The sequence below is a fragment of the Marmota flaviventris genome, chromosome 14 (assembly GCF_047511675.1).
Source record: "Marmota flaviventris isolate mMarFla1 chromosome 14, mMarFla1.hap1, whole genome shotgun sequence".
NCBI classification, from domain to species: domain Eukaryota; kingdom Metazoa; phylum Chordata; class Mammalia; order Rodentia; family Sciuridae; genus Marmota; species Marmota flaviventris.
The window spans coordinates 94074616-94651331 of NC_092511.1; the positions used below are offsets into that span (position 1 = coordinate 94074616).

Consider the following 576716-nt stretch of genomic DNA (forward strand, 5'->3'; position numbering starts at 1 on the left):
CGATGTCCTCCTGAGCCAGTCTGGCTGTGTTTTCCTGCCCTCTCTCTATTCTTTCCACCTGGCAGAGTTGAGCTTTTTCCTTTTTCTTTTTCCTTTCCTGGTGCTTCTCCTGTCACTCAGATGGTCACCCCTAAAGGGGAGCCCAGAGCCTTCCTGAATCTCCTCCTCCATTTCCACGGCCTGTCCTGTGCCATCGTCCCTTCCTGTCCGACCATTCTGTGTCATAGAAGGTCTGGCACTGGGTGGAAGCCGCAGTTCTTTCCTTCAAGGAGTGGGGTGTTGAGAGCCACAGCGGAAGGGGCCCCAGCAAACTTCCAGCTGCCAGCTGATGATTGGCTCACAGCGGCCCCAGCAACTTCCAGCTGCCAGCTGATTGGCTCCTCTGCGGTGATGCTCATTGGGCTGTTTCCCTGCCCTTTCAGACCACGGAGCTGCTCATTGGGGGACTCTTTTGGCTCCGCCCATGTGACCCAGCCAATCGGCCTCAAGAACAGGAGGAGTGGGGGAGGTGGAGAGGCTTGTGGGAAGCGGGTGGTGGCAGTTGGGCTCTGAGGGTTTTCCTGAGGAGCTGGGTGGTGCGGTGTGTGTGGTTCTAAAAATAAAGTTGGTTTCTTTTGACAAGTGGCTCCTGAATTGTGCCCAGCCAGACTGCGGCAGTGGGGAGCAGAATTGGAAGCTAAGGAGGCAAAGACAAGATTCTCTTAGGGGAGACGGAAGTGGGAGCAATTTAATCCACCTGCTTTCTGTCAAAAGGCTAAACCCTAAATTCCGTGTTCTCAAAGTTCTCCTTGCAGGGACCCTCCTGGTATCCTGTGGGTTCCCCAATCATATTCTGTCCATCTAAGTCTCATTGCTCTTTCTTGCCTGTTCCCCGCACCCCAGGAGGGCTATCTGTCACACAGTGCCTGAGGTCCCTTGTGGGCCTGACGTTGGAAAACGAATGAATAAGGGTATAAGCAAATGTGAGATAAATTGGGGTTGCAAATCTGTGATTATTAAACTGCTTCCTAACTTACCTGGGCCCCCACTTTCAGCCCATTGAGTCTTGGATCCATGTTCACCCACGAACAAGGCATGACACATGGTAGGTAATTAGTAAATACATATTGAACGATTGGAGTGTTATTTAAGAACTCACCCTTGGACCCTGTGTAGCCTATTGCAACACATACCAATGACTGCCCAGTTTTTCCTTTGGTTGCCTCAATAGTTTGAATGTTCTTCAAAAGTTCATATGGTGGGATGTGTAACCGATGTGATTCTGTAATCTGTATACGGGGGGAAAAATGGGAGTTCATAACCCACTTGAATAAAATGTATGAAATATGACATGTCAAGAGCTATGTAATGTTTTGAACAACCAATAAAAAATATACAAAAAAAAAAAGTTCATATGGTGCATACTTAACCCCCAAATTCATATGTTAATGTTTGAAGGTAGGTTTTTGGAAGTTAATTAGAATTAGATGCGGTCATGCAGGTGGGTCCCCATGATGGCATTAGTGGTTTTATTAAAAACAGGAAGAGAGACCAGACCTAACACACTTGCCCTCACTCATCATTTGATGCCCTCTGCCATGTTATCATGCAGCATGGGGGCCCTCACCAGATGCCAATGTCATACTCTTGAACCAAGAGACAAACAAACCTCTGTTCTTCATTAATCACTCAGACTCAGGTGTTTTGTTATAGCAACAGAAAACCTTGCCACAAGCTGAACTTCTGCACAGGCATCTGTCCCAACATATAGGGGTTCTAGTCAGAATTTGAGCAGAAAACTATGCAGACAGCATCTGTATCATAAAAAGAATTTGAGAAACACAGAGGAAAGGGGTTTAAATGACAGCCCCTAAACACAAACACCTTCTCTTATTCCCATCCCTCCCCCTTCTTACTTATAATAGAAACCAGATGGCTAAACAGAGTAGCCAAGGACCCTCTCTCAGTGAATCCTGACTCTGGATGGGCAATGACATCTTAATGGATATATCAGAGGGCCTGGGGTGCCCATGGAGATGTGGATGGTCTGCTTCTGTACCCTGCTGCTCCCCTCAGGAGAGCGATCTGGGTTCTGCCTCCCACATCTGTGAACCCCCCCCCCCCTGGGAGGAGCAGGCTGAAGCAGAGTGGGCGCCATGAAGTTTTCCCAAGACCCCAGTCCTACCTTCCTTCCCCTTCACAATTGCCTTCCTAAGACAATACCTAAGACACTGAGGATACCTTAGGCATGTGTAGGCCGGCTGGCTAGTGGACTTTTTTCTCACTTTCTTACTTACTTCTTTCTTTCTTACTCATTAGAAATGAAGACTTGGGCAAATGGAAACCTACTCTCCGTCTAGCAGTTAGCTAGTTCTCCCAGGTGTTTTGTTTGTGCCCAAATCTAGGTAACTCTTTGTTGCCCACTGACTAATCATGTCCCTCCCCAAGGAAATGAGCACAGAAAAGCCCCTGTTCACAAGGGAATTTGTGCAGATCCCCAAACATTAAGTGGCATCAAGAGACTTTTATGGGTAGTGTTCTGGAATCGAATGGCAACTAAGTTTCTGTAGCTTAAAAAACTACTTGAACTGGGCCCTGTGTCTCTCACGACCACCTTTCTATTCAGCTCTCCCATTTCTGTGACTAAGATCAGCCTACCGTCCACATGTCGGTGAGCCTGAGTCCTTGGTTCTGATCAGCAAATCAGACACATTTTTCTTGGGAGGGAGCAGAGAACTGTAGCTCCCAGTTTTAGCAAGTTATTTTAAAATTTATCTCAAGTGACATGATTTCAGTATGTGGAGCACAGAAGTGTTTGAAAGACACTTTTTGAAATAATGTGAAAGCTAATTCCTCACATAGACTCAAAAGAATTCTCTTTTTTTTGAGAAAGCAATATACATTCTCATTTTGCCACTTACAGATGCAAGAGAGCAGCTTTCAGAAATCGTTGTTCCCAAGGGTGACCAAATGCCTTGCAGCAGAGGTGGTTCTCCGGTTTGGTAATAAAAAGTGATCACAGTGACCTATTCATTTACAGAAACTAGTTCAAGCCTGCGGATGCAGTCGAGAATTTTTTAGGCAGTTACCAACAGCTGCAAAAAGCCCTGGGAATCCCGAGCCAGAGTAGAATCATCGTAAAAATTGTAGCAATGGGATCTTCAAGGATTATGGAGCAGCTATGATAAAATAAGAGCCAAACTAATTTCTGTTATACAGATTGTGTCATATGGGAGACTGGCCTGCCTGGATTTAACTTCAACTCAGGAAGTCATTGTGTCTACTCTGTGCCAGGCATGTACATAGAGGAATAAATATAAAGCAACCATGACAAGTTCAATCACAAACAAACACATTTCTTTGAGAATCATGTCAAAGGAATGACTAACATTCACTCAGGGGTTGGGAACGTTCTTTGGAAGGAAACATCATCTGTCCATCATTTAGATAAAAAAGTAAGGAAAGAAGGGGGAATCCAAGATGACTCAAGGCTTTCGAGCATGGATATTGGAGCAGGTAAGGTTGGCATTAGCCAAGACATCAGGGGGAGGCTTGGAATGGAGCCGGAGGCTGAATTAGTGCCGTTGTCATTTGAGGTGTCTGCAGAATTATCAGCTGGATCTTGGTAACTATGAGTGACAACGTATTTTTTTACCTTTTCAGTTCTACTGAACTTTTGTTAAGCTACAAACACGATTTCACACTCTTTTTAAAGCCGAATTGTTAATGTTTTGTGGCCTCAGTTCCTCTCAGTTATTCTTGGCTATGAACTTGGATTTGTTGGAACCCAGAGATGTCCTCCGTCTTCTCATCCCATGCTGAGCGAACCCAGATAATTTCTGGTCACAGCTGCAGATCTGTGTTTGTAAGTGATCTCTTGGAAAATAGCCGTGAAGTTGCTGAAATTTTCCTTTTAAAGTTTTTATTTTGTTTTGTGACATAAAATACTTGAGCTTTGTTATTGAGGCTAGATCTCAATTCCTGGCATTTGCCCACTCTGTAGTATCAAAGAGCTTCATGCATTTTTAAACAAAATTAGCCTACTTTCCTCAGCATTTCTTTTTCTAGAGACTTCAACTTCTTAAAGACCAGTTATACTACCTGAGAAATCCAGAATTTTTTCTTCTAATTTTAATTTTTTCTTCTAATTCTAATTTTTTCTTCCACTACCCACTGCATCAGGTACAGATTTTTTTTCTACTTTTTAAAAAAGTATGTTCTTGGAAATTATTGAATCTTCTGTTTTGCTGGTAGAGTATTTTTTTTTTCCTTAGCATGTGATTTTTCATTGCAAAGTAATTGATTTTTCTTTATGTACCTAAATTTGTTGCTATGTAATAATTGCCCAATTTCCAAAATAAAAATAAGGATGAAACATAGGTCCCTATCTTTTAAAAAATTATTTTATAAATATATAATTATATTAGCCTGACACTAGGATCTCAATAAAAGATTAGTATACAGTACAGAACTTGCACATGGCAAAAATTCACCCAAATAATAAACAAATAAAATTATCAATCAAAGGAAAAGCAAGGGTAAATATTTGTACCATATCTAAGTGAAATGGTTAATATCCAAATTATAATCCTTACTAAGGAAGGGCTCCTAAGACTCAATAAGGAAAAACCCAAACACCCTCATAGAAAAAGAGATTTTTAAAAAACTAATCAATCAATTCACAAAAGAAAATTTAACAACCGTGAAACGTGAAAAAGATAAACATTATTAATATTCAAAGAAATAAAAACTAAAATAGAAATGAGAAAAATTCACTGATTTGATTGACAACATCTAATGTGATTTTAAAAATAAACCAAAGGCCTAGGGGTGTAGCTCAATGGTAGAGGGCTTGCCTAGCATGCATCAAAGTTCTGGGTTCATTCCCCAGTACTTCAAAAAAAAAAAGAAAACTAAATAAAAAACAAACCCAAAGCATCCCAGGATTGACTGGGATATGGATGGGGAAATGGGCAGACATTTGAACTGGTGTGGCAGGAAAAGTAGAAATAACTTTTCCATAGAGCAATTTGACAGTAGCTATTAAAATTTTAAGTATGCATGCTCTTGAATGTAATAATTACTTAACAATTACTTTTGTGAGAAAATCATTCACTTGTGTCAAGAACTTAAAGAATTTTATTCATTGCTCTATTGTTTGCAATGGAGGGAAGGAATAAGATTTCCTGTTTGTTTAATAACAAATGTATATTTGTTTAATAGCAAATGTGTATTTATTAACAATAATAAAGCTATTACTATTGAGAGGAAAAATAAAATATGTGATTGAAATTTTCTAAAAATGAATGGTAGAATTTTCCCCTTTGTATTCATAAGAAAAGCAATCATATCTCATTCATTTGGGTAATTTGGGGGAGCCTAGAGGAGACGAGCCACAGCAAGTGTTTGCTACCCAAAAGTCACTTTAAACCAGCACAAGGTTAATAGCTAAGAAAACTGTTTTGAAGTCAAGGTTCAGTTGGATCTATGGTAATAAAAATGAGGATCACTTTGTTTTCATTTTTTTAAAAATTTATTTATTTGTTCTAATCAGTTATACATGACAACAGAATGCACTTCTACTCTTAGTACACAAATGCAGCACAATTTTTCACTTCTCTGGTTGTACATGAAGTAGGGTCACACCATTTTTGCAATCATACATGTACCTAGGGTAATGATGTCTGTCTCATTCCACCATCTTTTTCCTACCCCCATGCCCCTCCCCTCCCCACCTTCCCCTTTGCCCCACCCAAAGTTCCTCCACTCATCCCATGCCCCACCCCTCCATTATGGATTAGCATACTACAGTGATGCAGCCACATCAAAGTTTATAGCAGCATAATTCACAATTGCTAAACTGTGGAACCAACTCAGATGCCCTTCAATAGATTAATGGATAAAGAAACGGTGGTATATACACATAATGGAATATTACTCAGGAATAAAAGAGAATAAATTTGTGGCATTTGCAGGTAAATGGATGGAGTTGGAGAATGTCATTCTAAGTGAAGTTAGCCAATCCCAAAAGACCAAAAGCCAGATGTTTTCTAGAGTATCATTTTCAAGAGATGCACTTTAATTGTTCTGTGAAAAGAATTCTTGTTCAAGTAAACATGTATCTGTGGAAAAATTAATATTAGTTTCTCAAATTCACTTTTATGTAGTGCAGAGTTCAGTTTGGGCCTGTGACTAAATGAATAAATGAATACTAATTTAGTATGAATTTTGAATATAGGTTGAAAGAAGCAATAAAATGGTTGCAATGTTCTTAAATGGATTTTGCAAATAATCTAATCTTGGAGCAATCCACCGAGTGAAAGTCAAAACTGCTAATTTCTCCCCTGCACACTCTATGGTACTGAGTTTCCTGACGTCTTGCATTGCCATTCGTCTCTTTTCGCTTATGTTTTGTATGTTATGCATGTTAAAAGATGATGCAAAAGTTGGAACTAAGATAAAAGGGTGACTTGCATTTCCTTTCAAAGTCCTTTTGGGACGTTATTGAACTGGCTTGCTCTGACTCTCTGGGGAATGTACTGTTGTTTTAGTTACTAATGATGATGTGTTATGGCCCAGATTCTCAATTTTAGATTTTAGTCCAGTACATTTGCAAATGATTTCTGTCTAGTAAAAAGAGGATACACCAAAGATATTACCTTTTTCTTGCCCTATTAGGACATTATTCAGTTTTGTTAATCACTTACTGTTATGGACTAAGTTATGTCCTATCCCCCAAAATTCTTATGTTAAGCTTCTAACACCCAGTTCCTCAGAACGCATTCAGAGGTAGAACCTTTATTCAGGTAATAAGTTAAAACAAAGTCATTAGAATGGCTCTAATCCAATATCATTGGTGTCCTTATACGAGGAGATTAAGACAGACACAGAGGGAGAGAGCACCATGCAGAAGCCAGGAGAGATCTCCAAGGAACCACCCTGCCAACCCCTGGATCTTGAACTTCCAGCCTCTAGAATTGCAAAATAATAAATTTCTGTTGGTTAGGTCTCCCCGTTTGTGGTGGTTTTTTTGTTTGTTTTTGTTTTTGACTCAAAAACTAAGTCATTTCAGCATGGCTTTTTTTTTTTTTTCAGTGCCAGGGATGGAACCCAGGGTCTCCACACATGCTCGGCAAAGTCTTTACCACTATGCCACACCTCTTCTTTGAAACAGTTTCAGTGTCCTGTGGAGTCTCCTAATAAGGTGTTAATCAAGTCTTTAATATGTGTATGAAAGTCATGTTTTCAGCCTTTTGAACATTATACTTTAACACACATTTTTTAAACACGATCAATTTATCTTCCTGATTTTGTCCTGTTTGACACCTATTCCGCCTGAATGCTCACTTCCAAATGTCCCATTGTTCATTCCTTTGGTATCTGGGATATTGATCAATAAGCTGGGAGTCAATATTCTCATCGATTTTTTTTTCCCTTTTGTTTGTAGCATCTCTTCGGGATTTCAGTTTTAGTGCCCCATCCTCAGTCACCTTCCAGTTCATGCAAATAATTCTCATCCTTTTTTAGTGTAATCTTAGGTCAAAGGAGCTGGGAGATTTTTTTTTCCGCCACATGTCCAAGGCCCAGGAGGCTTTTTAGAGTAAATGGGGACAGACAGGCGAAGGAAATGGAGGTGTCTCTAGCCTAAGAAAGTTTTCAGAGAGCAGTTACTCTGGTATATCACTGGAGCTGCTCAGCAGGGGAGTATGACATTGAATATTCTGTATCAGCCTCATTCAGTGACATTAGCAGACATAAGATCCAATATAACCCCTCTGCAATTCATCTGGGACCGTATCTTAATCTCACCAGTCAGAATCTGACCCTCTTCACAGCAAGGCCTCCCTACTTATATTAATATAATGCCTATTCCACATCACTGAGGTGGATTAAATTTCTCCCATCTTCCCAAGATAGAGAGCAGGCCCTATCTTCACAATAGGATGGGAGGTAGCTGTTTTATTAAGAAAAACATTAGATGATTTTAAGTCAGAAAACCATGTACTGGTTTACTCGAGGCACTGGGAGCCAATAATAGGAACTCTTAGGCCAAGGCAGAAAATGACATCAGGGTGTTTGGAATCATTAATGAACTAATAATTATTTAATTAAATAGTTGACTTAAGATTAAATCAATAATTAAGATATTAATTAATTAAATAATAATTAGTGGGTACTCATGTAAAGGCAGACTGCAGACTGGTTGGAGAAGGCGGTAGGAAAGTGGGACTCAGCTGCAAGACTAGAGCCCCCAAGTGAGTAGGCCCTGGGAACAGAAGCAGAGAAACTGCCTCCCTTATTCTCTTTAATTCCCGAGAGGAAATAAGCAATGAGTACTATAAATGCCTGTGTCTGGGAGGTGAGCTGCTGTGGAGCCTGGGTGGTGGCAGCCTGCCCAACTCATTGCTGAGCACATCACTCCAGATCCGAATAACCACCCACCCACAGCAGGCACTCACTGCCACCATCTCATCTCGTGTCACCTTCACAAATAGCCCCAAAGAGAAGCTGCTCTCATTCTGTTTACTGGTGAGGAGACAAAATTCAGTGTGAAGAATTATGTTCACAATCACTTAGTGGCCACATCTAGTGACAAATTCTGACCCCCTATTCTCATTGGTTTCTGGAGGTCATGTTCTGTTCCACCACACGGGCACCCGTAAGTCAAACGTGGGTCATCCAATGAGTACCGGATTCAGGGAGTATTTTTCTTAACTGTTTTCTTGATCTCATAAGCAACATTATAACAATAATCACAAAGCATTTTTAAAAGAGAAAAGTCATAATAAACAAAAACCTGTTCATTGAACGTGGAAGGATAACCAAGATCGTCCCTATCTCCTGACCTTACACCCTATGCCTTCTTCCTGTCTGATGGACCATGGATTTATTAATTTTTCTCACTTGCCCTACATGGATATTTCTTGCAGTTGTTTTCCTATCTGACCTTGACTGTGTCTCTAAAACCACCTTTTGCTGCACTGTACAAAACTGATTTTGACCTTACACAAATGTTCTTCTGGTATCTTCCCAGAGATTAGGAGGAATTAGTCCACTCGACAAATGTTTAGTGAGCTCATTAAAAAAAAAAAAAAATGTTGGGCACTCACAAGTCTTAGGTTCTGAGGATACAAAAATAATACAACATAGGCCTTGACCTTAATAAACCTGAGAACTGGTGAGGAAAGAGAAGCGAACAATTGCAATACAGATGACAACAACTAGGTAATTCAGACCAACCTGCCTGCTAGAGAAAACTTAAAACGATGTGTGGAAAAAATTTTTTTGAAGAAAACGTAATGTGTCAGTCAGCTTTTTGCTATGATGACAAACAAACAAACCAAAAAACCCTGAGAAAATCATCTTAAAGGAGGAAAGATTTATTTTGGCTCAGTTTCAGAGCATGGCTGGCTGGCTCTATGGCTAAGGGCCTGTAATGAAGCAGAATATCATGGTAGAGAGGGCATGGTGGAGCAGGGCCACCCACCTTGGGGTGACTGGGAAGCACAGAGAGAGAAAGAGAGACAGAGAGAGACAGAGAGGAAGGAAGGATCCAGGGACAAGTTATCATCCCAACAGCATTCCCCAAAGGACCTACTCCCTTTAGGTAGGTTCTACCTCCCACAGTTACCACCACCTCCCAATAGTCCACCAAACTAAGAATCTATCAGTGGATTAATTCACAGATGTTGTTAGAGCCCTCATGATTCAATCTCTTCCCCAAACCCCACCTCTGAACACTACTGCACTGGGGACCGAGCTGTCAACACATGAGCCTTGGGGAACATTCTAGAGCCAAACCAGATCATTCAGAACATCCAGGAATTAGTATGACAGTGAAATGTTACTAGGCCAAGATGGAGAGCAGTGAGTGTCTTAGTTAATTTTGTGATACTATAATAAATACCCAAGTTTGGCAATTTATTGGAAAACATAAAAGTATTTTCTTACAGTTATAGAGTCTGGGAAGTCTGAGATCATGGCACCAGCAGGTCTGGCTGTGTAGTGAGGGCTGCTCTCTGTATCCAAGACGTTTCAGAAATTTCAGAGTGGAGGGAGGAGTGCTCTCTCCTCATGGGGTGGAGGGCAAGAAAGGCAAATGACCCAGTGTGAAGTAAAAGCCTCTTTTATACAAGCACTAATCTTATTCACATGGGAAGAACCCCATGGACTAATCACTTCTTTAAGGCCCTACCTTGTAATACCGTCACGTTGGCAAACGTTCAAATCACAGCCATATGCCAATGTGAGTGCATTTGTTGAGGTGGGATAAATGATTCTGAGGCAGAGCTGCACTTCTGAAGGCCTCACGAAGTGGCATCCACTTGAGTACCTTGCTAAATTAACTCCCTACTTCAAGCAGAGAATATGAAGTTCTGATCCTGAGAAGTAAAAGTAAATAAAATAATAATAATAATAAAGAAGTCTGCACTACCATGGACTGCAACCAGATTTCAGATCCTTTTGGAGACTCAGAAAACCTCCATACCTGAAGACAGATTAAGATGATACTCTATTGCTGGAGCATCCAAGTACCCCACAGAAATAAATGGAAAAATCTTTCATAGGGGAAGAAAACTTTATTCTAGACTTCATATATTTCTACAAATAATTTCTCAAGGACAATGTCAAGCACATAATAAAAAATAACCAGTCATCCCTCATTTCCATTAAGATGACGCGTATACATCATTCCAGAAGATAACAGATGCCAATGAGAATGTGGAGAAATTGGAACACCTATGTACTGTTGATAGGAAAATTATACAATACAGCAACTATGGAAAACTGGTGATTCTTCAAAAAAATTAAAATAGGATCTTGGTATGTAGCTCAGTGGTAGAGCATCTACCTAGCATGCACAAAGTCCAGGGTTCCATCTGCAGCAATCAACAACAAAGCTACAATTACTATCTGATCTGCCATTCTACTTTTTGTTATATACCCCCAAATTGAAAGGAGGGTCTCAAGGAAATATGACTACACCCATGTGCATAGCAGCCTTAATCACAATAGCTAAAAACATGGAAGCAATGGTGAATGGACAAGCAAAATGTGGAGTATACTCCTAACTATATAATCAAAAGATATGAAAACATATGACCACACAAAGACTTATACATGAATGTTCATACTAGAACGATTCATAATATTCCAAAGGTATGTAATACAGCAAACAGCCCACATGTTCACCAACCAATGGATGGATTAATAAAATATGATATGTAAGAATTTGTCTTCTGAAAAATATAGAGGATCTTCTATTTCTGGTAATTGAGTGGGCTAGTTCACTCAAAATGGCTCTCTTGCTGAAGCTCAATGACAAAGAATATGTGAAATATTTTTAAAACATATCAAGTGTTTCAAAGAGCTGACAAGATAGTAAGGAACTACCAAACCAAAAAATCTAAAGGGAAGCCTAGATGGGTAAGTGGAGTTCTGCTCTTCCTGAGCCTTGAAGACATCTGTTGATCTGGCCAAAATTGAGCTTGGGTGTTCTTGGCTTCATAGACAATGGTAGGAAAATCAATATCTGGTGCATGATCAGAATGGACTTGGTCTTACGGGAGACTTTCCCTCCATAAAGATGGGATGACAAAAGGCTGTTCCTCAAGTAAAAGGAAAATGGAATCAATACCACACAGACACGGGAAATAAAAATTTCCCAACAGAATCATAACACAAGCTAGTCTTTGTGTGGATCTTCAAACCAATACCATATCTCCTGTGTGGTCCAAACCACCGCAAACCTTGAAGTTAGTTTAAAGTTCTCCCAGACTAGTAGCATCCCAAGACTCTTGAGGAAATAAGCACAAATTCTCTCCAGAAGAAGTCACCTTCATCCTAGAATAGATAAAACTCCAAAGATAATTTTTCAAGGACAGTGGTCAACACACAGCTAAAGCAAAGAAGCAGGTGAGGTAACCAGACAAATTGAACAAGAACCAGTAAAACAGTAGATTACAGAAACTGAACTGCAAGAACTTCAGATAATTAGTTAACATGGAATATAAAACAGTAATATCTGCTCTTTTAAAAAAAAAAAAAAAAAAAGAAATAAAAGCTTATAAAAAGGCATAAACTCCTGTCTCCAGGGAATAAGTAACTACAAAATATGGTACAGCTGATTTGAACTTGTATAAATGAAAAATAGAAAATCAAAATACTCAAAGAATTAAACAAGAGAAAGTACATGAAGAGCTATTTAAAAACTTATTTTTAAAAAAGATATTAAAAATCTTTTAAAAGTTTAAAAAAAATCTATTGAGTGATATTTTCAGAAGAAGACAAGAGAATGAGGTAGAAGAAACATTTGGATATAATGGCTGAGAATTTTTCACAAGTGATGAAACCTTTTGATGTACTGATTGAAGAAATCCAACCAATCTCAAACAGGATAAAGTATAAGAACTCGACACTAAAACCCCCTTAGAGTGAAGCTAGAGAACACTGCAGTCAAATAAAACTTCAAAAGGCAGGAGAAACAAAAGACATGTTACCTCTTAAAAAATATTTTTTTAGTTATCAATGAATGTTTATTTTATTTACTTGTATAAGGTGCTGAGAATCGAACCCAGTGCCTCACACATGCTTGCGCTCTACCACTGAGCCACAACCCAGCCCCCAAAGACACGTTGCCTTCAAAGACACAGTGGAATGACCTCCTGACTATCTGGCGCCAACAATGGAAGACAGAAGACAGTGGAATGACGTCTTCAACATGCTGAAGGCAGCCAGTGCCAAGCAAGAATTCTGAAACCAGAGGAAATGTCTTTCCAAAGAGTGGGCAAGGTAAAGACAAGGTTAGAAAGAAGAACTGAGTTTTCCAAAAGCATCCGCTTTGGGATGATTCTAAAGCATGATCTTTGGGTAGAAGAAGGTGCTGCCCAGATGGGAATAATGTAAGATGTGGAGGTGCAGGGAGAAGCTAAGGGAGAAATGTAAACCATGCAGGGAGAACGAGACAAAGATCACTTGTTTAAAAAAAATTACATTAACACTGGGGGTAGCTTAAAAAGATAGGGTTAAAAGAAATGACCCTTAAACAGGCATAGTGGCCCACACCTGTGATCCCAGCTACTTGGAAGCCTGAGGTAGGAGGATCCTGAGTTCCAGGCCAGCTTCTGGAATTTAGTAACACTCTGTCTCAAGAAAAATGCAAAAGGCTGGGATGGAGCTCAGTTGTAGTGTCCCTGGGTTTGGTCCTGGGTTCTAAAATGAATGAATGAATGAATGAGTGAATAATATATCTTAAAAAAAAACAAGAAAGGTGAGTAGAATTAAGTGTTTCTAACTCTCTTTGATTGTTTAGGAGTAGACTAAATGTGCTGATCAATTTAGACTTTGAGAGGTTAAAGATTTATGCTGTAACTTTTAGAAGAATCATGAAGAACATGGAAACATAGGATATTACTTCCATACTACTAGAGGGCTTTAAAAATGGAATGATAGAAATATAATCACCAAAAAAAAAAAAAAAGGCAAGAAAGGAGGGAATATATTTGTAAGCATATCATGAAACCAGAAGCGCTTAACAAATAATGAACCGAGCACCATGGACATCCTGGGATGAGTCACTGTGGAATCAAGCAGAAGCAGCACTGCTATCCCCAATGATCGGGGAGGGCACAAGAACAGGGCCTGTAGCAACGCTCAGTGAGACTCAGAGGGCTCCCAGCTTCCTCCAAAACAATGATGCTTTCACGGTGTGTTTTCAGACATGCATATCGTCCAAAGATACTGCAATTCATAGTGTGTCCATCCCGTACTCAAAACCAAGTGCATCCCCTTCCCAATGGGACCCTGACAACCCCTCCCCCTGCAAAGAGCTGTTGGGCTCACAAAGTCCCTTGATACAGGCTCTGGACCTGTATCCAGAACATTCCCCTCATTACTGGCGAAGCTGCTCTCTCCAGGAAGAAGCATGGCCTTTGTTGGATGTGAGGAACTCTCTTCCTCGTGCAAGACAAATAGTTTTTAGCAACACGAGAGCTGAGTTGGGGAGTCATTGTTTAAGCTTTCCTGTGCTGGGTTTTGTGATAAATTGAGACTTTTGTTTTGTCTTGTTTTTCTTCCTTGCAGAGGAAATCGAATGCAGCAGGCCTCTTTATGACGGGCTGAATCTGATGTGGCAGAGCCAACTAAGTCAGGAAGTTCAAGGGATGGATCCAGACAGAAGCCCCTCCCCCACCTCAGGAACTAGAAACCATTGTGCCAAGGCAAACTATTAGGCAAGACATGAGAAACATGAAACTCAAGTTTCTGGACAATATCTCTCTTTTTTTTTTTTTTTTCAGTTATTTAACAAACATTTATCGAGTATCTGACCAGTACTGTGCCAGTCAGGGTCACCCTTAAGAAACTTGCTTTAGGTAGAAAGGGCAGTCAAACACATGCACTTTTGACCCCAGCCTGCATGCTATGAGCCCCAGGTGTGGGAAGGAAAGGGCAGTGAGGAGACTTCTACTAACACAGGCTGAAGAAGAGGGAGTCTTTGAAAAGGCTTTCATGACAAAGAGATTAGGCTGGGCAGAATCTAGCCAGGAACAAATAAGAAGTCTACAGACTGTGGCAGATAGGACAGCTGTGCAAAGGCACTGGGACATGCAAATGTGCAGCTCCTCAGAAGGCTAGAGGGGAGGTCAGTGGGTGAGGCTAGAGAAGCAGTTGTTCAAATCTGGCTAATTTTATGAATATTTCAAATGACACACTCATCCTTGTGGAGAGGAAAAGAAATTCCTCAGATGTGTGGTCATGTTGCTGTTCTCATTTTTGGTCAACGGAGAGCCCGGAGTGTGATGGAAATGTGAATGATGGCGAGAATCGAGGAGGGTCACAGATTTAGTTGCATTACAAATTGCAATTATATAATCTCGAGCCAACTCCTTAAATTTTTAAGAGTTCTGTGTACCTATAAAACAATAAAAATATCCAGTGGCACACACCTGTAATCCCGGCTACTCAGGAGACTGAGGCAGGAGGATCACAATGTCTAGGCCAGCCTGGGCCACTTAGCAAGACCCTCAGCAACTGAGCAAGACCCTGTCTCAAAACAAAAATATAAAAAGGGCTGGGGATATAGCTCAGGGGTAGAGTGCCACTGGGTTCAAGCCCCACTACTCAAACAAAAAACAATAAAAATATCGACTCCATAGGTCAATGAATTTTTGCTCATTTGTCTGTTTGGTGCTGGGGAGGGAACCCAGGGCCTTACACAAGCTATGCTCTCCACCATTGAGCAGCACCCCAGCCCCCGTGCCTGATGAGTTTTGAGTAAATGTGATGTAATGGTAATAACAATGGCATTAAAGAAAACTGTGGTTAACGTTCCCATTATTATCAGTCTAATCATCCCAAGATTTATAACTTTCTACCCCCCCCCCCCAGTGATGAGAGATGGAAAGGAAAAAAGAGTAGAGAAGAGAAGGAACGAAAAGGAGAGGGAGGAGGACCCCAGAGACCCAGAGGTCCTGGGGACCAGTCACAGAGGAGACTCAGTCTGAAGGCTGAGGAGGAAGACGTGGGGGGCCTGTGGCCGGTCAGAAGAAAGGCCAAAAAGCAGAAGTGATGGGTTGTGTGGTGGGTGGATGAACAAAAGAGAGATCTGGAAACTAACATTCTGTGACTCGGCAGATTTCTTGAGCAGTTATCATCACACTCGTTGCAAAATAATGATCATAGGTTTGATTTTTTTTTTTAAATAAAACTTCCGGAGCAAGGAATCCTACATTACTAAGTGTGTTCAGGTTTCATAATGCTTTTCAATACACGGAAGCATGAGTACTGGTGCTAGCTAAGAGAAATGTATCATATCAGAAAGCTGAGTGTGTAAAACGTGGCTAAATGTGGATTTGTGACTTTATGTGTCTCACTGCCTTGGATAAAGCCAATCATCCCTGGAGAGGGAAGGCTGTGGGTCCAGCTCTTACCTGGAGTTCCAAGGGCCAGAAATGTTTCCACATTCCTGTTTCTACAGGCATAGCTGGAGATGGTGTGGGGAGATCAGCCAAGTGTCCCCGTGAGGTTGCTCTTTGCTCTCCTCCAGCTGTGTGCCAGGAGGGAGTGGAGGGGCAGGAAAGTAGAGAACAGAAAAGAGACGAAGAAGCACAAGAGGAGGGTACTGTCTTGACTGTTTCTGCTGCTGTAACAAAATGCTCATGACTAGTGATTTATAAATGGTATAAATTTATTTCTCACCATGCTGGAGACCGGGAAGTCCAAGATCAAGAGGTCATCAGGTTCGGTGTCTGGTGAGGGCTCTGGTCTCTGCTTCTGTGATGGTGCCCTGAATCTGTGTCCTCACGTGGCAGAAGGAATGGGAGCTGGCAGAGCAAAGGCCTGAGCTAGTTTCTGCCAGTTCTTTTGTAAGGCATAAGCATGCATGGGGGTCACTTAGTCACTTCCCCAAAGTCCCCACCTATAAATAGCACCTCAGTGGGGACTTCTGAGTTTCAACGTCAGTTTGGGAGAGAACACATTCAAACCAGAACGGCACTAAGTTTGCTTTCCATCAACCTCTGGAAATCCTGCTGGTTTTAGTCAGCTTTTTTCACTGCTGTGACTGAAGGACCCAACCAGAACAACGGTAAAGGAAGAAAAGTTTATTTGGGAGCTCACAGTCTCAGAGGTCCCAGTCCATAAGAGGCAGGCTACATTCCCCAGGACTCAGGCGAGGCCTGACATCATGGCGGAAGAGTGTGGCAGAGGGAAGCAGCTCCCATGATGATCAGGCAGCAGAGAGAGAGGGGCCCCACTTGCCAGATTAAAAAAATATACATATACCCAAAGCCACGCCCCCCCATGCCCTGCCTCCTCCAGCCACACCCCACCTGCCTTCAATCACCACTCAGTCCCATCAGGTGGTTAATTCACTGACTGGGTTAAGGTTCTCCTAACCCAAATATTTCTCTTCTGAACCTTCTTTTTTAAAATTTTTTTTTAGCTGTAGATGGACACAATATCTTATATTTATTTATTCTTATGTGGTGCTGAGGATTGAACCCAGTGCTTCATGCACACGTGGCTAGCACTCTACCACTGAGCTACAACCACAGCCCTGAACCTTCTTGTATTGTCTCACACATGAGCTTTTGGGGGACACCTCACATCTAAACCATAACGCCTGCTGTTTGATGTCAGTCCAAACTTCTAGGATAGCTTACAAAATCTGATTTATTCCATGATACCAAGTGTTTCCCAAACTAGGATCTAGGGAAGCTCGGTATCTTTTATAAGCGATAATCATAGTTTCATGAAAACAAATGAGATTCTGTAGACAAACTAGGAAACACTAAGTAAAATAGAGCTAAAAGGCTCGTTTGCTGCCGGAGCCTCAGATCCTTAATTCGGTTCTCTGTCTGTGAGTCATCAAGCCAGAAATACAGAACTTGAGAGTTTCTGAAAAGGAAGCATTGGGGGATGGAATAGCTTGTTGCAAATGTCCTACAGAACACAAGCCCTAGTCCTGATAAGGCCATATTGATGAAATTCTAGCAATAATTACACTGCTAATCACATGCTGTGTTTTGGTATTTTACATGTTGAAGAGGGTTTGTGGGCTGGTCGAAAGCACAGTGTGCCTGTATGTATCATTGTCATTCATATATCATCTCCTAGGAGATGATATGATGATCTCCTAGTGTCAAAAAATACATCAAAACTTCTAATCATGGACAATTCCAATACATAGATACAAAGAGCAAAGAGTAACAAACTTTCAACTTCAGGACACTTCAGCGTCTGCCCACCGGTTTCATTGACCCTCCACATCCTCTCCCCTCTCCTGCCAACTGCATTATTTTTCATTTCATCTCCAAATATTAAAGGATGCATTTCTAAAAGGTGTAAGAATTATCTTGAAAAGCACAACCATAATACTATTAGCACACTAAAAATCATGAAATAATGGAAACCAATTTAAGCATTTCTTGTTAGGAAAAACTAAACTATGCAGCAGTACAAAATTTATTGAGCACTTACTTTGCACTAGGCATTGTGCTAAAAACCTTATTGGCTTTTTTTTCTAATCCTCACAGATTACACCTGGCTGTAGGTACTTTAGTATATGTATGAGTCATTATCCCAATGTCATGGTTCAACCAGTCCTCTGAGATCATGTCTAGTCTCCTTAGGCAAAAATGAGTTATCTCCCAGTTTCACTTCCCTCCTTTACCTTTCTCCAAGATGGCCCCAGAGCACATGGGGAAGAGGTCCACTGTGTGGGAGGACCATATGGTCATCCCTTATCCCTTAGTGTCTATGGGGTACTGATTCCAGGATCTCTGCCTTATCAGTAGCCAAGGATGTTCAAATCTCTTACGTAAAACGGTGTCATATTTGCATAAAGGCTACATACATCCTCCCGTGTACTTTAAATCATCTCTAGATAACCTGTAATATCTACTAAAATCTCGGTGATACACAAATAATTATTGAACTATATTGTTATTATTTTTATTATTGTATTTTTTATTGTTTTATCTAAATATTTTCTATCTGGGATTGCTTTCGTCTGTGGCTATGGAGGGAGACTGTGTAGCTCACGGTTCAAACCAAGGTACCCTTCAGAGTTGGAGAGAGAGCTAGCAAGAGTTGGATGAAGCATCGGGCATGAACTGGCCCTGTCCCGCATGATCTCCAGGCCCATGAACTCCTCCCAGGCCCTTCTGGACTCAAAGGCCACACCCTTGGCCTCATGGGTGCTGCTTGGTCTAGAGGCAGCTGTGGTCACTGTGTGTGTCTGGATATGGCTGGACCTCATTCCTGCACCCCCCCCACCCCAATTTGTTCCCGCTTGTTCCTGTGGGCTCCGTGGGCCCTTGAGGTCCAGCTGTGTGTCCCCTGGGAATCCTGTCCAAAGGCCCATGCTGTGGTCCTCTACTCCAGGGACACTCTCATCTCTATGATCTCATGCGTTCTATTTTACAAGACCCTTTGAGGCTCGTTTTCATTCTTGTGTCTTTGTCAAAAACAGTGCCATGGATGCCACGAGGACAAGGACCACTGCAGTATATCCTTCCCGAGGTCTCTCAAGCCCAGCACACAGGTGGGGCACAGAGGGGCTTTCTAAATAAGAACTCTAGCCCCACCCTGCTTAGCCATGATGCCCTTTGAAAGCACCACCTACAGGTGAACCACCGCCTGCTGCTCCTGGCTCCTCACTGAGAGGAGAAGGGAGGGAATCAGAGATGCATACATTCACCACAAGGAAAGGAAGCCTCAAAACAGTTCAGGTGAGAAGGCAGTTGCGTGGACAACACAGAGTGATCCTACACAACACTTCAGGAGGGAAAGTTGAGCCACACAGTAGCCAGAAAGTTCTCAGGTCTCTGTCCCTCTAGCCCTCCCCACCTGTGGCTGCTCAGCTCGGTTTCTCTGGGCTCATCTGCCTGAGCATCCCTAATCTGAAAATCTGAAATTCGAATCACCCCACAACCATAAACTTTTTAAGCAGTGACCTGATGTCACAAGTGAAAAGCTCTACACCATGAAACCTTGTTTCATGCACAAAATTATTTAAAATAGTGCATAAAATTAACTGCAGGCTACGTGCATAAGTTTTATCTGGAACCTAAATGAATTTCATGTTTGGACTTGACTCCTATCCCCAAGAATTCTCATTATGTCTATGCAGGTATTCCAAAATCTGAACAAAAGATGAAATCCAAAAGGCTTCTGCCCTTGAACCTTCAGATAAAGGATATCCAACCTGAATTTGCATCTTGGACTGGCTTTGTGGGGTCTTAATATTAGCGTGTTGTGTTTTTTTTTAACCCAAATGGGTAGAACAATCTTCAGATTCTATTTGCATTTGTCTACTTTTGTTCTCCAGCAAGACTCACAGACAGATGCTCTTCATAAAGCATTTTCCAGCTTCTCTCTGCTGGGGAATTCCAATTGGTCATTAGCAGGGGAGTCACGTGACCGAATGAAAGGCAGCCTGCTGTCCTTCTGAAAGATGTGTCAAACATGTATTTTGTTTGGGGATGTTTTAGTGAAATTCATTTCATGGTGGGGATAAGTATCGGGAAATAATTCCATGCAGAATGGTGGGAGCAAGCAGCTGTTTGAATTATTTTTTTTTAATCAAAGAATATTTTAAACTGGGTGGAAAGATGAAGATTGTCTCCCTCCAAAAGCAGCTAATGCTTCATTTAAAAACTGCTTTAAAAATAATTCCTCCCTGCCTGTAAAAACCTTTAAAATAATATTTAACAAATCCAAAGCAATTGCTTTAGTGTGTCTTTTTCCATTCTTTTGGAAAATTATTTAGCAAATTAGGGTAGGATTGATGATTTTGCACATTATTGAGATTTGGAAAAGGGCCTAATGGCCTGCCTCACTTACATGACAGCCCTAATAAGAAAACTTCTTAAATTTCTACGAATCCTCTGCAGGAAAGGAAACCACTATTCATTTTTTTTTTTTTTTTTTTTTGCTTGGTTTTCTACCAGACTTCCAGAAAAAATCCCATTTTGAATGTAACAAAAGAGTTCAGATGTGTTATTCCACACATTATAATTAATAAGCATTCTGTGATGAACGAAGGCTGTTCCTTTTCATTCCACACATTCTCAGAGGTCCTCAGCAGATAATGATGTTTGTCACACCACATGGGGCCAGCTTTCCACGTGACCTGGACAGAAATGGGGAGAGGAATACTGGGTTGGAGAAAACCACCTCTACAGAAATGGGATATTTCCACAGTGCTCCAAATTATGGGTTTCAGATCCAAAACTGGCAGAAAGCTGAGCTGTCCCAGCTACCCAGGAGGCTGAGGCAGGAGGATCGCTTGAGATCAGATATTGGAGACCAGCCTGGACAACATGGAGAGACCCCTATCTCAAAACAACAAAAACCACACAAACAGGAAAAAAAAGAAAGAAAGAAAGACAAGACGTGCTTTATGTGAAGTTAGATTTTCCCATTATATACCTTCTCACAAATGCAGTGTTTCTATGCATTTCAACTGAGGCAGGACCCAGATACTCAGAAGGTCAATGCAGACCAAGGAGAATTGTAAGACAATGGGCAGCAATGTGGAATCTTTCCAGTGAGGTTTTTTTGCTCTGTGGTTGTTTTTGAAAGGCTATACAGCCTGCTGGTTTACAGCCCAAGATCGTGGACAGTTTCTTCCAGGCTAAGATGGAACACACCGTTGTCTGATCTCTGTAATGGTCTGTCGGTACGCATGCCAGCTCCTCTGTGCATTCCTGACCTGATGCATTACACACTCTCATTAGCTTCATTTAAAAATGCATCCATTGCCTGAAGACACCTGGGTACATCCACAGAAAGTGAATAATTGCAAGAATGAATAAAATCAAGCACCCTATATCATCAGGGATGGTCTTGTGAAAAGATAAGGCACAGCTGGTACCCTCTGAGAAGGTGAATTGAGACTAATTGGATAATCTAGAAACCAATTAGACTGAAGTAGGCAAAAGAAGTCACTGTGGAGCTAAAAGAGATGTATTCTCCTGGAGAGGGAGAAAAAGCTTCGGGTGTATAAAATGCAACAAAAGGAATTGAAATTCTATTTTATATATATTTAGATTTATTTTCCTTGCAATAGTTTTTGATATTAATGATACTGAGCCTGGACTTAGATGGAAACTGGGCTTTTCTGGTACAAGACAGTCATATGCATGACTCAGACTGTCTGGTTAATGAATGCTGCAAAATGAAATTTTTGTTATGTCAGTTGCAATTCAGTGAAAGTGCAAATGGATTTTATACCTAATTTTACTTAGCAGTCTATGTGGCTATATGCTTGACTCAAAGGAAAGGCAGAATCCTGCTGCTAGAAGAGTCACATGCAGAGGTAAATGTCCTTTGCACTTTTAGCCCATTAGGAAGCCATAAGTTGTGAATAAATCTTCTAAGAGTGTCATTGTATGAGCAGGTGACTGCTCAGGGTCTAAATCCTTAAGATGACGGGTCAAATTAAGGACACCAGCTGGCACCTGTAGTAGATAAAATTAACAGGCCCTCTAGGTGGGGGGGGGGTGTAAAATCAACCTCATGGCCTGGACTCATTCTTGAGTCCTCTAACCAAAGGACTCAATGGTTCTGGGCCAAGATGAGTGATATTTGCATTTCACAGTGTCTAACATTCAACACAGTCAACAGCAAGGGACCACTGGTCAGCCCGAGGGTCGAGGTGCCGCTGTTGTGTTTACACAGTCAGTTCCAGTGCCTGGAACTGTTGGGTGCTCGGTACGTGTGCAACTTTTACAGGACCAGTAGAAGTGTAAAAGGACCTGGAGCGACATGACATATGCTCTCGCCTTGGGTATTTCCAGTCTCTGGGGACATGCATGGGCATCTTGGGATGTTTCCTGGGTGGAAAGGATCTGGGAAGGAACAGCATGAGGGGTGGGGAGGAGCCATCCCCTGGGCTTCCGGGGACCACTGAGCAGGACCTGCTCACCCCACTGCAGGAGGCCCAGGATTTGAGCACTCAGGACAAAGCACATCCAAGGAAGGGATCTGTCACCTCTGCTAGAGGAAGAGGCTGACCTGGAGACAGCAGCCTTCAGAGAGTTTCCTCTGGTCATTTTTCCTTCTTCCTGTTCTTCAGTGCCGTTCAACCTGCTTCCTACCCACACAGCTGGCCTCCCATCCTCTGGGCCTCGAGGCCTCTGAGAGAGTGATACGGGGTCAACTGTCCCCTCCTGGATGGCTTTTAAAAGCAGCCAGCCCTGAATCACGAAACCCAGCTGAGAAGATGAATAAGGTGGCAGTGGCCCCAGTCACCTGCTGATTATGAGTCACCCCCCAATCCAGCCCACCCATGCCTGCCTGAAAACTCTCCAAGCTTCAGGACCAGGTCAGCCCTTGCCACAGCTCCCCAGAGAAGAATCCGATGCCATCCTGGGTCAGCTCCAGGGCCCTGGCCCAATTTCAGGACTCAAGATTTTTCCTTGACAAGTGTCGTGGGATCCCTGCCCTGGAACTGCCCTGGGAACCTTACGCCTGGAGTCAGGGTCACCACTGAAGGGAGAGTGCTGTCCCTAGAGACCTCTGGTGGACCCAGTGACTTCTAGGGCCGGCTTTGGGAGGCAGTTGGCACATTTTTTTTGTCTGTGGACTGAGTCTCTGTCCTACTTCTAGAAATGGTTCTTACATAAATGTGCTTTTGGGGTCAGACTTTTTTTAAAAAAAAGCAGTGAAATATGAGTTCATGTTATGTGCATGTGTGAATGTCACAGTGAATCTCACTATTAGGCATTATTATGTATCAATAAAAGTTTTTTGGGGCTGGGGATGTGGCTCAAGCGGTAGCACGCTCGCCTGGCATGCGTGCGGCCCGGGTTCGATCCTCAGCACCACATACAGACAAAGATGTTGTGTCCGCCAAATACTAAAAAATAAATATTAAAATTCTCTCTCTCTCTCCCTCTTTCTCACTCTCTCTCACTCTTTCTTTAAAAAAAAAAGTTTTCAAAAAATGAAAAAAAGGGTGGAATACACATGACATAAAACTCACTGTAGTCATTTCCAGCGGTACGATTCAGGGCCATTACGCCTTCACCTTACTGTGCAACTGTCCTTACTACCCATCTCTGGGACTCTTCATCATTCCACAACTGAACCTCTGCATTCACAAACACATTTCCCCATTTCCCTATCCCACTAGTCCCCAACCACCATCTATTTTCTGTCTCTATGCATTTTACTATTGTAAGTACTTTGTATAAATGGAGCCATTCTTTTGGGTCTTGCACAATATTTTCAAAATTCATCTACATTGTAGCATGTCTCAGAATTTCATTATTTTTCAAGGCTGAATACTATTCCATGGCATATGTATACCACTTTTTATTTATTCATTCATCTATTCGAAGACACTTGGTTGCTTCCTCTTGTTTGCTACTTTGATTAAGGCTGCTATGAACATTGTTGCACATATTTAGCATTCAGTCCTTGTTTTCAATTATTTTGAGTATAGGTTCAGAAGTGGAATTTGCTGGATCATTTGGTAAATCCGTACTTAATTTTTGAGGAATGGCCATACTAATTGCCATAGCAACGCACCATTATATATTCCCATGTTCAATGAACAAGCATTACAATTTCTTCACATCCTCACCAGAACTTCTTATTTTCTACTTTTCTAAACAACAACAAAAACATTCCAATAGATATGATTTTTTTAAAAGTTGTTCTTTTTAGATATACATGACAGTAGAGTGTATTTTGACATATTATACATACTTGGAGTATAACTTTCCATTCTTGTGGTGGTACATAATGTGGAGTTACTCTGGTCGTGTATACAAATACAAGGATAGGAAAGTTATGTCCCATTCGTTCTTCTGTCTTTCCTATTCCTATCCACCACCACCCCTTCTCATTCCCCTTTGTGAACTCCAATGAACTTCTTCCCTCCCCCTACCCCTTATTGTGTGTGAGCATCTGCATATCAGAGAGAAATATGGCCTTTGGACTTTTGGAATTGGTTTATTTCATTTAGTATAGTCTCTAGTTCTATCCATTTACCTGCAAATGCCATAATTTCATTCTTCTTTAATGCTGAGTAATATTCCATTGTGTATATGTACCACATTTTCTTTATCCATTCATCTGTTGAAGGGCACCTAGGTTGGTTTCATAGCTTAGCTATTGTGAATTGAGCTGCTATAAACATTGATGTGGCTGCATCACTACCGTATATTGATTTTAGGGCCTTTGGGTATATGCTGAGAAGTGGGATAACTGGGTCAAATGGTGGTTCCATTCCAAGTTTTCTGAGGAATCTCCATACTGCTTTCCATAATGGTTGCATCAATTTGTAGTCCTACCAGCAATCTATGAATATACTTTTTCCCCACATCCGCACCAACATTTATTGTTACTTATATTCTTGATAATTGCCATTCTGATTGGAGATGAACTCTCAGTGTGGCTTTAATTTGTGTTTCTCTAATTGTGAGACATGTTGACATTTTTTTATGTATTTGTTGACCATTTGTATTTCTTCTTCTGTGAAGTGTCTGTTCAGTTCCTTTGCCCATGTATTGATTGGGTCATTTGTATTTTTGGTGTTAAGTTTTTCAGGTTCTTTATATATCCTGAATATTAATGCTCTATCTGAGCTGAATGTGGCAATTATTTTCTCCTGTTCTCTGGGCTCTCTCTTCACATTCTTGTTTCCTTTTCTGCGAAGAAGATTTTTAGTTTGATACCATCCCATTTATTGATTCTTGATTTCATTTCTTGGGCTTTAGGAGTCTTACTGAGGAATCGGGTTCCTAAACTGACACGATGGAGAGTTGCTCAGCCCTTTTGTGTATTTTTTTTTTTTTATTTTGAGACAGGGCCTCAGCAAGTTGCTTAGGGCTTCGCTAAAAGCTGAGGCTGGCTTTGAACTTGTGATCCTACATCAGCCTCCCGAGATGCTGGGATTACAGGGGTGTGCCACCACAGCCGGGCAAGATATGGTTTTGATTTACACCTCCTTCATGTTTAATGATAATGAGCGTCTTGTCGTGTACTCCAGAGGCATTCGTGTATCTATGTCTATTCAAGTCCTTTGCTCGTTTTTGAATTGGGCTGTTTGTTTTTCTGTTGTTGAGTTGTCAAATGTGTTTTTCATCTAGATTGAGAAATCCTTACCGGGAGACTTTTAATCAGTCAGCAGCCACTGTAACGGCTGCATGACTGAAATCTTACTTTGCCACATGCCTTAGAAGTGAGTATCATTTGAAGGGTGGGGGGTGGGGGGGTGTTGGCGGGCTCTGCTGAAAGTCACCTCCGGAGGCTGGAGGATTGCAGGGTCCAGCTGGGGCAACTTGGCCAGCCCTGTTTCAAATTAAAACAAATAAATGAAATAAAAAGAGCTGGGGGTGTAGCTCAATGGTCGAGTGTTACCGCAGCATGCCTGAGGGAGACCCTGGGTTCCATTCCTAATACACCAAAAACTACCCCAAACAAAACCCAAACCAAACCAAACCCCAACCAAACAAAACACACTTGAATCTGAAGATCCAGCAACCACGAAAAGGAAGTGAGGCTCTGCGAGAGTAAGCAGCTCAGTGAACAAGAACTGGGCGGGCTGCAGGTGTGGGGGTCACTGGGGGCAGCAGCTCTCCTCTGGTGCTGCACACTGGACTCGCCTGGGGCTCCCCTCCTTGGGTCTGGGCTTCAGGGCCAGGGCTTCTCAGCAGTAGAATGAACAGCTGGACCCGCTGGGGGGCCTGAGCCGGTGTGCCCAGGCCTTCCTCCCTGCCATCCCCTGCCCAAGTCCCAGTACACCCACCCTCCTGGGGGAGGGGGGAGGGGGGTGCTTAGGTGACCGTATTTTTTAAAGTACTCCCGGGTGCCACCGCGGTTGAGGACCCTGGCTAACCGCACACCTCGGCCCCATGGGAAAGATCCACATCGGTTTGGGTTTGCTGCTTCCCGATCTGGTTGGCACCGAGGTGGGCAGGGCACCGGCTGTTGGCACTGTGCCTTTCAGCCCCACGATCCAGGGGGAGGCGACCCTGACCCGCGCCTGCGCGCGGGCCTGGCGGGTGGGCTCGGGGGGTCTCTGCCCCGCGCGCCCAGCTCTAAAGTAAACACCCAGGAGCGGCGGCGGCGAGACGGGTGCAGCCTCGCCCGCGACGCGCCGCACCCCGCTCCCCGCTCCCCGCTCCCGGCCCGGGCGCTGCGGCCGCACCGAGCCATGGCCGAGGGTGTGCCGCCCTCCCCCGCCGGCAGCCGGGGCCTGCACAGCGGCATCATCCAGTGGTGAGCGGCAGGAGCGACCTGGGGGCGCAGGGCGGATAGAGTGGAAGAGGGGGCGCGGGGAAGGGGGAGAAGCGCCGGCAGCGGCTGCCCTCGGACATTGGATCAAGGCCAAGTACCTGGAGGGACCATCTGCGCTCCAGACCAGGTCTAGAGGACGCCCGGACAGTCGGACACACACACACACACACACACACACACACACACACGAGGGGTTTTCCACCAGGGGTGGGTCACACTTCCCCGGGAAGCAATCGGAGACCGGCCCCCACCGGGGGGCTTGTTGGTTGGACCCAGACCTAGACATCTGAAAGCACGTGGGCGTGGGTCCCTGCAGGAAATGTGTTCTCTGCACATGGGATCCAGAATAGGATGTTTTCTAACTTAAAGCGAAGTTAAGTTTTAGCCTTAACAATGCATTCCACTTTGTTTGTGAAATTCACTTCTGGCTATTTAAATAGAGTCAGGGGGAAAAAAAAAACTGGAAAGAAAAATACCCTTAGCCCTTGGGACCGAGGAATTCATGGGCTTGCAGCTCTTCATATAAATAGGAAAATAATTGAAACCAGTCCTGGGACCTTGGTTTTATAAGGTGAACAATTATTATACATCAGTGTATATTTTTCTTTTTTGTTAAGTTTCAAAAAGAGTATTTCTCAGGGAAGTCTTTCTGAAAAAAAGTCCTGCAAGTGAAATAGAAAAATGAAGGGTGTGATTATAACCCTCAAAGACCTAAAGGGTTACCACTTTTCCAAAAGAAAAATTGTGTTGTGTCTTATCTTGTATGAGAGGGGGCAAAAAATCAAATGAAGAAACACTGAACTCACAAATTTTTCCGAGTTACATACCATCCCTGGATTGCTGTTACCGTCATAGACCTTGACCCTTTGTGCATCAGGCCTTAAAGAACTCTCAAAGAGTGCCTTGCCCAACTATTTTCAGGTCACCACTAAGAAAATTAGAAGTCTGGGGACTTTGAATTATGCTCTGGACATTGGAAAGAATGATTAGAGATTCAAAAATACTTGGACACCCTCTGTAGTTTGTGAAATGACAAGGCCGGTGTTCTAAATCTTTAGAGTAGTAACCTAAAGCCCATTAATTCAAGTTTGATGCCATTGATTCCTAACCTTACAGGCCTCTGACTCACAGGGTCATCTTCAAGATTGGAGGGAAGGGCAGTGGAAGTGAGGAGGGACTTCATTTTGCCATGGAGGTGGCTTTGGACATTTGTTCTGTGAGGTGGGATGTTTTACAGATCATGGACACTGGCACTCACAACACAGCCCTAAACTTGTAACCCAGAGCCTTGGTATCTTCAGGAGGTACCCAGAGGAACAGCAGAAGGCGAGGGCAGGCCACCCATCAGCGCACAGAAGAGTACACACGTCCCAAGTGTACTCAGGCTTCTGACTGAGAGAGCAGGTAGGGGCCTGGCTGGTGTCATCTGGAAAAAAGTGCTGCATTTTCAGCATCACTCCATTGTTTTGTTAGGACGTCACCTGTCTTAGACACATTAATATCATTGCCATTGGGTATATGATAAATTCTCCTGGGGGAGAGGTTGGGGAAGCTGGTCAGTCCCAAGGAACAGAAATAATAGAAGCCTTCTTTTTCATGAACAGGAAGGACTGCAGAAATGGGGAGAGAAGCAGTCAGACCTCTGAGGAGCACAGAGAAATAGGAAATAGTAATATAGGCACAGACCTAGTAGATCTGCCTGGGAGGGACCTGTGGTTTCCAACCTTAGATGAAACCCTAAAGATTGTCTAATTCCTGTGCATGCTGAGCCCTGGTTATTTAGCCCTAAAGACTAAGTAACATCTCCTGCTTTCCTAAATATGGCTTTTTCATATTTTTGTAGACTGTTGAAATTAACAAAATGCACATTTATTTAAAAGGCTACAGAACTGATGGTGTCTCTTGATGAGACAGAACCAAAAGGTAATTCCAAAAGGTAAGATGGCAAAACCGCGAGCCCACTAGGTGCTTGTGCTCTGAAGTCAGCCATCATTGTCTATCATTAGATATAAGAGCATCATGAATGTTCTCAAGATCTTAGCAACCCACCTTGCCTTACTCAGAGACCTGAGAAATCAGGATACTCGGCAAAGGTAGCAGTTTAGTGATCAGATCCAGTTAAAACTTGGACAGGTTTGATGATTATCACCAAAGATTTTTTGGTGGCAAGTTTAAAACCCTTAACCATTGATGCTCTGCCTGACACTCCCTGCTCAGCCTCTCCTCAGAGACACAGCAGTGGAGGTCAGACTCACCTGCAGCAGGTCTCCAAATACTGGGCCACCTCCATTGTTCTCCTTCTGGCTCCCATTCTGCATTTTGGTGGGAGACATCAAATGATATGGCGAAAGCTTCTATGTGTCAGCCAGGGTGAGACACGGCAGCTACTTGTCTTTGAATCACAAAACTAATAGGTATCACAAAGTCAGAACTTAAACTTAGGTTCTAGAGGTTTAAAGTCCTGTAATAGTCATGATTACGGTTTCTTCTAAGTGTGGAGATGACAGCTGAAGCAAACACTGTTTGGAGGGAAGTCAAAGCAGGATCCTGAGCCAGTGGTACATACTTCTGATCCCAGTGACTCAGGAGGCCAAGGCAGGAGGATGGCAAGTTCAAAGCTGGCCTGGGCAACTCAGGGGGACCCTGTCTTAAAATAGAAATAAAAAGGGGGTTGCTGGGGATGTAGTTCAGTGGTAGAGCACTTGCCTAGCTTGTACAAAAAAAAAGGCATGCTGATCAGGACAAACTTTTGAACCCTGCCTTCGTGTAGGTGATGGATGTTGAGTGCTGGCCAAGGCCAGGCTTTGATATTTGGCTGAGAACATTGGGGAAACGGCCATGGTCAGAAGTGGGATGATTCTCCGAGAGCATCCAGGATCAAAGCAGCAGCGCAGGCTGAGATCCGGAGGTGGCCCTTTCTTTGGGTACACAGACCTTTATTATTATTATTATTAACACAGGTTAAGTCTCTCATATCTGAAATCCTTGGGACCAGAAGTTTTGGATTTCTGATTTTTTTTTTTTTTTTTGTATTTTGGAATATTTGCATATACATAATGAAATATATTGGGGATAGGGCCCAAGTCTAAATACAAAATTATTTTATGTTTCATATACACCTTATACATATAACCTGAAAGTAATTTTATATTCCCTCTCTCTCTTTTATATATATATAAAAGAGAGAGAGGGAAATATATATATATATATATATATATATATATATATATATATATATATATATATAATTTTATTTATTTTATTTTTTTGTGATGCTGGGGATTAAACCCAGGGCCTTGTGCATGCTAGGCAGGCACTGTACCAACTGAGCTATATCCTCAGCCCCTATACTATATACTTTTTAAAAGAAAATGTTTATCTTTCCATTTTTATTGGTACATTATAATTGTAAATAATACATAATGGTGGGCTTTGTTGTTACATATTCATATATGCACATGCTATAACAGTATAATTTGGTCAATATCATTCCCTAACATTTCCCCTAATTTTTATTATTATTATGTGTGTGTGTGTGTGTGTATGTTGTGTATATTTTTTTTTTGTACTGGGAAGTGAATCTAGGGGTGCTTAACCACTGAGCCATATCCCCAGCCCTTTTTTGTATTTTATTTAGACACAGGGTCTCACTGAGTTACTTAGGGCCTCACTAAGTTGCTGAGGCTGGCTTTGAACTCACGATCTTCCAGCCTCAGCCTCCTGAGCTGCTGGGATTACAAACATGCTCCACCATGCCCGCCTTATACTATTTTTGATAGTTTTGTGCAGGGAACAATATTTCACAGTGTGGAATTTTCCTCTTATGGTGTCATGTCAGTGCTCAAAAAGTTTTGGGTTTGGAGAATTTGGGATTTGGGATTTTCATTTTGGGGATGCTCAGGCTGTGATATCACTTGGCCTTATTGTCCATCCAGCTAACAGACAGTCAGTCATTTTGAAATAGAAGGATGGAAGTTCATAGGGATCTCAAACAAATGAGTGTCTATGACAAGGAAGAACAATTAGCAAAAATTTAAATAGAAGTTCATTTTAAGGAGTTAGTATTTTGTACCATTCTTTTTAAGGACACTGTTCCCTGACTAAATCTGTAGTAACTATGAATAAAGAGACGTGAGTTTGAATTTGATGTATGTCATGTTTTGCTGCAGCTCCCCTAACTTAGCCAATATTTTTCTATGATTTTTCAGATGTAGGGTTTTTTATATGTCAACAAGTGATGTCTTTACAAAAGAAATACTGTTGGGCGTGGTGGCATGTACCTGTAAGCCCAGCTACTTGGGAGGCTGAAGCAGGAAGATCATTTGACTAGGAATTCAGGGCGAGCCTGAGCAACACAGTGAGAACCTGTCTCTTAAATTAAAAAAAAAAAAAAAAAAAAAAGAAAGAAAAAGAAAAAGAAAAAAGAAATATAAATGCCACCTAGAAGCATGAGTTTTTCATTCCCCCACCTTGAGCCAAATAAATGAAGCAGTAGTTGCCATAAGTAACATTGTGTATCTGAAGGGCCAGATTTCCATGCTGAAGATATGGGAGTCTTCAGAAAAGCTACCTCTTGGGGATCTGTACTGAGCTGAATAGCATCTACCTCAAAGTCATGTCTACCTGCAATCTCAAAATGTGACCTTGTTTTGAACTAGGGTCTTGACAGATGAAATTAGCTAAGCTGAGGTTGTACTGGATTAGGATGGTCCCTAAATCCAGTCCCTGGTACCCTTATAAGAAAACTACACAGAGCCCCAGGCATGCAGGGAGAAGGCCACGTGGAGATCCAGAGAGAGAGTTGGAAGGACACATCTACAAGCCAAGAACACCAAGGTTTCCAGCAGTCACCAGAGCTAGGAAGGAAGCAGGGAACAGAGTCTGCTTCCGAGCCTCTGGAAGGAACCCACCCTGTAACCCCGACATGGGGCTCCTGCTTCCAGGACTGTGGTAATTTGTTACCACAGGACACCCATACGGGGCCAGAGATTCCCCCGTCTCTTAAGTGTGGATTTTTCTTTCTTTCTTTTTTCTTTTTATTTTATTTTATTATATTTTTTTTTTTTGAGAAGCTAATGGGGTTTCAATTGTGACCGTTCTTTAGTTTCTTCAGGAAGTAAGTCTGGGCCTTCATTGCCTCATCCCAGAAAATAAGCTGTGTTTCGTCAGTGAGAAAGGGGAGAATGTGTTTGCCTATAAATTTCCAGCTTTAAAAATTCCTGTGAATTCCCTGCTCTGTGCAAAGGCATCCCTGTCTCTACAGAGGAGATTGTTACCAAAATCTGCAGATACTCAGGTTCCTTAGAAAACGCAGAGCACTTGCACTGAATCTGCACACCTCCTCCTGTGTACTTTAAACCATCTCTTGGTGACTTACAGAAGCTAAAACAACATCAACTTTATGTACATCGTGATACTGCATTTTTTTAGGGAATAGTGAAAAGAAAAAAAAAAGGTTACATATGTTCAGCACAAGATCTAATTTTCTTTTCTAAATATTTTTGACTGGAGGCTGGTGGAATCTATGGGGGCAGGAAGCCACAGATAAGGAGGCTGAGTATTTCTTTAAAGGAAGGAAGAGAAATTTGACCTTCGGTTGGCAAGCAGAACAGGGGAGGTTGTGATGTTGTGGCTGACATCACTGTGGACACTTTCTGACCCCGGTCACCTGTGCTGATTGTCCCCACACAGTCACATGCCACTGGTGGATCAGGTACCTGGTTGTTGTGGTCTGTGAACCTCAGGCAGAGTCCTTAGTGACCAGGAAATCCATGCCCAATCCAGGGCCAGAACATCTGGGCACAGGAAGGTCCTACCTAGGGCAGAGGTCATAGGTTTTACAGGTCATACCTAAATGCTGTTTTTGCTCTGCAACCAACAGGAAATTAAAAGAGCAAAAATCTACTGTCTCTCCGTTCCTGCCTTCCGGTTTTTACCTCATTACAATTCAAAGAGTCAAATACAGTGTCCTTCCCTGAGTTGCAGGGGTCAAGGACCACGTGAGCCATTGCTACAGAGGGAGAGGAGAGAAGGCAGATAACTCTGAAGTGATATGGATCTTCCTGTCCTCATGAAGGCAGACGACCTTTGTGTGCTGTGACCTCTGAGTGCTGTTACCGCTGTCTGCTGAGCCCAGTAACGTGGGCTTGCTTTTAGCATGCCAACCCACCCAAAACCAAACAAAAGCAAAAACCCAGCAACAACTAAAAGCCCGTAATTCATATTCTTAGCCCAGGCTTGCAGGCAAAAGGTAGACTGGATGTGAGCCTTTCAGGAGTTCAATAACCCACAGACTTCATTTAGCTGGATCCCACCATGTGTCTGTCTGATCATTGGCTCTATCAGAATGCCCTGTTCTAGAAAAATAGGTATTAATTTCCTCCTCTTTGTCCTGCTGTCTCCCCAGGTTGGTTGACAATTTCTGCATCTGTGAAGGGTACAGTGTGCCTTGCTGTCTCATGTATGAGATTTATGTGGAGACCTGTGGGCAAAGTTCTCAGAACCAAGTCAACCCAGCAATGTTTGGGAAGGTAAGTTATGAAAAGCTAGCAAGACTATTTTCACTGAGAACACAAGCAAGTGACAGTCCAGTGTTGTTCACCAGCCCCCCCCCCCCAAACCCCCAGTACTGAAGATTGAGCCCAGGGGATGCTCTACCAATGAGCTACATCCCCAGCCCTTTTCATTTTTATTTTTTATTTTTTTTAATATTTATTTTTTAGTTATAGAAGACACATACTTTTATTTTATTTATTCATTTTTATGTGGTGCTGAGGATCGAACCCAGGGCCTCGCACGTGTGAGGCGAGCGCTCTATCGCTGAGCCATAACCCCAGCCCCCTTCATTTTTATTTTTGAGGCAGGGTCTCACTAGAGTATCCTGGCTGGTCTTGAACTTGTGATTCGTCTGCCTCTGCCTCTGGAATTGCTGAGGTTACAGGTGTGCGCCACCATGCCAAGCTAAGGAGGAAGCTGTTGGGTGATTTCATTATAGTATGTACTTATATAAGCTAAGACAGTGGCAGTGTCACTAGGTAGTACAAACTTATGGAGCCACTGTCATAAATGCAGCCTGTCGGCATCTAAGACGCCATCATGTGGTACATGACTACGCTGGAAAAATTTCTGGAATGTATTTGGGGCTAGTGGGTATAGCTGGCTTCATTGTAGGAAGCCCTCACTGGACAGAGACATCAAACTGTGTGAGGGGACAGCACAATTCTATAAAGGGGCAAGGGTTCTTCCACTGGACAGACATGGCCCACGTCAGATTTGCAGCTTGGCAGGCAGAATACATGCTGATGAAAATCTCTGCCTCTCCTTGCCAGGTGCCTTCGTGCAGTTTACAACCTACACATCCACACCACTTTGGGTGGCCCTGTAGCTTGAGCTTAAATAATTTGAGTGAAAAGGAGCTTGCTTACTGGGTCATAGAGATGCCAACTCATTTTCCTCCTTTCCTCCCTCCCACCCTCTTCTCTTTATTTCTTCCCCTTTTTTAGTGATCTTCAAGGGGACAGAATTGAATGGTTCGTGAAATACTTTCATCCCTAATGCATGCATGGCCTGATTTGTTAAAAAGAACTTGTCTAGATAAGAAAACTAGATAAAAAGACAAAAAGAACAAGGTAAAGATTGAAAAAAAAGAACTAGACACAGATAAAAGAACTAGATAAGTTATTTTTAACAATGTGGGAAACATCTGTGAACCCACTACCCAAAATGAACAGTATCACTAGTTCCCCCCGCCCCCATCCTATCACCCTGGCTTCTCCACTGGTGGGAACCCTAACCCTAGTCATCATCATCTTGCCTTTATCAAAAAAAGTTTTAGGGAACCAAAGGTGTAGCTTAGTGGGAGAGGGTGTGCTTAGCCTGGGGTTCAATCCCCGGCACCAAAGAAGTCAAGAGTTGTAGTGCATTTATATGTATTAGTAAAAGCCTGTTTTTCATTATTGTCATTTAGCTTTGTTAAAAGGAGTATTGTCTGAAATCTTTGGAAAAAAATTTCATTTCTAAGTTTATTTGACTGTTGGGAAACATTTCACAGTTTACACATCCACTCTCCCATGGATCATGGATTTGCGTTTGGGCTTTTTCCAGATGTTGCCATTGTGAACACTCATGTATCTGTGTCCTGGTGTGCATGTGAAGATTTTTTCTTGAACATGTGTGTATAGGAGAGAACTAACAGAGTCACAGAGTGTTCAGTTGAGTGATATCAGGGCTCAAGGTGGTTGCTCCAAGTGGCTTCCCATCAGCAAAAAATCCCGTGGATTCCGGTTTTGTTTTTGAAATATTGAAATATGTAGATCCGTTCTTCCAACTCAGGTCTTCATCCCTGAAACTTCTGATCGCTGGAAGTTCTTGTGATAATCACAGGATACGTGGTGGAATCTTCTAATATGACTTCATCAAGGGCCTTGCTGAAGTATCTGAAATGACTATTCACATCTCCCTGTCTTCCCTCCCCTACTGTGAACATTCTGGGCTCCCAAACCTTCACCTCCCTGCCCACGCACTTCATCATGATTTCAACTTCTTGATGCTCCTCTTAAAAATGGCCCCAAGGGTAAGAGCAGAGCCCAGGTGTGCTTGGAAGACAGCAGCACTAACTCTTTCTTTTCTTTTGGAGCAGGGAGCTTCTCTTGGCCTTTGTCCTACCGTGTCATTTTGTGTGTTTTGCTTTAAGCTTGTGGTCAACGAAAATAACTCAAGTATTTTTTTTTTTTTTCACATGAATTGAAATGAAACTAGGCCTCCCCAAACTGCTTTGTAAACTGTGAAATACTCTACGTAAGTATAAAAGAATGTTGTTGTTGTGAGCCGATTGTTATCATGGTGCAGTTAACTATTTGGACCCAGGAGCTGCCACTTCTTGCAGTTCGCCTCTCCCCGTTTGGACCTGCAGCTCTGCTTGGCACCATCTTCTGGAATCCCAGGGAGGTTGTCCAGCCTTCTCCACCTGGTGGAATTCACGTGTTTATAAGCAGATCTGTTTGTCACTCTCAGTGAGGCTTTCCACCCAGCCCGGAATTCCTCAGCCCACGTTCTGCCGTTTCATCACTCAGAATATTAGGTGACTTCATCAAGGGCCTTGCTGAGTTTGGGGCAGCCTGGCACCACAGCCTTTTCTTATCTACCCACCTGCCAGCCTTATTAGAGGGAAGGGAAGTGGGTGACTTCAGGTGGTCATGTTTTGGCTATATATGATCCCTGCTTCCTTTTCCAAGGTTGCAAAACTTCTTTTCCCGTATCTTTTAAAGATCTGGTTACAAGGTTGTTTCACTTTTAGAGCAAAAACTCTTTTCTCCATATTTTTGTAAGATCTTGGAGCTAGGGGTGAAGCTTCAAACGGCAGAGTATTTATTATTTTGCACTTTTCATCCTAATACCTCCCTTAGAATGCATTCCCTGAAACACCAAGGTGCTAACTTTTAAGCTCTGATTAGCAATTGGCCGGGTCTAGTTGAGCCAGTTCTGGGAGAGACCCTGGGCTGCCAAGTCTGTGACTAAATGGAGAAGGGAAGGGAAGGGGAAAAGGATATGATCCCAAAGCATGTTTACAAGAGAAACAACAAAGTACCCAATTCTCACTTCCTCCCTCCTCCCCTGGGAATGGCGTTGATTCCACAGCCGGTTCCTGCACAGATGTCGGAATGCTGCAGTTTTTGGCAGCATGGGGCAAGTGATGGGTGATGCCTGTTCCCAGTGCAAGTGATGTCTTCCATGGGTTAGGGAGCTTCCGGAGGGCTGGCTTCCTCTGTTAAAATAACATTTACTGATGTTTTCTGATTAGAACAGGAATACGTCCCCTTTGCAGGAAATGGGGAAATTGAGAGTATTAAAAAGAAAATAGTAAATACTGGCTGTGACTGCACCGTCCTCCATGTGCATAGTGTGCTGGCACATGCACACGTACACACACACACACAGCAGCAGCAGGAGCAGCAGGAGCCAGGAAAATAACCACATTCATCTTCATTTCGGTTTCCCCTTGGCCCTGCTCTTGGTGGCTCTCCCCTGTCCCCAGCTGCCCTTTCCACTCATCCTTCACGGGGCAGAGGGTGGTCTTGCGCAAGAAATCCTTGACACTTTTTCCTCACTCCACCTCGTTGTGGGTGAGTAGAGTTGAAGACTTTTTCTTTCTCTCTCTCTCTCTCTCTCTCTCTCTCTCTCTCTCTCTCTCTCTCTCTCTTTTTAATTTGAGTTTTATAGCCAAATTTTAGCTAAAAGCTCAAGGAAACAGTTCCCAGAGGTGCGTCTCACTGTCTGCTGCCCTGGCATAAAGAGACAATGTGAATGGATGGACGGAGAAATCAGTGTAAGGATGGGTGGTGGGCAGATAGACAGACAGAGGATAGATAGATAGACAGACCTCTGTGAAGACATTCTCCTTCCCAGTTTGATTTTTGTCTCTTCTTGAGGCTGTGGGTCCTGCAGGGTCTCTGATTATTCCCCTACTTCCTGGCCACATTTGTCTTAAACATTTATTCAAATTTTTCTTTCTTTCTTTCTTTCTTTTTGGGGGGGTGGGTGCTGGGGACTGAACCCAGGGGTACTTAACCACTGAGCCACATCCCCAGCCCTTTTTAATATTTTATTTAGATTCAGGGTCTCCCTGAGTTGCTTAGGGCCTCACTAAGTTGCTGAGGCTGACCTTAAACTCATGATCCTCCTGCCTCAGCCTCCCAAGCTGCTGGGATTTTAGGTGTGCACCACCACACCCGGTTTCTTTTTCAATTATTTTTGTTTGAGCATGCCTTTCCAATTATTGGTAAGTTGGAGCATACCAATAACATCTATAGATAGATAGATAGCCAGCCAGCATGTAATTTTTAACAGCACCAAACCCAGAATCAAATTTCTTAGGTTATAACCCTGGGCAAGTTATTAAGCCACATTGTGCCTCAATTTCATCATTTGTAAAATGCCAACATTAATAATAGTAAGGTTAATAATAGTATCTACCTCATGAGACTTTTTAAAGGAATGAATGAGAAAACACAGTAAAGAGAGTAAAACCGTCCCGGTGTGTCTATAGGAAGCACATGAAATGTTAGCTTCCATCACTATCATGCTTGCTTTTGCTTAAAATATCACAAATGTTGTCACATTAAACTATTTTTCAGATGCATGTTATATGGAGGCACCATAATTAATTTAACCATGTCCCTTATTGGGAATATAGGTTGTTAGTAATTTTCCCCTGTTCTAAGCAACGTAAATCATGTGTTAATTTCCCTAGGATGGATTCTCAGACATGGCCTATGGATTTGTTTCCCACAGCGAACTGTAAACAATTGTAACTAATTCAAATCCCTCATAATAGTTCATAATATTCTTATCCAAATATCTATAATATTCCTAACCTTACAAACCTATTGGGTTAAGATTATATTTAGCCATTTCTAAGTAGATATTTATTGGATTATTGCAGGCATTTAGTACTTTTCTTTTCCATGTGCTCTGGTCAGGTGTATCTTGGGTGTGTATATATTCTCACCAGATCATTTTATCTTGGATACAACTTGAGTAACCCTGAGTAACCCTTATCTCAAAATATTTGGGGCCAAAAGTGTTGTGGATTTCACATACACACATACACACACACATACATACACATACACATACTGAAATACATATGTGTGTGTGTGTGAGTGTGTGTGTATGGAATGATCTGTCTTGGGGATGGGGTCCAAGTCTAAATATGAAATTTACTTAAGCTTCATATATACCTAAAGGTAATTTAAAACAATATATTGAATGATTTTGTACATGAAATAAATTTCATGGTGTGGATTTTCCCACTTTTTTTCATGGTGTGCTCAGAGTATTTTGGAGTTTGAAACATTTCAGATTTTGGAGTTTCAAATTAGGAATGTTCAACCCATAATTGTATTTTTTTTCCTATTGATTTTGTGATGTCTATATTAAGAATATAAATTTTAAACTAAATTATGTTTTTTTTAAGTACTCACTCAAGCCTTTTTTTTTCTTTTTTCCATTTTAACTATATCTGTTCATAAAAAGAAATCACAGGACATCCTGACTTTGCAAATACTCAATAATATAAAATGTGCTGATAATTATGTTGCCAGACAATCAGGCTTTTCCCTTCAAAATACCAGATTATTTCCCAGGACCTCCCCTCTGCCTGCTTTCTAACAAATGTTTATAGCTGCCCACTCTTTGCATCTTGATTTTATTTCACAATTAGACATATGGGAAGGTTTTGAGTGATCTGCACAAGTCAGAGGAGATGAAATTGTCAGAATGTCTTAAAAACAGGAGCTTCTGACTGTTGATTCTGCATTCACAGTTGACTAACTTTGGCTTTTATCTCCTGTCATTTGTTTTTCTACTGTATATTTTGGTTCTTCCCTGAAAGAGCCTTTCCATTTTCACTCCTGGCGCAGATCCTGCCTGCCTTGATCTTTCATTTCGCCTCCTCCATACCCAGGCTTGGGTTGGCTTCCTGTAGGAAGAGCCAGACATGATGATGTTTCAGTGTTTGGGTCAAATCCTGCTCTTGGGAGCCAGTAGGAAATCCAGCAGAAGGCAGGGCTGAACGGTTACGGAGGGTTGTAGAAAAAGAGCAGAGATCAATTCTAGCCAGCTCCAAACATCATGGCTTCCCTGCTCTGTAGCTTGTCATTTCACCACAACCCAGCATGCACCTGGATACCCTGAATGTCATTAACCTCTCTGACAAGGAAACTGGGGCAGACTTTTATTGATCTCCAAGTGTGATATTTGTGCCCTCTAACATGGAGCACATCAAGACAACAGGGATGAGAAGTCCAATCCGAAGTAGTTATGGTATTAAACAGTTTAATAGCATTCTCAAAAAATAAAACCAAAAACAACCTTGAGAATGAAAAAGATTGATAACTGAATAATAAAAAGTGAAAATAACTATTACATTAGAAAAAGAGGAAAACAGTATAATTACAGCATCTCACAAGACGGTCTAACTGGGATGTGTCTGTTAAATAGTCCCATTTGCAGAGAATTTTTAATGACAAGGGGAAATGATTATCATATAGAGGGAAGAAACTAGAATGAAAAGCTATAGACACGCTAATTGTAGGAAGCCCATTATTTAACACAGAGATACATAAAATACATACACATATAAAGGCTTGGGGTGGAAAAGACTGGAAGGAATGACACTGGAGTTTGTTTTCTTATTTTATTTTTGGTGCTGGGGATGGAACCAAGGACCTCATACATGCTAAACTGTGCCATATACCGAGGTACAGCCCCTCCTTGACATCAAGATTTAAATGGCAATTTTTTTTTCTGAGAAGTGTGTATACATGTGTGTGAGTGTGTGTGTGTGTGTGTGTGTGTGTGTATGTGCATATATAGTGTACATATACACATAGGGCACTCAACCACTGAGCCACATCCCCAGCCCCATTTTGTATTATATATGAGACAGGGTCTCACTGAGTTGCTTAGCATCTCATCGTTGCTGAAGCTGGCTTTGAGCTCATGGTCCTCCTGTCTCAGCCTCCCGAGCAGCTGGGATTACAGGCATGTGCCACCGTGCCTGGCTGAGAAGTATATTTTATTTTTCAAACTTGTCTGACTTTTTTCAAATTTCATTAACATTTATTTTCCTTATAGTCAGAATAGAGGAAATATAATTTAAACATCATAAGAATCACAATTGGAAGTTTGTTTCTCAGTTTTTAAACTGAATCTTTAAATCTGGCTTCTTCTTTTAGCTCGTGCGCTTGGTTTTCCCTGATCTTGGCACTCGGAGGCTGGGCACAAGAGGAAGCGCCAGGTGGGTTTGTAATCTTTGTTTGATTTTAAATGTTAAAAGCAAGAACTTGGAAAAAATCACAAAATAAGTGACAATATGTGCAACACAGAACCATCAATGCTTGCCAAATAGTGTCCATAACTCAAATTCAGTCCTAGTGTCTGAAATTATTCAGAACCAAATACTGTTCTCTATTTTCTTAGGAATTTTGTTAAAATTCAAAGGTCACTAAGTATCTATATTTGTGTTAACAGCTTTAAATGTTTAGACATGTAAATGCCTGAATTGAAATATTTAAATAATGGCACACACAGAATAGTGGAACGGTTTTAATTACTTTTTGAACTAAAATTTCTAAGTGTTTGCCCAATCAGCATATCTGAATTCTCTTTGGGAGGCTAGGGCCCAAGGTCATAGTTTTAAGAAAGGAAATTCCAGCGTTATCTGGTGCATCATTATCACAAATGTCACTCAATGATTATTGTCATTGGTTGTTTGCTTTAAATCAAGATGGAAAATCAGTGAGAAGGGTTGGAAGCCAAGTTAGGGAAGGGCCTGCCACCCAGGGAGGAATTGAAGACAGTGGAAGGGTTTGCCAAACCTAACATTGGGCAGTAATTATCTTCAAAAACATTTTGTTTTGCTCTTCTGAGTCTGGACAAGCTGCTGCTGTTTGTTGGGCTCAGCAGAGGAGGACCTGGGCTGCAGAGGGGGAGCCTGGCTTCCTCACTGGGATTCTGAAAAGGGAGGGGGCCTTAGCAAAGCTAATGGTCAGGAGGCTGGGCCCCCCAGGGCAGCAGGAGGGCATGACTCATCCCATCGCCCTAAGATTAGATTGTGCTCAGTCACGAGAAGGCGGAGTTGGGATCCACAAACCCATTTCAAGGCTGCTGTGTATGAAGTCTGTGTGCTTCTTGACTTGGCTGATGTCCCAGTAAAGCTGCTTGTCCACCTAAGTTGGTTTCTGTCCCAATAAAGCTCCTTGTCCACCTAATGGATCTTAATTAAGGCTGAAGGACCAGTTAGCTTTTCTTAATAAGTGGAGTCCATGATGAAACCCAGGAAAGAATTGCAGGTCTTTCTTTGCTATCCCGCTCTGTGTCTTCCACAAAACCTGTCAGTAGTTTGACATAATTTTAAAGACCATTTTTGCTTTTCAGGTATCATTATAATGGAATAAACATCAAGAAAACTTCTTTCTTCTATGCCCAGTATTCATACCTGCTGGGTGAGAAAAGCTATCCCAGGTCAGTGTCTACCCTTTGGGTGCTTGGGTCCTGGGTTAGAAGCCTGGTGGCTGTTAGAAGCATTCCTGTTTTCAGTTGTGTCTAACTGGCTTGAGTCCTTCTTAAGGATGGAAACACGTCAACGCTCTAGATCAACACACCTTTGTTAGACTCTAGCGACATTATTGGCCAGATAAATCCATTTCTGTGGATTTTTAAATTTTGATTCTTGTCCCATTTACCAAAGCCATGTTTCCCTGAGTGAGTCTCTACTCTTCTGAACCTTTCTGTAAAAGGTTCTGACACAATTGGCTACTTCTTTCTGGAACCTTCCTTTAGCCCAGAGGACTCTGTGTCTTCTGATATCCAGTGACTCTTGTCTCTTAACCCCTCCCCTCCCCATTGAGTGCAGATCTACTCTGATAACCACTGTCAACCTTCCTATTGTTTGGCCCTAAGATACCTCATAACTTTTTTTTTTTTTTTTTTAATCTTTGATCTATTGGTTCCCCCAGGTTCATGACTTCTAAATCCTTATCGTTGGTCCTGACCCCTTCCACTTCCTAGGATTTTATTTCTTAGCTCTCTACCGGACTTTTCCATTTAGATGACCCACTGGAGCCTTCATCTGCAAAAAACTGAATTTATAATCTCCCTCCAAATCGCCTCTGCCACGTAACTTCCTTATTTCAATGTATGATACCAAACAGAATCTGTACCAAGGGCCACCCCAAAGACACCCTTGACTCCCTTGGGTCGCAAAGTTCTGTTAATGCTTTTTTTTTTTTTTTTCCAGTTCTCCTGATTCACTCTTTTGGGTTACTGCTCTTTCCTTTAAACCCTTGTCGTCTTGCGCTGAGATTACTGTTGGCCCTACTGATTAGAGGGTTCCTCATCCACAGATTTATCCAGCTTTAGGTGGTGTGCCGTGTGGGTAGGCCTATGATGGCTGCATCCATACCAAACGCAGACAGACATTTTTCTTGTCCCTCTTCTCTAAACAATACGGTGTAACAACTATTTACATAGCACTTGTACTAGGTATTATGACTAATCTAGAGACTATTTAAGATATAGTGAGAATGTGTATAGATTATCAGCAAATGCTACGCCATTAATATAAGAAGCTTGAGCATCTGTGGATTTTGGTATCCACGGGGCCCTTGTACCTGTGGATACTGAGAGACAGCTCTATTTCTGTGAATCCCAGGTGGCCCGGGTCTCCTCATCCTACCTTCACTCTAAACACAGCCACTGACTGATCTCCCTAAAATCCCATGTGTGCTCTCTCCTTCCCACTCACAAGCACTCAGGTGTTTCACCAGGATAAAGACCAACCCCTAGGCAGATGCCAGCACTCCACTTCCTTCCTGCTCCATTTTCCAACCATGTTGCCTGTTTCTCCCTGATATATAAACCAGAATTTCAGCCATACTCACTTTTCTCTGAATATATCAAGAAAGGCTCTGCCTTTGCTCCTGTCTTCCTGTCCTTCCCTAACGTCATTCCTTCATTTCTCTGTCTGAAGCTTCCTGAATCCCATCCACTCCTTTTGACATACCTCAGGGACACGTACTCAGTGGGACCGTCTTGAACAATGCTGCCAGCCCTAGTGCAGCCTCCTGCCCCTACTTTCCCATCCTGGTCACTGTCCATCTTCCCGACCAGCATTTCTGCTAAACTGTGCATTGGGCTTCAGTTAGCATAAACAGATGCCTGGCTGTCCAAGTAGCTGAGACAATTCCAGTTTCACTTGTAGTCCAGCATAATTGTTAATCGTGCCCCTTTCACTCGGAACTTTTCAAGTGTGGACAATAAGTTATAAAAACTGGATTGCCCCCCTTTTTATGAAGCACGCTCTGTGCAAGGCACCTGCTTTGGTGGAGAGATGAGTCCTGTAAGGACCAGACAAGGTTCCTTCTCTCTGATTGCTTAATAGGGGAGCTAAGAGGAACACTTATCTGTCATACCAAGCATAACATGACACATTTCAGAAATGGACTAAAGTCCCCATGAGAGGGAGAGCACCGATTTGGGGCAGGGGATCTTGAAGGACCTGTGAGGGAGTTGGGCCTTGAGCTGAACCATGAAGGACAGATCAGAATTTTGACAGGTGGAGTGGAAGAGCGAGACAGGAGGTCAGAGGATGCGCAGACTGGGGGAGGAAGATGAGCAAAGATGAAGGGAGGTGGATAAGCACTCGGAATCTCCTGCTGTCCAGCAATGGAGTTTAGTAGAGGGTGAACCTGGAGGGCAAGTTCCTAGGGCCTAGACTGCCGGGCCAGGAGACGAGGGTTACCGTAAGTCCTCTGGAAGCATCTCTTTGAGAAACAGGTGGAGCCATTATTGAAACCTCCACAAGGGCAGGAACCATGGAGCTTTGCTTATTTCTGTCCTGCTGTGGTGTGAATCTTTGGGTCCCTTTAAAGTTCAGGTTAAACCGATCCCCAGTGCAACCAGAGTAAGAGAGTGATTAGGCTGGGAGGGCTCCACCCTCATGAATTAAGTCGATGATGTTAATCAAAGAGGTTTCCTTGAGTGCCTGGCCCTTTGATCTCCTCTGCCATGGGAGGACACAGCATTCATCCTTTTTTGCCTTTCTGCCTTCCTCCATGTGAGGATGCAGCAACAAGGAGCCCTCTTAGGAAGCAGAGAGAGAGCCTTCACTGGACAGTGAATCCGCTGGTGCCGCCATCTTGGATTGCCCAACCTCCTGAACTGGGAGAAACAAATCTCTTTTGTTTTTGAATTACCCTGTCTAAGGTGCTTTGTTGTAGCTGCAGGGATGAAAACATATCCCCAGTTAGGGTAGGCACTGAAATATCCTCAGAAAACTGGAAATTGGAGATTAAGAAGAATAGATTAAGGAGGAGAGGGTGAAGGGCCTGGAGTTGGGCCTGGGGCTCCTGCAGTCACTCAGAAGAGCACCCACAACCAAGAAGGAGGTGGGTCAAAAGGGCCTCACAGAAGCAGAGTCCTCAGGATCTGGCCGTTGGTTGAGTCAGTGTCATGGTAGGGAGCACAGATGACTCAGCCTAATGTGCCCCACAGAGGCCTCACACACAACCTCAAATACCCCAGCTCTTCCTCCTGTATCTCTTAATCATCCCTTAGTCACACACATGGAAAAGTGACATCGACAAAAATTGAGAAGTCAGGAAAGGGAGCAGTCATGATGAGAGATTTATTTCAGCTACTGTCCCTACTCCCTCAGCGCAGAGGTCTCCTCTCCTTTGCTGACAGTGCACTCCAGAGAGGCTGAGCTGAGGTCCCAACAGCTTTACACGCCAGCACACCCCGCAGTCACTTAACTACAGACAACTTGGGGAGCCCTGCACACTTCGGGAAAACCACTGACCGGGCAGTCCTTGGTGTCCAAGGACACTGCACTGGTTTCAGACGACAGAGACACCAGGTCTTTGTGGGGGAACAAAAATAGGCATCTTCATCATGAGGGGGAAGAGGGCTACCACGGGCAAAGATAAGGATAAGAGTGACATTGACTTTCCCATGAGCTAAGCCCCAGGCTATCCTGGTACTCCCTGTTAAACAAATAGTTAATAATTGATGAACTTCAGGGTCTTGGCCAATTGAGGGATTTTTTAAAAAAACGCATTAAGATTTAAGGGTAACTTTCTGACCAATGCCACCTTTCAAGAAATGCTAAATGTATATTTTAGAAGGTAGAAACATATTAAGTGGTACATTGCTAAGAATCAGTTATAAAACTGTTGCCTACTGTGTTTTTTATATGAGGACCTGTGGGAGAAAGTCTTACAAATCAGGTCTCCAAGTGAGCGAGTTCATCTCTGTGGTTTTCTTGTAACGGAAACTCTATAACTCATCCTCCATTCATTAATTTATTCATTCAGCAAATATTTGGATTGCCCCGCACGATGAGCCAGGCCTGTTGTAGCTACTTCTGGTAAAACAGTGAAACAGGTAACCAAGACCTCTCCTCTCACTGGATTGCAGTCAGGGAGAAAGAAAATGCTGACCCCAGACAAGGGAGGTTGGGAGGGGAGTAATAGAGATCCATTGGATTAGGCGAAGGGAACCAAAGGGAAGGTTGAGGGGGCAGAATAAGGGAGACAGCAGAATTAATCGGTCCTAACTTTCCTAGTGTATTGTGTTTGAATACACGACCAGGGTAACTCCACATCATGTACAACCCCGAGAGTGGGATCCTAAATGGAATCAGTCATACTCTATGTATGTATATTTTGCCAAAATACATTCTACTGTCATGTGTAACTAAAAAGAACAAATTAAAAGAAAAAAGAAACAAGCTGTGATCTGAAGACAAAAAGTTGAAGGCATGTCACTTGAAGGGCTCACTGAGATTGTGTCATTTCAGCAGAAATGTGAATAAAGGAACCAGACAATGAAGACCTGGAGAAAAACATTCTATAAAGGGAAAAGAGCAAGTGCAAAGGGCCTGAGGTAGGGATAAGTTGAAAGATGAGATAGGAAGGCTGAAGGTGGAGCTTGGTGGATGAGTAGGAGGGTGGGAGGAGAGGACCCTAGGCAAGGAGATGAGGGAGGTAATGGAGATCAGTTAGGAGACTTTTGCCGAAGGCACGAAGAGATGGCCCATTAGATTTTTATGGAAACACTTTAATTCTCCCGAAGAGGCAGCAATAGTAGACAATGCTACATTTGGATAAGAGTTGTTCATATCAGTTGACAGCCGTACTAGTAAGCTGTGTGATCTTAGGCAAGTCATTCAACCTCTCTGTCTCAGTTTCCTCATCCATTAAACAACAATAATAATAGTATTTAGTTTGTGGAGCTCTTACAAGAGTTAATATAAGAAAAAATGCACAGAACAGCCTCGGGCACATGGAGAAACATATTACTCTTGGCTTTGAAGCATTTATTGTATCATACCTGCATGATTTTCTCAGGGTACTTGTAGATAGTTTTTATTCCAGTTACTGTGTTTTTCAGTTCGATAATTTCAACTTGGTTCTTGTGTATGACTTTTTTTTTTTTTTTGGAGCTACTTTTTAATTGGTTTCAAGAAGTTCATAATTACTTGTTGGAACATCTTTATGATGCTTGACATTCCTGTCAGGTAATCCCAACATCTGATTTGCCTTGGTATTGTCATCTGTTGACAGTCCTTTGTCATTAATTGTGGGTTGCCTGGCTCTTGAGATTGTGGGCAGGTTCTGTTGTCTCCTGGGCATTGTGGCTGTGATATAGAACATTCCTGATCCTGTGAAACCCTCTCCTGTAGGTAGAAGGCAGCCTCCTTGGTTAGGTTTAGCAGGGAGCTTCCGGCCTGCTTTGTGGGCTGTGGTTCCAATGACAGTTCAGTCTTAGGAGTCCTCGCGTGCTCCTCTGCTGCTTTTTTCTTCTGGTGCTGCTAGAACTTCTGAGCCGTCCCCGTCTATGCCACCTGTAGGGGCTGAACCCACATCCATGGGTCACGGTCTGTGGGAGTGGGGAGAGCCAGAGTCAGAGGGCTCCTTGTGCCCCTTGTGGGATGGAGACACACACAGGTCCTGCTGAGCCTGCACTTCCAGTGCTCAAGTGTGTGGTGGGCGTTTGATTGGCCCAGGGCTGCACTGGGGTCCATGCAGATGGGTCAGTGCCCTGGGCATGGGTACGTGTGGAGTGGGCAGCCCACCGGGACTTTGAAGCTGCCGCTGTGGGCAGAGTGAGCCACCAGCCCATGCCCTGGTTGCAGAGGGGGGGTTGCAGCCCCCTCTAGGCCTCTGCTGGGCTCCCCTCCTCTCCCCTAGTCCTTGGAGCAGAGGGTGAAGGCTCTCCTTGGGATTTGTTTCTATGCTCGTTGGCCATGTTGGGTTGTGGATTCCTCCAGGGCCCAGCCCAGGAGCATGTGGGAGTTAGAAGGAAAACCCAGGCAACTTACCATAACTGCCACTTTCTATTCCACCTTCTTTTTTTTCCAGCTTTTGGAATTCTTTCATCATCATCTTTTGGATAATTTCCAGGTTGTTGGCTGCATTAGAGGACAGAAGCAGGAAAAAGCAAATCTATAGTATCTCGGAATCTTTGATAGAAATCTTTGATAATACCATCTTTGATAGGAACTATGTCAGATACTTCTTGAAAGCAAAATATATACACATATATTTATATTTATGTAAACAATTTGTGACTAGTGAGTGGAATGCTAGTAATTGTACGGTTGCTCCTAATAAATTAAAACATGATGAGTTAAAATTGATGGAGACTTCAGTGGTGTACAACAGTGGTGTAGGCATAGACCATTCCTCTCTTTCCCTCCGTGCTAAAAGAAACTCTAAATCCTGGAGCTAATGTAAGAGGCAGCCGAAGGGAAACCCAGACAGGTAAAGTGAGTGCCCTGGGACCCAGGACGGTGCGCTCAGCACAGTGGCAGGGCACCTTGCCCTCCTCCTATGCTCCCATACCCAGACCAGTGTCTCCCAGCCCCAGCCTAGACAGCAAAGTCAGCTCAGGTGCACTCATTCTTCCTCGAGCTCCTCTAACTATCAGGCAAAAAGTGGGGTGGAGGTAAGTTTTAATGGAGAATCCTGCAAAGATAAACTGCCAGGGGAAGGAACGCTCTCCTTCCTCCATGAGTGTGAGGCATCCTTTTCCCACCAAAAGATACTGAGGAATGTAAGCTCATCTGTCCAGAGAGACCCAGCTACACAAGCCTCTTGGTCCAGGAAGCCTCTGTCCCTCAGCTCGAGGTCCTCCTTCCCACCCAGAGGTAGCGCACCAGTAGGAAGAAGGCCTCCTCCAGGGACCGCAGAGAGGAGTCCTGTAGTCCAGCCTGGGAAGCCCTTCTGCCCCCTCAGGCAGCACCAGCAGGCACCAGATAAACTCAAGAGGCAGAAGTAACACCCCAAAGATGCTGAAAATTAAGCTATTGAAAACTAAAGACAAAAGAAACACCGAAATCCACCGGAGAGATGACACATGACCTATAACAGAGATTCTGATGATAACACGTTTCTGGTTCAAACCACCAAGGGAGCCATAAGGAAAAGGCACTGTGTTTTTCAAGAGCTGGAAGAGAATGTACTTCAACCATGAGTTCCACATCTGGATGGCAAAATTACCCTTCAGGAATGAGGGGGAGAGAAAGACATTCTCAGGTGCAGGAAAACAAATACACCTTGCCCTAGCTCACTAACCCTTAAAGGTGAGCTAAAGGAAGTCCTCTGAAAGAAATGAAATGATAACAGAAATGATAACTTGGGGCCTCGGAAAAGAAGAAACACGGAGAAGAGCAGAAGGAGCCTGGTGTGGTGGCGCACATCTGCAATCCCAGAGACTCAGGAGGCTGAGGCAGGAGGATTGCGAATTTGAGGCCAGTCTGGTCCAGCCATTTAGCAAGGCTCTGTCTTAAAAAATGAAAGAGGGCTGGGAATGTAGCTCAGTGGTAGAGTGCCTCTGGCTTCAATTTAGTACTGGGGAGGGGTGGAGGAGGGAGGGAGGGAGGGAGGAAGGAAGGAAGGAAGGAAGGAAGGAAGGAAGGAAGGAAGGAGAGAAAGAAGGAGAGAAAGGGGAAGGGAGGGGGAGAAGGAAGGAAGAATGAGGAATAGACTGTTCTTTCCTTATGAATTTTATAAATCACATTTGATGATTGAAATAAAGGTCATAAAAACATTTTATACTCAAAACAAAGATGTTTAAATCGGGGAAGGTAAGGGGAGCTAAGTGGAAAAGAGATTTCCACCTGTTGCTCAAAGCGATGAACTCCTGCTAGCAATGAACTGACAAGAAACTCACTTCAAGTTTGATGAAAGAGTCAGGTGGCAAGAGAAAGGATGAGGGGGTAGGAATGAGAGTAGAGTGAATTGGACATTGTGACCTTTGTGCATATAGGGATGACATGACCTGTGTAACTCTACGTCACGTGCAACCCGAAGAACGAGAAATAGTACTCCATTTATGTATGAGGTGTCCAAATGCATTCTGCTGTCATGTATAACTAACCAGAACACATTTTTCAATTTGTTAACAGTGAAAGGATGAGAAAATATTCAGCATGCAAACCTGAATCCCACCCCCCACCACCAAGAAAAAAAGGCAGGTGTAGCTGTCTTCACATGGAATCAAGTTGACTTCAGAGAAAAGAAAGTTCTGAGGGACATTACGTGGGATAAAAAGACCAATCCACCAGGAAGACACAGCCATCCTAAATGCATGCCCACCTAACCCATTTGGGGGTATCTCTTTCTCCCAAGTAACGAGATAGCCCTATTTCAATGAGTGGAGGCTTCCTCTAGCAAGCTCGTCAGTGCCACCACTGTGTCGTAGATCCCCAAGGTCGTAGGTCCCCAAGGCCATCTCCACCTCTGGAGATCCAGGAGGACTCACAGGACTTGGCCCACAGTTGTCCTCATGACTAAAGTCCACGACAGCGATGTAGGATACACAGGCAGAACCCAAAGGGAAAAGGAAAAGGCGTGTGGGGGAGACCCACGGGAAGGCTGACTGGGCTCCTCCTTCCCTCTCCTTCCCTCTCCTTCCCAGCAAGAACATGACAACATGCATTGATACTTCTGCCCAGGGAAGTGCAGGAGGGACTCAGCATCCTTCCAAGTTTTCATGGAGGAGCTGATGACATAAGCACCTTCTGCCTAGCACATGCCCAGATTACAGACTCCCAGAAGGAAAGCAGGTGTTCAGCACAAACCGTATTATTTAATTTCTAGGCACAGCGGACCACTCTTATCAGCTAACTGTTGACTGGGAACACGCCAAGAGCCAATTTCCCAGACGCCAGCTAACGGGCCAGACTTGCAGAGAGCCTTTCTAAGGACAGAAGTCCCAGGCCTGCCGTGTTATCTCTTTTCTGCACAATCGTATAACCCAGAAAATATACTAAGAGAACGTTGAATTGCTCTCTTTGTGTGGGTAAATTGTATGGTATATGAATTATCTCTCAATGGGGTTGTTAGAAAAAAAAATCACAGCGGGGTTTTTCCTTAGACATAGAAAAGCTTATTCTTAAGCTATATGGAAAGGCAAATAGTTCAGACAGTCTTAAAAAAATAATATAATGGGAGGAAACACGGTACCTGAGATTAAGGCCCACTGTGTAGCAGCTGTATTCAAGTCTGTGATATTGGTGTCAGCATAGATATTCAGATCAGTGGAACAGAGTAGAGAATCTGGAAATAGACCCACTCAGTTATGCTCAGCTGATTTTTGACAAAGGTACAAGAGTCATTCAGTGGAAGGAGGGTAGTTTTTCAGCAGATGGTGCTGGAGTGATTAGATACCCACAGGCGACAACACGAACCTCAACCTGTATTTCATGAGTTGTATGAAAAGCAACTCAGAATTGATCAGAATTTAAATTCAAGCGAATTTAAAATACAAGAATAAAGCCTGCACCTGTAGTCCCAGCTACTTGGGAGACTGAGGCAGGAGGATTGCTTGAGTGGGATCATCTTGGGCAATATGGTGAGACCCTATTGTAAAAAGAACAAAACAAGGGCTGGGGGTAGAGCTCAGTGCTTGCCTAGCAAGCACAAGGCCGTGTGTTTGATCCCCAGCACTGCAAAACAAAAACAAAACAAAACCAAAAAACCAAAGCAAAATAGGATGGGATCATTGGGACCTACAGTGAGGCTGAAAGTTCTTAGATTTGACGTCAAGCACCTGATCCATAGCAGAAAAACTTAAGTTGAACTTCATCAAAACCAAAACACTAGATCTGGGAAATCCCACGTGAAGAGGGTGGAAAGACAAGCTACAAGGAGACGTTTGTGAATCACATAGCTGACAAAGGACTGGTATCTATTTTTAAAATTTGTTCTTTTTAGATAGACATGACAGTAGAATGTATTTTGACATACATACAGGGAATAGAACTTATTCTAATTAGGATTGCATTCTTGTGGTTGTATGTGATGTGAACTTTCACTGTGTATTCATATATGCACATAGGAAAGTGAGGTCTGATTCATTCTACTGTCTCTCCTATTCCCATCCTCCCTCCCTTCCCTTCATTCCCCTTTGACTAGTCCAGTGAACTTTTATTCTTCCCTCCCCATTCCACTTATTGTGTGCTAGCACCCACATATCAAAAATGACTTTCAGCCTTTGGTTTTTAGGATTGGCTTATTTCACTTAGCATGATATTCTCCAGTTCCATCCATTTACCAACAATTGCCATAATTTCATTCTTCTTTATGGCTGAGTAATATTCTAATGTGTATATATACCACATTTTCTTTATCCATTCATCTGTTGAAGGGCATCTAGGTTGGTTTCATAGCTTAGCTATTATGAATTGAGCTGCTATAAACATTGATGTGGCTATGTCACTGTAGTATGCTGATTTTAAGTCTTCTAGGTATCTATCAAGGAGTGGGATAATTGTGTCACATGGTGGTTCCATTCCAAGTTTTCTGAGGAATCTCCATCCTGCTTTCCATATTTGTTGAACCAATTTGCAGTCCTACCAGCATTGTATGAGTGTACTTTTTTCCCTGCATTTTCTTTAAGAACTAGTTTCTAGAGTATAGAACAAAGGCTTAAAACTCAACAGTACAAAAACAAATGATCCAATTAGAAAATAAGCAGAAGACATAAACATGCATCTCTCACAGAAGCAGATAAACAGCAAATAAGCACAGGAAAAGACGGTCAGCATCCTTAGTCATTAAGGAAATACCAATTAAAACCATAATGAGATGTAACTACCCACTTATCAAATTGACTAAAATAAGAAACAGTGACAACACCTACCCCCTCAGCTTTTTCCAACTTTGGTGAGGATGCAGAGAAACTGGATCACCAATGAACTGCTGGTAGGAATATAAAGTGGTTCATCTGGGCAGTTTCTTATAAAACTAAACATGTTCCATTCCAACCAGCAATTTCACTTTTGAGCTTTTATCCCAGAGACATAAAAACTAATGTCCACACAAAAACCTATACATGAACGTTATAGCATATTTATATGTTTGGGCTATTACAATAGCCCCAAACTGGAATTAGCCCAGATGTCCTTCAACAGGTAATTGGTTAAACAGATATATCCGTACCATGGAAGACTATTCAGCAATGAAGATGACTTTGTATACACAGCAACTTCAGGGTCTCTCCAGGGCATTTTGCTGAAGGAAAAAACCTCCAATTTCCAGAAGTCATATCCCGTAGGATTCCACTTACACAACATTGTGTAATGATAAAGTGTTTAAAATGGCGGAACATGAGGGGTGGCCAGAAGTTAGGGACCCGGGGGAGGGTAGGAGCAAGACATGGGTGTGGTTATAAAAGGGCAAACCAAATCTGTCCTTGCAGTGATGGAACGGTTCCATATCTTATGTGAGCCCACACAGATACTCACACACAGGTGCATGTGGGCGCACGCGCGCGCGCACACACACACACACACACACACACACACGCACTGAGAAATGAGTTTAAGTAAAACTTTGGAAATTTGAGTAAGATTAGTGAATTGTATCACTGTCAATATCTGGTTGTGATACTGTAGATTTGACCTTTCATATCCATGGTGCCACATCCTCAGATTCAACCAACCATGAATAGAAAATATTTGGGAAAAATTGTATCTGTATTGAATATATACAGACTTATTTACATAGAATTTACATCGTATTAGGTATTATAAGTAATCTAGAGATGATTTTTAAATACAGAGGAGGTCATGCATAGGTGCTGTGCAAACACTACCTCATTTTTTGTAGGACCTGAGCATCCCCAGGTCTTTGTATCTGCAGGGGTTCGTGGAATCAGTCCCTGATAGAAACCCAAGCACAAGGGGAAATGAGACCCCTTGGAGATTCCTGGAAACAATTTCTCATGGCTACCAAGGAATGACTGTACTATAGTTTTTGTAAAATAATACTGTTGGGGGAAATGAGTCAGCGTAGAAGTGATCTCTCAATTATTTCTTATAACTGCATATAAATATACAGTTACCTCAATAAAAATTTCAATTAAAATTAATCAAGCATAACCCTATAATAATAATTTAAAAAAAAAAGAAGTGTCATGATGGAAGTATCCCCCACCCATTTCGGGGTGGCCCAGAGGTTTTAGTGTTTCCTCTGCTCACACCTGGTCCCTTTTCTCGGTTGAAGTTCCAGTCTTTCCATTCTCTGGAAGCACTCTCCTGGCCTCCCCATCCATGTGGACGGTGAAATGGCGGTGCAGTTGCTTTTCCTCTGGGGACGTGTGCACTGTCCATCTCTCACAGCCAGAACAGGGCTCTTCAGCACTGGGAGGCCGGTCACGGAAGGAGAAGCAGAACTCCGCACACCTGGAAGTCATCAGCCCCACGGGTGTGCAGCTGGCTCTACTCACAAATGGCTTTTAAGAGATTCTCTCTCTTTCTTGTTTAAAAGCCAAAGGGGAACCCCCCCCCAACCCCCAGCAAGGCTTCAGATGAGTATTTTCCTTGTTCTCCAAAGTTTCATGCCTCAGGGAAGCAGGTATTTTTCTGTAGTACAGCAAAGAAGACGTTCGAAAACTCTCTTCCTCTTATTTAATCTAAAATTGGAATTCAATTGGGAGAGGCGAGTTGAAAATTCCTTGGGCGAGGGGTGCAGCCCAGTGGTCGAGTGCTTGCCTCGCATGCAAAAGGGCTTGGGTTCAGTCCCCAGCAACACACACACACACACACACACACGAAAGCCCTGCCTTTCTAAAAAGAACCATCATGAAGGGGATCATACAAGCTTCACCAAAGCAACCCTCTAGGTCCCTGAGCTGTGCACAGGCTGTTCAAGGGCATCTGGTTTGACATTTTTTTCTTTTTCCTTTCTGGACCTTGTGTGAAGGAAGGAAATGGAAACCCAATGAGGGCTCTAGCAGTGGAGAGAACTGTCCAAGAACCAGGGCTGGTGGCACAGGGGTGGCTTTGGGGGGGCTTGACTTATCTCACCACCATCCAGCTTTCCAGAGAAGCCTGTAACCTAATTAAAATACACTGTCTCAAGACAAGCCCCTGTCTCCTCCCTATTGCCTCTATATTGTCCCCCTAAGAGCCATCAGTTCAGAGACCCAGATGCCCAGGTCTCTGGAACCCCCTAGGGCACCCCTTCCAGCAGCAGGACACTGAAGGTGGCTTAGCTCTTGACACCTGAAGAAGGGGCCAGCGGCAAAGGCCCCTGGTGTTCAGCGGGTCTCGTGGGATTATGGTGATTCTCCCTGAAAACTGCTGAGGCAGCATCTGTCGTGGATCCGGGAGAGACCAGTTTGATTTTTAAAACAAATGAAACTCTTGAGGGCCTTGTTGCTGTTTGAATGAAGATGACCGTAGTGTGCCGTGCACACCCTACCAACAAGGCCCCTCACGACGTCCGGAGCCCTTCCTTCCTCCGGCCTCTCAAGGGCAACACAGTTTGGCAGGGAACAGGCTTCTCAGATTCCAGCCTTGTTTAGCTGCCAACCAGACCTGGGTATAATTGCTGACCTAGAAATTCACGGAAGAATCGAGGCCGAAGTATAGTTACTGCAGTCTGGGGGGGGGGGGCCGCGGGGGGCCAGGGGCAGGCAGTGGAGTGTGTGTGTGTGTGTGTGTGTGTGTGTGTCCTAGAGAGGAGCTATGCTGAACTCACTTATATTCTTCACCTCTTGGGCAAAATCCCTGGTTAACGGTTTGATCATTTTCCAGATATGTGAACCCCCACCATCGTGTTTAATGTCAATTCTGAAATCAGGTGTGCAGGGTCTCACATTGCTCTTCAGGATATATGGAAACTAACCCTTGCCCTCACCCACCCCCCCACAATGCTCTTTTTCTCTCCCCACCCCCCACCCCCCCAGCTTTTCCAACTCTGTGCATTAAAGGCCTTTAAAAAGCATCTAACGCTTTGCCTTCAACACCCTGTGCCTTTGTTCTTCTGTTCCTTTGTTCTACAGCCAACTCATGAGCTCAGGGGGCTGCCTCGGTGGCGGCCCTGAGCCTGTGGAATGTGGGCCACGGGTCCACAGCTGGCTCCGCTGCGTGCAGACAAAGCAGAAAGGCAGAGGGCTCATCTTCCAGCCCCGCCCTGGGGAAAGCAAGTTCTGGGGGAGCCAGCCTTCAGCCTGGCAGTTGTGGGCACCCACTGTCTGACGATGCCAGCCCCCCGTGGTTCCTTCAGGGGGTCTGCCTACTGCAGCAGGACCTCTTTGCCTTCTGTTTGTGCAGCCAATGTACCAGAAGGGGCTGAGAGTGGGAGCTGGGTCTTTGTGGGGCCAGCCCCCCACCCCCACCCCCTGCTAGGCCTCCTGATGAACCCCGGGAGCCTAATTCACAGGTACTAATGAGGTGTCCAAGTTGCAACCCGCTTTTTGGCCCTGTCCACCCTATGGTTTTCAAGACTGGTTAGAACTTGTTAAGGTTAAAAAAAAATATGCCTTACCTGGTTGTTGTCTAGCAGCTTAAAACATACATGTGGGGAAGTATGCACCAGACCACACCCTTGCTTGGCAAAGGCTTTGATGCAGATACCATGCCGAAGTCCTCTGACATCGTCTGGGGGACTATATCATTTGTTCAAAGCACCCCTCGTTGTCTGTCTCCCCTGGAGAGACGCCCAGTGAATGCAACGTGTTATTTGCTGTCTGCCAGTGAAATCTTACCCCCAAGTGGCTGAGTTGGGACTCAAGAAGGCGAACGTGGTGGACTTATACTTTCAACCCCTTAGAGATGTCCCCTGGGTCATCATTTTGCAATTAAGTTGTTCATAAAAGCTAATCGGTCAGGATACAGTTAATTAGTAGGATAGCAACAGCCCCTGATGCAGGAAATGAGCAAGCCACTCTGAGAACGCACGCCAGTTTTTAAAATAATGTTGTTCTTGTTCATTTTGAGTTTCAAAAAACTTAGGTCTTTCTTTATCCTGTGTGTGTGTGTGTTGGTGGGGTGGGCAGAGAAAGAAGAGGAGAAGAGAGAGGAGAGTTTGTGGTTCTGGGGATTGAATCAGAGCCTTGTGCATGCTAGGCATGTACACTGCCACTGAGCTACATCCCTAGTCCCTGTATTATCTTTTTTAACCTGACACGTGTATCCTAAATAGTAGAAAAGGCAATACTCTACTCTGAAATCAGATCAGTGTCTCCAGCTCTGTGAATTCATATTCTCTCTCCCTCTCCCTCTCCCTCTCCCTCTCCCTCTCCCCTTATCTATAAAATGGGATAATAATTCTCATCTACCTTCCTAACAGGTTTCTGTGAGGATTAGTGTAAACCAAGTCAAGCACTTAGCCATAAGTGCTCAGTGTATTTTAGTGATTCACATTGTTAGTATAATCAAAATAACACAAGATTTTTGTAATCTCAATGACATATATCCTTATATGAATGTGTATATATATTTTACTGATTTTATTTCCTGCATAAAAATATTCATGAAGTTAAGGATATCGTCTAATCAAAATCAAAAATAATTATTTTATCTGCTTTGGGAGAGAATTGCAGATTGGCCCTTCCATGACTGGAAGATGAAGCACCTTTGCTCTGAAATCCGACCCCGAACAAGTCTGGTACATGAATTAGGTTTTATTACATTTTTATCCTCTTACCTTCGTAATTGCTTCAAGTTGTTTCCCTGCTGTTAGAGTGATTTGTGAGGGCAGATGACGATGCCAAAATGATGTAAATGAAAGTCTGGATTAGTGACAAACGATGTCAAAACCTGAGAATGTAAATGCAAATTGTTAGCGAGACCCAAGAAGCCAAAACACCCCCAAAGCCTATGAAGCTAATGTTACCCTTGAAAGACCTCGTGGGAAATGTTATTTTTAAAGTTGTGTGCTGTACAAGTGTGTCTCAGTCCTCTTTCTGCCCATCCCTCCCCCCTTTTTTTAAGCCAAATTGATCACAAAAACTAGTGAAGTTAATGGGATTCTCATGCTGGGTCTAGGCTGCACAGAGAGCAGGTTGTCAATTTGCTGATTCACACAAGAAGCAAAGCCTTCAGAATCTGACCTTGGGTGGGTGAGCTGGGAGGGACTCAAGTGTTAGTGGAGGGCTGGAAAACATCTCGGGGGTCATCAAAACCCCATTCCCTCCCTTGATGGGGTGGAAAATTGAGGTCAGAGCTCAGGAGTCTTGCTCAAGGAACTGCATCTGGTTTGCTGCAGAGCTAGAGAGGAATGCAGATTGACCACACTGGGGGATTTCCTCCATCTTCCTGGTCTTTGCTGTCTCCCCTCCAATGCCTCCATTGGTTATTCACCCTGACATCCTAGGTTGGGGTGCACCAGAGGGAGGGGACAGTCCACAAGGACCCCAAATGACCTCATGGATCCAACCTGCCTCGGGTCATTCCCGTGCCACAAGCTTGGAGACCGCTCATGCATCTCAGGCCTCGGAAAGCAGGCTTCCATCTCAGCAAGGTCGACTCTGGATTCTGTGTGTGGTTTCATTGGAGCCATAGTTTATAGTGGCTGTGCTTTTGATCACAGCCTAATAAATGACCCAAAGACCTGACTCAGAACCACACTGGGGAAACCATCCAGGGGGCAGTGAGCCCGGAGACATGGGGCCATCCTGGCTGGCACCCTGGAAGCTTCCTCTCCAGGCCGACTCTGGCCTCAGCCTCCCCATGCTGCCTCCTGGGTGGTAGACCCCAGTATGGGGAGGTGGGGCGCTGGTCTACCACAGCCTTACTTTTTAGTGCAGCCCAGCCTTGGCTGCCAGATTCAAGCACAGCCCACATCTGCAGTGTTTCATCCGCCAAATCTGCAGCTCCTCAGGGCACCACCATCCTTGACTTGGACCTCCACAAACGCCCAGGCTGCCAGCAGCGATTCTCCGCTCACCTGCCTTGTAGCCCAGCAGTATTATTACCTCCTGCTCACCCCCTAACTCATGCATGTTTGCAAGAAGCCTCTGAAACCAGGTTGATTTTTTTTTTTTTTTTTATAAAAATGCACCTGACCTCACTAATCCTACCTGATGAACCAGGTTATACATCATTCTCCTGAATCGGGACGTCAAAGAGGTGAGAAGACAGCCTCACCATTTCTTTTTTAATATTTATTTTTTTTAGTTGTAGTTGAACACAATACCTTTATTTTATTTATGTATTTTTATGTGGTGCTGAGGATCGAACCCAGGGCCTCACACGTGCTAGGCAAGCCCTCTACCGCTGAGCCACAACCCCAGCCCCTCACCACCATTTCTTTGAAGAAGCAAGTTGCTTCTGACTGGCCAAGTGGAGAAAGGCGCTTTGTTATGCCAGATCCCATCTCTCTGTGAGGTTGAAATATTTCCTCTTTCCCACTATTGTTATTCCAATGCATAAAATCCCCCAGATTATTTTAAAAAGTGACATAGCTCCCCCAAAGAGGATTCCTGCCACCCACACAGGCCCCCAAATGGCAGGCAGTTCCCTTCGTCGTCCTTTTAAGACGAGGAGGGTAATGCCACCCTCTGTTCAATTACTGTTGAATTAAATCCACATTCAGCATGGACCACATGGCAGAGACTTGGGAGTTTCATTTAAAAACTTGAAATAATTGAGAGCATTACTCAGTCAAGTGAGTATTACTCATTACTCCAAAGTATGAGAGTCAGGGGTAGGGGAGGGCGGCGAGTGGTAAGGCTGAAGGTTTCCCTCGGGGTTCCTTTTCATAGAACCAGGCCTGGACTATACACAGAGAGCCAGAGAACTCAGTTTCTATAATCACGGGATCCACAGTGCTGCTCTACTCTAGGTGGAGTGCCGGGAACTGAGGTTCTGTGGTGGGCGAACGTGTGCTGTTGTTCTGTAGCTGAAGAGGGGGGTAACTTGGCTCCATTGGTGGAATGATGTGTGGGGCTGCTTGGCTTTACGTGGAGATCCAGAGAACTGGGGATGTCTAGAGAAGGCAGAATTGCTGGATTTTAAGTAGAAACCCAGGGACATGGGGTTTAGTAATGGTAGGGTTCACGGTGCTTTTGGTCTCTACCCAGTGAGCCAGATTCCTATTTCTGAGTACCCCACGAAGATTACTGTCATCAACTGAAGAGTTTAATAAGTGCTGTGCAAGTATCTTGTACCAACTAAGTGAAGTTAACTAATCATAACGGGGGCTCTCTTGAGATGGTCAAGTTGTCATTAGACATGCACGTGGACTGTTGAGCTAACAGAAGTCCAGGATGCGACCCTGGCAAACACCCTAACAGAATACTTCAGCTGCCAGCAAACAGCCCTTACTAACATCTCTGCAATTGTTTGAGTGTGTGTGTGTGTGTTTCCTTCCTTAATAGATAAGGTAAGTCAGACATACTTTGTCTGTTTCAATCACACCTTTATCCAAGGACTAACACAATGCCTGACATACAATAAACAATAAATGTTTGATGAATGAATGAGAAGTGGATAGATGGATAATTGAATGGATGGATAGGTAGATAGGTGGATAGATGTTTGAATGGAAGGATGAGTGGATGGGTGGATGGATGAGTGAGTGGGTGGGTGGGTAGGTGGATGGATGGATGGTGGCTAAATAGATGAATGGGTGGGTGGTTGGCTGGATGGACCAGGTGGCTGTAGGGTGCTTAAGGAATGGGTAATGGATGGATGGATGGAGCTGAATTTGTTCACATTATGGTCTTGCATTCATTTTCCATAGCAAACATAAGGAGTAGCATGTTGATACAATGTGGAATTGTAGAGAAATTGCACTCGGTCCAATTTGGTTGAAGAAACCCTTACAATGATTTTAAAAACATCTCTAAAGGCTGGAAGTCATATGTTCCCGATTATGTTTCTCTTCTGTTATCCCTGTAGTCAGCAAATTTTCTTTTTTAACATTTTCTTCTGTCTTATTCCATTCTCAGCTGAATTCTACTTTAGTTATTGTTTATTGTTTGTGTTGACATAATGTTCCAGAATCTGTGATAATGGGCTGCTTATAAATTTTACCTGAGGAAACTATCATTGTCATACTTACTCAAGATATTGAGACATGATGTATTAGGTTGGGCTGTAGTAACGAGATATCATAGAATGGGGTCTTAAACAATAGGAATTGACTTTCTCACTCATCTGGAGGCTGGAAGTCCAAGATCAGGGTGTCAGCAGGTTTGGTTTTGGGTGAGGCTTTTTTGCTGGCTTATAGATGACTACCTTCTCATTGTCCCCTCATACGGTCTTTCGTGTGTGGGGAAGTGGGGAGGGGGGAGTAAGTGAAGGAGAGAGAGAGAGAGAGAGAGAGAGAGAGAGAGAGAGAGAGGAAGAGACACTACTCTTACTGGATTAGGGACATACTCTTATGACCTCATTTAATTTTACTTATCTTCTAAAAATAGTTCTCTCTCCAAACATAGTCACATTAAGGGCTAGGACTTCAATATATGAATTTGGGGGGGGTGGAGAAACACAATTCAGTTCCTAAAATGTGACAAATTCCCAACACACTGCAAATTCTTCTTTTAACTTTGCTGATTACGTGCAGGGTTAATGTATATATCCCTCCAAGTTGAATGGATTTCATGTCCCATGAGCCTCCATCCATTGGAATATTCAAAGTAAAACTCACATTTGATAACAACTCTTATGAAAAGATGAAGAGGGTGCCTTCCCAGTGGGTTTGTATCCAGGTTCTGAATCTTTTTACCTTATTTTGAAGTAGGAGCATTATGCAGAAACACTTAATCAGATGGACATCGAATATTCTGCTCAATTTTCCACAACTTGGTTTAGAGCACAGACTGACACAATGACACGAAGCTTCAGAGGAGAGCTTTAGAGAGCCGTGCGGGGACGCAGGGTCTTCCTGCATGAGATGGAAGTCATTCTGCTCCACTCCCCTCTTGCTCCTGTCCCTCCCCGCCTGGACAGTTGCTTCCAGAAGCAAAGCGATGGTCTGACACCTTCCTCCTCTCTCCTTGTGTTTAACTGGGCCATTGCCATGAGGCCTGGGGAGGTGGGTTGGGTGGGGGTGGACACAGCTGCCATGGCTTCCACAGCCCAGCCACAGCTCTGGGCTGACCGGGAAAAGTGGGAAGGAGATGCCACACTCCCTGATGCAACCGGGAGTCCCTGAGCGCCCAGATTCTCAAATGTCCATAATCACGTGAAAGGTGAACCACGCCGCATGTATAGGACTGAATCTGTTCTCCATTTTATATAAATGTCTTCACTATATTATTTGAATCCAAGAGGCCCAGTGGAATGAAATTTGCATGTCTATTATTGATTTCCAGTTTCCTTGTTGTGTGCTCTGCTGCATCCATTGGCTCCGAGGATATCACCATTTCTGGATTGATCATTTTAAAAGCATTGAAATCAGAAAATAGTATAATTTCATTTTCATGATGATTTTTCTTTTCCCACAGGAGTGCATTATACCCATGATGACATCATATCTTTGCTTCTGAAGGGAATTACCTTGAAAAATAAATATAGGGTTGTCCCAGTTACAGAAGAGGGTCTTTTTTTTTTTTTAATCTCAAGCATGCAATAATTTACCATTTTTTGCAGATAGAAACGTGGAGGAGAGTTTTTCAATAGAAGTTATAACCCCAAACAAATAACCCGGCTGCAAAGGAAATTTCATTCTGGGCTCAGAGACAGGCATCTTACTAAAATTACTTCTCTGTTATCTGTTCTTCCACAGTGAAGATGCTGTTGCCTTTGAAAAGTCTACTGACTCCAGCAGCATTATCCAACAGGAAGAAACTGTGAGTTGGCTGAAATCGATGCATCGTAATAGACTCAGAAATATTTAGTAATACTTAATCAGAGACAACTGTTTTTCTATGTGTGATGTTCTTGTGTTGGGTAAGCCTTAACCAGCCACCCATTTGTCCTTTATTGCTGAGTGTTTCCTGTGCACCAAGCACTGTGCTGGGTAAGGTATGTCCTCAAGGAGCATCCTGTTTGCACGTTTGCTGTGTCACTCTTTCTTTAGCCACAATTTAAAAGGGTGTATAGGTTCTTAACAATAAATTTGTCCATAAGGGTCTCTTTTTTATTAATAATTTTTTATTTATATATGACAGCGGAATGCAGTACAATTCTTATTCCACATATAGAGCACAATTTTTCATATCTCTGGTTGTATCCAAAGTATATTCACACCAATTCATGTCTTTATACATGTACTTTGGATAATAATGCCCATCACATTCCAATATCATTTCTAACCTCATGCCCCCTCCCTTCCCCTCCCACACCTCTGCCCTATCTAGAGTTTGTCTATTTCTCCCACTCTCCCCCTCCCTATCCCACTATGAATCAACCTCCTTATATCAAAGAAAACATTCGGCATTTGTTTTTTTTGGAATTGGCTAACTTCACTTGGCTAACTCCATCCATTTCCTGCAAATGCCATGATTTTATTCTCTTTTATTGCTGAGTAATATTCCTTTGTATATATATGCCACATTTTTTTTTTATCCATTCATCTATTGAAGGGCATCTAGGTTGTTTCCACAGTTTTAACTATTGTGAATGGTGCTGCTACATAAAGGTCTCTATATTACAGTTTTAGCTCTTGTAATTAGGATATCAAAACTATTAATAGCTAATCTATGAATTTTGTGTTGAATTTTAATTGGTTGACCAAGGCAGCATGACATTCTCTGGCACTGTCTTAGCTCAGGCTGCTATAACAAATGGCCATAAACTGGGTGGTTTAAAAACCACAGATTTATCTCTCACAGTTGTGTTGTTTGGAAGTCTGAGATCAGGGTGCCGTTGCGGTGGGTACTGATGAATGCTCTTTAATGAGTTGCAGACAGCTGACTTCCTCAGGTGTAAGAGGGAGCTGGCCTCCCCTGGCCTCTTTTAGGACGCTAACCCCATTGGGGGGGGTTCCATCCTCCTGGCACAGTCACCTCTCAAAGGCCCTATCTCCTATTACCATCACTTTGGGGTCACCATCACATATGGATGGGGGGTGCAGACATTCTGTCCATTACAGATGGTGTCTCACTGACAAGTGTCATTGAACAGATAACTTTTTTAAACTCCTGTTTTGTGACCAGCACTCTTGAGGACTGAAAAAACAGTGACAAGGAACACAGCCTCTTAGCTGGGTAGCTGTGACAGACCTCAAACAATGGGCACCATGTTGGCTGGGCAGGGAGGCCACGGGTGCATTGGGAAACCCAGGGTGGTGGTCAGGGGAGGCTGTAGTTGGCCCCACTGATGAGGGAGGACTTCCTGGAAGAGGTGGTCTGGGTTTATTTCCTACTGCTGCTGTAAGAAATCAGCATAAAATTCCATGGCCATCAACAGTACAAACTGATTGTCTTACAGTTGTGGAGGTCAGGAGTCTCACAGTGGTTCTCACCGAGCTAAGGTCAAGATGTCCACAGGGCTGTGTTCCTTCTGCAGATTCTGGGAGAGGATCCCTTCCTTGCCTTTTTCCACCTCCCAGAGGCCACCCACATTCCTTGGCTACTGACCCCTGGCTCATGACCCCTTGCTTCATCATCACCTCCAGCAAAGGCAGACTGAGTCCTTCCCTTTCTGCCATCTCTCTGTCTCTGTAGCTCGGAAAGGTCACCTGATTTTAAGGACCTTGTGATTGCATGGGGGCACCCAGAGAATGCAGAGTAATCTCCTTGTCTCGAGGTCCTCAACTTCTTCATATCTGCAAATCTCACTGTGCCTGTAACATAGTCACAAGCTCTGGAGATCATGATGTGGACTTTTATTTTTTGAAGTGGGTAGTACCGGGGATTGAACTCAGGAGCACTTGACCACTGAGCCACACCCCAGCCCTATTTTGTATTTTATTTAGAGACAGGGTCTCACTGAGTTGCTTAGTGCCTCCCTTTTTGCTGAGGCTGGCTTTGAACTCAAAATCCTCCTGTCTCAGTCTCCCAAGCCACTGGGATTATAGGCGTGTGTCACTGCACCCAGCTGATGTGAACATTTTTGAGGACCACTAGGTATTCTGTGTATCATACTGTCTTTTAAATTCATCCTGGAAGGAATCACTGAGCTTCTTTGTTATGAGGGCCCTTATCTTGGAAGTGTAGTTTGCATTTGAGCAGGGAGGTCGTAGTAGTAATGTGGAGGCAGCAAGGAGACAGGTGTTAGAATGTTGGGGAGCATGTTGATGCTAGCCTGGGAAATTTGGATTTGATCCAAGAGATTTTAGGAGACCTTCTGACATCTTCAAAAGGAGAGTGAGAGAATACATTAGCTTTGGTAGTGATAATTTCTGGGAGCAGTGTGTTTAAGGATGAAGGAAGGACAAAGGCATCCTGGAGAATTGATGGAATAATTCAGGAGAGGCAGATGGTGCCTGAAGGAGTAGGTCATAGTTGGGAGGTGTTCCCCATTGTATCCTCAAGATCTGACATCTAGTATGTTCTGTTAGTCAGCTTTCTGGGACTGTAACAAAATAACTGAGATAGTCAACTTTTAAAAAGAAAAGGCTTATTTTTGGTTCACAGTTGTGGAGGTTTCCAGTTCATGGTAATTTGGCCCTGTCTCTTTTGTGCTGATGGTCAAGCAGTACATCATGTCAGGGTATGTATGGTGGAGCAAAACTATGTAGTTCGTAGCTGAGATATAAAAAACAGGAAGAGGAAGGGACTAGTGTCCCATAATGCCTTTCAAGGTAATGCCCCCATTGACCTAAAGACCTCCCACTAGGTTCCACCTTTTAAAACTCTGTGCCCTCCCAATAGCACCACAGTCCGGGGATCAAGTCTTTAACACATGGACCTTTGGGGACATTAAATATCCAAATTATAGCATGCATGCTCACTATAGGCTGAGTAAATGATACAAATTCTAATGGCATTTCTTGGGTCTCTTGAAAATTGTAATCTCAATTTAATATACCTGGAAAATCTAAATTGAATTTCTCACTTTTTTATTTGCCATTTTGCTGAATTGTTTCTCCAGCACCCAAATCCTCCCATTTGCTACTTGCATGCCTTCTTTTACAGATATTCAAACTTTAGTAGCTCTGCATCATACAGTTACTTTGGCCTCTGATTTGTTGTAAAGAAAATATTTCAATTCATAATATCTAATATATTTTTCCCCCTAAGGCTAGAGGCATAGCTCAGTGGTAGAGTGCACACTTAGTATGTGTGCAACCCTGGGTTCAATCCCCAGCACCAAAAAATTAAAATTAAAGCAGAATGGTATTTTTTTTCCTGAAAAAAACAGTTATTTTCACGGTGTATAATGAAAGAATTATACTGTAAGTAATTTCTGCAGAGGAAGAGACCTAAGGGAACCGGCTTCAGGAACTCATGAATTTACTTTTTATGATGTTTTGAAATAATGCACTTTTACATTCTCCTTGTAATCATTTCTTGAATATCCCAATACTACATTGCCAGATGACTTCTGATTAGGTGAAACAGGGATGTGTTCATTATGTTGAAATGCAAAGATTTTTGTAGCTTTAGACAAAAAGCAGTCTGCCTAGACCTCTAGTTCTCAACTACAGCATGCTTGGTTGGAAAGATGGTTAAAGTTCTAGACTTTAGGTCTCTTCTGATTCACTTAGGGCCCAGGGATATGGTCCTCAGGTACCCTAAGGGATTCTGGTGTGGATGGCTTCAGGACCACATCTTGAGAAGCACTGGCTTTGGAAATAGCAGCAGCAGTATTCAGAGAACACTGATGTCACCAGGAAGTCCAGCCGTGATCTTGAGCCGCTGGGTACAGTTGGGTTTTGCAGTATGAGAAACTAGCCTAGAGTTGGAATTGAGAGTTCCTCAGGTCTTTTCTATTAGAGGAACTAGTGGTCTGGCTGGTGAGCTCTGTGAAATAACCCCTCCTTCTCGATGTCACCCCACCCACATAACAGAGAGGTGCCATTCACCAGACCCCTCCAAATGAAGCCAACTTTCTAGAGTATGTTGGGATGGGGCATAGACAGCATCTAAAGAGAGAATCCTTTGAGTGGTCACCCTTCTATACATCTACCTTACGTATGTATTTAGACATTGATATCCAACTCCATTCCCAAAACATTAAATGGTGGATGGAGCCTTAACCTAGCATCTCCACAATATTATGTGTTTAGTGTGGGTTTTTCCAGGGAGGTCAGTTACTTTCATCAGATTCTCAGAGGGGTTCAGGATGACAAAAGGTTGAGTACAATACCAGTTGATAACAAGGGGACATCATAGTAGGATTCCAGTTGTGCCTGTTCTCTAGCCTGGGCAGCACTGTGTATGATGGTGGCTAAGATTCAGACAAGATACAGTGGCTTTTCTCCCTAAGAGTGGGCACACGTGGTCAGAGGAGCCTACCTGTCCTCGGGTGCCTTACAGATGGAAACCCACCTTTAAGTATGAGGCGTTCCCTAAAAACTCATGTGTGAGACAATGCAAGAATTTTCAAAGCTGAAATGATTGGATGATGAAAGTTGTGATCTGATCATTGGATTAATCCACTGATGGGTTAACTGAGTGGTAACTGTAGGCAGCTTGGATGTGCCCAAAGGAAGCAGGTCACTGGAGATGTACCTTTGGGGTACATACTTTGTCCCTGGTGAGCAGAGCTGTCTGCTTTCTGATTGCCATGCCCTTCCACCTGGTATCATCCTGTATGTGTGCAACTCTGGGTTCAATCCCCAGAGCTATGGAGTTGGCCAACCACAGACTGAACCTCTGAAATTGTGAGCCTCAAATAAACTTTTCTTCCCTAAGTTGTTGTTCTCAGGTATTTTGGTCATAGCAATGAAAAAAAACTGACTGAAACACCCTCAGAAGTCATTCTACAAATGAATAACTTAGTTCAGCTGTGGGTTATGTGAAGACCAAGACCTTCCACTGTACCTTCACAGAGCAGACACAGGGTTGGGGAGACAATGAAAAGTCACCCCGTAGGCTTTGCAACTCAATGTCCAACTTGTAGGAATTATTTTAAGCTATTGTATTGTAAGGGAGTTTATTCCAAAGCCCAGGAAGATCCTGAGGAAGTTATTTCAAATAAAATTGATGTCCTTTCTTCAAATCAGGAGGGGTCATGGCTGCCCTGGCTCAGAGATGGCAGTGTGGATAACACAGAGAGGAATGGCAAATGCACCTTCTGCAATTTCACCTGTTTCCCCCCTTACCATTCTGTTAATTGTTCTTCTAAGGGGAAAACCTAATTTGCCTTATTGGCTATAGTCCTGAGATTTCTGATTAATTAACCATTTTTATGATTCAGACATGATGATCCAGACAAGATAGAGTTTTATTTCAAGGAGCCACAACTGTATGGACAAAGGTTGTAGAAACAGACTCGTGACATTAAAAGATTCATCGACAATATTTTTTACTGGACATGACTGTACTGCACTTGACCCGAACACTGCTATGTTTGGGTAGTATATTAAATCCTAACACCTCCATGGTGAGCAAAGTTCATGGAGTTATAGAAAAAAAAGGTTAGGGTCTTTGGAATGGAATCCATAGAATGTCCAGGAGTGTGGATAACAGAGCATTAACTTATAGTAGCAATGTCATTCTGACACGGATTATATGCCAGAAAATGCATTTTCATTTTAAAGAAATAATCCATTGTGTAAATTATTTCTAGTGTGAAAACCGTTCACCGATAAAGACAGAGCCCGCTGGATCTCCTTTGTCTGAATTCAGAAGATGTCCATTTTGGGAGCAAGAGCTGGCAAAGAAACACTCCTATAAAATGGTAGGTCTGTCTCGTAGGGGAGACCCGCTTTCCCTGCTGGGTGCTGCTCTAGGCGGTAAATACCTTCTTGTATTGCCCAAGGTCATGGTTATAACACATGGGGTAATATGGCCTCTTCTCAGACCTGTGAGGTGGTGGTGGGCAGGACATTCAGGTCTGCCCTTCACATTGTTGGGAAAGGCCCAGCTCTGTCATCTTCTTGAGTAAGGGCCTCCCCATGACAGAGAAGCGAACAGAGACACAGAATTTCTAGACACTGGAGCTGGGAAATAATGGGGGAGTGTCAAAAGTGGGTGGCTTTGTGGTGGTGGAAAAAACCCTTACTCATGTTGTGATACATGAGTTACAACTACCTGACCTACGGGTCCTGCATTACCCCATAAAAATAAAGAACACTGTGACCCAAGTGAAGAGCCCAGCTAAAATGGCCATGTCAGAAATGCAAGAGCTTCCGCAGGGTCTTTGAGGGTCCAGTCATTCCTGAAGTGGCCTGAAAGCTGGGGTGACCTTCCGTGTCCTTCCTAGATGGCTTGCCTTGCTGACAAATACTGCGACTATTGTCAAGACATTTTACAAAACGTGAGGAACCAACAGCTCCAGAGGGTAGGTTTCTCTCTATAATATACAAGCATTTGCGGCTGATTATTAACTGCTTTACCTGATTGGACCCCTCCAGGGAGATGGAGTGGTAATCCACTGTACTAAAGTGCTTATAATGCAGCTGTTTGACAGTGAGTTCTTTTAAGGTGGCATGGATACTCAGTTTAATCATTTGGAAATTCTCCAAGGTGCTAAATGTGGATAACTTTAGGCTTTAAGTACAAATTCAGCTTTTCTTCTTTAGAACCTAATTCCAGCAGAGTTTGAATAAATTATTGTTGGTTATGTACATCCTGGATTTTTTAATAATGCTAAAGGGTCATTTTATTAATAAATGCCAACTGAAAAAGAAGCAGGTCATCTGACATGGGTGGGGACTATAGATTTTATTCTAGAAGTGGCTGTGCAGCAATGGGTGTAGCTCAGTGGTAGAGCATATGCTTAGCATGTACAAGGCCCAGGGTTCAGTCCCCTTTTGTTAAAAGAAAAATAAAAGAAAAGTATAATTGACAGTGGAAAACATGAATAAATCTTTAACTAACCTGAATTTTATCTTCTTCAGTATCAGATGAAAATCAGGGAAACAAGTGCACATTCAAATGAACATTTTTTTCCAATGCATTAAGATTCTAAGCACTTAAACTTTATCTAATAATAGACAATCGGCATGAGCCTATAAGGTACCTATGCACTTTGAAAGCATTATAGTGAGTCTTCAAAACAGTCTGTGTTCTATTCGTGCAACATTATACCAACCATCTACCCTGAGTGTCTGACATATTCCTTCACTCACTCACTCACTCACTCATCAAATACTTACTTAAATCAAATCCTGTGACCAGCACCATTTCTGAGAGTAGGAAGATAACGCTTGGGAAACTTGCAGTCTGGTAATAAAAGGAGATATATTAACCAATAAATATGATATGACAAGTTCTAGAATAGCTGTTTATTAATCAGCTTTTCCTTACTGTGTTAGTTAGTTTCTGTTACTATAACAAAATACCTGAGATAATCAACTTAAAAAGATGAAATGTGCATTTTGGCTCATGGTTTTGGAGTTTTCAGTGGATTGGCAACTGTCCATTTTGAGTCTGTGGAGAGGCAACATATCATGGCAGGGAGCATGAGGTGAAGCAAAATTCCTCATAGCTGGGAAATTGAAAAAAAAAAAAGAACAACAACAACAAAAAAAAAAAAACAGGAAAAAGGACGAGATCAGGGTCCTGAAATCCCCTTCAAGAGCTTTACTGGAAGACCTCCCACTAGGCCTCCCTGTTACCATTTTTACCACTTTTCCCTTCTCTGATAGCACTATTGCTATCCCAGATTGACCCTCATCCCTTCTTACCTTGACTGTGACAAAACCTCCCATCTCTCCCACTTCCTAGAGGCCAAGCCTGTAACACATGGGCGTTTGGGGAACAGTACAGATCCAAACAACAATAGTTACTGTAATAAAATACTAGAGGCAGGCTACTTTATAAAGAAAGAAGATTTATTTCAGCTCATAATTCTGGAGGTGCAAAGTCTAGAGGCCTCAGAAGTGGTGAGAACCTTCTTGCTGGAGCCCAGAGCAGCACAGAGCATCACCATTGCAAGTAACAGGGTGTACATGGGTATGTTTATAGAGCCCCCAGCATTTAGTCCTGAGATCTCCACCCTGATGAGACTTGTCTAATTCTAACCACTTCCCAAAGGCTTCACCTCTAATTCCCTAGTCAGATTGTCTCCACCTTCTTCTTTTTTAAAAAAATATTTTTAGTTGTTGATGGATCTTTATTTTATTTATTGGTATGTGGTGCTGAGAATTGAACCCAGTGCCTCACGCATGCTAGGCAAGCGCTCTACCACTGAGCCACAACCCCAGCCCAAGTCTCCACCTTCTTAATATGTCACAATGGAATTTAAACTTCTGCATGAGTTCAGTGAGGGACAAACCACATTCAAACTGTAGCAAACTATGTGATTAGAATATTCTGGGTGCCCAGGAAGAGCAACAGGGAATGTTATGCTCGAATTCGGGACCCCCAAAAGACCACCAGAGACCCAAGATCGATGTAAGCAGCAAAGAGGTGTTTATTGCGAGCTAGCTCGGTCCTCCGCACACACACACAGCAACTGGTGACGCTGAGAGGCCCCGAGCCCAGGGTTTGCAGCAGTTTTATACATTCTTTGGAGAAGGCAGGGACCCCCACATACATCATAGCATCTCTTAGCAAATCATCACAGACCTCGGGAAAATCAAATAACAACTCTAAAACACACTATTAGCACATTCACTGGCGGGAACAAGTTGGGTAGGGTGATTGGTCAGTACAAAAGGGGTATTCGTTTGAACTGATGGGTTTAAGCCAAGAGGGGTGTTCGTGCTGAACTACATGGTTTCCCAACACGTTATCAACCACCATAAACTACTGGGAGGGTCATCTGGCATCCCAGGTATTTCCCTGTCTCATGCTGATTGGTGGCTGCTGGGGGGCTGCTATGGATCCCCACCTAGCCTGACTGAGTCAGGGACACCTGGCGCAGCAGATTTCTCCTGTTATTTGTAGATAAACCACTTAGCAGGGTGGGAATGTGCCTAGGAGTGCTCTGTGGGTCTTCCCAAGGATAAAGGTCATGCCCCCTTCCTTGGACAGGCTTTGCTCTGAAGTAGAGGCTGGTTTTTCAGGAAGGCTAGAGAGTGCCCCCCGAGCAGGCCATGTTGCTGCTAACTCCAGTGGGAAAACTGGAGTTTCCAGGAGAGGAAACAGGATAGGAAATGGATTCCAGGTAGAGCCCGTGAAAAGTCAGCAGGATGTTCACGGGCCTGGCACGATAAAAAGTTCACCACGGTGGGATTTATCTCTAAAGGAGGGGAGCTGGAGGGGAGAGAGGCAAGGAAGTTGGCACTGGAAAGAGAATTCCAATGCACTGAGGAGACGGTGGGGGAGCAGTGGCCCCGGTCAGCCCCATGTCAGCGGGAGGATTTGTCACAGTCAAGGTGAGCAGGGACGAGGGTCAGTCTGGGATAGCAATAGGGCCATCAGAGAAGGGGCCAGAATAGACAGGTGTCTCTGAGGGGTCTGATGACTGGACGTGGTGCTGAGGGAGTGAGCCCATGGGTCTGTGGTGGCTAACCCAGGTCCCCACCAGGCCAAGCTCCCAAGTCACCAAGGTGAGAGGGAGTCGAAGGGCCAACCCATCCAGTGCTGTGTTTTTTCTGAGTCTCTTTGGAGAAATCTTCTCTAGAATCTTCTCTAGAACACATGCCCCTGATGACAGGATTTCCCATCAGGAACATTCTAGATGGAGCTCAAGAGCTGACCCTTACCCCTTGAGAGTCCACGCGTGGGAAATGGCTCATTTTCTTGGGAGTCACTGATGGGTCCCTGCATTGCCTCAGGGTATCTGAGCCTGGGAACTCTTTATCAGCTGGGAACTCAGGTTGGCCACCTCATTCAGGAGTGGAAGGTGAAGAGTCAAGCTGGAGGAAAACAGGAAAAGGAAGAAAGCAACCATTTTGTTCCTCCACAGAGTCGCCCCCCCCCCCCCAAGTCTTTAGCAATGGCTCCTGTGTAGAATCACTGCCCGCTTTTGCCCACGCAGTCCTTGGGTGACTTCCCACTTGATGTCAAAGAGGAGACCTCTGTGATGAAACACACCTCTTTCTGAACTGAAAAATGATGGAGGAGATCAGTCAGTCCATGAACACTTACCCTTGACTGGGCCACTGTGGCCCAGTCCTCCTCCTGTCGTAATCACCCAGAGCCCCCTTGTGGTCAGAAACCGCTTTCCCTCTAGACACCACCCTCAAGGAAATAGTCCCATCCAACTGGCAGGCTCCCTCGGAGGCGTTGCTGGAAAAAAAAATATATTTGCATGGTACAGTTGGAAGAGCTGACAGGCAAAGCTTTAGAGTCATTGGAACGAGATTTATCCCATTTTCCTTTGGGGCTCATTACGTCCCTACGGGGGGATTAGCCTCCCAGGGTACGCAGTGGTTTCTGTGACACGTCTGTTACCGACGTTAGGTGGAGGACTTGCTCACATCCTTCTGGAGATCTCTGCAGCAAGACGTTGTCATGCTCATGTTATTGCCTGATGTGCACCAGCTCTTGAAGTGCTATGACGTCCAGCTCTACAAGGTAGGGCCACATTGGAGTCTCCACTTTGTACCTTTCTGGAAAGTGACAGCTCCCCACGTCCCTTGCAATGTGGCTTTGAGTCCTCTGAGGAAAGCTTTTGATCCTTGCTTAAAACTTGGCTTTTCTTTTTTAATTTCCTCACATAAAGAAAAAGCCAAAGTACATAGTGAACTCTGAATTGAGTTAATGTTCTTTCTGTGCACATTTCAACCAAGGGAGGCGTTTGAGGATATTCATAACTGCCCTGGGTTTGGCTTGGGTGGGGTTGGAGCTCCTGACTCTGGAGTGGTTATTGCATTTTTTTTTGTGGTGAAAATGGGTTCCCCTTCCACTAGTTGCAAACTTTACCTTTTATTTTGTTGCTGTTTTAAGAAACAGTCTAGGGCTCCCAAGTTCTTAAACACAAGGGAAGAGTGGAGGCAGGATTCAATGCTTATGTGTGTTGGATTTGACTCACCCAATATTGGCCAACGTGGGGCTTTTTTAAAAATTGAATCAGAGGCTCCAAGTGCAGCTTAGCGATAGTATACTTTCCTAGAATGTGAAGGCCCTGGGTTCAATCCCCAGCATCATACACAAAAACCAATCAGATACCAATATTAAAAAAAAAAATTCAAACTCTGGCTGCACCAGCCTGATGTCATGTCCTGCCCAGAAAGCAGTGGCTACCCTGCAGAGCAGGTGGGGACCCTCCCTCAGACTTGGCATGGCCTGTCCCCTCTCTGTGGCATGCATGAGCATTGGTACTTATAATATTATGAGACACAGTGACTTTATACTTGTGTTGTAGGGAATTGAGGACGTTCTCCTTCATGACTTCTTGGAAGATGTTTCTATTCAGTACCTGAAATCTGTCCGGATATTTAGTAAGAAATTTAAGCTGTGGCTTCTTAATGCTTTGGAAGGGTTTCCAACCCTCTTACAGATCTCCAAACTCAAAGGTCAGTTTTCATGGGAAAAAAAAAATCTGAAAAACATTCACACTCTTCAGCTGTGTTCTGTGGTCCCTGTGCTGTCACACACGGAACCAGGTCTGGAGGCCTGGCCTTGCTCAGGGTTTGACCTTCCCTTCATGCCGGTGAAGGGGCGCTAGGGCTGATGCGTTCACACCCTTTCCATCTGCTCTCCTGAATAACTGTGTGGGCTTTTGCTGGGTTCCTGGGGTTGGAGATGTGAGTATCATGTTGCTGGGGAGGGAGAACTGGCCGCGCTGCCCTCCTCAAGCAGATGAGCCACCTCCAGCTCCAACAGCCTTTCCGCCTCTTGCTGCTCTATGCAAAGAATGTCATTTCCTCCTTAGATATCCCTCTTATGTCCTTAATCCCTCCTATCTCTAGGGCCACCAAGGCTCTCCCATCTTAGCGGTCTCCTTGGGACTTGCATCATCTCCTTGCGACTTTCCAGAATGCCTTCCCCATCTACCTGGCTGCCAGGTTGTAGTCTGTGAATGCACACTGATCATCTCTAATCAGAATATTTGAAATCCAAAATCTGTACCTCTAAACACCAACGTGACACCACATGTGGAAAATTCCACACTTGACTACACCTGACAGGTCACAGCCAAAATGCAGGTGCATTAAAAATACTGTATAAAATTATTTTGAAGCTCTGTGTATAAGATATATATGAAAAAATAAATGAATGTCATGGTTAGACGTGGGTCTCAGTCCCCCCCAAAAAAACTCATTTTGTGCATGCAGATATTCTCAAATCCCCCCAAAATAAAATAATCAGAAACACTTCTGGTCCCAAGTATTTTGGATAAGGGAGAATCAACCCTGTACTCCTTCCACCAAGCTGCCTTTCTGCCAAACCCTGCAGGGGCTTCCTGTTGTGACCAGTCAGCTGTCCCAGTGCTCCCTAAACCTGGCCTCTTTTGTGCCCTTCAACTCCATGACCCTTTAAACCCCAGCACACACCTGCTACAGGGGCACCAGGTCTGACAGTCCCAGGAATATCCCTGCATCTTTCTGAGATGCTCAGCATTATCTATAGCTCTTTCCACGATCCTTCCATACCCAGAGCCTGTCCTTCTTGGACCAGCTCACAGTCATCCCCTCTCCAAGCTAGCAACTGCTATTCCCCCCCATTTCTGAGTCTTGCTTCTTCTTCTTTTTTCATATTTATTTTTTAGTTATAGGTGGACACAATATCTTTGTTTCATTTTTATGTGGTGCTGAGGATCGAACCCAGGGCCTCACACATGGTAGGCGAGTGCTCTACCACTGAGCCACAACCCCAGCCCGAGTCTTGCTTCTTTTGCAATTGTTTTCTGAGTGGTAACAGGTGAGCTCTTTCCTTCTCAAAATGCTTACAGAACAGGACCGGGTGTAATCGCCACCCCCCACCACCCCATCCGTGTTCAGTACTCATGCTGGAAACCTTGGTCCCCGTTTCTTCCACTTGGAAGTTGGGGACTATACAAGGTTGGGCGCGTGGGCCTGTGTGGTTGCCATCCATGCAGGCAGCAGGGAGGGCTGACACCCGGGTTCGCTCTGAGAGGCATCCATGAAGCAGGGCTTCTGCTCTAGTCTTCTCATGGCTGCTTCAGCACCTGCCCCAGTTCAAACCCTTGGTGTGTCTGTCTGTCTGTCTGTCTGTCTCTCTCTCTCTCTCTCTCTCTCTCTTCGTGCCCCCCACCAATCTCTCTCACTCTCAGCTTCAGTAGCTTCCTACTTGATCCATCCACCCCTATCCTCTCCCAACCCAGGCGCACTCCCTTGCATCGGCGGAGATCATCCCTAAACAGCAATTTGATCAATTTATGTCCTTCCGGGCCCCCAGTTGCCCAGACTGTCTCCTGTCTCTCTCACTTGCCTTGCAAATTTACTCAATTGTTTGGCCTGTGGTTCACCCCTGTCTCTACCTCCCCAGGGACCCCTTGACCCACCAGTGCTCCCCAACCACACAAGACTTTTGGTTATCCCCCGAAAGGCCCTGGTTCCTGATTTTCTCTGGGCCGCCCCCCCCCCCCATTCCCCTGGCTAACTCATACTTTACTTCAAAGCCCAGATTTAATTTCATCTTCTCAGTGAAGCCCTCCCTGATGGATATTCTCTTTCATTTTTTTTTTGGGGGGGGGTGTCAACTGGGATTGAACTCAGGAGCACTCGACCACTGAGCCACACCCCCAGCCCTATTTTGTATTTTATTTAGAGACAGGGTCTCACTGGGTTGCTTAGCACTTTGCTTTTGCTGAGGCGGGCTTTGCACTCTGGATCCCCCTGCCTCAGCCACTGGGATTACAGGCGTGTGCCATTGCGCTTGGCCTGGACACTCTCTTTCAAACGGTGCCCTCCCTTCTTAGAATCCCTCACCTTCTTCTCCTCTGACATTTGAGGGGCGCACTTAGCCTACTGTTGAGAGTTCATTTACATATCTGGGGACTCCCTCCTCCTGTGAGTGAACCCCTGGAAGGAGAGGCGGTCCTTTTTCCATCAGTTCAGGAGAATCTAGCAAATATTCATTGGGCAGTCTACAAATGTGCCCTAATAGCTGTCAAGTGAGTAAGTGAGCACATCTAAGAGGAAAGTGCCTTCTTCTTGACGTTTTCTCTTTTCATCTTTTCCTTTAGTTATTTTCTAAGAGATAAAAAAGTTGGGGGTCTCAGGGTTCTTTGGCAAAAATTCTAAACTCGCTGTCTTCATCCTCTCAGGCTGTTATAACAAAATTCCAAGCACTGGGTGGGCAGATGTGGTGTCTGGGGATGGCTACTCCCTGTGCATAGACGGCTCTTTTGCTTTGCCCTCAGGTGGGAGGAGAGGTGAGAAGTCTTTCTGGGATATCTCTCTCTCTCTCTCTCTCTCTCTCTCTCTCTCTCTCTCTTAATGTCATTGTATAATAATTATTAACATTTTATTTAAAAAGAACATGTTAGTCTTCAAATAATTTCTAAATTTGACTCTACATCATAATTAATATAGCTGCATTTCTCAAAAGGAGACTCTTTACATGAAATCTTTACATGGAGTTTTTGTATTAAGTTTTCTCCTTATGTCATTTCACACCTTCTTGTCTGTCTAGACGAGAGTTAGTAGAGGTCCTTCTGTTTGATCCCTGCATCCTGTCTAGAAAATGATGTAGACAGGGAAGTCTTTCTTAATCTTGGGCAACCACACCCATATATTCAGCTATTTTGTAGTAATCAATGGTTTCAATGATCAAGAGAACTGAACTGTGTCTATCTGTCTTCTTTCTTTCTTTTTTTTAACTTTGCATATATATATATATATTTATTTATTTCTTACATACGTGACAATAGTGGAATGCATTACATTCATAATTAGCCATTCACAGCACAATTTTTCACAACCCTGTTTATAAAGTATGTTCATGCCAAATTCTGCCATTATACATGAGCTCTCTCTCTTTTTTTTTTTTGCATTACAATTCTTTTTTTTTAATTTTATTTTTCAGTTTTCGGTGGACACAACATCTTTATTTTATTTTTATGTGGTGCTGAGGATCGAACCTAGTGCCCCGCGCATGCCATGCGAGCGTGTTACCGCTTGAGCCACATCCACAGCCCAAGAGAGAGAATTTTTTTTTTAATATTTATTTTTTAGTTATCGGCGGACACAACATCTTTTGTTTGTATGTGGTGCTGAGTGCATTACAATTCTTAATACACCTTCATACCACAATTTATCATATCTCTGATTATATATAAGGTAAATGTTGACACCAAATTCACATCTTCATCCATGTATTTTGTATTGTGATGAGGATCTCCTTCCACCATCCTTGCTCTTCCCCTTCTCCCTCCCTTTCCCTCCCACCCCTATTCCCTATCTAGAGGTAATCTTCCTCCCATGCTCTCCCTTCCTACCCTACTTTGAGTCACCCCCCTTTATATCAGAGAAGACATTCGGCATTTATTTTGGGGGGATTGGCTAACTGCACTTAGCATAATCTTCTCTAATGCCATCCATTTCTTTCTGGAGTCTCTTTTACAAAATCTTTACTCCCACCAGGAGGCCTCCACCCTCATGACTAGGCCTCACTTTCTGATTCCATCACTGTGTGGGAGGGGGTGACACAAGCATTCAGACCACAGTGGCCCCCATGTCAGATGCTGGGCTTACATGGGGATGGATGGAGATTTGAGTCTCATCACTGGGGAAAGGGCCAGGAGACAGAGGAGGGGAGGAACAGATTAGATAGCTGTGCCTCGATGCTCAACCCTGTGCACCTCCTCCTGGCTCTGGCACAGGGGAGCTGGAGGGTGCCATATTGGTAGTGACCATATGTGTTGTTCTTAACAGAAGTCACTGTGTTTGTCAAAAGACTCAGAAGAAAGACATACCTTTCCAACATGGCAAAGGTAGGTTGCAGCAAGGAAACGGGAGGAACAAAGTGGGTTCCTGAAGGGCCAAGAAAAGACTGCAAGTCTCCCCTAAGAGCAGTGGTTGCTGCCTGTTCCACCCACTTCCATCTGCCCCTGGGCAGAGCAGATGGGAGGGCCTTGCTGGCCTTGGCTGGGAAGGCCTGGGGTCCTGTCCTGCTCAGCTAGAAGTCCACCTTCTTTCCCTCCTTGGGAAGCTCCATCTACCTCAGCTCTCTCTGCACAGGAGAGAAAACAGGTCAGCATTCAAAAAGTGCAGGAGGCAGGCCATGCAGGTACTGCCCCAAGCCAGATGGTGTCAGAAGCTAAAGAGCATCGCAGCAGACCCTGGGACCTACCGACCTACAGACAGACCCCTTCACCCCTGTGCATGGCCCTGAGGACTTGGTGCATCTGGGCTGCCAGGTTCCTCAGCCTTCTCATGGGGGTGGGGGGTGACCATGTAGCTTCAGTGCTGGAGGAAGGGATGAAGAGAAGATGATATTGTCAGCATTCATGTCTGCAGGTTTCAACCCAGAATTGAAAGCATGCGAAGGCTTACCATGGTTATGTCTGTTCTTAACACAAAAAGACTTTTTTTCCTTGTCATTATTCCCTAAACGATTCAGTATAACAACTATTTATGTAGCATTTACAATGCACTAGCCATCATAAGTCATCTAGAGATGACTTAAGGCATATGGGAGAATGTACGCAGGTTATATGCAAAGAGATTTGAGTGTCCACGATTTTGGTATCCATGGGAGTCCTGGCATCCAGCCCTGTGGACACCCCGAGATGACTCCGAAATGCCACATCTGGCACATGGGCCACTTATGAATCTGTTCTGAAATCCCCTGGACAGCAGATGGGGACAGAGCGTGGGGACTGTTACTCAAGTCAGTGTCAGCTCCGAGGAGCTCAGTAGGTCTTCTGCTGAGTTGTCCCCACCCTTCCAGCTCCAAGCTCTCCCTAGACTCTGAGTTGGTGGAGGTTGTTACCCACTTAACCCCTCAGGGCGACCTGTTCTGCAGCAGTTCTATACCATGAGCTGGTCTCTCTGGCAGTGACTCAGCAGCAGGTTGAGGCTCTCCCTACCCTTCCCTCGAAGGTGTCAATCACCTGCCATTTTCCTCTTTAGAGTAGCTTGGGCTTGTTGTATGGGGAACAAAGAGTAAGAAACAGAAGAGCCGCAGTGCCCTTAGAGCCCTGGGCACACCTGCCCCATGCCTTCCAAATGCTGGTTTCCAGCAAGGCAGTTCTAGAACGTGTGAGATTTGAATATTTGAAGTGTCACTTAAGTGTTAATGGACAATACCCCAATTCACTTTTCTTTCTCCTCCTCAACAATAAAATCCTGATAATGTGGATGGTGGTGGTGGTGGGGGGACAGCGTTCATACAAAAGTAAAATGGCACAACTAAGTATTATGCTGCCCTGTTTTCCTTAGACTATGAGAATGGTATTGAAAAATAACAGGAGAGTCAGCATCTTGAAGTCAGATCTACATGCCATTGTCAATCAAGGCGCTTTGGATATTTCTAAGAAAGCCCTGGCAAGTGACCCAAGCCATGCAGAGGAGCCGGAGAGCCACACAGAAATGAAATGTAATCTCTCTCCTTGGTTTCTTTATTGGAGCTTTGGGTGTATATTCGGGGATAGCCTGACCATCACTCTGATTTTCTTAATGTAGGTAGAATGGGTCTTTACTCTTGGCTGTGCTCATTTCCTATATAAGGGGTGAGGAACACCCCAGGGATCACCCCATGGCTCTGTGCTTCCAGAACCTCCCCAAGTGTCAAATGGGGCATCAATGCTGATACGTGTTTGCTGAGTGACTAGACAAGTATTGCATATTGATATTGCCCCTTGACAATATTCCTTTCCAGACTATCCTCTTTAGGAAAAAAAAAATCTTAATTTCTGCATCTATCTTGTACCTGCATGTAGATTCAAATGTCTCTCTACCCTGCTCTGAACTGGATTGAGTCAACTGTTTCCCACCAGATTCTGCTGTCACCACTGTTGGTAGCATTAAATATTATTTTTAATGAAGTATAGTTTAGTAATGGTGCATTTTATCATATTGGACTGGTTTATAAGAGTGAGGTGAAGCATGTGGATATTCTTGCCATTTATTTTCTGACAATTATTTTTTAAGAAAAAAAAAATCTCCCTTCTATACAGAGCTCGGACTACTGGTCAATTTATCATGTTACATTTCTTGGGGACAAATGTAGTGATAGAAGGGACCCTCCAGACTCGAGGGTTCCTGGAGAAGTTTGGGGGGAGGCTGCAGTATGGTTCTGACCCCCTCTCTAGATTACGGGGTCAGGAGCCAATCTCTAGGCCTTCAGATGACAGTTGCCAGGAGGGTATATGGGTGCCAGGCTCCCCTGTTTGTGCCCTTCCAGGAGCTCCCTGCCAGGATGCCCTAGCTGCCCCTCCCTCCATGGCGTGACCCCTTCCTGCTACACTCAGCTCTAGAGAAATTTAGCGGCCTGCCTAGTCCTGTGGGCTCTTTCAGGGGACAGCTACATCTTGTTCCTCTTGGGCCAACCAGCTGGGACATAGTAGCATTTCATAACCAGTTGTTGTCTTGATCACATAAAAGTACCACCTAGAAGTTATTCCACCCTCTGTCTTTGACCTTGAAGCAGGGCTGACCTTGGTAAGGTTGTACCAGTTGTATTGAATGCCTACATGTTGTTGACAAATAGCCTCTGCCATCCTCCCACAGGATGGGTATCCTGTCCCTTGTGTGTCCCTTTCCCCTATTGTCCTAGCTGTCCCAAATCTCAGGTCCCCCTAGGGATCCCCCTTCCCTCCAGCCTGACATCAGAAAGGTTAATGCCTAACCTAGCAGGCTTCAAAGCTCTGGACAGCAGTTCTGTAAGAGCCCAAAGGGTTTCCCTCCTAAGGCACTGTCTACCCCAGAAATCCCAGGTGGTCAGCTAAACCCTGTTTCCTACCCAGGGAGCCTCAGGAGGGCATGAGGTTGCCAGGTGCCTGCCAGGCTGGCCTTCCCAGGGATCTGGTGCTCCTGTTGGCATCCTTATGTCCTTCAAAGAGCATGCAGAACTTGGCCAGAAGGCAACACACAGTCACTGGTACCTGGTAGGCACATGCTTCCAAGGTGAGAGGAATCTTAACCAAGCTGAGCCAGGGCCACAACCACCTACTGTGTTTTCTAAACTCTGCTTGATGGGCAGTGGTGCTCAGAGAGGTGGGAAGGCCAAAAGCTGTACTTCCTGCTGTCTGTGCAGGTGGAGGACTTCACACTGGCTCCTGCAGGCTCCACCTGATTGGGTGCATAACCCCAGGCCAGGTGCTGGGCTTTGATGTTCCCCATCCCCAAAATGACATTAATAAACTAGCCTCTTTGTGAAAATGTCAAGGACAGGTGAGGTCATGTCTGTATGGTGCAGTGAGCTCATCTGAAGACAGGGCGGTGTAATTACAAGGTGGAGTCATTGTTTCAAAACATTGCTTTCCATTTCAACAAGTGGCAGAATGTGGGGACTAGATGAGGTGACAAACCCAGCCTTAGAACTTGTCCTTTGTGTTCTGAATGAGTGTGAGGCCCTGGGGAAATCCCTTTGAACTGTATTGCTCCGACCCTCAGGTTACCTAGGACACCGGTGCCTACAGAGTCCTGCAGGGTTGAGAGAATCTTTATGTTTCTTTTTAGGTTTAAGCTGTTTAATTTCTTTGCTGGGAACATCAACAGATCTCAGTGTATTCCTGAATTGTCTGTCTTCCAATCTCCAAGCCTTTGTCTTCCAGGTACAAAACTGTGTGTGTGTGTTTAACAAGAACAAAGAAGGTGTGCATTGATTGTTCTGACTAAATTATAACCTCCAGTGCCCATTACCTGACCACATGACTCCCAACTGGATGACCACAGAGGGTGACAAATCCAGCCTCAGAGCTCATCCTTTGTGTTCCAAATGAGTGCAAGGCCTTTGAAGTATTGTCTATACCCAGGGGGTATGAGAAACAGGTTCTCCAGCTATCAGCCAAAATGTGTGGTGTAGCAAGGGTGTTAGTGTAGCGAAGTGGCCTTACACTGCTTTGGCAAAGCCAAGTTGGGGGTGGGAGGCACATCACATGTGTGTGTATGTCTGTGTGTATGTGAGCTTATGTTTGGGTGAGCATGCATGTGGTGGGGTACACGTGTACATAAGTGCAGCTTATAAGTGGGTGAATGTGTGTACATGTGTGTGCACATGCGTGTTTGGGAAAGTGTGTGTGTGTGTGTGTGTGTGTGTGTGTGCACATGTAGGTGAGTGGGCCAGCACATGCACCCAGGGGTACTGTGTGGAGAGTGCAATGGTACAGTGTGGGAAGAACAGGTTTGTCTGAATGTTTTGGAGACATGCCCACTAGACTGTCTAACTTGATTTCAAAAGCTCAGAGAAGGGGTGGGGGTGTAGCTCAGTGGCAGAGCACTTGCCTAACAATGAAACCCTAGGTTCAGGCTAGGGTTGTGGCTCAGCAGTAGAGCGCTCACCTAGCACATGTGAGGCGCTGGGTTCAAGCCTCAGCACCACAGAAAAATAAGTAAATAAACAAACAAAGATATTGTGTCCAACTACAACTAAAAAAAAAGAAAAAGAAAAAGAAAAAAATTTTAAAAAATAAATAAAGAATCCCTGGGTTCAATCCCCTGTACCACAAAAAAAAAAAAAAAAAAAAGCAAAAATCTCTCTAGGATGAGTTGGTTGTGGCGGTGGGTGGCTTTGGTCCTTCTGATCAGCCTGCCTCTTGGCAGTCACTTCAGTAGGGTCAGTAAGGTTTGCTTTTCGTCATCGTCGGCATGGCCAGTCAGCCTTGAAGAGCTGAGAATGTCGTGAGAGAAGCCACGGCACCTTGCTTCAGTGGCCCCCAGAAGGTAGGGGAGCCCAGGGCTATGAGCTAAAACTTAGATGCAAGCAGGGCAGCCCAAGGGACCCCAGCCTCTTGTGACACCATGCTCCCCAGAGCTCGGGTGACAGGGAAAGCCTTAAAGAGGGACCTGAATTGGGATGTGAAGGTGTTACCCTGCAGAGAGCTGAGTCTGCTAGTTGCCTGATGTCAACCAATTAGCGAAGGGGCAAGGCAGTCATAGAGAAAGAGCTTTGGTAGAAGCAGCAAGCTGATGAGAAGGTGGAGAGCCATCATCCTGAGGACCGTCGAGCTAACAACTGCAAGCAAAGAGCTACACGGGACATTGAAGGAAGTGTATTTTCAACCACAGACAGGGGTGGGGTGTACTAGGGTAATCATTCATCATGTAGTGTCCATTTCTTTGACACATTCTGATGTTATCTTGAGGCCACCAGATGTCCTGGATCCTGTAAATCTAGAGAAAGATTACTGATAGGAGGTCTTATGACCCATGTTTCTCTTTTCCTTCTTCCTGGAATAGCTGAATCTAGCAGTTAAAATCTTAGTCATTTAGGTGAGGCTTTCCTTTAGAATTTAGACTGCTGGGCAAAGAGAAAGAAAAGAAAAGAAAGTTTGCAAAGACGATGCACAGAGGACAGATTAACCCATTAGCAGCTTTAAAGGGTGCATAGGATTAAAATTAACTGAGAGGAGCCAGGCGCAGTGGCACACGCCTGTAATCCCAGAGGCGTGAGAGGCCGAGGCAGGAGGATCATGAGTTCAAAGCCGGTCTCAGCAATTTAGCAAGGCTCTTAGCAACTCAGCAAGACCCTAATAAAGTATTTTAAAAGGGCTGGGGATGTGGCTCAGGGGTTAAGCACCCTGGGTTCAATCCAGTACCAAAAAAAAAAAAAAAGTTAACTGAGAGGGAGGCAAGGCATCCTGGAGAAGGAAGCCACCAACAAAGGGGGGGCATACAGGGAAATGGAGGGCCTGTAGGGAAGAAAGAACACAGACCATAGTGGAGAGCAAGACTGGGGCCTTGGGGACCAGAACGAAGGGTTGAACATTCTTCTTTAAGTCTCTGGCTACGTTGCTGTCACTCCCTGTCCTACCCCATCTGACCTTGTGCCTGTGACTTCTCAGTCAAGAAGTTCACCAAGACCTCAGGGGACTTTGGGCTTTTCAGTCTCCTAGCAAGCTCCTCAGGACTGAGGTAGAAAGCCATTTCCTACCCTCAGCAGGTATCCATTTCCATTCTTTGCCTCTTAAAAACAATCGTTCCAGATCTTGAACGGTTTTATTCATCCTTGTTGGTCTTAGGCAAAGCTTGTGGTAACAGCAATGAGATGTCCAGAGTTGCCTTGCTACTGTGAAAGGCTTATGCCTCATCACTGTTCCTTATTTTAGGGACTGACTCAGCCTCCAACTTGAGCCAGGCTGAGCCCACTGAAATTGTGAATACCAGTGCTGCCTCGAAGCAGCCTGAAAGTCTTCTCCTACATCGTAAACTGTTTGACACTACATACGTCTCAATCCACCGTGGTGTCTGCAGCCTCCACCAATGAGGCGTGTTAGAAAAATGGTGTTCCTGTGGCAGTATGCCTTTGAAGGACTTGTTTTTATAAAATAGCTTGTCTGGTAAACGCTCACAGACGATTGTCAATAAAACACTCAGACTGTTAAAATGCAGACCCTTGGGCTTGTCAGAAATGACAAATGGTTTCAATTGTTAGCATCTGGCAGCACGCAAGCAGAGGGAAATGGCCAAGTTTTTGGTGTGTTTTCCAGTGTTCTCATCTCCTGCAGTTGGGGCCCAAGAACAGTTTCTAAAAGAAGGAGCAAGAAGTGCCACAGGGTGGTGGTGATGGGAAGAATGCTCAGTGGGGTTTATGGCTGATACCCAAACATTTGTGCAGAGAGAAGTCTAATTGCCCAGAGCTCCTTTCCTGGTTGCTTTTAGAAATGATCCTTGTGGTTTTTATAGTTTCATTGTCTCTCAAACTGCCCCTAAATTTCCACTCCCACCCCTGTGGATCACCAGTGGGAGGAGTTCCTCTTGTGCCCCATTTCAGATGGTGAGAAACACCCTACTATTGAAGGGAATTCACATCTACCCAAAGTTCAGGGCAACCCTTTGGTGTGTCAAGGGCATTGGATGGGGGCAGAAGGGAAGAAAAATAGTGATGAGACAGGGTATTTTGTCATTTCTTGCCATCTTCCCTCTCTTCTTCAAAGACTGGCTGCCAGCCAGTAGGTGGTCCACATGGACTTTGATTAAGACTTTGAAGAGGCTTTAGGGCATTCATAGAACACATGCCCAGGACTCCCGGCTGTGCAGATCACCTCAAGCATGGCCCGAGACTGCTGTCAACCTAGGCAGAGAGAATTTCTTAGTCTTTATATAGCAACATCTCATCGATACCCAGGTTAGGGCTACTCAGGCCATCAGATGACCTTGACTTTATGGAATGCAGGAGTAGGGTCTTTCCAGTCCTGAGAATGTTTACACAGTGCAGGAACCAGCTCTGTCTTCCTGAGTAAGCACCCTTATTTTTCATTATTATGTGATTCTGTGTCCCCTTTTTTCAATCAGACGTGATTTGCAAAAGGGCTTGTCAAAACAGCCACCAGTCTTCTCGGTGACGATTGTGTAGACTTTCAATACGTCTACCCCATGGTGCTTCTCTGTGGCACTTGATAAAATAAAACCTGTAGACACAATGAATTTAACAGTTTACTTGAACAAAGGAAAAGTCACGGACTGGGTAACCCTTAGAACTAGAAGAGGTTTCAGGGAGCCCTGCTCTGCAAGGAGGACAGCGTTTGCAAATGAGGAAAGAATGAAAAAAAAAGCAGAAATAAGCAATTAAAAGCAATTGATCAAAATTTCAAAGTGACTTACTTTCTTTGTCAAGGTCAAAGCAGAGGGCACTTCCTTATTGTGGTGAGGGAAAACTCTTCTGTTTTCTCTCTGCCTTTTATTCTCAGAAGATCAGATAAACAGCTTAGTTTCAGCTCGGTGACATAGAACGGTTGCCAGTGGGCTGAGGGTTCTTTTCCTCTATGCAGATAGAAATCAGGACTAGGCCAAGTGCAGCTCCCTTCGAGGATAGCAGCTTTCAGCTCTTAGCATTAGTGGCTTTCCCCACTGCTCTCCTGGCAGCCAGAGCCAGCCCTGGAGTTATCAGCTCCCGGCAGCTCTCCGTCCCTCCTGCTGTTTCCTGGCTGTTAGTCGCCTTCAGTGTTACCAGCCCCGACAGCAGTTTTACAAGCTGTTTGTGCAACTATTTCAGCCTGCTTTACTGAGAAGAAATCACAAATAGCCAAAATATAACATCAACATCCAGAGAGGTTTTATTAGGACTTATGCTGTAGCATAAAGGGAAGCCGCACACAGACTATTCCAGTAAGGGTAAGGGAAAAGGCGGGCTCACACATGCACAGTGTCCTGCCAGCAGATTTCAGACTTTCTGCTCAGTCATGGGCAGGTGAGGTCTATTAAGCAGGTTTTCACCACTGTAACCAAAAGATCTGACAAGAAAAACTTAGAGGAGGAAATGTTTATTTGGGGCACATGGTTTTAGAGACTCAGTCCATGGTTGATCAGGTCCATTGCGCTGGGCCAAACGTGGGGCAGAACATCAGGGCAGAAGGGCGTGGTGGAAGAAAGCTGCTCAACTCAAGGCCCAGAAGCAAAGAGAGAAGGAGAGGGAAGAGGGAGGGGGAGAGGTGGAGAGGGGGAGGGGGAAAGAGAGAGAGAAAGGGGGGGAGGGGACCAGGGGCAAAATATAATTCCCAAGGGCACACCCCACCCCAGAGACCTGTATCCTCCAGCCACAACCCTCCTGCCTACAGTTACTATCCCATAATCCATTTAAATTATTAGCTTTCAGCTCTCATAGTCCAATCATACTGCCTTTGAACAGTGCCTAACATGAACTTTTTGATGGGACACCTCCTATCCAAACCATAACAGGAGAGCTCCTCACACACCATATTGGGAACAGCTAAAGTGTCTGGAGCATCCAGACAGGCTATGGGATGGAGTCATCTGGGAGGGAACCCAGATGACTTGCCACAACCAAAGCAAAATATCTCCAAGTGGCCTCATCTCATGCAGCCTCAGCCAGCCATGCAGCAGATTGCGGCCCCCATAGTTTCTAAAGATGGAATAATAAAAAGTACTTCTTGTGGAGTGCTGGGCCCTTTTCTTCTATCTGAGAACTTTAGCATGCATGAGTGATTCCATTCTGTTTAGGTCTCTTGGAGCCCAGTGCAGGTGTTTAATCCATAAATTTAATCCAACATTTATCTGATCTCTATTTTAAAAAATTTTTGAAGATTGTTAAAAAAAAAATAGGCCAATTTTCCAGGTCCCTGATTCTGTCTACTTACTTCAAAGGGTTCTGTCCTGGAAACATCTCTGTGGAGACGAAGAAACACCAGAAAAAGCCCCCCCACCCCACCCTGCCCCCGTGTGCCACTGCCTCAGTTCTTATTCTTATCATTTTGTCTTCGGTTTTTGGGGTTTTTTTGGCCTTTTAAAAATGTCTGTGCATGACAGACTTGTGCATTTTAAAAAAAGGCCATTCTTCATGACTTTCTTTTTCCCTCTCACAAAAATAGTCAAGCAGAAGCAAAGAAGAGTTTATAAAACTGGCCGCCAGCTTCCAGTTACGATGGAATTTCCTTCTCACTGCTGTGAGCAAAGCCATGACCCTCTGCCACAAAGAGAGTTTTGGTAAGCGAGAGAACGCAAAAATATTTTGGGTTCTACCTTTTTAAAATGTTATTTTGGGTCTAGGAAAACAGCACAGTGTTAGGCACTGGCCTGACATATGCAAGACCCTGAGTGTGATCTCTGCCAACACACACACTCACACACATACACACACACATAATAAAAATTTTACTTAGTGTAAGTATTGTGAATGTTGCTATGTAGAATCTATTTATCTTCTTTTAACTTTTTAAAATTTAACAAGCATCACAGATAAAGAAAACCATACAAAACCACAGTCATCTTTTTATTAATGGCAAAGAGATAGTCCATCAAATGGACTAGGCTTCACTTTCTCATTCCATGATAGTTCGACCTGTAGAAGGCTACCCTGTTTTTTTTTTTTACATTATGAACTTTTTTTTAAGAAAACATGGAGACACAACAGACAAGGGGGGAAAACATGGGTTCTTTGGAGCATCCGTATTTAACTTCAGGGAATAGCAATTGGTAAAGTTGCCATTGTACACAGAATGAAGTCATTTTGCAGATTTGCTAGTTCATGATTGATCTTCCTCTATTGAAGAAAGTCATGTCTTTGACAAAGATGCTCATAAAGGGGGTGTTATAGGAAGGGAATTTTTTTTTTTTTTTGCTGCTTCCATTCAACAGATATTTTGATTTCCCTACAATGTCCCAGGTACCTTCCTGGGCACTTGAATATACAGCAGTGGAAAGACAAAGTCCCCGCCCTTGTTAAGTTTCCACAATAATCAGGGCAGGTCGTCTGTTTCCCAGAGCCAGATGCTCTCTGGGCCAGTAGGAGCAAGGAGAAGGCAAGCCCTCTCTCAGGTCAGTTTTGCAAACACCCTGATAAATCACCCTGGAGCTCTTTTGAGGGTTATTGGTGTAAGCAGCCACATAGGTGACATCCATTTATAATCAGTTCCTCCCCTCTAGTGAGGTCCACACTGACTCTGCTTTATGCTGACGCTCTTCCAGAGCAACATGAGAGAGCAGAGTTCATGTGCAGTCACAAAATGAAATCCAGCCTGTGGTTGTCTTTGCTTTTCCCAGTCTACCTTGCCTGAACCTCCATATGCATCAAAATATTTGCACCAGTAATTTTCCCTCTTCCTCTTTCACAATGTGAGAAACACGCTTACCTGCCCAAATCCAGAGAACGGATTCAGGGACATAAGGTACAGGGGAAGCCAAATTTTACTGAAGGTCTTGCAAGATCAGGTGTCTGGGTGAGCAGGCACACCCAGAGCAGTTGCAATTAGTGTTTCATCCCTTACTGAACTAGGTCCCTCCCTGGGTCCCTCATCGGTTGTGTACTATGGCACGCACAATATTCCTGAAGGCCGCCTAGGTTTTTCTATCTCCTATGGAAACCAGAGTTTTTGAGATGAGACCAGATTCCCTGCTTCTCAAATTCTCTTCTGGGTTCCTGTCTCACAAATTTGAAGAATAAAACCCACAGACAATAATGGAAGGGAAGGATAAACTCCCTCCATGTGGGAAGGGGCCTGAGAGCAGGAAAACCATTCTGGTGTGCTAGTTTAGGGGTTTATATGGTTTCGTGGTATGAGCATGGATCAAAATCTATGTTAAACAGGCATTGAATAAGTATGAAGGCCATGTGTCCTTTAGTTTCAGTTTTAATCCTTCCTTCCTGTGACTCCCACCTGGGTTCACACCCACCTTCCAGTATCCCTTCTCTTTGGGACAAGGGAGTTGGCTGGAGTGTTCCCACAGGTGGTGAGCCTCAAGGTCTTTTACATTTGATAGAGGCCTTGATGGTGCCCATTAATATTTCTAGGGGCTAGCCTCCTGGTGTAGTTTGAATAAGACCTTATTTGGGGTCCATTACCATCACCTGACCATTCATTATTTGTCCTTATTTACTATTGGGTCATTTACAAAATGTACTTTTGTGGTTTGAGGATTGCAGATTCAAAGTCAGCCTCAGCAATTTAGTGAGGCCCTAAGCAACCTAGCAAGACCCTGTCTCAAAATAAAAAAGGGCTGGGGATGTGGCTCAGCGGTTAAGTGTTGCTGGGTTTCAACCCAGTATCAAAAAGAAGAAAAGAAGTGTACCTTTAGTCGTCTCCATCTCCCTTTGTTCTCCATCTCAGAAAGAAGAAAAGAAGTGTACATTTAGTCATCTCCATCTCCCTTTGTTCAGGAAGCCTTTTTGGGGTGAGTGCATTTTGCACATAGCGGTTCTGACTTTTTCAGTTACTATTTCTTAAAAGAGAGATTTTTATCTCGGTTAGTTAGGCCGATGCCTTCCCCTACCTCCTGTTTGTATTGTATGAGTTAACTGTGGTAACCATTCTGCTTCATTTTCTCTCTGGCTGCTTTTCTTATGTCCCCAGTAAATTTACATTTAAAGCCAAATACTGTATTTTGAAAATGAACCACCAGACTTTCTATTTCTCACAACAAGGATCAATAGGCTAGGCATTGTAGGTCAGATTTATCTGATTTGCTTCTATTTGTAAATTAATGTCACCATTCTCCACTGCCTCTGTATGTTTAGTACTTTGAATTCTCCTTTGAACCAATTGCACCATCTGCCTCATTCCTTCATTTATTAGCAAGTTAAATAAAATTGTTTATGAGTCATAATTTTACCTTCATGTAAAAATTATCTTTTAACAATTGCAGTAAGTGGGATATCTCCCACTGTTTCTCAGGCAAACATTAAGGACATCTTCTTTCTCCAAGAACAAAGGGACACATTCAGCTCTGGGAACAGCATCCCGGTTCCCTGTAGGGTTCACTTTTCTCCCAGCTCCCACCAGATGTATTTTCAGTTCTCTTTGTGGCTTAGGCTGTTCTGCAAGGATTCCCTGGGCATGGATTGCTTGCTGTAAGAGTAGTGAACTCCCTCACCCCGCCATTCCCTCACCCCTCCTCCCCCTCCACTCCTGCTGAGCAATGCTGATCACGTGCACAAGAGTTAAAAGCCCCCAGAAAAGTTGTTAGTTTCACAGTGATTTATTTATGCCTCTCTGTCTGTCTGTCATCCCTCAAATGTATTCATTGCTGGTTGTTTTTAAAATGTAGGCTCCTGGCATCTGTTTCATCTGCTGCTTTTGGAATATGTGATTCACATACTTCAGTCATACATAGAAGAAGAAGAGGAAGAGGAGGACATGGGGAATCTCAAGGACATGCTGCCAGATGATCAGTCTCTCATCCAGCCAGTCGAGGCCCTTTTCCATCCTCTAGATTCTCCACCAACTCAGGAGTGTGCAGGCCCGAGTGCAGAGCCACCCTGGGTGACCCTGAAACACACAAGCCAGAGCCCCATACCGGAGGGCATGAGCAGCATAGTTCTCCGGGTCCTGGGCTTCCTGGTGGACAGTGCCACAGGCAATAAGGTAGAGACACTGAGACCCCCACCCCCACCCCAGACACCCCCCCCCCCCCCCCCCGGTTCTTTCATGGGAAAAAGAACTCTAAGGTATTTAGGAACCCCATCAAGATCACGTGGTCCAAACAAGGCTAAAGGTCTAGAATCAGCTTTGCTTGAGATCATTTTGCCCAGGATGTTGATTGCTGCTATGATTTTAGTTCCGTGATAGGTGCCTGGCATGACGTTCTAAGCACGGTATGTCATTAACATAGGTCAAACAAGTTTAGGACTTTCCATAAGGTCAGATTTATTGAATGACAACAAATTCACAGTCTACACCACTTTTATTAGTGGCAGTTACTGAATACTTGTGGGTCACCTGGTAGTCATAAGCGGGGCAGTCACAGGTTCTTTTATCCCAATCTTAATGTCTAATATCTGTAACACTCAAATCACACTCGCACTACACAAATATGTGTATAAATATATATGTCAGCAGAAAGCAGGGGGCTGAAACTCCAAAGCTCGGTGCTTGTGTCCGGATGAAAGAAAATTTAAAGTCAGACACCAAAAGCCATGCCAAAGAACTTGGTGATAAGTGGAAGTGGAATGAAGGTAAAGTGAAAGCAAAGTAGGCTGACGCAGAGAGCACCTCCCTTGGGGCGAGAGTGGGGGTCGTCTTTGATCAGGAACGACCCAGGAAACAAGCCATCTCCAAATTCATGACTGTTTGATATTTACCAGGAGAACTGGGGACCGCCTTCTGCACTGTTTGCCAATCAGATGTTCCACTCCTCCCTCTCGGCAGGCAGTGGAGTTTTTAACCTTAGTTGGTCCCCTCTGGAACTGTCATGGTGGCCATCCAATTCTTGGGGGCCTCATCTATAATTCAGTTCCATGTTAATGTGGGCACTGGGGTCAGTAACCGGTCAGAAGTTTCTTAGTGCGCCTGCGCTACTAAAGGAATCTTCTTCCCACACAAACAGAGACACCCACAACCATGATTTCCACTTCACACCAACCTCAGTGGACCCCGTCAAGGGTTAGTCCCGTTAATTCTTTTATTTTGACGTATTTTCCAATGAGCTCTTTTGCTTCTGTGTATTTTTTTTTTTTTATAAATTAACTACCACCCGTAGCTTTCTTGTCCACTTTGGAAGTAGTTTAAAGAAGACCCTAAAGTGATTTAAAGGACACTTGTGACCTTGCCATGCATTTCACTGCTCATTGCTAGCTACTACTATATATATTTTCCAGAAAAGCTAAGGAAGGATTAAGGCAGCCACAGACGTTAAGAAGGCTGAACTGAGAGCAAAGGCAGAGAGCAGATATGAATGCAAAGATTAGGATCAGTGGGAGACATTTTTCATGAAGCAGAGCTGTCAAAGCACAAAAACTTATTCTAGGTCAAGGTCCAGACAGTGTCAGCTTGGAGTAGGACCTCTGTGATCGTCACAGGCAGGAGAAACCACACTCTGCTAAAGCCTGAGGTTCATCTCAGTGGTGATTTTCCTGGGCAAGGTTCATGATGAGTGACCAGGTGAAAGGGTCGAGGTGCTGCCATGTGCAGTTTGGGGGTGCCCATCCTTTATGGGTCTCTAGTGAGTAGAGTGCCATTTGGTGGGCCGGTGGGTTCCAAAAGCCCACGCGTCTGGTTTTTCTGATATGAGCTATATACATCCATGCACTTATGTGCTTCTGATTAATTTGGTAAGTTTGTGGGTGGTCATCCTTATTAGCACAATTGATTTATTTATAAGTCTAATGCCTATGATTTTGCCAGGCAGATGGTGGTCTTTTACTTGTACAAACAAGGTATAGAGTCATTCTACTCTGTACTTGAACTCAAAATGGAGTAGCTCATGGCAAACTACTGCATTACAAAACAGAATAACAGAGATTTAGACACAGCCTGAAAACTGCAGTTCTATACATCATGGAGTAACTCGAGAGAACACACAGCCTGCTCTCCACCCATGATGAAGTGTGGACCATGTGGATGGCGAGCCTTCCATTCCTGGGCTCACTTGGCATGGCTAGACCAACTGAGCCATAGAACGCCAAAAACCACTTAACTGAATGTCATGCACTGAAAATGCCACTAACGTTCAATGAAAGGAAGGACTGGATAGAAATGATTTTGAAAAGATTGAATTGTCATACATCTTAAAAGATTTAAGAATTAATTGCTCTTTATCTAACACCCTACTCTAAACCCTTTATATTCATCATTTTGAACCTGTACAATCCTGTAGAGCATCTTTTCTTATCATTATCACATGATAGATGAGAAAATGGGCACAGAGAAGCTAAGTGATTTATGCAAAGTTACACCGCAAATAAATTAAAGAAAATGGTGGAACAGACGTTGGAGCCCCCAGTCTGCCTGATTTCAAGTCCCTCATTATTGTATACACTAGATCAGAGGAGAGGAGATCAGAAGCCCTGAGAAGAGTAGGACACAGGCCAGAGAGGTCAGAGATAAGCCCTTAAATGCAGAAGAAGGGCTACACTAATGCAGGAAGCAACTGAATCTCCTGCCTTGAGGAGGAAAGAGTGGGCTGTTTTTTTTTTTTTTAAAAAAAAGGGTGACAGCAACGATTAGTAATATTTTCTCAAATGTCTGTACACATTGGATGTTCAGCCACTGTTCATAGTCTTTGTTTTGTTTCCAATTCTCTTGAATTGATGACATGTGCTTAGAAGAACACCATTAGAATCAGGTGTATTCCCTTTGATGCAGGTTAATGGTGTTCCTGGCCACTGCGGTGAATCATGGCCTAAAACTGTTCACACCCTATAGTCCTCAAAATAATCAGAACCTTCCACGAACCTTCCCTTTCTAAACCCTCATCTGAGTTCCCCAGAATTCAGAGATCTCATACAAACTGTTCAAGAGCACTGCTCCGATGAGACAGCAGGCTAGATTGAAATGATATGGACAGGAGCCCAAGACATGCTTCCCTTGGGTTTATAAATTCTCTTCTGTCTGTACTTGGCCTTTCTTTTTTGACTTTGAGATAGTAAATGCATCTATCCATCCAGCTGTGTTCGGTGCCCTCCGTGCCATAGATTCAGACATTATTAATGGAATAAGTCTGGTGTGCTCACTGCTCGAAGGGCCGATATTCAGGGGAGGAAAGTGCATAGGGAGGAATCAGGTTTATACAAAGGCTGGCATCTTGAGAAATAGAGGAGCTATTGACCTTAAATTTCTGTCTTGGGGGACTCGGGGGTGAAAAGGGTTTTATAGGGAGGGAAAGTGGGTAGCAGGGCAGGACGCCTACATGCTGAGCAGGATCTTTGTCAGGGGCTTTGTCATCCAGGGGATGTGTCTTCTTTTTTCTTCTCTAGAACATTGCAGTGGACCTCATCCTTCTGGGAATAACGCCTGCAGTTCTTCTTAGACAGGCATTTTACTCTTCTGCAAGTTAAACCTCACATAAATTTACTTGCTTTGTGTTAGTTAATGCATAGAACTGAAGACTAAGGAGGGGGGGGATATAAAGATCACCCAGGTGCTCTGGGGTCTGCCCATTTAAAGAAAGATCGAGCAGTTAATTATCTTCACCATTTAGGTGAGGCTGCTCTTTAAAATTCAGAATGCCAGGCAAAAGGGGGGCCGTAAGAGGAAACCTCTTGCGAAGGGCAAAGGAAATAACTCTGCCAAGGGCATCTGCAGAGGAGCAGCCCAACTCCTCTGTGGGAGAGCACATGAAACAGGTCATCATCATGGTGAAACGTCAGATAACGAGAGGCTGGCTCCAGTTCTGAAACCACAGTTTGCAGATGAAACTAAATTCCCCATTTCACCAATTTCCTTCTGGGTTCTTGTCTTGCACATTTGAAGAATAAAATCCACAGACAATAATGAAAGGGAAGGGTAAACAGAATAGGATTTATTTAAGTGAGAGGAGGTAGAACTCCCGCCAGGAGGGGGCCTGATAGCAGGAAAACCCGTTTTGGTGTGCTAGTTCAGGGGTTTGTATGGTTTCGTGGTATGAGCATGGATCAAAATCTATGTTAAACAGGCATTGAATAAGTATGAAGGCTATTGGCTGTGTCCTTTCTTCTTGTGACTCCCCCCTGTGTTCACACCCACCTTCCATTATCCCTTCTCTTTGGGACCAGGGAGTTGGCTGGAGTGTTCCCACAGGTGGTGAGTCTCATGGTCTTTTACATTTGATAGAGGCCTTGATGGTGCCCATTAATATTTATTTCTAGGGGCTGGAGACCTGGTGTGGTCTCTGCCTTTGAATAAGACCTTAATTGGGGCCCATCACTTCTGATTGCCGACCGTGGACTATTCTTACTCAGTTCTTGGGGTGATGTGTGGGTGGGAGCTGGGCCTCCTCAACCCCATGGAGTGAGCTGATGTTTCAGGGCTGTTGGTGGAAAGAGGTTCCATTCTCTGACAGGCTTGCTTGGCCGTGTTGTCCTTGGGAGAATGACTGTCCTTGCTCCCTGACTTTCTGGAAAACACACCCTGGTCTGGCAGCAGAGCCCTTCAAGGCTGGCCAGCAGCCAGCTCACCCAGGGCTACTTTGGAACTTTCCTTAGAGCCCCAACAGGACCAGCATTAGTGCCAGGCCACAGCATTCGGCTCCCAGGAAGTAGTTCTCTCCACTCACTGATGGGGTGGGAGGACAGACTGTAGCATCGTCACCTGGCTTAGCTCCTAGAGAGAGGAACCTCTATCCAGGACAAGTGGGGTCCTCGGTGTATGCAATTCAGCACATGCCAAAGACACAGATCTATTGAGGAAAGCAGGTACACATTCAAGGGCAAATGTGGGGATCTTGAGAGTATGAAGCTGTTGGGGTGAGGCAAGGACTTCACGTTCAAGGGAATACTAGAGACAGGTGACAGCCCCTTGATCTGGGGTGCTAATATTTATAGAGGGATTGTATCTAGGGGCTGGACTAGAGGTGGAGCCAGGGTGGAGTTACATGTGTTTGCGCCAGTTTTTCTAGCACTTGCCAATGGTCTTTATCATGTTACGGTTTACTTGCAAGGATGTGGGCCAAGGGTATGAACTTGCTCATAGTTTCTTGTTCTGCAATTCCAATGGTGATTCATGGGCACTCCTGTTTTGAGATTCAGTATTTTTCTTTCTCTGTCTCCCCCAAATTTCTAACTCAGCTGAAGGTTTATTGAAGAAAAAAAAATTCAGTGACACTTGTTAAAGCATGGTAAAGAAGACTTTCTTCAGGGCCATCTCAATAGGTTCAGGGGCCACTGCAACAAGGTCTGGCAGTGGGGGAGAGAAATTGGTCCCCGCTTGGAATACATCATGGGCAAGTAGGAATTTTTAGCCAAGGAACAGGGTGGGAATGAGTGGATGAAAATCTACTAAGAGGTAAAGCCTCAGAGGCAAGGGGGATTCTAGCTAAACCAGCTGAAAGGGTTCTTGCTGAAGACCAGTGATTGGGTCCAGAAATCACCTGGGGGATGTGGAGGATGAGGATCCGGATCATACATCAAGGGTGGGGATTCTTACTAAGCTGACTTAGCGGACTGTTTGCTAAACCTGGACCTTACAAGGAAGTGTACAGACAGGCCTAGGAGAAGGTTCAGGGGCCTACTAAAGTTTGGCCAAGTAGAGAACCTCTGTTGATTTTACAGTCAGAAAGGTCACCAGCCACTGTTAGAAGTGGGCACAGAGCAGCCTCCTTAAATGCATCGTTTAGTCTCAGTGAGATAGGCGCCACCACCCCCATTTCACAGATGGCATAACTGAGACTCACGGAGGGGTTGAGTGATTTTTCTCAAGGTCTCTTAACTAATAATTGGGAGAGTAGGGATTCACACCATCACAAATCTCCTTCCAAGACTGTCTGACCCTCCCGGCGTCCTCTCTCCCCCCAGAGAGTATTCTACCGTATGCTGTGATTCCAAAATCAGTGATTGAAAGTAAATTAAAAATATCTTCAAGTTTGATAAGTAGATAATTCTTGTACATAAATTCCTGGCTTGAAATTCTACCTCTTCCACTGATTAGCTGAGGATCTTGGGCAATTTGCTTAATTCATGAGTATGATAACATCTAATTCCATAGAGCTGTCATGAGGTTTAAATAATTTCGCAAGTGTGAAATGCTTAGAAAATTCCTTGGAACACAGTAAATACTGAATAATCAGTAGTCATCATCATTATCTCTGCAGCAAAACCTCCCCATCTAAGCACCTTCTCTATCGCTCTGCACCCAATCCCCTAGCTCCTCTGAAGTTCATTAGGGTGAGGTCTAACCTATGTTTAATTGGTGGCAACAATAGTGAAGATATTAAATACTTAATTGAATTGCATAAAAAAGCAATACAAGCAAATGAATGACAGATAATCCAAGGTAATGTGCATTAGAGATTAATTAAACCCGCTTCTGTTCCCGTTCCTGCCTGCTGAATTAGCAATAATGACTTAAACAAGCTAACACCAAAAAGTTACGCTCATCTAATTTTCATTGTGTTCATTATTCAGCATTTGTACTCATCGTCAACAACAAAAAAAGCATACCCCCTGTGTCCCCTCTGTATTCATCTGCCATAAGTTAATGCCCCATTCGCTGCACATCTGTGACAGCCTCATTCTCTGAACAATTTAGCGCTGCCCTGCACCTACAATAACAATTGGAGTCAGCATCCTAAATTACAACATCCATCTGCCACTCTTCCACACGCTAGCAGCATCTGAAATAATGCCAAGGTGTGTTTGAGAATATGCAAAAAATCATTTTAACAATATTAAATAAGAAACATTCTTTTAAAAGTACAAACTACGTGGCTTTACTTTAGGTCACATATTCAATATCATGCTAAGTGAAATAAACCAATCCCTCCCACTCCCCCACCCCCACAAACGAAGGCCAAATGTTCTTTCTGATAGGAGGATGCTAAGGCATATTGGGGGTGGGGAAGAAGAATAGAAGTGCATTGGATTAAACAAAGGGGAATGGAGGGAAGGGATGGGAGATGGAAATAGGAAAGACAGTAGAATGAATTGGCCATAACTTTTCTATGTTCATATATGCATACACAACCAGTGAAACTCCACATCATGGATCATGTGCAACCACAAGAATGGGATCCCAATTAGAATAAGTTATACTCCATGTATGCACAATGTGTCAAAATACACTCTACTGTTGTGCATATCTAAAAAGATTAAAGCAGAGCAAAAATATTGAGAGAGAGAGAGAGAGAGTCCTGCCTAGGAAGAAAAACACCTTTTTCATTATATGGTGATGGTTATTGTTGAATTTGGAGAAAGAACAACATAGTTTCATAAATCTTGCATCTGACATTGTCTTATGCACACCTTTGTCAAAATGCATTAGCTTATAGCTTATGGGGGATTTATTGATGCAATTAGACCAAGAAAATACACTTTTGCTGGTTTTAAAGTATTCTATCCAAGGATTTGCAAGTCTTCAAAGTTCCTGTGGAGCTTAAGGGAAGGATGATGTATTATCCCCGTTTCTCTGATGGGAAGACTTGCTCAGGCAGGTGAAATGAGAGCTGGCAGGTGAGCAAAGTCAGAACCTCTAATTTGTTTGAGAGACCGACCCATGTGAGGGTCGGTTCAACCAATATCAGATGACCATTCTTCACAGGGTTCCCCCTTTCCGTCTTACAGTTGTATTTGACAGATCACGAAGGGGGGGGGGTCTTTATGGAACTTGAGTTCTTCATGTCAGCTCCAAGGACTGATGAGAAGGCAGGGATCGGTGTCCATCTGGAGGGCAGCCAGAGTGATGGGCACTTTAGCCACGTGGGACCCACGGTGCATCTCACAGGCTCCCTTCTGAGGCTCATAACTGATCCACACTCTCTCGTGTCTGGAAAACAACAGTGTTGGGTTTTGCTTTCAAAGGATCTCAAGGACATTTCTCAAAACTTGTAGCTCCCCTTCCAGTCCCTTTTCCTAAAGGGAGTCCACATGCTTCCCATGCCGCCCCCCTTGCCTCATCTCCATATTGCGAGTTTTCCTGTGAAACTGGCACTAGACCTTGAACATCCCCCTGAGAAATTAGAATCTCCCTTAGAAGGGTATATGCACAAATTTCCTGTTTAGGTGCCTGGTTAAGGACAAGAATGTGGTAGAAGAATTCAAATAGTGGCTCCTACAGCAGGAATGTTTATCTTTTCCTTTTGAACTTTCCTTCCTTACAGCTCATCCAGGTATTGTTGGAAGACAAGGCTACTGAAAGCACTATCAAACTCAGCCTTCCTGTGGGACAAGAGGCCCTCATAACCCTCAAAGACGGACAAAAATTTGTGATTCATATATCAGATGTACCCCAGAGCTCTGATAATATTTATTTCAGAGAAAGCAATGCTAATATGCAAGATGGTTTATTTGAATAGGGCATGAGGAAACAGATTTGCATTCCTACAAATGTATTCTAATGCTTTTTTTAATTGGTAAGAAAGAAAATTTTTATGTATATAATAGTTGTAGCATTTTGCGTTTATATGTATTTCAGGGAGTTGATTTTGATCAAACTATAAACTGATTTGGAGAATACTTTTTGCTTCCATTGCTTTTCTTTTGGGGTCTCTCCAAGTATTTCTATTTGGTGACTCAACAGAAGAGAAACCTGAGAAATCTTGTTGGGAGTAAGAAACAGTTAAGTCTCCAGAGAAAGATAAAAGTTTGAAGAGTACAAACTGGTACAAACAATAAAATACCAGTGGTAATATTTTTCTTCCCCTTAATACAGACCCAATTGAAACAGGTTTTGTAGAAGACCCCTCAGGCATTGAGGCACAGAATTTAATAGTCCTGTTATGCTCACTCATTAAATGCTTTTGGTTCACCATCCCAGTTCTCTTAAAATGAGACAAAATTGGGGATGCAAAAACGTCTGCAACAAATGCCAATGTCCTTCCTGCTTTGAATCACTTTTCAGTTCTCTTTTTGAAGCAAGATCCTAAAAATGCTGAAATGTAGACTCCTTTCATTATTACACCAGATCCATTTTTATGTAACTGACTATGATATTTAAAAGGAATTTAAGAATTCACACTTAACATGATTTCTGGTAAAAAAAGGAAAGCATATAGAATATTTTATTGATCTCATATTGCATATGAAAAGAACTAAATGACATTTACATTCACATATGAAACGAATTAGATTTCCTATAAAATAAATTCAACTTCCCTAAGTGCTTAGAAATTTTAAGGAAACAAAGGAACAGTATGTCCCCAGATTCACTAAGAACTATTCGTTGTTCATGGTTTAAAAAATAATGTTTTGGAGACCTTTACAATTGCATTTACTAGATTATCTCATTTCTTGAGCAATTGGGAAGGAGTCGTTCTTGGTGGAAGAATAATGTGGAAACACTGATCCTTTTCTTGCTGCTCGTAGATTTGCATGTACTTTGTTTGCTCAGGTGTAAGCAGGACAGTTGATGGTCTGAGTCATGGAATAAAAGCAACAACAGGATTTATAAGTCTGGGAACAGTTGGTTTTGTTTGCATATTTTGGGGTAAACTGATTAGCTAAGAGCTAGCTGATGTCATTCTGGACATTCTGTTCTTGAATGCCCTGATTTATCAAAGAAAGCAATCTGTAGGGTTTCAGGTTAGGATGAAAGATGAAGATTGGTAATAACAGAGAGGAGAGGGAGGCTTCTGGAACTGTTTTTTTTTTTTTTTTTTGCAGTGCTGGGGTTGAACCCAGGGCCTCATACACGCTAGGCAGGTGCTCCACCACCAAGCTCTCTCTGTAGCTTAAACAGTTGTGATTTTTTTATTGTTCTGATTTCTGACTTGATCTTGAATGGCTGTGAACCAAGACAGCCACTCTCTAGGAGATGGGGGATATAGAGGTAAGAGTTAGGTTCGGTTGTACTCAGGTGAGACACGAAGAGGGGGTAAGACCAAACTGCACGAAGCAGAAGAAATGTATTTCTCACAGTCTCCTAGAGAGGCTAGGAATGACATAGTCGGGAGGCCAGTGGAAAGTCTGGAGGTGTGCCTTTATGGAGTCCCTTAAGGTTTCCCAGAGGACCATGAATTGGCTGGTTGAAACCCTGGTGAAAAGGGGAAAGGGGATCATTTACAACTCTGATGCTGACCATTAGGATTTATTGTGGTCAGAAGATGTGGAAAGTGTTGGGTTTGGGGTCAGTGAGATGAGGAACAAGCTGTTTATATGGCAAACACCCATAGCGGGAGGGGAGTTTTAACTAAGCCAAATTTGATGGCCTGTGTCTGGGTTTCAAGCAACTTGTACTAGGCCTAAAATCAGATGCTGTTATGATTTGGGTCTGCAGGGTCCCCCTGAAAGCGCATATGTGGGGCAATGCAGCAGTTTCAGAGTTGAAAAGATTGGATCTTGAGGGCTCTGACCTCATTAGTGAATTGATCCACTTGATGAATTAATCCTTTGGATGGACTTACTGGGAGGTGGTGAAAATGATAGACTCATGGGACATGGATGGAGGAAGTAAGTCACTGGGGACAGGGCCTTGAGGAGTATATCTGTCCCTGGCTCTTTGCTGTCTCACTTGGCTTCCTAGCTGCCGTTAATTGAGCAACGTTCCTCCATCATGCCCTTCCGCCATGTTTCTGCCTTGGAGCTGATTAACCATGGAATGAATCCTCTGAAACCTTGAGATAAAATTAATCTTTTCTCCTCTAAGTTGTTCTTGTCAGGTGTTTTGGTCCCAGTGACAAAAAGCTGACTAACACGTTAGTCAGCCATGTCCTTATGTCATAAACTCTACTGAATTTATGCTCCAGCTGTTGGTCTAAGAGAATGGCCATCAATACAGTGTAGTGTGTTCATTGATTCAATTACCTTTTTTTAACATATATTATGTTTGAAAATGTGTCTTAAAAAATAAAAGGAACTGTCTATGCAATGAGAATTAGGCTGGAATTTCCTGGTGGGAGAAGGGTTAAAACGATACCCAGAAAACTTCCAAGAGAAAGTAAGCCAGGTTTGGAAAGCCACTTGGGCCTCCAAGCACTGGTATGAGGACAGAACTACACCTGTCACATAGATGTGTCTTTGTTTTTAACTCCCTTGCAGAGGCAGGAGGCCAAACAAGGAGAGAGAAAATCCAGCCACATCTGTCTCTCCCACTACTGGCCTCGAGTCTTCCAGATGTTCTCAGCCCAGCAGGAGAAGAAGCTTTTATTGTTAATCCAGTTTAGCATTTTGATTATTACCCTGGTCTGGACATTTTAATTACTGAACAGAGATGATTTCCTCTTATTTGAACACAAATATGAACAATCTTCCTATCCCATGCCTTGAAATTGAATTTTTATCCAAGAGCCAGGAAAAAAAAAAATTCACAAAGCAGGTTGTAAAACTTGTTTTCTGCATATCGTGGGTAGATTTCAAGGGTGGGTTTGCTATTGCAGCAACACAAACTAATCCTCAGTGGCCTAAACCCACCTCTATTTACTTATTATTCCTCACCAGTCCACAGTTTGCTTTGGATATTTGCTGGTCTCGTCTTGACTTAATGAATCTCAGCCGGACTTGCTCAGCCATCGAGGTCCCCAACACGTTCACTAGGAGCTGGCCAGTCCCAGATGCCTTGGCTGGGGTGACCTGGCCCACTTCCCTCCAGCAGGCAAGTCTGAGCACATCCTCACGGCAGAGCGACATTCCAAGAGAACAGAAGTGGAAAAACACAAATGCATTGTCACTCTTGTGCTTGCATCAAATGTGTCCTTGTGCCTTTGGCTCCAGTCATTGCCAAGCTGAGTCAAGGAGAGGACACCTAATGGATGGACACCGGGTGGCGTTCAACAACTGGAGCTGTTCAGCTCACGGCATGATACATCTTATCAAGTTCAGCTAAATCATTATCTGAATTGTCGTGTTTGGCAAACAGGCTCACGGAAATGACCTGCTCAAGGTCACCAGGTGGAGGCCAGACCTTGACCAACTGTATGGGTTCTACAGCCACCACCAGGGTATTCCCAGCTGTGACATTATTGCAGCACTGCACTGCATGCAACTGACCTTGACATGAAACAGACACTGGGTCCTCAGATATGCGTACCCGCAATAGTGTTTTCTGAAACAGTAGTTTGAAATAAGAATAATAAGGAGAACAGAAATTTCCCCAGGGCATATCACTGATTGTCAACATGGTACTTACAGAAAGAGGCACATCACCCTTCTCTTCAGAAAAAAAAAAATAGCTACGCCCACGTAGATCTTGGAACATAAATTTTCACTCATGATGATAAGTTGGAAGCCCACTACTGTTCTGGCAGCAGACAGATTCTCCAGAAACACATTTGGTCTAAAATTTATAGCACTGTGTTCTAAAATTAAGTATCTGTCATGTGTTTATTCTTTCACCAGGTACACTTTAAATACTACCGATCATCCGTGAATAAAACAGGCAAATCCCTGCTCATACGGAGCTTATGTTCCCAGTAGAGAAAGACAAACACTGAACTAATCAACAAATAAGAGCCAAATATCTTAGGTGTGAAAATAACACACAATGAGAGGAAAGGGTCATGAGAGTGTGGGTGTTGCTTTTTGTTTGCATGTGTAGTACTGGGGATTGTACTCAGGGCTTCACATATATCAGGCAAACACTCTACCACTGAGCTATGAGACAAAGTCTCACTACATTGTGGAGGCTAGCCTCCAAGTTGCAATCCTCCTGCCTCAGTCTCCCAAGTAGCCAGGATTACAGGTGTGCACCACACCTGGTGGATGTTGCTCTCTAAAGGACCAACCAGAACCTTTCTCACAAGGTATGATTTGAGGAAAGTAGGAGAAAGAGAATCTGTAAGACTTCTGGAAGGGCAAGAGAATCAGAGAAGTCGGTAGCCCTGACAGGCAGCTCAATGTCCCTCTGGAAATTGATGGCTATGAATTTAAAGTGATGAGGGATTCATAATCATTATTGGTTCCCAGGAAATAAATGTGTGTGTGTGTGTGTGTGTGTGTATGCCTGTGTGTGTGTTTTAAAGTGATCAAGCAACTTGGAGGACACAAAAGAGTCCAGATTATAATCTAAGAGAGAGTGGGCATAGCGGAGGCTGCTTTCTCTAATCAAAGCAAATATGAACTTCAATTTTGGTGACTTCGGGTGAAGAGGGCTCAGCCAGAGTGGGGAGTCCACAAGTAAACCCTCTCCATCCTAAATCAGAACAACCAAAAGGCAGCCCGTTCTGGGTAAGGATGAGCCAGAGGTAAACTGTTCCTCCTCCTCTGGAGAAGAAAAGGAAAGTGGCTGAGTAGATTGGAGAAGGGGAACAGCTGTCCTGAGAAATAGTGGCCAAAAGCTTGCCCCAGAGCATATTCTTTAACTTGGAATTTTCAAAAAGATATGCATTCCCTAAAATTCTCCCATTTAATATGTGCAATCACTAGTTTTTAGGATGTTTAGAGTTGTGACCTAATTTTAGAACCTTCTCATTGCCCCAGAAAGAAACCCAAATGCATTGTCAGTCAGCTCCTCTTCCCCCCTTTTCCCAGCCTCCAGGAACTGCTCCTTCTATTGGCAAACATTCCATTATAAGAATATATCACATTTTAGTTATCCATTCATCCCTTGATGGACATTTAAGTGGCTTCCACATTTGTCTATTATGAATAATGCTTCAACAAACATTTGTGTGGGATCTTTTGTGGGCACATGTTTTCATATTTCTTGGGTGTGTACACAGGGGTAAAATTTCTGGTTCATATGGTAAAATGTTGAACCCTCAGAGGAACTGCCAAACAGTTTTCTAAAGTGGCTGCACCGTTTTGTATTTGTTATGGTTTGGATATGAGATGTCCCATGATTAGATTATGAGAGCTGTAAGCCCATCCGTGGATTAATCCATTTTATGGGCTAGTGATTTGAAGGGATGACTATATTGGGTGATAACATGGGTGAAGTAGAGGATGTGTTTTGGAGGCTTATATTTTGTCCCTGTCCACCCCCACTGTCTGCTTCCTGACTGCTTTGAGCCACAGCTTTCTTTTGCCAATCTCTTCCACCATGATGTTCTGACTTACCTTAGCAGAACATCATGGTGGAATGGAGTCAGCCAACCATGAACTGAACCTCTGAAACCATGAACCACAATAAACTTTTCCTCCTCCAAGTCGTACTTGTCAGGCATCTCAGTCGTAGTGACAAAAAACTGACTATCACAATATTCCCACCACCAGAGTACTGAAGAATCATATTTTTTTCACATTTTGCCAACATTTATTACCTTTTTTATTATAGCCATCCTAATACATGTGAAGGGGTATCTCATTGTGATTTTCATTTGTATTTTTCTAATGAATATGGAAGAGCATCTTTTCCTATGCTTATTGGTCATTTGCATATCTTCTTTGGAGAAATATTTATTCATATCCTTTGCCCAATTAAAAAAAATGTGTTTTTTATTTTCTTGTTATTGAGTTGTAAATAATCTTTGTATATTCTGGATTTAAGTCCCTTATAGATACATGATTTGCAAATGTTATAATAGTGAATACTTTAATATGTCTCCGTAACAAAAGTCTTTTGTCACACATAATAAAAGAGACAATATTATCTAATATATAACCCATATCAGCAAACAGATAGAAGATACCAAAAAAAAAAAAAACCCACACAGAAATTTTGGAGCTTAAAAAAAGTAACTACATTGAAAAATTCACTACAAGAGCCAAACAGTGAACTTGATCAAGCAGAAGAAAAAATAAGTAGACTCGAAGACAGATCATTGGAAATTGTCTAATCAGAAGAGCAAAAAGAAAAATTAATGAAAAAGACTAAGGAATTTCTGAGCACCATCAAGGGTGCTAATAAATGCATGACAGAAATGCCAAAAAGAAGAGAGAGAAAGAGGGATAAAGTTTATTTGAAGAAACAGTGGCTGAAAACTGCCCAGATCTGGAGAAGGAAATGAACATCCTGATTGAGGAAGTTCCATGGACCCCAACCACAAAGAACCACATTAACACTCATGATAACTGAATCACCAAAAATCAAAGACAATTTTGAAAACAGCTAAAAATTTTTAAAAGTAAAATAAAAAGTGGCTTATATTGTGCAAGAAAGCTCTCCATAAGACTATCAGCAGATTCTCAGAAGAAATTTTACAGGCCAGAAGGGAGTAGGATGATACATTCAAAATACTGAAAGAAAAACCTACAGAAAGCCTACCATCTTTGGCAAAACTATCCTTCAAAAATGAAGGAGGGAAAAAAGACTGTCCCAGGTAAACAAGAGCTAAAGGAATTCTTCATCACTACGCCTACAGAAGATGCAAAAGGGCATCCTTTAGGTTCAAACAAGAGGACATTAGATAACAACAAGAAATCATGTGGAAGTATGAAGCTTACTTGCAAAGGTAAATATACTGATAAATACAGATTACTGCAAGGGTGTTATAGTGTGTAAATCACTTTTAATTCTGATATAGAAGTTAAAAGACAAAATCATAACAAATAACTACAAATTATATTAGTCATATACAAAATAAAAAGATGTAATTTGTGACATTAATAGCATGAAGTTGGGCTGGGAGTAGAGCTTAATAGAAGAGCACTGGCCTAGCACGCTAGAACCCCGGGTTTGATCCCCAGTGTGGCAAAACAAACCAAGCACAATACAGAACTGGGGGGAGGAAGAAAAAGAGTAGGACTTTTTTTATGTAATTGAAGCTAAGTTGTTACTAGTTTCAAACAGATTATTGTAACTATAAGATGTTTTGTGCAAGTTTCACAATATCCCTAGAGAAGGTTATCTGTAGGTTTCTGTAGATGATGCAGAAAAGAAAATGAGAAAAGAATCACAGTCTGTCACTATAAAAGTGTTAATGTAACACAAAAGCTACAAGGCAGAAAACAGGGAACAAAGTAGCAGTAGTAAGTTCTTTATTTTCATAACAATTTTAAATGTAAATGATTCAAACTCCCCAATTTAAAAAAAAAAACCACAGTAAATGGACTTAAGAAAAAAAATCCAACTATGCTGTTTATTAAAGACTAAAGTTAGACCTAAGGACATACATAGACTAGAAGTGAAAAGATAGAAAAGATCGTTCATGCAAATGGTAGCCAAAAGAGAACAAAGAAACTGTTTTTATGACACAAAATAGATTTTGGTGTCAAAACGTGTCCCAAGAGGGAGCTGGGGTGTGGCTCAGCAGTAGAGCTCTCGCCTAGCAGATGTGAGGCCCTGGGTTCAATCTTCAGCACCACATAAAAATAAATATACAAAATAAAGGTATTGTGTACAACTAAGAAATAAATATTTTTTAAAAAAAACGTGTCACAAGAAACAAAGAAGGACATTATATAATATTGAAAGAATCAACTCACCAGGAATATAGAAAAATTATAAATATATATGCACTCAACATCAGAGTACCCAAATATAAGGAGTAAGTACTAACAAAACTGAAGGAGGGGCCGAGAATGTACCTCAGTGGTGAAGTGTGTGCTTACCATTTAGGAGGCCTTGGAGTCAGTCCCAGCAATGTCAAAAACAAAACAAAACAAAAACCAAACCAGAAAAACTTGAATAGAGAAACAAATAATGACACAACAATAATAGGAGACTTCAATGCACCACTTTAAATAATAGATCATCCAGACGGATCGATAAGATAACAGAGTATTTGGACAACATTATAGACCAATCAAGCATAACAGACATATGTAGAACATTCCACCTGACAGCAGTAGAACACACCTTCTTCCCAAGCAAACCAGAATGTTCTTCAGACTAGATCACATGGTAAGTCGCATGACAAGTTTTAACAACTTAACAAAATATTGAAATTATACCACAGAGGGATGAAACTAGACATCAGTAGCAGAGACAAAAATGAAATAAAATAAAATATACTAAAATTTATGGGATGCAGCAAAAGCAGTATCAAGAGAAATTTATAGCAGCAAACATCTACATTTAGAAAGATCAAAAAACCTAACTTTACAACTCAAGGAACTAGCAAAAGATGAAAATCCAAAGTATAAAATTGGTAGAAGGAAGGATAATGAAGATTAGAAGAGAATAGACAAAGCACAAAATAGAAAAAAATAGAAGAAAATTCCATGCTACAACTCAATAACAACAACAAACCGTCATTTCAAAATGGGCAAAGAACTCAATGGGTTTTTCTCCAAAGAAGATAAACAACTGACCGACAGATGCATGAAAAGATGCTCATATCACTAATGATCAGGGAAATGCAAATCAAAATACACACACACACACACACACACACACACACATCCCAGAAAATAACAAGTGCTGGACCCTGTGTTAGTAAGCATGCAAAATGGCATGGTAGCCCTGGAAAACAATGTGGAGGTTGCTCAAAAATAGGATTGCCATAAGGTCCAACAATCCAGCTTCTGGGTATTTATTTATCCAAGAGAATTAAGAACAGGGTATTCTACCCCCCCTAATTTTTTTTTATTGGTGCATAATAATTATAGTTTCATTGTGGCGTATTTGTACATAACATCATTTGGTCAATTTAATTTCCCAGTACCTCGATTCCTACCTCTGCCCCCTCCCCTTCTCCTACTCTACTGACCTCCTTTCCATTTTCATGAGATCCTCCTCCCTTTCTCCAATTTTCTCTCTAGCTTCCACATATGAGAGAAAACATACGAACCATTTGTTGAAGAGACTGCTCTCCCCTGAGTAGAATGACTAAATCTGACTTACTTTGCTTAACATGATATTCTCCCTTTCCACTTATTTTCGAGAAAATGACATTATTTCATTCTTCTTTATGATCAAATAAAACTCCCATTTGTGTGTGGCAGTGGGGGGGGGCATTTATTTATTCATTGACAGACACCTAGGTTGGCTCCATAACTTGGCTATTGTGCCATTGTGAATTATAATATAATAAACGTGGGTATGCATGTATCACTGTAGTATGCTGATGAATGATATAGGTGGGTCATATGGTGATTCTATTCCTAATTTGCTGAGGAAATTGATTCCATAGTGGCTGTACGAATTCACATTTCCACCAAAGTGTAGGCATTCCTAGCTCTAAACTTTCCTCTTAGAACTGCTTTCAATGTATCCCACAGGTTCTCATAAGTTGTATTTTTATTCTCATTTGATTCTACGAATTTTTAAATTTCTCCTCTGATTTCTTCAAAGGTTAACTTATCATTCCAAAGTGTATTGGAGAACAGAGTCTGGAAGAGATATTCATACTCCCGGGTTCTTTCCATGGGTAAATGTTACAAAAATGCTGAATGAAATAAATCAGTCACAGAAAGACAAATACTGCATTATTACATTTATCTAAGGTATCTAAAGGAGTCAAATTCATAAAAAGAGAGAGTAGAGTATTGGCTCTCAGTAGCCATACAAAAAAGGAATGGAGAGTTACTGTTGGGTGGAAACAGTTTCAGTCCTGCAAGATGAAACAATCCTAGGATCTGCTGTATGATGATGTGCACATAGTTGAGAATTCATCTGATGTGTTTCTACCATGGTAAAAATGAATAGGCAAAAGACATTAATAGGTAATTAACAAAAGACATTAAAATGGCCAATAAATATAGAAAAGTGACCTTCTAGAGTGGTCATCAGGTAAATCATATTAAAATAAAAAGAAGACACCATTGCTTATCCACCAGATTTGGGGGGGGGACATGAATAAAAATTAAAAAAAACCTAACAATAATCTACATTGATAAAAATGAGGAAAAACAGGAACTCTCATACTTGGTAGTAGCTGTTGGTATAATCAATTTCTAAATCAGTTTGACTTCATGTAATAACATTAAACACAGTCACACCCATATCTTGACTAACATATAGGTTTAAGGAAATAGGTATCTAAATCTCTCCTAAACGATACACAATCTCTAACTTTTCAAAACTATTCAAACAAGTCTGAACTCTGTATCAGTTTAAGAAATCTCTGGAAAACTATCTCCTAAAAGTTGAGTGACCTGTTAGATATTTGGGATAAGTAGCCAAAAGACGAATAAAAATGTCTATCATGTATTGAGCATTCACTTGGTTCATGAAATATGGTGGGTTTGGAAGGTGATTATTGTTCACTCTCTTAAATCCCCTTCAAGTTTGGATCTAACTGGGAAAGTATCAGAAGGCTTAATAGAGATAAATCTAGTAAGGAAATTTTGACCAAATAAGACTCCTGCATAACTCTTAAGATTATTGCCTTAGTCACAGATAGGACATGGCAGTCACATATCTGCATTTTCTTGACAAGACAGTGAAGACAGAGGGGTCAAATGATGTACTACTATCACCCATCGAGGATGTGACAGGGTAGGATAGGTTAAGATGGTTATTGTCCTTAGAAAGAAAATGAGCTTTGGCATTAGATAGAATTGCTGTCAATCTTTCCCACTGCTTACTCGGTTTTCTTTGACTAATAAGATGGAGATAAAATTCCTACCTTGGGTTCAGTTAACAAAATACTTTCTTGAGTCAGGACCCATGCTTTTCATGACTTACTATACTGCTTCTCTCAAGACTGTGACATCACTCCGAGGCTGGGCATGGAGGATCACACCTGTAATCCCCACAGTTTGGGATGCTGAGGCAGGAGGATTACAAGTTCAGGGCAAATTAGTGAGGTGCTCAGTGGTAAAGTGCTATTGGGTTCAATCCCTGGTATAAAAAAAAATTCCACAGGTAGGACAGGGGAAGAGTGCGAGCCAGAAAGTTTGAAAGTGGGAGCCATGGGAGTAGATGGAATTACTCAGGAAGGGAATGGAGAACAGAAAGGAAAGGCTAGGTACAACAGACTAGATAAGTTAGAAAAGAGACTTATTTTAGCTGAAGGTAATGGAGGAGCATGGACCAGTAGCCACTCTGGTGATGGCCTTCTTGCTAGCAGTATTGAGGTGACCAAGAGCATTTCATGGCAAGAGAAAGGGAGTGTGTGTGTGTGTGTGTGTGTGTGTGTGTGTGTGTGTGTTCATGCGCACGCGCGTTTGTGTTCTCTCTCCCTCTTCTTATAAAACCACAAGGATTCAATCATGGACTCTACCCTGAGAACCTTTCAATTCCAATCACTTCTCAAAGGGCCCACTGCCCTAAACACAATTGGATTATGTCTCCACCCTTATCATACCTCAAAATGGGAATTGAATTTCAACACACGAAGCCTTGGGGGACAAACTCAAACCACATCCAAACTATAAGAATAATACTTTAATCCAATTATTTTCCCACTCTACCCATCACCTCTGGACAGTAGCTCCCCTTTCCTTTACTTAAATGTAAACAACTTGCTTCTGCTTTGAGATTAATTGGGGGCAATGCCCGCGAGACAGAGCAAAGTGTAAGATGGTTATTGTCCATAGAAAGAAAATGAGCTTTGGCATTAGGCAGAATTGCTGTCAATCTTTCCCACTGCTTACTCGGCTTTCTTTGTCTAATAAGACGGAGATAAAATTCCTACCTTGGGTTCAGTTAACAAAATACATAGTTGGCTCCGTGTCACACACTGTTCTAAGCCTGTTCAAAATATTAAATAATTTAACCCTCCCATCCATCATGCCTTGGAGATATTGTCTTCATTTTCTAATTAAAGAAATGGTCCACGGAGGAGTTAAGTGACTTGGCAGGGTCACACAGCTGTGGAGCAGAGGAGTGTTATCTATCCATCCTGCAGAAGACGTACCCATCCCGGGACCTGGCATGCGATAAAGGCTCTGCACACTGCAGCTGCGGCTGCCGTACACGCAGCATTTGAGTGGAATCTGGTCTTCCAGGAACCTCGGTTTCTCTAAGTGGCGTGGGGCTGTGAGGGCACCCCTGGGGCTAGCCCCGGGACCCCACCCAGGAATCCTGCGGTGGTCAGCAGGGGTTTCAGCTCCTCTTCTCCGCCTCCGGAGGGCGCTGTGGTCCTTGCCGGCCGCGAGCTCGCTGCTAGCGGTCCCCGCGGCAAGGCTCGCTGCCTGCAAGATGTCCGTGCGCCGGGGCGAGCGGTCCGCGCGGCTCGGGACCCGCCTCTCCTGGCTGCTGTGCTGCAGCGCCCTGCTGTCCCCAGCCGCCGGGTACGTGATTGTGAGCTCTGTGTCCTGGGCTGTCACCAACGAGGTGGATGAAGAGCTGGACAGCGCCTCCACCGAGGAAGCGCTGCCCGCGCTGCTGGAGGACTCTGGCAGCATCTGGCAGCAGAGCTTCCCAGCCTCGGCTCACAAGGAGGACGCGCACTTGCGGCCCCGGACAGGTGCTGCCCGCGCCAGGCCACCCCCGGCGCCCCCAGGGATGTTCTCCTACCGGCGGGAAAGCGGCCCGGCGGCCGGTGCGCCCCCTGACCCGAGACTGCGCGCTGGCACCGCCCGCTCCCTGGCCCACGCCAGCGCCTGGGGCTGTCTGGCCACCGTGTCCGCCCACGAGAAGGTAAGCCACCCCGGCTGGGCCCCCTGATGCGGTCGTACGTCTCGCGGTGGCCTGGCGAGTAGGCGGCGCGCCCAGGAGCCAGGGAGATGCCAGAGACCTCTCGCGTACTCAGATCTGGGTTTAACAGACGTGCCCAGTGGGCTGCATTGGACTGTGGACGCCTTGCAAATAACGGAACCAGACTGTGCTTGGGTGGGTTAGACTGGCAAAGTGTGGGAGCGGGTGTGGGGGAGGCACGGAAAACCAGCCTTCGTGCCAGATGGTTGGGGACTAAATCCCTGTCTAGAGGTGGTCAAAGAAAAATAAACGGGCGTCTGACTAGAGAGAGTCGGACAAAAGGAGTCAGAACCTTGGAACAGCGGAGTTGGCAGGAACAGCCCCTGCGGGCTCACGGAGCAAATCGTCTTCCCCATCATCTACTGACATGGAATCGAGTGGGGATGGGGAGAAAAACAATACCGCTGCTTTGATGGAAATTCATATTTACAAAAATGAAACTTGATAATTTTTTTCTGGAAAGAAGGCTTATGCAGATGTGTAAACGCTGGAATGAGCTGTCATAGGCTGTATTTTCTATGGTTCAGTCCAAACATGTTTGATTCACCTGTTAGATAAGATTGCCCCTGGAGTGCCATGGAATAAGAAATAAGAATGTAACTTCCATAAGTATACAGCGTCAGAAAGGCTTTCGAGCCCTTCAGGTGGATGTCACTGTTTTATTGCAGGGCAGTATTTTGAACTCTATTTACTTCATGCAAAAAATAATTAACATCTTTAGGATGCAATGGGCATCGCCTAGGAATCTTGACCCAGCTCTGGGTCTCTATGGCTTCCATCTGGCCAAGTCACTGGCTTCTCCATTTTGCTTTCCTCATCTATAAAATTAAGACGTTGACTAGGCAGTTTTGAAGGTCCTTTTTGCTTAAAAAGAAAATCTAAATGACATCGATACGACAATGATCTGAACCCCTTTTGTGTCAGATACTGAGCCAGTTGGATATGCCCAGCATACAAATGAGTTTTCATGGTTATAGCTTCACTCTTAAAACACAGCTTAAGAAAATACAAAGTTTAAATATAAAACTAATCTTTGTTTAAAACAAATCTTTTCGAATGAAAATCTAGTGCCAATGTATTAAAGATATTTTGACTTCCAACCAAATATCTATCTTAGCCTTTTCCAATATTGACATTTAACCCAAACTTAATAAATTCAGAAAACATTTGCATGCATGTAAAACATGACGCTGGACAGTTTATGACATGCTGAAGACGCCATCTGTAAATGATGTTATCATACTATTTCGGAGGGGTCCTTAACATTTTATATGTTTAAATGATTAAAATGCTTCCTTCTACAATTTTAAACCCCATTGCAACACTTCAAAGACAAAGACAGTCCTAGAATTCTGAGCCAAGGGACAAAGAGATGTACTTTAAGGAATAAAGTAAGATTGGGATGCTACACCAGTAGGGTTTGGGAAAACCTAAGACTTAAATATTTTTGTCTATGTCTGAGTCACAGAAACATGATACACTACCCTTCACCCACCCTATGATCACGAACAAAAACTGGTATATCATATTACTGTGACTTCCTTTATGCTAAAATGGTTGCAGCATTTTCCCCATAACTCGCTGAGTTATATAATGAAATGTTACTGATCACAATAAAAAGGCAATCAGTGAATGAGAAAACTGTATAGCCCCGAAAGAAACAATAATAGAATGTTCCTGGTGTTCAAACAGCAAGCAAGATATTAAAGTGAAGAATTAAATTCTATTCCCAAAGTTGCCAAAAATTGGGGGGAGGCATTGAAGGCAGTTAAGAGGAAGTTTGAGGAAAGGCTCACCACCACTCACACCCCCAGAAATTTCACTGCCCCTCCCCCAAAGAGCATTACATTCAATAAAGTGACTCTGTTTGCTATTCATAGGCAGCTTCAAGAATAATTCTTTAACTTTCAAACAGAATGTCACAGCTAAGCATCACTTACAGAGAAATCCTGAAGCCAGCACAAGGTGATGTGGATAGATTGGTACCACCTTGCCTTAATTTACTCCTTGTCAAACTCACTGTGACGTCATGGTCCCCCCTACACGCACAGTTCTTGGTGCTGTATTTCCTAGACAGGCTCACACCTCACATCAATCCACAATTCTGCCATTGAAAAAGACTCTTTTGATTTTTAAAATATTTATATTTTAGTTGTAGTTGGACACAATAACTTTATTTTATTTATTTATTTTTATGTGATGTTTGTTAGATCCCAGGACTGCCGTTTGGGAACTGCCTGCCCATCAGTGATGGTCCCTTCAACAACAGTACTGGAATTCCTTTCTTCTATATGACCGCCAAGGACCCTGTGGTGGCAGATCTGATGAAAAATCCCATGGCCTCGCTGATGCTGCCTGAATCGGAAGGAGAGTTTTGCAGGTAGACAAGGGTACAACTTCACTGGCACATCAGGGGACATTTTTGGCAGAGAGTTGGAGGGTGGTCCACACAGCTGTAATAGAACCTTGAAAAGTAGATCCATGTCTTTACCCTTGGAATCAGCTGAATTAGAAGTCCACCCTGACCAAGCAGTGTGATTTAGAGCAAGTTACTTAATATTTGTGAGCTCAGTTTCCTCATCTGTGAAACGGGAACACAGATGAACCTTGTTTTACATTGGGTCTGCATCTCAATAAATCCATCATAAGTTGAAAATATCATAAGCACTGAATACACCTCACCTACCTAACATCATAACAGCCTTGCCTGCCTTCAGCGTTCTTGGAACACTCACATTAGCCTATGGCCAGGCAAAATCATGGAATGCAAAGCTTTTTTTATAATAAAATGTTAATAGCTCATGTAATTTATTGGATACTTGTACTCAAAAGGAAAAAGTGAATGGTTATCCTTTATCAATAGCCCAGGAAAGGGCTAAAATGTAAAATTTAAAGTACAGTTTTTCCTGAATGTGTATCACTTTTAAACCATTATACAGACTTAAAACCAATAAGCTGAACCATCTAACTTGGAGATGTTTGTAATACTTTCTACTCCACAGGGTTACTGCAAGTGTTGGACACGAGTGCACAGCACCTGGTTCAATGGCAGCTGGATAAATGGCCATTCTTGGTATTAGGGAAAAGGGTGGAATGAGTTGGGAGTCAGTGAAGGAAGAGTCAGTTGTTTGTCTCCCTGGCACGGGCAGCATAAGCTTATTTATTGCTTTTGCAATTCATTTATATCCCATTACCCCTTGAGAGATGTATGCAATACAGATTCAGCAACCTCTAATCCATTTTCTCAAGAACTCTACAAAATAAAAGTCTTCTAAAGACATTTAAGCAAAAATGGGACATACATCCAGGCACCAACATCTGAACTCAAAATGCAACACTCAAAATCCTATCCTGCTGGGAAGATGTCTGCACCAAGCTCACGTGGGGACTGTATGTGAGAGATCCCTCCCTCCCACTCTAAAGATAGTTTGCACTGAGTGGGGGACACCTTTAACCTCCAGAACTTTAGTCATTTCACCTTTAAAATGTAGTGCTGATTTAGAAAATTAAGAGTCTTCATCCCACGTCTGAAATTCTATTATCCTTTAGGCACAGCATGAAAAACACACTAACCAAACAACTTATTGGTTCTTATGGAAGCTAATCAAAGCCACAACAGTATAAAGTGCAGCCTGCGTGAGACCCTGCCCTCCTAACTCCCACCCTAGTTGTTTACCCTTGGCAGTGAGAGACTCCAGTGGCAACACTTCAATTGACCCAGATCCCCTCCGGGTGATGGCAAGAAGCTAGGAAAAGAAATGTCTCCTTTTTCATGGAGTGCTCTCCCTGCTCTTGACCAGTCACACTTGCTGTGACCAGAAGTCTATTTCCAGGATTTCTTTCTAAACTTACAGGCTTTCCTAATTCAGGCGTCCCCAAAGCCGTCTTGCCAGGGCGTGTTGATCCCAGAACCCAGAGCAGGCGTGCCACGGACTATAGATCTGTGAACTTAGCTGCAGCAGTCCTCCAGCTAGGGAAAGGATTTGTCTTCTGGCAGGCCTAGGCAAACATCAGCGGGAGCTGAAATCTGGAGAAGTGACAAATTTAGCTGAGGGGGACAGGTCATAGAGTAACTTCCTGCAGCCTCCTGAAATACCGGGCATGCTTGCCTACACAGTCCAGGATCACGCATGCAGATGTCGTATGTAGAATATGCAAACCTCTGTGCAGCGCACTGGGTAAAAGATGAGGGATCTCATGACCAGACGTGACCACACCATGGCCAAGGGCACACCTGCAACTCTGGTCTAGGAGAAAAAGGATGAAGCACACCAGTGGGTAACTCTGTTTTTAGCAAAACTCTGTTTCTCAGAACTGCTAGCCCCTGGCATTTTTTAAGCTTCTGAAGTATTGAAACATGATGTAAATATTTACAACATTAGTTTTGCCTTAGTAAGCATTATACTTCAAAGCTAATGTTCTCGAGCAATCCCAGGGAAGACAGCTTCCCATGAACGGCTTAAGCACAGATGGGAGGTTCACATTCCAAGTTCAACATTGCAGTTTAGGTTTTACCTAAACCCCACAATCTTAGTAATGTTGAACCCAGGGGCGTAAGTCAGAACCAGGCTGCCGGCACTGAAAGACAGACCTAGAAGTCAGTCCCAAATAAATAAGCTAAGCACGGAGCTTCTGGGGCCACCAGAGCATAGTGTGACACCTGGCAGTAGCATCTGTAGCAAAGTGATACCCAGACAAGCTTTTAGGTAGTGTCAAAGGATGCACTAGCAGGAATCCAGCAAGCAGACCCTCCTTCCTGATCCTAAGTTAGTACCAGTAGGACCAGGTTCATGGTCAAGTACTTCACAGCATTTCCTATGTAGTGGGAGAGAATTGAGAAAACATCCATCTTATAATGATGATGTCGAGATAAGGCCACCTGATTCTTTCACCTTTGGAAGGCAGCTGATAGTCAGAAAAATGTAAATTGCCTTTGTTCCATGAAGAGGGATGCTGATGAACTGGAAACTTGGAACATCTCTTTTGTCGTCACGGTTCATGCGTTCTGTGTGCTCGTATTTCTCTGCTGGTTTGTGCACATACTGTGCTGCTCTAGATATCCCCACCCTAAGTGGAAGGCAGTGCTAGAACTAGACCTTTCAGCATGCTTCAGCCCAGGACTCCTGTGGGCCTAGAGGGCTTCGTTGGGGCTGGCTGGGGAACTCTCAGAAGTTGAACCATAAACCAAGTTCGGATAGAGAGGAAGCAGCATGGCCACTGACCCCTGAGGAAGGATAGCAGGACCTTCATAGCCATTTCTTGTGGACCTTGGGCATCTCCAGGAATGAAGTATTTTCAGCTGCAAGCCTGCCTCTCTCTTCATCAGGATTATCTCTGGTTCCTGCAGGGTCTGGTGGCCTCCAATAGGACAAAATCCAGGAGAAGGAGGCTTCCAAAAAATGGGGCTGAGCACAGTTCAGGCCTAAAGATGGGAGGGATGCAGGTTCGCAACTACTGCAAGGGAAGGCTGAACTGGCCCTCTGTACTTTCAGAACTCCATTTGGCAAATAAGACAATTATAGTTGTGATGTGTGTGTTTAATAAGCAGATGGATGGATGGATAGATAGATAGATAGATATACAGATACTTAGTTCATTTTCTGTTGCTATAACAAAACGCCTGAGGCTGGGTGCCTTATAAATAAAAAGAATTTATTTACATCACAGTTCAGAAGTTCAAGAGCGTAACACTGACATTTACTTGGCTCTCATGAGGGCCTTCTGGCTACATCAGAACATAGTGGATGATTTCATGGTGGAAGCACATGTGAGAGGGAGAGATCACATGGTGCATGGTGAGACCAAGGAAGAGGGATTCACAAGCTAGGCTTGCTCTTTTTATAACAACTCATTCCCATGAGAACTAACCCAGTCTGCAAATATGTGGTGCCTCCATGACCTAATTACCTTGCAGTAGGCCCCACCCTTTAAAGGTTCCACCATCTCAACACTGTCACACTGGAAATCAAGCATGGGAACCTTTGTGGGGGAACACACTCAAACCATATGCAAAGTGTGACAGACAGACAGATAGATCCTTTCCCATATTCAACTATTCTCTCTCCTGAGAACATGTACCACAATTTTCCCCAGTTGGTTTCCCAGTTGACAATTACCTTAAATTAATTCTCAAACCAGCAGCCAGGATAATCATTTAAAACCCAAATAAGATCCTGGCATTCCTCTGCTAAAACCCTTTAGGAGGAAAATGAACAGAATCCTCTGCACGACAGAGCCTCTGCATGACCAGGTATTTGCTGCCTCTCAGAATCTCGATCAGTGTCTGCCCTGTTGCTGATTGACTTAATATTTTATTTATAGCTAGTTTTGCAAATTGGAAGCATAACCTGGAAGCTCGTTGTGGTTAAGACTGACACATGGGCTTTGGCACAGAGCTAAGAAATGTCTTCCACTTGCTGGCCCCTGTATGCCTGTTGACACAGCATGCTGAAACTGGAGTTTGACATGAAACTCTATCTCTGTTTCAGCGGCAGCTCTGAGGGTCACAGCCACAAAGCCCAATTCCCCTCCTCTACCACTGAGTGGTGTGTTGCTGCTCTTCATGTGGCCTCTGCCCTCCAGTGCTGCAACAGACCCCAGGGGCTCACCTCCAGCTTCCTTCTGGGCCTCATGAATCCAAAGGATAAAATTCATGGGACAGCAGGAAGGCCAGAGTGAAAAGAGAAGGATTTATTCAAGTGTGAAGAATAATAGAAACAGGACTCTTGCAGGGACAAGAGGGGACTCCATTGGAGTTGCTCCCTGAATGCGCTAGTCTTGGGGTTTATATAGCACTTGGGCCAGTGCTAATCAGGGTTTGGAAAATGTACTAATACTACTGGTCGGCCCCACTACTGTTTTCTTGCTGCTCGTGGGGAAGTAGGAGGTTGAGGTTTGCAGGTTGAGGGTTCAGGGCTATAGCACTGTGTGGGGCAGGTGGCTGCACTGATTGGGCAGTGCCACCATAGGTGACATATCAGAGTTCCCTGGCTTGCCTCATCCCTACTTGCCCCACCTCAGGCCCAGGCTGGCATGGCAGGCTCTGTGCACTCCAGTCTACCTTGGCCACCGCCCTGTAGCTTTGAGACAAGGGCTTGGCTGCAATTCTACTAAAAAAAAAAAAAAAAAAAAAAAAAATTTTTTTTTTCTTTCCGGTCCAGTAACTGGCCTGCCTAGTAAAGATAAAATTATGTCCAAATTGAAATGAGTGAAGGAGACTGAGTTTGCGGCGCTCCATGAATCTCAGGAAATGTATTGAGGCAAAAAATGTACACCACATGGAATTCCCTCTACTGAAGCTAGGAGAAGTTAGCATCTTGAGAATAAGGAGAAGGACGAATGCCTCTTTTCATGTGACAGATTTATAGGGATCTGAAAGTTTTTAAATGAATCTATAAAATGCAACCTGGTACACGCCACCCCGTATAGTTAAGGATTTTTTTTTTTTTTTGCAAAACTTTTCATCACCCTGATCCAGTGGTCCCTGGACTCTCCCTAAAATGTTCCAGTAAAGTTACTAGATTCAGTTGGGTGACATTATCTTGATTCCAGGGCATAATGAATTGGGAGCTGTTACCCTACCCTCTGCAAGTGACTTTCAGTAATGGAAATGTACTAGCCTGGTGATTTCTATGAAACCAAGTAGCAAAGAAGCGTTGCTGGGGTAGAAGGAAATAGACTACCTACTCAGCACTTCAGTTGGTGTATAGGAAGCGGGGAGAGGAGGAGATCTGAAAGCCCTCTGGCTCCATGGCTGATTGGATCAAGACTGTTAATGACAGATACATGAGAATAACTATGTCGGTGACTATGCACACAGCAAACTCTATCTACCAAGTTCCTCATCTGTAGACTCAACCAGCTAGAGAACAAAAATATTCAGGGAAAACATTGTCTCCAGACTGAACACGTACCAACTTTTCTTGTTGTTATCCCCTAAACAAGATAGTACAACAATTATTTACACAGCATTTACATTGTATTTGGTATTATAAGTAATCTAAAATGAATTAAAGTATGTGGGGGTGGGCATGTAGGTTATGTGTAATTACTATACCATTTTGTAGAAGAGACTTGAGCATCCGCAGATTTGGGTATCTGAGGGGCATCTTAGAACCGCTCCCCCCCCCCCCCAATGGATACTGAGGGGCAGCTGTATGTATATTCTACATAGATTGCTTCATAGAATACTATCAAGTACAATCTCCCACAAATTGAGAATAGAAAAGTGACTTTCAGTAGCTTAGAGGGCACGAATGAGAGGGACATGTCTGTCGCCTGCAAAATCTTGTCCCTCCCCAACACAAAGACAAGACCCTCTTACAGGATGAGGGTTTGCAGCCTGAAGGAGCCGCAGGGCGATCATGACGTTGCTTGAGGATTATGAGGCCATTAAGTGGGTCTTATCTGCATTTCCTGTGTTTCCACTAAAGACCTGCTAAGAACTATAATTTAGCCCCCAGGAAGGCTCATGTTCTTTGCAAAATGAAGTCAAAATTAGAGTCTGACAGAAAGACAAGTATTGTTATGTTTCACTTATATACAGAAGCTACAGAAGCAGAACTCATTGAAGCAGAGAGTAGTACACTGGTTCCCAGGGACTGGAGGAGAGAGGACAGGACAGGGGAGACGGTGGTCAACGGGTCTAAACTTTCAGTTACAAGATGAACGAGTCTTGGGGATCTAATGTTGCAGCATGGTTCGTAATGAACATTTTCACAGTGTATGCGTGCATCAAATCAAACATGGTACACCTTGAATACATTCGCTCTTTATCTGACAATTAAACACTTTAAAATTTCCACTTGGCGGACGTCACACCCCTCCAAACCTCAACCTGCATATATGTCTTGCCTGATAATTGCTAGTTTATCCAGTCTGTTTTAATCAATTATTCTGTTTACTCCCGGGTGCTACAATTTCTTCATTTAATTAATTAGATGAATTAGGGATGGGAATCTATTTTCTAGCTTAAGACGGCAAACTAAGAATGATTTCAATTCAGAGCTGGGGGTGTGGTTCAGTGGTAAAGCATTTGCCGAGCACATCTGAGGCCCTGGGTTTGATCTCCAGCACCACAAATAAAAGAGAAAAAAAAAATTTCATCTTAAAAATTTCTAGGTCAGTTAGCAACACACATAAGCATGGCCTCTGCACTAAGTGAATTTACGCTAAGACCAGAGGCATGGTTTTATGAACATATAATAAATATTCATTGACAAAGAAAGGACCCCCCCCCCCCAAATCATTTTTCCATTGTAACATCTTTCTTTATGGAACAGGCAAATTTAAACACTGTAGGTTTTAGGTTGGCACCTAAGGGAGACAAGGAGACAAGTCCTCAGGACTCGGGAGGACACTTTTGTTGAATTATATTCTGCTTGTTGATATTGGGTCAATTTTCATTTTGAAGATCAAGGTATAAATGAAACCCAAAGAGATTGACCAGATGTGTTTCCTGAAATGAAAATATCTCAGTGGCTCTTTTGGACAAAGGCTAGGTTCCAAGGTAGACTTGATTTGGTTTTCGAGACAGGTAGGTCCAGAAGCACTTTTCCCCCTCTTCCCATGAAGGCGTTTAATGAAAAATTTCTGTGGATGCTGCCATGGCTCATCACCCCTCTTTACCCCCCAGGTTGAAGACATCTCTGCTTTAACAAGTGAGCAGCATCTTTTCTCAGAGCTCTTTAATTGACCACGCCCAAGTATGGTTTGGCTCGAGAGAAGATGATAAGTTCTGGGTCACAAAGGAATCTAGCTTCTGAGGAGGTGCCAGGCTATGAATGGATTGAAACCAAGGGCGACACAAGACATAGCCTGGACGCTGTTTAGAAATCAGATTCCTTGGAGTGACATACTGGGAGGGGTGCAGATTGCAGAGAGTCGATTCTGCACTAGAGCTATTGGGACAGTTTGCTTGCATGTAGATATAATGACTGCATTTTCTTATAAGCAGCTCCCGAATATTGGGGGCACATCTGCAGGAAGAGGACTCCTTAGTGGAACAGGATGATTAAGGGGGAGGGTGTAGGTAGAAGGGTTGGTTTGCCTTATACAAAAGAGATTCTGGAAATGACAATGACCTGTAGCCACTTCTCTCTGTCCCTCCCCTCCTTGCCTCCATCTTTTAATTTTAAATAACAAATGAATAAAATTTGGAATAAAAATGCAGTACGATAGATGGAAAGCTCAGCCCAACCTAATTCCGAAGGCAGGCTCTGGGATTTGTCCCCTAGGTGGGTGTTTGGAAGGCACTCTGCTCATTCACTCTCTGGATGTGCACCATCAAGTAATGTACAGAGCAGGCACGTATTTGCAGTAGCTTGACTGCTGATAGCCAAGATGAATCTCTGTCTGGAGTCTGGTCCACCTGAGTCGTGCTGTGAATCTCAAATCACAGTGCCTGGCCCTAATCCGAAGCTGAATCCAATTTCTCTTCACAGATTCTTGTTCATTCCCCTTGGAGGCAATAGATAAATCTTCTAAATAAATTGCCCTGTGTTCAGATTTGTCTTACCTCTTCTCCTCCTGTGTCCAGACATTCCTGTATTCCTGGAGCTAGCATCAACCTGCAAGTCGAAAGCTAGAGAAGCAGGTATACCAGTATTTTCTCTGCGCTCCTATCTCATAGCCACTTCTCTATCCCAATTTTATTGCAGTCCCATGAAGTTTTGTCCATATGGTTCCAATCTAGTTGATGAGTTTGCTATTAATTCTAATGTCTCCGTCCTGACACTGGCCTTCCCCCCATCTTCTAACCGCCTCTCCCCATCCAGTTCACAAATGATTGACTCACCTGTTAGACATGACTCCATTTTAAGCAGAAATGACATAAATACATGATGAGAATGCAACTTCCATAAATATATGCCCTCCTAAAAGCTTTTTAGTACTGTTAAGAGAGATGCACGTGCCAGACTTATACCTGTGATTACTTGGGAGGCTGAGCTAGGAGGATCACGAGTTCAAAGCCAGCCTCAGCAAAAGCAAGGCACTAAGCCACTCAGTGAGACCCTGTCTCTAAATAAAATACAAAATAGGGTTGGGGATGTGACTCAGTGGCTGAGTGCTCCTGAGTTCAATCTCTGGGATGCCTCTGCCACCAAAAAAAGATTGTTCCTGGCAATCATTAATCTACTTTCTGTCTCTATGGATTTGACTCTCCTGGATATTTCAAATAAATGGAATTATACAATATGTAGCATTTTCTGACTGCCTTGTTCATTCACATTATGTTTGCAAGTTTCACCATGTTGTAGTATTATCATTCCTTTTGATAGACAAATAATATTCCATTGTATGCATATATCTCATTTTATTTATCTATTTATATTAATATGTTGATCAGTGGATGAGCACTTGTTCCATGGTTGACTATCATGAATAGTGTTTCTATGAGTATTCGTGTACCGGCTTTTGTTCAGACCTGTTTCACTTCCCATTGGTATATCCCTAGAAATAGGGGCACTGCTGGGTCATATGGTGTTATGGTTTGGATCTTGGGATGTCCCCAGAGAGCTCATGTGTTAGGAAATGCAGCAATATTCAGAGGTGAAAAGACTGGATTATGAGAGCTGTAACGTCATCAGTGGATTAATCCATTTTCTGGATTAATAATTTGAATGGGTTACTGGGTAGTAACTGTAGGCAGGAAGGGCATGGATGGAGGAATTAGGTCCGTGGGGGCATGGCCTGGACTTCAGTGTGTTTAGAAGTCTCTATGCTGGAAGGGTCCTGACCATCCACTCCTGCCTTTCATTGTACAGAACAGGAGATTGAGGGGTTGGGAAATGCAAGACAGAAAAATGGATAGTACAGTATTGCTTCCCATAACAGCCCTGCTCTCAGCTGCAGGGTCTCTACAAACAGCTCTAACCAGCACCCAACCTTCCATTCCCTTGGGCTTCGGCTGTCCCTGTAGCTACCTCCTTTCCTTTCAAATGAATCAGATATTTGAATGGCAGGCAGTTTCTCTTTTATAGTTCATCGTTTGCTGAGCATCTCCAAACAAGATGAATAGTGTGATTTTGCGAAGGACAAGTGAAGGTGCAATGCAGGGATGATGTCATTAGATAATGCATATATAGGGACGACTCCTGGATCCATTATAATGTGAATGAGGAAATAAGTGAAGCATACCCTGATGGTTTCTTGGGTCTAAGTGAGCCCCTCTATGGGGTGGTGATGAGAAGGGTTTGCTACTGTTCGGACTCTGACAGCTGAAGCAGGGGAGCCAGGAGTGATCTGAGGAGCACAGCTAGCCAGGGCTCAGCATGTCAACTACCTGCCTAGGACAGGTGCTGGCAGTGGTGGCAGAATGCAAGTGGGAGCTAGATGCTTGCTGGGGAATGGTCTCAGGGAGGTACCCAACTGGAGGTCAGAACTGCAGTGAGACCCTCGGGCAGGCAGCAGGGGAACTGGCAGGGCATCATGGGTCAGCTGATCCTGGGAATGTGGAGCCAGCATGGCCCCTGAAGAGATGCTGAAGCCCTGTAGCTGCAACCTGATTCCTATCCCCGGGCCTGGGAACAGGATTGAGGCCAGCCTGACCCCACTAGACTTGATTCTGGAGTCATCTGTTGGACTGCAGTGTAAACTGAGCTTGGGGGCAACCCGAGACCAGAAGAGCTGTCTGATCTGCTCGTAAATGCCTGTTTCTGGGTACCAGCAGTTTCTGAAGCTAGGAGGCTTGGCATCTATGTGTTTTCGGGAATGGTCAGGAAGCCTTTGATGCACATTTAAATTTAAGAATGACTGCAGTAGATGAAAGAGCTTCTGATTTGCGTTTGATTGGAATCCTAAATTCTCCAATTAATATCTGCCTTGCTTTGAACAATTCACATAAATTGTCTGATTCTTTATTTTCTAAACCCCAAAATGGGAATAATACTACCTGTAAGTTTGCTGTGGGAATGAAATGTTTCAATGTGCCAACTTTCTAGCACAAGTTCAGTATACTGTTAAATGGTAGCTATTATCCTTAATAGCTGTTTTCTCTATGCAGAATTGGGGATGGTAGGAAAAAAAGGGGAATGAACATTGATAGTGCCCATTACTCCACGTCTTGTAAGCATAATATGAAGTATATTATGTGATATTCATTATACTTCCATGCCAAACAGTGTTCCAAGCAATAACAAATAACTCATGTGATATAAAATCTTGTGGGAGACGTTCTGTTGTTGGTCCTATTTCAACAATGAGGAAACTGAGGCAGAACAGATCTAAGGAACTTGCACAGGAACCCACAGGCCGGATTCTAATGGGGCTTGAACTCAATCCCAGAAAACGCAGCTCCTCAGCCCATCTGTTCCCCCCGGGACACCTGCCTCTCTATATAGCCACATACTGGAAGCACTTAGAATCCCCAACCACATTTCAGAAAGAACTGACTCAGAAACTGCAGAACCTACCCAAACTGAGAAGTATATTTTAAGTTGGTTTAAGTTGTTGGAATACAATTTCTATCCTATGACTCGCACTGCAATTTAAGGCAAGACACGATTTTCTTTAAATATGTGCATACAGATGCATACAGGCGGCATATTCCAATAAATTTGTCACTTCAACAGATATCCACCGAGCATCTACTGGGCTATGTACTAAGCACTGTCACAATAAAGATGAAAGCAGACAGTATTCACCTTTGGGGGAAGGGTTAAGATTAAGACACACGTGGAAATACTTGTTCAATCTGGATGTGTTCCATTCTTTATGGGACATTGATCTGGAGATGGTGGAGACAGAGAAGCTCTCATGAACCCATCTGGAGTCTTCTCACTCTCCTCTTCTCCCTGTCCTATCCTGTCCGTCCCTAAACATCACCCCTGTGTGCCAGTGACACCCAAACTTATATTCCCAGCCAAAACCTCTCATCTGAACTCCGGACACCAAGTCTGCTTCCTGGACATCTCGAGGACACCTCAAACAGCCTCCTCAAACTCAGCCTCCTCTTCATCCCCCAGAAGGCTCCTCTGTCTAGGGCTCCTCACCCATGTGGTCATTCAGAGCAGGGGCTCTTCCTCCCTCTTCCTGGCCCACAACAGCCACAAGGTCACCTGGTCTTCCGGTCTCAACTCTCCTTGACCCCTGCTTATCTCCAGCCCCTGGCTCAAGCCACCACTGTTGCTCACTGTCTTCTTTAAATCCTCCCAGATGATCTACCTGGATCTCCACTGACCCCATTACCCAACCCGTTCTTCACCCTAAACCAGAGGGATAGTTTCAGAATGCTCATCTCATTATTCTACTGTCCTGCCTAAAATTCTCCAGTGCTTTCCTATTTAGGATGCACCTGGCACATGCTAGGAAAGTGCTGTATTACTGAGCTGTAAACCCCAACCCTGCCTTTTTAAAAATTTTTAAATTTTGATACAGGGTCTTACTAAGTTGGCCAGGCTGGCCTCCAACTTTGGATTCTCCTGCCTCAGCCTCCTGAGTAGCTGGGATGGCAGGGGTGTGCCACCATGCCAGCCTGGGATGCCTTTTGGATATGACATCCTTCCCAACCAGAATCACCTGTACGTGGTCACTTCTTCCTCTTTAGGCCCACAAACGGTCTTTTCAACAGTCTGTTTCAGTGCAATTTATTTGTGAAAGCCTCTGAATTTTGCATCCCATTTAGGATGCCTTTTCTATGCCTGAAAAGTTTTCAGATCAGTGTTTTTACCCATGAATTCTTGGGATGACTCGATGTATTGTTCACCAGCCTTGGACATACGTATCTAAAGGAAGTTCTCTTACTCATCTCACTCTTGGGTCAAATCTTAAGATTCAACAGACACTGACTGGCCGGCCACACACAGTAGGACAGGATGGGGGACTGGAGTCCCTTCCTGGGCTAACTCCACTCTGAGGGGCAAGTCTTACAAGATGCTTCCATTTATAACCCCTTCCTCTTGAGTTTTCATATTTCTTTCACTTTGATATGCTTAAAATATATTAAAGTTTACCTTCATCCATTGAATAGCACATGCATTTTAGCCAGTATTTCACTTCTATATTTTGAAATATTTATATTATAAATAAGTTCAATCAGGACATACCAGAAATACCAAAGAGAGCCACGGCATACATTTAAATAAATTATCATGTTTTTAATCTCCATCTGCAAGTACATTGAAACTCTCACACCCATCTGTGGTAGGCTGATTTAATAGCTCCCCCAAAGATGTTCATGTCCTGGTCCCCAGAATGCTTGACTATGATGCTTTCTAAGGCAGGTGTGATTAGAGATTGTGAAGGGAAAGGTTATTCTGGCTAATCCAGTAGGCCAAAAATAATCAGAAGGATTCGCACAGAAAGAGAGAGAGAGAAAATTAAAGTCAGGAGTAGGATTTGGAAGGATAGAAACAAGAGGGTGGTGTGATAACAGAGAGGGGCCCTGAGCCTAGGAATGCAGCTGAAAAAGCAAGAAATGTATTTTCCTCTGGAACTTCCAGAAGGAAGCAGCCCAGGATAAAGATGAACAGACAATATCCGCCTGCGAGAGAAGGGAAAAGATTGAGACATCCATATCAATACTTTTAATCAATCTGGACGTGGGTATACTTAAAGGAACTTTAAATAGGGTGTTTCTGTTTCCTTGACTATTTATAATCCCTTTATAATATTAGTTTTGTGAGGCTCACTTTGGACTTCTGACCTCTACACCTATAAAAGAATAAATTTGTGCCGTTCTAAGCCACAATGTTTGTGGTAATTTGTTACAGCAGCAACCGAAAAATGAATGCACCAGCCCTCAAGGTCCGCTTCAAATAGTCCATCCAACAAATATGCACGCCCCACTCCATGTTCAAGGCTCTGTGTTAGCTGCTAGGGTTGTGGAGAGTCAGGAGAGTCCGGCCCCTCATAGGGCTTGAACTCTAGCAGGAGAGGCAGACCCCAGAAGGCTTACTACATAATTAAGGACTTATTCACTAGCTGCTATGACATGGATCCTGCTTGTTTTATAAGGACACCACAGTGTATTAGTATCCTTATAAAAGAAGCCAGAAAGAGACCCTTGCCTCTTCCACCATTGGAGGACACAGCCAGAAGGTGCCATCTATGAAGCAGGAGGCAGCCCCCTTGAGACTCTGCTGATGCCTTGATAGTGAACTTCCCAGCCTCCAGATCTGTGAAAAGTAGGTATCCATGGTTTATAAGCCACTCAACTTTTTTGTAGCTAAAACAAACTACTTGAGATGTTAGTTTTCTTTAGTTGTAGTTGGACACAATATTTTTATTTATTTTTATATGGTGCTGAGGAATCGAACCAGGGCCTCACACTTGCTAGTCAAGCGCTCCACCGCTGAGCCATCACCCCCAGCCCGAGATAGTTAATTTTTAAAGAGAAAAAAATTTATTTTGGCTCATAGTTTTGTAGACTCTAGTCCATGGGCCTATTACTTGGGGCCTATGGCAAGGCAGCAGGGCAGGAGTGGAAGGGGAAGGAAAACCATTCACTTCATTACCTGGAAGGGAAAGAGAGAATGAGGGAGGGGCATGGATCCCCTAATCCCTCCAAAGTCACGCCCCCATGCCCTAAGGACCTCCTACTAGGTCCACCCCTCAAAAATTTCACCACCCTCCCAAGAGTGTCACCCTAGACCAAGCCTTGAACACAAGGGCCTTTAAGGGACCTTCAAGATCAAAACCATAGCAAGGTCCCTGAGTCATTTGACAGGAACCTGCATAGTCACATTCTTACGGACAAGACGAGCTAATATGAACTGGGGGATAACATTGGGGGTAGATTTATATTTGTGTATTTCTCTTACACCTAATTTCACAAAGAATCTGAAACTGGGTGGACGAACAGTGGTTGAATGTCCAAAAGGGGTTTACTTAAAGGGTAGAGTTTATTCTGAACTTTAAATAGAGTGTTTCTGTTTCCTTGACTATTTAGAATTCCCTGAAAACTTCTAGGTACCAGGGATATGGGAGAAGAGTTTTGGGTTGAGCTGATTTGGAGTCTGATATAGTGGATTCTGTTTGGGAGAGAGAAACATTGTCAAGAGAAGCTGCCATAGCTTGAATAGGGTTTGTCCCCTCTGAAACTCATGATGAAATTTAATCCCCATTGTAAGATATTAAGAGGTGGGACCTTGAAGAGGTAGTTAGGGCACTGTCCTTGAAAATGGATTAATTCATTCATGTGATAAATGGATTAATTGATTGATGGGTTATCTCAAGAATGGGTCTGCTATAAAAACCAGGTTGACTAGGTCTCTCTTGCACTCCCTCTTATGTGGTACTCAGGGACCGCCAGCAAGCTTCTCATCATCAGATGTGGCCCTTCAACCTGGAACCATAGCCATAAGCCAAAATAACCTCTTTTCTTTATAAGTTATGCAGTCTGTGGCGTCGTGTTATTAGTTAGCAACAATCCACAGATTAAGACAAAAGCCAAAGTCATAACCAGGAAAATGGTGCCAAGAAGGGAGGACAAAATTAGGGAAAAATTAACAAGACAGGATGTGGCATTATATGGGTATGCCAAGCAATAAAATTATAATTGCATTAAAAATGAACTGAAATAGTAATGGACTTGCTCTTTAACTGCTTCCCTAGAAGGATGGAACAGAGGGTGTGGACTCGATATGCTGCCTCCACTTTGAACACGTGCTAGAGTGTTGAGGTCCATGGTTCTGGATATCACGGTTTAATAGAAATAGCTCAAACTAGCCTGGGCAAGAACAGTCTCAGGAACAGCATATACGCTTTCTGCAGATGTCTGAAAGACTAGCACAGCCGAGGGGAATAATATTTATTCTGGGGTTACCTTGGAGGACACCAGCAAAATTGGAAGCAGAAGCTACAGAGATCTCACCATTTTCTTCTCTGCTGCCACTCCGACTCAGCATTGTGTAGATGGCCCATCCTATACACCAACTTCCCCAGCCAAGCTCTCACCACCTACTCCCAGGGTGACACCCCAGATTTGCTAGCAAATGCACCAAATCCAGAATCTGCATTCTGAGAATTTTACCCTGAATCCTTCCTGTTTAACCCTTTCGCAACCTGCTAGGACCAAATGCCATTCCTTTGCATCCATCACAAGCTCACTGCCGTTAGCACCTCTTGACTCCCCTTTCCCCTTTCCCAGGTTAGATGCCACCCCCCCCATACTCCCACCCCCCCCATACTCCCTCCGCCTCTCTCACCTTTGAAGTTCCTCTCTGGCCTCATCCAACTGCATTAAATCAAGTTTCCTCACCCTCTGTTCCTGCACCCAGACAGCTCACCATTGCCAGGGCAAACCACACAGATGATACTTCCCCTTCAATTCATAAACAGAATCTTCCCATGCGTTTCCTACACTGCTAGAAAACCTCACTTCATTTCTGAATGAGGTTCCTTCCCTCCCTGTTAAATATAATAAAAAAATTTTTTCTATACTTTAAAGAATCTTAAGTCAAGTTGAGCAAATATTTTAATACCATTTTCTCAGTATGCTTATGCACATTGGTATAGCTTCCTAAATTCTCCAAGAACATTATATTCTTTCCTCTAACATTTTTATTAAAATTTTCCAACATTTCTCTAAACAAACACATAAAGATAAAACAGATCTTTAAATATACTAACCATTAACATATACAGTGCTTGGGAAGGTTGCATGTATATTTATTAGAACAATGTATCCCTTCTGAAGCTCTTACAAAATAGTAGATCATAAAAATGTATTAAAGAAATTATTATAGAAAGAGGAGGATTACTTCTCTCCAAGGAGGTTACATATTTGGAAGGCAATCTTCTCTTTTAATTGGAAACCATTTGCATACAAACTCACTGTCTCCATGTGTCTTTTTGAATTTCTCAGGTCATTGATCCCCTGTTTTGCACATAAGCAGGGCATGGCTGATCATTCTCCCTGTTTAACAGCATTCTGGAACCCCAATCTAATGAGGCTCACATCTGGGGCATGAAACCTACCTGGCACCCAGAACAGAACCTTTTACTATTTTGGTCCCCTGACTCCCCTAGACTAAATTATCACATATCGTATTACAGTCTTTTATAGGTAAAATTTAAAAGGTCAAAAGAAGTTCCTGGCTGTGTTTAAGCATGCTGCCCAGCAGAGGCGACTTGCAGAGCTCGGGGTGAGCATCAGAGCTGCTCAAAGTAGCAAACACAGGCAGGAATCACATTCCAGGACAGCTTCTGCCACTCTTGACCAGGGGTCTTTGAGCAGGTCAGACTCCCTCTGGCCTCTCTAGATGGCCACCTATGAAGGAGCAGATGGGACTTTTCCGGTCCTACACTTGAGACCTAAATGCCCTTGGGTCACAAGCTGTTCATCCAAGAAGAGCATGGGTGGGGTGACCTCAAGTTCAGGTGAAAAGAGAGACATGCCCCTGAAGAATGTCCGCTGACCTCAAGGAGAGACAGAATCCACACAGCTCAAGTTCTCAAGTTCTCCAGCCCCACAAATCACCCGTGCCAGCAACACAAACTTGAAATCACCAACTGTGGGAGGCAGGGAGCCGCCAGACATCCCCAGGATTCCCACTGGTGCCAAGGGTACAGGCAGTGATAGACCCTCCTGCTCCTTTGTCCTCCCTTTCCAGTCACCACCAGAGGTCTTATCAGTACCTCTGGAGGCTGCTGTCTCCCACCACACAGGGATATTAGATGCAGCAGCTGGCTTTTACTGGAGAATAGTGGAGAGGAGGGCACAGCTAGGGGTTGTGTGGAGAACACAAGGTGCCCATTAAATGTGTATGAGTATGTCCCATCCACTGTGTTAAAAAAAAAAAAAAAAAGTTGCTTATCTGAAATTCAGATTCAACTGTCAACTGAGTAACCTGTGTTTTTAATTTACTAAATCTGGCAACCCCAGTTTGGGGTTGCAAAGGACAGAAACCATGTCACAGGCCATCCATGCTCCACTCGCTGGCCAGACCCTTACCTCCTGCCTTCTGCCGTGTGGAGGGTCCATCCCTGCCAGACTCAGGTCTCCTCTATGGGTCTGTCTTTTCTTCTCTGAGTCTCAGGAAACTCCTTCTGTATCTCCTACCAGTTAAGAATCTGAAAATTCACTACCACTGGGGAATGTGCCTCCCATTTACAGTGTTGTACACACTCGATTCCTTTTCTCTCTCTCTCTCTCTCTCTGACTTAGTTGATTGGGGCTGCTGTAACAAATTGCCAAGCTGAAGGGCTTAAACAAGGAATATTTCCTTCTCATAGTCTTGTGGCTGCTTCTCATTGTGTCCTCGTGTGGTGGGAAGAGGCGGAGAGAGCTCTCTGAAAGCCTTATCTCTGTGACCAATCCCTATCCATTTCTTGATACCATCAGTTTGGGTGTAAAGGATTTTAACATAGGGAGTTTGGGTTGGGGAGACACAAACATTCAGTTCATAGTGGTTTCCAAACACTGGCCAGTTGTGCGCTGTGAAGAGGGTCTCACCTAGATAATCAGACTCATCCAGGTGCCTTCCTAAACAAAAAGCACTCTTTCCAGACAGTTACTACTTTCTGCTACCAACACTACCATCTCTCTCCTAAAAATATGCAGATGCACAGATGCAAAAATAAGTTATTGTTTCTTTAATAGTGATTTTTTTTTACTCTGTCAGGCACCTAGGAATGGAGTTTGAGTTGGAGGTCAGGAAATAGCAGATGGTGTATAAGACCAGGGGGCTTAAGCAGAATGCTAGACAGGGGACAAAAAAATATGGAGAGACTTGCGAGAAGTTCATGCAGACATTTTGTGCCAATGCTACTTACATCTGCTGACTGAGGATGTACTCTTAAAGGCCCTGAACTAAGCCAGCAAGGACAAGGACAGCAGTAGTTTCCAAACTTCATGCCAGCAAGGGTTCTTTCAGCACCCTACCACATAAACCCAATAATAGGAAACATCTCTGTTTAAAAACAGCATTTCTAGGGGCTGGAGTTGTGGTTCAGTGGTGGAGCATATGCTCAGCACGTGTAAGGGCCTGGGTTCATACATAACAGGAAGGGAAGAAAGGAAGAAAGGGACGAAGGAGGGAGAGGAAGAAGAGGGAGGAAAAAAGGAAGGACCGCATTGAACAGGCTAGGCACGTGTCTACCACGGAGCTACATTCCTCAGTCCTAAGTAATTGATCTTTGTTAGTCAAAGATTGACAGATTCAGTCAACTCTCCACATTCGTAGCAGTGGATTTAGCCAATGGGATGGAATATATTTGAAAAATATTGCATTTGTATTGGACATGTACAGGGTTTTTTCTTTTCCTTATTCCTCAGACAATACAGTATATAACAACTATTTACATAGCATTTACATTTTATTGGGTATTACAAATAATCTAGAGATGATTTAAGGTACGTGGAAGGATATACATTGGTTATACACAAATACTATATTTTATTTTATTTTTTTAAATTTTTTTTAAAGAGGGAGAGAGAGATAGAAATTTTTTAATATTTATTCTTTAGTTTTCAGCAGACACAACATCTTTGTTTGTATGTGGTGCTGAGAATCGAACCCAGGCGGCACGCATGCCAGGCAAGCGTGCTACCAATTGAGCCACATCCCCAGCCCAATACTATATTTTATATAAGGGACTTGGGTGTCCTTAGATTTGGTATCCAGAGAGGTTGTGGTTCATGAAACCAATTCTATGTAGATTCTGAGGGGCATCTGTATTTGCAAATCTGGGCTTCTGATAAGCTAAAAATATTAAGGATTTTATCTTATTGGTTCTAAAGTGATTCAATTCCAACCCAAACCAAAGAATGTGGTATTTTTACCTGATATCAAGAACTGTTTACCCTATTTACAAACACGCTAGCCTGCCCCAGTTTACGGATTCCAGCAGGAGACAAAAGACTTCTGGGTTGGAGACAAAGAACTTGATTACTCAAAGCAATCACAGTAGCCAGAGTATCTCTCTTTTATGGTACTGCATCTCTGAGTCCCAATTTCAACAAGGTGACATGAAAAGAGTGAGGTATATACATAAGTGTGCTTGACATAGTTCTATAATAACTTCACTGCCTTTATTAAATAAATATCATGGATCACTAGGAATACCACTCTACGTTAGGTGGACATGTCTTGATCATACCATCCATTCTAAGAACAGACACAAACATATTCCAGAAACTTGAACCTCTTCAGTTAGTGAGAAACTTTTCAGTGGAAAGAATCAGCAATAAACTCAAGTGGGCTTAAAGAATTAAGAAATGTATTAGTTCACATGACTGAAAGGTCCAGAGGGAGCCTTTTCTTAGGGACTCTTCAATTTCAACCCAAGAGATTTTTTTCCCCCTCCTCTCTCTGCCTTCTGCAGTGTCTGCTTCATCTTAAGGGTGGCCCCACTTGTTAATTCAATATGGCAGCCAGCAACTCCTAGGTACCCATGCTGCCCTGTTTATATCCAACAAAAGTGAGGAGCTCACCAGAAAGAGTCCAAAGAAGAGTAAGAGAGTTTTTATCCCAGAAGTCCTCAGTAGTAGCAGCTGAGCTTTAACTAGCAAACATGCTCTTGTGCAAATCCATGAATCCATCACTATGGCTGGGGATAACATAGTCTAGTTGACTTAGACAATTCAGGTGCTCAGGACCTGGGTATGGAATAGAATTTCCAAAGCTGTGTGAGACAGTGAAGTGGATGACTAAACAATATTTGAGATGCTTTACCAAGAGGAGGAGCTTCCCATAGTTTATGTTTATAAAAATGGCCCATAAACTGACAGCCATCCATCAGGGTCCTAGGGTACACAGTGTCCTCTTTCCTGGTTGGCCTTGCATTTGCTGGCCATTTCAGGAGCAACAGCTGTCAGTAACCTCAGGTGTGTTGAACACCTGTGCCTGAGAGCAGGTCGCCATCTAGTTTCCTTAAGATTAGTTTCCTGATGCTGCTATAACAAATTACCCCAGGTTAGTGGTTTAAAACAATATAAATGTATCACATTATAGTTGAGAAGGTTAGAAGCCAAGGACTAAATCCTACATGTGGCAATCTGTCTTCCTTTCTGAAGGCCATGAGCAGAGTCCATTCCCTTGACTTTTCCAGCTCATAGAGGCTGCCTGCGTCTCATGCTCTTGTGCCCTTCCATATTCAAAGCTAGGTGAATATGGATCCTGTTGGATCTTTCTCACATCACATCACTTCCATGTTCTTATTTACCTCTCTCTTCTACCTGGTGATTACATTGGCCCAGCCAGTTAATCTGGAAAAATCTTCCTAACGAAATCAACTGATCACCAATGTTAATTCCCTTTCATCATATAAGGTACCCTATTCACATGTTCAAGAGATAGGAATGTGGACATCTTTGAGGGGCCATTAGCTTGCTTACCACCAGTGAGAAGAAAGCGATACAAAGCTTAGCTGGGTTCCTTACTGTGTAAATGGAAAGTACTCTATTTACCTATTTTTATATATATATATATATATATATATATATATATATATATATATATATATATATTATATATATAAATTATATATATAATTCCCTTTTTATTCCATGTAACCACTGGCAGTAGAGAAGCAAAAACACTCCCTATTTAAATGTAATGTATTATTATTCCATAATGACTTACTTAAGGGTGTTAATTCCATTGCTTTCACGGCTGAGCAATTTTGTTGAAGAAATTAGCTTTAATAGTGAACAAATAAATTGGGTAAAACTGAGGACACTCTTGTCTGGACGGATTCTAATAGTTCCACTACATGTATTGTTTAGTTCCTGCTTACTATTTTTCCTTATTTTCTTCTATGCATCTCAGTTTTATTTTACAAAGCCCAATGTAGATTCTCTTTTTACAGTTATTTTTGTAATTACATTCTGTCATTCTTAACCAACAAGAAAATTCCCAACTCGGCAATTACACTTTTGCAATGTCAAAAACACGGCAGATTATGACACTTCCAAATGGAACATAGTGTTCCCGCATGAAGCAATTTACCTGAATATGTGGGCATGTCCACTATTTCCCTTTCTCCAGATGACTCAAAGGCATGTATAATAAAGGAAAAACGTCAGGCAGGCAAAGACATGTTTCCTAAGTATAAGCAAAACATATGCTTTGTTTGACAGAGGCAGCTTTCTCAAGATTTTAAGGTAATGTCCTGGATGAGAGTGAGTTTTAGTGATTCACGCCTCAGGACAGAGGCGTGAAAAGAGGAGCTGTCAGAGTCTGCTTGGTCAGGTGTGTTGGGATCCCCAACACCACCCTCAGGCTCAGGGATTTGCTAGGAAGGCTCACAAGACTCAGAAGCTCACAGTGCATAGGGAAGGGTCCCAGAAAATCCAGACATATGCCTCCAGGTGTCTCCTCCCTGTGGAACTGCGTGGGGACATACTTAATTCTCCCAGACACGATGCATGGCAATATGTGCAAAGTAGTACCAACCATGGAAGCTCACATGGGCTTACTGTTCAGAGATTTTACTGTAATTCAGTCCTGTGTACACGATAGCACCTGCATGACTGATCGCGGTACTTAGTCTTCCAACTCCCAAAGGTCAAACTGATACAGTGGAGCCCAGGACTTCAGATATATATATATATATATATATATATATATATATATATATACTCATATCAGAAAGGATATTTCAAAGGAGCAAAGGTTATTTCTCAGGAACTGGTCAAGAGCCAGTCCTCCTGAAGATGGGCCTTTCTTTGACATGTGCAGTGTTTGAACAACCCAGGCCTACTGAATTAAGTCTTTATTTCTAGTATTGATGTATTGCTACATCCATGCATACTGTATCAAAAGAAGATACAGAAGATAAGCACATGCTAAATAATTGTACTTGGCTTAAAAATGGAAAAAGCTGGCATTTGTATCATTTGATCAACCAGTGATCACATTGTGAGATGAGACAGATGAATAGTGAGTTAGTATGGAGATTGGAACTGATGGGCACATCCTACCAAGAACCTGTTATGGTCTACTTTAAAGGGGGCCTGGCCTTTACCATGATGCTGCTAGGTATCATCATATCATCAGGGTGGTAAAAATACATTTCTAGAAGCCATATAAAATCTATACTTTCAAATTTTGTAGATCAACCTCTACCCACATTATACATCATCCACAATCCCCTTCATTTAATCCTTTCTACCACCATATCAACCTACTTCTACAACACTCTTAGCAAGAGAGGCAGAGTGGGAAGCCTTTGATATTCATCATTTCAAGAGCGCCATTCAGTCCTTACAATCTTTGTATTAGTTTTCCCGGGCTGCCATAACAAAATACCACAGACTAGGTAGTTTAAAAATACAGAAATTTATTTTCTCACACTTGTAGAGGCGAGATGTCCAGGATAAGTTGCCAGCTAGCTGGCCAGAAGATGACTGTCTTCTCACCATGTCCTCCTGTGATTCTCCTCTATACCCATGTATCTTTGGTGTCTCTTCTTCTTCCTGTAAGAACGCTAGTCCTGAGGAATCATGGCCGCAGCATTGTGACTTCATTTAATCTTAATTATTTCTTTAAAGTCTTTATCTCAGGACTAGGGTTGTAGCTCTGTGGGAGAACATTTGCCCTTTGTAATTGAAACCCCGTGTTCTACTGAGTGACACGGCTTCCCTGCTGCCAAGCCAGGAAGCCACACCTGATACTCCCTGCCAGATGGCAGCATAGCAGTGGAGCAGCTGAGGGGTGGCCTGGGTGGGTGTGAGCGTGAGCAGCAAGTGTGGGCCTCCGCCACGTGGAGTCTGCAGCCAGCGTCCAGGTGAGCCAAGGTGGCTGACCTGTCATCCTTTAGCAGCCAGGCCTGGGCATGGCACAAGGCCTGCTGCAGAAGCCCACTCTAGGCAGCGCTGCAACCCCATCCAATGACCTCAACCTCCTACTTCCTGATCTGCCTTGAGAAAATGGAAGTAGAGCATACTTGAATCGAAGTTGAAACTCAAGACTTGACCAATAGTTTTAGTGTGTCTCCAAACCCCAAATGGCATAAACTTGGACCAACAGAGTTAGTACTTTTCCAAATCCTATTTAGCATAAGTTTGGAATAACAGTGAACCAAGTGCTAAATTAGCACACTCTAGGTGGGAGAAAAATCAGGTCCCCTCCTGCACTGCAAGAGTTCTTTTTTTTTTTTTTAGTTGTATATGGACACATGTCTATTTATTTTTATGTGGTGCTGAGGATGGAACCCAGTGCCTCACACATGCTAGGCAAGCGCTCTACCACTGAGCCACAACCACAACCCCAGCCCAACTGCAAGAGTTCTATTTCTAGTCTTCAATAGATCCTGCCATTACACTCACTCATCCCAATCTGTGGATTTCATTCTTCAAATTCTTCAGACAAGAACCCAGAAAGAAGAACAAACTGAAGATGAGCTGCCGGGGTCTCCGCAACACTGGAGGGCGTGGCCTGCCCTTAAGAACCCCCCAGCACCTCCCAGCTGCAGAGGTCTGCAGCTTGGGCAGACCCCACCCACCAGCAGAAGCAGTGAATCCCGTTTCATCTCAAAACTTCAGTTTCATCAGCTCCACAGAAAGAAAAAAATAAAGCAAGATCTAACTAAAGGTCCTATCTCCAAATATAGACACATGGGAAGTTAGTTCTCTAACATTAGAATTTTGAAGGAACACAAATGAGTCCTCCAGTCTTCAATATTTTCATAATTGATCATACCACAAATTTGGGCACAATCCCAGGCCCTCCAGCCACTCCCACATAAAAATTGAACAACAAAATGGTGGTAGCATCCTTTCAGGGTTATTACACAGCAGGCACTATTCTAACACTTTAGGTGAATGCATGCATTTAATCTTCATGGAGGGGCCCAAGGAATGCCCCCTCTTTCCTTACCACAACCTAAAACAGAAGTTGGCAGTGATTTTTTTTCCTGTAAGGAGCAAATAGAATTTTTATTTTAAGTGCTATAAGCCACACAGTTTCTGTCAAAACAACTCAACTCTGCTGCTGTATCATGACCATACACAATATGGAAGCAAACGTGTGTGGTTGTGATCCAATAAAACTTCATTTCAGCATACCAAAAGGTGAACTTCTTGTAACTCTCATCTGTCATAAAGTATTCTTCTTTTGATGTTTTTTCCCCAACCTTTTAAAAATGTAAAATCCATTCTTACCTCTCAATCTGAACAAAACAGGTGATAGTCCAATTTGGCCCAGAGGCTATAGTTTGCCAATTGAGAAATAAAATGAAGAGTAAGGCAGACAGAATAGCAACTTAATGCTGGTAAACCAACGTGGAAGTTGCAGCAGAACAGGTATCATGTGATGTATGTATGTTAAGGGTTAAATATGCAAAGCAACAAGATGTTGCTTGTGGTGCATCCACAGTTATAAAAGCATGCATGAGTGTAAAAAAAAAACACCAAGTTTAAGGTAATAAAGAAGGAAGAAAGAGAAGGGTATCTGGGTGAATTGTGGGGAATTTCAATTGTATATGTTGTCCTTTATTCTTTAAAGAAGGATCTGGGGCAAAAGTTACAAAATATTGAGATTTGACAAAGTTGTGTGATAGATATTGACAAAATAAGTCCAAATGGCTGCAGAAGGACCTAAAAGAAGAGAAAGCAAAGTCTTCTCCAAGTCTGAGATTCACTAACAGGAGGAAGGTTGTCATGCAGAGATCATGTCAAGAACTAAATCCACCAAAGTGAACATTTTTCTGGAATCTAACTACATCTTGCAAGGTTTTGGGAATACTGGAGTGATCAGTTTTGCTTCCTGACTTGGACACTCCAGTGGGCTTCCAAAACTTACCACTACCCTTATTTGTGTTGGTTGTCAAATTGTGGGACTTGTTAAAAACCCAAGCTCACTTTACCTCTGCAAAACACTGGTTTGGGTGCCTTTGCTCATTTTAACCTCACTCATTATTTCTTTGTTTACAGTATGTAGAGAAGGAAAAGGGTGATCCCTTTTCTATCCAGCATAAAGGGTAATTGTGCTAGATATTGTGGTGCACTCCTATAATCTTGGCTACTTGGGAGGCTAAGGCAGGAGGATCGCACGTTGGAGGCCAGCCTGGGCAATTTAGTAAAATTCTGTCTCAAAATTTAAAAATGTAAAGGGCTGGTTATATAGCTCAGTGGTGAAGAGCTCCTAGGTTCAATCCTTAGTACCACCAAATACAAAAATAATTAAGAGTTTTGGTGACACACATCCCTGTGATAACAGGTCAAAAACAGGAAAGCGTAAGTAATTTATTTAATCATAGTTTTACATGGCATGGAGACTTCAGATTGAGGTGAACTGCCCATTTTTATGCTTAGGCTGATGGACGAAGTCTGGACAGTCAGGTAGAAACTGAATAAAAAGCTAATGGCAATAGAGTGGGGAACCCAGCGAGACCTGCCTGTTCAAACTTTCCCCAACCCTCTGCAGCCTTCCTTCCTCCCAGGTAAAGGGCAGAACCCCTTCCAAACTGGAGAGTCTCATGACCTACTCTCACACAAGGTAGGTCACAGAATTGCTTTACAGGCAACTCTTGTACAGAAAGGCAGGGGAAAATTTGAGTACTCTTTTTAGGTTCCATGGTCAGCTTTGGGGAAAAGGGGTTCTGGTTTCTATGACCTGCCTTGAGGATAAGGAATTCTGGTTTCTATGGTTTGACTTGGGGGAGAAGGAGGAGAGAGAAACAGGAGGTGGTGATGTGAATCAAGGTGTCTGATTACTTTGTGGTTGTGGTGTGATTGCACTGGGATTACAAGTGTATAGGGTTAACGTTTCCCTGTGCAAAAGTACAGGGTTAACATTCCCCAGTTGCTATATGGCACACCGGCCGGCCCTTGATCTCTCCAGGCAAACGTCCAGAGACGTCCGTTTTAACCTTAAGTCGCAGACACTGTCTCCTAGGAATAAAAGATTCTGAACTTCAGAAGATAACCACACTGTGTGCTCTGAACTTCAAGTCTGCCTGCTTTCTAGAAGAATTCCTCACAAATAGCCTTTTTTTTTAATCTTATTTTTTTGGGGGGTGGGTGGGTTTTTTTTTTTGTTTGTTTGTTTGTTTGTTTTGGGTTTTTTTTTTTTTTTTTTTTGGTCTTTTTTGGAACTGGGGGTCAAACCCAGGTGCCGCAGTCTGGCTGGGCACAATCAGGAGCCACTTGTCAAAAGAAACTAACTTTATAAAAATAAAGAAAAGAACCACACACGCCAAACAAAAAGAACCACACACGCCAAACAAAACAGCCTCTCAGGAAAAACCCTCAGAGCCTCAACTGCCACCACCGGCTTTCCACAAGCCTCTCTCTCCACACAAGCTTCTCTCCACCTCCCACAATCCTCCTGCTCTTGAGGCCGATTGGCTGGGTCACGTGGGCGGAGCCAAAAAAGTCCCCCAATGAGCAGCTCCGTGGTCTGAAAGGGCAGGGAAACAGCCCAATGAGCATCACCGCAGAGGAGCCAATCAGCTAGATGTTGCTGGGGCCGCTGTGAGCCAATCATCAGCCGGCAGCTGGAAGTTTGCTGGGGCCCCTTCGGCTGTGGCTCTCAACACCCAGGGCTTTGTGAATGTAAGGCAGACGCTTTGCCACTGAGCTACATCCCAGCCCACAAATAGCCTTTTGGTGATAAAGCCTATATAATAAATGTGTAGAGCCAGCTCTGGGTCACTGTTCCTCCACCAGAGGATGGTACCACCTGATCTCACCTTTCTAAGTGTTTATGTGTTTTTCTTAATTCCCCATCACCCCTCACAGTCTTCTGAATTAACAGCCATGCAGATCACCACAGGAGGGCAGGAGAGGATCAGGGAGGAAACTGCCCTCTCACTTTCAGGTATCTTTTTCTGAGCCCCAACAGGAACATCACTTTTTATTATTTTATTCTTCATACTTTCTTATGAGCTTAAAATACTTTAAAATTTAATAGAAAAAAAATTTTAAAAATCTAAAAAAGAGGGGCTGGGGATGTGGCTCAAGCGGTAGCACACTTGCCTAGCATGCGCGGGGCGCTGGGTTCGATCCTCAACACCACATAAAAATAAAATAAAGATGTTGTGTCCACCTAAAAAAAAAAAAAAACTAAAAAAGAAAGGTATTAAATCTAGTATTTGTTTTGTGTTTAGTTAAGGCTTTTTTTCATTGAGCTTCACGAATGTCTAGAGTTTGAACCTGAGTGCTTCCCTTAGTACATTTTTCATCAATCATTGCACACACAGTTAACTTCCCAAATCATAGTCAAACCAAAAACATTTGAATAAAAAAAGTTATATTGCTGTAATGGAATTAATTGTCCCACCCCCAATTCACATGTTGAGGACCCTCTGGAACCCCAGGATGTGATTATTTGGAGACAGAATACTAAAAGGGGTAACTAAGTTAAGATGTCATCTTTAGAATGGTCCCATATGGCTGCTGTCCTTATGAGAAGAGGAAATTAGGACACAGACATGCACAGAGGGAGGATCAAGTAAAGACCCAGACAGAGATGGTCATCTGCAAGCTGAGAAGAGTTGGGCAGGACGGCAGCCTTACTGCAAAAACTGACTCCTTAGTGGGTCTTGCAGATAGTAGGCATGTTGTGTGTATTTTTAAAAAGTTTTATTGAGGTATAATTAATTTAAAGAATTGAACATACTTGTAGTGTTCAATTTGATGAATTTAGACATATGCAAATACCAGGAATAGACACATTCAACACCTCCCAAAATTTTCTTGTGTCCCTTTGTTTTGTTTCGGTTTTGTAGCACAAATACAAAAAAAAAAAAAAAAAAAAAAAGGGAAGGGGACAATATTGTATTGTTAATTCTAGGTATGATGTTGTACAGAAGATCCTAGAACTTATTCCTCTAAGGTAATTGTGTTAGTTAGCTTTCTGTTACTGCAACAAAATACCTGAGATGATCAACTTATAGAGAAGGTTTTTTTGGGGCTCACAGTTTTCAGAGGCTTGGTCCATGGTCAGTTGGCCCAATTGCTTTTGGTCCTGCAGTAGAGCAGCACGTCATGGTGGGAAGCATGTAGCATAGTAAAACTGATCACCTCTTGGCCACAAGGAAAACAGAAAAAAAAAAAAAAAAGAGGGACTAAGGCCCCACCATCCCCTTCAAGGGCATATTACTAGCACCTAGAAGACCTCTCAGTAAGCCTCAGCTCTTCCTGTTTCCATGACCTCCCACCAGTGCCAAGTTGGGGTCTAAGGCTTCATTACACGGGCCTTTAGGAGACATTCCAGATACAAATTGCAGCAGTAACTGAAATGTCATCTTTTGGTAACAAATTCCCATTTCTCCTGGCACATGCATCCTTGACTTCAGAAACTTCTAATAGCCTCTCAACTGTAAACCTCAACTTATGAAAGCACACCTATCATACTGCCCATGCTAAAGTATTTTAAGATAATTATAGTAAGTAGTAAAAGTGTGAATGAGATATTCAGAAATATGACGAGCACTTTAAATTTTTCACAAAATCCCTAGTGTTTCAGACTGATGTTTTGTCATTGTTATTTTATTTTTATTTATATGGTTTGGTAGCAGGGTTTGAACTCAGGGGCACTTGACCACTGAGCCACATCCTCACCCTATTTTATCTAGAGACAGGGTCTCACTGAGTTGCTTAGCACCTCCTTTTTGCTGAGGCTGGCTTTGAACTTATAGATTCAGACTCTCAAGCCATAGAGATTATAGGCATGTGCCACTGCGTGCGGCTCTGTCATTGTTTTAATATGTGAAAAAAACATTCTTTACCTGCAGGAAAAACATCGTGGACCCAGAAGATTCCCGATGTGTCCGATTAACGCTCACTGGCCAGATGACTTCAGTATCTCTAGAAGAAGTAGAATTTGCCAAGCAGGCCATGTTTTCAAGGTGTGTAGATGCTCTAAAATTGGTTGGCCCAGAAATATACGATAATAAAACATAGCTTTCATGGTTGTGCCATTGGATGCCTCGGATGGATACAATGACAGTGGTTGGTCTGAGTGCCTTTCAGTGGCAATGTGGCCAACTTTGTGCTGGCCACCATGATCACTAGCAGGAGCAGTAGAGGCCATGGAGGCCAGACAGGTGGCCCAAGGTGGGCTGACACTACCTTTGGAAAACACCCCACATTGAAGTGTTCCAGGCACAATTGCTACCAATTTTCATCCTTTGGTAATATCCTGCCCTACAATGAAAATAACGGAACCTGCCTAATCAAGTTAATGCAACAAACATGGTCCCATGTCCTCTCTTGGCATTTACTTGGTTACAGATGTTTTTCCCTGTTTGGACTTGGTCTTTGAATTATGTTTATAACATTTTTAGTTCTAAAGGACATTTTTATGACGTTAAAAAGATTAGTGAGCCACAACTTCTACCCTCAAGGTTATTACAATGTGTGCAGGGGTGCCCGTGGGGGGAGAAGGCAAGTCGGTCAATAACAGAAGGTGAACTGGAACGTTTCCTGTCCACTGTGATTGGTTCTCAGCCTGGATCAACAGTCCTGAGCTTGCTACAGGAACAGAAACCTTTCCATGAGCAGACGTGTTTCATGGGTTCCCTGTTTGTTAACATTTCACACAGAGAATCATGAAGCCTTTCTCGATGTTTCCTACTAACAATCACCGACATCCACTGCAGGTGTTTTATGTGTGCCTCCTTATTTGCTCCCCACATGCCTTCCTGACCCAAGCACCATCAGGCTCACCCAGATGACAGGTAAGGATACTGGGGCTTGTGAGCACTGAGGGCCCACAAGGCTTTGCAGCTCATCAGCAGTTGAACTTGGTCAAATCAAGGAGCCTGGCTCGAGATGTGAGATTTTTGCCATTCAGTGTAGGGACTGTGAGCTTCCTGCCTTCCCAAAGCTGTCCCAGGCCCTCATACCCAGCTCCTCAGCTTCTGCCTCTGGCTGAGTTGAGCAGCTCTCAGCCTAAATAAGGCTAGGAGTCTGAAGGTCCGTAACCTGGCCCAGGGTGCACCCCTTTGATAAGAACAACTTTACTGTGATCTCTCTTTGTTCCTTCAGGCACCCAGGGATGAGGAAGTGGCCCCGTCAGTATGAATGGTTCTTCATGAAGATGAGAATAGAATATATTTGGCTTCAGAAATGGTATGGAGGTGTATCTGACATTTCAAAGGAGGAATATTTCAAAGCGGTTCCTAGAAAGGCCTGATGCAATGGAAGAAAGTCCCTGCTGTTTGCATTATAGTGAAAACCTTTTACGTGATGTAACCGGACAGCTCTTGAACGCTGTCTCTTTGTTGAAGGCTTCATGGTGCCCTGTCACCTACAGCAGAACGAGAGGATGAAGAGGGAGCCTTGCGCGTGACTTGAGACTCAAGGGGTCATTTGAAGATCCTCCACTTTCACAGGTTCTTCACAGAGATCGTCTTCGTTTACATTGCGTTCAATCCAGACTCACCTCTTGGTTGTCAAAACGGCACACTGAGACCTTTACTGGTCCATTCTTTAGGAAAAAAAAATTATGCCTGTGTGTACAATATGATTGCTCTGTATTGTGAGACTGTTTTTGTTGTTTTCTGTGCCAAACACAGTGTCTTGGATCAAAACTTATTGCAACCACAAAGGGGTTGAATATGCACCACACAGCCTCAAAACTGTGTACAGGGTGAGGGTGGAGGACTATCTGTCTGTGGGTCACTCATCATGCTCCTGGATTGCAAATACATCATTGAGTCACATTGGCTAGATTGTAACCAATGTCACTTATGGTCACTTATGGACTCCTCCCCCCTCTAACGTGATCAGCAATGTAAGAACGGGCAGAGTTTGCAGCACAGGCCTATTCTGTAGAAGCAGATGTTGGTAGAACACCAAAAAGAATGGGGTAGATTTGGCCTCAAGCTTCTTAGATCCCAACTGCTCACATTTTTTTTATAGAGAATTCCCCACTCGCATGCATGAGGAGTGGCATCCAAAATAAGAAGCACCTCATGCCATGGATTGTAGAGAGGAAAAGGGAGAAGAGTGAGGCTGTGAAGCAAGCAAAGACAGAGCCTGAAAGGAGGATGTAAGAGATCACTAACTGAGGGTGCTTTCCAGAGGTCATCTCATTTAGGCCCTATAACCAATGAGGGTATGTCCTCATTGTCACTTCCAGACAAGGAAACTGAGGCTCTGCATGGCCAAGTCAATATTCAAGGTCAGACTCCTGAACTCCCTGCACAGAATGGATGAGTGCTTTTGATTTTAAGAACAGAGTTACTAAAATGCTTAGTCGCTGAAAATCCTTAAAGGGAGTATGAAAGACAGTGACTGATTTGTCTGGAGATGATTTGTCACTGCTTTCAGGATTTCAAAAAAAAGAAAAAGGGAGGGGTCTCTGAAATTTGAGTACACATCCTGCATGGACCGATGTGTACACACCTAAGATCTCTTACAATTGAAATCTATAAAGAATCTGGTACAATCCAAGTTTTCTATTTTTCTATAATAATTATGACTCTCTTCGATGGGTTTGGTATGCTCTATAACATAACAACCATCATTATGTATAGAAAATTCTTAAAGAAAATGTTATTAGTGGTTTTTGCTTTTGCTTAACAAAATAAGACATGAAGGTTTGAGTTGTCAAAAATATATTTTAAGTGCCTGTTACTAAAAACATAGTAACACGCACAGGATTCTTTTTTGTCATAAGCCAATTCTCAAAAGAGTTCCTAGCAATGGAATATAAAAATAAGATGTTTTTTTCAGGGTATTTCATATTTTCAGAGTTTAAAGTTACTGCTACCCTAATTTTAAGGAAAGATTGGGGAGAGAAACTGGAAGAACAAGCACGGGTAAAGGTTGTCAGGTATTTATCCAAATTGCACAAAACAACATCTGAACAATCAGAATAATCTTGAAAATTCACAAGTTTGAGTTGGATGGGCTCCATTCAGGGAATTATGTTTCAGAAAAATCTCAAAAAATGTATGCTGATTAAAAATTTTAAGACTATATTGGGGAGCTGAAGGTAATTCAATGAAGAGTGCTTGCCTAGTACATGTGAAGTCCTGGGTTCAATCTCCAGCACTGAAAAGGAAAAAAAGACTATACTGGAAGTTTTAGACATAGTAAGGCAAGGAAAATAAAATAAAATGAATATGGATTGGTTAAAAAAAATTAAAAGTATTCCTATTTACAGATGACATGATTGTTTACATAGAAAATTCCAAATGATCTACTTCTTAAATAATAACAATAAAAAAACCCCACCTGGGACTAGTGAGTGAAGTAAGGTCCAAGGATACAAGATCAGCACATGAACATGTGGAAATCAAAACTATAATCACAATACCACTTGCTGCCACTTCAAAGAAAATTAAATTATACTTGGTATAAACTTAACAAAACATGTACAGAATTTGAATGCTGAAAGATATCAATGACTTAAATAAATGAAGTGTCTTGGATCAAAACTTTTTGCAACCACAAAGGGGTTGAATATGCACCACACAGCCTCAAAACTGTGTACAGGGTGAGGGTGGAGGACTATCTGTCTGTGGGTCAGACATATATATAAATATATTCATGGATTTGAAGACACAAAATAGTAAAGATGCCAACTCTCCCAAACTGATCTCTTGGTTTAATGTAATTATTATCAAAACCCCAGAAAGGTTTTTGTAGACATATGCAAACTTTTTCTAAAAGTTTTCAGGCTTTGAGATAGCTGAAACAATCTTGTAAAAGAACAAAGTAGGAGAAATCACTCTATCCAATGGAAAAATTTATTACATAGCAATAGTACTTAAGATGGCGTGTGATTGGTAGAGGTTTAAACATATAGGTGAATAGAACAGAACAGTGAATCTAGAAATAGTACCACACAAATATGCTGAACTAATTTTTAATAAAGATACAGAATTAATTCAACATAAGGAGGATAATCTTTTCAGTAAATATACCGGAGCAACAGGAAATCCATGAGAAAATAAAATGAACCTTGGACTAAATTTCATACCTTCTACAAACATTAACTCAAAAGAGATCGTATCTGTAAATATAAAATGTGAAACTATAAAACTATAGAAAGAAATATAAAGTCTTTTGAATCAATGGCTAAGCAAAGGGTTTTTTGACCTGACACCAAAATCTATAAAAGGAAAATTCGATAAATTAGACCTTATCAAAATTTAAAAGATTTGTTCTGCAAAAGACCATGTTAAGAAGACGGAAGGCAGGCTATATACTGAGAGCAAATATCTGCAAACCACATATCTGACAAAAGACTAATATCTAGAATACGTAAAGAACTCTCAAAACGCAAGAGCTTTTTTAAAACTCCAATTAGAAAATGATTATGATGGACCATTTCACTGCAGAGGATCTACAAATGGCAAATAAACACATGAGATGATATTCAACATCATTAGTCATTAGGGAACAACAAACTAAAACCACAATGAGGTATCACTACGCACCTACCAAGTCTGCCAAAATAAAAGGTAATGAGAACATCAAACGTTGGCAAGCATACCTGCCAGGAAACTGGATCAGTCATCCACTGCTGCTGGGAATGGAAAATAGAATAACCACTCTGGGAAACCATGTGGCTGTTTCCTGACTAGATGTGTAATGGCCATGCCAACCAGCAATTGCACACCGAGGCATTTATGCCAGAGAAATGAATACTGATTTTCATAGAATAACTTGCACATGGATTATTCATAATATTAAAGAACTGGAAATAACCAGCTGTCATTTAATCTGGTGGCTGTTAAAACAAATTGTGATACATCCATTGCATGGAAAACTATTCAACAATAAAAAGGAGCTAATTACCAAAACAGGCAGCAACTTGGATGAATCTCCAGAGAATTATGCTGAAAGAGAAAAGCCAATCTTAACAGTTTATACACTGTGTGATTCCATTCATGGAACATTTTGAAGTGCAAAATTATAGGAATGAAGGCTAGATTAGGGGTTGCCAGGGAGGAAGGTAGAGAACAACCGAGGTGGTTGAAACTGTGCAAAGTTAACACAAAAGAACCTGTGGTGATGGAAATGCTCAGTATCTTGACCAAATCCTGGTTGTGAAATCGTACTATAGTTTAGTAAGATATTACCTTCAAGGGAAACTGGGTTAAAAGCTTCGGAGCAATTTTTGATATTATTTCTTAAAACTGCATTTAATCTCTAAATACCTACAACTATCTCAGAAACTACAATTATCTCAGAGGGAAAGGTTTAATATAAACAGGACTCAAACTTTCACTTAAACAAGGCATTGTATTCTCTCTCTTGTTGGTCCCCAACACAACAAGGAACTGAGCTAGAGCCAAAATCTAGCAGAAAGGGGACAGCATTTCTTCTGTTTAACCAGAAATATGTATACGGAAGAGATGTAAGCCATCTTTAATAGTTTTCTAAATGTATTCAATTTAATATTGAATACAATTAAAAATCCAACAGTGGCTGGGGTATAGCTCAGTGGTAGGGTGCATACATAACATTCTCCAAGCAGTGGATCAACCCCCAGCTCTGCATAAAGGGAATTGGACAAATCTGTGTGTAGATTTTAGGTGGGACACTAAGGAGGGGAAGATGTCTTCAAGTTTTTGGCACGAACACATTGAGTAAGCTATAAGTGTATTTATGTACCCACAACTGTATATAATGATTCTCCACTGATGTTTATATAAATAACTATATTTCCAGTGATCTTCCTCTACATATTCTGGGAAGGAATTCTTTTGTTTCTGTGAATAAGTGAAGTAAAGTACAGTCAGATCCCCATGTTTTTCTTTACAGCGGCTGGACAGAGTCATGATGCTGATGTATAGTGTAATTCTGCTGTTTCTTGTTTCAATATCCCTTGTCTACCCTGACTCTGTAGCAGAGTTGTTTGGGAGTTGAAATGTGTTTCTACAATTTCCCTAAAAAAACATCTGTATTTCATCTTTAATAACTGAACTGAATCAAATACTGTTTGGAAAATAAAACTGCCCTGGAATACTCTATTGATGTTTATTTGATTGCTATAGCAGCAATTATGGAAAATTTGAATTGTAATGAAGCTATGATTTGTCTGTACCATGTAATGCATGTGGACTGTAAAATGTTTCCAAAACTAGATGTGTCTGTGTCACCAAAGACTATTTCCTGATATGGTTTCTGTGCTTGATTAAATTAAATTATGATATTTATGTACAGTTATTTCATGTGATATTATAAATTAACATTTTTTTAATTTTCAAGAAAATAGATGTTACTACAATGAATCGGCTCAAAAATTTCTAATAGAAAGAAAAGAATGAGCTGGGTGACATTACATTATGACTTTGTGTTTTGAGATGGGGTCTTTCTATGTTGTCCAGTTGGCCTTGAGCCCCATGGACTCAAGAAATCCTCTGGCCTCGGCCTTCTGAGGAGCTGGGACTATAGGATTGCATCACCACACCTGTTAAGATTTATATATATATTTATATTTATTTTTATGTGGTGCTGAGGATCGAACCCAGTGCCTCACACATGCAAGGCAAGCGCTCTACCGCTGAGCCACAGCCGCAGCCCCTGTTAAGATTTTTTTTAAAGGCTCTGAGTAAAATGTACTTCATTCACAGACTTGAAAATGCTAAGGTACTCACACTTTGGTATTCCCACTTTGAAATATTTGCCATTTTCAGCACAGTTTCCCCCTAGAGTCCAGGACTAGAAAAAGTCCTGTTTTATAGATGAAAAAGCACAAGCAAGGGGTCACACACAGAGTGTGGCAAAAAAAAAAAAAATGACATATGCCCATGAGAGTGACCAATCCTGGCTGACTGCAGCATCCGAGGACCACCCATCAACCCCTTCTACTTAAGGTACCAAACCAAGCTCAAGCCCTAATGGGGCCTGGGATGCAGGACTTCCCACAGTAATGCCAGTGAAGTCCTTGCAAACCTGGATGGGTTGCTCCCAATTTCTCAACTCCACCTCAGCCCTGTGTCCTGGACCACACCTTGGGTTGCTCATCTCTAGAACTGACCATGTATCCAGACACCTCCAACCATGTATTCTGTCCATCCAGTCCTTTCTCTGCTGCTGCCCAGCCTTCATTCCCTGGCAAACCTGCTCAAGAAAGCAATCAACGAAAGGCCCTGCCCTCAGGATGCTTATGTTTTGTGAAACAAAGTAGACCTCATGAGCCTATCAACTGATTTGATGCTCCATCAGTTCAGCCAATATCTTCAATATCCACCATTGTCCATTTGACCACAGGGCACACCCTAGCCCTGGATAAATTCAGCTTCATCTCTGCAGCCAGTTTTTATTCACAAGCACGCCTCCCATCTTAAATCTGAGGTCCACATCCTTAACTGGGAGCAGTGTGACCCTAGCTTGATTCCCTGCCACTCTTTCCCATTCTCTTATGGATTCTGCCTGAGAACTTTGGAGCCTTCCTATGAGTGGCTTCCTTCCAGGTGCACAGTTCTTTCTCTGAATGTAGAATGGTTTTCTGGGTGAAGAATGCCTCTGTCCCAACGTAGACAGGGACAAGAAGAAGTATGTGCAAGGTAGAGGCAGGTGTGGTGGAAAAAGGGAAGGGGAGTTTCAGGTATTTTTTTTTTTAAAGTACCCAATGGGCCATTGTGAAAATTAATCTGGGGAAGTGTCAAAGCTAAAAAGAAAATATATCTTCAAATATAAAGAATTTATTCAGGAATGAGCAAAATATATATATAATCCAGGATGTACACTATAAAAAGCCACAGAGGGAAGGGTAAGGAAGCTTTTACAGCAAAAAAAGGGAGAATTCACATAAGCTGCTTGGATACAGAGTGCATTGGTCTCAGAGACATGCAGCAGGAGTTGGCATCAGCTCATTTGTAAGCAGCTTTCCCTATGGAAAGCATCTTGTCTGCAGTGTTGCAATCCTACAGAATGTTGAAGACAAACTTTGTTACAGAAATCCATGCTGAAGGATGAGGCCCCCCAGGGCTTTCTAGTAGGAGCTTTGCAGGAAGTCCTTGAGAGTTCTTATTTCCCACAGTCAGGGCATGGGCTCCATTCCCTCCCGGCTCCTCATTCCTTCTCAGCTCTCAATTTTATCTGAGTCTGACAAGTGTGATTGTGTCTTGGTAGGAGCAATTTTCTCAGCAGGGGAGAAGTCAGTGATGGCAGGAGGTGGCTGTGCAGTTAGAAACTGGCTGGTCAGGAGACCCAGGACACCTCAGGGCAGCTGCAGCAGGGGTGGGGTGGGGTGGGGGCATCCTGACCTGCCCTAAGGGTTAAAGAAATGACTGCCTCCAATGACTTCTCATTTTCACATTGCATAGAAGTCAATGTGCTGTTTGAGGGAGTTGACTGCACCTCCTCCTGTTGGGACTCACCTCCCTCACCTTCACGCCCCTTCACTGAAGTCTCCTATTTTTCTGACCACTTCTAGAAAAACTGATGCCCCTCTAGGCGTTTCTGACAAGTTCCCGGTTTCCAAATCTGGCGATTTTGCAGTGGGGCGGAGGCAAAGCGTCACTGCGCCACCTGCTGGCTCCGCTTGGGAACTTCACTTTCCCAGAAACGGATCAGAAGAGTAACAGCCCAAGAGACAGGCAATGAAATATCCGTAGTGGACACACACACCAAGCTCCCCACTTGGAAAATACACAAAGAAAAATATTTTCCTGCACACTACAGACAAGACAGACTCTCAAAAAGTGCTATTTTCATAGTGACATTTAAATTACAGCAGTTGCAGTAATTGGATTCCTGCTATGAGCTAAGCAATACATTATTAATTCATTTAGTTTTTGTATCTGCTCTGTGAATCTCTCACATGGGGAACCTGAGGCTCACCAGACGCACAGACTGTGTTCCTGGGGTCTCAGGGCCAGGTAGGAGGCTGAGCAGGTATGAACCCCAGACTCCAACTCCTTTCTCCTCTTTCATTGCTTTGGGGATTTAAAGAAGAACCCAGTCAGGTCTATATTTACCTCTTTGGATTTCCCTTCTCTTCCTTCTGTTCTCAGCACCTGTTCCCCAGTCCCAGCAGGAGGGTGGCTGTCCCAGGCACTGGTCTCAGACTCAGGGAGATACCATTTCCAGCAGAGTGTGGGCATTTGCTGTGTGCTGCTTTGTGAAGCCTCTATAAGCCGTACATCACCTCATTCTCACCTGTGAGGTAGGGCTTCTTATTCTTAGTGGCAGAGTGAGAAAACCTGCCTAGAATCACACAACTATAAATTGGTGGCAGCCCCACATGAGCTCAGATTTCCAAGTTCCTGCTCTGATCTACCATCCATTAGTCTTACCCAGCTTTATTGCTGTTTCTCAAAATGGATTCATGATTCAAATTTTGATTTGATTCAAACATATTTACCAGAACCATAATGCAAATGTGGATCCATGATGGGCTTCTGCAGCATAGGAAGGACTTTGGCCCTGCCCCTTGACCTCTTCCCTTCTTGTATCTTTTGCTCTTCTAGCCCTATCAGTATCTTTGTAGCTAATTCCCAGCATTAAACTCTCTTTACTTAAAATGGTGTTCCTGTTTTCCTGTTGGACACTGACATACCATCTAACATAGCAGAAATTTTCATGGCATTGATCCTTTTCATTTTAATGGTACCAGGGATTAAACCAGGGCTTTGCAGATGCTAGGCAAGCACTCCACCACTGAGCTGTGTCCTTAGGTCCACGTGAATCTCTTGGTTTCTTGTGGAGTTAAGGCATCTATCATAACCATATCCCACGTTTCCTATGTCATCATGCAATATACTCATTTCTTTATTAAATTGTTTTATTAAACAGAAGGCCATTGTTTTGGATTAAGCTTTTGTTCTGAGCCCCAGAAGATCAGAATAAAAACCAATATAAAGTCATTCATGCTAAACTTCCATGTCAACAAACCAAAACTGTTTGTAATCTGACCTTCCAAAAAAAAACTGCAAGAGAGATAACATCCAAATTTCCCAAACATGCCAGTTTCAGTTGGCATGATATTAGATTTCCTCCTGCCTTAAACCTTACATTTAAAAAGTAACCCAATATTATCCAATTAGATATTTTTCTATTGTTCTGTCTCCCTGTCCCAGCCTTACAGGAAAATAATTTTAAAGCCACCAATTCACATTTTTTTTTCCCTTGTGGTTTTGGGGATTGAACCTGGCACCTTGTGCAGGTTACACAAGTGGACAACCACTGAGCCACACTCCCAGCCCCTACCAATTCACTTTGTATTCCTTTGTTTCTGCTTTCTTTTCCGTGTATAAGATCAACCTCTGCTCAGCTCATTGGAACATTTCTATTTTATGGAATTGTGTTGCCAGCTTCTAGACTCACAAATAAGCCAATGAAGATCTTTAAATTGTTATAATTTTGTCTTTTGACAACATCTAAAACCAGTCTGCATAAATCTTTATATGAGAGCCACTCTTTTTTAGATTCTTTTGAAAGGATCATGTAATTGACCAAAAAGTGTTTGAGAACAATAAAACATTATACACATTTTGTGGGGTTTTTTTTTGGTTTGGTTTTTAACATAGCAATTATTTTTTATTATATTCATTGATAATATACTATATTCTGCAAAACACTTGGTGATATTTTTTTTAACAAAGATCCAAACAATTCTCTCTCTGGACACTTAATTAAGAAAGCAAAACATCAGCTCAGACACAATGGGGGTTGTGGTTCAGTAGTAGAGTGCGTGCCTAGTACGTGTGAGGCACTGGGTTCGATCCTCAGCACCACATTTTAAAAAAATGAAATAAAGATACTGTGGGTCCACTTACAACTAAAAATCAAATATTTTTTAAAAAGAAAGATTCTTTCTTTAAAAAAAAAAATCAGCTCAGACAGAGAAAGGAAAGATCTGCCCTACCAAGAATCAGGCTAGCTTATAGGCACAAAGCCAGCTTCAAAGTTAACTAGGAACAGTGTTTTTCCCAAGGTCCTGGTGCAGTTGTACAATGCCATAACAAACCCCTTTTTGAGTAGTTTCTGTTTCCTCCGTCAGGGAGAAACTTCATTACAAAATCTTAGGATGTCAGAAACCTGGCTTTGCAAAATCAAGTCAGTAAGAATGAAAGTCTCCCCCTTTGCCTGGAGGGTCTAAATCTTTGAACATGGAGAACCAGCTCCAGCTTCAACACAGACAGAGACCAGGCTTCAGATATAACACTGAAGAGCTACTCATCTTACTCATTTCCAGGAAACAGGGCTGTGAGTCTACTTTGCAGTCTGGTGTGTTCTTAAACACAACCTGTTGGCCTCGAGACCACCTTCATTTAAATTTTGCCTAAATGCCTCTCTTCTCCCAAATCACATCATAGCCCTATCTCTTTGGTGAAGTGCCCAGTAGTTCTACTGATATTTACTCCCCATCATTTCCAAGAGCCAACCAACCTGAGTCCTTTGGACTTCAGGCTTGTGCTGATGGCCTTTGACTGATTAGGCCAGGACAGTATCCAAAGACCCCCCAAGGGTTCCATTTCATAGTCAGGGCATTCTGCCCTCTTTCCTAGCCCCAGACAAGCTGAGTAATTTATTCAGAGTTGTTTGAGGAGAATATGAACAGATAAAAAAAAAAAAAAAAAAAAAAAAAAAAAAAGCAGAATGTACTGGAAAGGGTTATTCACCTAAAATCAGGAACTGGAAAATAAGATAATTTTTACTTCCCCAACAGAGAATGCAGCCAAGGTGCTCTCAAAACCCAGACTTGGTGGCTCTTTCCCCTGGGTAGACAATGGTAATATCCCCAATGAAGTTGTATTTTTAGGCAGTTCTATAAGCCATGAGACCTTTTGTCTCCAACAATCCATAAATATGGATTTATGAACTATTAGAACTATTCAGTAACTTTTAGGATGTCCTGCCATGGTAATATTCCCAAATAGTCTGCCTAGTTGATTTTTGACACTATCTGGTGATTTAGTTATTTATTGTTGTACAACCTCCTAAATTTAGTAGCTTAATAAAATGAATGATTTCATCTCCCACAGTTTCTGAGATCAGGAATTTGCATTATGCATATTGCTATAATTTTAGGGGATTCATATCCAGATAAAAATAAATGTGATACCATTCTTTTTTTTTTTTTTTTTTTTTTGGTATTGATAATTGAACTCAGGGGCACTCGACCACTAAGCCACATCCCAAGCCCTTTTTTTTTTTTTTTTTTAATTTTATTTAGAGATAGGGTCTCACTGAGTTGCTTAGCACCTTGCTTTTGCTGAGGCTGGCTTTGAACTCAGGATCCTCCTGCCTCAGCCTCCTGAGGTGCTGGGATTGTAGGTGTGCATCACCATGCCCACTGTCATGCCATTCTTTTTTTTTTAATATATATGTATATATTTTTAGTTGTCAATGAATTTTTTATTTTATTATTTATATGTGGTGCTGAGGATCAAACCCAGGGCCTCACACATGCCAGGCAGGCACTCTACCATTAAGCCACAACTCCAGCCCCTATTTCTATTGTTCTCTCTCCCTGTCCCAGCCTTACAAGGAAAAAAAAAAAGCCACCAATTCACTGTTCATTTTGATTGTGGCCAAAGAAAAACTAATTGTGACCAGGGCAAATTCTACATACAAGTGGTGTGAAGAAATGTGAAAGTCATCCAAATCAAAATGGAGTCACTTGAGTCAACCTTAACAAGAAAGAGCAAACAAAGGAGGAAGTTATGAAGGAAAGCATGTTGCTTAATTCTAACATCACAAAAGTGTGCCAGAAACACAAGCTAGCACAAAGGCCACCACAAAACAATACTTATCCTACAAGACATCTGCCCTACAAGCAACTGCCTGTTCAACCCCAGCCTGCCCCAACTCTTGTTAATGATCATTGTGACCAAAGATTATCGTTTCAAAACATTTGATGTAACCCTTCTCATTGTCTTTAAAAAACTTCTCCTTGCCTTGATGCCTTTGAATATGCCCATAGAGTACTATGGCATACATATTACCATTGCAATGCTCTGCTTTTCTCAAAAAAAAAAAAAAAAGTCATTATTCTTTGAAGAATCTCTTTCTCAGATTGCTTTATTTAGGTTGATAGAGGTGTAATGAATTAGGATTCTGAAATACATTTTTGCTTTATACAATAACCTCTGTTGCAATTCAGTTAACATGAATCACCCCTTTCTCATAATTTTCTTAGTTAGAAACAAAACACAGTGGGGAATCAATCCTTAGCACAAGAAGGGGAAGGAGAAGGAGGAAAAAAAGAGACAAAGAAGAAGAAATTAAAAAGGAAAATCGTTTGAAAGTTGATTCTAAAATGAATAGTACTTAAGGTATTTATTCCAACTAGTATGTTTCTATATTTCACACTAAGTTTGACCTGGGTTCTAAGTAACTTGTCAAAACACATTCTTTTTAAAAAATCTGTTTTGATATCGGGGATCAAACCCGTGGCCTCACACATGTGAGGCAAGTGCTCTCCCATTGAGCTACACCCCCGGTCCTGCCTTATCTTTTATTCAGCCCTGATGGGGTATTTAAAAAAATATTGACAGGGGTCTAGGGGGATATAGCTCAGAGTTCAGTGCTTGCTGGGCATGTGTGAGGCCCTGGGTTGAAACCCAGCACTGCAAAGAAAACCCAATAAGGCATTGTGGGGTCCTGGTTGTGTACAAGGTGGTGCACTCAGCCTTGAGTTCATGTACATTTACCAGCGTGTGACCTTGAGTAACTTAGGCTCTCCAACCCTTCATTTTCTCAATAGTAAACTGGGAATTGTGGGAGGCCGACATAGCATGTGACCAGCATTTGCCACCCCTTTTGATCAGTGTGGCACTGTCGGTCACCTGTGATCTCGTTGCTTAGGTAACCAAAGATAGTAGCCCTGATCTTTAGAGTTGAGAAAATGCAAATGTGTCTTCGTGCATGGGCGTGCCTTCCTGCATCCCCAGGGGTCAAGCTATGTTCACCTGTTCCTTTGTGATATTACCCCTTGCCCTGTTTGGGATAGAATGTTCCATGGAGATGCCCTTTGTGTGTCCCCTTCTCTTACTCTGCCCTTGGGTGTGGCCTTCCTAGATGTCAGTCAACCTGCTGACAGCAGACATCCTGAATCTAGACTCAGCCCCCTGAAACCTGACCCCTGGCCTCATTTGAATGGCTTCTCCTCAATAAAAGAGCTCTCTTCTCTTTCTTTCTGTGGACCCTTAAGGTCAGAGGAGACGTCACAGCACTCCCAAAGAAAAAGATATTTCTGTCTCTTGTGTGGTTATTTCACACAGCCCAGTTCCCCTGGAGTGATCCCTGAGTGTCTAAGTCGCTGGGAACGCGACAGGAAATAATAACACATAGCTGCCATCAATTCGTCACAAAAATTAAATGAGATTAGGTGAGACTAAATAACATCAGTTTAGCACAATGCCTGGCATATCAAAACCATTCTCCAGGTTATAGCTATAATTATTATGTCTGTTGTCACATAACAATGGCAATGTACCATGTACAAATATAGAACAACTTTATGTGTTCATTGGTCAATTTTAAAACTAAAATGTCTGTTAATAACCCCCAAGAGTAAATAAATGTAAGGAGAAAGCTATCTTGGCATTTTCTATATTTCTCTTCCATTTTTTCTCTAGTTTGATATACTTTTGTCTATCCTCTATTAATTTTCCTGAATCATTTTGTTTTAAGTATGTCTCTTGTTTGCAGCATATAGTCGAGTCTCATCTGTAGGCTAAAGTGAAAATCGTATTTTTTTTTTTAAGAAGGCGAGTTAAGATACCTCATACTTCTGTAACCAATATGTTTGGTATAATTTGAACATGATATTTCACAATGATGTGTATTTTATTTGCTGTGCCTCTTTTTCTATAAGCATAAGCATTATTTACTTATTTAATAAAAGTGTCTTGGAATTTGGGAAGTTTCCACCCCCCGCCCCAACCAGACGGTTACCTTTGGGTTTAAACTCTTTTTTTTTTCTTTAGAGACTAATCTGCTATTAATTCTATCCATTGTATTTTTTTTTAATCTCTAAATTTTTTTATTTTTGTCTTTTTAAAATGCCGTGTGTTTGTGTGTGTGGTGTTGGGGCTAGAATTTCCCAGAGGATAGGCAAGATTTGTCTTCTACCTCTTGCATTGTAACACTTTCAATTATTTCTCTTCCTTCTTGAATATATAAACTAGTTCATGTTAACTGTTCTTTTCCACTAATTCTATCATCGTATCATTTCTGGGTCTGTTTCTGTTGATTCATTTCCCCCTTCAGTATGGGTCATATTTACCTGTTCCTTTGCATGCCCAGTAATGTTTTATTAGATGATAGATATTTTAATCTTGTTGGGTATTAGATAAATATTTATATTATATTAAATAATATAAACATTATTGAGCTTTGTTCTGTAATGCACTTTAATTATATAGAAACAGTTTGATCCTTTTGAATCTTTTTAAAAAAGATTAATCAGAAGGTTCCAAACAGTCTTTAAAAATGTAAAGCTAATATTCATCTTTTGAGGCATAATAATAACCTCCTGAATGCTCTACTCAATGTGCCATGATATGAATGGTATTTGTTTTGTTTTGTTTTGTTTTTAGGTTGGTGTGTATAGGAACAATGCCTAGTCCTATGAGAGACTCAAAGATTATTCCCACTCAATCTTCCAGGTGATTCATTTCATAGACTGAAGTAATTTCCTAATATGCATGCACTGATCAATACTTAGCTGAATATCCTTTTCAGATCTTTAGAGCTGAGTATGTGTGTATCTGCATCTCCACACATTCAGACATATAGCTCTCTTCTCCCTGATAATTTCCCCTGCAAACTCTGGCCATCTTTACTCCCTGGACTCCAGTTTTTTTCTTCTCAGCTCAGGTAAATGACTTGGCTCTACCTGCTCCACCTGGGATCCCCCTCCTTGCAACACAACCTGGAAACTCTCCAGACCATCAGCTGTGCACTCACGGTTCTCACCTCATCTGTTTTCCCCCTCTCAGGGATCACTGTCCTTCATTACTTAAAGCGCAACGTCCCAAAACAATTTTTTTTTTTCACGTAGTTTACCTTTGCTTGGGTTGTTTCGAGTGAGAGAGTAAATTCAGGCTATTACTTCTTCACGCTAGAAGTAAGTGATTTTAAAATGCACTTGGCTCCCCTGTTTTTTGTTTTGTTTTGTTTTTTGACTTTTACCATCAGGTTCATTTTTAAAAATCAGTATCCTTTAAAGCTCACCTATTGTCTACAGTAACCAATGAGTTTATTCTGTTTTCCTCTTTCTTGTTTCTTTCTCCCACAATTTAGTTGCCTTGTTTTTGCTTAGTAATTCATATAAATTTGTACTTTGATCTTTCACCTTTGCCCCATTTTTGTTTAAGTGTGTGTCTTTGTGTGTATTTATTTATGTATTTACGGTACTGGGGGCTGAAGCCAGAGGTGCTCCATCAGTGAGCTGCATCCCAAGTCCTTTATTATTTTTTATTTTTAAACAGGGTCTCTCAATAAGTTGTCCAGGTGTGTCTCAACCTCCCAACTAGCTGGCACATTTATATATTTTTAAATACTCATCATCAGTGTGTTAATTAAATTTATTCCTAGTCATGAGTTGGTTAGGCAATAGTCATCCTCCAGAAGATTTCACAAGAAAGGTCAATGGGTACCTAATGGAAGAAAAAGTAGGCCCAAATCTCCATCTTGTCGGATTAGGCCCCAGCTCCCTTAATAAGACTCCTATAGTGCAAGAATTAGAACCAAGAATCAATAAATGGAATGGATTCCAACTAAAAAGCTTCTTCTAAGCAAAAGAAACAATCAGTGAGGTGAATAGAGAACCTACAGAATGGGAGCAAATCTTTACCACAAACACATCAGATAGAACACCAATCTCTAGGACATATAAAGCATTAAAAAACCTCTACACACACACACAAAAACAATCCAATTAATAAATGGGCCAAGGAACTGAACAGACACTTCGCAGAAGAGGATGTGCAGTCAATCAACAAACATATGAAGAATGTTCTACATCTCTAGCAATTAGAGAAATGCAAATCAAAACTAAGGTCTCATCTCACTCCCATCGGAATAGTAGCTATCAAGAATGCAAACAACAATAAGTGTTGGCAAGGATGTGAGGAAAAATGCACACACACACATTGCTGGCAGGACTGCAAATTGGTGCAGCCAATGTGGAAAACAGTACGGAGATTCCTTGGAAAACTTGGAATGGAATCACCATTTGACCCAGTTATCCCATTCCTTGGTCTATATACCCAAAGGACTTACAAACAGCATACTGCAGGGACACAGCCACATCAATGTTTATAGCAACACAATTCACAAGAGCTAAACTATGGAACCAACCCAGATGCCCTTCAGTAGAAGAATGGATAGGGAAAATTTGGTATATATACACAATGGAACATTACTCAGCATTAAAAGAGAATAAAATCATGGCATTTACAGGTAAATGGATGGAGTTGGAGAATATAATACTAAGTGAAGTTAGCCAATCCCCAAAAAACCAGAGGCTGAATGTTTTATCTGATATAAGGATGCTGACTCATAATGGCCATGGCATGTGGGTGGGGGGGAGCATGGGAGGAATGGAGGAATTTTAGATAGGGCAAAGGGGAAGGCGGGGGGGGGGGGGGGCAGGGGGTAGGAATGATGGTGGAATGAGTTAGACATCATTACCCTAAGTTCATGTATGAAGACACCAATGGTATGGAAATACTTTGTATACAGCCAGTGACTTGAAAAATTGTGCTCTATATGTGTAATATGAAATGAATTGCATTCTGCCATCATGAATAGCAAATTAGAATAAATAAATAATTTAATAAAAAAGAAAGGGTGCAGATTTCTGTAAATTATTATTTTTTCTTTTTTAAAAAATTTAAATTAGGTATACATGGCAGTAGAATGCATTTATGCCCTTTGATATATCATACATAGATGGGATATAATTTCTCATTTTTCTGAGTGTACATGTTGTAGAATCATATTGGTTATGTAGTCATATATACATACAGTAATAATGTCTGTTGCATTCTATTATCTTTCCTATCCCCACATTCCCTCCCCTTCCCTCCCTTCACTTACCTCTACCTAATCTAAGGGAATGCTATTCTTCTCTAGTGCCCCCCCACACTTTACTGTGAATTAGCACCTGATATCCGTCTTTGGTTTTGGGGGATTGGCTTATTTCTCTTAGCATGATATTCTCCAATTCCATCCATTTACTGGTAAATGCCAAAATTTCATTCTTCTTTAAAGCTGAGTAATATTCCATTGTATGTATGTGCCACATTTTCTGTATCCATTCATCTATTGAAGAACACCTAGGTCAGTTCCACTGTTTAACTATTGTGAATTGTGCTGCTATAAACATTGATGTGGCTGCATTACTGTAATATTCTGATTTTTAAGTCCCCTGGGTATAAACTGAGGAGTGGGACAGTTGGGTCAAATGGTGGTTCCATTCCCAGTTTTCTGAGGAATCTCCATACTGCTTTCCATAGTGGTTTCACCAGTTTGCAGTCCCACCAGCAATGTGTGAGTGTACCCTTTTCCCCACATCCTCACCAACATTTATTGCTGCCTGTGTTCTTGATGATCGCCATTCTGACAGGAGTGAGATGAAATCTTAATGTAGTTTTGATTTGCGTTTCTCTAATTGCTAGACATGTTGAACACTTTTTCATGTTTGTTGAACAATTGTATTTCTTCTTCTGTGAAGTGTCTGTTCAGTTCCTTACCCCATTCATTGATTGGGTTATTTTTTTTTTTTTCTGGTGTTAAGTTTTTTGAGTCCTTTATATATCCTGGAGATTAGTGCTGTATCTGAAGTGCACATGATAAAGATTTTCTCCCATTCTGTAGGCTCTCTGTTCACGTTATTGATTGTTTCCTTTGCTGAGAAGAAGCTTTTTGGTTTGAATCCATTCCATGTATCAATTCTTGATTTTACTTGTGCATTCGGAGACTTCAGATTTTTTAAATTTAATTTTTATTTGTTCTTTTTAATTTTACATGACAGTAGAATGCATTTTGACATATCATACATACATGGAGTCTAACTTCCCATTCTTGTGGTTGTACATGATGTGGAGTTACATTGGTTGTGTATTCATATATGAACATAGGAAAGTGATGTCCAGTTCATTCTACTGTTTTCTATTGCAGTCCCCCTCCCTTCCCTTCATTCTCCTTTGTCCAATCAGATCTTTTTTTTTTTAAAGAACTAAACTGGCATTTTTTTCTCCCCCCCCCCCTTGTTTTTCTTCCCAGTGGTCCCCACTATCCAGCAGATGGCAGGTATATACCCTGTCATATACCCTGTAGTCCCCATGATTATTTTCATACCTACACAAACTACGCATGTACCTCTGTACACAACGTAGCATTGTTTCATGTGCTTTAAAAATTAACATAATTGGAATCATGTGGTTGATATATTTTGTAAGATTATGTTTTTATTATATTTATACCCACTGATACATGAGGTAGGCAGGATAAGGATTTCCCCAAAGATGTCTACATTCTAATCCTCAGGACCTGTGAATAGGTTACTTCACATGGCAAAAGGAAACCTGCATGTGTGCTTGTGTTCAAACTCTTGAGTTGAGGAGATTATTCTGGATTATCCAGATGGGCCTAATGTAATCACAAGGATTCTTGTAAGTGAAAGAGAGAGACATCTGAGTAATGAAACGTGAGAAAGACCGAACCAGCCATGGCTGGCTTCCAAGATGGAAGAGGGATGTGAGCCAAAGGACGTGGGCAGCTTCTGAAATCTGGGAAGGCAAGGACAGGAATCTCCTCTAGAATCCCTGACACCTCAGCCCTAGCTCCTTGAACTCTGCCAGAAGTCTGTTCTCAGAACTGTAACATGATAAATTAGGGCGGTTTAAGGCACTGAGTTTGTGGTAATTTGTTACCGTAGCAATGCGAAGCTAATACAGGATACACTGATGACAAATTAGTGCACAGGAAAAATGAATAAAAGCTGAAAGTTAGGATTCAATTTTTTAAAAACCTCCTGCTATGCACAGTGATACATGCCTGTAATCCCAGAGGCTTGGAAGTCTGAGGCAGGAGCATCTCAAATTCAAAGCCAGCCTTGGCAACTTAGCAAGGTCCTAAGCATCTTAGAAAGACCCTATCTCTACATAAAAAATAAAAAGGGATGAGGATGTGGCTGAATGGCTAAGGACCTCCGGGTTCAATTCCTGGTACCAAATAAACAGCTCAGTTCACATAAATGAGCTGGACCTACTCAATTCAATTAAATGAAGTGGCTAGGGAAGATTTTAAAATAATAATGCCAAATGAATAGTGCTGTTTTAGCCCATTGTCATTATTGTGACCAAAACACCTGACAATAACAGCTTAGAGGGGGAAAAAAACTTATTTGGGGCTCATAATTTCGGAATATGAATCTATACATGGCCAACTCCATTACTCTGGGCCCAAGGTAAGGCAGCACATTGTGCCCAAAGGGTCCAGTTTAGGAAAGCTACCCATGATGATCTCAGGAAAGAGAAAGAGTGGACCACAGGAAAGAACAGCTCCATCCAAGGCACACTTCCAATGACTCACCTCCTCCCACCATGCCCCACCTGCCTCAGTTACCACCCAGTTCAGTCCATTCAGCCTCATGGATTGATTAGGTTACAGCTCTCGCAATCCAATCACTTCATCTCCAAACATTTCTCTATTAACACAGGAATGGTTGGGGGACACCTCATATCTAAACCATAACATTCCACTCCTGGCCACTCCTGGCCAAAACTTAAGCCCATCTCACAAAGCAAAATGTACTTAGTCCACCTCCAAGGATCCCACATGCAATTAGCAATTCCAGCATTTCCCAGTCCAAGTCCAATATCTCCTCTGAGACTCAAGGCAAACTCTTGGCTGTGAGCCCCTGAAAATATCAAAAGCAAGTTACATATGGGGAGAGCCCAGGAATTAAGAGATGCCAGTGTTCTAGATGCTGTATGCAGAGGCACAAGAACTGTTTTCCTGGCTGGGTTTTAGTCTTGTTTTGGTCCCACTCCTTCTTTCTATGCCTCTGCCCTCCATTTTGGAATGGGAATGTTTACTCTGTCCACTATACATTGGATCCATGTGGCCTGGTCAATCGCAGTGGTGAGCTGAGAAACAGCCCAGAGCACTGACTTTCTCCACTCAGCAGCTTTTCTCAGTGGACAATCCACCATTATTGGCATCTCTTAATTCCTGGGCTCTCCATTCCTGCTTCAGCTTCACTTTCAGCAGTTTTACAAATTTTCCTTTCAGGGGCAACCAGCAGGGATTCTGACCCTGATATACTTTGCCTGGCCTCCTAGGCCTTCCTTTGAAATCTCAATGGAAGACTCTATGACCCCTTGACTGGAACATTCTGCCATCCTGCAGAAGCAGCACAACATGCATGACACCAAGGTCCGCTGTCAGATTTCTGCATTACCTGAGATTATGGCTGGGATTATGGCTGAGTACCGGGGATTATGGCTGCAGTGGTCTCTGAGTATCTGTGTGGCTGAATATGGTAAAACAACTTCTAAAGACCTCCTGTGTTGGGGCTGGGGATGTGGCTCAAGTGGTAGCGCGCTCGCCTGGCATGCGTGCAGCCCGGGTTCGATCCTCAGCACCACGTACAAACAAAGATGTTGTGTCCGCCGAAAACTAAAAAATAAGTATTTCTCTCTCTCTCTCTTAAAAAAAAAAAAAAGACCTCCTGTGCAAGCAGAACACACCCATGGTCTTTTCTCAAAGGATTTTTCCCTTCTACAGTACACATTTGAGCCTGAAGTGGGTGTGGTTTGGAAAATTCCTGAGATGACCTCAAGGCATCTTTCCAATTGTCTTTGTGGAAAGTACTTAGCATCACCTTAGTGTTTATAATCTTTAAAAACAAGTCCAACTTCCTTGGCCCCATTCTTACATTCACATGTATGGCCAAACTGCAAGTTTTAAAAATCCTTTAGCTTTGTTTGTGGTTTTTTGTTTGTTTGTTTTGCTCCAGATTCTTATGGTAAACCAGCTAAAATCTTCCAGCAATATTCATGCCACTGACAGAAGGCTGAGCTGCCTTCAGTTTTTTTTCACTAGATTAATTAGTCCATCAGCTTTAAATTCAACATCATGCAAAGTCTCAGGACAGAAAAATGTAGACAAGTTCTTGGCCAGAATGTACCGTGAGTGTGACCTCTAGTCCAATTTCCAATAGAGTCCTTGTTCCCCTTTGAGCCCTCAAAAAACATGGTCAGCATTCTTAATGGCATTTTGGTCTACTGAGCTCCCACCAGAATCACCCATTAAGCTGTGTTTAGTACATTTAAAAGTTTGTCCAGTCTGCATCTCTAAATTTTCCCAAATTCCTCCTGCAAACCATCTCCAAAGACTTCTGAACAGCATGGTCATTTTTAGTCACAGCAACGACCCCACTTCTGGTATCAATTTCTATTTTAGACAGCTTCTTGTCACTGTGACAAAACTACTCAACAAGAACAACTAAGTTTATTTGGGGGATTATAATTTCAGAGGTCTCAGTCCATGGATGGTAGACTCCATTGCTCTAGGCTCAGGTGAGGCAGCACGTCATGGCAGAAGAGCCAATGGAGGAACGCTGCTCAGTTCATTGTGGGGTCAGGAAGCAGAGACAGAGAAGAAAGAGATGCAAGGAAGAACAACCCCTCCGAGGTACACCCCCAGTGACCCGCCTCCTCCAGCCATGCCCCACCTGCCCACATTTACCACTTAGTCCAGTTCATTTAAACTAGAACGGACTGATTAGGTTACAACTCTCACAATCCAATCACTTCATCTTCAAACATTCCTTCATTAACACAACAGCAGTTTGAAGACACCTCATATTCAAACACTCACAAATGCATATTTATTTTTTTTTAGGACAGAGAACTACATAATAAAAATGTGGAGAAATAAAATTATGATGTATCCTTTCTCACCTGCATATGATAAAAAGAGCTTTTCTTGCTATGAACTGTCATTACTACTAAGGAAATAAGATTTTTTGGTAAAACAAAATCAAAAGGACTATACATTTTGAAACTTGAAATCTACACTAAAGGTAAAATATAATAATCAAGAGATATATTTTGCTAATACACATTAATTTAAATTATTAAAATGATAGTCCTCATAAAGAGACATTAGAAAAATCTTTAACAACATATGAAGAAAACATTAGAAAATCTTTAACAACATATGAAGAAAACTAATGCCCATCCTATTAGATGCTATTTTCCTCTAAATAGCTTTATTTTGGAAAAAGAACAATCTGCTAGATATAGATACAAAAATAGTAAAAAAATATTGAGCAAATTTCAAAATATTGCATTCATGTAATATTTTATTATAACTATCTTAACAAATCTCTGCAGAATTTAATATTTTCCCCAAATCCCTTTTACTAATTTCATACAATTTTTTTAAATTGGGAGGGGCATTCATAAGAAAGTATCTTGAGACTTCTGTGCATTTTTTCACAGTTGATTGTTTTCATCCTTTTGAAGTAGTTAAGGAACTAGGGCAAGTGAGTCCTTCACATCTTTTTTCAGCTATTATGTGATTAAAAATCATGAACGTCACAGAAGATTAAAAACTGCTCAAGATCTAAGAGCTATCAAGTGGCTCTTGGCATAAAAATACACTGAAGCAGGTGGTTAAAAATCTTTTAAATATCCTTGAATGTAGGTGAAATTACAGTCAAATGAATTTTTCAATATGAATAGGGTACGTTAAAAATATGTTTTTATTAAAGTAAAACTCCTGCACAAGAGTATTTAACCATTTTAAAGTATGCAATTCAGTAGCATTTAATACTCTCACAATATTCTGCAACCAAGAAGATGATTTTTAAAGTTTTCTTTTCACAGATCTTTATGTACAGTATCTTTATGTACAGTTATTCACCAAATATTAATAATACATGAATCTACAAAGACACCAATTGTTTCAGCTAAAGGAGGCCAAATACCAAATACCCACAACTCTTTGTCTTTTCTGATGCCAACAAAGACTTCAAGTCCTTTCAGAGGAATTCAATAGAGATCAAAGTGGCTCTCAATGTTGCGTTAATAAAAAAAAATGCATGTTCTCTTTACACATTTTAATAAACCAGGAATGCTCAATGACCTACAGGGTGGATAATATTCCCAAGTCTTACTAAAAGAGAACAGTCAGAATTTCCAGGGTAAGCCTGATAACTATTAGTGATGTAAGTGATAAGGATAATATACTGGCTTGTGTTCTTAGCACTTTTTAATTTGCTTTTCTAATTCTTAATCAGTTGCAAACTCCAATTACAAGGCTCAAATATCTGAAAAAGCTGATTATGAGTTTTATTATAGTTAATTTGAATACAGGTCCCCTTGACGATGTAATTTCACCTACTAAAGAAACAGAGTTTCTCCTCTTTTCCTACCTTTGGCTCTTCTGTCAGTGCCTCCTATTGGCAGCAGTTAACAGGAAGTCGACTAGCAGGAAAATCTGGGATCCTCCGATTTGATATTCCAAGAGAATTTGCAGGCTTCCAGCTTAACATTACAGAGTCAAATAGAAAAGAGCCATATTGTAGATGTAAGAAACAATTGGTCACCAATTGACATAGTCCACACCTTTGATTATTCTACATCTGAACATACCCTTTAATACACATCTAAACATCCATCCAATGACAAACCTCATGCTTCTAATTTCAAGATGCAATTACACTTTGCACAAACAAAGACACTCTCTGTCTCTGCATAAAAGGGAAACCAAAAGTCCCATCAGCCATCGTATCCCATTTTCTGTGATACTAATTCCTGCCAGAGTACTCCAAATTGCAAAGTTTGCCACCACCCACACTTCTGTAAAACAATGAAAAAAGGAGCAGGGAGATTTTTAGTTGATGCAAATCAAGATATAAACAAGAAGAAAGGAAGAAAATATAACAGCCACTAGAGTCTTTTGCTGCGCAGGTGGCCACAGGGCCATATTGGTTGCTCATAACTCTCCTCTTCCACATTCATTCCATGAACCTTTAAATTTTAATGAGCAGTTCAAACGAGGTTCATTATCTAGAGGAGTGGCCCAAACCCTCATTCCTGAAAGGTCTTGTTCCTCTACCGTCTTACTTTTATTGGTTCCCATAGTCTTTCATTAAATTTAACTACGAGGTGTTCTGAACCCACTTTGTGTTACAGGAGTCCTTTTTGCCTTGGCAATCAAGATCAATCACCCCAGAGTTTTGGTCCAAAGGCATGAAGAGCCGTATTGGTCAAATGACAGTGTCCTGTGATAAACCTGCCCACATGGTGGATCGTTGGTCCCCCTGGGAATGGTGCCATACTGGGGACTCATCATCAACCTCTGTTCTTTGAAGATGCAATACACAGGAGTCACAGTCACAGTAGCTGGATCAGCCTTGGGAGAGGAAGTACAGGTTGTGGAGTCGGTGTGTTATCCACATCCCTCTCTTCCTGGGGCAAAGGCAGGGGCACCTGGGGAAAGAGGCTGACTGGCCCCTGCAGAATGCGGTCACTGGTTCCCTGATCATTATGGTCTATTGAAGCTGCTCTTCAGACAGCATTCACGGCACACACTCACATCTTCAAACTTTGGGGCTGTTCTAAGATGTCTACCCACACGTTCCTCCCCCAGACTCCTTGTCAATCTTTTATCTTCCAGATGCCTGCCTATCTAGCCAACCTTTGACTATTGTCCATGCATCGATGTAAACCATCTCCTGTGCCATCTCTCCACCCAGGAGGTTTGGCCCAGGATTCTCATTTCCTGCTGTCTTTTGGGCATGCTCTGCAGCTTGCTCCCTCTGAGTGGATGCCAGCATATCAGAAACAAAGTTTTCTTGGGTTTTTCCCATGGGTTTTTCACCAGTGAATTGGTCATAGAAAATTCCCCCATTGAAACGAGTAATGTGGGCTGTGACACAGCATTTAACAACCCTGAGACTCTCTCTTATCTAAACCCTAGTAAAATAAATTAACCCACTCTTTATCTAAATATTCTTAGTTATTGGTTCTACCTGAAAGAAATGAAGCAAATCCAGAAGTCATATCTTCATATCAGCCGGAAAAATGGGGACTGATTCCAAAATTTCATTAAAACACTAAGAGCCTACTCAAGAAATAATGAGAATGCACATGAGCTTCAAGAAAACTGGAAAATCATAGAATAAGATTTGGAGAAAATTGAATTCCTTTCCCCCTCCTATTCATCATTTATTGCTTTTTCTCTTTATTTAACTTGTTTGTTCATCTATTTTAACATTTACTGAGCATCTACTTCATACCCAGCACAGAGTAGACACCACAGTGAACAACAACAGACCCAAGTCCTCATGGGGGCTCAGTCACAGAGAAGAATGTGTGGCAGGTTGGCAGATCTGCCCCTCACTAGCCATGTGATCTCCATTAAATCTCTCAAATCTTTTAGAGCCTTAATTTTCTCACCTGTAAAATGGGCCAACATAGTGCCTACTTCAACAGGTTGTTATGAGAATGAAGTAAGGTGAATACATTCATCACTTAGAACAGGTTCTGGCACCCCGTTAATGCTAGCTGTCCATACGTTCTATCTTCTACCCACATTTTCTCATAAAAAAAGAAAAAAGCTTGAGCAACAATCAAGAGACAGGCTCCAACAGGTACGGAAATGGAGGCCCAGAAGAGGAGCCCTCACCTCCAGGTCCTGAAGGGTTTAAGTAGGGGATGCCAAATCATAAGCTGAGTCAAGGCGAGCCCTTTGAGGAGGGTGGTTTCAGAGATCCCAGGATGGCATTGCTGAGTCAAGTCAGGTCTCAACTATGTGTCAGCCCTTAATTATGCAGTGACGAGCATCACCCATGATTATGATGATGATGATCTTGAGAAATCCAGTTGAGACACTGAATGTGACAGTGCTGTCAAAAAGAAAGTCGCTCGCTTGTGGGGGATAAACCTCAGTGTCTACTTGCCATCCCTGTCTAGTTTTGTATTAAGGGATTCTCTGAAAAGGTGGAATACAACACAACCAGTGGAAACTGCTTCTGGTCAGCTAAAGACAGGGACATTTTAGAAGGCTTTGGGGATGGCCATAGACTTAAAAGAAAGCTGCAGCTCCTTACTTCTGGAGGACAGAAACCAAGGAGCCAGAGGAGGGTGCTGGCCAAGGGAGGGCCCCTTCAGAGTCCTGGATCCTAAAGGAATCTTCTCCAACCATCTCTGTTTTTGTGCTGCTCTATTTCAGGGAGGGAAGGAAGGTGGAGAGAAAGAGAGAGAGTGAGTCACCTTGCTTTAACTAATGAGTCACTTGTCTAACCTTTTGAGCAAAAAAAAGAAGAACCTTTTTTTTTTAGTTGTAGATGAACAAATACCTTTATTTTGTTTATTTATTTATTTTTAAATTTTTTTTTTGAGAGAGAAATTTCTAATATTTATTTATTTATTTTTTTTTTAGATTTCGGCAGACACAACATCTTTGTTTGTATGTGGTGCTGAGGATCGAACCCGGGCCGCACGCACGCCAGGCGACCGCACTACCGCTTGAGCCACATCCCCAGCCCAATGTTTATTTATTTTTATGTGGTGCTGAACCCAGTGTCTCACACATGTGAGGCAAGCACTCAACCGCTGAGCCACAACCCCAGCCCCAAAGAAGAACCTTATCAATCAGACATCCACCAACACCATATTCAGTGTTTGAAAACAAAGTGGTGGTGCTCTTGTCAGAAAAACAGAAAGTAGAGCCTGACCAGGCATACCCAGAAGACACCCACTACATTTAGCTCAGGGGCCTGGTCCTAGGAATATGCTCTTCAACCGTGTCTTAACTCAGAGAGACCACTCCTTTGTCTCTTCATCTGTTAAATAGAAAGAAGGAAACTGTCAGATCCTCTCCCCGCTGCAGAACTGTCAGGGGTTGATTGCTAAGACAGAGGGCACTTGGTCATGGTCCTGCTGGGCACTGAGGATGCGCTGAACAGTGGCTGCTCTCTAGCTCTCTCGCCCTGTCTCAGAGGGAGTTCAGGAAGCAGGCCCCCAAGGTCGGCAGAATAGCCCTTTTGTTCTCAACTTAGGTCTTCCGTTTCTGCTTCTGGCCAACTGTTCTAGGACTAACCATTTCTCAGTGAGAGGGAAGAGGAAAAAGGTTTGCAGGCATATTTGCTTGGTTGTCAATGGTGTTTTGCTGATTCCCAAACGCATCAGCCTATGTAGCCTGTCTTTGCCTCTGGGCTCTGATACAAAAGTTCTGTGCCAGTCCAGTTCCTCCAAGAAGCAGACTCCAAGATGAGATGAGTGTTGTAATCCTAATATTCCTGTGAGAGATAATGAGGAGGAAACTGGAAAAGGCTGAGAACAATGAGAGACCCCATGCAAGTCTGACCCCAAGTGAAGGAGAGAGGGAAGAGAGACTGATTAGAGGTGTCCTAGACCTGTGTATGATCTAAGAGAGATTCTACAAGGCCAAAGAGTCCTCAAACCAAAGGTGGTGGTCAGAAGAGGTCCATGTCTTCTGGAAAATTCCTTAGCATTCTTGACTAAAACTCCCAGTCAGCAGTTATGGTCAATTAAACCTCCCATAGTTTGAGATCTCTGAGAGGCAGTCCAAATGGCTATCACAAGTCCAAGGTCACCTATCCTTAAGAGTATATTCTGACCAAAACCATGAAATTCTGATAATTTATGTCTGTAGACTATAAATGTTTGTATAACATTTAAATTATTATTGGTTTTGTCTTATGTCTTCCTGGTGGGGGGGGGGTCTGTAATTTAATTTTTTTTTTTTAACCAGAAGCTCCGTTCTTTTACCAAACTATAAGATACTCCTAGTGGAAGTGCACTCCAAATTCTGTATTTCTTGACTTCAGGCTTAGCGATGTAGAAAGGTAGTTTCTGAAAGAAGGATAATTACAGTAAATTGCCTCTGATCCTGATGCTGATGCCCAGGTTTGCAGTTTCAGAGCTTGTTTTATTAACTCACCCATGAATCAGGGTTTCCCATGAATTTGTTCACAAGACTCATTTATAAGCCATCACACCAATTTATTAGTGTTAAAAGTAGATAAAAATCTTTGTAGTGAACTATGATGTGGCTTTGATATTATACTTGTTACATCTCAGAAAGCTAAACTAGGCATAAAGATTGCAAGGTAAGCATGGTGACAAAGAAGAGGAAGGTGGGAGTGTTTATGAATCTCCTTCATGGCACAGGCCAGGTATGCATGTGAGTGAGCTCTGTGGGCCAGGTGTTGGGGGACACAAGCTTCCTCCAGTGCCTCTCCCCCCCACTCCCCCCACCCCCCGCCTATTTCTCTCACCTCTTTCTTTCTCTGTCTCTCTTTTATGAGGAATCGAACTCAGGGGCACTTCACCACTGAGGACTGAGAACCTAAGTTGCTTAGGGCCTCACTAAGTTGCTTTGAACTTGCCATCCTCCTGCCTCAGCCTCCTTAGCCACTGAGATTACATGCACGTGCCACCTTGCCCACCCAGTGCCTTCTTTCTAGCATGTGGAGATAAGGCAACCATTGCCAGAGCACCAATTCAGCCTTAGTAACAAAACTGCTTCCTGTCATCGTCCTCTGCTGTAGGGTAGCCGTTAGTGAGAACTTTGACCTTGCGGCACGTTCCATTCATTTGTTCACTAAATTTTAAGAATGAGTGTGATGATTGTACTTGGTATTGGAATACAATAATGAGCAAAGTATGAGCCTACTGTAAATGTAAATATATAGAGGACTTAATGTCTTGGGGTATTCCACTATCTGCTCTCTGCTTCACAGGGTAATGGTACCAACTAGACTGACTGCACTTCTTGGCTGTAGATTCAGTTGGGCTCTTGGTGGTCTTTAGAAGTCTGTTCACCCATTTGTAGTGGCCACCCCATCTCATTCCTGGCGGGTGTTTTAACCCTTTCCCTATTCTCAGATCCCAATGTCTGCCCCATGTAGTTTCTTGGAACCTTACCTGGTATTCACAAGAGTAAATCACCTGCCAAGAAGGCCTTTAGTTTCCTGCCCCTACCCATTAAAATGTCTCAGTGCCCATACTTACCTTTTCCTCCTTTTTTTCTTGTATCAAAGAGAGAAATATACCTCCTTCTTCTAGGGTCACTTCTTCTGTCTCACCCCCACCTAAAGTAGCTTATAGTTATCGCCCTTTACAGTACAGCCAATACTGCGTCTCACAGCATATGGCATTGTTCACCATTGCCTTCTGAACCTGTCCCACTCAGGATGCCAGGAAGCTGTGTTCTTTGGAGTCTTCTTCCCTGAACATTTACCTGTGGGTTGTGTGTGTGGGGGGGGAGTATAATGATTAATTTGAACTGTCAACTAAATTGAATTAATCCATGCCAAGGATTAAGAAGGATACGAGTGTGTCCGTGAGGTTGTGTCTAGGAATGATTGGCATGTGGGATAACCAGCGAAAATGGAGACTCTCCCTAGGTGTGGACAGCACCGACCAATAGAATGATGGCTTGGATGGAATAAAAATTGGAAGAACAAAGAATCAGCGGCAGATGCAAGCTCGATTCCTCTTCAATGGATTCTTGATTGTTGCTGTGATCATCTAAGAATATCAGATTCTTGCTTCTTCACTCTTCCAAAGCAGACTCTGACAATGATTCTCCAAAAGGCTTAGGTCTCAGACTAGGGTAGCACCAGCGATCCCTCTTGTTCTGAGGCTTCAGCCTCTTGGACTGTGCTGGTACTGGTTCTTCCAGCTCTCCAGTCTGCAGATGGCCATTGTAGACTATCCGGCTTCTGGTCACGTAAGCCTTTTAATAATTATATTTCTTGTTGATTCTTTTCCTATAGAGTATACTGACTAATACAATGTGTGTGTGTGTGTGTGTGTGCATGCACCTGTGCCTGTGCAGTACTAGAGGTAGAACCCAGGGCCTCATACATACTAGGCAAGTGCTTTACCATTGAACTCCATCCCCAGCCCTCTATTTTTACTTGGAGATAGGGTTTTCCTAAGTTGCCCAGGCACCTCCAACTTTCAATTCTTCTGCCTCAGCCTCCTGAGTAGCTGGGATTGCAGGTGTGCACCATCATGCCCAACGTATCTGCCATTTTTAATGATTCTAATTCATTTTCTTATGCTTCCATCCCCCTTCCCTAACACCACCAAGGTTCACTCTTGGCTAAAAACCTCTTCTCTCTTACTTGAAGAGCGACTACTTAGTCTTTCTTGCTGAGCTTCTGAGCCCGCATGGCTCCCTAATCCTCTCTCACTGTTTCCTCTCAAGTCAGGACCCCTCTAGGGCTCAGCTGCCTCTCAGGCTGCTGACTTACATTGTCTGCGCAGATTTCTACCTGGATGGCTTGCCAAGCACCTCAAGCCTGATCCAAGCCCAAATCATGTTCCCACCAAACCAGTTCTTCCTGTCCTTCCCTACCTTGGTTTGCACCATCCTCCTTCCGGCACTCTTTCTTTCTCTTGTTGTTAATATTTGAACAGTTTTCAGGGCCTGTAAGTGTTGCCTCCATCTTATCTCCTTAAATGTCATCATGCTATTCAGAGCCTACTGCCACCATTTGGTTCAGCCCCTCACTTATCATTTAAATACCATTCCAACTAGTCCTTCACTCCTGTCTCTTCCTCTTCAGATGGCTTCTCTTCAATGGTATAAGGTTCATTCTGCAGATCACAGTTGAACCATGTCACCTGCTACTTCAAAAATGCCAATGGATGGGCTGGAGATGTGACTCAGTGGTAAAGCACTTGTCTAGGACACAGGTTTCATCCCCAGCACTGGAAAAAAAATTCCTAATGTGCACCACATGGAAGATGAACTCCATGGTATGGAATTCAAGCCCTTTCTAATATGGCCTCAAAAAAGTGCATTCAATTTAGCTTGTATATCTTATTTTCCATTCAAAATAGACTACTTATTAATCTCCAAACACAATCTTCATTTCCCTATTTTTGAACTTTTGTTTGTTTAGTATTCTAACTCAATGCCTTTCCACTTTACCCCTTAGCACTCCATCCAAATCCTAGCCACCAAAGTTTACTTGCAATTCACTGCTTGCAGGAAGAAGCACAAAATTTTTTCATTTGGATATTTGTCGCCAGCTGGCCAGGCTGGAGAGATGTGCAGGGTTCAAAGGAGCTGGCTGTATCAATAACTAAGAAAATGGTGAAGAAACCACGCAGCACAGGAACATGAGTTTCTAAGAAGGAGGGCAGTACAGCTCAGTGACCTCAAGGGTCAGCTCCATGCTGGGCAGCGCTGGAAAGAGCAAGAGAGTGAGCACACCTGAACACCCCCACCCCTATTTATTGGGGAGAGGAAATTTGATGGAATATTTCACCCAAATAAGGCAAAGGGTAGGGTTTCAAAGGGTGGAGTCTTGTTTGGTGATGTCTTGCGGTCAGCAGATTGATTGACATCTTGGCAAGTCACATCCATCTCAGGTGCTGTGAAGGATCACAGGCAGAGAGAGAGGAAAAGCACATTTGCGTCACATGGCCCAATCAGCATGCAACACCAGACCAATCCCCTCATATGCTCAAATGTGCATAGCTCACACACACAGCCCATGCATGAATGGCTCACCACAGAAACTCTCTCCTGATTGTTTGGATCATCTTAGGGAACTCACTACAATTTAGCTAGTAGAAAGTCACACAAATATGTATGCCTTATCCCTGCTACTGTCATTGGTATACACCTGTGTCAGCTTGCTTTTTGTATCTCCTCAGACAACACCTCATACAAATATGGTCCATACTGTTAAAGTACACTGTTCAATATAGCTGAATTCGTTTCCTTTTCTAGCAAGACTTTTTGGATAAAGGAAACAACAGTTTGATTTCCATTCTGGAATAACCTCCTCATCTCATGGCCAACCAGAGTTCACTGATTGGTGCCAGCCAACAGGGCAAGCTGTAAGCACTGCTACTCAGTGCACAGTACCTTCCAATAGATTATTTAAGACTGTTTTTTTTTTTAAAGCAGATTTAGGCTGGCAACAAAATTGAGCAGAAGGTACACAAAGTTCCCATACTCCCTGTACTCCTTGCACTCACACATGGGTAGCCTTCTCCATTATTACCATCCCCATCAGAGTGAAACAGTGATTAAAATCGATGAACTTACATTGACACATCCTTATTACCAAAGTTTGCAGTTTACATTAGAGTTCATTCTTTGTTTTGTACAACTAATCAGGAAAGAAGAAGAAGAAGGAGGAGGAGGAGGAGGAGGAGGAGGAGGAGGAGGAGGAGGAGGAGGAGGAGGAGAGGAGGAGGAGGAGGAAAAATTAGGGAATACCAGCTAAAGAAGTGCTTAAAGAGAAATTCATAGTTGCCTTTATTAAAAAGAAGATCTCAAATGGATAACTTAAACTTCATCTTTAAAAATGTGGAAAAGGAAAAGCAAGCAAAACCTAAAGCAAGCAGAAGGAAGGACAAATCAAAGCCTAGAGGAGAAAATAAGTGTGCATCAGAGAATAAACACTCCAGAGAAAATCTATGAAACCCCAAATTGGCTCTTTGCCAAGACTAAACCCAGTTGACAGAACTTTAGCTGAATTCTTTTTCTGTTTTTATTGGTTTATTTTTTGTGGTGCTGGGGATGGAGCCCATGGCATCACTCGTGCTGGGCAAGCACTCAGCTACACCCTCAGCCCTTTTCAATTTATTTTGAAAACTCAGATTATTAAATCAGCAATGAAAGAGGGAACATCACTACTGACCTTAGAGAAATAAGAAGGATTTTAAGGGAAAATTAGGAGTAATTACATGCCAACCAATTAGATAATTAGATGAAACAAACAAGTTCTTAGCAATGCAAATGTAACAGTTATCTGCATAAAGGAGCTGTATCTGTTTACCTGCTCATAAACACATATTTCCAAAGACTGACTGAAAATTAAGGAGATGATTGCATATTGAAAATTGGCAGATGTATTTGCTATATGCCATCTTTTATTTATTTTGTTCTCAGGTTCCCCTCTAAAGCTACAAATGATTATCTAAATAGGATTAAATGAAGTCCAGTTGAAGAAGCTTGCCTTTTCTTTTTAATGTCCTCATTACATGAGTATAAATCAACAAATGTACGACTTGTTTCCAGATGAGTAGTACAGTTCACAGACTTGAGGAAATGGAAGTTTCTCATTATGGTGGGCTAATCCAAAACACAGACTTCCATCACTGGATGACCTAATGATAGGGAGGGATGCCCTGAAGAACTTACAAATCATGACCCTTGTTTATGAGCTCTCCACAACCATCCACAAATCTTTGTATTTAGGGGGTTTGTAGGATGCCATAGCCTGTAGGATAAAAAAAAAAGTTTTATACAAGCATTCAGTTAAATATTCAATTTATTAAAATTTCCATAATTTTTCATCCTCTAGTACACATTTTTTTTTTCATATATTAGAGCTAAATTTTCAAGTGCCAGTAAAGCCAAATGGATCCACTTAGAGAATCCTATTTTGAAAGCAGGAGATACTTGGTATATGAAACTCCTGGGAACTACTAAGATCTTTGGTACTTGAGGAAGAAGCCTGAGTCGTCAGTACAGATCTTTTCCCCTTGTGTGAGGACATTAATGCACACTCAGAGTCCATTAGCAAAGCATGTGCTCTAATTAGACATAACCACAATGTTTTAGGAAATCCCCCTGTGTTTACCTGTCCTGCAACCATGAAGTAAGACACACATGAGTATCGAATACTTGAAGTGTGGCTAGTCCTAATGGAGATCTGCTGAAAGTGTAAAACACACAACTGAATCTCCAAGACTTGGTGTGAAAAAAAAAATGTAAATGATTTCAATTTTTAAAATATCGTTAACATGTTGAAGTATCTTGCAAATATTGGACTGAACAAAATGCATTATTAAAATTAATTTTTCCTTTTATAATGTGGCTATGAAAACATTTTAAATTACATGTGTGGCTCATATTCCTTTTCTTAGAAGACTATGACCTAGTCTACCATGAGCAACTTGACGCATCCAAAGGAAGGCTATTGTAATTGATATTGCAGTCATATAAGAGCCCCCAGGAATAACTGCAGACATTTTTCTCTAGAAATTCATCATGGAGAACTTCTGGAGAATAGAATCAAGGTTCTTAATCATTTCTTAATGCTGAAAGTGTTCCAAAGACTAAAGAGTACTTGGTATTGTTGTAGGGACAAACAGGGCAAGGCACCGAAAACAGCAGGAAATAGTATTATTTGGCTGCAGCCAGGCTCAGAGGGCACAGCTTTTGCTGTAATCAATCAATCCCCTGAACCCCGAGTTCAGAGAGTTTCAGGGTTTTATACCCAACATGTAAGGGGAGGGGCTCAGAAGTTCACAGTCTGCAGAAGTTCACATAAAAGCAGCTTTTTCTTTCACTGTTCTGGGCAAGTTAACCCTTCAAGGACAACACCTGAGAAGGGAAGAGCTTCTTCTCCCCTTTCTTTCCTCCCCTGCCAGCTGTTACCATGGAGCCCATTTGTAACTTATCTTAAAAATGTAGACATCTCTGTGAAGCCCAGCTCAAGGCCAGAGGCCTTGTTTGCACATTTCTTCAAAGTACTATACTGGATACGTTTGTGAAAAACTAGTAAGGGGGTGTCCAGCACCTGGAGTGCTGGTATCTTCTCGGCTAGTAGCCAAGTAAACATGAAAATAGGAAATTTATCTACATTGGACTCTTTTGTAGAGCCTCTTTTGCTGATAGTCCCAAAATCAGCCATGGTAAAGAGGGCTTTTCTGTGGAGAAAGGGGGTGCCCGCTTCAGTATGTTTTAAAAAAGAAGGGGTGGGGGGGCAGCTACTGTGAAAACAGTTGCCCAGGCTTGGACCTGATTATAGTTTGATTCAACTCCTTAAAAGGACATTTGATAATGTCTCAGTTTATGGTCTAATGACTAACATTGTCAGATTATCCCTTTGTGTCTTCCATGCCATGTGTGTGGGCCCTTTCATAAATGAGGGAGGGGCCTCTATTCAACCCTGACCCATATTACAATCTGGTCCGTTCTGGAGCCATGGTGGGACTAGATTCTAGACTGAAATGAATCTAGAGAGATTCCTTCTTCTCAGGTGCCACCCTAGATTTTCTGGCTTGACTATAACCCAGTAGAAGTTTACCCTGGGGCAGATGCTTCTCAGTGCTGTGCCAATCCATTGAGGAGATCAAGGTTCATAGTCCTTGACACACTCACAACAGCCTAGGAAAGTTGTATTCCTTGTACTTTCAGGTGTCCTTTGCCCTCTAATTCCTCCCCCAACACACACCTACATGTAGCAAACAGAACTGGGAAGGTTCTGTAGAACTATCCATTGAGATTGGTTTGTAAGATTTTATTTTTATTTTTTAGCCATTTTTAAAATTTGTTCTAATTAGTTATACATAATAGTAGAATGCATTTTGACACATCATATGTAACATTTTATTAGTAAATAAAATTATACAAATGCATTAAGGAAAATGTCTGAGATAGAAAATCAAAATTTTTTAATATTTATGAAATAAAACCCAATTCAATTTTTTTATTTGTTCAGAGTAGTACCAATGCCCCAAAACAGCCATTAATAGTTACATGATATTCATTCAAGCCCATTTTTATACATACGTTGCATGAAGGCAGACATGTTTTCTATTTTAATAAGTTTTCATTGACTCACTCACATCCATCATTCACTGCTATGCTTTTTGAGGTATAAAAATGTAAAAGTTGCAATCTCTGCTATCATGAAAGTCCCCTGCTTAGGAAAAATGGGCTTTAAGTCAACTTAGAATCTTCTTTTTTTCCAAAAAGTCTCAACAAAATTCCACTAGGTAGATCGTCTACATTTAATTCAGATCAGTCACTGTGGACCTCTGAACTGCTCTGATGCTAAGTGCCCTTAACTGTCCACAACCCACCTGACAGAAAACAAGGACTTTGGGTTACTTCCCCCAACTTTGTCCTCTTTATGCAGGAAGCAGCTTGGAGATGTTCTTGCCCACTTTTCCATAGAAATGGAATGTAGGAATTGACAGGGGGTAAATGTAATAGTGTTCCACTTTGTGCTTTGAATATAGCCTTTGCTGCTCAAAAAAAAAAAAAAAAAACCAAAAATCAGATCAGTGATGTTTCATTAGTGGAACCCAATTTCATAATTCCAAACTAATAATATTTACTTTGAAATACAAATCTGTTTGTTCTCCCTTCCATGCCCACGTCACCCCACACCCAGTTCAAACAAGCGCTGGGTTTGGTGTCTCTCGGCCTCAAAAGCTTTGCAGAGTGCACAACAGGAGCTGTTCTAGGTTCTCCCTCCCCTTTGCAGTGGACACAACCAGGGTTACAGAAAGCTGATCCTCAGGGGAGCCTGGGAACTGTTGGAAGTGAGTTAATAGGCCCCACCCCACTTCCATCTCCAGAAGCAGAATCTACGAGGGTGGGGTCCAGGAACCTCTTTCAACAAGTTCTTCTTCGGGTGGTGAATGTGCACTTTTAAATGTGAAGACCATTGGGCTAGAAGAAGGATTCCAAAGGCAGATGGCTGAGCAGCACACTTTTATGGGGAAGGAGAAAGAAAGAAAATCAGTCTGCTGGACATCATAGACTCGTAGCTGCCTCTGAGGGGTGTTGAGATCCCAAGTGAGGGGTTGCTGAGATTCCCAGCCCAGCATACCTTCTCCTGCCCCATTTCCCTGAGGGGCAGGGGAGCAATGCATGAACACTGGAGATGGCAATGTGTCTACAATGGACTGTTCATCAGAAGCCTTCCCCAGCCCCCCAACTCTGGATTCAATCCATGTTTATTAAATTAAAAAGAAACAAGCAAAACATCACTACCCAAAAGAATGAAGAATTGGAGAATTCTTGCACACCTGAGATTGTAAACTGAAATTCTTCCCCACTACATGTATTATGAAGCCAACAAATGAGACAACAAAATATTTTGATGAACACGTAATTCTTCAATTGGGTGGCTATGAATGACACTTTCTGCCTTATATCAGCCTTACTCTCTAAAATATTTCTTTTCTTCTTCCTTTTTGAGGTGATGGGGATTGAGTCCAGTGGTGCTCTACCACTGAGCTACATCTGCAGTCCTTTTAATTTTTTTTTTTTTCATTTTCAGAAAAGGTCTCACTAAATTGCCCAGGCTGGTTTCAAACCTGCAATCCTCCTGCCTCAGTCTCCTGAGTCACAGGTAGACACCTGGGATTACAGGTGTGTGCCACCATGGCTCGGTTCCAATGCAATTCTTTATTAGGGGTGTCAAACTAAAAGAACAAACGAATGGAGATGCTCCCAACTTTGAGTCTATTCAGGAGTAGCACTGCAGTGGGAATACACGTCACACAGGAAAGTATGAGGGCATTCAATGAGGTTGAGGCAAGGGGAAGTTTTTAAAGGCAAAAAGAGGAAGATTACATAAGTTGTTTCGAAACAATAATGCTTTGCTACATGAATCAATAATAAGGATAACCTCAGTCCAAGGCTAGACGGTCAGTTGCTGAGCAGATATCATCATAGTATTTTTTGTCTAAGGTTGTGGTGGCCTTTGGGCCAAGTTCCAGTTTTAGCAGAGTCTTTTGTGATAGTTCTTGTACTATACATAGGTGCAAGGGATCCCTGCCTTCATAACTCCCTGCTTTATTTATTTATATTTTTAGTAGAGTTTGGCACAAGTGACCACATTTTGATTCTGAAAAATGAAAAACAAAAAGCTAACTTGGTAACATAATTAAAGTCTCTGGTGTGGATCAAATAAAATTTGGTATAATACACATTTAAGAAAGTTTTTCTGGCTGGGGATGTAGCTCAGAGGTATAATGCTTATCCAGCATGTATGAAGCCTTCAGTTCAGATCTCCAGCATTGAAAGGAACTTTTTTTAAAAAAAGGTGTGTTTCCAATTACAACTTTGAAGGTTGGAGCCCCATTAAGAGTAATAATAAATTGTAGCTAGCACAGAGATCTTTCAAAGCAAGATGCTATGGTTTATGATTTTCTCAAACAGCGATGTCAAAACCTAGGTGCCAAGAGAAATTATTGTATGAGACCAGGTCAGTGCTTCTCAAAGGGAGGTATGCATCAGAATCACCTGAAGAGCCTATTAAAACCCAAACTACTGGGTTATTCACCTACCAGTTTCTGATTAGGTTAAGTTTGGGGTAGGACCCAAGAATTTCATTTCTGACAAATTTATAGGTAATGTCAATAATGCTGGCCCAAGGACCACCCTTTGAGAGCCACTAGTACTGACTATGTAGCTATCCTAGTTATACTGACTATGTAGCTATTCCAGTTGCTTGTCATGACCAGATGTGCTTGCAGGGAAGAAGATTTCTGTATGCCCCTTCAAAGGTGTTCTGGGTCCAGGACAGCATTGAACTGGAACAATAAGTCATTATTATCCATCAGTTTTCATTGTGCTGCAGATTGCACATTGGAATCATCAGGAGGATTGAATGTAAATCTCTGGAGCTCAAGTCCTTCCTCCAGAGAAAATTAAATAATTGTACAAATTTTCATTGATGAATATTATAAATATTATATATAAATTATAGATCAAATTTTATTATGTATTTAACTATTATCATTTATAATTAAAGCATAAATTAAAAATTCTTTTATAATAGGAAAAATTATGTCCAAGAACAGGTATTGAACTGTTGATTTCAAATGATGAAGTGCCAGGTAGCCTTATAAAATATCTTGGAGAAATGGATTCATGGTAGAGAAAAATGTTTATGAAGATTTGCTGAGTTTTTAAAAGGCAAGTGAGCAAACAATATGCATTGTACTTTGTCATTTTAAAAGGTATAATATGTGGACACAGAAAAAAGGGTAGAATGTAGTTTACTAAAATCTAACAGTATTTCTCTGGAATAACTATAGTATTCTAAACCTTCTTTCAATTGACCTATGTCTTCTGATTTTTTTTATTTATTTAAAAATATTTTTTGGTGTGTGTATTGGGAAGAGGGAGACAGAATCTCATGATGTTGCACAGATTAGCCTCAAATTCCTGGTCTCAAGCAATCCCCCTGCCTTGGCCTACTGGGTAACTGGGACTAGTGGCATGCACCACTATGCCTGGCCTGACATTTTTTTTTAATAATGAGCACATATTATTTATATAATGAATGAAAGAAAAGAAATGCAGGAGACAGATTGTGTCCTATAAGGACTCCTTAAAAAATGGCTGGGTCTCTGCTGACTTCAGAAAGCAAGGAAGATTTCCAAGGTTTTGTCCAATGGACTTAGGAGCCACCCTGGAAAGGCTCCCACTGGCCAGTAGTTATTATAATGGGAAATTTTATTATCGTTCAATAAGAACAATTATAGCAAAGTACTGAAACACATCAAGGATGCTAAATTATTATGTTGCTAGTGGTAATTTTAAAGAATTCTCTCAGAGGGGAGTTAGTTAGGGATTTATTATTCCGAAAACTGATAAATAAAAGAATCAAGCATTTATTCTGTACAAACTGTGCCTCAGTGAAACTGAGGGGTGATTTTTCTTTATACAAGTATTCCAACTAATAAACGAAGAAGGAATGATAGAATATCATTTTGCAAGCCTTTAAGGAAGTTTATTTTGCAAACCTATAATAAAATAATAGATTTAGTTAAAAACTATTAATGGCAACAAACTTTTCAAAGAAGAAAAGCACCACAATATGATATGCTTCCAGATAGAAGTACACAGCACAACCTATGAAATATATCCTTATTCCTAAATCAGATCCAGATCAAATCAGATCTCTTGATCTAACTACCAATTCACAGGAAATATGGGGAATAGAAAATACCAAATGATACCATGAGGTTTTAATCAGCTAAATACAGAATGTGGAAATTGTAGAAGACAAATCACCAAATTTCTTCCAAAGGGAATAGAAAAGGTGGCTCATGCTTGTAATCCCAGAGACTCGGAAGGATGAGGCAGGAAGACTGTGAATTTGAAACCAGCCTCAGCAACTTAGTGAGGTCCTAAGCAACTTAGTGAGAACTTATCTCAAAATCAATCAATCAATCAGTCAATCAAAGGGCTGGGGTTGTGGATTCAGTGGTTAATTACTCCTGGGTTCAATCCCTAGTACTCCAAAGATGGGGGGGGGAGGGGAGGGGGACTATGAATGAAGAATTTGAGAATCATTTCAACCAAATGTAATGTGTGAATCTTAATCCAAACAAATGTAAAATAACATTTGGGAAAAAAATCAGGGCTATTTACGCACTGACTGGATATTTAAGTATATTTAAAAACTGAGCTAATTTTTATTTATTTACTTATTTATTTTTATGTAATTTTTTTACTTTTGACAGCAGAATGCATTATAATTCTTATTACACATATAGAGCACAATTTTTCATATCTCTGGTTGTATATGTAGTATATTCACACCAACTCGTGTCTTTATACTTGTACTTTGGATAATAAAGATCATCACATTCTACCATCATTAATTACCCCATGCCCCCTTCCTTCCCCACCAACCCCTGTGCCCTATCTAGAGTTCATCTATTTCTCCAATGCTCCTGCTCCCTATCCCACTATGAATCAGCCTCCTTATATCAAAGAAACATTCAGCATTTGTTTTTTGAGGGATTGGCTAACTTCACTTAGCATTATCTTCTCTTACTCTATTCATTTACCTCCAAATGTCATGATTTTATTGTCTTTTATTACTGAGTAATATTCCATTGTGTATATATGCCACATTTTTTTATCCATTCATCTATTGAAGGGCATCCAGGTTGGTTACACAGTTTAGCTATTGTGAGTTGTGCTGCTATAAACATTGATGTGGCTGTGTCCCTGTAGTTTGCTGTTTTTAAGTCCTTTGGGTATAGACCCAGGAGAGGGACAGCTGGGTCAAATGGTGGTTCCATTCCCAATTTTCCAAGAAATCTCCATACTGCTTTACTTATTTATTTTTGAGATAGGTATCCTGTTACCCAAGCAGCCTCAAACTCCTGGGCTCAAGCAGTCCACCTGCCTCAGTCTCTCAAGTAACTAGGATTCAAGAGTGTACCACCGAGCTTGGTTCAGTTTCTGGAATTTGCTTCTAAGTAATCCAACAGGGAAGAGAGGAAGTAACTGTTGATAAATTTAAACTCAGATTAGCCATGACTTGATCATTACTGAATGAGTGCATGCAGTTTTGGGAGTCTCTCTGCTTTGGGAAATGTGTGAAATGTTTCTTAATAAAATGATTAGAGGGTAAAGACACCTCTCTCCTGTTGTGTGTGTAATCAGTGTTTGTTAAATGAGAAAAATGACTCTTTTGCACTATTCCAGGATTATGGTCTCATGACTGAGTCCCTAAAACAAAGAAATAAACAAACAAACAAACAAAAAGACTTGGGGGTAAGGCCTGTGAGCTCTTCTGGGGCACTACACAAAGGGAATTGAAGAGTCTGAGTGACACTTGGCAGCCAGTGCACAAAAAGAGGTCATGAAGGTTTGAGATAGGAGTAGCAGTTTTGGATCAGGGAAAATCAGTTGAGGCTTACAGCTGGTAATGAAAGAATAAAAACCGAGAGGCTGGGCTGGGCCCAAGGGTTCAATAGCTCCAAAGCCTGTTTCTCTTAGCCTGTTGAGTCTATAAACCTGGAATAGTACAAAAGAGTCATTTTTCTCATTTAACAAACATTGATTACACACACAACACATGCATAGTATTATAAGAAATAAAAAACCTGGCTTGGTAGTTATAATGCACCAATAAAAATACATTGACAGTACTCTGAGAAGAAAAAAAAAAAAAAAAAACAGGCCTGGGAAACAGTATTGCCAGTACAACATTTATGTATAAGCAATTATACACAAGCAATGTGGAAAACAGGAGGAACACCTAAGTTTGCCTAGAGTTAACTAATGTAGATTTTACAGAAGAAACAACTTTGGAGTTTTAAACTTGAAGACCAAGTTGGTATTTGCCAGGAAAAGGGCCAGGAGCAGATTATTTCAGGAAGAAAGAAATGAATTTGCAAGACATAACACGAAACCACAATAATGTGTTCTGGGAACTACAAGTATTTTTTGTTTTGCAGGAGCATAAAGTTGGGGGGGCAGGTTCTGAGACTTGTTCCCAGCCTGCATAGATCACCATATTTTCCCTTCTTACTCTAGATCTGGACAAAGGTAAGGCCTTAAGCCTGGGATTCTATCAATCTTCCACAATTAGTTTCCTGATCAGAGAGGTGATCCAATTTCAAGAATAACTCATGGATTGTGGGCCAGACTGCATCTCAGAGCACATGTAGAAAGACAAAGAGGAAAGACGAGGGGGTTTAACAATGTGGTGTGGGTACCAACAACCTAGTTCCTGTAATTATAGATCTTTGTACAAAGAAGGAAGATGAGTCAGTCAGAAGTTCCTACAACAGTAGTGTTTTGTATGGTGAAAATAAGGAGCTAAGCCAAGTGTGAATTCACAAATCACATGATTTATTGCCTTACAAAGAGAATTTCTTCCTTAGGTTCACAATGCTGAAAGAGAAGGAGAATAATGTGAAGAAATCTCCCAGGAAAGATATTTGATAGTGCCGGGTATATTAACCATATAGTGGGTGAGTTCCATAATTATTAGTCTAGTTGCTCAATTAGGATGAAAACAGGCCTCTGAGGAAAGTAAATCTAATTAAAGGTTGAAGTGTACCTTTATACAAGTTGTTCTCAGGAGAAACTGGTTTGACCATTACAGCACAGATCTGTGATAAGCTAGAAGCACAGATCAAGCTAGAAGGTAATGCCAGTATGGGCAGGTCTGGCTTGGGAGCTTAGTTAAAGGTCTGCATAGCCTATGATTGTGGGTCTTCAGAGAAGCAGCTAACAGTGTGAGGTGCCATGACTCTCAAAGTATCTCTGTCAAAGTTTTAGGCTTGTAGGTGTTTTGATGTCTAGTAGTTCATATATGGGGCCTGATTAGGTATGATGATACATTCTCAAGGTGAGGGGGAATTTACTCCCAAGTTCTCAAATATGGAGAGTCTTCATATTCTCCAAGAGAGGAGGAAACAGACATATACTCTTTTTTTTTTTTTTTTTGGTGATTCTGGGGATCAAACCTATGACCTCAAGTACTTTACAACTGAACTACACCCCCAGCCCCACACTACAAGTTCTTATTATACCAAAATCTGTTTTGTTCATGGGGGAAATTGTGTTTGGAATCATTCAATGCTACATAGCAAGTAGACTTTGTATCTACTGCAGTTTTATATGGACACCGAATCACCTGTATTCATTTCCAAACAAATTCTTTACCCATTTTTCTATGAATTGATTAAATATAACCTAGGTGCTCATTTAAATGGCAGTTTACACATTATACATAAAATACTGAGATAGGATAGAAGACATAATATTAGACAGAAAAAAGACATGGGATAAAATAAGAGTGGCCATATTTAAATTCCTGTTTTAAATTCCACTTGTACATAACTTTGTTCACATACAACACTATTAAGTCAATTATCAGAACTTATCCACAGGTTCCTAAGTAACCTCGCTCCTGACTTTTGCATAAACAAAAATAGACCCCAAATTCGTTGCTCAAAGAAAGATTTTTTTCTCTAATTTATATTTTTAGGATCTGATTACTCCACACATGTACCATACTCCTGATAAAATTCACAGTAACCCTCAATTATACATAAATATAGTATAGTACTGTTTAAACTTACAAAGCAAAAACCATGAAACACCACAGAGCGAAGTTGAGATTTTCTCACACTCACACACAAAGCCGAAAAACAAACAATAAAAAACCCCAAATAACCCCCCCCAACAAACCCCTAACAGGTAATGATGAACACATCAAGTGATTAACACAAAAAACAAAGAACTAAAAATACCTTCTTACATCATGCCTGTGAACTAGATTTTATTATTTATATACATATGTATAATACATACATATGTAAATTATATATTACATATATATTGTGTACACATAATGTATATATATGTTTTGCATTCCATGTTAGGGTAAAGCCAGCCTGGTCCACTTTAACCCCTGCACTCTGTTTTCTCTCAGCGTGCGTACTTCTTGCTTTCTTTTAATAAAATCATCCTGTGTTCCACACTGACGCGTCCTTAATATCCTTTTGCGTGTCAAGAATTCTCACAGCTCATGTGGCTGACCCTTCCCTCTCCTTCGGGACCTCCTGGGGACCCTCGGTCCTGGTGAGGACACCGCTATAACACAAAGGGTTGTTGGGAACAACCCTTGAGAGAAGCGTAAGGAATTAAAACTCACTACCAAATTACTACCAAGAGGGGCTCAGATAACATGTGGATAATACACGCACGACTATGGCTGCTTTTCAAAACGTATTTTTAAGTGGCTTAGACCAGGCAAGTCTTTGCCCTATGCCTTGCGCGGTCAACTCAGACATCTCAGAAATCTCAGCCGAGATTTCACACAACCGCGGTCCTTCGCCGGCCGTTCTGCACCCCGTTACTCGGACGGTTCCCAGACTCGGGGTCGCTCGGCGTACTATGGCATAAGTTCTGCTTCTGCCCCAGAGGGTCAGGCGTGGCTCAAGCAGAGGCGTGGGTGGCCACACCCTCACTAGCTTCAGCTGGCCCCCGGATGTAGCTCAGCCGCTCACCTACTCAACCCAGTCTCGGAGAGCGTCTCGCGCCTGCGCACTCCACCCGAGAGAGAAGAGGCGGGACAACGTTGCCCCGCCCCCGCGCTCCCACGCCCCTCCAGGTGCGCGTGCGCCGCGGCTCCTCCTCCTTCGCTTCACTCCCCATCGGATCGGCGGCTGGCGGCAGTTTCTCTTGGCTGCTCGGCGGCTTCGCGCGAGCCCTCACGCTCTGCGCCCGCTTGCTCCTCCGCAGCCCGGCGGTAAGGCCATGGCGTGGCAGCGGGGGGCTACGGCCGGGATCCGAGCCCGCGGCGCGCTGGCGCTGCTGGCTTTGGCCTTGTACGCGCCCGGGTCCCAGAGCCGAGCGCTCGAGTGGTACTCGGCTGTGGTGGGCATCGAGTACGTGGACCCGCAGACGAACCTGACGGTGCGGAGCCTCTCGGAGAGCGGCCGCTTCGGTGATAACTCGCCCAAGGAGGACGCGCAGGGCCTAGTGGGCGTCCCGCTCGCGCCGGGAGGAGACCCCGAGGGCTGCGCGCCAGGCACGCGCTTCTTGGTGCCCACGCCTGGCGGCCAGGGGCCGGCGCCTTGGGTCGCCCTGGTGGCGCGGGGGGGCTGCACCTTCAAGGACAAGGCGCTGGCGGCGGCGCGGAGGAACGCCTCGGCGGTGGTGGTGTACAACGAGGAGCGCTACGGGAACCTCACAGCGTCCATGTCCCACGCTGGTGAGCCATGTGGGCGTGAGAGGTGGAGGAGGTCTCTGTACGGTAGTCACGGTCGGCGGCTTTGTGGGTTCTTGCGGCGGATCCTTTCTCTCTGGCCAAGAAGTGGCCCTGGGCGCGACTCTGATAGTCTCTGGGTATTGGGAGGTATTAGGGGAGCCCTGGATTTGCCCCCTCTGGTTCTCCGGGTGCTGCTGAGAAGGAGGCAAGTCGACACATGAGATTAGATCTTTTCGTTTGGTGGTTGATGTGGAGGGAGGTGCCCTCAGAAGGGGGAGCAGTAAAGGAATGAAAATCTACTGGAGGAAGGTTGTGGTTCTACCAAGTGGGAAGTCCCATTTCCGTTCACTGTTTCCCCAAATCGGGCGGGTAAGGAGGAGTTGAAGCTCTAACCAGTGCAATCCAGGGTCGTGCTACGTCCGTTCACTCTGGTATCTTTTCATTCTGGTGTGTTCACTTTCATGAAACATGTCAGTATTCTAAACTTTGTCCGAAAATTTTGGACTCGAGTCAGAGAACCTGGGCTTTAAGTTCTGTATGTTTTCTCATTTGCTAAATATATGATTTAGCAATCATTTGTTCAGTCTTGTTTGGAAGAAATTTTAGAAGTTACTCAATTGGAGAAAAGACCTTGCTCTTTGCTAGGGTACTCGTCTTACACTTCCCCAGGGCAACAGGTTGCATCTTCAGGCAGTTACGGTAGTTTGAATCTTACTTTCCAAATACTGTCCTTGGAACTGAGTTCTTTCTGGGTAAGAGATAGCCAGGACCCAGAGAGTAAACCTATTTCTGTTGTGCTGAGATCGTATTAGCTTTAGGCATCACAAGATTAACTAATTCTGAACTCCCTTTTTTTTTTTTTTTAATGTTTCTGTGACTACCAAGTTTCAGACATTCTTTTTCCTCTACTACTGTCTTCCTCCCTCCCTCCCTTCCTCCTTTCCTTCCTTTTTGGCTTCTTGCATACAATGCAAAACTGAACCCTAAAATGAGGGCAGAAAAGTGAGTCTGGCCTATTTGGTGGAATGTTGGGAATGGTAGTTGAGAGGTGAGGAAGTGGAGACTTTCAAGAAGCTTGGCTACAGATTGGGGGGAGGCAGAGAAATTGGCAGAAACTGTAGGAGCAAGGTACAGTGGTATAGGAGATGGTAAGGGGTATTTGAAGTCGGATGGTAGTGATCCTCTAGGACCCCAGAATGGAGAAGTGACTGAAGATGTTGGGTCTGTGATAAGGCAAGAAGGCTTTGTCCTGAACACTTGTGGAAGGGTTAGCCACAGAAAGAGAGGGGAATGAGCACAGAAGTCTATGTGGTGACATGAGGTTAGGCACCACCTTTGGTGCTGTTACTCTAGTGATTACATTTCTACCTGTTTGTCCTTGTGCCCAAGCTGTGTTTCATAGACTTATGAAAGGTCCTGCCAGATTTGACATAACATTGCAGATACATACTATCCATAGTTAGTGTGCCATGATTCCCCAATGCTGGTGTACACACTTTTGTATGTAATCACATATTAATGAAGACTTATTTTAAATGGGATGCTCATCATTCTAAATCTCCTCTAATTTTTGAAGATGACATTGATATCCTTCCCAGTGAATAACACTTGTTCTAACCATGGTTCAGCACCCTATTTGTTAATATTATTAGCATATAATGTATTCAGGTCCAGAAAAATACCTCTTTATTGTTCATTTGAAGTTCTCTTTTTAGGACTTCTGTTCCTACCATCAGCCTTCATTCTACCCTAAGACAAGATACACAGAATTGTACCTTGTTTTAAGTGTGAAAACTCCCATTGTGTAGATGTGCTCAGCATTCTGTATACAGTGACACAGTCTTTCTGACTACCCTTTAAGGTAGTTTCTTAACCCTCTTGTACAGATAAGGAAACTGATACTCGGAGAATTTTAAAAACTTGGTGATCTATGGCCGGATAATTCTTGTGGTAAGTGCTGTGCTATCCTGCTTTGTAGGATGCTTGGTTGCATGACAATCACCCACCCCCGTTGGATTCCAGTAGCACTCCTATTGTTTTAATAACCAAAAATGTCTCCAGAAGCTGTCAGGTGTTCAAGGAGAGAAGGGAGTGACAAAATTATCCAACATTTTGAACCACTGACTTTAAGTGGAGATTACATTGGTAACAGTGTGATTGGTGGATTAAAGAGAGAAAAGAAGAAAAGTTTAGTCAGACTGTTGGGCTACCATGTGATCTATAAGGGCCAGTACTTCAGTGGTGATTGCAGAAATGGAAAGGACAGACCCTCACAGAACTTGACCCACTTGGGTATGTGACTTTGTGAGTGGAAAGGATCCAGTTTAATTTGAGATGACAGTAGAGCCTTGAAGGCCATTTAAACTTAGGTTTCCCATATTTAGTCATAATGTAGCTAGAGCCAAGAAAACCCACTGATTGAGCCATTCTGTGTTCAGTGTAACACTGGATTTCTATGAAATACGTAGAGGTGGGGGGCTCATAAAATTGAATACTGATAGTCTTCCCCAAGTCAGGGAAAATTTCAGTAGTTGTTCTGAAACCTATTGCTTGTCTAACTGAAATACAATAATAGATATTTTTTTAGATTTAAATCAATTTTGTGGTTTCTAAAAATCATGACTTTTAAGATAATTCTATTAGAACAACAGTAAGGACTGTTAAAAATGTCCATAGTTCATTAGCAGAATTATATTGAGCAGCCATTTTGTGTAAAGTATTGTACCTGCTCAGGCAGCAATGTGTAGGAAACATGCTTACTTGAAATATAAGCACAGGGGCTTAGGAAGCATAAAGGAAGGGCAACAGTGTTACAAAGGTATAGAAGTTAGCCTGACTGAGATAGGTAGAAACTGATAAAGGTCACACTGTTAACACAAAATCTTTTAGACAATATTAACTTTACTGTAGATATTGTGGGTTAAAAAATAGGGTGCTAGGCCGGTGCAGTGGCACATGCCTGTAATCCCAGCAGCTCAAGGAGGCTGAGGCAGGAGGATCACAAGTTCAAAACCAGCCTTAGCAACTTAGCAAGGCCCTAAGCAACTCAGTGAGACCCTGTCTCTGAATAAAATATAAAAAAGGAGTAGGGATGTGGCTTCGTAGTTAAGTGCCCTGGTTCAGTCCTCAGTACAGAGGGAGGAAGGGGGGAGGGAGGGAGGGAGGGAGAGAAGGAAAGGCAAAGAAAGAGCTGTTGTAGCTGAAATCTTGGTATGATTTTACAAAAAGGCGCTTTGATTCTTTGAACAATTATTTACTGAGTGCAAAATACTGGCAAGGATTAGAGCTATGTTTGGGGAAAGAGAGTTGGTAAGGGCAAGGAAAGTTTCAAAGACATGTAAGAAATCTCTGACTTTAGAGAGATCACGCATTAAGAGATGTGATTTTTGTATTGGCAGAGTATGGTCTTTCATGAGTGAATAATAAATTCTTAATTATAATACTACACTCACAAGTTATCTTTAAATGTAGATTTGAATTTAAAGTGTATTTTGAAGGGCAAGTTAAAGCTGATAGGGAAGGTGTGTGTAGTGTGTGGTAGGGGTAAGTGAGCTATAGGAATTGTGGGTGGCAGGAATAGCACTCTCAAAGGCTAAAGGTCTGAGGTGAAGTAATGCATTTGGGAAAGCTGCAAAAGAGTTCTCAATGACAGTAGTATGTTCAAGAAATCCAAAATATTTTTGGGAAAGCCAAATTGTCTAAAACACTTAAAATTCTAAAGCACCCAAAAATGAATTGCATGTATTTTGGAGTCCTAAGTCACCCTTTAGCCAATCATGGAAACATTTGTCCTGTGAAATGCTTTCATATTTCTAAGACGTTTATATTTTTACTTGGTGTACTATTTTCCCTGCTTTGGAGTCTATAATTCTCCTTATTAAGTTGTCACAACTGTAGTTATGGAGGATTGATTCATTTAAACCTTTCAGTGGGCTGTCTCTGCTTGAAGCAGGGGCTACAAAAACTCATAAAAAAAGAACAGGTAGTACTCATCCAGTGAGGAGAGAAACCTGTAAAGAATTATAGTAGGTGGGGCTGGGGATGTGGCTCAAGCGGTAGTGCGCACGCCTGGCATGCGTGCGGCCTGGGTTCGATCCTCAGCACCACATACAAACAAAGATGTTGTGTCTGCCGAAAACTAAAAAAATAAATATTTCTCTCTCTTAAAAAAAAAAAAAAAGAGCCTCATTCCAGATGAAGTGGCCTCATAATTTAAAAAAAAAAAAAAAAGCTTTTGCAGCGCTTGGGAGAGAACCTAGGAGCACTTTACCACTGAACTACACTGCCTATCTTTTTTATTTTTAGACATGGTCTTGCTAAGTTGTTTAGGCTGTCCTTGAACTTGAATCCTCCTGCTTCAGCCTCCTGAGTAGGTGGGATTACAGGCTTGTGCCAGCCCAGCCCTGTAATTATTCCTATACATATCTTTCTTTTACTAAATGTTTATTTTTCTCAAGGCAGGAAATGTCTACCTCCTTATTGTGTCTACCCAGTGATTATATGGTAGTTTGCAGAAGTGCTTTGGAAACCACAGTTCTTGCTGAGGGATACTTTTAGGCCCCTGGGCAGGTCACAGGATACCTTCCAGACAGGAACCTGTAAGGAGCCACTTTAGAAGGGTGCCCTTCTGGCATTTCAGTAACCAGATCCCAATGGCTGAGATCCACATTTGATGTGCCACAGATTAAATTTCCCTGTGCAGTGAAATAGCATTATAATGTGGTTTCAGTGTAATGTCAGGGAACATTATGTGCATTTTGAAGTTATTGCTTGAATAGGTAGTATGTAAACATGATACAGAATTTCTACTGTGCAAAGTAAAACTCCCACCCTGTCCAGTAGCCACCAGGTTATCTCCCCAGAGGCATTCTTGGTCCCAGTCTCTTGAATAGCCTTCTAGAAGTGGTTTATGTTGATATAAGCGTTTAACTTCTTGGGAGATTTTTAAGGGCAGCGTGCTGTTCATGTGGTTTTACTTGTTGCTTTTTTTTTCTTCTGAATACCTTGAGTATTGTTAATACTAACAGAGCTGCTGTTTTAACCTGTACATGTATTGTAATTTATAAAGCTGTTTTGTTTTTGATGGACATTTAAATTGTGATAACAAAAACTTCAGAAAAAACACTAGCAGGTAAAGGAGAGGCATAAGGGATGACCCTCTGGACAGACTCCTCCTGGACAGCTTTGCTAATTTACTGCAGTTGGACAGTATTCCTCATTAATACTCAGTATGTTGTCACATCATTTCACTGTGGTGTTGGGAAATGTGTTAGTCAGCTTTTTTTTTTTTTTTTTTTTTTTTGCTGCTTTGTCCAAAAGCCCTGACAAGAACAATTAGAGGAGGAAAAGTTTATTTGGGACTCACGGTTTCAGAGGTGTCAGTTCATAGATGGCCAACTCTTCCTCAAAGTAGAGATGAGGTAGAACATCATGGCAGAAGTGTGTGGTGGACTTCTCAGAAGAGGATATACAATTAATCAACAAATACACGAAAAAATGCTCACCATCTCTAGCAATCAGAGAAATGCAAATTAAAACAACTCTAAGATACCATCTCACTCCAGTAAGAATGGCAGCCATTATGAAGTCAAACAACAAGTGCTGGCGAGGATGCGGGGTAAAAGATACACTCATACATTGATGGTGGGACTGCAAATTGGTGCAGCCAATTTGGAAAGCAGTATGGAGATTCCTTGGAAGACTGGGAATGGAACCACCATTTGACCCAGCTATTCCTCTTCTTGGACTATACTCAAAAGACCTAAAAACAGCATACTACAGAGACACAGCCACATCAATGTTTATAGCAGCACAATTCACAGTAGCTAGACTGTGGAGCCAACCTAGATGCCCTTCAATGGATAAATGGATAAAAAAAATGTGGCATTTATACACAATGGAATATTACTCAGCACTAAAAAATTACAAGATCATGGCATTTGCAGGGAAATGTATGGCATTAGAGCAGATTATGCTGAGTGAAGCTAGCCAATCCCTAAAAAACAACTGCTGAATATCTTCTCTGATATAAGGGAGGTGACTCAAATGGGGTAAGGAGGAAGAGCATGAGAAGAAAATTACCTCTGGATAGGGAAGAGGGGTGGGAGGGAAAGGGAGGGAGAATGGGAATTGCATGGAAGAGGGAAGGTGACCCCCTACGTTATACAGAATTCAGGTATGAAGATGTGAGGGGAAAAAAAAAGAAGTGGGTCATATTAGATTGGGTAGAGAGAAGTGATGGGAGGGGAGGGGAGGAATGGAAGGACAGCAGAATAAAATAGACATTATTGCTGTGGGTATATACGTGACTGCATGACCAATGTAATTCTGCAACCTGTACACTCAAAAAATTAGAAATTATATCCCATCTGATTCAAATGTATGATGTTGAGATCATTGTAATGTCATGTGTAACTAATTAAAACAAATTAAAAAATAGTGTTTAAAAAAAAAAAAGAAGTGTGTGGTGGAGGAAGGCATTTGGGAGCATGGCATCAGGAGGTAGAGAGAGAGAGGGAGAGACGGTAGTTTTGCTCAACAAGGACAAAATATATACCCTAAAGGCAATCCTCCACCCTACCTGCCTACAGTTACCACTCAGTTAATTCCTAACCCAGACATTTCATCTCTAAACCATCTTGCATTATCTCACACATGAACTTTCTGAGGACACCTCACATTTAAACTTTAATAGGAACTCAGCTCTGCAATCTATATAGAAAAAGCACCCAAAGCCCAGTCTTCAAATGGCTTCAAGACATCCAGAAGTGCTTCTTCTTGTGTCTAGTGGGCCTGTAGGCAAGATGTGCCTGCCCATGAGGATGTACCACCAGCCACTCAGCTACAGTGATGTCATTGAGAATCCTAGGCTCAGGATTTCTGCATCTAACACATGCAGCAATTCCAGAGTGCAAGTGTGATCACCTTATCAGGGTATAAGAAGGAGAGGCCTGTGAATTGTCCCCTGCCATGACCATTGACAGTGTGGACAATGTCCAGGTAGTGAAGGCTAGAACTACCCATATCATCATGAATTCTGCAATCATGAAGCAAATCAGGAAAGCTCTCAGCATTATCAACAATAGGCATCACTGAGAGGTAGTGGCTGCACTTTCCACCAGGGCCTTATCACCCAGAAGACCAAGGGCTTTCAAATGTCAGAAGTACTCTGTAAACTGAAGTTGCAGAGCAGAGAGAGATCAAAAGAAGAGACGCAGCCTGCATCTACCCAGTTCACCATCATCAGTATTCCATTCTTTCTCTGCACAGGGGCCCAGAGGCTGATTTACTTCTGGTTCCTCTAATGCCTTACCTGGCCCATATTCTAGCATTACGGGTCCTGGAAGTGGGTTACGGACAGAAACTTGTCAGATCAGTGGAGGCACTATCCATCAGTATCCCCTCTGAAGTCTGGTTCTGGAGGTTTTGCCATGTAGGCCTACCAGGAAGCCCAGAAACCCTCCAGTGGAGCTGATCTGTCTCTGGGCCACTGAAATGACCGAAAATCCAGCAATTTTCTAGCTACCCAAGATGGACGTAACTGGTTATAGAAAGGAAGAAACAGCCGCTACAGGCCTATACTCTCAAACCCTGTTTTGAGTGTGCTTTGTAAGCTCACTTGGCATCTAGAGCTCTCTCTCAATTCCAGGGATGCTGGATGGGGATTTCTTAACCTACTCCCCTTTTCTCTTGGCTGTGATATAGGAAAGATATATTTTTAAGAACCTCTTAAACTGAGGTCCCAGCTAAAGAAATAATTTTTCATTTTTGTAAACATTAATACAAAGCTTGTCCTTGTGTAGACGAAACCATTTGTACCTCTTTAAAGTTATGCCATATAATCTTAGAAGTAATGTTTGGGGCATCTACTTAACCTATTTTTTATTTGTTTACCCTATACAAGAACTTAATATTTGTGTTGGTTGAAACCCTAGGTTTCTTGATTCTTTTACCACCATCAGTACAATGACAAATCATGGTGTAGAGGTGTCACTGACTAGGTAAGACAGCTTTGGCCTTGACCGTGCTGCATGTCCTGTGCTCCAGTCTTGTTAGTTAGGGAGACCTCAGGTCTGTTTCAGATCTGGTTATAGTTAACAGCTAACAAGTTAACTTGGCAGGGAATCTGCTTCCAAGGCTGAAACCAGAGTCTCCTTGCTTCTTGGTAGACCTGATAGATTCCTTTGTCCTATAGCTGGTTCCTCATACCTCTTTGTACCTTCTGAGCCACTGCTGTTGGAGGGATGCTTCTCTTTTGTATTTCACAGTGATTTTTGTCCCCCCCCCCCCCCCAGTGCTGGGGATTCAGGGCCTCCCACATGCTCTGTCATTGAGAGAGAGGCCCCAGCTAAAGAAATAATTTTTTTTTAATTTTTCATTTTTGGAAACATTAGTACAAAGCTTGTCCTAATTGAGCTATACCCTTGCCTCTCAGACACTAGTTTTGCCTCTTCTTTCTTGTACCTTAAAGTAAGACTAATTTAATGCCAGTTTGAAAACTCCCTAAGGGAGGAAATTGATTCTACTCATTTGAAGTAAAGAAGATGATATGTACAGTTGTAGTCTTGATTTGATATTTATGTGAAATTAGTTTCATAGTATTTTGATTTCCTTTTTCAGGTCAGAGCCTAAAACTTGTTTTTGTTTTTGCGCAGGGAGAAATGAAAACATTCACAATTTTTCATGAAAGCATTTTTCACCAAAAGGTACATGCAACACATATCTTACAAAGGAAAGGGAATCAAGAAACTGCCTTTGTATTCTCCTCATGTGTACATGAATAGTCTCTGTCTTGAACACTATCTCAGATACCTTTTGTTATTTGTTTTGGATACTATCTTATATAAGGAGCTGACCTCATTGAGAAGCCTAGAGTCTAAAATTATCAGGACAATTTATTGTCTTCTGTTATGTCTTGTTTTGACAGCAAGAATTTTTATTACTCAAAAAAAAAGAAGAAGAAAGAAAAAACATTAGCAATAAAGTATCTTTATAGATATTCCACCATATTTATGTATAAGTACACCAGTTAATTACATTCTTAGACACAGAATTGCTGGGTCAGAGAAAGGTGCGTCTAAATTTTTTGGTAACCATTCCCCCCACCCCCATACAAGAATGTTATAATTCACTCCCCCAGCATTGTACAAGAGAGTGTCTCTGACAATCTTACATATAACATCTTTTCACTTGTGCCATGAGTTTTCATGTTTAAAATTCACTTGTTGGGGATGGATACTGGATACTGATGGACACAGGGGTTTCTTTATGGGTTGATGGGAATGTTATAGAATTAAATGATGGTAATGCTTGTGCAACTAGTCAGTCTGCTTGAAACCACTGAATTGTATACATTAAAAGGATGATTTTTATGGTATGAATTATATATCAATTAAGCTGCTTTTTTTGAGAGAGAGAAATAATTTTTAAAATATTATTATTATTATTATTATTATTTTAGTTTTCAGTGGACACAACATCTTTATTTTATTTTATTTTTATGTGGTGCTGAGGATCGAACCCAGCGCCCCATGCATGCCAGAGGAGCGCACTACCGCTTGAGCCACATCCCCAGCCCTAAGCTGCTATTTTTAAAAACCATTTGTATTTTCCATCCTGAAAACTGACTTTCTTTGTTTTACAGTCATCCTTTTTCTTATAGAAAATTTGTTTGTTTTACAGTACTGGGGAAGGAACCCAGGGTCCTAAGCATGGTAGGCAAGTGCTTTGCCACTGAGCTATAGCCCTAGCCCATTTTTAACAATTTTTTTTAAAATTATGAGACAGGATCTCTCTAAATTGTGCAGGCTGGTTTTGAACTTGTGATCCTCCTGCCTCAGCCTCCTGAGTAGCTGGGATTACAGAACTGTACCACCACACTTGGCTGGGAAATTAGTTTTTTAATTCCCCTGTTTCTTCTAGGCTCGCTCGCTCGCGCGCGCTCTCTCTCTCTCTCTCTCTCTCTCACACACACACACACACACACACACACACGCGCACACACACACACGCGCGCGCACACACACACACACATACACATATAGTTTTGTATGTTTATTTCTGGTGTTTTTATTCTGTGCTGTTCTGTGAGTGTCTTCATATGCTACTCCCATTCTGTTTTAGTTAATTTAAAAAGTTTTCCTGGGGGCTGGGGTTGTGGCTCAGTGGTAGACCACTCACCTAGCTCGTGCAAAGCCCTGGGTTAGATCCTCAGCACGACATAAAAATAAATAAATAAATAAAATAAAGGTATTGTGTCCAACTATAACTAAAAATAATACATACATATATATAAAAGTTTGCCTGATCCATTCCTGATTATTTTTTCCCTAAATGACTTTAGAAGTAGAATATTAATGTTTTTCTTTAATCCTGTTTATATTTAATCATTGTTATATTCATTTATAGCTAGGTTTATGTTGATTATTTTGCCCCTTTTCTCTTTTTTTTTTTTTTTTTTATCTCATGGTTGCTTGTGCCTTCAGAGCAATGTTAAATAATAGTGATCATAGTGAAATTCTCATATTGCCTCCCTGATTTTAATTGGTATGTTTCAGGTATTATATATTATTATATGCAAGTAAAATTAGTCAGACTGGTTCTTTTGCTTTTTATTCTATGTTTGGGTTTATAATCTTAGAAATAATTTTAAAACTTCCTTTGTCCCCTTACAGTCAGCTGTGGGACAATTTAAATATCATCAGCAGTACTTAACCTTAAAGGTTTGGTGGTATAGATGTCACCCAAGAAAATGAAGGGTATCCTGGCTTTTGGGAAGGTACTTCTTGGTGATTGATTCTACTTTTCTTCATGAGATCAGTCTATTTTCTCTTTTGGAATCAATTTTGATAACTGATGTTTTCCTTGAAAATTTTTCAATTTTTTTTGAAGTTTTCAAATGTGTGTTGATGAACATAGCTCTCTTTTGTCTTACATTGATTTCTTTGATCCTTCCTACAGGAACAGGAAGTATAGTGGTCATTATGGTTAGCTATCTAAAAGGAAGAGAAATTTTAGATGTGGTACAAAAAGGAATTCCAGTAAAAGTGACCATAGGGATTGGCACCCGTCATGTGCAGGAGTTCATCAGCGGTCAGTCTGTGGTGTTTGTGGCCATTGCCTTCATCGCTATGATGATTATCTCCTTAGCCTGGCTAATATTTTACTATATACAACGTTTCCTGTATACTGGCTCGCAGTTTGGAAGTCAGGTAATTATGGATAATTTTATTTTTACTTTTGAAAAGATAGTTCATAAATATATCCCATATATATTGCTTGAAGTTATATTTGACCATATTCTTTATTTCCTTCTCACTCATATAAGTATTCATATGACTTTTTGAAACTAACCTTCTAATTAGAATGCATTAAATTTTTTATCTTGTGGAAGATTAAAAACTATTTTTTAAGTTTAGGACACTTTTTGCACATTCAGTTCCTGCACATATCATTTGTCCTTTTCCAGACAGAGAGCAATGGCAAAAAGGTACCAGATGTAGTGAACCTGCTCTCATAACCTGGGTTTCTGAGCTGGCCTAAAGGCAGGGAACGAGCATCCCTGTCTCCACTGTGGAGCAGCTGTCAAGCCATTTCCCTTCAGAGAGACCCTGTCTCAGTAACAGCAGAGATGAGGGCTGATGAAGAGCCAGAGGCTTCTAGTAGCAGGATCTGTGCCTATGCAAAGTTGGCCTTCCTGACTGTTGACATAGGAAGGGCTCTTTGTTTTTAAGTTCCTTGATGCTGGGCATGGTGGTGAATACCTGTAATCCCAACGGCTTGGGAGGCTGAGGCAGGAGGATTGCAAGTTCAAAGCCAGCTTAAGCAACTTAGCAAACCCCTGTCTCAATAAAAAATAAAAAGGGCAGAGGTTAAGCAACCCTGGGTTCAATCCCTAATACCATAAAGGGGGATGGCTGACAGAGTGATCATATGGTACCTCCATCCTCAGCCTATTTCTTTCTTGCTGATATTTAGACATAGAATTGGTTTCTGTGGCTGAGGTGTATGTAGGTCAGTGGTAGATCACATGTTTAGCATATCTGAGGCCCTGAGTTTCATCTCCACAGCACTACATACAGACTAAAAAAGTTGATTCCTTCTTCAGACGTAGAATTGAAAATAAGTTTTGTCAGTCAAATAGCTCTTAAGTTATATGACTGTTGTATATATTAAGACTTAAAATGGTGATGAAGGTATTTTTAGTTATTTTCATTGTAATATGAAATTAAAAATTGACTTTTTAATGAAATTTTTTCTATATGCTTGCATATAATTTTTTATAAAATAGTGATTTAATTTGAAAATTTCAACAATAATAATGATATTTTATTATTAATTTATTAACAACAATAATAATAATTTTCTCTCCAAGAGCCATAGAAAGGAAACTAAGAAAGTTATTGGCCAGCTTCTACTTCATACTGTAAAGCATGGAGAAAAGGTAATATTTTTATACTGTGTTGTTTTGTTTCTTGGTTTGGACCAAAGGATGTGTTTATGTCTTGAGAAATACTTCCCTTCCCGTCTTTTAATTCACAGTATCCAGTCTGTGGCACTTTGGTAAATTGAGTTAGTATTAACTTGCATGTATATATTTATTGTAAAGAGGATTAGTAGAAATTCTGAGGTTGAAGAACATTCCAGATCTGTGCTCTCCTGAGGGTTAGCCACTAGTCACATACAGCTATTTAAGTGAATTAAATTAAATTTAAAATTGTGTCCCTCAGTCACACTAGCTACATTTCAAGTGATCAGTAGCCACGTTGACAGGAGCTGCCATGTTGGATGGCACTGACATGCCCATCATCTTAGAAAGTGCTATTGGACAGATCTGGGTGACTATAAAGAAGCTGCAGAACTTAAAGTTTATACCATAGACCTGCGATTCCTTAAATTCATTTCTGTTAAATTTGAGACTACATGTCCATTCTCTCTGATTCCCCCAAGTACAGGAAAAACATACTTGATATTTGTGGAAAAGGAAAAAAAAAAAGGTATCTTTAAAACTACTTTTTTATTAAAAAAAAAAAAAAGTAAACTTTTGGGGTTGGGAGGGGCTGAGACTTTAAAGATTTAGAATCATACCAGAGACTTAAAGCATTTTGGAATAGGACAAATCCTGAATCTAGAATGATATAGATTGCCTAAAAGGAAAGCTGTTACTAATGCAGTAGTATTTATTTTTTTAATGGTCCCTCTTTGGTGCTTTGAAATGTTGCTAACTAGTGTTGACTTTAGTTGTGGGATTGGTTCAGTTGTTTTGTTGTTAAAACTTAATCTTCTCCATTCTCTAGTTTCTAGTCTACCCTCCTCCCCCACCAAAAGGAAGAGAAACTACATTTATGGTACATATTTCTTCCTCTAACCTACTTAAAGGATGATTAAAACAAAAATAACACATTAAATTACAGAGTATAAAATTTTGAAATCTGTTATTAATGGTTTATGTGATATAGTTAGTATTAAGATATTCTAAGAATTATATCGGTGGCTACCATTCTTTCCCTAATATAACTTACATCGCAGTACATTTGAATTTTAGTAGTTTGTTACAAGGTAATGATTTCTTTTTGTATAAATGTTTTGAATAGAAAAAATAAAAAAGAAATATAAGAAAAAATACTCTTTATGGCTTAAGATTAGCATCTGATTTACAAATCTCTAAGGGTTCTTTAGGAGAGACTTTCCAGTTAATGCCCTTGGTAGATTCTAAACCCATTCTGCATAACTAGTTACTCATAAGCATATGGTTCTATGTTCCTCTGGAACATGAATGCCTTCTGCTCTCGTCAGGAACCACCATTATAACATATGAGAAGATATAGATTCATATGTGTAATTAATGGAATTGAGTCTTTGAAAACATAAGTAAATTGATATTATCTTCTTCCTATACAGCACATTTAAAAGAAAAAAAAAAAAAAATATATATATATATATATATATATATATTTTTTTTTCCCCCAGGGACAGTTTTTTGAAAGTTGTCAGAGTAATAGTTAAAAAAGAAGATCCATAAGTGTTCCATGAGTTATATCGATACATGGATTTTATGACAATTTTACATTTTAAACATGTATTTTTTGTAGTCTATATCTTAACCTGGTTTTGGATACTGACATTTTTTTTTTTTTTTCCAATTTTTCTTTTGTGTAGATTTACTAATAGTAATGTGTAAACTTTAATGCCATTATTAAGGACTTCAAAAAATCATTTCAGGGCTGACGAAAGTACATATTCAAAAAATTATTAAAATCGTTTCATTATTTTTGCATGGCATATGATAAATAAATGACAATATTTACTTTTATTGCAGTGTATAATTTAAAATGTTGGTATAAACTTGATTTTAACATGGTCTTTGATAACATTATTTTCATACAAAATTCAGTTCTTAACTGCTTTCTTTTTTATAAGTGGCATATTAGCTAAATGTATTTTTAAGTAATTATAAGGATAATGTAGTCATATTTCATAAAATGAACTTTGCAGCCACATTCAGCACTGAGTTCCTGAATCCCTGTCCCAGAAGTCCGTTCTGTTTTGGGACAATGATCACTCTGGCCCTGACTGCTTGGTTGATGAGATAGAACCAGGTGGATGGATCCATGGGTACCCAGAGAACTGGAGAGGGCTGACCCATAAATTCTTAGAAGTGAAAATTTTGTCACAAGACTTTCTTCTCCAGCAATTTTTGTTTCTTTGTGTCTTTGTTAATTCATTACATGAAAAACAATGACTTATTCCTATTTGTAATTCTTTTAGTACTAGTGAGGTAGATATTTTCAGATATGTAGCCATTTTTATTTTCTCATATGCAGATTATAAATTTGTCTTTAGCAGATGTAAATTTCTTTTTAATGATTCTAGGAAATGAGTAATTTCCTGGATATTTATTCTTTTCATTAAAGTGTAAGGTTTATGTTTGAGAAATGATTTATTTCATCATAATATGGCAGGCATTTCCTAGCATATTTAAATACTATTGTGTCTGAGTAGGCAAACAGTAAAATTTTTTCATTTTCAGCCTCATTCCTTAGATAACCTGTTGATAGTGGTAAGAAGTAAATACCAAATATAATCATCTGAATTTTAGTTTCATGTTATCCCAATGTAAAATAGAATCCATCATTGTTTTAGTCAGTATATAGTGCATTTTCGAAGGATGTGCTAATGCCAAGGATAAAGTAAATTCTTTCCTTTTCTTTTTACAGGGAATTGATGTTGATGCCGAAAATTGTGCAGTGTGTATTGAAAATTTTAAAGTAAAGGACGTTATCAGAATTCTGCCATGCAAGTATGTTTTTTTTTTCTCTTTTCTTTAACCTACTGAGTCATTAATAATTGCTGGACAAGTTTCAGTATCCTGACAAAAGAGTTCCTTCCATGTGCTTTTTATGGTATAAAGATCTTGCTATCTTTGATCATCTCATCTTTTGAAAGAGAAGCTTAGGTTTTCTTACTGTCTTCAAGGCTCTTTAAAATTGCTTTTCTTAGGACTCTTCCATGACCATTAGACCCAGTGTACATCTTTGTCATAGATGAGCTTCTAGTCTCATAAGCAGGTATTCATTAGAATGCTGGGAATTTTATTATATACTTAGCAAAGTATGCTATGTCAAGAGCAAGAAAATTGAAGCAAAAAGGTGAAGGACCCCAGGGAATGGGCCTAAAACAGCCAGCAGGAAGCAGGTGTGGGGAAGGCAGTGGTTTGCTATTTGTACCCTGAGTTTGAGTTCTCTTTGTGGTTGTGAAAAATAAATATTCCTCCCTTTATTTGGGTTACAGTAACTTGGTTTTGCTCAAGTTCAGTTTTAGCAACAGGAAGTTGTGATTTCCTTTTTAGGCTACTTTAATTGATAACTTTTAGAAGAATTATTTTGTTAGCAGAATGGTTTATTTTATGTACAGAAATTATATTTTAAGTCAGATAAATTTCATTTATACTTTACACCTTTTAGAAGCACGTCATAAGTTAATATATTTGTGTTTTGCTTTGTTTGCAAAGCATGTTAGTGTATAATCTACTACTGCAGGGTAGACTAAGTTCTTGATAATTCTGTGAAGGAAATAAAGGAACGAGTATCAGAATATCAAAGTCAAAAGTTTCCTGAATGAAAGTAGGTATGGGTACCTAATGAATTGGTCTCAGTATAGGTTGATCATGTCTTCTTTAACATCATTAAAGTTACTCTAGGCTGATTTAGGACATGTTTTCCTTAAGAAATAATGCTCTCTATGCTGCACAGATGAGCCTAGGTGTCTATACTGATGGCTGAGGTGGGGTTTGTACTTGACTGTCAAATGCAGACATGTACATTTCCTGGGCTGCTCATTGAGATTTTGACTTATTTCCCAGTTTTCTCCTGTGATTTATATAACATATTCCCAATAATTTTTTTTTTTTTTTTTTTTTTTGTAAAAATTGTTTCCTTGGGTCTGTCAGTTTTTAGTTTGCAGATGGAAAATCAAAAGGCAAGGTGAATTAGACTATGATATAATTAAGAACTGTTACCTTACCTGACCTAGGGGATTTCTATTTGAAGGAAGCTCTTCAAATGATTGTACTAGACATGTGCTGTGCCCAGCACTCTTGTACACACATTGTTTGTGCCTCTCAGAGCAGCCTATGCTGTATATGCAGAGAGGGAGGGCAGGAGCCTCAGCCAGGGTCAAGGCTGTTGAGTCGCACAGCTGGCTTTTGATCCCCATCTGTTTTATTCCAAAGCCCATATTTGATGCCCTGTCTTCCTCACACATAGAAAATAGACTCATCCATCACATAAGAGGAAATAATGGCGAATCAGTAAAAGAAGAAAATATATATGCCCTTGAAAAATTCTGATAGAAAAATGTAGAATGTTTATAAAAATATTTTTTAAGCCTGCCACCCAAAGATGACTTGTTAATATTTTGATATATTTTCCATTTGAATGCTTTTATGGACCCATATAAAATACTATCAATTTAGTATTAATTTAGTAGTGTTAGCTTACTTAAGCCACATTTATTCCCAAAAGTCTTGCAGGTAATTTTTTCAAGCACATAGAAATGTACAACATAGCATGGGATGGAAATAAGCCATGCTGTTTTTGTGGAGTGAAGGGAACATTTTACTGGAAGTCCCAAATTCTGTTGTAAGTACAAAGTAGATTAGCTGATAATTTAGGAAAAATGACTACTCTAGAATGTTGATTTGACATTGGTTAACTTGTACTGAGGGGATGAGTTGATAGAATGTCTTATTTCCTTTATAAGATATATAAACATTTATTTTAAAACATTAACACATACTTAATTTTTTTAGGCATATTTTTCATAGAATATGCATTGACCCATGGCTTTTGGATCACCGAACATGTCCAATGTGTAAACTTGATGTCATCAAAGCCCTGGGATATTGGGTTTGTTACATTTTTGTTTATATTTAATCTCTGCCCCAGTTCTTCCTGAGTGATAGATTTCATTATTGACCAGAGACAAGAGGACCAGACAAGCTCCTTCTTATATCCTTGTGGCTCTTTTTAAGAAGTTTTCCTCTTTGTTAAAAACAAATTCTTAAAGTTGAAAAAATAATTAATTAATTCAATTCATGGTATAATAATAGGCCAGGATGTCCCCCAGAAAATTTCTAATTACTTAGACCAATATATCTTGGTATACTACACTGCAAAATGTTTATATGGTAGTCAGTTTCGTATAAACAAGAATCGTAAGGAACCCCACAACTTTTCTGGCTTCAGTGCACATTTTACATAAGAGGAAACTAAAGTCAACACTTCTTCATATCAGTTCTCCTTATCCCTGGATTTCAAAATTAAATAGTGCTGGAGACATCGTTCTGCATTGATTTTGGTCCATTAGTTTGTAATATGTAGATGGTCAGAAATCTTTCTCAGAAGACATGAGGGCAAAATGAAAGAGATTATAACAGCAACCAGCCATGTGCTTGCTAAAGGCCTTAAATACATGATTATATTTACTCCCACAACTGTTAGCTTCCCTGTCCTACTAGTTACAAAATTGTGCTTAGAGAAGCTGAATATCTGAAGTTGTGCAGCTAGTTCATGGGGGATTAGCTTTCAGACACAAGTTTGCTTAATTCTGAGTTCACATTCTTAATTACTATCCAACCCAAAGAGAAGGATATAGAGGAAAAAATTATTTTTCTAGATTGTCACATTTTTATTGTTTTCAGAGTCTACATAAAATATATTAATGGCTCAAAATACACTGATAATAAAATTTTTAGATAGAGATCTTTGAAAAGAATAGTTTGAACATTGATTTTATTTTTCTTGTAGCTAAACATAGTTTTAGAGGTTTTTTGGTAGGGCTTATTATAGAATAGGAACTACAAAGATATAGATTTGTTTTTTAGTGCTGGGGATTGAACCCAGGGCCTTGTGCATATCTCCTGGGCTGCAGGTCTGCCTGAAACTTCCTCTCATCTAGCTTACAGTGTCCTCCGAAGATACTGAAGAGACCTCTCCTTAATAACTGCAAAATAAGTCCCAGAATAACCTCTCTGTAGGTATCCAGGAAGAGGAAAGTCCAGTGATCAAGAACTGCTTTACTAGAACCTCATCCTTTGATGTCCTGAAAATTTGTCTTGCTTCCATGATTTCTAAAGTTAACTTATTGTGGTTTTAAAATCATTGTAGCTTTCTTCAGCATGGCATAACATGCTTCCCCAGCGGGCTTAGCTCTTGTCCTCTTTGCTCCAGAAACTAGCTTAGTGAGAAACTGAGCCTTCCTGGTTCAGCATTTTAAATGCTAGAACACAAGGAGTTTGACAGGTTATTTTCTTGGCAGTCATAGAATTGTCTTTTTAGTTAGGTATACTCTGAAGCTTTTACTAGATTATTCTCTTCATTAGTCAATAATTTTAAACTTGCTGTTCACTTCTGGACATTTGTATGAGGGAATTTCACTGACCTTACTGTAGAGACTTTGAGCCTCATGAGTTTTGATTTGGGAAGCATAACTCCATGTATATTTGTATATTAAAAGTCAAACGAGTCTTCATTTTGCATAGAGTTAACCTGCTTTCTTAGAATGTTAATTTCAGAAAGCTAGACTTTTGTCCCCAGAATGCCTAATTTAGTTTTTGAAGGGTAGAAACCTATAGTAACTTTAAGGCTGACAAAAGAATTCACTTGTCTTACTTTTTTTTTTTTTTAGTCTTTACATGGTTTGCCATTTTCTTTAACCCATCAACTCCTCTTGCCTTGGATATTTTCGATAGCCATGGCGTGCTTTCTTGTAGTGTCTAATTCTCTGTTTTTTCATGATCATGTGAAAGTCACCAGTGGCCCCTCACACAGACTTTAAGAACCGTCATTTGTTTTTTGCACTGTAATACTATTTGTCACTGTTTTCATTCATTCAGTGAGCACTGATAAAGGAATGCCATTTAGGTGTTAAATCTGAACTTGGCTCTAGTGAGGTAAAGATGGATAAGACACAGCCCCTCTGATCGAGGGCTCTTGGGAATTTGACCTTCAGGACTGGTAGGGACCAGTACACAGGTAGAACATGACAAGAGAACAGTGTTTGAGGTACTGGCTGGAGTATTAAGCAAGGAGAAGTGAGAAGATGGAGGTAGTGCATTTTATTTGGGCCACTGAGCTGGGTGTTAAAGGATTTTAGCAGCACTTCAGTGTACTACTGACTGATGGTGTGTCTCCAGGGGTGACCTATGGGATGGGAGGCCTCCAGGTAGTTAGGTTAGGCAGATTTTAAATAAGCAGCTTGTGGTGGGGTTCAGCAGGAGTTTGGCATTGTGGTAACACAACAGCAACAGGATTTGTTACTTGGTGTGTTGGGAGTCGAGGTGAGAGGGAACGTTCAATGCTGGGTGTCAAAGGTGTTTAGTTACTGGTAAGGGAGGAGGAGATTGTTCTGGACACAGCTGAAACAGGCCAGTGGTGTCCTGAGAGCCCAGAGGACAGAGGTGGAGTGCTCCGTGAGCCACACGATCAAATCAGGCTGTGGTAACCCTCGCTTAGTAAGTCACCTTCCAGCAGTGTCATCTATTCACATGCAGCTTTGACTCTAGCATTCCTCAACAATGTCTGGATATCCCCCCAAATGTCAGAGACTTAATGTAGTGATGCCATGGAGCCTCTGGCCCTCCTTTCATTATTTTATTTAAGTAGCAAATGTAAAAGAGGGGAAGCACAAAACAAACTACAGCTGAGAGTGCTGAGAGTAAGAGCCAGGACTCCAGGACTAAGTTTTTTTGTTTTATTTTGTTTTAAGAAAACCAGAATATAGTCTGAAGCATTCTGTTGTTCAGAGCCTGTTCACTTTTGCCAAGTTCAGTGTTCAAATGTCAGGGACGTGTTAACGTACTATGAGCAAGAGGACAGTTAAGTACTGATGGAGTTACTTAGAAAAGGCATTTTCTTCTGTTCGGATTTTCAAGGGAGCAGAACCTGAGGATGTTCAGGAGCTGCCCACTCCTGAGTCTACCCCTGGAAGCATTTCACCTGGGAATGTGAGTGTAGCTTCACAAGAGGAGGGCAGAAGCAGTGGCAGTGGCAGCAACCTGCCATCCTCATCCACTAATGAGTCTGGGCCACAGTGCCCTACCACTTTCAAAGAAGATGCAGGGGAAAACACAGCATTACTTGGTAAGTGGCTGGTAGATTTAACTAACTTGTTTGTTTTCCTAACATTTCTTCTTAGATTATTTAGTGAATGATAATTATTATTTTTTTCTTTCTTTTATTGTGCTGGGAATTGAACCCTGGCCCTCTCACAGGCTAGACACATGCTGTACCACCGAGCTATACCCTCCACTCCACAAAAAATATTTTCTGATATTGCAAGGCAGGGAAATTATTTCTTTATTCTTCTTTTACAAAATTTCTGAGGTATTCTGCATTCTTTAAAGATTAATTCTGAAATAATTTTGCCTAATCAAAATCTCATCTGAATTTTTATTGGAATTGAATTAACTTGCACGTTATTGTAAGTAGGAAGAGTTGATGCTTGCCAATTTGAATGTTGCATCCTGGAATAAAAATGCGTATTTTTCAAAGCAGTGAGATTCAAATTTAATTTGTTTTTTAACATGTGAGGTAAAGATAGTAGAAACACTAGAATTGAAGTTTTAAACTGGTACCAAGAAAAAAAAAAGCGCCTTTCGAAAGAAAAAGGAGAATGGATACAGAACCATAAAATTGTCAGGATTGATCTCTTCACCGTCCAGGGAAGCCTCTTAGAAATGGATCTTGTTTTTAGGCATCTCATTGCATTAAGCCAAAGTGCTACCAATATGAATTTTGCTGTTGCCTTCAGGCTTTATAAAGAAAACTGAATTTGCTTTCTCTGGCACACGGCCAGCCTTGAGAATGTGCAAATGCAGGCTCCAGTCCTTCTGAATGTCCTTCAAAAGTAGTTTCCAGTTTCCTGCCATCTGCCTTGTTGTATTGCACTTCACCATAGTCTCTCTTCAGGTGCCTACTTAGAAGATAACAAAATTCAAAATAGTGAATAGAAGTAAAGAAAATGAAAAAAGAAACTGGGTTTACAAAACAATAGGATGTTGAGTACATTCTAAAGAAGCTGGATTCCCCTTCCTGAGAACCCCAACCTCTTTTGGAGGCTCACTTTTTATTTTTTTCTCTTTGTCCTTTCTTTAATCCTAAGTATTGTTCTCTAGTAAATTAACTGGTAACTTGTATAATAATGTTCTTTCTATCCTGTAACAGTCATAGTATAAATTGAGAAATGCTAAATTTTAAAAATCAGTTATTTGAAGTGGACATTAATACTTACAGAATATAATGCAGTTTTGCTTACGGTTAGGAAAATGTTGCTGGGCTGACAGGAGCAGCTAATCAATCAGTGTGGAACTTCGAGTGGAGCACCCCCTGCAAGGGTCCCTGCTGCCTGCTCCTCCCAATGTCCGGTCTATCTACCCCTCTTTTGTAGGGAGCTCAGAGTATTTGGCTTTGAGGTGACCCTGGCCAGAGCATACAAAATTTCTGTTAAAAGGGAGGAATAAGTTCCAAGACATGTATATACAACATGGTGACTCTAGTTAACAATATATTATATATTTGAAAATTGGTGAAGATAGACTTTAAGTGTTCTTATGACAAGTATGTGAGGTAATACATATATTAATAAGCTTTATTCAACCAGTCCATTGTATACATAGTTCAGAACACCATATCATACACCATAAATATATACCGTTTATATTTTCCAATTTAAAAAGTAAATCAATTTTTTTAAGGTGGGGAAAAATGGTTAATAATAGGGACTGAGGACACTCTGGTAGAGTATATAATCTTGAATGTGTAAAACCTGGAGTTAGTCCCCAGCACCAAAAATAAAACAAATTTAATAAAGTTTTTTTTTGTATCTGTATTATTATTATTATTGTTTATTTTTATGTGTTGCTGAGGATAGAACCCAGTGCCTCAACATGTGCTAGGCAAGTGCTCTACCACTGAGCCACAACTGCAGCCCCTAATAAAGTTATTTGTTATTTTACCACTAAATTTTAAACTGGCAAAGAAAAGAACCTGAATAAGTATTTGGTTCTGCTGCTGTGTTTAGGGAAGTATCACACAGTCCTCAGAAACCTTTTGAGCTTTAGTGATTTTTGTATCCCTGTTTTTCTCACTTAAATGCCTGGATTTAAACACCAGCTCCACATCTTTATGCTGATAAAAAGAGATAATGACATACTAGTCTGTACCTCATGGGATCATATATAGTACCAATAAATGTTAGCCATGTTTTCATTGGTGGCTACATCATTCTCACAGCTGCTTGTTTGAGTCTTGAAAACATATTCCAATACCATCAACTCATACTTTGTCTTTTTTGTAGTACCATGCTGATCAAATTAATATCACTTTGCCTAATACTAGAAAACCTCTCTTAGCATATCTAAGAAACATTAGTTCTATATTTTTCTTGTTTACTGTCTCTTTGGAATAGGATATCATTTTTGCAAGTAAGTTTATTTAAATATTTCTGAAATTTGGTTTTTGAAATACCATATTCAGATGAGTAGCTGTATTTATGTAACTGAAGTTTAGAATGTGCTGACCAATTTACTGACCTGGGGTGGTTTTGATGCTTTGTTGTAGAAGCCGGCAGGAGCGACCCTCAGCGTGGAGGACCCATCTCCTAGCGCACATCCCTCACAGACACATGGCTTGAACTAAAGAGGACATTTTATTTTATTTTTTTTTTATTTTAGCACATAGTTTATATACTTGAAAATAATGTATATTTTACCTTTCAGATTCAGATTTTATATACAGAAGGCTAAGATATTTTACTCTTAAGGAGACTTTTTGATTCGTCTTCATATATTTATCTACAAGAATACAGTGTTTATGATAAATTGTTTTGGACTATCAGAGATGATGCCTAGGGAAGGCATGCTAATGTGGAAAGGGGGGGGTGTTTCTAAATACTACATTAGCTACTACAGTACTGTAAACAAAGTTAATTTTATTTCTCAAGCTTTTTAGACAAAGCACACCAATTTTAGATTAGTTGAAGTGGAATTGTGTGATTAAATTCAATAATTGATCACATGGGCTTTCTCTGAAGGAAAAACTTACTTTACACTTAAAAGATGAGAAATATCTAGCTTTCTTGCACATTTTTCATTGTACATAGAGATTTCAGAACTTGAGAAAGCGATTTCCATTGTTGTCTGGAATTATGAGAAAAGCGTTAGATGACTTTAGGAATTGCATTTTCCCCTTTAGTACGAACTACTTGTGACATCTTAATGGAGGGAAGTTTGTCCACCTTTCCTACAAATAAAAAGTTAAGACTTTATATTTCATATAAGCATTAAGTTATATACTGCTTGATTATGGAAATCAAATAGATGTACTATTATTCATTTTTATAATGATGAATATATTGTATTGGTTCTAATTGTAATTTAATCTTTACAGTTAAAAGAATGATAGATGAAGAATTTTTATATTTGTTGTTGGAATAAAATAACTAGTTTTCTTGATTAGTTTTTAAGCAAGCCCTTGATTAACCTCAACTCTCCCCCCCCCCACCCCCCTGCCACACCCACACACACAAACACAGTTTTTTTAAACTTTTATTTAATGTTCTCTTTGGTCAAATGTAAAGCTTTTGGATATTGCTGTTTATAAAGTGATCAAAAACAACTCTGTTCTTTTCTCACTTCTTGGAGGTGAAAATCAAGGACTATGTAGCAGTTATTTCTTTTAAAGTGTAGATTATATAGACCTTTGTTGCTTTTTACTTTGTTTATTGAGGAAAATATGATTTTAAAAAATAATTTATCTTATAGCTATATCTTGAATATTAGGGTTTATGAAGCTTATTTTTTCTCCAGCTATGTACTATGTATACAAACTGAGTCTAGCTACTCAGTAAAATTTTTGATGAATTGTTTTACTGAAATAAATTGTACAGCCAGATTTGATACAAGGAGTATTGAAATAGAAAATTTGTCTTGCTTTGAGTACTTGTTTTCGTAGGTAGCCTCAAAGTTAGTTTCCATAACAGCTGTTATCTTGAAATCTACCTTTTGTGTTCACTACAAATAGGAAAATACGTTCTTGATTCTGTACCAAGTAGCTGCCTTTCAAGAGACATGTAAAAAAAAGTGTTTTAGTAATTCTTTTGGTAGCTAATGAAGCTGTCTCAGAACACTGGGACAGACCAAGGTTAATTATTTTTGGTTAATTATAGAAGTGTAACTTCTTAATCAGCGGACATCAAAATAGCTTCCCTCAACTCTTAACCAGAATATTTATGGAAACTTTTAAATTTAATAAAATGCTGGGGATTTGGGGACTCTAGATGAAGATTACACTAAATGAGATTTAGTTACTTTCCTCCTAAAAATTGTCATAAAAGCCATTTGTTCACATAATGTGGAACAGTGTTTTTTTAACTTTGAAAATCATAGGAATGGTGTGAAGGAAACCAAATCCATGACACTGAAGTACATGATGGTTCCCTGCCTGCCTCGCCTCTTCACTCCCTGGGGTGTGATTGGCATTCTGACTTTCCCAGCAGAAAACCTCAAAGGGCCAGAGAGGTGTGAGGACATGGTCATTTGGCAGGTAATGGTTTCTTATATGCTGTCTTTTTTGGGATCTTGGACATAACAGCCTTTCTAGAAAGATTGCTCCCCGTGGCTACTGAGGAATGATGACAAGAAAAGGCCGAATTGCAGTGTCTCCCTCAGCAGTTTGCTCTCTGGGTGCACAATGACAAAATCTCCTGAAGCGACTCACTGGTCTGACCTCAGTAATGCAGGATGAAGCTGCATGCCTAGGGGAAGCTTTCTGAGTGGGAGGGCTAAGAAGGGCATTCCCAGAGATTGGGCAGTTTCAAAGAAAAAATAATCACTGATTCCCAGATGACACTGGGACTTGACCACCTAGTTAATACCTCTCTTTGTACCCTTGTACACATACTTAACCACATCAAAGACGACTGGAATTGTAAAAATAATAACAGAACTTCAAAAATAGGTGTGTGTCCATCTGGATGAAGTACCCAGTATAACCAAATTCCCCAATAAGATGGTTTAATTTGGCAGCAGTCGCTTTGAGCACATTAAAATTTATTTGTTCTTGAAGGATAAGATTAAATCAGCATGTATATGTTACTAATTAGAACTCGAGGTAATTATATTTCAGTCAAAAGCAGTTTCTACGGGCCCAGGATAAGCTCCACTTTGCCATTTCCTAAAGCACAGGACATTGGCTTGAAGCAAACTAGTTTTTTGGCATAACATGTTATGATTCTGTGACGAAACCACCGATGAGAAGAGCCACCTACACCTTTCCCAGCTAGTTTAGTTTTTAAAGTCTTAAAAACATTTTTTCAGCATTTCAAATGCTAGTAATTGGATTACTAGTTATAAAAGTGAAATATCTGCCATGTCATAATCGGCCACATACCCAGAGACTTGCCCTCTTACTACAGGAATATATTAAAGAAATTGTGACCTGAAAAGTATACGTGCTGCATTCATTCAAAATGTTAGAAAAAAGCTGTGTGTGATGGCACGTGCCTGTAATCCCAGTGAATGGGGGTAGTGGGGGAGCTGAGGCAGGATTACCCAGTTTAAGGCCAAGTTATTGATTCCCTGTCTCAAAGCAGAAACAGGACTGAGGATGTAGCTCAGTGGAATAATGTCACTGGGCTCAATTTCCAGTAGAGGGCCAGGGGTGGGGGGATTGAGATGTTAGGAAAAAGTCAGGCCATCTTTTTGATGAGCTGTGGGCCTATGTCATGGGCTCAAGCCTGAGATTACCAGTACCTCCTGTGGGCTCATATCAGTTACAGAATTCCAGAATTATACATGTGCCTTTTGAATGTTTCTTATGGCTTTTCTTGAATTGAACAGCAGTGATTGCATAACAAAACAGAATGGATAGAAAGGGAAATCACAGCAATGTGTCTTAGTAAAGCACAGTGTGCTAGAATTACAATAAACATGTAACAAGTTCTTAATTTTCTAGATACGTTACATTGTCTTAAAGGGACATTAATCCAGAAGTATTGCTTAAAATAGAATGAGTTATTCTTCATTCTCCATGGGAATGGGAATGTATAGAAGAGTATGCTGTTTAAAAATAGGTGTGAATGAGTATGTGCTCTGTAAGAAAATTGCATGATACCATTTCTGTGTAAAGTTGCTTAAATGAGTAATAAATACTGTTGATTTGAATTATTTGGTTATATTTTAGGATCCCAAACTCTTTCTCTTTTGGAATAACGTCTTTTTCTACTCGTTTATTGTTCTTTTTTTTTTTTTTAAACAGGTGATATGAAGATATTAAAACTAAAAAAGATCCTGAGAACCCAAGTGTTTTTTTTGTTTTGTTTTTGTCTAACGTAATTGAATTGAACTCAATTATACAAAAGTTGATTGTACCGTATTGAATCCCAGTTAAGGAAAAGGAATCTTGCTGTTGTCCATGCTGGCCTGGGCCTAAGTGATCCTCCTGCCTCAGATGCCTGAGTAGCTGGGATTTACAGGTGCACACCCCTGCCCACCTTCTTTTACTTTTAAACATGTTTAATGAAGAACCTTGTGATGGTATTTAAGCCTCAACTCTTCTTTTTTATAAGATACTTTCTAAATATAACTATTATTATCTGTGAGCTATATATTTAAAAATAAATTTGAGGTACTGGGGATGGTAGAATGATTTGTCTATATGTGAGAGTCCTTGAGGTCAGTCCTCAGCACTGTGAAAGTGAAATGAATTTGAGACTCTTTCCTTTTTCAAATAAACAGTGTATGAGATCTTGATCCTCATTTGAAAAATGCATGTTTATAAACTTGCCTACTCACTACTACTACTCACTAAAATTCATTTGTAACCCGCAAATCATCACATACCGTTTTCAGGAGTCATTTTTAGTCATGCTTGGGTTGAAATTTTGAGTTGCCTGATACACAGGTTTGAATGAGGGAACAATCTGTTTCAGCTGTCATAGTACAAGCAGGTGTTTTCCATGGTCTCTTTAGTACCAAATTTTTTTGTACTTTCGTTTCCAACTTCACTGTTTGATTGTCCCCAAGTATGATGAAGAGCAAGACTATAATATGCTTTTAGGATAAAATATGTTAGACAAACTTTATTCAGGCATGAATTACAGTGCTGTATTGTTGACTTTTCAAGTTCAGTGCTATATTTTGCTGGAATCAGAAGTTGCAAGGAATCTAAGTTGGGTTGTTTCTAACAATAGCAATCAGTCATTGAAATTGCAATTCCAAAGTGCTGTTTCAATGATGAACTGTTCTTTATCCAAGAATAGTTGGACCTAATCTGCAGAACTGTGATGCCCACTTTTAGGCCTTGAGCGAAATTGATGTTGTTTTTTAAATTATTTTACTTTTTGAGAAATTTGGCAAGCAAATTACAAAATTTATATGGAAATGCAGAGCACCTGAATAACCAATGTAAGTTAAAAGGAATAGAACTGAAGGACTCATGTTTCCTGAGTTAAAATTTTACAATAAACTGACATTAATGAAGATAATGTGATGTTGCCATAAAAATGGACTTGTAGAAAAAATGGCACAGAATACAGAATTCAAAAATTGACCTACACATACATGAGCTGAGCAAAGGTGCCAAGGTAATTCAATGGTAAGGGATAGTGTTTCCAACAAATGGTGCTGAAATAATTGGAATTCCATATTAAAAAATAACAAAACCAAATTTCTTTGGTACTTGTTGCATCAAATAGAAAAATGACTTAAAAGTGACCAAGTGATAGATAAAATACATGGATTTATGAATAGTAAAATACAGGATTCAGAATATAAAAATCTTTACAGCTCAAAGTAAGAGTGATGTTAAAATGTCCTAAAAATTCAGATATTGCATGAAGAAGTATAAAACTTGGTTCAAATGATACAAAGCTCAGTCTCTTATCATGATGAAATCAGAAATTATTAGAAAATAATTTGAAATGAATGAAAATGAAAACATAAAACAATTCAAGTTACTCAGAACATATTCTTTAACTACAGTAATTAAATTAAAAATCAACACCAGAAAGATCTGGAATACTTCCAAATATTTGGAAACTAACATACTTCTGGAGACAGTTTATTGTTGCATCTTGTTTTTTAATCCAGTTTGCCAGTCTATCTTGATTCATATGAGTTTAGGCCAAGTACATTCAGTGTTATTATTGAGAAGTGGTTTTTATTTCCTGTCATTTTATTTCTGGTTTTTAACTTGAAATAGTTTCTCCTTTGATTGGCTATTCTAGTGTTATTCCTCCCTCTGCTGGTTTTCACTTTTGTCATTTCTTCATGAAATGCCATACTGAACATGTTTGTGGTGCAGGCTCTGTAGAGTTGTGAATGTTTTTAACTTTTTTATTATTATTATTATGGAAGGTTTTTATCTCATTGTCAATTCTGAAGGTTAATTTTACTGGGTATAATATTCTTGGCTGGTATCTATTCTCTTTCAGAGCTTGGTGTGTGTGTGTGTGTGTGTGTGTTCCAAGACCACCTATCTTTGAGGGTCTGGGTTGAGAAATCAGCTGAGATTCAGATTGGTTTCTCTCTTAAGGTGACCTGTTGTTTTTCTCTGGCGGCCTTTAAAATTTTATTCTTATTCTGTATGTTAGACATTTTCATAATAATGTGCCTTAGTGTGGGTCTGTCGTAGTTTTTTATATTTGGGGTCCTTGTAAGCCTCCTGTGTTTGATTTTTCCATTTCCCAAACTATGTTTGGGAGTTTTTCTGGTATTATTTCATTGAAAAGATTGTGCTTCCTTTCATTTCCTTCATCCCAATAAATCTTAAATTTGGACTGAAGTTCAGGTTATCCCATATTTCTTGGAAGTTCTGTTTATGGTGTCTTTAACATCTTTTCTCCATGTTCTACTTTAATTTGAAGATTATCTATTTTGTCTTCATTGCCTAAAACTGTCTTCCATATGGTCTAGTTTGTTGGTGATGCTTTCCATTGAATTTTTAATTTGGTTTATTAATTCCTTCATTTCAAGGATTCTGCTTGATTTTTTTTTTCAAAATCTCTCTTTATTGAAATGATCTTTCACTTCCTGTATTTTCTCCCTGATTTCACTCCGTACTTTTTTTTTGTCCCTTTTCTCGCATATCAGTTTAACTATATTCATTCTAAACTCCTCTGACATTTCTTCCACTGTGGCGTCAATAGATTCTGTTATTGGAGTATCTTTGTTTGTTTGGGTTAATTTGTTTCCTCACTTTTTTCATGCTGTTTGTGAGTCTACCCATTTAATAGTATGGATCTGAGGCATGGACTTAGTGTGAAACTTGTACTCTTAAAAAAAATTTTAACTTTTGCCAAGTGTTGGATTAGAGGATAACTCCTATTGAACAGATTGTTTCCCTGTAAATATGCTTTAGAAGTAGTTCTGTAAAAGGAATTTGTCATGATTTCTCCAAGTAAAAATGCATCAGATGACAGTTGGTAAAAAAAGAACTTTACTGGAAGGCACTGTTGTCCAAAGTGACATGAGGGGTGACACATGCACTGCCTGCTCTGGTACATCTCACACATCTACCCTGCCACAGACAGCAGTTCCTAGGGGTGACACTCCCTCCCAAAGCCCTGTTTTTCCTTTAAAACAATACAAAACAAAACAAAAAAATGCATTTTAGGGTAATAACAGAGGACATCTCAACGAAGAAAAAAACCTAGGAAACAATATCACCTACTATAACGTTGTCCTAAGAGTTCCCGTGTTTTTAAGAGGCCCTCCAAACATTTGTTCTGCCAAAGAGATACAATCAACTGCTCTTCACTATATGACAGTATCACAATTTCTTCAAAATGTCTTTGCTCTCATTGGATACTTTTAACACTGAAACCTTAGGAAAACTGGGTTCCTGATTTATCAGAAGCCTGTAGCTTGCCTTTGAAGCAAAAACAGGCACTTTGCTCCGTAATGCTAAAATTTCTTTTAAAAAATACACACCTCATCTACTTTTTTTGCAGTAATTTGGGATAATTATTCCTCCTATGGAGTCATCAGCAAGACACTTAGAACATTTTGTGTCCAAGTTCTTACCAAAAATTCATCTATAGGAAAAAGTCATCCAGGAAAAGCAAAACTTTTGCTTTAAAGTAGATTAAGTGTTGTTTATATGTATAAGACCAAGCAATCCACTCAGTTTTAAGTTTTAAAAACTAATCAATACAGTTGAACAACAAATTGGGTAGTTCTGGTGAGGTATTATTTTGACATTTTGGTCTCTGAAGGCGTTTCTCCAGTATCCAGTGTCTTCAACAACCGGAATAAGCCTGCGGCTTCTCGTATCCTACTGAATTCAATACAGAAGGCCTGTACTTCTATAAATAAGTCCTGCACATTAATAATTTTGTTACGGATCAAGGACTGAAGAAACACACACACAAGACGCACCAAACGATTCTGGAAGAAAAAAGAAAAAGTTTTAGTTTGCTCATCCTCTCAGCACCTATTTATAGAATTTATAAAAATTCCCATTATTACTCACCTGCATATATTTATCCTTAATTTGTTCACAAGTAGAGATGCAATTTGATATATAAAGGTGAATAAACTCAGGAGGTAGATCAACAGCTGTAGTCAATCTGTTTCATATAAGAAAATATGGGTTGTTATTTTATTTGCTAACATCAAAAGATACTATAAACCAACCAGGTGTAGTGGTGAATGCTTATAACCCCAGTGGCTGGGAAGTCTGAGGCAAGAGGATTACAAGTTCAAAGCCAACCTACGCAAACTAGTGTGGCCCTAAGCAACTTAGAGCCCGTCTTAAAATAATAAAAATAAAAAGGGCTGGGGATGTAGCTCAGTGGTAAAGAATCCTTGGGTTCCCTCCCCAATACCCATTTAAAAAAAAAAACTGTTAACTATAAAGTTTCCTATGGTGGAAATTGCTGATACATAATCCAGTTTTCCAGTTGTGTTCTTCAGCAAATAAACACAAGAACCACAGCCACTTATTTGTGACACTTCTGTTTTTAAGTCTATGCTTAGCATTATGCAATGCAATTAATCATTAATGACTTATTTGAGCATTATGTTCCCAAGGGTTCCTGGCTGAATCATAAGTCATGGTCTCACCTCTTATAAGCACCAACAACCTGAGCAGTTACTGTGTTCATTTAACATTCAGGAAGCTCTATTACATATAGCTGCCCAGAGGCAGTATGTCTGAGACATGTAAATATGCATGCAAACAGTTCAACATATCACCAAATGCCAAAATGAGGGGAAGGTAAAAAGACTTGGAAAAAGCCATATAAGGGCAAATGACTTAACCCTAAGGAGAGAAACCTTCCTGAAAGGTGATTGGAACTGGCATTATTAGCAGAACATGTTAGGAAGTACTGCAGGGAAGACCTGGCTGTGATGTAACAAGAGCATGAATCTGAGTTTGTAGTCTTAAAGCCCAAGGCCAGTAATTTTAAGTACTGTGTAGAATGTTTAAAGAACAGAGAAATAAAGATGGTATGGGGGATAGGACTTCCATTTTCAGTTCTGTTCAGTCTGGGAAACCCTAGGCCACGTTAGGGTTAACTACAAATTTCTAAAATAAAATTAATAATACATTCTAAACTTATTTGACCTTGAAACTTCTTTCTTTAGGGCACCAAGGAACTAGTGTTCCAAGGAAACAGTGCCCTAGCCACTATACTCACTTGAGATTTTTATAAATAACGAGTATGTTCCATGCTCAAGGGTAATGCATTATGATAGGTGCTGGGGGAAAACAAAAACAGTAACTTGTCCTTGAAATTCCAAGACACTAGGGAGATAGAATCCTATTGATAACAAAATACAGTCATTCCTGGACTAAGCGCCAAATGTCTGGTAGAGACACTAACTGCTACGAGAATGCTATGAACACAGCTCAGTCCAAAAGACGATTCAACCACTGAATGAAGAATGAGTCTTAATAAAGAGGCTTGAACAAGAGGAGGCACCTGACTAGTTTTGGAAACTTCATTCTTCTCTTCCTCTCCTGTCCCTTAAAGGGCACTCTACATGCATACGCTCGCTCAGCTTCCACCAATTTAGTAACACATTCTTTAGTTCAAATAAGATTAAAATAATTGTCCAACTTTAAAGGACACATTCATTAGTTTCAGATTTTTAAAGTCTCCAACTTACAAAATGGTGTTCCAAGATGTGCTCTTAGTTGCCTAGCACTCAGAATGGAGTTCCGCAAGAGTAGAAGGACCATATAATTTGTCATCCAAACAAGACACCAGATGAAAGGGAGCTCAGACTATGACGCCTAAATCAGTGTCTCCAGTAGACCAGGATCTACTATTTTATTAAGTAAACAACCTAATAAAATAGTAAGATCCCAAGCTAACCCCCTCAAACCCATTTAATTCATAATATACCTAAAATATAATGGTAAAGGAAAATTAAGGTTAAACAATAACATATAGAGCACATCTAGAAGGGAATACATGTTTCCCTGATGGTCAGTGACAACAGAGTAAGGAAAAACATACAGCTGAGAGAAGAACACAAGGAATCTCCATGACAGCATGCTTAGAATTCTCAGCTCTTTTTTTTTTTTTTCCAATAAAATTCTGGTTTATTGTTGGACAACTTTGTTTCACAAATACATTAAAAAGGCCAAAAATATAAACAGCAACTTCACAGACAAAAAAAGGGGGGAAAAAAAGAAACCTTTTTATCTTTGGCCTTTTAAACCACCTCATACAAACCAATTACTTATAGTACAATTAAAGTACATGCACAAAAAAAGTTACTGGAATGCTCAGAATAAATTGTTTTTCTGTTTTTTGTTTTTTTTAAACAAGGTTGTTTTTTTCATTCTCCTTTGAGATTATAATGAACATGGTCACACCACAAGTAAAATCAGAAGTAGGGCAGAGAATGCTCCAAAGGCTGGTTTGGTCATCCAAGTTCATTAAAAATGGCTGACTCCCAACAATATGTACAAAAATATAAAATGTAAATGAAAAATACAAGTTTTTCTTTTTTTTTTTTTTTAAGAAAAAAAAGCAGGGCCTTGAAAAGTTTTGGTTCTTTTTTTCCTCCCCTGTTGCAAATTCACATTGTGGTTTTGATTAAGTGATGGAGAGCACTTGGTGGGCCTCTCTACTCAATGACAACCACCTTTAGATTCTGACAGGAAGTGGAGGGTGAATAGGTCCCGGTGGCCCTTTAACTTTTCCTTTTTTACCATCTAGTCATCTTCATCGGTCTTCTGCTTTTTGGTATCAACATAATCAATCTGGTCATTTTCAGCTGCCCATTTGCCCATAGCTGCCTCAGCCTCCTCATCTTCAACTCCATCCTGTTCCTCACCATCCTCTTCCTCTTCTTCATCTACCTCATTGGCAGCCTCCAGCTCCCCATTTTCCTCACTAGCACTCTCATTTAAGGGGCGTTTCTTTCATTTTCTGCCTCTTCCACAACTTCTTTTCCTTTAAGTCTTTGGTGGTGTTCTCGGAGCTAGTGTCCATGGCCAGTGTCTGACTGGTAGGGCACACTGGTGATCTGATGCAGTGGTTAAAAGGAAACTAGTGTTCAGGGACTCTGGCAATAAAGCTGTTGGAGTCCATACTAGTGGAGGTGGTTGAAGCGAGTGGGGAGCTGCACCCATGAACAATGCAAAGATAGTTTTTCAGGGCAGCCAATGGGGGCTCTCAGTATTAGGCCCTCTTGCCAACCTCAATTTAGTACTTTTCCATATTAACAGCTGTTAAGTTTCTAAGAAAAAAGTCCCTAATATCTATATTTATATAAGGATAACAAATACTGTATAGGGAAGTAAGTTTAAGCAATTATATTTCATTCATGGTTCTATTAACATGAAATATGTTGAAATCCAACCCTCAAATTTCTTATTAATGGATGCTAAATTCACATGCAGTAAACACTGAGGCTCAGATTATTTCTGAAGTGGGTTCTCTTAGGCAAACGATCAATATCTGGGGAAAAAACATTTTACAGCTTTTTGTAGCAGCTTCTCTTTCCTGGACATTTAATCATTTATAACCCCACATATTAGATCAAATATGAAAACTTACCGATTTACGACTTCCATTGAATGTAAAGACATGTCCATATTGACCAGGACAGAAAAATACTCAGTGATCTGGCTTGACTGCATTAATTTCAGCAACATTTCTATTGCAACTAGAGGGTTATTTTCCACTAGGTCTGGAAGTTTGGCTGGAGTGAGGCCAATATGATAAACAAGTTTGGGATCTTTTTCTAATTCACCAAGGAGCTAAGGGAAAAAAAGAGAGATTTTTAAATCAAATTGGAAATTGTTTTTCCTTCATACAAAGGTGTTTTACACAAAAAAAGTATAAAACTCATGTTCACCAATTTCATAAATTTCTACCCTCAAACTCATGGTCCTCATGTCTTAATACTGTGTAAGGATACTAAAATACAAACATTCAAGACAGCTTGTAAATTGGCTAGTGTTTCCTTCTAGACATGAAAGCAGACTCAATATTGTCTGGTTGGATAGGATCTTGTCTTATCATCCTTAAGTCCTTTGTAGTTTTTTTTTTTTTTTTTTTTCTATCATCTGTTATAAACAAAACCAATCTTTTTTTTCTTGCAGTACACAGGGGATTTAATTTAGGGACACTGTACCACTGAGCTACATCCCTAGCCCTTATTTATTTTGAGACAGAGTGTTGCTAAATTGCCCAGGTTGGCCTTAAACTTGTGATCCTCCTGCTTCAGCCTTCTGAGTAGCTGGGGTAACAGGTATGTACCCTGCTCAGAAATAATCTTAATCACCAATTTGGTCTCCAAAAAGCACAAACCACAGAGAATTAATAAACATCAGAAATAATGCCTGCCCTGCTGTACCCTACCCAGACGGAGAATGGAAATACCCAAGGAGGGGGGCAGGATGCATTGCAAGTCACACCTACATTTTGCAATTTCAAGAGGTTTCCTCAAAAACACTGTTTTCAAGCCTAGGAACACAGCTCAATGGTAAGGTGTTTGCCTAGCATGTATAAGGTCCTGGGTTCCATCTCAACAACAAAATAAAATTTGGAGGTGCCGAATAAGCACTTTTTCCTTGCAATTTTATATGCTTTTACTTGTCTACTTGAATGTTACCCAGTGAACTGTGTTTCAGAATGATCTACACAAAAGGAACTACAAACAACTCTTAAATGACATTGAAAATACTTTTGATGATGAACTGAATTGGAGATGTCAGTATCTCCCCTACTAGCTCTAACTCGGAAGTGTGCAAACTGAATAAAATTCACCAAAGAGAAACCTCCCACAATCTTGTCTTGCCCCTGGATAGCAAGCAATATTTTTAATCTCAAATCTATCACTAGTGAGCTATGTACTGGGGGCTAGTTCACCTTCTCTGGGCCATTTCTCCCTCTATAAGATGTTAATAATTTTACTTACCTCAGAGGTAAATGAAATTACTCCACTCAAAAGAGCTACTGTCCAGTTTTAATGCAAAGATGTATATAAAATGCACAGCTGGTACAGAGCAGGAGCACAGTGCCAAAAAGTGAGGCCTCTCCTACCTCACCTCTGTCAAAGACAAACTCATCATTAAGTTGAAACATTTTCAGTCACCTGACTTCTTGCCCTACCACAGCGAAATGACCAAAAGGGAAAGGGTAAAACAAAGCCTCAGAGATCCAAAAACCTTTGAGACTTGTTATTGCTAACTCATGTTGTCAATTTCGGTGTACTGCTCATTTATCACCTTATGAAAAACAAACTCATGATGGATTAAAACTAAAACATGGAATACACACATACCTGTGTTTGTTGGGGAGAAGATAAGGGGCTTTTGAAGGCTTTTGCCATAATTCGCTTGATCTCCACACCAGTGCTATTCTTTACACACATAGATTTATCCCATTGAATAGCATGGTCAGGTTCTGTAGGATTGAGCCAAGCCAGTTCATCCTCACAAATGTGGAGTGGAGGTGGCGGACGGATGAACTCTGGCCGAAAATGGCCTATAATGAGAGTAGTGATATTTGAATGCCTATCAGTGAGCTAATGTGACACACCACACATAAATTTTACTTTATGAAGTACACAAATGCCTCCTTTAAAAAGATAGCATGATAAAACTCTCACACTTCAAAATGTGAAGCAGGAATGATTCAGAAAGTCAGATTTCATCCAGAATACAAATAAGAACATGAAAAACCAATGTGGCAGCATGATGCCAGACACACCTATTACTTTTTGGAGAAGAAAGCAGGGCTATGAGCAACACTTCTAATTCACACATGACCACCATTCAAGACACAACTGTTAGAGTGGTACATTTTTCAATGGAAAGATGAAATACTATTCATCTTCGCTCATTCTTCTCTTAATTGCCACTAATAATCTGTTCATGGATCACTATGATTTGTACAAGTTTTAGCTTTACATTTAATAACTCTGAAGTGACAAATTATGTATGGTGAAATGACAGAATAGGAAAAGTATTGGTTGACATTTTGAAATGAATTGAGTCTTTCATGAATCCTCAAATTCACAAATACCATTTCCATTTCATAAAACAGGAAAATGAACTGAGTATATTTAACTATTTTATAAAACAGGTAGACCTGTAAGTTATACACTCACTAAAATAAACTCTGGCTAGATTTCTGCTGAACCTATGTCACACATCTCTTTGGTTTTCCCATAGGGCAAAGGTGGCTTATTCTCTTATGCATCCTAGTCCCTATCAAATTGGGGATTATGCTATCCAGTTTGTTGCCAAAGACTATTTTCTGGCTACAAAATTGACACACATCTCCACCATTCCATCACTTGCTGCCCAAGGACTGGTATCTGAATCCCTCTTCGGACCACTTATGAAAATAAACAGTCTAACACTTCATGAGAAGTGCTACTTATGTGAAGAAGAAATGCCTGGTGAGTGGTCGGACTCACTTATTATGAGTGATGTGCTCTTCAGATACCGTCCTGGAGGCTCATCCAATTCAAAGTTGTGCCTGAGCAAATACTACACATAAATCATTATGTGGCATGAATCTTTAGGTCCACTTGTGACTAGATAAAACTTCAAATATTAAACCCACTTATGCCAAATATATACTGTAAACCAAATGGTATGACAAGTCAGTGTAAGTTTCAAACTAATGGTGGCACTGTAATCTGGAGAATATGTTCCTATCCCGAAGCAGAAAACATGCCTTCATCACTCAAACATGGAAGCCTGTCAAACCAAAAGGTGCAGCTATATTACTTCAAATTCAGTAAGTGCTTCCTTTGAATTAAAGTAAATTAAGAGCTGTAAAATCAGTAAAACTTTAAAGTGGAGAAGGTAATGGTAATAAATAGACTGATTTCAGTAAAATCAGAGAATTTATATCTTCAAGATGTAAGATATGTAAATCAAACTGTATGTAACTTTTTTAAAGAAGAAACTAATTTCACTGAACTCTCTATAGATATTTTCCTAGAAGTTTTATATTAAACTAAAGTTAAAGTAGTAATGAAAATAACAAGATGTCTCAAAAACCTGAAAAGTTTCAGTGAATGCTGATAAAATAAAACCAAGAGTATAAAATTAATCTCTATATACCTACTTTCAATAGGTGGTTTTGGTCCACTGACTAAAGATTCTGTGATCCGGGAGGCAACTGAGCTGTCAAATCCAGAATTAGAAGAATCCGGGTCTGGATCACTGAGAATACTGGGGAAGCTGGCTTTACTTTGAGTTGGCAGTTCAGACTGGCGTTCTGAAAGAGGTTAAAATGTGAGATGTTTAAAAATTGAGGACATCACGAGGAAGAGTGAAAGGACAAGCTACTAAGGGGTAAAGCTACTTGCTTTTTACAACATAAAAAAAAAAAAAATGGCCAGATTATATGTGAGTGTGTGTATATACATACACAAAATATTTTTTTTAAATTCCCACATTTCAATTTTATCAGCTGGGCATGGTGGCGCATGCCTGTAATCCCAGCAGCTTGGGAGGCTGAAGCAGGAGGATTATGAGTTCAAAGCTCAGTGGTCCAGTGCCCCTGGATTCACTCTCCAGTACCGCCCCCCCCCCAAAAAAAAGCCTTAGACATGACCCAATTGTCTCCTTAATAAGAAAAATGCTAACAAAATTATCCTGATGCATTTTTTTTAATCCAAATTACAGAAGTACAAAAAGTTATTAGAAAACAGGCTATTGTTCAAGATGTAAGAAAAAATTTTTCAGTTGGCAAATTGTCAACTAATTGGTGGGTTTTTAATAAAATTTATTTAATGAACACTGTCATTGTTAAAGGGTAAATCTTCTCTTTGTAGTCACTAATGTTTAACTTGCCTGCTTTTTTTCCCCCCTAAATTAAGAAAGCACAAACTGCTGGGTGTGGTGGCACATGCAAGCCTGTAATCCCAGCTACTAGGGAGGCTAAGGCAGGAGGCTTGCAAGTTTGAGGTCCACCTGAGCAACTTAGTGAGACTGTCTCAAAATAAAATTTAAAAAGAATTAGTGGATATAGCTCAGAGGTAGAGGAACCCTGGGTTCAATTCCTAGTAGTAAGAAGAAAAAAATACCCTGCATCATCCACAAATAACACCTTTGCTCTATAGATCCTACTGAAAAACATCTCTACTTCAAGACTGCAGAGATGATCTGTGTAGCTAGCTCTAAAACAACAAGGTATGCTTGCTTCTTTTTACATTGCGGGAGAATGGATAGATGATCGAAGGCATATATTTAGAATCCAGTACTGAAACTACTTTAAAATGAAAGGTAACTAACCCTTTCACAATGAAGATTACAAAGACCTTTGTTTTAAGTAGAATATCTCAAAAACAGACAAAAATGCTCAAACTTCCAATTCTTCCTTACCAGCCAAGGCTAACTGAAGCCCACTAATGTCCACAGACTGGCCCATGTTTCCGACATCCATCAAAGCGATCTGGCGAGGTGTCTTTTTGAAGAGTTCCCTTGGGGGTGCCAGCATGAGCTGGGAAAGAAAAAACTTTTCTGGCGGAGTTATAGGAGGTAAAAATCCTGTAAACAAAGATGTACAATGATTTCTCTGATGGTTACTTTTAAAAAGTAACAGATCCAGTAAAATTAGTATTTGCTACTTGTCACTGCAACCTACAAATTTTTATAAACTAAATTATAACTGAATTTAGGTTAATGAAATATATACCTCTGTGAACTCTGTAATTAGTTAAGCCTCTGGAAATTCTATGATTTGTGGTACTATTATGAAAAAAATATATTTCTGTATCTATTAAGAACTTTGCTTTCTAAATCCCTCAATTCCTGCAAAGACCAAAGCTTATATATGCAAACAAAAACAAATATAAAAACTATAATGTTCTGAAGTGCTTTCTAAGACTGACTGTGCAGAAGCTAAAGAGACAGGGGAAGCAAATTCATCAGTAGCAACATACCTGCTTCAGTATACAGTGCAACTTTACCATCTCCACAAGACTGAAGGTTCTCTTTTGTCCATATTCAACTGCTCCCCAAGCCTTATCTATCAACTATTGATATCTTACAATGTCCCCAGTCTGCATTCCCTCAGCTCCAGTCCCCCCTCTCTTGCCTGAACTACAGGACAGTCTGTCTGATTTCCTTAGCTCCCAATTTTCTATAATTCTCTTCTTTATTGGCTTCAGTCAACCTTGCACCATCCCAGTTTTGACCCCTGTTAATCCACCATTCATGCCCCACCTTGCCATTTAATTCTATTTCTAGAATACAAATCTATCATAGTACTTGACCAGTTCACATACATAAAATTAACCCCAAACTTCTACATCATTATAAAACACTTCATAAACTAGTCACCACCCACCTTCCTAATCTTACCTCTTGATTACCCTCCCATTCATGTAACCTACTCCAGGTAGACAAAATTTCAGCTTCTCTGTATAGACCTAATTCTTTAACAATAACCTGGCAGGACCACATTCTTCCCTTCTACCTGCATCCCTAATTAACATACAGCAAAGATATCACACTTTTCCTCTGGGAATCTTTCCAGTTCTGAAGGTGGTTTCTTTGTGCTACTTGCATCTTTTTTTTTTTTTTTGACACCTAGTACATGCTGTTATTGACCTGTCTTTATGTTCTCCCAACCAGACTGCAAATTTGTTGATTTTGGGAAGCCATCCTTCTTACTTCCAAATACATTGTCTGTCCTACCTCAAAATCATTTGAAAAGATTTTTAACTTTTTTAAAACTATGCCCATTAGATGCTTACCCTAAATGTACAAGAGAAGCACTAAGACTGGAGCTCTGGTAATAACATTTCCTCTTCTGTGTAATTTAAGCATTATCCCTACCTATTTGAATAAAGATAACAATAGGTACGTGCTGTAATGCACACTTGTGATTCCAACTACTGAGGATGCTGAGGCAAAAAAATCCAGAGTTTCAGATCCATCTCAAAAAAATATATTAGTGACAATAACGAGTAATACTTTTCACAGGTACTTTTATTCTTCATAACTACACTACCAGTTAGGAATTATTAGAATCTGAATTTTATTGATGAGAAAACTGAGCCATGGAGATTACATCCTGGGGATTCCTTTCCTGGCAACTACCTCCCCTCCTGTTTACAATGCAGTGTAGGAACAAGGTGTAGGTTTAGACATGTATTTGAGGATGGGGTTTTACATAACACACCCTTCAGAATTCAAAGGGTTTCTGACCTAAATCCCACACTGTCCCCATTCCCCATTACAAACATTCTGATGTGGCATTCACTTTCTGGGCAGTCACAAACTTCCCCAACACAAAGGCTGCCCTTCTTAGATGAGGATAGTGCAGGAAGGCATCCAAAAATGTTTTAGATTCAGAAAGGCTGCAAGCAAGAACACCTTGTTTCCTTAGCCTGCATGAAGCCCTGGGTTTGATCCCCAGTACCGCAGAAATTTAAAAATGCAGCCTGGCACCTAACCTACGTCTCATCTAACCAATGCTGCACAAGCATACTTTCTACATAATGCAAAACCTGCGTTTTGTAACAAAGCCCGTAAACTTGAGACAACCTTCTATCCTCTACCCTCACCACATCATAGCAGTCCAAGGAAGGCAGCTGTAAGGTCCTTACATGCTGCTTAATGTGTATTTTCGTTCAACAACTTTTTCGGGTTCTTAATATTGACTTGTTTACTCCTCTGAGACTCACAAACGGGGACAGATCCATTGTGTCACTACAGGTTTAATTATACACATCTCCGGACGGCCTTTAGAAAGATGAACCTTATTTAAGGACCTGAATGACTGGATGGCCTGTACGGATGAGACAAATAATCCTCGGTGCCATGAATTCGTAATGAATTTGTAATCCGGCTACCACCTGAATTCCTACTCTAGTGGTTGGGGGTTGATCATTTCCAAAAGGGGCTTTATTTCCCTCTGGGCGGGCTCCAGAAGCGCAGACGGGAAGCTGCCCAGTCTAACTCTCCGCACCGCCCATCCGGCTCCGGGAGGTACCTGAGAGCGGCGGCCGGTCGGGCTCCTGGCCGCCGCGGGCGGGCGGCGAGGGGTTGAGGAGGTGCGCGAAGCTGGCGGCGAAGGGGTTGGCTGCGAGCGGCTCGGTGCGGTACATCTCCCAGAGCAGGTAAAGCGCGGTGAGGCGCTGCGCCGCGCTGGGCAGCAGGTCTGGCTGCTGCAGCAGCATCACCAACACCGAGCCCAGGCGGAAGTGGTCGGCCTTGCTGAAGTAGTGGTGGAAGGCGGTGGACAGGCCCTCGAAGGTGCTGCCGCCGCCCGCCTCCTCAGAGATGATGCTCAGCAGGCTCGAGAGCTCCTTCGGGGTCAGGCTCATCCTGCCCGCGGGGCCGCCGGGGCCTCCGCTGCCCGGCCCGGGGCCGCCTGCTCCGCCTCTGCCGCTGCCGCCGCCGCCACCGGAGCCCCCCGGGCCGCTCCTGAACGTCGATGCTTCCCGGGCTCCCCTTTGCTCCGCCGCGGTGAGAAGCCGGCCAGACGCCGCGCTTGCCCCGCCGCCGGGCATCAACCTCGCTCGCCTTCCCTGCTTCCCGGCCCGAGTGGCCCTGGCACCGGCTCGCTCCGTCCCCGCGACCGTAAAGCGCGCTGTTACACGACAGCGTCGCAAACAAAACACGCCAAGGAAGCTGGATGGCCGCGAGGAAGATGGCCAAGCGCCCAGCGAAAGAGAGGCTGATGGAGCCGGGCCAAGCAGCATCCGGAGACGCGGGTGGGCGGGGCGACAGGGCGGAAGTTGAGGCGGGGCCAGAGGGAGGGAGGGGCTGGCGCAGCGAGGCGGGGCTCTGCAGTTTTTTTGCGGGGTCTTTTTATTTTTTTAATTTTTAAAATTAATTCATTAATTAATTTTGATTAGGTATATATGACAGCAGAACGTATATATGACAATGAACAGCAGATTCGTTGAACATAATTTTAATACAACATTTCATTCCTCTGTTCGTACACGATGTAGCCTCGCATCGTAAGTGCAGTCCTACAGGTCCCTAGGGTAACTGTCCATCTCATTGCAACACAACTGGCAGCCTCGGTGGGTTTTGGCGCCTGACGTACTCAGTAAATTTTGGCTACATTGTTTTTTGTGAAATGCGTCTTAGGTGCTAGTTTTCTCAATTACATCCGTGGTAAAATTATTGTAAATGCAAATAACTAAAGACGCTAACACATTTGTCATAACCAGAATTAATTCCCGGTCTTACATTTCTTGTTGCAGAAAAGGAACGTTGCAAATGAGCCTTTTTACATGGTTATTTTAATAAGATTTCCCGAGAAAATCTTTTCAAGAAGTATTCGTTTACAAAATTGTTTGTTGCGCCACTTTTTACTTCGCCAGTAGGGCGCTCATTCTTGGCTTGTTTGAGCTTTAGAAACCCTCAGAGCCCCTTTAACACTAGTTCCTTGCCCCACCCCTGGGGATTATGAATCGGGTATTGAAAACCCGGAAACGGTTCCCAGGTGCAGTTTATGTGCAGTCCTGAAGACTAATAGGTTCTCTTCTTCCTTGCTGAGTTGCAGGTAGCTGAGATTGGTAGACATTTGCCTTTCACATGTAAGCTAAAATATTGCCTGATGTTTGCTTTATCCTTCTGATATGGAATAAGGACCCACTGTGTAATATGCACAGAAATCAGTACTAAGTTTTGCAAAAAGAAAATGGTTTAAATTAGACGTGGGTCAGAAAGCTATAGTCGCTGTGACAGGAGAATCATGAGTTCGATTCCAGTCTGGACAACATATAAACTCCATCTCAAAAAAGAAAAGAAAAGGTTTTATTGCACTGTCACAGACAAAGAGCTAGTAGAAGCCTAAATTTGCCTCCCCAGTCAGTTGCTAGTAGCAAATTTACAGGAGGGGAGAGGGGGGAAGTTGCTTATTGATTGAATGGCATGAAAGGGAGTTTGAGGGTTCTTTTATGCAGGCACAGGTGGTTTTCATGCCTCTTTACAGATCAAATGTTTCTAATGGGGGGGAGGTAACATGTTCTGCTCTGGGAACTTTAAGCCTGGGACATGACATTCTAAAGGTCATTGATCAGAGGATCTACTTTGCATATATCCGTTCTTGAAAAGACTGTTTCATATGATCGCTAAGTGGAGTCTGTAGGATTTTCCTGAAAGATAGCTTAAGCATTTTGCTATTTAAGGACTTTATCTCTGGGTGTGTCCAGATTCTTAAATGGATTTAATTCTGTTTTCATCTTTTTGTAGAAATTCTCATGCTTTCCTTCCACCATTTCTCTTTCCTGGATGTTAATAACAATGGATTTCCCTTCTAAGGGTAGCTTGAAGTGTAAGCAGTAATTTTGATATGAAGCAAGAAAAAAATTTTATTGTCTCTTCCTTTGGCTGCAAGTATTTCAGGAAGTTCAAAACAAAAGTAAAGAAGACAACAGAACAGACAGCTCATACCACAGTTACACATGGGGAGATGGCCACGTGGTGACAGGCCAAGATTAGAGTGGTGCTGCTATAAGCAAGGAACACCTGGGTTACAAGAAGCTGGAAGAGTCAAGGAAGGGAGATTGTTGGTAAGCTCAGTAATAGAGTGCTTGCCTAGCATTTGTGATGCCCTGCGCTCATTGCCCAGCGAGACACACACACACACACACACACACACACACACAAAGGGCCAAGGAAGGATTGCCCTCTAGATTCCTAAAGAATAACCTTGGCCCTGATACCTTGATTTCAGACTTCTAGCCTCCAGAGCTATGAAAGAACATATATAAATTTAAACCACTTAGTTTGTGGTATAATTGATACAGAAGTTCATTGTGTGAATATACAAGAATTTATTTACCCATTTTATTGTTGATGAGCATTTAGGTAGTTTCCAATTTGGGGCTCTGATGAGTGGAGGAGCTAGCTACAAGCATTCAAGGAAATCTTTTTGTAGACATAAGCATTTTTTCTTGGCCATATACCCAGGAGTAGAACTGCTAGATCATTGGATATATGCATGCATGTTCTGCTTCAGTAAGCACTGGCAAATATTTTTCCAAAGATACTGTACCGATTTATACTTCTCCCAGCAATACATGAGAATACTGATTGGTCCACATAGTCACCAATAATTAATGCTTTTCTTTGTAACCATTCTAGTTTCAGATGTATACTGGTATCACATTATGCTTTTAATTTTCCCTTCCCTCAAAGTTGACACTTATTCACATGATATTGAACATTGGGTATTTTCTTTTGCATAGTTCCCGTTACAATCTTTTGTTCATTCTTCTTTTTATCTTGTCTCTTACTGATTTGTGGGAGTATTTTTATTCTAGATATGACTCCTCTGTCAGATATAAGTATCATGATATTTTCTCCCATTCTAAGAGTGTTTTTTGTTCTATACTTCCTATAATTAGGTTCCTGATTTCATGGGACTACATTTGTTTTGCCAGCTCTTACAGGGCTTTGTGAGATGTTTGTAACATGGTATAAAACCCAGCCGCTTCAGAGGGACTGGGGCTACCTTGACTTTAAGTATGGGTCCAAGTAATGCTAAGCATGTTTGGTTGCTGATTTTTACAGTTCTATACCTTAACAGCAGGGGAAGATGAAATTGAGCTGGTCACATATGTTGATGGACTCATTTGTCCTGCTGTTTAACCTTTGCTCCCTGCAGTCTACCTACATAGCTGATCTTCAGTGAAGCATGTCATGGTGAATGCTATCCGCAGAACCATCAAGCCTAACTCCTCATTTACAACTTCCTCCTCCTAGGTCCCAGTGGATCTCCTGAGCTAACAAGGAAGATGCTCAGCTCTGTTGAAAACCATTGCCTCTTAAAGCAAAGATGGTTTCTTAGTCCATTTTCTGCTGCTATAACTGAATACAACAGACTGGGCTGGGAAGAGCATGGCACCAGCACTGCTCAGCCTATGGTAAGGGCCTCTTGCTGCATCCTAACACATCTCTTCCTCTTCCTATTAAGCTACTAATGCCCTCATGGGGCCCCATCCCCTTGATCATATCTAATTCAAATGTCCTCCCAAAGACTCCATCTCAAATTCATTAATGTATGAATTTGGGGATTAAGTTTCTAACACATGAGATATTGTAACCATAGCAGATGGTTTGGAGGCAGGTGAGGCATGGCAGTGGGGTATATGTTTTGGATCTGGAGAGTGGAGCCCCTTCTCTGCTTTCTGATCCTGATGTAAGCTGCTTCCCTTCCGCCACACTCTTCTGCCAGGATGTTTAGCCTCACCTTGAGCCCTGAGGAATGGAGTCTGCTGTCTATGGATTGAGATCTCTGAAACCATGAGCTCCCAAATAAACTTTTCCTCTTTTAAAGTTGTTCTGGTCAGGTCTTTAAGTCACAGCAGAAAAAAAGCTGATTAAACAGTGTATATTCAGTTTAACACGACCGTAGCCATCGTAAAGATCATCTCCACAGTCAAGAACCCAGGCTCTCCCAGGTTTGGCTCTGGATTTGGTTGCCTATAGTGTTGGTCATTCATCCCAGCTGGCTCCAGGTTGAATCTTATTGCACTTTCCTGAGCCAGATCTACAAATATGTCCTGTTATGAGAGTTCCTTATGACATAGGATACATGCCCATCAAACATTAGCTCTTTGGCCAGAAGTTTTCTATTGCCCATATAAGAAGGAATGTCTGTGTCAGAGATCTTTGTACTGTATGGATGAGATGCTTTTAGAATTCCGTTTTTATTCTGAATTTAGTTATTATATCACTAAAAATACAACAAGGCTTCCCAATAAGTTGGATTAATTTAAGCTGTTGGTTAATCTTGAAGATGAAGCTCACAGGGGTATTGCATTAGTGTGTTCCACATGTCAATGGCATGGACCAAACAGCCAATCTCAGTGGCATCCACCAAACATCACTTGTCTTTTCAATTCTGGACTTTCTGGATTCTCTCATTTTTGTTTCCTTTCTAGAAGTAATAAGTCTCTGTTATGATTGAATTTTGCCCCCTGCAAAGAGTTCACAAGTTAAGGTCCTAACCCTCAGCACCTCACAATGTGATTTGTATTTATAGATAGGGTCTTTATAGAGGTGATTAGGTTAAAATGAAGCCTTAGCATAAGCTTGATTCCAATCTGACTGGTGTCCTAGGAGGAGATAAGGACAAGAAGTCAGCAGAAGCACACAGGCAGAGAGAGACACCACGTGAGGACACATGGAGAAAATGGCCATCTCTAAGGCAGGAAAGAAGTCTGAGGACTCCAGCCCCACCCAGCACCTTGATCTTGGACTTCCACCTCCAGAACTGTGAGGAAATACAAGTCTACTGTTTTATATCACCCAGTTTGTGAGATGTTGTCATAGCAATGCTAGCAAATTAATACAGCCTATTGAGGTAGTCAACAAAAATCCAGAGAAGACACAAGTCAAATCTCCTGGCCACCATTGTACCATGCAAGTACCGTGTAGCGGATTGCCTCCAATCATTTGGCCACAAAGAGTGCAGCATGATACCAAATAACCTTAGGTCATACATCCCCAGGTCAAGTACATCTTAGACATGATAGTTTCTCCTATGAATATGGAGAATTGTTTTTGGTAGAATGCAAGCTATATATTTATGATGTAACTTGTAATTTGGGAATATCTCTTCATTTCCTCTGTATTGCTTTTTGTGTGTGTTATGATTTGGTTGTGATGTGAGACAATGCAAGAAGGTTTGGAGGAGAAATGATTGTTTTATAGCCTTCACCTAATCAGTGAATTAATCCTTGATGGGACTAACTGAGTAGTAGCTGGATGCTGGTGGGGTGTGGCAGTGGGGTATATATTTTGGATCTGGAGAGTGGAACCCCCTCTCTGCTTCCTGATCATGATGTGAGCTGCTTCCCCTCCGCCACACTCTTCTGCCATGATGTTTAGCCTCACCTTGAGCCCTGAGGAATGGAGTCTGATGTCTATGGATTGAGATCTCTGAAACCATGAGCTCCCAAATAAACTTTTCCTCTTTTAAAGTTGTTCTGGTCAAGTCTTTAAGTCACAGCAGCAAAACGCTGACTTAAACAGTGTATATTCAGCTTAACACGACTGTAGCCATCTTAAAGATGTAACCACCATGATTGCCCCTGAGTCAAATAAGTCAGTTTTATTCCACATGGTTTCCCAGTATACTATAAAATAGACAAAACCATTAGAGTGAGATGTGGAACTTTACAATTGGACAGTAAATGTGCCTGTTTTTTGTTTTTTTTTTTTTTTGTGTGTGTGTGTGTGTGTGTGTGTGTGTGTGTTTTGATAGAGCTCAACCAGGTACATCCCAGTTTGGATGAAGTCACTTTGACCTGATGTAGGGACAGACGAGGCAAGGCACCCAAGACAGCAGGAAACAGTTTTATTTGGCTGTAGCCAGGTTCAGAGGACACAGTTTTTGCTGTAATCAATCAATCCCCTGAACCCCAAGTTCGGGTAGTTTCAGAATTTTATACCCAGCATGTAAGGGGAGGGGCTCAGAAGTGCACAGTCTGCAGAAGTTCACATAAAAGCAACTTTTTCTTTTACTGTTTTTGGGGCAAGTTAACCCTTCAAGGACAACACCTGAGAAGGGGAGAGCTTCTTCTCCCCTCTCTTTCCTCCCCCTGCCAGCTGTGACCATGGAGCCCAAGTGGTAATTTCTCTTATCTTAGAAATGTAGACATCTCTGTGAAGCCCAGCTCAAGGCCAGAGGCCTTGTTTACACATTTCTACAAACTACTATACTGGATATGTTTGTGAAAAATGAGTAAGGGGGTGTCCAGCACCTGGAGTGCTGATTTCTTCCCGGCCAGTGGCCAAGTAAACAGGGCGACTCGAAAATAGGAAGTTTATCTACTTTGGACTCATTTGCAGAGACTCTTTTTGCTGACAGTCCCCAAAATCAGCCATGGTGAAGATTTCTGGAGAATCCAGTTAAGACTTTTCTGTGGAGGAAGGGGGTGCCTGTGGGAAGCCATTCTCGCACGTGATTGGGCACCTCCCTGATTGGGTGTGAGGCGTTCTGGCTAAACTGTGTACTAATCCCCACCCTTTCTAGGTGTGAGAGCCCATCCTGTGGGGGTGTGACTGACCCTTGACCCTGAGACCAATCACTGACCCTGACCTTGGAATGCTGTCCCCCTCGACCTTCATTGGATGGAATTTTCCCCTGAATTTCTTGTTCCCCAATAAAAGGCCACTCTCTGGAGTGCTCTCTCTCTCTCTCCTGCTAGTCTGTGTAAATCTCTCTGCCCCACTGGGTGGCTCGAGGCAGGAGCCAGAGGAGGGAGCCGTCTCAGACCTGGTCAAAGAAAAAGGTAATTTGAGTTTGTGTGTGTTTATTTTGATCTCACTAGTTAACTTCTATGCTACGAACCTCTAGTATGAAGCCAGCGTGCTGGTCGCGCGGTGGAGGTGCCACTACACTGATAACTTCATAAGCCTGTCTTCTGACACAAATCGCAGGAATACACTCATCTTGCTTCTATCCAGGACCATGCTTCTGTCCATATTTGCACTCTGTGCAATCCTAGATCTATCTGTTCCTTCAGTCTCACAGCACCTTGGGGCTGGTTCTCGTACAGTGGGGTCAGTTTGTTCCAGAACACTGGTGGAACATTTCTACAAACTTATGGAGAATTAATTTGCTAGCCTATATTGGAGTCTAAAAAATGGTAATAGACTTTGTCTGAGTTATTCCATTATTTAAAGTCTGTCTTAAAGAGTTCTGGGCATATGGCTCAGTTGGTAGAGTGCTTGTCTCACATGAACAAGGACCTGGGTTCAATCCCCAGCAACACACACACACACACACATCTGTCTTTAAAAAAAAAATACAAATCAGGAAACCCTTTGTGTACAAGATATTCAGTACATTTATTTTTAACAGTAATAACCTACAAGTTCAGCAATAAAGAAATAATTGGGAAATTCATGGCATTTTCACCCATGGGAATATTATGGAGCTGTTAAAAATGTTTTCTGAGTTGGGGTGTAGCTCAGTGGCAGAGCACTCTCCTAGCATGGACCAGACCTTGGTAGAAGCCTCAGCACTACAAAAAAATGTTATTTACTAACCATTTAAAATAAATATAAGACTGGGTACAGTGGCACATGCCTGTAATCCCTGTGGCTTAGGAGGCTGAAACAGGAGGATCATGATTGTAAAGCCAGTCTCAGCAAGTTAACATAAATATAGTGGGCTGGGAAGGTGGCTTAATGGTAAAGTACTTTCCTTACATGGATAAGGCCCTGGTTCATTCCAGCACTGCAGAAAAATAAGTAACATAGTAAGTCTTTGTCATGGAATACTACTTAGCAAAAAAAAAAAAAAAAAAAAAAGGAATAAACTATTGAATATGTAACATCTTAGATGAATTTCCAAGGAATTTTGTGTGAAAGAAGCCAATTTCATTAGATCACATATTATATGATTCCATTTAAGTAACATTTCCCCCCCCCAAGGTTCCAATTTTTACATATATTTTTTAAAGTTCTGTTCAGTTTTATTTTTTATTGGTTCTTTTGTGTTATACTTGACAGTAGAATCAATTTTGGCTTTTGGTACTCTTTTTTGCTAACATATTAATTGTACATGTTAATGGGGTTCAGTGTGATATTTCCATATATGCATAAAGTGTGCATTGATCATTCCATCTTCCCCACCCCACACCTTTCCTTTTTCCAGTTCCGAGAAATTACTATTTTTTTTTCAAGTTCACTTTTTTTGGTTGTTGTTTCCATATCTGAGAGAGAACATTCGGAGCTTGTCTGGGTCTAGCTTATTTCACTTAACATAATGTCCTCCAGTTCCATCCATTTTGCTGCAAGTGACAGGATTTCATTCTTCTTCTTTTTTTTTTTTTTTAAGAGAGAGAGAGAGAATTTTAATATTTATTTTTTAGTTATCGGCGGACACAACATCTTTGTTTGTATGTGGTGCTGAGAATCGAACCCCAGGCCACATGCATGCCAGGCAAGCGCGCTACCGCTTGAGCCACATCCCCAGCCCAGATTTCATTCTTCTTTATGGCTATATTCTATTCCTGTGTGTGTGTGTGTGTGTGTGTGTGTGTGTGTGTGTATCACATATGTTTTATTTATTCATCTGTTTCTGAGACTTGGATTGATTCCATATCTGAACTATTGTGAACAGTGCTACAATAAACATGGGAATACTGGTTTCTCTTTGTGTGCCGATTTCATTTCCTTTGGACATATATTGAGGAGTGGGATAGCTTTATCATGTAGTTCTATTTTTTTATTTTTTTCAGGAACTTCCTTACTGTTCTCCATAATGGCTATATTAATTTACACTTCTACCAACAGTATATAAGAGTTCCTTCTTTTCCACATCTCCTTCACCATGTTATTTTTTGTTATTTATTTATTTTTGTAATGAATATTCTAACTCGGGTGAGGTGGTATCTTGTAGTTTTGATTTGCATTTCCCCGATGGCTTAATGAGCATCTGTTCATATTTATTGTCCATTTGTACTTTTTAATTTAAAATTTTTAATGTATTTATTTTTTTGAGAAGTATCTACTCAGACCATTTGTCCATTTTTTAATTGAATACTTATTTTTATTGTTAAGTTTTTCTGAGTTTTTAAAAATATTCTGGATATTAACCCTTTGTCAGATGAATAGGTGGCAAACATTTTCTCCCATTTTGTAGGTTCTCTTTTCTCTGTTGATTGTTTTCTTTGCTGTGCAGAAGGTTTTTAGTTTTATGTCACCCCATTTGTCAATTTTTGCTTTGGTTTTCTGTGCTTTAGTGGTCCTAACAAAGCATCTAGTTTTGTTCTTTTTGCTCAAAATTGTTTTATCTGTTTAGGATTTTTTTGTCCTTCCAAATGAATTTTAGGATTGCTTTGTCTAGTTCTAAAATCATTGTCTGTATCAATGTCTTGAAGTCTTTCCCCTCTTTTCTTCTTGTAGTCTCAGTTTCAAGTCTTACATTTAGGTCTTTTATCCATTTTGTATTGATTTTTTTTATAGGGTAAAAGATAGGGGGCAAGTTTCCATATTCTGCATGTAGATATCTTGTTTTCTGGCACATTGGTTGAAGAGGCTACCTTTTTCTAATGTATGTTTTTGGCATCTTTGACAAGAATTGGTTGTAGATGCATGGGTTTGTTTCTGGTATCTCCACCATGAGCCAAGGGTATATATGTCTATTTTTATGGCTCTACCACGCTATTTTGTTGACAATATCTCTGTAGCAAACTAAAGTCATGTATTGTGATGCATCTAGCTTTGTTATTTTTGCTCAAGATTGTTTTATGTGTTTAGGATCTTTTGTCCTTCCAAATGAATTTTATGATTGCTTTGTCTAGTTGTAAAAAGAATGTCATTTGTATTTTTACTGCATTGGATCTGTAGACCACTTTGGATAGTATGGACATTTTAATGATATTAATTCTTCTAATCCAAGAACATGGGAGTTTTCCCATCTTTCAGTGTTTTCTTTAATTTCCTTTGTCAGTGTTTTACATTTAATTATAGAGCTTTTTTGCTCCCTTAGTTAAGTCTATCCCAGGGTTTTTTTATTTTTTATTTTTATTTTATTTATTTATTTATTTTTGTAGTTGTAGATGGACAGAATGCCTTTATTTTACTTGTTTATTTTTATGTGGTGCTGAGGATCGACTGAACCCAGTGCCTCACGCATGCTAGGCAAGCACTCTATCACTGAGCTACAGCCCCAGCCTGGGGTTTTTTATTTTTGCTTGGCTATTGTGGCTTGGATTATGTTCAGGATTTATTTCTCAGCAAATTCATTATTGGCATATAAAAAGCTACTAATTTTTGTATGTTGATTTTATATCTCACTACTATATTCAATTTATTGGTTCTTAAGCTCCTTTAGTGGAGTCTTTGGGTTTTTTCTATGTATAGAATCATCTTATCTACAAACAGGGATAATTTTACTTCCTTCTTATTGTTATGCTCTTTATTTCTCTCTCTTACCTAATTGCTCTAGCTAAAACTTCTAGCAGTATATTGAATACAAGTGATGAGAGTAGTAACTTGTCCTCTTATTTAATCTTAGAGGAAATGCTTTCACCTTTTCCCATTCAGTGTGATTTTAGTTGGGAGTTTGTCACATGTAGACAGTATTATGATGAGGAATGATCCTTTTATACCTACTTTATTCAGAAGTTTGATCATGGAGGGATGTCAAATCTTATCAAATGCTTTTTCTGCATCCAATGAGATGATCCTATAATTTTTATGTATTTCTTCATCATGTTGATTTAATGTATTATGTTTGTTATTTGCATACATCAAACAACGCTTGCATTGTTGGACTGAACCACCTTGATGGTGGTATATGGTGATTTTTTATATGCTGTTGAATTTGTTTTATTAGTATTTTTTTGTTGGGAGTTTTTGCATCAGGGATATTGGTTTTTGCCGTTGTTGTTGTGTCCTTGTTGGGTTTTGGTAAGAGGGCACTTCAGGCCTTATAGGATGATTTCTTCCCTTTCTTTTTTTTTTTCTTCCCTTTCAATTCTATGGAATAGTTTGAGAAGAACTGACATTGGTTCTTCTTCAAAATTTGGATAAAATTCATCAGTGAAGCCATTTGGTTCTGGGATTTTCTTTGTTGAGAGACTTTCTATTACTCATCACCATTATTTGTTTAACAAGCTTTTATATTCTTTATTTATGTTCTTAATCATATGTGTCCAGAAATTTGTCCATTCCTTCTAGATTTTTCAATTTGCTAGCATATGATTTTTTCAAAATAATCTTTAAGTATCATTTTTATTTTTGTAGTATTTCTTACAATGTTTCCCTTTTTGCTTCAAATTTTATTTATTTGGGTCTTCTCTCTTTTTTCCTGGCTAGTCTAGCTAAAGATTTATCAATGCTGTTTATCTTTTCAAAGAAACACCTCTTTGTTTCATTGATCTTTTAAGTCTCTATTTTATTTTTTTCTGCTCTGATCTTTGTAATTTCTTTCCTTCTATGGATTTTGGGTTTGGTTTGCTATTGCTTTTCTAAGTCCTTATTATGCATCATTAGGTTGTTTAATTGAATTCTTCCTTCCTTCCTTCCTTTCTTCCTTCCCCTCTTTCCTTCCTTCCTCCCTTCCTTCCTTCCTCCCTTCCTTCCTCCCTTCCTTCCTTCCTTCCTCCTTCCCTCCCTACCTCCCTTCCTTCCTTCTTTGTAGGTACTCATTGTTATAAATGTCCCTCTTAGTACTGCATCCCCAATCTTTGATATATAATGTTTCTATTTTTTTGTTGTTGTTGTTTCAAGGGATTTTTAAATTTCTTTTTTTTTTTTTTTTTTTTTTTAGGGCTCTGGTGGCTTCTTTACTTAGGGTCTTAAAAGGCTGAAATTAAAGTGTTGGGCAAGGCGGGCTCTTAATCTGGAGGTGCTAGGGAAAATTTTACTTTCACACTCAAATTGTCTGAACTCATTTCTTTGAGGTTATAAGACATTTCTTTTCTGGCCACTCACAAGAGGTTGCTTGGGGTCTGTCTCTGCTTTTAGGAGCTGCCTGCATATACTAAAGCCATCAATAACATGTTTAATTAATTCCCTTTTTGCTTTGAATCTCTCTGATTTCCTTTTCTGCAACCAGCCAGGATAAACTGCTTTTGAAAGGGCTCCTATAATTATATTAGATCTATCTAGATAATCTCTATTTTATAAGGCCAACTGTGCCAGATAGCATACTTATGAATATGATATCACATTCACAGATGCTAAGGATTAGGATGTGGAATCTTGGGGACCATATTTAGAATTATGCTGCTTACCATTGTTTTAGTAGTTATTAGATGGTATCTCAAAAGTTTCTCTTATTTGCATCTTTCCAATTTTCCATATGCTTGTTTTCCCTTGATATCAAGCCTTTTTGGTATTGCAAAGAACAGAGATGAGCTCAGGTTACCTTGGGTGATCAGGGTATATTTACTTATGGAAAAGAAATTGGCAGTGGCTGAATAGTAAAAATAATGCACTGCCAAGGTCCACAACTCCCTCTTCTGGTAATTTTGATATTAGTGATTGAGTTTATCTCTTCTGATTCTATTTACATATCTTCTTCCACTTGTATTAAGTTTTGACTTATTGATGGCCTCTGTCTTTTCACTTTTTTTTTTTTTTCTTTTTTCTTTTTTTTTTTTTTTATTGTTGGCTGTTCAAAACATTACATAGTTCTTGATATATCATATTTCACAATTTGATTCAAGTGGGTTATGAGCTCCCATTTTTACCCCATATACAGATTGCAGAATCACATCAGTTACACATCCATTGATTTACATATTGCCATACTAGTGTCTGTTGTATTCTGCTGTCTTTCCTATCCTCTACTATCCCCCCTCCCCTCCCCTCCCCTCCCCTCCCCTCCCCTCTTCTCTCTCTGCCCCCTTTACTGACATTCGTTTGTCCCCCTTGTATTATTTTTCCCCTTCCCCTCACTTCCTCTTGTATGTACTTTTGTATACCTCTGAGGGTCTCCTTCCATTTCCATGCATTTTCCCTTCTCTCTCCCTTTCCCTCCCACCTCTCATCCCTGTTTAATGTTAATCTTCTTCTCATGCTCTTCGACCCTACTCTGTTCTTAGCTACTCTCCTTATATCAAAGAAGACATTTGACATTTGTTTTTTAGGGATTGGCTAGCTTCACTTAGCATAATCTGCTCTAATGCCATCCATTTCCCTGTAAATTCTATGATTTTGTCATTTTTTAATGCAGAGTAATACTCCATTGTGTATAAATGCCACATTTTTTTTATCCATTCATCCATTGAAGGGCATCTAGGTTGGTTCCACAGTCTAGCTATTGTGAATTGTGCTGCTATGAACATCGATGTAGCAGTGTCCCTGTAGCATGCTCTTTTTAGGTCTTTAGGGAATAGACCGAGAAGGGGAATAGCTGGGTCAAATGGTGGCTCCATTCCCAGCTTTCCAAGAAATCTCCATACTGCTTTCCAAATTGGCTGCACCAATTTGCAGTCCCACCAGCAATGTACAAGTGTACCCTTTTCCCCACATCCTCGCCAGCACTTGTTGTTGTTTGACTTCATAATGGCTGCCAATCTAACTGGAGTGAGATGGTATCTTAGGGTGGTTTTGATTTGCATTTCTCTGACTGCTAGAGATGGTGAGCATTTTTTCATGTACTTGTTGATTGACTGTATGTCCTCCTCTGAGAAGTGTCTGTTCAGGTCCTTGGCCCATTTGTTGATTGGGTTGTTTGTTCTCTTATTGTCTAATTTTTTGAGCTCTTTGTATACTCTGGATATTAGGGCTCTATCTGAAGTGTGAGGAGTAAAGATTTGTTCCCAGGTTGTAGGCTCTCTATTTACCTCTCTTATTGTATCTTTTGCTGAGAAAAAACTTTTTAGTTTGAGTAAGTCCCATTTGTTGATTCTAGTTATTAACTTTTGTGCTATGGGTGTCCTATTGAGGAATTTGGAGCCCGACCCCACCGACTGTAGATCGTAGCCAACTTTTTCTTCTATCAGACGGCGCGTCTCTGATTTGATATCAAGCTCCTTGATCCATTTTGAATTAACTTTTGTGCATGGCGAGAGAAAGGGATTCAGTTTCATTTTGTTGCATATGGATTTCCAGTTTTCCCAGCACCATTTGTTGAAGATGCTATCCTTCCTCCATTGCATGCTTTTAGACCCTTTATCAAATATAAGATAGTTGTAGTTTTGTGGATTGGTTTCTGTGTCCTCTATTCTGTACCATTGGTCCACCCGCCTGTTTTGGTACCAGTACCATGCTGTTTTTGTTACTATTGCTCTGTAGTATAGTTTGAAGTCTGGTATCGCTATACCGCCTGATTCACACTTCCTGCTTAGCATTGTTTTTGCTATTCTGGGTCTTTTATTTTTCCATATGAATTTCATGATTGCTTTCTCTATTTCTACAAGAAATTCCGTTGGGATTTTGATTGGCATTGCATTAAACCTATAGAGAACTTTTGGTAATATCGCCATTTTGATGATGTTAGTTCTGCCTATCCATGAACAGGGTATATTTTTCCATCTTCTAAGATCTTCTTCTATTTCTCTCTTTAGGGTTCTGTAGTTTTCATTGTATAAGTCTTTCACCTCTTTTGTTAGGTTGATTCCTAAGTATTTTATTTTTTTTGAAGATATTGTGAATGGAGTGGTTGTCCTCATTTCCATTTCAGAGGATTTGTCGCTGATATACAGGAATGCCTTTGATTTATGCGTGTTGATTTTATATCCTGCCACTTTGCTGAATTCATTTATTAGCTCTAATAGTTTCTTTGTAGACCCTTTTGGGTCTGCTAGGTATAGAATCATGTCATCTGCAAATAGTGATAATTTAAGTTCTTCTTTTCCTATTTTGATGCCTTTAATTTCTTTCGTCTGTCTAATTGCTCTGGCCAGTGTTTCGAGAACTATGTTGAACAGAAGTGGTGAGAGAGGGCATCCCTGTCTTGTTCCAGATTTTAGAGGGAATGCCTTCAATTTTTCTCCATTCAGAATGATGCTAGCCTGAGGCTTAGCATAGATTGCTTTTACAATATTGAGGTATGTTCCTGTTATCCCTAGTTTTTCTAGAGTTTTGAACATAAAGGGATGCTGTACTTTGTCGAATGCTTTTTCCGCATCTATCGAGATGATCATATGGTTCTTATTTTTAAGTCTATTGATGTGGTGAATAACATTTATTGATTTCCTTATATTGAACCAGCCTTGCATCCCAGGGATGAATCCTACTTGATCATGGTGCACAATTTTTTTGATGTGCCTTTGTATCCGAGTGGCCAGAATTTTATTGAGGATTTTTGCATCTAGGTTCATTAGAGATATTGGTCTGTAGTTTTCTTTCTTTGAAGTGTCTTTGTCTGGTTTAGGTATCAGGGTGATGTTGGCCTCGTAGAATGAATTTGGAAGTTCTCCCTCTTTTTCTATTTCCCGAAGTAGCTTGAAAAGTATTGGTATTAGTTCCTCTTTAAAGGTTTTGTAAAACTCTGCTGTATACCCATCCGGTCCTGGGCTTTTCTTAGTTGGTAGTCTTTTGATGGTTTCTTCTATTTCCTCAATTGATATTGGTCTGTTTAGGTTGTCTATATCCTCCTGACTCAATCTGGGCAGATCATATGACTTAAGAAATTTATCTATGCCTTCACTATCTTCTAATTTATTGGAGTATAAGGATTCAAAATAATTTTTGATTATCTTCTGTATTTCTGAAGTGTCTGTTGTGATATTGCCTCTTTCATCCCGTATGTTAGTGATTTGAGTTCTCTCTCTTCTTCTCTTCGCTAGCATGGCTAAGGGTCTGTCGATTTTGTTTATTTTTTCAAAGAACCAACTTTTAGTTTTGTCAATTTTTTCAATTGTTTCTTTTGTTTCGATTTCATTGATTTCAGCTCTGATTTTAATTATTTCTTGCCTTCTACTTCTTTTGCTGTTGTTTTGCTCTTCTTTTTCTAGGATTTTGAGATGAAGTATGAGATCATTTATTTGTTGGTTTTTTCTTTTTTTAAGGAATGAACTCCAAGCAATGAATTTTCCTCTTAGAACTGCTTTCAATGTGTCCCATAGATTCCGATATGTTGTGTCTGTGTTTTCATTAATCTCTAAGAATTTTTTAATTTCCTCCTTGATGTCTTCTATAACCCATTGATCATTCAGTAACCTATTGTTCATTCTCCAAGTGATATATTCTTTTTCCTTCCTTCTTTTATCGTTGATTTTCAGTTCCATTCCATTATGATCAGATAGGATGCATGGTATTATCTCTACTCCTTTGTATTGTCTAAGAGTTTCCCTATGACATAATATATGATCTATTTTTGAGAAGGATCCATGTGCTGCTGAGAAAAAAGTGTAACTGTTTGATGTTGGGTGGTATATTCTATATATGTCAATTAAGTCTAGGTTATTAATTGTGTTATTGAGTTCTATAGTTTCCTTATTCAACTTTTGTTTGGAAGATCTGTCCAGTGGTGAGAGAGGTGTGTTGAAGTCTCCCATGATTATTGTATGGTGGTCTATTAGACTCTTGAACTTGAGAAGAGTTTGTTTGATGAACATAGCTGCACCATTGTTTGGGGCATATATATTTATGATTGTTATGTCTTGTTGGTGTATGGTTCCCTTGAGCAGTATGTAGTGTCCCTCTTTATCCCTTTTGATTAACTTTGGCTTAAAATCTATTTTATTTGATATGAGTATGGATACTCCTGCTTGTTTCCGAAGTCCATATGAGTGATATGATTTTTCCCAACCTTTCACCTTCAGCCTATGTATGTCTTTTCCTATCAAATGCGTCTCCTGTAGGCAGCATATTGTTGGGTCTTGTTTTGTGATCCATTCTACTAGCCTGTGTCTCTTGATTGGTGAGTTTAAGCCATTAACATTTAGGGTTATTATTGAGATATGGGTTGTTCTTCCAGCCATATTTGTTTATTTATGTTACTAAACATGGTTTGTTTTCCACTTTGATTATTTTCCCCCCTTTAGTGTCCTACCTCCCACTGTTGGTTTTCATTGTTATTTTCCATTTCCTCTTCCTGTAATGTTTTGCCAAGGATGTTTTGAAGAGATGGTTTTCTAGCTGCAAATTCTTTTAACTTTTGTTTATCGTGGAAGGTTTTAATTTCATCTTCCATCCTGAAGCTTAATTTCGCTGGAAACACAATTCTTGGTTGGAACCCATTTTCTTTCAGTGTTTGAAATATGTTATTCCAGGATCTTCTAGCTTTCAGAGTCTGTGTTGAAAGATCAGCTGTTATCCTGATTGGCTTACCCCTAAATGTGATCTGCTTCCTTTCTCTTGTAGCTTTTAAAATTCTCTCCTTGTTCTGTATGTTGGGCATCTTCATTATAATGTGTCTAGGTGTGGGTCTCTTATGATTTTGCACATTCGGCGTCCTGTAGGCTTCTAGGATTTGGGGTTCTGTCTCATTCTTCAAGTCTGGGAAGTTTTCTCGAATTATTTCATTGAATAGATTGCTCATTCCTTTGGTTTGAAACTCTGTTCCTTCCTGTATCCCAATGACTCTTAAATTTGGTCTCTTGATGTTATCCCATATTTCTTGGATGTTCTGCTCATGGTTTCTTAACAGTCTTGCTGAGCTGTCTATGTTCTTTTCAAGTTGAAATACTTTATCTTCATTGTCTGATGTTCTGTCTTCTAAGTGTTCTACTCTGCTGGTAGTATTCTCAATTGAGTTTTTAAGTTGGCTTATTGCTTCCTGCATTTCTAGGATTTCTGTTTGTTTGTTTTTTATAACCTCTATTTCCCTGTATAGTTGATCTTTTGCTTCTTGGATTTGTTTATGTAATTCATTGTTGAAGTGATATTTCATTGTCTGATTTTGCTGTCTGATGTCTTCCTTGAGACTCCAGATCATCTGAAGCATGTATATCCTGAATTCTTTATCTGACATTCCATCAGCTGCAGCTATTACCTCTTCTAAAGTTGAGTTGACCTGCAATGCTTGTGGTCCTTTCTTTCCTTGTCTCTTCATACTGTTCGCGTTCCTTTCTTCTTGGTGAAACTGTTGTGCTATTGAATTTTCCCCCTATATATTTATACTGGTCTTGTATAGTTGCAAAGTCTCCCTCGCAGGCACGGGCGGCGGCTCTGCCCCTCCGCCAATTGGGGCAATGTGCCTACCACGCCGGCAGGCCGCTGGGCCTGCTCTGCCAGTCGGTAGCAGGTCCGCCGTCCTTGCAGGCGCGGGCGGCGGCTCTGTCCCTCTGCGGGCCGCTAGGCTTGTTCTGTCGGTGGTCGCCGTTCTGCCTACTTTGCAGGCGCAGGCAGCGGCACTGCCCCTCTGCAGGCCTCTGGGGCTGTACTGCCAGTGGGTCGCAGGTCCGCCTACTTTGCAGGCGTGGGGGGGGGGCGGCTCTACCCTTCCTCAGGCCACTGGGCCTGTTCTGTCTCTCGGTTGCAGGTCTGACCTGTTCTGATGGTGGTCTCAGTTCCGATTACCTTGCAGGCGCGGGGGGGAGGGGGCGGCTCTGCCTCTCAGTAGGCCGCTGCTCCTCTTCTGCCGGTGGGTCGCAGGCCCGCCTACCTTGCAGGAGTGATTGGAAGCTCTGTCCCGCCGCGGGCCACTGGGCCTTTTCTGTCGGTGGTCACCCTTCCCCTACCTGGCAGGCGAGGGGGGTGGGGGGCGGCTCTGCCCCTCAGCAGGCCGCTGGGCCTGCTCTGTCTTTGGTCCCAGTTCCCTCTACTATGCCGGCGCAGGGGGAGGGGGCGGCTCAGCCTCTCAGCAGGCGGCTGCTCCTCTTCTGCCGGTGGGTCGCAGGCCCGCCTACCTTGCAGGAGTGATTGGAAGCTCTGTCCCGCCGCGTGCCACTGGGCCTTTTCTGTCGGTGGTCACCCTTCCCCTACCTGGCAGGCGAGGGGGGTGGGGGGCGGCTCTGCCCCTCAGCAGGCCGCTGGGCCCGCTCTGTGTTTGGTCCCAGTTCCCTCTACTATGCCGGCGCAGGGGGAGGGGGCGGCTCAGCCTCTCAGCAGGCGGCTGCTCCTCTTCTGCCAGTGGGTCGCAGGCCCGCCTACCTTGCAGGAGTGATTGGAAGCTCTGTCCCGCCGCGTGCCACTGGGCCTTTTCTGTCGGTGGTCACCCTTCCCCTACCTGGCCGGGATTTTTAAATTTCCCTCCTGACTTTCTCAAAGACCTATTATTCCGAGGTGTGTTGTTTGGTCTCCAGGTATTTGTAAAATTTCTACAGTTTCATTTTTTATTGACATCTAGTTTTATTTATTTATTTTTTATTTATTTTTTTTTTACATCTAGTTTTATTCCATTGTAATCAGAAAAGATGCAGGATATGATTTCAAATGTTTTAAGTTTTGTTAAGACTTGCTTTGAGACTTAATATATGGTCCATCCTGGAGAAAGCTCTATGTGCTGATAAAAGAGTATTTCTGCAGCTGTTGGATGTAATATTCTATAAATGTCTGTTAAGTCCATTTGATCTATAGCATAGTTTAATTCTGATGTTTCTTTGTTGATTTTTTTGGTCTGGATGAACTCTGCCCATTGATTAGAGTATTTTAATACCCCATTACTCTTATATTAGAGCCTATCTCTCCCTTTAGGTCTAATTTTTTTTTTTTATAAAATTGGTGGTGCAACATTAGTTACATATACATGTATAACTGTATGTCTTTTTCTTCTTCTTTTTTTGTGTGTGTTGTTGGTGAGCAAACCCTTGGCTTCATGCATACTAGTCAACCTCTCTACCACTAAGCCATATTCCCAGCCCCTGTTATATCTTCTTGATGAATTAAACCTTTGATGGTTGTATAGCGACCTTCTTTGTTTCTTCTTACAGCTTTTTTCTTAATGTCTATTTTTTCAGATATAAGTATAACTATTCCTGCTCCCTTTAGGTTTCCATATGCTTGCAGTCCTTTCCCTTTCAATCTATGTGTTCCTGAACTTGTGAAGTGAATTTCTTATAGATGGCATTTTTAAAAATCTACTTGTCCATTCTGAATCTTTTAATTGAAGAATTTAGTCTGTTTCAAGATTATCATTGAAAAATAAGGGCTTCCAAAAAAAAAAGATTAAAGAAAAGAAAAAGAAGGGCTTCTTATACTCATTCTGTTGATTTTCTTCTAATTGTTTTGAAAATAGGTCTTTTCTTTCTTTTTTGTTCATTTTTGTGGTTTGGTGTTTTAATGTATTGATGATGTTTGATAATTTTCTACTTCTCTTTTGTGTACTACTACCTACTACCCTTTTGATGGAATTTATACTTTCACATGCTATCTTGATGCTAGTTATCTTTCTTCCATTTCAGAGTGTAGTACTCCCTTAATTCTTCCATTTCAGAGTGTGTACTCCCTTAAGCATCTTTTGTACGGCTGGTCTGGTAGTTCTGAATTCCCTCAATATTTGCTTACCTTGGAAGATATTTCTTCTTTCTTTTTGAAGGTTAACCTTGCTGGGTATAGTAATCTTGGTTGGCAGTTATTTTCTTACAGAGCTGGAATACATCATTCCATTCCTTCCTGGTCTACAGGATTATATTGACAGTTTGACGATAATATGTCATGGTGAAAATTCTTTCTGATCATATCTTTTTGGGATTCTATAAGACATGGATGCCCATGTTTTCCCCATTGTTAGTGTTTTTTTTTTTTTCTGCTACTATTTTATTGAATAGTTTTTCTTTTTTTTGCAGGGGAGGATACTGGGGATTGAACTTAGGGGCACTCAACCACTGAACCACATCCCCAGCTCTATTTTGTATTTTATTTAGAGACAGGTTTAGCATCTCGCTTTTGCTGAGGCTGGCTTTGAACTTGTGATCCTCCTGTCTCTGCCTCACAAGCTGCTGGGATTACAGGCATGCACCACTGTGCCCAGCTTGAATAGGTTTTCTTTTTCTCTCTTTTTTTTTAGTGGGGAGCATTCCCTTTAAAATCTGGAACAAGACAAGGATGTCCTTTTTTTTTTTTAAGAGAGAGAGAGAGAATTTTTTAATATTTATTTTTTAGTTTTTGGCGGACACAACATCTTTGTTTGTATGTGGTGCTGAGGATCGAACCCGGGCCGCACGCATGCCAGGCGAGTGCGCTACCACTTGAGCCACATCCCCAGCCCCTTGAATAGGTTTTCTATGCCTGTGACCTTTACCTTTTTGCCTTTAGGTTGTCCAAAGACACATGTTTATTGGTTTAATGATGTCCAAAGATCTTAAACTAATTAATCAATTAATTAATTCTTTCTCTCAATGGGATATTTCAAGTGATCTATCTTCAAGTTCAGATATTCTTTCTTCCACTTGATCTAATTTATTGTTGAGGCTTTCAGCTGAATTTTTATGTGATTTATTGAACTGTTCATTGCCAAGATTTGTGTTTGGTTCTTTTTCAAAATCTCTATCCCAGGGTTGGGGATATAGCTCAGTTGGCAGAGCGCTTACCTCATATGCACAAGGCCCTGGGTTCAATCCTCAGCACCACAAAAACAAAACAAATAAAAACAAAAAAACTATATCCCTTTGCTGACTTTCTCATTTATATCCTGAATTATCTTCCTAATTTCATTTAACTGTTTATCTGTATTCTCTTGGATCTCACAGAGCTTTTTAAAGTTCTTTATCAGGCATTTCACCCATTTTTATTCTTTGGAATCTGTTACTAGAGAATTATGATCTTTTAGAGGTGTCATATTATCTTTTTTTATATATGTTTTTGGTGTTCCTGTATTGAGCTTTGTGTATCTGATGAATCAGGTAGCTCTGCCACTATTATGGGTTGACATTCTTAGTAAGCAACTTTTTCCTGAAGAGGTGTCTTAGGGTGTTGGTTTGTTATGCAAAACTGGCTTTATTTCTAGCTGGGAACAGTCATGTAGACCCCGTACTTTCTTTGGCTGTAAGTAATGAGTTTGGGCACAGTTTGTAGCATGTCAGAATTGGAGAGATCCACTGTCTCAGCTGGCCCTACATGAATGGGGACACTAGGGCTAGGGTTGTGGCTCAGTGGTAGAATGCTTGCTTAGCACGTGTGAGGCACTGGGTTTCAATCTTAGCACCACATAAAAAAATAAATAAAGGCATTGCATCCAACTACAACTAAAAAAAAAAAGTAAAAGTAAAGAATGGGGACACTGGAATTTCAGACAGTATGATGTAGACAGCAGTAGATAAGGGGTATAGACTGTGTAGCTACTCCTACAATGAGAGTGGTGGCCCTATTGAGTGATGGAGTTTCAGCAGGCACTGCTGATGTTGGTTCTGTTGTTAGCAAGGGACTCTGACGCTGGTGGCACTGTGGCACCACGAGGCCCGTGTCCTCTGCCAGGCCCCAGTACTTCACGGGGAAAGGCAGTGGCAAGAGCAACAGCACCCCGTCTGTAGTGCTCTCAGCAAGTCTTGACAGCAGCCATGACCAGATGTGGTGTGGGATCTACCTGTGTCCAGAACCAAGTGTGGTGGCTTCTGTGGCTGTGGGAGTGCCCTCCCAGGAGTGGTACCTAAGCCTCCCTAAGATGTGCTCTCTTGAAGACAGGATGATGGCCTGGTTCCCCAAACACACGGACACTTTCAGTTGTAGTGCTGCCCAGGAGCAAGCGTGATACAGCCAGTGTGTGCAAGAGTCCCCTCAGGGGATCCTTTGGCCACGTATACCCAGGACAGGGTGATGGATGTGACTTTTCTCTCTCTGATTCTTTCACCTGGAGTGCCCACCTGAGAGCAAGTGGAAATAGGATGCAGCCAGAGCTGAGTGCATTTTGTCTCCAGACCTCCTTTGACCCGCACCATGAGTGGGGTGACAGCAGGAGCCAGCATTGCTCAAGGTCCTCTCAGCACACCCCTGTGGGTGGCACAGCCATGGATCCCAATGTTCTTTCCCTGCTTTATCAGTAGCAGATGTCCCTGAGCTGGAGCAGGGAGGGGTGGGTGAGAACTGCATTTGCCTTTAGTCCTGCCACTGGCCACCCCTGGCCTCAGAAGTCAAGTTCCCAGATCTCCTGGGTCACAAGGCCAGTGCCCTCTGCTCCTCAGCACGTTCCAACACCTTTCTCCTGCCATGCAGGGCACCCAGCAGGTTTGAGTCAGAGTCCCTCTGCTGGGACAGGTTAGGTTTTCAAGGCAGCAACAAGCTACAACAAGCCCTGTGGGGCCCTAGAGATGGGATTATGCAGGGATCTCTGATCTTAAAGCAGTCCACATTCTGACAGTAATTCACCTCTCAAGATGCTCCTGGCTGCAGCACCCTGGGGAATAACAAGGATTCTTTTCTTTTTAAAAAAAAATTGTTCTTTTTAAATACACATGACAGTACAGTATATATTGACATCTTATCCATATGGAATTTATAAATTCCCATTCTTGTGATTGTACATGATGTGGAGTTTCACTGGTCGTGTATTCATATAAGAATATAGAAGAGTGATGTCTGATTCATTCTACTGTCTTTCCTGTTCCCATCCCCTCTACCTTCCCTTCATCCCCCTTTGTCTAATCTACTGAACTTTTATTCTTCCTTCCCCCACCCTTATTGTGTATTAGCATCCACATAGGAGAGAGAATATTAAGCCTTTGGTTTTTTGGAATTGGCTTATTTCACTCAGCATGGTAGTCTACAGATCCATCCATTTACTGGCAAATGCCAAAACTTCATTATTTTTTATGGCCAAGTAATATTCAATTGTGTATATATACAACATTTTCTTTATCCATTCATCTCTTGCAGGGCACCTAGTCTGGTTCCATAGTTTAGCTATTGTGAATTGAGCTGCTATAAACATTGATGTGGCTGAATCACTATAGTATGCTGATTTTAAGTCCTTTGGACATATATGAAGAAGTAAGATAACTGGGTCAAATGGTGGTTCCATTCCAAGTTTTCTGAGGAATCTCCATCCTGCTTTCCATATTGGTAGCACCAATTTTCAATACCACCAGCAATTTATGAGTATACCTCTTTCCCCACATCCTCACCAACATTTATTACTATTTGTATTCTTGATAATTGTCATTCTGCCTGGGGTGAGTTGAAATCTCAGTAGTTTTAATTTGCATTTCTCTAATTGCTGGAGATGTTGAACATTTTTTCATATATTTGTTGACTTGTATTTGTATTTCTAGTGTGAAATGCCTGTTGAGTTCCTTTGCCCATTTATTGATTGGGTTATTCGTTTTTTCAGTGTTCAGTTTTTTTAGTTCTTTGTATACCCTGGAGATTAATGCTCTATCTGAGGAGCACATGGCAAAGATTAAGAAAGGTCAGTTTTGAAATAAGCTCTCAGTGTTTGAGCAATAAGCATGAAGTGGACCTGTTATAACCCACAAAGTTGGTTATGCAAGCAAGTTACTAAAAGGAAGTGAAACTAGAGGGTTTGTTCAGGTTTTTCCGTGGTTTCAAGTTTTCCTGGATTACAATCCTAATTAGCCCTAAAGATATTTCTCTGTTCTTAATTAGATTGATTTTGTTCTCCATCAACAACAACAGCAACACACACACACACACACACACACATAAAGTTTTAAGTAATGATTGTCTTTAAGTGAATACTTTAGTTATTCTTTTTATGGTCCTATAATTTCCAAATACACGAGTCATATTTTTGGAGGAAAAAGACATTGAAAGAGGGAAAATATTAACTGTAAGAGTACAATCAGAATTTCTTCCCACAGATATCTGCCTATGTCTTCTTTCTGGTCCCCATTTTCAAACTGGAAGGAGTGCCAGATGTTTTTCATTCTGTGTCCTGAGACTCCCACCTGTTCCTTTCTGGGTTGTTGTTGATGGCCATTTCAATCCGCTTTCCATGTGGAACACTTTGAAACTCAGTGTGTGAGGAAGAACATCTAACCCTTTCCAAGGTGCTGTCTAACGACTCTTGTGATTGGTTTGTTTCTTATGCCACCCAAGTGGTTCTTTCAGAAAAACTAAGAGAGGCAAAAAAAAGAAAAAGTCACCTTCCCTTGAAACCTTGAATTTTGTGCCCATGAGATGAATTGTAGCCCGCTGTGATTATGCTACTACCGCCAGCTCTTTCCATTTCCCCTTTCTCCCCAAGGTGCTTCTGTATTCCACATGCGGTCATCAGTAATTTGGGATTTCTTTAATTTCCACAATCAAGGCATTCATACTATTTGACCAACCCTGTTACATAGTGGAAAGCAGGGCTGCAGGGTGCCACTCACCTGGTTGGGACCCCTGATCTGTGACTTGGGTGCTGCTCAGCAAGTGCCTGCCAAACAAGCCCTCTTGCATGCCAGGTCACGGAAGTTCTGAGGACACAAAGTGAAGGAAACATAGTCACTGCCTCTGTCAAGCCTTTAGGCTGGAATCTCAGAGTTTTGGCACCCTCATTACTTGGGGCAATTTGTTGAGCCCTCTGAGTTTCAATTTCCTTGCGGGGGGCGGGGGGGGGGAATTCCTGGGGGTAGTTAATTGATGGCACAAGGGAGTCATTCTTTGGGGCTCTCCTGCCTCTTCTTACCTACATTAAGACGAGAGTAGGGGGCATTTTTAAAAAAATCAAAGGATTCATCTTTTTTAGATTCTTAAGCATACCTACCTTTCACTGTCTTCCATAGAACTTTTAACCTTTAACGTGAACTCTGGCAACCTTTGCTAAAAGCAACAACTCTTAGGTCTACAGATATCCAGTGGGTGACTGCAAGCAGGATAAACCTTGGCAACTCGGCCTTCATTCTGACTCCTTTATTGCCTTAAGAGAGTGACCTGCCAGCTCTGCAGATAGGCATGTTAATCATTTAAGGAATGTTCTTGTGGAAACCAGTAATACAAGGTTTCTTATCCCTCAATTTACCTCCCCTATCTCATTCCCACGTAAGACTGAGGCAAGGTTTGCAGGAGCATTTACAGCATCCTGTTCTAGACCACCGAAAGGGCACCTAGAAGTCCTCAGTCATTGTTTGACACCTTCTGGGAGCAGCATGAGCCTGACAGACAGATCATCCCCAGGATAAAAATTCCTCCTAAACAGGAGCAACATCTTAAAGGAACTAAATGACCTTCTTCTAGGATTACAGGTCTGAGAAATAAATATCCCGAGCAACAAGTGGCAATTGCCCCCTCAAATGATAAGTTCTCCAGAGCCACCTTGCAGAACCAGAACTGAGAGAATGACTAACCAGACCACAGTTTGACCAAGACTACTGAAGTATGTAACCCTCCCCCACCCCATTATTCCTCGGTTTAAACCTGCATTGTTGGATAATGCCCCAAAGAGAGAGCTAACGATGTGGGTCTTCTTTTCTTCCTGCGTAGCTACACGGATTAAAAGTTCTTTTCCTGCTTTTCACCATTATCTTTTCTGTTTGGTTTTTGAGGCGAGCACTCAGACCTGGTTTGTTGAACCCCCCCCCCCCCAGAGTCAGGCCTCTGATCTAGGACTCTGGTAACATCTAGATTGCTTCAACAGAATATTTCTAACTAATGAAATTAGTTTCCAGCATTTCTAAATCCTTCCAATGAAAAAGACAAAACCTGTGAATAATGATATTGAAAAACCAGACTCTATCTCAGAGCAAAGCTGTCCAAGGAAGGGACATGGCCTTTGTCCTTGGAAAAACCCACAGAGCACTCCTAGGCACAGTCCCACCCTGCTAAGTTGTTTATCTACAGGAGAGATCTGCTGCACCAGGTGTCCCTGACTCAGTCAGGCTAGGTGGGGATCCATAGCAGCCCCCTAGCAGTCACCAATCAGCATGAGACAGGGAAATACCTGGGATGCCAGATGACCCTCCCAGTAGTTTATGGTAGTTAATAACCTGTTGGGAAACCATGTAGTTCAGCATGTACACCCCTCTTGGCTTAACCCAATCAGTTCAAATGAATACCCCTTTTGCACTGACCAATCACCCCTACCTAACTTGTTCCCGCCAGTTAATGTGCTAATCATGTTTTAGAGTTGTTGTTTGATTTTCCTGAGGTGTGTGATGATTTGCTAAGAGATGCTATGATGTAAATGAAGTGAGGTGATTTGTTATGCTGTATGTGAAGTCCCTGCCCTTTTCAAAGAATGTATATAAGCTCTGCTCAAGCTGTTCTCGGGGCTCTTTGCTCTTTACCTCTTCGAGGTAGGCTTGGAGCCCCAGCATGCTGGACCCCCAATAAACCCTTTGCTGTTGCATGAGACAGTCTCTTGGTGGTCTTTTCCTCTGACGTTCGCCTGACCTTTACAATATTTGTGAACACCCCTTCCACTTAAGCGGTGGTAAAAGATCCTACCTACTGCAGATAACTGGGAGTGATATTTAGTAAACTAAATAACAGAACTAAAAACAGCTATAGATGGTAAGTTGCAAGTTATCAACTCATAATGAAGAAATGAAGACCTTGGTGCTTATTGTTTTCATTTCTCTGTTAGAGATAATTTTGAACTCTATCTTCACCTGTGTGGGAACTCATTTAGCAAAATCACAGATAATTGAATAAGAGCTACAGTGCAAGTCCTTTGGCATTTGTAGGGTGATAAATAAGGAGAGAGGGGCTGGAGGTATAGCTCTGTAATATAGCACATGCCCGGCGTGTGAAAGGCCCTGGGTTCAATCTCCAGAATGGCAAAAAACAAAAAAATAATTAATGAGACATGATCTTCATGAGACATCTGGATGTACTGGAAAAGGACCATAGGAAAATTAACATGTGCTCTGGCAGCATGGGGTGGCAATTAAGAACTGGGATCCAAGGCTGGCTGGCTGAATCTGAGTCCCGGCTGCAATTTCTAGTTATATGAACTGAGATCTGAGTCTCAATTTCATCATTAAGTGAAGGCCTAATAAGCCAACTTCAGATGATCATTAGAAATAAGACAGTGACTAAAAGGCTTGACACAATGACTAGCACACAGAACCCTGGCCTTCATGATGTTCAAAATCATGTCCAGACTAAAGTTTGCGGTCTACCTAGTACTCCCTATACCAGTTGCCTCCTACATTTCCAAAGATTTCCAGTTCCCTAAATTAGACCAGCAGTTCTCAAGTGAATTAGTGTCAGGACAACTTCACACTCTTAAAAACATGGTTGAAGCCACTAAAGAACTTTTGTTTTATATAGGATATATCTATCGAGACTTACCATTTTAAAAACAAAACTGATAGGGGTTAGATGTGTAATCAGTAATAAACCATGTGTTTAGCATGAGAAAGACCCTGGTCTCAATCCTCAGGACCAAATAAGTGAATAGAATAAAATAAAACAACTAAACCTAATAAAATATTAAAATCTTTTATTCACTTAAAAATGATAATGGGGCCGGGCTGGGGTTGTGGCTCAGTGGTAGAGTGCTTGCCTAACACGTGTGAGGCCCTGGGTTTGACCCTCAACACCACATAAAAATAAATAAATGAAATAAAGATATTGTGTTCAACTACAACTAAAAAATAAATATTAAAAAAAAATTAGCAATGGGACCAAAGCTGTAGCTCTAGGTAGAGTGATTGCATAGCATGTGTACAGCATTAGGTTTGATCCCCAGTACCATAAATCAAATAGGCATGTAAACAAAAATAACAATGAAAATAGCTATGTTTTTGCAAACAAACATATTTTGTAAGAAGAGTAACATTGCTGTACTTTTTTGCAAATGTCTTTAATGTTTGGCAATAAAAGACAGTTGGATTCTCATATCTGCTTCTGTATTTAATCTATTGGAATATGTTAATTATTGAAATACATCTGGCTGATGTATATGTTTAAAATCCAGCCTCACTCAGATATGTAAAACTCAACAAGTGGTACATGTTAATCAGCTTTTTAATCACTGTGATCAAAATGTCTGACAAGAACAACATTGAGGAGGAAAAGTTCATATTTGGCTCACAGTTTCAGAGGTTCAGTCCATGATCAGCTAACTCCATAGCTCTGGCTGGAAAGAGGCAGAATATCATGGTAGCAGAGCATGACAGAGCAAAGAAGCTCAGAACATGGCAATCAGAAAGCAGAGGCAGAGCTCCTGTCAATAGGCACAGAATATAAATACCAAAGGCACCCCCCACAGTGACCTGCTTCCTTAGCTACACTCTACCTGCTTACCATAACTGCCCACTTAGTTAATCCATATCTGTGGATCAACCCACTGATTAGGTTACACCTCTCATAATCTAATCATTCCAATTCTGAAAATCCTTGCATTCTCTCACACATGAACTTTGGCAGGACAACTCATTTGTAAACCACAAAATGGTGGTTTCCAAAAGATATTTTATAATGTGGAATATGAATTTTCCATAGTCTGTAAACCAGAATCCAATGATCTATCTTGCCCAATGTGAAGATCTTTCATCATGTATAAACTGTGAGTAGATCTTCCAAAGTTGACACATTTCATTATGTTATTTTAAATGTGGCATTTATTAATATATTGCATATCTCTCCAGAAAAATATTTTAAATATTGTTAAGTGGTTAAGCTCACAGTACTAGATACAGGTTTTCTATATTTGTTTTTTTCTGGTGCTTGGGATCTAACCCAGGGCCTTACACCCAGCCAGGTGCTTTATCACTGAGTTATATATCCCCAACCCCCCAAATTCTGATTTTTCACATGAATGTTCAAATTCTATCATTGGGAATGAACACTACCAGTAGTTTTCCTTCATTCATTTTCAAGAAAAATGTTTGTTAAGAACCAGAAACTAAAAAGGCATATTTCCTCTGCTGATTATCTTTACAAGTAAAAATGGTGTTCCATGAAGAAAAGGGACTAATTAGGTTACCTTACAATTCAGTTTCCAAAGTGCTTTTCTTTGAGACAATCATGAATGCAGAAAGAGTGACTTATGCATATTTACCATTTAATCACAAAGAATATTAGAAGGCATGTGCTCAAGGGATGAGATTTAATAAAATTAAGTGTTATGTTCAAATTCAGGACCCCCAAAAGACCACCAGAGACCAAGATCGATGTAAACAGCAAAGAGGTGTTTATTGCAAGCTAGCTCGGTCCTCCGTGCACACACAGCAGCTGGTGACACTGAGAGGCCCCGAGCCCACGGTTTGCAGCAGTTTTATACACTCTTTGGGGAAGGCAGGGACTCCACATACATCATAGCATCTCTTAGCAAATCATCACACACCGCGGGAAAATCAAACAACTCTTAACATGGAATAGCACATTCACTGGCGGGAACAAGTTGGGTAAGGGTGATTGGTTAGTACAAGAGGGAGATTCCTTTGAACTGATTGGTTTAAGCCAAGAGGGGTGTTTGTGCTGAACTACACGGTTTCCCAACATGTTATCAACACCATAAACTACTGGGGGGTCATCTGGCATCCCAGATATTTCCCTGTCTCATGCTGATTGGTGGCTGCTAAGGGGTTGCTATGGATCCCCACCTAGCCTGACTAAGTCAGGGACACCTGGTGCAGCAGATCTCTCCTGTTATTCGTAGATAAACAACTTAGCAGGGTGGGAATGTGCCTAGGAGTGCTCTGTGGGTCTTTCCAAGGACAAGGGTCACGCCCCCTTCCTTGGACAGGCTTTGCCCTGAGGTAGAGGCTGGTTTTTCATAAGAATCTTTACTTCTTCATCAAGGACATTCTTCAGTGGAAAGTGGATTTTTTAAAAACATAAATGTGTGATAGTGAAGAGTATGATTCTGGGCTGGAGCTGTAGCTCAGTGGCAAAGCACTTACCTAGCATGTGTGAGGCACTGGGTTCAATCCTCAGCATCACATTAAAAATAACAATAAAGGCATTCTGTCCCTCTACAACTAAAAAAAAATTTAAAAAAGAGTATGATTCCTAGAATAATTTAATACTGTTACCTTGATTCATGTTAAAGTATTAGCGATTTTATTGATCATGGCTCTTGCACCACCAGTGCAATTGGCAATAGTTTTAAGAAAGAAAAAAGGGTTTCTAGTCATGGTGTTCCATGCCTGTAATCATAGGACTTGGTAGGTTGAGGCAGAAGGATTAAAAATTCAAGGCCAGCCTGGGCAACTTAGCGAGACCTTATCTCAAAATTCAAAAAAAGGACTGAGGATATAGTTGAGCAGTAAAACACCCTTGGATTCAATCCCCAGTACTGAAAAACAAAACAAAACCAAAAAAAAAAAAAAGACCCAAGGAAAATAATATATAATATATTACCTTTTTTAGTGAAAATAACTTTGACCTTCCAAACTTTCTGGAAGGGGATTGAGCAACCTTCTCCCACCAGGTTCCATGAACCACACTTTGAGAACTGCTGCCTTAGAAGGAGGTACATAGTAACTATTTTAGGGTTTGGAGGGAACAGTCTTTTGTTGTAATGCAAAAGAGTCTTAATGAATATATAATGAAGGGGTGTGATCTCAATAAAATGTTACTTACAAAAAAAGAAAGGTTTGGCCCAGGCAGTAATTCACCAACTTCTGCTTTACAGTCCAAGCCACTTGTGGACTTTGGAACTACAAGATGGCTGCATATTAACTGTCATTTCAGCCTATCAAATCAGGGCATAAAAAGTATGTCCTACCATTCCCATCTCACCCAACCACTTCCCATCACTCTCACCACAAGATATATCCTAGACAATGCTGGGCTCTATGCCTGTGCTAATGGTGCCCCTGTCACAGTTGGCTTCCTTTCCTTTCCCTTTCCTTTCCCCTTCCTTCCTTCCTTCCTTCCTTCCTTCCTTCCTTCCTTCCTTCCTTCCTTCCTTCCTTCCTCCCTCTCTCTCTCTCCTTCCTTCCTTCCTTCCTTTCTTTCTTTCTTTCCGAACAGGAAACAGATGGGGTATTCAAATGCATATCTGGTGATGTCCTTCTTGCTAGTAGTCCCAAAGTGGCACAGGCCAGAGTCAGGTAGTAGCAGAGACTTAGCGAAACTAGCTTTTATAGCAGATCCACTTTTTGTTTGGCAATGTGGGGGATCAAGGTCAGGGCCATGAGCATGCTAAGTACACACTCTACCACTGAGCTACATCCTCAGCCCAGCCCTACTTATGCAGTTAATGGGTTATCCACTCTTGAGATAACCCATTAACTGAATAAGTAGATTAGTCCATTCATAAGAGCAAAACCGTAATCACTTTTTAAAGGTCCCAGTAGGTCTTAACTCTTGACATTTCACAGTGGTGATTAAATTTCAGCATGATTTTGATGTGTACAAAAATATTTGAACCATAGCACATGAGATCAGTGGACTTCTCTTGCGCTAGGGGAATAAATACCCTACACTGTTTCTCCTGCCTACTCAGATCTCCTGCTGGTAACCCCCATTGGAAGTCAGAGGCCTAGGGAGTCTGTCAATAGGATCCATGATGATCAGCCTCCCAAGGTTGAAGGAAGGGTATAGAAATGTAAGGGTCCGGCGAACGTCGGAGGAAGAGACCACCAAGAGACCGCAGCTCATGCAACAGCAAAAGGGGTTTATTGAGGATCCAATCCAGCGCGCTGGGGCTCCGTGCTCACTCAAGAAGGGAGAGCAGCCCAGAGCCCCGAGCAGGAGTTGAGCAGCGCTTAAGTACACTTTTGGGGGAGGGCGGGGACTTTACATACATCACAGTCTCCTTTAACAAATCATCATACACCACGGGAAAATCAAACAATTCTGAGACATGATTAGTACATTCATTGGCAGGAACAGGTCGGGCGGGAGTGATAGGTCAGTTCTAAAGCGGGGTACACATTCAAACTGATTGGTTTAGGCCCTGCGATGTCTACGTGCAAGGCCGCACAGGGTCCTAGGTTATTAAACAACCAGATGGTCAGGGGGAATATTTACTGGGCAATCCCGGGAATTGTTTTAACAGCTACAGGAATTTCAGGTTTTGCGTGTAGCATAGGAACTTAACAATACCTGGTCCTTTACATTTTAACTCAGGACTTGCAGCTTAGAAACTTTACCACACCCGGTCTTTTACACTTTAACTTCAATTTCTTTTACCCTTACAGAAAGAGAGGGGCTGATGGTGAGGCAGCTGGAAGATCTGTGGCTGTAGAGTCCTATAATTTCCTGTGGACCAGACTGTGTCCTCAACTAGTCTGCTCAGCATGAAGTCAGTTGCAGGCCCATCTTTGCTGCTGGAGCTACAACTCTTACCCAGTGTATGGCGCACTGTCAGTAAAGTTTTGCTGATGAAGAATGCAGGAGAGTCCTGATGTGACCAGGAAGCTCCACAGAACCTAACCAATGAAAAATCCATATTATTATGAGTTTGATTTGAACCTGCTAATACAGGAGAACACCAGAATGAAAACTTCAAGCCCCAGACCTGTGGTTGTCCCTGCTGAGCCATGGCAGGGTGGTCCAGGTCTCTGTCCCCACCTCCAATCTCTTCACATCAAACCCTCAGTGGCTCAGGGTGTTGTAACTGGAAATACTTCTGGATTTAAGTATAGAATCTTTCCTCAACGAAAGATCACAGCAGAACTTAAGACTAATAGTGGTTTTCAGGCTTTCTTTTAGCAACAAAGGTCCCCTTTCATGAAGTATCCTAGGAAGAACACCAATATGCAAATTGGCTTGCTGGAGAACTATTCCCGTTGAAATGGCGGAACCCAGTGCCCCATTTGCTAAATCTTCCAGGTGGCCTGGAAAGGCCTCCATAACTCCATAACCCTAAAGAATACAAGTTGAAACTCACTGCCTTTTGCAAAAAGTGACTGGTGTTACAAATAAACCTAGGGAAACCCTTAATAAGTAGTGTTTCCAGGCCCATAAAAATAACTTTAAAAACTGCACTCAGAAAAAGAAATTTCATAGCATATAAATCACAAGAATGGGAAGTTATATTCCATGTATATATGATATTTCAAAATATATTCTATTGTCATGTATAACTAAAAAGAACAAATAAATAAATAAATACAAATAAATACTGCTTGTTTTCATTTATCATCTTTTATATCCTAGAACATTTTCTGGTTACCTATCTTTCATCTTCTCCAAAAATTGATTGTTATTTATACCATAATTTATAATTTTTAAAACATGAATAATTTTTATTTTTACCCCCACCCCCAGTCTTCCTTACAGTTCTGGGGACTGAACCCAGGAGATTGTGCATGCTAGGCAAGTGTTCTACCACTGAGTTACATCCTCAGTCCTTTTGAAAATTATATTTTGGGAGAGGATCTTGTCAAGTTGCCCACTCTGTCCTTGAATTCATGATTCTCCTGCCTCAGCCTCTGAGTATCCACTACACCCAGCTCATCACTCTCTTTTTAATTTATTAAGGTATTAATTTTACCAAATTAATACTTGCATGAGAGACTAAATATTTCCAACATGTTTATAGTGAAGAAACACCCATTCCACAGCCTATTCCTCCCTAGATATTGACCCTCTTCCAAAGATAACAACTCTCAACTCTTTTAGCTGTTTCTTCTAGCATTGAGTAACTTCTATATTATCTAAATAACATGATTAGGAGCTTCTGGATTATTAAGCATGTAGAAGTGCCTGGAGAGTGGCATACCTGGAGAGGGCCTGAATGCTCTGGGATCCTTCCCAAATATAACTTGATCTATTATATTTTTCATCTGGTTGTTTCATGCAAAATACTTCTAGTTGAATTCTCTTATTTGACTATCTCTTCCCAGATTTTCACCCATATGGTCTTTATTTAGATTTTCCTACTCTACTTTGTTAAACCCTCATAGATTCATCCTCCTGTCTATGCAAAGTTCAGGCCATTCTGATCTTGAGATGTTCTCCATATCCACCAGACCTTCCTACTTCTTTTTCTAACCACTCTCCCAGCATATACTATTCTACAAACCCACCATTGCTTATGAAAAAAGTAATTTATATGAAATTCCTGTAAATTAAAAGAATGCAAGGAACTTGTTCTGTTGGAATCATACCAGAAGGATGAAAATTTCTTGGACACTTATTATAATCACCTGGAATCAAAACAGATTATAGATAGGGCAAAGGGGAAGGAGGGGAAGGGAGGGAGCAAGGGGGTAGGAATGATGGTGGAATGAGTTAGACATCATTACCCTAAGTACATGTATGAAGACACGAATGGTATGAAAATACTTTGTATACAATTAGTGACTTTAAAAATTGTGCGCTATATGTGCAATATGAAATGAATTGCATTCTGCTATCATGTATAACAAATTAGAATAAATAAATAATTTAATTTAAAAAACATAAAATATCTGTTTGAAACAAAAAAACAGATTATAAGGTCGGGGTGTGGTTCAATGGCCAAATGTGTGCTCAGCATGCTTGAGGCCCTGGATTCAATCCCTAGCACCAAAGCAAAATAAAAATGTCCTATATTATTGAGCTTGATCCACCCTCCCCAGTAATGTTTATCCTACCATTCTGTAATTTGTTACTTTCAGTGTTACCTATGAACTTTGTTTTTGGAATTTTTGTAGCTGTACATGACCCCTCTCCTTAACTTTACCTTAATGAAGCTCTATCACAACTTTTAAATAAGAATCAATAATTATATAGTATTACTGTGTAAATTATTGATAACTGCCAAGTAAGAAGATATGTCATAATTATCTTTTCACCCTCAGCATCCTATATTTTTCCTAGAGTTCATAATTGTATAATTTTTAAATTTGCTGCTTACTATGTGCTTCTCACTAATATTTGTGCAAATGTCCCAGTAGATGTGTCTAATTTTTTCAAAGGCCCAGGTATGTCAAGTGACTGGCAATTGTACCATCATGGCCCTTACCCCTGCAGAGTTCCAATCTGCATTGTAGGCTCTCTAGAACCTGGTTGGTTCTCCTGGGAACTCCTTTTGCTATTTTCCTGTTCCGAATCCTCTCACTTCCTCCCTTCTCCCTTTTTCTTTTCTACCTCCCTTCCTTTTATTTTTTTTAATTTTCTTCCTTCCTTCTTTCTTTTTATTTCAATATTGAATACACTGGTAGGATACAGAGTATGCTGAGAATGGAATTCTTTTGAAGGAAAAAATAAAACTGGCAGGAATAAAATTTAAATAGGAAAATACATAATTTCTAATAATTCTGAATATAAGAAATGACAATGACAGATACCCACATGAGCATTCTGTTAAGTCCACTTAAGGAACTTCTTTACCTGATAGGTTGTAGTTTAAACTTACTTGAGTTGTTCAAAAAATACCTTATACATAAAAATAGATACAGCAAGTGAAAAGTATATCATGATTCATTAAACACATTTAATAAAAACAGTGCTTGACAACTAGAATAAGTTAAAGCTTTGTTTTCCAAGAACATTTCTAACTAGTGTTCAGATTGGAGATTAGTATTAGTTTCATTTTCTTTTTTTTAAAGAATTAATTTTTTTAGTTGTAGTTGGACATAATACCTTTATTTTATTTATTTATTTTTTATATGGTGCTGAGGATCGAACCCAGGGCCTCACACATGCTAGGCAAGCGCTCTACCACTGAGCCACAATCCCAGCCCCTTAGTTTCATTTTCTAACAAAAAATAACACGTTTAACATTCTATATTAAACTTTGCTCTCTCCTTTCCTCCCCTTCCTGTTCCTTCCTTCCCTTTTTTCTTTTTTTTAGGCAAAGTTGCCCCTGGGCCTTCACTTATCTTTGAAGTACAAAGAACATGCTCTGTCTGTTAGAATAGAATGAAATAAATTTAGATTTCAGCTCCTCTGGATGCACAGAGTAGCAATAAGACAAGTCTTAGGATGATCAGGAGGCTTAAAACTGCACCCAGCCCAGTAGGTATTATTATTATTATTATTTTTTTTTTTTTGGACTTCTTAAATCTCACCCCATTCTGGTGGCAAAGAAGAAAGCTGAAAAGAGTGAAACTTTGGTTTTGGTTCCATACCCAAAAATTGAACAGAAGGTCCAATAATCAAATATGGAACATCACCTCTCCATTTATATCCCAAATGGTGGGGAAGGGTCGGAAGGGATCCAAGCCACAGGAGGAGATGGCTTGGATCTGGAATATCCCCCAAAGGCTCAGCCATTGAAGATTTGGATTCCAATGCAGCAATGTTTAAAGATGGAGCTCTTGGGAAGTGATTGGATCATGAGGGCTCTACAACATCAATGGATTAATCCACAGATAGTTGGATGTATTTCTGGGAGGTGGTGGAAATTATAGGAAGATGGATCATGGTTGGAAGAAGTAAGTCACTGGGGACCAAGCCTTCAACACGTGAGCCTTGGGGGATATCTCCCATCCAAACTATATTGTTATCCTCCCTGATGGGCTCCTGAGCTACAATTTCCTTTTCTCTACTAAACCAGTTGTCCTCCATTGCAGTAGAGACAACAGAGATGAAGGGAGACAGATAAATTCAAGAAACAGAATATGAAATCCACAGGATATACTTGTCCAGTGGTTTCAGGGAGTGAATGAGAGGTTTCATACTCATGTGATTGTGCAGGATCATTCATTTGATCAGAAAATGCAAAGTTATTTGAATATTAAATTTTTTGTAGTAAGATATATTTACCAATAAAACTATAAAATTGCATATGTTTATGCACAATATATAAATTTGTATAAAACTGTCAATAGACAGGGGTCTGAGGAGGTCTCTCCAAGGGGAAAATGGAGCCTCAACTTAGACTAGGAAAGTTCTCGACTTATTTCTCTTAAAAGAATTCAAGGATGCTTAAAAAGTAAGGCAGAAGTAAACATTTAAGGATAACAAAGGTATACATGCCAAATGCATTTGGTACCTCTCAGAGAAGAGAAGACAAGTTATATATCCAGGATCGAGCTCTCTAATTTTCCTGGAATGTACAGGTAGTCAGGCAAGCTTCTTTATAAACCAAATCCCATGTCAGCAATTTAATATTTTAGGTTCAGAATATTTCCTTTTGTTTAAGCAATCTAGCCATAAATTATTTGTGAGTACATTGCATAACTCTTCAAATCTGATATTTAATCAGTTGTTTTTTTTCCTAATTGATATGCTGCAAGCAAACAGTGGAGGTTTTGTTCATCTAACTAAAGAGACAAGCATGACTGGCCATACTTCTGGATCACTATCTAGTAAGGGTCTTTTTCTTTTTCGGAGATCTCACCAATCTTACACAAACGTCAAAAATAAATTTCTGGAAAAATCTCAGAAATAGTATCTTATTAATTAGTATTTTCTAAGCCTTTTCTGGTCATGTATCACATCAGTAAAAATATTCTTAATATGAATATAAATGAGTATGAAAATAAATATTCATTTATATTTATATTGTTCTAGTTTAAATATATCATAAAACATATGCAAAAATGTAAGTTAAGAATGATATAAAAATAAGGAAAAGTGGTAGCATTTATACTCTGAATCTAATGGGTCATTTTTGGCCCTTCTGGGGGTGTTTGTACCTGTTTTGGAGGTCACTACTATAAATTGCAGCATTGATTCAAAATATGATATATAAAAAGGTAAATGGCTATAGCATTTCTGTGAATTGCTAAACCTCATAGTATAGTATCCCTTCCTTACCCAAGGGAGATATGTTACAAGACTCCCATGGGGATTGTACTAAACCCTACAATTTAATGCTTTTTTCCATCCCTCTGTCTGCATGTGTGTGGGGGTGCTGGGAATTGAACCCAGGGATTTGTACATAGGCAACAGCTCTACCACTGAGCTATACCCCAAGACTTCCCTGTTTTAGCCATGTTTTGCATTGCTATGACCAAAATACTGGACAAGAACAACTTAGAGGAGGAAAAGTTTATTTTGGTTCATGGTATCAGAGGTCTCAGTCCATAGAGAACAGAATCCATTGCTTGGGGCTCAAGTTGAGCAGAGCATTGTGGGCAAAGAGAATGGCAGAGGAAAGTCCTCCTCTCATGGCAGCAAGGAAACAGAGATGACAGACAGAAATCTCTGAAACTGTACACCAAAATAAATCTGTCCCTCTTTGAAGTTGATTATCTTTTTTTTTTTTACAGGTTTCATATTTTTAATCAGTTCTGTGAAGAATATCCTAAACACTACAAGAGACACAACAGAATATTTTTTCTTCCAGCATTAAAAAAAATGACATTCACAAACATTTTAAAGAGGCTTGTCTGTATAATCAGCGTGGTGATCTTGAATTTTAAGAAAAATTTACATGTTCTTGACACAGATTGTTTACAGATACATTTAGAAATTGCTTTCTAGTCATGATAAACATTGTGTACAAGTTTTTAAAATGCCCCAACTTTAGCTTTTAAAAAAAAATTAGTCTGGCTAAACTTTTCCTTTTGCCAGAAGCAATGATCCTGAGAGCCCAAACTAAAAACTTGGTAAAAAGAAAAATACCTGGGGGCCTAACAAATGTACTATAATTTGTCTTTAAATGAGAAAAAATTTTTTACATGGAGCTTTTTAAAAGGTCTTTTAACAAGCTACCTTGGGAGCTCAATTGAAAAACAGAAGTTGATGTACTAAAACAGATGTTTCAGTGCAGCTCCAAAAATCTTTATAAATACAGCGATTTGGAAGGACGATCCTGGATCAGAAGTGTTATTCCTTGTGTATCTACTTAACGTGTGCATGCCTCAACTCAGTTGTCATAATTGTCTCGATAATTTCCTCCTGAGTAGCGGTCATAGCCACCCTGGCTTCTGCCACTATAGTCTCGGGACCGTCCGTATCCATATCCATATCCTCCAGATCGACTGTCATACCGGCCACTCCCATAGCCCTGGTCCCCACCACCTCTAGAGTAGCTGCGACCACGCCCATGGGCCCCAAAGGCACCCCCTCTGGTGCCCCGGGCAGACTTGCCTGCATGGTCCACCCGGATCTGCCGACCATCCAGGGACTCTCCATTCATGGCTTTCATGGCATCTGAGGCATGTTCTGGATTGGTGAAGGTGATGAAGCCAAAACCCCGGGATCGCTGAGTCTCCCGGTCCTTGACAACAACCACCTCAGAAATAGGCCCAAAGCTGCTGAAGTGGTCTTCCAGCGCCTGCTCATCAGTATTGAAGTTGAGTCCTCCCACGAACAGCTTCCCTTCTTCAGAAGACATGGCAGTGAATTTGAGTCCTGGAAATTGAAAAGTAAAAGCGCTGGAGAGACAGGAAGCTCTGAGGAGCAGGAAGAATGAAGTTGATTATGTTAAGTATTTTGTCACAGTATAGAAAAATTGACTAATACACATTATGGGCAAGAAGCAGTGGAATGGTGTGAGATTTAATCATATTACTCAGAATGGTGAGCAACTTAAAATGTTTGAATTGCTTATTTTTGAAATTTTCCTTCCTTGGCATGTTACTCCTGATAAGTGTATTTACCTATCTTAGGCCACCCAGATAATCTATGCCAATTAATTTATGATTGAGGGGCCTTGGACCACTCAGTATCAACTTGAACTCTGGTAGGGGCTGGAGGACTAGAGACTAAGATCAGTTATGTGGACAGCCAGCCATACCTATGGTAACAGAAAAACTTCAGACAAAATAACAACAGAGTTTAATTGGTCAGGGAATGATTCTTAAATCTGGTAGCCCCAAAAGCTGTACAGGTTGGGAGAATGCCAGACTACAACATGATCAGGCAGCATTTATGGACATAAAACAAAAGAGAGGTACAGAAACAACCTAACTGGTTAAAGTAGGGTATTTGTCTTATTTGAACCTGGTATGATCAGCTGACTACCTGCTGTTGACAAAACTCAGTGGCTGTGATTGGCTGAGACACAGTTAAGTGTTGCAAAAGAATACCCACGTTTTCAGTTACTCTACATGCTAAGTTAGGTTGCCATTCATTATGTAAGGATTCAAGTACAGTCATCCTCAGGTCAAACTGAGTTTAATTTAACATATACACATGACTGACACCTAGTCAAATCCCTGTACACCAAGGCTTGGATGAGCTTCACTGGTTGGCAGTACTCCTGTATGTCATCATACATCATGCAGGGAGAAATCATTGCTTTCCACCTGGTTCCAGTGGGAGAAATAGTTGGTAACTTACACTTGCTGTGACCTGGGCACCCTGTGTTCCTCCTTCCTCTGTTTTCTTTCTTTCTTGCTTGCTTTTTGAAAGTTCAGTTAGCATTCATTTTTAGTCTGAACTGAAAGAATAGCATTCTTACTGGTGGGATTTCAGATATCAGGAAGGGGAGTGGGTAAACAGTGTTGTGGTTTCATGACCTGACCAATTGCTTTAAGGTTTGTTTGATTGCTTGCTTGCCCGCTTTTCAGTTATTTTCTCTCTAAAACGCTTTCATTAGTGCATTACAATTATACAAATAGTGGAGGTTATTTTGACATTTCCATATGCATATAACAATATGCTCCATTTTAATCTCCAGTTCCCCTCTTCCTTTCCCCCTCCCTCTCTCAAAACACTTCCTTTCTTCTAATGTTTTACACACACACACACACACACACACAACTGTGTATTATAGTTATATATAAAAGTGGAATTTATTGTGATATATTTATAACATAATTGGCCAACTTCTTCCCCATTACCTCCCCTCCTTCCTCCCGCTTGGTTCCCTGCCTACTGATCTACTTTCTAGTTTCATGAGAGCTCCATTTTCATTCCTTTTTCTAAACTTCTATATGTGAGAGAAAACATTCAACCCTTGAATTTCTGAGTCTGACTCATTTCACTTAGCACGATGTTTTCCAGTTCCATCCATTTACCAGCAAATGATATAATTTCATTCTTATTTATGACTGAGTAACATTTTATTGTGCATATATACCAAGTTTTGTTCATATGTTCATCTGTTGATGGGTATCTAGGCTAGTTCCATAACTTAGCTATTGTGAATTGTGCTGCTATAAACACGGGAAAGCATGTATCACTAAAGTATGCTGATTTTAATTCTTTTGGATAAATATAAAGGAGTGTATATCACTAGGATCATATGGTGGTTGCATTACATATCTTTTGAGGAATCTTCATACTACTTTCCAAAGTAGTTGTACTAATTTATAGTCTCACCAACACTGTACAAATATAAAGCATTTTCTCTATATTCTCACCAATAATTGTTATTGTTTATATTTTTTTCTTTTCACATTTTTATTGGTTCATTATAGTTGTACATAATGGTGGAATTTGTTGTTATGTATACATACATGCACATAACATAGCAATATAATTTGACCAATATCATTCACCAGCACTCCCCCTTCCCTCTCTCCTCACACCTCCTGGTCTCTTTTCCTCTATTGATCTCTTTTTGATCTTTATGAGATCCTACCATCCACCTTTCTTTTCCTTTTTCCTCACTAACTTCCACATATGAGAGAAAATATATGACCCTTGACCTTCTGAGTTTGGCTTGTTTCACTTAATATAATGGTCTCATTTCCATCCATTTTCCTGTAAATGATACAATTTCATTCTATATATGGCTAAATAAAATTTTATTGTGTGTGTGTGTTGAGAGCCACAGCCGGTCAGAATGATGCCTGGCATTTGCCAGAGGGAATGTTTGAAAGGGAACCATTGAGATGATGATTTGAGTTAAGCTATATATAATTGCTGTGATGCTGGATTGATTGTATTGTATATTTGACCTTTACTGTCGGGCAATGGGGCGGCTCTTGCTGCCTGGGGTGCCCGCTACTTTGGAGTTCTCACGGGGATTCCCGGAGAGTTCCCATTGGTTGGGGAAGTGCCGGAGGAGGGATTTCCGGTGTGGGGTTTTGCTGGAAGGGCCGCGTGGGTGGCGTTAGCGGAAAAGCGCGCATGGCGTGCAGTGCCGGTGAGAGTTGAAATAAAGTAGTTGCTATTTGAACCTATAAGGCTTTGTGGCGGCTCAGTTATTCGTGCCCAGCCAGACTGCGGCATGTGTGTGTGTGTGTGTGTGTGTGTGTGTGTGTGTGTGTGTGTGTATACACACACACACACACACAAATACATATATACTATATATTGTTTGGCTATTGTGAATTGTGGTTGCTATAAACATGGGTATGCATGGATCATTGTAGTAAGATGACTTTAATTCTTTAAGATAAATACCAAGAATGGTATAGCTGGGTCATATGGTGGTTCCATGACTAGTCTTTTGAGGAACTTCCATACAGATTTCCACAGTTGTTGTATAATCCCACCATAGTGTAAAAGTGCTCCTTTTTCTCCACATCCTCTCCAGCATTTGTTACTGTTTGTATTCTTGAAGACTGCCATTCTGACTGGTGTGAGATGAAATCTCAGGGTATATTGATCTTCATTTCCCTAATTGCTAATGTTGTTAATGTTAAATATTTTTTCATATATTTCATGGCCATTTATATTTCTTCTTTTGAGAGGGCCTGTTTAATTCAGTTGCCCATTATTAATTGGGTTATTTGGAGGTTTTTTTTTGTGTTACCTTTTTTGAGTTCTTTATATATTATAGATATTAATCCTTTGTCAGAAAAGTAGCTAGCAAAAATTTTCTCCCTTCCTGAAGTTTCTTTCTTCACATTCACAGTTGTTTTCTTTGCTGTGCACAGCCTTTTAATTTGATGGCATCCCCTTTATCAACTATTTATCAACTTTATCAATTATTTCCTGAGTTTTAGGAGTTCTATTGAGAAAGTTGTTGCCTGTGACTGTATGCTGGAGTGTTGACCCTATGTTATCTTTTAGGAGTTGAATAGTTTCTGATCTAATTCCTAGGTCTTTGATCCATTTTGAGTTGACTTTTGTCAACTGTAGGGTAACAGCTTTTGTCACTATAGGGTGAAAGATAAGTGTCTTGTCTCATTCTTCTACATATGGATAACCTAGGACCATTTGTTAAAGAGGCTGTATTTTCTGCACCTTTGTCAGGATCAGATGTCTAGTGTGTGGGGCTGTCTCTGTGTCTTCTATTCTGTACCATTATCTGTCTGTTATTATGACAGTATCATGCAGTTTGGGTTACTATAGCTCTATAGTATAATTTGAAGTCAGAGATTGTGATATCTCCAGTGTTGCTTTTTTGGTTTAGAATTGCTGGATTGCTTTGGCTATTCTGGTCTTTCATTCTTCCGGATGAATTTTAGCACTTTTCTTTTAGTTTTGAGACTATTGTTATTGGTATTTTGATGGGGATTGTATTGAATTTGTATATTGCTTTTGGTAATATGGCCATATTAACCATATAAATTCTGCCTATTTAAGAACATGGCAGGTCTTTCCATCTTCTGAGGTCTTTTTCAATTTCAATCTTCAGTGAGGAGCTATACAGAGAAGGCAGTCCATAGCTGTGGAGAATCCTGGCATTCCCCAGAGGAAAAGTGGTGTTGACCTGTTGTTCCTACCATGGTGGGCACATGGAAACTTCTAGCTCACTTAGTTTCCACCCAAACCTTGACACAGTTGGCTTGTCAGTGTTTAAGATGTGGGTGGAAACAAAGTGAGCCAGAAGCTTTCATGTGCTTAGCTATGTACGTGAGAAATTGTTTCTCTGGAATGGACGTCAAAAAAGTGTTAAGCCTCACTCTCCCATTCAACACAACACCTCTTAGAATAGTTGTATCTCACAGTTTACACAAACTTCAAATTTTATCCCCAATCCAATCACACCTCATTACTTTCTCTAAGGTCATCACCACACACAGAACTGTCATTGCTGATCCACTATCACACATACCAACTGTTCTTTGCTTCACTCCCCAATATCTGATCCCAAAATCTTTTTTCTCCCACAAAAAAGCCAGAGTGATCTTTATAAAACATACCTCAAATCATGTTTCTCCTGCTTAAAGCAACTCAATATCTTCCCACTTCAAAGGGAATATAATCCAAACTCCTTAGCTCAACATTCAATGCCCGAGTGGCCTGGCCCACTCTCTCCAACTGCACCTCCTATCACTGCTCCACTTGTCATTGTTCTCTATTCATCCTGGACTTCTTTCTCTTCCTCAAGCCAAGTTCACTGTCACCCATATCAGTCAGGATCCCATATGGAGAATTCAAAAATAGATACTCACATAAAGATGTGAACAGCAAAACCAATATGGATACTGGGCTCCCAGGGTTAGCAACATCTGAAAGCCCTTCTCATTCCTAGGCCTAAAACCAGTATTTTGTTTATGTACTTATATCCTATCCTGACTGGTAGCTCAATAAGTGAGAATTTTTATGTCTCAACTACAATTGCATGGCCCTCCCTCCACCCGACTGCCTAGCACCGGAGTAGACACTCTGTAATGTTGTCCACTTGGACTGAAGAAACTGATACACAATAGCTTCTCCTTTCTTTTCCTGTTCTATCTTAACTCAAAGGCTACTAGGAATCAGTTGTGTGATGTTCTACCCAGTCCCTAAATCACTGGGTAATGTGAGACTGACTGGTGTCAGCAGCTCATTATCACTCTACTACAGGTAGAGGTTGGAGATTACCTCATCTACACCTGCTCTGTATTTATATCTCAGCCCAGAAGAGGCACCCTGCCTGATGATCACTGTGTCTGAAACCTTCCTTCATTCTAGAATATCCAAACCCAGTTTCTTTGTCAGTCCTTTAGGAATAGGCAATGTGGGACCAAGTTTTATCTTATTGCACCTTATATGGACCATGTAGCTTTTCTTATTCTGTCCTTTCTTGTTTTTAGTTGATGCTTAATAAACAAATAAACACCCCACAAAAGTGACCTAACAACTTCTTTTTTCTTTAGGCATATTAAAAGCTAAATCAATCTAACCACAAAAATCATCTTAGTTTGTAACCCACCTAGATTTTTTCCTATAACTACAGATAATCTGAAATGATTAAAAGTCAACCTAGAATTGTTAAAAAATTCAATTATAGCTATGATTTCACACAAGATCTTTTAGCTTGATAAAGATCTCTATGTGGTTGTACACCATGTGAACATAAATAAGTACTCCTTCAATGCCTTGAATAAGCCTCTGACAAAGTCTAGAATTTCATGAACTCATAAATAATTATCTAAGAGATAGAATTATACCTCTCCTGGTGTTATAATTCCATAACCTAACATATCTTTCTGCATAGAAATATAAAACATAAGTCCATTAGGGATGACATTGTGTGTGGAATTCACTTTATACTTTTTTAGGCCAAATCTTAGGTATATAAAATTAGTATACTAAAATGTGAGATTAGCTGATGCTATCTCAGAAGTTTCTAGTGCCTTCTGCTGGTTACTTTTGGAGTCCTTTAAAGGTCTAGGAATACAGATACAGATTATAACTATATAATCTAACTGGCTACAATTGCCAGGTTCGCAGGGGTCCTGTTCAGTCTCTTTTACCAGATGTCAGTCGTTCAAAGGGAATTTACAGTGGCTGGGACCCAAAGCAGTCCATTTGCAAACCAATTACAAGTGTCATCCACAAACACAAGGTGGGATTTGATCAGTGGCACACCAGGTCCCCTGTCCCAAATATCTGTACATTACTTCCTCCATCACTACTTCCTTCCTGGACAATCAGAAAAGCCAGGTGGTTCTCACCAACTTCTGTCACCAATAGGATCCACTTATCTACCTCGCTGCTAGGGTTTTCTTTATTCATAGGTGATACACAGTGTGTTTTCACATGAGACTCATATTTTATTGTATTAATTCTTTCAACATATATGCATTCACACTCCCATAATGTAGCAGACACTTCCTCAGGCACAGAGAATGAGTACTAACCAAGACCAAATCCTTGCCCTTAGGAATCCTTCCTTCTAGTGAGGGCTAAAGAGAGATATTACAAAAAAATAAACCAAACAAAGAAATGTTTTAAGAAGGGGTGTCTTGGAGAAAATAAAGCAATGTACAGAATTGTAGGGATGAAGACATGTTAATGAGATCAATTTGAGGATGTATTTCCAGGGAGGTGAGAAACTTAAGTAACAGTGGAAACAATAACAAATGAGGCTGAAAGAATAGGGCAGGGCCATAGGGATTTGAACTTTCTTTTAAATGTATTGAGAAACCATCATAGGATTGGGATAGGAGAATAGCATCATCTGACTTGAGTTTTAAATACATCAGACTGACTGTAGCATAGAAGAGAAAGTGAGCTGGCACCATGCAGTTCAGGGGGCTCTCCTAACTTGGCTGGGAAAAGAATGTTCAGGGAAAGAATTAACAGTTGGATTCAGCAGCTATTTTAGGGCTAGTCTAGATATCTTAGATATGGAGCAAAGAAAAAGAAACGAATCAAGAATGACTCCTGTGGGGACAAGTGCATGTAGTACTGCATATATAGCATATGTTAAGGGTGTCTGAGTGGCAGGCCACTCCCTTCATGCTAGGTGCAAAAGCGGTAGACCGCTTACCCCATAGGCACAGCCCTGGGCATGAGGCCATGTGTTGTAGTCTCTGTGATTGCTCCACAGCCCACTCCTCAATTGGTTGCTGCAAGGACAGTTGGCAAGAAATTGCACTGGAGGCTGCCTGTAATCTGCTTAGCTACTGCCTGTGTATATATACATGGTAACTGCACAGTAAAATTAGACCTGCTTCCTGTTTGGTCTCCAGAGGTCTTGAATAGCAACTTCACAGCCACACTCTCCTCTACCCTGTTCCATGGACCTCCTCGCTGGATGAGAGAGAGCCCACACAGACTCCAAGCCTTCTGGTCTGAGAAACGTAGTGGTTGAAGTGGCCACATTCAGCAACCTCACTGAGAAGGATTTCTGCCATATCTCTTTGCCCCTGTACCTTGTACTGGCTCATTGCAGAGCACTCAGGAATGACAAGCACATTGGGCCTGACGTACCAACAAGTGTGGATGGTGGTTTTCATTACTGAGCTTTGGTCTTAAAGTGCTATTTCTTCATTCAGGGAAATTTTTTATTTGTATAACCTACTTGTTCTTCTCTCTTTACCCAACTCCTATTCACCTTTTAAGGCCTGATTCAATTTTCAACTTATACCTTCCTTATCTCCACTATCTCAAATCTAGATTAGACCCCAACCCCATACCCCACTAACTATTTGATAGGTGTAGACAGGACCACCATTTAAGAGCACAGGTTGGCAAGCATTTTATATAAACATTTTAATTTCTGTGGACTGTGGACCTTATTCAATCTGTATCACAAATCATTTTTTACAGCTCTTTATGAATCAGAAAACCATTCTTGATTCATTAATCATACAAAAACAGGCCATGATTTGACAACCTCTGGCTAAGCATATGGTCCACATAGACTGCTTATAATCTTGGCTCTGGTACTTCTTCATCCTGAGGCCTAAGACCTTCAGTTTTCTGTTGGGAGACAGTTCCTCAAGGGTCGCTCTTCTTTCTGTACCTCTTTGCTCCAGGTTATATTTTTAAGAATATTTGTATAAAATACTGCCTTGGAAGTATTTTGCTTCTGGAATGATAAGTGGCTTTGTGTACCACCCAGAGTAATAATCATAATATATTCCTCTGGGGAACAGAGCAGGTGTGTTGGAGCCAACATACAAGATTTGTTTCTCTGAATCCAGTGTTTCTTAGCTATGATACAAGACCACTGCATGTGTACCTGTTAATCTGAAGTCTATGAAGTACCTGACACCTGCTGTGCCTTGAGAAATAAAGTCCTTTGTCTCTGACACAGAAGTCTCACATCTTTTGCCAGCTTCTCTACAACTTAGTAGCTTATAAGTAAACCAAAATCCAGATCCTTCACAGTTCTTGAAATCCTTATGTAGCCATAGACAGTTCAGGTTATGGCAACCAAAATGGACATATTACTGTCTATGACTACAATGTTCACACTGACATCTCAACCCTGAAATGAGGACCTTTACCCACAGTTTGTAAGACAATGCTATTTCTAACTACAGCCTGGAGGGGCACTTTTTGGAATTAACCATTCTATCAACTGCCCTACAGAATACTCGTACCCACTGCCTTCTCTTCCCACTTCTCCTAAAAACTCTTTATCTTGAAAGGGCTTTCAAAGTCTTTTATGGGGCTTTGCAATGGATCCTTCCTCCACTCTGTTGTTTTCGAGAGTCTTTTACCAAAGATACAGTCCCACCTTTTGCATCTTCAAGAAATCAATCATTGTTTCTGGTGCCTCCAAAGAACTTACTTTTATACTAATGGGATCTTGAAAGGAGCAGAGATTAAAGTGTGTACTGATATATCAGCCACTTGAATCAGAGCTGCTATTCATCACTTAACACTCTCAAGTCTCTCTTGCTTTCATAAACACTTACTGTTCCCCTGTTAAGTGGCTGATTGTCCACTCACATTTTATCCAGTGCAGTCAGGCTTCTGTATCCAAAATTCTATCACAAGTGCTATTGCCAAGGTCACTGAGGTCCTTCTGCCACTAAATCCATGGATACTTTTAAATACATATTTTTCTTGGTTCCTCTGAATCCCCTGACAGTGTAACTTTCATTGTTTTCTGAAATGGTTCCATCTCTCAACTTCTCTGATAAGACATATCCCAGATAGTTCCTCCTACCTCTATAGTAGTCCTTTCTCATCTCCTCCCACGTGTTTTGGTATTGATGTTTGTTTTGTTATTTTGTTTTCATTCTAGTCACATATGTGAACAAATTTATACATGTTTACTATAATTTCACTGCTTATGCTCCTTGGCTCACTGTAGAGAAGGCTCACCAAATCAAAAATTTCCTCTCACCCCAGAAGCAACGAGTCAAAACAGGTAAAAGGAGAAAAGCCCAGCAATTTTGGTTTTCTCAGTTCCCTTTAGAGATGATGCTGTTCATCCTCAATTAAGAATATTTTAAGGGACTCTGGGATTAAAGGAGTTGAAAAATAATAGGATAACATGCTGAGTAAACTTAGGGCTTAGTCCAGATTCTATAAATGTGGATTAATTGCTATAGTAGAATTGTCAGGTTACAGCAAAAATGCCCCCCAAATATTCTAAGTCAATCAAGAATGATTGTTGTGTTGACACAATATAATGAAACATCTCAATTAGCAGAAGAAAGAAGTTAGTGTAAATACATAATTAGGGCCCTCAGGAAGTCTCTGAACGGTGAGAAGAAATGAGCTTCAGTGGGAAAGAAGAAAGGTTGAAGCAACAAACCTCTAAGGTTCCACCAAACTGAAGAGTTAAAGGTGTATGGAACAGGATATGGTCAGCTCCAGAACCAACTTGGAAAGGATCCCTCTCAAAGCCAAGAATAGGATAATTTGAACAGTGGGAAAGAAAAGAGCTACAATAAACTGAAACTCATTCAATCTTTTTGGACCCATGAATATTAAATGATTCTACAAAAGAAGAAGTGGTCACTTTGGGAGGATTGCTTTGAAAACTACTTAGCATAGTGGGAATCAGACATTGATCCTCAGGGAAGAAAAATGTTAATGAAGGGAAGTTTCTTCTTAGAGAAGTACCCTAGCTAATAATAAAGAATGATAGAATCAGAATATCAATACTTTATACCTCCTGATGAATAAATGAATCCAAGCAATGATCATCAATAACTGCCCAAATCATATGATGAAAGATTTTGCACAACTCCTGATAGAATTACACCACCTGTAAACTGTTCTTCATATGTGTACATGCACATACACACGTACACAAACAAAAATCAGAGACTGAGCTCTTAAATGCAACTACTGATGATAGGAAGACAGTGAGACATAGAGAATGATCGGTGAGAACATAGGGACACAATCAGCAACACCCCAGTGTAAGAAGTTCTTCAGGACAAATGACTCAGTTACTTTCACTGCAAGAAAAAAAATAAACAGAGAACTTTCAGAATAAAGAAATTTAAGAGACAGGTGAATTCAATTGCAAAGCATAGGCCTTTTCATCTTATGAATCAAATAACCAAACCCTAAAAGAGTATTTTTTTAGGAAAACTGGAGAAATATAAACACTGATTGTCTGTGTGGTAATATTAAGAATCCCCGGTTATTAGCAACTCAGAGGCTGAAGCAGGAGGATAACAAGTTTGAGGCTAATCTGGATAATTTAGTGAGACCCTGTTTCAAAACAAAAATTTAGGATTGGGCTGCAGATGTACTCAGGGTTAAAGTGCATGCCTGGCAGTACTGCAGCCTTCAGTTCTATTGCTGACACCGGAAAAATAAAAAAGAATTCAATGTTATTTGCATGATGGCCATGATGATTGTTTTGTCCTACTTTTCTATTTATGAGTGAAAAAATAAATGTATTGCACTTATTTCTAAATAATATGGAAATACAGGGCAATAACAAATATAAGTAAAAGCAAAACAAACTTGCACTCATGTTGTCAATTATTGAAATAGATGATGAATATACATGGATGTGGAGACATCTGGGACAGAGAAGAGAGATGATTGGATGTAACGACAGATACAGAGATAGGTTAATGGAAGCTATGTCATCTCCTTGGACGTGTGACCACAGTGGAACAAAGGGCCTAAACAAACAAGAACATAACTTTTGGAGTTACACTTAGAAGATATAAGTGAAATGAAAATGTCACCTAAGAGTACATAAAGCAGGAGTGGGTCACTTAGTGAGCCAAAGGGGATATGACAAAAAGAGAAGCACTTGCTAAAGTGCAGTGAACTGAGGAAAGCCTTCTCTTTACTCTCCATAGGCCAGTCCACACTAGCCAAGACACAGTGGTTATACAGGCAGTGACAGGACAGTCTCTCTCCTTCCAAAAAACAAACAAACAAACAAACAAACTCTAGATCTATTAGATCCATGGTGTGACCAGCTCTCCCCTACCGTGGGAGAGGCCTGACACTCTTCTTTTTGTTTGCCATATGCTTTCCAAACTGGAATGCAACCTCCAGGAGGGTCTGTCCTCCTGTCCATCATTGTCAGGGCTCCATTGCACCTCATACTCAGGTTTTTGCTGCCATGCTACCTCATTCTCTGTGATCTCTCTCTGTATCTTGCTCCCCACTGACACTATTCTTCTAGAGTGCCCTCTAGAAGAATAGTGTCAGTGGGGAGCAAGACACTAGCTCTCATTTCCAAAAAGTGAGGCCTTGGATGAGTGCTACTACTATCGAAATTTCTGTGGCCCTAGGGGAGAGGACAGGGGGTGGTGCATTTAGAATGGGATGGGTGTGGTGGTGCATTTAGAATGGGATGGGTTGCACATGAGCTGGCTCTGAGGCCAAAGTCTCCTTAGTTCCCCAAATGACCAAGATCCCACCTACATCTCCTACCTTCTTCTACAATTGAGGCTCCAGACCTTATACTGCAAGCAGGACTCAAAATTGTGGGAACCAGAGCTGGGGTTGTAGTTCAGAGGTAGAGCGCTCGCCTAGCATGTGTGAGGCACTGGGTTCGACCCTCAGCACCACATAAAAATGAGGGTATTGTATCCACTTACAACTAAAAAATAAAAATGTTAAAAAATTGTGAGAACCAGTATTTTCGCAGTCTTCCCAAGCCACAAAACCTTATATATCCCCATACTGGAGATGGGATCCCTCCATCTCAACCCCAAGTCAACTCCATTTTTCGTTGATCCAGTGGTCCACCATCTTTACTAGAGTAGGACAAGATGCAGCCATGTCTCCTAGAGGACAGGTTGATGTGATAATTAGAATATGTACTTATGACACCCGAGGTTTCTGTCTGATTCTGATAAAATTATATGGCAATTTTCTCTTGCTTGGCCTCCCTAAGCAAGAGAGCTGGGACAGCTTTCTGAAGAAAGATGGCACGGATTCCCCCCATTTTTCACTAAATTATGTGATGTGCTGAGAAACGTCTTCACACAATAGGTGCTTCTTATATATGCTCATCAAAGAATGAGCCCAACCAGTTGCTTGCCACATATCTCACCGGGCATGGGAGCTGCCAGCCCCCCGGCCCTTCTCTGGCTATAACTAGGATGGGAATTTCTCTCTATGGAATCTGGAACATCCTTTATGAATGCAAAATTGCTTTGCCCAAGTTAAGTGAGGCCCCTGGCAGACACCTTCTTCAATGTGACACTAGAGAAACCCACAGCCCTCACTGAGTCCACCTGGAAATGAGCTGGGAACACAATATCAAGGAGTGAGGCCCAGTGTGACTAGGCTGCTCCACATACTTCTGTGGCCCAGCTGGAGACAGGGTGGTTTAGTCTGGCTGACAAGGTGAATCCACTTTCTAATGCAAGGCTGTGGCAGACACTTCCAGGACTCATCCCATTGGTCCTGACAATACCCTATGAGGGTGGTCCTCTAAACTCCTCAGTTTTCACACAGCAAATTGGGACTTAGAAAGTTACAGGCCATTCTCAAGTTCAGCTAGGTGGTGGTATCTTTGGGTTAGAAGGTTGGGAGCTTAGCTTGGGAGCTCCGCAGGCGCAGCACCTGCTGAGTAGTGATGAACCTTGAGTAGTTGCACACAAAGGTGGTACCGAAGTCTGGGTTCCTGCATACAAGACAGGCATGAACGGCTTCACGAGCTCTTCCTCCCTATTTGACTCAATGGTCTCTACAGATACTATCCATGTTCTGAGTGGGCTGATTTTCACACTGGGGTGGGACCAAGAATGGTGGGTTTAAAGATGGAAATAGCAGCAAACAGAAAAATGACTCCTTCCCATAAAGTGAAGTAAAACCATTGCAGAACAGTTGTCCTCAGTGTACACACACACACACACACACACACAGGGTGGGGAGGAGAGAGTTGGAATTCTGGGCCATGAATGAGTGATCAGACATGAAGGCCTGCCTCAGCTAACCTTCCCTTTGCTACTCAGTGTTAGTCTTGGGCTTCTCTGGAAAAATCGCCAGAGGCTCTGGCAATAGGGCAAAGGCCCACCCAGTGTCCCTACACTTGAGCAATGGGGCACCCCCGAGATTTCCTGAGGCCTGAGCCTCAGCATGCTGTGGAACAGAACATCCCTCTTACTCCAGCCTCCCCAAGCAAGAGAGCTGGGACAGCTTTCTGAGGAAAGTGGGTACCTTTTTAATTTTTTAACCAGGGTTTCATGTTCTGTTTGAACCATCAACCAAGTGAAAGCACTTTCTGTAGTCCCTGTACCTGAGCCTTTTATTCACACAAGACCACTCCAGAGTCCCATGGACTGCTGACTGTCCCCCCCCCACCCACCCACGTCAAGTACACAACTGAACAGATTTTCACTAACAACCCCCATCATCCCTTGCCCAGCTTGGCTTTGAGGATTCAAAAACTGGATTCATAACCAGTCCCCCCTCACCAGCTTTGTGATGCTAGACCTACCTTTGTGCCTCTCATGGGTGCTCCAGTGTCCCCAGCTCTTCCCTGGGAATTAACTGTCACACCACTTCCTAGGATGTCATTGGGCATATATGCCCATGAATGCCTGTATTGTCTGTGAAACCCATAGACAGGATTCACAATTACAAGAAGGAGAGAAAGAATGAAACCTAACTCATTCAGGCCTGTGTCCCACACAGGGACCTGGGCAATGCCACTTTCCCTCTTGTTGGCAGTTCCCACTCTGATCTATAGCAAGTTTGAAGCTATTGGGATTCAGAGACTGTCACCCTCTAGCATAGAATTTCCCAAGACTTCTTGTGAGATTTCACATTGGCCCAAGTGCCTCTTCTCAGTCTAGGAGATAAGTAACCCACAGAGACCATAGCTTCCTGGTTCCCAAAGGCAGTACACCCCTCACGTGGAGGTGGATCAGACTCTTCCCTCTTGTGTCTAAGGAATAGAATTGGGCAAAAGTGATGGGATGTCACCTCCAAGATTGAGTTATGGGAAGTCTGACTTCTGTCTGGCTCCCTCTCCAGCATTTTCCCCAACTCTGTCTCCCTTTCAATCTTGATCCAAGGAATGAAATGATATGCAGTCTTTGTGTACAACTTTGTGATAAACACCAGTCCTCCCATCAGAAAAGTGTTGAGTCTCAGCCAAACTGGTTTTTTACCAGGATCACAGGCGTGAGCTCAGAGGCAGATTCTCCCAACTAAGCCTCAGTGGGGTCTGCAGTCAAAGCCTCCAGGGACATGGAGACAGAGGCATCCAGCTGAGCCACCTTGGACCCAGTTGCACATAAACTTGACCTTATAAATGCCCATGGCTTTCAGTTGTGAGTTAGGGGGTGGTGATCCACAACTCTGGACATTGAGTGCAGTCTCCAGGCTGTGTGGTGTGCCCTAACCTATCCCTATCTGCCCAGGCCCTCCAACCATATTGGTCTTTTATCCATCCTCCTCTTGTGGCCACATTGAATCAGGACTTCCAATTTCTATGTGGCCATGCCTTCCCCAACACACTGTTCCCAAAATGAGCAGGACTGGCTTCCTTTTGTCATTCTAGTTCCTGCAGCAATGCCACATCACTGAGATGGTTCTCAATCCCTACCTAGTGACTCCAGCTTTCCTTCACACTGGGCCCTATTTTGGTCTGGCTCTTGTTCTTTTCTTTCACTTGCATCTGCTTTGTGATTTTGTGCACCTCCACCTGCATATGTGCAGCTACCAGAGGGTAGGGCTCATGGTGGTGATTTTCAGAGCCTGTGAAGGCCCAACATGACCCTTAGGTAGGGTGAGTGCTGGAATACAGGGATGAGTGAAGAGATGAATTCAGAAACCCCCTGCCTCTTAGTTGCTCCTACTATGCACAGGAATGCTAATGATGGGAGGTCCCATGGCATGGGACACTTTGGACATACCATGACTATGGGCCCTCTGAGCATGGACAATACTGCAACCCCTGGTGGCCAGCATCAGCACTATGCCCCAGGGAGGAAACCCCAAATCAAAACCTTGACCTGGTGTGGGTATTCCCAAGGCAATGAGGTCTCAGGATCCCTGGCACAAAGTAGTAAATCCTCTAAATTCCAGGGAAATGAAGGGAAATCAGAGTCTCCCTTGTTTCTTTTTTCCCTCTGCAGGACCCAGAGTGTTGTCCTCATTTCAGGCAGGGCTATGACCCTGGCCCCATACCCAAATGAGGATCATTAGATTTCAAAAGGACAGTCCTTTCATTGGACCCAGTGTTATGGGCCAGGCTATATGGGCAATGACCAAACAGATCCCATTGTACCTTGAGACTCCATATCATGTAACAAATGCTTCTCCCATGGGAAAGCCCCGCCTCTGTACCTATTAATAGTTATCTAGCATAACATACTTGGCAACACAATAGCAATTCTTATACAATGTAAAATTGTTCTTTTTGGTTTCCATTTTTCTTGGGCAATGTACCTTCTCAGAGACCGATTGTCTAGACTTAGTAACTATTTTCTAACTTGTACTGAACTAGGGTCATTTTGACCCACTTCCCTTCTTCTTGCTTGCTGCTATGCCAACCTGGAAAGTCCCATGGGAAATACCAACGTAGCCATTGCATTGTCTTGCTAACTGCCTAATTCAGTTTCTGTACCTGCTTGCTTGCAGCTACATCACCCCAGATGTGGTTTTTTGCCTTTAAATATTCTAAAATGTTCAGGCTCGGGGCTGTTCCTTGCAGAGACAGTTATGGGAGTGCGGGGAGCAGTCACTGGCTGTCTGGCTAAATAAAGACTCTTCAATTCAGACAAAACTGGGACGTGGTGTGTTTTCTGAGTGACCTGCCCCATGATACCAGGAGGAGTGGTCTAGTCTAACAACCCTCTGCACAATCCAGGTCCCTATTCCCCCAAACCCCAAGCTTCTTGCTCTTGAGAAAACCCGGGAAAGGAAGATAATTTTCCAAGGATCATGATAGGCAAGTGATTCATGGATGGTGAACTGTCACCATCAGAAACTACTGCGAGCATATATGGACCTTGCATCCCTGGCTCATGCACCTGGATTTTTTTTTCCACATTGATTTTTTAAAGGAAGTGAGGCTTTCTCATGTGGCACCCCCACACTAAGGTGTCTCATACTTACTTCTTCCATGGGAACAAGTGGTGGGCAATGGACCTCATACTATGTCTTTCAAGAGCATGCTGGGGCATCCCCAGCCCATCCTGACCCTAGGGAACCTTGGGGACATCCCACAAACAGCATAGCATTTCTCCACTTCACATGCAAAGATCCCAGGTGAGAGCCCTACATTCCACTCTGGACTCTGCCCCTGTCATGTGCCTTGAACAGTCCTACCTCTTTCCTGTCACAGTTCTTGATTGTCCTTCTATGGTTAGTTCATGGAACCCAGGGGGCTTGTGGCCCACCCTACCCTGCTGGGATCAACTGTTGAGATTCTATAGAGAAAGTTGTGACACTGTGGAATATGTCTGGGAACCTTTGTATGATGGAAAGTCCTACCCTCCAGGTTTTCATCTTCAAGGTAATGTGTAGAAAGGGAGCCAGAAAGGTTCTGCCAGATAGAGACAGGTGTGAGAACTGACTGAGCCTCAAAAGGTGCCCAGATCTCTGGGTGCAGAGTTAGTTTTATGTGGAATTGCTGGGGACCCTGAAGAAAACCTATTTACCTTTATGCAAAGAGACAGTGGACTCCCTCAGTCTGGTCATGCTGTTGTGCTTCTCAGATCCCTGGGACATCCTAGGTGTGTGGAGGTGGGGAGTCCACATAACATCCCAGGCTGCACCTGGGCACCTCTATCTGGATTTGAAGCATGTGTATATGCCTCAGGGATCATCAGAACAATGTAACCCCCTCTGAAAGTGGGCTTAAAGACAATCAGGTCTGAATTAGTCCTGCCCTCTGGACTCCCTAGTCCCTGTTCTTTAGGGACTAGGGAGTCCAGTTCTTAGCCCACAGACTGGGCCCATTCAGATCCCAGGAGAATCCAGGTAGTGTTTCTACCTCTAGCCTTCATGACCCACTATTTTGGCTTGAAGGTAGGTCAAATACAAGACCAGGCAGCCCACTTAGTTAGACCTCCAGTTAGGGCAATTTATGGCAAAAGTGCATATTAGAGTGAGTTTTCACATCTTTAGCTATATATATATATATATATATATATATATATATATATATATATATATATAGAGAGAGAGAGAGAGAGAGAGAGAGAGAGAGAGAGAGAGAGAGACAGAGACAGAGAGAGAGACAGAGAGAGAGACAGAGACACAAAAAAACAGGACACAGGGTCCTACAATCCCCTCTGAGAATACACTTCCAATGACCTAAGACCTCCCTCTCACAAGGCTCAATCTCTTGAAAGTCCATAGCACCTTCCAGTAATTCTACCCTAAGTACCAATTCTTTACATATGGACCTTTTGGGGGAACACTACCCATCCTCACAGTGCTCTTCCTCCCGAACCCCACTGAAAGCAGCACAGGTTGGAACAGGAGCCAAGGTGGTTAGGGCAGGAGGGGGACAGCAAGACAGGAAGCTAAGAGTTCATTTTTTCCTTGCCAGGACATACCATTGCCTTTCCTTTAAGAATCAGCATCACAAACATCACTAAAGGAAGAGTTGGCACTGTCCTTAGAGGTCCTCAATCTTATCCATGAATAAAAACATAGAAATGATAATTTATCTATAAGCCTGGGATTCATCTTGTAGGAATGGGACAATAAGCTCATTGCTTTAGCTCCTTCCACTTTATAATTTAGATTTCTTGTTTATCAAAATCCAAGGAGAACTTTTCCTTCACATGTTATGATCCTCTCACGTTCAAATATTGAAATTCTAATCCTCAAAGTAATGGTTTTAAGAATGGGGGTGCTTTCGTAGATGATTAGGTCCTTAGGTCCTAATATTAGGACTCTTATAAAACATGGTCATCTATGAGCAAGCAAGACATGACCAGATAATCTAACCTCTAGAATTGTGAGAAATAACTTTCTAGTTTTTATATGACACCCAGTCTGTGGTATTTTGTTTGAGCACCCTGAATAGATGAACATACCTTATTCTCCAAGTTAAGTTAGGATGAGTACAGTATTTATGTGCAAACCAGGATAATTCTAGGATTTAAAAAAAGAGGTACTCAATAGTAATACAAAGACTACCAGCTACAAATCAGAACAATTTCTAGGCAGACTGGAAGAGATGATCACTTTGTAGAAAACATATGTACATTCTATTACTCCAATAGGATCATCCAAGATTCTCCAAAACAGCTTTCTAAAAACAACAACCTCAGCACTAAATGGTGATAATTTTCTATCTTGCTTACTCTCTGCCTCTCTCTCCCTTTTCTGGATGATTCCAGATTATCTATGTAGCTAGAAATGCCAAGGACTGTCTGGTGTCCTACTATCATTTCTCAAGAATGAATTCAATGGTGCCTGACCCTGGTACATGGGAGGAATACATTGAAACATTCAAAGATGGAAAAGGTAAGTGAAAGGAAACTGTGGGTTCCTATTTTCTCACTCACTTAGCTATTGACATCAAAAAAGAAGAGTTTTCACTGAATTGTATCTGTCAAAGTCCTGCAAGGAAGTAGATGTCATGAATGAGGTCTCCCAGGAGATGTCAACAAATAGACTATTTACAATGCTGTGGGTAGAGTTTTGGGAAATCAACAAGAACTAGTGAAGTATTCTTGAAGGAGCAACAGTTTCCTGGAGATAGGAGAGGTCCCCTTCACAGGAGCTGAGGCCTTTGGTGGAGGTAGCAATCAACAAAGTGAGCCAACTGGGAGGCATCAGTGAAATAAATATATTGTTCTTCCTCTCCTCCTGCTTTCAAAAGCCTTCCAACGCTCCTTGAGATAAAGTCCATCTATAATTCTGAGGGACAAGGAGCCCCTGGTGACAGATTGTGCAGGTCAACTTGCAAAGTGCTTGGCAATGTAGACAAAGATGCAAGGTAAAAGAGGGTTCACAGGGACGACAAAAGACACCCAGCAATCTTCTCTCCCTCCCATTTACCATCACTGAAAACAAAGATGCCCAGAGAGCAGGTAATTAGAGACTTTTTAAAATAAAAGTCTTTTTTTTTTCAAAATCAGCATGTTGGAAACAATATTTATTGATCTATACAACTTGTGGTGATGCAAGGAAAAGATTTTTATTCCCTGGCCATAGACAATGTTTTGTGGAAAACTAAGTTCAAGGGTGGAAATATAACCCAGGAAATTCAGAATATTTTTCACAATTTTCCAAAATACTTTCAAAGGACAAGTTTTCTGTCTTGTGCAATAAGAATCCTTCTGCTCAGTACCTTTGTATTTTGGTTGTATTTAGTAATTTTCCTCTTTTATTTGATAAGTCATGCTCATTTGATAAGTTTCATATTGACATTGATGTCCCTTCTCTCTCCTCCTCAGTGCTATGGGGCTCCTGGTATGACCATGTAAAGGGATGGTGGGATATGAAGGACCAGCATCGCATTCTCTACCTCTTCTATGAGGACATGAAAGAGGTGAAGGGCAAAACAATCCCCATCATGTCCTCCCAGTTCCTGGGATGTAGGGACACTGGAATGTGGACTTACCAACAGAAGAAGCTCTCCATGACACTCTTTCCAGCTAGGTTTTCTCCTCAGCTCTAAACACATTTTTTGTCTTCAGAATTATCTTGACTTTTGTTCACACTTTCCAGAAGATCCTTCTTCCTCTAGAAATAGCTTGTGCCTTCTAGCCAGATCACCTTGTTGAATCCTGATACATATGAGCCATGTTTCTTTACCTACAAAATTATATCATCTCTATCTCATGAGATTATTGTAAAAATTTTTTGCAATCTTAATTACCAAATGTGCATATTTCTGTTCAAGAAATCTAACTTCCTTCTCTCTCTTCTATACCCTCATCACTAATTGAGGTCTAGTCCATAGGAAATTGGCAGATTAATATCACACATTAGGACAGTGAACTGATCATTGTGGATGAGTGGATAGCAGATTCAACCCTTGTGAGTCTGGATTAATGTCCTTGAATTACAAAACTACCACCTATGACCATGCTAAGAAGTTCTCTAAAATTTAATCTAAAGCTATAACTCCTTTTTTTGCAACTTTTTTAATCAGAAAAAAGCAAGGTATAAACATGTTAATTTCTGGGTAAATTGGATATCCCTTTTACTCATCCTTTTATTAGCCTTCTATTAAACTCATAGACCATTTGCTGCCAATTCTTATAGCCCAGAGACTAGAGTTAATTATCATACTAACCAATACTATCCGTTGTTCACTATACCTTCCCTGATCTCCTCCAGAAGATGACATTTCTCCTTCTCTTGAGGTCTCCTGGTGCTCTCTCTGGGTGCAGGAAGCACATACTTTCTCCACCAGAACCTCAATTGGTCATTTTATACCCAATTTCCTTCTTGCAGGGTAATTTCTTTGATGATAGAAATAGTCCCAATCTTCTTGTTGCTGCACATCTGGGGTAGTACAGTGCCTTTCACTAGTAACACTTGAGAAACATTTGTTGAATATGTTTGAATGAATCCCTTAACACATCTCTTAAGAAATGCAGTTAATCTAAACAGAATATCATCCCTAATGGAAGACCCCAAAATATTTGTTTTGTGTAATTGTTCTACATACAGGACCCAAAGAGGGAAATTGAGAAGATACTGAAGTTCCTAGAGAAAGACATAAAAGAGGAAGTTCTGAATAAAATCATCTATCATACCTCATTTGATGTAATGAAGCAAAACCCAATGGCCAACTATACTACTCTACCTAGCAGCATCATGGACCACTCCATCTCCCCTTTTATGAGGAAAGGTAGATGAGACATATATCCTAAGATGCCAAGTGAAACCCTGTAATTCTCATGTCTACTTGGATTTTTCCATTAGTGTTTTATGCTGCATTGCTTATTCTTGCCAGCAATACCACTGTACAACTTGGGTGTACACTCAATTCTCCCTGGACTCCTGCAGCAATCACTGAGATTTTGCCTTGTTTCAGGAATGCCTGGTGACTGGAAGAACTATTTTACTGTGGCCCAAAATGAAGAATTTGACAAGGACTACCAGAAGAAGATGGCAGGGAGCACTCTGACCTTTCGCACGGAGATCTGAGACCTGCTGGTGGGGGAGGTGGGGTGCTGCCCCAGACTTTATTACTAGATTGTACCCATTTAAGCCCCATGATACTTAAAAGCATTCTTCCTCCCATCCTAAGTCATTCCACACTATCTGTAGATCCTGTACTACTATAATAATACTTCATTAAAACATAATCAAATCCTGGGTAGAAAGTTTTAAATTAAGTTACATGGTCATTGGTGTGGACTCCTGCCTCATGAAAATATACTCTGTACTAAGGCAAAATAAATACAACTTCACTCCATCACTTGTCTACAGCTATCTGGTTTCTCAAAGACAAAACTCCTGAAAAGAGATAAATAAATAAGAACAGAATTTCAGCACAAGAGAAATTCAAAAATAAAGCAAAGGGAATGAGAAGTACCAGGGAGAATGTGAAGAACTATTTTTTTTTATTCTAAACATTTGTCTTGGTCCACTTTGTGCTGCCATAACTGACATGGATGATTTATAAAGAACAGCGATTTCTTAAAATTCTGAAGCGTAGGAATTTCAAAGTTGAAAGGTTCACATCTGGCAAGGACTTTCTTGATGCATCGTTCCATGGTGGAAAGTGTGATGGCAAGAAAGGATGAGAGGTGGGGGCTTACCCTTTCATTAGGAACTCACTCCCCACCTCCAAATTCACTCCTATGGTAATGCCCTTAATGACCTAACCACCTCTTATGAGGATCTTCCTATCAACGGTGTTTCGATGGAGACTGAGTGTCTAACACAAGGTTGGGGGACATATTAAACCACAGTGATGGTCAAGAATGAGAAAAATGATGACACAACTCTGATATCAGACTATGAGATACAGAGGATAACATGAAAATGGAACCCAGTGAGCTGGGTCTGATCCAGAATGACCTGAAATGGTATAAAGATCAAAGAGGCCACTGCTGGGCATTAGAGCAAATGCTAAGAAACAGAGGACAATCAAGAACCTGAGCCAACTTCTGTGACCAAAGTAAGACTGGAAAGCAGAAAGAGATTTTATATTTCAGATGAACTTCTTAGAAAAAAAAGAACTATAAATTCACCTAGGAAAATTAAAATGAAATATCCAGTCCCTTGTACATTTTAAGAACGATTTGAATCTTACATCTATGGGGAAAATATCACTTTTCATACTTATTGAATAGACGGCTTCTAGCAAAATTGTCCTTACGGTCAAGTGAATCATAAAATCATGTTCTGTTTTCTCCTTTTCATTAAAACTTGTCTCACAAAAATGTCTGCCATCATTTGCACAAGGTATTCAAACATCTGCATTATTTTTATAGAATGTTAGCAAAATACATTTTGTGTGCGGGGTGATTTCCTATACCACTAAACAAATGATAAAGAAAATTATCTCCACCCAAGAACAAATTAAGCCCTATCTGTGTTCTTTCATCTTTCTACTTTCTAAGGGAAGCAAATCATTAACCACATGACAAACAATCCAGTACTGTGGTCGTTATGCAGTGTTGACCAGCATGAACGCCTTTAGTTCACATACCAGGAACTTCCTGAAAATTTACACAGAAAGCACATAATACTTCCCTTTCTTAATGTCATGTGGGCTGCTCATATAAGAGGTATTAAAATATAAGCAATATGTCTGGAGTTTTCAACTAGGCAAAACCTACCTTACTTTTTTGAAAATTGTAAAATTTTTTACTTTTATTTTTGTAAAAATGAATTCCACTCTCCTACTTCTCAAAAATTTCAATTAAAGTATTTCTGAACTTCTTTCTTTAAAGCTCTGTTATGCCCTTTTAATAATATTCTAGGTACTACAAAGAATAATTATCTGGCTTCCATGTTGCACTCCTGTAATCCCAGTGATTTGGGAGCCTGAGGCATGAGGATTGACAGTTCTAGGTCAGCTTCAGTATCTTAATGAGATTCTCAGCAATTTAGTAAAACCCTGTATAAAAATACAAAAAAGGGACTGGGTATGTAACTAAGTGGTCAAGTGTATCTTGGTTAATCTCTAGTACCAACAAAAAAAATAATTAATGGTTTAATTTAATTTTTAAATATTTGTGGTCCCAACCCTATAGAATAACGATGATAGAGGCAATAAACATCCACATAGCCTTCCTAATCTAACATGCTCAACGTTCATGGGTACTTTCAAAAAAAAAAAAAACAACCCTTTATTCTAATGAGACACTACACACACACACACACACACACACACACACCCCTAAATGAATCAGTCATGGAAGACCAAATTGTAAATAGTTATGGAAAATTACTTGGTAACCATTCACTTACAAGAAGTTTGATCAAAAAATTAGAAATAGAATTAGGAGAGCCAGAAATATTTCACTATTCAACAATCTCACTTTTTGGATGAGAAAACCAAGAAAAAGAGAGAGAGAGAGAGAGAGAGAGAGAGAGAGAGAGAGAGAGAGAGACTGACTATGTTGGATGCAGTGGAATAAGGACTGCCCCAGTCTCTAGCTAGTGTTCCATCCCCTCTTCACTATAAAACCATAGATTTGGGCTGGGGATGTGGCTTAAGCAGTAATGCGCTCACCTGGCATGTGCCGGGTGCTGGGTTCCATCCTCAGCACCACATAAAAATAAAATAAAGATGCTGTGTTCACTGAAAACTAAAAAATAAATATTAAAAATTTCTCTCTCTAAAAAAAACAACAACACACCATAGATTAAAAATGCCTTAAGCTTAGAAGGCTGAAGCAGAAAGATTGCAAGTTCAAAGACAGCGTCATCAACTTAGCAAGGCCCAGAACAATTTATTAAGACCCTGTCTCAAAATAAAAATAAAATAAAATAAAAATGGCTGGAGATTTTTCTCAGTGGTTAAGTACCCCCGGATTTAATCCCTAGTACCAAAAGAAAAGTACCTTCTCTTCAGACAACATTTTTTAGTTCTTTGATTCTACTTAGCACTTAGAAGAGCACTACCACAATTTAACTGCTCTTTGGATCCTTTCTTATCATGTAACAAATCCTGAAACCTAGCAAGCTGACTTTATTCCATGATTAATCCTTGAATTTCCCTGACTCCCAAACCCACCTTGGCTTCCATTTAATTAACTATAAAATCTCTTCATTAAATCATCAACCATTTCATATTTCATCTTCATCATAACTAAAGCAAAAAGAAGGGTCCTTGTTTTTTCTGAATATCTTGGTATCCCTCTTGGAAACCTCTTCTTCCTGGGAAATCTACCTGTGCACTGGGCTGCATCTGGCCTTGTACTGGCATTGCCTCATGCTAGCCAACATTCTTGTTTTTTTATTCTTTATTTAAACAGTCATTTTATAAATTAATATGTATATAATGTAATTTCGTATGTATACATTACAATGCATGTTTTTAACAGGTATATACTTTATTGTTTTTGTTGTTGTTAGATATACATGATAGTAGAGCATATTTTGACATATTATACATACATGGAGTACGACTCATTCCAACTAGGATCTCATTCTTGTGGTTGTACATAATGTGACATTACACTGGTAGTGTATTTGTTGAACTCATGGAAGTGTGTCTATACCAACCACCCACAAACCCTGAAAAGCAGAAGTCCTGGATTGCATAAATGTCCATCTGCCTTGAGTGAACATCACTGATTTGCCTTATCTGAGCCTTATATAAAGAGACAAAATGATAAAAATATATTCAGAACATGGTTCAAGTGAAGATTTTATATATATATATATATATATATATATCTCCTATATTCCTTCTCCTCTGCCCCAGAGAGGCAGTCTGGCTCAAGCTGAATTTCTGGTGCAATCTAACTGGAACTTCTCTGAGAGGGTGAACAGACATTCTCCAGATCCATATTTATGAAGATAGAAGTCCTGGTTTAGGATCACATGGAAGTCCCAAAATCTAGATGCTATAAGAACTTTCCAATCTCTTTCCCAAAGAGCACTGAGGAGACCTCCTTCAAAATAGGAGACTATCACCAGAGAGGGGATTACATCTGTGTGAGGCTTATGAGGGGGAAAACACCCAACTGTCCAGGAAAAATGAGGGTCCAGGTTACCAGATCTCTTGAGCTCCTGAGGCGGGGACTCCTCCTCAACTCACCTCCCCACTGGACAACCTGTTGGGAAATGGTATACATGCCATGAGTTCTAGGAGTAAGGAGGTGGACATAGAAGGGACCCATGGTAAATGTGGGTCATGCTGGCAAGAATTCTGTAGTAAAGACAAGGTGTTATTTTCAAGTAATTAACAGGAACATGGCCTCCATCCAGAAGAGGAAGAGAATTCAGAAGAGTTTGGAGTACTTAGCTCTCCATGCATCAGGTTATCCCCAGTGAACCACTGAATTGCTGAAATGTTGTGGGAAACAAGTTTCCAAGGAGAAGTCACTAATGGCATCCCCCCAGAGTGATCAGGCCTATATCCATAGTTTCAGAGAAAAAACTGAACCGACTAACTAGCGCTTGGCCTACCAAGGCTTAAAATTCCATAATCCATCATGTCTTTAACCAGGGGGCCACTGTCTGCCTCACTAAACTCTGAGGTGATGAAGAACATCCCCAACCACCATGTGTGAACAACAGGGAATAATGAACAGTGCAGGTGAGGGGAACAACAGGCCAATTTGCCTTCCTCCAGAGGGTCTATGAACAGTGGGCTGTAATAGCTGAATATGAGTTCCTGCGGGAAGCCACCCATGAGATGCATGAGGACCTTTATGGCATAGAAGCCAGCGAGGGGGTATCAATTGGGAACTTACAGCGGCAATCCCTGCTATCAAGATTGCCCTTTGCAAGTGAACTCCCCCTCCATTCTGCCAAAACGTCCCCAAGCATCACCAGAGATGGGCATGACCCTTTAGGAACTGAGCAACCTGCCTGCCCCCATCTTTATTCTGTTTTCGTGAAGAATTTTCTATCAAAAATCTTTGATGTTTTCTGATATAAATAAAACAAGTGTGGGCTCCCTTCTTTGTTAGAAACTGAACCCATCTGGTCAACTTGGCCCATGGCTGCCCTCACTCTGAAACTACTTTTCTGTGTCCTGTGGTTATCTCGTAGTAATACTTCTTAGCTTTGATTTCTCAGCCAGCCCAGGCTTCTGGAGGGGAACCTACTCCCTCGCCCTTGCAGGATGTGGGTGAAAAGTTCAGATGCCCTTCCCAGCAACCCACATATTTATGAGCCCAGGACTCTATCCGGGCCTCAGGGAGGAGGAAGGTGGAATTTGTTGGAACATTAGGTCCCGGCTTGCTGGTAATCCTGAAGGAAACTGCAATCGGCCACAGGCTGTTTAATGAGGCTGCCTTCTCACAGCTTCAGGAAGTCATGGAAAACTCTGTTCGGAGCTGGGCTCCCAGAAGCAGACCCTGGCAGTAAGATTTGGGTGCAAGTTCTTCCAAGAGAGAATCATCAGGGAGTAGGGAGACCATATGGAAGCCAAGCAAGGATGTGGGCTCCGTAAGTCCCTGCCTCAGCCTGATCTCCGCCTGTTCCAGGTAGCGTCCCTCCTGGAGGCAAGAACTGGGCTTCCTATTTACACATCAGTCCTTTGCCGAGGGCCGCCACAGGGAGGCTCTTGGAGTCTCACAGCACAGTGAATCAGTTCAAAGGACTGCACTCGGAAGGAAGCCAGGCCCAGGCTGCAGAGAGAAGAGCCAGACTGGGAGATGAGGCAGAGTGTTGGGGTTGGGGATTCACGTGCATCTGAAAGAGCACCAGCAGCATAATTCCATCTATAGTGAGAATTAATCCTTTTCTGCATCCCACATGAACAGTAGAGCACTATATGGGCACCATGAAGACCCCTGAACTCCACATGACCACAGAGCATCCTTGTGAAGCCAGAGTCTTGGCAGTCAAAGGAATGTAGGTTACACATGGGGCTGGGCATACTGAGGCACAGCAGAAGCAGCACACGTGAGATTGACCTGCCGGCGCAGAGTTGTGAATTCCTTTTTGTCATCCAAGCTGGGAGAACCACAGGTGATTTCCACTTGCTGTTCAGGAGAGCAATGTTTCCTTGAGTGTTCTTGTTGTTGATGTCCAATATTTTAAATACTATGATATAAAGCTTAAAATGCTTAAATACTATGGTATAAAGGCAAAATGTCTCATGTTAATAGATGGGAAGGAAGAATATGAACACAATATATAGAGAGGGGAGAATACACAAACATACACAATTACAGTCCTCAATTGTGTTAATTGATCATGTATCTCAGGGGTATTGGTTCTAGGATTCCTCCATGAATACCTAAATCCATGGATGTTCAATTCTCTTACATCAAATGCTGCAGTATTTGCCTATAAACTATATACTCCTGTGTACTTTAAGTCAACTCTAGATTATGTATAATACCTAACACTGTGACAGTGCACTGTAAATTATTGGTATACTGTTTGGTCTAAGGAATAATGACAAAAAAATAGTACATATTCAGTATAGACACAATTTTCAATCTAGGTTTGTTTAATCTGAAGATGCAAAAACTGTGGACATGCAGGGTCAACTGTATCTACTTTCACTTTGAAGATGCAAAAACTGTGGACATGCAGGGTCAACTGTATCTACTTTCACTACCCATTTCATATACTTTTTTGTCTCCAGCAAAGAACTCAGCATATCTTTACCTGGTGTGTGGAAGGGGACCTAAACATTCATCCCAAAGTGTCTAAATCTGAATTGAAGTGTTATAATTCCCATTGATGTCCACAAGTCATGATAATACTAAGAGATTTCCATTCTAATCCATATTCACAGAGTATAATAATACTAAGAGAAAATCTAGGAGATCTCCTGTATCCTAGACTTGTTCTTCCTTGCCTCCATTGTAGTCTGTGGGGCTATGGGCATTTAGGGCAATACATTAGATATGGTACTTGCACCATCAGGGCCTGCCCAATCCAATCTCATATATACCTCTTCCGTTCAATGCTGCACTGCACATGCAACCTAATAACTTGGGGGGCCAAGATTATAGCAGTTTGTGAGGGCAGCTCAGGTCACATGGTAACTTGGTGGCCCATAGTTAAATGTTCAGTCTCTATGAAAGTCCGGTAGCAGGCTAAGACCTATCTCTAAAATGGAGATAGTTCTCTGAGGGCGATTACAGTGACTTGCTCAAAAATCCTGAAGACCTGAGTGATGATTCACCTAGAGCCCTGCCTAAGGCTCTTCACAGAATCAATATTACAAGCACCATTGTATCTGGTGGATCATGTGGCAAGGCAGACTGCATATACTGTCTGGGCCTCACTCAAACACAGAAGCTTTTGTGGTCAACAATGTAGGGACTGTGCTCTGTCAAAGTTTTCCTCACTGGAAGAGCATGAGTGCTGCTCTCCATGTCGCACTCCTCTGCTCAGTGGTCTCTGTGTGGTGCTGAGTAAGGCCAGGTAGCATCTGCTCTAGAGCTGCATTGCCAAGACTATGGTTCCCGAGTAGCTGCAACAGCAGGAGGACCATGACAACCTGAGGTCTGTGTCTGTACACCTGAATGTTGATCCCTTACTTCAGATTGACATACCTGATGCACTCAGTGACAGAGATAAGGTCAAGCTGACAGTGCACACCAAGACTCCACAGCCCACATTTCAGAGCCCAGAGTTTTCTGTCACAAGGCAACATCAAAACTTTGTGTGGGTACATGATACTCTCATTGAAGCCATAGACTAGGCTTATTATTCTCCCTGCTCCTACAAAATCAGATCTCAGTTGTCCTCCAGAAAAGATGCAGAAACAAGGAGAGGGTGGAGGGGCTATGACCAAAAAAGAATTTGCAAAGATGAAGCATTAACTGGAAGCTGAGTATCTTGCTGTCTTTAAGAAGATTACATCCTCTCATGAAGTATTTCTTTAGTAGCTTTTTCTCATTCTGTTCTCAGTAAATCACAACTTTCATGTTTTCCTGGAATACGATAAGGATCTAAGTGTTAGGTGGAAAAAAAGAGATGTTTGGTGGCTTCTTTAAAAGTGTGGTGAAAAGTGCTGATGAAGTTCTTTTTCCTGCAGTTAAGGAGGTGGATGACTTCTTGGAGCAAGAGAACTTTCTTATTTACTATTCCCACAGTATCAAGGATTCCTGTACTAAAGCAGACAGAATGACCAGATCTCATACAAATGTTGCTGATGATTATATTCACACTGCAGCCAGCTTGCATAGCCTGGCTTTAGGTAAACCCACAATCATCAAAAAATACCTATTGAAGTTGCTGAACAATTTGAACACCTTAGGAAAGTAGAGGGTGGAGTCTCATCAGATGAAGATTTAAAGTTGACAGAGCTTCTCCAATATTACATGCTTATAGAGGCTGTGAAGGGTCTCTTATACAGAGGCACCAAAGGTTTCATCGACTATGAGAACTCAAACAAAGCTCTGGATAAGGCCCAGTTAAAAAGCAAAGATGTCAAGTTGAATGAGGAACACCAGCAGAATTGCTATGAGAAATTAGAACAGCTTTCTGAATCTGCAAAAGAAGAGCTTATAAATTTCAAACAGAAGATAGTGGCAGCATTTAGAAAGAACCTAATTGAGGTGTCTGAACTGAAAATAAAGCATTCTGGAAACTATGTCTTCTCTTGCAAAGCTGCACTGAGTTGTTCAAGAACAACTAATCTACCTTTTCTCTGAAAGACACAAATGTGAAAACTGCATCACTTAAATCAGTACCATAAAGTACGATTAGCTATGACTTTAAAATTATGTGAATAAATATTATGATTTCTAAAAATCTTAACACTTAACCATGTTGGTTTAAAAATATATATTTTTATTTTTTTAAATATTTATTCTTAAGTTTCAGGTGGACACATTATCTTTATTTTACATTTATGCGGTGCTGAGGATCGAACCCTGTGCCCCATTCATGCTAGGCAAGTACTCTACCACTGAACCACAACCCCAGCCCTTAATTTTTTTAATATTTATTTTTGATTTGTAGTCAGACACAATATCTTTATTTTATTTATTTATTCTTATGTGGTGCTGAGGAGAGATCCCAGGGCCTCACACATGCTGGGCAAGCACTCTACCACTGAGCCACAATCCCAGCCCCTAAAAACATTTTTTGCATGTTACTTGGACATAAGTAATCTTTTCCTTATGCATTTAATACCTCAAAATGGGAAGAATCTAAATACTGGATTCTCATGTAGTTTGTCTTCCGTCACTTAAGAAAAGGTGTAGAAGACATGTGCCTTCTGGAAATGAGTAGACACAGCACCAGGCCCATGTCTGTCTCCCTAGTTCATGTGCCCATGTCCCCACAGACTGATTAGGTCAGAGAGGTTCCAGTTCCACAAATAAGAGCAGGTACTTGTTAGAGCTGGCAGACGTTCCATTCCTTCATTAGACGTCTCTTTTTTATTTTCTCCTTGTTTTTCTCACGGTTCTTGAGTCACCTCAAGTTTTGTATAATAACAAAGGGAAGAAGTACACAATAAAATAATACAGCACACTATAAAAACATATGGACTGGCATAACTCACCAAAATAAAAAAATATGATGCCTTCAGAATCTCAAGAGCTCTACTCAGCATTTTTTCTCTATTGTTTTGGCTGTAAGGGAGCAGCAAATTACCCTTTACCTTAGAGGGGATACCTCAACAGGCCTCATATCTCCGACACTTAGCAGTGTTCTAAACTTTTTTAGCAGGAAGATCTGAATTTTCATCAGAATTATTTCCTACCTTCTCACATGGAACTATCTTAAAATGTATGAAGTAGTATCTTTTTACTAGGTCCAATCAACAGAATGGACCAGCATAACATCATATGGAAGGGAAAGGACATCAAGATTTCTGCAAACTAGTGAAAACTAAGGACTAGAGAGTTGATATACCCTTGAGGAAGGACAGAGAATGTGTATTTATGGCCTTGCTAGAAAACAGCAAACTCTTTCTGGTGGACCTAATTGACAGGAAATGGATAAAAATAAGTTTTTCAAATCAATAACTGCATACCATGTGCCAAGGATGTGTCAAGCAACGAAACCAAATCTGTTATAGTAGCTGCAATTGAAGATAATACCTAGTTAAACTTAGAATAATTCACTGTAATTTTCTAAGATCCTTCTGTTTTTTTCCAATTTATTTATTTATTTATATATGTCAGCAAAATTCATTACAATTCTTATTACACTTATAGAGCACAATTTTTCATATCTCTGGTTATATATAAAGGATCCATTTGTTTTGTGCACAGGGTAAACAGGAAATTTGAATGAGGATATGGAAATCGCCTTCCTTACATCTCTCAAGTCCTTGATGGTGGCACTACTCTCCAGTCCCTTCAGGAATGTGGTACTGTTTTTGGCTTGTGACTTTTTTCTAGAAAGGGACAGTTCTACTGTATGACACTTACTATTTTGCATCATAATAGCCCTAAATACATAGGTCAGGAAATCACTGTGGGAATCATTGCAGTTGATGATTATGACTATGCCAATTATACATGCCAGAGCCAGGGTAATAGCCACAGAATGAGTTTGTGAACATAGTGAAACCACTAGGAGAGAGAACTGAGATAAAACTCCACTGATCCCTGGACCTCCATATGCCTAACAGGTAGACCTCACTGATGCTTAGTCTCCCAGGATTGATTTTAGTTCAGAGCCCATGTGTTCAGTAGTCTCCAAAATTTCTGATTATTTCCTTTTCTCATTGCATTTAACCTGATAAAAGACCATAGGTTCCTTTGAGGAATACTGGGAGAAACACTAACAATATAAATGTTGGCAGTGTACCAGGGCCCTTTCCCTTCCATTCAAAATATTGTGAATCTGTAAACAAACTCAAGCCTAGGAATTGATTGAGGGACAACAAATTTTCAATCCTATGATTCAGGTTAGACATTTGTTCACTTGACCTAGAACTTTCCTGCTTAAACAGAACATAAATTTAGTAGTCCTATCTATTTAATTTCAGGGAACACCTTGATCAAGTAACCAACACCATAGTCCTACATGAGGCAGACCCTTCTGATTGTTGCTTTGACTCATTACCTTACAGTTAGTTTCTGTCACTTGGCTCCTGCAATCCTGGTATCCAGTTACTCTCACTGAATTCAGAATTCCCAATTCAGTGGCCAAGGTTCCTACTATACTGACTTGTGTACAGAGAAGAGCAATCACCAAGTCCTCAAGAATGCCAGGGCTCCCCTCACTTATTTGTTTCTCACAGTTGTCAGGAAAAGTATATCTCCAGATATGGGTGACAAGATCTTAAGTGACAAATCCACTCTGACATTGAAATCTTCTAAGTCTTACAATCCATATGTCTACATTAAATCAAGACTGGTCTGACACTTCTAACTCATTCACTGTGAGCCATTTTTCAAGTCATGTTTCAGCCAACCATATATACTTTGAAAGCCTTTTCTAAGTCCCCAAGCTCTAAAATTAACTGCACTTAGTAAACTCATATCAGTAAACTCAGCCAGATCCAACTGTGTGTTCCCCTCCTTGTTATCCCATCTCTAATATTTGCTTCACATGTAAACTTCAATTTTCTTGTATAAACTGGAAAACTCAAATTGTTCTTATGGAGTATGGTTCACCTCTTCATGGGTCACATGTTGCACTTAACCTTGGGGCCTTCTGGTTTCAGACTCTAATTATAGGATTAGAACCATGAGGAATGAAGGGTTAGGTCCTGAGTAGAGGATCACTCCTTTGCCATACAACTGGCTGGTGTGGGGATGAAGCTATTATTTTTCCTTAGGTAATGCAAGGTTAACTCCTCAGATGATTTTGAAGAAGTTGCTTCTACTGGCAAAGACTATCATTGGAATTTAGGGATTCATTTTCTCTAAGTTCTTCAGTCTTTACTTATCTTCCAAATGCAACTGATTTCTTCTAAATGAATGTCCTTACATTAAGAGTAGACATCCTGTGAAGATGGTAATTCAATGTGAGTTGTAATTAAATCACCTAAAGGATAAGATTCTGGGTTTGATTTTTAATGAAAATAAACTCTGCAGCTATGGGAGATAAAAATCTCTCTCAGGACAGAAAAGCTTTCAGATAGTTTTGTGTGGCCCTCAGCCCTGGGCCCAACTTTTTCTCTCCCCACTTTGTTCAGCAACATTAGAAGCAATGTTTTTATATGCATTAATTTAGAACAGAATATTTGCAAGTACCATATATGTAATCACCCAGATTCTTGCTTTTTGTGCTTGATTAGGAATTTAGAAAGGGGATTTTTTTTTTTTATACCTCTTTATTCAGATCATGTCATGGACTATCATGCTCTCTTTACTACTGAAAAGAGAATCATTAATGTTTTTAAGTCAATATATTAGAGAGTCAGTTTTCAAAAACATAGAAGCAATTCAGAAAATTCACTCAAGATTTGTTCTTCAAGAACTACTCTCTAGAGAAATAGAACTCATGGTACAAACATACATATGTGAATGTAATATATATTATAACCAAGCAATTCACACAATCATGAAAGCCGCAAGTCCAAAATATACAGAGCTAACATCTCAGTATGTCCAAAGACCACAAGACTGCCTGCAAGAGTCCCATTTCCAAGGCCATCAGGGAGTGCTGTAGTGCAGTTCAGTGGCAGAGAACTTGCTTAGCATGCACAAGATCTACTGTTGATGCCCAGCTCTGTAAAAAGAAAAAAAAAATGGTGGTGGGAAGGGAGTGAAATAGAAGAATACTCTTCTAATCAGATAAGGTTTAGCCTTTTGTTGTATTTAGGCCATTAACTAATTAGATAAGGTCCAATACAAACCATTTTACTCAGTCTAAATGTTAATCACATCCAAAAATGTCCTAATGGAAATATATAAAATAATGTTTGACCAAATATTTGGGGATCCCATGACCCAGTCAAGTTGATATAAAAAATAGACCATCATAAGGAGCCAGAATCAAAGTTGTGCATTCCTAACATCTCACTCTCTAGCAAGCCCCATGTTCATCACATCCAGTAATGGCCACCTGTCCATAATGTTTTGCCTGCTGTTTTTCTCTTTCCCATTATCATTCCTGCTTCAGTAGCATGTATCCCTCGCCTGGGCTCCTATAGCAGCCTTGTAATTTCCCTCCCATTCTCCACAATGGTTTCTCCAGCCCATTTGGTGGTCTTCCAGCATACTATCCTTTAAAGGAAGCTCCAAATATGCCATTTTGCTACACAAAACACTTTGAAAGTTACCTATTGGCTATCAGATTACTCATATGCTCCTTGAAACAGGATTAGAAAAGTTACCACAGTATTATGGACATTATATTATTTAGGAGTCCAAATAAATTTTGTTCATCAATATATTTTACTTTAGAAATTTCATGAGACCTTTTTTTTAAAAACACAGGAACACATACTACTTATTCCATCATTTCATTGATCATCAAAATAATGGCATCATCACATATAATATAGCTCTGAAGAACCCAGGGCACATTCCTGAGAGAATGAGTGTGAAAAGAAAAAATGCCAACTTATTATTATGAACATTACTTTGACCTTGTGGGACTCCTGATAGGATTTCAATTATCACCAGTATTTCAAAAGCATACTTGGGAAAGTGCTGCTCTACATTGAAATCAAACAAGAATGGTCTCCATTAACCAAATAGATCTCCACCTTCCCATCCCCTTAACTTTATTCCTTTGTCTTGATCCTTTCTGACAATCTATATGCTATCTTAGAAGATACATTCTCTGAATGAAATCATGTAAGTTGCAGATAAATGGATGAAACTTGAGATCATATATTAAGTAAATTTAGCCTAATTCAGAATGTCAAGTTTTATGTTTTCTCTTATATATGAAAGTTAGAAAAAATGCAAAAAAGGGGAAAAAGTAGTGAGGGAATTGTTAGTCAATGTTTTCTAATTGTGACCAAAATAACTGAAAAGAACAACGTAGAGGAGAGAAAGTTATTTTGGCTCAAGTTTTATAGGTTTATTCCATGTCTAAATTGCTTTGGGCCCCAAATGAGGTAGGTATCATGGAGAAAAGGTGTGGTGGAAGACCACAGCTACCTTCATTGCATTCAGAAGGCAAAGAGAGGAAAAGCTGAAAGGGTCACAGGAAAAATGAACCCTTTCAGGGCATGCCCTAGTGATCCACCAACCATGATACACCTGCCTATAGTTACCACCAAGTCAGTCCATTCAGACTAGGATGAACCAATTAGGTTACAGCTCTCATAATACAATCATTTTATCTTGAATATTCTTGCATTAGCACAGGAGCTTTTGAGGGACAACTCATGTCCAAATCATAACATTGTATCCCTGGTCCCCAAAAGCTCACATCTCTCTCAAAACACACACACAAAAATGAGTTTATTCACTCTCCAAGAGTCTCATAGTCTTAACAATTTACCATTGTTCCAAAAGTCCATGTCCAAAGTCTTCTCTGAGACTCAAGGAAAACTCTTGACTGTGAGTCATTGTAAAGATCAAAAACAAATTTATTGTTAATTCACGATAAGTGGGGACTAGATACTTTCGATTAGGCAGAGGGGAGTAAAGAGGGGTGAGGGTATGGGGGTAGGAATGTGCATATATGATTGTACAATCAGTGTGATTCTACAACATGTACCATGAGGAAGTTACACTCCATTTATATATGATGTGTCCAAAATACATTCTACTGTCATGTATAACTAATTAGAACAAATTTAAAAATCACATAACATTAAAAAGATAAATAAATAAATAGTAAAAAGGTTAAATATATCCAATGTACAGAAGCAAAGAGTAAATCTTCCATTCCAAAATGGACAAATACAGACAGAGACAAAAGTGATGGGACGACGAAAACACGACCAAAACTCAGCCAAACAAATAAGCCTTATATCTCCACCTCTGGCATCTGGGAAACTTGGTGGTAAGATGTGATTTCCAAAAGATTTGGACAGCCCTGCCTCTTTAGTCTTCCTAGTTGCAGTGCACACATGTTCTCAATAGTCTGAGTCTCTGCACAGTCAGAAGATCTTTTCAGTGGTAAGTTCATATTACAGGCATCTCTTAATTCCTGGGATCTTCATTTCAGCTTTGTTGTTATGATCACAACTTCATGCATCACCCCTTCATGGTCAACCAATAGGGATTTTGATCCTGCTACACTTTGCCTGGCCTCCCAGTCATTCCATTGAATCTTGGTGGAAGCTTCCATGGCCCTGACCTTGAGCATTCTGTATTTCAGCAGAAGAGACACCCTGTAGATGATGTTAATGTCTGCTACCAGTTGGGGAAGTACCAGGGGCCCCTGTAATCATGACAGCAGTATCTTAGGTCCTGCATGGCTGAGCAGTGTGAAACAATTTCCTAGGCCCCCTGGTGAAAGCAGGGTGCCACCAAGATCTTTTCTCAAAGGGTTTTTTTTTTCCTCCACATTATCCAGTAGGCAATGAGTGCTGTCTTGCAAATTCCTGAGATGCCCTCAGCCATCTTTCCTATTGTGTCTGTACAAAGTGCTTAACATCTCTGTAGTGATCATAATCTCCTTAAAAATCACATTTTTCTTGAGCACAGATTTATATGCACTTGTCTAGTCAAACTGAAGTTTCTAAAATTCTTCAGATATGATTTCTGGCCCCAAATTTTCACAGTAAACCTGGCTAAAAGCTGGGGACAATATCCACACCACTGATTGAATTCTTTGCTGCCTTGAAATTTCCTCAAGAAGATGTCTATTGTCTTTATATAGAGTCTCACCTGAAGTCTCAGAACATGGGCAGGATGTGACAACTTCTTTGACACAATGTAACATGAATGGACTCCAGTCAAATGTCCAAGGGAATCCTTATTTCCCTCTGAAACCTCATGAGCAGTTTTTATCTCTGCATTCAGAGCTCCCACCCGAATTTCCCAGTAAGCTCCATTTACAAAATTCTAAAACTTTTCTAGCTTGCAGCTCCAGATTTTTAAAAATTCTCCCCCAAACAAGCTCCAAAGGATTCTGGATCATATAGTCAGGTTAGCCACTGCTTCTTAGTACCAATTTTCATGTTAACAAATTTTGCATTTTTCTGTCAAAAAGACCTTAAAAGTGGGAAAGTTTACTTTTGTTCACAGTTCCATAGATTTAATCCATGTTCAGCTGAGTCCATTGCTCTGGGCCCAAAGTGAGGCAGAACATTATGGCAGGAGAATTTCATGGAGACCACTGCTACATTCATGGCAGCTAGGAATGAGAGATAGGAAAGGGGAAAAGGGTCACAGGGAAGATAAAACTATATTTCTAGGGCACATCCCTACTGACCCACCTTCTCCAGCCAGGTCCCACCTGCCTACAGTTGCCACCCTGTCCATTCAAACTTGGGTGAACTGGTCAAGTTACTACTCCTGCAATCCAATTCTTTTACTTCTGAATATTCCTGCATGAATATAGGAGCTTTGGGGGCACACCTCATATCTAACTCATAACAGGGCAAATGTCATGAAAATAGAAGGGAGACCTGTAGAGTACAGGAACGGTCCATAGGGAGTTTTGAAAGGAGTGAAAGGGGAAGTACTGAAAAATGACACTGACCAAATCAAATTGTTACATTGCATACATGTATAACCACGTCATACAAATCCCATTATTAGGTAGAATTTTAATACAGCCATAAAAATATGGAAAAAGAGAAAAATAAATTAAAAAATGAGTCCTAACCCCAAGATTATCTTAACTAATAAAATGCTGAAGTGCTTACCTACTTGAAAAAATAAATAAAATATGTCTTCTTAGAAGGAAAACAATGTCATTTCCTTTGTGCAAGTTTTCAAGATGAATCACTGTGTGTGTATGTGTGTGTGTGTGTGTGTGTGTACACACACATGTGCACATGCACGTCTTTCCTCAGAATTTTAAAAAGCTTCCTTCATAGTGCTTATATATTCCTCCTTCTGTTATCGCTCTTTATGCATTTATCTTGTTCCTTTCTGGTTCATATATATCGTGTTTACCTTTCCAAAACCAGTTCCCCTTTGGTTATCACCACCTTGATTTTGCTTTGAGGAAACACCCCTCCCTAAATGTACACAATTTCATGGTATTATCAATTTACAATCCCACCTTTCCTGGCCAAAGTGTGAACACATGACCCAAAGCAGTCCAGCCAGATTCTCTGCTCTAGAATTTCAATTATGAGCAGAGACAGAATGTGTCTGGTGCTCACTCACTTTGACAGAAGTGATTGGAAGAGAGATTGTCCCATTAGATACAGTTTCCTAAATTTCCGTAGCTGCCTCATTTTCTGTCCTGGTTCTTTTCTCCATTTTGAGAACTATACCGTATCCTTCCTATTAAGTATTTTTGTTCCTTATTTAACCATGATCATTTCCTGTTTCTTACAGTCAAGTAATTCTAATAACTATTTGCTTCAATACACATATGCAATATAAATATAAACCCACACAAATGCAAGTTCCATGACAGGAGGGCACATGTGATCTTAGCAATTTTCTAAACTTCTGCCAACACCAACCCACCACACACACACACACACACACACACACACACACACATACCACATAACCTCACAAAGAAGTCAATAATAACTTGAAAAAGTCAATTCTATGAAATATTTATTACCACAAGTTTCCTAATTTAATGACATCATCTCTTTGCTAGCGATGGCAAATGAAAATTACTTAGAACCCCAAACTCTACAAAATCTGAGGCTTTTAGACATCATGCTACCTGTGGGCAATTCCAACTCCAATTCCACCTACTTCCATCTAATTCCACCTACTACCACCTCAAGTCCCCAGTTTCCATTAATACCTCCATCACTTCCAAAATAAGTTATGCCTGCTAATAAGCCAAAATGTTATCGACCAACCCTATCTATAATCAGTGATGCCAAGAGTGCACTTCCAGAAGCAATTTAAAAAGGCATTCAGCTACAAAAATAGAAGAGCAGCATAAACAAGAAGCTCACTGATGACATTGCCCCATCCTGTCTGGTCATATTGCCGTGAACTGGAGTGATTCAGGAGGTGTTTCAGAAGCTGATGAAATATAGTAGAAATAATAAAAATCATTGATAATTATAATAAAAATGAATGCAAGTGTCTTTTGCCATATTTGTTGTTTTAAAGTGTTTGCTCATTCTAATGTTTTTCTTTATTTTTCACATGATAAATAATCCTTTATCACCTTAAATTATTATTTCTAATAAAATATATATTATTTTATTAGAAATAATAGTATATATTTATTATTATATATATTTAATAAATATATTATTTAGTATATATTTCAAAGTAAATGCTTTGTTTTGGCTTCTTTTTCCCTAAAATGGTCTAATTTAGTCAAATAAACCCATACTAAGCATGAACATCAGCTAGAGTAGCAGATGCATTTTTTGACATATTTTAATTGTGCACATGATGAATTTTAATGTAAAAAAAACACTTTGATCAAAATCTTGAGGGCAGTTATATCTTCTGAGGCTTAGTTAATTTCTTAATATTTTGAAAGAAGAAACAGTATCTGACTATATGAATCACTCAGAATTGTGTATTTAGCTTGTAGTGTTAACCTCTCAACAGAATCTTGAATTTAAAAAAAAATATTTTATTTATTTTAATATTTTAAATATTTACTTATCTTATTCAGACATGTGTCCTATATTCATATATGAATACACAACCAGTAAAATTATACATCATGTACAACCTTAAGAATGGGAAGTTATATTCAGGTTGTGTATTAAGTTATATTCCATATATGTATAATATATTAAATTACACTCTACTCTCAAGTATATCTAAAAAGAACAAATAAAAAAAAATTAAAATACTTATTTGAGTGTGTAGTATTACCCTTTTTATTTATATACTATATGGCACAGGTTTGCTTGCCTCTGAGAGAAATATATTTCCATGTAAAATAATCTGGATTATACATAGATGCAATTATATAACTGTTAAGAATAACAGTCTTTTAAAAAATGAGCAAAAGACTTGAATAGACATTTCTCCAAATTTATAAAAATGACCATCAGTATTTGAAAACAATTCTCATTGTCTTGAGTATCACATTAAAAAAAAACGTGATTCAAACTACAATAAGATATCACTTCATTGGGCTGGGGATATAGCTCAGTTAGTAGAGTGCACGCCTTGCATGTACAGGGCCCTGGGTTGGGTTCCCAGCATCACACACACAAAAAAAAGATATTACTTCATACTCACTAGTAAAAAAGAGGTAATAAAAAGTGTTAGTCAGGATGTAGTGTTAGATGATGCAGCTAAACTGGGCAAATAGCATAAAGAAACTCCTTCCAAAAGTTAAACAACAAATATTTGCTATGGTTTGTACCCAAAAGGTTCATGTACAAGAATCTTGGTTTCTAGAATTTGTTGGAACATTTAAGTGGTAAACCCTAGTGGAAACTAATTAGGTCATTGGAATAAACTAATGCTGGTCTCTCAGAATGAGTTAGCTTTCAAAAGATATATGTTATAAAGTGAGGCTACCCCACATGCTTGGCTCCTTCTGTACTCATAGAGTTCCCTTTCCATTTCTCTGCTCTGTTGTCATGCAACCAGAGGACTGATTCCATGATCTTTGGGCCCTATGGTCACAAGACAGGAACATTATTTCTTTATAAAGTATCCAGCCTTGGTATTTTGTTGTATTAATAGAAAACAGACTAATGCTCCATATGATCCAGAAATTCCACTCCTGGGTATAGAGTCAAAAAAATTTTTTTAAAGCAACCAAAAGGATATGTTCACACAAAACTTCATACACAAATATGCATATAGCAGCATTACTCACATTACCATAAAGAGGAAACAATTTCCATCAAGTGGTGAATGTGTTAACAAAATATGAAATATTTATGCAATTGATTATTATTCAGTCATAAAAAGAAATAAATTCCTGATATAGGCTGCAGTCTGGATGAATCTTGAAAAGACAGTGAAATTGAAATTCCAAAATTATTATGAAAGAATCTAGTCACAAAAGGCCACTTATTATGTGATTTTATTTATATGAAATATCCAGAATAGGTGAATCTACACAGTCATAAAATAGATTAGTTGTGGCAAGAGCTATGTGGCTGATGGAAGGGCTAGGGGAGGTATCTAATAAGCATGGGATTTCTTCTCTCAACACATTAACTGTTCATTTTAAATGGATAAATTCCATGGTATGTAAATTAAACCTAAATGAAACATTTACAAAAGAAAACAAAAAAGCAACATTAAAGCCTTAAATATGAAGGAGGGGGCAGGACAATATGAAGGAGGGGGCAGTCAGAGATGCAAGTAGAGACAGGTTTACTAAAAGTGGTTTAAAGTTCAAGAATTTACTCTTTATTCTATGTACCAGAGTGCAGCTTGCCACTTGTTTTTGTAAATAAACTTTTACTGGAGCACAGCCCACTCATCCATGTAGTATTGTCTTACAGCTGTTTTTACACTGCAATGACTGAGTTATATAGGTGCAACCTGACACCCTCTGATCAGAAAATCAAAGTATTTACTACTTGGTCACGTAAATGAATGTATTCTGATCTCTACTGTTAAGGTTTGAATTTATCCCCATTAAGTACTTGTGCTGGAAATTTAACCCCAACATTCATTTGCTAATGGATTTGGAGGTGAGGCCTTTGGGAGGTGAATGAGAATAGATAAGATTATGAAGGAGGTGCCCCCTTATGGCATTAATGGCTTTATAAAAGGGAGAGACCTGATCCTGCAGGCTTGCTGGGTCTCACCATGTGATGCCCCCTGCCATGTTACAATGCAGCAAGAAGACCCTCACCAGATGCTGGCACCTTGCTCCTGAGCTTTCCAGACTTCAGAAATGTGAGCTGAATAAAATTTTATTATTTATCCATTGCCAGTATTGGATATTTTGTTATAGAAACATAAAATGAACTAAAATCCCTTCTATGTACAGGGCAAAGACTTTGAAGATTTTTAGAAAGAAAACTATGATTTCCACTTAGAGATTGAAAAAGTAGAAAAGTAGATTTGAAAAAGTAGAAACAGAAAGCACACACTTGCCCCTGTACCTTATTCCTTCTTCTCACAGGACCCTCAGAACTCTGTCTACCTCTTTCTCTTCTACAGAGCAGTCACCTCTGCTTATACCTCCTGATTCTCTCTCTGGTCAGGACTCCACACGGCCTTTCACTTTAGAATTTCTACCTGTCCCTGAGACTGAACAGGTCACAGGCCACTTTGTGATAAGATTTTTAGAGAGCAGTAACAATTTCATAGGTTCCAAGATTCCAGAAGTCATACAAAGATCTTATAAAATTCTTATTTCTTTGTGTTTTCAGTGCCTACCATGGTCCTGATGATCAACTAATGCTGAATGAATGGACGATAGTAGTCAATATGCTGTGTTTTTTTCTCTTTTATTTTGAGAGTCTTTTGGGATCATCTTCATCTTTTTTATGGAATCCCTGGCCTTTCCTTACCTGCTTTCACTACCTTCTGGCTTCCCATAACTGAAACATGGTTCTAGGAACAAACGTCTAAACTAATAGCCATACGCAGTGGGCCCCATAAACTCTCTGGCAGGAAGTGCAGAGAGTACACTGCCCTCTCACTCTCGCCTGATTTCCATTGCCCTCATGCAATCAGTTCCTCCCACTTTGGGAAATGAATTGAGGACAGAAATCTAACCCTGACTCTGCACCTAGGTGTAGGCAAAAGTAAACTCATTAATCAGAGTCCTGATAGGGCCATACGAAACACATCAGTTCTTGAGGAAGAAAGCTATAGCAATGTACGAGCCATGCTTTGCCAAGATGCGGTCACACTCTTGGTGACTGGGAAAATGGTGATTGATTTCCCATGCTGCCAGTTAATCTTGGGTCAGGGCACTCAATTACCCTGAAGGAGGGCCCTCCTTAGGGCCCTCTCGGAAAAACCAGGGTCTGGACCCCAACTTCCTCACCTAGTGATTCACTGCTTGCTGTTAAACACCAACTGTAAGTAATCAGAGAGACAGTCAGACGAAGAATGTATTTGCAGCTTTTCTTTGAGTTAGTCCTATAGATAAAATGTATTTAAATATTGAATATAAAATATGCTATTAATTGTGAAATGTGGGTGGGTGGGATTGTGAGTCACATAAAAGATAAATCTGAATAAATTTCAGATGACCTTTTTTAACAAAAAAATTGTTTTCCTTTAAAGTGATAATGAGCTGGGATTGTAGCTCTGTGGTAGATGTAGGCTACATGCATGAGACCCTGGGTTCAAAGCTCGGAACCATAGACACACACACAAATGATACCACTCCATACCCCAAACAATTAAATTATCCTTAAAACTTAAAATATGAGACCTCAAAGATAACAGAATGATTTTCCTAGAGGAAAAGATGAATTATAAATATTTTAAGGATGTGGCCCGGAGTTCCTTCAGGCTTTTGCAGAGCTTCAAAGATATATGTGATATATGAAAGTACCAGGTGCTTTTGCCTCCAGAAATACAGACTGAAGGTCTAGCTTCAAGGTACAGGACCCAGTGTGATAGTCTTTTTTTTCCCCATTATTATAACAAAATAATTGAGATAAGTTAACTTTAAAAGAGAAAAGGCTATATTGCCTCAGTTTCAGAGCTTTCAATCCATAATCTATTGGGTTGGAGTGAGCCAATACATTTTATCAGGAGTGTATGGTGGAAGAAACTGCTCATTTCTTGATAGCCAGGGAACAGAGAAAGGGAGGGAGAGAGGGAGGGAGGGAGGGAGGGGGAGAGAGAGAGAGAGAGAGAGAGAGAGAGAGAGAGAGAGAGAGAGAGAGAGAGCCCTAAATCTAGTCCCACCTAAGTTTTAATAGCATAGCTAAGAAAACTGGGGGCATTGGGCAGTTAGTTGATTTTCTCTTTAAAATAAAAGAGGGAACTGCTATTAAAGAAAGGCAAATTACATATGCTATCTTATTCTATTTTGTTCTAGTATTACAGAATACCTGAGACTAGCAATTTGTAAAGAATAGAGATATATTTTTATGGCTCTGGAGGTATGGAAATCCAAGTTTGAGGGCTCACAACTAGAGAGGACTTTCCTGTTGTGGGATAACATGGCAGAAGGCATCACATGATGTGAGAGAGCAAGAGGGGGTGAACTTTACTTTCACAATACACAATAGTGTTGTGATAACAACTTATTGAGACTTAATCACTTCTTAAAGATCGCACCTCTCAAAACTGTTGCACTGGGGATTACATTTCAAACACATAAACTTTGGGGGACACATTCAAGTAATAGCATATGTAGGCTACATACTGTATGATTCCACTTATATTTGTATGCATAAAATATTCACAGTAAACGAGTCAATTGACATACAAAATAAATTAGTGGCTACCTAAGGTTGACGAATAGGGGCAATGAAGGGTAACCATTAAATGGTGCAGGGTTTCTGCCACCTCCTCCTGTTCCTCCTCCTCCTCCTCCCCTTTCTTATTCTCCTCCTTATCTTCCTCTTCCTCCTCCTTACTTTGTGTGTGTGTGTGTGTGTGCGCGCACACGCACATACACACACACACACACACGTGCATGTTGGTGCTTGGGATGGAACCCTGGCCTTCAAGCATGCTAGGCAAGTGCTATACCACTGAGCCACACAACCAGCACCAGAGTTTCTTTGTGGGATTACAAAAATGCTCTAAAATTGATTGTAGTGATGATTACACTAGTTTTAGTTTTACAACTAAAACTATTTTAAATGGGTGATGTGAATTAGACCTCAGTAAAACTGTGATTTCTTAAAAAAATAAGAGCTAGTTCATAGCACAGTTTACTTTCAGATAGAATCTGAGAAAGGCTTCAAGTAAAATTTGATTTTAAAGCTGATACATTTGACTCTATAAAATTTGATTAAGAATATTTTGGATAGGGAGAATAACAGGACTGAAGCAAAGAGGTAGGAAATTACAAGATGACTCCAGGGAACACTAAGTTCAGCCACGGATGGTGTCATATTAAAGAAGACCTTGAATTAAGGTGGAAGCACCAGACTTTGGGCCATACAGGATGAGAAGTAACTGCTCTGGACTGAGCTAATTTATATGATGAACACGGTAAAAATCAGAGGAAAGAGATTGGGGAAAAGGAGAGCTGATAGAAGGTTTTGCAATATCCCAGTTCACTGATATGAATGCAGAGGGAGCAACCAGAGCTGTACTTAAAACTATAAATTCTGGGATTTTAAAAACTATGGGTTTATTTTATTTTTAAATTTTGTTTTAATTAGTAATACATTACAGTAGAATGCATTTTGACACATGATACATAAATGGAGTTTTAACTTCTCATTTTCCTGGTTGCACATGATATACATTTGCACTGGTCATGTAATCATATATGCACATAGGGTAATAATGTCCAATTCATTCTACTTTCTTTTCTACACCCATACCCCCTCCCTCCTTTCATTTCTATCTGTCTAATCCAAAGTAGCTCTATTTTCCCCTAGAGCCTCCTCCCTTATTGTGAATTAACATCCACATATCAGAGAAAATATTTGGCTTTTAGTTCCTTGGGATTGGCTTATTTTGCTTAGAATAATATTCTCCAGCTCCATCCATTTATCTGCAAATGCCATAATTTTGTTGTTCTTTAAGACAGAGGAATATTCTATTCTGTATATACACCACAGTTTCTTTATTCATTCACCTGTTGAAGGCCATCTAGGTTGGTTCAATAGTTTAGCTGTTGGAAATTGAGCTGCTATAAACATGGATGTGGCTGCATCACTGTAGTACGCTGATCTTAAGTCTTTTGGGTATAAACCAAGGAGTGGGATAGCTGGGTCAAATGATGGTTCCATTCCAAGTTTTCTGAGGAATCTCCATACTGCTTTCCCAAATTACACCAATTTGCAGCCCCACCAGCAATGTATGAGTTTACCTTTTCCCCCACATCCTCATCAACTTTACTGATGCTTATATTCTTGATATTGCCATTCTCACTGGAGAGAGATGAAATCTCAATGTAGTTTTGGTTTGTATTTCAGTAATTGCTAGAGATGTTGAATATTTTTTCATATATTTGTTGATCGATTATATTTCTTCTTCTGTGTAGCGTGTGTTCAGTTCCTTAGTCTATTTAGTGATTGGGTTATTTGTGGGGTTTTATTGGTGTTAAGCATTTTGAGTTCTTTATATGGTTTATTTCTTATTTACAGTTGTCCTCAATAAACATGTGATGATAAAAGATATTGTTAGATAGGTCAAGGAATCCAAGGTAATGCTTCAGGTGTGAAAGATGGCAGCCCCAGGACCTGAAAGGAAATGGGGCAAGGGAATGAGGTAAGAGAGTGGTGGCATACATTCAAGTGGCTCTGGTATTGCAGACATCTACACAATTGGACATGAGGTATTTGAACTGCAGAGAAAGATCATGAGTTAGCCCTAAGAACTTTTGAGTCAATCAAATGAGGTTGAGTGTTGACAGCACTGGAATAAGGGAATTGGGAAGAGAGTAGAAGAAAAAATAGATTGCAATTAAACACAGAAAATCCCCTTTGGAAAAGGAGAGGAAAAGAGATGTCTGATGTCAGTACAGGGTCAAAGATGTCAAACTTTGGCAGGACAGGCAGCTAGGTGCACAGTTACATCGTAGGAGAATAGATTCTCTGGAAGAGTCCAAGGATTTCTAGAGGGGAGGGGGAACCTGACTCAGCACCAGTGGCATACATTAATGGAAAAGAATTTCAGCACATGCCAAATAAAGTTATAGACAGAGGTTTATTTAGGAAAATAGATACACATTCAAGGGAGAATGGGGGCAATCTCAAGAGAGATGTCTTTGAGGTAAAGCAAAGAATACACATCCAAGAGAGACTGCAGGCTATATCCAGAGGGAAATAAGCAATCTATTGGAGTGGGTTATTAATATTTATAGGAGGCCTCTGCTAGGGGCTGGACTAGAGGTGGAGCCAGGGAACAAGTACATAATTTTGCATAAGTTTTTCTTGTGCTTGACAATTTCCCTCATTTTACAAGGATGAGGGCCAAGGGCATGTTGTTCAAGAATTACAACTATTCCTGAGTGCACTCAGCATTTCAATGGCTCACAGATGTGAGAATCGGTGTACCTTTGAGACTTGGTGTATCTTTCTTTTAATCCTAAATCCTTCTCTCAGTTACACTTAAATTCCAGAAAGAAATCACTAGGTCAGAACAAGGTTGGGAGTTGACAGAAGAGCAGCAGTCAGTGAGTATTTAAGGCATGGCCAGTTTGATTTTCCAGGTAGCCTACGTCACCAAAAATATAATCTGTCTTCATAAATGCATGCCTTTTAAAAGATAAGGCAAGGTTAAATAAATGTATATCTAAACTCTAGACTTGTTGCTGTGTCTTTTCTGCATATAGGTGTTGATGAATACTGTTCAAGGAGAAAGAAAAGGAGAACCAACATTTGTAAGCAGTATGGGCTAGGAAAGATGTTTTCATCATTGTTTTTAAGCTTAAAGCAACAATTGGAGACAATCACCATTTCCTTCATTTTTTTAGGTGTAGATGGACACAACACAATGCCTTTATTTTTTATGTGGTGCTTAGGATCGTACCCGGGTCCCGCCCGTGCTAGGCGAGCGCTCCATTGCCGAGCCACAATCCTAGCCCCATGTCCTACATTTCATAGATTCAGAAAGTGAACCTTGGGCTAAAGAAATCACCAAAGGAGCAGGAACTTATTTGGAGCTCTTTCATTTCCCCCCATTAATGAACCCAAGTCTATTTACTCACCACTTATAAAAGGGTCAAATGAATTGAGGACCAATTGTTGGGGCAAGGAAAAAGATTTACTTGGTAAGCTAGCAAAACTGAAGATAATGGACTAGCATCCTGTAAACCTGCTCTTCACACAGGTTTTAAGCCCCCTTTATCTTTAGCTAAAGGGAAAAGAAGGGGATTCAGGTTAGGAAATGATGATAAAACCGGGTGGCTGGTAATCTGTTGATTCATGGCAGCATCAGTACTGAAGCGGGAGGAGAGAGTCAGATAAATCAACTTTGGGCTGCTGGTTTAAATGATTAACAAGGGCTGGGTGCTCAGGCACACACAGACCCTGACCAGAAAGGAGAGGACCTGGAGGCCATGTGCCTGTTTTCTCTGAAGCATAGCCTGGCTACACTCCGGGCCCTGCCCATTGTGGATTCTCTGCCTCTCTGAGAATCCTGGAGGGAGGAGCCAGAGCCACGAAGTGCTGGCATCTGCTGCAGAACTGTGGGCGCCCACAGGTGCCGTCACTGGGAGGTCATAGAAAAAAAGGAGGGGTGTGCTTGCTGCCAGACGTTCCTCCAGACAGCCTCGAGTTTTCAGCTCAAGAAAGCTGAAATTTGCAGAGTAGTCAAGGCCACAGTTAAGTGAGCACTGTACAATGAAAGGTGATTCTTTGTCAGGCAGGTGACAACAGAGTTTTTTCCCTATACAGTCAGACTCTTTCAGTAATGACTGTAATGTACCACACCAATAGGAGAGCTTCCCCAAGGGCCTCTACCTGCTGAAGGTCATTCAGCTGCAGCACAGAGGTAATTTGAGCCTCTGTGATTGCCATAGCCAGGGAACACCACCCTTTCCCTTGGAATGGAATTCCTGTGCCTACTGACCCTTGCTCAGGTCTTAAGGCTGCTGACTCTCTCCTGGAGCTTGAAGGTAAGAATATGGCTCAAAAGAAATGCTGTGCTTACCTCATTGTATCTTTTCATCTTTTGCCATGTAGGTGTCACCAAATAGGTCAACTCAAGCCAGGTCCTAAGGAAACTGAGAACAATGGCATGAAAGGTGCGTGTGACAGATACCAGTCAAACTGCTTCATCTAGAGATTCAGGTAATTACTCCCTAAACTTTCTCCCTGAAATATTCTCTCCTCTGACAGTGCTTCTGCAGCCTAGCAAGGGATCTGAGGGAAGGTGGAAAGGGCCGGAAATTCCTTCCATGGCATGGCCCTCTGCTCCCCAGCACTACTCAGCTTTCTCCACACTCCTGTTGAACCCCCTTTCCTGAGCTTCAGTCAGGTGCCACCACGCCCTGTGACTGCCTCCAACACAGTAAGGCCATGGGGATGACAGCACATTAGACAGCCCCATCTTTGACTTCCCTAGTCCTCAGCCAGCCATGTTTGTCAGCACCCTGCATATTGTGGCCTGTTGAGCTCCAGGTGCCCTTCCATACACAGATGCTGACTTATGATGGGGTTATATCTTGATAAGTCTATCATAAATTGAAAATATAATAGATTAAAATGCATTGATAAAACCTACCTCCAAACCATCCTAGCTCAGCAACACAGCGCACTGTAGAGTGTCAGCTGATTCCTCTTGTGATCATGGGGTTGGCTGGGACTTGCGGCTCTTTGCCATTGTCCGGCATCACGAGAGGATTTTGCCACATACTGTAATCCTGGGAAATGATTCACATTCAAAATTCAAAGTAATATTTCTACTGAATGCATATGGCTATTTCATCATATAAAGTCATAATTCATAAGTCTAATGCAGTTAAGAACTAAGTGCCTCTTGACTCTCACGCTCTCCTCCCACACCTCAGCCCTCAGCACCTGCCTCACTCACGATTTTCCCAGCAGGGTTAGACAATGTGTTGACTGAATGATTCTCAAATCTCCATCCCCAGGCCAGAGCTCTAGACCCACCTTCACACCTGCCTAAGGGTTCCAGATATAGAGGACCCACAGGCAGCTCAGATTCCCCCTCAAATTGAACCTAGCCATGCAAAAACTGCTCCCCTCCAATGCTCCCATTCGCAACAAATTCTCTGACTCCCCAGCTAACCCCATCAGAAATCTGTTCACAAGCTTGACTTTCCCCCCACCACCCCTTCACCTCACATTAATCATTAAGGTCTCTTAAGTCTGCTTACTTCTTCTTGTCCCCTCTGCCACAGTGCTAAGCAAAGATATGATCACCAACTCCACCTGAATTGCTGCAGAATTCTCCCACTGGGTTCCATTCCAATCCTTCCAGTACCCGACCCAGTGTGACCTTTCTAAAGTGCAACATGTCACCTTGGGCAGTCTCCAGCTTCACCCTATTTGGTGACCTCCTATTGCCCTTAGAATAAAAGCATACCCTGAAAGGCCCTTGTAACATCATCCATGCTCATTTCTATACACTCCCCACCCTAAAGCTCTAAGCTCTAGAAATTATTTAACATGAAGATACCTTGCTTCCTTGTTCCTTTGATCCTTTGATAAAGTTTGAATGTGGTGTGTCCCCTAACCCTCACCTCCACCCCCAACTCATGCAGGAGTTTGATCTCCAAACTATTATGTATAGTATTAAAAAGGTGGAAACTTTATCTTACTATAGTGTTTAGAGGCAGGGCCTTTGGGAAGTGATCAGATTAGTTTAGGGTCCTTAAGATGGAGTCCCCACAATCAAATTTCAGAGAGGTAGAGAGACCACACAGGAAATACACATATACTTCCCCTATGGTATGTTACACCTGAGTGGACCCTTGCAAGGGCCTGTCCAGTGTTGTTTGGACTTCCAGCCTCCAGAGCTGTAAGCTAAGCAAACCTCTTTATAAGTAACCTAACTTAGGTAGTTTACAATAAAAACACAAGCTGACTAATACAGCCTTCACCTGCTTCTCTGTCTGAATGTGCCAGTCCCTTCCCATGATATTATCTAGATTTCTATTCTAATACAGTAATGCACAGTTTAATACATGAATATAAAGCAAACATCCTTGTATCTGGCACCCAAGACAGTATATTATAAAAACTTGCCAGCTTAAAAAGAAGCCCTCATTTGCTCTGTCCTCTAACTTTTTAGAAGTGGCCACTGTCTTGACACTTAAGATAATCACTTCCTTTTTTAAAGTTCTTTTTTATTATTGTTTTACTCTTTTTTTTTCTTTTGTGTAGTGCTGGAGGTTAAACCTGGGGTCTCCTGCATACTAGGCAAGTGCTATACCACTGAGCTACATCCTCTGCTCCCTTCTTTAGACTTCTTCAAAGTCTAATCACCTAAGTGAACATTCCTGTGCATGTCTTTTCTTTAATATGTCCTTTTAGGTGGTTTTAAAAATATATTCACTCCTCTTTATTTTTTTTTCAAATGTCTTGTCATTTATTTGAAGTAAGTTTATTATTGTCCTGTAGACTTTCATGTAGTTTACATTTTTAATTGATTTATTTTAATTGGTGCATTATAATTATACATAAAAGTAAAATTCATTTTGATACATTCATATGTGCACATGACATAGTTGGGTTAATTTTATTCTGTTGTTACTCCCCTTTCCTAATTTCCCTTCCTCTATTCCACTGTACTCCCTTCTATTTTCATGAGATTCTCCCTTCTTTAGTTGCTTATTTCTCTCTAGATTTTGCATGTAAGAGAAAATTTTTGATCCTTGACTTTCTGAGTCTGGCTTATTTCCCTCAGCTAGAGGTTCTCCAGTTCTGTCCATTTACCAGCAAATGGTATAATTCATTTTCATTTATGGTTAAGTAAAATTCAATTGTATTTATGTATGTGTGTGTGAATAGACAGATGGATGGATGGATGGATAGATAGATAGATAGATAGATAGATAGATCACATTTTCTTTATCCATTCATCTATTGACAGGTACCTGGACTGGTTCCATAACTTGGCTTGTAAATTGTGCTGCTATAAACATTTGTGTGGATATATTTCTATAATATGCTGATCTTAATTATTTTGGATAAAAGTCAAATAGTAGAGCAGCTTGGTCATAGAGTGAGTCTGTTCCCAGCCTTTTGAGGATTCTCCATACTGATTTCCAAAGTGGATGTACTCATTCACAGTCCCGCCTACAATATATGACTATACCTTTTTCCTCACAACCTCAACAGCAGTGTATTATTATTTATATTTTTGATGATTATCATTCTAATTGGACTGTAGTTTTGATTTGCATTTCCATGAATGCTAAGGATATTGAACATTTTTTTTTCATATAGTTTTTGGCCATTTGCATTTCTTCATTTGAAAAAAATGTCTTTTAATTAATTTTTTAAATTAATTTTTAATTAATTTTTGTCTATTGATTGGGTTGTTCGATTTTGGGTTTTGGTGTTTTTTGAGTTCTATCTATATTCTGCATAATAAACTCCTATTTGAAGAATAGCTAGAAAGATTTTCTTCTCTCTTTTTGTTCTTAATTGTTTCTTTTGCTGTGCAGAAGTTTTTTTAATTTGACGCAATTCCATTTATTGATTGTTGGTCTTATATATTGATCTACATTTTCATTTCATTGTTGTGATATATTTTAACATAAATTGCCTTTAAACCAATATTTGCTTACTGATTTGGGTTCAATGTATGTGGTAGGACCACTTCATAGGTAATGTGTTTTCTACTGAGAGACATAAACTGTCCAATTGTCTTTCATTTCATGATGTAAACCATGCTATGGGGTTTGACTCTGTGAGAGGCAAAGGCAATTTGAAAGCTAGGTTTGGCCAAGCTGGGCTGCCAGTTCCCTCACCCATTCTATGGAATCACTGAACCAGCTTCTTTTATTCAATTTCCAACAATCGTTTGCTGTTACATTTTCTGTAAGGACCCTTTAATCTCTAAAGTTCTGTCACTCATATTATGCAAGAACTAAGAACTAATTTATACAGGCATTTAGCCTAACACATGACGAATTAAAGTGTTTGATAAGTGCTGGGTTTGACCATTATCATTTCACTCATAGTGGTATTAATAAATATCTTCTGAAATCCCAAGAGTAACATGGCCCACTACTTCTGTCTTCCTCCTTTTGTGCATTTAAAATCCTTGTTTTCAATACAACTTCTTTCAAAACAACCAACAACAAATGTAAAAATGTGCAAAGACTTTGAAAAGACATTTCTACAAAGAAGTGAACAGTTAGCTCATGAGAAAAAGTTCAACATCAAATCAAAACCACAATAAGATAAAACCTCATCCTCATCAGGATAGCTATTTTAAACACCCAGAAAACATCATGAGTTGGTGAGAATATAGAGAAATTGGACCCTGTGTACTGCAAGTAAGAACTTGAAATGATATAACCACTATGGAACAAGGTGCAATAGGTTTTTCCCAAAATTAAACATTATATGTTTAATTTTGGGAATTTCATTTCTATGTATTTACCCCAAAGTATGAACAGTGGGAACTCAAAGAGATATTTATATACCCAACTTCATAGCAGCATCAATCACAATAATCAAAAGGTAGAAACAATCCAAGCATCCCTGGATGAAGCAATAGATGAACAAATACAGCACATGAGCAAAGACTATCATTCAGCTTCGAAAAGGAAGAAAGTCCTGTAACATTCCACAATATGGGTTAATCATAAAGCTATTAAGCTAAGTTAAACAGACCACTCACAAAAAGGCAAATAGTGTATGATTTTAGTTAATTAACACATCTAGTGTTTGTGGAAACAGAATGTAGAATGGTGGTTTTCAGTGGCTGAAGAATGGGGAATGAGGAGTTAGTGATTAATGGGTACAGTGTTTCCATTTAAGAAAAAGAAAATGTTCTAAAGGTGGGTAGTAGTTATGGGGGCACAACAATGTGAAAGTAACTAATGCTACTGAATTATATAATTAAAAATGGCTAAAATGTTCAATTTCATGTTATGTGTATTTTAAAACCATTTTTTTTAAGAAAGCTCTTTTCTTTTCCCATAAGGACTCTCCATCACAAGATACTATGGCTCTCACCTCAGATTTGAAAAAAACAATCACAACTGAAAGAGGTGGCAGGGATCCCCCTGCAGAGTACCACTGTAGACAACTGGAGCCAGATCCAGAACTTTGAGGCCAAGCCGGACGATCTTCTCATTTGTACTTACCCTAAAGCAGGTGATTGTGGGGCAGGGAAGCAGCAGAGACCTCACCCTGCTAAGTCAGAAAGGCTATTTCCACATCAGTCTGAATTCCCCAGGATGGAAGACGTGCTCCTTGCTGTTCTAGGAGGGGGCTTAGGCTTGGATGCCTGGCATCCTTGGATTCCCGGAAGGGGCTGCAGCATAGCAGTGCTGGAGGCCCCACCTACTGTGCTCAGCCATGCCCTGCTCTTGGGTGATTGTGAGCTTTTCCTTTGCTGCTCCACTCAGAATAGAGACCCAAAGTCTGTCCCACATGGACGTCCATCTCTCATGGCAAACAGGATCCTGGACCCAGAGGAGTTTGAAGCCAATAACAATCTCCATGTCCCTTCATCCTTTCCCTCAGGAAGCTTCAAGAAGATTATCTAATAGTTTCCTGCTTCTTGTCTTTCTCTTCTGACCCTCAGGGACAACATGGATTCAGGAAATTGTGGACATGATTGAACAGGATGCAGATGTGGAGAAGTGTCAGCGAGCCATCATCCAACACCGCCACCCTTTCATTGAGTGGGCTCGGCCTCCCCAGCCCTCAGGTGAGTCCCTCTGGTGAGCTCCAGAGAGTTCACAGATACACACACACACACACACACACACACAGAGAGAGAGAGAGAGAGAGAGAGAGAGAGAGAGAGAGAGAGAGAGATGCTTCCCAAAGCTGAGCATTACAGAGATCCATGTAATAGAAACTTGGGAACACAAATAAATAGAGCCATGAGAATGAAGCAATGCAACTCTAGCATGGAAATCTGGAATTCTCAGAAAACTGTTGATGGTGGTCTAACAAACCTTTCCAAATGCTTTAAGAAATGAAGTTCCTGGTCTGATTGATATGCAGAAGAGCTTGTAACCTTGTCCAGGTGTATCTCCAAGCCAGGATACCCTTGAGGTCCTTCTGGATCTAAGTTCCTATGTAGGTGACACTGGGTTTGCAATCCAATGCCTGATGTTCTCCATCTCTTAATTATCTGTGGGGTGCTGACCCCCTATACAGGCTAACCTCTGTTTGCCTAACTGGGATTCATTCCATGTGCAATCAAGATCTTCCATTTTTCTTTGTCTCTGATTCTGACTCCACAGTAGGGTAAATCTAGACAACTAGGGTTCAAATTCTGGCTATGTCACTTATCCCATGACTTTTACCAAGTTATTTAACCTGTCTCTACAATTTACTCAGCCACAAAATAACCACAGAATTTAGCACCTACCTCAATTAGTTGTGAGGATTAACTGAGTTAATATATATAAAAAGCTTGAAACAGTGCCTGTCAGGGTGTATCATTGTAAAGTATTATTGCCAGCTACCTCTCCAGGATAAATCACTTGCCCCAGGGTGCCATCTGGTCCTTGGACCAACCAAGCCCAACTTTTGATCTTGTTTCTACATCCTGCCCCAGTCACCATTGTTTAATCTCTGACAATTGGGGAGATTAAAGAGAGAGAAAATCCTGAGCAAGATTTCAAATGAGGTTTCTTGCCAGTGGGGAGCACAATGTCCCATCACTAAGTCAGAAAAAAATAAGACAGAGCCTCCCTCAGGTCATCCCAGCAGCTGTAGAATTTTTAAGAAGCATGGTAACCAATCACCCAGTTTGGCATGTCATATGGAAGCCAAGATGGTTCTTTATGAATCAAGATGCCCTGAGTCCAAGGAGGAAAAAACAGTCTCAGGTTTTCTTTTCTTCCCAGCCACTGACAGATGAATACTCAGTGGAGACTCATCCATGCAGTGGTTTTATTTCAGGATAGACAATCTTTGCCCATAGAGGTGAGGTGTGCCCCTGAGAGGAGGAGGGTAGCTGATGACATCGACTTATACATGTGAGTCAAGGGTCAAAACCTCTGGAGTGGATGGGCACCACTGGGCAATGAACGAGCTAGTCAGTCTCCTTCCTAAGGTCCCTTCCACCCTCTGACCAAATCCCAGGTACAAAGACATTTCACACCAAAAGCACAGAGTCTAACAGGAATACATTTGGAAAGACTGAGAAAATGTTCATGCATGTGGGTGTGCGAACAACATATAGGTGAAATCTAGGAGTAACCCACTCAGTTCAACACTCACTACAGGCCCTGGACTGCTCATAAGACATCTTGCATTCACTGGCCCTCAATAAGTTATGGTTCCATGGAAGAGAAAAATGCAGACAATATGTATGTCACAATCAGTGGGTGAGTCAGAGGTTAGCATGGAGTGCTATGGGCAGAATGAGGGGAGCATGGCCAAACTGCACTCCTGGAGGGGACCAGAATGATCAGCTGTTACTTTCCTTGTTGACTATTGCCTCTCTCTTCTGCCAGACCACAAGCTCCTTGAAGGCAAGAACTATTTAACTATTAGCTATTTAACTTTGTACTCCCTGGGACTATTTCCACAATGCAGGCTGAACTATTTCTCTCATAAAGACACATGATATATGGCTCAAATCCCAGGGCTAGGACCTCAGTGCAGATGATGAAGGCCAAAAATGACTGACTCCATGTGTCCCCTGCTCCCTGCCAGTGAGATGAAAATGGGTTCCATAGCCTCAATAGAGATGAAAGCAAGAGAGAAGACACATGTCCTCTATACAGGGGGCCTGGAGCAGTGGGACCCATGTGAACAGAGGGGCAGAGTTTGAGCAGGAGACCAGAAAGGAGCTAAGGAAAGAGTTAAAAGGCAGCGCAGGTCCATCTGCCCTTGAACACTGTGCTTCCCAACCAGGGATCTGAGCAACTGCGGGATATTCCTGGGGTGGTATGAAATAACTGATTTCCTGGAGCACTAATAAGAGAAAGAGAGAGGATAAAGTGTAAATTAAGAACTGGCAGACGGATTTATGCAGAGTCCCAACCCCACAGAAGCTCTTTCTCCTATAGGCCATCTTTGGAAGAAGAGTTTATGTTGGAGTTGGGCTAAACCCACCAGGCGAGCTGGTTCAGGAGGAGGAGGGCTGCTATCTGGCTGTGGGAAGTGGTGGTAATAACTGAAGATAGGCTTCCCAATTAGAAGATGGCATTAAATTAGGTATGGAAGGAGAAAAATGACAGCCACAAATACCAGGAAAGAAATTGACCAGCCTGCAGGGCTGACTTCCTGGCAGATTTCCTGGGTCTTGCTCTCCAGGTTGGAACTGAGAGTCCAACAACCTGCAGCCTTCCTTCTGGCCTTTTTGTCTGTGCACCTAGTCAGTCATAGCCTCTTCCAAAGCCTCTCCAGACATTTCCACTTCTGGGGGTACAGTGGTTTGAACATTACAAGGACGTCCTAGGACCTCTTCTTTTAGAAGATACCTATAGATTCAAATTGAAGCACCACACATGTGGTTTCATCTATTTAATCAGGGTTACAATAAAACAGTTGATGCCCCAGGGAACAAGTGAAGAGGGAGCTACAAGAAGGTGGCGGCAAACAAAATTGAGATGATAGCTAAAAGGTAGGTGCCATATCAAGACCAATAGAAGGAAGAGTTCTCATTACAAAAATCACAAAACAAGTAAGGAAAAACAATTTCATGAGTTAGAAAAAATATATGAGGCAGAGTTAAACTGCTACAAACCTCAGTAGAGATGAAAGCAGTAGGGAAGACACATGTCCTCTATACAGGGGACCTGGAGCAGTGGGACCCATGTGAACAGAAGGGCAGAGTTTGAGCAGGAGACCAGAGAAGAGCTAAGAAAAGGCAGGGCAAGTTTGAGAATCGTTACTGAGAAGTATGAATTTAATGGCCTCTAAAAGTGGCTTTCCAACTTTCTTTTTAGTACTAGAATGCTCTCTTATTTAAAGAAAAAAATGTTGGAACCACATGATCCAGCAATGTCACTTTTAGACAGATATCCAAAAGAATTGAAAACAGGGACTCAAGCAGAGTTTATAGCAGCACTAGTCACAATAGCCAAGAGAAGCAAGCACAAAGAAAATGTAGTATATACACGCAATGGAACACAATTCTGATGTATGCTGTAACATGAAGAACACCGAAGACGTGTTAAGTGAAATAAGCCAAATGAAAAAGGACACATACTGTGATCCCACTTATATGAATACTTAAAGTAGTCAAATACAAAGAGACAGAGAGCAGAATTGTGGTTGCCAGAGACTTGGAGAAGAATTGTGGAGTTAGTGTTAAAGGGCACAGAGATTCAGTTTGGGAAAATAAAAAAGTTCAGGAAATGTATAATTATACAACAATGCAAACATACTTAAAGTCACTGAAATGTATACTTAGAAATGGTATAGATGGGGTTCGGAGTATAGCTTAGTGGTAGAACATGTGCTTAGCATGCCCGAGTCCTGGGTTCAGTCCAAGGCACACACACAAAAAGGTTAAGATGGTTGTTATGTGAAATTGTGATACCAATTTCTTAAAACATCATTGGAGATCCCCATAAATAAAATTGAGATGATCAGAATGTTAGTGTTAATGCTAATGCTAAAGTGAAAGTTTGGGGAGAAAATGCGAAGAGCTGTGGAGATGAGAGATCATGCCAAGCTTCCAAAAAGAACTGTTCCTCAATTGGAGTGGCTCAAAAGCAGCCATGATTTGAAAGCACTAGGTCTGCATGCTTCAAGTTGTCCATAACACGGATGTCAGCTCCAGACCTGGCCCCCCCTGTTGCAGGGCTCAGTTCTCATTCTCTTTCCTGGGACCTAGCAGAGAGACTCCCTCCTCCTCAGGGCCAGTAGAACAGCCATTCCCATAACACTTAAAGATTGCCCAGGAGCCTGGTTGACAGCAATGGAGGGAAGTTGGCATCCAGAACAACACTCCCAGCAACACACTTTTAGAAGGCAAAATATAGTTTACAGGTGTGCCCAGAACAAAGGACAAGAGGCACAGGGAGGCATCTTCTCCACAGTTTCCTTCCCGATGAGGCCCATCCTTGAAAAACAGGCACTGAGAGAAGAGGGCCTAGCTCCTCAGTCAGCTGAGGGCACTTTGATTACAGGCTTGGAACAGGAGACCTGATCCCCTGCCAGCCCTCACACCATGCCAGCAAAATGGGAGTTTGTGTGGAAGCCACTTCTAAGTGTAACTCCCTGCTGCACATGTAAAGTAACATGTTATTTTATGTCATTTCTTATTTCTTTATTTTAGAAATACCCTCCCTCAGCAATCAGCATTCTTGACCCTTCATGGAGAGGGATCTTCACCCATCATATACAAGAGGTCCAAATTCAACTGTGTCACCTAAGCACATCAATTCACTCCAGATCTTTGGAGCGATTTTGATTTTCAGCACTGACTCCTTTGGCTCTCCACTGGCAATTTACCCGAGCCTCTGATTGCTACACTAGAGTTGAAACTCCTTAGAGAGAAGATGTTTGCTTTACTTGTTGTCTTTTCCCCAAAACCTCAGTTCAACACAATATTGCATACAGCAAGTACCCAATAATGGTATAAATGAAAGAGTAGAAATCAAGACTTACATGCCAGGAAATATCTATGGTTTTAGAGTTGGAAAAAGTGATGGGCATAGGCCAGTCACATGGGGTTGGCTCTAGCTGGCTGGAAGGTGACAGCCCTGCTCTCTCGTCCTGATGGGCTCCATTTCAACACGATACAGTCGTCCATCTCCTTGTCTTTGAAGTAATGAAGTAGCTTAACTTGAAGCTCCCTTATAGCCATCATGTTGTCATTCTTCAGAATGAAAGTAATATCAGTAATATGACTGTGAGATCCCAAAAGAAAGCCAAGAAACAAGCAGAGAGATAAGTGCATAATGAAACATTCCGGACAGAGCCTGAGACATAAGTCCCCACACAGTGCTTACACCATACAGATGTGTCCTCTTGAATTATTTTAAAGGTGTGGAAAAAGCCAATGCGATGCCTGCTCCACGGATACTAAGGACTCACCTTCCTACTCAGTTATTGCCACCATCTTTCTGGGAAAACAACTGCAAGGTAGGATCAGTTCAGCCACCTGGTGGCAGGAGGAGAGGAAGCCCACCCAGAGTGAGGCCTCCAGACCCCGGTTCAGAACTTCCTCCTCCATATCTTTACCTCTCCTCTACTTCTGAAGGGTTGACAGCTTCTCAACAGTAAGGGAAAATGCAGTGAACAGTTTCAACAAGGATATTCCCGTGAACAGTTTTAACACGACGTGAAGGCAGAAGCTGTACTGAATTTCTAGAGAGAATAAGACATGGGGAGGCATGAGGATCCACTGCTCTGAAGAGCAAGGCTTGCTGTGAAAGGAAGAGTGAGAACAGGGGGCCACAGGCTGGGCCATTGGGAGAGGGAAAGGGGAATAAAAAAAAAAGCCTTGCAGATTTTTCAAAAGGGAAAGTTGATGAACAGATGGAGCAATGAATGCTCTTGAGTAGGCACTTGGCCAGAGCCCTGAGCTCCTTGTTTTATTCATTCTGGTACTTTATTTATCAGCTACATCAGTGCCTGTTAAATTTCTGTCACAACATAGGGCAGTAAAACGTGCCTGCTGATCTACAAAAGATGAGAACTGTGTAACCAAAGGGAGTCAAGAGCACAAATTGAATATGGGGCACTGTTTTCTCAGCAGTGGAAATAGATGGGAATGACTAAGAAGGCAATTTCAGGATGACAGGGGTGCAGGTGGGGGGACTCACATCAAATGACATGGCTTCCTTTTGGAAAATCTGGGTAAGGAGTGAGAACTTCTGTTTCCAGGATGATGTTTTGTATACAAAAACATTTGTATACAACCAATGAATGCTGCAGGACATAGCAGAATTTCCTTTTTAAGTGTACAACTGAGATGGGTTTAAAAGTAAGGAAAGTCCCTAAGTTCTAAAAATGAAGAGGGAAATAAAACTCAGAGAAGTAAATTAGGCCTGGATCTGTCTGGGGAAATTTGATGACCTGGATAACCCAACAACTTAAATTTTGATGGCTTCCAAGGCACAAGGCCAAAGCCAAGGATATAAGGAAGCAGAAGAATAAGGAGAATAACTGGGATACTGAAAGGTTGAATCCTCAATGGTGGGTGGAGAAGATGAAGGAGAACCCAGGGAGCCTATCTTGAGCCTGCTCTTAGCTCCCCTGAGAATGTGTGCCCAGTGTCCTCCTCTCTCAAAACTTTGAGATTCAAATTGGCCTTCCTTATGCTGTTTAAGAAAATACAATAAGTCAAATCAGCATATAATAACTGTCAGTGTTCACAGGAGTCCTGGCAGGCACATACATGGTCTGGAAGAATACAGTTTCTGTCCAGGCCCCACAAGATACCCACCTGAGCTCACCACCCCACATTACAAAATACAGAATTAGCCAAGATACTGAGATTGAGATAGAGATGATAGATAGATAGACAGATAACAAGCAGCAGAGTTAGACCTCGAGAACGTTACTTAACAATTTATCACCCACAGAAATAAAAGAAGAGGTCTGGGAAGTAGTAGGGTGTTTTCCTAGCATACAAAGTTCTCGTTTCATTTACAGCACTGGAAAGAAAAAGAGAGAGAGAGAGACAAAGAGAGAAAGAAGAAAAAAGGGAAGGAGGAAGGAAGGAAGAATAGGTTGTACAAAGAAATGAAAGATTGAATCAAAATTAAAATACAGGTATAAGATATAATTAGAAACAGAACTATTAAAGAAATATATGTCAGTTATTGAAATTTAAAACCCAAGAGTAGGCTAATATGCAGTATAAATACAGATGAATATCAAGTTCATGAACTTGGAGAGGGGATGAAGTCTTGTGACTGGAGGTCAGAAATATGAGAAGAGAGTCACAAGCTGGCAAGGGACAGTGAAGTGAAAGACAACTGAGGTTTAAAAGCTTAAGAATTCAGGTGCTTTTTTTAAATATTTTAAGAAACGTGTTCATTGGTGGAGAAGACGGATATAGGACTTAGACAACAGTGGCAGAGTAACCAACTTTGAAAGCAGGGCTTCTCAATCTCAGCCCTTATAATTTCGTTTTGTTTTGTTTTTGCTTAAAAGACAAATGGGATTTGTTCAAAGGGATGTGGTAAGTAATACAGACATAGAAATGACCGTCATGAAGAGTGTTTTGTGCTCACAGTTCCCTAGAAACAGAAGGTACCGCATGCCACATAGAGCCATATAGAGAAGTACCAGGTCAGTCAGGATGCAGAGAGATGAGACAAAAATATGTACAAGAGCCATTATTGTAGTTTCTGCAGGATGGGGACAGGAGACGCAAGGAGGCAGGCTTCGAGTTGGGTGGTTTGAACGATTTCAGCAGACTCTGGGGCATAGGGCTGTGTCTAATTGTCTGGTACCTGCCCTGTGTTGAGTGGGCAGGTGGATAGTGGTTCAGAGTATGAGAACTTCATAAAGGAGGAGGTGGAACAGTGAGCTCTGGATTGGTTGGCTGTATATTTACTAGACCTTGGAATGAGCCACTCCTAGAAAGGATACTCCCTCTAAAAACAGAAAGGTTCCCAAATGTCCAAGTATCAGAATAGAGAATATAAAAGATAGTTTGATATGAATAAATATAGCACTACTGATATTTTGAGCCAGATAATTCTTTCATGTGGGTGGGAGCAGAAGGACTCTCCTATGTATTTTTTTTATTAATTTTTAAAATTTATATATAAAAGCAGAATACATTACAATTCATATTACACATATAGAGCACAATTTTTCATATCTCTGGTTGTATACAAAGTATATTCAAACCAATTTGTGTCTTCATACCTGCACTTTGGATAATGATGACCATCACATTCCACCATCATTTCTAACCCTGTGCCCCCTCCCTTCCCCTCCCACCCCTCTGCCGTATCTAGAGTTCGTCTATTCCTCCTATGCTCCCCCTCCGTACCCCACTATGAGTCAGCCTCCTTATATCAGAGAAAACATTCAGCATTTGTTTTGGGGGGATTTAACATTATCTCCTCCAACTCTATCCATTTACCTGCAAATGCGATGATTTTATTCTCTTTTATTGCTGAGAAAATTCCATGGTGTCTAAGTGCCACATTTTTTTTTCATCCATTCATCTACTGAAGGACATCTAGGTTGGTTCCACAATTTAGCTATTGTGAGTTGTGCTGCTATAAATATTGATGTGGCTGTGTCCCTGTAATATGCTGTTTTTAAATCCTTTGGGTATAGACTGAGGAGAGGAATAGTTAGGTCAAATGGCGGTTCCATTCCCAATTTTCCAAGGAATCTCCATATTGCTTTCCATATTGGCTGCACCAGTTTGCAGTCCCACCAGCAGTGTATGAGTGTACCATTTTCCCCACATCCTCACCAACACTTATTGTTGTTTGTCTTCATAATAGCTGCCATTCTGATTGGCATGACATGAAATCTTAGTTTTGTCTCCTGTGTATGGTAGAGTGATGTACAGCATTCCTGACCTTTACTCACTAGAAGCCAGCATCACTGTCCCAGTGTCACAACTAAAAATGTCTCTGGTGATTGATAAATGTCTTCTGGTGGAAAATATCATCCCTGATTATGAACCACTGTTTTACAGTGAAAATCAGCACAGCACTGAAATAACTGTTCATGGGTCCTGGGTGGATAGTTGAGAGGCCACTTTGGGGCTGATACAATCAATGTGAATTTACCTACCTCTCTCATTTTATAATAATGAGACAAAAGTTGGTTAAATGAAAAGTTAGGAAGAGGAAGATTTGAATTTGAGGTCAAAGTGACACATAAAAGGATGCTTTGTAGGGGCAGAGCTGAAGTGACTAGAGATAGAAATAATAAAGTTGGAGAGGCCAGAAGGAAGATAGTAACTCTTTTCTTGTTCCACAGTCCAGACCCTAACCATGAAGCTATCCTGTTTCACTAGGAAACCAAGATGAGTTTGTCAGAAGGCTCATCCACATGCATGTGGCATTTTTTAGTCACACGACAGGTCATACTTTCTAAAGGAGGATTTAGCTCCCTGCCACCCGTGGGGATCAGGTTAGCTAATTAAAGACTTAATAGGACCAGGTTGGAAACAGAGTATAATTGGCAAAGATACAAGGAGAGTGGTGAGAGGTTACAAAGCCACACAGCCAGCTCCAAAGTGCTAAACAGGTGTGTGTAGATATCCTCAGGAAGACTCAACCCAGGTGAACTTTGTGAAAATCCATTTCTATACCATTTTTCATCCATCTGTCTCCTTACCCTAAAGTTCCTTTATGTAGCTCGAAATGCCAAAGACTGTATGGTTTCCTACTACCATTTCCAAAGGATGAATCAAGTGCTACCTGACCCTGGAACCTGGGAAGAATATTTTGAAACCTTCATTGATGGAAAAGGTAAAAGAAAATGCTTCATGTACCTGTATTCCCATTCTAGTGAGACTGATTCAAGAGAATCAGACATAACATTTGATTCTCTAGAAGTTTATGTGCCTCTTTAGGTAAGTCCTGCCATGGATGGGGACCAGGTAGAGCAGCTTGGCTGCTTTTCCACTATAGACCCACAGCCCTCAGTAAATATCTTCCACCTGATTAGAAAGTCTTTATTCTGGGTCACAGGTTCTGTTAAGGCACCCTCATTCCAAAGGGATTGCTATCTCAGTGAGGGTACGCATGTTTGTGCATCCTCAACAGGAAGACACTTTGGGTAACATGTTTGGACAAATAACCCCAAGCCCGTCCCAGTCCACATGACCATCAAAATCAAACAGATTAGGACTCTTAGGAGGTATCTGATGCAGAATTTGTCCCCTTTACACTTCAAATCAACAAAATCCTGACCCTCAGAAGGTTCTGTGCCATTTCTATGTAGACTGCTCTTTGCGTCTGTTACAGTGGGTTGGGGCTCCTGGTTTGACCATGTGAAAGGATGGTGGCAGAAGAAAGACAGATATCAGGTTCTCTTCCTCTTCTATGAGGACATAAAGAAGGTGAGTAAAGAACCACTTAGACCCAGGGCCAGAGAAACTTGAAGCTATTCAGGGCTGTACTTCTGAGAAAGAATCATGGCTTTCTGAAACTCATCCATTCCATTCCTATGTCACCCTCACACAGGACCCAAAACATGAAATTCAGAAAGTGGCACAGTTCATGGGAAAGAACTTGGATGAAACCGTGCTAGATAAAATTGTCCAAGAGACATCATTTGAGAAAATGAAGGAAAATCCCATGACAAATCGTTCTACAGTTCCCAAAACTATCCTGGACCAGTCCATTTCCCCCTTCATGAGAAAAGGTTTGTGGGGCCTTGTCACAAATGCTTAGCCTGCCTGGTAACATTGACAAGAAGATACTGGGTTTCACTAATTCCAAAGCAATGTATTGACTATTCATGATACCTGGTTCTAAAAAAGCTAGGTACTTGAACCTGTTGTAGTAGACAAAGCTCTGTGACTAGCAAAGGAAATGCAACCTTGTCAATGAATAAAGGCAGGAGCAACTATTGATCAAGAATTCACAGAGACTCCTGGACCTACCTAATGATCTGGGACCTAAGCAGCAGGAGGTCACAACTCTTTGCTCTATGAATCCACCACTTAAAAGGCTCAGCTACTGTCTACATTATGCATATCTTCGGTCATGACCCATTTCCTCTCTCTCTGCCCATTGTAACTTTAACTTACATTATAGTTTCTGCTGTCTCAATATCTGCTCAGACCTCGGTCATGACCATGTCAAACCTGCCCTACATCATGATTTTCAACTGTAACTACTGCTGAGAACTGCCTCCTCTTGGTACTTTTTGCTTCTAATTCTTAAAAGAGGGATTCTAATTGGCCCAGCATATATTTTTCAAGGGAAAAAAACTTCATCACTTTTATGTAAGAAATAATCCATTAAAATTATAGAAAGTTAAATCAATTCAATATTATCTCTTTAAAGAAAATCTCCTCCAAATGCTACCACCCCAAAGTTCTTCTGCTCTCTGTTTTATAAGCATATACTTTTATTTTTCACAACAGAGGAACTATGGTTTGCATACTATTTTGTAATGTCTTTTCTTCTTCCTTTTATTTTTTGGTAGGCAACTGAAATTATTTCATTGCCCTTTCCAATCTAAAAGAGTACTCAATGCTTCTGAAACAAATCAAATGATTCCATTTCTTTTCAAATAGCTGATGGTGATTTTGCAAACAGCCCTTCTTTAGGCCCTTACATACCTACCTTTCTATACACACTCTTCCTTTTTTCTCATACAAACACAGAGATATGTATACCATATGTAGTTATCCTATACAAATTTGCCCACCAGAATATGAAACATCTCTTCAGGGCAAGGCATATAGATCCAAGCCCCTCACTGCTTTTAGAAGTCCTCTGTTATATCAAAGTGGCATAATAAACATTCATAATTCACCCATCTGTTTTTCTAGTGATAGGGAAGTTATCATTGCCTTCAGTTTCCATCTTTATGAATAATGTCACAATGAAAATTTTTGTGCATAGTTCTTATTTCCTGATACTTTTCTGTTACATAATTTTTCAGAAGAGACATTGGTAGAACAAAGAACATTTTCTAATATAAAATTATTTTAATCACTGCTTAGTGAAAAATAGTATCTCCTTCTAACTATTTTCAAATTATTTTATGTTGATATATAATCTAAATACAAAAATGCTCAGATCTTAAGCATACAGTTTAACATACTTTGATATATATGTAGCCATACGACCAGCACCCCAATCAAGATATCATTTTCATAACTCCAAAAGGGACCCTCTCATATCCTGTTTTTATCAATATGTACCTGCAGAGACAACTGCTATTCTAATCTCTATCCTGTAGATTGATTTTACTTGTTCTTGGATGTCATACATATGGAATCACACAGTACACTTTTTTATGTCTGGGGCCTTAGGTCAACATAACACCTTGAGATTTCTTCATGTGGTGTATTTCCATAGTGCATTTGTTTCTATGTCTGTGTAGTGCCACTGTGTGACTCTACCGTGGGTGGGCTGGGTCATTCTGGGTCACCAGCTCCTGTACCAGTCATGATTAGATTCAGAAGCCCATCCCACTGCACTGAGCCTCAGAGGGCTGCTTCCCATAGCAGATGGCTGCAGATGGAATGGAGTTCATTGAGGGATAACTGGGTGAGTCAGGCTACTGACAGGCCAAGCCTAATGTGGGTGCCCCACTGATTAACTTGGGTCCACTCAGTCTGTCCATAAGAGAATGACAACTCCTATCTGGTTTCCATCTTCTAGGAACTGTGGGGGATTGGAAAAACCATTTCACCGTGGCCCAGAATGAAAAGTTTGATGAAATATATAGGGAGAAGATGAAAGGAATCACTATAAACTTCTGCATGGAACTCTGAGGAGGTAGTAAATAAAAAGTTGGAAGACAAGAACACAAACGCTGTCTTCAATCCTCAGCCACAGCCAGATGAATCTCTGAAAGCACATTGGAAATGTTTATGATTGTGGTGCAAACCATCTCTGTAATTATGAACAATATGTCACAGCTTTGCAAAAAGGATCATGCCTAATGCCTACTTTCTCCTCTATTTTTTCCAAACTAAGAATAAGACATCTTAATAAACTAGGTAAAATATAAGACTTAAATACTACAAGGATTTTTATAATCCCCATTCTTTTGGGAAGTGTATCCATTTTCTAGGGTGCAATATAACAATATCTTGAGAACAAATACACAAATATTAGATAAAATATATACTAACAACATGAAATTCTGATGTCTGATCTGACCACTGGGGAACACTGGTCTGGGCTCAATCCGGAGGTTCTTCCTGGTCACAATGGGAAGAGAAATAATGGGAAGGGATACAACCCTGGTGCAGCCAGACCTGAAAAAATATATTCTGAGCACCCTGATTGTAAGCAGAGAATGAAAGGAAAGGCCAGAGAGTGAATGTCAGAAGTCTAAAACATGATTAAGAGGGACAAGGTGCTAGGCCATATAGGAAACAGCAGGAGGGTGGTGTTCAGGAGCCCAAGTTAGATCCTGGTGAAGGCAGAAAGTAGGGGAAGTGACTGATGTCAGCAATGTCAGCCCAGGTGTGGTGCTCAACATGGAGACAACTGAGCCTCAGCTTCACTGCCATACATTCTGGGGAATACTTCCTAACCAAGTTAGGTGTCCTTTGCACTCAATTCCCATATTTTCCCCTATTGCTTATCTGTACATCCCACTACATTGTAAATCCCTTGGGGTTTGGTTCCATATCTTAGTCACCATTTTACTCCCAGTGCCTAATGCATACAGCACTTGCCAATACAAACTTGTTGCATGAGCGAATGAAAGCATAGAATACAGGAAGGAAGGCACATTTCAAATTACTAACTCCAAACTTTGACCCTTTTCTTTTAGACCCGAATCAGAGGGTGCACTAAGCCAAATAACATACTGATTTCTTTTCATCATTGCTCAAGTTTGGACCTGAACTTTCCCACAAAGTCCCATGTGTTAAAGACTTGGATTCCAGTGTGTCCCTATGGTGTGGTGATGAACCCCCAGAGGAAAAGCTTAGTGGGACTTCTCCAGGTCATTGGAAATATGCCCTCAAGGAGGATAGTGGGAACCCAGGCTCTTCTTCCTGTCTTACTTCTTAGCCATGAGATGAGCAATTTATCTCTACCATGCATTCTCGCCATGCTGCCTCCATACCAGAAGCCTAAAAGTAATATGTTTACCCAATCATGGACTAAAACTTCAAAAGTTTGAATCAAAGTAAATGATTGTATCAGGTAATTGTTTCAGTAATGGAAAGCTGACTAACACAATCACCATGCACTGCCAATTCTAAATAATATCAATGGTAAAATATCCCTCTCTGGAAAAAAAAAAAAGAATCTTCCATTGGCCCAACTTTTAAACAATTGTTTATATTGATTTCATACAGTTAAAAACACATAGCTTTAAACATATGTAAGTTTCAAATTAACATGTTTGTTACGTTAAAAAATCATCTGTATCTTCACTGGATTATATTTTTTTTGTTATTTGGTTCTATGTCTTATTCACCTCTGTATGCAAATTGATTCAGAGATTCACCTGGTAAAACCTTCCATAATAAACAGAAGCTATAAGAATTCATAACAAGAAAGAAAGCCTGCACTACAAAGCATACACAATGAAATATTTCATGAAGCAAAAATTAAAAATAAAAATAAAAACCAGCATAGAGATGCACTACACTAGAAGAAAAATCAAATGACAACCAAGTCTGAATTACACATCAGAAATAAATCAAAATGGCAGGAAATAGAAACCATCTCCCTGTAAGGATAAAAGCAAATGAAGGAAATAGAGAAGAGAGGAAGTTTAACACTGACACACATTTATTCAGTAAAAACCTGCAGATGGGGGCCCAGTGGAGACTGAGACCTATCTTCCATTTGCAGCCTGGGGTAGATATAAGGGCAGGAGGGAGTGTGGAAATGTTTGTGGTTGGGCCATTGCTAGGAGGGTTGTCAGGGTCATCACCTGTATTCTTTGAGGTGATCACTGTTTCATGTTGAACTAGGTGTTTTCAGAATTCCAATCTCAGAAATTTCCTTTTTCTGTATGATGATAAATTATTGTTTGAGATTTTTTTGTGCAATGATAGAATATTATCTGGGGTTTAATGTCAGGCTAAGTCAGAATAACAATGAGGTGACTCTTATTCTGTGATGGGGGATGTATTTCAAAATGGTGTTGCCTGTGTCAAGTTCTATCTAACATTCCTTCCTTTTTTTTAATTTTATGAAAAAGAAGTGAAGGGAGGGGTGAAGGGAGAGGGGCAGTGATGTCTCTTACAGTACTTCCTGCTGAGAGAGGGCATTAATTGAAGACTCCTGTAGGCATTGATATTGAGCAGTTCTCTTGTTACTCAGCAGAAGGATGTTCTGGATCACGTGATTAGTGGTGGCATTGATGGTTCTGTGTGACAAGGAGATGAAGAGCTGAAACAGGGAGGGCCCAATAGCAAGGTCAATCATTATACAGAGAATTGGGAAGACAAAAGGGGCTATCCAAGAGAACATAGCCAGGGGAGAAAGCCATCTCATAGTTCATGAGGAGGAGTACTGATCAACTTGGTGCCTGTTCTCTTAATTTTAATGCCGTTCCTCACCAGACTTGTTAGTGTAAAAGCAGCAGGTTTCTTGTAGGAAGAAACAGATACCTCCTTTGCCTGTGGTTAATAAATCTAGATATCCTCTGTTTTGGAGGACAGTTGGTGCCAACAAATCTCTTTGGTCCTGAAGCATAAATAGTTGGGTTGAGATTTCTCTGAGGCTAGCTGCCATTTCTTTAGATAGTACTCCAAAATTGATGGGTGGAAACTCCTACTCCTGCCACTCCTGTGCCCACGGCTGTAGTTATGCCCACGCATATCAGGAGAGGAGCAAAAGGGAGAGCTCATTTCAGTCTGGGTAGGGTGTATACTGGGATTGGGATGGGTCCCTTCTCAGTGAAATATAGGAGGACTGGTGTGAGAAAGGCTGGGGTGCGAGTTTCTGTACAGTTAGTGGGTAAACAGATGTGTTTTTTTTTTCACATAGGAAGAAGGTTCCCTGATGATAGTCAAGGCAACAGAAATGTAATAGGAGACTACTTGTTTTAGTTGGAGGCTATTGAGGTTCCATATCCACCCCTGATAAAAGGCAAAGGTGGTGGCCATGTATGCAGCCCCAAGAGGCTGGAGATCAATATTGGTGTTCAAAAGATGGGACTTTTCAATTAAAATTTAGTGTTTGGAGGTTTAAGAATACTTGTCCAGGTAGAGGAAGGAGCATTCAGTGTTCTACATTGTAGGGCTTAGGTTTTATGTTTATTAGAGGCATACTGGTTAGCGGACCTCTACCTTGGCAGAATAAGAACTGGCTTTTGGTTATAGGTAAACTCCAAAGAGCACAGGGAATGAAAGCTCTTATCAGTTTGCTTGTGGGCCCCTTTTAGGTACTGTGTTCAGCAGTGGGATTGGGGAAAGGAAAGGTATGATTACATAAAGAAAGAGAAAGGAAGGCTGCTGGGATTTCCTCTTCTGTGCATGGGACACAGAGAAGAGTCTGAGAAATAGGGGGTTAAGTAAGGGTACCCATCTGACCTGTCCTGGGGATAGTAATGTGTGAGGCAAAGTATTTGGCAGTCATATATCAAAAAGGAATGTGTCGTATGGCTGATTCTCTGAATTCTGTTCTGTCTTCTCAGTGCATGTGATCAGAGGAACTGGCTGGGCTACAGAGTTGGGGCTCATGGGGGTAAACAAATCCAGCAGGGGAAACTGGATGTGTTAGTGGAATTTACCAGAAGGTCAACAGAGGTTTTAATAAGTGCAGGCATGTAATGAGGTATTAAGGCCAGACAAAAAGGAGGCAGAAAGAGAAGAAGGAAAGCTGAGGATGTGAGAAGTCCCAATAAGCTCCTTTAAGCCATGGTTGATGCATGGATTTGAAAATTTAAGCTGGAGTATTCAGGGGCTCTGGGAATAGATACCAAGCAATGTCCCGGGTAGTAAGGATAATAAATTGGCAAAAGTTGGGTAATAAAGAGACATAAGTTTATAAGGCATAATCTCGGTCCTTTAGGTCTCCGAGTATCTGGGGGAAGTGTATAGGAGTGGGGCTTGTGAAAAAAGCAAGAGTATTTTACACAACAAGGAGGGCTGCTGGGGATGTGCGTTGTTCAGGGGGGATGAGTGAGCTGCTACCTTTTTAAGCTTGGAATTGGGTATCCAGTGTGGGAATGATTTCAGTTTGGCTGCTGCAGGTGGTCTCGGGACTACCTGATATGAACCTGCCCATTTGGGGTTAAGGGGAGTAAGAGAGTCTGTTCTCTGCATCAGGTCTCCTGGCTGTAGTTTTAATGGAGTCTCTGAATAGTCAATAGGTTCAGGAAGGAATTGTTCTGCATGCTATCTGCTTAGGTGTTGCCTCAGGTGTAAGGCTGCCCAAGTATCAGGAATAGGAGGGGCCAAAGAAAGAGGAAAACCCTGGAGCACAAAGGGACAGCCATAGAGGAGCTTGAAAGGGCTTAGATGAGGGGTTTTCAGGAAGGATTCATAAATGAAGAAGAGCCAAGGGAGAAGCTTGGTCCAGGTAAGTTCAGTTTTAAGCATTCGTTTGCTCAGGTGCAGTTTTAGGAGGGCTTTTGAGCGATCTACCTTTCCTGGGGATTGTGGGCAGTATGGGATATAGAGACAGTTATTTACAATCCAAAATGTAAGGACCCAAGGCGAATTAGGTTTCCTGAAGAAAGGCTGAGAGAAGAGGAGGGGAACTGACCCCTTCCCCCAGAATTGGTTTCTTACCATAACATTTTATAATTTCATTTTATAACTAGGTCTAGTTTTGCTGCCATAAGTAGGTTAAAGGGGGCAAATATCCTGAATGTACTTTGGAATTGAAAGCCAAAAAAATAGATTCTGTTGGAGACTGAGGGAGAACAATTTTTTTGGTGATCTATTAGAAACCAGCCATTTTTAAGGGGAGTCCCAGGTTAGAAACACTTTATATTCTGAGGCAGAATAGATAGAGTAGGGAAGAGAAAACAGGAGTATGGAGGGGTGTGATGGGGACTTCTTTAGGCTTCGTGTAAGAACAGAGGTGACCAGTGGGGGAAGGGTCTTGTCACAGCCTGCTTTGCTGCTGCATCAGCTAATGCATTGCCTTTGGCTATGGGGTTGGTTGGTGCTTGGTGTCCTTTGCAATGGATGACTGCTACAGCCATCCATTTTGCAGCCTTAAGTAGGTATGGGAGTCAAGAATGTGAAAGGTACACTTGGAGTTGGTATATATGTTTACTCGCTGTCTCTGAGCAAAACTGAGTTCATTGGTTAAAGCTATTAATTCAGCCTGTTGGCAGATAGTATGGGGAGGTAAGGCCCCTGACTGTATAATCTAATCTTTGGATATTGTGCCATATCCTGTAATAGGATGAAGATTTATGAAGGAACTTCCATCAGTAAACCATGAAGGGACATTGAGTAAAGGAATGTCTAAATTATGGGAAAAGGGAGAGAACATGGTATCTAGAAGTCAAGGCATGAGCAAGAGGGAAGGGGGTCTGAGTTATTATCTGAGAGGAGTGGTAGGAATGTGACTGGGTTATGGGTTTACAGTCTTGGAAAGATATCAGTGGATTGTCTACAAAGGAAGTTTGTACTTTTTGGAGTCTGAATTGGTGAGGGTGGGGTAGGACAGAGAGATGGCTGTTTAGTTCCTTTAGGTTGTGAGAGGAGAAGATAGTAATATGTTCATATAGAGTTAATTTGTTGTCCTCTGAGTCTAAAAGGGCTGCAGCTCCAAGCACCTTGGAAAAGGGGGCCATCCTTGAATCACTGCATCTAACTGTTTTGAGAGATAATCCACTGACTTGGGGGAATTTTCAAAGATCTGACAGGAACCCCAAGGCTACAATCTGGGCTATGGAGACACAGAGAAAAAAAAAATGGTTATTCTGAGTCTGGAAGTCCAAAGTGGGGGACTTCAAGAGGGCCTGCTTTAGCTTTTGGAAAGGAGTGTTAATGGGAAGAGAAGGGTCGAGTGGTTCAGAAAGGTCACTGCGAGAAGCAGATAGAAGGGCTTAGCAAGGAGGCCAAAGTTAGGGACCCAGATGGGGAAATAACCAGCTAGCTCTAGAAAAGAGAGAAAATCACATTTGGTAGTAGAGAACAGGAGGTCCTGAATGAGTTGTTTACAGGCAGTGGGTGCCACAGTCTGGCTGGGCACAAATAACCCGGAGGTCGAGCCACTTGTAGATTCAAGCAGGAACGAACTGATGCGAAGGCCACCCAGGCGACCCTCCAGGAACTCCGAGTGAGCTCAAGGGAACTCAACGAGAACTCCATGAGAACTCAAAAATAGCGGGCACCCAAGGCAGCAGGAACCGCCCCTTCTGGCAAAATGCCAGGCACCGTCTTGACCTGGCCATGGCTCTCAACAAGTGGGAATGGTGCAAAACTGAGGAGTGAGTCCTAAAAAGGTAACTTGGGTTTGAGTCACTGGGGCCTTGTGAGGGGAGGTGTAGTAACATAATTTATTTAGAAAATTTAAAAGAAAGGTAATGTGTTTAGCAGAAAGAACATGGAAAGGACTACAGAAAAGTAGATCATCTATATACTGCAGAAGGAGACTAGGAGAGAGTTTCAGATTAAGATTAATTAGGTCATGAGATTAGGCTTGGCTGCACAGGTGGGAACTGCCTCTAAAGCCCTGAGGAAGGTCATCCAGGTCAGCTGGGTAGAGAAGTCAGTATCAGGGTCCATCCACATAAAAGCACATAGATCCTGAGAAGAGTGATCTAATGGGAGAGTGAAACAGGCATCTTGAAGATCAAGGACTGAGAAGTGAGCTGTAGTTGAGGGAATATGAGAGAGTGGAGCACAAGGTTAGGGATTACAGGATGATTTTGGACAACTGCCTGATTAATCAGGTCCTGGACTAGTTAGAAAGTACCTTGGAATTTTAGACAGCCAGAATTGGGGTGTTATGAGTAGAGCTGGTGGGTCAAAGACCGTTAGCTTTGTGAAGGCAAGAAATGATGGGTTTAAAGCCTCAAAGTCCTTGGGGTCTGAGGTGATATGGGATTACCAAAGGGAGGAGATAGTTTCTTATAGAGAACTCTTAACAGGAGTGTGATGGGTGGCCACAGTGGGTTTGGAGGAGCATTGACGGAGATGTTAGAGAGGAAGGAAGAGCATCTGGTCAGCATCAGAGTGTAAAGGAGGCAGAGGAGTATAGGGAGTTACGGTGGTTTTTGTTGAAAATTAAAATGAATGGGAGCATTGAATTTGGTTAGGATGTCCCTACCAAAGTTAGGTGCTAAGGATTGGGGTATAATTAAGAAGAAGTGAGAGAATGAAGTGTCAAATAGGTTACAGAATAAAAGACCTGTTTGTCTAAGGGTGCTGTGTTTTCTGCCAATGCTAACAATAGAGGTGAATGAATCTTAGAAAATTAGAAAAATCTTAGAAAATTAGAAAATTCTGGTAGCGCTGAAATATTTGCCCCATGTCCAATAAAAAAGAGATGGGCTCACCAGATACTGACAGCATTACCCAGATCATGGATTGAGTGATAGTAGTTGGGTAATAAGTCCAGCGGCCATCAATCCTCTGTTGATAGGCTGTCCACTATCAGGTAAAGGATGTTTGCCAACCTGAGGTTTGTGTCTGTGGACCTGTGGGAATTGGAAGTGATCATATGAGAGAGAAGAGTCTCACTGAGTGCATTCCAATTTCCAGTGTCTCCTTTGGTGACAGAGAGGGCATGGCCCAGGCAGAGGTTTAGACTTAGGGCATGCATTTGCCCAGTGTCCCTGTTGGTCATATTTGAATCATGGCGCACAGGACCTTTGTTTATAAGGTCTGAGTGCATCTGGCAGCATTGAGTACTTAACTTGATCTTATTTGAGTTTTTGTGTTTTTAATTCCTCTTCTCTATTGTGTATACCTTAAAGTCCAGCTTTACAAGTTCACGTTGAAGGGTCTGTGGTTCAGTCTCCAGCTTGTGTAGCTTTTTTTTCTGATACCTGGAGTAGACTGGAGATGAAATTTAAATGAAGACAGAGTCTGCCATCTTCTGAGTCAGGTTCTTTCTGAATTGGGAGAGAAAGAGGGCAAGGTGTTCATCATTGCCTTGAGTTACTTCATTAATCTTTTCCTAGGTGACTGCCTTAGGACAGCCTTTCCATGCCTGCCAGGATGTAGGTAATTGGATGACCTAACTTCAAGCTTTCAGCAGAATTGATCTGATAGCTAGGGTTTGTGCTGGGAACTTATGTGGTACTAATGGGGTTATTGACAGAATTTGGGCAGTGTCGGGTGTCTGCAGGGGCCCCAGCTGCTGACAAGATGTTATCCTTATCCTCAGAGGAAAGATAGGAGGAAAGAATAACACAAATGTCATGCCATGTGACAGAGGTCATAGGACTGGGTAATGTGTAGGAATTCCTTTCAAAATATGGTGGGATCTGAAGCAAAAAAGCCTAAATTCTTCTATCTATTGTCCATCTAATAGGACATGGACACATATAATGCCTTGTACTCCTACTATCTCTTGAAGGGGAAGGACCTTGAAGGGAGTAGAAGTTTCCATTGGGATAAGCCCACGGTAGTGATTGTGTTGCAGGGAATGAAGCAGTAACGTGGGTGAGAATGGGAATAAGAGAGAGTTGATTCTGAGGCTGAGAGGGAGGCGGTTCATCTGCAGGGTCAAAATCAGTGGCTGAGGGAGAGGCAGAGGGAGCAGAGGGAGGGGATGAAGGGGAAGAAGGGGCGTTATGGATAATGGAAGGGGTGTTTTATTAAGAAGAAGAAAGTGAAAGGCAGAGTAGTTTGGGCAGAGAGCAGGTCTGGAGAAATCCCAGAAGACCTGAACATTGGGAATGTTGGACCATTTGCCATTGTGGTGAAGAAAGTTTTCAAGATTTCTTAGAATTTGGAAGCCAAAATCAAAGCCATTTTCAAGCTGGTGACTATTATTGGCCATCTTGTATTAGGGACAGGCAGAACTGCAGAAGAATATGAGTCTTTTAGGTTTCACTGTGTCTTTGAGACCTAGGGTCTGGATATGTGTGAGAAGGCACCCCAATGAATTATTTAATGGAGGTTTTGATGTGATCTGTCCCATGATGAACAAGATGGATTGAAGAGGGCCCCAAAGGACTCCAGGAGAGAGAAAAGCCAAAGCTAAGAGGTGTCCACAAAATAATTTGGTTTCTCTAAGGTTGTTCCAGGAATGACCTGTGGAACCACAGGCATTCAATGGGCATTCCCAAGGAAAGCAAGTCATTGACACCCAGTGGTGGCAGGATTTTTCTCTCACCCAGAACTGTGATTTGTCATAGAAACAGTCAGAGGAACAGTATCTTCAGAGGGGAAAACCACAGCGGGGATTCCAGGAATCTAGAGGAACGAAGGTGGAGTGGTATCACTCAACCAGTAGGCGATGATGGCTGGTGGTGGATGTGAAGTCCAGCAATGTGAGTGGTTCCTACTAGAGCCCCTGGAGGGAGAGAAGGGAGAATGAGAGGGAAAATAGAGAGACCGGGTTGAGGTAAAATGAAGCCACTTGTGGTGGGAAACTTGAACACCCGTTCCAGGTTTGGCACCAAACAGAAAGAAAGAAGTGAATGAAGAAAATAAAGAGAGAGGAGAGGTGGCTCACCAGTAACATAGGTTTATTTGGGACACACCTGTGGAGACTGAGACCCATCTTTCTTTTACAGCCTCAGTTAGATATAGGGGCATGAGGGAATGGGGGATATTTTTGGTTAGGCCATTTCAAGTGTCAGAGAAGGGTCCTTTTGTTTGCCACCTTTATTCTATGAGGTGGTAACTATTGTCACTATTTCATGTTGAACCAGGTGTTTTCAAGATTCCTGTTCCAGATAGCAATTACTCTTCTTTTTTTAAAAAAAAAAAAATTTTGTTCTCTTTAGATATACATGACAAGAGCATATATTTTTACATATTGATATAAACATGGAGTATATCTTATTCTATTTATGATACCAGACTTGTGGTTGTCATTGATGTGGACATTCATTGTGGTGTATTCATATATGTACATAACAAAGTTGTGTCAGATTCATTCCACTGTATTTCCTATTCCTATCATCCCTCCCTTCCTTTCCTTTCAACAGATGAATGGATAAAGAAAAAGTGGTGTATATGCACAATGGAATATTACACAGCCATAAAAAGAATGACTTCATGATTTCTGCTGGTTCAATGGAATGATCTGGAGACTTACACGCTAATTCAAGAAAGCCAATGTCAAAATACCAAAGTTCAAATATTCTGTTTGATATGTGGATGCTAACACACAACAAGGGAGATGGGAAAAATAGAAGTTCAGTGGATTAGACAAAGGGAATTTCCTTTCTTTGTATAATGATGAGGTATTATTTTGGGTTTCTTTGCATGATGACAGAGTATTTTCTGGGGCTTAAGGTCAGGTTAATTAAAAGTGACCATGAGGTGACTCTTATTCTAAGATGGGGAATACATTTCAAAATGGTATTGCCTCTGTCAAGTTCTACCTAACATTCCCTATAATAACATTGACTGTAAATAGTCTAAACTCTTCAATGAAAAGACATAGATTAGCAGATTGGATTTAAGAACAAGCCCCCAAAATATGTTGTTTGCAGGGGACTCACTTTCCAGGAAAAGATACCCACAGACTGAAGATAAAAGTATGGGAAAAGATATATTATGCAAACTGTACCTGCAAACAAGCAGGGGTAGCCATTCTCATATCAGACAAAGTAAATTTCAGGCCAAAATTAATCATAAGAGACAAAGAAGCCATAAAAAAGAATGAAATTGGGTTATGAACTCCCATTTTACATATTGCCATACTAGTGTCTGTTGTGTTCTGCGGCCTTTCCTATCCTCTACTATCCCCCCTCCCCTCCCCTCCCCTCCCCTCTTCTCTCTCTACCCCCTCTACTGTAATTCATTTCTCCCCCTTGTATTATTTTTCCCTTTCCCCTCACTTCCTCTTGTATGTAATTTTGTATAACCCTGAGGGTCTCCTTCCATTTCCATGCAATTTCCCTTCTCTCTCCCTTTCCCTCCCACCTCTCATCCCTGTTTAATGTTAATCTTCTCATGCTCTTCCTCCCTACTCTGTTCTTAGTTACTCTCCTTATATCAAAGAAGACATTTGGCATTTGTTTTTTAGGGATTGGCTAGCTTCACTTAGCATAATCTGCTCTAATGCCATCCATTTCCCTGCAAATTCTATGATTTTGTCATTTTTTAATGCAGAGTAATACTCCATTGTGTATAAATGCCACATTTTTTTTTTTTTATCCATTCGTCTATTGAAGGGCATCTAGGTTGGTTCCACAGTCTTGCTATTGTGAATTGTGCTGCTATGAACATCGATGTAGCAGTGTCCCTGTAGCATGCTCTTTTTAGGTCTTTAGGGAATAGACCGAGAAGGGGAATAGCTGGGTCAAATGGTGGCTCCATTCCCAGCTTTCCAAGAAATCTCCATACTGCTTTCCAAATTGGCTGCACCAATTTGCAGTCCCACCAGCAATGTACAAGTGTACCCTTTTCCCCACATCCTCGCCAGCACTTGTTGTTGTTTGACTTCATAATGGCTGCCAATCTAACTGGAGTGAGATGGTATCTTAGGGTGGTTTTGATTTGCATTTCTCTGACTGCTAGAGATGGTGAGCATTTTTTCATGTACTTGTTGATTGATTGTTCATAACCCACTTGAATCAAAGTGTGTAATATGATATATCAAGAACTATGTAATGTTTTGAACAACCAACAATAAAAATTTTTTAAAAAAGAATATAGTAAAAAGTAAAAAAAAAAAAAAAGAATGAAATTATGGCATTTTCCAGTAAATGAATGGAAATGAAGAATATCATGCTAAGTGAAATAAGCCAGTCCCAACAACCCAAAGGCTGAATGATTTCTCTGACACATGGATGCTAACCCACAACAAGGGAGGGTAGGGAGGGAAAGAACAGAAGTCCATTACATTAGACAAAGGGGGATAAAAGGAAGGGAGGGGTATGGGAATAGAAAAGACAGTAGAATGAATTGGACATATTGTTCCTTTGCTCATATATGAATACACAGCAGTGTAACTACATATTATGTACAATCACAAGAATGGGATCCTAATTGGAATGGATTTTACTCCATGTATGTATAATATGTCAAAATACACTCTACAGTCTGCATGTTTAAAAATAACAAATAAAAACATTAGCCAGGATTTTTTAAAAGACAACAAATGTCACTTTATACTGGTGAAGGGAATTATCCAACACCAGGACATGATGATTGTAAATATTTATGCCCTAAACAATGGTGCATCTGCATAGAGAAAACGCTCTCTTCTCAACATTAAAAATCAAATAAACCAAAATACAATAATACTGGGTGACTTCAACTCACCTCTCTCACCACCAGATAGATCATCCAGACATAAACTAAGATGCTTCAGATCTAAAAGTACTGTTAACCAAATGGACCAAACAGACATCTGTAGAATATTTCACCCATCAATGACTGAATTCATATTCTCTGCAGTGCATGGAACATTTTCCAAAATAGATTGTATTTCAAATCACAAAAAAAATCTTAGTAAATAGAAAAAGATAGAGAATGGAGCAAAATTAGAAATCAAAGACAAGATAAAAAACAGAAATTATTATAATGTCTGAAAATTAAATAATCTACTTGCAAATGGTGAATGGATAGCAGAAATAATCAGGGGAAAAATAGAAAAAAAATTGCAAACAAATGATAGAACATATCAAAATCTCTGTAAAAGTATAAAGATGGTTCTAAGAGAAAAATTTATAACACTAAGTTTATACATCAAGAAAGAAAAAAATATATAATACTGAATAAATAATCTAAAATTATATATCAAGGTCTTAGAGAAAGGAGAACAAATCAACAGAAAATTCAGTAGAAAACAGAAAATAATTAAAATCAGAGCCAATATCAGTAAAATAGAGAATAAAAAATACAAAGGATTAATGAAATGAAGAATTGTTTTTTTGGAAGGATAAACAAGATTGATAAACCCTGAGCCAAATTAACCAAAAGAAAGCAAACTCAAATAAACAAAATTAGAGATGAAAAAGGAAATATCATCGTAGATACCAATAAAATCCAGTGGATCATCAAACTATTTTGAAAATTTATGATTATTGGAGAAAATATTCTAGAAATTTTTGAAGATATTGACAAATTCCTAGAGATATATCAAATACAAAATTTGAACCATAAGGATAAAGAAAATCTAAACAGATCAGTAACAAGTAATGAAATTGAAGCAGGTCTCCAAAGCTTTCCAACAAATAAAGCCCAGGACTGGATGCATCCTCAACCAAGTTCTGCCAGACACATAAACAAGAATTAATACAATTCCTCCTGAAATTATTTCATGAAATTAAAAATAAGGAAACACTGCCAACATTATCCTACAAATACTGTATCATCCTGATACCAAATCCAAACAAAGACACATCAAGGAAAGAAAATTTCAAGCCAATATCCTTCATGAGCATAGATGCAAAAATGTTAGTAAAACATTAACAAACTGCATTACCCCCAAAAAAAAAATTTGTAAAAAATAGTGTACAACAATCAAGTGAGTTTTCATTCCAGGGTGGTTCAATATATGCAAGTCAACAAGTGTAATTCATCACATAATTAAAATTAAGTACAAGAATCACATGAGTATCCCAACAGATGCAGAAAAAGCATTGGACAAACACCCATTTGTGTTGAAAACACTAGAGAGACTAGGGATAGAAGAAACTTACATCATCATTGTAAAGACTATATATGACTAACCCCAGATCACCATCACATGGAGAAAAAATTGAGAGCATTTCCTCTAAAATTGGGAACAAGGCAAGGATGCCCACTTTCACCACTCCTATTCAAGTCAGTCCTTGAAACTATGCAAAGCAATCAGACAAGACAAGAAAATTAAGGCAATGCAAATAAGAAGAGTTCAAGTTATCTCTATTTGCTGATGAATGATTTGATATTTAGAAACTTCAACAGAAAACTTCTAGCTCTGATAAACAAATTTAGTAAAGTGTAGCAGGATCCAAGATCAGCATATATAAATCAATCACTTTCCTCTCCTCCAATAACAAACCTACTGAAAATATAATTAGGATAACTATTCCACTAACAATAACCTCAAATGAAATAAAATACTTTGGGATTAATCTAACAAACTATGTTAAGGACCTCTATAATGAAAGCTATAGAACACTGAAGAAATAATTGAAGAAGAGCTTAGAAGATGCAAAGACCTTCCATGTTCTTTATAGGCAGAATTAATATTATTAAAATGACATAAATCAAAAGCACTATACAGATTCAAAGAAATTCCCATCAAAATATCTAAGACATTCTTAACAGAACTAGAAAAATATTCTAAAATTTATTTAGAAAAATAAGAGACCCAGAATAGTGAAAGCAGTCCTGAACAAAAAGAGTGATGTGGGCAGCATCACAATACCAGACCTCCAAATATACTTCAGAGCTATAGTAACAAAAACAGCATGATACTGGCACCAAAACAGGCATGAAGACCTATGGAATAGAAGACACAGAGATCAACCCACATAACTACAATTATCTGATACTAAACAAATGTGCCAAAACATTTGTTGGAGAAAAGGGACTTCTAAGAAAATGGTAGGGAGAAAACTGGAACTCCATATGTAAAAAAATGAAACAATACAGGTCAAGACCTGTATTGCTTACCCTGTCTTTAAGTCAACTCCATGTGGATCAAAGATCTAGGAATTACACCAGAAACTCTGCAAGTACTAGAACAAAACATAGGCTCAACATTCCAACAGGTTGACACAGGGACCAATTTCCTTAGCAAGACTCCAAAAGCACAAGTAATAAAATAAAAAAATCAAGAAGTGGAATATCATCAAATTAAAATGCTCCTGCACAGCAAAGGAAATAAGCAATCCAGACATTTTCCCTTTCCTTTGCCTAGGATGAAAACTGCCTTCCCACATGGATCTGAGCTCTTACTTCCCATGTCCATAACTGCCAGGAGCCCACAGAGCTGTGTGAAGTACTGGGTGAGGCCAGCAGTTCCAGGGCAGGTCGGCTCCACGCTGCTGTCCTTTTTCATGGGTGGGAGAAGGGGTCATGACCAGTAGCAATTCCTCTACAACCTTTCTAGATGGATTCTTAAGAGATCCCACCACAAGGTTACTCATTCTGCTTTAATCCAACTATCTGGAAGTGGGAAGATGTTGTGTGTGTTGGATTTCTTCTCAGGTGACTGGTCAGCTGTGGGATCCACGGAATGGCTGCCATTCCAAGCCTGGCCTTCTCTCCATGGGTCTAAACAGCTCCACCACCTTTCAATGACTCCACTGCTACGGATGCATTTTAATTTGATCTACTTTCTTTCCACCTATTGTTAAGGGGTGAACATTTGTGCTTTTCCTCTCCTTCTCTGTTTTCCTCTCCCCCAATCCCCATCCTGGGCTGTATTGGGGATTAGGGAATTCCAGACTGATGGGAATTTGAGAAGAGCAGACATTGAAGTGTGTACTCCGATGTCAGCCCCTCGAATCAGAGCTGCTGTTCAGGATTTAAACACTCTCAAGTCTCTCCTGATTTAATAAATACTTACCGTTCCTCTTTTAAGTAGCTGATGACAGGTACCTTCTCTAACTCTTCATCATTCATTCACACTTTACTGGGGTCCACAGAAGCCCATTGCAAGTGTTATTTCCAAAGTCTCTGAGGTCCTTATTGCCACTAAAGCCCTGAATAGGTTTAAGTCCATATCTTTCTTGATTTGTCTGCATCCTTTGAAATGGTCTTCTCCCTCAACTTCTCTGATAATAAACATGCCAGATTGTTTCTCCTACCTCTATAGCAGTATTTTCTCATTTACTCTCATCTTCTTCTTCAGGAATTTTTAAATTCTTCTCTTTGCTTTTGTTGTTGCTGCTTCTTTGTTTTATTGTTGTTGTTCTTGTTTTTTCTGTTCACTCTTTGAGACATCCATTAAATGACTCCAACTCTTTTTATACACTTAGGTATGTATCTTCAGGCTAAATCTTATTCTTGAGCATATTAAACTACTATTTGGATTCCTGTTAGCATCTCAAATTCAACTCATCTAAAACAGAACTCATCACTTTGGACTATAAAATATATTTTGCTTGGTTTCCTATTTTATCAAATACACCATCAGTTTCCAAGGCAAAACATCTTCCTCTCTTTTCCACAGCACATCACCAACACTTTACCTCCTTAATATTTCATAAACCCTCCTGCTTCCTTCTATTCAAACTGAGTGGTGCCTAGTTATTATCATAGCCAGCATCGATTTCCTCTTCATTCTGCATAATTGAATAGAATTCTAGAGTTCACCCTTCTCCACAAACCTTTTGTACCCCAGCTCCAGGAATTAGCCTGATTGCTTCAGAATAAATTCACTCTTTTGAGCAGTGGTCAGGGTAGGAACAGGCATTGACTATCCTTTAGACAGTAAGGGCTGGGAATAGGCAAGCTGAGAATTCAGACCTGTAGGACATTTCTCACTCTTCTGGGATGACTTCAAGAAATCACCATATCACTTCCTCTGGAGGTCTAAGTTTCAAATAATTATACAACACTTAAAATATCAATACAGTTTCTGGAGTTAGGCTGGATTTTATTTCTAGCTCTTCTGTTTGCAAGCTTCATGATCTTAAGCATGTTCCGCAGTCTCTCTAAATTAAAGTTTCCCCTTTTGTAAAAGGAATATGTCAATAATATATGCTTATCCTTTTATAATAAATAAATGGAATGAAATAATAAGCATAGACTCAAATGCCTAGAAAACATCAATCAATTACTCAGAAATTTTTATCCCAGGGCACAGTGGCACAGGAGTGTAATTCCAGTGACTCAGGAGACTGAGGGTTGTAAGCTCCAGGCCAACCTGGGCAATTTAGTCAAAACAAAAAGTAAAAAGGATTGTGATATAACTTAGTGGTAGAATGCCCCTGGGTTCAATTCCCAGTACACAAAAAAGTCACTTAAAAAAGAAACATTATTTTTCCTCCCCCAAACTCTTACCAGAGTTTACTAGTATTGATTGTGTCCCTTTCCCCTTCTTTCTCTGACCTCACCTACAGCTGCTTTCTTACAAACCTGGGCTTTATCATTTGACATTCCATAGGTGCCTCAATCAACATACTGGAAACTCATTTTTAAAATCATTTTCTATGCCTGCTCTCTGACTATAAAATTGCACAGTATCCCCTCCTATCTTTGAGTTGTTAAGATTTGTTTAAAATTATGCTGTTCATTTCAGAACTGTCATCTGTCTATCCTCATTTGGACACTTGCTGACCCTGTGTAGCCCCCATTTATCAACTCTCCAAACTTCTCACAATAACTGTTTCAGGCATTTTCCATTTACTATGAGAATCAAACTTATTCTAAGGAGATGACCTTGCTCCCATTTTATTGAAACCAAAACACTACAAATACCCATCACCTATTTTAGAAGGGCTCTAGATAGCCCCTAAACTTGAGACAGGTACCCAACTGCTTTCTTGGCCTCTCCATTTGTATTGAAAGGGTACATATGGAATGTCCTATATAATTACTAATTTTCTGAATGGGTTCTGTTGCCCTTCCTGTTCCTTGGGGGAAGAGAGTAACCCGACAATTAACTATCCACAAGGCAAAGGCCTCTTCTTTTTCCTAGTCCTGCTCTTCCTCTAGCTTTTGCTGATTCTATGACATGGGCCAGTGACTGTTTCCTGAGTACTGAGTTTTCAACATGTCCCTGCTGTGCATACATGCACACTGAGCAGGTTCTTGATGCAAGGGGATTTTGGAGAAACTCCAGGACAAGAAGTAAGAAGTATGGCGACCACCTCCTGGCAACATGCTATAAAGAGAGAGCTGAAGTCTGCTTGACCCTGGGCCCTGCACTAGGGACCAAGTAAAAGTGAGGCAAAAGGGTTTTGAGTGACATGTGTCAAGAATTGAGGCTTAAGATTTTTATCCTATTTGCAATTAATCCTGCCATAGTTTAAGGGATGCTGGCAGAAGATACCAGACTCTGGGGTCAGAGACAAAGAACATTTTATACATAAGAAGAGCAGTAGTAAGTGGAAGAGCATTTTCCTAAAAGTTGATTCCCATGGAAAATGAAAAGACTAATTCTTAGCAGTGTACTGTATTGGAATAAAGGACTATGAGCTTAACATCCTCTAATTTTTAGTAATGATCAGTAAGTCTGTCTCTTCTTTCCTTAAGAAAGAGACATTGTCTTCTAAAGCCAGAACAAACGCAGACTTCTTGTAAGAGGGTAGAACCATAGAGATCCACGGAAAATTGTATCACAGCAGTGTAAAGGAAGTAACCTACAAAATTAGTAAAATTAGAGTATGTACCCTAGCTCCTATCTTTTACTCTGGGGGAAGAGATTGTGTTTCTTTATTCTCTGAATATCCTAACAATAATTAGTTAAATGTAAAACTTAATCTGTGAATTGTGACACTCTATGCACACACACACACCTCAAAACAACAACAACAAAAAAACTTAATCTCAGGCTACACAAAACACAACTGTCTGATTACCTCTGAAAAGTGAAGGATCATGACTGTTTTATATATCAGAATGTTGAACCGCATCTGGCACCTAGTAGGACCTCAAAATATATTGGCTTATCATACGCATGAGTGAGATCTAGTGTGGGAGGCCAAACTAGCATGTGACCCTGTCTGTCTCCCCTGCTGATTGATGCAGCATCATAGATCACTCTGTGATCTGGTTGCCTAGGTAACCCAGACAATAGCCCTGATCTTTAGGGTATGAGTGATTGTGTCTTCCTGCATGGGCGTGCCTTCCTACAGCCCCATGGGTCAAACTACGCTCACCTGTTCCTTTGTGATATTAACCCTTCTCCTGTTTGGGATAGAATATTCCATGGAAACATCCTTTGTGTGTCTCCTTCTCTTATTGTGCCCTTGGGTGTGGCCTTCCTAGATGTTAGTCAACCTGCTGACAGCAGACATCCTGAAGCTAGACTCAGCCCCTTGGAACCTGTCACCTTGCCTCATTTAAATATCTTCTCCTCAATAAAAGGGGTCAGCATGTGTGGGCTCTCGCTCTCTCTCTCTCTCTCTCTCTCTCTCTCTCTCCCCTTAAGGTCAGAGGAGCCATCACAGCACCCCCAAAGAAAAAGGTATTTCTGTCTCATGTGGTTATTTTTTGGGGAAGAGATTGTGTTTCTTTATTCTCTGAATATCCTAACAATAATTAGTTAAATGTAAAACTTAATCTGTGAATTGTGACACTCTGTGCACACACACACACCTCAAAACAACAACAACAAAAAACCCTGGAGTGACCCCTGAATGTTTTAGTCACAAGCAATAGGGCAGTCTAGAACAAGAGAAATTATTGTCTATCTTTCTTAGTGCTCAGATCAAATCTAGAGTACTGTGTTCAGTTGGATGCATATTCAAAGGGAGATTTGCAATCTATGAAACTATGAAAGATTATAAATGCTGAAAGCCAAGGAAACATGTAACATGAACAGAATTTAAAATACAAATAAATGTAGTATCATGTATGTTAGGCCTACAGTGAGAATCTCCAGAAATGAAAAAAAAAATTGACCAAGAGCCCCAGTCTCCTCTGTCTGAGTCCCACTTTCCCAAAAGGACCCCTCATTCTGCTTCCCACTGCCACAACCACAGTGATCCTATGAACTTGCTCCTTCCCTTCACAACACTGGCTCAGCTACCTACCAAAACTCTTCCTTTGCACCTACTGATCCCAGCTGAGACAAGCCTCAGTGTTTAAAAAGAGTACAAATGACTAAGAAAAAAATATTGTGCCAATTACCGTTTGTTTCTACACTGCTACTTAATTCTGTGGGTCCCTGGCTACACAAGGTAGCAACACTCTACTCCCAGACACATGAGTTCCCAGCTCCCTGTCTGTACTCACCAGCTGAGCAGTTCATTTCTATGAAGAGAACTTCTGATACAGTCATGGCCTCTTTTTACAGTACTAAGTACTTTTTACTAAGCTACTTAAGCCTGGTGCCTTTTCTTTCCATGATAGCCAATTATTCAATCTAGTCAACATATTTATTGAATTCTATTTCATACAAAGCACTCTCCTAGGCACTGAAGATATAACCAAAAACCAAAACTGGCAGAAATACTTTCTCTTAATGATCGGTTTTGTGTCCTGGAAAACATCAAGGAAACACAACAATGTTAAGCATTGCTTTGGATTTTTTTGTTTTTCATATTTGTAAGTATACCCGTGTGCACATGAGTAATAATGTGAAATTATATTTCTTGATAAGGACTGAGGCTTAAATTTTTGTAAAGCAGAAAGTGCAGGGAGTAAAGTAGCATTGAAATACTAAATAGAATGATCACAGAAAACCTCATGGAGAAGATGGCATTTCAGGAAAGACCATCAGGAGGTGAGGGTTGAGCCAAGTGATCACTCAAGGAAACATCATCCAGGAGAGGGAACAGTAAGTGCCAATGGACAGGAAGAGGTAAGTGTTGAGTCTGTAAAGGAGACTGGGAGGTAGACCATGTAGGACCATATAAACCACCATCAGGACTTTGTGGTTTTTTGGTGGTGGGGAGCTGCATACTGGAGATTGAACTCAGGGGCACTTGACCACTGAGCCACATCCTCAGCTCTATTTTATATTTTATTTAGAGACACGGTCTCACTGAGTTGCTTAATACCTCACTGTTGCTGAGGCTGGCTTTGAATTCATAATCCTCCTGCCTTAGTCTCCAGAGCCGCTAGAGGATTTTGATGAAGGATTTTGGTGGGAGAGTGAATAGCATTTCACTAAAGTTTGTAGATTGTATACTCACAAGGTCAATGTTGATCTCAGGCTACACAAAGGACAGCTGGCATTATGAATATATAAGTTAATGTCTTTTTTGAGGAAATATAGTGAAGTATTAGGGATAAATGAACATGTCTGTAATGTACTCTTCATACTATAGAAAAGAACATGACATAAACACCAAGAGAGGGTGATAAAGCAAATTAGTAAATTGGGCATTTGGATGAAAGGCATATAGAAATTCTTTGCTGTTTTTACAAATTTTCTTTTAAGTCTAAAGGACTTAGTAAAATGGTGGATTGTAGTATAGGAAGAAAGATCTTCCATTTGTGAGTTTCAAATCACAGCAGAGGAAAAAAGCTCACTAAAACATCAAATTACCATATGCAGTCATTAGGGTAGACCCTTATCCCATATAGAGGGAAAAAAAAGGGAGAAGTTTGGCCATAGAAATATGCCAAGGGAAAGATCACCTTTTATAGGCCAAGAACAGATCCTTCCCTCACAGCCTCTTAGACAACCCAGTCGGCAAATACTTTTGGATTTTGGGTCCCTAGAATTGCGAGACAATGCATGTCTTTGGTCTACGCCATCCATTCTGTGGTGTTTTATTACAGAAGCCCTAGAAAACTAATAAACCTATAACTTGATACAGTAAACACAGAGAACCCCATCACAACTTAAAGTAGAAAACAGAATTGACCACTATGAACACCTGAGAATCATACACATTTGTGTTCAAAATTGTTATAAAATTTTCCTCAATAAACTAAAATATAATGCTGACTGGCTACAGCATGTTCATGTTACTCTGGAGTAAAATACCAGAAAGCTATTTTTTTTGTCATGGAAATGAAAGGACTGTTTTGAGAGTCAGAAGTCCTTAGTTCTGGTACTGTCTCTGCCAGTGGCCATTTTGGACTTTAGCAAGCATCGCAAACTCTTGTTTTCAGTTTTTTATGAGGTATAAAGGTCCAGAGGTTGGAACAGATAAACCAAATTCAATGCACTTCTATTCTAAGCATTATGTTTATCAAAAACATTTAAAATATATAATGTGGTTAAACCACATCAATACATGCACACTGGGCTTTATTCATGCTTACGTTAAGAGTTGTAACTAAAGCTATACCTTTATAAAGAGCCAAGGATTCAGTTTTCTATATAAAATTTACTACCATATTCACAACAAAAAAGATCAGGCATCTTCCTGGACCCTCCCTAAGTAACAGGTGCATTCTAATAAACCTTTGTTGGAGATGATAGAATGGTGTCACCATACATACCAAGCTGATATTTGTACCTATCTAGGGCTTCATAATTTCCTCAATTTACATTTTTTATATTATATTTTGGGGGGACTGTTTGTTAACATAGAGCAGTCTCCATGTCTTAAAACAAAGTGCCCAGTACCACAGTACATATTATTGCAAATTCACTGGCCCTATGTTTTGTCTCCATAACATGTTCAAGGTGATTTTTATTATCTTTTTGAGATTTTTCCTAATAAAAATATAGATATTCTTCCATAAACCTGTGTTACTTTTATGATTGTAAGGAAGCATTAATTAAATACATCTTATATAGATGTGTTAAGCTAACATATTCTAAAACCAGGAGCTAATAGCCAGTTGACAGGATGTGAAATATAGAGAAGACAATATTTCCAAAATCAGAATAAGGTCTTTCAGGTTTGGTGGTGTACACCTATAATCCCAGTGGCTCAGGAGGCTGAGGCAGAATTGTGAAACTGGCCTCAGCAACTTAGTGAGGCCCTAAGCAAATTAGCAAGGCCCTGCATCAAAAACCAAAACCAAAAAGGGCTGGGTGGTCTTGGATGCGTAATAAAGAAATCAAGTGTCTCCCAGTCACAAAAAGGAGGAGGAGGAGGAGGAGGAGGAGGAGGAGGAGGAGGAGGAGGAAGAGAAGGAGGAGGAGGAGGAGGAGAAAGAAAAGGAGAAGGAGAAGAACAAAGAAGAAGAAGAATCCAAAATCAGAACCAAAGAGAGACAAAGAAAACTAAACAAAAGAGTCAGAGCCAACGTCCGCTTCAAACCAGCTGGCAAAAGCCACTGCGTCTGCCACCCAGAGAGGTGGGTCTTTGGCCCTTGGCGGAGGAGTTACATTGGGCATCGTCAGGGGGACAGAGGAAAAGTGACATCCTAGGAGCCACCGGGCAAGAGGAAGAAGAGACCCAGAGAGGCAAGAGAGACAGCTGCCCCGCGTGGTTTGAAGCTGGGCACCAGCAGTGGGACTGGAACCAAGTGCAGCGACCTGCCAAGGAGGAAGCAGCAGGCAGCCAGAGGGCAGCAGGTGAGAGGACAGCTCTGCTGCAGGGCTGGCCCGGTGGCCTCGTGCCCGGGGCACCAACCCTGCAGCCTTCCAGGAAGGAGGCTCCAGGCGCCCCTCTAAAGACCCCATCTTCTCTCCCCTTCTCAGCATCGCCCTGGTCCTCTGGCTTGGAGGCTCCGGTTGGATGGGGGAGCTATTCCACCAAGGCTTCTCTCCTTAGAATTTTTTTCCTTCACCCTCTACTGCACTCCTAACTTTTCTCCCAGGCTGTTTCTTGCCTCTGGAGCCAAAATTGGATTGAGAATTTGGGGTGCAGAGTAGGGAGATGCCGGCTCCACCCTGCATTCCTCTGCTTGCTCAGTGCCTGTGGCTTGTGGCCTCCAGGGACAGAATCCAGTGGGCCTTGGGACGCTGAAGTGTGAGGCATGCCCAAACCTGGGCTGCAGGCTGTCTATGGGGCAAGCCACTGGAGTTCAGCCTTGATCACCAAGGTGGGTAAAGCCTCCCAGGAAATGGATGAAGTATTGTTTCTAAAAGGATCCCCTTCTGGAAATCTAATAAACTTACTTTAATAAAAACCATAGAAATTAAAGCCTTTCAGGATTTTCTTCCCTCAGACAGAGATGCAGACTTTGTGAGTTGATTAGTGGGCGGAAACTGTTACCAGTCAGTCCTCCTTCCACCTTCGGGGGCGATGACTCTGGATTGATGGGAGAGGTCCCAGAAACCTCAGCCACTGGGAGAGGGGGACTGGCAGCTCAGGTGCAGTTGACCTTTAATTTACTGGTGGGGCAGGGTTCAAGAGAATAGGAATCCAGCAAGTATCCTGACCCTGATGCTCTCACTTTGTCTACACCTCCTTTAGAGAGACAAATTCATAGTGTGAACATTTAAATGTCTCATGCTTATCGAAACAGTATGATTTTAAGATAAATTGGGGGAAAATAAGAACACACTCACATGGACACAATAAAGCACCCGCGACACAAACTATTTTGGCTGTACTTGTTATTTAAGGGGGATACCTGGGAAAGGAAGGACAGATACCTAGAAGGCTCTTCATCATGCAGTGTTTTGGACTGAAGTCAATTGTTTAAGTGGTCCTTTGCCCCTGCCTTCCTGATTGCCTTCTCCCACCCCTCACCTCACCCTGAAGACCCAGATTGAATGGGACATCTCAAAAGCCCATCTGTTTTAGGCACTTATTGATTTCATTTTTAATCTGCCATATCAGGACTTAATACATCAGCCCTCCCAGCAGATTGCAAGTGACAGGGAGTCCTTGGGGACACTAGGTAAGGGAGGGGCTCTGGGAGACTTCTGGATAGTGCAGTCTCTGAGGCTGGAGGGTTAGATATTGGATGCTCTTTTTCAAGAGATACCTACTGTGCTTTTCCTGCCATTTCATGTTTCTATTTCCCTTATGGTCACCTCATTTCTTATTGCTGCACCTGGAGAAGCTTCACACAGAGATCTCCTCTGCATCTTCAGGAGATCTGAAGCATCTTGACCTGTGTTGCATTCTCTGCCAGAGGTCTTAGGTTCTTGTTTCATGCCTGCTGACTTCCCATTCACTCGAGGCCATCTCTCCAGCTTGCTAGTGCCTGGATTGGTTTAATTCTCCTCCCAGAGGTTTGGGAATTGTGCTCTCAAGTGAGCAGGTTTTAAAGAGAACAGGCATTACTTAAGGCCAAGGAAATGATGCACTTCTGCTCATCCCTGCACTTTAGATTAGGAAAAGCAGCCAAGAACAAAAGTGAGGCCCTGTTCCTGTTTGTGCTGGCTCTGCAATTAGCTGAACAGGTCAACGTCCAGAGTCGAGTTTCCTGTCCATCACACTGTTTGTGCTCCTTTTTCTGTAGCAAGGCTTTGGTTTGGGAAAACTCGGGCACTACTGAAAAGACAAGGCCTTCATCTACCCAGGTCCCTTTACAAAACATGGAATTCCCTAACAAATTCTAGATGAAGACGAGGCATGCACACAGTATCATTTTTGTTCGATGCCAAGTCACTTGCATATACATTAAATTAACAGAGAATCTTGCGCGGGGATTCCCTGAATCAGTGTTTTTTTCATTGCATATTTAATTACAATTAAATTGAACAACTTTCAGGAAAAAAATCACAGCAGTACTAAAAGAACCTTGGCACACAAATAATTTTATTGCATTGCAAATTGAGAACACTGTTATATTTTCACTTCTTCCAGAAAAAAAATTTATTTTCTAATGTTAGGACAAATGCAGAATGTCTTTGACTGCAGTCTGTAATCAGAGAAAGCGCAAGTTCTACCTTCATGTTTTCTGCTCAACCTAGAAGAGCATTTTATAACCACTTTTAAGTAATTTTTTTTTTAAATGTTCAAGTTTCACAAGTTCCATTGAAAGTGGGAGATTCTCGTGTTCCTTTGGGTGAGCTCTGGCAAGCAGCTCTTCAGTTCTGAAGGGGCCTCCTCATTTCATCCACGTAAGAAATCACCTCCCCAAGAGAGCTGGCTTGATTACCTGGATATTGCATAAAGAAAAACACCACATATTCACAGACTTCTATCTCATGACACTTTTTATTAGATTTTATAACTTCTTATTTTTTCCTACTCGCTTATTTTCGAACCTTTGTTTTCAGGAGAATGAATAGATATGTCATTCAAATGGCTTTTAAGGCACACCAGGTTTTTAAGAAATGGTAATAAAAATTAGAGATTTCAGAGCCCCACTGTCCTTGCTGGACTCTGTCTGCAAACTACTTGGAAGGCACATCTGCGGATCCCTGTCCCCTTTAATGACTATGTAGGGAGTGAGAGTCTGGGGCCTGTGCCTGTGTTCACTGGTTCATTTTTGTTCTAGAAATGATCTTGAGGACATCCAACTCAGGTCTGTTCTGGGAACCTTATGTATTCACACAGGCAGGCAGAAAAAAATGCAAGATGCAAGTGGGAACTGCTGATATGTTTGTTTCCAAAGCAAACTCCATGGATGAGATGATTAAATAATTTGAAGCTATTTGAAAGTCATTAAAATGGCCATCTGGAATCTCCAATTGTTGCCTCTCTCAATCTTTTGCATTATCTTTATAGAAAAAAGATGTGCCCTGGGCATCCTCAAATATTCTTAGACACCAAAGTAATGCCTAAAAATATTTGAAATTTTAGAAATTAAAATTAACAGGCACAGCTGGATAATCCTACTATAATACATCAATAATATTTTGCTATGCCTAACAACAGGAAAACATATAATGCAAAAGTTTTAGAGCTAAGGAGCTTAGAGAAATTACACAGGAAAAAAAAATACCTGGATCACTTCTAAAAGCGTTTGTCTTGAATTTTGCTCACCTAAATAAGAATACCCTTGCCATCTGTTTATTTTAAAAATAATAATAATAATTAAATGCCCTGTATCTACTCCCCCAACCTGAAATTGAATCTAATAAGCTCTTTCTGGATCCACAAAGATTATCATGTATTACCCTTTAAGTTTAGTTTTAGATAATGAAAGTGGGCATATGAACCCGAAGGAAACCACCCAGAAGCTGCAGGAGCTATTTCAGGGTCTAAGATCAAAAACTTTGTATCAGCAGGATAAGGAGAAAATAAGATTGCATTTTTTTAAAGAGAGAGAGAGAGAGAGAGAATTTTTTAATATTTATTTTTTAGTTTTCAGTGGACACAACATCTTTATTTTATTTTTATGTGGTGCCGAGGATCGAACCCAGTGCCCCGCACATGCCAGGCGAGCGCGTTACCGCTTGAACCACATCCCCAGCCCCGTGGGAAAGATTTTTAAGGAGTTTTTAGCTCTTCTGCATCTCTTTCCAATCACTATGCTAATTGAAGAGGTATATAGTGTCCATTTGTGCTAAAGGAAAGGTCTCATGTTTACGCAAAGCTACAAGACACTAAAGTGGGTTTAAAAGAGGGAGGAGAGGGACAGCATTCTGCAGCTTCTGTTACCAAAAAATTCAGATCACTGAGCTGAATTAGTTGTGCTTTCAGAACTGAATGAATTAGCTGAACTCATACCTGAACTTTCTTCTTAAAGCCACATCTAAGCCATTTCTATGGAAATAATATAGTTTAGATATTAAGGTGGGCAGAACACAGTTACTGTTTATAATGAAAATAGTTTCAAAGGGCAACATGAGATAAAACAGAGCTGGCAGCAGCCATTCTGCCTGTAATGAATTTGCAAGGAACTTTCATATTCCTTGACCGGATCATGAAAAATCCATGATATGGGACACACAAAAATGAGACAAGGGTCAAGGTTGTTTATAGGGTAGAAAACATTGTGTAAGCAAGAACAATAAATGATTCTATATAAAGTGAGCATGGGGCTTACTTTAAATCACTTCCATTTATCAGATCGTTGGAGTTTTCTGTGTATTTAGGGGGCTTTCTCTTACACCCCAGGGAGATATGAATGTAGCTGCTGGGCTACATGATGCTGTAGAGCTAAATCTGGTCCATGTGTCCACTCCCATTTGGTACAGAAGAAATGTCCAAATGAAAAGCTCGAAGTAAGCTTTATATCAGAATTGCCTTCAGGTATTTTCCTTTATAGGAAAGTTGGGTACACTGCTTTGCGTGTCTTCCTGTTTCCCCCTTGGGACTAACTTTTTGGTTGTGGTTGGAGCAGTGGAATAAGAGGAAGTGACTGAGGTTCTGGTTGCAACTTTGCACCATGCTGGAAGGTAGCCCTAAGCAAGCTCTGAAGATGAGCCTCACAGGAGGGCAATGAGGAACACAGGTCTTGGAGTCAGGCTGGTCCAAGTTCAGATCTCTAGGTTCCATCTCCTCATTGGCTGGTTCAGCTTGGTCAGCCAACTCAAATCTCTACCTCTACCTTTTAATCTATAAAATTGGGTCAGTTATAGTTCTTCTTATGTCCCAGGTTTGTTGAAAGGGTTGTATGAGACTGGGTCTGAGAAAGTACTCAGAACCTGGTAGGTCCCATGTTTTTAGGAAGTGTATATTAGGGTTTCTTCTGGCCTTTGACATCTTCACTTCCATCCTATGGCCCCAGTGATACCCGGGGCAGGATTCTGAAGCCAACAGTCTCACTGGACCAAATACCACAGCCTCCCTGGTCTTCTCCAGGTACTTAGAAGAGAATTTCCCTGTTTTTAAGGAGTTAAATATATTCTTTAATTTAGGGTTAAGATAAATTGAGCAAAGTTGATGTGTAAAGAGCTTACAGAGACCCCACTCCTGTCTGGAACTTGTTGCCCCACAGGGACCATAGTCCTTCCTTGGGTAACAGAGGGGACACTGCCATCCCTGCCCAGGAAATAGTACCAATGTGTGTCCCAGAGCTCAGATTTATGCCTCAGCCCAGCTTGCAGCCTGCCCCAAATGAAGTCTGTGGGTTCCCATGGATTCAGCAAAGAGAGGATTCCAATTAAGATCTGGTCTGAGAAGCCTGAGAGGAAGTGGCTGCTGGGATTTGCATTGGAGAAGAAACTGTCTTGGTTCTTCTCTGCCTTGCTCCTGTCCATGGAGACCTGTGACCAAGTTCTTCTTCTTCGAGAAGATTCTCCTGGCCTCAGTGCCCTGTCGACCTGCCCACCTGCCCATGCTGCTGGGCTGGCCCCGTCCAAAGGCCAAGGCTGAAGATAGTCAGGGGGACTGATGGGCTGTAGCAGTTCAAAATGTGGATGCCGATGCCTACCCAGGACTAGCTCCCCCTCTCCTTTCCAAAGCATTTCTTTTTTCTACATTTTGTTACATCACCAGATTCCCTCCAAGTTATGTGAACAGATTTAAACAGATGTCAAAGTGATATCGATTTAGTATGGATTTGTAAGAATGAACCCTTCATACTGCCCAACCTGCATCCCTAAAATATCCACCAGCCTTACAAAGAGTGGTTAGCACTTTTGAAGCTGCTCTGGAACAGAAAAGGGAAGTAGCTCTTTATTCTAATGCCCTGCATGTCACTTAGCATGAAGTGCTTTTCTGCCTCTAGTGAGAAAACCATATCATGTTCCTCCTTCACTCTATTGAGATGGAGGATCACATTGATTTTCACATATTAAATCTTTCATTCTCAGATAAATGTATGTGTGCATGTATTTTCCCCTTGATACAATTATGTATAGCATTTCTGGGACCAGTGATAAAAAACACATTTACTACACTGCACTTGATTTGCTAATGTTTAGTGAAGAATTTTGCACCCATGTTTATTAGAGTGGCCTAATGTTCATGTGAAATAAGGAATGTCCTTTTTCAGTACCCTGGAGAATTTTGTGTAAGAATGAAATTATTTGCTCCTTAGACGTTTGATAAAACTTGCTGGTGAAACCATTTGAGCCTAATGATTTCTGTGTGAAGAGATTTTTAAGTTCCCATTGGAAGTATGGTCTAGAACTGGGGACCCACATTCTGGAATCCCGTTATCACCCCACATTTCCGAAAGGAAGTGTATGCCTGGGCAGAACATGGGCTCCTTCCTACCTGGATTGACCTAGCGACTCCACTGGTGCATGTTCCTCCTGCTGATAACAAGCTGACACAGAGTCCTGGAGATGGCAGAGTTGCTCACAAACACTAGCAGAAATATGGTGGTTCACAGGAGTAAATACAAATTCCAAATGTAAATGTTCTTTCCCTATTCATAAAGCTTCTGCTACTATCACCACTCATGGATTCATAGGATGCCTTGTTTATTGCCATAAAACTTTAGCTCCAAACAAGGAACTCATCTTACTGCAATGGTACACCAAGATGCAGGTTGCTAGGGTTAACAAGGGACTCCAGGAGAGTGGGGAGTTGAAGCTCCAAACCTCAGTGTTTGTGTTCCAAAAAAAGAGAAATTACAGACTCAAAAAGCCATGCAGGAGAGCTTCATTATAAGTAAAAGTGGAGTAAGGCTCAAACAAAGAGCACTCCTGAGTGGGTCTTCTCCCAGCCGAGAACGACAAATTGAACAATGCTGTCTCCAAATGGATTGGTGTTTTAAGGGTGCCCTGAGAGCTGGGGTCCACCTTCAGCACTATTTGACAATCAGGGTTCAACTCCTTCATGTCAGGTGGTAGAGTTTTGGGCTCTAGTTGGTCCTTTCCAGAACTGTCATGGTGTCCACCTAGGGAGGGGAGTGTTATTTACGAGTCAATCCTATGTTAATGTGAGAATTGGGACACCTGTGTCCATCAATTCTAGCTTTACAATGACCTCAACTGACCCTGTCAAGAGTTAGGAATAGCCCCCATTAAACCTTTGATGTATTTCTTATTTGGCTCCTTTTGTTCTCTTTATTTGTATACTTGTTGTTTTCCTGCATTATCTGAGTACCCACTTGCCTTAAAATTAATTTAAAGTAACTTAAGGAAAACCCATGACCTTGCCCTGATATTGGCTTGCATTTCATTTCTCACAATTCACTGCTACTTAACATCTCTCACCCTTTGAAACTGGCAGGCTGCATGGCAGATGAACAGGAGTGCCCCTGCCTTCCACAGGGACCACACAGGAAAGCAGGTAGAGGGCAGTCACATAGGCAGCTTTGGCAGGGTGCGCCACTCCTCAGCTATAAACCAGCCAGACTTCATTAAACTTCATAAATTTCATCACGGATCTTCAACAGCCCCATGGCACATTGGACAAATATTCTCACAGATGAGAGATTAAAGCAGAGCACAGCAGTCAAGGTGCCCCAACATGAGAAAGTAAGGGGGCAGGAATGCAGGTCCCACCCCCCTGGGTCAGGGCTCCTATCTACTAGGTGGCAAAGAACCAGGCACACATGGGCACTTCCCTGGTCAGGCACCACGCTGTGGCTTCACCAGACTGAGGTTCTAATGGAGTTGGTGTCTGCTGCAAAGCTTTAATTCAACAAGTTAGCTTTAACAGGAAAGCAAAAATTCTAATCACCAAAATATCCCCTTTACTAACAATGTTACTGTACAAAATTCTGATTTATTTTCAGATTTAAAAAAATGTAATCACATCATTAAATATTATTACAGCATAATATTAGAAACAACCCCAAATGCAAACATGACATTCAATTTCTCACAAAACATGTTTATTCAGATGTATCATTTCTATACTTTACAGGGTATATCATAGCAATTCAATATATGTATACAAGTTTCATCATGCAACACTGAATCTCCCCCCAGGAGGTCAATATAGTGTAATCTCCCTTTAGTTTTTTGTGATTAATATCTTTGGATAGAATTCATACTGTGGCAGAGCCAGAGAGAATGTCTCTGAGTGTCCTTCAAGAATGGGGACATTCTAGCATTTCAAGCAGGTATTGATGTAGGACAGAGGAGGCTGGACACTTGAGAAATGTGCAGGAACAAGGTTTATTTAAGCTGGTGTAATCCAGAGGGGCTAATGCCAAAAAATCCCTGGACCCCAGGTATGGAAGTTCTCTGGGATTTCTACTCAGTGAATGGTTACACAACACAATGGCTAACATAATAGTTACTTTTTCTTCCATGTTCTTAGATTGGACAGAGGTTTCACAAGATTTTACTAAGAAAAGAGAAAGAGTAACTTTTGTACATCAACAAGTTTGATTGCTGACATAACTTTTTTTTAAGTTGTAGATGGGCACAATACCTTATTTTATTTTTATGTGGTGTAAGAATCAAACCCAGTGCCTCACACCTGCTAGGTAAGTGTTCTAACGCTGAGCCACAACCCCAGCCCTGCAGACCTAACTTTTACAAGAAAGAGAAACCTGACCTTTACAATAAAGAGGAGCTAAACCACAATGAGCTCTCTAGAAATCCTGTTGACTTCAAAAAAAAAAAATCTTGTTTACTAGGAGAAAGGCTTATATATTACAATTAAGGTGGGGATCTTTTGGACACTACATCATTTGGACTATTTGGAGTATTTGTGATACATCGTTACCCCCTCTATGCTCATTATTTAACCCTTTAAATCAAAAAACATCATCTTCTAGGCTTAAAATTTTATATAATGCCATAATCTTAATTTCTCCCTCCATGTTTCCCTCCTCCTGCCCCCCCCCCTCTCTAACAGCTGCTTCTATAGTTGACCCAATAGTTTCATTGTAAAGGGGAGACAAATATGAAAGCAATAAACAATAGCATAATCCATACTATGTCAATTAAACTTTTGAATCCACCAAGAATAGAAAAACCATCCTCCAAAGAGTGAGCTTGGTTCCCAAGCCTTAATGCCCTTTCAGGTTTGAACTAGTACATGTGCTAGTTGGTTTTTTTTTTTTTTTCAATTTAATTAATAAGTTTAAATTTTATATAAGAAAAGTATACATATTTATATGACCATTAAAGTGTCTAAACTTCCTTTTAAGCCTTAGACCTTTATGAATTTTTTTCAATTAGTTATATATAACAGCAGAATGCATTTTGACTATTAAACACAAATGGAGGCAACTTTTCATTTCTCTGGTTAGACACAGTGCACAGTCACCCCATTCCTGCAATCATACATGTACATAGATTAATACAATCCACCTCATTCCACCATCCTTCCCACTCCCATATCCCCTCCCCTCCCACACTCCCCTCTGCCCAATCCAAAGTCCCTCCCATCTTCCCTTGCCCCGCCCCCCATTATGGGTTAGCTATGTGTTTGGTGGTTGTCAGTCCTGTAGTAAAGACCAAGGAAAGGACTGTGTATATGACAGAAGTAAGGGGTGGCAATGCACCACAGTATGGGAGCCCTCTTACAGGATGAAACAGTCCATTTATCCTGTTGCTTAGTTTATTTTCCTCCTTGCATTGATCAGCCAGCCCTCAAGTGGCTGAAGCAGGGCTGCTGTTTCCTCAAGCTTTGGTGTGTGCAGGCTAGCCAGCTTCCAGGGTGACCAGAGCAGGGCTAGTGTCCTTCTGATCCTCAAGCTTCTCTTGTGCTTCCTTCTTCCTGATGGTCAGCTGAAGGGGAGCAAAAGAATGTATATGAGATTCTATTACAGACAGTCTAAAAACAAACCAAAAAGAACAAAATATTACATAATACATCATGTATATGTGTGTGTGTGTGTGTGTGTGTGTGTGTGTGTGTGTGTATACACACACACACATACATTTGGTGATACTGTAAAGAGGAGTAAAAAAGTTGTGGACACTGCTCCCTGTGTGTGCGGCAGAGGTGGGGGATATCCTGGAAGGTTTGAACTACATAGATTTATCTCAATGTAACTTTAAACAAATTTGAAAACAGCTTTTAATTCCATGAGCCTGACCCAACATTTCATGCTTTGGTTTATGACCTTCCATATATTATTATTTCCTCTAAAAACATGATGTAAATTTCAACTCCCTACCTCACAGGTCAGTTGTCATCCAAAGGTGCACTTCTAGGTGTGTCACCTTTAGTCTGAGAATATATTTCTGCATGGAAATATTGCTGAATGCCTACCTGGCTCCCAAGGTGAGGTAGTGCAGAACAACTTGATTTGCCCATGGCTTATTGTCGGGAGCTGCCTTGGATGCAGACGCCTTTAAGCCCTGATGCACCGGGTTCTGAACAATTACTGCATTCAGTCTGGCAGGGCAGTGCCAGGTTGCAGTAATGTGGGCGTCACCCCAGCTCAGATAACAAGGCATGGCTCCAGGTGTAGGCATCACCCACTGGGGTTGAGTTACACTCATCTGTTCCCTTGTATTCCGACCCCTTTGCCCTTTTTGGGATAAAATGTTCTATGGAAACTCCCCTTGTGTGTCTCCTATGTAACAATAAAGAATTCCAGTGGCTCTATGTCTTTCCATGGGCCTTACGTTCACAGAGCCACGCCCGGATTATTGAAAAGGTACTTCTGTGTGGTTGTGTGCCTTCTTTGTCATTTTCTTCAGTTATTGGAATAGTCAGATTTATGAACCACGCATGAGGTCTCCAGCTATGACAGATGGTGATAGCTTATCATCCTCACCATCTTTGTTTTACCAGATGCAAAACCAAGGTTGTACCTAGTTCTGGACCCTGGACAAGGTCACCCAGTTAAAAGGGACGTGAATTCAGCTCTACCAACTCTGATGCCTTTGCCTCTCCCCACACTACCCTTTGCAAGACAAAACTAGGTAACATATTTTTCCTTTCTTGATAATCTCATGAAAGAAGCCAATGTCAGACTAAGTTTGGTAGTTCTAGGAGGGTATTTTCCCAAGAGGGGGCTTTTCCCCAAGTCCAGGTGGGTGGAGTCTGTCCAGTCTGGCTCATACCACTGCCCAGAGCCCAAGAGCCCAGATGGCTTTCTCTGGAAACCAGAGTCCCCTTCAGAGAGGAGTGTGAGGGTGAGTTAGGAAGCTGCTTCCAGGCTGGGCTCCCAGAGCAGCCAGAGATCCCTCTCCAGCTTGCCCCACAGGGTCAAGGTCCAGAGGAGGCCAGTAGCTCCACCTCTGCCCCCTCACCAGCAGGCTGGACCCACCTAGCCCCGCCCACTGCCTGCTGTGAGGACTGCAACCTTTGTTTAAAGTACTCACTTGTTTTCCTTGGATGAGTTCCCTGAGTCAGCACAACTCCTGTTCAAAGGCCCAGAAGGACTGGTGGGTGGTCCTGGGGGAGGAAAGGCAGGCGGCAAGCGGTGGGCACTGATGAGGTGACTGGGATGGAGACTGCCCAACTTCCCAGCTTCTGTGGTCTTGGGCAGCACAGCAGCATCTTTGGGATGGGATCACTGAAGAGGCCTCATGGAGTGGTAGCATCTGGTGGCAGCAGCAGCAACATGTAGCTGCTTCAGGCGTAGGGCATCAGGCGAGGGAGGTCCGGAGTTGAGAGTTGGCGTGGGGGTGGCAACAGCTGAGGTGTTGGCATCCAGCTGCTGTTTGGGAGATCCCTTGCTGCATACTCACAGTGGTGGTGGCAGCAGAAGAGTCCAGAAGCTGCTGTGGTGACAACAGAGGGATGCTGCCATGATCATTTCTGTCCTGCAGTGCCACAGGAGTCTGGCTGCAGTGGGTGAAGTGGGCATCCAGTGCTGAGTATCGCTGTCATGCGTCCATGATGGAGTCTGGTGGTGGCAGCAGCAACATGCAGCTTCATCCGGGAGCCGGCATGGGGCACTGGAGTCAGGCATCATGGCGGGGGGTGAAGGGCATTGACGTTGGGCCCTTGGTGGGCAGCATCATCGTCCAGCTGGGGTTTGGGAGTTTGGTTGCTGCACGGTGGCGGCAGCACCAGTAGAGTCTGGAAACGGGGCTGAGGACACAGAGGCGTCCAGTGGTGAGCATCTTCATCCTGCTGGGGTAACAGGAATCCTGCTGCAGTGGCATCTGGCGACCGTGTGGGGAGTCCGATGGCTACAGTGAAGAGCTCCAGGCTGGCGGCGGCAGCGAGGGCGCAGGGCAGTGAGCCTCAGAGTGGAAGGGCGACGAGAGGCTGGAATGGCCTCTGCAGTGGCTGTTCCAGGCCCTGAGTCTTGGTCCTGGCTGAGCGGCCTGTTCAGGAAGCAGCACGAGGGGGGTGGCAATACCCAGGCAGCTACTGAGGACCTTAGGCTGCCCACACCTGCCTCGCCTGGCACTGGCCATGAGCCCGCCGGGTGGCTGCTCGCCCCATCCCCGATGTGGCCTCTGCAGGGGAACTGGGCCATCTGCCAGGTGGGGCAGCCTTGGGAGAGGACCCCCACCTTCCTAAGAGACATCCCACCTGGGCTGTGGGGGGAGAGAGCAGAGGAACTAGGACCTCTTCATCCTCAAAGTGCATTTCTGATGGGAAGCATTTCCTCTCAGAACTGGAACAGGACAAGGATGCCCTCTCTCACCTTCTACTCTACATAGTCCCTGATACTCTAGCCAGAGTTTAAACTATACTGCTGTTTAAACTCCACTACAGCTTAGACTACACGACAGAGCTGTAGATGAAAGAAATTAAAGGGATAGGAATAGGGGAAGAAGAACTCAAACTATCCCTATTTGCTGATGACATGATTCTACACATAGAGGATCCAAAAAAACTCCACCAGAAAACTTCTAATATTAACAAATTCAGCAATGTCACAGGATATGAAATCAATATCCATAAATCTAATGCATTTCTATCTATTAGTGATGAACCCTCTGAAAGAGAAATTAGGAAAACTATCCCATTCACAATAGCCTCAAAAATGAAATATTTGGGTATAAATTTAACAAAAGAGATGAAAGACCTATACAATGAAAACTAAAGAAAGAAATTGAAAAGACTTTCAAGATGGCGGACCAGAGGGAAGCAGCATCTGTGTTGCTCTGTGACCCAGATCTCTCCTAGTAGGAATTCTGCATCTCTTGAGAGTGTTAGAGGCCCCTGTACAGCTTCTCTCTACAGAAATGACCAGCGCTGTGACCTTGCGCAGGACTCCGGGCCTCAGTGTCCGAGCAGGACCCAAAGCCAAAGTTGCAGTTCACTTAAGACTCGGCCAGCGCCTTAGCAGAACCACCTACCAACACATCTGCAGACCGCCGAGACTCCGCTCCACTCCCACGCAGGTCACTCAGCTGCTACCTCCCCACAGCACAAGGCCATCGGTTCCCCTGACATCACCAGACACCCCGGCTCTGGAAGCACACCGACTACATCTTGGAAAGCATTCCTTGCCATTTTGAGGTGGGCGTGGCTATCGGATCCGTCCCCTTTTGAGCAGGTACCTGATTCCAATTCCTCCCTCATGGAATTAATATTGTCAAAATGGCCACACTATCAAAAACCTTATACAGATTTAATGTGATTCCAATTAAAATCCCAATAACATTCCTCATAGAAATAGAAAAAGTAATCATGAAATTCATTTGGAAAAATAGACACAGAGAAATCCTTATTGACAAAGCAATCCTTAGCAAGAAGAGTGAAGTAGGAGACATCACAATATCAAACCTTAAACTATACTACAGATCTGTAGTAACAAAAACGGCATGCTATTGGCACCAAAATACACATGTAGACCAATGGTCCAAAATAGAAGATACAGAGAAAAACCCACATAAATGTAGTTATCTCATTCTTGCCAAAGGTGCCGAAAACATACATTAGCTAAACGATAGCCTCTTCAACAATGGTGCTGGGGAAACTGTAAATCCATATGTAGCAGACTGAAATTAAACCACGATCTCTCACCTTGCACAAAACTCAAAGTAGATCAAGGACCTAGGAATTAGACCAGAGACCCTGTACTTAAGAAATAAAATCAAGAATTAATAATGGGATGGATTCAAACTTAAAAGCTTCTGCTCAGCAAAGGAAACAATAATATGAAGAGAGAGCTCACAGAGTGGGAGAACATCTTTACTACACGCACATTAGATAAAACACTAATTTCCAGGATATATAAAAAACTCAAAAACTTCAACACCCAAAGAATAAATAACCCAATCAATAAATGGGCTAAGGAAATGGACAGACACTTCACAGAAGAAGATACACAGTCGATCAACAAATATATGAAAATATGTTCAACTTCACCGGAAATTAGAGAAATGCAAATCAAAACTACTCTAAGACCATCTTACTCCAGCCAGAATGGCAGTTAACCAGAATACAAGCAACAATAAGTGTTGGTGAGGATGTGGGGGGAAGGCACACTCATACATTGCTAGTGGCATTGCAAATTGGTGCAACCACTCTGGAAAGCAGTATGGAGCTTCCTCAAAAGACATGGAATGGAACCTCCATTTGACCCAGAAATTCCACTCCTCAATCTATACCCAAAAGACTTAAAATCAGCATACTAGAGTGATGCAGCCACATCAATGTTTATAGCAGCTCAAGTCACAGTAGGTAAACTGTGGAACCAACCTAGAAGTCCTTCAAGAGCTAAACTGATAAAGAAAATGTGGTATATGTGCACAATGGAATCTTAGCTTTAAAAGAGAATAAAATTATGACACTTGCAGGTAAGTGGATGGAGTTGGAGAATATTATGTAAGTGAAAAAAGCTAATCCTCAACAACAACAGGCTGAATGTTCTCCCTGATAAGTGGATGCTGATCCATAATGAGGGGGGCAAGGGAAGAATGGAGGAACTTGGGGCAAAGGGGAAGGATAGGAGGGACGCGCATGGGGTAGGAAAGAGGGTGGAATGAGAGGGATATCATTACCCTAGGTACATGCAGGACTGCACATATGGTGCAACTCTACATCGTGTTCTACCAGAGAAATGAAAAGCTGTGCTCCATTTCTGTACAATGAACCAAAGTGAATTCTGCTGTTACGTACAACTAATTAGAGCTAATTAATTTTTTTAAAGTACATTTCCTTGTCTAAGGGTGGCAGAAGACCAAGACCAAGGACGGCACGTCTTGGGGTTCCCTCTGCCATCTATGCCCTCCACTCTTGTCCCGCCCCAGGGATGCGCTTTGAGGGGGAAGATTTGTAGCCCCACCCCCCACTGCCTCTGCTCTCAGTGGCCACAGCCCAGGAGAGATGTCGCTGGGGAGGGTGGGTGTCCTCTCCAAAGGCTGCCCAGGCTGGCAGCGGGCCTACTCCCCCCGCAGAGGCCGCAACCCAGGGAGGGGCAGGGCGAACCCGGGGTGGGGTGAGCTGCCACCCGGGGGGGCTCAGGGCCGGTGCCAGGCGCCACCTGCGTGCGCAGCATAAGGTCCTCAGAGGCTGTGTGGGTACCGCCGCCTGCCGTGTCCTGCTTCCTGAGCAAGCAGGCCCTGCCAGGAGCAAGACAAGTGGCCTGGGGAAGCCACAGCACAGGGCACCCCATCCTCTGGTCGCCCTCTGACTCTGAGGCCCGCTGTCCTACGCTGTCGCTGTCGCCACAGCCAGAGCTCCACACTGTGGCCACTGGAGTCCCGACCTGGCCACCAGCAATGCTGCCAACACCTCCACTGCACTGGAAGCAGACTCCCGCCACCGCCAATGGATGAGGATGCTCCTATTTGGACGCCTAGTTCCATGCAGCCACCGATTCAACTGGACTCCCCAAAGGGCCTTAGGGCGCCTAGGCTCGCTGATGAATGCCCTGCCCGCAGAGGGATGCCGCTGGTTGCTGGGAACCTCCAATGTGGAACCCTAATGTGGAACGTTGAGGATGACTGCTGTTCGCTTCCACCCTCAACTGGACTCCTCCATAGGTGGCGCCTACACCTCCAGGCTTGGGGAGGGTGTGGGCACCCCATTTTATCTGTGCCACCTGTTCATCCTGCCAGGGGATTAATTCACTAATTGGCTTTAGGCTCTCATAACAGGATCATTTCCCCTCTAAACCTTCTTGCATTGTCTCACCCATGAGCTTTTTGGGGACACCGAGAAACTCAACCATATCGCGTCTTCATCAGATAGCTTAGCAAGATCTTCTTCATGACTTGCTGTAGCTTCTACATCAGCACTTGCTGCTTCACCCTGCACTTGTCTTATATGGAGATGGGCCGCTTGCCTCGAACATCATGAACCAAATTCTGCCACCTTCAGACTTCTTCTGGAGCTTTCTCCCTTCTCTTGGCATCAGAAAAATCTAATGTTTTGGCCTTATCTGGATGCGGTTTTGGCTTAAGGGAATGTGGTTTGTTTCATCTGTTCTCCAGACTATGAAAACTTTATCCCTATCAGCTGTTTTGCTTTCTTATCATTCACATATGCCCTGGAGCAGCACTTTAATTTTCTTTATGAACAATTCCCTTGCATTCTCATTGGGACTAACTATTCAAGAGGCACAGCTTTTTTTTTTCTTTTCTTTCTTTCTTTCTTTCTTTCTTTCTTTCTTTCTTTCTCTTTTAAATAGTTTTAGATCAACAGCATGCCTTTCTTTGTTTAGTTTTTTTTTTTTTTTTTTTTTTTTTTTTTTTTGTAGTGCTAAGGATTGAACTCAGTGCCTCATACATTCTAGGCAAGCACTCTGCCACTGAGCTACAGCCCAGCCCAAGGCACAGCTTTCTATTTGGGATGCAAAACATGGAACTCTTCCTTCTATTCCAACTGTTCAGTCCATTACAGAGTAATTAACTGGTCTAACTTCAATATTGTTTCTTAGGGAATGAGAAGAAGGTGAGTCATGATCTGTGGAGCAATAAGAAGACACATATTAAGTTTGCTGTCTTATATGAACAGGGTTTGTAGTGTCACATGACATCTAACCTAGTTAACGTCACAGAACACAGTAGGGGATAAAATGCCCTGAATTCCTCACCACCCTTTAGGCAGTCATCTCTGCTCCATGCACAGGGGCCCCACAGTTCCCCTGTGCTCTAAGGGGGCTCCATCTTCAGCTATTCAGCGCTGGGGGTGGCACAGCCTGGTGAATGGATTGAGCACTATTGTGTCAACATAAATGTTTGCTACTAAAATACTTACAATGCCATCCCAGACATTAAAAAAAAAAAAAAAAAAAAAAAAAAAAAAAAAAAAAAAAACCATCACAAAAAATAAAATAGACAGCTTTAGTGGGAGGAGGCGGATAGCTGTGATGGGGCATCTGGCACAATGCGCAGGTGCTCACACGTGGGAGGTGCCCTCAAGGACTTTAGAACTAGGGCAGCGAGAGAAAACATTCTAGGAGAAGTGGAGGCTTCTGGTCTAATCGTTTCTTGACCCCCTGCCTCTGGCATTTGTGTGTGTGTGTGAATTTTATGTAGCTGCCAGGGAAGATGGCTGACTTTGAAAGAATGGGATGGCAGCTTGGGTCACCAACTGTACCAACTGGAAGATAATGATGTAAAGGGCCTCTCCTTCAGCTGGAACCTCCCAAGGCCCCCTGCATGGGGAGCTTCCCAGAGAGTGTCCAAGCAGGTCACATGCAGCAGAGCAAAGGGGGCAAAACTGTGAGGCTCATGTGTGGGTAGGATTCTCCCCTCACTTTCTCTCCAGTCTCTATACAAAAAAGCATGGGCAATCCAGGCTGGGATTGGCTGTGCTGGAGAGGGATCCTCACAGGGCCTGGCTCTGGGCTCCAGCCATGCCTCTCTTCCTTGGGTACCCAGAATCCCACCACAGCTTGCTTTGTTCCTTCTACAGAGTAAGCCCCAGACCTCTGTCCTCTGCTGGGAAACAACAGGGTAGACCCTGAGGTCTGCCCAGCCATCCTCTACAACAGCCCCCCAAGTGACCACTCTCGAGACAGCAGCCCTCCCTCTTGGCCCAAAGACCACTCACTTCTTGTCTTGAAGGTACTGCTCCTCAACATATGGCTGGAGGCGTCCATACCTAGAGAATACCAGGAGGCTGTGACCTCTAATATCCTGTGTCCCTCATCTGTCGAGATGCCTGGTGGACTTGACTAACTTACTGACGATAACGGGAGCTCAGGAGGGCTGGGAGAGTTTGTCTGCACGGATTCCTAAATGATAGGCCAAGTGCCTGCCAAAGGTAGGTGCTTCATATATATTTGAGCCATGAATGAACCCAACCACCTGCTGCCTGGCTACCTCAGGGCCAGGACCCTCTCAGTTGACCCCAGGGGTCCCTGTTCTGTCTACAGGCAGGTTGGAACCCTCCCAGATGCAACCCACAGACTCCTTCCCAAATGTGGAAACTGCTTTTCCTGAGGCCTCAGAAGAGTGAGGTCTGAGGCAGAGAACTTCCTCTCAGGGAGGGGACAGGCCCCCAGGGAAAGGCCAGAGCCATCGCCAGCCTGTGTCCCAGGACCACTCTGAGGAAAACACTCCTAGGGCTCATCCTACTTGGATTTCTAAACACCCAGGCAGAGTTCTCCTCTGAAAAACCCTACTTTCCTCAGAGCTGACGGAGGTTCAGAGTGATGCCCGGCATTCCCAACACCAGGCCAGGAGATGGCCATGGGCCAGGGCTTGGAGGTCATACACACCTTTTACCCAGCAGCTCCAGAGCCTTCTGGGTACTGGCCAAATCCTGGTACAAATACAAAACCCCATGGACATAGGGGGTGTTCCCCTGCTGCAGGGCAGGCACCAGGCCATCCTCGAGCTCCCAGAGAAGTATGTCAGGGTTTCCACAAGACAGGACACATCCACTGATGAGCCTTGGTCATCTTCTCCCTAGGATGGGCAATCAAAGAGGGACATTTCAACAGGAAAACGGTAGCCATTTGCAAAAGGAATCACTGCCATACGTCAGGGGAAATCAAAATATTTTCCCTCCATATTCTCAGGAGACATCACACACACACACACACACACACACACACACACACACACACACACACACAAACCTGGTGAGATCTGGCACTTTTGAAAGGGGAATCTGAATGTGGGTTAAACTATGGACACCTGTGGTGCCCTGTCCTGTCTCACTTCTGGTCTCCTTGGGAAAAATTGCCAGAGTCGTTGGGACACAGCGCTGACCCAGCACCTCCACACTCAGGAAAAGCCCTGAGGCTTAAGCACCCACAGATCTGTAGACAACAAGAACTCATGGCTCTGGGCTTGCTGTCTCAACACCAGTGAGCAGACTGGGACTGTTTGTGGACTGTGAGTGCCTAGCTACCAGGGTTCCAAGTTCTGTGAGTTCCATGGCCAAGGAAGTGAGGTCACTGTCTCAGGAAGTCCTTTGCTGAGTCCCTTTCTTACACAAGATGGTTCCAATGGCCCACTGGGCTGCAGTCTTCCCATGACATAGGCACAGGTGGACCCAGTTACACCAACACACCCTGGATCAGGCCCTCAGACAGGCCCGGGTGTAGCCAGCTCCCTTGGTTTGGGGAGACAGAGCTTGGTTGAGACCCTTCCCCTTCTTGTGGGTATGTGTGTGGCCCTGAGGAAGTCATTGTGCCTTGCAGGGCCTCCATAGCTTCTCAACATGTTCCCAGGGGTCATTCTAGCATCTGCTTTAGAGGTTGTCATCACGGACATGTGCCCACACATACATGGACTCCCTGAGAAACCCTAATCCAGGAGTCATGTGTCTCTAATGCACAAATATACAGATAACATGACATAGGAAGTTAAGGGACAAAGGATGACATCCAACTTTACCATGACCTGAGTCCCACAGTGACAGAGGGAAAGTCAGCTCCTCTCTTGGCCATGGTCCCCACTCTGCACCACTGGAGGGTTATTTTCAGAGATAGCCTCCCCTTTGCCATAGAATTCTAATTCCTGTGCGAAATCAAATTGCCCCAATGTCTCTTCCGATCGTATGATGGGGTACACTACAGGGGATTTCAAACACCACAGCATCCTGTGCCCAAAGCCTGTAGCTCCCTCCTCTCTCAGTGGATCCACATCAGCATCTGGTTTCTAAGAAACAGAAATCAACAAGCCTCATGGGGTATCACTTCCAAGTTTGAGTCACGGGAAGTCTAACTTAGTCTGGCTCCACAGGCCCACAGCAGAGGGCACTGCTGAAATTCCAGAGGTTTGTGGGGAAAGTTGGTGGGGCAGCAGGCAGAGACCTGAGGACCCCATGAAATGGCAAGGAGGTGGCATTTCTGTGCCTCCGTTTCTACACGCCTCCCATAGGTGAAAATGCTAGGGCTAAAAAATTCACTGATGCACAAAACATATAAGAAGCAAGGATGGTGTGGAATGGCCAAGAATTTGTTCCATAGCATGGCCATGACCATGGAAATGGACTTCTCTATCTCCATGTCTTTAGGGAAAGGCAAAGCCACTTCCTTTTGTTTTGTGTGCAGTTTAAAGCAACAGTTTCCTCCTATTCTTCCAACTAAACTTTGGAGGCAAGATCCCAGTAGTATGAACAAAGAAGCATCTCAGAGGCAATAGTACTCAATAGCTGAGGCTACTGGAGCAGAGAGAAGGACAGACAATTCAGCTTTGAGGTCTGGAAAGGGAATAGGAGACCAGTCCCTGCAGGGGACACTCACAAACCTAATGCATGTTCACTGAGCGCCCTGTGCTCACTGTTGAATGGAACATGAGGAGCTGATGTCTTTCCATCTCCTAAGGAACTTCCAGATTTAGCTAGCCATCCCAGGAGACTCAGGACCATCATCCTTGTGCACACAGAGCTAAGTGGCTGCTCATTACCTTCCCACCAAAGGTGAGAGGCAGGTGATGCTAAGTTCTTTGAACTGATACTGAATTGAAAAATATTTTAATTGTATATGCTCTCCTGAAAATACCAGTAAATTCATCAGCTTCAAATTACTATAAGAAAGAACTAAAGGGGAGAAGATATGTTAAGCAAAGTAAAGATATGACAAGAATTCAACTTCCAAATGACCTAAATGCACTTGCAGCTTCTGTGCTATTTCCTGTTGCTTATAATACATAGCAGGTTTCATATGTGCTGATGGTGCCTTACAGGCTCCTGGCCTAACAGGAGAGGCTTTCCTCACACTAGAGCAGCTTCACCAAGCATCTGGATTTACACAGCTGCAAATTTTGAAAAGTAACACTAAATGATATCTCTCAAGATAAAGGTGTCTGCTCAAAAACAAATATTAAAACTAGATAAAATTCTACTAGAATACAAAAATGTAGAAACTACGATGACATAACAAAATATTTATTAAACTCTAAGCATGTTATTTATTGACCCCCAAACAAATATTCCTATAGCATTTCTAAAAGACATCATCCTTATTCTTCCTTGAATTGCTTCTATCCATCAGAAAGATGTCATGTTCTTAAGGCTGGTTGATTTATTCCCTTCAAATGTGAATAAAAACCCAAATCTCAAAATTCCACAAAACCATTTATAAGAAGGGAAAATGTCCTTCATCCAATTCACAATGCAGCTGAAAAAAATCCCAATAAAACCAGAAACAGCCTATGAGAAGGTTTCATAAGAATTGCAATTAGCTATAGAATGATATACAGAAACCAGTTTTTTAAACACTTGAAAGTGCTCCTCAGCCACATCAGAAGCAACTAAGATATTTATTTACCACCTATTAACTCAATTTCCACAAGGAAAAAAAAAAATCTTCCTCATGCTAAACACGATAGATGAAGGAAATGCAATGTCAAAGAACAGCTCTCTTTGGTCATCAGCTCTGCACTTCCCAGTTCACACTGAGGTTGACTTTCATCTTGCCCACATGGACCAGGACACTTAATTAACACACAGTCAGGGAGCCTGCCCTAGAAGGCTACTACTCCCCAGAGACTAGTACATGTGCTCCTTTGGCTTTCTTGACACTAACAGGTTATGAACATCCTTTCTTCTTAAAGAATAGGCTGATGGTGCTGGGGTTTGGGTCAGTGGTAGAGTGCTTGCCTAGCATGTGTGAGGCAGTGGGCTCAATTTTCAGCACCACATATAAATAAATAAAATAAAGGTCCATTGACAACTAAAAAACAATATCAAAAAAAAAAAAAAAAAAAAAAGAATAGGCTGGTGAACACAGCACGTCAGCTGTTTCATGTAAGTACTGATATCTATTAGTTGTTGATAGCTGTCCCATTCTCAGGGTTACCTGCTATTAAAAGGCAAGCTCACTGGGGAAGCACTGAGGACTCCTATCATAGCCTCCTGCTGAAAACCTCTATTGAACTCCTGCTTCAATCCTAAGCCTGCTGCTTCCCCAAACACAAGTCTATTGCATGATTTTACAAAGAGGGGGAACTGATGGAAATCACTGAGGGTCTGGAACACCTGAAGAAGGTCAGCCTGGCCAGTGACTAGGTCCTCTTCCAGTCTGACCTCTTTGGAACAATTTGGAAGAAAATGATTTCTAGACAAGTCACTTGATAACAAATTTATAGTTTCATATTTGAAAGCACCACCAACGAAAGCTTTAGTTACCAGTCAAGATATGCAATTCATGGGTGTGTCATTATGAGAAGTAACCAAGAAAAGGGTTGTGGCTGAACTCGGACCATAGAGAACCCTCAGTGATCCACAGTGGCATTGGGCAGGGGGAGAGGTAGGGTCAATATGGGTAAATTCAATGCTCAGGACAATATTAAGAAGACTGTTAGATTAATTCAAACTATAATCCCCAGCCCTTTACAATAACAAACCATCCATTTAAGATCCACTCTCCCTCCTCCTGGCCATTTCCTAACAAAAGTACTAAGAGGCTCAGATCTGGCCCAAATGAAAGGCCCAGCAGGGCTTGGAGGCACACACCCGTAGTCCAAGCATTGGGGAAGATGGGACAGGAAAATATGGAGTTCAAAACTAGCCTCAGCAAGCTAGAGAGGTCTGAAGCAACTTAGCTAGACTCTGTCTCTAAATAAACATATTTTAAAAAAAAAGTCTGAGGATGTGTCTTAGTGGTTAAGAACCCCAGGTTCAATATCTGGTATAAAAATAAATAAATGAATGACTCATCAAATTTTCAGTCCTCTGGATGGTTCTGTATTTTCAGCAGTGCCCATCAGGAACCATGGCGATGAGGTTACCTTCTAGAAAGCCAATCACATTATATATTCCCACATCCAATACTGCTCAAAAACCTGTTCCCCTGGTTTGGATTCATCTCAATGAAATGCCTGACTGTGCCAGCAATGCTCCTGTGCAACGACTGTGAAGCACTTGACAACTACTACACTCAAGGCAGGCAAGGCTGGCATCCTGCACCTTTGGGTTCAAAGGCTGGAGAGTCCAGGTTCTGGCAGGGACTGCCCTGGCTTATTCTCCTTTGTGGGACTTTCCAGGACTTGGGCACCATGGGTCCAGCTTAGGACCTGCTAAGACACCCTAGCTATGGGTGCTTCTAATTTTACTGCCATCTCCAAAGTCATCCGAAGCAGAAACCCCTACGATCAATGCAGGGGACCAACACCATTTCCAGAAAGGCCACCTGCACTTGAAAGTCCATGCTGTGGAATCACTGGCTTCTACGACTACAGACCTCCCTCCAGATGTGATACTGGCCTTTGGAGCACTGAGCATCTGCTCCAAAAGAAGAGAAACTCCAAGCCCAGACAGCAAGCCTGGAGCATGAAAACCTGCAGCACCTCTAACCAGAATACCTCCAGTGACCAAGGGACAAAAGACAAGCAGCAAACATGAGCAGGGAGTCACCAATGCCCCTCCATTTAATGCTTGACACAAAGGCCACCCAAGCAGAAATCGAGGGGCCAGCACCACCCCAGAAAGACCAACTTGCATGACTATGCCCTTGGCAGTGTCCTCAGTGGAACCTGAGAGCAGAGAACCTGGGAGCAGCCTGTGGGTAATGAGCATCTCCTTTCTAAGAGGAGGGACCCTCGAGCACCAGACAGACCTATGAGGCAAGCTTGGGCCTGACTCTCTGTGGCCCCCACCACCAGAGTATTTCCATGGTGACCAAGTTACACAGGACAAACAGCAACCATGATCTTGGAGCCACCTAGGCCCCTCCTTTCAGTGCCATCCCCAAAGGGCCCACCCAAGCAGAAATGCCCAAGTTTGCCTCGGGGCACCAGCACCACCATGAGCAAGGCTGCATCTAGGTGCACATCTGTGCTGGCCTCTCAACCTGGCAGCTCAGCTGGACCAGCCACCAGACCATCCTCTTCCAGGTCAGGACCCACTCCTGTGGGGTCCAAGAGAAAACTCTTTTGCTAAGATGACATCCACCTTCTCCCACATGGGACCTGGTGGCAGACTGCTTAGATGCATAGCACAGGTCTCACCCTGACCTCTGTGATCCTGGGGCAAAGTGGAGGCTCAGAGACATTATGTCCCCTTCCCTCTCACTTCCTGGCAGCTTTGCCCTCAGAGTTGGGTAGCAGGAGGCTTTCATTTTACTTGGCTCTCTGGTCAGGCTCCTCACTACTACAGAGGCCCTGTCCTGGCTCTCTGGTTTCCTTGTTGTTTGAGCATCTGGGAGTTCTCTGTCCTTAGGCCATTTGCTTGGATGGGGAAATTTGAAATTGGCTTGTGGTCCAGATAATGAGAAGGGATATGAGGTGCACAGAGGAACCACAATGTTTGGAAGGTCTCCTTCATAATATGTAAGTATAGGAAATATTAAGCCCAGACTACTCACTAGAAAGAATTTTCACAGAGTGCTCTGCTTATAGCTATAAATCTGTGACCAAGAAAAAATTATTTTCCCACTCTAACAGAGCATGGCCTCTGTATGGGCCAGAATCAAGAGAAAAATGGCCTTTAAGGAGGTCACTGAATTATTAGTCTTATGCAAATAGAATTGTTTTGTCAAAGACCAGGAAAATGGGATGAAATACGTAATTTGTTTATTCTACATAAATAAGCCTGTTCTAGACTCCTGGTGGGAAGACCTCCAGAAGCCTCTGCCACCTGGTGGGGGAGAGTGGAGAGCCACAGGGTGGGGTGGGTGAGCTGAGCCAGTGAGGTGCATGGGCTGCAGTCCTTCAGGGACCCTCAGTTGACCTTCACAAGAGAATCACAGAGGACAGGGTGGCTGAATCAGGAAGGCTGGAGGGATTTTCAGGTAACTTTAAAATAAATCTCACTGTGGGGAAGTGGGGCAAAGAGGAGGTGAGTCAGATGCCCCTTGGCTACCACTGGACAAAGGGGAGTGAGCAGAGGAAGGGTGTGCCACCCTGCCTGCCTCAAGGTCACCTGGGGTATGGAGCTCGGGGCAGAGGCCTTCACAGGCCCACATTCCCAGCTACCTAGACCACTGGACCTTGAACCCAGATTCCTGAAGGTGACAGGAGCCAGGGGCTCACCTCCTGCCAGGTACCATCCTGCATGTTCCAGCTGCTACCAGCAACTCAGCTTTCAAGCTCCAACCAGGTCATCACCCCCTTATAGAAGCTTCCTAGACTTTTTATACCCCAAGTGGGGACCATGTGGTGCCCCATCCATGTTCTACTAACACCTCTTCTTGTTACTTGTCACAAGAACCCAAACTGTCATTCAGTCACTCAGTGTTTCTCCAGTGTCCCCTGCATGCCAAGTGACATAGAAAGACATAAACTAATCCATGTGAATGAATAGACAGTGACAACCTGAGGCCAGTTCTCTACAGCAAAAATCCTTGGTCCTCTGAGAACAAATAACCAAAAACCAGGCCTGACAGGGTAGTAGAGAGTGCAGGGAGGGCTTCCTCAAGGGGGTGATGGCCCAAGATCTGAAATAGAAGTAGAAATTACTTCTCTGGGCCTCAGTTTCTCCAGCTCTAAAGCAGGGAGATCCTGTGTGTCACCCACCACTGCCCCTACAGAGCCGACCTGGAGTTCAAGTTAAGACAGATGTGGGGACAAGGTGCAGGGAAAAGAACTACATGGAAATGGCCAGCAGCTTTGAGCTTTTTGTCTTGTTATGGGCGAGGCAGGGAGGAGGTGAGAGCTGGGAGGGGTGGAATAGGGCCAGTGGAGGTGGTGAGAAGGGAGGGTTTGGGGAAGTTCAAGGCACAGACTCAAAGACAGTTGGAGGATGGAGCAGGGAGGGGTGGTGTCTCCCTGCCAGACCTGGCTCTTTCCATGGTGTGGCCCAACCTTCTTTTCCTTCTGAATCCTGTCCCCCTCCGTCCCTGCACCCCCAGCTGCTCACAGGTCATTCCTCTGCCTGACCCACACACTCCCGCTGCCTGGCCTTGCTCATGCAGTCCCCTCACTCGATCCCCTCCCTCTCCTATTGGTCTCCCCCTCTGGACGAATTCCCCAGCCACACCCATCTCTTCATTCTTCTCTGAGCCCCCCACCCCAACTTGATGGGTCCCCCCCTTCCAAGCTCCCGGCATCAGGCCTCCCCTGAAGGGTTCTGCACATGAGGCTCTGGAGCCAGATTTCCAGAATTCCAGTCCCAGCTCTTCCAGGCAGGACCTTGACTAACTCATAATTCATGTCCTTTCCCAGAGCCTCACCTTTACCACCAGGGAAATGGGTGATATGATTCCCTCTGTAAATATATGCAGCCTGGTTCATGGAGGTATTGATGCTCCGAGGTGGAATTCAGGGTTCCTGTAAGGGGGCGCCTTTTGGCACTTAAAGGAGTGGCCCTCGTGGCTCCAAGAACAGAGTTGGTTTTTGTCCCCTGTAAAGTGACCACTATAGGGATGGTCTAGTTAGTGGCGCTGAATATGTCGAAGCCCCATTTACCCTGTAAATGCTGTCTCATGCTTCTCTTTCCTTCACTTGGGGAGGAGAGGAACAGAACCCCAAAGACAGATATGAGATCCGGGAGCTAGTTTGGGCTCCCACGTTCCTGGATTGCATGGGGACAAACTTACAAGTTGAGGTGGCCTTTCCGAGGGTGGTGATGGTTCCTCCCAGGAGAGCTTCAGGGGTTCTGCACGGTCAGGCTTTGGGGGATGGCATGAATTGCACAAACATCAGTGGTTGCTTGCCCTGGTTTGTATTTTGCCTTCTCTCCCTTGGTCCTCATCGTGGTGCTCTGCCTAGGGGCAGGCCCTGGAGCTGTTCTGTCCCAAGCTTGCCCCATGGTGTTCTCTGGTTTGGGGGGTCCCTCTACTTTTTTAGCAGTTGCCCATTTCTGCCATGGGAGATGGAAGAACTGGGGACAAATCTATCCTCCAAGTTGCAATTGAGGCAACTGACACTGGCAGCATTAAGGGGGATGAAACTTGGTTGTCCCATGCTGACTGGGACTGCCTGTTCTTCGGACAAACACTGTTCACAGTCCCTGGCCTCTGAGTAGCAGCTGCAGAGGCTGATGGACTAGTTGCTCCAGTGGACTTGCAGCCTGGCTGCCAGCAGAATGTGTGTGGGTGCTGGCACGGGCCCCCACGGTGGGATTTCTACGTCTGTCAGCACCAAGGGCTGAGTGGGTTGGGCTGCCCAGGCTGGGGGGCCTGCTATCAATGGTGGGAATGGAGCTACCCCTGGACCTGGAGATCCCAGGTGTCCAAACTACTGACAGCTGGCAGAGGTGGGGGCTCTGGGCTTCTTCCTGTCAGAAACCCCAGGTGGGATGGTGGCTCCAGGGATGAGGGGCTTCTTCCCTCGGGGAGCGTGTTTAGGTACCTTTCAAGACGGCAGACTGAGGAATCAGACCAGAGACTCTGCGTCTAATAGAAGATAAAGTTGGTCCTCATCTTCATCTCGTGGGGGCAGGCCCCAAATTCCTTAATAAGACTCCTATAGCACAAGAGTTAAAACCGAGAATCAACAAATGGGACGAATTCAAACTGAAAAAGTTTTTTCTCAGCAAGAGAAATAATATGCGAGGTGAATAGGGAGCCTACATCCTGGGAACCAATTTTTACCCCTCAAACATCAGATAGAGCTCTAATCTCTAGAGTGTACAAAGAACTCAAAAAGTTAAACAACAAAAAAGCAGATAACCCAATCAACAAATGGGCCAAGGACTTGGACAGAAACTTCTCAGAAGAGGACATAGGATCAGTTAACAAATACATGGAAAAAATGCTCACCATCTCTAGCAATCAGAGAAATGCAAATCAAAACCACCCTAAGATACCATCTCACTCCAGTCAGAAAGGCAGCCATTATGAAGTCAAACAACAATAAGTGCTGGCGAGGATGCAGGGGCGGGGGTGGGGGGTGGGGGGGGAAGGTACACTCATACATTGCTGGTGGGACTGCAAATTGGTGCAGCCAATTTGGAAAGCAGTATGGAGATTCCTTGGAAAGCTGGGAATGGAACCACCATTTGACCCAGCTATTCTCCTTCTTGGATTATACCCAAAAGACCTAAGAGGAGCATACTACAGGGACACAGCCACATCAATGTTTACAGCAGCACAATTCACAATAGCTAGAATGTGGAACCAACCTAGATGCCCTTTAATAGATGAATGGATTAAAAATGTGGCATTTATACACAATGAAATATTACTCAGCACTAAAAAATAACAAGATCATGGCATTTGCAGGGAAATGGATGCCAAAGAAGGCCCAGTGTGAGAAGGTGGCTGTAGGCAGAGCGGGACAGCCATTGCCAAGGAAGAAATGCTCATCCATGGGGAATACGGGTAGGCCACAGAAATGAAAGTTTCCTTTGCCGTCACATCAATAGGGGGGACCTCTGAGGCTGCCACCACTTCTGGAACTGGCCTGTCCAGTCACCACTGAGGACCTGAACTGGGAGAAACAGAAAGCTCCGCAGCACATCCACTGCCTTCTGATGGGTGAGTCCCAGGCCATCTGGGACAGCTATACCATGCCCCCCAACCCCAGCCCATGTGTGGGCCCCTCTACCTGGGAAGGGGCCAAGCCTCTGGCATCAGTGGGCCTCAGCCAGACCTTGCCTTACCACCCCAGCACTGCCTCCCCGCCCAAAGTGGGTGGGCGCTGCTCTCTCCTCCCAGAGACACCCTCCTACCTCCAAACTTTGTGTCCCCCTCTTCCACAGCCTGCCAACTGTTCCTTGGCCCTTCCTCCCAGGCCCTCTCCCAGCACCTTGGCAGGCTTGGCTCTGCAGCCAGTGGCTCCCTTGGGGGCCACCCTCAGGAACACCATTATGACTTCACAGCCCTCCTTCCCCCACATCTGGGGCCTCCATCTGACTCCAGTAGGAACTTCCTACTCTCTCACCAGGGCCCAAAGCCCAACAGTACTCACAGGGCCTCAGCAGTAGACAGCTCCAGTCTGCCACCTTTTTTAAAAATTTTTACTTATTTTTTTTAGTCATACATGACAGAATGTGTGTGGGTGCTGGCATGGGCCCCCACGGTGGGATTTCTACGTCTGTCAGCACCAAGGGCTGAGTGGGTTGGGCTGCCCAGGCTGGGGGGCCTGCTATCAATGGTGGGAATGGAGCTACCCCTGGACCTGGAGATCCCAGGTGTCCAAACTACTGACAGCTGGCAGAGGTGGGGGCTCTGGGCTTCTTCCTGTCAGAAACCCCAGGTGGGATGGTGGCTCCAGGGATGAGGGGCTTCTTCCCTCGGGGAGCGTGTTTAGGTACCTTTCAAGACGGCAGACTGAGGAATCAGACCAGAGACTCTGCGTCTAATAGAAGATAAAGTTGGTCCTCATCTTCATCTCGTGGGGGCAGGCCCCAAATTCCTTAATAAGACTCCTATAGCACAAGAGTTAAAACCAAGAATCAACAAATGGGACGAATTCAAACTGAAAAAGTTTTTTCTCAGCAAGAGAAATAATATGCGAGGTGAATAGGGAGCCTACATCCTGGGAACCAATTTTTACCCCTCAAACATCAGATAGAGCTCTAATCTCTAGAGTGTACAAAGAACTCAAAAAGTTAAACAACAAAAAAGCAGATAACCCAATCAACAAATGGGCCAAGGACTTGGACAGAAACTTCTCAGAAGAGGACATAGGATCAGTTAACAAATACATGAAAAAAATGCTCACCATCTCTAGCAATCAGAGAAATGCAAATCAAAACCACCCTAAGATACCATCTCACTCCAGTCAGAAAGGCAGCCATTATGAAGTCAAACAACAATAAGTGCTGGCGAGGATGCAGGGGCGGGGGTGGGGGGTGGGGGGGGAAGGTACACTCATACATTGCTGGTGGGACTGCAAATTGGTGCAGCCAATTTGGAAAGCAGTATGGAGATTCCTTGGAAAGCTGGGAATGGAACCACCATTTGACCCAGCTATTCTCCTTCTTGGATTATACCCAAAAGACCTAAGAGGAGCATACTACAGGGACACAGCCACATCAATGTTTACAGCAGCACAATTCACAATAGCTAGAATGTGGAACCAACCTAGATGCCCTTCAATAGATGAATGGATTAAAAATGTGGCATTTATACACAATGAAATATTACTCAGCACTAAAAAATAACAAGATCATGGCATTTGCAGGGAAATGGATGCCAAAGAAGGCCCAGTGTGAGAAGGTGGCTGTAGGCAGAGCGGGACAGCCATTGCCAAGGAAGAAATGCTCATCCATGGGGAATACGGGTAGGCCACAGAAATGAAAGTTTCCTTTGCCGTCACATCAATAGGGGGGACCTCTGAGGCTGCCACCACTTCTGGAACTGGCCTGTCCAGTCACCACTGAGGACCTGAACTGGGAGAAACAGAAAGCTCCGCAGCACATCCACTGCCTTCTGATGGGTGAGTCCCAGGCCATCTGGGACAGCTATACCATGCCCCCCAACCCCAGCCCATGTGTGGGCCCCTCTACCTGGGAAGGGGCCAAGCCTCTGGCATCAGTGGGCCTCAGCCAGACCTTGCCTTACCACCCCAGCACTGCCTCCCCGCCCAAAGTGGGTGGGCGCTGCTCTCTCCTCCCAGAGACACCCTCCTACCTCCAAACTTTGTGTCCCCCTCTTCCACAGCCTGCCAACTGTTCCTTGGCCCTTCCTCCCAGGCCCTCTCCCAGCACCTTGGCAGGCTTGGCTCTGCAGCCAGTGGCTCCCTTGGGGGCCACCCTCAGGAACACCATTATGACTTCACAGTCCCCCTTCCCCCACATCTGGGGCCTCCATCTGACTCCAGTAGGAACTTCCTACTCTCTCACCAGGGCCCAAAGCCCAACAGTACTCACAGGGCCTCAGCAGTAGACAGCTCCAGTCTGCCACCTTTTTTAAAAATTTTTACTTATTTTTTTTAGTCATACATGACAGAATGTGTGTGGGTGCTGGCATGGGCCCCCACGGTGGGATTTCTACGTCTGTCAGCACCAAGGGCTGAGTGGGTTGGGCTGCCCAGGCTGGGGGGCCTGCTATCAATGGTGGGAATGGAGCTACCCCTGGACCTGGAGATCCCAGGTGTCCAAACTACTGACAGCTGGCAGAGGTGGGGGCTCTGGGCTTCTTCCTGTCAGAAACCCCAGGTGGGATGGTGGCTCCAGGGATGAGGGGCTTCTTCCCTCGGGGAGCGTGTTTAGGTACCTTTCAAGACGGCAGACTGAGGAATCAGACCAGAGACTCTGCGTCTAATAGAAGATAAAGTTGGTCCTCATCTTCATCTCGTGGGGGCAGGCCCCAAATTCCTTAATAAGACTCCTATAGCACAAGAGTTAAAACCAAGAATCAACAAATGGGACGAATTCAAACTGAAAAAGTTTTTTCTCAGCAAGAGAAATAATATGCGAGGTGAATAGGGAGCCTACATCCTGGGAACCAATTTTTACCCCTCAAACATCAGATAGAGCTCTAATCTCTAGAGTGTACAAAGAACTCAAAAAGTTAAACAACAAAAAAGCAGATAACCCAATCAACAAATGGGCCAAGGACTTGGACAGAAACTTCTCAGAAGAGGACATAGGATCAGTTAACAAATACATGAAAAAAATGCTCACCATCTCTAGCAATCAGAGAAATGCAAATCAAAACCACCCTAAGATACCATCTCACTCCAGTCAGAAAGGCAGCCATTATGAAGTCAAACAACAATAAGTGCTGGCGAGGATGCAGGGGCGGGGGTGGGGGGTGGGGGGGGAAGGTACACTCATACATTGCTGGTGGGACTGCAAATTGGTGCAGCCAATTTGGAAAGCAGTATGGAGATTCCTTGGAAAGCTGGGAATGGAACCACCATTTGACCCAGCTATTCTCCTTCTTGGATTATACCCAAAAGACCTAAGAGGAGCATACTACAGGGACACAGCCACATCAATGTTTACAGCAGCACAATTCACAATAGCTAGAATGTGGAACCAACCTAGATGCCCTTCAATAGATGAATGGATTAAAAATGTGGCATTTATACACAATGAAATATTACTCAGCACTAAAAAATAACAAGATCATGGCATCTGCAGGGAAATGGATGCCAAAGAAGGCCCAGTGTGAGAAGGTGGCTGTAGGCAGAGCGGGACAGCCATTGCCAAGGAAGAAATGCTCATCCATGGGGAATACGGGTAGGCCACAGAAATGAAAGTTTCCTTTGCCGTCACATCAATAGGGGGGACCTCTGAGGCTGCCACCACTTCTGGAACTGGCCTGTCCAGTCACCACTGAGGACCTGAACTGGGAGAAACAGAAAGCTCCGCAGCACATCCACTGCCTTCTGATGGGTGAGTCCCAGGCCATCTGGGACAGCTATACCATGCCCCCCAACCCCAGCCCATGTGTGGGCCCCTCTACCTGGGAAGGGGCCAAGCCTCTGGCATCAGTGGGCCTCAGCCAGACCTTGCCTTACCACCCCAGCACTGCCTCCCCGCCCAAAGTGGGTGGGCGCTGCTCTCTCCTCCCAGAGACACCCTCCTACCTCCAAACTTTGTGTCCCCCTCTTCCACAGCCTGCCAACTGTTCCTTGGCCCTTCCTCCCAGGCCCTCTCCCAGCACCTTGGCAGGCTTGGCTCTGCAGCCAGTGGCTCCCTTGGGGGCCACCCTCAGGAACACCATTATGACTTCACAGTCCCCCTTCCCCCACATCTGGGGCCTCCATCTGACTCCAGTAGGAACTTCCTACTCTCTCACCAGGGCCCAAAGCCCAACAGTACTCACAGGGCCTCAGCAGTAGACAGCTCCAGTCTGCCACCTTTTTTAAAAATTTTTACTTATTTTTTTTAGTCATACATGACAGAATGTGTGTGGGTGCTGGCATGGGCCCCCACGGTGGGATTTCTACGTCTGTCAGCACCAAGGGCTGAGTGGGTTGGGCTGCCCAGGCTGGGGGGCCTGCTATCAATGGTGGGAATGGAGCTACCCCTGGACCTGGAGATCCCAGGTGTCCAAACTACTGACAGCTGGCAGAGGTGGGGGCTCTGGGCTTCTTCCTGTCAGAAACCCCAGGTGGGATGGTGGCTCCAGGGATGAGGGGCTTCTTCCCTCGGGGAGCGTGTTTAGGTACCTTTCAAGACGGCAGACTGAGGAATCAGACCAGAGACTCTGCGTCTAATAGAAGATAAAGTTGGTCCTCATCTTCATCTCGTGGGGGCAGGCCCCAAATTCCTTAATAAGACTCCTATAGCACAAGAGTTAAAACCAAGAATCAACAAATGGGACGAATTCAAACTGAAAAAGTTTTTTCTCAGCAAGAGAAATAATATGCGAGGTGAATAGGGAGCCTACATCCTGGGAACCAATTTTTACCCCTCAAACATCAGATAGAGCTCTAATCTCTAGAGTGTACAAAGAACTCAAAAAGTTAAACAACAAAAAAGCAGATAACCCAATCAACAAATGGGCCAAGGACTTGGACAGAAACTTCTCAGAAGAGGACATAGGATCAGTTAACAAATACATGAAAAAAATGCTCACCATCTCTAGCAATCAGAGAAATGCAAATCAAAACCACCCTAAGATACCATCTCACTCCAGTCAGAAAGGCAGCCATTATGAAGTCAAACAACAATAAGTGCTGGCGAGGATGCAGGGGCGGGGGTGGGGGGTGGGGGGGGAAGGTACACTCATACATTGCTGGTGGGACTGCAAATTGGTGCAGCCAATTTGGAAAGCAGTATGGAGATTCCTTGGAAAGCTGGGAATGGAACCACCATTTGACCCAGCTATTCTCCTTCTTGGATTATACCCAAAAGACCTAAGAGGAGCATACTACAGGGACACAGCCACATCAATGTTTACAGCAGCACAATTCACAATAGCTAGAATGTGGAACCAACCTAGATGCCCTTCAATAGATGAATGGATTAAAAATGTGGCATTTATACACAATGAAATATTACTCAGCACTAAAAAATAACAAGATCATGGCATTTGCAGGGAAATGGATGCCAAAGAAGGCCCAGTGTGAGAAGGTGGCTGTAGGCAGAGCGGGACAGCCATTGCCAAGGAAGAAATGCTCATCCATGGGGAATACGGGTAGGCCACAGAAATGAAAGTTTCCTTTGCCGTCACATCAATAGGGGGGACCTCTGAGGCTGCCACCACTTCTGGAACTGGCCTGTCCAGTCACCACTGAGGACCTGAACTGGGAGAAACAGAAAGCTCCGCAGCACATCCACTGCCTTCTGATGGGTGAGTCCCAGGCCATCTGGGACAGCTATACCATGCCCCCCAACCCCAGCCCATGTGTGGGCCCCTCTACCTGGGAAGGGGCCAAGCCTCTGGCATCAGTGGGCCTCAGCCAGACCTTGCCTTACCACCCCAGCACTGCCTCCCCGCCCAAAGTGGGTGGGCGCTGCTCTCTCCTCCCAGAGACACCCTCCTACCTCCAAACTTTGTGTCCCCCTCTTCCACAGCCTGCCAACTGTTCCTTGGCCCTTCCTCCCAGGCCCTCTCCCAGCACCTTGGCAGGCTTGGCTCTGCAGCCAGTGGCTCCCTTGGGGGCCACCCTCAGGAACACCATTATGACTTCACAGTCCCCCTTCCCCCACATCTGGGGCCTCCATCTGACTCCAGTAGGAACTTCCTACTCTCTCACCAGGGCCCAAAGCCCAACAGTACTCACAGGGCCTCAGCAGTAGACAGCTCCAGTCTGCCACCTTTTTTAAAAATTTTTACTTATTTTTTTTAGTCATACATGACAGAATGTGTGTGGGTGCTGGCATGGGCCCCCACGGTGGGATTTCTACGTCTGTCAGCACCAAGGGCTGAGTGGGTTGGGCTGCCCAGGCTGGGGGGCCTGCTATCAATGGTGGGAATGGAGCTACCCCTGGACCTGGAGATCCCAGGTGTCCAAACTACTGACAGCTGGCAGAGGTGGGGGCTCTGGGCTTCTTCCTGTCAGAAACCCCAGGTGGGATGGTGGCTCCAGGGATGAGGGGCTTCTTCCCTCGGGGAGCGTGTTTAGGTACCTTTCAAGACGGCAGACTGAGGAATCAGACCAGAGACTCTGCGTCTAATAGAAGATAAAGTTGGTCCTCATCTTCATCTCGTGGGGGCAGGCCCCAAATTCCTTAATAAGACTCCTATAGCACAAGAGTTAAAACCAAGAATCAACAAATGGGACGAATTCAAACTGAAAAAGTTTTTTCTCAGCAAGAGAAATAATATGCGAGGTGAATAGGGAGCCTACATCCTGGGAACCAATTTTTACCCCTCAAACATCAGATAGAGCTCTAATCTCTAGAGTGTACAAAGAACTCAAAAAGTTAAACAACAAAAAAGCAGATAACCCAATCAACAAATGGGCCAAGGACTTGGACAGAAACTTCTCAGAAGAGGACATAGGATCAGTTAACAAATACATGAAAAAAATGCTCACCATCTCTAGCAATCAGAGAAATGCAAATCAAAACCACCCTAAGATACCATCTCACTCCAGTCAGAAAGGCAGCCATTATGAAGTCAAACAACAATAAGTGCTGGCGAGGATGCAGGGGCGGGGGTGGGGGGTGGGGGGGGAAGGTACACTCATACATTGCTGGTGGGACTGCAAATTGGTGCAGCCAATTTGGAAAGCAGTATGGAGATTCCTTGGAAAGCTGGGAATGGAACCACCATTTGACCCAGCTATTCTCCTTCTTGGATTATACCCAAAAGACCTAAGAGGAGCATACTACAGGGACACAGCCACATCAATGTTTACAGCAGCACAATTCACAATAGCTAGAATGTGGAACCAACCTAGATGCCCTTCAATAGATGAATGGATTAAAAATGTGGCATTTATACACAATGAAATATTACTCAGCACTAAAAAATAACAAGATCATGGCATTTGCAGGGAAATGGATGCCAAAGAAGGCCCAGTGTGAGAAGGTGGCTGTAGGCAGAGCGGGACAGCCATTGCCAAGGAAGAAATGCTCATCCATGGGGAATACGGGTAGGCCACAGAAATGAAAGTTTCCTTTGCCGTCACATCAATAGGGGGGACCTCTGAGGCTGCCACCACTTCTGGAACTGGCCTGTCCAGTCACCACTGAGGACCTGAACTGGGAGAAACAGAAAGCTCCGCAGCACATCCACTGCCTTCTGATGGGTGAGTCCCAGGCCATCTGGGACAGCTATACCATGCCCCCCAACCCCAGCCCATGTGTGGGCCCCTCTACCTGGGAAGGGGCCAAGCCTCTGGCATCAGTGGGCCTCAGCCAGACCTTGCCTTACCACCCCAGCACTGCCTCCCCGCCCAAAGTGGGTGGGCGCTGCTCTCTCCTCCCAGAGACACCCTCCTACCTCCAAACTTTGTGTCCCCCTCTTCCACAGCCTGCCAACTGTTCCTTGGCCCTTCCTCCCAGGCCCTCTCCCAGCACCTTGGCAGGCTTGGCTCTGCAGCCAGTGGCTCCCTTGGGGGCCACCCTCAGGAACACCATTATGACTTCACAGTCCCCCTTCCCCCACATCTGGGGCCTCCATCTGACTCCAGTAGGAACTTCCTACTCTCTCACCAGGGCCCAAAGCCCAACAGTACTCACAGGGCCTCAGCAGTAGACAGCTCCAGTCTGCCACCTTTTTTAAAAATTTTTACTTATTTTTTTTAGTCATACATGACAGAATGTGTGTGGGTGCTGGCATGGGCCCCCACGGTGGGATTTCTACGTCTGTCAGCACCAAGGGCTGAGTGGGTTGGGCTGCCCAGGCTGGGGGGCCTGCTATCAATGGTGGGAATGGAGCTACCCCTGGACCTGGAGATCCCAGGTGTCCAAACTACTGACAGCTGGCAGAGGTGGGGGCTCTGGGCTTCTTCCTGTCAGAAACCCCAGGTGGGATGGTGGCTCCAGGGATGAGGGGCTTCTTCCCTCGGGGAGCGTGTTTAGGTACCTTTCAAGACGGCAGACTGAGGAATCAGACCAGAGACTCTGCGTCTAATAGAAGATAAAGTTGGTCCTCATCTTCATCTCGTGGGGGCAGGCCCCAAATTCCTTAATAAGACTCCTATAGCACAAGAGTTAAAACCAAGAATCAACAAATGGGACGAATTCAAACTGAAAAAGTTTTTTCTCAGCAAGAGAAATAATATGCGAGGTGAATAGGGAGCCTACATCCTGGGAACCAATTTTTACCCCTCAAACATCAGATAGAGCTCTAATCTCTAGAGTGTACAAAGAACTCAAAAAGTTAAACAACAAAAAAGCAGATAACCCAATCAACAAATGGGCCAAGGACTTGGACAGAAACTTCTCAGAAGAGGACATAGGATCAGTTAACAAATACATGAAAAAAATGCTCACCATCTCTAGCAATCAGAGAAATGCAAATCAAAACCACCCTAAGATACCATCTCACTCCAGTCAGAAAGGCAGCCATTATGAAGTCAAACAACAATAAGTGCTGGCGAGGATGCAGGGGCGGGGGTGGGGGGTGGGGGGGGAAGGTACACTCATACATTGCTGGTGGGACTGCAAATTGGTGCAGCCAATTTGGAAAGCAGTATGGAGATTCCTTGGAAAGCTGGGAATGGAACCACCATTTGACCCAGCTATTCTCCTTCTTGGATTATACCCAAAAGACCTAAGAGGAGCATACTACAGGGACACAGCCACATCAATGTTTACAGCAGCACAATTCACAATAGCTAGACTGTGGAACCAACCTAGATGCCCTTCAATAGATGAATGGATTTTAAAAATTGGCATTTATACACAATGGAATATTACTCAGCACCAAAAAATAAGAAGGTCATGGCATTTGCAGGGAAATGGATGGCATTAGAGCAGATTATGCTAAGTGAAGTTAGCCAATCCCTAAAAAACAAATGCCGAATGTCTTCTCTGATATAAAGGGGGGGGGGGTGACTCAAAATGGGATAGGGAGGAAGAGCATGAGAAGAAGATTACCACTAAATAGGGAAGAGAGGTGGGAGGGAAAAGGAGGGAGAAGGAGAGTTGCAAGGAAGATAGAACGAAACCCTCATCATTATACAGAATACATGTATGATGTTGTGAGGAAGAAAATTTTTTTATTTAGAAAAAAAAAGAATACAAATAATAAAAATTGCTGGTAATGATACATTTATTATGTTGATAACAGAACTCATATATATTCTTTGTGAAATTGTAAATTAATGCAACCAACATAGAAAACAATATGGAGGTTCCTCCAAGGATTAGTAATGGAACCACCATATGACCCACACATACCACTCCTCAGTGTTAAACCAAAAAAAAAAAAAAAAATTAAAGACAGTGTACTATAATGATACATTCATCCCATGTTTATAGCATCAAAAGTTATAACAGTTAAGTTATGCAATCACCTAGGTGTCCGTTTTTTGGGGTCTTCTAGGTATAGAATCATATCATCAGCAAATAGTGCTAGTTTAAGTTCTTCTTTTCCTATAGTTATTCCTTTAATTTCTTTTGTCTGTCTAATTGCTCTGGCCAGTGTTTCAAGAACTATGTTGAACAGAAGTGATGAGAGAGGGCATCCCTGTCTTTTTCCAGATTTTAGAGAGAATGCCTTCAGTTTTTCTCCATTTAGAAATGATGCTGGCCTGAGGCTTAGCGTAGATAATGTTAACAGTTCCCAATATCAATAGGACATCATCTATGAGCAAGTTTTCATTATTAATACATTTATAGTTAGACTCTATTTCTACAGATGTTGGCTTCAATTATTATTTAAAATATAGTCATTAGTTTCATAAAAGGCATGCCATTTCTGGTGGCATATGGAAAACCGAGGGTCAGGCATAGGACATTATATTAAGGGGGAAAGGAGTGACAGTATGGGGTTAATCTAACTTAGCAACTTTGGAGAACTCTAATGAATAGACAGGGGTAATTTACAGAAGAATGTATACAAACTCCTATCTGTATTTAGAAAATCACCCTACATATAAATAGTAAAAGTTAGGAGGTTGAAAGTGGGATAGAGGGAGGAAGAAAAAAATAACAAGGAAAGAAAGAAAAAAAAGTGAGTGGGAGAAAGAAAATAAGAAGAAGAAAAAGGGGGGGGGGAAGTGGGGCATATGCAATTCCTCTATATTATATTATTCTGGTGATTAAGTTGTTAAAGTCCTATTTCATGCAAAGTTCTTGGTTTCACAAATGTTGAGGTTGTGAGGACCAGAGGTTGAAGAGTAAAGGAGATTGGATGAGAAGAGCAAAAAAATAAAAGAAAGAAAGAAAAGTCTCAGAACTCTGTTTTCTTTTCTTGCAGTAGGTGGAGTTGTCTATTCCTGGCTTGAGTCTCTGCGTTCAGGATGGTGGAGGTAGCCAGTGTGAGAGGGCTTGAGCTTCTACCTGGAGCCTCCTTACTCTTAGTCTCTGAGTTGGAAACCAAGTGCCTGTACAGTTGCTGTTACATATTGATAGTTACGCACCGCCCCCCCCCACCAAAAAAAAAAGCTTGTGGGAAAAATTTTGAGTTATCACAGCTGGGGTTGGGGAGTTGGAAACCAGGTACCTGATCAGCCACAGAACCAGGCTGGTAGCCACGCTCACCGATAGATGGGGAGTAAGGTTTTCCAAGATGGATTCCGTCTGTTTCCCGCATAAGGTATTTGGTGAGGTGGGGGATACTGGGGTGACCTTGTGCTTTGTCCAGAGCTAGGTCTGGTGACCCGCAAGCAAAGCCTCTGTGTTCTGCACCAAGCACCACGCGGCTCCACCTTCCACCTGTGCCGATCGCCGTGCCTTCCATCTCACTTTATACTTCTTGTATATGCTTTTTTCAGAGAGTAATATTCTGAAAATACAAAATTATTATAACTTGTAGTTAATAACCATTTTCATTTCTTAAGAAATTTTTTGCTATGTGTCAGAAGAATAATATATTGAAATAAATTTTGAATTCATTTTTTTTGGCCAAATTCTTATTATAGAAACAAGATTTGCTCTATTGAGAAATAATGTCCAACCAATTAATGACTATGATATTTTGTTATTAGAAACCTAAAAATTATTATGATACATTCATTGGAAGACTAAGAATTGAAAAGGAGTAAATACAAGACTAAGTTGTACATTATTTATTATGCTACAAATGTCTTAATATCATGAACTTTTAAAGCATAAAGATGAAGATGGACAAATATGCATATAATACTTCTATACACACTAATAATGCCTGCTAATGAAAATGAAGCCATTTAGAAAAGACCTGTCTTTTCATTATGCTAACTATACTGATATATGCAAATGCTTAATTTGTAAACACATTTTCCTGGTATTGTGCATTTAATTTTTATTACATAATGGTAAAAATGCATAACTAATTATTCTTTAATGGTGATTAAAATAAGAGAACATATCACAAATAAGAAATATTAAAGAAATCTTTAACAGGGTTTGTTCTATAGACAGTGTGTTTGTTTCATTGATATTTTGAATTTAAGCTTGGTAACACTGAAATGGAGCAAGATATCAAACAAGAATATAGACATTATAAATTAACTGATACTATTTTATCCCATGAAAACACTTTCTAGTTTTCATAAACATGTAGTCTATCAATTAAAAAAATTGAATGACTGCTTACAAAATTCCAATTTGTAGATAGTTTAAGCAAATATACATTATTTTAAGTGTGTAATTTTTTATATACTGTGGAAAATTGAAAATTTTCTAACTCCTTCATTCAAACTCAGGGACTAACAGTTTCAAGGACAATGCCCAATTTCAAGTTTGAAAATTTGAAAATCTTGTCTTCCTTGTAGTTATCAAAAATGGTTTATATTTACAGTCAGTTTATATTTACAGAAACAATGCTAATTAATATATTTCAAATGGGTAGTTTTCAACTACAATTAACTGCATTAAATATATTAACAAATAACAGAATTATCAAAGATTAGTAACCCATAAAATCTTGAACAACTGTGAGTCCTGCTCCATGAGTCAGAAAAAAAAAATAGTTCTATTCTTTAATACCCCTTTAAATTTGTTCCATGCCATAAAAATCCTTCAATGACTAGGTTTTTAGATGCTCAGACTCTATAGGATTCTGCAGACAAGTCCAGGCAACAGTAGGCATTTATTCATTTTCTACAGTCTACAGATTCCTAAATGCATGACATTCATTATCATTACATGTATAAATAAAAAGACATATGTATGGTATATATCATTCCTTATCTAAAAAAATAAAAATCTGCAATATTCCAAAATCAAAACATTGGAGACGCATTGTGATGCTACAAGTAGAAAATTACACATCTGACCTCCAAGTATGGTCACAGTCAGAATACAGGTGCACTAAATATATTGCATATAATACTAACTTCAGGATATGTGTAAAGGTGTGTGTAAAGTACTCATGCATTTCTTGTTTAGAATTGAGTTTCATTCCCAAGGTAACTTATGTAATTGAAAACATTTCAAAATCTGAGAATTTGAAACCCTTCTCCCAAACATTTCAGCATAGACATTGAATCTATTCAATCATTCAATCTAAGTGCATGGGGTGTAGGTGGATGGGTTTGTGTATGTGTTCCATGAAATCCAGTATTTAATTACTCCCACTGGAAAATTTACTCAGATATATAATCTGCCATAACCCTAATAAAATTTCTAGTTGATCAAATGAAACATTTCTTCCTTTTTGTTTCCTCTAGAAATTGCTGCTAAAATTATTACAGATTACAAAGGAAAACATTTATATTTTAAATGCTAAAACTAAACAATAAAGTTTTGCTATAATAATAAATGTCTTACTAAGTGGTATAAATAACAAGGATCTACTGGCAAATTATAGATGGGTAACTGCAAAATTTTGGAGCACATATTTAAAGAAATAAATGCCAACGATCATGTGATGCTTCAGTACTACCCAGTCGGAGAGCTGCAAAATGTTCTTTTAAGGTTCCTGTGGTGATTTTGAGCCTCTGTTGCATCATGAGGGGGAGGTTTGGGCTGGATCCACTCATTGTTCTTCTTACTTGGGAAGATCTTCTTCCTCAGTACAAAGTCATACTTGACTCAAGGATTCAGGGAATAAAAGATATTTGCGTCATGGGGAATCTTCAGCTCTGGGGAGAGAGGAGAATACAGGTATTAGGTGGCTTTCAACAGATGCACCACAGGACACTCCCAACATCTGAGAGCCTCCGTCAGGAAAGGCATGATCCACAGACCTGCGAGTTCACCAATTCAGCTCCAATACCTACAAAGATGTCCTCAATAGTTCTTCCTGAGGAAAAAATGACTTCAACAGACATAATATATGTTGCTTTGGCAGAACATTTCAGTTCCTCTTGTATCTGCCATAGGACACTGCAAGGGTTTGCATCCAGAATCTCCTGCAAAAGGCTCAAATGTTGAGTGACTGGTCCCCAATTCAGCAATGATCATAGGTCAGTTTTGGGGGAAGCATTCGATGGTGAGTGCTCTGATGTTATCATGAAATACTCATTCAAGATGAATACAATACTGGGAGGTGGTATGAACTGCAGCTAGTTTGGGCATGGTTGAAGAAAGACCTGCACAGAAGAGGGCCTTTGGTAGGTGTATATTTTCCCAGTTGGCTCCCCTTAATCTTCATTCTCCTAGTAGTATTCCTCATCCTCCTATCTTTCTTTCCCTCCCTCTATCACCCTCATTCTCTCTCTCCTAATCTATGCCCTGATTGGCAAGAGGCTGAGTAACTTTCCACTGCCATACACTTATGTCATTATAGACAGACTCAGTGCATAATCAAATGGAGAGCAATGAGACCCAGAGCCAAAATACATGATTTCTTTTCTAAGTTATTTTCCTCAAGTATTGTCACAGTGAGAAAAGGCTAACCAATACACATACCACATTTTAGCCATGCTCCTGCCATTGGTGGTGCCTGCCTCCATGTGGTCCAGGCTTCCTAGAATGGATGCCATATCACAAATGCTACCCTACTGAGAACAATGGTTCCAAAGACCAGGGGAGTAACTGCTTTACTTCAGCATTTTGCTATGGCCCAGGGATGCCACAACCCCCAGTGGGTTTCAGACACTCAGCTAGTCCTTCCTCTGAACACCTGTTTCCTGCAGCCTTCCTCTGGCCTACAGCCTGTTCTCAGTCAGTCAGTGCTGGGCTGGATGTGTGTATCTCTGCTATGATTTCCTTAGCCTACCAAGGTTTCAGCCTTCCTCTTCTGTAAGACTCTACTAACCTAACAAACTTAGTAGATTAATATATGAGATAAGTTACCCTAGAATTCCTAGGGGTGGAGTGTTTCAGTGCAGACAGGTTGGGATCATGGCTGCTATGGATGTTTTACTCTCAAAAAAGAAAACAGCAATGGTATTATTTATAGATCAGCTCTGTGGTATACATGCTTAGAAATCCCTCAGATTACTTTAGTTAGGGATAATGATCTCACTATTCTGATCACTTATTGGGAAGCAGACTCTGGCACAGAGGACTTGGGAATTTGTCCAAAGATAGACTATTCAGGCTGTTGCCCAGCCTGTACTTTTTAAAAATTTATTCCTGGTTTTGCTTGCTGGAACACTGACAATACTCCACACAGGCTGTGGTTTTAATGTCATACACAATGCTTTAAATATTGTGCTTCAGGCCAGAAAAGTATCAATTTCATCCTTAGTCCCTGTGTTCCCATCTTCCTCTAAAACCATTCCTATCAGTGAGCTATGGAGCCATCCTGACCCTGAGAGGAAGCTTTCCTCCTTACTCCTCACTGATACCAGCATGGAATGCCTGTTCAGGTCCAGGGAAAAACACATGGTGGGGGTTGCATTAGCCACTGGGGAAGATAATAGAACCTGTAAACCGTTTTTCCAGCCTCAGTGCAGGTTTTCCTGTGCACAACGCCCACCACACCCTGTTTGAGTGTTCTTCTAGGTCAGATACTACTATTTTGAACTACAATTTGTCCTGAGTCCACTTCCAGACCAGTGCTCCCTGCCATCCTATTGTCCCACTTACTCATGGTCTTCTGAATTCTCCTCCTTTAGCAAGTGTTGGTCCAGAGTCCTGCATATGATTACAGAAGCCCTATCATGGCAGGTCCTGGATCAACATAGGATACAGGCCTTCAGGAAATGGGCCTACCCGAAGGACAGTGGCTACCTGGAGGACAGTGGTCAGGTCATTTGAGTCACCTCAGCTCTAAATAAAAGGATACCATGTCATCACTCTAGTGCCTGAGGGTGGTCTCCTGGTAATCTCGTGGGGTCTTCTGATTCTCATACAACACTGTGCTTGTAGCTTCCATTGCCTTGTTTGTGTAGAGTCACATTCCACTCAGAATAAAAGGACCACACAGCCTATGTACAGACACACTCTTCTCCCACCAAGATGGGAGGAATAGACCGTGTCCTCCTATATATCCCTAGTCTACTCTGAGATGCAAGCTGCATTTGTGTGTAGCCCAGGCAGAAGCCCTAGAGGCTTTGATCCTGATTCCCAGGACAAAAACAGACTCAAGGACAAGATCGTGTGTGTGAGTGCTCAATGATAGCCATGAGAGCACCTGGCCTCCTGAGGCTCAGTGCTGACTGGGGTGTATTGGAGCACCTCATTCAGCAAGGGTGATCATTAAAAATGGGATCCTAGAGGTTTAGTTTACACCATATCCATATAAATTCTGCAGAGACCCTCCCAGTTCCTTATTCAAGGGACACAAAGAACCTCATACCAATGTCCTCCATGTGCACCTGCATTCTCCATCCAATACAGTAGATGGGCCTAGGTCCTTTCCTATTCTCATCTCCCACCAATACCTGCCCCTGGACTTCTGGCCTGCCTGCTACCACCAAACACAGACTCCCCCAGATATGGGGGTAGACATACTGGTGCTCTCCCTCCTCTCAGGTCTATCCCTTAACACTGACCTCTTTCTTCCTTGTTTCCATCTATGCTTCCTGACCATTCAGGAGCTCCAATTCTAAAGGGCATGGATAGTCCATGGCATTTGATATGTGTTTGCTCCCTGCCCTGGGTTAAGCATAAGGAGACATCCCTTCTACTGGTCTTATCAGGACACTCTTACAGTTTTTTCTGCTTTGCTCTTCTAAGCTAATATGAACCAAGAATCTGTCTCCCAAATGCTTGTTTTAGAGGGCCTTGAGGATCTGCTAGTAGTGACTCCTAGGACACTAGGCTTCATGAAGCATTTATTGTCCATAAACCTGTGTCCTCCTTTTGGAGAAAAGGTTCTCCTCCAGGCTGTGGTGATGCTGTCTGTAATTGCAGAGGATACTTCAAGAACTGTGGGGGATGGCAACATCAGCACACCCAGAAACTGTAAGCCACCCCAGCCTGTCAGTTTGCTCTTTAGGGCTTCTAGAACATATAGGAATCTGAGGTTTCTTCCCTCCTTTTGTGGATGTACAGTAGTACCAGAAAAAAAGAGCCAATAAGATCAGTGTTTACCCTCCTTCCTTGATCTTGGCCACTTGCTGGTGGATCATTTTCCCAGGATGAAGTAATGGTTGACTGGAGAGTTTATGGCACATACGATGTTTCCATTGTCAGGGATCCCATTGTGGGGAGGGAGTGGCAGAAAGGTGGTAGTTGACATTCAAGTAGTACACCACAGGACACACTCAACATCTGAGAGCCTCTGCCATGTCAGGCCATCCACAGCCCGTAGAGCCCTCCAATCCAGCGATAGTACTATCAAAGACTTCCTCCATGGGTCTTCCTTGAGGAAAGACTGCGCACAAGAACTAACACCTTTCAAAGAAAACGCCCCTTGAACACCAGAATGACTCAGTTCAGGTTGGACCTGCCAAAGAACTACTGCTAGTGTTTGTGTCAGAATTTGCCCCCAGTGGCCCATGTGCTGAACCTTTCTTCACCATGCAGGAATATTGAAACAAGTGCTTTCAGGAAATTGTTTGATGGTGAGTACCTTGACCTAATCAGTGGATTAATCCATTTATAGATGAATACACTCCTAGAAGGTGATAAAAATTGGAAGTATGTTGGGCATGGATGGAGGATGACCTGAGCAGGGGTATGCCCTCAGGAACAGAAATGTTTTCATGTCTTCCTCTTCCTCCTCATCATTATCCCTCTGATTTGTATTCTTATTCCAGTTATAATTAAACCTACTCTTGTGCTTTTTGTATTCCTTTCTCTTGTTTGCCTCCTTCCCCTCCTCATCCCCCTCTTTTTTCACATCAGTGTGATTCCATTTGTAGCCCATTTTTTCCCTTCTTAGTCAGAGATCATCTTTATCAGTGACCATGGTGCATGCTGCTGCTTGAAGGAGGCTTTCTTCTTTGACCATTATAGATGTCAGCTTTGCAATGAGTGACTGATGCAGGGGAGGACACATGTTAGGGAGGTCCAGCAGCCCCTGGGACAGCACAGAGCACCTGCATATTTTAGGCCCACTTCAGTGCAGTTTCCTTTGTGCACAAGACCCACCACACACTCTGGCTGTTTTTTCTAGGCCAAGGCACTCTTTCTTTCTTTTTTTGGGATGCAAATTGTCTGGAGCCTGCTGGTTGATCATTTCTCCCCACCATCTCGTTGTCCCACTTATTCTGATGCTCTGAGATGATTTATGGGAGCTCAAATTTTCCAAATATTCCTTTTTAAGCAGTGTTGGTCCAAATCCTGCATATCAGCAGGAACCCTATCCTGGAAGGTCACCTGGATCAGCATGAAAAACAGGTCATCAGGGTATGTGGCCTGGAGGTTATGCCCAGACAACAGTGGTCAGGGACATTCAGGAAACACCTCAGCTGTGAACACAAAGGCACCTCTTGTTATCCTGCCACCTAAGGCTGGGCTCCCTGTAATCATATTGGTTCTTCCCATGGGCTACTACCCCAATCCTCATACAATAGTCTGCCTGTAATTGCCATTGACCTGTCTGGAGGCACTTTTCACTCAAGGTAAAAGGACTCAAGAGTCTGTGCACAGATACCTCCTACTCCCACTGAGATCAGAGTAATAGACCAGTGACCCACTATATGCCAGTTCTACTCTAGGATGCAGGCTGATTCTTTACTTGGCACAGGCAGAAATGTTGCAGGCTTTGGTCCTTACAGCCAGGGCAAAAAACAAACTGAGGAACAAGACCATGCAGATGAGAGACTAGAGGCTCAGTGGTGGCTGGGGTGTAATGGGATACCTGAACCAGCAGGGGGAGAACTGAACATGTCTCCTCTGCATCTGGACACCTGAAATATTAGGGTGTATACTCCACATCCATATAAATTCTACAAAGAGACTTTCTCAGCTACCCATTCAAGGGATATGCAGACTCACACTCCTGGCTTCCTGAATGGCTCGTAGGTGTCTGTGGCCCATACAGTGCAGCCTGCACCCTAGATATTTCTCTGACCTCATCTGTCTCCAGCATGTGCTCTTACACTTGTGGCTGGCAAACCCCACAGCATGCAGGCCCACTCACAGCTGGAGCTGGGCATACGGGTGCTCTCCCTCCTCTCAGGTCAAGTCCTAAACACAGACCTCTCCCTTCTTTATTCCCTCCTAACCTTCCAGAAGCTCCAATTCAAGATGGCAGGACTAGTCCATGGTGTTGGATATGTTTTCTGCCTTTTCCAGTGTGGTCACCTGTGAGAAACCCCTGCTGTCAGGCTCACCAGGATTATCTCGTATTCCATCATAATCTGCTCTTCTAGGTTGATGTAAACCATGCAGCTGTCTCCCAGCTGCTTGTTGTAGATGGGCAGTGAGGTACTGCTAGTGGAGATACCTGCAATACTGGACACTGTTGCTTTTGGTGGCCATGGGAAAAGGCCTGGACAATTCTGAAGAGGTGTTGCTCAAAGATGCAGTGGAGCTGGACGTCATTGCCGAGGACTCTGAATTCGACTTCAAGAACTGTGGAGATGGCAACATCAGCAGAATCCCCAAAACTTCAGGTTCACAGCACTCTCTATGGGGCTTCTGGAAACTATACCCAGACTTTGAGTTATCTTGGCTCTTTAGATTAGCCAAGGATGCAATCAGAGACAACATTGTCCCCTCAGTCTACCACCAAGTAGGAAACCTTACTTTTGCACAGGGCCTGCTTCTAAGCTCCTTTATCCCTCAAAATACTGCCTCTACTCTGGTTGCCTTGCCTGCCTCTGCCTGCTTCTTCCTCTATGTTGTACAAATGCACACCTGCCTCACTGACATACAGAGCACGATCATTTTACTGCCCATGATGCTGTTCTAACTTCCCACTCTGCCCTGTTCAGAGCTCATAGACATATCTTTTCCTTTTGGAACTCATCACCACCCAGAAGTCAGCATCACTCACTGCAGTGGTGAAATGGAGTTGAGACAGGAACATGGGCTCTACAGCAGGAAACAGCAGATCTAGGCAGCAGACACCAGAAGGAAGTTCAACCACCAAGCCCAGGCATGCAAAGACATTTCATCCATTAGCAGGAAGCTCTCTGCCCTCAGATCTGGAGGGAATGTTAACACATTCCCTTTCTCAGCCCTTTCTCTGTGGCACAAGTCAAGGCTGGCAAGGCTCTACTGACAGAACTGGTAATGGGATGGACTTCAGCTCTAGAGTTGGGGACAGAGCTAAATTCAGCAGCGGAGCAAGAGCTGCCTGGAACTCCAAAGCTGACACTAAAGCCAGCTCTAGAACTGCCTCTTGCTTCCAAACACATACTGGGTTGAACACAAGCTCTGGATCTGATGCTGGTGCTGCCACTTGACTGGGCACCAGAGCACCTCCTGGAGAAGGCTGTAGCTCTGCAGGTGCTTTAAGAGCTTGTTCTGGAACTGAGGCTGCAGCTAGAGGAGAAATGATTCCAACATGACTGCCTTGCCCTGAGCTTTGCTAAAACAGTCAATACTCTATCTGCCCAGAAGTTTTTAGCCCCAAAGCCCACACAGGATCTCTTCTCAGACCAACAACATTGCCTGAGTGGTAAAAGGCTTATCATTATTCCCAGTGCAACATTAGACTTATAGACTCCATCCAGTGGGACCAAAACATGACCTTTTTCATTTACACTTGTGTACCCTCCTTACCCTTGTATACCCACCCCAGTCCTCCTCTTCCTGCTGCACTTCACATCCTCAAGCTGGGCCTGCAGGTAGTGAGCACAGTGCTCCAGGTTCAAGCCACTCATGTGTAGCTGCACAAAAGGCAACAGCAGCTGGAGACTTATGAAAATCCTCTAGGTCAATCTGGGTGCCCAGGCTGAAAGGCATGGCACTGTGGGCAGGCAGAAGCCTGGACTCTGTTTCCCATAGCTCCTGTTTAATTTCCTGTCTCCACAATACAGTCCACCCCAGCCAAGTCTCACTGGCTGTACAGGCTGTGACAGGGCAGGTCTCTAGACAAAGAACCAGCATCAGTCCCAGATCCATGGTGTGTCCAGCTCTCCCTTCCTGCAGGGAAGCCTTACACTCTTCTTTCTGTTTGATACATGTTCTCCAATCTGGAATGCAACCTATGGGAGAATAGTCCTCCTGTCCATCCAGGAGGTCCAAGAAGCAGGATATAAATTTAACACCCATAAACCAATTGAATTCTTACACACCAATGATTAATTGGCTGACAGAAAAAGTAGGAAATCTATGCCATTCACAACAGCCTCAAAAAAATGAAATACTTGGGAGTCTAACAAATAAGGTGAAAGACCTCTATAATTAAAACTACAGAAAACTAAAGAAAGAAATTAAAGAGGACCTTAGAAGATGAAAAGATCTCCCATGTTCTTGGATAGGCATAATCAATATTGTCAAAATGGCCAAACTACCAAAAGTGTTATACAGATTTAATGCAATTCCTACAAAGATTCCAATTATGTTCTTCATAGAAATAGAAAAGGTAGCCATTACTTTCATTTTGGAAAAAAGGAGTCCCAGAATAGCTAAAGCAATACTTTGTGAGAAAAGTGAAGCAGGAGGCATCACAATACCAGATCTTAAATTATACCACAGAGCTATCATAATAAAAATGACATGGTATTGGCACAAAAAAACACACATTAAGACCAATGGAACAAAATTAAACACAGACAAACACACATAAATACAGTTATCTCATACTAGACAAAGGCACCATAAGCAAACATTGGAGAAAAGATAGCCTCTTCAACAAGTGATGCTGGGAAAACTGGAAATCAATATGCAGCAGAATGAAGGTGAGACCCCTGAACAAAACTCAACTTAAAGTGGATCAAGGACTTAGGTATTAGACCAGACACTGTGCCTACTAGAAGAAAACATAGACCCAATGCTCCTAGGAGCCTAGGAACCAACTTCCTCAGCAGGACTCCTAAAGCACAAGAAGTAAAATCAAGAATCAATAAGTTGGATGGTATCAAACTAAAAAGCTTCTGCACACCAAAGGAAACAATCAAGAACATGGAGCCACCTGCACCTCAGACAGAGCACTAATCTCCAGGATATACAAAGAACTCAAAAATCTTAACACACACAAAAAAATAAAAATAAATGGGCAAAGGAACTGAGCAGACACTCTGCAGAAGAAGAAATAAATATTCAACACTCTAGCAATTAGAGAAATAACAATGAAAATGATACTGAGATTCCATCTCACTCCAGTCAGAATATCCACTATCAAGAATACAAGTAACAATAAATATTGGAAAGGATATGGGGAAAAAGGTTTACTGATCCATTGCTGGTGGACCACAAATTGGTGCAATCACTATGGAAAGTAGTATGGAGATTCTCCAGAAAACTTGGAATTGAATCACCATTTGACCCAATTATCTCACTCCTTAGTGTATATCCAAAGGACTTAAACATATTACAGCCACATCAGTGTTTATAACAGCTCAATTCACAGTAGCTAAGTTATGGAACCAACCTAGGTACCCTTCAACAGATGAATGGATAAAGAAAGTGTGGTATATATAAACAATGGAATACTAATCAGCCATACAGAAGAATAAAATTATGGCCTTTGCCCAAAAATGGATGAAACTGGAGACTATCATGCTGAGCAAAATAAGCCAATCCCAAAAACCAAAGACAGAATGCTCTTTGTGATATTTGGATGCTAACACACAATAAGGTGGGGTGGGGGAGATGTAAGAAAAGAAGTTCATTGGATTAAACAGAGGGGAATGAAGAGAAGGAAGGGTGAATGGGTATACGAAAGATAGTAGAAGGAATTAGACATAATTTTCCTATGTTCAAATGTGAATACATGACCAGTGTACCTCCACATCATGTTCAACCATAAGAATTGGATCCAACTTATAAGTTATATTCCATGTACGTGTAACATGTCAAAATACATTCTACTATCATGTATATCTAAAAAGAACAAATATTTTTTTAAAAATAAACTCAAATAGGCTGTTGATTGCCTCCTTCATCTCCTAGTCTGTACATCCTACTCAGGCAGTGGTTAATTAAATGCAACTCTCCCCAGGAAGAGATCATCTCCTCCCAGTTGCATCATGGGTAATGACAAGGATGAACAGTTTGGCAGTTTCTTCAACAGTCAAACATATACCCACCGTAGAATCCAGCAAATCTTACCCTTAGCTATTTATCCTACAGAATTCAGAACTTATCTTCACACAAAAACTTGTACATGAATGCTTAGCCGGATCTCTTCATAATCACCCCAAACTAGAAACAAACCCAAAAGTCTTACTATTGTTGAATGAACCAATTGTGATAATCCATACAATAAATACTAACTACTCAGCAATAAGAAAAAAAAATTATTGATAAAGGCAACAGTTTGGATGGATCTTAAAGGCATTATGTCAAGGAAAAAAATCCAGTCTCAAATTGATATTTGGATACTAATACACAATAAGGCAGGGTGAGGGAGGTGTAAGAGAAGAAGTCTGTGTCCATTTATATGAGGTTCCCAAGAGTTCCAAACTATAGTGATGAAGAAGAGATCATGCATGCTAAGATTAGGCATGGGACAGGTGTGTGGCTATAGCAGAGTAGTAATGGAGGAATTTGAGGGCTAACAGAACTTTTTCTGTAACCATATTGTGGTGCTGGTTTCATGAGTCTCAATGTATATTGAAACCCAAAGAACTATAAGCCAAAAGGAATGTCCATTTTACTGTAGGACAATTGAAAAAAAAAAGGGAGGACTAAACTTTTGATATTAATTATATAAAAGACCAAGAAAGACTGAAGAAATGTTCCAAATAAAGAAACCTGAAGAGACATGACATAAAAACAATACCCAGATACCACACTGGAAGAGAAAAATGACAGAACATCCTTTTTATTAATAGAAAAAACACATCTCTGAAGTTTCAGTTCTAACATTTCTCAAAACCTGGAAAGAAATCACTAGTGCCCTTCAGTTCTGGTCCTTTGATATTTTTCTACATGAATTACTTAATAGATTCAATTAAGTGTCCACGGGTTTCTTGCTAAATGAAGGGCAACTTACAGGTAGAGATAAGATAGGAGAAATTTCACTTTCCATCTTAGGCTTTGAATACAGTCTGCCAAAACATTTATCCACTCTTCTTTTATAGTACTTTCTGTTATAAAAATATTAAAAATTTTTGGTGGCTTTTAGGAGTTAATTTTGTAAATAATTGAGATTTTTTTTTCCTAGTTCTATAGGGAAGGTGTACAATGTGCAGCTTTATAAGCATCTTCTTAGTCTCACTGTTAAGAGATCATTTTTTTTCAAAGTGTAAAACTGTTCTTTCCCAGTTATTTACACTATTACATGAAACAGCAAATCCCAATGCTAACTGACTCACTTACCAAAATGAATTTGACTCACTGATCATCAGTGGACCTGGACTCCTCTGTGGTGGTCTTGGTCCTTCCTTTTTCCTCTTAGCAATTTGTTCTCAGGCTGCCTTCTACTGTAGTGGCAAATTCTGACAGCAGCAATCCGAGCTTCTGTGTTTGTTTAATCACATCAAATGAAAGAAATGTTATCTTTAACTAAACAGAAGTCCCCAACCTCACTGACTGTACACCTTATGGCATCTGTTACCTTTGAACCAACTGCAGCCAAACACTAGGGGTGCTACTGTAGAAGAGGAAGAGTGGATGAGAGAGGGCACCCTAATGTCTCCAGTAGTCATTCTCTTTAAGTTGACATTTTCTTTACCTAATAGAATCGGCTACTATCTATTTGATCCATACCGTGTGCTGCTCTTTGCATCCTTTGGCCACTTCAAACTACAGGGAACTCAGTTATCTTTCCAGGTTACCTTAGTTATGGGATTGTATGGGGAACACTAATGGAAGGTCAGGGTGACAGCAAACTCTTCAGCACTTCAGCAGGAAGGCTGCTTGGGGAACTGGGGGGCCCATCAGGGCACTGCAGCAGCTCCAGGGACTCCAAGGCCAACCTCATGGGGAGCCTGGGAAGCGAGGCTTTCTTTTGGTGTAGTTTCTCTTAGGTGCTTAGTCCCAACACCCTGGGAGAGTCTGTTTTCTACCACATCCCTGTCTGCACGGGGCCACCACTGGGCAGTGCTACCCAGAGAGCCGTGCCTGCTTGAAGGAAGGTCCCACTTCCCGACCTGAGGCTGGGGGTGAGCTCACAACGTAAGGCCAAGAAAGCCCTTGCCGCAGCTGGCTGTCCAGGAGGCCCTCGGAGGCGGTCCCCTCACAGCAAGGGGACCTGGCAGGCCCTTCCCAGGGCCCCTGTCCGCCTGTACAGTAGTCTCATCCCCCTGACTGATGGGCTGCTTCATATGGGAAACCGGGCATGGCGGGGTGGGGGGCGTCCACAGGTCCCATGGCCATGATGTGGCAGCAGCAGGCCTCCCACCTACCGAGACTGTGTCCAGGTGAGGAAGTCAGAACCTGTCCCACTCGAGGTCACCCACTGGGCTGACAGCCCGGCTGGAGGGGCGAGCCCAGGGAACCGCCCCCAGCAGGCAGAGGCGGAAGCGGAAGCGCGACGAGTCGTGGCGGCGGAGGCGTGGGGGGCGGGGCCTACCCGATGGCGCGAACTTTGACCCACAGTGGCGCCTGGGTCCCAGGTGGACGAGCCCGGAAGTTGTGCCCTGGAGGTGGGCTGCGGGTCCGATTTGAAGGTCGTCGCAGAAAGTGACCTGACCAGGAGCGGCGCCAACCCTGTAGCGCCACGACTGGGATCGAGGGTGGGACCGGCAGGACTCTGCTGCGGGTCCCGGTCCCGAGCCCTGGGCGGCCGCCTTCCCAGACTCCGTCCGGGGGCTACCTACTCCCTGAGAGCCCGCTTTGTGCGAGTCCCCACAGCGGCCACCCGCCCCTTTCCTCACAATTCCAGCGTAATACTCGCTACCCCGAGTTACTGCAGACCCCACAGGTTAAGGGCTTGCTCCCAAAGCCAGGACCCACTTGAAATGTCATGTACAAGTTCCAGGCCTTCAATGCTTCCTGGTACCAACTGTGACTCTAGAGTTATCATACTTCCCTCTTTATGTTTAAAAATGTGCTAGAAAGACTCACAGAACCCAGAAAAGCACTTCACTTACTAGTACCAAATTATTACAAATTCTACAATGAAGAATGATCCAAATATTCTCTCCTAGTGTACCGCTTCCCAGAACTTGCACATGGTCACCAACTCAGAAGCTCTCAGAACCCAGTGTTCAGGATTCCATGGGAGATCCACTATGTATGTGTGGTTGGTTGAATCATTGGCCCCTGGTGATTAACTCAATCTTGAGTCCCTCACCCCTTCTCAGAGGTTCTTCATTGGGGATGAAAGTTCCAGTCATCTAATCTAATGGTTTGTCTTTCTGATTACCAGTCACACACTAAAGTATTTGGGGTCCCATCAAGACTTACCTTATTAGCACAAAATGTGCCCCTGATTCCTCTGTCACTCAGGAAGTTGCAAGTCCATCAGGAGCTCTCTGCCAGAAATTGGGGACAAAGTCCCGATACTTATTTTTTTCTTCATATATTTTATTGTTGCATTAGAGTTGTGCATTAGTGTTGGGCATAATGGTGGGATTTGCTGTTAGATATTTGTACATGCAAAATTCTCACAATATAATTTGGCCAATATCTCTCCCCAGCACTTCCCTCTCCCTTCTTTATCCCTCTCCTTGGTCCTTCATCTACTCCCTTTGATTTTCATGCGATCCCCCACCTTTATTTTTTGTTTTCATCCCTGTGTTATTGGTTCTTTTTAGTTATACATGACAGAATCCATTTTTATATAAATGTACAAGCATGGAATATATCTTATTCTAATTCAGAACTCAGTACTTCTCCTCCCCTGCCTCATCTCCTGCTCCCTTCCATCTATTGATCTTTATGCCTACCCATACTGACTTTTTAAAATTAACTTCTTGTGAACATGAATGATGGTGAGATTCACTGTGGTGTATTCACATATGTACACATAAAGAAAGTTGTGTGAGATTCATTCACTGTCTCCACTTCCTATCTTTATCCCTTCCCTTAGTTCCCCTTTGTTTAATCCACAGAACTTCTACTCCACCACCCCCCTTATTGGGGGTAGTTTGCACATATCAGAGAAAATATTTGACCTTTGGTTTTTGGGGGGAGGGGGATTGGCTTGTTTCACTTAGCATGATAGTCTCAAGATTCATCCATTTATGGCAAATATAATAAAGTCATTCTTTATAGTTAATACACCAAACTGTATATATACCACATTTACTTTTTAAATTTGTATTTTAGTTATACATGACAGTAGAATCTATTTTGGTATATTTATATGAATGTGGAGTATACTATTCTAATTAGGATATTACATGAATGTACACAATATTGAGATTCAGAGTGGTGTATTCATTTATGTACATAAGAAAGTTATATCAGATTTATTCCACTGTCTTTCCTATTACTATTCCCCCTCCCTTCCTTTCATCCCCTTTGTCTAATCTACTGAAATTCTACTTTCCCCTAACCCCACCTTGTTCTATGTTAGCATCCACATAACGGCAAAACCATTCCACCTTTGATTTTTAGGGAAAGGCTTATTTTGCTTAGCATGATACTCTTAAGATCCACCCATTTACCAGCAAATGTCATAAAGTCATTCTTCTTTATGTCTGACTAATATTCCATTGTGTATATAAACCATTTTCTTTATACATTCATCTGTTGATGGGCATCTATATCTTAGCTCTTGTGAATTATGCTGCTATAAATATTGATATATCTGCATCACTGTAGTATGATGATTTTAACTCCTTAGGATATACACTGAGGAGTGGAATAACAGGGTCAAGTGGTGGTCCATTCATAGATTTATGAGGTCTCTCCCTACCACTTTCTAAGGGGTTGTACCCTTGCAGTCCCACCAACAATGTATGACTGTACCCTTTCCCCCCACATTCTCACCAATATTTGTTGTTTCTTGTGTTCTTTATAATTGCTGGAGTGAGATGAAATCTAGGTAAAATTTTAATTTGCATTTCTCTAATTGCTAGAGATATTGAACATTTTTCATATATTTGTAATTGTTCATGTTTCTTCTTTTTTTAATATTTATTTTTAAGTTTTACGTGGACAGAATATCTTATTTTACATTTATGTGATGCTGAGGATCAAACCCAGTGCCTCGTGCATGCTAGGCGAACACTCTACCACTGAGTCAAAACCCCAGCCCTCATATTTCTTCTTTTGAGAACTGTCTGTTTAGTTTCTTTTCTAGTTTATTGATTGAGTTATTTATTGTTTTTTTATCTTAAGTTTTTTGAGTTCTTTATATAGTCTGAAAATTAACATCTGAGGAGCAAGTGGTAAAGATTGTTCTCCCATTCTGTAAACTCTCTCTCTGCATGCTCTTATTTCCTTTACTGTGGAGAAGAAGTCTTGGTAAGAAAGTCATTTCTTGAGCTGATATGTTGGAGTGTTGGGCCTACATTTTCTTCTAATAAATTCACAGTTTCTGGTCTAATTCATAGGTCTTTGATCCACTTTGAGTTGTTTTGCAGGGGGAGAGGGTTAAATTTCATTCTAAGTTCAACTGAGATGAGCTTCTATTTGAAATTGATCTTCTCTGTCACATAGATGAAATGCAGTCATTTCCTAAACTCAAAGCAAAACATACTCTTATCTTTCTTCCAAATCTCTGATTTTCTCTCATAATCATTCAACAAGCTAGGGACAAAAACAACCTGAAATCTGGTTTAAAGCCAAAACAGTCTTTCACTGTTTACTCTATCTTGATATTTAAGATAAGCATGACATAGTTCTACTACATATGGACTTCTAGTTTTTACAGAACCATTTGCTGAATAAGCTATCTTTTCTTCAGTGTCTGTTTGGGACATCATTATCTAGTATGAGATTACTGTATTTATGTGGGTTTGTCTCTGTGCTTTCTATTCTATTGCATTTGTCTTCTTGCCTGTTTTGGTGCCAATACCATGCTCTTTTTGTTACTTTATCTCTGTAGTATAATTTAATGTCTGGCATTATGATGCATTCCTCTTTTATTTCTTTGCTAAGGATTGCTTTGGCTATTCTGGGCCTCTTATCTTTCCAAATGAATTTGTGACTGTTTTTTTCCACTTCTATAAATAATGTCATTGGAATTCTGATTGGAATTGCATTGAATCTGTATAGTACTTTTGGTTGTATGGCCATTTTGACAATATTAATTCTGCCTATATAAGAATATGGGAGGTCTTTCCATCTTCTATGTTCTTCTTCAATGTCTTTATTTAGTGTTCTGTAGTTTTCATTGTTAGTTGTTCTTCACCTCATTTGTTAGATTGGTTCCCAAGTATTTCACTTTTGGAGACTACTGTAAATGAGATAATATTCCTAATTTCTCTTTCAGTTGATTCATCACTGGGAGTATAGGAACACAATTTATTTATGAGTGTTAATTTTGTATACTCTCACTTTGCTAAATTTGATCATGAGTTCTAGAAGGTTTCTGGGTCTTCTAAATAGAGGATCATGTCATTGGCAAACAGAGGTAGTTTAAGTTCTTCTTTTTTTTCTATTTGTATCCCTTAATTTCTTTATTTTTCAGAATTTCTTTGGAGGATGTCAAGGACTGTGTTGGGTAGAAGTGGTGAAATCAGTATTCTTATCTTGTTCCTGTTGGCCTTGGGTTTGTCATATATAGCTTTTACAATGTTGAGGTATGTTCCTTCCATTCCTAGTTTTTATAGTGTTTTAAACATGAATAAATGCTGTATTTTGTCAAATGCTTTTTGGCATCTATTGAGATATCATGTGATTCTTGTCTTTAAGTCTATTTATATGATGAATTATATTTTCAATTTCCATATATTGAACTGGCCTCACATCCCTTAGATAAAACCCACTTGATCATGAGGCACTATCTTTTGTAAATGTGTTTACATGATTTGCCAGTATTGTATTACGAATTTTTATATCTATGTTCATCAGGGACATTGGTCTAAAGTTTTATTTCCCTGATGTGTCTTTGTGTGGTTTTGATATCAGGGAGAACTGGCTTCATAGAATGATGTTGGAAGACTTTCCTCTACTTCTTTTTCACAGAATAATTTGAGGAGAATTGGTATTAGTTTTCTTTAAAGGTCTAGGAGGACTTTCTTAAAATCCATCTGGTCATGGGCTTTTCTTTGCTTGTAGGCGCTTGGTGGCTTCTTCAATTTCATTACCTAAAATGTATCTGTCATATGTCTCTAGGAATTTGTTGATGTCTTCAAGATTTTCTAGCTCATTTAACTATAAATTTTCAAAGTATTTTCTGATAATCCTCTGTATTTATGTAGTGTCTGTGTTGATATTTCCTTTTCCATCACAGAGTTTAATTACAAGTTTTTCCCTCTTTCTTTTGGTTTGTTTGGCTAAGGATTTATCAATTTTTTTTCTTTCCAAAACAACTTTTTTCTATTGATTTTTTTAATTCTTTTTAATCTCAATTTTGTTGACTTTTATTCTGCTTTTAATTATTTCCTTTTTCTACTACTTTTAGTATTAATTTGCTCTTCTTTTTCTAAGTCCTTAAAATGTAATATTAGATTATTTATTTGGTGATTTTTTATTCTTTTAATGAATGGGCTCAATGCTGAAAACTTTCCTCTGAGAAATGCCTTTATTGTATCCCAGAGATTTTGATATGTTGTATAACTATTCTCATTTACCTCTAAGTATTTTCTTATTTTTCACCCTTATTTCTTGCTCTCCATTCATCATTCAGAAGTGTGTTATTTAGTCTCCATATGTTAGAGTAGTTTCTATTTTTATCTTATCATTAATTTCTAATTTCATTTCATTTGGTCTGATAGAATCTATTTTTGTCTGCTAAGATTTGCTTTATGGCCTAAAATATCATCTATTTTAGAAAATGTTTCATATGCTGCTGAAAAAAAAATTATATTTAGTCTTTGAGGGATGAAATATTCTATATATGTCTGTTAAGTCTTAATTATTAATTGCATTGTTTGTACTGTACCTTCTTTATTTGTTTTTGTTTGGATGATCTATCCAGTGATGAGAGAAGCATGTTAAAGTCACCCAGTATTATTCTTGAAATTGAGAAGATTTTGTTTGATGTACATAGATACTCCATTTTGGGGGGTGTGCTGCTGCTGCAACTACTGGCTTGGCTCCATAGTTTTCTTTTTTTTTTTTTCATTTAATGTATCCAGATTTCTAAATCTCTTGGATACTCTAACTGACAAATTTTGAGTTTCAGTGAAATTCCTAATTCATCCACCTTACAGAGAAGAGGTATTCCCACTGCTGAAATCCCAAGTCATAGAGCAATAAGAAATACAACTTTTCTCTCAATTCCCATCTTCTTCTCCCCTTATTTCTTATTTCATTACAATATAAAACCCAGAGAGCAATCCCAAACCTCTGAGAGACTCTAATGAAAAACAATTCACATTCTTAATAAATTGAGATTGTGTCTCTTGCTTTTGAAAAAAAAAAAAAAAACCTCTTAAATAAAATATTGAGGACAACGTACAGAAAGTGGCTTTTACTTGAGTTTTCTATAGGATTGAAATTTTCACAACTTTAATAATGAATATTATAGAAATAATGCCTATCTCAATTAACTAAGCCTAGAAAGTCATCTTATTCATTGAGAATGGATGTCTAAAATTCAGAAGACAGCACCAATGCAATAACAGGAGAAAAAATAGGAGTCTCAAAAGGTGTTCCTGAATCTCTAGGACACTGAGAACAGTGCTAAGAGAAAAGTTTATTGCATGGAGTTCATTCATTAAAAGAAAGAAAAGTCAGGTGCAGGAGGTCAAGCCCAGCAGCCCAGATACACTCACCTCAGCCTCTGTGGGGCTCAGGTGCACAGTGAGTTGGGTCCACCCCTTTTCAGATGGGGCAGACACTCACCAGAGCCTAGCCTCTGGTGCAGGGCTATGTCCTCTGACCAGCAGACTACCATGGGATGTCAACCCCAGTGGCCCAGATCTACCCACTTCAACTTACACAGATCCCAGATCCAGAATGCAGTAGCACCCATTGAGGGTCACCAGCAGGGTCTGAAAGCCCAACATCAAGGTGAGGTAAAAACAATCTGAGAGAGTACTACAAGAATATAGGTAAGAAACTGTAAGATCTCAGATCCACACGGCAAGACAGAAAGACACATAGATAACATGAAAACACAAGGGAGGAAAATGCCCCAAACAAACCAGAACACTGTAATAACAGAACCTATGGACAGCAAAGTTGATGAAATGTCAGAGAAGGAGTTCAGGAGTTTCATAAATAAAATGATCTGTGAATTTAAAAATGACCTAAACGAGCAAATACAGGTTGCAAAAGATTACTTCAAGAGAGAAATAGAGACCCTGAAAAAAAACAGTCAGAAATCCTTGAAATGAAGGATACAACAAATCAAATAAAAAAACTTAATAGAAAGCATAACCAACAGACTAGATCACTTGGAAGAAAGAACATCGGATAATGAAGACAAAGTTTACAATCTAGAAAATAAATTAGACTACACAGAGAAGAGAGTTAGAAACCATGAACAGAACATACAAGAATTATGGGACAGCATCAAAAGACCAAATCTAAGAGTTATTGGGATAGAGGAAGGCACAGAATTTTATACCTAAGGAATGCACAATCTCCTCAATGAAATAATATCAGAAAATTTCGCAAGCATGAAGAATGAATTGGAAAACAAAATACAAGAGGCTTACAGGAAACCAAATGTACAAAATTACAACAGATCTACACCAAGGCACGTTATAATCAAAATGTGTAGAATACAGAATAAGGACAGAATCTTAAAACCTGCAAAACAGAGGAATCAGATCACATAGAGGGAGACCAATTTGTGTCTCAGCAGATTTTTCAACCCAGACCCTCAAATCCAGGAGATCATGGAACAACATACACCAAGTTCTGAAAAAAAAAAAAAAAAGGATGCCAACCAAGAATCTTATATTCAGCAAAACTAAGTTTTAGACTTGATGATGAAATAAAAACCTTCCATGATAAACCAAAGTTAAAAGAATTTACATCTAGAAAGCCTGCACTACAGAACATCCTCAGCAAAGTATTCTAAGAAGAGGAAATGAAAAACAATGATGAAAATCAGCAGAGGGAGGGATTACACCTAAGGAAAATCTAAGCAGAAGAGAATCCGAGTCACATTAAATACCAATAATAAACAAAAATGCCTGGGAATACAAATCATGTCTCAATAATAACCCTGAATGTTAATGGCCTAACTCACCAATCAAAAGACATAGACTAGCAGACTGGATCAAAAAAAATACCCAACAATATGCTGCTTCCAAGAGACTCATCTCATAGAAAAAGACATTCACAGACTGAAGATGAAGGGTTGGGTAAAATCATACCTCTCACATTGTTTGCAGAAACAAGCAGGGGTTTCCATACTTGTATCAAAGAAAGTAGAATTCAAACTAAAAGCCAATCAAAAAGGATAAAGAAGGACACTATATACTTCTAAAGGGAACCATACACCAACAAGTCTTAACAGTTATAAATATACATGCCCAAAACAATGGAACAGCGATGTTCATCAAACAAACTCTTCTCAAGTTCAAGAGTCAAAATAGACCACAACACAATAAATTTTGGGTGACTTTAACATTCCTCTTTCATCACTAGATAGATCTTCCAAACAAAAGCTGAACAAAGAAACTATAGAACTCAATAATACAATCAATAACTTAGACTTAACTGACATCTATAGAATATTCCAGCCTTCAATGAGAGAATATACTTTCTTCTCAGCAACACATGGATTCTTCTCTAAAATAGACCATATACTATGCCACAAAGCAACTCTAAGCAATTATAAAAGTAGAGATTTTACCCTGCATTTTCTCAGACCATAATAGAATGAAATTAGAAATCAATGATAAAAGAAGAAATAAAATCCACTCCAATACATGGAGACTAAATAATATGCTACTGAATGAACAATGGGTTACAGAAGACATCAAGGAGGAGATAAAAAAAAGTCTTTAGAGGTGAATGAGAACACAGATACAACATATTGAAATTTCTGGGACACTATGAAAGCAATTCTAAGAGGAAAGTTCATTGCATGGAGTTCATTCCTTAAAAGAAGAAAAAGTCAAAAAATAAGTGACTTAACACAACATCTCAAAGACTTAGAAAAACAAAAAACAAATCAACACCAAAAGCAGCAGAAGACAGAAAATAATTAAAATCAGAGCTGAAATCAATGAAATTGAAACAAAAGAAACAGTTGAAAAAAATGACAGAACAAAAAGTTGGTTCTTTGAAAAAATAAATAAAACTGACAGACCCATAGCCATGCCGACGAAGAGAAGGAGAGAAAAAAAATCACTAAAATACATGATAAAAAAGGAAATGTCACAACAGACACTACAGAAATACAGAAGATAATTAGAAATTATTTTGAAAACCTTTATTCCACTAAAATAGAAAATATTAAAGGCATCGACAAATTTCTAGAGTCATAAAATTTGCCCAAATTGAATCAGGATAATATGCAAAATTTAAACAGATCAATTTCAAGTGATGAAATAGCAGATGCCATCAAAAGTTTACCAACCAAGAAAAGGCCAGGACTGGACAGATACATTGTCGTGTTCTACAAGACCTTTAAAAAAGAACTAATACCAACTGCTACAGTCTGGCTGGGCACAAAATAACCGAGCCGCCAAGAGGCACTTGTAGGTTCAAACAGGAACTACTTTATTGACCGAACCCTCACCCACACTCCACCCGTGCTTCACCAGGGCTCCACGGGAACTCATGGGGACCCCCTGCGAGAACTCAATGGGAACTCCCAAGTAGCGGGAGCCTGAGGCAGCAGGAGCCTCCCTATTCAGAGCCGCCCTATTGCCGGACAGCAGGGGTCTATATACAACTCAATACACAGTCTGTTTCAATCCAGCATCATCCAGTCACAGCAATTATCTTAATGGCTGTCACCTCTCAACCACTCCTTCTGGCAATGCTGACTCGGCTGTGGCTCTCAACAACCAACACTCTCCAATTTGTTTTAGGATATACAAAAAGAGGCAGCCCTTCCAAACTCATTCTATGAGGACAGTATCACTCTGATTCCAAAACCAGGCAAAGATACATCAAAAAAAGTAAAACTTTAGACCAATATGTCTAATGAATATAGATGCAAAAATTCTCAATAAAATTCTGGCAAATCAAATAAGAAAACATACCAAAAAGATCTTGCACCATGATCAAGTAGGTTTCATCCCAGGGATGCAAGGTTGGTTCAACATACAGAAATCAATAAATGTAACTCATCTCATAAATAGACTCAAAGATAAGTATCATATAATCATCTCAATAGATGCAAAAAAAAAAAAAGCATTTGACAAAATACAGCAGCCCTTCATGTTCAAAACACTAGAAAAACTAGGGATAGCAGGAACATATCATCATCATAATGGCTATCTATGCTAAGCCCAAGGCCAACATTCTAAATTTTAAAAAAAAGTTGAAAGCATTTCCTCTAAAAATTGGAATAAGATAGGGATGTCCTCTTTCACCTCTTGTATTTAACATAGTTCTTGAAACACTGGCCAGAGCAATTAGACAGATGAAATAGATTAAAGGGAGAAATATAGGAAAAGAATAACTAAAATTGGCACTATTTGCTGATGATATGATTCTATACCTGGAAGACCCTAAAAGTTCCACCAGAAAACTTCTAGAACTAATATATGAATTCAGAAATGTAGCAGGTTATAAAATCAACACCCATAAAAATCCTCAGAAAGGGAAATGAGGAATCAAATCCTCAGAAAGGGAAATGAGGAATCAACTTAACAAAAGAGGTGAAAGACCTCTACAATAAAACTACAGAACATTAAAGAAAGAAATTGAAGAAGACCTTAGAAGATGGAAAGATCTCTTTGTTCTTGGATATACAAAATTAATATTGTCAAAATGGCCATGTTACCCAAAGCACTATACAGATTCAATGTGATTCCAATTAAAATCCTAATGTCATTCCTTATAGAAAAAGAAAAAAAAAACAAATGGTGCTGGAAGAACTGGAAATCCATGTGCAGCAAAATAAAATAAACCCCTCTCACTATGCACAAAACTCAAAGTGGATCAAGGATGTAGGAATTAAACCAGAGACCCTGCATCTAACAGAGGGAAAAAGTAGACCCAATTCTTCATCATGTCAGATTTAGGCCCTGACTTCCTTAACAAGATTCCTGTAGTACAAGAAATAAAATCAAGAATGAATAAATTGGATGGACTCAAACTAAAAACTTCTTCTCAGCAAAAGAAACAATCAATGACATGATCATAGAGCCTACATTTGGGGAGAAAATTTTTGCCACACACACGTCAGATAGAGCACTAATCTCCAGGATATATGAAGAACTCAAAAAAACAAACAACCCAATCAATAAATGGGCTAAGGAGCTGAATAAACACTTCTCAGAAAAAGGTATACATTTGAATATATATGAAATATATTTTAAAATGTTCAAAATCTCTAGCAACTAGAGAAATGCAAATCAAAACTACTCTAAAATTTCATCTCACACCAGTCAAAATGGCAGTTATCAAGAATACAGACAACAGTAAATGTTGGCGGGGATGTGGGAGGAAAGGTACACTCATACATTGCTGGTGGGACTACAAATTGGTGCAACCAATCTAGAAAGCAGTATGGAGATTCCTTAGAAAACTTGGAATGGTACCACCATTTGACCCAGTTATTCTACTCCTCCATCTATACTCAAAGGACTTAAAATCAGCATACTATAGTAATGCAGCCACACATCAATGTTCATAGCAGTTCAATTCACAATAGCTAACTGTGGAAGCAACCTAGATGCCCTTCAATAGACCAATGGATAAAGAAACTGTGGTATATATACACAGTGGAACATTATTCAGCATTAAAAGAGAATAAAATAATGGCATTTGCAGGCAAATGGATGAAGTTGGAGAATATTATGCTAAGTGAAGTAAGCCAGTCCCCCCAAAAAACAAAAGGCCATATGTACTCTCTGATAAAAGGACACTGATCCATTATGGGGAGGAGGGAAACATGGGAAAAATGGAGGAACTTTGACTTGACAAAAGGGAGGGAGGGTGAATGGGGGCAGTAAAGATGGTAGAATGAGACAGATATCATTACCCTGGATAGGTGTATGACTGCACATATGGTGTGACGCTACATTGTGTACAACCATAGAAATGTAAAGTTGTGTTGCAGTTGTGTACAATGAATCAAATTGCATTCTGCTGTCATATATACCTATTTATAATTAATTAATTTTTTAAAAAGATAAAATCAAACAAAAAATAAGGTGTTCCTAAGCTGTGCATCTGTTGTTAAGATAACTTCAAACTCATCAATGAATTCTCCCTCTTCAGTGGTCAACTTTGGATGGAAAAGCCCCCTCCTCATGGAGATGTACCATGGTCCTGGATTAATGACATCATTACAAAGCACTGGGTTCCATCATTGACAAGAATGTCCATGGTGCTGCCATGTAGTACCTGTAGGAAAATGAGATGGAGTGTGATGGACAACATGGAGGTTGAGTGAGTGCCAAAGAGGGAAAACAGAAAAGAGTTTGACAAGTAACAAGGAGCTCCCTTCTTTGTTGAAGCCTTTCCCCTTTACTCAGCAATGTCTGCACACACATCCTCTTTAACTACCTCAATTGTGTATTTTAAAATACTTTTCAAGCTGCACCAAATATTGACAACTGCAAGTGACAAACCTAAAGTTTATTCATTTGTCTCTGAGTGCTCTTGCACTCGCCTGTGTGCCCTCTTGTTCTTGTTCTCTCTCTCTCTCTCTCTCTCTCTCTCTCTCTCTCTCTCTCTCTCCCCCTCTCCCTCCCTCCCTCCCTCCCTCTCTTTCTCTCTCTCTCTGTCAGACTTGGCCAAGATGCAAACATCATTATTCAGGGTTCCAACAAGTGCTATTTTATTGATAATAATCAAGTGATGTGCTCTGGTATTAAAAACCTATGTGTGACACTGAGACATCCAATACACCATCAAGCATGACATGACATCTTTGTCTGCTGCTGTTGCTATAACTGAATACTACAGACTGGGTAATTCCACTCACAGATTTGAAGGTTCACATTTGAGGGACCACATCTGGCAATGGCCTTCTCATGGATGTGGATTCTGTAGAGTCCTGAATTAATGCAGAGCATTAGATAGTGAGTTAGAATATATATGCCGGTTCAGGTCTCTCTTCTTCTTTAATAAAGCCTCTATATTGATCCTTAGTGTCCCACCTTTATGATCTCTTTTATTCCTAATTATTTCCCAAAAGACTCACTTCCAAATACCACTAAGATATTACTTTGGTGATTACATTTCCAATATATTAAATTTGGGGCACATTCAAATCATGATTTCCCCAATTTCGGATGCTACTGCACTCCCAGATCAACAGTCTCTCCACAACTCCTGAGGGTCTGTGTTGAGACAAAAAAAAAACTTTCTAGTTTTTTTGTTACATCACAATCAACACAGAAGGTTTCTGTGACTAAATGATTCACATTTGTCCAGATTTTCTCCCACCAGCAAGTAATTCTGCAGTAGTGGACACTAGCAGGTGTTCTCTGATTTGATTCTACTTAGAGAGTGTGTCCAATCTCCTTGGTGGGTGTTCAGTCACCAAGCCTGCCCACTCAACTTTAGTACAGACCCCAGTTGCTTCTGAACAACTGGTAATAAATCAAAGTTCCTATAACCCCTTCCTGGGGTTTAGTTAGTTTGCTTAAGCATCTCACATTCATAATAAAACACAGTTACTTGTTTATTATGTAAGATATTACAGAGGATCCAGGAAAAGAAATGCATAAGATGAGTCCAGTAAGAAGGGATATAGAGCTCCTATACTCTCTCCAGTGTGCTACTCTTCCCGCACATGCCCATCTATCCAGAGGCTTTCTGGAATCCTGAACTTTTCTGATTTATGCATGCGTCACTGCATATACATGACTGATTTAATCCTTGGTCATTGGTGTTAAACTTACATTTCAGCCCCTCTTCACTTCCCAGAGGCTGGGAAGTCAGGCTAAAAATCTCAACCCCCTAATTCTAATTCTACCTTGGTCATTCTGATGACCAGTCCCCATCCAGAAACTATGTAGGAGCCCCAGCCACCAGTCAACTTATTAGCATATGATAGTGCCGCAGTCCAGCTGCAGCAAAATAACCGGGGGGGGTGGCGAGGAACTTGCATAGATTGATACAGCAGGAGTGGGAGCCGTTTATTATAGGACAGGAGGGGTATATATACATTCCACACAGTTTATCTTAATTAACGTAAACTAGATACAGCAGTCAACCAATAAGGAATCTCCACACTTAATGGCTCGCTGGCGTTACTTCACAAACCACTCCCTCTGGCAAAATGCCAGGCGCCATCCAGACTTGTTTACAGACTCTAACATGATAGGATACTATAACTTTGAAGAATTTAAGGATTTTAGAAGTACTATGCCAAGAAAGACAAACAAAGACCAAATACATATCTTACAATGCCACAGTGGCCAATTGGAGATGCATCTGAAGCCTCTGATCTACACACCCAACTGCAGGTAGGGTTCACAATCTGACCACTTCTTTCTTCACAGACTAAGGATTGCTCACAGAGGCCATATCTTTCAAGAAAGTGAAGACTCACCCTCCTTATAACAACTAAAGGAAAAAGGTCAGTGGTTGTAATGGGATGGGGACAGATAGATAAGGAATGTCTTCTTAACAAGTACAGGGGGTCTCCTTTTGGAAGTGATGAAAATGTTTTATACTGAGGTAGAACTGATGGTTGTATAACAGTATTACTCTGAAAATAATAATCCTCCAATTATTTTTTCCTTCCCCATTTCTTGATAACCTGTAGTTTTTCTACTCCAGCTTCTTTATCTGAGAATGGATATTGAGAAGCTGCCCCCCTGGGCTTGGGTTGACATCCAATAAAATGGTAACTATAACATATCTCAGTCTCGCACAGCCTAGCCAAATCTGCATATGTTTATTTCTTGGCTTTTGTTCTAATAAATTATACCATTTCTGTAGCTATCTTCCCAGTTTGGGTCAAATTGTGATTAAATTTGGGTTTTCTCTCTCTATCACTTGTTCTTATTTCTAATGCAGGCACGTGACTGAATCCAGTTAGTAAAGATCCCACCAACATCTGACTTGGGCCCCATCAACATTACTGTGGATAGACTAAATGCCACTGAGTGTTTACTTTTAAATGATTAGTTTTGTGTTATGTGAATTTCAGCTCAATAAAAAATGAGTTAAAATACAAGGGAACCATTTTATTTCATTACTAGGATTGACTCTTACAAAGTGATGGCTTTTTTCACCTATGTGGGGAAATCCCTGGGGAGCAACAGGTTTTCTTTAAGTATGAGAAGTTGCACCACAGGCCTGGTCTTTGGCTCTGTCACCTTGAAAATTGAGATTCCCCTTCACTAGGGATGACTGGATTAATTAGGGCACTTAGTGTGCTATATCTTTTCTGTTCACTTGTAGTCCCAGCTACTGGGACAGCATATAATATTAAACTTTATGCTTCAAAAACAATTCAACCTAAAAAGGATTTCTCTTAAAATTAAAAAAAAAAAACAAACTTCTTCAAATCTCCCTATTTGTAGATTCTTGCTCCTTAGAGGAATCTCACAGCCAGAAGGGACTGGTATGCAAAGTAGAGGGCAGGAGGGAGGCATTGCAGGTATTTCTGTATTGGAGTGAAAGGGAATTATTATGATATGGCAAATGAATGACTCATTCCAGAAAAGCAGAGTGGGAAAAAGAGGTCTGCCACTTATCTGAGTTTCCTCAGTCTTCTGAAAGCACTCACCAGACTCCAGCAATTTTAGACTGACTTCTTTGACAATTAGTTACTAAGAAAAAGTAGGACATTTTTAAAGCATTTTATAAAAACACATGCAATATTCTGTTGTGGGCTTATGGAGGAACTAAGAAGAACATGTCTGCCAGTGTTTCAGTTGTCACTGTGTAGTATAAATCCTAATAAATGCTACAAAATGTGTAGATGTGCTTAGTGCAAAGCCAAAATATTTCACTTTTAAGAAATTTAGGGTCAAGAGATTAAGGGCATTACCCAAGATTATACATATATCCTGATAACATTGGCCTTCCTTGCTAAATCCCATGTCACAAATTACAAAGATATCTTCAAATTTCACATTTTGGATTTATACAGAGGGGTTTCATCATTTTTCACCACACTTTCTACTTTAGACCATTTTTTCTTTGGACTTTTGGCTTTCCTTACTTGAATGCTATTGATTTTATGCAGGTTTTAACATAAATGATTAGAGTATTTGCTGATGATTTTATAAGTATGTAAGAATTAAATAAATATATTTACTGATTTATGCATGCACTATATATTATGGTACATTGTGTAGATATTTTAACATGTGTTATACCACAAACATATTTAATAGTTGGCTTTTTAAACATAAACTATATTCAGAATATCTCCACCACAGCACATACAGATTAACTTCAATTTGTATAACAAATGTATGTTCCATAGTGTACTTAACTGTTTAATTATACTGTGGAAGATATTTAAGTCCAACTGTTGCAGCACTAAATATGCAAGAGAGCCTTTACATACATTAGAGAATGTGATTGTAAATAAAATATCTAGAAGTAAAATCACTTGATCAAATTGCACACGCATTTTGAATGATAACAATTACTGCCCAAATCCTGTTACAAAACCTTCAACAGTTTATACTCAAAATAGTTAATGAGTATTGAAATATTTGCTACTCATTTGAGGGAATATTTTCAGGTCACATTAATTATTAAATGGCTTGTTAATTATTTAGACAGCTTGTAATTTTCCTTCACACTATAATTGACTTTCTCTGTAATCACCTGGCCAAAATCATCTTAGAGAGCCTCCTGGTAACCAAATCAGGAACCACCCATCCACTTTCAAGTTTCCAAGAAGTCACTGCTGCCAGTTGGGGTGGCATATGCCTGTAATCCCAACAGCTCAGGAAGCTGAGGCAGGAGGATTGTGAGTTCAAAACCAGGCTCAGCAAAAGCAAGGCAGTAAGCAACTTGGTGAGACACTGTCTCTAAATAAAATACAAAATAAGGCTGGGATGTGGCTCAGTGGTAGAGTGTCTCTGATTACAATCCCCAGTACAAAAATAAAAGTCTGGGTTAAAGATGGCGGGCCAGAGGGAGGCAGCATTCTGTGTCACTCTGTCTGTGATCCATATCTCACCTAGTCAGAACGCTGCATCTCTGAGAGTGTTAGAAGACCCCTATATAGCTGCTGTCTGCAGAAATCACCAGCACTGTGACCCCACGCAGGGCTCCGGGCCTCAGAGTTTGAGCAGGACGCCAAGAATTCAAGCAGGACCCCTGCCTCCAACACCCAAAGTCCAAAGATCTAGCCACAGAGGGCTTGCAAGCACCTTAGCAGAATCACCTATCATCACACCTGCAGATCTCCAAGACTTTGTTTTGCACCCATGCAGGTCACTCAGCTGCTACCAACCCACAGCACAATACCATCACCTGGCTCCCCTCACCCCACCAGACACCCCAGTGCTGAAAGCAGACTGCCTCCATCTTGGCTGAACATTCTCACCATATTAGGTGGGGGCAGCTCCCAGATCAGATCTCCAGTGGCCATGTACCAGGTTTGCAATCTCCCCATCTCCCCAGTGGCGGTAACCCAACACAATAGCTGCCTAACACAGGTGCACAATGTGACCAGGGCACCACCCACTGGAGAGCTCCAGTGTAAGAGGACCAGATGTATACACAGCCAAGTTCTACAAGACCTTTAAAGAAAAACTAATACCAATACTCTTCAACTTATTCAGAAAATAGAAAAAGAGGGAGCACTTCAAAGCTCATTCTATGAGGTCAATATCACCCTGATTCCAAAACCAGGCAAAGACACATAAAAGAAACAAAACTTTAGACCAATGTCTCTAATGAACATAGATGCAAAAATTTTCAATAAAATCCTGGAAAATTGAATAAAAAAATAATCAAAAAGATTGTGCACCATGATCAAGTGGGATTCATTTCAGAAATGCAAGGTTGGTTCAACATACAGAAATCAATAAATGTAATTCATCTCATAAATAGACTCAAAGATAAGAATCATATAATCATCTCAATAGATGCAAAAAAAAAGCATTTGACAAAATACAGCAGCCTTTCATGTTCAAAACACTAGAAAAACTAGGGATAACAAGAACATATCAACATCATAAAGGCTATCTATGCTAAGCCCAAGGCTAACAACATTCTAAATTTTAAAAAAGTTGAAAGCATTCCCTCTAAAAACTGGAATAAGACAGGGATGTCCTCTTTCACCACTTTTATTTAACACAGTTCTTGAAACACTGGCCAGAGCAATTAGACCAAAGACATTAAAGAGATGCATATAGGAAAAGAAGAACTTAAATTAGTACTATTTGCTGATGATATGATTCTATACTTATAAGACCCAAAAAGCTCCACCAGAACACTGCTAGAACTAGTAAATGAATTCAGCAAAGTAGAAGGATATAAAATCAACACCCATAAATCAAGGGCATTTCTGTATATCAGTGACAAATCCTCTGAGAGGGAAACTACCCCATTTACAATAGCATCCAAAAAAATAAAATACTTGGGAATCAACTTAATGAAAGAAGTAAAAGATCTATACAATAAAAATTACAGAACCCTAAATAAATAAATCAAAGAAGACCTTAGAAGATGGAAAGATCTACCTTGCTCTTGGATAGGCAGAATTAATATTATCAAAATGACCATACTACCAAAGGCACTATACAGATTTAATGCAATTCCAATCAAAATCCCAATGGCATTCCTCATAGAAATAGAAAAGGCAGTCATTAAATTCATCTGGAAAAATAAGAGACCCAGAATAGCTAAAGCAACACTTAGCAAGAAGAATGAAGCAGATGGCATCACTATACCAGACCTCAAACTATTCTACAGCACAATAGTAACAAAAATGACATGGTATTGGCACCAAAACAGACTGGTAGACCAATGGTACACAATAGAGGACACAGAGACTAACCCACAAAACCACAACTATCTGATATTAGACAAAGGTGCCAAGAACATGTACTGGAGAAAAGACAGTCAACAAATGGTGCTGGGAAAACTGGAAATCCATATGCAACAAAATGAAATTAAAACCCTATCTCTCACCATGCACAGAACTCAACTCAAAATGGATCAAGGACTTAGGAATAAAATCAGAGACCCTGTGACCAAGAGAAGAAAAAGTGGGCCCTAATCTCCATCATGTGGGATTAGGCCCCAATTTCCTTAATAAGATTCCTGTGGCACAAGAATTAAAATCAAGAATCAATAAAAGGGATGGACTCAAACTAAAAAGTTTCTTTTCAGCAAAAGAAACAAAAGAACAAATAACCCAATCAATAAATGGGCCAAGAACCTGAAGAGACACTTCACAGAAGATGATTTGCAATCAATCAACAAACACATGAAAAAATGTTCATCATCACTATCAATTAGAGAAATGCAAATCAAAACCACTCTAAGATTTTTATCTCACTCCAGTCAGAATGGCAGGTATTATGAAGACAAACAACAATAAGTGTTGGTGAGGATGTGGGGAAAATGGCACACTCATACACTGCTGGTGGGACTGAATTGGTGCAGTCAATATGGAAAGCAGTATGGAGATTCCTTGGAAAATTGGGAATAGAACCACCATTTGACCCAGCTGTTCCTCTCCTTGGTCTGTGCCCAAAAGACTTAAAAACAGCATACTATAGAGACACAGTCACATCAATGTTTATAGCAGCAAAATTCACAATAGCTAAACTGTGGAACCAACCTAGATGCCCTTCAATAGATGAATGCATAAAAAAAATGTGGTATATATACACAATGGAATATGACTCAGCAATAAAAGAGAATAAAATCATGGCATTTGCAGGTAAATGGATGGAGTTAGAGAAGATAATGCTACACGGAGTTAGCCAATCCCCAAAAAACCAAATTCTGAATGTTTGATGAAAGGTTGATTCATAGTGGGATACCGAGCAGGAGCATGGGAGGAATCTATGAACTCTAGATATGGCAGAGGGGTTGAAGGGAAAGAGAGGGGGCATGGGGTTATTAATGATGGTGGAATGTGATGATCATTATTATCCAAAGTACAGGTATGAAGACACAAATTGGTGTGAATATAGTGTGCATACAACCAGAGATATGAAAAATTGTGCTCTATATGTTTAATAAGAATTGTAATACATCCTGCCATCATACATAAATAAAAAATAAATAAATAATTTTTAAAAAGATAAAATTAGCAGTGAACCTAGAAAAGAAAAAAAAAAGAATTTCTTGGGTTGGAACAATTCTTTGGGTTTAATGTTAGGGTAGTCAAGGAAACTGGGGACAACAACAGAATGAATAGGCATCCAGGCATGAGTGGGATCTTTCACTGAGGAAGTGCCCCCTCCCCAGCCCCCCCCAAAAAAAAACAAACAAGTTTTAGCCTAGAATTTAAATCTTGGATGTTGAGGCCCCATTCTCCTCCCTATAGACAATCTATCTCCTGCCTTGACGGCAATGCTTCAGTGCAAAGGGCCACTTTCAGGTGAGAAAAGTGTCCCCTCCACCACTTTGTCCTTCTATAAAACATTTACAAAGACCCATTGAATAGCAGGAAATCAAGATGAAAGAATAAAACTGAAAACCGACAATGAAACACTGGCACTTGGTGTCCCTGAAAATGCAAAACTGAACACCAAAGACCAACTGTCCTGATCTGTTGAGTACACCCCTTCCTGACAAAGAGCTGGGCCTGTGCCTGAGGATGGTTCTCTACTTGGTCCTAAGAAAAGACAAATTATTGGTAAACGCCCATTTCAAAACTGGCCCTGAGAGAACCACATGGAAGTAGACATGTCTAAAAGAGAAGCAGCCTTCTTATTCATGCTGGTAGGGCACACCAAGCCTTGTTTACAATACTCAGCATGATTCTACCAACCATAGGAGGTCTGCTTCCACCTGACCTGCTGGACCTACTTCTATCACCCTATTCCCCTATAACACAACCCTTACAAACCACTAACAGACAATTATCTGTTTACCACCTCTATAGTTTTGCCTTTTTTAAGATGACTATGGTATCTTCAGACTGGCTTCTTTCACTTGAAATTCATCTATGTCTTTGGATGTCTTGAAAGTTCGTTCCTATTGAGTAGCAGTATTACATCATGTAGATGTACCCCAGATTGGTTATTCATTTCACCTATTCAAGTATGTCCTGATTGCTTAAGGAATCTGAGTGTTATGAATAGAGCTACTATACATATTACTGTGTTTTGTTTGAATACAAGTTTCAAAGCAGTCTAACTACCTAAGGTCACCATTGTTGAATTATACAGTAAGACTATGTTTATGTTTTGTTCATTTCCTTGGCTCATTTATTGATTGGGTTATTTGTGGGGTTGGTTTTTTGTTGTTGTTGTTGTTTTGGTTTGTTTTTTGGTGTTAAGTTTTTTGAAACTTACTCATTCTAACAGGTAAGTGGTGCTATCTGTATTACACAGGCTTCTCCAAAGAAATAGAACCAATAGGATATATAATACATCACTTCCTGCAAAAAGTCACATGAAAGTAATGCACAAACATGGGTAAAACTGGTATGATATTGTGTAACTATCCCCTGACTCCACCTCTGGTACAGTTCTTAGCAACCATCCCTCTGTAAATATTAACACCCCATACCATGGGATTGCTGTTACTCCCTCTGAAGATAGTTTGCATTCTCTCTTCAATGTGTATTCTTTGCTTTCCCCCAAAGCTTCTCACTCAAGATGTTTGGCATTCTCCCTTGTACTAAAGATGGCCAGCATTTTCCCTTGAATGTGTATTTCTTACTTTACTCCAAAAAAGTATCTTCCCTGAGATGGCCCACATTCTCCCTTATGTATATCTGCTTTTTGAAATAAATCTACCAGTGTCTCAAATGGCATATGCTGAAATTATTTTCATCCACACATGCCAAAGATCCCATTTATTCTTAGTCCAATTCCTCCTCTTCAAGAGTTCCTTGAACCTCCAGACACAAATTGAATAATGTGTTTATGGAGACTGAGAGTCCTACCATCTGCCATCTGCAAGCTGGAGAACCAGAAAACACCAATGGTGTAACTCAGTCCATGTGTAAAGGCTTGAGTGGAGCAGGGGAAGTGTTGGGTGAGGTGAACCAAGAACCAAGAGGGCAGAAGCAAATGGAAGTCCCAAATCTAGACAAGAAAGATAATTCACTCTATTGCCATCTTTTTGTTCCATCTGAACACTCAGAGTGGATGATAAGCATGTCCATTGGTGAGGGCTATTTTCTTTATCAGTCTTTTGATTCAAATGCTAATCTATTCCCAAAACACTCTCACAAACACACCTGGAATTAATGTTTTAACAACTCTCCCTCTCTGAATTGTCTCCTAAATTAATCACCACAGGACTCTCACTATTGTTTTAATTTACAATTCCCTAATGACATGCTGTTGAGCTTTCTTTTTTGTTGTTGTTGTTACACTTATTTGCCATTGTATATATTCTACAGTGAAGTGTCTGCAGATTGTTAATTGTTTATGTCAGACTGTTTATTCTTTTTGAGTTTTAGAAATCTTTGTGTATTTTTGATAAGTCATTGTTCAGATATGTTTTACAAATATTTCTCCCAATCTGTGGCTGCTTTTCATTCTGTTAACAGGATCTTTTACAGAGCATTTTCAATTTTAATAAAATCTACAAATTGAATTATTTTTCTTTCATTAACTGCCTCTTGGTGTTGAATTCAAAACATCATCACCCTTCATAATATCGGGGAAAATTTTTGTCTGTGTTTTCATTTAGGATTTTTACAGTTTTTTATGTTAAATTTGAGGTGATGCACAAGTTTGAACTTATTTTTGTGTAAATTGTGAAGCTCATTTCTCCATTCATTTTATTCTACATAGTCATCTAGTGATTTCATCACTATTTGTGGAATCTTTAAACAGCTCTTACTCCTTGGACAAAGCCAGTTGAGTATATCTACGTTGATGTATTCAGGGGCTCTCTGTTCTGTGGAGTTTATCAATGTGCCCATTTCTTCACTAATATTACACTCTCCATTGTTGTAGATTTATAAATCTTGGAATCTAGATGTGTAAGTTCTTCAACTTTGTTTCTCTTCAGTCTTCTGTCATCTACTCTAGGTTCTAAAACACTTTGTTGATCTCCTTTCCCGGGATTTTTTTTAAGATTGTGCTGAATCTGTAGATTCATTCTGGTGGAACTACCATCTTAATATTGAGTCAACCAATCCTGAAAACCAGTATCTCTCCAATTATTCTAGTTTTTCTTTATTTCATTTAACTGTGTTTCAAGGTTTCAGCAATAATGATGTCTATTTTATTCTGTGTTTCAGGGTTTTCTGGATGCATATTTATACATCTTTTCTTAGGTTTATACCTAAAGACTTGAAGTTGGGATATTTCGTCATAATTTTTTTTTTTTTAATTTCAAATTCCAATTGTAAAATTAGGAAATCAATTGACTTGTATTATTGGTCTTTTACTTTGCTTCTGGTTATCTCCGTTCATTTCAGATCAAGGTAAGAGATAGGTCCATTTCAATTTGAATTTCAAAAATCGTGGCATTGTATAATTTTTACCCAACATTTCAGTGATGTGGTGGGACTGTTGTGAAGCCTTGAACTCAGTGCGTGAGGCACTGCGCCCTGGGACCGGCAGGGGGCGCCAGAGCCCGCTTTTCTGACCTGTGTATTGCGCGTGCGTATTTCGCTTACGGAAGTCCCCTTGGTCAGACTCAGTCCTCGCCTCACTTGGGCCGCGTCCGCCGGGAAGGAGAGGTTCGCTTCCCTCGTGTCCTTTGCAGATGGCTGAAGGGGGGTTCTTTGCCGCACTTCTCCCGGAAGTTTTTCTGAAATAGGAAGTAGGGAAGTTCTCGTTTGCTGGCGTGTTCTCGTGAGGTTTGTTCTTACTGTTAAGAGAACACTTTTTAAACATGTTATTAAAAGCGTCCTCTCGTTGAGGCTTTGCCTGGGGTTTTACAAGTTTGGGTTCGTTATTTCGGAGAGTTCCCCAGGCGGGGCCGACGGGGCGACGAGGGAGCGGCGGCGGGGGCGGCGCCCTCTGCCCTCCTGGGTGGCGGGTGGCGGCCCGGCTTCCCGGGGTGGTCCCAAGCGCAAGACTTAGAAAAGAGCGACACTCCTTCAACTGTTACTACGAAACGTGCGACACTCCTTCAACTGTTACCACGAAATGGGCGACACTCCTTCAACTGTTACTACGAAATGGGCGACACTCCTTCAACTGTTACTACGAAATGGGCGACACTCCTTCAACTGTTACTACGAAACCGAGACTTAACATTTCACTTTCCTGGCTTAATGGAAGCGCATACATCAAGAATATTTATTTTCGTTGAAGAAAGTCCCAGTTTGACGTATAACAATGAAGTAACAGGTATTTTTTTTACAAGGATTAGCATCTTAGGTGAAATAGGTTCACCGTATTAACTTTTCATATTAAACCACAAAATGAAGAGAGGTTTGGTTGTTTGGTTTTGGTTTTGTTCCTAGACTTTGGTCATTTATAATAAATTCAGAATTAACTAAAGGTCAATTAACCCTGAGTTCTTCTTCTTCTTCTTCTTCTTCTTTTTTTTTAAGTATTGCCCATCTTTATTTTTTTTATTTGTTTTAATTAGTTACACATGACAGTACAATGATCTTGACATATCATATGTTTGAATCAGATGGGATATAATTTCTCATTTTTCTGAGTGTACAGGTTGCAGAATCACATTGGTCATGCAGTCACGAATATACCCACAGCGATAATAATGTCTATTTTATTCTGCTGTCCTTCCATTCCCCTCTTTCCCTCCCCTCCCCTCACTTCTCTCTACACAATCTAATGTGACACACTTCTTTTTTTCCCCTCACATCGTCATACATGTATTCTGTATAACCATGAGAGTCTCCTTCCATCTTCCATGCAATTCCCCTTCTCCCTCCCTTTCTCTCCCACCTCTCTTCCTTATCTAGAGGTAATCATCTTCTCATGCTCTTCCTCCCTAACCCTGAGTTCTTAATGCTACTTTTTGTTTGCATTATTTATGTTTTCCTTACTTCAGGGTCCATTTTGCTGGTTTACATTTTCTAGGAAATTACATAATTTCTGTAGGTTTACAGTTTTATTGTACGTTTATTGGAAATGTTCGTCTCTCCTATATTTGTACTTTTATACAAAAATAATTTTCTTTTTCCTACTGGGATTGAACTCACTGGTGCTTTATCCCTGAGCCACATCCCCAGCCTTTTTATGTTTTATTTTGAGAATGGGTCTAGCTAAATTGATGAGGCTGGCTTTGAACTTGCCTCAGCCTCCAGAGTTGCTGGGATTACAGATGTGTGCCAGCAAACCTGGCTTTTATACAGTATTCTTAATCTTATCTATGTTTTTCTTTTCTCTCTTTTCTATTTTTAGTCAACTGTAGTGTTAAAATATGCATATTACACTGTTTCAAATGACATAATTGCTATTTGGCAATTCTTATGATCCACTCATTGATATTGTTTCTTATCAGTTACTGATGTGTGTGTGTGTGTGATTACTAACACAATAACAGTATTTTTATCAGTTATCATACTAGTACAATCAGTACCAATAACTGATTTTATTTTTATTTATATATAATGGAATTTCTATTATCAATAAATAAGCTCGTGTATTTATATGTAAATATACAAACTACTACACACACGTGTGTGTATGTGTGTATTACAATGTGTACATATACATATATATTATGTATATATAGTATACACGCATACATATACAATATATACAATATTGGTAGCTAGCTATATCATTTACAGGCATTGTAACCATTAACTATTATAAGCAAGAAGTCATCATTTTGAGGAAGGGAATCTAAAGGCTTTCTATACCTGCCAAATTTGTGCATTGTCATATTGCTAGTGAGAAGCATTATTAGGTCATTATGATGTTTCTAACTTGTTGATAATATCCCGAGCTAGACCGTGTCCATTTCTTCTTTCATTTGAATAAAGTCAATAAAGCTTCTTCTATTTTATGACAGTGTAGTTAATGTGAACATCCTTTGTGATATTATACATTTGCCAACAATGGGCAATGGCTGTTGTAGAAATTTAAAGGTAAAGAAAACTGTGTTATTTCTGGTTTTGGTAATTGTATTTCAGGTTTAACATGATTTCCTAGGAGCATTATAAATTTCTTTTGGATTTTATTATACAAATAAGTCACATATCCCTTTTTTATCATTAGCTATATGACTAGCTAAATCAATATTATTCATTCAATTAAAATTAGAAGCATTCTATTGTTTGTGCCTCCAAAATAATAACTCAAAGAGGTAATATTTTCCCCACAGAATAAAACGTCTAAAACCATTCAAAATATCCTTCCATTTTTTTCTCTGATTACTTTCTGTAGAGCGTCATCAAGTAAATTATCAATCTGAGTGCCTTTGGAATGCTTCTGTTTTAGCAAACATTTCAGTGAAACATCATATCATCATGTCATGAATTCTGTTCATATTCTCCTAATCTTTGAATGTTTTTTCCAGTGGCAAATATTTGCATTACTACAACTAAAATATATACATGGAAACACAATAAAGAATGTTTTGGAATAAGTGATCCAGTCACAATGAAGCAATTCACCATTGGAGCTTTTTTTAATAAAGCCAGTATTTTGAAAATGTTCAGCCATGAAGTAATGTAGATTATCTAAAGGCTACACCTTTTCCTGGTGAAATGTCACTTACTTTTTAGAATATGAGCCCAGGACACAGCAACACATCAATAAAAAGTAACAGTAATATAATGAATAATTATACACCTAAGCCATAAAATAAGTGATACCTGAAATTCTACAAAGATGGGCTATATTCTTTATTTTTCAGTGTGCTCTTTTTAAAAAAAATACAGCCAGTTATCATTGTCAGTTATTAATAACTAACACTAAACGTACACACATTTGAAAACAAAATGTTTTAATAAATTTTTATTTCAGAACAATGTAAGATTTACACAAAATTTGAAGAGAATAGTATAGAGACTTCCCAGAGCCCCCTCTTATTAACATCTTAAATCAGTGTGGTACATTTGTCACAATTAGTGAACAAATATTAATTATCACCACCCGAAGTTCATATTTTATTTAGATTTGCCAATTTCCCTGTTCCAGATTCCCAACCAGGACACCAGCTTACATTTACTAGTGATATGTTTCACCTCTTCTGGCTATCACAGATTTTTAGGCTTTCATATTTTTGATGATCTTAATAATGTTTATACTGGTCAAGTTGGATAAAGTTCCCCATTTGAGATTTCCTTGATGTTTTCCTCATAATTTAGTTGGGCTTGTTGGTTCTGGAAAAGATTAGAGGTAGGGTGCTGTTCTCACACTTGATATCATGCATATGTGCTCTATAGATGGTTTATCCCTGTTAATGTTAACTATGACCACTTGGATAAGGTTGTTTGTCAGGTTTCTCCTCCAGGAATTTGCATTTTGCCCCATCTATGCTTGATGTCGTCTTTAGGAAGAAATCCCTATGCACACCCCACATCTAAGAAGTTGGCAGTTAGCTTCATCTCGATGACTATCTGCATTATTTGGGGAGAATTCCTCTAAATAGGAGCTTTCTATTTACTCCAACTCGTTCATCCAGTATGGACACCTGGATAGTTATCTTAAGCTTTTGGTTATAATTCAGTACTATGTTATTTATTTCTATTGTTCCTGCTTTAGCCATTGGGGAATCTTGCCAGTAGCTTTCTTTTCTTTGACAAAATCCCATCTTGGTGGGTTTTATTTTGTTGGACACTTTCTTTCTTTCTGGCACTTTAATTTTATCTAGTTCTGTATTTTGATGCCCCAGTTCTAGTGTCATCCATTTCTCTGAGGACCTCTGCCTTCTTTTATTGGAAAATGGTATTAAAAACCTAAATTTGAAACTCCTCTTAGATCCATAGAGAAGTAAGGTTATAAGGACAAACCTCAGCCCCTAAAGTTGAAGACATCCACAGTTAAATAGAGAAAAACACAACTTACTAAGCAGAAATCCACCAACAGAACCTCCATGGTAATCAGTGCTAAGAAACCCAAGCAGTAATTGATGAATTGCTAGAGGCTGAGTTTGGACAAGTATGAGAGAGAAAGTCTCCAGGAGGGAGCTTCACTTTCCATGAGTTTACCTCCCAAAGCTCTACCAGGTTCTTATAAATGAATATTAGTGAAAAATACCCTTGTGCTTCCCACAAAAGAAAAGGACCATTTTAAAATATGCCAGACTGTTCTACTCTTAACAAGATTTGTCCTCAAAAAAAACTTTTTACCATCTTTATTGAGATGTAATTGACAGATGAAAATTGTGTACATAAAGTGTACTATGTGATGATTTGATATACATAGACTTTGTGAAATGATCACTGTAATCAAGCTAGTTAGTACATCTATTACCTTTGTGTAAGGATGAGGTAAGAACACTTAATATATATTCTCTTAGTAAATTTGAGTATACAGTATGGTGTTAACTACAGTCACTATGCTATATATTAAATACCCAGAACTTGTCTTATAACTGGAAATTTATCTCCTTATGGCCAATATCCCCCCATTTTCCCCATTCAGTCTTTCTAGGACCTCCATCAAAGGGTTGTAATCTAATCCCTATTCATGACTCATTTTCATTATTTTTCCAGGCACTACCTCTAATTATTAGCATCATCTTATAAAGTATTTTACTGTTGGAAAATGCTTTCATGCATAAATTATCATGTTGATATGTTCCTGCTCAAGAAGGTTAGGAGATGACAGTAAATGTCACATGGGCCCAGTGGGTAAGTCTCAACACTGATGTACTTATCCAAATGTCCAGAACAGCACCACACAACACTCCACTCTCCACTCTCATCCATGATCCTTCAGAGCACTTACAGCTACTTAAAGATTTTTTTCCTTGTTTATATCTAGTGTGTCACTCACTAGAATACAGTGTTCCTGACCACAATTTCATGTCTTCCTTACTACTTGAGCTTCAACAGGGAGAACACTGAGTGCTGGAGACTTGGTGACTATTTTTTGAATGAATACATTTGTGGATTAAATTTTTACTAACTGGCAATTCTGTTCTAAGCACTAGGCTAGGGTTTGAGTAGTAAAAACAGGCATTTTGTTTTTCATTTGTTTGCTTTTTGTTTTTCCCAGAATAAAAGCTTGTTTGTTCTGATTAAGCTTATGTTTATTAGATTAATTATGAGAATAAAGTACAAGATACTGTGGAAACATTTCGTATTTCACTGAGCACTCACATTTATTTTCACAAAAGAAATAATAGGAAAAAAATTACACGAATGGCATACTAAAATCACAGTCATTTTTTAAAAATTAAACAACATGGAAGAACTCACCATTATAAATGTAATAAATATGTAAAAAGCCTTCAGTCATAGTTTTAAACTTCATGAACACTAGAGAACTCACATGGAGGAGAAATTCTATATATTTTATGAGTGTGGAGATGCCTTCATTCCTAATGTATCCTTTCAACAACAGAAGTCAACTAAACTAGGGAGAAACCCTGGATCTATGGTCACCATGGACAAGTATTGTGTAAAAATCCAGCCTTGACATCCACAAATAAACTCAGGATGGGCAGCCCTGAAAGAGGAAACTCTGAATCATGAAAAGAGAGCTTCTTGAATGTTATGTGGAAATAATGGGAAATGTGTTGTAATTATCTGCAATCAAAGCATATGTATAGATGAAAATCTAATAAAAATAATTACTTTCTATTAGTATGTGCTAATATTTTTAAAGAATATATCTGGTATTTGTTTCTGGTTCCTGCAGAGTTTCAAATCTTTTGGAATTTCCTGAGTGACAGGAGTATATTTGTTGTACTAATGAGATGAGTGTCATGGCCCTTACACAGCCCCAGGAAGGGAGCTGCTCACCAAAAAGATCAACCATGTGATTACAGTGTTAATATTTTGAGCCAGCCCAACCTGGGAAGGGAATGGGGAGCAGAAGATTGAGTTAAATTATGTGGCTAATGATTTGATCAAGCATTATATACCTATATAATAAAACCTCTAAACAGTGGGGCTCAAGGGTCCTTCATGATTGCTAAATAATTTCATGTTCAGGAGGGTAACAATCCAGGACTCCACAGGGAGAGGGCTGTGGATCCCTACTTACCTCTCCTTATGTATTTCTTCACTTAGCTGTTATAAAGTTGTATATTTTATAATAAAACTCTAATCATAGTATGGCTCATACTTAAGCTGTATGAGTCTTTTTGGTGAATTATTGAATCTGATAAAATCATGGAAACTTCAAAATTTACAGCCAGTTTATCAAAGTACAAGTGGTTTGGGGTCCCCCAAAATGTGCCTGGCATATGAAGTAAGGGTAATCTTGGAGACTGAGCCTTTAAAAATGTGGAATTCTGGTGCTAACTCTGAGCAGATGGTGTCAGAATTGGATTGCAGTACACCTTTGGTGTAGTTGAAATGAAATAGGGAAATAACATAATTCATACTGGAGGAGGGATTCAATAAAATGAACATGAAAAAAGCCTCTTATGCAAAAAAAAAAATTTCATAGAACACACCAGGATTTATGTTATATAAAATAATTTTATTGAAACAAGTGAAAGAAAGTGTGTAGAAATCACTCATTCTCTAGTCAATGTTATAGTTCTCATAATTGAGAAACACTAATTCTAAGGTCAAAGTAGAAAAACCTTCAACTGAAATTATCATCATCAACTTCAAACCATGATGGGAAAGGAGGGGGAAGTGCTAGGGAGTGATATTACTCAAATATTGTTATATTTTGTGCATGTACAAATGTGTAACAACAAATCCCATCATTATGTAAAACTATAATGCACCAATTTTAAAATGTGGGGAAAAAACCCAAACCATAAAAAAACATAATCAAGTACAGTTTAACCCACAATTCATCCTAAAATTCAGAATTTCTCCAACTGAACTATTTTTTTCAGAAGGATAAAACAGAATAATGATATGATTTGGGATGTTACATGCAGATTTTGTTATAATAAATAAGTAAATTTATTACCCTTATTAACCTTACATACCTTTCAATAGATTAGTAGAGATTCTCTTTCACATAAAGTTGAATTATATCCTGATAAATACATTGTAAACTGAAATAATAAGCTTAAGATGCATTCAATACATCTAATTTAATGCATAGCATAGCTTGATGCAGTAGAGTATTGACTGCTCACCATATCTTGTAGCTAACTAGGACTCAGGGATTACTGTCACTACCTGGTATCATAAGAGACTATAATGTCACAAAACACTAGCCCAGGCAGAGATCAAAATTTAAAGTACAGTAATGTTGAAAAATCATCAGTCAAACCAGTTGGGACAATCTGTACTTATAAATGCACATGCAGTAAAAGTTAATTGTTAAATACAATATTTGGCCACTTTCTAGTTTGCTACGCAGTTCTAAATATAATTATAGAAATCTAGGACCATCCGAAAATTACTTTGAGTATGAGTCAAAAAATATAAGATAAAATTTTTGTGTCATAAACATTACATCAATATTAACATGTATATGTACATGGCAAATAATACAAATAATACAGAATTTATGACAGAAGTAGAATGTTAATATAATTACCCTTTTACAGTGTCCAACCTGACCATATTTTTACACGTATACTGCCATGAGTCTATCTCACCTTGGGCAATAAAAAAGGAGAAGTGGGGACAGAAAGGATGCCAGAGGAGACCAGGACCAAGTTGGAGGGGTAAGAAGCAGGCAGAGGGAGACATAAGCATGACTCATGTGGAATGAGTGTCTCAGAGATGTTCTGGGGCAGGGATGATTATGGTAGAGGGAATGGAGGTGGAAGAAGGAAAACAGGAGCAGAAAGAGAAAGAGGAATGAGAGGACAAGGCATTGAATGGGGCTAATTAAGCCTGTAAAGTTTAGTATCTAGAGGATCACAACCAAAACCAGGAAGAAATGCAACAAAGATATAGGTTTGTTGTCCTAAGAAGCTCCTCAAATGCCAAAATTACAACAGACTTAGTTGTAGATCTAATTGGATTTTATTCACAATTTATAAATCAGAGAATCCTCCACTTTACAAAATAAGGTGAGAGCTTCCACTGGAAAATAGCAGAAGAGTGCATTTTGTAAGGTGGAAACGAAGAAATAGAACAATAAATAGACTGTTGGCTAACATCAGGTTAGTTCAGGTTACTTTCATATATGGGTTAAAGCAGAGGAAACTTCCTCATGATTCTAACTCAGGTCAACTGTGTGAAAGTTGTCAGAATCAAAACGGAGTCCCTCAAGACTACCCTAACAAAAAAGGAATAAGTCTTGGAGTTTATGAAGGAAGGGTAATTGTGCATATTTGACTGTCAGACCATAACCTTACACAAAGGCCACCACAACAAGTACTTATATAACAACTACTTCTGCAAGGAAATCTACCCAGCTGCTCTCTGTTCAACCTCAAATTCCCACGATCCTTGCTATTAATCTTCATATCCAAGGATTATTGTTACAAAATATCTTGTGTAATCGTCCTAAATTTGCCTTTAAAAACTTCCTCTTGCCTCAACTTCTTTGAGCATGTTGATAAATTATGAATAGCATTCCCATTGCAATGCTATTCTCTTCAAATAAATATCATTTTCCATCGGATAATCTCTCTCTGGTTGTTATTAAGGTTGGCATATCTGGTCTTGTCTGAAGCAAGACCACCTTCAGAGGAAATTGTAGCCTCCTAGAACTGAGTATGGTTCTGACACTGAGCCCTTTGTGTTCTTCATCTCCATGGCTTCCCTTTTCTGCTCTGGCGAGTCCATCTTTTTTTAGTAGAAATTCCCTAGAGACTTTATTTGGGATCTGATTTGGATAAGGCCACCTTAAGAAAGGATGTTGCATCCTTTTGAAGACTAAAAAGATTTTTTTTTCTAGTGAGCCCTTTCTATATAACAATATCCTTCTGATTTGAGTACTCTGGTTTCTACAGAATTTAAGTTGCTTATGAAGATTTCATCTTCTGGTGAGTTCTCTTTGGTTCTGCACACATAGTTATGTATTTTGTTTTATCTGCATCCTAAATTTAAAATTTCTTGTGAATATATTTTGTTTTATTTTTATTTGGCTATAAATCTTTAATGATATGGATTTTTGACACTTTTTTCTCCCCATTTTGTTTCAAAAATCTTCTCAGACCAAAATTAAACATTCTAAATGGTCGAGATGGGACGACCAATTAAAATTTGCAAGTCTAGCTGCCACCATCTAACAGATTTTCATCTCTGAGAATAGTCTCCATGTGAAGATTGGCTAGTCATAGACAGGAACGATTACCACTAGGAAGGAGACTACCAGGCACATGACAATATCCATTCGACTAGGGAAACCTTGGTCACAGGTCAGACAAACTAGGATAAAGGCTGTTCACAAAGTGAAAAAAAGAAAAAGGAAAAAGAAAAAAACAATCCTGTGCCACATACACGTGTCAAACCAAAATACTTTACCCACACTCTTAATATTCCCTGACATGGCTGATTGGATTTTCTTTGCTCTCATGCAATTAATAAGAAACAAACGGTAACCCAAAATTCTAAAGTGCAACAAAAGATGTCCCTATTCATATACTACAACCTGGACTACAGTATAGTCCATTCTCAAGCATGTTCTTACCTCTCCTTCCTCTGTCTTCTTTTTCTCTTTTAATCTCTCTGTGTACCTTTTTTCCCCCTATTTTAAATCTGGCTTTTTTGCTTATATTAAGATAAAGACAAATTGAAATGAAAACAAGATAAAGCCTGATTAAAAGTTTTTCTTTGGGCATTTGAGCCAAATTTCTAAATAAGAAAAAAAAAAAAGCCTTTTGCTGAAAAAAAGCTTTTTAGTTTGAAACCATCCCATTTATTGATTCTTGATATTAATTCTTGTGCTATAGAAGTCTTATTGAGGAAGATGGGGCTTAATCTCACATGATGGAGATTTGGGCCTACTTTTTCTTCTAATAGATACAGTGTCTCTGGTTTAAGTCCTAAGTTCTTGATCCACTTTGAATTGAATTTTGTGCATGGTGAGAGATAGGGATTCAATTTCATTTTGTTGCATATGGATTTCCAATATGCCCAGCACCATTTGTTGAAGAGGCTCTTTTCTCCAATGCATGTTATTGGTGCCTTTGACAAATATAAGATAATTGTTATTTTGTGGGTTAGTCTCTGTGTCCTCTATTCTGTACCATTAGTCTACACATCTATTTTGTTGCCAAACCATGCTGTTTTTGTTACTATTGCTCTGTAGTATAGTTTGAGGTCTGGTATAGTGATCCCACCTTCTTCACTCTTCTTGCTAGGTGTTTCTTTAACTATTCTGGGTCTTATTTTTAACTTATTTTTCCAGATGAATTTCATGATTGCTTTTTCTATTTATATGAGAAATGCCATTGGGATTTTGATTGGAATTGCATTACATCTATATGGTGCTTTAGGTAGTATGGTCATTTTGATAATATTAATTCTGCCTATCCAAGAACAATGTAGATCTTTCCATCTTCTAAGGTCTTCTTTAATTTCCTATTTTAGTGTTCTGTAGTTTTCATTGTATAGATTTTATTTTTACTTCTTTCATTAAGTTGATTCCCAAGTATTTTATTTTATTTATTTATTTTTTTTTGAGGCTATTGTAAATGAGGTAGTTTTCCCCATTTCCCTTTCAGAGGATTTGTCACTGATATACAGAAATGCCTTTGATTTGTGGATGTTGATTTTATATCCTGCTACTTTGCTGAATTCATTTACTAGTTCCAGAAGTGTTCTGGTGGAGCTTTTTTGGGTCTTATAGGTATAGAATCATATCGTCAGCAAATGGTGCTAATTTGAGTTCTTCTTTTCCTATGCATATCCCTTTAATTTCTTTCATCTCTCTAATTGCTCTGGCCAGTGTTCAAGAACTATGTTAAATAGAAGTGGTGAAAGAGGGAACCCCTGTCTTGTTCCAGTTTTTAGAGGGAATGCTTTCAATTTTTCTCCATTTAGAATGATGTTGGCCTGAGGCTTAGCATAGATAGCTTTTACAATGTTGAGATATGTTCCTGTTATCCCTAATTTTTCTAGTGTTTTGAACATGAAGGGATGCTGTATTTTGTCAAATGCTTTTTCTACATCTATTGAGATGATCATATGATTCTCATATTTGAGTCTATTGATGTGATGAATTACGTTTATTGATTTCTGTGTGTTGAACCAACCTTGCATCCCTGGAAAGAACCCAACTTGATCATGATGTGTTATTTTTTGGATATGTTTTTGTATTCTATTTTCCAGAACTTTATTGAGAATTTTTGCATCTATGTTCATTAGAAATATTTGTCTGAAGTTTTCTTTTTTTGTGATGTGTCTTTGCCTGGTTTTGGAATCAGGGTGATATTGGCCTCATAGAATGAGTTTGGAGGTGCTCCCTCTTTTTCTTTTCTGAAATAAATTGAAGAGTATTGGTATTAGTTCTTCTTTAAGGTCTTATAGAACTCTACTATGTATTCATCTGGTCCTGGGCTTTTCTTGGCTGGTAGGCTTCTGATGGCCTCTTCTATTTCTTCACTTGAAATTGATCTGTTTAAATTGTGTATATCATCCTGATTCAATTTGGGCAAATTATATGACTCTAGAAATTTGCCAATGCCTTCAATATTGTCTATTTTATTGGAGTACAAGTTTTCAAGATAATTTCTAATTATCTTTTGTATTTCTGTAGTGTCTGTTGCAAAATTTCCTTAAGCTTCTTGTCAGCAAAAGAAACAATCAGTGAGGTGAATAGAGAGCCTACTAATTGGAAACAAATTCTTACCACACACACATCAGATAGAGCACTAATCTTTAGGATATATAAAGAACTCAAAAATCTTAACACCAAAAAATCAAATAACCCAATAAATAAATAGGCCAAGGACCTGAACAGACACTTCTTAGAAGAGGATATACAATCAATCAACAAATATATGAAAAAAATATTCAACATCTCTAGCAATTATAGAAATGTAAATAAAAACTACTCTAAGATTTCATCTCACTCCAGTCAGAATGGCAGCTATTAAGAACACAAACAACAATAAGTGTTGGCAAGGATGTGGGGAGAAAGGCAAATTCATACATTGCTGGTAGGATGCAGATTGGTGCAGCCAATATGGAAAGCAGTATGGAGATTCCTTGGAAAACTGGGAATGAAACCACCATTTGTTTCAGCTATCCCTCTCCTCGGTCTATACCCAAAGGACTTCAAAACAGCATACTACAGGGACCCAGCCACATCAATGTTTATAGCAACACAATTCACAATATCTTAAACTGTGGAACCAACCTAGATGCCCTTCAGTAGATGAATGGATAAAGAAAGTGTGATATATATACACAATGGAATATTATTCCACATTAAAAGAGATTGGCATTTTCAGGTAAATGGATGAAGCTGGAGAATATAATGCCAATCCCCCAAAAACCAAATGCCAGATGATTTCTCTGATCCATAATATACTGGGGGAGGGGGAGATTAAATGAAGTCTAGATAGGGCAAAGGGGAAAAGGAGAGAGAGAGAAAGGGAGGGGACATGGGGGGAGAAAGATAGTGGAATGCAATGGTCATCATTACCCTATACATGTAAGAAGACATGAAGGATAAGACTCTACTTTGTGTACAACCAGATATATGAAAAATTGTGCCCTATATGTGTAATATGAATTGTAATACATTCTGTTGTCCTATATAATAAATCAAAAATTAAAAAAAGATGTCAAGACTGCCCAAAGTAACCTACACATTCAATGTAATCTCTTTCAAAATCCCAATGATTATTTTTAGATATACAAAAAGAAAATCCTAACTTTCATACAGAATCTTAAAAAACCATGAATAGCCAAAACAATCTTGAAAAAGAATAAAGCTAAAATAAAATAAAGAAAAGAAAAAAAAAACTTTCAAATTAATGGTTTTGCAATTTGGAGCAACTCTATGGTAAACTAGACACCTAAGAATCATCCCTTTCCAATGAAAATTTGTTTGTTGGCCAACAAAAAATTAGGGTGACAAAACAGTTCTGCTTTTTTTTTTTTTAACTAACCTTATACCTTCATCAACATCTTGATCCCAGAACAATAACAAGCTAGACTGGGGGTGTATCTCAGTGTTAGTGTTTGCCTAGGATGCATGAAGCCCTAGATTTGATAACTAGTATGACACAAAAAACAAGCAAACAAAGGATCTCTATGTCCCACATAAAAATTGTTATGCCAGTCATGTGGAACAGAAATCAAAAATTAAAAAAGAATGCGAATAATTTTTTAAATTATTTCTAAAAATGTTTCCCAAGTGAATTAATTAATCAACCAAACCAGACTGGCAAACAAAAAAAGTTTTTCTAAATTCAAGATCATTGGAAGGTTTGTTGTTCCAGTCAGTACTAGCTAAATTGTAAATATCTAACAAGTACTCCTAAATATAGTTATGTGGTAACTTTAAGATCAATTAACTAAAATAAAATTTCCAGAACTCAAATAAAGAAATTGATAGGTTCAAAAAACTGCTAGGGAAGATCAAAGAGAACAAGAATTTATTACATGAGAACAAAGAAACTAATAAAATGTATGGGTTTTGTGACTTTTATTTAAAACATTGTTGATTCTTTACATAACATTTTTGTTGACTAGATTTAAGGAAAAAAACCTTTTCTTTGCGTGATCTATATTTTGCAGCAATTTGGTGAGTTATATTTTTCTTTTTTTTGAGAGAGAGAGAGAGAAAGAGAGATTTTTTGATATTTGTTTTTCAGTTTTCAGTGGACACAACATCTTTATTTTTTTATTTTATGTGGTGCTGAGGATCGAACCCAGCGCCCTGCGCATGCCAGGCAAGCTGGTTACCGCTTGAGCCACATCCCCAGCCCTAAGTTATATTTTTCTAAACAAAGGTGGAAATATTTACTTCTTTTCTTCCCTATTTGATTCTTCCCAAATTCAGAAGCTGTGTTTATTTTTTATAGAAATAAGTCAATTTTTATAAGTTCAATAAGAGTCTGTTCTCTTTATAACAAAATATATATGGAAACATTGGAATGTTCAAAACTATACACAGAATGCCTGACTTCAGAGGTTCCTAAACCTATGGGTGAATAAAACTGTCACTTTCTAGTAGACTCAGGAACCTCATGAGGTTAGGTACTTCAGGTGAAATCTAAAACCTTGGTTTGGCATTCTAGACTTGAGAGGTTTCTAAATCTGAGATTAATACATAGTAGGTAAATTTCATGCTGTTTTTATATTATTGAAACCATATCTGATAAAACTAAATTTGTTTAATAAACACATTGGTTTTTCTTTGATTATCTTTGGTGAAAAATGGTATGACTACAGAAAGAAAAATATGTTTCTACAGAAAAATTATAGCACACATGTTTTATATTGTAGCTCTCTTTGGTTTTGGGTTTTTCTTTTCTTTTTTTTTTAATCTACCTACAGATTGAACTAGATCCTAAATTCATCTAGTTTTCTCCAATCAAATTTTCTCCCATGAAATTACTAATAGAAATTGCTTTTTTCTAGATCCCTACAAACTGAAGCTGGAATATTGAATATAAATTTCAAGAGACAAACCTCATGACTGGTGTGTGGACTGCATAGAAATTTCACCAAACTTCTCAGTGCCATAACCAGAAATATTCAAACCACACACAGGCTGAGAAAATAATGTCAGAATAAGATTCTATATACTAATGAGACTCTTACCCTATTGATTGTCCCTCATTTATGCCTACCTTTCACTTGGCAGAACAATCATGTAGTTAAGATTTTACAATTAATATCTATTGTGACTAGCTATTGACAGATTCTAATCTAAGAAATCTTTTGGTACACATGGTAACTTTGTCAGAATCCCTAATTTGATCAAATTATACTAATGGTCCCTTTTTTGCAAAATTATTTAAAAAATGCAATCATGGAATATCAAATTGCAGCATTACTCTAGATGGTTTATTGGTTAAATAAGAAAAAATTTCTGTTATTGCTAATACTGTTTCTGAGGTTACTGGACCCAATTGCTTGCAGTAAGAGAACAGGCTCAATTACTGCAAAATGTCTCACCCAGCTCCATTTGGTCATTTGATTATTCAGTTGCTTACCTTTGAGACTAGATTCTTGGTTCAAAATTGTTATGCAAATGAAATTTGTTATGCTCTTGTTGGCTTGCCTTTTTTTTAATCGGTTGTTCAAAACATTACAAAGCTCATGACATATCATCTTTAATACATTTGACTCAATTGGGTTATGAACTCCCATTTTTACCCCAAATACGAATTGCAGAATCACATCGGTTACACATTCACATTTTTACATAATGGCATATTAGTGACTGTTGTATTCTGCTACCTTTCCTATCCTCTACTGTCCCTCTTCCCCTCCCCTCCCATCTTCCCTCTCTACCTCATCTGCTGTTGTTCAATTCTCTCCCTTGTTCCCCCCCCTTTCCCCTCACAACCTCTTATGTGTAATTTTGTGTAACATTGAGGGTCTCCTACCATTTCCATATGCTTTCCCTTCTCTCTCCCTTTCTCTCCCCCAACTCGTCTTTGTTTAATGTTAATCTTTTCCTCATGCTCTTCCTCCCTGTTCTGTTCTTAGTTGCTCTCTTTATATCAAAGAAGACATTTGGCATTTCTTTTTTAAGGATTGGCTAGCTTCACTTAGCATAATCTGCTCTAATGCCATCCATTTCCCTGCAAATTCTATGATTTTGTCATTTTTTAGTGCTGCGTAATACTCCATTGTGTATAGATGCCACATTTTTTTATCCATTCATCTATTGAAGTGCATCTAGGTTGGTTCCACAGTCTAGCTATTGTGAATTGTGCCGCTATGATCATTGATGTGGCAGTATCCCTATAGTACGCTCTTTTAAGATCCTCAGGGAATAGTCCGAGAAGGGCGATAGCTGGGTCAAATGGTGGATCCATTCCCAGCTTTCCCAGGAATCTCCATACTGCTTTCCAAATTGGCCTCACCAATTTGCAGTCCCCCCAGTGGTGTACAAGTGTACCCTTTTCCCCACATCCTCGCCAACACTTATTGTTGTTTGACTTCATAATGGCTGCCAATCTTACTGGAATGAGATGGTATCTTAGGGTGGTTTTGATTTGCATTTCTCTGACTGCTAGAGATGGTGAGCATTTTTTCATGTACTTGTTGATTGATTGTATGTCCTCCTCTGTGAAGTGTCTGTTCAGGTCCTTGGCCCATTTGTTGATTGGGTTATTTGTTATCTTATTGTTTAATTTTTTGAGTTCTTTGTATATTCTGGATCTTAGGGCGCTATCTGAAGTGTGAGGGGTAAAAATTTGTTCCCAGGATGTAGGCTCTCTATTTACCTCTCTTATTGTTTCTCTTGCTGAGAAAAAACTTTTTAGTTTAAGTAAGTCCCATTTGTTTATTCTTGTTATTAACTCTTGGGCTATGGGCGTCCTATTAAGGAATTTGGAGCCCGACCCCACAGTATGTAGATAGTAGCCAACTTTTTCTTCTATCAGACACAGTGTCTCTGATTTGATATCTAGCTCCTTGATCCATTTTGAGTTACCTTTTGTGCATGGCGAGAGAAAGGGATTCAGTTTCATTTGGTTGCATATGGATTTCCAATTTTCCCAGCACCATTTGTTGAAGATGCTATCCTTCCTCCATTGCATGCTTTTAGCCCCTTTATCAAATATAAGAAAGTTGTAATTTTGTGGATTGGTTTCTGTGTCCTCTATTCTGTACCATTGGTCCACCTGCCTGTTTTGGTACGCTGTTTGTGTTACTATTGCTTTGTAGTACAGTTTGAACTCTGGTATCGCTATACCTCCAGATTCACACTTCCTGCTTAGAATTGCTTTTGCTATTCTGGGTCTTTTGTTTTTCCATATGAATTCATGATTGCTTTATCTATTTCTACAAGAAATGCCATTGGGATTTTGATTGGCATCACATTAAACCTGTAGAGAACTTTGGGTAATATCGCCATTTTGATGATGTTAGTTCTGCCTATCCATGAACAGGGTATATTTTTCCATCTTCTAAGATCTTCTTCTATGTCTCTCTTTAGGGTTCTGTAGTTTTCATTATATAAATCTTTCACCTCTTTTGTTAGGTTGATTCCCAAGTATCTTATTTTCTTTGAGGATATTGTGAATGGAGTGGTTTTCCTCATTTCCATTTCAGAAGTTTTGTTGCTGATATACAGGAATGTTGGCTTGCCTTTTTATTTTCCTTTTTAATTTTTGTACTTGTTTCCTGCCACTTTTCTGCAGAAATATAATTCCTTAAAAAATAATGTGTACCCAGTGCTTCAAGATGATAGACATTATCTACAGAACAGATACAAATGAACTTAACAATGGACTCCAGATAAACTTAGTCTGAGAACCACTTCTTCCAAACCACCTTGTAGCTCAAATGTGGCTAAAAGGGTTTACCACTGAATACTAGTCATTAATCGTGTCTTCCAATGTGAGATGAGACCATACCATCAACCAGGACAGGTCTATCCTGCCAACAAGGGATAATCAAAATCTAACTACAGGCTGATTTATCAATAGGGTTACAGGAAAAAGATCTTGATTGAAAAGGGAAAATGCCAAAGTTGTCATAATCAAAATGGAATTGCTTGTTTAATCTTAACAAAAAATAAAAATGATAAGTTATGAAGGAACGGTTCTACACATGATTGATCACACTAAGTAATAATTGTAATTATTTCTAATCTTGCACCCATTAGGGTTGTTCTTAAAAGATGGTTTTGATGATCTACTTATTATTCAACTTATCATTTTTTTATAAAACATTTTAATGACTTTTCAGGACAGTATAGATGCCATTTACCATCACTGGAACAACAACTCCATAACTCTATGCCAGCCTTCTTTGTTTCAGCTGATACTAATGACACACATTCCCAGATGATGCTACATATGCCAGCAGAGTGTCAGCTTCTCTCAGAGACTTAGTCAGTTGCTCCAAACATTATGCACTCTGCTTCCACTCTTGAAAGAAGTTCATCTTGGTGTTAATTCCAAAATTGGATTTTGATAATTTTTTTATACCTTTATTTTATTTATTTTTATATGGAGCTGAGGATTGAACCCAGGGCCTCACATGTGCTAGGCGAGGGCTCTAACACTGAGCCACAACCCCAGCCATGGATTTTAATAATTTTTTTTGGAACAAATCATCTGAGTTTTCCCATATATAGAAGTCATAATGCAACTAATAGACCTAAAAATAAATTTAAAAGATTTCATAAATACCAAATATTGTAAAGCTATTTCAAGCAACATGTGGTTTCTTCTCCATTTGATTATATACTTTATTAAATTTTAAATTGGACTTTTAATTAGAGAATATAAGATTCAAATCAAGTTTCATTGTCTGTTGTACAGAAAATTGCAAAGACATGCAACTTGACTGCACAATCTAACATGAATTCTCCATTAACAGAATTCATCCTGAATCATTTTTACATTTCAAAAATAAAATATCATTTTACTTTCCATGGAATGATAGAATGTAACTAGTTTATTGAAATTTTGTTGGTTCATATTTATTTGGCTCATAAATATTATTTTGTCTCACAAATCCTCTTAAAGAAATGTAAATGTTGAAAAGTTTAAAATTCTATTAGCACAATTTTTTTGCAATCTTTTTCAACTTAAATTTAAATGGAATTTGAGAACTTGTAGATAGAACTTTAACTAGAAACACAAAACCATAGCATTCTACCTTGATTTTGAACAAGTAGGTAAAGAATGCCAAAATAAAAATTAGCTTACCTTAAGTAGTAAATTCAGATTACTACTAAATCAAAACCTTAGTGTACAAAGATTATTAATGACCTTTAAGGTGGAATAGTGCTTGAGTATCAGAAATATTTAAGGGAATTTTTTAGATTCACTGATTTTAATCATTTTCAAAGGAAAATTAACTTTATACCTTAAAGTGAATTTAGATTACGTACAGTTATATTACAATCATAAATGCCTATTTTCTAAAGTTTAGACTAATCATGTGATAAAATATTCATTTTATATCTAGTAGATCCACTTAACTGCTGAAACTTCTAACAATTATTTTTTCAATAAATTTCCAGCAATATTATTGTGAAGATTATCATACTTTATATATTACATTTGTGTTGAAAGAAAATAAGGCTAAAAAATGTGTATAGCTGAATTATTTATGCTATGTTGCTAAGAATTTATATCTTTTGTTTTATACAATAGAAAAATAAGTATAGAAAATATTCATAGAAACATGGTGAACATAACCAAGATTTTATAAGTACTTTGTCATGTCTAGAAATTGAAATAATTCTTTATAATTTTGGATGGGCACATTTCTGAACATTTGCCAAATATAATATAGCCATCTAGAACAGTGATTTGATTTAGTATATTCTTAAATTCTTCTGCATGTCTAACTGAAAATTTGGGGGAAAATAATTTTTCATTTGTTTAAACTTTTTATTGATTTATTTTGAATTTAATAGAATATACTTAGTTGATAATGTTTAATGTAAGCGTCAGAATATGATATGCTTATTACTCAACTATTAAAGCCATGACGGGTTTTTTTTTCCTGTTTTATTTGTAGAAAAAAAAGGTCTCTCGATTTGTCTATTTTTTTAAATTTGTTCTTTTTAGACATACATGACAATAGAGTGTATTTTGGAATATTATACATACATGGAGTATAACTTCCCATTCTTGTGGTGACACATGATGTTGAGTTACACTGATTGTGTATTCATATATAAACACAGGAAAGTTATGTCCAATTGAAACTATGAATTTTTCTCAATACTCTGCCTATTTTCAGGCATTCCCTTACTTTTTTTTTAATTAATAGAATTTATTTTCAGAGCAATCTGTAGATCAAAAAGCAAAAAGTACACTTTTCATATATTCTTTTTCCTCTTCTCCCCTCACCTCCCCCCTCCAGTTTGTCTTATTAATTTCTAACATTAATGTAAGATACATTGTAATGATACATTTGTTGCAGTTGATTAGCCAGTACTGATACATTATATTAACTAAATCCATTAACTCTAGTCCATAAATCAGAGTTCTCTATGTTTTATAGTTCTAGGGTTTTGACAAATTCATAATAACACATATTCATCATCATCATCACAACACATACAAAATAATTTTACTGTCCTACAAATCCTGTGCTCCCAAATAGCTCCTCTTTCCCTCCCAATCCCTCGGAACCACTAATCATTTTATGGTATCTATAATTTTGTCTTTTCCAGAATGTCATCTAGTTGGAATCATATAGTGTGTAGCCTTTTCAGAAAGTCTTCCTTCACTTTGCATTATATATTTAAGATTCTTTCCTGTTTTTTTATGTTTTGATAGCTCATTTGTTTTTATTGCTGAGTAATAATCTATTCTATGAATATACTAGAGTTTGTCCATTCTCCTATTAAAAAATACCTTGATTGTTTCCAGCTTTTAGAAATTATGAACAACTGCTCTAAGCATTCATGTACATATTTTTCTAGGAATATAACTTTTCAACTCTTTTGAAGTAAATACCAAGGAGCTCATCACTAAATCAGACGGTATTAATATGTTCAGTTTTGTAAAAAACTGCCAAACTGTCTTCTAAAGTGGCTCTTGAAATGAATGAGAGTTCCTATTACTCCACAACCTCACAAGAATTTGGGGTTGTCCGTGTTCTGGATTTTAGCTATTCTGATAGGAATGTAGTGGTATGTATGTGTTTTAATTTGCAATTCTCTGATGACACATAATGTCATTTAGGCATATAACCCATTTTGAGTGAATTTTTGTGAAAAGTATAAAATCTCAATCTAGATTTTTAGTTGATATCCAGTTGTTCCAGTACCAATTATTTAGCATCTTTTCATATGTTTATTTGCTATCTATACATCTTCTTCAGGGAAGCATCTATTCAGATCTTTAGTCCACTTTTTAATTTAGTTGCTTATTCACTTTTAAGAATTCGTTGTGTGCTGGGATTGTGGCTCAGCGGTAGAACGCTCGCCTAGCACAAGTGGGACCGGGTTCGATCCTCAGCACCACATAAAAATAAAGGCATTGTGTTGTGTCCATCTACACCTAAAAATAAATATTTTTTAAAAATAAAATAAATCTGTGTGTATATTGGATAAGAGTCTTTTTAAATCAGATATGCCTTTGCAAATATTTTCTACTAGTCTGTAGCTAGAATTTAATTTTCTATTAATCACAAACAAAAAAAATTGATTTTTAATTTACTTTTTTAAATACACAACAACAATGGAATGCATTACAATCCTTATTACACATATAGAGCACAATTTTTCGTATCTCTGTATATAAAGTATGTTCATGCCAATTTATGCCATTATACATGTACTCTTTTTTGCATTAAAATTCTTAATACACATATACAGCACAATTTTTCATATCTCTGTTTGTATATAAGGTATGTTTTCACCAAATTCAAATCTTCAATGAAAACTACAGAACCCTACAGAGAGAAATCAAAGAAGACCTTAGAAGATGGAAAGATCTACCTTGCTCATGGATAAAAAAATAATTTTAATGATGTCAAATATCATTTTTATTTCATGGATATTGTTTTTAATAAATAAATATTGTTTTTCAACACCTAAATACTCAAAATCAAACTCAAGGTTACCAAATTTTTCTTTTGTTACCTTACAGGATTTTTATAGTTTTGCATTTTACAGTTAGGCATATAATCCATTTTGAGTGAATTTTTGAGAAAAGTATAAAACCTCAGTCTAGATTTTTTAGTTGATATCCAGTTGTTCCAGTACCAATTGTTTAAAACAATATTCTTACTCTGTTAAATTGCCTTTGCTCCTTCGCAAATATCAGTTGACTATATTTGTATCTATTTCTGATTCTCAATTTGATTTCAGTGACCTATTTGTTTATTCTTTTGCTAATACCACACTATTCAATTATTACCTTTATAGTAAGTCTTGAAGTCAGATAGTATCAGTCCTCTGGCTTTGCCTTTAATAAATACTTGTTGGCTATTCTGGGTCTTGGCCAGTATCTATATAAACTGAACAATCAATTTGTCAATATCTGCAAAACAATTTCCTGGGATTTTAATTAGTATTATCTTGGATCTATAAATTAAGTTGGGTGAACTAACATATTAACAATATTAAATCTCCCTATTCATAAATATAAAAATCTCTATTCAAATATTTGTAGTTTTTCTCATACACATTTTGTAAATGTTTTGTTAGATTTATTTAGAAGTACTTTTGTTGCATTGTATTTTAAATTTCAAATTCCAATTGTTCATTACTGACATGTAGAAAACAACTGACTTTTATACATTAATCTTCTGTCCTACATTCTAGCTCTAATCACTTAACAATTCCAGAATTACTTTTCTTAATGCTCTGGGATTTTCTAAAAAGACAATTATGTCCTCAATGAAGATATTTGTGTTTTATGCTGTTGTTCTGGTTCCTTCTCAATCAATAACCTACATTTTATCTTTTATTTTTTTCCCCCAGGGATTGAATCCAGGGGTGCTTAACCACTGAGCCACATCCCCAGCCCTTTTTTAAATTTTTTATTTTGAGGCAGGGTCTTGCTAATTTGCTTAGGCCCTCACTAAGTTGTTGAGGTTGGCCTCAAACTTGCAATCCTCCTGCCTCAGCCTCCCAAGCTGCTGGGATTACAGGCATGCACCACCATGCCCGGCTAGGGGTGTGTGTCTCTGTGTGTGTGTGTGGGGGGGTGTCTGTGTGAGCATATTATGCTTTGTTATATTATATATAATATGGATGTATATTATGCTTTTTATCAAGTTAAACAAGTTCCCTTCTATTCCTAGTTTTTATCATGAAAATGCATTGGATTTTGTCAAATACTTCCATGTTTACTGATGATGAACATGTGTTTTTCGTCTATTGACATGCTGGATTACCTTAATTGATTTTCAAATTTTGATCTAGACTTGAATACCTGGGATACATCTCACTTGGTCATCATATATACCTTTTTAATTTTCACTTTGTTGGTTCAAGTTGCTAATATTTTGTGGAGAACTTTGCATCTATATCCATGAGACATATTGGTCTATAGTTTTCTTGTAATGTGTTCGTTATCAGCATTTGTGTAATTTTGCCCCCCCCCCCCCAAAAATAAGTTAGGAAGTGTTTCCTCTGCTTCTATTTTCTGGAAGACATTGTGGAAAACTGGTAGAATTTCTTAAATGATTGGTTGAAGTTGCCCATGAAACAATCTGTACTTCCTGCTTTCATTTCTGGAAAGTTTCTAATTAGTGATTTGTCATTTTAAATAGAAATATCCCTTTTCAAGTTCTCTCTTTAATCTTGGATGAGTTTTTTGTAGATTGTGTCCTTCATAAAATTGACTCATTTTATTTATTTATTTATTTTTCTTTAATTTTTATTGTTGGTTGTTCAAAACATTACATAGTTCTTGACAAATCATATTTCACACTTTGATTCAAGTGGGTTATGAACTCCCATTTTTACCCCTTATACAGATTGCAGCATCACATCGGTTACACATCCACTGTTTTACATATTTTAGATCATCAAATTTATAAGCAACAAATTGTTCAGAATATTCCATTACTATCCTTTAGATTTCACTTAAATGTCTGGCTCCACTTCCATTGATGATATTAGTCATTTGTGTCTTTATTCTTTTTCTTGGTTAGACAGACTAAAGATTTATCAGCTTGGGTTTGGGGTGTAACCCAGTGGCAGAGTACTTGCCTACCATGCAGGATGCTCTGAGTTCAGCACTACAAAAAAAAATCAATTTTATTGGGTTTTATTTAGATTTTATGTACCTTGTGTGGTTTCCATTCTATTTGTTATTTTGTATTTGTTGATATTTGTTTTATGGTATAAAATATGATTTACTTTGATAAATATTCCATGTGAACTTGAGAAGAATATGTAATTTCCTATTGATGGATACTCTGTAGATATCAGATTCATTAGATTGATGGTGCTGTCAAGTTTTATTATATCCTTACTGGTTTTATGCCTGCTGAATCTTTCCATTTCTAGTGGAGGGGTGTTAAATTCTCCAACTACTATAGTAGATTCTTACTATAATAGTGATATTTCTACTGTAATGGTGATTCCAACTATTATAATGATATCAGTTTTTGTTACATGTTTGTAAGCTTTGTTGCGATTCACATTCATTCACATTAAAGATTGTTATGTCTTTTTGGTGGGTTGACCATTTATTATATAGTAGCCCGCTTTAGCAATGATAACTTTCCTTCTTCTGAAATCTCTTTATTCAGGTGGTATCATTATCCACATTTTGCAGATGAGAAAAAAAAAGCCTCAAAAAGGTGCAGGTGTCTGTTCAAGGCTTATTCATCCCTGCTTATTCTCCTTTTAAAGGACTAAATGGGGTGCCAAGTGTGAGCACTTTATAAGCTCTGAGAGTCGAAGACGCCATCACTGCTGGTATTCTGCTGTAACCCATGTCTCTCTTCCTCAGCTGGTGCAAAGTAAGGCCGAGTTCTTTCACTCATCCAACAGTCAGACAGGGATCTCAGGTTTCACTAGGCCCCTTCTCAGGCTCTTTCTACAGCTCCATTTTCTCTCTTCCTGCTTCGAGATCTGAACCTCAACTGATCTGGGTCCCTCCTTCACCCTGTGTCATTCCACAGTGCATTTCTTCAGGCTGCCCGCCCTTCATATTACGTATATGTGCCTTAAGTTTGAACATAATCCTCCCCAACTTCTCAAATCAGATCCAGGGCCAAATAGCCTGAAGTTGGGGGCTGAGGATCACTTGCTCCACAGCAGCTTGTCCTCAGGCAAGGGCCAGCTGACTGCTCTACCTTCCACCAGGCTGGGTTCCCTCAGAGTACAGAAGCCCTCCAGTCCCTGAACCCCAGAATAGGTCCTGTTTGGTCTCCCAGCATATTTGAAAGCAGGATGCCCATGTCCTTCAGAGGAGACCTGGGCCCCACCAACAGGTGTAGCCACAGGCAGGGTCCCATAGTGAGCAACACATGTCCCAAGGTCAGTTATTTCTTCTTAGCACTTCATATTTAGGAAGAAAATTTACTTTTTTTAAGGACACATTCTGGTTAAAAAGATACCTAATTCACATAGCTAAATTTACCACCTCTGTCTGTAGCAACTGCATTTACATTTATGATGACTTATGTTTCCTCCAAAAGCAGTAGATGGGTGATCTGTAATCTCTTCCCCCCTTTTTCTTGGCAAGATTAGGGATTCTCCCAAAACAAAGTCTGTGGCAAAGTGGTCAATGTCTCTATGTCCAAAATATGATCACTGCCAGCTACAGGGAAATGCCAATTCCCTACCAAAAGCAGACTGTCTCAGGTAGCTCCTCACAGGTGTCAATGAGGGAGCACACCAGATGTTGCTCAGATGTTGCCTCTGGCTACACATGACTACTTGATAGGTAGCCTTGGGGACACAGCGAACACTTCTTGTTAATGCAGAAGATGACTGTCCTAACATCAAAGCCAGAAGATGAGACCCAGGAGCAGCAGACTGCCCCCTTGGTGGCCTGTACCTAACCACACCTGTGTAGGGCTCAGTGCAGCCCCTCTCTCTGGAGTCACCTGGTACTCTCCCAAGTGCCCTCAAGGCCCATGGGTCCCTGAGACTGAAATTCCCATTCCCACATCAGGAAACAAGACTCTACAAGAGCCTTGAATAGGTTATTTTTATTTGTTGCTTTCTATATTTGTCTGTGAAACAGCTCTAAACTTCCTGCTAGGAGAAAAAATGGAAAGTGCCGAGGCCCAGTGTTGAGATCTGCTGAGCAGCAGGTTCCCTGTGGCTGGCACTCACATCATGCCATCCTGTCCCTGTGGCACCAGAGCCCTAATGCGTCTGCTCTCCCCACTTCCACCAAAGGATCTAATAGCCCATTAGGGTCTGGACGATTCACTGTCCAGAGCCTTCTGATGTCTCCTGCCCTCTGTGTCAGATGCCAACTTCTGGCATTGGCTTCCAAGGTCCCTGTCCCTTTCATCTGCCCTCACAAACCCCTCGGTGTCTTGTTCCTTCCTCTCTGCCTCTGGCTACCCACATTTACTTACTTCATGGCAGATCCCTAAGTGGTCTTCTCCTTTATTTCTCATCTCCTCCCCAAGATGTTTTCCTGTGTGTGAACCTAGCAGATGGTCCATAATTAAACTGTCTGGACTCACCCCTCCCGGCTAACTACATCTCAAGACACATCCTTCAAAAACTTTATCTAATCTCAGTTTTCGCACCTATAAAATGGGGGTGATATGTAATAGTGGCGTTATGTGTCAAGTTAACAGGGTGTCAGGCCTAGAGTACATTTAATTCTTATTAATGAACTTTGGCCGCTGGTACAGCCCTGGAGCCCTATATTCCTTTCTCTATATCCATGCCCTTCCAGTCTGTAAATTTGTATAATTTCTGTTCTTAAAATGTGAGAAATGCATTTAAAGCAATGACATTTTCATGAGTCAGGTTGAGTTATTTATCCATGCACTAGTAAGAAACATTTCTGAAGCCCCACAATGGGCTACTATGTGCAGTCACAGACAGTCTGATATTGGCAGTTGTGGACAAGGCCCTGTAGGGGTCCAAATAGAGAAGTCAGTCCTGTTGGGGACTCAGATTTCATAAAAGGCTTCTTAAGATTCTTGAGCTGAATCTTTAAGGGGCTTGAATTGGCAGATAGGAGTTAGGAAATAAGAAACATGTTTGAGCCTTCCCTTGAAAGGGTCAGAGTGGGTTGGAGATGTAGCTCAGGGGTAGAGTGCTTGCCTAACATGTGCAGATCCCTGGACTTGATCCTGAGGATTGAAACAAAATAGTCACGAGTTGATGGAACCCAGCCAACAAGTATGGAGGGATTAATTCATTGATTTTCATCATTGTGCCTAAAGTAGGCAATAAAATGCAGTGAACACAACAAACAACAAATTTATTACTTTTATCACAATTCCAACACAAGAAAATTAAATTAAATTGAAAATAGGTGAATGAAACAGGCATGGGCTTGTGATATCAGCGGCTCAGGAGGCTGAGAAGAGAAGGATTTCAAGTTCAAAGCTAGCCTCAGCAACTTAGCAATGCCCTGTCTTAAAATAAAATACAAAAAAAATAAAATAAAAAATAAAGTGGTGTGGATGTGGTTCAGTGGGTGAGCACCACCAGTACCAAAAAAAGAAAAAAAGTGAAAGGTGAATGAGGAAAACAAGATAAGAAAAAAGAACAAGAAAAGATACACCAGAAGTGAAACTGGTTCCCAAAATGCCTGCTGGATGTCCTATACACTCGCCAGAGCCCACAAACTGAACTGTGAGCTTTCCAGCGGCCAATTTAAAGATTAGATAGACATCAAGCTGGGAACTCATGGTATCCATACATTAACTCAAAAGAGTGCTCAGAAAATTTGCAATTCCTGGCACTAAGAACAGTAACTTCTTCTTGAAGATACTCAGGAAGAAAAACTACAGAATGAGGTGTGTTTTGTTTAGCTGTTTATCATATAATCAAAATACCTGAGATGAACAACTTAAAGAAGAAAAGTTTATTTTCATTGTTTCAAAGGTTTTATTTCATGACTGGCTGATTCCACTACTAGGGCCTGGGGTGAGGCAGAACTTCATGGCAGAAGGGCTTGATGGAAGAGGTCAGGGAAGAGATAAAGTACCCAAGAGCATGCCCACAGTGGGACCTACTTTCTTCAACCATGCCCCACCTGCCTACAGTTTCCACCATCTTCTAGTGGACCATTCAAATTTTAATCTATCAAATGGACCAGTTCCCTGTCTAGAACCTGCCAAGGCCAGGCACTTGTACCCTCTCTTTGTCCCTACCAACATTTTCTAGCATATAGACTCTTAAGCCTGTGGAGTAGAAGTAGAGCTCCCAGGTATCCTGCAGTGTCCTTGAACGAGAGAAGTCCCTGGGCCCAGAATATCTTTCTGAAGAATGAATGTCTTCATCAGCTTTTTGTTGCAACAACAGAATACCTAACACTGGGTAATTTATAAAGAATAGAAGTTTATTTGTCTCATAGTTCTAGAGGCTGGGAAGCCCTAAAGTATAGTACAGAATCTGATGAAGGTCTTCTTACTGCATCATCACATGGCAAAGGGCATCAAATGTTGAAAACAAGGAAATGTGCCTGCTCATGTTTTGTTATGCCAGATTTGTGAACCCCAATAGACCTCCAGGAGCCGAATCCGATGCAAGCACACAAGAGTCTTTATTGCAAGCTCGAGCCTGGACTCACAACTTTTCCCGATGCAGCGGTCCCAGGGAATGAGTCCTGGTCTTTTGTTCAGTGAGATTTTATAGGTTTTTTGGGGGGAGTACTCTATGTGTCACAACATCACACAGCAAATCATTCCATACCACGGGAAAGTCAAACAACAACTCTTAACATTGATTAGCACATTCACTGGCGGGAACAAGTTGGGAAGGGGTGATTGGTTAGTACAAGAGGGGGATTCCTTTGAACTGATTGGTTTAAGCCATGAAGGGGTATACGTGCTGAACTACATGGTTTCCCAACATGTTATCAACCACCATAAACTACTGGGGGGTCATCTGGCATTCCAGGTATCTTCCCTGTCTCATGCTGATTGGTGGTTGCTAGGGGGGTTGCTATGGGTCCTCACCTAGCCTAACTGAGTCAGGGACACCTGGCGCCCCAGACCTCTCCTGTTATTTACAGACAAACAACTCAGCAGGGTGGGTATGTGCTTAGGAGTGCTCTGTGGGTTTTTCCAAGGACAAGGGCCACGCCCCCTTCCTTGCTCTGAGGTAGGGACTGGTTTCTCAAAAATGGAGTCACATCAGTTTCTCAGTTTCGCCTTCTCTTCTTATAAAACCACTAATCCCATCCTGAGGGTCATACCCTCATGACATCATCTAACCCTAATCACTCCAAATCCCCCATTTTCAAATATCATCAACATCTATTTGATTAAGTTTTCAATGCATGAACTTTACGGGACACATTGAAGCCATAGCCGGTAGAAAAAACAGAGTTTTTTAGAAAGACCCTCAATCAAGGGGGGAGGGTTTGTGTTTATTGGCAGTCTATCCCAATGGATATGCTCTCACAGAAGCAAGGACTTTGGTCTATCTTGTTCACCACTTATCTCCAGAGCCGAGTCTGGCAGACAGTGACTTGTCAGTATATACTGATGAAGTGAGTTGGGACATTAATGAGCAGTCCCTGGGCTATCTGGCTCTAGATGCTGGCCACAAAGTGTCAGCAGCCTCTCCTTTCCTTTTTCTTCCTTACCACTGGACTCACATGACCCTTCACCCCCGCTCCCAAGATCACACCTATCATTCCTCTTATCCCAGTTCATTGGCCCCTGTGACATGGAATCCCCAGGCCCAAGTGCCTCTGTCCCAGAATAACCCCATGACCTACTTCCTTTCCAAGCCATGGAAATGATACCTGCGGAGTGCCTCCTCTGTGCCTTCTTAGATCTTCTGCCAAGAAGCCCTGCTTCTGTGGAGGCCACCTGAATGCCCTAGAGCATCACGAGGAAGACGGAGAGTGCTGGGGAGAAAAGCTTTAGGGTCTGACCTTGCACAGGTGCACAGCCGGCTGACCTCACGGCTCAGGCTGACTTGCAAGGGGCACAGGTCACACCGTTGGGGCTTGGCTTTTCACAATGTCTTCAGGGCTGTGCTTTTCTGCCTATCCACCTCTCATGTTAAGAAAGATATGCCCAAGAAGAAAAGGGCCCAGGGGAATGTGCTGCTTATGGGGCCAGCATGGAGATGAGAAAGGGTTCTAAAGTCACCGCAGGGCAGGAGGCTCCGTTCCTGTGGTGAGCCAGGCTTGAGCAGGAGCAGTGAAGGGCTGTGTCTTTCTGTCTGACTTGCAGCCAGCTGGTGTAGAACAGGTCGACCTCCGTGAAAATGGAGCTAGTAGGAAAACAGAACCAAGATCCTCTTCAAAAATCACTTGGGGTGGCCTCCAGGATACAAATGAACAAGCTTTGCGAACCCCAAGTTCTGTTCTCACAGTGTGACTACTGAAGCCTTCTCAGATCACCCAAACTTAAAATCAGATTGAGTCGGTAGAGTGGCACATACCTGTAGTCCCAGCGGCTCAGGAGGTTGGGGTGGGTGGATCACTGGAGTCCAGGAGTTTGAGACAAGCCTGGGCCACATGGCAAGAAATAAAATCACATTTAATCTTCCAAATTATTGCCCCCTCTACCCACCCCCCCTCCACACACACACACACACACACACAGAGACAGAGAGAGAGAGGAGAGAGAGAGAGACCTCACTGAAGCAGATAGGAAAATTTGATGTGAAAAATTTCCTCAAAATTGAATGTGGGGGCCAGGATTGTAGATTAGTGGTAGAGCGCTTGCCTAGCACATGTGAGGCCCTGGGTTCAATCCCTAGTACCCCATAAAAATAAACAAATAAATAAATGTATTGTGTCCCACTACAACTAAAAAATACATATTAAAAAAAAAAAGTGAATGTGTTGCCAGGTATGGTGGTACATGCCTGTAATCCCAGCGGCTCAGTGAGACCCTGTCTCTAAATAAAATACAAAACAGGGCTGGGGATGTGGCTCAGTGGTTGAGTGCCCCTGAGTTCAATCCCTGGTACAAAAAAAAAAAAAAGTTAATGTATTGACTAGATCCTCAAAGACCTAACTCACTCCATTTAAGATTGAGTGGGTCACAAAGTAGAGAGATTCCTTGGAGAACAGTTTCACTGGGAATGGGCAGGTTGGTGGCTTTCTCTAGTAGGATTTAATCAGAACTGGATGCTTGCGAAAGTGACCCCTGATCATAATGACAGCCCATGGTCTCTGCATCCATGGGGTTTTTCATGGTTTGGATGCTACATGTCCCCCCAAAGCTCAGATATTGAAGGCTTGGTCCCCAGTGCAGCAGTATTCAGTGTTGGGCCCTTTGGAAGGTGACTGGCTCATGAGGGCTTTGGCCTCATCACTGGATTAATCCACTTATGAATTCATAGCTTAATGAGGTTGGAGGAGGGACTTTGTTATTAAGAGAGAGAGCCCCTCTACTCCCTTGCTTCCCAGTCTCCACGAGGTGAGCAGGTTTGCCCCTCCATACTGTTCTACCTTGCCAAAGGCTCAGAAACAGGGAAGTCGTGACCCTGGACTGAAACTCTGAAATGATAAACCAAAATAAATCCTTCCTCCTTTTAAATTGTTTATCTCAAATATTTTTTTCATAGTGTTAAAAGCTAACACAGGGTTGTCAGCATTCTCTATGGCTGAAGGGAACCAACATGCATATCGTTTATATGTTAAATATGACACACAATGAAAACATTGAAAAGAAAAAAGAGGTGGATTTTATTTGTGAGAAAAACACTGATGAAGAAGACAAAACAACCACTACTACCTCCTTACATTTTTATCCTGGTTCTGCCTCTAGATTTGTGGCCTTGGCAATCAATCCTGGTTTTCACCTAAGGGCCTTAACCGGACTAGGAAAAAACACCCTCTGAGCAAATTCCAGCACTCTCACTCTGTGATTTAATCTTCCTTCTAGTACCTGCCTGCTGAGGTAGGCCAGCTCTTGCTATTTTTTATGAACACCCAGCATGTTTCCGCACAATCTTAGCTTTTATGAGTCTGCTGCTTTGGAAACAAATCACACGTTTCAGGTTCCATAAGCCCCACCAGTGTGGAATTTCTGGTATGGCAGCATTTAGCTTCTGAATAAACATGTTCAGCTTTGCCTCTTGTGGAGGGACACAAAGGGGGAAAAATGCTGAAGTGGGCACAAAAAAGAAAGTTCACATTTCTGCAGCAGGCTTTTCATTTACCTTGAAACACCATCTTGGTGTCCACTCAAAAGTGTTCATGAAGAAGGTGGTAGGAATGAAATCAATGTATATGTCAGCCGTTGATTCTGGCATTGCAATCACCCCCTTTCTGGCTTGGGGAAGCTGGTATTTTGATCAGGTGGCAAATTTTGCACAATCTCCTCACAATTGCACTAGCCCTTGTGGGTCAGTGTCTGTGATCTGGTGAGTATTTATTGAATGTGAACAATATCTCAGAATTAGGAAAAGAAAAGCCCAGCCATATTCCCACACTATTCTGGAGTGGCGGCCTTTCTCTGGAGCTGGACTAGTGACTAGTAGTGATCAAGGGGGAAAGAGGGCTTTTGTCATGGTACAGTACCCTGCTTCAGAGTCTCAGTCTGAGGAAACTCCCTAATCTTCTGGGGGATAAGAACAAAATCAGGAAACTCTGGTAAGAGCCTCACATCTCTGAGGTCATTTACACTTCTGAAAACCAAGGAGATTGGATTAGATAGATGGATTATGTCCTAACAACTGTAAACAATGACAGCATTATTTACAGCCTAGATAGAGTCCCTGGCTTGAGAATTTACATTTGGGATGCCAAATTCCTCACTTTAGTAAGGAAGCTGCCTAGTTATAGTGATTCTCAACCCCACCCACCAGTGGGTTAGGATCACCTGTGGGGCTTTTAAAAGACTCAGAAAGCTGAGTTTTCTAGTTTGGAGACATCCCGAAGGTCCGCGTGTCCCCAGGGTGGCACTATTGAGAGGTAATAGAACCTTTGAGAGATGGGAACTAGTGGGGGCTAGGACATTGGGGGCATTACCTAAAGGGGGATAGTGAGACCCTGGCCCCATCCTCTTTCTCCGTTTTGCTTCCTGGTCATGAGGTGAGTTTGGCTCCACCATGTGCTCCACCATGTGCTCCACCTCTCTTTATAGGTTGATTATTGTGATAGTTTGGATCTTAAATGTTCCCCCAAAGGCCCATATGCTAAAGGTTTGGCCTTCAGTCTGTGGAGGAACCTTCAGGAGGTGGAGCTGTGGGGGAAGAAATTAGATCATTGAGGATGTGCCCTTGATGAAGATATTGGGACCCCCAACTCCTTTCTCTTTCCCTGCTTACTGGCCACCATGCTGTGAGCAGTTTTGATCCACCACAAACTCCCTGCCATGCTGTTTCACCTTGACAAAGTCCTAGAGCCACAGCACCAAGAGACTATGAGTCAAAATAAACCTTTCCTCCTTTTAAGTTTTTGATCTCAGATATTTTGTTACAGTGATAGAAAATGGACTAAGACAATTTGCTCAGATATATAGTTATAATGAAAGAAAACTGATTAACACATTGAGTCTCACCCCAAAAATAGAAGTTCGAATTTGGAGTGGATCAGACACATTGTTATTTTTTAAAGCACCTCAGGGGATTCAATGGTTGATTGCAAGTCTTCTGTGGTAAAGATCACAGTGATGACACATTGTTGGAGGGATTTATTATTGAGAAATAGAAATCAGAATATGAAACTCAGGCTAGGAAGAGGGAAGAAAAAAGTTTCAGTATTTCATATCCTTGTGACTTGTTCTGTTGATAAAAATCTCTCAAGTCAGTAGAAATGTCAAATGAAATTTATGTCAGCCACAGATAGCTGCTGAGTTTAGCAGAGCATAGCTAGCTGGTCACTGAGTTCAGAGATGGGCTAGAACCTAGCCGCGAACAACAAATCATTAACCTCAGGATGAAAAGAAGCCCCTGGATTCATTTACTCCTACTGATCTCAGCTTGAGGCTTGACATCCTCAGATTTTTATCTATATAAATTTCTCTTGCGTAAGAGTAAAAAATGAATCATTTTCTAAAAAAAAAAAAAAAAACATTATCCTCAGGTCCAGGCCTTAAAATTCATGATGCTCCAATGAAAATCTGCCTAGGTCAGTGCTTCTGAGATGGTCTTTTTTGAGCAGCGGACCTGTGAAGAATCAGATGTATCTATGGACTCTTCCCATCCTTTCTCAATTTTGAAGCATCTTTATTGAGATACACTTCACAAACCATACAATTCACCTAGTCAATGTGTGATTCAGTGATTTTTAGTTCATGGTTGTACAACCATCACCACAGTTAATATTGGAACAGTTTCATCATTTCAAAAAAAATCCATAGTCTTTAGCTATCACCTTCCTATACTCAATCCCCAGCCTTCCATCCCTAGCACTAACCAACCAATAATTCACATCTTCTGTCTTAGAAGATTTGCCCAAGCTAGACTTCCATATACTGAAATCCCATTATATATAATCATTTGTGACTGACTGCTTTCACTTCAAGTAATGTTTCAATATCATTCATGTTGTCACATAGGTCAGCATTCAATTTCTTTTCATGGCTGAAATGTATGGTTACACCACATTTTTTTATTCATGCACCAATTGATGGACATTTGGGTTGTTTCTTCCTATTGATTACTATGAAGAATGCTACTATAAATATTTGTATGCAATTTTTTATATTGTCATATGTTTTCATTTTCTTTTGAGTACATTACATACCTAAAAGTAGAATTGCTGAGTCTCATGGTAATTCTTAAGTTTAATTATTTGAGGATGCACAAGACTGTTTCTAAAGTGGCTATAGCATTTTATTTTTTCACCAGTAGTGTGTGTGTGTCCAAATTTCTCAACATTCTTAGAAAGACACATTATTTTTCACTTTTAATAATTATAGCCATCTAGTAAAGTAATACCTCATTATAGTTTGATTTGCATGTCCCTAATGACTAATGAAGTCAAGCAAATTTTTATCTTCTTTTCAAGCATTGTGTACATCTTCCTTGAAAGGATGTTTATTAAAATCATTTTTTTTCAATTTAATTAGATTATTTGTCTTTTTATGATTGAATTATAAGAGTCGTGCATATATTCTGGATCAAAGTCTCTTATTTTTTTTAAATCTGAATTTTTTATTTATATATGACAGCAAGAATGTATTGCAATTCTTATTATATATGTGTTGTATACACAGTATATATACACAGTATACACAGTATATTCACACCAATTTGTGTCTTCATACATGTTTGCTGGATAGTAATGATCATCATATTCCATCATCATTAATTATCCCATGCCCCCTCCCTTCCCCTCCAACCCTTCTGCCCTATCTAGAGTTCATCCATTCCTCCCATGCTCCCCCTCCCTATCTCACTATGAATCACCCTCCTTATATCAAATAAAACATTCGGCTTTTGGTTTTGGGGGATTGGCTAACTTCACTTAGCATTATCTTCTCTAACTCTATACATTTACCTGAAAATGCCATGATTTTAGTCTTTTATTGCTGAGTCATATTCCATTGTGTATATATGCCACATTTTCTTTATCCTTTTTTCTATTGAAGTTCATCTAGGTTGGTTGCGCAGTTTATTGTGAATTGTGCTGTAATAAACTTTGATGTGGCTGTGTTCCTATAGTATGCTGTTTTTAAGTCCTTTGGGTATAGACCTAGGAGAGGGATAGCTGAGTCAAATGGTGGTTCCAGTCCCAATTTTCCAAGAAATCTCCATACTGCTTTCCATATTGGCTACACCAATTTGCAGTTCCACCAGCAGGGTATGAATGTACCTTTTTCCCCACATCCTCGCCAACATTTACTATTGTCTATATTCTTGATAACTGCCATTCTGACTGGAATGAGATGAAATCTTAGAGTGGTTTTTATTTGCATTTCTCTATTGCTAGTAATGATGAATTTTTTTAATTTATTTGTTGATTGTACATCATCTTCTGAGAAGTGTCTTTTCAGGTCCTTGGCCCATTTATTTATTGGGTTAATTGTTTTGGGGGAGGTTTTTTTTGTTTTTGTTTTTGTTTGTTTGTTTGGTGTTTAGCTTTTTGAGTTCTTTATATACCCTAGTGATTAGTACTTTTATCTGATGTGTGAGGGGTAAAGATTTCCTCCCAAGATGTAGGCTCTCTGTTCACCTCACAGATTATTTCTTTTGCTGAGAAGAAGCTTTTTTAGTTTGAGTCCATCCCATTTATTGATTCTTGATTTTAATTCTTGTGCCACAGGAATTATTAAGGAAATTAGGTCCTAATTCCACATGATGGAGATAGGGCCTATCAAAGTCTCTTATTAAATATCTGATTAAATATCTGATTTGCACACACATTTCTCCATTTTGGGGTTGTCTTTTCACTTTTTTGATAGTGACCTTGAAAGAACAGATTTTTAATTTTAAAGAAACTCAAATTATCTTTTGGGAGGGAGGTTAGAACTTTTGGTGTCATAGCTAAAAATATGTTTCCAATTCCAAGGTCATTCTCCTAAGAGTTTTCTTGTTTTACTTCTTACACTTATTTAGGTCTTTAAAAATTAAGTAAATTTTTATTTATGGTGTGAGGTAAGCATCCAACTTCATTCTTGTGCATGTGGGTATCCTGTTGTTCCAGCACCATTTGTTGAAACTATTATTCTTACTCCATTGAATAGTCTTGACATCCTTGTCAAAAATCAATTGGTCATAGGCACAGAGGTGTATTTCTAGACATTTTAATTCTATTTCATTGGTCTATATCTCCATCCTTCTCCAAGTATCCCACTGTGTTGATTACCATTACTTTGTAGTAAAATATGAAATCAAGAAGTGAGTCATCCAACTTTGTTCTTCACTTTGAAGAGTGCTTTGGTTTTTCTGGGTCCCTCGGAATTCCATATGAACTTCTGAATCAGTGTGCCAAAGAAATCTACTAGGATTCTGATGAGAATTGCATATTTGATAGATATGTTTGAGGAGTATTATTATCTTAACAGTGTTAAGTCTTATGATCTATGGACATGGGAAGTTTTTCCATTTATTTAAATCTGCTTTAATTAATTTCAACAATATTATGCATTTCTCACAGTATAATTTTTGCTTCTTTTGTTAAATTTAGTCCACAATATTATTTATTTATTTAGGCACTGGGGATGGAATCCAGGGTAGCATAACCATGGAGCTACATCCCCACCCTCTTTTTGAGACAGGGTCTCACTAGTTGCTTAGGATCTCACTATGCTGCTGAGGCTGACTTTGAACATGTGATCCTCCTGCCTCAGCCTCCCAAGCCTCTGAAATTATAGGTGTGCACCACCCAGTATTTTATTCTTTTGAATACTAGTATAAATGTAATTATTTTCTTAATTTAATTTTTGGATTGTTCTTTGCAAGTCTGTAGAAACACAATTGATTTTGAGTATTGGTCTTGTATCATGTAACCTTGTTAAACTAATTTATTTTTCAAGTAGTTTTTAGTGGATTCCTTGGAATTCTATATACAAGAGTATGTCACCTGTGAATACAGATTGTTTTACTTGTTCCCTATCACTGGGATGCCTTTTATTTCATTTTCTTGTCCAATTGTCCTAGTTAGAACTTTCAGAACAATGTTTAATAGAAATGTCGAGAAAGGATATGTTTCTCTCATTAGTGATTGTGATGCTATGATTTATAATAAGAAGTATATATTTGGTCTCCTCCCTATTTTCTAGAACACAACTCCTAAAATGCTTGGAGTCTTCAAAGCAATAAGTGTGTCTTTATGACTAATGGCTAGAACTCCTGGATGACCTCACATTGGTTGCCAGGTAAATCACACAGGTGATTAGAAATTTGGAACTTTTAGTTTTATTCCTGAATCCTCGAGGGAGGGAAGAAGAACTGAAGATTTAGTTAATCACCAATGGCCAATGATTTTATGAATTCTGCCTGTATAATGAATTTTCAATAAAACCACAAAAGACGGGATTCTAAGAGATTACGAGTTGTTGAACACATGGAAGTGCTGGGAGAGGGTTGCACCCCATAGAGGAAATGGAAGCTCCACGCTCCTTCCCTCATACTTGACCCTCTGTATCTCTTTATCTACCGTTCATATGTACAATGAAATATTTCAGTGTCTTTCATAATGACCAGTGAACAGGTCTCCCTAGCCTGGTGCCCTATTATAGCAAATTATCTAAACCTAAGGAAAGGGTTGTGGGAGTCTCTGAATTGTAGCCAAGTTGGAGAGAGGCTATGGGTAAGCAACTACTTGTGATAGGCATCCAAATTGGAGACAGTCTTATGGCACTGAGTCCTTGACCTGTGCAATCTGACTCTAACTCCAGATAGATGATGTCATAATTGAGTTAAAGTATAGGACACCCAGTTGGTGTCTGCTGGGGAACTGATGTATGGGAAGAACTCCACATATCTGGTGTCAGAAGTATTGTATAGAGTGTGAGTGTAGGGGAAACAGTGATTTTATGAGGAAATCTTTTAATTATTCACTGAACTTTGCCATAATTTTTTTGTAGATGCCCTTTATCAAGGTGAGGAAGTTCCTTTCTATTCCTCATTTGTGGAGCAGTTTTCATAATCTCATAGGCCCTCTGGATATAAGAATCAGGGACCCCAACAGGTTAAGAACTCAAGACCAAACACTGGTGCAGAGCTGAGTCTTTGTATTCTTCCCACAGTTTAGTAAACACAAATTGATGACTTCAGTTGATCACCAACCCAACAATTGATGAAGTTGGAACTCTGAGGACTTTACCAGTACCCATTGTGAGAGTTCCTGATGGAATTCCAGTGAATTGGATTTTGTTAGTCTGTAAACAAGTCTGGATGGCGCCTGGCAAAATGCCAGAGGGAGTGGTTTGTGAAGTAACGCCAGCGAGCCATTAAATGTGGAGATTTCTTATTGGTTGACTGATGTGTCTAGTTTATGCTAATTAGATAAGCTGTGTGGAATGTATAAATACTGCTCCTGTCCTACAATAAATGGCTCCCACTCCTGCTGTATCAACGTAAACAAGTTGTTCGTCACCCCCCGGTTATTTTGCTGCAGCCGGACTGCGGCAGATTTGATGGGTTACCCATTTATATAAGAAATACACAAATGATGTAAAAAGGGGAAATGAATTTAATCACAGTCGGCCAAACTGGGAAAGCAGCTAAATTTCATCTGTTCATTTTATAGGATTGAAGCAAGAATTAAAGACAGGCGGTCAGTGTAGATAGGTAATCAGGTGGGATTGAGAAAGTGGAGGTCAGTTTGGGCTCAGGAAGTTGGAGACCACCCCTGGGAGATCAGAATGTTAATGTCTCCAGAGTCCTTTGATTACCAAGATTACCTGCCCATACTGTCCCTCGCAGAAGGTTGTTAATGAAGCACCCGCTGAGCAAACGGGAGCTGCTAATTAATGCCCCTGTGCTGCCACTTCCTTCCTGCTTCTTCACTCCACCTTGGCCCTCCCAGCCCACCTGCTTCTTGCCTTTTGGCCATCCCACCAACATCTCCTGGGCCTAGTCACATATGCAGGAAGGAGAGAGCAGGAGAACAAAGAAAACCTAAAATGTATAAAGGGGGCAGAATGCTCTCACTTCTTGGGATACCAGAACACCAGCCATGGCCCTCTCCTCCCTCCCAGGAGAAGTTTGTGTTACTATTTTTTAAATAAGCCCTGCTTTCTATGCTTGCCTCAGCCACTTCTCTGATGTTCAAACTTCAATATTTGAGGAAGCAGAACTCGTCACTGATAACCAGTGATATCAGGATCAAAACAATTATAGGAACAAAAGCCAGGAAATATGCATATGTAGATTTAGTCAGGCTGTGCTAGCCAGAGATATGTTACAAGTTCAGTTTTTCAACCCTTGCCCAAACCTGCCCAGGCTTTGGAGTCTGTTCCCCAGTTTCCATCTACAACATGATGAAGTCCAGTTGAAAAAAAATTATGAGGATATTGGGGGACTGGGACTTTTAATTGGAGGAGACTTTTAATTATAAAAGGGCTCTATTAAAAAAAAACAACAACAATATGTTCCCCTGTCACAGAGCTCAGAGTCACGTTTTGGAGTCAATACTAATCCCTCACTGGCCACTACAGCCAGTTCCACCTGCTATCTCCTTTGTAGGGTAGGATGAGGGATGCTTAACAATATTTGTAAGTATATGCATTTAGGCTTCATAGAGCTTTTGTCAAATGTGAGTGTGCTTAACTTCACCAGGAGAACTTTATTAATGATGAAGAATCCTAAATCTGTCTTAGAGATTCCTAAGGGAGTAGGACTCAGAATTTGCAGTTAATGCTTCCTCTTCTCCCAAATGACTCTTTGCTGTGTTTCTAGAAATCTGGTTGTAGAGGAAAAAGATGTCTGAAAATAAAAAAATCAGGTGGTGGGTAAGAGGTGAGATAGAGTTAAAGGAGACTCCAGATGGAAGAAGTTTAAAGCTGGGCTGTGTTTACCCTCAAGTTGTACTTGATGGATATGGAAAATGACAAACCCCAAATAATGTGACCCAGGGAGAAGAATGAAGGAGAAGGCAATTCATTGATCCTTTCCCAATACTTTTTTTTTTTCCCAGTGACAAGACAGGCCCTGGAGAGAAGATATCCATCAAGTCTGAAATGATAATTTCTGGGAAGGGGCCAAAGCATTGATCCCTAAACAAGTTCTTTCCCAGATACTGATCACTGACCTCACACCCTCCATCTGCTACCCCAAATTGACATGCATTGTTAATTAAGCCACCTCTTTGTGTAACCTATATAAGCCTAAACTCCCCCTTTGGCTGATGGCTCATTTTCCACCAGGAAAGTGGGTCCATCAGAATCATAACTCTGTTCCTGTATAAAAGCTGTTCTGAGCTGCTCTGTGAAGTTTGCATCCAGCCTGATCCATTTGTGCTAACAGTACTGAGTCATATTCCATCAAAGAGAAGTATTCTCTATTTTCCAGCAATTTTTCTATCCAGAGATGGCTACAGGATCACAAAGGGGAGGTAAGAAGTTATTTCTCAACCAGGCATAGCAGCTCAGTATCCACGGCTACTTGTTTGGAGGGCCTATAAAAGTTTTCATTTTCATTTCTTTTAAAATCATAAAAAAATTAACATATGATAATAATGAATATATAATAATTAACAGGATGGATTATGTTTGTCTTAATAATTTTATTATAAAATAAAATTTTCATATTATATTTTATAAGAAAGGGAAAGAAGAAGGCAAAAATACCCAGGATCCACACAAGTTATATTCAGCCCTGAGAGTAAAGAACATATACTCTGCAAAAGGAAGGGCCTGATGTTAACCTGTAAAAGTATAGTCAGAGCCAGGAAGGGCCAGTGGGAGTTCATTGGGCCACTCTCCCTGATTTCCTCTATCCCAGGTATATTCTTTGATAGAGTCAGCCATTACATCCCTGATTCATCCAGAAAAGAGATATCTCAGAAGGTTGTTGTAAAACCTCCATGGTTGGAATCTTCCATTTGAGGAGGAAATAAAAAAAAATCTAGCAGTTAGTAGCCATTTGTTCTAAAGCAAAATGAAGCATCATGTTGTACATCGTCTTATTCATGAGTTCTGAACCAGCTAGTTCTATCATCCACCCAACCTGGAGCAGAAAGTGTTATACCATGATGCAAAGAAAAAAACACTGACTTCAATTAAAATCAAATTAAAGCAAGCTTATTATTTCGACTGGCCGGGCTGCCTCTCCCAACAAAAACCATGGGAACAAGACAGCACCGTAGCTTTCTTGCAGCCCATCTTTATAGCCCAGAAAGTTACACAAAAGGGGGGGTTACAGAAAACAAAACTCCGACGAGCATAACACAAATGCTAGTTTATATTTTTGCTGGCCCTGACATCAGAATTTATGAAGGTCATTAGAGCCTCAAAGAGGGTCGTTATCTGGTCAGGGAAAGCCAGGCATGGGTGAGTTCAAGGCATGGGCAGATATTCCAAGGAAGTTCAGAATTCGAAGTAATTTATAGTAAAGCCAAAATTAGCTTTTTATGACTTTGTGGCGAGATGGCTCCCAATTTTAAGAGGAAATCAGACTGGGTTTATCAGAAGAACTTATGCTGGGAACTTGAGGACACATTGGAAAGTATATTCTGGTCCTGGGAAGAACAGTGGGTGGCCCAGAGCTAAAATAGAAAGGAGGAAGGAAAGGACAGTGGGCAAAACAGCAAGTAACTCTTACAGACCTGAAAATGGAGTAGGAATGTGGAAGATGGCAGATTAGAGAAAGTGTGCATTTCTCAACAGTTCTTATCTCAAGATTTAAAAAGCAGGAAGACTGCTTCTCTGCAAGGTGAGTAACTAAAGAAATTCACTGAAATTCAACATTAGACAGCAAAATAATCATAGTCAAGAAAATCGGAAACCTTAAACATGATATTCTATTTTTAATTCTCTAACACTAGGACTACTGCCAGCAAACTACAAAGGGGAGGAAAATCATAGGCAGAAAGAAGAAAACACAAAATAAAATGGGCATGGGGGAACCTGTGGGATAGAAAGGGAGGCTGATCTTAATGGCCCCAGAGACAGTGGGAGAAATTATTGAGTGAAAAGTGATTAAAATCACTCAGCTGAGGGATGGAGAGTCCAGATAGAATCAACATCATGGCCGTAGAAACTCTTTTCAAGTGGCTTCACACCAGTGAACAGAGGCTGGAGACTGGGAATTTATTAAGGAAGCCAGACACAGCAGTCACCTCTCGTGGAGTGCAGAGTATATCTGGACCCATGTAATTGAAACAGATGTAGAGAGGATTGATTGTGTCGAGGGCAATAAATGCTGGGGGTCATCCCATACAAGCATCTGGGAAGATGCCAGTAACACATCAGACAAACACACCTGTATTCCAGGTCTAATCCTGGGTAATTCATAACCATATTGTGGAGTATGTGAAGCCAATCAAGGTTTATACTCCTCACCTTGAAAATGGAAATGTCAGGAGAACTCTGAGATCCAGATTTATAGCAGAGATCAGAATCTCCTCACCAACAAGACCAAATCTCAAATACCCACCAACAGAGTTCCCAGGGACAGGCAAGACCAAACTCCAGCTACCAGAACTTACAATTTAGAAGTCTGCACCAGCACTGTTATGGAAACACACCAGTTGTCAACACTCTCCATTCTATCCCATCCTATACTGGGAGACAGAAAGCTGAGAGTTACTACAACCCACTTTGGCTTCTGGCCACAACAGCTGGCAGCTTGGGGAGAAACACAAAGATGAGAGACTTAACAACACCTAGCCCTTGACTCAAGGTTTGCAGGGCCCCCAAAATAAATACAAGTAATGGCACATCAGCATAAGCAATAAACATCTATCCTTGCCAACAGTTTTGACCACCTCAGTAGAAGCAAGCCTTTTGTGGCTCAGAGGTAGAGCGCTCATCTAGCATGCATGAGGCGCTGGGTTTGATCCCCAGCACCACATAAATATAAAATAAAGACATTGTGTCCACCTATAACTAAAAAATATGCACCAAAGACACACATATAAAAGAGAAAAAGGAATCCAATCATGCAAGTCCACGACCTCTGAAAGCATAAGAAAACAAGCAAATATCTCCCCCAAAATTCACAATCCTACAATAAAGGAACCCATAGATAGGAAAATAAATGAAATTCCAGAGAACAACTATAAAAAGCTGATTTAAATGTTCAATGATCTAAAATAAAGCAAAGGAACAATATAAAAAAGCAAATATAGATTATTTTACAAAGAAATAGAGATATTAAAATCACAATTCTTAGAAATAAAACACAGTGAATCAAATTAAAAATTCAATTGAAAGTATCACCAGCTGAATAGATTGTGTAAGAAATGACCAAAAAAAAAATGCTGAATCTTTTCTCTGAATGTGATTCATAATGGGATTGCAGGGGGGAGCATGGGAAAATTAGAAAAACTCTAAATAGGGCAAAGGGGTGGGTGAGAAAAAGAGGGGTCATGGGGATAGGAAAGACGGTACAATGAGATGGACATCATTATCCTAAGTACATGCATGAAGATACAAATGGTGTGACTCCACTTTGTGTACAACCAGAGATATAAAACTGTGTTCTATATGTGTAATATGAACTGCAATGCATTTTGCTGTCATATATAACAAATTAGAAGAAATAATAATAATGATAATAATAATAATAATAATTCACCAAAAATAAAAAGAAAATAGAACTTCAAACCATGAAGACAGAACTTTAGGCCTTGAAGACTTGAATACTCACTATGCAATAAAAGGGGTGGGGGGTGGACCATAATCAGAATATACAAGAACACTGGGATGACATCAAGGCCAAACCTGAGAGTCACTGGGATAGAAGAGAACACGAAATACAGGCTAAAGGCATTAAAAACCTCTTCAGTGAAACACTAGCAGAAAATTTTCCCAACCTTACAAATAAGGTAGACATCCACATACAGGAGGCATACAGGAACACAAATAAGATCAAAAAAGAAGTTCTCCAAGACACATCAAATCAAAATGCCTAACATAGAAAATAAGGAAAAAATATTAAAAGCTATAAAAGATAAACATCAGATTTTCCTCTGGAACAAATTTTCTATTGAACCAATAAGTCCAAATTCTGAACTTGTCAACTCTAAAGAAGGGCCTAGGATAAGAAATTCAAAGCTCTAAAAGAAAACAATTGCCAACCAATATCTTTATATCCAGCAAAACTATTTTCAGAATTTATTAAAAAAAATAAAATTTTTCCACAAGGAAAAGCTAAAAGAATTAATAACCACTACATAAGCACTATAAAGATCATGTAAAGATACACTGCACACAGAGGAACCCAAAAACAAACCCCAAATTTTTCAAATAGATGAAGTTCACTAGAAGAGCAACTACCTAAATAAAAATCAAGACAATTAAATACATCAAACTAACAATGATAGCAAACTAACAATAATCTATCCATAAGAAAACTGAACATAAACAGTCCCTGATTAAGACACATATTAGCAAAATGGATTTAAAAACAATACCCAACTACATGCTGTTTGCAAAAGACTCATCTCGTAGGTGATGATATTCATGGACTGAGAGTTAAAAGATAGGAAAAAAAGTATTTCATGCAAATGGAGTCTGAAAATAAGCAGGAGAAGCAACTATTCTCATATCTAAAAAAGAAGATTTTGAGCCAAAATTAATCAAAAGCAACAAAAAAGGGAACTGCATACTGGTAAAGGGAATAATCCAATAAGAAGATATAACAATTGTAAATATTTATGATTCAAATATCAGTGCAGCTAATTATAATTTAAAAACTGCTTGATAATAAAACCCTGAAAGACCTCAATACAATAATACTGGGTGATTTCAACACACCCCTAGCACCAACAAAGAGATCATCCAACCACAAAGTCAATAAAGATACTTCATTTCAAACCTAAGTAATACTATAAATAAAATGAACCTGACAGACATCTACAGAATATTTTATCCAAAAACAGCTGAATTCACTTTATTTTCAGCAGCACATGGAATCTTTTCCAAAATACATCATATTCTAGGTCCCAATGTTAGTCTTAGCAAAGTACTGATATAATTTCATGCATCTTATCAGATCATAATTTAATAAAACTAGGAATTAATAGCAAGAAAAATTCTAGAAACCACATAAACATTAGAGATTAAAAAATACTCTTTTAAATGAGGAATGGATTATAGAAGAAATCAATAAATTCTTAGAAACAAATGAGAAACAAAATACAATTTATCAAAACCTCTGGGACAGCATGAGGCAGTTTGAAGAGGAAAGAATATAGCATTGAGTGCCTACATTAAAAAAATATAAATATCCCAAATAAATAATCTAATATTACACACAAGGGCCTTAGAAAAGGAGAAACAACTAGTGCCAAAATCAGTATAAAGCATGAAATAATTAAGATCAGAGGCAAAATTAATAAAATTGAGAATTGAAAAAATACAAAGGTTCATTGCAGCAAAGAGTTGGTTCTTTTAAAGGATAAACAAAATTTATAAACCTTTAGACAAACCAGAGGAAAGATAAAAGACTCAATAACAAAATTAGAGATGAAAAAGGAAACATCATCACAGACACTTCTGAAATCCAGAGGATCATTAGAAATTACTTTGAAAATGTATATTCTAATACAATGGAAAACATAGAAGACATTGGAAAATTTTTAGACACACATGACCTGCCCAAATTGAACTAGGAAGACACAGAAAACCTAAATAGACTGATATTACACAATGAAATTGAGACAGTAATTAAAAGTCTTCCAACAAAGAAAAGCCCAAGGCCAGATGGATTCTCAGCTGAGTCCTACCAGACTTTGTTTTTAAATATTTTTTTAGTTGTAGGTGGACACAATACTTTTATTTTTTAAAATTTATTTATATGTGGTGCTGAAGATTGAACCCAGTGCCTCACACACACTAGGCAAGTGCTCCACCACTGAGCCACAACCCCAGTCTCCTACAGACTTTGAAAGAAGAATAAACACCAGTCTTCCACAAATTATTCCATGAAATTCAAAGGGAGGGATCACTCTTGAATGCATTCTATGAAGCAAATCTAACCCTATTACCTAACAAGACAAAGAAACATCACAAATCAATATGCCTAATGAACATAGATGCAAAAATCCTCCATAAATACTAGCAAGCCACATCAAGAAGATAGTACAGCATGATCCTAAGGATGCAAGGATAGTTCAACATACACAAATCAATAAATGTACTTCACCATATAAACAAATTTAAGGACGAACTCATGATCATCTCAATAGATGCAGAAAAGGCCTTTGATAAATTCCAGCAACAATTCATGTTAAAAATAGTCAAGAAACTATGAATATAAGGAATTTACCTCAACATTTTGAAGGCTATATGACAAACCAAAATCCAACATCATACTAAATGGAAAAAATACTGAAAGCATTTCCTCTAAAATCAGGAACAAAACAAGAATGTCTACTCTTACCACACCTGTGCAATAAATTCCGTGAAACTCTAGCTACAGCAATCAGGTAAGAGAAGGACATTTAAGGTATACAAACAGGAAAAGAAGAAGTCAAATTATTTGTTTGCTGAAGATAAGAAGCATATCTAGAAGACTCAAAAACTCCATCAGAAAATGTCTAGAGCTGATAAATTCAGTAAAGTAATAGGATATATTCATAAATCAGTAGCTTCCCTATATGCCAACAATAATACTACTGAGAAAGAAACCAGAAAACTATCGAATTAACAATAACCTCAAAGAAAAAAAAATGGTATACTTGGGAATTAATCTAAGCAAGGAGGTAAAATACCTCTACAATGAAAACTACAGTACTGAAGAAAGCAATTGAAGAAAACCTTAAATATGGAAAATCTCCCACATTCGTGGATAGGCACAATTAATATTGTCAAAATGAGCATATTCCAAAAGCATAACACTGATTTGATGCAATTGCTATCAAAATACCAGTAACTATCTTCACAGAATTAGGGGGGAAAAGTCATAATATTTATATGGATGAATGAAAGATCCAGAATCATGAAAGCAATCTTCAGCAAGAATGTGAAGTGTGGTGCTGCATACAACACAATATTTGATCTCAAATTATACCACACAGATATAGTAACAAAACAGCATGGTCTTGGCATAAAAATAGACATGAAGATCAATGGAATAGAATAGAAGGCACAGGACAAACAACATACACAGTCATCTGATATCTGATAAAAAGAGACAAAAATATATGTTGGACTTTGGATCAGAGGGAAAGGAAGAGAGGGGAGTGGGGAGTTGGGTAGGAATGATAGTAGAATGAATCAGATATCATCCCCTATGTGCGGTATATGATTACACAACCAATGCAACTCTCCATCATGTACAACCAGAAGAATGAGAAGTTATACTCCATTTATGTGTATACTCCAGCCTTGTTAACAAATGGTGCTGGGAAACTTAGACATTTATATGTAGAAAAGTGAAACTAGATTTTTATCTCTCAACCTGAACAAAAGTCACATGGATCAAAGGGCCAACTGCAGTGGTACAATCCTATAATCTCAGTGGTTCAGGAGGTTGAGGCAGGAGTATCATAAGTTCAAAGCTAGCTTTGGCAACTTAGTGAGATCCTATCTCAAAATAAAAAGGGCTGTGAATATGAATATGGCTCATTGGTAAAGCAATTCTGGGCTCACTCCCTGGCATCAAAAAATTTAAAAATGAGGGGCTGGGGATATAGTTCAGTTGGCATAGTGCTTGCTTGCCTGTACAAGGCCCTGGGTTCAATCCCTAGCACCACCAAAACAAAGAAGAAAAAAGATCAAGACCTAGAAATAGAATAGAAAATTTGCAACTGCTAGAAGAAAACATAGGGTCAACTCTTTAATTATTGCTGTGTGTATTGACTTCCTTAATGACTCCTAAACTTCAAGAAATAAAACTATGAATCAATAAATGGTGTATCAAATTTTAAAACTTTCTGTACATCAAAGGTAATGATTAAGAGCATAACTAGAGTGCTGGGGCTATATAGTTCAGTGGTAGAGCACTTGCCTAGCATGTGTGAGACACTGGTTTGATCCTCAGTACCACATATAAATAAATTAAATAACAGTATAAAAAATACAACAACAACCAAAAAGAGCATAACTAGAGAGTTTACAGAATGGGAGGAAATCTTTGCCTGCTACTCCTCAAAGAGGGAATTAATATCCAGAATATATAATGAACTAAAAAAGTTGACACTAAGAAAACAAATATCCTAATCAATAAATAGGCAAAAGAACTAAACAGACAATTCTCAAAAGAAGTAACACAGGGACCTGGGAATATAGCTCAGTTGGTAGAGTATTTGCTTCACATGCACAAGGCCATAGGTTCAATCCCCAGCACCACCAAAAAACAACAAAAACAAAACAAACAAACAAACAAAAAAACAATAATAATAAGAAGAAACACAAATGGCCAACAAATATATGTAAAAATGTTCAACATCTCTAGCAATCAGGAAAATGTGAATCAAAACTATATAGACATTTCAGAAGTGTCTGTTGTGTTATTTCCTTTCATATCTCTAATTTTGTTGACTTTGTTATATTTAAAGCTTCGTCCCAGGGTTTCATAAACTGACTTCCAGACCACTCACCTATAATCGAATCAAGCCTTTATTGAAGCACACCGGTGTAGGCTGACCAGAATATAAAGCTGTTCCCCTGATCAGCCCCGAACAATTGCAAGGGCACTCCTTATAAGCCTGAAAACCGCAAAAGGGATGTTCAGGGGATCTAGCCAATGCAAGCAAACCAGGTTACAGAAGGGGGACAGTGCAGTCAAGCGGAGGGAAGCCTAACCAATCACAGTTAGCCCAGTCACCCCAGTTACAGAAACAGAGCCCGGTTCCCCTAGTTCCAGAAACAATACCCCATTAGGGTATGTTCTTAAAGGTTTCTATAACAAAAGGAAAAGAACATCTCACCCCAGTCATGACTCTTCTACTTGGCATGGTTATTTTACAGGATGAAGTCATAAAACAAAATGGAGTCACATTTGCTCCTACTATCACAACTTGGGTCTTTCTACTATTTTGGTTACTTTGGCTAAGGGATTATCTGTTTATCTTTTCAAAGGACAAACTCAATTGCATTGATTATTTGTATTTTTTTAATTCTCAATTTCATTAATTTTGGCAGAGTGCTTGATCTTAATTATTTCCCGTTTTCTATTGTTTCTGGCATTAGTTTGTTCTCACTTTTTTAGAGTCATGATATATAAAATTAGATTGATTATTTGGGATATTTCTCCTCTTTTTAACTTAGGCACTTAATGCTAGAAGTGTCTCTCTTAGAACGGCCTTCATAGTGTCCCAGATATTCTGGTATATTATATAACTATCTCATTTGATCCTAGTAATTTTTTTTATTTCTCTTTTTATTTCTTTTATGATCCTTTCCTCATTTAAAGAGCATTTCTCTTGGGGTTTTTTTTTTTTTTTGTGTGTGTGTGTGTGTTCTTCTGTTGTAGTTGTAATGGTTAATTTGAACTGTCAACTTGACTGGATTAAGAGATGTCAATGATTAAGAGGCTTCTGGGAATCAATGAGGGTGTGTCTAGGAATGATTGGCATATGGGATAGCCAACTGGAATGAAGACTCTCCCTAAGTGTGGGCAGCACCAATAGGTTGATAGCTTAGATGGAATAAAAGTTGGAAGAGGGGCTGGGGTTATAGCTCAGTTGGTAGAGGGCTTGCCTTGCATGCACAAGGCCCTGGGTTCTATGCCCCAGCACTACCAAAAAAAAAATTGTAAGAACAAGAAAGCTGTAGCAGATGCAACCTCTATTCTTCTTGAAAAGGTTCTTTCTCCACTTTTCCAAAGCAGACTCTGTAGGGATTTTCCAGGGAATTTCCAGAAGCCTTTGGTCTTGAACTAGGATAATACTGCTGATCCCCCTTTTTCTGGGGCTTCAGCCTCTTGGACTGCACAACTACTGGTTCTTCTAGCTCTTAAGCCTACAGATGGTCATCATGTACTATCCAGCTTCTGGCCACATAAGCCAACCCCCAAAGTCCCCTTTTTATAATTATACTTCCTTGATTCTGTTTCTCTAGAGAACCCTAACTAATTCAGTAGTATTTCTTCTATTTCTTAAATTGGTTCTTTTTAGTTATACATAAGGATTTGTTTTTCACATAATCATAAAACAATGAAATCTATTTGCTCTAATTCAGTCCCCATTACTTCCAATTACCTTCCTCTCCATCCTCCCTCTGTTTCCATCCCTCTATTCTACTGCTCTTTCCACTATTTATAGTTTTTTTTAATTAGTGTCTTCTAGATATACATGATAATAAAATTCACGGTGATATATTAATACATGTATATAGGAAAGTTATGTTAGATTCATTCTTCTGTTCTTCTCTTATCCTATACCTCCTCCCCTCCCCCTCAATCCCTTCCTCTACCTTCACTGATATTTCTTCCATTTTGATGGAATCCCCATCTCTCTTCCATATTTTGGACTAATTTCTGCATATCAGAGAAAACATTTAATCTTTGACTTTGGGTATCTCTGTCTTATTTCACTTAGTATGATAGTGTCCAGTCCCATCCATTTCTCAACAGATGCCATTATTTCATTCTTTATTGCTGAGTAATACTCCATTGTGTATACATATCACCTTTTATCTCTTCATCTTTTGAAGGGCATTTAATTTAGTTCCATTGGTTGGCTATTCTAAATTGCACTGTTATAAATATTGATATGGCTGCATCTCTATAGTAAGATGATTTAGATCTTTTAGATAAAAGAAGTTGGATAACTAGGTTATATAGTGATTTAATTCTTCTTTGGTTGTTGTTTTTGTTGCTTAAGAAATCTCCACACTGCTTTTCAGAGTGTTTGCACTAATTTGCAGTACCAACAATGTCTGAGGGTAACTTTTCCCCCACATTCTCATCAACACTTGGTAATTGCCATTCTGACTGAAGTAGGATGAAATCTTAATGTAGTTTTGATTTTTACTTCCCTAATTGCTAGAGATATTGAACATTTTTCATACATTTGTGGGAAATTTTTATTTCTTCTTTTGAGAAGTGTCTATTCCTTAATAGCCCATTTATTAATTGAGTTACTTGTTTTTGTTTGTGGTGTAAATTTTTTGAGCTCTTCATATATTTTAAATATTAATGCCCAACTTGAAGAACAGATGAGACAGATCTTCTCCCATTCTGTAGGTGATTTCTTCATGCTCTTTATTGTCTCCTTTATTGTGCATAGCCTTTTAATTTGATGACATACCACTGAATTTTGTTTTTATTTCTTGTCTTATTAAGGAACTCAATTCTTATGCCAATATGTTGAAGATTGGGGCCTGCATTTTTGTTTGGCAGTTGCAAAGTTTCTGATCTAATTTCTAAAATTTTTTATCCACTTTGAGTTGACTTTTATGCAGGGTGAGAGATATAGAGCAATTTTTATTATTCTACATATAGATTTACAGATTTCCCAGCACCATTTGTTAAAAAGGCTCTCTTTTCTCAAACATATGTTTTTGGTACCTGCGTCTAATATCAGATAACTGTATTTATGTGGGTTTGTCTTTGTGTTTCCTTTTCTATTTTTCATGTCTGTTTTGGGACCAGTACCATACTGGTTTTGTTACTATACATCTGTAACATATTTTGAGATCCAGTATTATGATGTTTCTGGAATTGCTGTTTTCACTCAGGATTGGTTTGGCTATTCTGGGTTTCTTATTTTTCCAAATGAATTGTAGCACTTATTTTTTCTGTTTCTGTGAAGAATTTCATTGATATTTTAATGGGGATTGCATTAAATTCATATAATGCTTTTGGTGATATGGCTACTTCAAAAATATTAATTTTGCCTATCCAAGAACATGGGAGGACTTTCTATCTTCTAAGGTCTTCTTTAATTTCTTTCTTTAGTGTCCCATAATTTTCATTAAAGAGGCTCTTTGCCTCCATTTTTATATTTCCAAGTTCTCTATACTTTTTTGAGGTTACCATGAATGCGATACTTTCCCTAATTTCCAGTAGATTCTTACTGAATTATAGAAAGTTATTAATTTATGTATGTTGATCTTGTATCCTACTACTTTACTAATTTTGTTCATCACCTGTATAAGTCTTCCAGTGGACTTTTATGGGACTTCTAAATAATAGGATTATATCTTTGGCAAATTGAGATAGTTTGAGCTCTTCATTTCCTATTTGTAGGAAATATTCCTGTTTAATTTTTTTTCATTTACCTAATTTCTCTGGCTAGATATTCAAGGAATATGTTGAATGGGAGTGGTGAGAGTGGATATTCTTGTTCCTTTTTTTCTGTTTTTCTCCATTTAATATGATGTTGACCTGAGGTTTGTCATATATAATATCCTTTACAAAGTTGAAGTAAGTTTTCCTACCCCCAGTTTCTCTCATGTTTTAAATATAAATGGCTATTGTACTTTGTCAAATGCTTTTCAGCATCTATTCAGATAATCATGTAATTCTTGTCCTTAATTCTATTTATGAGGTGCATTACATTTATTGATTTCCACATGTTGAACCAACCTTACATTCCTTGGAAGAAACCCATTTGATCATGGTGTACTATCTTTTAATGAGTTTTCTATGTGATTTGCTAATATTTTATTATAAAATTTTGCATCTATTCCATCAAGGATATTGCACTGGAATTTCCTTTCCTTGATGTGTCTTTGTCTGCTTCTAGTATCAGGGTGATTCTGGCTTCATAGAAGGAAATTGTCAATGTTTTCTTTTTTTGTATCAATCTTGTTTAGCCTTTCAGAAAATACAACTCTTTTTTATTGATTCTTTCTCTTTTTTTATTCTAAGTTTCATTGATTTCTTCTCTGACTTTGCCTTCTACTGATTTGGGTGTTTTTTTTTTTTCTTTTTCTAGGGCTTTGTGGTATAATGTTACATTATTTATTGGTATCTTTCTATTTTTAAATATATTAATTCAGTATTATAAACTCTTCTTTTAGAACTTCCTTCATACTGTCCCAGAGATTTTGCTATGTTGTATCATCATGCTCATTGGCTTATAAGAATTTTTCTATTTCTCCCCTGATTTCTTCTGCTATGCATTCATCATCCAAAAGTGTATTATTTAATCTCCAGGTGTTAAGAGTGGTTTCTGTGTTTTATCTTCTATTTTTTTCTCATTTCATTCCATTATGATCTGATAGGACAGAAGGAATAATCTCTATTTTTTCATTTGTTAAGATGTATTTTGTAGTCCTAAAATATAATACATTTTAGAAAATGTTCATGAACCACTGAGAAGAAAACTTTTTGTTTGGTTTGGTCTGGTTTTAGTACCAGAGATTGAACCCAGGAGTGCTTAACCACTGAGCCACATTCCCAGCTCATTTTATTTTTTGAGACAGTATCTTACTAAGCTGCTTAGGGCCTAGCTAAGTTGCTCAGAGTGTTTGAACTTGTAATTTTCCTGCCTCAGCCTCCAAAACCACTGGGATTATAGGCATGTGCCACTATGGCCAGCTGAGAAGAAACGGATGAAATATTCTGAAGATATTTGTTACTAGTATTTTTTACTTCTAACGAATCTTTACTTACTTTATGTCTGGATAACCTATCTAGTGGTGAAAGAGGTGTGTTGAAGTTATCCAATATTATTATATTATTGTCTATTTGATTCTTAATTTGAGAATGGTTTGTTTTATATATAGATGTACCATAATTTGGGGCATAAATATTTACAATCATAATATCTTGTTGATCAATAATTCCTTTTACCTGAATGAAGTGACCATCTTTGTCTCTTCTGATTAATTTTGGCTTAAAGTCCTTTTTGTCTGATTTGAGAATGGCTATCCCTATGCATTTACAGGTATTATCTGTATGATATATCTATTCCTATCCTTTCTTCTTCAATCTGTGGATGTCTTTATCTGTAAGGAAAGTCTCTTGCAAACAACATATTTTTGGATCCTGTTTTTAAACACTATCTGAACAGTCTATATCTTTAGATTGAAGTGTTTAGACCATGTAAATTCAATGATATTATACAGATGATTTTTATTTCCTGCCATTTTGATTTTTTTCTCATGTTTAATTCAGATTTGATTCTTCTTTAATTGACTATCCTTCTAGTAAAATTTATCCCTATGCTGATTTTCATCTTTATTTTTCATTTCTTCTTCACGAAATATTTCATTAAGTATGTTTTGTAGAGTATACTTTGTGGTTATGAACTCTTAGTTTCTGTATATCATGGAAGCTTTTATTTCTCTTTAATTTTGAAGGATAATTTTGCTGGGTATGATAATCTTGATTGTAACCCATTTTCTTTCAGAGCTTGGTATATTGCCGCAGTCTGGCTAGGCACAAAATCACGAGCCACTCAAGCAGGAACAAACTTTATTTTTTTAAACTGCCGCCAATGTTCTGTATGCCCCCAGGAAGATCGCCGATCCACCCATGCGGTGTTCTCCCGGAACTCCCTCCTACTGTACTTCCCCAACCAATGGGAACTCTCCAGGAGTCCCGTAGCAGGCCAAGGTGAACAGCAGGAGTCCAATATCCATATGAATGCAAATCTTAACATAATCATATCATCTCAATGGCTAGCTGGCGTCACCTTTCAACCAAAAATGCCATGCATCATACACTTGGCTGACTCTTAGCATCTCCCCCCTTCTGTTTAATTAAGCAACAAGCAATGTGGCTAGGGACCGTGCCTGTTAGGTTTGTCCAATTCAACATATGGTTCTTACCCGTCATCGGAAAACTGACCTCTAGGCGTCAGCCTCCTGTCTTAGGTTGATACCACTGCAATTGGATCATACCCGTCACTGACTACCGGTCCAGCATATAGCCATACTTATGGATAGGCCTATGCACCAGTGGGGGGGTGAGGTTCTTTGCCTCACCTCTTTTGGCCCCCAAATTTGGCCTTGGTGCCAGTGGGGGGGTGAGGTTCTTTGCCTCACCTCTGTTGGCCCCCAAATTTAGACCATCACTAGTAGAAGGGAGGAGGATACAGAAATGCCACGACACCAAGTCAATTGACGGCTCCTAGGAAAAATTGCATCACTGGTGACACATCAGCAAAGATACGCTAGCACTACCACAATTCCCTGCATCAACAGATAGATCACAATGCATACAAGTGATACATAGTCCAGGCAAGTTCTGTAAGCAGTTCAAAGCGGAGGAATCTATCAATATGTCCATATCCTCCCAAAATAAATTGACTCATTGATTGAGCATCACTTGTTGAGTTATTAATCATTGATGTATCAGTTTATACAGTTTGTTGTGATAACTCTCGAAGAAGTTGTAATTTGGTTTCATCTTTGTCTTCACTGGCACTGGGATGAAAATAGGAATTCTGACAATGATGCTAAAAAAAATATGTAACATTTCAACAGGTACTAAGAAAACAATTTTTAGAACAATTTACATTATCCTGAACAGAATTATTAAATATAATGAAAAGGAAAGGTGAAAGTAAACAAACAGATCTGTTAACCTCCTATTTGTTCACATATTAAAACAATCCTCAACAGCTGTTTACCCAAATTAAATTAAACTATTAAAATCACGTGAATAATAAAAAAAATTCGGATCCATATTCATGAGTGCTCCTCATATATGATATATGGACATATGCACATACAGACATACAACACAAAACACAGGAGTGCACACAAACGTACAACACATAAGATAATAGTAAAGGCCTTGTAGCTTTACCTAGGTGAAATCTCCATTGCAATGTTTAAAAACTCCACAGTCAAAAAATAAAACTGATCAGAAAAACATTAACCTAGGTCTGTATGAGCTCAAAAATAAAATAGAACTTTATGATGTGGGAAAAAGCAATAATAAAATAGATATTGAAAAAAGCATCCTGGTTAATCACTGTCGCAGATGTAAGAATAGCCAAACTGGAGCTCTGGATATCAGCTGTTATGGATTTGAGTCAAATCATCTTCCTTTTGGTCTGTAGAAATTGTTTTGGTTAATCTCTCTGGAATCCAAATCGGCTGCTGTTCTCCCTGTGGAAAAACACAAACAGAGCTCCGACTCCAGACTATCACTGGGTCAGGACCTTTCCATTGTCCTGTTAGAATATCCTTCCAAAGTACCTTAGGCTTATGTACATTTTTTGGATACAAATGTCTTTCCGCAGCACTAAGCCCTGATGAATCCAAATTTAAAAAGTTTAGAGTAAAAAGGGTTATTTTAAGTTTATCTTTGGGGGATATATACCCCTTTCCAATTCCCTCCTTTTGTTTTAATAAGTACATTTTAATAGTTTGATGAGCTCTTTCAACTATGCCTTGTCCTTGTGGATTGTATGGAATTCCTGTTATGTGAGTAATGCCAAATGATGAGCAAAATTGTTTAAAAGAGGTAGAGGCATAACCAGGACCATTATCTGTTTTTAACTGTTTTGGAATGCCCACAGTGGCAAAATTTTGTAAGCAATGAGCTATAACATCTTTAGTTTTTTCTCCAGCATGAAGGGAGCCCATCAAAAATCCGGAAGAAGTATCAACTGTAACATGCAAATATTTTAATTTTCCAAATTCTGGCAAATGTGTGACGTCCATTTGCCAAATATGGTTAGGTATCAGTCCTCTAGGATTGACACCAAGATTAACTTGTGGTAAAAATGTCACACAATTTTGACATTGTTTTATTATATGTCGGGCTTGTTCTTTAGTTATTTTAAAACGCTTCTGTAAAGTATTAGCATTGACATGGAACCTTTTATGAAAATTTATAGCTTCTTCTATTGTGGAGAAAATATGTATGTCATGTGTAGATTTATCTGCTAATTCATTGCCCAAACTAAGGGCTCCAGGCAATCCTGTATGTGCCCTGATATGTCCTATAAAGAATGGATCTTTTCTGTCCCAGATTAGACTTTGTATAGTGGAAAACAAAGAGAAAACAGTAGAAGAAGGGGAAATCCTACCAGCATCTTTAAGGGATACTATAGCATTAACTACATACTGACTATCAGAAAATAAATTAAATACAGAATCTTTAAACATCATAAAAGCTTGTAATACTGCATTAAGCTCTACCTTTTGAGCTGATTGTTTGGGTACTAAAAATGTAAAAGTTTGATCAGGGGTAACTACTGCTGCTGTACCATTATTTGACCCATCAGTGAATATATTTGGAGCATTCATGATAGGGGTTTTTCTTGTCATTTTTGGAAAAACTACAGGATGCTTAGACCAAAAAGACAACAAAGGATTAGACGGTAAGTGATTATCAAATGAAACATTAGATTTACACATGATTATTGCCCAAGTATTTAACTCATTAGCTAACTCATCAATTTGATCCATAGTATATGGAGTAATAATTTTATTGGGAGAAATCCCAAACACTCCCTTTGCTGCTTTTATTCCTTTGAGTATTAATTGTCCTACAGCCTCAGGATATCTAGTAAGAATAGTGTTAGGAGAATAAGATAAATGTATCCACAATAATGGACATTCTTGCCAAAATACTCCTGTAGGAATACTTTTTGTTGGCAATACAATAAATAATAAAGTCAAAGTTATATTAATTCTATCCAAATGCATATTTTCCATATATGTTTCAATGATTTTTAATGCCTTTCTTGCTTCAGGCGTCAACATGCGGGGTGAATTTGGATCTGATGGACCTTTTAGAATATCAAATAAAGGTCCCAACTCTCCTGTTGGTATGCCTAGATAAGGCCTTATCCAATTTATGTCTCCCAATAACTTTTGAAAGTCGTTAGGTGATTTGAGTTGATCTACTCGTATTTGAATTTTTGGTGGACGGACCATGGTTGAGGATAATAGAACTCCTAAATAATTAATTGGAAGATTTAATTGTACTTTATCTATTGCTATCTCTAGATTATAATTTTTTAATAAATTTGTAAGTGTGGCATAACATTCTAGCAATGTGTTTTTAACTTTATGTGCCAATAACATATCATCCATATAGTAAAATATTTGTAGTTCAGGATTTTGATTTCTAAGTGGCTGGATTGCTTTGTTAACATAAATTTGACACATAGTTGGACTATTAGCCATCCCTTGAGGGAGTACTTTCCATTCATATCTCTGATCAGGACCTTCATGATTTAGTGCAGGGATAGTAAATGCAAAATGTGGACTATTCTCGGGATGAATTGGAATTGAAAAAAAAACAATCTTTAATATCTATAGCTAAAACATACTAGGTTTTTGGTAAAGCATACAATTGGGGAATCCCTGATTGAGCAGGTCCCATAATAACCATCTCATTATTAATGGCTCTTATATCTTGCAATAATCTCCATTTACCAGATTTCTTTTTAATGACAAAAATGGGAGTATTATGGGGAGATATGGAAGGTTGTATATGTCCTTCCACTAATTGTTGTTTGACCAGGTCATGGGCTACTTGTATCTTTTCTTTATTTAGGGGCCACTGAGGAACCCACACTGGTCTTTCTGATTTCCAAGTAATCTTGATTGTCTCAGTGGCCCTTTCTGAAAACCCAATCCATGTCTATTTATTTCTTGATCTATTTGAATTGGTGTTGTCATACCTTGTTCTTGTTCTCTTAATCTTTTTTCTTTCCTAAAGCCTTGTCTAGCCCTAGTAGTGGGCGCGTTAGGATTGATGTTATTTGTTAATGTCAAACCTAACTGATCTAGGACATCTTGTCCCCATAAATTTATAGGAAGATGATCCAATACATATGGCTGTATAGTTCCTTCACATCCTTCAGGATCCTTCCAATCTAATATCATAGAACTTCTATGGGGATTAGTTGCCACTCCTAGGCCTCGAAGCATTTGAGTGGCTTGTTGTAATGGCCAATGTTTTGGCCATTCTTGACGAGATATGATGCTAAGGTCAGCACCTGTGTCCAGTAGCCCATTAAAGTCATGTCCTTGAATATTTAGTTTTAGCATGGGGTGAGAATCTAAATTTAAAGACAGCATAGCCCAATCTACACCTGTGGAGCCTAATCCCTTGGAACCTCTTTCTACAGTACGACTGGAAAATTTATCATGCAGGCTGGGTATTATTAATAACTGTGCTATTCTATCTCCTGGTGAAATTACTAATATACCTCTTGGAGAACTAGCTATAATTTTTATTTCACCTTCATAATTGGGATCAATTACCCCAGGACTTATCATAAGTCCTTTTAGTGTTGAAGAACTGCGTCCCAATAATAAGCCTACTGTTCCTTGGGGAAGAGGTCCTTTTACTCCTGTGGGAATGATTTGAACTCCCGTCTCTGGAGTTAGTACTGCTCTGGCAGAGGCGCAGATGTCCAACCCTGCACTCCCTCTAGTTTGTCTAATGAGGGGTTTAATGGATAATGCGTCCTGGGCACTACCCTGATGGTGTTGCTGGGTTCTTCCATTGCCCCATATATTTGTGGTTTTGGGCCCCGGAGCATTGGGCCCTCCATTCCGTTTTTTGGCAATGGAGCCTGATGCCTTTCTCCACGATATCATGGGTAAACACTTGGTCCTTGTCTGTTTTTTGATAATGGAATACCCTCTATGGTGGTTTGAGAACGGCATTCATTAGCCCAATGTTTTCCTCTACGGCATCGTGGGCAAATACCCGGTATTCTATTCCTTTGATACCTAGCTTTGTTAAACCCTCCTCCTATGGGGCAACTCCTTTTAAAATGTCCTGTTTGTTCACAATTATAGCATGTTTTTGGCCTGGCATCTAAAGCCTGTTGTACTGCTGCTAAGACTTGCCCTTGTTCATTAATGTCTCTACATAATTTAATATATGTGTTTAAATCTTCATGTCTCCATGGTCTAATGACCTCTCTGCAGCAATGATTTGCTTGGTCATAAGCCAGTTGTTTTATAAATGGCATTGCCTGTTCTGTATCTCCAAATATTCTAGAAGCTGTTTGAATAAGCCTATCTACAAATTCAGCGTAAAGTTCATTAGTTCCTTGTATTACCTTAGATAATTGACCTTGTAAATCTCCATGCCCCTGTAAAGTTTTCCATGCCCTAACCACATCTACAGCAATTTGTGCATATACACCAGGATCATATTCAATTTGTTGCCGTTGACCCTCATAAGGTCCTTTTCCTAATAACATATCTAGATTTCTTTGAGGGTAACCGGCTGCTGCATTTCGCCTAGCTGTCTCCATGCAAAATTCCTCATTGGCAACCTTCCATAACAAATATTGTCCTCCATTTAGCACAGATCGACACATGTTAGCCCAATCTGCTGGCGTCATGTCTAAGTTGGTAATGGATTCCACCATGCTCACAGTGAAGGGTGCTTGTGGCCCATAGGTTGTTACAGCCTCCTTTAATTGCTTCACTGTTTTGAAATCTAAAGCACGGTGAATTCGTTGCCCTCCTGCCTGCTCAAGTACAGGGCATGCTAATCTTTGGGGTCCTGCCTCAGGATTCCGTCCATCAACTACGGGAGTTGAGGGCCGCTCAGCTGTAGATGAAGCTGTTGGTTGAATTACGCCCTCTGGTGATACAACGGAGTTAGTAGCAGCCTCCTGTTGTAATTCCCCACTTGATGGTTGTTTTTCCTCTAAGCTTTCTTTCTTCAAATCTTCCTCTGTCTGACTAGCTCAAGAGACCTTCTCTTTTGCTTGACCTAACATGTTTTCTACCATAGTCTGGACCTCTAACAATTTACTTAACAGTTTTTCGGTTTGTTTTTTACTAGTTTCTAATCTACTATAAAGGTAACGCAACCCAATAAGATAGCATAAAACAAAACCGAAACAGAATGAAACAAAAACGGAACAAAGAATAGTTGTATCAATTTTCTCTTTCTCAGGGCTGAACAACTTCAAACCTTGAGCCAACCATTTTTCCCAGTTTGCCTGAGAAAATTCTAGGGATAGGCAGCTTGAAACAAAAACAAAATAAATCAAAACAAGAACACATTGTTTTTTGAAATGGTCACCCATTTTGTTGCCTTCCCTCAGGGGCGAGCAATTTTACTCACCTCCAAGCTTCAGGCGTTCCCTGTACGGGCCACCAAATGCCACAGTCTGGCTAGGCACAAAATCATGAGCCACTCAAGCAAGAACAAACTTTATTTTTTGAAACTGCCGCCAATGTTCTGTACACCCCCGGGAAGATCGCCGATCCACCCACGCGGCGTTCTCCCGGAACCCCCAGAGGAAGTTCCTCCCCTGGAACTCCCTCCTACTGTACTTCCCCAACCAATGGGAACTCTCCAGGAGTCCCGTAGCAGGCCAAGGTGAACAGCAGGAGTCCAATATCCATAGGAATGCAAATCTTAACATAATCATATCATCTCAATGGCTAGCTGGTGTCACCTTTCAACCAAAAATGCTATGCATTATATACTTGGCTTACTCTTAGCAGTATATATTATTCCAAGCCCTCTTGACTTTTAGGGACTGGGTTGAAAAATCTTTTGTAATTCAATTTGGCTTACCTCTAAGTGGGGCCAGCCATATTTCTGTTTTAGAAAGAATTCTATTCTTTACTGTTTGTTGGGCACTTCCATTATAATATGCCTTGGAGTGGAGCTATTATGATTCTCTCTCTGTGTGTGTGTGTGTGTGTGTGTGTGTTTTATATTTCAATTTTCATCTCATTCCTGAGATTTAAATTTTTTTTCAAATATTATTTCATTAAAAAGGTTGTGCATCCTTTTAGTTTGTATTTGGAAGCCTTTATCTACCCCTGATGATTTTTTAAATTTGTCTAGATATTATACCAGATTTCTTCAATATCCTGGTCATAATCTCTTAACATCTTCTCATTATGGTCAGTCTTATTTTCAAGACTGTATGTTTTCAGTGCCTGAAAATCTATCTTCAAAGTGGTCTAATCTATTGGTGATCTTTTCCATTGAATTTTAAATTTCATTTATTGATTCTTTCATTTCCAGGATTTATATCTGGTTCTTTTTCAGAATCTCTCTTTATTGAAGTGATCTTCCACAACCTGTATTTTCTAATTTCACTCCTCTGCCTTCTTTTAGCTCACTGAACATTTTAACTTTGAATCTTCTAAGTTCTTTCTTTCACATTTCCTCTGCTGTGGTGTCATCGGAGTCAGTTGTTGAAGTTTTACAGACTGTTTAAGATTATTTATTTTCTTGCTTTTTCATATCACTGTATGTCTACCCATCCATAAGAATGGTTATTGCTGCAGCTTTTAAGCAAGGAACTGCTTCCAAGGATTCTTGCTCTTAAGAGCCCAAAGTTGGGTGAATATCCAGGTATTCATACTGTGACTCAAAGTCTGGCCTCTTGTGATCCCAGTATCAGCACCACTTTGAGAAAAGTCACTGAACTCTATTTACTCCAATCACTTCAGAGCCAATTCATTTACTATCAACCTTATCAAAAGCAAAGAACTCATTGATATTGTTCTCCACAGTTCCTCTCATCCAGGTATAAACTTAGAGTAAGTTCAGGAACTGGTTGAAAAAAATTGCTATAACATCATATGGTGGCTGAAAGGTGAAAGAAGAAAAATTGAGCAAGAGAGAGAGAAAACAATAATGCAAAGCAAGGTAAAAAGGAAAAAAAAGATGAATGGGGGTATTGGAGGTATTAAATAATGTAAGAGAGAGAATAGGGGGTAAGAGGAGCAAGTATAAACAAGGGCTAGGAAAAACAAAGATAGAATGAGTCTAATTAATACTTTAAACCATTAGAAGAAAAACATTCAAATGGATAAAAGGAGTAATGTTGACTATTTTGGTAACAACTATCAATCAAGATAAAGAATAATATAGATAATCAAAGTTGATGTTAAGAGTTATTTACAGTAAATCATTCCAACATGAAGAATATTCTTGTTGAATCTCAGTTTGGATTCCATTTGAATTGGGGATGTTTGGAAGATGTCCAGAGGTCCTGGGGCATAGCAGCCACTCCCCTGATTGCTATGGACCTCCCACCAGCTGGCTCTGATTTGTTGGCTCAAGGTCCTGCAGCTGAATGCTCTGACAGTGTGGTGTTTTGTCTGCTGGTTGTTTCTGTAGTGTGTAATAGTTTTAGATGCAGGGCTCTGTACTGTCTCTGTGACTGCTGTGGATCACTGTGTACCCTCTTCCCTCTACAGGATTCTTTCCATGATGGCATGGAGCCTAGTAACCGTCAACAAGCACAGATACTGTGGGTGTGGATTCTCCATGGGTAATCTGTGGTGCAGAAATATTCCTTGTGGCCCACACAACTCACTGAGGTACTGTCCTTATTACTTAGCTGGTTCACCTGGGTTCTAGCTTCTACTGCCCCAGGTTGTAAACAGTGGGTGCCTCTGCTGACTGTGACTGAGGCAGGTTACAACCAGTAATCATACACTTCTCTAATACTCAGTGGTTGTGGCTGAGGGTCAGGCTGGGAGCTGGGGTCAGGCTTGGAACTGTTGCTCTCTGCTGTCTTGGGCCCAAATAACTTTCTGTTTTGGCTGACTTCCTGCTACTATGGTTAAGATTCAGGCACCTTCCATTTACATTTCCTAGGAACTCAAGCAACTTCTCATTGCTGCCTTCCACCAGTTGCTGCGACAATCTGGGACCTGTCCCTCTCTGCCACTGGACATCTAGGCAGTTTCCTTCTGGGAAGGGTCCTATGCACACCATGGCTGTAATCAGGGGGACAGTCTCTCTAGGCTTCTTAAGATTCAAGCAACTTCCCACTGTGCCTCCCACCAGCATCAGCAGTTTGAGCCGGCAGCAGTCCTGATGCCTCCCCTCTCCTCTGCCCAGAGCCAAAACTTCCTTGCCACTCAGCTCTGAGTTCCCACTTCGACTGCCACGAATAGCAGACATCTGCTACATTACTGCCCCAGTTTCCACAGAGGCTGTGCAGAGCACTGGGTTGGGTGAGAACTTCCCTGGTGGGGTTGCTCCACCCTTCTTCCCTTGTTTGTATTGAGGAAGAGAGGGTTCAGTGACTTTTGGCTAGTAGTGAGCCCTCTATAAGTTTTTTCTAGATGGATTCTTAAGATATCCCACTGCATGAATATTCCCTCTGGTTTAATTTGTTGCTACCTGAAAGTGGGGAGATGCTATGTTGATTTAAGGTCAGTTGAGGACCCCACAGAATAGCTGTGAGCCTGGCAGCTTTCCTTCTATTCACAATTTGGTTTTAAAGTGCTTGATCTGCTTCAAGAATACCACTGCTCCCATCACAGTATAATTTTTTTTCTCCCTTTCTTTCTAGATGTTATTAAGAGTATGATCTTTGTGCTTTTCTGCTCCTTCTTTCTCTCCTCATTTTCCCTTCCTTCTTTCTCCACCCTGGCCCAGGTTGTGGGTTAGAAAACCTGCCCTTATTTTCTCCTCCAGTAACTAACTGATCTTCAAGTCTCTCCAGGTCTCAAACTTTTTAATATTGGGTCCTAATACAGATTTATTTTTTTCACTCACCTCTCAGTTCAGTCGTTCCTTCACTGCCTTCTTTCCATATTGTGGGAAGATCAGGAATCGCTGTCTATCTCCATTCTGCCATGAAAAACTATAGTTGCAGTATCTCTTAAAGTATTTTCTGTAGTGCTGGCTTAATGGTAATGAGTTCTTTTAGCTCATCATTATCTTGAAATGTTTTATTTCCTTTTTTATTCTGAATGACAGCTTTGCTGGACATAGCAATCTTTGTTGGCAATTATTTTCTTTCAGAGCTTGGATTATCTTATTCCAGGCCCTCCTGGATTTTAGAGTCTGAGCTGAGAAGTCAGAATTGAGCCTTATTGATTTACCTTTAAATGTGCCCTTTCTTCTCTTGTGGCTTTTAATATTCTCTTCTTATTCTCTATGTTAGACATTTTGATTATGATGTGCCTCAGAGAGATTCTTTTCTGATCATATATACTTAGGGTTGTCTACACACCTGTTATGTAGATGTCCATTTCATTTCTAAGATTTAGAATTTCTCTTCTATTAATTAATTGAAAAATTTATTAATGCTATTAGCCTATAAACAAACCATATATAAACATATGGATATACAGGTACATATAAGAATTTTTCAGATCTCAAACTTATTATTTGCCTGGTTTGAAATCCATATTGTCATCTGATAGTCAAGCAGTCTGTCAGTTACATTTACATTTTAAAACCTGAGACCAGGTAGAAAATTTACATCTTAAAACCTCAGGCCAGCACACCTTGAATAACCAGTTTCTTATCAGAGAGAAAATCAAAAATTCTTAACCAGACAAAATAAAATATATAATTTAAACACAGAGAATCAAATAGTGAATTTATCAGAAGAGAGAGAAAACATGAGCTGCAAATAAAGTGATTGAGAAAGAGCCAACTGTCTAGTTAACAAATATATAAAAACTGTTCATTAAATCAGAATGCACTTTTAGATATATAGGTCATGCTGCAATCTTTCCAAACCAAATAAAAATGAGCTCTTCATACAAATCAAATTTGTTTGGGAAAATTTGCTGGGAAATTTTCATCCTCTGCATTTCATTTCATGAACTGGTACCCAAGAGCAAACAGATCATTCAAGACCCAAATTACTTATTAAGAATTCAAATGGCAGATAGAACTTTTTAATCTCATATCAAAATGAGACACTCAATGTTCAGACCTCAAAGAGATTAAATCCTCGTTGTGCACTCTAATGGGATACCCAAAATGACTGACTCATCAGACACAAATCAATAACATTTTTTCTTATCAACAAGGCATTTTTATGTAGTTGAGCCTGAGGCAGGAAGAACAGGGGAAAAAGCACCCAGAATTTAAAATCCCTACAACATGGTGCTGGAATTTTCCTGAAACTTCAACTGCAGAGTCAACTATTCATGAGCAGTCATGCCACCTCCTCCTCAGAGATTCCTACCAACTTGAATTATGACATTCAAGGGCAAGATATTTGATTCTGGCACTGACTCACCAAATTGCTACTGGACAGAACTATTACCATTTGGGGACAAGTGGCAAGGTTCTAGAGTTCACTGCACTTCACAAATGCTTAAAGTTAATTTGGCAGAAAAATATTTTTATTCAAAGCCAACTTTGAAGAAAGATATAAGTTTGTTTTCAAATAACTATCTTCAGAACACTCAATGGTGAGGAAAGCTTTTGTAAGATAAGGCAATGGGACAAAAGGTGGGAAATATACATGTATAGATTTAGATAGACCATATCAAAGAATGTCAGTGGTTCCTGGGCAGGGGTAGTTTATATTCTCAACATGAGGAAGTTTAGAAATTAAAACAGTTTGGACCTTATTGTGAGCTATGCCATGAACACAGACCAAACACGTTTTTATCTTTCCATAATAAAAAAAATTATTGAATAACAACAAATTCACAGGCCATTCCATTTTCAGTGGCTTACTAAATACTTATGGGTCAGCTGATATTTATATGCCAGGAAATCACAGGTTCTTTTATTCCAACTTTAACTACTAATATCTATAACACTCTAGTCACACGTTACACTTTAATATATATTTACAGAAAGGCTAAAAGAGGGTTAAAGTACCCACAGGGGCTCAGGAGGCTGAACTAAAAGCAAAAGTAGAGAGAAGACACAAATGTAGAGTCAAAGGTAGTCAGATAAGATTAGCAACCAACCAAAGAATTTTTTCATGGTGCATATCTGTCAGAGTGTGGAACTCATTCTATGTCTGTGTCCAGCTGGAGAGGAGTTTCAAAGGGTTAGCTTAGGGTGTCAGCTTGAGATGTCAAGTTGGAGTGTGATGGTCAAGGGCAGAAGAAATTGCACTGTGCCTTAGGACATGGAATCTGAGGTTCATCCCTGTGGCAATATTCCTGAGCAAGGTTTGTGATGAATAATCAGTGTGTTGCTCTGTCTAGTCCTGAAACTCTCCTCTTTTATTGGGTCTTTGGTGGTGGGGTTGCTTTATTCACAGTTCTGATGTGTTTCATAAGCCTGGTTTTCCCAATACAAGTTCAATATGCCTATGAACCCATGTGCTTCTCATTAATTCAATAAGTTCACAGGTGGTCATTTTTATTAGCATGATTATTTACCAGTTTGTGCCTTATGTTTGTGCTAGGCAGATGGTGGTTATTTACTTCTACAAACAAGGTTTAGAGTCATTCTACCTCAACATTTATACTCAAAGTAACTCATGGCAAACTACTGTTTTATATAAAGGGAGGTAGCTTAGGGTTAGGCACAGCCTAAAAACTACTGTTAATTTTTTTAAAACATTTATTTTTTTTTAATTGTAGGTGGACATAATGCCTTTATTTCATTTTCCAGGAATTGGGCCCATTCATCCCCAGAATTCCTCCCACTCCTGCCTCACTCTACTTCTTCTTTCCCCTTGATTTGATGCTCTGTGCTGATGGTGGTAGAATATGGGATGCATTTCACCACCTGGAAGGCTCACCAAAACCACAAATGCTTGCTATCCACGTAGCTTCATGATGAAATGGAGCCCCTTTGAAATTTGGGGTAAAAATGGGAGTTCATAACCCACTTGAATCTAATGTATGAAATATGATATGTCAAGAGCTTTGTAATGTTTTGAACAACCATTAAAAAAAAAAGAAAGAAATTAAAAGCTCTGAATTGTTTTATTCCCCAAACTTCCTCTATTCCTGAGAATGGAGACTGAGAAGCTGCTCCCTCACAAGTGCTGGGAAAATCAACTGTGATGTGTGTTTATTTCCTGCCTTTTGGCCCATTGCCACTCCTCATCTATTATTAAAAACTTTCAGTGCCCCTGAGTCCTCAAATACAGAGTTTTGAGACAAAAAGTCTCATCCATCTTCCTCAAAGCAAACTTTAAATAAATACTCATTTCCCACATCAACCTGCCCTCTGAGGTTTGATGAAGCATGATTAGTGGTAAAGTCTTTTCTTCCTAGTTTCAATACCACTGAAGCAACCGCTGATTCTGGTTCTCTTGAGGGGGCTCAGGCACTTTCCTTGTAGAGTTTTCACTACCTTTGTGCTGATAATAGGATTAGCCCAGGCATACTTTTGAGCATCTAAAATTTCATTCTAAAGCCACTGTTTCACACAAAATAATGTTATATAAAGGCAGTGGATGGTGGAATTCACCTATAGCTGAAGTACACCGTGAATCATTCTTAAGATTATTGTATTTCGGGGGAATCCAAGATGGTGGGCCAGAGGGAGGAAGCATTATGTGTAGCTCCGTGACCCAGGTCTCAACTAGTGGGAATACTGCTTTTCTGAGGGTGATAGAGAATCCCTACACAGCTGCTCTCTCACAGAAATCACCAGCACTGTGCCTCCACGCAGGGCTCTGGGCCTCAGCATTTGAGCAGACTCTCAATGCCTAACACCTAACTCCCAAAGTTCTAGCCCATGCAGGGCTCACAAGTGCCTAAGCAGGATTACCTATCAGCACCAGTGCAGAACACCCAGACACCACTCCACTCCCATGCAGGACACTCAGCTGCTACCTATCCACAGAAACTCTGGCCACCACTCCCCTCTTGACCCCCATCTACCAACAAAGGGCTACCCCAGTTGCCTCCATCTTACACCTCCACTGGGCAGCTACTGCCATAGTCATTCCTACATGGTAATCTGTCTGCACCTTGGGGCATTTCCCAGGCACTGATGACAGCCAAAATCTGCAGTAGTGAATGTTACAGAGCTCATCTCTGAACACATCGCACAATGCCATCGCCCAGCTCCTCACTGGAAGCAGACTACCTCCATCTTGGGTCACCTTCCTCACCATATTTGGTGGGGGCAGTTCCCAGATGGGAACTCCAGCTGACAAGGTACCCAGTTTCCAACTCCCCCCTCTCCCCAGCAGTGGTAACTCAGCACAGTAACTGCCCAACACAAAACAGCTCTCAGTGGGACGGATGTGCAGTGTGACCAGGGTACTACCCACAGGAACCCAGGTGAGAAAGGTCCCTTAATTGGGAACTGCTAAGGGAGAGAGAGATGGTGCAAAAGTTTGGAGAATAACAGAGAGACCAGGAGCTGGGAGATCTTCAGGCAAGCCAGGGAGATAGAACCAGGCACTCAAGTCATATGAGCAGACTCAAAGAGATACTTGAGGTGCAGTTTCCCTGCAAAGACTGGTGGGTGCCACACCTCACTTATAGGTGCCCTGCACCAGGACCAGCCTTCCCACCCTGGTCACCTTCACCATCCCGAGGGCAGAGATATCAGTTAACAACAGACAACCCCACCTATTGGCAGACTTTTCAACAGAGACCCTGAAAGCTAGATACCAAAACAACATATCAAGGGCTGGGGATGTGGCTCAAACGGTAGTGCGCTCGCCTGGCATACGTGCGGCCCAGGTTTGATCCTCAGCACCACATACAAACAAAGATGTTGTGTCCGCCGAAAACTAAAAAAATAAATATTAAAAAAAATTCTCTCCCTCCCTCTCTCTCCCTCTCTTTAAAAAAAGAAAAGAAAAGTCATTTGTTAAATTAATGTAGAATCTTTAAAAAAAAAAAAAAAACATATCAAACTCTGAAAGAAAATGGATGCCAACAAAGAATCTTATATCCAGCATTGAATGAGAAGGGAAGCAGGAAAGATACTGATCTCTAAAACTATCAACAATCATGGTTTCTTCCTTCAAGACTTTTTTTTTTCTTCTCACCCTCTATCCTCCTGCCCTCACATCCCCAACATATGTGAAACCAAGTACTTTGCAGGAATTAAGATTTTGAGGACTGGGGCATCTGAATAATATATTATAGGTGTGTTTTATATGCCTTTTCTTTTTTCCCCCCTACAATTTTTACTATTTTAACATCCTTTATTTTTCTGAATACATATGTGTGTTTGTTTTCGGTACTCTACTGTCTTCCCACATACTCGTCTACCCAAAATTACTTCCTGTCTATTCCCTTGCTACTAACCCTCTTCATTAGATTTCTCTTTCACACTTTCTAAGATATAATATCTCTATATCCTCACATTCTACCTCCCCAGTATATCATCCTACACCTCACCCCAAGTTTATTATCCACTATCAGAAACAGCAAACCCTTTTACAAACCTACTGATTATATTATAGATAACAATCAAATTCAACATGTCTGAAATTGTGACTAAACTATAAACGTCTTGATAGCAATGAATTGTCCATAGGTGGTATATTGTTGATATTGGGATCTGTTAACATTGCCTTTCCCCACAAAGAAGAGGTTTTGGAACCCTACAAGAGCACTGCAAACCTATAGGGTAAAAACAATAACACCCCAGACCCTCAGAGCTGAAAAGAAAGACACACAAGCAACATGAAAAGACAAGGGAAAAAGTGCCTCCCAAAAATTGAGACACCACATCATTAGAATCAGTGGCAGCCACAACAGAAGAAATGACAGAGAAGGAGTTCAGGATGTACATGGTTAAAATGTTCTGTGAACTCAAGGAAGATATAAGAGAGCAAACACAGGCAGTGAAAGATCACTTCAGCAAGGAGCTACATAAACAAATACAAGAAGCAAAAGATTACTTCAATAGAGAGAGGTTCTAAAAAAAAACCCAGAAATCCTTGAAATGAAAGAAACAATAAACCAAATTAAAAGTTTGATTAAAAGCACCACCAACAGGGTAGACCACTTGGAAGACAGGACATCAGACAATGAAGACAAAATATGTAATCTTGAAAAGAATGTAGACCACACAATGATAATGGTAAGAAACAATAAGAAGAACATTCAAGAAATATGTGATAGCATAAAAAGACCAAATTTAAGAGTTATTGAAATAAAGGAAGGCATAGAGTTCCAGACAAAACAAATGAACAATATATTCAATGAAATAATATTAGAAAACTTTCCAAACATAAAGAATGAATTGGAAATCCAAATTCAAGAAGCCTACAGGACACCAAATGTACAAAATCAAAACAGATCCACACCAAGTCACATTATAATGAAAATGCCCAAAATACACAATAAGGAGAGAATATTAAAAGCCACTAGAGAAAGGAATCAGATTATGTATAGGGGAAAACCAATTAGGATAATGGCAGACTTTTCAACACACACCCTGAAAGCTAGAAGATACCGAAACAACATATCAAGCTCTGAAAGAAAATGGATGCCAACAAAGAATCTTGTATCCAGCAAAACTAAGCTTTAGATTTGATGATGAAATAAAATCATTCCATGATAAACAAAAGTTAAAAAAAAATTACATGTAGAAAACAAGCACTAAAAAAATATCCTTGGCAAAATGTTCCATGAAGAGGAAACAAAAAATAGTAATGAAAATCAGCAGAGGGAGGTAGTACCCTAAAGGAAAAAAAATAGTCAAAGGAGAAAACAAGTCAAGTTAAATAACAAAAATAAACAGATATGGCTGGGAATACAAATCATGTCTCAATAATAACTTTGAATATTAATGACCTAAACTCACCAATCAAAAGACATAGGCTAGCAGATTAGATTGAAAAAAAAAGAGCCAACAATATGCTGCCTCCAGGAGACTCATCTGATAGGAAAAGACATACAGATACTGAAAGTGAAGGTAGGGAAAGATCATACCACTCAAATGAACTGAAGAAGCAAGCAGGGTTTCCATCCTCATACCAAATAAAGTAGATTTCAAGCTATAAGTTAATCAAAAGGGATAAAGAAGAACATTTCATACTGCTCCAAGGGAACCATATAGCAACAAGACATAAAAAGTATAAATATATGTGCCCCAAACAATGGAGTATCTCTGTTCATCAAACAAATTCTTTTCAAGTTCAAAAGTCAAATTGATGACAACACAATAATCTTGGGTGACTTGAACACACCTCTCTCACTACTGGATAGATCTTCCAAACAAAAGTTGAACAAAGAAACTATAGACCTCAATAATACAATAAATAACTTAGACTTAACTGACATATATAGAATATTTCATCTTTCAATGAGCAAATAAACTTTCTCCTCAGCAGCACATGGATACTTCTCTAAAATAGATGATATAATATGCCATAAAGCAACTCTCAGGAACTTCAAAAAAGTAGAGATACTACCCTGCATTTTAACAGATCATAATAAATGAAATTAGAAATCAATGACAAAATAAAAAATAAAAATTACTCCAACACCTGAAGACTAAACAATATGCTACTGAATAAATAATTACTTGCAAAAGACATCAAGGAGGAGATTAAAGAAATCTTAGAGGTAAATGAGAACATTGTCACAACATATTGAAATCTCTGGGACACTATGAAGGCAGTTCTAAGAGGAAAGTTCACTGCATGTAGTTCATTTCTTCAAAGAATAAAAAGGCAACAAATAAATGACCTAGCATTATATCTCAAAGCCCTAGAAAAAGAAGAACAAATCAACACCAGAAGTAGTAGAAGGCAGGAACTAATTAAAATTAGAGCTGAAGTCAGTGAAGCCGAAACAAAAGAAACAATTGAAAAAAAAATGACAAAATAATTATATATATTGAAAAATATAAATAAAATTGACAGACCCTTAACTATGCTAACAAAAAAAGGAAGACAAAACTCAAATCACCAACATATGATGAAAAAGGTAATATCACAACAGACACTACAGAAATACAGATAATTAGAAATTATTTTGAAAATTTATACTCCAATAAAATAGAAAATATTGAAGCAAATTGACAAATTTCTTAAGTCATGTGATTTGCTCAAATTGAATCTGGATGATTTACACAATTAAAACAGACCAATATCAAGCAATGAAATAGAAGATGCCATCAGAAACCTACCAACTAAGAAAAGCTGAGGACCAGATGGATACACAGCTGAGTTCTACAAGGCCTTTTTTTTCTTTCCTTTTTAATATTCATTTTTTTGGTGTAGATGGACACAACACAATGCATTTTATTTTTATGTGGTGCTGAGGATCAAACCTGGGTCCTGCCCATGCTAGGGGAGCACTCAACCACTGAGCAACAATCCCAGCCCCATCGACAAGACCTTTAAAGAAAAACTAATACCAATAATCTTCAATTTATTTCAAGAAATAGAAAAAGAGGGAGCACCTCTAAACTCATTCTATCAGGTCAATATCACACTGATTCCAAACCAGGCAAAGACACATCAAAAAAAAAAGAAAACTTCAGACCAATATCTCTAATGAACATAGATGCAAAAATTCTCAGTAAAATTCTGGCAAATTGAATACAAAAACATATCAAAAAGATAGCACACCACAATCAAGTGGGATTCATCCCAGGGATGCAAGGTTGGTTCAACATACGGATATCAATAAATGTAAATAATCACATCAATAGACTTAAAGAGAAGAATCATATGATCATCTCAATAGATGCAGAAAAAGCATTTGACAAAATAAAGTATTCCTTCATGTTCAAAACACTGAAAAATTTAGGAATAACAGGAACATATCTCAACATTGTAAAAGCTATCTATGCTAGGCCCAAGGCCAACATCATCCTAAATGGAGAAAAATTGAAAGCATTTCCTCTAAAAAACTGGAAGAAGACAGGGATTCCCTCTTTCACCACTTCTATTTAACTTAGTTCTTGAAACACTGGCCAGAGCAATTAGACAGATGAAAGAAATTAAATGGATATGCATAAGAAAAAGAAGAACTCAAATTAGCACTATTGGCTAACAATATAATTCTATACCTAGAAGACCCAAAAAGTTCCACCAGAACACTTCTAGAACTAGCAAATTAATTCAGCAAAGTAGCAGGATATAAAATCAACACCCATATATCAAAGGCATTTCTGTATATCAGTGACAAATCCTCTGAAAGGGAAATGAGGAAATCTACCCCATTTACAATAGCATCCAAATAAATAAATAAATAAAATACATGGGAATCAACGAAAGAGGTAAAAGATCTATACAATGAAAACTAAAGAACCCTAAAGAAAGATATCAAACAAGACCTTAGAAGATGGAAAGATCTACCTTGCTCTTGCATAGGCAGAATTAATATTAGCAAAATGACCATTCTACAAGAAGTACTGTACAGATTTAATGCGATTACAATCAAAAATCCCAATGGCATTTCTCATAGAAATAGAAAAAGCAGTCATGAAATTTATCTGGAAAAATAAAAGATACAGAATAGCTAAAGCAATACTTAGCAAGAAGAGTGAAGCAGGTGGTATCACTATGCCAGACCTCAAACTATACTACAGAGCAATAGTAACAAAAACAGCATGGTATTGGCACCAAAACAGACTGGTAGACCAATGGTACAGAATAGAGGACACAGAGACTAACCCACAAAATAACAATTATCTTATATTAGACAAAGGTGCTAAAAACACACATTGAAAAAATAATAACCTCTTCAACAAATGGTCCTGGGAAAACTGGAAATCCATACGCAACAAAATGAAATTAAACCCCTATCTCTCACCATATACAAAACTCAAAGTGTATCAAGGCCCTCGGAATTAAACTGAGACTCTGCATCTAATAGAAGAAAAAGTAGGCCCTAATCTTCATCATGTGAGATTAGGTCCCAACTTCCTTAATAAGACTTTTATAGTGCAAGAATTAAAAATCAAGAATCAATAAATGGGATGGATTCAAACTAAAAAGTTTCTTCTCAGCAAAAGAAACAATCTGTGAGATGAATAGAGAGCCTACAGCCTGGGAGCAAATCTTTATCCCTCACACATCAAATAGAGCACTAATCTTTAGGGTATATAAAGAACTCAAAAAGCTAAACACCAAAAAAACAAATAACTCAATCAATAAATGGCCAAGAACCTGAACAGACACTTCTCAGAAGATGATATACAATCAATCAACAAATATATGAAAAAATGTTCATCATCTCTAGCAATTAGAGAAATGCAAATCAAAACTACTCTGAGATTTCATATCACTCCAGTCAGAATGGCAGCTATTAAAATAGAAACAACAATAAGTGTTGGTGAAGATGTGGGGGAAAAGGTACACTCATGCATTGCTGGTGGGACTGCAAATTGGTGTAGCCAATTCTCCATACAGAAAGCTGTATGGAGATTCCTTGGAAAACTGGAAATGGAACCACCATTTGACCCAGCTATCCCTCTCCTAGGTCTATACCCAAAGGACTTAAAAAGAGCATACTACAGGGACACAGCCACATCAGTGTTTATAGGAGCACGATTTACAATAGCTAAACTGTGGGACCAACTTAGATGTGCTTCAGTAGAAGAATGGGTAAAAAAAAATATGGCGTATATACACAATGATTTAATATGACTAAGCAATAAAAGAGAATAAAATCATGACATATTCAGGTAAATGGATGGAGGTGGAGATTATAATGCTAATTGAAGTTAGCCAATCCCCCCCCAAAAAATGCCAAATTTTCTCTGATATAAGGAGGCTGATTCATAGTGGGGTAGGAAGGGGGATCATGGGAGAAATAGACAACTCTAAATAGGTCAGAGGGGTGTGAGGGCAAGGAAGAGGGTGTTATGTGATGGACATCATTATCCAAAGTAAATGTATGAAGACACAAATTGGCGTATACTTTGTATACAACCAGAGATATGAAAAATTGTGCTTTGTATGTGTAATATGAATTGTAATGCATTCTGCTGTCATATTAAAAAATTAATTTAAAAAAGAAGAAGAAAAGGGCTGGGGATATAGCTCAGCAGCAGAGAGATTGCCTTGCACATGTGAGGCACTGGGTTCAATCCTCAGCACCACATGATAATAAAGATATTGTGAAAAAAGAAAAGAAAAGAAAAGATTATTATATTTCATCAATATGACCACTGCTTATTATAAGTATACTTATTTTGAATAACTTCTATGTGAATGATAGTGTGTTAAAGTTAATACTTTTATGAGCACTTCCTGTATGCTAGGCAGGGTGCCAAGTGTGTCACCAGCATTATCTTGTTTTATTTTTACAACAGCCTGGTAAAGTAGACACAATTATTATTCCTACTCTAGATAAAGAATCTGAAGCTCAACTAGGTAACTCTGTCTGGATGATAAAGGTTATAAAGCCCAGGCCACCTGGCTTCCTCACCTGAGGCTTATTGTCAGTCTGACCTCACCCTTGGGTTTTCACACCAGGGAAGAATCTATCTCCTTGCTTCCCAGGGGCAGCTATCAAGCCCAAATTTTACTTAAACATATACTTAGTGTATTTCAGTACCATAGTTTTCCATATGATTCATGCTCTATTTGAGAAACATTAACTAACATTAGACTTTTCTATTCAAAAGTCAAAACATTAAAAAATAAAAAATTAGAATTCTACAATTCTTGACCAGAGTATTTAAAATTAAAATTACTCATATGTAAAATAATCCTGTCTTTCCATCAGTCCTGATAATTTAAATTTTCTCAATTCTCTCTTTTTTAAAATTAAAAAATTTTTTGATTTTAAACAAAATTTTTCTTATTTTTAATTGATGTGTGCATTTTTTTAAAGTTAAAAAAAAGTTAAACTAAGACAAATCCATAGTGATAGAGAATACATCAGTGGTTTTCCAGGGTTAAGATGAGAAGGAAGATGGGGATATAAAAGCACAGCACAGGAAAATTGTTAGGGTAATAAAATTGTTCTGTATCCTAACTTTAGTGGTGGCTACATAAATTTTACATGTTAAAATTTGCAGTACTGGGCTGGGGTCGGGGCTCAGTGGTAGAGTGCTTGCCCTGCAAATATGAGACACTGGGTTTGATCCTCAGCACCACATAAAAATAAATAAATAAAGATATTATGTTCATCTACAACTAAAAAATATTTTTTTTAAATTGTAGAATGGGAAATTATGGCATTTGCCAGTAAATGAATGGAACTGGAGAATATCATGCTAAGTGAAATAAGCCAATCACATAAAACCTTTTCTCTGATATTCGGATGCTAATTCATGATTGGGGAGGGGGGTGCTAGAGAAGAAAAGAGTTATTTTAGATTAAGTAGAAGGGAGTGAAAGGGGGAAGGGTTTGGGGGGAGGAAGGATAGTAGAATGAATCAGACATTATTACCCCATGTACATATATAAATATATGACCAGTGTGATTCTGTATCATGTACAACCAGAAGAATGAGAAATTATACTCCATTATATATGATATATCAAAGTGCATTCTACTGTCATGTATAACTAATTAAAACAATTTTTTTAAAAAAATTTAAAGCCTGACCAAAAAAGAGAAATTATAGTACTGTACACCAAAAGGAAAAATAATTAAATTTTACTGCTTAATTTTTAATTCGAGAAAAAGATAAATACAAATAAGTGCATGGTAAAAAAATAAACTTCACCTGTGACCCCCCAGCTCCCATACTCCCATCTTTTAAGGAAATCACTTCTGTATCCTTCCACAGATGTATTCATAGCACAAAAAATGTCTATATGTCCATTTTAAAATACTTTTTAAAAGTAGCATACTATAGAGAAAGTGTTGTACCTTGCTATTTTTTTATTTAACAATAAATTTTGAAGAACTTTTCATCTCAATACATACAGACTCACCTTGTTTAAAAAAAACTATATTGCATAGAATTCCACTTTATGGCTATTTATTCTGCTTGTGTTTTATTTTAACTAGACTTTATTTGGTGGATATTTGTATTTGCTGTAGAGACAAAAATGACCACATAGAATCCTTCACTTTTTTCCCTAAAACACCCTTGGATATATAACTTGAGTTTTTTTCAAATTAACAAGTAGAGTCTTAATACTTCTTGTATTTGAGATTGCCCTGTGGCTTGCTTTAGCCAGTTAAGTACAACAGAAGACATAGTGCTAGCTCCCAAACTAGGACTCAGGAGGCCATGTACATTTCAACTTGCTTTTATCATCATAAGAACAAACCCAGGATAGTCTGTTAAGGGTTGAAAGGTACATGGTCCTGTCATCTTTATCACTCCAGCCAAAAAATAGCCAATGTCTTTAAGCAGAGGTTCTTAGATGACCCAAAGTTGGCCCCATGCTCAAGGAAGCCCAGGTGACAGAAGAATCATTCAGCTGATTTACACCAAAGACAACAATAAATGGTCATTTAAAGCCTTAAGTTTGGAAAGGTTTGTTCTCAGAGGTTGTCTGATGCATTTGTTTCTTATGTTTTGACATTATAAACAATGTCACAATTAATATCCTTGCACTCATGTTTGCATGCCTGAGCTAGTCTCTCTATATGACGTGTTCCTAGAAGAAATACTGCTAGATCAGAGTATGTATAATTTTAATAAATATTGCTAATTTTCATTGGAATCTTATCACCAGTTTACACTCTAAGAATGCAATGACTATTTCTTCACAACTCCAACAAAACCAAACATCAATATTTATAATTTTTGACAGTCTCTTAGGATCCTAATTAGTTCTACATTTACATTAACTATCTTCTTGTGTGACTGTAAAAGCCACATGGATGCCCTTTTCTATGAATTGTCCTTTATCCATATTGTATTGTTGGCTTTATTAATCTGTAGAATCACCATCTTTGAGGAAAGTTGAGGAAACTATTCCTTTGTCTTTTTAAATGTGTTTTTAGCTGATACAGAAAAAATATAAAAATTGTGTATATTAATATGATGCTATAATATTTTGATATATGTATACATTATAATGTTTAAATTAAGTTAGGCATATCTGTCTCTCAAATATTTATCATTACCTTAGGATGAAAACATTCAAACTTTATTTTTTTAGTTTTTTGAAATACTCAGTGTATTCTTGTTGTCTATATCATCCTACTATGTAACACAAGAACTTCTTACTCCTATTTTTTATAACCCTCTCCACATTCTTCTCTTCTCCTTACTCTACCTAGCCTCTGATAACCACCATTCTACTCCCAATTTCTGTGAGATCAACTTTCATATTCCACAGAAGTGAAATTATGCAGTAGTTGTCTTTGTTATTTCATTTAACATAAAGATTTCTAGTTCCATCCATGTTGACACAAATGAGATTTTCTGTTTTATGGTTTAATAGTATTCCAGTGTGTATAGGTACCACAATTTCTTATCCATCCATCAATTGATGGGCACTTAGATTGTTTCCATGTCTTGACTATTGTGAATAGTGCTATAATAAACGTGGTAGTGCAGATGTCTCTTTCACATACAGATGTCATTCCTTTAGATGCTTACCAGTTGTGGGATTCTGGATCATATGATGTCTCCATTTTTTTTTTATTTTTTAGGTCCCTGCATACTGTTTTCCATAATGATTTTGCTAATTTACATTTCCCTCAGCAGTGTGCAAAGGGTCCCTTTGCTCCTCATCCTTACCAGCACTTATTATCCTTTGTCATCTTTAAAATAGTCATTCTAACTAGAGTGAGGTGATATAACATTGTGGTTTTGATTTGCATTTCCCTGATGACTAGTGGTGTTGAGCATTTTTTTCATAAACCTGTTTGCTATTTATGTGTTCTTTTGAGAAATGTCTTTTTAGAACTAATGTTCAGTTTGTTTTGTTTTGTTTGCTATTGAGTTTTTGGAGCTCCTTATACATTCCAGATATTAACTCCCTGACAGATGTATAATTTGCAAATATTTTCTCCCATTCTACAAGTTGTCTCTCTCCACTTTGCTGAGCAAAAACTATTTGGTTTGCCATAATCCCATTTGTCTGTTTTTGCTTTTGTTTCCTGTGCTTTGGGGATCTTGTCCAAAAAATATCCTTACCCATTCCAATGTCCTGATGCATTACCTCTATGTTTTCTAATAGTTTCATGTCTCAAATTTAAGCCTTGAATCTATATTGAGTTGATTTTTGTAACTAGTGAGAGATGGAGACCAGAATCATTCTTCTGCACATATATTTTTTCCCAGAACCATTTATTGAAAAAGACTGTCTTTTCTCTAATGCATGTTCTTAGCACCTTTGTTAAAAAATCAGTTTGCTATAAATGCATGAATTTAATTCTGGGCTCTCTGTTTTGTTCTATTGATCTGTGTCTCTGTTTTTATGTCAATACTATGCTATTTTGATTACCATAACTTTGTAGTATATTTTGAAGTTAGGTAGCATAATGCCTTCTGCTTTGTTCTTTTTTTCTCAAAATAATTTTGACTGAGGGTTTTGTAGTTTCAGACAAACATAATGGGTTGTTTTATTATGTTTTTAAGTCTGGCTTTAAAAAAATTTAGGTTTGGTATTGCAAATTGTTTTTAGTCATTGCAAGCTGACTAAAATGAGTAGCATGTAATCATTCCATAAGTTTGAGATTTTGGAGCATTTCAAATTAAAGGAGCTCCATCTGTACAGTGAATGGCTTTGAAATAAGAAACATTAATATGAAGTATTGAAACCTCCTCTGGTCAGGATGCTTTGTAAGGTACATTGTAATTTTACATAATAGTGAGATTCATTCATCATAGAGGCACACAACGTAGCAATATAAATAGGTCAATTTCATTCACTAGTAGTTGTTATATTGTTAGGAAAGAAGAAAATCCTCCTGTGAGGGGAGTCACCCGTGAATTACTTGAGTGTCTCCACTTGGTATTGGGCAGGGAGATTTAGGTTTGGCATTGCAAACTGTTTTGTGGCTCCTCCCACTCAATGGATTGCTCAATGCACACGACCTCTATCTCTGCTCTGCTTGGAAGACCACTCTTGTAGCTCAGGAGTTGGGCACAACCCAAAGGAAACTGGACAGCCCACCTCCTACCTTATTTGATGAAGAACATTCCATGGAAAACCTTTGATATTCCCCCATATTAATAAAGCAAGCACGGACTCCATAGCTCTCTTTTGGTGTGGAAGCTCAATCCCTAAGATGGGCTAGCCGTCCTGCCCTCACTTTTTAAAATTACTTACTGTGTCCTGTGTTGTTTGTTTTTTTTTTTTTCCCACCATTTTCTCTTTCTTCTGCAGCCAACCCAATCCACCAAGAGGAACCTTCACTTCCACTGCCTGCACGGGTCGTGGGCGGGACTTCAGTATGCATGTATGTACATAGGTATGCAATCTTGATTTCAATAAAAATGTGACACTTTTCTGTAGGCATGATGTAAAAGTGAAAGGAAGGCAAAACTCTATCATATCAACATGGTAGAGCTCTTCTCATCCTGGGTTTGATATCTTTCTCCAAATCACAAAAGGTAAGCCTCAGTGGAGAAAGGCTTAGCACAAGTGAGATCTAATCAAATGAAGAAACAAGAAGGTTTGCATAGATTATTATTCAAAGTGCCTGGGACCAGAAGTGTTTCAGATTTGAGATATTTTCTAATTTGGACATATTTTCATACATATAATGAGATCCCTTGTGGGATGGGACCCGAATCTGGACACAAAACTTATTTGTTTCACATATGTCTTATATACATAAACTGAAGGTAATTTTAAACACTATTTTAATGGCTTTGGGAATGAAACAAAGTTTCATAGCTTGGAATTTTCCACTTTTAGTAGTGTTATGGTTTGGATGTGAGGTGACCCCCAAAAGCTCATGTGTGATACCATGCAAGACAGTTCAGAGGAAAAAGGACAGGGTTGTGAGACTCTTAACTCAGTCAGTGAATTATTCTTCTGATGGGAATTAGCTGAGTGGTAACTGAAGTGGTACAGTGTAGCTGAGGGAGGGGAGAATAGGGGTGTGCATTTGGATACATATTTATATATGGAGAGTGGATTCTCTCCCTCTCTGCTTTCTGATCACTGTGATGTGAGCTGCTTCCCTCTGCCACCTCTCCCACCATCATGTTTATCCTCACCTCAAGCCTTGAGGAATGGAGCCGGCCTTCTGTAGACAAAGACTTCTGAAACCGTGAGCCCTCAAATAAATTCTTACTCTTCTATAGTTTTTCTGGTCAAATCCTTTAGTCACAGCAGTGAAAAAGCAAACTAAAACAAGTAGCATGTAATTGTTACCGCTGTTGACCGGTGACGAGTTCTTGCTTCCCCAATGTTGAAGAATAACACCAAAGAAGCACGCCGAGGCAAGGTCAGAGTAGAAATTAGAAGTTTATTAAAGGACAGCAGAAAAGACTTCTCCTGGAGGAAGAAGGGGACCCAAGAGGTGGAATCCGTGGAAGGGATGTTGTCTCCTCTTTTTATAGTTCTTTCAGTGATGGAATGTAGGTGGGAAGGCCCGAGGGGTGGGACACAGGTGGGCCAAAGAAGTAATCTGGTCTGGAAGGACTTCTGAGTCAGCACCTTTTTGCTGGGGGCTGTTCATTAACATTTCTTTGAGGTGGACTTTGGCCTAGGGCCTTTTCGGGACTTCATTAACATTCCATGAGTTGTCCTGCGTTTCCCGGAATCATTGCCAGCATGGCCTCCATTTTAGATTTCACTCGGCATTAGACCCGATTTATCTAACTACACTGACTACCTAACTTTAAATCTGGCTTCATAATCATTCCATAAGTTTGAGATTTTGGAGCATTTCAAATGCTGGATATTCAGATTGAAGGAGCTCCATCTGTACAAGGGAAAGCTTTGATATAATAAACATTAATATGAAGTATTGAAACCTCCTTTGGTCAGGATGCTTTGTCTTCCTGCATGGTTCTGAGACCTCTGTGGCCTTGAGGGTCCATGTAGGAGGCACAGAAGGACATTGAAGACCTCAGTAGAAGCCAGTTTTAGTGAGAAAGAGCAGGAAGCCACTTGCTGAGAAAGGAAGTCAGCTCTAAAAGTGGTGGAGGATTCAAGTTTGTGAGAAGAGGGAAGGGGCTGAGGTTGTGGTTCAGTGGCAGAGCACTTGCCTCCTGCTGAGAGCCATAGCCAAGTAGGAATGACATGGCATTTTTGGTTAAGGTGACCCTGCTCAGGGATTAGGGTGGCTCCAGGTTTAGGGTGGATCCTGCTGGATTAGGGTGGCTCCAGGTTTAGGGTGGATCCTGCTGGGAATAGGGCGTATCCTGCTGCCTCAGGCGCCCGCTCCTTGAGTTCCTGTTGAGTTCTCATGGGGTTCTGAGAGAATTGGTACTCAGAGCCCAGTGAAGGGAGTATATTTTCCCAGAACGTGCGTGTAGAGTGTGGGTGAGAGTTCGGGATTAAAGAGTTGCTGTTTGAATCTACAAGGCTTTTGTGGTGGCTCGGTTATTTTGTGCCCAGCCAGACTGCGGCATGCCTCCCACATGTAAGTCGCTGGGTTTGATCCTTAACACCACATAAAATAAACAAAATAAGATATTGTACCCATGTATAACTAAAAAAAAAATTTAAAGGGGGTGGGGAAGAGGGAGAAACCATCCCAAAGCAATTTAAGGAAGAATTTTGGGATTCTTGGATCAGAGGCAGCAGCTATGTCAGGCAAGATATGGGGTGAAGGGGCTTCTTCCTGTGTGTCATACACTGATATTCTCTCTGGGAAACTTCAATAAAAGCTTGATTTGTGTTTCTAAGGTCACTGAACAGTTAGCTTATTTCCTTCAGGCAAGTCTGTTTGGGTTCAATGTTGCAGCTGGCCAGTGCACTAGTTTTACTCCATTTATAGCCCCAAAGTTTATAAGAATAAAAAACAGAGAACCCAAGCCTCTGGTGGGTCCCTCCAGGTGAATATGAAATTCAATGCTGGGATTCTGGAGATAACTGCTGGCCAAGTCAGCTCCACAGCTCTGCCAGGAGAAGGATGCCTACCTGTCAATGTTCTGAGGGGCCTAGTGTTTGCCTGTGTAAAAGGCAAATAGTAAAAGGGGCTAAGTGAGTCTCTGATGGGACAGGATCCACATACACAGAAAGCAGTGCCTCCCACCACGGGTGACAAAAATCTCAGTCAGTTGTCATGTGACTAGATAAGGGCAGAGCAAGGAACTGGATGGCAAAAAGGGCAATTCCCCTGGGGCCCTGAGCATGTCTGCATGAGTCTGTCTCGACTCCTGCAAGGTCCTAGCTTGGTGGGGGCAGGGGAGGGAGGTTGTGATGTCCCCTGGCCACTGTCTCTACAATTTCCAAAGAGTAGAAACCAGGACAACAGCCAATCTCCTGCCCTGACCACTTATAAAAGGCCCTGAAAGCCATCAGCAAATGAAATTCAAATATGCTAGGTATTTTTAACTTCTTGTTATTTCAGAGGGTAAAAAAGGTTTTTATCCCCCCACTGGGAGAGTCTCCTGTTCCCCTCATGGTAAGCATAAACAATGCCTGTTTATATTGTTAAATAAGCAATATTTATATATGATATGAATAGAATATTTGAACATATAATAGTAACACTTGGTTAAGAACAATGGTAAAGTGGTCCATAATAAATTATTTATCAGAGTGAGTCCACTAACTCAGAAAATGGTACAAATATGGTGAATGCCTTTTAGGGAATGATCATGATGACTTTAGCTCCAACTTTTTATTTTGAAAATTTTAAATATGAAATGAATTAATATAATAAATTGTAATGATTGTAGACTTTAATCTGATTCATCACTAGTTAAAATTTTTTTCTATTTTGTTTGGGTGTGTGTGTGTGTGTATACTGACTTTTTCTGTTGCAATATCACATCTAAGAAAATGAATAATAACCTCATAACATCAGTTAATTCATTTTCAAATTGCCTAAATATTCTCCCTAATTGGCTTTTCTACATTTTTTTCTGTTCCTATCCATGATTCAGTTAGGGTTTAGACTTTGCATTCAGTTGCTATGTAATCTTTAATCTTTGTTAATCTAGAAATAATTTCTCCCCTATGGCAGAGACTCTTTTGGAAGATTCCAGGCCAGTTATCTGTAGAATGTAATCATAGGTAATTATAATTTATTTTCTTTTTGTTTTTACTTATTACTATAAACACTTTTTTTTTGCCCCCAGACAATAAAAAGAAGTTAAAAATACACAGCACGTTTGAATTTCATTTGCTGATGGCTTTCAGAGCCTTTTATAAGAGGTCAGGGCAGGAGATTGGCTGTTTTCCTGGTTTCTACTCTTTGGAAGTTGTATACAGTGGCTGTGGGTCATCACAACTTACCCCACCACTACCACCCCCGCAGCTATAATCCTGAAGGAGGTGAGACAGACTCATGCAGACATGCTCAGGCTCCAAGGTCAATGTCAAACCAGGCTTTGCAATCACTTCTTTCTCAAAAGGGCAAAACCTTGTCAGCAACAATTGCCTCCCTCTAGACCCAAAGAGGCCGGTTCTCCTCCTTCTTTTGTAGTGAGGAATAACAAGGTGACCATAAAAGTTTCATCTTACCTGTATTTTTTTTTTATGCTGAAAGGGATGCTATTAATAATTGAGCCAGGCAGACAGGTATAAACTGAGCATGTCCCAGGTAAAAGGGGTGTATAGCCACTCCAAGGAGTGGGGACACACAGTTTTTGCTTTGGTATCACAAAGAAAAGTCTGTCAGATCTGATAGTAGGCTGGTATTTGTAAACCCAGACCAGCATTCTCATACCACAAGACAATATACACACTACCAGGTGTCTGGTACCAGAGGCGCATCCTTACCCACTTCCAAGCTGACCACAGCAGATGGTCTTGTGCCACTTTTTGTAGGCCACATAATCCCTGAGTTCTGCACGGGCACTCAGGAGAGGCTTCCTGAGAGCTTCTCCATTGCTTCATTTATATCTGATACTCATTCAACACTTTAAAGGGGTCGTAGTACACATACAAAAGTATGAGACTAAAATAACTTTAGGAAAAGAGTGTTGCAATGGGCAGGGAGCTATTCTGAAAATACTTACATGCAGAGGGCATAAACACTGAGCAACCTGCACAGATGGTCAAAGAGGTGGATGCTGGCATAAGGCCAAAGCCATCTCCTGCTGGTTCACCTTCTCTCTTCAATGTGTAGGTCATGGGAGGATGAAGAGGGAATGGAAGACAGCCAGAAGACTTGGGGAGCTACAGCAACACACCAAGCAGAATTATGTCAGTGTTTTGCAGTCCATACACCTCCTGTGGGCATTTAGATCATTGCTTCATTTTGGATGTATTTAGGATGTAGACGGGAAGGAATGGTGCCATGTCAAATCTATATGGACACAGACTTGAGTCATGGAAGACAGAAGACAAGAACCAGTTGACAAAAAGAAAAAGAACCAGTTGGGCTCTTTCTGTAAGCAATTGTGCAACAATCTCTAATGGCTTTCAAATACGAATTTAACTTGATGAAAGGCCTCCAAAGCATGTTATCAGTTAGGAAAATACCCATGTCCTGCAAGGAGTTATAAGTTGTGAATTATCCCAGCAAGCATTCATACTATGATTGCATCTGTCACAGAGGGAGGAACACGGCGGTGGGTGGGGGGGCTCAAAAGCACAGGCCCAAAAAGCAGGGGTTGGTGAGTTCCTTCCTTGCCTAGTCTATAAGGTAGGGTGACAAACCCAGGAGCATTCCCTATAGTTTCCTGTCTCTCCTCAGTCACAGTCAATCTGTAATCAATTCCAGGTCCATCTTGAGATTTATTCTTCAATGCTCAAGTCAGGACTATCCTTCAGGAGGCCTTCCCTGAACACTACCCTGGCTCCATTGGGGTGAGGTTACTCAGTGCTCCTGGAACTTGCTACTTAAATTGAGCATAGCTGCAGATACATACCTCCCCGCCCCACTCTATCACATGATCCTAGTGCCAGGCTGGATCAAGTGGGCTTAGTGAGGGGAGAGAAATTAGTGTGGCATATACCTCATTTGAACCCATGTTGACAAGCCCCAGAGCTAGTCAAGAAGCAAGTAATTATTGGGGGAGTTGGGGGTCTGGAAACATGGGATTGCGGAATCAGCCGTGAGCTGGAATCTGATGGAAGACAAGCAATAAGGAAGTAGAATGCTGGAGGCAAGGACACCAGTTAGAAGCAATGGCCTGAAATAGGTGGGAAATGCCCCTGATGACTGGGATTAATCCGCAGAAGGTTCCCTTTGACTTGAACGGGGTGATGAAATTTGGGGAGGCTCCTGAATCCAACTTGAATGGTGAGGGGCACTGGGAGATATACGTAGGGCTTCACCCTTCTTGGTTCCTTGGAGCTGCCACAGAACTAAAAGAGGCTCTGCCTGAAGGGCTCACAAAGCCCTTCCTTATCCTCATCTCCCACCTCATTCAGCTCTTCCCCTCTCGCCCTCTTGGACCGCGCTCTCTTAAATTCCTTCCCTGATTTCCCTGGTTCTGTCATTCTCTTTCCTCCCCTGAGTAAAGCCAGCCCGGTCATGGCTCTGGAACACCCCTCCTCACCCCTGCCTTGGCCCTGTGCCTGCTACCTGCCACAGGGCCTGGAGGAGGTCTGCCTCCTCTAGAACTGTCACAGTTCCCATGGAGATGACTCATTCTGTTGGCAAGCCACACAACAAAGGCTTCCCATTGTAAGTAGGAGGACGTTTTTCTTAAGATTCATTTCTCAACAATTACCCTTTTAAAACTACCAATTTCATACTTCTACTGCAGACAAGGATTGTTTGATTTTCATAACAGAAACCTTATCACAGATATCTGTTAAGGGGTTTGCTTGGGTTTTGGCTGGCTAACTTCTGAACCGCTTCTGTTGTTGTTGTCATTGTGTAGAGAATCAGACCTCTATGGGAGCTAAAATACATATATATTTTATATGTCATATAATATATATTTATATTATATATCATCAGATACTCCCAACTTTCTTTGCCACCAAAGAACAAGCAGCTATGAAGTTTCTTCAGACGCCAAATTTTGAATCAAGAGATATGTTGAAAGAGCAGGGGTGGCAGAAGTCTTTGGTCACTGTGGGAATGTTTCAGGAGTGGAAGCAGCTGCTGCGAGGGGCCACCCAGTTACCTATGACAAGTTCTGCTCCCTCACATGTTGAAGCACACCTAGGCAAGCATATAAAGGGAGGTTTATTTTAAAAAAGGGTAACATACACTTCTCCCAGGAGGGAGAAGGGGGCCAGAGCTGGTATCCTGGTATCCCTAGAAGCAAACTGTTCGGCCTGCCTTTTTATATGTCTTAGGCTTCTTTTGTTCTCCTGCTCTCTTTGTTTTATCTTTCTCCTTCCAGCTGAGCAGTGTACGTGACTAGGCCCAGGAAATGCTCAGTGGTCATGGCCAAAAGGTGGGGAACAGGTGGGCTGAAGGGGGAAGGGCAGGATTGAGCAGCCCAGGACACGTTAGTTAACAGCTCTGACAACTCAGTGTAGGGAGGGGCAATTCCTGGGACAGGTTACCTTAGCAACCAGTTGGAGCCGGGGCAGGTTATCCTGATAGGGTGGAGGAAGGGCTCTGACAGCATTTCAGTCACTGGGGGCAATCTCCAACTTTCCAGACTCACTCAAATTGGCCTCCTTGATCCAACCTGACTCGATTTACCCATCTATACTGACTGCCTGATTCCGGCATCACCAGGACCCCACAAACCCAGCACTGTGTGGCATAGCTTCTGCTGAAGTTCCAACTGCTTCCGTTTTGAGCTTTCCTGCCCTTTTCCCAAACCTGACTCTGAGAATATTCTTGTGGAAAAATCCCTTTTCTACTTCAATGGGCCACAGTGTCTTTTGCTTGCATCTAAGAATGTTCCCTGGAGCACTTCAGTGGATGCAGCCCAGCTGGAACCGTCACCGTCACAGTCACCTCCCTCTCTCTAGAGTCCCATTATGTTCTGGCTCTGCTTCTCTTTGTACATGAACTTTATTCTCTAAAAGGTGAAAATTTATTTTATCCTAAAAGTAATTGTTATGGTTTGGATCTAAAAATGTCCCCAAAGGATAATATATTGAACACTTGGTCCCCAGCTGGAAACTCTGTATGAGGTGGGACCTAATTGAAGGGAATGGGTTTCTGGGGTTTGCCCTTGGAGATTATATCTTGTCTCTGGCCCCCTTCTTTCTTTCCTTCCTTCCTTTCTCCCTCCCTCTCCTTCCTTCTCTCCCTGCCTCTCCCTCTCTCTTCTCGTCTCTTCTCTCCTCTCTCTTTTCTGTCCACCATGAGGTGGCCCACTCTGTTCCACCACTTACTTCCCACCATGATGTTCTGCTCCATCACTACCCCCCAGGAGCAATGGAGCCAGATGACTGGTCTAAAACCATGAGCCAAAATACATCTTTCCTCCTTTCAGTCAATTTTCTTAGGTATTTTGTCACAGTAACAAAAGACTAACAGAAAATTGGTACCAAGAAGAAGGGTCATTGCTGTGACTATGACACGTGGTTCAGAAGCCTTTGGAACTAGTTTGTGAGAGGACTTTGGAAAGGTTTGGAGATGCATGCCAGAGAAGCCCTAATATATTGTAATCAGAGCTTAATGGAGGATTCAGCTGTAACCTCAGAAGACCAGAATGCTGATAGGAATACGGAGAGTAAAGACTCTGCTCATGAGGTTGCAGGTGGGAATGCGGACTCTGTTAAGAATTGGAGGAGAGGCCATTCATGTTACATTCTGTGAAATAACTTATCCACATTTTTCCATACCCTGAAATTTTGTGTGAGGCTGAATTTAAAGATGATGAACTAATTAATCTGGCAGAAGAAATTTCAAGGTAGCACAGAATCCACACTGTTTCATGAGTATTGCTGGTGGCTTTTAGCCAGATTTGAAGTAAGAATTGGGAGCAAAAAGCAGAGATGAAATATTTTTAAACCTTGCAGGATGGCCAGAAAAAAAAAAAAAGTTGGGACCGAGGAAGGTGTGGTCACTGAAGAGATTAATGCCATTAAAAAGAAGCCAAGAATTCTGCAACAGGAAAATAGGCAAGATGTTATGAGGGCATCACAGGCTCAAGAATGTAAGAGGGCATTAGGCCCCGTACAGCAGGGGAAGGTGGTAAAGAGTCTCCCAGTCTCCTCATCTCTGTCTGTGAAGAAAGTCCCTGGGTGTTCCATTTTACTCATATCTAGATAAGAGTCCAAGACCCCCTTGGGGACCAAGACATTAACTGCTGCCCCCAAAATGTGGGTGTAATAGCTGGGATGGACCAGAGTGGCTCTCCCTAAGGCCACAGAGGGGCAGGCAAAGAAGTGGCTCGAAAAAACCACCCTTCAGATATGTAGGAGCATTCTGGCTGAGGCCAAAGTGCCCTAATGGGGGCTGAACTTTGGAGAACATGGTTGTTAGCAGCAGCAGTTGTTCCTTTGAAATCTGAGCTGGCACCACAGAAACCACACCCTCAAGAACCTGTGTACATGGAGCTAAGCAAAAGCAAATTTCCACAGCCAGCCAGGGGGCCACAAGAAAGCCGAGCAGATCCCTGCCTTCTCTAATCTGACTATTCTTCTTTCTACCTATCACTCACCCCCACTGCATAGATTCCACGTTGTTTTTAATTTGCCAATCTGACTGGGGAAAAAAATTTATTTTTATAATACCTAGGAAACTTTGAGCATCCTATATGATATTGACTAAATTGTTGCTATTTGCTATTTCTCTTAGTGTGTATTTGTGTGTGTGTGTGTGTGTGTGTATGGAACCCAGAGCCTAACACATTGTCATTGAACTATACCCCTAGTCCTTGTATTTTCAAAGGGAGAGAGAGAGAGAGAGAGAGAGAGAGAGAGAGAGAGAGAGAGAGAATTTTTTAATATTTATTTTTTAGTTTTCGGCGGACACAACATCTTTGTTTGTATGTGGTGCTGAGGATCGAACCCGGGCCGCAAGCATGCCAGGCGAGCGCGCTACCGCTTGAGCCACATCCCCAGCCCTGTATTTTCTTTTGGATGCTCTTTATGTATGCCTGCTTTATTCTCAACTCTCGGAAGGACAGTTTTCAGTTGTGGAAAGCATGAGGAACAAGCATTACTGTCTAGCTGCTCAACTCAAGGTTCACTAGGCTATCTAGGATTCCTAAGCCACTTTCAAAGGTGTGGGAGGGGTCATCTAGCTAGCCTGACAGATCATCTTCCACCCTTGGGACAATAAACTCGGGTGAGAGAGGTCAGTTCATCTGACACACCACCCTCAAGAAAGGGTCCCTGATCAAGAGAGATGGGCACAGTGAAGGAAAATGGTGGAGAAGAAATTGGCAGCCCTAGTATATAGATTTCCTAGCAAAAATGTTTCCTTTAAGTATATTCAGTGTTAGAAATTTTTCTTGCTACTCAGAGTGGCTATCAGTTTATAGCCAAAAGAGCTGATTCATGTGGTATGGACTCAATAGTTAATTGGAACACCTGTTTTTTAGTAGGGTGAGAACATTTGCAAGGGTAGCATTGTAAGGATATTATTATAATGTGTATGTTACAAAAGGAAGGAAAAAAATAATAGAGAAGGACTCAACTGAAAAAAAATACTGTAACAAACTACAAGGTGAAGAACAATTGAAATGTAGAAAATGAAAAGTTCATGACTTTGTGATATTTATTTGGCATCACAGTGAATGTGAACATGTCATGTCAAATAAGAAACATGGCTCAAAAGACATAGTGTAATATTATCAGAGTTTTAACACTATAACTCAGTGGCAGAATAAAATGTAAAATGCTAACAATTCCAACCTCAGCAATCACCAATGCTAGTAGGCTTATTTCAATATTTGGTGAATGTCTAGGAGCTCAGTAGCTTCCTCTCTGGCCTACTCTTTTAAACATCTGGGTCTTAGAGTTTATGTTGTTTGGTTGATATGTAGGTATTTTTCCTTCTCTTTTAGCTCTCAAGTCATTATTTTTTTGTTTGGGTTCACATCATCCACATTCCCTACCTTAGTCAGCTTTCCATCACTGTGACAAAATGCCTGAGATAAACCACTTGTAAGGAGGAAAGACATATTTGGGTTCATGGTTTTAGAGGTTTTAGTCCCAGATCTTGGTTTCATTGTTTTGGAACCTGTGTCCAGGCAGAACATTCATTATACATGAAGCTGCTTGCCTCATGGTGGCCAGGAAACAAAAAGAGAGACAGAAAGAGGTGGAGTCAGGATATCCCTTTCAAGGACACACTTCCAAAGACCTAACTTCCTTCCAGTAGGTTCCTCCTGTAAAGATTCCACCACCTCCCAATAGCATTACAAGCTGGGAGGACCAAGCCATTAACACACGGGCCTTTGAGGGACATATATTCAAACTATAGCACTCCCCCAAAGCCTTCTTTTCAGAATGACAAATATTTTAGAATATTCCATTCCTACCTCCACCCCCAAATCCAGTAGATGTTGTTTGCTATTTTTGTGATACAATTATTCGCATGCTATTCTGAGGTTACGATTTGGGGCATGGGTGGGAATTCAGTGAGACATACTCATATAGAAGCAAAGGTCTTTTGAAAGAACAGGTCACTCCCTAGTCTGCCACACCTCTGTTGTCACACTGCATAGAACAGGAAAAGCCAATACGTATGTGACATAGTTGTAATAAATGACTAATTCAGAACCCAAAGAATGTGTCTAAGAGAAGGCAATATCTCAGGAAGTGAACTAGTCATGAACCTCTCAGCCCAGCAGTTACTGAAACTACCACACGATCTAAACCCTCCAACTTATGACTGATTGAAGCTATTACAAGGTTGGCTAAGTTAACTGATCAAGAAAAGCTAAGGTCAGAACAAGAAAAGAATACTCCAAAATAAATTCCCTCAGTGTAAGTTAAGGGCTCATCCTACCGTGTGTTTTGCAGCTTGTTGTCTTCTGGTGGGGTGTGGGCAAGAGGCTAGGTGGTGCCCAGATCCTGTTTGTACAGTAAGCTGTCAGGAGCACTCTCCAGCATGTTACACAATGCCTTTGCTCTTGATGCCAGTGGGTTACTGGCCAATCAGCTCATGGAGCCATACCTTTATCAAACTATTTAGGTGAGGGTTTATTTTACCTCCATAGACAACTGTTTAAAGGTATGCTGTTTAGCAGTTATAGTTTTAGTCACAAATGAGACTAAAGAGTCACAGATACTCAGGGACTGCGTAGATTATTCCTAAAAGGAAAAAAAAGCTATACATTTTTGGTCAATTCAAGTAAAAGTTCAGTTTCAAAATGTTTGTCTTGAGAAAACAAAGTCAAAGTCACCACAAGAGGTTTGCTGTTGTTGTTTGTTGTTTGTTTTCAATTTGCCTTGTGTGAAGAAACTGCCTCCAGTTGCATGTGGAGCTCCTGGGGCCACAGTAAAGGCAAGGCAGAGGGAAGGTTGGCTGTGAGTGTTCTCGAGGGCTGATTAGGAGGCTCTCAGCTGGCAAAGCCCTGGGTCTCCCAAGTGGGCCTGCTCAGTCCTTGGCAGGGAGCAGCCCTGGTGGCCTCAGCACAGACTGCAGAACTCTATTGCCTTCACCTCCTGCACCCTCAGGTGAGGTCTGCAAGGGGCACACTCATGACCACACAGCCCAGTCCACCCCCTGTGCTCTGCAGAGAACCCATCTCAGGAACACTGGCCCCGGGTTCTCACTTCCTGAAGAACACAGAGGGCAGTGGTTCGTGGGATGAACCAGACTCCACTGCTGGAGCTGATCTGGGGTGACATTCTACAAGACATTCTATTGTATTCTGAGTCTGTTGCAGTGACTGATCTCCTTGCCCTTAGTTTCTTTTCCTATAAAGTCCAAGGGGCAATCCTGCGTCTTCTAAAAACATGCATCTACCCTTGGATTTACTGCTCTCCATCAACCACCAAAAACTGGGAAGGAGAACCTATTCCCTTCTTTTTTTTTTTTTTTTTTTTTGAAATCTCTGTTATTCACTAATTCTCTTTTGCTTTTGTTTTCCCTAGACTCCCAGCTTTCCTCTGACTTTACCTTCTGATTATTCCTTTGCCATGTCCTTAAAGGAAAGAAGTCACCAAACCTCTGCCCTCTAATTGTGCCTTCTCCCTAATGAGGATTTTCTTATTTGTCCTGCTTACCAGGTCTTTACCTTAGCCTCCATCTATAGAAGATAAACTACTAGGGGAATTATCTTCCTGCCATAAAAACTGGAAAAAAGTGAATGGGTCTTTTCAGAGATTGAGTAAGGAGCAGTGCAGGTCAGCAATCCCTGAGAGAAGGGAAATGAACTATATAAGCCTTGCAACTACTTCTCAGAGGCAATATCCAGGCTACAGTGCAGTAAAGAGGAACCTAAGAACATCTGGGAGGTCTCACTAAATTGAAAGATAAACAGTACATTTCAAGGAGGCCAATCTAGCTAGAAGGTCCAGGGCAGAGTCCAAAAGGGAAAGTAGATACAAAGAAAGAGTGCTTCAGAAATCTGCAGAGGCAACCCCCTGAGTCGACTGTTTCTCTGAGAACTTACTAATAAATGTATAGAAGGAAATTATGCAAGTCCTAAGAAAGAACCATCAAAAAATAATGGGCAGAATAACTGGCAATCTCAAACAGGCAGAGGGAGTGACTTCCTAATACAGAAGACACCAAAAAGCCACACCTTAAAAGTGGGAATAAAGTAGCCCTGGGATAATAAAGTAACCCAAATAAGACAATGCAACCAGCCTACAAAGCATCTTCAAAAAACTTCACTGCTTTACAAAATCCAGCATCCAAGAATGTAAAATTCATGAACATAGCATCCAATAAAAGAAATCACCAATAATTCAAAGAAGTTAAAACTTATAATAACTGAGCAGGGGAGTGTCCCAATTAATACGAGCAGACCCAGAATTGACAGCAATCCTTAAAATAACTACTATATATATTGCAAATATATTCAGTATCTAAAGGAAACTTATGAGTAGAATAAAAGGTAAATTTAAAAGACATAAATAAAACCAAAGAAAACTGCAGACCAGTAACCCTCATAAATATAATATGTACAAATACTTGTAAAATAATGTAAAAAATACTTGATAAAATACTGGCAAAGCAAATCCAGCAATTCAAGTTGTGAGGTCAGTTTGAGGTAGCTGAGGGAACAAAGCACCCTTAGGCAACCCGCACGGGCAAAAGAACCACCAACCAGGCACCCACAGAACCACCTGTCAATCAGCCTGACCAATCCTGGATCTCAGCAAGCTCCCGCACCAACCCCAGTAGGACAAGGGACTCTAAAAACCTCCCTTTCCTGTCCCAAGCCCTATAAAAATTCCAGTCCAGCTGGGCGATTCACCAGACTGGCTCTGTTGGACTGGTGGGTCTCACTGGGAAGTGAATTTCAATAAAGCCTCATTCAGCAGCCTTTTAATCTGCCTCCTTTTGGTCACCAGTGCATGACCTTATACAAGTATCATGACTAAGTGAGGTTTGTGCCAGAAATTCAAGGTTGGGGAAACACTCAAAAATCAACTAATGAAATTTACCATATTAATAAACTAAAAAAGACGTTGTCAGTTAAAGAAAATTGAGGGGGAAATATCATTCATGAATGAAATTCAGCAAATCAGCAATTGGAAGGGAATTTCTTAAATCAGCTAAAGGATATGCATACAAAACTTAGGTCAAAATGAACCCCACTATTATGTGGGGTTCATAATGGACTAATAAAAACATTTTTAAGAGTTAACATCATATTTAAGAGTGTATGTTTTCTCTCTAATGTAAGGACTAAAGCAAGGATGTCTGGTACCACCTCTTCTAATTAACATTATACTGGAAGTCCTATCTAGTATAATAATGCAAAGAAGAGAAATGAAATTTAAACAGACCAGAAAGGAAGAAGTAAATGCCCTTATTTTCAAATGGCATGACCGGCCATGTAAAACATTCCAAAGAATTCACAAGAAACACTACCCTAACTGCTGAACTTAGCAAGGTCACAAGACACAAAGGTCATTATGAAAAAAAATCAATCAATTTTCTGTACACTAACAAAAAACACTTGGAAGTTTAAATTTGGGAAAAAATACTTTTTACGTTAACATAGACAAATATTAAAAGCTTAGTGATAAGTCATGTGAAAGAAATGCAACTCTCATACATTGAAAACCACAAAATACTGAGACAAATTTTAAAAAGTTATATAAATGGAAAGGTTTACTATGTTAATGAATCACAAGATTATTGTTAAGACGTCATTCTCCCCTAATCTAATGTAGACTTAATACAAATCCAATAATATATCAGCAAGATTTTTTTTATTTATTGTTCTTAGACATACATGACAGTAGAGTGCATTTTGACATATTATACATATATGGAGTACAATCCTTTCCCATTAGGATCCCATTCCTGTGGATATACATAATGTGAAGTCATACTGGTCCTGTATTCATATATGAGCAAAGGAAAGTTATGTCAGATTCATTCCACTGTCTTTCCTAGTCCCATTCTCCCTCCCTTCCCTTCATTCCCTCTCTGTCTAATATAACAAACTTCTATTCTTCCACTTCCTACCCTCCCTTGTTGTGGGTTAGCATCCACATATCAGAGAGAACATTCGGCCTTTGGTTTTAGGGGACTGGCTTATTTCACTTAGCATGATATTCTCCAGTTCCATTCATGTACTGGCAAATGCCATTATTTCATTCTTCTTTATGGCTGAGTAATATTCCACTGTGTTTATACACCACATTTTTTTTTTATCCATTCATCTGTTGAAGAGCATCTAGGTTGGTTCCATAGCATGGATATTGTAAATTGAGCTGCTATAAACATTGATGTGGCTGCATCATTGTAGTATGCTTATTTTAAGTCCTCTGGGTAAAAACCAAGGAGTGGAATAACTGTGTAACTGTGTCAAATGGTGATTCCATTCCGAGTTTTCTAAGGAATCTCCATAATGCTTTCCATAATAGTTGAACCAATTGGCAGTCCCACTAGCAATGTTTGAGTGAATCTTTTTCCCTACATTCTCATCAAAATTTATTATTAGTTGTATTATTGATAATTACTAATATAACTACAGTGAAATGGAATATCAGTGTAGTTTTAATTTGTATTTCTCTAATTGCTAGAAATGTTGAACATTTTTTTTCATATATTTTTTCACCATTTCTATTTCTTCTTCTATGAAGTGCCTGCTCAGTTCCTTTGCTGATTTATTGATTGGGTTATTTGGTTTTTTGGTTTTTTTCTATTTTTGTCATGTTTTTTGTTTGTTTGTTTGGTTGTTGGTTGGTGTTAAGTTTTTTGAATTCTTTGTATATCCTAGATATTAATGCTCTGAGGTGCAGGTGGTAAAGATTTTGTCCCATTCTGAAGGCTCTTTGTTCACCTTCTTGATTGTTTCCTTTATCAGCAGGATTTTAAATCTAAACTTTTCATGGAAATGCAAACTGAAAATAGCCAAAACAACTTTCAAAAAACAAAGTTTGAAGAATTATGTTATACAGTGTTAAGACGGGAAAACTGCATTAGTCAAGTATGTGGAGATGGCATAAGAAGACACATACAGATCAATGAAACAGATGAGAAAGTCCAGAAATGGACCCACACTTATTTCATCTTTGACAGTGGTGCTAAGGTGATAAAATAGGCAAAAGATAGTCTTTTCAACAAATGATGCTGAAATAATCAGATATCCATACGGAAACAAAATGAGCCTCAATCTTTATTTCACATATATATAAAAATAAACTTGAAATAGATCATAGACCTAAATGGAGGACCTAAAACAATAAAATTTCTGAAGAAAATCTGAATGAAACCTTTTATGGTCTTGTGCTGTACAAAAATTTTATAGAGAAGATACAAGAAGCCATGACCATGCACAAAATGAAACACTAGACATCAAAAAAATATATAACTTAATATAAATTTAATTGGGTAAAATTGTATAGTTTGTGAATTTTATCTCAATAAAACTATTATCAAAAAATCTAGTTATTTATTCTTGAAAGGAATGCTAATTAGTACACTGACCAGAGAAAATATTTACAAAAGATATATCTAATGAAAGCATTCAGACTATATAAAGAAACTTACAACTCTATAATGAGAAAACTAACTCCCCCCAAAATGCAAAATGTCTACATGAACACTTCATCAAAGAATATAAAAAAGGTAAATATGCACATTTCTTTGCTCATTAGGAAATGTAAATTAAAACCACAAGATATCATTTTACCCAACAAAAATAGTTAAAATTTCAAAGATAGATGATGTTAACAGTTAACAAGGATGCTAAGCATTCAGAATTCATACCTTGAATACTGAGAATACAAGATGATACAGTTAATTTGAAATACAGTTTGGTGGCTTCTTACAAAATTAAGTATATATTTACAATAATCCCAGAAATACCACATTTATGTATTTACCCTAGAGAAATGAAAACTTACTCCACCACACACAAAAACATTTACAGAAATGTTTGTAACAGCTTTATTCAAAATAGCCAAAATTTGGAAACAATCCTAATGGTCACCATCATGGAGTGGTAGACACTCAGACCCATGGAAGAGAATAGAAAAAACAAACACAATCACACAAATACACCTATGTGATATTTTATAAAAATGGAAATGCAATTCAGTAGGAGAAACAGCCTTTTCAACTGCTGCTAAAGCAAGCAGGCATGTAAGAAACCTAAACAATCCTCAACCTAAACTTCTCAGCTCCTATTAAATTAACTCAAAATGGACCACAAACTTAAATATAAAAATAACTAACTTTAAAACATTGAGGGGTGGGGGCTGGAGTTGTGGCTCAGTGGTAGAGTGCTTGCCTGGCAAGTGTGAAGCCGTGGGTTCGATTCTCAGCACCTCATATAAATAAATAAAAGATCCATTGACAACTAAAAAATATTTTTTAAAAAGTTTAGGGGAAAAAAAGCATACGAGAGAATCTTCAGGAATTAGGGCCAGATGAAGCATTCCTAAACTTGAGCCAAAAACATAATACATAAAAAGTAAAAGTTAACAAATTAAACCTTATAAACATGAAAAGTTTTGATCTGTGAAAGACCCTGATAAGAAGAGGAAAAGATAAGCTAAAGAAAAAAATAGTTGCAAGCCACATACCCAAACAAAGGAATGGTGTGTGTCAAGTCATACAATGTACGTATAATTCTCAAAATCATAGTAGAAAGGAAATTAACAAATGCTTAAGGACATGAATACACTTCACCAAACAGAAATACAGTTACATGCCATGAAAAGATGATCAACATCATTAATCACTGAGAAATTGCAGTTAAAACTTCAATGATACACCCCTACACACTCATCAAAATGACTAAAATCTAAAAATTACAATAATACAAAATGCTGGTGAGGATGTGGAGACCAATGGTTCATTCACTGCTGAATGTAATACAAAGTGGCATGTCACTCTGGTAAAAAAGTATGACAATTTCTTTAAAATTAAACATGGGTTTACACATATCCCAACAACTGCACTTTTGGGCATTATTCTCCAAAAATGAAAACATTATGTTCAGACACAAATTTAAACACAAATGTTCATGATAGTTTTATTTACTCATTTTTGTTTCTGGTACTGGGGATTGGACCCAGGGGCACTTTACCATTGAGACATATCCCCAACCCTTTTTATTTTGAGATAAGTTCTCACTAAATTGCAGAGGTTAGCCTCAAACTTGTGACCCTTGTGCCTCAGCCTCCCTAATTGCTGGGATTACAGATGTGTGCCACTGCACCAGGCCACAGCATCTTTATTTTTAATGACTAAAAGCTATAAATAAATCAAATGTTTTCCAATGTATGAAACAAACTGTGGTACACCTATAATATGAAATATTACTCAGCAATACAAAGGAACAAGCTATTGGTACATACAACCTGGAAGATCTCATAGGCATTATGTGGAATGACTAAAAGCGAGCCTCAAAAGCTCCTACACTGTTTAATTCCATTTATAATGACATTCTTGAAATGACAGAATTATAGAGATAGAGAACTGATTCATGGTTGCAGGTGTTAAGGATGGCTGGGGAAGCAGATACAAGTATGTATAGCACAAAAGAAGAGCACAGGAGATCTTTGCCATGGAATTGTTCTGCATCCTGACTGTGGTGGTGTCACATGAATATACATGTGTGATAAAACTGCAAAGAACTAAATGTACACAGACACAAATGAGTGTGTGTAGAACTGGTGAAAGACAATGAATTGCACCAATGTCAGTTTCCTGGTTGTGGTACTGTGCTATAGCTATGCAAGATGTTTGTTACCACAGCGGGGACATTTACCTGAGGGGTATAGACTCTGTAGTGTTTCTAACAAATGCATTTTAGAAATTATTACAAGATGAAATACAATTATTTTAAGATGATAACTTAAAAAGAAAAACAAGTTCATCACTGAAGACTATTTGACCTTGTAAAAATGAACCTTCTAAGCCTAATTATAGTTAAAAGTGGAGGAAAATACCCATAATCAAGGGAAAATATTCTTGTGAAGTAGAGTTCTCATCACCCATAATTAAAACAGAAAAATCTAAAGGATATGATTAGAAAATAAAAACAAAGGTGGTTAGTAAGCATACCAAATATATTCAATGTAACTATCAGTTTGGCAAAAATGTTTACAAGTGTCAAAAATCACTACTGGCACAGGTGGGGAAAACAAGCTTCTTGTTGAACATGTTCTGGAAGTCCCTGTGAGTTGTGTGTGTGTGTGTGTACATATTCACAGACATTCCTCTGTGAATTTTTTATTTATTATCATAAATAAATCTCTACATTGTTCCTCCAGAGGGAAGGCAGGGAGTGCTGTCATGAGGTGGGGGGAAGTTTAATCTGAGAGTATGCCTAGGCCTGGCTGTGGGAGTCTACTGGTCTGTGCCATCTCTGTCATGGACACACCCTGAGTCCATAGGCAAAACCCCAATTTTTCATTCATAAAAAAAGGTAATTGCTCTTCCCATTCGTCTCCTCATGAAGATGTTGACGAAATCTTAGCAGCTTGAATGAAGTTGCTATTTCAATACAGTAATGATTGTTTTGTGTCATTAGAAGGACATCAGGATTAGCACTGGCAGTTAACCCCACTGTGCCATTCACCCCACTTTACCATCTTTGTCCTGAATCCATCCTAACTCTTCCCTTGAAATCTGAGTGCCAGATGAGGAGCATTCCAAAACACAAAGTAGACAATTAGAATCTTTGGATTTCTCCCTGCTTCTTGGAGATAGTCCTGATAATAATAGTCAGACTTCCGTAGCCATGGGTTCTACATCCTGATTCAACCAAATTGCATCTGTAGTGGACAGATTGTTTTTCTTATCATTGTTCCTTCCCTAAACAATATAGTACAACTACAATGTACACAGTACTTACATTATATTAGGTTTTGTAAGTAATGTGGAGATAATAAAAAGAACACAGGAGAATGTGCATAGGTTAAATGCAAACACTAGGTATTACATATAAGGGACATTATCATGCACAGATTTTGGTATCCCAGGGGGTTCCTGCAACCAATTCCTCATGGATATAGTAGGTACTTGATCTCTGCCTGAGGTGTTAAAAATTTTAAGTTTGCTAGGCATGGAGCACATGCCTTTAATCCCAGTTTCTTAAGAGGCTAAGGTAGTAAAATCACAAGTTTGAGGCTAGCCTAAGCATCTTAACTAAACTCTCTCAAAAATAAAATGTAGAAAGGGCTGGGGGTATAGTTCAGTGGCAAAGCACTTGCCTTGCATGCACAAGGCCCTGGGTTCAATTCCCAGGACCAAAATATAAAAACATTTAAGCTTGAAAAAAACATTAAAGCTTGAAAAACCTCTGAACTTCTTGAAGAGAATCACAGTTTGTGGTTTTGAATAATGATCAGAACACCCACTGTTAAAAATGCATGTTTCCTGGCAGGGAGCTTGCTGGAAGTTTGTAAATTAAGGAGAAGAAGGGAGACAGCAGCTAAGATCAGGGAAAGGGGGAAGGAAGAGAGGAAGGGTGGGCTGGGGACAGACAAACCAGAGAGAAGTTAGGTGAAAGGAGAGTGTCTCACAAGTGAGCTGAGTTCCTTCAAGCAGGAGTATATTATGCTACGTGCTCATCTCCTGAAGCATGGGTGTTTCCTGTACTCTGTATACTGCTTTTGATTCTTTTGCCTCTGGCACCTAAAATAAAATTTAAAATAATTGCTTGAAAGAGTTAGTTCACTGTATATGCCGCAATTAGGAGAGTCATTCTGTTACCAGAGAAGCCTTATCTCCAAAGTTGGGTCCAAGGAGTTTCCAGAGAGAGAGGGGTGAATTTTACTCAGGACCAGCGGGGTTCTTGGCATATGTGACAGAAAAGAATTTCAGCACACACCACTCAAAGGCATAGACAGAGGTCTATTTAGGAAGTAGATTCACATGCAAGGGAGAATGAGGACTATCTCAAGAGTGAGAAGCCCCTCCTTGGGTTGGAGGTCCAATATTTATAGAGGACCGGTAGTTAGGGGCCAGACTGGAGGTGGAGCCAGGGTGGAGCTGCACAATTTTATGCCAGTTTTCCCTGAGCTTGTGCATTTCCCTCATTTTACAAGGACTCAGGGGCCAAGGGCATGTCACTCAAGAGTTACGACTCTTCCTGCGTGCTTTCTGCATTTCAGTAGTTTATAGGCACTTCCTTTAAGAATCTGTTTCCCTTTACTCTCAAATTCCTACCTCAATTCTGTAACCAAGTTGGGGAATAATTCCCTGACTCCTTTCCCAGGCTTCAACACTCACCAGTAGTGAGCCAAGTATCCAAGTATCTGCCATTAATTTTTCTGAAATCTTCATTTGGGATCTGTTCTGGGATCTTGATATGGTGTGGTCTTGGGATTTTCTGAATTATTCCATTTCCTAACTAGAAAAATTGCAAGTCAGAGAAGAATAGCCTCGATGAAACAGTCAGAATATTCTCTCTCTGGCCTCAGATCATTACTGCTCTATCTCATCTTACCCATGTTTCTCTGGAAAATGTGAGTAGCAAAGGTTGAACAATGGCCTTTGCCCGTTCTGAGGGCCATTGTCTAAGCTAAAGCCCTGCTCAGGTCCCCCGGCAGGGTAGGTCTGTGAAGTCAAACCATGTGTGCATCTGCCAAGTAAGACCTGGACAGGACACCACAGAGGTTTCCAGTTTAATGAGCATCCTCTTGACAATGACTTTGTCTGACTTCTGTAGGATCCACACAGGGGAAGCCCTGGTCTCAGTCACTAGCAGGGGTTATAGCTCCTCCTCCACACCAGCTATAGCTCAAGGGCTCCTCGAGGCTTCTGTTGGTATAGACAGCAGGAGTAGAACGGAATGGAATTTCACAGGCAAAACTCCCATGTATCCAAGGACAACCTTTGCTGACTCCAAAGGCTAGGGTAGAGGACAAAGGGCAAGTTCGGTGGGAGCCCACAAGAATAGCACCTTCTCCCGACAGGGGTAGTGGTGAGGGAGTCCTGGAGGAAATGATGCTGAGCAGGGTCCTGAAGAACATAAGGGAGAGGGCTGAACCCAGAGAAAGAAGAACATCCAACAGAGGCAGGAGCTGAGGAAGTGTGGGCATCTGACATGTGCTGGACTGCAGGTGTAGCCAGGGAGGAGCTAGGATAAAGAGGCTGCAAGGCTGGATCTGAAGGACTTGACCCCCCACATCAGGGATCCAAACTGGCAACAGTGAGTCAAGGAAGAAGTTTTAAGACAGAGAAGTTCTGGTTGTTCCTTTTTTAAGCTTCTTGTCTAATAATTACTGACAAAGATTTTTACCAGGCCCTTTTTAAACAGCCTTTGATGCATTGTAGCAAAAACTAATAATAAGGGCAACCCAATTAACCCAATGAATATTATTTTTTAACTAGGAACTACTAAATATTTACTTTTTCCTCCAGAACTGCAGACTGAACCCAGAGCCTCATGCAAGCTAAACGCACACTTGACTATATCCCCACCCCCTGGCTTTGTTTGGTTTTAGACAGGGTCTCACTAATTTGCCTAAGGTCTCCCTAATTTTCTGAGGCTGGTCTGGCACTTGCAATCCTCCTGTCTCAGCCTCCCAATTTTTTATTGGATTACAAGTGCGCACCACTAAGTTCAGGTTTTTGTGGCTGTTTTCCTCGAGACAGGTTCTCACTAAATTGCCCAGGATGGCCTAGAACTAGTGTTTCTCCTCCCTCACCTCCTCACTGAGTAGCTGGGATTGATTCCTGGTGTATGCCATGCCTCTCGAAATTTAGTTTACTTCAAAAAAGTGTTTCTATTTAAAAATCACAGTGAATAAAAGACCAAAAGTCAGTTTAAATTCAGTTTCTTCCATTGAGTTTCTAGAGTGCACAAGGTCCTGGCCCTTAGGAAGTTAGGGCAGGTGGACGGTGGCCCAGAGTGTGGGAGCCCAGTACAGGAAGTGGTTAGGCTGTGGACCCTGCACAGGTTCATTGGCATATTTGCTATCTCTTGAAATGAGCAGGCCCTACAGGTTCAGCAAGGCTCAAGATGTCAAAGCACCCAAAACACAGAATTAAGAAAGCAAGGTGCATAGATCCAGTAATTCCTTACCTGAGGCATTCCCCTTGCCTTTGTGGGCCCCTGTTCCCCATGTCTGACTCTATTCCATACCCTGGTGTGGCCTGGCTGGGCCCGACATCTGAGTGGGGAGCTCTTCCCCAGCTGACCCTAGGCTGCTCCACTGCCACCTTCTCAGAGGGTCACTCTGCCCACCCTGAGTCAAACCTGCTTCTGTCTGGCCCACCCTGCACCCCCAACCCCCTTCCCAGGCTCTTCCTTTCCTTTATTCCTTAGCACTGGTCACCCTCTAATATGCCACATGATTTATTTTTGTGTTTACTGCTGTTCTGTCTTCCTTGTGAGCCCCCTGATAGGAAGATCTGATGTATCCAGTTGCTTCAAGCCCAGTCTGGCCCCCAATTGGCTCTCAATAAATACATGTCAAATGGAGGACAGTAGTTAAAGGACGTAGGATGAATGTAGATGGTCACAGTTTCAGAGGTGGATTAACTGAGTCAGTCATTTAGCTGCTTCCTAAAAGACTAAAATTCTATTTATAGGAAGAAGAAATAAGAAACGGCCAATGCAGGGAAAAAAACACATCTCTTGAATGTTTTATAGTTTTCTCCCATATGGTCTGAAACCTCTAGCTAGGCCCAAAACAGGCAAAAAACAAACAAACAAAAAAACAAAACAGGGAGTTTCTTAATGAAGGAGAGAGGCATGAGGCCGCTTGGCCTCAAGTTTGTTTCTGCTGTCACATTTATTTATTATTAAGATATAATCCCCACACTGTAAAACCCACTCTTTAAAGTGTACAGTTCCATAATCCAGTCTATTGACAGAGCTGTGCATCCGCCATCACCATAATTATTTTAGAATATTTTATTATCCCCAAGAAGATACCCTATACCCCTTTGCTGAACCCATACCTCCCCAAGCTCCATAGTCTTAGGCAACCACATTCCTACCTTCTGTGAGTAGCCTCCTAGAAATGGAACCACACAATGTGCCTGACCTTGTGTGCCTGGTTTTTTCCACTGCCACATTGGATCACGACCTGATCAAGAACACAAACACCCCAACACATGCAAGAGATGAATTTGGGTTTGACAGGCAGAAATTGAAAGCTGATCACAATTTTCTGGGATGCTTAAATAATAAACAGGTTTCTGTTTTATTGTAGACACACACACACACACACACACACACACACACACACTGGGGAAGAAGAGAAAGAAGGAGAAGGAGAAGCAGATCCTGAGACCCAAGAGATCACATGAGGTAGTACTTTGTCCCATTTCTGGATAACCACAGAACCCGCACAGCGACTTCTAAAATCCATTCTAGACTTAGACTGGCCCCTGAGGCTAAGCAGCCCCAGCCAAGTGTTAGGTCTTTCTGGGAATGTTTGCTTGGCTCCAGCTCAGGGCAGAGCCCTGCAAACTAGCCTATGTGAGCGGAGACCAGCCCTGCCAGGCCCTGTCCCTTGGGAACAGCACAGCTTTTTATGCCTGGTCTGGCAGCCTTGATTGATCATTGGATTGTGCTGCTTAGGGGCTCTCCATCTACTGTTGTTCGGACTAAAACTACCATTGTTATGTGGTATCCACTAAAAAAAATTGTTATTTAAGAGAAATTTCTCTCCCAATAATTCTTAGCTGACTGGCTGATTCTGTCACTCGAACCTTAGTACATTTTTTAGACACATTTACTAGGCGTCTGGCGAGGGCTATTTTGTAAACACTTTCCATCATTCCTGTGTATTTTTAGCCCAAGTTCCACAGTGCTGGGAGAGACCCAGGGTCTTTTGCTGCCATCATAAAGAACCTGCCTTGCAGTAGGGCAGAAATGATGACTCTGGTGTTGACGGGGACATGGTGAACCTGCAGAACTGGCTGCAGCCTGGCCTGCAAGGTGCCCTGTGGCTGGGAAGAAACAGAACAACGGAGGAACTGGCACAGAAGGGATCATTACCAGGGCAAGGTTCAGAACTTCACGGTTACTGAATATACAGGAGGACAGAAGGCAAGGTGAAGGGAAAAAATAGGATCAGGGAAGGGCGATTTGGCAAAGTTCTTCCCCACCCCAGGTGGCCCTCATGCACGCCATGCTGATTTATTGATGGTGAGGCAGGCTGGGCTCAGTCCCTCATGGGGTGCGACCTTGAGCTAGTTACTCAATCTCAAGGACTCTGAGATTTCTTTGCACCCGGAAGCCTCCTTTGTCACACATGCCAGGAGCACACTTCAAAGTTAATTAATAATAGTAACAACCTTGGGTTGGGGGTATAGCTCAGCAGGAGAGTGCCGGCTTAGCATGCGTAAGGATCTGGTTTGATCTTTAGAACCAAAAAAGGAAGGAAAAAAAAAATAGTATCATTCTTATTACCTTTCTTTAGTGGTAGTGGGAATCCAACCCAGGACCTTGCCTGTGTTAGGTCAGGTCTACCACTGAGCTACACCTGCAAACCCTTGTTACCTTTCTATTTCCCTTATTAGACCATTAATTCATAAAGAACAGGAACAGGACAGGCCTGTGTACCCCTGGGTGCACATCCCCAATCTGTACTTGATCCTAATCAGGACATTTCACAAATGCTGATTACATTGAATGAAATTTTAGGTGAGAGAGTGAATATAGATATTAGTTTTGAGAGTTCAGTTATCACTTTTTCTTGGAAAAAAAAACCCATTTTATTGTTGTTCAGAGACACTTGGCAATGGGATCACTCTTACAAAAGAGCAGTTTTTATGAGTTAAGTGTAGATAATTCAACCCATATGGATAAAATTTCTTTTTAAATGCTTCACTGTGCTTTTAGAAATAGAGCAGAGATAGGGAGGAGGGGGGGAAGAGAGCATTTGACAGAAGGAATTTTAGAGTTTACTGAACGAGAATGTAGGAGAGAAGAAGAGTGATTTTTGCTGAGTCCAAGGCATGACTGGATTTTGTCATTGCTAATGAGAAGCAGATATCGAAAATATGCTACAGCTAGTTGAAAAATCTCTCCAGGAATTTTTCCTGCAGACCTTGATGCTCCTCTGTGCCTGCTGACCCTAGATGCTAGCACTGCAAGATGAAGGCACCCAGTTTATCTTTCAGTTCTGTCCTCTTATTTTGTGCAAAGTACATTTAAGAAAAATACATTAGTTTGCGGAGTTCATCTCGAGAACTATGAAATGTCTAACTGCTCTACTTTTCCAGTTGGCCCTTCTTCTGTTGCCAAAACATTCTGTTCTAGGTCAAAAACCAGTGTTTAACTCTTGAGGCTGTCCTGACTGACTACCAGATTGGGAAAGGGATGTAAATGATCTCTGCAAAACGTCAGCCAGGAAAGGAAGAAACAGACATATCATTGAGGAAAAGAAAACAATTTTACATTCATTCTAAAGGGGAAAGCAGAGATCCCAAATAGCCTCAAAGGAAGCTTTGAGGGGACTACACAGTTCCCATTTCTAAGAGAATCCCAAGCAGGAAGCTGCTGGTACCTGTCCTCCGGGAAGGAGTGGCCCTTTGGGAATCTTCCCAGACCTCAAAATCATCAGAGTACAGAGGTGTCCTGCAGGAACAGGCACAAAGCTTACTCAGCAATTGTCCCCAGAACACGCTGCACAGCTTGGGCTACCCCAGAACCATCTAACTCACAGGGCACCATGGGTCTCAGAAAGAGCTTCCCTGCCATTGTCACAAGAAATATGCAGCTCAGTCATGCTCCAAGGCACGGAAGACAAAACCCAACCCTGCACTCCCCCAAGAAAGGATCATAGCCACAAATCTGGAGCAGTTTCCTGCAAGACACTGGCAGTGCTAAAACACTGTGGCTTCATTTTACTTCTGCCCACCCCCAACTCTTTCTTCCCCACCCCAACTCCCATCTCTCAGCACTTTTTTCATGTTTTCTGGCTCCTTAAAATCTCCTGACCCAAGGAACTTTAGAAGTCAGAGTCATGACTGGATATTGTCAGGTAGTTAGAAAAAGAACTGTACACAGACTTTGTGGTGTCAGTGATAAATTTGTTCCCCATGGGGAAAGAGACAGGGATTCTGAAACTAATGTACACGAGGCTCAAACAAGTAACTGCATGTTGGATGACAAGAGCCAGGTTTTTCCCTTCTAGGGAAAAACACGACACATGAATGAACTTGTGGTGTGAGACTGTGTCACAGAACACATTGGTGCCAACATGAGCTCCTGGTGTTTTAAAAAAAATACAAATTCAGTGAGAAAGCTACCGAAGCAAATACAGATGTGTGTGTGCATGGATTACTGTACATACAGTTATTCCTGGTCTTATCAACAGGAAAGGTCTAGAAGCTCTTTGGAGAAGAGTGGAAAATACAGGATGGACCTAAACATCTTTGCAGTGCCAAGAAGTGAGAAAATGCTAAAAAAAAACAGGTGAGGGATTGTTGAAAGGACAAAGGGACCAAAGCTGGAATAATACTAACAACAAAACATATGATGGTACTGAATTATAAGCCCCCAAATAAAGTACTAATGAGTCCTTGTTGATAAAAATAAAGACAGATAAGTAACTTATTGAGACTAATGTGTTGAGACTTAATAAATGACTAGCAAGACCTCATTGTACAGGGCATGACAGTCATATAAACACAACACTTCTAAGTAAGAAAAACAAATGAAGTTCTCAATGAAAGAAAAAAAGCTGTGTTTAAAGGACAAACATCAGTCAGGCTTAGTGACACACACCTGTAATCCTAGCTACTTGGGAGACTGAGGCAGGAGGATCACAAGTTCAAGACCAGTCTCAGCAACATAGCAAGACCCTTTGGCAACATAGTGAGACTCTGTCTCAAAATAATAATTTTGTTTAAAGGTCTGGGGAGGTAGCTCAGTGGGAAAGCATCCCTGCTTCCATTCCTAGTATCAAAAAAATGAATAAAAAGTAAATAAAGAATCCATATCTCCTATAACACAGTTAAGGGACTATGAGCATTTTTTTATTTTGCATAGATATATTTATAACATAAGCACTTTCCCCATCCAAACCAGCAAGTTGAAGATTAGAAATGTAAACAACTTTATGTACATTTATCACATCTATGGTGGCTTTATATTGAAGTACTGAACCACCTGGCTCCCGCACAACTGGAGTGTAATGTTCCCATTTCATCTTACAGTAGCCGGCCTCTCAATGGACTGCCCAGTGATCACTGGCTCAGCCCTAGGCTTGCTTTAGCATAGACCCAGGAGGCTTTTCCAACCCATCTCCAGGCTCCCTCAACACTAGCAGGGTCCCCGAGACACCAATCTTCAATCCATATGTGACTGAGCAAAAGCAGCAAAACCACTTAAAAATAATATTAATGAAATATTGAGAAGTGAAGGCAGGGAGAGAAGGAAATTCTAATATCTACAAAATTATCCACCAAATCCTTTAAAATAAAACTTTTCTGTGAAATTTTCCAGGCATTTTAAATCCCCCAATTTCCCCTCATGGCTTAGGTTTTGGTTTTAGTTTCCCACCACCACCATCCCCCTCAAAAAACAAAACTTTCTTCTCTCTATTCTGTCTACATCCCTTGCTTTCTCCCTGTCTAGCATCTAATATCTCCAGCAATCCTCAACCATTCCACCAGCTCACTTCACCCCTGTCCTTTCCATGATCTCTGAACCATTTCCTGTTCTCTGTTTTTGTGACCCTAATGTCATCATCCCTCCCACAAACTGACTGCCACTTAAAATAAACCAGAACCACAACAATCGAACTATCACCAAACCCACAAACCAAGAAAACCTAGGGGATAGTGAGTCTCACTATCCCCTGCCCCCCACCACCATGTACAGGAGGGGAGATCTTAGACAGGCCAGGGATGGGAATGAGGGTGGCTCCATAATTCAGCTTCTGCACCAAGCAGAGTGGTATGCAAAGAGTGAGTGCTCAGTTATTATTTTGTGCCTCAATCTCAAAAACCATGCTAGGATCCTCCTGGAGTTACAGAATATGCCCCTGGTCACATGATGATTGTTTTAAAAATTAAATAAAAGGAAATGTTTAATGCTTAAATGAGAAAGTCTTGTAGGTTTTTGAGGGTGTGGAAAAGATGATACCTCATCTATTGCTTATGGATGTGTAAATTCGTACGATCTCCACAGAGGCAATTTGTTAATATTTGCCAAATTTTGAAATATACATATCCTTAGACCCAGGAATTCTGTTCTTCAGTAATCATCCTACAGATAGACTGGCTTGAGTATAAAATTATGCATTTACAAGTATACTGTTTGTCTTACATATTCATCAATGATGACCTGGTTAAACAGATCATGTATGCTCACCAATGGAATAGTATGCAGCTGTTTAAAAAGAAACAGGCTGTTGGAAGTGTGATGGTACATGCCTACAATCCCAGCTACTCAGAAAGCTGAGGAAAGAGGTGGTGAGTTTGAGGCCATCCTGAACAACATAGAAAGACCCTGTGTCAAAAAATGTTTTTAAAGGAAGAAAGAAAAAAAGAAACAGAGAACAGAGGCAGAAGTGCAAGTCCTGTTAGGAAAAAATAATGAGAAACAATGTGACAAAAACAACATGAGGAATAGTGAGTGTAACAGGTTATGATTATCATTTATATAAATATATATATGTGTGTGTATATATATATGCACAATGTTCATAAACAGAATGTTACCCATAAGATGCCCAGGAAACCTTGGTGTGATTGTATTAGACGTAATTAGATGGAATGCAAAGCAAAGAAAAAAGTTTACTTTTTCCTTCCTTAGCTTTAAAAGTTTGTTCGTGTATTTATTTACCTATTCTTAAAAATAAAATAGCATTCAAGGATCTGCTACCACCCAAAATTCCCAATACCACAAATGATAATATTAAAATACTACAAACATGTTAACTTTTAACTCTAATAACATTTGGAGGGAAATAAGAAATGTTAATTAAATTGAGAACCACTGTGGGCCTGGGCCTGGATCTGGGCCTGAGCTTGTTCCCTGAGAGACACAAAAGAACATGAAACAGGCCCCACTGTGAGGGAAAATAATGAGGAACCACTGGCAAATGCCTTCAAGAAGAATACAGTGAAGTGGCAAAATGTTACCCATTCTCACTCAAGGTACCCTATGGAGTCAGGCAAGGGGTACCTGGGGAAGCATCCGTGGAGAGCTAGGGATTCCGGCCCAGGAAACCATGCATTCATTATCCATGTGCCAGCCGTTTTATAAGCATGATCACTGCCCAAAGGATTTGAGGGTAATAGTCTACCAGGAACACAAGAAGGGACTTGGCCAATGTGCGGGAAGTAATATTTATTCTGTGTCAAGTCTTACCATGCCAGCTGTTAGCTCATGACTCATGACAGAGATGGGTGGAGGGAGGGAGTCACCAGGGAAGTGTCATAAATTCTACAAGCCACCCCACGTGACATGGGATGTCAGGATCAGTGTTTGTGTGTTCTTACTGCTTCCTGGACTTTAAAAGCCTTCCACACTCTTGGCCACACTCCCCTGAACACTTTGTCCCCACTGCAGCTCTCCAAACAATCTCCCACTGTCCTTCCTCCAGGCTCAGTCCCCTGAGTGGACTTGCTCCCACCCATGCTCCCTACACCTGCCCTCCCACCTGGCCAAGTCCCAAATATTGCCTTCTCCGTAAAGCCTTCACCTCCAGTCCCTCCAATTCCCATTTAGCAGGTATTACTATTATAGCATCATATAGTTTCACTCTTAATTACTTTCTAATCTCATAAAGCACTGTAGTTTTCCTTCCCTAAGAAGTTATAGGCTCTTTGAGGGCAAGGCTGGGCATTATTCTACTCTGGTGTCTTCTCAGCACCTGTTAGTTTCCCACTCAAAAATAATTTTTGAACAACTGAATGATGTAATCCTCCTCTCCCTAATCCTGACAGGATTAGCCATTCTTACTGAGACCATGGGGATTTTAGGAATGTGAGCCCTGCTAATTCTTAAAGGGATACTTACAGAGAAAGAGCAAGGAAAATACAGAAGGCAGTTTGTCCCTGGTCACAGTCCCAGGTGCCAGATCTCAGGAGGAACCTGTGCCATTGAGGAAAAGTCAGTGGCACAGGTTCCCCCCAAGACCTGGCACCTGGGTAATACTGGATAACATCTCTGCCCACAGTAATGGTTTTGTCTCAGTTAACACCTAAATTCTTCCAGCTCCGTGAAGGCACCAGGGCTACTCTCTTGAGAGCTATGCTCTGTGACCTTAATTTTTCCCACCCCTGATGTCCCTTTGTGTGACCCTCTTCTCTGACTCTAGTAGTCTCCACATGCACATCCCAGTCTGAGAGTTCAGAAGAAGCATCCACCCCAACTCTGTATAGAGAAACCTCCATGCACTCAACACAAATGCAGCCACCAGTTCAGTCTGGTGAGGGTCAAGCCTGGTACAGGTTCAACCTGTTAGTTTCCCACTCAATAATTTTTGAACAAATGAATGCTATTCAGTTGTTCCCACCCATTCCAAATCCAAGTGCAAACTCTTCCATTTATACACACACACACACACACACACACACACACACACATGCATGTACATAAACATTGATGAGTGAAATCACATTTGTGTGTGTGTAGGAAAATGAAGTCATTTTTATCCAGATCCTAGGTCCAGCACTGGTCCTAGGTAGAAACAGAGCTCCATATAGCTCTACCAGCTATATCCTGTCCATGAACTTGCAATGCGCTGGCCTTGCCCTACACAAACAAACAATATAGGACAGAAGGGCCCACTTCTGCTTGGTGTTCAGTACCCTCTACCACCACCTGGTTCCACTTTGGCTTGAAGGATTCTGAAGCTGCTTTGGTGTTCCCTTTCACAGCACAGTCGCAGTTCTCAATGCTATGCCAGTTTCTAAAATACCCAGCACTGCCACGCACGGTGGTGCACACCTACAATCCCAGAAACTTGGGAGGGTGAGGCAGGAGTATTGCAGATCCAAGGCCAATCTGGACAATGTAGGAGACCCAGGGTCAAAATCTAATTTTTTTTTTAATATTTAAAGGCTAGGGGTGTAGCTAGGTGGGTTCAATTGCCAGTACTGAAAAAATAATAATAATAAAACCACTAGCAATGTGCTGGGGATGTGACCCACTGGCAGAATGTGTGTTTAGCAAGTATGCAAGGCTCTGGGTTCTCCTGCAGCACCACTAAACAGTAAATAAATAATTTTATATGTCCAATGCCTTTCTAAAAGGAAAATAAACTTTATCTTCACTATCATATAACAATTCTGACACCCAATGTGTGATTTCCCCTCGCATTAAGTAATTCTGACATTAACTGCCCAGAGTTAGTGCAGACCCCACAGATAAAGGGCTCAGTTCCCACTAGACTCCCTCACTTCACATGACAGTTTCAAGTCCCAGGACCAACTCAAAATTCTGACTGACTGGCTATAAACTGTGGAATCCTTGGGTTCAAGAATTTTCTAGAATATCTCTCAGAATTCCAGGGTATGGAGCTGAAAGGACCAAACCCTCTATTCCCATGATTGGTTCCTCTAGTGACCTGCCCCATCCTCTAAGTCACCTCGTTGATATAAACTCGGGTATGCTTGAAAGGGAATGAGAATGAGTAACAAGAGACTCTCCTTTCACCTCTATCACTTAAGAAACAAAGGGTTTAAAGAGCCCTCTGCCAGGAACTAGGGGTGAACACCAATGACATATATGTTATGAGGTTGAGATATTGAAAACTGGGAAAGGAAACACTTCACCACTCCTTGGGCTCCATTAAAGCTCAGGAGGCAAGTTGCTGAGGGAAAACAGGTTTCATTCCAGGCTAGCTAGAAGATAGAGAACTCTCTGCCTCAAATCTCCATTTTCAGAGGCTCAGAATGCAGAAAGCTTTTATGAGGGGGAAGAGGACAAAGTGGAACAAAGGCAGGAATTTCACTGAATTGAGCCACTTCCAAGACATCCTGGCCTTCCTTTTCTGGAAGGCTAAATCTCCCCTTGGCTCCTTATCACAGCAAAGAGAACTCTAATCTCCTGGTGCCAGCACCTGCATCTTCTTTTTAGATAAAAAAACATTATCTTTTGAGCTGAGGAGAGTTACTGCAGAGGGCTTTCTTTAGAATGTAGAATACCATAAACCGGGCCACAAGAGCAAACCTGCAAATACCAGCCAGCAACTCAGGAAACTGATGCAGAAGGATTAGAGGTTCAAGGCCAGCCTGGGCAACTTAGCCAGAAAAAAACTGTCTCAAAATAAATAAAAACATCTGGGGACATGGGCTCAGTGACACAGCACCTCTGGATTAAATCCCCAGTACGGTTTGGGTTTAAAAAAAAAAAAAAAGTTAGAATACAATTGATAAAGAATACTGAATGGAGGAATAGATTAGGGAGAGGTTGGTGGGGGGGGAGGAAGTAGCTCTATGTGGGGGAGGGGGAGATCTTTTTGAGGAAATACTTTCTTTAAAAAATGCCTCCCTGACTGAAATTGAATTCCATGCATATATGAGTTTGTCAGGATAAACCCAACTACTACATATAACAATAAACCTCGAATTTAAAACAACAACAACAACAAAACTAAAGAAAAAAAGTGCCTCCTCAAATTGCTCTGTTACAGTATTACACTTTCCTTCTCTGTGAAACAATTAAACTGGGATCTCTGGGTGTGAAACCCAGAAATTTGTCGTTGCTTTTTAACTCATCCAGATGGATCCGATTTGTTGGCGTGGTCGTGGAGTAAGTGGCTGAAATTTTAGGATGATCTTTGGCTGTGAGGAATAGAAAATACCAGGTCAATAACAGAAGGTACCAAGATGGAGCAGTGCAGGAATTGGATAGCCCCACAAGGCCATGGCTTCTTCAGATCCCAGGGCTCCTCCCACATATGCTGAGAGGCCCCCACCTGGGCCACGCCTCCTCATGGGGGTGGGGGGCAGCTCCAGCATCACATTCTGACCTGACAGGTGCACAGGCAGGAAGAGCCACCAGGGAACACACCAGAGTGGCCAAACTCCTTCACACCCTCTGGCTGTTGCCTTCCTGCACTTGTCACCTTGCCTGGTCTCTCTTCGGCGTCATCATCAGCTTATCTGAGACTCATTTGTAATTTTGATTCCTTCTGTTCTCGGGGTATTCCAGTTGCACTCCAATTAAAAGTAAGACTCATTGAACTCATTAAAGATGGAATTCCAAACTGGAAGGAAATGAATCGATGGGATCAAGGAGGTAGCTGCTGCCTGCTGGGCTACCTATAACCCTTTTGATTCCAGTGACTTACTACACAATGATTTTCTAAGGTAGCAACACCCAGCAAGGCTGCCACAGGCAGGCTGTGCTGTGTGGGTGCCTGCCCATCTCTGTGCTCCTCCCCTTACTGCCTGAGTACTCTTCTAACCAGCGTTCCTCAGCCTCAGCTGCACACTAGATTCACATGCAGTTGAAAGAACATTTGTATCCAATGCTGGCCCTAGGACACAGACCTATAGTCTCAGTTAATTCAGAGGCTGAGGCAGGAGGATCCCAAGCTCAAGGCAAGCCTGGGTATCTTAGTGAGACTCTGTCTCAGAAAAATAGAATTTAAAAGGGTAGGGACATAGAGCTCAGTTCTTGCCTAGCATGAGGAAGGCCCTAGGTTCAATCCCTAGCACCACACACAGAAAGAAAACAAAATTATGCTCAGGACCACCTCCAAAGATTCTGACTTAACTGGCCTAAGATGAAGCTTGCACATTGTTATGGGTAATGTTCCCCCCCAAATTCTTATGGTAACCCCCCAGAACCTCTGAATGTGACTGTATTTAGAGACAGAGCCAATAAAGAGATTAAGGTAAGATGAAGTCATTAGGAAGATCCTAATCCTATACGACTGGTGACCTTCTAAGAAGAGGAGAGGAAAATACAGGCACACACAGAGGGATGACCAGATGGGGACCCAGAGAGAAGACAGCCATCTACAAAGCCAAGGAGAAACCAATCTGCAGACACTGTGATTTCAAACTTCTAGCCCTTAGAGCAGTAAGAGAACAAAAGTATGTTTTCAAAGTCACCTGTGGTCCTTTGTGGGGACAGATACAGTGGAGTTTTCACATGAATATGTGGTTCTGATGCACAGCAGGGTTGAGAGCCCTTGTTCCAGATTCTGGTTTGAAAGTCAGATTTCTGAGAAAACAAATGCCTGCCCTCACCCTCACCCCACCCCGCTCCAAGAGTTCAGATTTATTTGATCGGAGGTGGCAATAGGTCAACAGTGTATTTGCAGCTCCCCCAGGTAATACACCCTAAATCCCCATACCACCCTCACCCCCATCCGACCCCCACTCTGCAGGAGGACAGCTCCTTCCTACCTTCCTCAGCTCCTGGCACAGTGACAGGGTCCCCAGTGAGGAGTCAGGGGCCTCACATTCCTGAAATGCTTCCCTTGTCTTTGTGATCCAGAGCAGTTTATCTGGATAAAGACAGACAGAGCCTTTAAAATGAAAACCCTGAAAGGGCAGGATGGGAATGGGAGGGTTATTTGCAGTTAAGGTTTAGCTGAACCCCTTCACTAGAATTTTTTTTCTTCTCAATGCTTAGCCAATTCAATTATACTGAAAATTAGGGATTTGGGTTGAGGGAATAAGAGAGTTATAAACTTTAAAACAAAAAGTAAAAATCATGTCTCCTTTCTACCACATTAGCTCCCTCCAAAGGTAACCACTGTTAATCATTCCTTATGTGTCCTTCCAGAAGAAAAGCTTTGCGTCTACACCAGCATATAAATAGCCTTTACATTTTAACATAAATGGGAACACACACACACACACACACACACACACACACACACACACACACGTGCTCATCCAGATGTCCTATGCTCTGGATATTGTTGTTACTTAGTGACATACTGCAGATAAATTCTTACCTTTGGTTTTCATATATTCATGTCTCTCTCATTTAAAAAACTGAATCTCAGGCTCTAGCTGGGATAAAGCTCAGTAGTAGAACATTTGCCTAGCACAGGAAACACCCCGGGTTCCAGCCCCAACAACAGGGGAAAACAAGAAAAGAAAGAAACTCTCTCTCTTCACTGGATTCGAAACACTACCTTATTTCTTCCCTTGAATCTGAAACACATTATTAATGAGTTCTCTATATTCTGATCTGTTTTTGCTTAGCTCTTTGCTCTTCTGTAGCTGTCCCCACTGACATAGCCATTGCTAAGGTTCCCAATGGTCTCTAGAACTTCAGTCCTGGTAGAGCTTGATGATAGTGCCATCAGATCCTGCTGCCCATCGCTCTTCCCTTAAGCTCCTTCCCCCCTCTCCTGTTGCCCTCTGCCTCCTAGAGCCGTCCTTGTTCACCTGCTCATTGCAATTGAGTCTCCTTGGGTTCTGATTAAGGCCCCCTTCTCTTCTCTGCTACCTAGCACAGTGATGGCTGCATGGTAATTAGACTGTTGGATGAACCATTCAACAGTGGATGAAGAAATGTATCTAAGGGAATTTTTCCATGTCAGCATAGACTTTCCTGGCTCATTCTTTTTAATGGCTAGTGGAGTTCCGTTTTATAAAGAAAGTGAGATCTGACCAGTTTTACTGTTACACCAAGGGCTGTGATAAATATTCTTCTACAAAGATTTTGGTCTATGCTGCATGGCAAATTTATATGAAGGAATTGCTGAATCAAATGGGAATGTATTTTTAATTTTTGTAGATATTACCAAATTGCTTTCCCCAAAGTGTGTTTCATTATACTCTCCCCCCGCAGTGTATGAGAGACAGCACCTATCTTCTCCTTCTTCCACCTCTATTGCAGGAGGTCATCCTTGAAGATGCTTGTGGATCTCAGAAGTGAAAAATGATCTGGCAGTTTTGATTTGCATTTTCCTTCACTACGATCCTGGTTATAATAATGTTTAGAAATAAGAATATGCAGACTTAAACTGTTGCCTTAGGTAGAGGCACAGTAGGGTGCATGAAAAAGTGAACTGTTTTTAATAAAGGCAGAGACATAGAGCAGGCTGCCTGCCCTATATGGTTGCCACAACACTTCACATTAGTGATTTTGGTGGTGATTTTATTATTTTGTTTTTGTTTTGCAATACTAGGATTGGATTCAGGGTTTCAATATTCTAGGCTTCTGTTGTGCCATTGAGCTACATTCCCAGCCCTCCCCATTGCCTTCTGAAGGAACTATGGGGAAACCATGGCATGAGGAAGAGCTGGGTTAGACAGGAACGCCCATCTCAAGTAGCTCAAAGAAGGTGGTGGGGGATCTCCCCAAACAGGTGCTTCTTTCTCCCAGTCATGTCCCAGTTCTGCTTCTGCCCCCGACTGACACCCATTTTTAGGTCTTTGACAAATTCCAGCAGAAGTGTTGGACATTGACTTCCACTCTGAAAATTCTACCCAGGAAGTTACTGGTCTGTTTTGTCAACCATCACATCCTGAAGTCCTGGGCCAGTTTGAGGCACATAGCAGGCACACAGTAAATATTGTTGAGTACATTAGTGAACAGGGAGTATGGGTTCAGAGATCATCCGTGGATCACCAACCCCCATAGGTCCAGGTAACAAGCCCTGACATTGGAGAAAACCCTTTTTTTTCCCCCACATGGCAGCCCAGTCTGGTGGCTTCCTGGTGGACACAGGATAAGACTTCTGGAAGGAGCTGCTTCCCACCCAGTCCCTTGTAGCCAGGGTTTGGGCAAGTTAGTATACCTCTATTTGCCCCTGTTTCCAAAGCTTTAAAAGGAAGAAGAATAAGATCTATATAAAATGTTAGTGAATGGGGTAAATCTGTTAATGTAAAGTACTTAAAGTGTTCCTTTCTCTATTAATATATAGTCAGCAAATATTTTTATCATCATCCTGACCTTCTGTGCACCATCCATTTAGCCTTTCTGCCACATTGCAATTGAGTCTCCTTGGGTTCTGAAACTTCTTATACTCTTAGTATATAAATTACACCTGATAGAATCTTAATTCTTAGTAACCTTGTTTCAGCAAAGACACAGACACAAAGCAATATTAAACTTTTTTTTTTTCCATTTACCAATTTATGAAAACACACATAATGTTTAAATATATTACCTTATGGAACTTAATAAGTAATAATAAGTATATTTAGTGGTTGATGTTTCAACACTTTAGCTTTGTAAATTAATCAGATGTCTGTAAAAACCAAGATCTTAGACAAGTGTAGTAAACAGAACTAGCCATCTCTTTCTTGTTGAAGAAAAATCTTTTTACAGGATACCATGATGGTCCCATTGTGATATATTCAACAACTCCTCTTTAAAAAGCCATGGGCTACATTTTTGTATTGTATCAACATATGTCCTAACTGTTCTTGGTCTTACTGGGGTGCCTCCTTCCTCTAACAATTTCTCTTCCTCAGGGGCGAACAACTTCAAACCTTGAGCCAACCATTTTCCCCAGTTTGCCTGAGAAAGTTCTAGGGACAGGCAACTTGAAATAAAAACAAAATAAATCAAAACAAGAACACATTGTTTTTTGAAATGGTCACCCATTCTCTCGATCTTCCTCTGGGGCGAGCAATTTCACTTACCTCCAAGCTTCAGGCGTTCCCCGTACGGGCCACCAAATGTCGCAGTCTGGCTGGGCACAAAATAATCGAGCCGCCACAAAGCCTTGTAGGTTCAAACAGCAACTCTTTATTCCCGAACTCTCACCGGCACTCTACACACACTTCCCGGAAATACACTCCCTCCACCGGCTCCATGCGCCAATTCTCCCGGAACCCCCGAGAGAATTCAACAGGAACTCCAAAGTAGCGGGGCGCCAGAAGCAGCAGGATCCACCCTAATCCCTGAGCCACCCTATTCCTGGAGCAGGGTCACCTTTCAACCATTCCCTCTAGCAAAATGTAAACTGTGGCTCTCAACACCTGTCCATTCCTATTTACAGATAACCTAAGCAAATGCCTGCAGCCTCCTCCACCCCATCCTGGATAACAAGCCCAATATATCACATAAAAATACAGCTAAATCTGATTCAGAAAAAGAACAATAAGACATTTAGTATAAGAACATCTCATGTAATATTTGGGATATAATGAAATATTTTTCATTATTTATCTGAAATTCAATTAGGCATCCAGTTGAAATTTTACTGGGTTTCCTGTGGTTTAATCTAGCAAATTTCCTACCAGATTCATCTGATTCATCATCAAGATCCTCCTCCTTATCCCCAACAGAAAATTATCATATTTCCACAATATTTTGAATTATTTTCAAACCATTATCTCCCTATTTACAATAATGCATTTGTTCTTTTCAAAATAATGGCTCCTTGCACTAGATACTGTTTCCTATGTTTGTTTGATTAGAATGAGAGCCTGGGGTACAGTACCCCATCCCAGACTAACCAGATCAGAATCTCCAAGGAAAGTCTTGGGAAACCATTTGATCTCCACTAGGCTTGAGGAACATGGAGAAAGGCAGGTTGCAAGTAGTAAGTGTTGCATAAACATCATGAGGTAAGTGCTCCATGAACCTCCACTGCCTGAATAAAGAACAAGACACACCATAAGGAATCAAAGTTATGGGAACCTGGTGGGACCTGCCAATCTCCAAAGTAATGCCAGTTCACTGCAAATGACTCCTAGAGGCCTGACCACTCTGTCTCTCAAGAACCCAGGCCTTGCTTCCTGGTCATTTCTCCATCCTTAGCACTCTGGGAATTGTTGCCATTCATACAGAAATGTATTGTATGTGTGTGTATACGTACATATATATTCAACTTTCATAGATAATACCATATACATACTTATATGTAGTTAATCTTCACTAATCATAGATTCTATATTTGCAAAATCACCTATTTTCTGAAATTTATTTGTAACCTCATAATCAATATTCATGATGCTTTTCCAGAATGGCAAAAACTTTGAGTCATCTGACATGCAAGTTTTCAAATACTATGGTTTGGATCTTAAATGTCCCCCAAAGGCTCGTATGCTAAGGTTTGGTGCCCAGCCTATGGCACTAGAGGAAGGTGGTGTGAAACCTTCAGAAGATGAGGACTAGCAGAGAAAGTTAGGTCTTTGGGGGTGTGCCCTTGAAGGTGATATTGGGACACCCCTCCCCTCCCCCTGTCTCTTGCTTCCCATCATCATGAGGTGAGCAGTTTCTTTGGCCATACACTCCTTGCCACAGGCCCAAAGGCAACAAGAGCTCTAAAACCAAGAGCCAAAATAAACTTTTCCCCCTTTAAAAGTTGATTTTCTCAACAATTTTGTCATAGTGATGGACAGGTAACCTACCAACTAAGGTCAAACAAAGCCATGCCCTGGCTTTTTACTCCAGTTCTCCTACTATGAACAAAAGTCTTTTCTCGGTCTATGTAGTACTGTGTGTGTGGTGGTAGTGTTTTTTTGCATTTTTTTTTGTTTTTTGGCATTTTGATACTTTTTGGTGGTGATTTTGTTATTTAACATGGTCCCCAGTTTGGAAGTGTCATCTAGTATCCCTAAGTGCAAGAAGGCTAAAATATGCCTTAAGGAAAAAAATTGAAAATACATGAACCAGAAAAGCTTTCTTCAAGTGTGAGCAATAGTGTTATTGGCAAAAGTTCAAGGTCAATGGATCCACAATATGTATTAAATAAGGTGTCTAAACAGATATACACATTAAAAGTTACATATTTATGACAAAAAAAAAATGCCCTCACTACAACAGGACCTAATTTTGTGTTTCCCCCGGGAGCAGCAGTTCTAACTTGTTAATTCATTGAGGTAACACATTAGAAAGCAGCCTCTAAGAGCTGTAAGGAGAAAGGTAACTCTCCTGCCTGGTTCCTGGCCAGACCAGAGCTTTGAGCTTAGGGAGCACCTCCTTTTTGCCTGGTAGTTCTCCTCTTCCAGGAGGACGCTTGGCAGGACCCGATAAGTGTTTGTGGAATGAATGCTGAATGAATGAAGGGCTCTAATTTTTCTGAGTCTCATCTGGTGGGACCCTAGTGAGCTTCCTAGAGCTCCACTGATCCAAGGCAAAGGGGCCTTCCCTGTGCTCATGCAGACTAGCAGGGAGCTAGCCTTCAACCTGGCCTGCATCCTGGACCCTACCAGGGTATACTCTCCTTTGTGGAAGCCAGTAGGAAAGGGAAAGAAAAGGAAAACAGTCTCAGAGTGCATGTTGTGCACTCTCTGGAACAAATCAAGGGAAATCTGGCCCGTTGCTTATGAGTCTTTGACTCATGTGCAGCTTTTAATGCAAATAAATGTATTCAAGGAACTTAAATCATACAAAGGTAGACAATAAATCTGAATGTTTTTCCTGGGTTAAGCTAGTTAGGGAAACATCAGCCACAGCCAGTAAGCCTTTCTGTCCTTGATGACCAGCTGGACTTTGTGAGCCCTGGCCATGCCAAGTGAGCGAGTTTACTCTGAGCCCACAGGAGAGATGTGGGCAGCACTCCAGACACGGCAGGGGTGAGAGCCAAAACTAAATGAATGTGTCCCTTCAGGGAAAAGAAAGCAGGTTGTGGGCTCTTGGAAATCCTCCCAAACACCCCTCTGACTTAACCTTCTGACAAAGTAAATTCTTGGATGTGAATATCTGGGATTCTCTATTTTTTTTTTTTTTTGCCCTTATAGATAAAGTACAAAAGATGTACTGAAACAGAAGGAAAGATATACCTATTATTGGCTGAAATAGATTAAAAAAAAAAAGACCCTTGCTTTAAGAATTGTTTGGTCCTGTTCATTCTGAGTGATAGGACAGTGGGGAGATGTTGCTAAGCAACACTGCACATCCTTCCCCTCTGGAAAGCAGCCTCATCTCCTAGCAACAGGCTGCCTGGTGTGACCCTCAGACTGCCTGATGGGCCTGTCTCTCTATTCTCTTCTGGTCACAGTAACAGCTGGATCTATTGAGCAACTGGGTTTATAGATCCACAGATGAGGCTTCTGCCTCCAGAGAGGTCCATCACAGTATACAAAAAGATGCAGAAATAGACGAATACACTAATGTGACAGTTACTGAACAAAATACTGTATTATCCAAACAGCACCAGACTTCTTCATTGGGAGAGCCCTGGCTATATTTGAGAAAGTAACTTGGTAAACTGCTGGGGTAGAATTTGGCACACGGGAATTTAGGTATTGTCAGAGGAATTAAGGGGGAGCTCTTGAAAGAGAGGGAGAATGAGAATGGGGGTCTGACCATGAGAGATCCTGGCAGGATGGCCCTTTTGAAGAGTGATTTGAATTGTAAGTGCTTTGCTTTTATTCATTCATTCATTTGCCTACTACTGGGAACTAATCCTGAAGCCACTCCTACTACTGAGCTTCATTCCCAGGACTTTTTATTTATTTATTTATTTTTATTTTGAGACAGGATTTCACTAAGTTGCTGAGGCAGGTCCTAAACTTGTGATCCTCCTGCCTCAGCCTCCCAAGTTGCTGGGAATACAGGTGTGTACCACCATACCCAGTAAGTGCTTTGCTTTTAAAAGTGCCTGCAGTGACCCATAAATCTTTAGTAAACACTCTGTAGCTTCCAACAGGATTCTGTTCTCCTTAAGGAGGGGATCAAAGAGAAGAAGCTCTGATTCCTGGTGGGTTGATGCCAGGTAGAGGTAAAGGGACAGTCATGATATAGAGAAAAGAACAGCTTGGCCAAGGCTGGGAACTGACACAAAGGTGACCTTGAGAACATAGGACCCTTCCTCCTCAATTCAGAGCCATCTTGGATAGGGCAATGACTCCATTCTAAGAAGATGGGTATGAATGGATCCTCTCAAGGCCTCATGAGGTAGTGAGAGCCCAGGCTGTTCTGTAACAAAGATGAGAGGAGGGGAAAGGTGCCCAGAGTGGGTGATGTCCAGACCAAATCCTAAAGGAGAAGACAGGAGGAAGCGCTCAGGAGAAGGGATATAAGCAAAAGCATAGTGAACCTCAGAAAACGGAGAGTTTGTCTTAACACAATAGGGCCCAGGTCGTAGGGAGTGAAGTGAAAAGTCTCAGACATGACATCTTAGCCTCTGAAAAGATATCCACATTTTCTTTTAAGTTCAAATCTCCCAGAAGGATGGCCCTGTCTGTCTTCAAAGGCAATGCTATGTTCAGAAATAGATGATAGATGATAGACAGAAATGATAGATGCAGTAGACAGGTGCTAGATGAGAGAGACAGATGAGAGATACCAAAGAGAAACTGACCATCTCTCAAGAAGAAAAGTCTAAGCATACTCTCACAGAGCAGCCTCTGACGCGGCACACCAGTGAAGAATTAAACACTTGCAAAATAATTAAGCGTTGCCTGAGTGAGAATCTGCACAGTACTTATATTACTAGTACTTCACTTGTCTCCCATTTTGCTAAGAAAAACAAGCATTTTCTTAGGAAGACCAAGACCCCCTCCTTCCAAAAGTCTTCTCTGCCCATGGCAACCTGTCAACATTACTCCTTCTGCTCTGGTGAAGGTAATCTCAGCACTCCGGCAAAATTGACTCCTCTACCTGGAATTGCTGAATAGGTGGAAAGTTTGCTTTTGACAGTATTGAACAGCCTGGCCCCAGGGGGTGGGTGTGTTCAATGTGTCTGTACAAGTCTATTCAGCGGGATTCCCTTCTGTGGCCCTGACACGATTACATTGTTCTCAGCAATGTTACTTAAACAGAAAATGCTGAGAAAAGACCCAAGAGGTGTCCATGATGGTGGTAGAGGATGGTGTTCAGAAAGGCTGACTTTTAAATAGAGATAAAGATGCCAATGAAGAGCTTGCCTTCTATTTTATCCCACATACTGCAGATCCAGCCATGTGGGTAAAGACAGGAAGTCAGACCGTGTTCATTGATGGTTACCAGTTTTATTTAAAGCTTTATCTCCAAGTACAAGAAGGGAACAGGAAGGACAAAGCAGCACCAGGTGGCCCTGATTCTGTCAGCTTGTTGGAGAAGAATACCTTCCAAAGCAAGATGGAATGGATATGACACATGAGGAGCCACTGTGCACATAAATGATTGTCTAAGGAATAAATGGAAGGATGACTTGGATATGCAAATCCAGTTCTCCCCATTTACCATTGTAATTCCACTGATCCTCATAACTCTATTTCTATAGGAACCAAATAGTCCATTTTGAGGCAAAACCTCTGATAGGTTCTCTGTAGTCCTGTCAGACTCCCCGCCTCAGGTTTGGGAAATGGGAATGTGTCACTAGACCAGCCTAAGATTGTTTTCTTCCACAGCAGATCCCACCCTCAAGACCATCACTAACATCCCCAAAACTCCCTTCACCACCCACAAAAGTCATTACCTTTCCCTCTTTTTTTTCCCCTAAGTACCACTATCCTGATTTCTAATAGCATAAAATAGTTTTGCCTTTTCAATGTATTTATGCTTTTCCATATGTATTTATTTTGTGATAATTATTGCATTTATAATCTTCACTTCTTCCCTTTTCTACATATACATATTGTACTTGGAGATAAAGCTTTAAATAAAAATTTAAAATTAAGATTAGATTATCTCATTTTAATATCATTTTTTTCTCTGTGTTTAGGTATGCATGGAGAGATTTCTATTCATTAAATATTCATGACAGTTTCTTCTGGGTGTGAAGATTCAGGGAGATTTTAAATTTGTTTTCATAGTGTTGCTTAAATTTCTAGAATGCATACTTCATTTCTACAGAAATCCAGTGTTGGCATTTTGCCAAAATACAAAAAAAAAAAAAATCTTATTCAATTGGAAGGATGAGTAAAGACCAGCGAATTAGAAAAGGAATAAATACTTAGGACTGTCCAGCTCTAGACGGAGCACTGTGCTTACAAAAGATGACCCACTCATTTGAAAATGAACAGAATAGAAGATGATGAAAAGTTGTCTTTGGAGTTTCTCACCCTAAGTGCCTTCAGCTATGAGTCCAAGCGTCTATGACTATGCTTTGGTTGGCTGCTGCCCAGGGACATTTGGGAGGCATCTCATCTCATCAGTGCCTTTCCCCAAAAGCTAACTGGAGGAGGGGTTATTTCTGGAAATGACTCTGAGACACGTCTGGTGTCTTTGCCGACATGTGGGTTCTTGTTAGCTTCAAACACAGAGGCTGTGCCCTTTAATTTGGGTGTTCCAACACTCTTCCGTCCTTTTGCCTCAAGTGTTTCTGGCTGAATTCACTTATATCTGTGAAGTTTTTCTGCAGTTTCTGCAGATGTTCCAACCACAATTTCATTTTATCCTCCTAGTATACTTGTCTCAGCATCTCCATGAACTGTTTGATTAGTAGGGAATATAAAATAATGATCGTTTTTATAATTATTTAACAAACTGAGGCACTTGTTATAAAAAAAGCACTACTTAATACTGGAGATATACTAGAAAAAAAGCTGTTGGGGCAGGAATAATGATCTCTTTTAGATTATCTCCTACAGTAAGTGCAGGAACTAGGAACTCAGAATTAGTAAGTAAATGAAGTGCTGCTCTTGACTTCAGGTGGAGGAGAAAGACAGGTGTTTAAATAGAGATCTGCATAGTAAAGAACATGGACCAAGTGCTGTGAGACGAGTCCAGAAGAGGAAAGAAACAAGTCTTTGAGTATTAAGGGGAGTTTGGAGCTGGATTGTAATGAACATATATAAATAGGATTTTGACAGAATGAGAAATGGGGTGGAAGCAGGTACAGAGAGCCCAAAGTGGGAATACTGTATAATCAGCGGAAAGCAAGTTATCTAGGTGTGGAAGAGGAAAAGATGATGCAGGAAGCAAGGTTTGGAAGAGACTATGAAGGTTTTTGAATGATGGTCCAAGAAACATAAGTGGATTCCATAGATGACAGGCAGAAGTGACAGAAGGCCTTTGACCAGGAGAGGGGGCAGGTTCATACCTGTGTTTTGGAAGTACCTATGGAAAGAACCAGATTGAAGCCTGGGAGGCCATTAGGAAGCCTGGCAAAGGTGAAGGCTGTAGCAATGGGAAAAGAAAAGAGAGGAAAACTTTGAAAAGAACTTTATTTTGAGTCATCTGAGAAGCAGAAGGCATACAGGATTTGATTTATTTGCAAGAGATTTTCTTTAGTTTTTAAAATTATTGTTGCAGGGCTGGAGACCAAACCCAGGGCCTTGTGCATGCTAGGAAGTGTACTATCACTGAGTTTTACTCCCAACCTGGCAAGAAATTTATGAGGGATTGTGAAAGGTAAAGGAGGAAACAGAGAAGATGGGGAAAACTTACAGACTGCAATTCAGGTCTGACCTCAGTGAGGGAGAGGAAAGAAAAGTGGGCTGAATAGGAAAGTGTCCGAATCAGCAGAGATCTAAGCTCTACCAAGCTGATGGGGAGTCCCCCAGCCAGCAGTGTCCCTCAGAAGGAGTCCTGCACCTTGCAGTGATGGGCTGGGGGAAGACTGTGAGGGAAGGGTGTTCTCAGAGCTTAACAGACAGACACAGTGGGACAGTGGCAATCAGTTATGGTCCCAGAGCAGGGAATATGACGTGTGCTTCTTACATGCCACAACCAAAACATACTGAGAGTTGAACATGAGGACAGGGAGAAGTCAAGCTTTCTCAAAGCTTTGTAGGTGGACATTGACAGAGGAAGGAATAGAGTGAAAAATTAGGTTTTACTGGGGACATCAATGAGTTTTACTTTGAATAGAGTTAGTTTGAAGTTCCTGCGTGGTACCCAAAGGATACAGCTTGAAGATAGTTGTAATTTAAGGATGAAGACAGCAGAGACTTTTAGCTGCTCACTATGCCCTGTGTCCTCCGCTTCCTGGGTTCACCATCTATCCCCCTTGCCCAGCCTTCTTGAAGTTAGGTGTGGCTGTGTGATTGAGTTCAAGGCAGTGGATTACAAGCAAAAGCATATGTCACTTCCATTCCTGGCCCATAAAATGTCTACTCATCCTCCCTCATGCCCCGTCCCTTTGTGCTAGCCAGAACTGACAGGGCAACCGTGAGGCTACCTATTAAAGTTGGCAGAGCTTCTATCAACCTAGCTGTTTACCTGGGGAAAAAAAATTGCATTTCTGTTGTGTGTACCTATTTGTCATATATCTGTTACAGCAGATAAACCAGCTAACTAACCTAACAAGCTCTAGCTGGTGCACCAAGGTCAGAGACAGAGGTCAGTGCTAGAGCCACAGCTGCGGGAGTAGAGAAGGGAATCCAGGGAGAGAGCATAAAACGAGAGAAAAGAGTTATTCTGTATTCCCAAAGACCAGATGGGTAACAAGGAGGCATAGACGGAAATTGAAAGCTTACCCAGACTGTTAGGGGAGACTGGTGGTGGTGTGCTGTTTTTCGGAAGAGTGAAAAGGATTCCAAGAGATATGTCATTTGGTGGCAGAACCAGAACCAGCACTCTGCGGCTCAGACTCCTGATGGCCTCTCAACAGCCTTCCCTGGGCCTGACAGTGCAGCCTGGTCATCCTTCAAGTCCCACTCTGCTTCCTGGCATGGGGACTACTTGATCCTTCCCTGAAGGCTCAATTGATCCTCCTTGTCATTTCCTGACACCACTGCTGACCTGAGACAAGAGCCAAACTCCTGCTGCTTACTTTGTGCCCCCATTTCATGTCCCAGTTTAGCCACCTGGCATCCGCTTGTGCCTGAGACTCAGCCCCACCTTGGGTCCCAGTTCTCATAACAAGATGTAGTCTGGCCCCAAGGGCTCTGTTCACCTAATCTGCTTAGAATACCAGGCTCCTCCCAGGCTGGAGCATTTTTGTCATTGTTCTCCTCCCAGACATGAAGGACTGGACTCCTGCAGACAGACCTCTCAATTGGGTACTGGAGCCCACCACCTCATCTGGAACCCCCTGCTGATTTCTTTTCTAACTCCAGAACAGTTTCTGCTCTGGCCCTGTGGCTTTCACACTCTGTCTGACAGACAAAAACCTTCTTTCTGCTCAGCACCTGCTACAGGAGCCCTCCTACCCCTCCCCACTCCAGCCTGCCATCTGTCCCACTCAGCCCCTCTCACCGTCCACTCAACCACAAGTCCTTGACTACAGTCATTGCGTTTCCCCATAAACCATAGCACAGAAGACAGGACTCCCAATAAGATGAAAGGGAGCCAGGGCCACTGGGGTGCTGTTATGTGAGCTTATTTGATTTTGTTATCTATTTCCTTCTTGGGATATCACTGATGTCATTTGTCAATATTCAAATAGCTTTAATATGATGCTTAAAGGATCTTATCTGTAGACATCATGGTAGTCTGTTTGAATAAGGAGAGAATATTGTGATTCTGGGGATTTATATCTATGAGGAATAGAATCATTTTGTTGAGTAAAAATCAGTTTATATACATGAACTGTGATGTGGGCTAATTTCAATGTTATAAACTTGGGGAAAGATTTCCACATCAATGAGTAATGACAAACTCAGCTAATTCCTTTGGAGCATTCTGTCAACTTGATTCCCTTGTGGAAATGGATTGCTTCTTCCTTCCCATTAATAAGTGTACCAATTTTATTAATATTTAAACACAGTTGAATAGGAATGTATACCAATTTAAGTATTTTTTTCAAGGTGGACTTTACTTGGCACACCTTTACCATTTTTCTTTCCATGGGAATATAAAGAACATTGTTGGGACACTAGTTCTGGTAATAAGCAGCTGTTTGGCATGTTGGAATGCACGGTGCCTGTCCCCCCAGATAGATCATCATTAACCATTTAGCAGCTGGGTGATATATAGGACTGGCTCATTCAGGAAAGCAGGGAATTCAGAGGTAGGTTTTCTGTTTGTTTGATTTTTTTTGTTTGGTTTTCTGGGTTTTTTGTTTATTTGATTGTTTGTTCTTTGTCTGTTTCAGTGCTGGGAATTGAACCCAAGTCCTTACACATGCTAGGCAAGTGCTCTACCACTGAGTGATATCCATAGCCCTCCCAAGGTTGTTTCTAGTTTACATGGAATGACTTCATTTTTCAAATCATATCATGGATTTTCTTGGCTGCATTATTTAAATAGCAGGTCAAAACATGGTACTCATACTATAGTTAATTTTTACCATCTGCATTTTTTCTTTTTCATTGGAAGAATTGTGCTTTCTCCTATAAAATTGTCCAACTTTTCCTAAATTTTAAAAATTATCTTAACAGAATGACAGTAGACCAGGCTTTATCTCATTCCATTCTCAATACTCTATTTAAGTTTTAATTTTTTAAAAACAGAGTCTTGCTATGTTGTCCAAGATTTGCATTCACTAAAATTTTAGTTTAAGAAAACTCAGATTACTTGCATGACATTACTTAATACCAAAAGGCAAATTAATTTCATAATTTCTAATTATCACATGAGACATTTCAGACATGATTGCATAAGATAAACATCTGAATAAATAATGTGTTCTTCCTTTGGAATTTCATTTTTAAGAAAAGGGGTGTGTATATACACAATGGAATATTACTCAGCACTAAAAGAGAATAAAATCATGGCATTTGCGGGTAAATGGATGGAGTTGGAGAATATAATGCTAAATGAAGTAAGGCAATCCCCAAAACTAAAGGCCAAATGTTTTCTCTGATATAAGAGGCTGATTCATAATAGGGATGGGCAGGGGGAAACATGGGAGGAACAGATGAAGTTTACATAGGGCAAAGGGTAGGGACGGGAGGCAAGGGGGCAGAGAGGTAGGAGAGACTGTGGAATGAGATGGACATCATTACCCTAAATACATGTATGAAGACACAAGGGGTGTGACTCTATGTTGTATACAACAAGAGACATGAAAATTGTGCTCTATATGTATAATATGAATTGATTTGCATTATGCTGTCATACATAATAAATTAGAATAAATACAATTTAAAAAAAATAATAAAATAAAGAGGGTTAGAATTAAAAGAAAGAATGTAGTTCTATCCTTGCTTTACTTAAGAAACATTTATTTTGCCCCTCTTCTCTAAGAGATTCTCTGTGATGCCACACTGGAATAAAGGGTGATTAGACAAGGTCCCTTTCTGAAGGATGCTCATGGCATGGTAGCAGAGATGAGACGGTTACACAATTTCATAATATACGAGGCAGATTTCATATCAATCTGCTGAGACAGAGAGGGAGATGATTCCCCTTAGGGACTTAGGGTTTTTGGAGATTTCCCTTGACCTAGACTTTGACGAATAGGTAGGAGTTCACAAATCAAAATCTACAGATCCGGAAGAGCATTCCATATGGAAGTATTTTCATTTTACAGTTGAGGAAATTAAGGTTCAGGGAAGTGATGCCACTCAAGGCCAGGCTAATGATAAGTAGTAGACTAGTTATTTGAAACTTAAGTTATCTGATTTCAAAAAAGAGAGTTTCCCCCACCAGTACACCAAGCTTCACACAATCTGCTCCATTTAATGTAAGGATATGTGTGAGATATTCTTTTTGTCCCCAGGCCAAGATCTTTTCCTTAAAGGAACAGAGACCATAAGGGTTTTGTTGTTTCTGTTGTTTCTCCTCTAAAATAAAGATAAAGAGGCTCTCAGGAAACTCAAGTGAGGAAAGAAGGCAGAGCATGTGCCACAAGGTGGGTGCCGACATCCAATGGAGGCCTTCACTGCTCCTCAGTCTCCCCAGTTTGTTCTTTCTTCTATTCTGCGTTCTTTTCCTATGAATTAGTCACCTTAGCTTCTTGATCAGCTTATTGGGCCCAAACTTTCCTAAATCCAAGGAGCTTCTAATCTTACTCATTTTGCTTTATTTAAATTTTAATTTTTTTAAAAAACAGTGTCTTGCTATGTTGTCCAAGATGGCCTCAAACTCCTGGACTTAAGGGACCCTCCTTCTTCACCCTCTCAAGCAGGTGGGACAACAGGTATGGATGACCATACCCAACCCATCTTAATTTTCAAATGAGACACTTGATTTAACTAGTTCTCTTATTTGAGACGAGCCCTTCGCTGCCATTTTTAAGCTGTGGTCTGATGTCCTCTTGGTCCCAAAGAACTACAGCCAGAAGCTATGGGAGTAGAGCTAGATGGTTCATGGCCACTTGGAAGAATTTAGTAGTACAGAGAAATAAGATCACCTCACTTTGCAAATGAAAACATTCCCAAAGAGCTCATGCAGTATTCTGAGGATCCCGCTGCTAGGAAGTCATCTGGTACAAATGTACAAATCACTTCCATAGCAGAAATTTGTCTGTTCGGTCTCAGATGCATTTTCTTTCATCAGTGGTGCCTGATTGATCCAAGTCTGGATCCCAAAAGTAGTCCTAGGAATTCTGGGATTGCTTACCTATTTGAGCTTGAAAGCATTAATGAGCTCCATCAATTCTATGACATCACAATGACTTAAATTGTCATCCTTGCTTGAGGTGAAGGCTAGTGAAAATCCAGGCTTTGGGATATGAAGTGGCCACTGCACTTGATGGTTATGAAAGTAACAATGATGGCAGTAATTATGGTTCTAGTAGTAATGGTGGGTATGACAGTCAATGATTTTAGTAATGATGGGTATGGTAGTAATGATGATAGTAATGATAGGTATAGTAGTAATAAAGAACTGTTTTCCTCATGTTGTACCAGCTCACACACAAAAAAACAAAGTCTGGGGATATGGCTCAGTGGCATAGCACTTGCCTACTATGTGTGAGGCTCCCAGATTCAAACCCTGGCACTAGAAAGAAAAAAAGAAAAAGAAAAAAAGACCAAAAACAAAACTAAGTTTAGACTCTTAACTCAAGTTCAAGTTAAGACAAAGAGAAACACTAAAACTTCCATGGTGTCCATAACAGAATTTCTTATTTCTGTATCACAGTCAAAGGACTAATTCCAAAACATAGTAATACAGGATTCTTTCTGAATTATAAGTTCAACCCTAGGCCTTATCAGGTCTCTATGTTCAGGTTAGGGCATTGTTAGTAAAGGGAGTAGGCTGCTGGCATTGTGGTGCATGCCTGTAATCCTAGCAACTCAGGAGGCAGAAGGAGGAGTATCACAAGTTTAAGGCCAGGCTCTTCAATTTAGGAGACCCTGTCTCAAAATAAAAAATAAAAAGAGTTAGGGATAGAACATCCTTGGATTCAATCTCCAGTACTGAAAAAAAATAAATAAATAAAAAGTAAAGAAGTAAAGCAAAGGAAGTGAGAACTTGAGATTGAGATGGGGTCATTTGCATGGATTTGTAATAATCTGAGTACCTTGAACCCCAAGGTTCACCAAGACTTCCCTACCAGCAGAAATGTCTTCTTCCACACAGTCTGAGGACACACACTATTTATTCCTCAAGAACCTTACCTAAAGAATTACCCTCCAAGGTAATACCTAAGATTTCTCAATTTCTAATCCCTTCCACTCATCACTTTTGACTTACAAGAGTCAAATCCATGCATCTAGATCTTTTCTTAGAGGAGATGGCTTTATACCAAAACAATTGCAAGAATTTCTTCATTATATATCCACAATAAACTGAAATAGAATAAAATATTGGGCTAGACTACACTTATTGATATGAAATCTAGTATCCCAGATTCTGCATATAACAGGCTACTTTGAAGAGCTGCAAGTGACTCTAACATCTGGTTGGTTGACTGAAATCTGAGCCTGGCAGTGGACTATGTTTAACAAAGTAGGATGTCAGAATCTCCTTGACATAACCTCAAAGAAGGAATTCAAAGATTCAGGACTATGAGAAAGTTGAAAGGAAATAATAATAATAATATTAATAATAATAATTATTATTATTATTATCGGGATTGAACCTAGGGACTTGTTCATGCTTAACAAGCACTCTACCAATTGAACTATATCTTCAGCACCCCTCAAAGGAAATTGTTTTATGTGACCCACCTACCCATGTCTCCCAGGAGGATCCTAAGACATCCTTTACTCTGCAAAATGCTTTGGTGAGAGGAGGGCCAGCAACCTTGAAAAACCCTGTGAGGATGCCGATGGGACACTGTCCGTGAAGCAGACTCTCTGACCCAGTCAGAAGACTGGATCCAAGAGCCATGGGATCTGGCCAGCAGCGCTCATCCCACAGACAAAGGGAGCATCATTACTATAATGCACAAAGGTGAAGGCTGAGCAGGTATGAACCACGGGTCACAGTCACCTTTAAAACAAAACCAATGGGGGCCCTCCCTAAAGCACTACTTAATCTATATAAGCAGAGAAGTTCTAGGTCTAGCCAATAGAAATGTGGCTTGAGTAACCACAAAAGACAGTGATTTCTGTGCCAAATTTTGCCAGTGGCACCAACCCCTTATTAAAGAGGAGACCAGGTCTAACACAGAAGGAATCTTCAGATTGTCACAAATATAATAATCTATAAATCTTCCTCCAAGTCCTCCCTTAAGAGGATGTTGGTGCTATACAGTGGGGACAAAAGAGGACTAGATCTGGTCCTCAGAGGGTTTAGTTTGCTCTTCTTTGGATTACCATTGTCTAAAAGTAAAATCTAATGGGAAACTATAGTTAGTCATTCAAGGCAGGACCACTAAGAACTTACTAATCAGAAATAAAGGTTTGTAGCCAAGTGCAGTGACACAGGCCTGTAATCCCAGCAATTTGGGAGGCTGAGACAAGAGGATTGAGGGTTCAAAGCCAGCCTTACCAATGGCAAGGCACTAAGCAACTCAGTGAGACCCTGTCTCTAAACTAAAATACAAAATAGGGCTGGGGATGTGGCTGAGTTGCTGAGTACCCCTCACTCAGTTCAATCCCTGGTATGGCCTTCACCCCCACAAAAAAAGAAATAAAGGTCTGTATCATCTTACTAGGTAAACACCCCTCAACCACCAAAGGAAGTCAAAATGGAAAATGAGAAAAAGAAAGAAATAATATCAACATCATAACAGAGATAGAAATTAGAACTGTTTTAAATAATAAAATATAATAGATTAAATATATGAATAAACAAAATTAATTTAAAAATTTTACAGACACAAATATTT

General features: G+C 40.8%; 6 protein-coding genes, 5 long non-coding RNA genes, 1 other non-coding gene and 2 pseudogenes across 14 annotated transcripts; 8 read left to right on the top strand and 6 right to left on the bottom strand.

Moving 5' to 3' along the window:
- The first annotated feature begins 33152 nt into the window (after window positions 1-33152).
- On the top strand, window positions 33153-99650 carry Rfx8 (regulatory factor X8). Its single transcript, XM_071601297.1, has 15 exons — window positions 33153-33263; window positions 40470-40531; window positions 41671-41761; window positions 53715-53727; window positions 62270-62328; window positions 68159-68269; window positions 68795-68872; window positions 72886-72999; window positions 73790-73940; window positions 78267-78325; window positions 79776-79932; window positions 82017-82111; window positions 87824-87938; window positions 90996-91312; window positions 99456-99650. The coding sequence occupies exons 1-15, from the start codon at window positions 33192-33194 to the stop codon at window positions 99648-99650; spliced, it is 1689 nt and encodes a 562-aa protein (XP_071457398.1). The 5' UTR covers window positions 33153-33191.
- Window positions 84476-86329, bottom strand: LOC114105369 (uncharacterized). Its single transcript, XR_003585001.2, has 2 exons — window positions 86100-86329; window positions 84476-85569 (listed from the first exon to the last, which is right to left on the bottom strand). It is a non-coding gene; the product is annotated as an uncharacterized lncRNA (long non-coding RNA).
- Window positions 99651-112195: 12545 nt separating the features above from the next.
- Window positions 112196-145719, top strand: Creg2 (cellular repressor of E1A stimulated genes 2). Its single transcript, XM_027951781.2, has 4 exons — window positions 112196-112636; window positions 114904-115073; window positions 144317-144430; window positions 145572-145719. The coding sequence occupies exons 1-4, from the start codon at window positions 112196-112198 to the stop codon at window positions 145717-145719; spliced, it is 873 nt and encodes a 290-aa protein (XP_027807582.2).
- Window positions 145720-161156: 15437 nt separating this feature from the next.
- LOC139701757 (uncharacterized) lies at window positions 161157-401301 on the bottom strand. Its single transcript, XR_011704270.1, has 7 exons — window positions 401192-401301; window positions 399286-399399; window positions 397380-397493; window positions 395474-395587; window positions 393568-393681; window positions 391662-391775; window positions 161157-161171 (listed from the first exon to the last, which is right to left on the bottom strand). It is a non-coding gene; the product is annotated as an uncharacterized lncRNA (long non-coding RNA).
- On the top strand, window positions 190031-218056 carry Rnf149 (ring finger protein 149). Of its 2 annotated transcripts, XM_027951804.2 has the most exons (9): window positions 190031-190752; window positions 201709-201959; window positions 203123-203191; window positions 205965-206047; window positions 208058-208154; window positions 211181-211388; window positions 213867-214560; window positions 215693-215849; window positions 217563-218056. In XM_027951804.2, exons 1-7 carry the CDS (start codon window positions 190296-190298, stop codon window positions 213908-213910), a joined length of 1209 nt encoding a protein of 402 aa, XP_027807605.2. In that variant the 5' UTR covers window positions 190031-190295; the 3' UTR covers window positions 213911-214560; window positions 215693-215849; window positions 217563-218056. The 2 variants fall into 2 exon arrangements, with proteins under 2 accessions (XP_027807605.2, XP_071458062.1); XM_071601961.1 differs by having other exon boundaries at window positions 213867-215849.
- Window positions 215927-216038, top strand: LOC114105388 (small nucleolar RNA SNORD89). Its single transcript, XR_003585004.1, has one exon. It is a non-coding gene; the product is annotated as a small nucleolar RNA SNORD89 (small nucleolar RNA).
- On the bottom strand, window positions 220720-233421 carry Cnot11 (CCR4-NOT transcription complex subunit 11). The gene is made up of 7 exons (XM_027951800.2): window positions 232735-233421; window positions 230118-230282; window positions 228856-229008; window positions 227057-227259; window positions 225325-225527; window positions 221778-221874; window positions 220720-221692 (listed from the first exon to the last, which is right to left on the bottom strand). Exons 1-7 carry the CDS (start codon window positions 233252-233254, stop codon window positions 221495-221497), a joined length of 1539 nt encoding a protein of 512 aa, XP_027807601.2. The 5' UTR covers window positions 233255-233421; the 3' UTR covers window positions 220720-221494.
- LOC114105366 (uncharacterized) lies at window positions 232726-240008 on the top strand. The gene is made up of 4 exons (XR_003585000.2): window positions 232726-232861; window positions 235099-235273; window positions 236469-236629; window positions 239746-240008. It is a non-coding gene; the product is annotated as an uncharacterized lncRNA (long non-coding RNA).
- On the bottom strand, window positions 272241-273130 carry LOC114105364 (RNA-binding protein 3 pseudogene; annotated as a pseudogene).
- Window positions 291026-294743, top strand: LOC139701848 (sulfotransferase 1C1-like). Its single transcript, XM_071601976.1, has 5 exons — window positions 291026-291157; window positions 291977-292103; window positions 293039-293133; window positions 294264-294444; window positions 294631-294743. The coding sequence occupies exons 1-5, from the start codon at window positions 291026-291028 to the stop codon at window positions 294741-294743; spliced, it is 648 nt and encodes a 215-aa protein (XP_071458077.1).
- LOC114078943 (sorting nexin-5 pseudogene) lies at window positions 302450-303333 on the top strand (annotated as a pseudogene).
- Window positions 327344-340705, top strand: LOC114079705 (sulfotransferase 1C2-like). Its single transcript, XM_071601298.1, is given in 8 exon segments — window positions 327344-327364; window positions 327366-327495; window positions 327929-328054; window positions 333308-333405; window positions 337592-337718; window positions 338217-338311; window positions 338436-338616; window positions 340593-340705. Coding segments are annotated over 8 exon segments (891 nt in total).
- Window positions 372024-381050, bottom strand: LOC139701839 (uncharacterized). Its single transcript, XR_011704444.1, has 2 exons — window positions 375441-381050; window positions 372024-373892 (listed from the first exon to the last, which is right to left on the bottom strand). It is a non-coding gene; the product is annotated as an uncharacterized lncRNA (long non-coding RNA).
- A 2460-nt stretch (window positions 401302-403761) lies between the features above and the next one.
- LOC139701758 (uncharacterized) lies at window positions 403762-418089 on the bottom strand. Of its 2 annotated transcripts, XR_011704272.1 has the most exons (4): window positions 418002-418089; window positions 416974-417114; window positions 406142-406340; window positions 403762-404059 (listed from the first exon to the last, which is right to left on the bottom strand). It is a non-coding gene; the product is annotated as an uncharacterized lncRNA (long non-coding RNA). The 2 variants fall into 2 exon arrangements; XR_011704271.1 differs by lacking the exon at window positions 403762-404059 and having other exon boundaries at window positions 404404-406340.
- Window positions 418090-576716: the final 158627 nt, after the last annotated feature.

Excerpts from the sequence above, each read along its gene's own strand:
- Creg2 (XM_027951781.2), top strand. The coding sequence starts at position 112,196 with ATGTCCGTGCGCCGGGGCGAGCGGTCCGCGCGGCTCGGGACCCGCCTC. Across the intron at positions 112,637-114,903 it reads CCGTGTCCGCCCACGAGAAG|ATCCCAGGACTGCCGTTTGG; the intron begins GTAAGCCACCCC and ends GATGTTTGTTAG. Across the intron at positions 144,431-145,571 it reads AAGCAGGCCATGTTTTCAAG|GCACCCAGGGATGAGGAAGT; the intron begins GTGTGTAGATGC and ends TTGTTCCTTCAG.
- Rnf149 (XM_071601961.1), top strand. The coding sequence starts at position 190,296 with ATGGCGTGGCAGCGGGGGGCTACGGCCGGGATCCGAGCCCGCGGCGCG. Across the intron at positions 206,048-208,057 it reads ATCAGAATTCTGCCATGCAA|GCATATTTTTCATAGAATAT; the intron begins GTATGTTTTTTT and ends TAATTTTTTTAG. Across the intron at positions 211,389-213,866 it reads GGAAAACACAGCATTACTTG|AAGCCGGCAGGAGCGACCCT; the intron begins GTAAGTGGCTGG and ends GCTTTGTTGTAG.
- LOC139701848 (XM_071601976.1), top strand. The coding sequence starts at position 291,026 with ATGGACCTTTTGGGGGAACACTACCCATCCTCACAGTGCTCTTCCTCC. Across the intron at positions 291,158-291,976 it reads AGCAAGACAGGAAGCTAAGA|ATTATCTATGTAGCTAGAAA; the intron begins GTTCATTTTTTC and ends GGATGATTCCAG. Across the intron at positions 293,134-294,263 it reads TCTATGAGGACATGAAAGAG|GACCCAAAGAGGGAAATTGA; the intron begins GTGAAGGGCAAA and ends TTCTACATACAG.
- Cnot11 (XM_027951800.2), bottom strand. The coding sequence starts at position 233,254 with ATGCCCGGCGGCGGGGCAAGCGCGGCGTCTGGCCGGCTTCTCACCGCG. Across the intron at positions 230,283-232,734 it reads CGACCGGCCGCCGCTCTCAG|GATTTTTACCTCCTATAACT; the intron begins GTACCTCCCGGA and ends CTTTGTTTACAG. Across the intron at positions 229,009-230,117 it reads GCTTCAGTTAGCCTTGGCTG|AACGCCAGTCTGAACTGCCA; the intron begins GTAAGGAAGAAT and ends AACCTCTTTCAG.
- Rfx8 (XM_071601297.1), top strand. The coding sequence starts at position 33,192 with ATGTATGAGATTTATGTGGAGACCTGTGGGCAAAGTTCTCAGAACCAA. Across the intron at positions 68,873-72,885 it reads GGAACCAACAGCTCCAGAGG|GTGGAGGACTTGCTCACATC; the intron begins GTAGGTTTCTCT and ends TACCGACGTTAG. Across the intron at positions 73,000-73,789 it reads ATGACGTCCAGCTCTACAAG|GGAATTGAGGACGTTCTCCT; the intron begins GTAGGGCCACAT and ends CTTGTGTTGTAG.